This window comes from Dasypus novemcinctus, chromosome 9 (genome assembly GCF_030445035.2).
Source record: "Dasypus novemcinctus isolate mDasNov1 chromosome 9, mDasNov1.1.hap2, whole genome shotgun sequence".
Classification (NCBI taxonomy): Eukaryota; Metazoa; Chordata; class Mammalia; order Cingulata; family Dasypodidae; genus Dasypus; species Dasypus novemcinctus.
In genome coordinates, this window is record NC_080681.1 from 120,929,309 (window position 1) to 121,445,093 (window position 515,785).

Here is a 515,785-nt window from a genome sequence, read left to right on the forward strand (position 1 = left end):
CCACATGGGTCAGGAGGCCCTGGGTCTTGAACCCTGTACCCTCCATATGGTAGGTGGGTGTTCTATCAGTTGAGCCACAACTGCTTCCCTAAACTTCTTCTTAATTGCTGTACTCTCGTGATAAGTAAGTTGTAAGATGTAAACCACTTACTGCAGTGCCCAACACAGAGTAAGCACTCAATAATTGCCAACTGCTGTCTTGCCAATGTGCATACAGGGCAACACTTATTGCAGTGATGGAAGACAGAACATCAAAAACAAAGCTTTTTCATTTTTTAATTTTTTGACACCCCAATTTATTTTCACTTTAATTTTTCTAAATTAGTATGTATTCTATATCTAACCTCTAAACCCATCACTATATCCCATTGTACTATTAATGGAACCTGGCAATATATTGGGCTTCATTTTCAGGGAGGTTTTGGACCATAGAAGGGTTTGATGGTGGTGGGGGAGGAATACTGGTGGGGGGTGTTATTGGTGGGGGGGTGCATGGTTGGGAGGGAGTTCTCCAGGGCATATGTGCGGGGTGCATAAAAATGTTTGGGTATTTTCAAATTGGTTACAGTTGGGAATGATGGCTGGGGGAGTGCTGGGTTCCTGGCCGGGGGAGCTCTGTCACATTCCCCAATGGAACAGCAACAATCCTCTGAGTGCAATGGCTAAGACCAATAAGGAAGAATGGTCCAGCAGTGAGCCCTTGATGTTAATGACTGTGCTTGTGGGCCTGTGGGCCTGAAATAAGAACTAGACCTAGAGCTGCAGGGTGCCTAAGAGTTACCTCCTGAGAGCCTCCATGTTGCTCAAATGTGGCCAGTCTTGAAGCCAAACTCAGCATGTAAATTCCCCCCAGCATGGGACATGACTCCTGGGGATGAGCCTCCCTGGTACCGAGGGATTACTACCAAGTACCAGCTGATGATGTGGCTAGAGAATGACCTTGAATAAAAGGGTCAACTCAGACCAGCAGAATATCTCAGCCTACATATAATATCAGGAGTTAAAAATGCTTTTACACACTGAATAAAAGGGGGAAATGGGAAGGACAAAAGAGTTTATATGGCTATGAGTCTCCAAAAAAGAGCTCGGAGGTCATCAGAAGGGTCGCCCTTATGCACATCTCAGCAGAGTCCCAGAGATAGCTAAAGTAGATACAATCCCAGGTATTGGTTCTTCTGAGGGCTCCAGAGACCCACAGGTTCTATGGTCATGGCAGATGGACTTCAGTGCCATGTCAGTTGGCCCTACTTTGGAGTTTGTGGTCCTGAGTGTGATGGAGTTGGACTCACATGTGATCTTTGTTCACAAGCCTCTCCTGTCACTTTTACCAGACCTCTGGTTGGAGCTGGGGTTTAGTGTATACTTGGGGCACCTGAATCTCTGGACTGTCCATGTGATAACCAGGCCCTGAACCTCAACAGACTTGCAACTTTTACCCTCCTGTTTATTGGATTTACCCCACTTAGCTAACAGGGAGGTGAAGAAGGTCAACACCACAGCAGGGAGCCAAGAGTGCCTACAACTGCAAACAGGAGAATTGCATCCATCGTCCAAGTGGAGTCGAGGCACCCTCTCAATAGAGGGGTGGAGTGGACATAGCCATCCCAGGGTCCACAAAATGGAGGAATAGAGTATGGATTAGAGTGGACTTACTGATACTCTATTCTGGAACTAATGTGATTAGTAGTGGATGGAAATGTAACACTGAGATGGAGAAAGTGGACATGGTAGCTGCTGAGGGTGGGAATGGGAAGAAGAGATGTGATGTGGGGGCATTTTCAGGACTTGGAGGTGTCCTGGGTGGTACTACAGGGACAGTTCCTGGACATTGTATGTCCTCCTATGACCCACTGGGTGGACTGGGGGAGAGTGTAAACTGTAATGTGGACCATTGACCATGTGGTGCAGCAGTGCTCAGAGATGTATTCACCAAGTGCAATAAATGTCCCATGACGTTGGAGGAGGTTGTTGTTATGGGAGGAGTGGGGTGAGGGGGGTGGGGGGTACATGGGGACCTCATTTTATTTAATGTAACATTAAAAATTAATTAATTAAAAAAATAATTGCCAATAATTGCTAATTTCATCCTATGCAAATGAGCTGTTCATGTTCTTTTTTCCCATATTATTGGACTCGCAACACTTTACTTGTTTTTTTAATGAGCTCTTTATATATTTTAGCCTTTTTTCCTTGGCCTCCTATTTCCTGACATTTTACTTTGCTCACAAAATTTAGAATATTGGAAAGTTTGTGGTTTTTGTCATCTAACAAAAGCCCCAGAGTTGTCCTAGGTTGCATTAGGGTCACCTCTCCCCTGAGCCATCCAAAACCAACTTCAGAGAAATGAGAGTCAGGGGAAACGGATGTGGCTCCAGCAGTTGGGCTCCATCTATCACATGGGAGGTCCAGGGTTCGACGCCCAGGGCCCCCTGGTGAAGGCAAGCTGGCCCAAGCGGCGAACTGGCCCATGCCAAGTGCCGACCCACACAAGAGTGTCGCCCTGTGCAGGAGTGCTGGCCGATGCAGAGAGCTAGCACAGCAAGATGATGCAACAAAAGACACAGAGGAGAGATAATAAGAGAGACAGCAGACCAGGGAGCTGAGGTGGCCCAAGAGAACGATTGCTTCTCTCCCACTCTGGAAGGTCCCAGGATCCATTCCCAAAGCCGCCTAATGAGAATACAAGTGGACACAGAAGAACACACAGTGAATGGACACAGAGAGCAGACAACCGGGGAGGGGGAAGGGGGGGACAGGGAGAAATAAATAAAATCTTAAAAAAAAAAAAAAGGAGAGAGTCAGAAGATGTGCTAGTTGGAGTAATTAGCTGACTTTGTCTCAGGTTCACTCACTTTCCCTGATGTCAGGGTCCCCCAGGGACTTGGGTCCCTGGAAGCATGCAGAATAATTCTTTTGAAATGAAAGGACTCAGAATCTTCTCATTCAGAGTGGCTCTTGCCTCAAACTAGGTCAGTTTTTTGTTTGTGTTTTTAAAAATTTTGTAGTTGTACTTATGTTTTAGTTTGCTAAAGCTGTGCAAAGCAGATCCCATAAAATGGGTTGACTTTTTAATATGGGCATTTATTAGCTTACAGTGTCAAGGCTGAGGAAAATGTCCTGATTTGGCAATGCTCTCTCCCTGAAGACGAGCTGCTGGCAATCCTGGGCTCCTCTGCCACGTGGCAAGGCGCATGATGGCATCTGCTGGGTCCTCCCTTCTCTTCCAGGCTTCCTTGCTTTCTGCCTCTTGCTTCCCTGGCTCTCCCTTGGCCTGAATTTCATTCTCTTATAAAAGACCCCAGTAAGAGTGTTAAGAACACCCTGAAGGAGGTGGGCCACGTCTACACACCAAGAGATCTTACTACAATGGGTCCATGCCCACAGGTATGGATTCGCGTTAAGAACATACTTTTCATCACAGGTTATTGTTACTGTTTTTGCATTTTTTTTTCTTTTGCAGAAAATTCATTCTTTCTTAAATATCCGAGGAGAGCCTTCTACTGTATGAGAGGGTTTGGGGATTAAATGGTGAGCAGAGCGACATGCCCCTGCCCAAGGGGAGCTCACAGTGTCCCGGGGGCAGCCCACTGGCCAGCGGGCTCTCGTCAGCTGGGATTTCTTGAGCTTCTGCTTAGGCCTGGGGACACCCAGGTGAGCAGGGACGGCCCCTGCCCTCACGAGCTCACTGTCATCCATCAAATAATTACACAAATAGGCGGGACATGACGTTTAATGTTTGTGAACTAGGCCACCGCAGGGCTGACGGAGCTGCGCGAGCTTTAACAGAAAGGGATGTGACTCACTGTGACCGGGGCTCAGCGGGGAGGGCTGGCAGTCGGGGAAGGCTTCCCTGAGGAGGTGACACTGGCCACTGGCCGTGAGCAATGAAGGTTGAACTGGAGTTAGCCTGGCTAAGAAGGAAAAGACTCTCTAGGACAAAGGGAACCCCACGTGCTCGGGATGGGAAGAAACAAGCCTTCAGCCCCAGCTCAGGGCCGGCCCGGGTCGGGCTCCAGGCCCGCACCCCTCCTTCTCTGTGGGGTCGGAGTCTGGGGAATTCCTTTCCTGGCTCGGTCCACCCTCAGGCCCGCTCTGCCCCGCCCCACCCGGGCAGCTCGTCCTTTGCTGAGCGGGGTCGAAGGGGTGTCGCGGAGCTGAAGGAGCAGACGTTTCCTCTCGGTCCTCCTCGTTCCGTGGGAAACCCTGGAGAGTGAGGGACGAGGGGGGCCGAGCGGGTCCCCACCGGCCTCCTGCTCCCTCCCCTGACCTCGCCGGGCTTGGCCTCCCGCCCTCCGGAGTTCACGGGGAGGTGAAGTCTCCCGGCGGGGGCTGGTCAGAAGGCCCCTGCCTGCCCTTCCAGGGCTCTCGGGACCCTGCGGAGCCGTTTGCCAGCCCTGTCCTCGCCCCTTCCCAGCTCGGGAGGCCGAGCGGTGGCGGCTGCCCGGGACCACCCCGTCCCTGGCGTGGTGGGAGGTCCCCAGGCCTGGGGACCCCGGGGCGGAGGCCGATCCCCCCTCCCCTGGCTGGAGGGCCTGCATTTCTCCCTGCGGCCCCTGCTTCCCGGAGGTGCAGGGCCCAGCTCTGAGCTCAAGTTCACTCGGGGGCGCGAGGACAGTGAGAATGGCCGCCACGGTGAGCACCTCGCGGTGGGTCTGTGGTGGCCTCGACCCCCTCCCTGCAGGGACATTCCAGCCCGAGACGCCTCGGGAACATCTGCAGGGCTGGAGTCCCTGAGCCGTCTGTGCTCTGTGTGACACCAGCTGGCTTAACCTCTCTGAACCTCAGTTTCTTCGTGTGTAAAATGGGGTTCACCCCTACCCCGCAAGGTTGCGGTGCCAATGGCATGGTGCCTGGTGATCGGTTTGGGGGCCTTTGTCATTGTGGACTGCTCTCAGTGATGCAACAGGCCTAGGTGCTGGAGAGGTGATCAGTGCTAACTGGGTAAACTGAGGCCTCGTCCTTAGGAACCTGCATTCTAGTAGAGGTGGCTCCACCTGCAGGTCTCACTTCATCCTCACTACACCCCATGATGGAGATGAAACTGTGCTTAGCCTTGACAGACGAGGCTGTGCGGCTCAGAGAGGCTGGCAAACACACTCAAGGTTGCACAGCAGTAAGGCCTTCCTGGAGGCGCCAGACCCCTCCGTGGCACAGTCAGGCTGGGTTGCTGAGAATGGGGTCAGACCCGGACCCCCGTCCGGGGGCCGGAGGAGAGAAGGTTTTTGGCTCTGTTGTGCTGACAAGCCCAGAATTCTCCGTCCTCCCTGCACCGCAGCCCCGCGCCCCCTGGGCCGTTTCTGAGGCATCCGGAGCTCGGGTCCCCAGGCCTGACTTTGGCACTTGGCGTTGGAGTTGGGGGCGGGCCTCGGGCGCCGGGCTGCCCGCCACCCTCCCCAGCCCCGGGCGGCTCCTTTGTTGCCCGCTGACAGGACGCGGGGCCACCGCACGCTTCGGCTGCCAGCTCGCCGCGGCCACTCAATCCATCACCGAGGGCGGGGGCTCGCGGCCGCGCCGCCTGCAGTGTTGTTTTAGTCTGACGCGGGCTGTGAGATAAACGGGGCATGAACCGGGCCCCTGGCGGGGGGTCGCCCCTTCTGCCCTCATTAAAGTGCCAATCAAGAAGAGGAATGGAGCCGGCGGGCGAGGCGCGCCTGGGCCCGGGCAGCACCCGCCGGGGAGCCTGGGGAGCCGTGGCGCCCAGCAGCCAGCACGCGGGTCCCCACTGCCACCAGCAAAGCAGCCCACAGCCCAGGGGCTGAGACAATCCCCGTTTTTTCTCTCTTGAACCTGAGGGCTGACTGGGCCCGGAGACGTGAACCTCCTGCGCCGCCGATGCGGCCTGGAGCGGCCGCCGTCACGGGCACCGCTGGGGGCGAGCGGCGCGATGGCTCCTGACGCATCTGCTGCCTTGGTGGGGACACCGGGCTGGGCTCCCCTGGGTCACTGGGATGGCTCTGTCTCCTCACGGTCTTGGGGCATCTCCCTGGCCTCTCCTTGTGGTCTCTCCATGGGGTCCCTCATGTGACCTCTCCTCATGTCTCTCTGCAGGAGTCCCTCATGTGGCCTCTCCTCGTGGTCTCTCTACAGGGGTCCCTCATGTGGCCTCTCCTTGTAGGGTCTCCCCACAGGTCCTTCACGTGGCCTCTCCTCATGGTCTCTCCATGTGGTCTCTCCACAGGGTCCCTCACGTGGCCTCTCCTCGTGGTCTCTCCATGGGGTCCCTCATGTGGCTTCTCCTCGTGGTCTCTCCACAGGGTCCCTCATGTGACCTTTCCTCATGGCTCTCTGCAGGAGTCCCTCACATGGCCTCTCCTTGTGGTCTCTCTGCAGGGGTCCCTCATGCGGCCTCTCCTTGTCTCCCCACAGGTCCTCACGTGGCCTCTCCTCATGGTCTCTCACATGGCCTCTCCATGGGGTCCCTCATATGGCCTCTCCTTGTGGTGTCCCCACAGGTTCATCACGTGGTCTCTCCATGTGGTCTCTCCATGGGATCCCTCACATGGTCTCTCCATGGAGTCCCTCACGTGGCCTCTCCTTGTGGTCACTCCTCGTGGTCTCTCATGTGGCCTCTCCACCTGGTCTCTCCCACAGGGGAGCCAGGCTACTTACCTGGTGACTTAGGGCTCCCCAAAGCAAAGCAGAAGATGCTAGGCCTATCCTAAAGCAAGCAGGGCCAGCCCAGATCGGCTGTGCGCAGGCACAGCACCAGGAGGGGTGCTGGGAGGCCTGTCCCTCGGGGCCATCTTTGGGGACCGGCCACCACGGTCTGATCCCGGTGCTTCTCCCTCTGGGGCGGCTTGGCTCAGGAGAGGGGCGACATACGTCCTCTTTACTCCGGGGCTCTCTGCCTAGAGGGACAGAGCAGGGGGAGGAAGAGGAGGCAGGAATTCTTCCCACCCATACACAGACCTTCCACAGCTCCTCTATCGTCTAGAAGAATTCCCCAAAGCCTGCCGCGAGGCACCAAATGTGAGTCATAACATGATCATGTATTCATTCCAATAGTAAGTTATTATTATCATTATTACCATTTATTGAGAATGTACCATATACTAAGCATTGTCCAAAGCAATTCTGTCTTATTTAATTCTCCCAACAGTCCCATAAGGAAGACACTACTGTTACCTTTTCTACAGCTGTATTCATTAGATGAGTCCAAGTTCTGCAACAGACTCCCAAACGTTGTTTTTTTTTTTAAGATTTATTTTTATTTATTTCTCTCCCCTCCCACCCCCCAGCTGTCTGCCCTCTGTGTCCATTCACTGTGCGTTCTTCTTTGTTCACTTCTATTCTTGTCAGTGGCCCCAGGAATCTGTGTCTCTTTTTGTTGTGTCATCTTGTGTCAGCTCCCCGTATGTGCGGCGCCATTCCCGGGCAGGCTGCGCTATTCTCGCGCTGGGCGGCTCTCCTTACAGGGCACACTCTGTGCGTGGGGCTCCCCTACGTGGGGGACACCCCTGCGTGGCAGGGCACTCCTTGCGCGTATCAGCACTGCACGTGGGCCAGCTGCATACGGGTCGGGAGGCCCTGGGTTTGAACCCTGGACCTCCCATGTGGTAAGCAGATGCTCTATCTGTTGGGCCAAATCCGCTTCCCCCAAATGTTTATTGATGCAGGCACAACAGAGGTTTATTCCTCATCCACTTAACGATCCAAGATGAGAACCCCTGGTCAGCAGGTGGCCTCCTCCATCCGGGGTTTCACAGACCCAGACTCCATCCTTCCTGTGGCTCTGCTTTGCCCACGCCCCTCTGGTCCTCTACGGTGGAAAGATTACCCTGGCTGCTGTGTGGACAACGGACCACGGCCTTGGGGAGAGGATACTCCCCATTTGCCCTTCCAGATTCACACCCCCTTCTCCACTCTCTGCCCTGGGAGGCTGGTCCTTCTGGGCTGTATCAGTGGACACAGCCCTCTGGCTTCCAGCGAGACCCAGCCAATGGGAAACGTCATGAGACCACAGAGCAGAGGAGAGAGAGGTGAGGTTCCTCCGCTGCGTTGAGGTTTGGCAGGGCTGAATTTTCTACCGATGGCCACAGGTCCTCCCAGGTGTGCCTTTTCAGCAGCTAGAGCTGTGACTCTCACCGACCCTAGGGGTGGTAATGGGACGCTTCACCCTTTCTAGTTGATATCCATGACCTCACCCACAAATTGTAATCAGCACTTTTGTCAATCCTCTGCAATTGCATCCTTGGAGTGTGCCGTCGTTTCCTGCTGTGGTCCTGGCTGATACAGGGTCAGATGCAAGCAAACAATTTAGGAGACAGTGCAAAGGTCCAGGAGAGGGATGATGGTGGATAGACTTCTAAGTTTGAGCTAGCATCTAATTCTTGGTGGATTAGATGTGGGATTTGCATAAAAGAGATTTAAAGATAATGCCAACATTTCTGGCCTGAGCAACTAGAAACCTTGAATTATTTATTAAGATGAGTAAGGTTGAGGGAGTGGCAGGTTCGTAAAGGAAAAAATCAGGAGCTCAGTTTTAGGTACTCTATGTTTGGGATGCTTTGACTTCCATGTGGAGATGCCGAGAAGACAGAGCTCCAATTCTGGATTTGGGGGCAGAGATCCAGGCTGCAGATATACATTTGAAAGTTGTGAATATGGGACTTGTGAAAATCAAGGAAAGTGGGAATGGAGGAAAAAAGAGGTCGATGTGAGCTCGAGGCATTCCAGCAGTTGGAGACCATGAGGATGAGGAGGAACCAGTGATGAAGACCAAAGAGGAGCTGTAGGTGGAGTAGGAAGAAACCAAGAAACAATGGTCTCCTGGAAGTTAAGTGAAAAAAAGTGATGCAAGAAGGAGAGAGTTGTCAAATGCTGCTGGTCATTCAAGTGAGATGAGGCCTCATAATGAAGACTGGATTTGGCAAAGTAGAGGTCATTGATGACCTTGAAAAGTGTCAAGTAGTGAGGATAAAAGCTTAGTTAGAGGAAAGCGGACTTGGCCCAATGGGTAGGGCATCTGTCTACCACATGGGAGGTCCCCGGTTCAAACCCCGGGCCTCCTTGACCCGTGTGGAGCTGACCCATGCACAGTGCTGCTGCGCGCAAGGAGTGCCGTGCCACGCAGGGGTGTCTCCCGCATAGGGGAGCCCCATGCGCAAGGAGTGCGCCCGGTAAGGAGAGCCGCCCAGCGCGAAAGAAAGTGCAGCCTGCCTAAGAATGGCTCTGCACACACAGCTGACACAACAAGATGACACAACAAGAAGAAACACAGATTCCCGGTGCTGCTGATAAGGATAGAAGCGGTCACAGAAGAGCACACAGCGAATGGACACAGAGAGCATTCAAGTGGGGGGGGAGGGGAAAGGGAGAGAAATAAATAAAAAAGAAATCTTAAAATAATAATAATAATAAAAGACATGCTTAAAAAAAAAAGCTTAATTGGAAAGGACTCAGAGAAGGAGAGAAGACATTTCTGCTTCCATTCATGACAGAGTAGATGCCATCAGATTTATCTGCCTGTCATGAGTGACTATAAAATTGTACAAAATACGTGAAACCCCCATTGGCAGGCATCTGACCACAGAGTGCAACGCTAGAGTCTTTCAGAGAAGGGATGCTTATAGGTTGAGCTACACATTTACCATGGCTTTCTCATTGGGGATACTTTTCATACAGTGGCACAAAGAAGAAGATCCCAAGCTGAGAACTGATGTCTCATGGGTGGAGGAAAAGAGAGTTCAGACTTTAGGGTTGCTCAGACAGCCAGAATATTGGGGCAGGTTACCAAATAAGGATTGACAGAAAAAAAAAAGCAGTAGAAATGGAGCTCCAAAACTTGCATAGGGATTCCCATTGGATCCTTAGCTTAATTCTAAAGTGTGCCCAGGGCAAGTCTCTAGAAGACCTAGCAGAAAACCTGCCTGGGGATGGAGAGCTACACAGGGACTTCAGAGGCCCCATCATGCTGGAGAAATACTGAAGTTCTATCTCATCCAGAGAGGAGCTATCATAGTTACTACTTTGAGAATTCAGTTGAAAATGAAGAAAGGCTACCCTTTAGAAGTCAGGCAAACACCCTAGGAGAAAGGGATTAGCCCTAAGGCTGTGGGTAAAACTGAAGTAGACCAGAACTCACAGAGTCTAAAATCAATCCTCAATAAGATCAAGATGACCAATTACTTAATTTCTTTTTTTTTAAAGATTTATTTATTTATTTATTTATTTATTTATTTATTTCTCTCCCTTTCCCCCCCACCCCGGTTGTCTGTTCTCTGTGTCTATTTGCTGTGTCTTCTTTGTCCGCTTCTGTTGTTGTCAGCAGCACAGGAATCTGTATCTCTTTTTGTTGCATCATCTTGTTGTGTGTGCGGCACCATTCCTGGGCAGGCTGCACTTTCTTTCGCACTGGGCGGCTCTCCTTACGGGGCACACTCCTTGCACATGGGGCTCCCCTATGCGGGGGACACCCCTGTGTGGCACGGCACTCCTTGCACGCATCAGCACTGCGCATGGGCCGGCTCCACATAGGTCAAGGAGGCCCGGGGTTTGAACTGCGGACCTTCCATGTGGTGGACGATGCCCTAACCACTGGGCCAAGTCCACCGCCTTACTTAACTTCTTGCCAGAAAAAAAATTCAACACTATTCAGGAGATTATATCATAATCCAGAGTCTCTACTATGTACATTCAAAATATCTAGCTCTAGGAGAGCAGGCATGGCACAAGCAGTTGGGAGCCTGCCTCCCACATGGGAGGTCCTGGGTTCGGTTCCCAGTGCCTCTGAATGAAGACAAGCAGATGCCACAATGAGCTGATGCTGCAACCAACAGATCCTGCAGTGAGTACACGCTGAAATGAGCAGATGCTCTGGCCAGCAGTTCCCGCAGTCAGGTGGTTGGGCACTTGCCTCCCACATGGGAGTTCCCAGGCTTGGATCTGGTGCCTCCTAGGGAAGATGAGCAGACACAGTGAGGAGAAATGAGCAGACAGACGAGGGACCCATCCCGGGGGGGGGGGGGTAATAAATAAATAAATAAATACATCTTTTAAAAATGTCTGGCATACAATAAAAAAAGTTGCTAGACATGTAAAGAAGCAGGAGATGTGACCCATAGTCAAGAGGAAAAAACAATTCATAGTAGCAGTCAAATGTTGTAATTAGCAGACAAAGACTTTAAAATATATAAATGTATTAAAAGATTTCGTGGAAAAGGTAGACAAAAAATATTATATGGGGAAATTCTGCAAAGAAACAGAAATCAATTTTAGAACTAAAAAATATGATATCTGAAATAAAAACATTTTCAGAGATGTTTTAAGCAAACTGGGCATAGTAGAGAAAAAGGATCTGTGAAATCAAAGACAAGTGAACAGAAATTATACAAACTGAAGCACATAGAGAAAAAATATATACTGATAAAAAGAACAGAGCATTCAAGACTTGTAGAACAATATTAAATGGTTTAATATACATGTATTTAGTATTCCAGAAGAAAAGAAGAGAAAGAATGGGACAAAGAAAATGCTTGAAAACAAAGGGACCAAATATTTCCAAAATGGATGAAAAAAATATTAACTCATAGATTCAAGAATCCCAGGGAAGGGGATGTGGCTCAAGCCGTTGAGCTCCCGCCTACCATACGGGAGGTCCCTAGTTTGGTTCCCTGTGTCTTCTAAAGAAGACAGTGAGGTGGTTCAATCGGCAGACACAGCAAACTGACACAACAATAGGCACAAGAAGATAAATATAATGAGAGACACAGCAAAGCAGGGAGTGGAGGTTCCCAGTGCCTCCTAAAGAGGACAAGCAAGACAGTGAGCTGGCACAACGGGCAGGCATGGCAAGCTGACGCAACAAGAGACACAAGAAGAAAAACACGAGAGACATAACAAAGCAGGGAGCAGAAGTGACTCGAGCGATTAGGCGCCTCCCTCCCACATCAGAGGTCCCCGGTTTGGTTCCTGGTGCCTCCTAAAGAAACATCACCATCCCAGGGTCCACAGGATGGAGGAATAAAATATGGATTAGAGTGGACTTACTGGTATTCTACTATAGAACTACTGTGACTAGTAATGGAAGAAATTATGGCATTGATGTGGAGGAAGTGGCCATGGTAGTTGCTGAGGGCAGAGAGAGGGAAGAAGAGGTGTGATATGGGGGCATTTTCCGGACTTGGAGTTGTCCTAAATGATCTTGCAGGGACAGATGCTGGACATTATATATCTTGCCATAACCCACTTATTGGACTGGGGAGAGCGTAAACTGCAATGTAAACTATAATCCATGTGGTGCAGCAGTGCTCCAAAATGTGTTCACCAAATGCAATGAATGTGCCGCAATGATGAAAGAGGTTGTTCATGTGGGAGGAGTGGGGTGGGGTGGGTGTGGGGTATATGGGAACATCTTATATTTTTTAATGTAACATTTTTTGTGATCTATGTATCTTCAAAAAAATACAATTAAAATAAATAAATAAAAAGAAAAAATAGAAACAAGAAAGATGAACAGACACAGCAAGTGCAAACAACGAAAGGTTGGGGAGAAATGAATAAATAAAATAAATCTTAAAAAAAAAAAAAAAGAATCCCAGTAAACCCCAAGCAGGACAAATATGAAAATACCATATCTAGACCATCATCGTCAAGCTGCTAAAAACCAAAGAGAAAGAGAAGATACTTTAAAAATCATCCAGAAGAGAAAAAGGACACATCACGTTCAAAAGAACAACAATAAGAATTATAGCTTACTTCTCACTAGAAACACTTGATGCCAAAAATAAAAGAATGACATTTCAAGGTATTGAAAAAAAAACTTCCCACCTAGAATTCTATGTTCAGTGAAAATACCCTTTAAAATGAAGATAAAAAATGGTCCCAGATGGACTCCTAGACCTGCAGTAAGGAATAAAGAACATCAGAAATGGTAAATATGATGCTATTTACAAAAGTTTAAAAACTGTTGCCTATTTAAAGCAAAAATAATGACAATATATGGTGGCACTTATAACATATGTAGAAACAAAATATATGACGTGATGGTTAGGCTAATGTGCCGACTTGGACAGGTACTGGTGCCCAGTTTTTTGGTCAAGCAAGCACTGAGCTCATTGTAACACAAGGGTGTTTCACGGATGCTAATCATCTCATAGTATTTACAGATATCTCCTGTTAGTTCCATTTCCCTAGAGAACCCTGACTAATACATATGACAACAATAGCATGAAGAGAAGGAAAAACGTAAATGAAATTGCTTGAAATTCTTGCATAGTACATGGGGAGATATAATATCAGTGTTCAAGATAGACTGCAATAAGTTAAGGATGAATATTATGATCTCTAGAGCAACACTAAAAAAATTCATGGTGAGGAAGAAAAAGAGGGAAATGAATGTGGCTCAAGCAGTTGAGCACCTGCTTCCCATATGGGAGGTCCCAGGTTCATTTCCAAGTGCCTCCTAAAGAAACAAGCAGACAACAAGCAAAACCAAAATGAGTAGACAATGAGCAAAGCAACAAGCAAACAGACAAGGGAGCCAACAACAACAACAAACTAACAAAAAAACAAAAACAAAGAGAGGAGTTAAAATGCAATTCTAAAATGTACTCAATCCGAATAAGAAAGGGAAGGGAAAAACAAAGGAACAAAGAACAAATGGGGCAAACAGAAAACACATTAAATAGTGGTAGACTTGGGGAGCAGATGTGCCTCAAGCAGTTGGGCACCCATCTCCCACATGTGAGGTCCTGGGTTCAGTTCCCAGTGCTTCCTAAAGAAGACAAGCACATGCAATGAGCTGACACAATGAGCAGACACAACAAGCAGGGAGTGAGTGTGGCTCAGGTGGTTGGGCACCCACCTCCCACATGGGAGGTCCTGGGTTTGGTTCCTGGTACCTCCTAAAGAAGACAAGCAGGCACAGTGAGCAGATAGACAAGGGAGCCATCTCAGAGGGGAGGGCAGGAAATGGTAGACTTAATACCAATCAGATCAGTAATTACATTAAATGTAAGTAGACTAAACATTCTCAGTTAAAAACAGAGATTATCAGATTGGATAAAACAATGAGACCAACTATAAGCTATTTATAAGTGACATACTTTAAATATATAGACAGGAAAAGAAGAAAGAAAAGCGTGAGAAAAAAGGTATATAACCACTGATCAAAAGAAAACTGGTGTATTAAGATTCTCTAGGGATACAGAACTGACAGAAGATATCTGTAAATATTACGAGATTTTTAAAAATTGTCTCTTACAACTGTGGGGATGCATGAATACAAATTCCATGGGGCAGGCTGCAAACTGGGAACTCTGATGTAGTTTTTCGATGAATTCTCCAGGAGATGCTGGCTGGCTGAAGTAGAGAGGGAAATTCTCTTTTGACTGCTGAAATCATCACTTCTTGTAAGGCCCCTGACTGCTTGACTGAGACGTCTCTCAGTGCTGAAGGAAATCTCCTCAGTTGATCGTAGATGTAATTGGCCATAAATGCAATCAACTTACTCATGATTCAAGTCCATGAAATGTCCTCACAGTAACATGAGGCCAGTGCTTGCTTGCCCGAACAACCGGGCACCATTACCTGGCCAAGTTGACCCCTGAGCCTAACCATCAGACCTGGTATATTATCAGACAAAGAGGATTTCAGGATAAGGGGTATCACCAGAGATAAAGGGACATTTCCTGATTATGAAAGAGTCATTTTATCATGAAGACACTCTGATACTATATGTATAGGCACCCAATAACATAGCTTTAATACATGAGACGAAAACTAGGAGAACTAAGGGAAGAAAGTGATAAATGCACAATCATACTTGGATGTTATAATGCTCCTCTTTCAGACAATAAAAGAACAAGCAGACATAAAAAAATCAATATGGATATACAAGATTTGAAAAGCGATTGCAAGAAGAAGAGGGGGAGAGAGAAACCCAACCTAGTGAGGAGTATTACATTAAAGGGAGCAGAGAAGTAAGTAGCAGCTTGAGAGGGGTATGGGTTTAAGGGCCGGTTAGGATGGAAGAAATAACAGCACGTTTGTGTGCTGGTGGGAATAACGCAGAAGGGACGGGGATTGGAGATGCAAGGGAGTGAGAGGACAATTGCAGGTATAATGTCCTTGAGGAGGCAAGAAAGGATGGGATGTGAGGCAGAAGGAGAAAGGCTGGCCTGAGGGGACGGGGCTGGGGAAGTGGATGCCTCCCCAAGGTGGGGTTGGCCCGAGGGGCTGGGCCCTGCTCTGAGCCAGGCCTGCCGGCGGTGTAGGGTCAGGGCTGCTTGGACAGCCTCCGCCCCAGCCTCCGAGGCTTGTGCTCCTGCTTCTCCCCGCGTTTTTATCCCAGGATAACTCAAGTTATCTACTCCACAATGAGAGACTGGACAAGAGGCCTGCTTCATATATCTTTAACTTGCCTTTCTTTATTTACATGTAGATATTTGTTTCAGGTTTTTTAAAATAATAGGAAAGAATAGAAAAGTTGAAAAAAAAATCGATCTACAGAGAAGAAAATGGCTCTTAAACATAATTTCTCATAAGAGAAGTGTAAATTAAAACCACCCTGACACTGGCAAAGAATCTTCCAAAATGGGGAAGTGGATGTGGCTCAAGCGACTGGGCTCCCATCTGCCATATGGGAGGTCCAGGGTTTGATTCCCAGGGCCTCCTGGTGAAGGCGAGCTGGCCTGCACAGAGTACTGGCCCATGTAGGAGTGCCGGCCCATGCAGCAAGCTGGCCCGAGTGGAGAGCTGGCACAGCAAGATGACACAACAAAAAGAGACAAAGAGGAAAGACAATAAGAGACGCAGCAGACCAGGGAGCGGAGGTGGCACAAGAGACTGAGCGCCTCTCTTCCACTCCAGAAGGTCCCAGGATCGGTTCCCCATGCTGCCTAAAGAGAAGACAAGCAGACACAATACACAGCGAATGGACACAGAGAGCAGACAACAGTAGAGGGGATGTGGATAAATAATTACATCTTAGAAAAAAGAATATTCCAAAATGGAAATTAAAAACAAAACATAATTCCATTAACAACAACATCTAAAAGAATAAAATGACCAGAAATAAATTTAACCAAGGAGGTGAAGGACTGGTAGACTGAAAACTACAGAACACAGCTGAAAGAAATTAAAGAAGACCTAAATAAATGGAAAGATGTTCTATGTTCATGGATAAAATGACTTAATAGTGTTACACTGTCAGTACTACCCAACACAATCTACAGATTCAATGCACTAACTATCAAAATCCCAGCAGCCCTTTTTTTAAAATCAGAAATGGAAAAGCCAGTTCTCAAATACATGTGGAATCGCAAAGGACCCAGAATAGCCAACTCATGTTGAAAATGCAGAACAAAGTCAGAGGTCTCGTGTTTCCTGATTTCAAAACTTACTTCAAAGTCACAGTAATCAAACGATAGAGGGGGAAGTGGACACGGCTCAATGGATAGAGAGTCTGCCTACCACATGGAAGGTCCAGAGTTCAAGCCAGGGCCCCCTGACCCGTGTGGTGAGCTGGCCCATGCGCAGAGCTGCCGCGCGCAAGGAGTGCCGTGCCAAGCAGGGGCGCCCCCACGTGGGGATGCCCCCCTCACAAGAAGCGCGCCCCGCAAGGGAGCCACCCCAAGTGAAAAAAGCGCAGCCCACCCAGGAGTGGGGCCGCACACACGGAGAGCTGACATAGCAAGATGACACAACAAAAAAGAGACGCAGTTTCCCGGTGTCGCCAAGGGTGCAAGTGGACACACAGTGAGTGGACACAGAGAGCAGACAACAGGGGTGGGAAGGGGAGAGAAATAAATAAAAAAATAAATCTTTAGAAAAAAACAAAACCTGAAAATAATAAGTGTTGGTGAGGATGCCAGGACCAGAGAAACAGAAACTCTTCCTCAGTGCTGCTGGCACAGTAGAACGGTGCAGTCCACTGTGGAAGTCAGTCTGGTGGTTCCTAAGAAAGCTGCACATAGAATTACCTCATGAACTGGCAGTCCCGCTTTTGGTATACACTCAAAAGAATTGAAAGCAGGGATTCAAACATAGCAGCATTATTCACAATAGTCAGAAGGTGGAAGCAACTCAAGTATCCATCAACAGATGAATGGATAATCAAAATGCAGTATATGCATACAATGGAATAGTATTCAGCTGTAGAAAGAATGAAGCTGTGACACAGGCAACAACATGGATTTACCCTGAAGACGTCATGCTGAGTGAACAAAAGACACACATTGTATGAACTCACTTATAGGAAATACTTAGAATAAGCAAGTTCATAGAGATAAGGGGATTACAGGTTACCAGGGCTAGGGTGTAAGGGGAATGGGGAGTTGTTTCTCAGTGGGTGCAGAGTTTCTGTTTGGGATGATGAAAAGTTTTAGTAATGGATGGTGGTGACGGTAGCACAATATTGTGAATGTAATTAATGCCACTGAATTGTGCACTTGAAAGTGGTATAAACGTGAAATTCTGAGTTGTATATATATTACAATAAAAAGTAAAACAACAACAACACACAAACAATGCACTACATTGAGTTTCTACTTATTTCCCCCAAATTAGCAAAGCTAAGTATTTTGCTACATTATACTGGTAAGAATGAGGGGAAATACAAGCTCATTCATCTCTGGTAACTCGCGTGGCTGAGCACCTGCTTCCCACGTATGTCGTCCTGAGTTCATACCCCAGTACCTCCTAAAGAAAAAAAAAACATTTCTGGTGGAAGTATAAATTAGTGCAAACTCCAGAAAGTAATTTGGTAATATTTCTCAAAACTGCAAACGTTCATGTCCTTTGGGGGATGGGGGGAGGGAAGTACATGTACTTTGATCCAGCAGTTCCTCTTCTGACTTTACCTTACACATTGCCATAAGGTATATGCAGGTGATTTGTTACAGCTTTGTCTGGAATAACAACACGACTCGAAATAACCTAAATGACCATTAGCAGGGGACTGGCTAAATAAATTATGCCGTATCTCTAAAATGGAAATCATGCAGCTAGCCAAGAAAATGAGAAAGCTCTTTTCGTGCTGATATGGAATAATCTCCAAAACACAGGATCAAGGGAAAATGGCAAGAAGATCAGTGTGAATAGTATGCTGCAATTTTTGTAAAAAACAAAAAGACGAGGGAAATATAGAGACGTATGTAAATGCCTGTGTAAGTGTGTATGTGTGTGTGTGTGTGTGTGTGTGTGTATGTGTATCTCCCTGGAAAAATACACAATAGACCAGGAAGGGGAACTGGGTAGCTGGATGGCAGGAGGGGAGGCAGGAGAACGAGAAGGGAACCATAAATAAAAACAACCTAAGAAGGCAGGAGACAAACTATGAAAACAACACTCAATGCAGTCGACTTGGCTTTCTGCTCCCTTTCTGAACACTACATTTTTCTTCTAGATGGATGTGGCTCAGGAATTCCATCTAGAAAATCTGAAGGACATTGCAGCCCAACAATCTGACCATAAACCAGGATAGGGAGGCAAGAGGTGAGCACTGGGTAGGGCTGCCGAATGCGTTTGCTAAGGACCAGTTTGGGCCCGATAAGGAAAACGAGCACTGCACCACATTAGGGACGTGGTTCACAATCGGTGACTTCAGTTACTCTTTTCAAGCTGTTGACATTTTCTAAATATTGTGAATTATTGAATTAAAATACTAACGTAGCCACTGGCATTATCTACAGACATTTTGAGAATTCTCCTCCCATGATAACCAGGTTAATGGCACAAAGCTCAGGATCAAAATGGGAGCCGTGGCTGATGAGGCTACGTCCTTGACCTTTGGACTAGCCCATATTCACCTTCTGGGCCCACCCTCCCTAGTGGGGCCGATGCCCACATGAGGAAGTCAGGGCATTCCCCGGGCTCCGGTCCCAGCGGCTTCTCTCGGACCAGCCAGGGGCAGGTGAGGGGCTCCTCGGCCTGGGCCAATGCGGGCTCCGCCGACGGCTTCTTCAAGGTCAAGTCGCCAAGTTCCCTGAGGCCCAAGACCTGGATCTTCCCAGAGCGTTTTCTCCTCTTTGCTGGGCAGCCAGCACTGCCGATGGTTCTGTGGTCTGGTTCTGTGCTGTCCAGCAGGGCAGCCGTCAGCTGCGCGTGGCTACGGAAACGTGCCTGAGTTCCAACTTGAGACGTGCTGCCAGGGGAAATCACGCTCCAGAGTTTGAAGATTTAGTACGATATAAGAACGCAAACTGTGTCTTCAGCAATGTTTATAGTGCTCGTGCCTTATGATAATATTTGGGGGTATATTGAGTTAAATAAAATTCATTATAAAATTACTTTCCTATTTCTCTTTCCCTTCTTAAAAAATGTGTCTAGAAAAAACAATTTTTTTTGAGGTACCAGGATCAGAGATTTTTTTTTTTTAAGATTTTATTTTTTATTTCTCTCCCCTTCCCTACCCACCCCCCAGTTGTCTGTTCTCTGTGTCCATTTGCTGTGTATTCTTCTGTGTCTGCTTCTGTTGTTGTCAGTGGCATGGGAATCTGTGTTTCTTTTTGTTGCGTCATCTTGTTGTGTCAGCTCTCCATGTGCGCAGCGCCAGTCCTGGGCAGGCTGCACTTCCTTTCGCGCTGGGTGGCTCTCCTTGTGGAGCACACTCCTTGCGTGTGGGGCTCCCCTTTGTGGGGACAACCCTGCGTGGCAGGGCACTCCTTGCATGCATCAGCGCTGCACATGGGCCAGCTCCACACGGGTCAAGGAGGCCCAGGGTTTGAACCGCGGACCTCCCATGTGGTAGACGGATGCCCTAACCACTGGGCCAAGTCTGCTTCCCCTGTATCTCTTTTTGCTGCATCACTGTGCTGCATAAGCTCTCCATGTGTGTGGCACCACTCCTGAGCAGGCTGTGCTTTTCTCGCGTGGGGTGGCTCTCCTTTCGGGGTGCACTCCTTGCGCATGGGGTTCCCCTACACAGGGGACAACCCTGTGTGGCATGGCACTCCTTGCATGCATCAGCACTGCGTGTGGGCCACCTCACTACACGGGTTAGGAGGCCCTGGGTTTGAACCCTGGACCTCCCATGTGGTAGGCGGACGCTCTATCTGTTGAGCCAAATCTGCTTCCCTCTAGGACCAGAGACTGAACCCAGAACCTCTTATGTGGGAAACTGGTGCTTGACCACTGAGCCACATTGGCTCCCCTGAATTGGTTCCTTTGTTTGTTTTATTGTTTTCAGGAGGCACCAGAAACTGAACCCAGGGCCTCCCACATGGGAAGTCCACTCCCTCCTAGAAAATTTTAATTCCATATGGAATTTGCATAATAGCTCTACGGGAAGGACTGGTCTACTGGTAACATGTCTCTCAGAATCTCTTCCAGTATGGTCCTGGGTTGAATTGTCGAAAGGCGAGTTGAACGAGATTTTGGAGCCAAAAGCGAAACAGCGGCCGCTGTGTTTGCAGGATGACTGGAGATGCCGAGAGACAGGTGCAGCAGGGCTGCCAGGCTCCAGTTGGTCTTTGCTCTTTCCAGGTCTGCAGCCAGTGCTCATTGCTGGTGGTGGCCCCACTGACCAAGACGGAGCTGAAACTCACAGAGGGAGCTACAAAGAGCCAAGAACCTTCCAGAACCTTCTAAGCGCCCCTCGATCGTCCTCCTTGTCTGTCTACTCCATCCATGGCAGGAGAGGTTAGTGACTTTGCTGTCATCTCCTAACTCCCTTTTCACACCTTCACTCCCAGCTCCTCCTACAATTGCAATTCTTTATGTGGTAATGGCCCTCCGGAGGCAACAGGGGCCTCTTTGTCCAGTTCGATTGGAAGTAAACAACAACACCTGAGGACCTAAAACAAAGTGGTGACTATATCACAAGACAGCTGAGCTTTCACTTGCCCCTGATCTAAGTGTGCGGCTCTTGGGGCCCTGAATCACACTCCCGCCTGGGTCTGGGCCTCTGAGAGTCCATTTGCTCTCCTTTCACCTACCCCTTCGCCATCTCCTTTCCAATAGCTTCTTCTCTTGTGTCTACAAACACGCTCCACTCTCCGATGTTTTTAAGACATTTAAAATATCTTTAAAGAACAAACAAAAATTCTCACTCCTTTCCTCCCAGAGCCACATTTGAAAGAGACACTCCCTTTATCACTTTTGGATCTTATTTCAACAACTCCCAGACCTGCTGGGTGAAGGTCACCAATGCCAGGTTTCCAAATCCATTGGCTTCTTTTCAGTCCTTGGTCAACCTGACCTCAAAGCAGATTTGGGCACCATTGCCCAGTCCTGTTTCCTCAGCTCTTTCCCAATTCCTAGAACTCCCCTTTCTCATCCTTCCTGGCCTTCCCTGGCTCCTTATGTGGTGGTGTCCCAACGTTCTGACCCTAGCCCTCTTGTCTTTTCAATTTCCACACTCCTCTGGCTCATTTACTCCATGGTTTCTTTAAACTATTATCTCCAAGGAATGTCTCCCAAATCTCTATCTTCCCAACTGGATGTTCCACAGGGTCTCACATTCAGGGTGTCCAAAATGAAACTGTCATCTTCCTGTCCTCTCCCAGTTCTCCTTCTTATCAAGTGGAGTCATCAGGACTTTTGTTGTTGCAAGTGACCTAAATAAGTAAATGAACCTTTCAACAGGCTTAAGCAAAGTCCAGGGACTTGAATGAAGCCCCCAGGATCTGGTCTCCCTTCATCTCTCAGGTTTTCCTGTCTCTGTTTTGCTTCCCTCTGGGCCCTCCCCACACAGTGGTTCCCAGCTGCTCCAGATTCATATTTTCCAGGTTCAAGTCCAGTAGAAAGAAAGCATCTATTCCTGATAACTTCTGCTGGGATTCACTCTTATTGAACCAATGTCCATCCAGAACCAATCCATGTGGGAAGCGGACTTGGCCCAGTGGTTAGGGCATCCGTCTACCACATGGGAGGTCCGCGGTTCAAACCCCAGGCCTCCCTGACCCGTGTGGAGCTGGCCCATGCGCAGTGCTAATGCGCGCAAGGAGTGCCGTGCCACGCAGGGGTGTCCCCACATAGGGGAGCCCCACGCGCAAGGAGTGCACCAGTAAGGAGAGCTGCCCAGCATGAAAGAAAGTGCAGCCTACCCAGGAATGGCACTGCCCACATGGAGAACTGATGAAGCAAGATGACGCAACAAAAAGAAACAGATTCCTGTGCCGCTGACAACAACAGAAGTGGACAAAGAAGACGCAGCAAATAGACACAGAGAACAGACAACCGGGGCGGGGAGCAGTGGGGGGGAGAGAAATAAATAAATAAATAGATCTTTAAAAAAAAAAAAAAGAACCAATCCATGTAACCAGGGATCTGATTGCTCTGGTTAGCCACTCCTGAAACAGTCATGTGTATATAAACAGTTGCTATGGAGACTGGCTTGTTTGATTGACTGTGCCTAAGTTATGTGCTTCCCCCCAATCTTAGGCAGGAGTGGAGTCCTCTTGAACAACAAGGACAGAGAGAGGGTGAAAGATGGTCCCCCAAAGGGAATTGGGGATTTATTTTCAGAACAGAGACTTAATTCTGTCAGGCAACAATGGCAAATGCCCACCGCCCCATCTAAGAAGTCCAATTATCTTTGCTCTCTTTCCTCCCAGTGATGTACCCCCAATCATGGTACTTGGTTGATTCTTTCTATTCTCTTTCTGTGTCTTTTGTTTTCTCTCCATTTCCTTAGTTTAATCCCTCCTTCTGCCTGGATTATTTCAATAGACTTCTCCCTCCATTCACTCCCATTCAATCCATCCTCCACACCACTGCTGTGTTATCTTTTTTAAAAGAATTGTCTATCACCCTTCTTTTTTTTTTTTTTTTAAAGATTTTATTTTTATTTATTTAATTCCCCTCCCCTCCCCTGGTTGTCTGTTTTCTGTGTCTTTTTGCTGCGTCTTGTTTCTTTGTCCGCTTCTGTTGTCGTCAGCGGTACGGGAAGTGTGGGCGGCACCATTCCTCGGCAGGCTGCTCCCTCCTTCGCGCTGGGCGGCTCTCCTTACGGGGCGCACTCCTTGCGCGTGGGGCTCCCCTACGCGGGGGACACCCCTGTGTGGCACGGCACTCCTTGAGTGCATCAGCACTGCGCATGGCCAGCTCCCACGGGTCAAGGAGGCCCGGGGTTTGAACCGCGGACCTCCCATGTGGTAGACGGACGCCCTAACCACTGGGCCAAAGTCCGTTTCCCTATCACCCTTCTTTGGCTCAACATGATTTTGAAATTCATCTGTGTGGTTTTGTGTGTCCGTAGTTTGTTCATTCTTATTGCTGAATAGTATTCCAACCTTATGTCATACTACAATTCGTTTATCAGTTCATCTCTTGATGGACATTTGAGTGTCTCCAGTTTTTGGCTAATATGAATAAACTTTTGTGCATGAGTCTTTGTATGGGCATGTTTCCATTTCTTTTGAATAGATGCCTGCGAGTAGAATTGAAGGATCATATCAATTTCTCCTTGAGAAACTGCCGAGTTGTTTTCTAACGTAGTTGTATTATTTTACATTGCTCCTAACAACGTACGAGAGTTCTAGTTGCTCCACATCCTCGCCAGCATTTGCTATGGTCAGATGTTTCAACTTCAGTCATTCTGCAGATGTGCAGTGTTATTTCATTGTGGTTTTAATTTGCATTACTCAGAGAGTGGTGGTGGACATTTTTCATGAACTTTTTGGCCATTTAGGTAGTTCTTTGTGAAGTGTATTTTCAAATGTTAGGTTATTTTTAAATTGAACTGCGCGACATTATTATTGGGTTGATTTGCTAAAATTTTCTTAAGAAATTCTGCATCTATGTTCATGAAGGGTATTGGCCTTTAGTTTTCTTTTCTTGTAAAGCCTTTGTCTGGTTTTGGCATCCAAGTCATACTGACCTTATGAGTTAGAAAGTGCTTTCTCCTCTATTTTCTAAGCAAATTTACATAGGATTGATATTTGCTCCTTAAATATTTGATGGAATTTACAAGTGAAGCCATCTGGACCTGGACTCTTCTCTGTGGGAAGGTTTTAAATTACAAGTATAATTTCTTTAACAGATATAGAGTGTTTTAGTTGCCAAAACTGCCAATACGAAAATACTAGAAATAGGTTGACTTTGATAATGGGGATTTATTAGGGTAAAAGCTTACAGTTCTGAGGTTGTGAAAATATCCCAATCAAGGCATCATCAGAGATGTTTTCTCACCAAAGGTTGCTGCTGGTCGGATCCTGGACTCCTGCCATGTAGCAAAGAAAAATGGCAGCTTCTCCTCACTTTGAGCCTGCTTTGCTGATTCCAGCCTCCAGCCTCTTTCTCACCCTCTCAGGGTTTCTCTGTCTTCCTGCTGTCCTCTCTTCACACGGCAGGGTCAAAATGGCAGCTGTCTTTCTCTGTGTGTTTCTTTGTTCGTGTGTGTGTGTGTGTTCCTGCTTTTAGTTCTCAGTTTGTATAAGACCCCAGCAAGAAAGCAGAGACCCAATCTAGATCACCCCTCACTGATGCAGTGCAACCAAAGGCCCTAAAGTGATCTAATCAAGTGATCTCTCCAGAAGGCCCCTTAATGGAATCTAATGCAATCAACAGATCCTACACCCACAAGAATGAATTATTTCAAAGAACATGAAACTGTCACATAGAGCTATTCAGATTTTTTCTGTCTTCTGTCAGTTTTGGTAATTTGTGCCTTTGAAGAAATATGTCCATTTAAATCTACGTTGTCAGATTTAAAAGCAAAAAACTATTCATAATATTCCCTTGTTATCCTTTTAATGTCATAGGACCTATAATGATATTCTGCTTTAAACAATTTTTTTCTCATTCTGGGTCTTCTGGGGGCATTTTGAGAGAGTCAAATTCGAATCCTCCACAGCAGCAAATCACCTCAAATTGAAACAAAAATAAAAAAAATAGATGGTAGATGCATGATCTTTGGAAATATAGAGGTAGATACAAGAAGAAATTGCAAGATCGTAAGTAGTTGCCTCTGGGGATGGAGAAGATTAGTGTGGGGTTTGGCATGGTGGGACAAGGGATTGGAAAACAAGCTGGTACCAAATTCAAGCCCTGGGTTCTTTCATTGCAGATACTGCCTATCTCATTTGCCTTTCCCTCCCCCACTTCAGGCTGCATTGCATGTGAGAGCTGTGTTTCCATCCTTTTGTAAATTCCTCTCATCAGTTCCATTAGAGCCCTGGCTCAGTCCAATTCCCCTCGTTGTCAGACCCAACTCCTCTTCCATTTCCAGGGTTCCTCACCTTGGGACAGTGGTCCACAGTGCACTAGAAATTCAGAGAAGACCATTTTTTTAAACATCCCCTTCTCAATAGGACAAAATTATTTTCAGTAATGATTGTGAGTGAAACAATGATAGTAATAACAAGAAAAGAAGCATATAGTTAAAATTTTGTTATTGAACTTTTACAATACAAAACACGCCAGTAAAAAATAAAATTAGATAAATATTACAGTACAAAGAAACACAGCTACTTAATAGTTTTTATATTCACTTAATGGTTTTAATTTTGATTATTTGGTTATAGTTCTATATAAAAATTTTATTTAAATAATTATTCAGTAACTAATAAGTGGATTTTAATAAAATCAGTATGTCTGCAAAAGATACAATTTCAGCAACTACTAAATTGTTCTAATGAAGTAACACCTTATTTTCTTTATATTTCATGTGTGAAATAAACAAAAACAATACACTTCATGGTGTGCACCATTTAAAATTTTTAAATACTAATAAAAATTCCAAGTGGTCACGTACGATGACAGAGTTGAAGTAACTCAAAATATATTAGTTTGACTTTACCATGGTTTATCTCAAATACACTGTTTAAATACAGAAATATTTAGCACCATAGGTTTGGAGATGTGAATTGTGTTCAACATAAGCTTGAACGATTTCAAATCATTAAAGAACTTCCTTTCAAAATGAAGGAGTGTAGTTGAGCCCACACATGCTGGGCACTCACTGAATAACGGGGAGTTCTCAGAACTAATTTCCATGTAGGACACAAGGTTTATTATAGGAGAGTAAGACAAATGTGCTAATTGAAGCCTACATAGATATTATTAAAATGCAACAGAACGTAAACCCACCGATGATTTTTAAGGGGAGTAGTATTTTATCACAGAATTTGTTTAGAATTGCTAGCTCGTGGTGATAATAAAAAGCAGACGGGCTTGTCGCCAGTTTTATCATTGCTTTTTCAATCTCTGCAGAAGATTTACTCTTTTACTGCCTTCACCCATGCGGACCCCTCCCACTGCCTGCCCTTGGAATGCCACTGTCGTGGGCCAAGCATTCTACTGCCTGCTAAAGTGAAGGACAATCACTCCCTTTGCTTGACTCGCCATCCTCACCTCATCCTCCCTAACTTAGCCCTTGCTCCCAGTTCCAACAAAACTTTTCTTAGAGAAACGTCCTTCCTATTGCAGAAGTCAACACCTTACTTCAATTTTCAGCACCTTTCAACCCAGCTGATCACATCCACTTCCTTGAAACATTCTGACTTTTCCATCCACTTCTCCAGGCGCTCCTCAATCTCTTGCACTGGCTCGCACTCCTACGCACACCCGTTAAATGTTGGAGTTCACAACACTTGGTTCAGCCCTTCCTCTCTGCTCACACTATGGTCCCTCCAGCTAATCTAATCCACTCCCATGATTTCAAACACCAAACACAGGTTTTCTCTCTTGGAGTTCTAGAGGCATATTCCTAACTGCCTACTTTAACATTTCCACTTAGATAGGTCATCTCAAATCGAATTTGCCCATAACCCGAGGAGACAGTAATTTATCCACTTAACAATATTTAACCCTCAGTAAATTGGCTCCAGCCATAACCATCCAACTCCTCCTCCAGTGTTCTCCCATCTCAATAACCATGTCACCAGTCATCAGGTTACTTAAGCCAGAGACCTGGAAGCCACCTTTGATAATGTGGCCCCTCTCCTTCTACATTAGATCAATCCTTTGTCTACTCTTCCTGAAAAACACATCCCAAGTCTATATACTTTTAAAAAATATATTTATTTTTAAATTTTTATATGTATTTCTTGAGATACCAGGGTCGATACTCAGCTCCCCTGAGTTGGTTTTTTCATGTTTTGCTTCTTGTTGTTGTTGTTGTTTAGACGGCACCGGGACCCTGGGACCTTCTGTGTGGGAAGCAGGTGCTCAACCACTCGAGCCACATTCACTCCCCTATATACTTTTCTCTGTCTCCACTGCCACCATTATTTCTTGCCTGGACTACTTCAATAATCTTCCACTCTGGACTCGATTCCAATCATTTTCCATCTTGCAGCAGAGACATTTTTTAAGATGCCAATCTTACAGTAAAATCCTCTGCTTAAAATATTTCCCAACATGGCTTAAAAGCTCTACATGATCTGATTTCCAGTCACCTCTCCAGCCTCATCTCATTGCCTTCCAGCCAGTATACAGATCCTGGTCCTCAGATGTGCTGAGCAGTTTCTCATCTCCAGGACTTCCCATGTGCCTGTCCTTTCCTCTTTGCCTCCCTAAGTCGTCTCACCCCTTCTGGACTCAGGTGATGTGTCTCTTCCTCAGTGACGTCCTCCCTACCCCACCCCGACACCTACTCATTAAGCTCAATGAGGGCAGTGAGAGTGCCTGTCCTGTTCATCACAGTATCCCTGGCACCTGGCACCTAGGTAGATGCCCATGACCAATGACTCCCTGAAGTATCTCCCTGACACTTGGAGGGTCACCTGTTTCCATGGACCCTAGGAAATGACGGTATCTGTGAACTAACCCTTAAACTGAATCAAGAGATGCCTTTGTGCAAGCGTAGAAGTCTTTCTGTATCCCTCAAGTGCCATAGGAAACCATGTCCCCAGTGACAGGTATTTCTCCCCTAAAGAGGCCACGGGAGTCATCACAGCACTGCCTCTCCCCCCACCATCCCTCACACCACCTCCCTCTGCGACTCACTCATCCAGGGTTTCTAAGGGTCAAGTTGGTCTAGAGCTATCCATTTCCTCTGAGTCAAAATATACCCGTGACCTTTGTGTGCTTTTGAGTCAGACCAGAATAAGCACGAGGTGTGAAGTTTTATTATCCCCTGGGAACTATTTATATTGGGTGCATGGCTTGGGTAACGACTGTGGGAGAACATGGTTTGACTCATACTTGAGTTGCTGGGCTAAGGAAAAGCAGCTCTGTAGTGCAATCATTCCAGGATCAAATCCTTCTCAAGTGCCAACTGGTTTTGGAGGCAACTTAACTAAGGCTGCTGTGTTCTTTTATTTTTTTCCTTTCTTCTGACTTTTTGTTTACTTTCAGCACTTACTGTTGTCCCTGAGGAGCACAGCTGAAGTTAGAAACTGCTCCTTTGGCCAGCACTCCATGACACACAAAAGTAAGATCAACAGGATTTGATTAATACAGTGTGTTTTCTTCAGTATCTATGTCTACCAATCTGTCATCTCTATATTTCTATATATGTTTACATGCCTCAAAAAGAGAACATATTTTTGTTTCATATATATCCATGGAGTATTTGTAAAAATTGGTCAAATGGACAAAAATAAAATCTCTACAGATTTTTTTTTTAATGTAGAACTCTTCAGGTCACATTTACTGATTGTAGTCTGATAAAATTAGAAATAGCCAATTTAAGGAAGATCAAATATGTATTTTTTAATATCTGGAAATTAAGAAATATATTCCTAGGTAACCCTTAGGTCAAAGAAAAGTCAAAAGTAAAATTTAGGGAAGGGGATGTGGCTCAAGTGATAGAGCTTCCGCCTACCATATGGGAGGACCTGGGCTTGATCCCTGGGGCCTCCTGGTGAAAAAGAAGAGAAAGTGTGCCTGCGCGGCCAGCCAGCGCCTGCATGGTGAGCCAGTGTCCCATGCAAGTGAGTCACGCAGCAAGATGATGACACATCGAAAGAGAGACAAGGGGAGAGTGAAGGTGAAGCACAGCAGAGACCAGAAACTCAGGCGGCCCAACTGACAGGGAACATTTCTCCCCATCAGAGGTCCCCAGGATTGAATCCCAGTGAATCCTAGAGCAGACAGCAAAAACAGCAGGGCAGGAGGAGGGGAATGGGGGAAAATAAATAAATAAATTAATTAATTAATTTTTTAAAGTAAAATTTAGGGGAGCAGATGTGGCTCAAGCAGGTGAGCACTTGTTTCCCACATGGGAGATCCCAGGTGTCAGTTCCTGGTGCCTCCTAAAAACAAAAAAGTAAACAACGAGCAAACAAATGAAAAAAACAACTCAGGGGAGCTGGTGTGGCTCAGTGGTTGAGCACTGGCTTCACACATACAAGGTACAAGGGTCAATCCCCAGTCTGGGTACCTAAAAAAAAAAAAAGTGAAAACTTAAAACTACATGGAGAACAATGAAAAGGATAATGCTTGATACCAAAATCTATGGGATAAACAAAATTGTGTTCACAGGCAAATTATAAGCTTAAAAATGACATCATTATTCAAGAAGAAAGAAGGAAAAACAAAACAAAACTAAGTAATCATCTTAGAAAGCAAGCAAAGAACAGTAAAATCAATCAAAACAACCCAGGTAGAGAGGGTAAAAGATTAAAGATGCAACCAATAGAAAACAAAAACAAAAAATGTAAAGATAAATAAGACTAGAACTGGTTTTTTGATAAGAACAATAACCTCCTTAAAAACATAATTATGGGGTGGCGGACTTGGCCCAGTGGTTAGGGCATCTGTCTACCACATGGGAGGTCTGCAGTTCCAACCCCGGGCCTCCTTGACCCGTGTGGAGCTGGCCCATGCGCAGTGCTGATGCACATAAGGAATGCCGTGCCACGCAGGGGTGTCCCCTGCGTAGGGGAGTCCCACGTGCAAGAGTGCACCCTGTAAGGAGAGCCACCCAGTTCAAAAGAAAGTGCAGCCTGCCCAGGAATGGCGCCGCACACACGGAGAGCTGACACAACAAGTTGATGCAACAAAAAGAAACACAGATTCCTGTGCCGCAGACAACAACAGAAGTGGGCAAAGAAGACACAGCAAGTAGACACAGAGAACAGACAACCAGGGTGGTGGGGAAAAGGAGAGAGAAATCATTAAATAAATAAATCTTAACCAAAAAAAAACCCCCATAATTATGAAAAAAGAGTAAAAAGGTGAAAGAAGAAATGAGAAATAAACAGATACAGAAAGCATTAAAATATTTATATACTTTGGAATTTTGATTCATGTACCCAGATTATGCATTTAGTATAAAATAAGTAGTTTTACAAACAAAAAATAACCTTCCAGTGACTTCCCATTATGCTTAGAACAAAATCCAAACTGTCAGAGACATGTGCAACTGTATGGCAACAAATTAAAAAACCTAAAGTAACTAGATGAGTAAATTCAAATATAAGTTACTAAAACTGACTCATGAAGAAATGTGAGTACTCCAATTACCAGAGAACATGGGATGAAGATTTAGAGAAATCACTGAAAAATATTCTAGATCCTGATGGATTTACAAATGTTTATCTAACCTTTGAAAACCAGCAAAGGAAATTCTAATGTGATTAAACATTAAATATTGCAGGCTGTAGAAAATGGTAGAAAGCTCCCCAATTCATTTCATGAAGTTAGCATAATTTTAATTTCAAAATCTGATGAAGATACTGTGAAAAAAAAAAAAGAAAATTATGGGCCCATCTAACTTTAAAGACAAAAGACTAGAAATATTAGCAAAAAGAACCAGAAAATTGGGGAGTGGGTGTAGCTCAGTGGTTGAGCGCCTCCTTCGCAAGTATGAGATTCTGGGTTCAATTCCTGATACCGCTTAAAAAAAAAAAGTACCAGAAAATGTACCAAAGGAAAAACAAATTAACATGTTATGACTAAATAGAGTTTATTCCAGGAATGTAACAATGGTTCAATATTAGGAAATCTATCAAATAACTTATTACATTAAAAAACTAAAGAAAAAAGCAATATGATCATATTAAAAGATGCTGAAAAGGTATTAGCTGAATTCACCAGCCATTCCAAAGAGTATATTCAAATGTCAACACACAAATGAAAAGATAATTCATTACTTATAGAAATGCAAAATAAAGTAAAAATGAGGTATCACTTTGTTTACATTAGACTGGTAAACAATTCTGGCAGACAAGCAAGAAAGGGACACTGCAGCCCTCGATATTCCCACCAGCATTTTTGGAAAGTGATATTGCAAATACTCTTTGACTGCAATTGGCACTTGGGAATCTACTGTACAGAAATAAAACTAGTGTATGAGCACATAAATCAGATATTTATTGTAACATTTGTCCTTGGAGGCAGGGTAGGGGTGAACTGAAAACTGATTGTCCATCAATACAGGAATGGTTGGGTGAATTAAAGAACATTTACACCATCAATTATTATGCAACAATTTAAGGGTAACACCAAGAAGAGCAAGTTGCAAAACAGTGTATAGAGCATGATTCCAATTTTGTAAAAACAGAGAATTATATGTGAATAAACATACCTATGTATATTTGTCTGTATGTAATTATGAATATGGTGAGAATATGGGCAGTGCGTGAGGGTACTTGGGGGTTTGGGGCAGAATAAAGGTAATATGGGGGAGTAAACAAAAAGGAAAAATATAGCAGTTACTGTCTCCCATAGAACATATATGTAAAATTGTTTCTGTTTTGCATTTCTATAAAAAAATTTTTAAACTAATTTTTAGAAGTTTCAATAGGATTATTCAGCAGTAAGTTCATTTCCTCTTTCCTTGGTCTCTCTGATTGCTTTAATCATTCCCCAGCTAGAGAAAGACAGCTTTGATTAGCAATGGCTCTTCAGGAACTTTGAAGATGCAAGTGAAATCTCAAATCAAACGTCCTGAATAAGTGTTCTTTGGGGTTAATCAAAACCTCTGAGGGAGTGGATATGGTTCAAGTGGTTGAGCACCTACTTCCCATATGGGAGATCCTGGGTTTGGTTCCCCATGCTTCCTAAAAACAAAAACAAACAACAAATGAGAAAAAACAATTTACGGGAGCCCATGTAGCTCAGTGGTTGAACGCCAGCTTCCCACTTATGAAGTCCTGGGTTCAATCCCCAGGGCAGTTCCTCAACAAAACAAAACACTTCTGAAAGAGTTAGTCAAAACTTCAGGGTATACTTGGATCTCTGTTTCAGAAAGCACTCTGGGAACTTGTAAATACCTGTTCTCAGGGTCCTGAGATGCAGATCTCCTGGTAGCACACATCACGTTTACTTGTATCACCAGGAATCCCATCCTTGGTCTCAAGAGCTGGGTTGAAACCCAGTGTCTGTAGTGTAGTGGTAGCTACAAGGTGGCTCGATGGCCTTGGCAGAGGAAATGGCAGATGCCATCACCTTTCTTTGCCAATGGAATCTCCATGTCCTGGAGTACCCAGATAGTTTGTCTTCAAACACTGCCCCACTGCTTCCTGGTGCCCCTTAAATATTCTACTTGTGCTATCACTTTGGGGTGTTAACTGTGTCTGCCACGGTTTCTCCCACTTAGAATGGCATATTTTTCAGATGCCGTGGTGTGGTTTGGTTTGGCAAGTGCAGCCCTTCTCTAAGTTCTTGGATTTCTGTTTGACCTTTGGTCATGAGTGGTTCTTGCTGAATTCAAGTGGGCAGTGGGGGAGGAACTATTTGAAGAGTTGAGGGAGAACATTGCTTGATGAAATTCAGTCATCTGCCTGTTCCTCACTGGACCTACACAACTGAATGTGGCTGGAGGAAAACCACACAACCAGGCTGCTTAATCCCACTTTAAACTCATTATCACCAGCCTCCACTGGTCCTCGATGCTGTCTGGCAAACCTACTCTACTTCCCCAGACCTTTCACTTTCCCCTTGTCCTAGGTGACACTCATCACTCTTCTGTCTTCTCAAATCTCCACTACTTCTAATCTACCCCCATTTACAGCCAAATTCCTCTGAAGAGTGTCTATATTTCCTTCCATTTTTATATACTTTATGTCCTTTCTCTTGAATCTATTCTAATCTGGCTTTTGCCCCCACCACTATGCTATAACTGCTCTTAGAGAGGTTTCCAATGTCACTAAATCCAATATTAATTTTTGGTCTTCCTCCTACTTCGTTTACCAGCAGCATTTAATAGTTAATTTCCCTCCTCTTTGAAACATTTTCTTGACTTGGCTTCAAGGACCTACACCCTCCTGGTTTCACTCCCATGGCTCTGGCAGTCTCTTCTCCTTTGCTATTTCCTCTACATCTGCCTAATAGCTAAACTTGGGAAAGTCCCAGGGCTCAGGCCTGGGACCTCTTCCCTCTGCTGCTCCTCTCACTCCTTAGGGGATTTCAGTGTCAGGACTTGACATGTCATTTGTATGCTGAGAACCCCCAATCTCACACCTTGGCCTGGATTTGTCTCTTGAACTTCACACTCCACAACCCACTGTCTAGTTGACATCTCCACCTAAACGTCTAGCAGACACCATTGTCAACTTATGTCCAAAGTGAGCCCTGATCAGCTTTCCTAACCTGCTCCTCCTGAAGTCTCCCTATCTCAAGAAATGGCAAGTTAACCCTGCCAGGGCTGAGACCAGGAACCTCACAGTCATCCTTGCCCCTCCTGCTTGTGGTGGGCTGAGGGGCAGCAAGCATTAACCAGGTTCTGAAGAATGGAGAAGGCTGCTTACTCTTGGATGTATTCACACAAGGTGTGAGGTTTGCCTCAGCAATGTGCTTCCTCGGACTGAGATGAGGGGAGTGGCTGCATTTTATTGTGAACATTGTCATATGTCTGGTATTTCTTTTGGCAATGGGTCTAGAATCTATGGAAGACCAAGAAACCAGAAGAAAACAAAGAACATGTCTGGGAATTTAACAAAGCATTTTATTCCACAGGAAGAAAAATGACGACTCTGATATGAGAAATAGATTAAAGAGTCTTAACAGACTGGTGATTGTAATAGTGTTTACACAGTGGAAAACCAGATATTTCACTTTCAGAATTTTATCAAGCAGCTACTATGGTATTTTGAGGCACAGATGATACTTAAAAACAGTGGCCCTGGAGTCTTCTGAATATTGACTTGAGCCCCCAAGTGGCAAGACACTCGGGCTGGGCAAGAGGCTGCTTTTCTTTTTGTTCTTTAGTGGACAGGCCCAGGGATAGAGAAACACCGACCTCTGGCTAGTCTTTCAGTGAGCAAAGAAAAGCAGCTCTGGTTAGGCAGCGATATGGGCTGGCCAACTGTACTGGGCCAGGGAAATGGGATGGCTTTTGGTTTCTCCTTGTTCAATTTCCCCTTTTTCAATCTATCTTACTTTTCTCAGAGAGGAACTGTGGATTTGAGGCAGCATGAAAATTGGCAGAAATTATCAAAGCAAAGTTTCAGACATGACAGGCTAAATACCAATTCAAAACGAAATGGGACAATCAAGGAGCCAAGGGCAGAGCCTGTTTCCTCCAAAGTTTTGGATTATTTCCTGGTGAACCAGGAAACCGCCCAAAGTCCCTGAAATGTTACTGCCATGCCTGGCAAGAAGACTGCCAGGGCAGAGGAGAGCTTGAGAAGTTCTCAATTTGCACCCCCACCAATCACCCAGCCCCACCCCATTTGTTCTTTGGATCCCATTTTAACACCTGCCTCTTCCAAGGCACAAATATTAATGACAGTGGTTGTGCAATCAAAGACAGTCAAGTATTTAAAGAGCTGATTAAAACCAGCCGGTGTCCTGGGAGGAGGGCATCTGAACACCTCAGCAGTCCTGGGAGCACCAGTCCTCATGCCGGCTCAGCCAGCTTGCTGCAGCAAGACTGAGAACACCCTGTTGCTACTGGGGTTGGAAAGCAGACTTCTTTAGTAATACTAAGCTCCTTAATCCAATAAAGAAACTGCAAGTGACTCCATTCCAGAAAGTGATAGAAGACTCACTGACACAAGCCATCACTCCTTCTGAGAATCTCATCTTTAAGAGATCATGATCTCAGGCAGTGTGTTACTGATGACAAAAACCACAAGCCAAACTTGGGGAGGGGGTGTATGTAGGGAGGATGGCTGGCAAGCAAGGCTGGGAGGAGTTAGCACTTGGCCATCCTGCTGTGCTCTTGTGTTTGAGAGGCGATACAATCATAACTACCACCCAGCAAGAAACAAACAAACAAATAATAAAACCCACCCAACTCTTCAAAAGCCAAGTTTCAATTTTGCAATCCACTAACTTAAGAGTTCAGTGACAACTATACAAAACCCTGGAGTTCAAGAGGACTGACCCTTGAAAACACCATTTAGCCAAAGCACTTCTGCTCTAGCTCCCTTCCACCTCTTTGAACACACACACCCATACACAAGGGAGATTAGCTTCATTTGTGTCTTGGAAGGATTTGGGCCATGAATTGTAGACACCAATACCTTCTACACATCCACTGATCCACCAAGTCATCTTAGGTCTTGGCTAGGTGTGACAAGGTGGTAAAACTGATTAGCTTTATTAAAATAAAAATTAAAAAATCATAAGGTAAGTCATTCATTCTAGAGTGAGGCCTCCCCCCTGCACCCACCATTTCCTTATTCCTTATAAAAAAAGGGAAACACTTAAAAACAAGACCCAAGCTGATCCAAGGAGAGGCCACTCAAACAAGGCCTTGCTGCTGGATGGAATTTAAAACCAAGAACAAGAGATGCTTTGGTCAAAAGAATTTCAAGGGTAAAGAGTGAATCCTGGTTCCAGGCAAAGTTTTTTACTTCTTTTTCTGAGACTCTCCTGGTCCTGGTATAACATCATGTGGCCTCTAGGGCTGGCTGTAGAGTTGAGCTAGCATGTGGCTTTATTAAAACACAGAAAAGAATCCCAGAACCTCCTTTGTTTTAGTTGCCCAGAGGAAAATATTATTGTGGATTTTTAATAGGTTAAAATAAATAGTTCAATGAGTTGTTATTTTTCCTTCTAAATCAACAGAGCCTACCAATGTTTCAAACTGACCCTCCTAATCATAACCTAAGAAACACTTTAAATGCTAATACTTTGTATATGTAGCAATGGACACACAATTTTACCTCAAAGTTTGTCAAGACTAGTTAGGAGAAAGCCACATAGATAGACCAAAAAAATAATAATTTGTGATAACTGAAGAACTATCTTTAAAGTGGGGTGACAAATTAAAAGTGGGCTACCAAGCCATTGTCCCACACCTCCTTCCCCAGGGCCAGCCCCAGCCTGGCTGGAGGGAGCTTTCAAGGGGTTGCTCCTCGATGGGTTGGGTCTCACCTCCATCCACTTTCCTGTGAATACTGCAGTTTCCAAAACTAACATACAACATTCTTCAACTTTCAAGAATGCCTTTTTATCAAGAGTACCCTGAATTAGATGTGTAGAATTAGTGCAATAGAAGATTCAATATAATTTAAAATTACTTTACAGTTAACAAATCTTTTCACACATCACAGGCCCTGTTCAGAATTGTTCCTATATATTTACAGACACACACAGTTATACATATATACATGTTAACAATATACAGGGCAATCTAAAAATTAGATTCATCTCAGTACATTTTTTTTTTTTTTTTTTTACGTTATTCAACCAATACCTTTTAAAAATTACTTACCCCTACCCTGAAGGGCCCCTGCCCCAGTTAACACAATCCTATTTTCTCCATCTGTGTTTACTTTCCCTTGTTCCTTTGTATCTTTCCCCCAAACCTTAGTCTGGTTTTGCCTCTAATTTAAATCTCTTAATTAGAGAGTGTGGGCCTCTTTCCTCTTACTGGTTTGGGGTTTGTGTCTTGGAAGCATCTCTCTCCAGCAGCTGGGATATTTCAGGAGTCCAGCTCCAACAGCTCCTCATTTTCATTGAGTCTTAACATAAGTTGCTGTTCATAGTAAAGGCTCTTTGCATAGTTTATTTCTTGTGATAATTTGACAGCGAGGACCTCAGATTTCACATGGACCTGAAGAACAGAAAAGAATGAGAAATCTTCCCCGTTTGCAAAGTGGGGAAACCAAATGGAATCATAGTACAGGAGCCATTTAACTTCCCCCAGGAAGCAGCTCCCAGACTGGCAGCAATGAGAACAATTTTTAAAAATTGTGGCAAAATATATGTAAGAGAAAAATGGCTATTTTAACAATGTGAAAGTGTACAATTCCAAGGCGTTAATTAAATTCTCAATCTTGTGCAATCATCACTGCTATCCATTTCCAAAACTTTTTTTATCACCCCAAACAAAAACTGTTCCCATTAAGCAATAACTCCCATCCCTCCAGCCCCAGTCCCTAACCTACTTTGTGCTCTATGAATTTCCCTATTCTAGACATTTTATATAAGTAGAAATCATACAATATTGTTTTTTTTGTGTTTGGTTTATTTCACTCAACTTAATGTCTTCCGGGTTTATCCATGTTGTCATGTGTGTCAGAACTTCATTCCCTTTTACAGCTCAATAATATTCCATTGTATCGATATATAACATTTTGTTTATTTATCTGCTGATAATATCTGCTTATCTGCTGATAAGTATCTGCTGACACTTGGGTTGTTGCTACCTTTTGGCTATGTGAAAAATGCTTCTATGAATACTGTGTACAAGTATCTTCTTGAGTCCTTGTTTTCAGTTCTTTTGGGTATATATTATATACCTAGGAGTGGGACTGCTGGGTTCAGGTGATAGTTCCATTTGGTATGGGTATACTGTTAAGAAATAATAGACTCATAGGATCCTATTCCTAGTTAATTGTGATTCAAAATTCTGGAGTGGATGCCTGGACTCTGCACTTTTAACATATTTCCCAGGTGACTGTACAGCCAATCCATAACTACCTGACCTGTAGGAATCCCTGTAACTAGGACCCAGTTTCCATTCTGAAGGTTGAGGATCTCAGTGAGACAAGAACAAAGGACTTCAACTATGGGACTGAAATCTAGACTCTGAGAATGCTCAAAGAAGAATCGGTAAACAAATGCCTTGAGGCCTTTCTTATCAAGAATGCTTCACTATTCACTTACCTTGAGATAGGCAAAAGCATACTTGAGCTGGCTCTCTGCTATGAAAGGAACTTATAGAAATACACACAATTTTGGGTACTTACTCTCTTCATCAATCATCCCTATGTTAAAGCCCACTGGTCATGGCAATGGCCCCAGGGAAGTTTGCACAAGCCAAAATAAACCCAAGTGCACTCCTGAGCAGGGGAAAGGTCAAGGGATTGAGGAGAGAGGCCCAATAAGGTTGGTTGCTATTTCTGATCTCTAGAAAGGGCCATTTTGAATGACATATTATTCTTGAGTGCAAACCCCAGCACACCAGGTGAAAAATGAGCACGACTAACACCTGGGTTTCATGAGAAGCACCAAGTCAGACTAGGGCTAGAAACAGGATGCTTCTTCACACATGCTTCTGCTATGCCCACAGTCCCTGTGAATAAGGGAGCAGAGCAGAGTGGTCTAGACTTCTAGCTATGGAGTCAGACCACCTGGGTTTGAACCCCTGCTCCTTCCTATGTTGGCCATTTGAGCTTTAGCTCATCCTCACCAAGCCCCCTTCACAGTACAGTGGGGACAATGACAACACATCACAGAATAATCCCTAAGAAGTACTTAGTCTACAGCCTGGTACATAGTTAGTCCTTAATGAATATTAGTTATTAATAGGAATTTTATTCTTTAAGTCCTGCTATAACTATACCTCAAAGGCTTTGGAAGTAAAGAATAAGTTTTGTTTACAAATATTTATTGAGCATTAATACTGAGTAGGGGTCTGTGCTGGGTATTACTTCTATATGAAGAAAAAGTTTCCATTGTTATAGGAGAAACAATAGGGAAACCAGGGAGTACTCTAGACTGTCTCAGACTCAACACACTGAAGAGTTACAGTTTAGGAATAAAAAAACCCTATGCATCATGTTAGTCGCCCTTCACAATGAAGTATTATTACCCACACTTGATTGATGGGTAACTGAGGCCCGAAGGTAGAGGAGCTTACACCCAGGGTCTCTGGCGGTAGAAATGGAGGGCCTCACCAGCCCACAAAGCCACAGTGAGCTCCTTCCTGGTCTAAGAAGTGTCCCAGGGGATTCATAACTGCCTGGCCAGATCTTCAAAATGAATTCCTATTGAAAAGAACTGAGAGAGGCCAAGACATTCGGGTCCCCCCTCTCTTGGAACCCCTGAATACACCTGTGCAGGGTGCTGAGAAGACAGACCAGGTGTGCACTCACCATTGGTTTCTGATGAGAAGGTCCTGGGATGGACACCCCACTGCTTGTGCTCACTGCTTTCTTGGTCACCTGCACATACACTTTCCCGTGGTCTTTGGAGACAAGGCAGTGGTAGAGGTCGTCATATTTGACTTCTAAAAAGATGGCTTCACGATCTACATAGTCGCCACTTTTCAGGAAGTAAACAGCCTTAGAGGAGATGAGCACACAGTAGCTATCGATGTTCTCCACAGCGATGAAGCTGCAAAGGAGAAGAGAAAATAGAAGAATGGCACGTGGAGCTTCTCCTTGCCCTAAGGTGACCATGTTAGTTAGTACTTGTCACTGAGACATGGGGGTGGGGTGGGGGTGGGGGGCTGTGTGCAGCCCAATGGCCTTTGGAGTCCTAGTACCTGAGCTTGGCTCCAGGTCCCCTCACTTACTCCCCACTGGGGCAGGTGGCTTACTTGCTTTGAGCCTTAGTTTCCTTGTGAGGAACTCACGTAAAGTCTGAAGCACATGTCCACAAGGAGTGCTCAATAAATGTCAGCTAATAACGACATAAACATTATCAATAATCAAAGCACTAATATTTTGTTAGATTTTTTTTTTTTTTTTTTTTTTTAGTGGAGAGTCTTTTGGTAGTTTAAGCTTAGAGAAAATTGTAAACAGTGCTTTGGTGGACAAAACAGAGGAAGAAAATATGATGTATTTAAATATTAAACTGAAGTAGCAGCTGAGAAAGTTCACTACATAGTATGGGGCAGGTAAATACTCAGAAGCAAGAAGACTTGGGCAAGGCAAGTGAAGACTGGAGGCAAAAGCAAAGTAAGATAGGCTTACCAAACTGTACATCATGAAAGATGGCACAATGTTCTAGCACTTGCCTACCTATGCCTATATCTTTTCTAGCACACTCTAACAGGAGGTCACCCAGCCCATCACCTCCAGGGATGGGGAAACTTATGAACCCATTCTTGTGTTGTAGGACAACTCTAAGAGTTAGGGAAGGCCATTTTAGGGAAAGCTGTGACCTTGATTTTCCTAACTTTTAGTCATTACTTCTAAGAAGCTTTAGGGCCACTCGAAAAAACAAAGCTAATTCCTCTTCCAAGGAGCTTACAGATTTAAAGTGGAAATTTATGCGCTTCAAACCTCTCTGCTCAGCTACTGAATGAAGAATAGTGAACCTTGGAAACTGACAGCTCTCCTGAGCCTGGCTGACTCCCTTGTATCTTGTGACAGCATTAACAACAGGGTTGGAACGTCAAGGGACAGTAGAAAAGAACAGATGACAGAATACAAAAAACGGCCAATGACTGGTTGTCAGTTCCAGCCTCCTGGGACTTGCTGTCCTGAGAAGAATTTCCAAAGAAGCTGCTCAGAGCCAACGCTCCACCTGGAGCTGTTCTGGGACCTGGGTCCCAGGACAGCTTTGTGCCAGGGTCAACGGCTGCAAAGTGCTCTGATGTGATGGTAGAGGCAAGTGGGGCATGAGGACGGACTGCCTGCTAGTCCCATCTGGGCTGCGCACTCTCCCTTCAGACCCAGCACCTTGCTTTCTCCATCTACATAAGCTTCCCCTAAATACCCCGGCCCCTTCCCCCCTTTGGAATATATACTGCATTCACGTTCAAAAGCACTGCTAGGGAAGCAGCTGGGCTCCTGGGTTCGTGTCCCGGGGCCTCCTTGTGAAGGCAGGCTTGCCTGCATGCTGCGGAGCGCTGCCCGGCCTGCAAGTGCCGCGGAGAGCCGACTCAGCGGTGACGCAACAAATAAAGGGAGATAAGCAAAAAAACACAGAAGAGCACGCATGGACACAGAGAGCAGACAGTGAGCAAGCCACTGGGGGGAGAGGAAATAAAATAAATAAATACAGACACAGAAGAACGCACAGAGACTGGACACAGAGAGTACACAGCATGCAAAAAAAGCCAAAAGGTGGGGGAAGGGGGGGGGGTGGGAATAAAAAAAAAAACCACTTCTTTGTGCTTGTTCTGTTTCCTAGATGCGAAGTCCAGTCTGCTTTTCCTCCCCCGCCAGATCTCAGGGCACTTACCTCTGAGCTGGCCACACAGCCAGGGCTCAGAACCTGCCTTGTTCCAGCTGCCATTTCAATGACAGTCACCATGACAAAGTTTGGGGTTTATTGTTCTATTCTCACTGGTTGGCAATGCCAAGAATGTAGATTTGTAAAGCCTTAATGCTGAAATTAGAAAGAGCTAGCATCTCTTCATGTTCAGGCTGCTTAATACAGACTTTTTCCCATCCCAGGCTCTAACAGCGTCAAGAGGGCAGCACTACCATTTAAACCAAATGAATGGAATCTAAAATAGCTGGATCAGGGGAAGAAAAGTGGAGAAAGGGAGAGCCCAGAAGAGATGAAAAAAGCAAGAGGACACCGAGAGAAGTGTCACAGGGCCAGCCAGAACTTACACACACTGCAATCCTTTCTTCCCCAAGGAAGCTAGCTCAAACACTGGAAAATGGCCCACAGTTTCTGAGCACAGTGGGTGCCCAGGGCATGGCAGATGAGACTGCAGGGACCTTGAGGAAGTTCCCCAATGTTGGCCTCCACAGTTGGGGTGAGATCAGGGCCTGTGCATAAAAATACCTGAGATTTTCTTTTCTTTAGTCCAATTTCCATCTTGTCACCCTTGCCTACTCTTCTACCCCACCTGGCACCTGCTACAGCTGACATTTCTGCATAGACTCCAGAAAGGGCCAAGGTCTTAGCATGGGGCAGATGCATTTATATCTGGGCCAGATTTACAGACATTAGTGCACTTCCCATTCTGGAACATTTTTAGAAGATTTAAAATAGACTCCTTTCCAAGATGGCACCAGTGGCACAAGTTATCAACCAAGCCAGAACTACTTCTGAAGGAAGAGTAGCTCTAAACTGGAATGCTGATCTAACAGATCTACTGGATGGTAGAGGACAGAGGTCACAGAGAAGAAACACAACAGGTTGAGCTGCCTGTGACACTGGCAGAGTTACTTGCCCTCTCTGTGACTCTGTCTCTTCATCTATCTAGCAGAGATGATAATGCTTACCAGCTTCCTTCCCCAAGTTATGCCAAAGGTCAAAAGCAATCCCAGTCATACATAGCTGTAAGGAGAGAAGAGCAGCTTTGTACACCTGTACAGGCCTCTAGTCTGTCGGCCCAGAGGGGGGCCCATTTAGGTCCTGAAAGTACTTTTGTTACTAACATTGTTTTGGACGTTTACACGAACTGCTCTAAAATCAAAACCGGAAGTTCAGAGCCAAGGATATCACAGAGTAGAAGGGGAGTCAGTTGCCTCTGCACAGCCTTGGGAGATGTGGAGACAGTGAGGCCACAGCAAAGGGAATCTTGGGTCCCTCACTGTGGTCTGAGCCATGAACCCAGATGGGGTTAACCAACAGCTCTGTCTCCCCATTTCCTCCTGGCATTTCCCTGGTTCCCCTGGCCTGCCCATAACCAGTGACCCAAACTTTGGGGTTTTAGTTTTACAAAATCTGGAATTTATAAGAAAGAATAATTTAAACTGAGCTCCTCATAACTCCTCCTCTATTGGAGACCAGTCCCCAACTCCTCCCTGGGCAGGAGAGCACCAACACAGCTTTCAGCTCTTTTCCTTTACTAGGCTGCTCCTGCCTTTATTCCTTTTTCCCTCAACACCACTGCAGATTGTTTCACTCCCTTCTTGGCCATCCATGTGAAAAAGGCTTGTTTTCCACAGACTTCCACTTAACCTTTCCTTGAGAAGACCACAGTTATGCCAAGGGTGTAGTAGCAGTGACATCTGTACACCCTGCTTCACGACCTGTCTACATACTGGCCTTTACACTCTTCATCCCCCAAATAAGCTTCACCCAGGAACTACTTCTGGCCCACGAGTGAGCAAATTATTGGAAAACTTCATGGAATGACACAGAGGGAGAAAGCAAATGTGGTCTCAGGTCAATCCTCAGTACAACAATATATTATTAACTCAGAGGGTGGGAAAATGAAAATAAGTGGCCAGAAACACAAAGCATCTGCATATTTTTGACATACAGAGAACTAGATAAGTCAACCCTGTGGTCTGTTGGCACATTTTAGACTGCTACATATACTATAATTGATTCTATAGAAGAGGAGTATTTTTAAACAATCTTAAAACTTCAATTGTTTTTGTTTCCCCTTAAGAAGAGAAAGAGGGCCCTCTGATCTTGGGATCAAGGTCAGGAAGTTTCCAGTGAGAGCACATGCCTTCCACCACTCTTCAGGACGGTGGGTGTCAACCGTGGGTGCACCTGTTAAGATTAAATGCCACTCGTGGTCTTACCAACAACACCAGCGTCAGCACTCTTAGTCTGTGGCAGGTAATGATGTTCTCTAAGTACGTGGAACTGGCCACGGCTGCCTGCCCTTGCTGCCAAACAGCTTTGCTTCTCACTAGCCAGGTGGCTTTGCTCACAGCTTCCTACCCTTCTCTGAAGACCCAGTATCCTAACACCTGCTCTGCAGGGCCACTGGGATGATCAGAGTTAATAGAAGAGCCCAAAAGAGCAGATGCGCCGTCCATGACGACTGCTGTTATCTCCTTCTCCTGTTGAGAAAAAATGACAAGCTGTCCCGATCCTGTGGGGGAGGATCCCATTGCAAGTCTGCCAATCTGCTCATCCACAGGCCAGAGAAAGGGGTGCCCTTCCAGTATACCATGTGGAAAACAAGGTCAGGACTGATTTCTCCTTGGGGAGGGGGGATCTGCCAAACATTTGTGTCAACCACCCTCTTTTCAGTTGGTTAACTTTATTTTTCTCCTGCTTTTTTTTGTTTCTTAATGTGATGATTATATTCAAGTTCTACTCACGTTGGAGTTACTTCAAAATCAGAAAAGTTCTGAGTCATCTCGCTGTACAAGCACTCCCGGATCAGGTTCCTCCACCCCAAGTGACACCTGCACCAACTCCATACGGGACTCCCAAATCTGGGTCGGAGAATAGGTTTCACTCTGAGTGTCAGAACATTGCCACAAAAGTGTCCCACAAGTGTCTCCCACTCCATATGTGCAGAGCAGAGCTGTCCTTTTCTTCTCTAGTTCTCTCCTCCTGCAGCACTGCCCTTCTGACTCAACGGTATCTCCCTTCAACCAAGAGTCCTTCTCAACTCCTCCTTCTTACTCAGATTTAACCAGTCAGCAGAGTTTACCTATGCTGCCTCCTAAACACCTCCCAAATCTGTCCCCTTCTAGTTACCTGCATTGCCAATGTGTCCAGGCCTCATCATCTTGCACTTGGATTACTCTGAGGGCCTCCTAAGTGGTTTTTTGCCTCTAGTCTCTGCAACTCTGATCCATTTCTCTGCTGCCTACAAGGTAACTTTTTTTTTTTTAAAGATTGACTAATGGACTGATTTTTCTCCCCTTCCCCTCCTCCCACCCTGCTGTTTTTGCTGTCTATGTTATCTTCTCTTCTCATTTTCTCTCCTTTAGGATTCACCAGAATTTGATCCTGGGGACCTCTGATGTGGATAGAGGTTCCCTGTCAATTGTACCTCCTCAGTTCCTGGTTTCTGCTGTGCTTCACCTTGACTCTCCCCTTGTCTCTCTTTGGATGCGCCATCATCTTGCTGCGTGACTCACTTGCGGGGGCACTGGTTCATCCTATGGGCACTCATACAGGCACTAGCTTACTACGCGGGCACTCGTACAGACACTGGCTGGCCGCGCAGGCACGCTTTCTCTTATTCTTTTTCACCAGGAGACCCAAAGTATCGAACCTAGGTCCTCCCATGTGGTAGTCAGAAGCTCTATCATTTGAGCCACATCCGCTTCCCTACAAGGTAACAGTTTTAACACATAATTTTGAGCACACTCCCCTTCTTCAAAACCTTGCTATGCCTACAGAAGAGGTAAACTTAGCACGGCCTTTAAGGTAAGGCCTTGAGAACTGGCCTTGCAATCCACCTTACCAGCTCCACAACCTCTGCTCCTTCCCTCCCACACATATGCTGCCACCATACTTGGCTAGTCAGAATTCTCTTGGTGTGCCACTGGTTCTTCTACCGCCACACCTTTATCCAGCACTCCTCTTTGCTGATGTGCCTTTCTCCCTCTCTGCCTGACACATTCCTCTTTGACCTGCAAAATCAGGTCAAATTGTCCACAATCTCCTTTGTGAAGCATGCTCTAGCTTTCCAGGCATAAATTAGTCACTTCCCCTCTGTGGTCTCATAATACATCATTCATACTTATATTCTAACAGCAATCATATGGTACAGGTAATTGGTAGTACATAGTCTGCTTCCCCTGCCTGCTAGACTGGGAACTCATTGAGAACAAAGCAAATTTCTTATTTGTCCTGGCATATAGTAGGAGTCAATAAATTTGTTAGGAAGTTTCAGAAAATGACAGTGAAATTACATTGCATGGTCCAATGGAATTTGGCAGTACGCATGCAGCTTTGGATGTTGGAAATGTGTTACCCAGTAGAAAAGTGTAAGAATTCTCTCAGAACTCTTGGCTTAACCTATCAAAGATTTAGTAAGCCATTAACTTTTATCAGAATAGCTGGCTAATCTGCCAAATGCAACTTTAAAAAACTCAGTGACATATCAAAGAATACCTAATTTCCTAGGTATTGATGGTTAGTGAAAGATTATTTCCTGGTGTGGAAAATGGAAGGTAATGAATTCTAGCCCATTCTTCAAAAGAACCAGTTCTTTTGTTTTGAGGCTGTATATATTAATATAAGGTTTACATTTATAATTTTATGCTATTAGAATCAACACAATAGCCTGTGTTCAAAACAAACAAAAATCTGATTGTAGAAAATGGCTCATGCAGAGATAAAGCACATTGAACTAAGATTTCTTAAACTAATATTTTATATGAAAAGATCTCCAAGACTATTACAGAGTGATTAGAGTTATACACCAGTATACAATAGGTTCCCTATTGCGTAAATGATAGAAATGAGATGCTATTTTAGACCTACTGGTCTCTCTCTTTCTGTATGGGCAATTTCTCTGGAAAGATAGACAACCTATTAAAACACTTTTAACAGTATCTTTACAAAGGGGGCAAGAAGGGAGAATTTCACTCTTGATTTTATTTCTGTACTCTTTGTATTTGCTAACTATGCATGGGAATTTATTTCTTTAAAAAGAGAAAGGAGTTATCTAGCTTGGCTAGTGGACTTACAGGCTATTTTTGTTTCCCCTTTTATACTTTTCTATACATGAAAAAACCCTCATAAATGTTATTTTCTAAAACCACACTTCAAAAGTACAATTCATTTGTCAACTCAATTCCAGAGAACTACACATTAGAGCAAATTCCAAGGTCATGTGGGGTGCTCATGAGCATCTTTCTTGACAAAGTCAGACTTAAAGTCTTAGCATGTAACTTTGCCTGCAGTGAAGCATTGCAGATAAGACAGTTACACAGTTGTTGTTTTTTTAATGAAAATGAGAGTAATGGCCATAAAGACAAAATAATTTTATCATGGAGAGTACATTTTACTTTAACATCATCTTAACCCAGGATCATATTTCAAAACCAAAACTGAGAAAAATGGGAAACAACAGTAATTCTGAAACATACCAGAGTATTATTTGATAAATTTAAAACTGAAGTCTTTTCAGTTTGTCAGACCTTAAATCATATGTCAGTAACTATCTTTTTAATACTAATTAATTAAAGAAAATTTTTAAAAAATGATACGGAACTCAATCTGGGAGAACAAAGTTGAAGTAACCACAGCACTGGGGACTTTGTGGGGTTTTAACTACATCGGGAAGTAATTACACAACATTTTCCAGAAGTGAAACAGTAAGTCTAACTGGAAAAAAATGTGGAAACATTTAGTTAGAACAGTAGAGCAAGGTATTAAAGACCCTTTTAAGGGGTTAACTCTAAAGGAAAATATGCAAATAATTAGGTCTTTAAACATGTTTTTAATGACAATTCTAGGATAAAAGTCAGCGGTATAATCTGGCACCCGTGTGCTTTCCCTGAAAACCCCTTTCTCGCAAAGTGATGATTCTAATGTTCATATCGCCAGGAAGACCCAGCTGACAATGGAGGGTATGTCTGAGAAACATCTGCCAGATCCCCTAATGACTGCTTCCTCATGTCACTGAGAAAGGCCCTAGTCACGTGCTTCCTTCTACATTCACTGAAAAGATTTAACCTACAAACGGGTGGAGATACATGGTTTTCATTTTTAGAGTCAAAATTCATTCATGCCAACATCTTTTCCTAGTTCGTATGAATCTGCAGTGTTTCATGGGATCTATTTTACTGACTTCATTTTGATGCCAGTTGTCAGCTTCCCCTGGCTCTGGCTTCAATGTATACACCCCACTGGGGAGGCGATCCTGTTTTAGTGTATAACACCATTCCTCCCTTGTAGTTTTTGGCAAACATCATTCTATTGAAAATCAATTTCGCAAGGACCAGAGATGGTTCTCCTTGAGTGGGGATAGGGGAGAAAGAAAAGCACAACATACAATAATTTATAATCTTACTTAATTTTTGACCAAAAACAAAACTAGCCCAAAGGACTAAAAACTGGGCATGTATTGATTACAAATGCTAAACTAGAGTTATCCATCATTCATTCAACAAATATTTATTGAATGTCTCTCTGTGCCAGGCACATACATGCTAAGTGTTCTGCAGTGAACAGAACAGAAAACAATGCAGCCCTCATGGGGCTACCATTCTAGTAGATTCTGCACGATGCGCTGCTAGACCTAAGGAGTGACTCTCCAGTTCTCCTATCTAAAGGCCAACAGTTTCATTGACAAAGCGGTATAAAGGGAGCCATGGCACCAAATCCCCACTCCAAGAGGGCAGGGATATAAAGTCTTCCCTGGAGTGAAGCTGGATGGGTATTCTGGGTATTAGGGTGATGGCTGGAGTGAAGGCAAGATTGGAACAGTAGACTCTATTAATGCAATATACCTCTGTTATGAAGAGACCTTCCATTAACACTGAAGGGGGTTTGGATTGAACAAAACAGATCTGGGAAGATGCCATTCTATTTAGCAAGCAACAAATGAATTCCGAATTTGATTTTTGATATCTCCATTCAAATACTGCTACAAAAGTATGAGATGAGGCCAACCTCACACTGCTAATGGAGGCTAGTCTGAGGGCTAACTTCTATTCCTAACACTTGTCTACTGGCAAACACATTCACAGTCCTCAGAAACCTCCCTAGCTTGCCTTACTCTAAAGGAGATAAATAAGCATTAAAAGAAGCTAATCTAGTACTGTGTTACTCACCAAGCATACCTAATTGCTGTCTTGGGCTGGGGGTTCTAATATCTATTCAAGTGACAGAATACTCTAAGCTATACGAGATCTATATGCAGATCATCCTAAGACAGTGATATATTTAATTCTACCATATCTACTAGGAATAATTTCACTACCTGAAAATATGACTCTATCCCAGTTATATGACGCTCCACATTCACAGATCAACAAAGGAATCTTAAGAAACTCATGTTTCCAAAATTTTCAATTATTAGTTTTTTGCTATTTGTTTCTCTGTTTTGTTCTAGCATTCTGCAGCAAACAACAGAACACCAAAATTTAAGGAAACTTTACCGGGAAAATAAAAACCCTTAAAACTGACATTTTATCCATTGTCTTCCCTCTTTGAACTAACTGGACAGAGACTGCCATTTCTTAGAAACAAAATACCAAGGTCCCAATGCGGAACACAGTTTGAGAACCATTGCTTTGAGAAAAAGGTTGTTTGCAAGGAGTTATGCCTAAACCTAGAAAACATTTGGGGCAAGGACTTCTTTGACCAGTTCCAAGGTCTAAGAGTCATGATGATACCTCTTAGACTCAAAGAGAGAAGACTACTCAGCAGACCAGAAGAGCTGCTTTCTCACAGCTTCAACTTACAATTCATCTTGTATGTTGTCTGTTAGCTTGAAGAGCTGTTCCTGTCCTTCTGCCTGGCTCTCAGAATAGCGGGGAAGCAACCCCTGGGGCCCGGTGCAGCAACGTGGTTTCCGTACCCTCTGTGCCTGAGTCCTGGGAGGGGGGGGGGGACACAAATGGGAAAAAAGGCAAAGAGGTTACGTGTCAAGGCTAAAGGATTTCTCTTCTTCACCTAAGATAAAAGCACCACATATACAAGACATACTCTAAATTTAGTGATCAGTATTAAACTATAGCATCAACCGTGAGTGTACTATAAGATAGTGGTTAAAGCCTCCAAGGTGGAATTAGAATCTTGCCTCTGCTTTTCTAACTTTGTGATCATGGGCAAGTCAGTCAACCTCTTTACCCCTCACTTCCAGTCTTTTCTGTAAATGGGGATGATGATACTTATCTTCATAGGAATGATGTAAAGATCAAATATAATTATGCCTTTCAAGCCTGTGGTTAACAGAATGTGGGTGATCCACCAATGGGAACTCTTTTGCTATCATTACTAGACTTCCACTTGGTCACACCCTATTTCTCTAGGCATCTCTTCAGCAATACCATCTCTGGATTTACAAGGGGTCAGTAAAAAGAGTAAGATACCTCAGGCATTTAGTAAGAATACACCCAACTTCTAGGATACTGTGAATCAGAGCTCAGTTGCAGGAAGGGATGCAGTAACCACGTGAGGGAGAGGGAGAAGGTCTCCATGGACTGATCCCAGGCCATAGTCTGGGATCCCACAGTATCTCTAACTCATGCCACTCAGCTATTCGTTGTCAAAAGGAATCTGCTTTGCTATGGCCTTCAGAGTAGGTCGATGTTGTCTTTTTCCACAAACTATATACAGGATAATTGATAAGTACTTTTTGGTGTTTTCCTAGAAACAGGAGTCCATATTTGTCTTGGAAAGGCTGTGCATATTTCAGATGACTGATAAGAGTGTGCTGGGTCTCTCCTCGGCCTTGTACTTGCTGTACTTTTTATTATTTGTTCCTGGAACCCACTGAAGCAAAACACCCCTCTCTAGACCTATCAAGTAAGAGAGGAAGAGGCTTACCCTCTGACTCAGCACTTCAGAACCATGTACTAACAGCAGTGTAGAGACTTAGTTGCAAGGGCAAAAGGTACACTGGCAGCCAAATCAGGGTAGTAATATTGACAGTAACAGCCTGAGACTTGCTACAAGCCATGCAATAGGTTAGCTGCGATAATTGCAAAGCACTCCTGGGCCCAGGCCAATACTCTGCTCATCAGGCCATGATAATGGATCCATACTTGGGTGATGTTCGACTTATGCTGGAAAGCCAGAAATCCAGCAGTCATTTTTCCAAAAGTTCACTTACTACTAATTATGCTACTATTAACTGTGCTCTTCAATAGTGATGTAAAGAGACCATAATGAAGTTTCAATGATCTATACTATGAGAATAGGTAAAAAAATAATTTTATCTGTAACATCTACTCATTCATACCCCCTATGCCTAGTCTCAATTCCTTCTTCAAAATTTAGGTCTAATATTGACTATTTAGAGTCCAAATATTGATTGGATGTAGGGAGGGCAGTGTAGGGAGCCACTGTTAACCCATCAGTGGAGAGGCCTGACAACTGGTTTTTTAAGGTTGGACCCATTACAAGTAAGGGAAGCTAAAGGGCAAGGAGCTTGGTGTACTCGTCCAGGTAGTGGAGCCCATGTTCTTGCCTCCTTGTCTAGAGTGTGAAACATCTGTTGTCTTTCCAAAGAGTTACTAGGACAGGCTAATAAAGTGCCCTTTCTCCAAGGTTGTCCTCCTACTGTCACCCAAGAGTCCTGGAAGAGGTTCAGGTTATCATGACAAATGTGAACCAGAATCCCATCTTCCCAAAAGAAAGGTCAAGGGAATGTCTGTCTAGTCCACTGATCAAAGCAAAGGAATGGACATGAAAGCAATGTCATGAAATCAACATGTATTAGCACATGTATTTTTCCTTAGAAGAAATAAACTTTGTATTAAACCTTAAAGCTGAGGAAAGTAGGAGAAAACTTACTATGGGTCCTAAACTCCTCTGATGAGATCCAAGAAGGCCAGATGGGCCACAGAGGGACAGCTTGTTTCTGGATCTGAGCTTTTGGAAACTACATCTCATAACAACTATGGAATAAGATAGTTGCTGACTCCACTCTGAGAGTATAAGTAAACATGCCCAACATTACCACGTTATCAAATATCTTTTGTGTGCATACCACTATGTCCTGACTCAGTGGCTTTCCTGGAATTTTGGTGATCTAACCTCCCCCTTCACTCCCAAAACATTATCTTCTAACCTGCAAACCAAAAACTCACCCGAATATCAGAAAACGAGAAAGCAGAGTAACTTTTTAGGGGTATATGGTATCTATTTGTTGCTTTTTTTTCTTATCTATCTCCCCAACAGGCTGCAAACTATCTTCCCATTTCCAAGGTCCTCATTTTGTAATCAACCAAATACCAAAGTCAGTGTTCAGACACTGCTGACTAGGCACTAAGTGTGGCACTCAAGGCTCATTTCACCTATCGACACAGAAGAAAATAAAGAAAATTAAACTTCACTGTGAAAGGAAATAGTTTCCCTCATAGGTATAAATATACGCATTATGATTTAGAGTCACTCTTAGTAGAAGCAGAAGATGGATGAAAGGAATTCTTCCCACATTCCCCTATCACCTGATTATTGTTGGTACCTAGAAAACTATACTTTCTTCTCTAAAACTCAACTAAAATTTTAACTTTAGGTCCAAATTGGGAGTGATAGAGGGAGGGTTTAGAGTCATGGCATATGAACAAATTAGTTTCAAACTTTTTAGTCATCAAAGCATTATAAATGACAAATGGCAATAAGCTATTTTTTTCCCAAGTCTCCTAAGTTGGCAAAAACTTTAAAAGAGATATTGTTCAGTGCAGGCCATGGTGTTGATGAGACTGTTCTCATGACATATTGCTGATGGCACTATACATTCAAATAACCCTTTTGAAGCCAACTATGACTATATGAAACAGCAATCCTAAATTTGTTTATATTCTGTGGTTCAGTTATATAGTCTTCTAAGAGTTTTAAGTGATGTTTCTTAAGTCACTTTCATGTATGTCCCAGTGAGCCTATGAGCACGTGGAGGGAAAGGAATCTATTCCCTTTTTTTTTTTTTAAACACTTAATTTTGGAGGCCTGGAATTAGACTTGTCATAATTTTTGGTCTGGGGCATACTATCATCATTGGCTTATTATTTATTTATCTGTGAGACAACAACCCCCAGTCTGAAAACTCCATTGTTGACCATAACTTAAGTTTCTCTGTGTGGTTCTCCACCACTCCAGCCACCTATCCTTCCTCTATCTAAGACAGCCATGATTCTGAATCTTGTACTTCTCATGCCCTTGCTTTTGGTTTACACCATATTCATATACCATATTTCAAAGTATGCTGTGGTACATTCTTGTTATGTTCTTTGGCTTTACTTATTGGGGGCTTTAGAAAAAGTATTGCAGCATTTTAAAATCTTTGGTGACTTAATTTTTTCTCAAAGTCCTATTGCTAAGATTCAGCTATTCTTTAGTGTGCAGCTCTAATTAAATTTATTTTCTGCTGTTTTAATCACATTCCATTGTATGAATATACCATACGTTATCCAACTTCCTGTTGATGGCACGAAGATTATTTATGGGTTTTGTTATTACAAACAATGCTGCTGTATGAACATCCCTGTATATGCCGCTTGGCAAACATGTACAAGAGTATTTTTGGGTATGTATCTAGGAGGTATTGGCTGGCTCACAGGGTACAAATGACAACAAGACAATTCAAATGGTTTTCAAAGGGGCTATACCAATTTACACTCCCACCAACAATGCATTAAAGAGATCCCAGTAATCTATATCCTTTTTCAACACTTGTATTGTCCAATACATAGCACTGTCCAATACATAGCACAAACCATGTATTGCTATTGAGCACTTTAAATGTGGCCAGTGTGGCCAAAGAACTGAATTTTAAATTCAAATTAATTTAAATTTAAGTTGCATATTGGACAGCATTGGCTAGATATTTTAATTTTTCTTGCTCAAATGGGTATAAAATGGTATCTTCCTGTTTTCTCATTCCCATTTTCCCCTTTCAACCTAAAGGATAATGGAGTCCAGTTTAAAAAATGGAGCACGAAGATCAGTTTCCAAGCCATTCTTTTCCACCATTGTTGTATGGTCCTTGTCCCATACACTGGCAACCCCTGGTTCCTTGCTCCTTTTCTAATGATCCCTTTACCGCCATATGTCCTGCTTCATAGGCAGAGTCTTGGTACTACCACCCTTGGGGAAATGGATCATTAAACAAGAGGTGGCAAAACCCCATCCACTTTCCTCTCATTAGTCAACAGCATCTCCCACTAACACTCAACCTAAAAGATAGTTTACAATATGAGTCTGTTTAGTGCATTTGCAGCAATTCCACTTCCACAAACCTTTGCTTAGCCAAAGATCTGTGGTGTATTTAATTGCTGCCAGCTGGGGGTTTGTCAGCCATTTTAAGCCCTCAGCTGCTGTGGTTTATAAATTTCACAGTGTATAGAAAGAAGCAGGCCTTCCAGTCAACCAGCTAATCCAAAATGTCAGCACCAAACGAACTTGAGCTTTGAACTCCATGAAGTGTCAGGGACTCATCATGCAGCAGGGATGACTCTTCTCCCAGGGACACAGTGGCAGCTATCCTGCAGCTATCCACCCAGAGAGACTAAATTTGCATCTGGCCATTGCTATCTGACACATACTGGAGGCCCCCAAACCAAAGATCAGGGTCATGAACACAATCCATGTCATTTTCTTTAAGCAACAATAAATCCAAACAAGGTGACATAAGGAGAGGTAACCAATTCTGCTTGGGTGGTCCTGCTTCTCAGCCTGAGGGTCAGCAGTTGCTCAGCCATTATCTGTTCTTAGCTTATCTAAGGAGGAGCCATGTCATAGTTACCTTGGCTAAAGACAGATGTTATGAGCACACACATATAACCCTGTACAGCTCAAGTTAAGATACTAGTTAGTTGAGAAATCTGTCATGATCAATGTCTGTCAACCAAGTTGGATGTTCAAAAACAATCAGTAGGGAAACGGATTTGGCTCAACCGACAGAGTGTCTGCCTACCACATAGGAGGTTCAGGGTTCAAACCCCAGGCCTCCTGACCCGTGTGGTGAGCTGGCCCATGCGCAGTGCTGATGCGTGCAAGGAGTGCCGTGCCATGCAGGGGTGTCCCCCATGTAGGGGAGCCCCACGTGCAAGGAGTGCGTCCCTCAAGGAGAGCCGCCCTGCACAAAGAAAGCGCAGCCTGCCCAGGAGTGGCGCCACACACAGAGAACTGATGCAGCAAGATGATGCAACAAAAAGAGGCACAGATTCCCTGACAAAAATGCAAGCGGACAAAGAAGAACACACAGCAAATGGACAGGGAGAGAAGACAACAGGAGAGGGGGAAGGGGATAAAAATAAATCTTTAGACTAAACCAAACCAAAAAACAACAACAAAAACAATCATAAAATGAGTAGAAACTGTGTGTGTAAAACATGTGACTTTCTACCACAACAGAATGATTATTCAACTGATGCCTGTCATCTTCCTTTCTGAGGGGCTATGTGAATTGACCCCAACAAAGTGATGGATTATGTTTGCATTTATTTCATGTGTGTTTTATTTAAATATCTTACCAATATATCTACTGTGCTCAACTAAACACAAACAATTAAGATGAGGCCAGAAAGTCAACCGAGACCATCTCCTCAAATACTGACTGTGAATGGATAATAGCTACCACAAGATACCAGGTTCTTGATTGAATGGTTCAATCAAACATCTGTCTGTTCTCTAAAAGGAACCCAACAGTCTTTCTAAACAGTACCCTCAGCACCGGAGTGAATGAATTAGTTAAAACTTCCTTTGATTTCTACTGCAGTACAGTGCAGGGAGCTCAGGAAGCCAGCCGTGGCATCTGCTGCAACTGATCTTTGACCAGAAGCCCTCTTCCTCTCGGCTGCATGCACCTACTTCCAGAGATGTGGAAGAGCATTTCTTCTCCATGAGCAGATTTTACTCCTTTCAGTGTAAATTGTAATCTGAGAAGACAAAGTGATCTTCTCTGCTAGAGGATAAAATACTCTAAAAACTACATTGGCTAGTTCAGTTTGCATTAGAAATTCTTCTCCAAAGTTCCCTGACAAACAGAAATACACCTTCTAGAACCTAATCAAAGATAGTAGTCAACCCATAGGTTTAATAATAACTACTGAACTCTAGCCATGTTAAATCTTGAACCAAGAAAATTGTCCCAAACATCTTCTGGGACAATTTGGATTTTGAACACATTAAAGAATAGGTTGGGCAGAAAGAAACCCCGTGTCAGTAGAAGTTGGTTCCTAAATGAAATTACTAACTGAGGAGCTAAAACTAAGGTAGGTAGAAAAATGAGCCTGCAGAGCCTTGTGAATGGCCCCCACCCCACTGAGTAAACGTTTCTTGAGCTGTCATACGCACTGGCCAGAGCCAGGTCTTTAGGAACACAAGGATGACTCAAGTTTCCAGGGAGCTTACTGGAGTTTAACGGAGGAGATAAACAGAAACAGTTAATTATAACGCAGCGGGGGAACACTCTGACAGAGGTAGGGGATATAATGGCTGAGAGAATAGGCTCTGGAGCCAAGCTGCCTGGTTTTGAATCCCAGTTTCATTTACAAACTGTGACCTTTGATAAGTTAGGTAACCCTTGAGCCTGGGTTTCTTCATCTATTAAATGGGGATAATAAAGGAGCTGTTGTAAGGAAGAAATAAGTCAATACATGCAGAGTATTTAGGACAGTGCCTGGTACATAACAGGCATGCAATAAGTGCTGCCTATACTTGTGATTAGTGCACCTATGGATGGTGCCATGGGTGCATGAGAGGGCCCTTAATCTGGCCTAAGTGGCTGGAGCCCAAGATGGGCTAGAATGCAGCATCCAATCTGCTCACTTCCTTTTCCTACTGGGGAGGCTCAATGCTTCAAATGTATTTTCCCTTTCCTTTTGCTTTCTTGCTAACCTTCTACTTATCTCTCCCCAGATTACAGAAGTCATATGTGCAACCAACCCATAAAATCCCACATTGTATTGCTGCAACTGAAAATGTGGGTAAACTGTTGATTCATGAAATCATTAGAAATTATATGAATACTGTTGTTAAGCTTTTAGTAGTTTGACATCCATCAGTAGGGATGACATTTCCTGGGCTAGGCATTCTCCCGTCAGTGGGATTCACACCTCACTTGTTTATTAGGGGTCAAGGCTTTCCATAATCTAACATATGTTTTGGGGACCCCATGACATTGCAACTGTGACAGCTGGTAGGACTAATGTCATCAGATATGCCTACTGGGATTTAAACTCTAAGAACAAAAACATTTCAGAGGTTTTTTCCTAGTCAATTGCCTCAGGGGTGCGGCTACCTGCTAATTATGCTGCGGAGAGGGGCAAGAAAAGGTGGTCCATGACAAACTCATTTCATAGAGAATTCCAATCAAGTGGATAACACTATAGTGAGATGACATCCTAATGGCCTTGGATTTCCTCCAATGCCATAACTTTTGCATTCATTCTGGGGTTGCTTAGATTTTAAAATAAAGCAGGTAACTTAAAAAGTGGTTTATGACTTCCATCATCATAAGAATGAGGCATGTTACAAATGTTTAAGCTTCATTTGTGTTCTGAGCACTACATTCTGAATCAGAGAGTGGAGTAATTATAGGAATATCTAAAGCCATAGTCAAACTCCTTGCTAACTTGTCATATCTAATGCCAATCCCAAGGTATTTCACATGAGCCAAAATACACAATTAGGTAAATTTGATTTTGTGGCTATTAGGTACAAATACCTATGTTAACAAGCTGGTTAGACTAACTAAATCAGAAATTTTCAGATTTATCTCTGACAAATTAGGACAATTTCTTTAAATGTCTATATTATCTATCTCTTTCCCAAAGCTGACCTCTTTCAAGAGAAGAGGTGAAATTTAGGAATATGGTATTGTAGAGAAGAAAACAGGGCTTTGGAAAAGGACAGTCAAGCTAAAATCCCAGTCCAGATGTTTATTAGTTGAGTGACCCTGAAGATGTTACTAGATTGCCCAGAGCCTCAGTTTCCTTATCAATAAAGTGGGAACAATAATACTTACTGGGCTGACTGTTGAGGTGAAATATGAAAAATATATACCATGGTGCCTGGCACATAATAGGCACTCATAAAAGTAACATGTCTCCCTCCCAACCACCTTTATTCAGAATCACTGAGTTGTCTGGTCAGTTTAAAATACTGAAATGCAAAACTATGGGATTTAAAATTTTATCATGGCTGAGCACTAGGGGGACATAATTTGCTTAATATGTAAGAATGGTTTTTATAAAGAGCACATCAAATGTTTGGTTGCATACATGTTTTCTATATGAACTAGCACTTAAAGCGTTTAATCATCTAATCTATCCCATCCATATCTTATGTGTTTAAAAAACCTTTTTTAAGGAGTTGGAGCTAATCAACCTAGCCATTCAAAACCAATTTCTTAGACCAAATACCAAATTCTTAGAATTGAAATTAATAAAGAATACTGCCATGAATCAAATTTACTGTAGCAGGGCTTACAAAAACATTTAGTATGTGTTCACCAGTTTTAACAAATGTACCACACTAATGGAAGGATGTTGTTAATATGGGAAAATAGGGGAGGGGATGGGAGTGGGGCATATGGGAATCCCCTATATTTTTTATGTAACATTTATGTAATCTATTTATCTTTAAAAAAAAACTGTATATTTTTAAAAAGCACTTCAGTGGTAAAGATAACCTTAATACATCTATACAACTGATAAAAATGGAGCTGCCCTAACTGCAGTGGGGGAGGAGCATCAACTCCACCCCTACTTGGGAGGCCCCATGGCACCTCTCCAGCGCCCTGAAGGTCCTCCTTTGATGACCAAAGTCAAGTAAGTTGATGATGCTCCACCCATCAAGGGGCCCTCTTTATAACTTTTTGGTTTGTTCTTTCAAGACTATCCTTTTGCTCAGTCTGGATATTTTATACATTCTTTTAGAATCAAATAGCAAGAGTCTGATGGAGGGTGAGGTAGAAAAGAAGAGAACAGAAGGGGAAGTGGACTTGGCCCAATGGATAGGGTATCCGCCTACCATATGGGAGGTCTGCGGTTCAAACCCCAGGCCTCCTTGACCTGTGTGGAGCTGGCCCATGCGCAGTGCTGATGCACGCAAGGAGTGCCGTGCCACGCAGGGGTGTCCCCCGCATAGCGGAGCCCCATGAGCAAGGAGTGCGGCCTGTAGGGAGAGCCACCCGGCGCGAAAGAAGGTGCAGCCTGCCCAAGAATGGCACCGCACACACGGAGAGCTGACACAACAAGATGATGCAACAAAAAGAAACAGAGATTCCCGGTGCTGCTGATAAGCATAGAAGCGGTCACAGAAGAACACACAGCAAATATGGACACAGAGAGCAGACAACTGGGGGGGGGGGGGGAAGGGGAGAGAAATAAATAAAAATAAATCTTAAAAAAAAAAAGAGAGAACAGAAGAAGATGCTTTGAAAAGTCACAATAACACTGATGAAAAACTTTAATGGTAATGGAAGTTTATGGAACCCAGTCACGGGTTCAACAGATCTGTTTCAGGTTCTGCCGTTAGACTTTAGGTGGTGGCCGTGGTGATGATGGTTGCGGTGAAACTGAAACCCAGAAGAGTCACAGGACCAGTAAGTGATACTCCATCTTTCCCATCACCACCTTTTCCATGGGAGAGGGCTCTTGCTCTAAAACCAAGCCATGGCCTGGGAATCACAGTTAAGTATTGAGGGGAAACTACATGGAGCCTGGGAACTTTGTCTTTTCCACCCATTGCAGCCTAGCAAGCAGGACAGTGCCTGACATGTGGCGGGGCTCAAGCCTGTGTTCAAGGACAGACCAAAGGCCATAGGCAGTGAGACCTTGTAGCAGAAGAGCCAAAGCTAAGGGAGTGGGAAGGGGCAGCCTGCAGTGGAACTCCTTTCAGTCTGAGCCAAAGGAAGGTTGGGAGTTCGTAACAACCCAGGAACCCCTGGAGCACAGGAATGCTGATCATTCCATCCTGTGGGGACACTAGGAGTTACTGGCCTGGATCACAGTCTCCTAAAGGGCAACTGGATAGCTGCCTGGTGGCCTCAGGGGGATTGTACACCACCTACAATTTTCCAGGAAGGAAACGAACAGTGGGGCTTGGAAATCTGGAAACTGCTCAGGGGTCTGGCTCCCTGGCAGTTGTCAAATCCAGTCTTGCAACTCAGCACTCAGCACTTAAATGGTGCTCAGACCAAGATACTCAATTCTCAGCACTAGCTCAAATCCCAAGGAGAGCTCTCTTCAAAGGATTTTTAATTGGATGGCATTCATTATCTCCAGCTCAAAATTTAGGTTCTTTTGTCCTAGAAACTTAATTGACCAATCATTATTTGTCCACAGATTTAACCTACGGCTGTGCTTTCTCAGAGGCCAGGGTCACCTCTACCCAAAACTGCACTTTTAGAAATAAGAGATGGCTGGCTCTTGCTACAGAGCCTGGGTATAAGCTCACAGCAGGAATAAGACAAGGACAATATTCATGTTTTTGAATGGGGACTGGTTCAATAGTGTCCTTTCTTTTTAGGCAGGAAGGAAGCAGGACACAGGCTGGCACAGTTTGGGCATACCCTCTGGTGCCTCTACAAGGGACACATTTCTGCTTGGTGCCATGATGTTCAACCTGGTAACAAAAGATTATTCTTAATTTGGTGATAAGAAGGTCAAGCTGCCTTTTAATTAAGTGCCTCCAGTGTTAACTTGAATTGGACTGATTGTCATAGTCCATCAACCCTTGGCAAACTGGTTTGTTTGGTCTGGACAGCAAACAACATTCCACACTACTGGATTTTTTTTCTCTCAGATCCCCTGCGGCCCTATCACCACCTCCCACCCCACCCCCCCCAAAAAAAAAACCTTTTTAAAAATTACAATCTGTTCTGCTGTCTCAAGTTACATTCTGTAAATAATAAGCAACACTGATGAAATACAAAAAGCTGAAAATTTGTAAAGCAGAAAGATCTGCAGTATGTCCCACATCTGTGTCACATTAAACATGCACTCAATGGATTTGCTGATTCCTGTCTAATCTGCACACAGGGGGAACGTGGCCAGCAGAGCTCTTGTGCCACAGGCCACAAGCAGGCTGAGGACCATTAGATGCAGGCAAGGAGGGACAGGAATTGGCACCATGAGGTGGAGGTACCAAGCTCACTATAGAGATGACACTTGGCTGCCCAGCCTGCCTGTGTCTCAGTACACATGCAACACAAACCATTGGGTCACGCTGTGGTTAGGTCATGAGAGAAGTACTACTCAGAATCCTCCTTGCTGAAGTTGGGCCCAAGGCGGTTAAACTAAATAATATGTTTTAATGACAAAATGTCTCATTTGAAGGAGTTGGCTCCCATACATTAACATGGTTACAAAATAAAAATAGAATTGAAAGAAACTAATTAAAGTCCATTTGGTAAAATGCTCAGAGAGTACTAGAGATGACAGTTGCTAAGCCAGGCAAAATTTGATCCCATCTTTATTTCTTCCAAGCATTTTACATACACACAAACACACACACATTCACGATTCCATCTGAAAAAGAAAAAATTGGCAGCATGTAAGAGAGAAACTGGCATTTTAAAAACTTGTGGCATCACACTGAGTCCCTGACTGATTATAAGGCTCCACGTTGGAAAAAACCTGATTCAGACTCACCAGTCTTCAAGCAAAAGAGCATGTAGGCCTCAGAGGATACTCCATGGAAAAACTTAGACTTTCAACTACCTCAACCAGCTCTATTATATTTGCATTTTCTCATAGAAGAAAAGGCACTAGAACCAAGACTGCTGGGCCACTAAAGTATATGGGATGCCTCTACAGCAGCATTTATGGAGTGCTGACTACATACTGGGCAGTCTAATCCTCACTACTGTCTTATAAGGAAATGCCCTAGTATTCCATATTATGGATGAGAAAACTGTGCCTTAGAGAGATTATGAAGCTTGTCCAAGGCTATATAGCTGGTAAGTGGCAAAGCCAAACCTGATCTTGGGACTTTGTGATTCTCTTGGACTCATAAACTTACTGAACAGCACGACTTTGCTGAGGAAAAGCTCTAAAAGTACATAATCTGAATCCATCACTGTGTTAGACATTCTGGCAATCTTGGAGGGACACCAAGGAAGGCAATAATATGACCTCAAAAAGCTTACAATTAAATTGCAAAGACAAGACTTACATGCCTGATTATGGAAGGACTTAGACCATGACTCCGCAATGGAAGGTTGGGTCTGGTACCCCACACTACAGAGGGCAGGATGGACTTCCTGAGGAAGCCTGTCCTCAAGCTAGACCCTTCCTGAAGGCAGAGCATCATTTCTACTAGTATGCAAAAATATGATCTATTCTGCCAAGTTTTACAATCAGAGCTGGTAGTAAACAAATGCTAAGACATAGAAGGAAACAAATGACAAGCTGTTTAACAGGCACTCCACATAGAATCCAAAAACATCTGATTAAAGCCTCATTCTTAATGCTAAAGCGAGTGACTGAAGAACTATAGGCAGTGACAGCACTTTTAGAAAGTTACGATTCAGACTCTAACTTAGATGAATGGAACTCATCAAGAGACTAATTCAGATTTTATCAATATCTAGAAAAAAGCTATGCACTTACATGGATGAGAACCTGATTATATACCATCTTTTGGAAGGGTTGGGCCTAGACAGGATGAGAAGAAACAAAAACACACTACAAAGGAAGACTTAAACCCTGACCTCAAGGGGATTTAAGATTGGGGCAAAGAATACACAACAGAAGGGGAATTCACAGAGGAAGAAATCCAAATGGTCAACTGAAGTGTGAAAAGATGATTCAATATTCCTAATTCATAAAGAATTAGTAACACCAAGACATTTTTCCCTCTTGGGTTGATAAGAGACTTAAGAATAGCAATGCCTTGTTCTTAGTATTGTAGCTAGCACTTAGCAGCTACTTTGTAACATTTTTGACCAAATTCTGAATAAGTGAATTCCCACAGTTGGCCAGAGTTGGAGAAATGGAACTTCCCTCTCAAACACTATCAGTGGGTGCAAAAATGGTTTCAACCTCCTAGAAGGCAATCTGTAATGTGTTTCAAAATAACAAATGGATATAACCTTAAATCCAGCAATCCTATTTTTAGGAATTTACTGAGAGAATGACACAAGTATGAAAAGATATATGTAGAAACATGTTTATAATAGTAAAAAAATGGAAGCAACTTGAACTTCTATCAGTAGGGACTAACATTATGGTACATATACAGTTTAATATATAGATGTTAAAAATGATAATTAACTTTCGGAATGGAAAGATGTTCTACAGTTATTGTTGAGTGAAAAAAGGGATTAAAGACCAGTATCTGTGCTCACATTCTTGTATATCTGTGCTCACATTCTTGTAAAATAATACATATGCACATATGTGTACTTGTGTGTGCATACACATATATACAGAACTATAGACATATATACAGCGATGTCTGGTGAGTAACCATTATTAATCCTTTGGGTGATGATCAGTACTAGTGAGACTGAGTCCTTTTCATTTTCTTCTTCAAAATGGTAATAACAGTACCTATCACATTGGTTTGCCATGAGGATTAAAGAGATAATTCATGCAATCTTTAGAACAGTGTTTACACACTAAAGTGCTCAAATATTTGCATTTTCAGAGGAGTTTACATTTACATATTGTACAACAGAACTACAAAAAAAAAAAAAAAAAGATGGGCCAGCACTCAGGGATACACCAAAACATCCGAGGATCACTTAAAAAACAAGGCATGAATGGAGGCTTAGTCAAGAACAGCTTTCTTCTAGACAAGGGGAGATCCAACTGGAAAGTCCTCAAGAGGAAGGGGCCAAGAATTGATCTTTACTATCTATGTTACTTCTCACAAGATTGTCCTATCCAAGAGAGTGGTGAAGGGTGCCATGATACTGCTTTGTTAACCTGTGGGTCATCTGCAGGAGGATTCCTTCTAGGCCATGTGACTTACTTTTCAAGACAGGGGAGGGCTTCTGTTGTTTGCAGTAACTGGCAGCTCAGAGCAACATGTCCTGACTCAGGATTGAGAAGTGCTGGGCAGGGCCAAAATGGACCCTGTTACTCATATCATAGCACTCTCCCTCAAGAGCCCTGTGAGGCAAGACATAAATTGCAAATGGGATACTCTAAGAAAGGGTAAAAGCAAAAGCACTCTACCTCCCAGCTTGCCCAAAATTCCCTTCCTGCTAATACGGGGAGAGAGAACATCTGGAACTGGTTTTGAGGCTCCCCAGCTGCAGCACCACTAGAGTGACAGGCCTGTTCGTGTTTCGTTGGAAACTGCATTTCAGGGGCTTATAGACTGTCCTTTCTCATTCTCATCAGGGTGAAGTATAATCTAGAAGACAAGCTGGTTCAGAGACCAAATCAGCTTTCCTTTGAAATGTTCTCCCTTCCCCATCCCCCTGTGAAAGCAAAATTAATGGTCCAGGTGGGGGAAAGGAAAGGAAAGGAAAGAAAGGGAAGGGAAAGCAAGGGAAGGGAAGGGGGAGAAAAGAGGAAGGGAGGGAGGGAGGGAGGGAGGGAGGGAAATAAAAGGACATTGGGTCACCTCAGGTGCACCTATATGCTTTTGTAAAAATCCAATGTACCCCCCTCGGTCAGAGTTGACACTGAACCTTCAGAGCACTTGTCCCATCTATGACATAAAAAACAAGAAGAATGAATCTGTCTGTTGTTGGACTGGAAAAGATGTGTGTTCAAAATGTGCTAGAGCTTGTTGGGAGCCAAGGGGGCAGGAGGAAAGATGCAGGACCCTTCCAGACAGAGGGGTGGCCTAATTAAGCCCTCCTACCCCACTCCTCCGAAATGTTGCCAGCCACTGCTCAGGTCCCACCATGTGCTTTTTCTAACTGTCCTCCCTGGGCACTGGGCTATAGGCCTGCTGGCAGGGCAGACTGGTCAGCAGGCGGTCCCCAGCCCTATTGCCTGTGCCTCACTGCTCATCTGGAAAAAGCAGGTGCATCCAGTGCAGAGGCAACAGCTCCACTTCTTACCATGTTCAACGACGTGCATAAAACCTCTACCCTGGGCTCGCCTGACAACTGAGGGCTTGTTTCTCCTTCTGGACATAGTGACAGAAGGCAGAAAGGGAGGGCAGGCATGTGTGGCTTTCCAATTGGGGTGGAGAGAAGCAGGCAAACTTGGACGAGCTCTGATGTTCACGAGGACGTTTGAATGATGCACGAGGTAAGAGGTGACTCTTTAGCTGCTGGATGAGCATCACTTCCTTTCCAAAGAACTGTTCAGAGTCAAGAATCTGGAACCACACTTTCCCTTGCATGTTACATAAAGCATTGAGAACTTGGTAGCTTTCTCTTTTAGTTTTTGCAATAAGAATTTCTATAAAATCCCAGTTATTGGGTCATCTGGCTACCTCATGGCATCTTTAATCACCGTTAAACTTGGAAAGAGGATGTGGCTCAAGTGATAGGGCTCCCACCTACCATATGGGAGGACCTGGGTTCGATCCCTGGGGCCTCCTGGTGATAAAAAAGAAGAGAAAGCATGCCTGTGCGGCAAGCCAGTGCCCATACAGCAAGCTGAGTGCCCACGTGTTGAGCCAGTGCCCATGCGCTGAGCCAGTGCCAGCGCAAGTGAGTCATGCAGCAAGATGATGATGCAACAAAAGAGAGATGAAGAGGAGAGTCAAGGTGAAGCACAGCAGAAACCAGGAACTGAGGTGGTGCAGCTAACAGGGAACCTCTCTCCACATCAGAGATCCCCAGTATCGAATCCCGGTGAATCCAGAGGAGAAAAAATGAAAAGAGAAGACCAAAAAGAGAAACAGATACAGAAGATCACACAGCGAATGGACACAGACAGCAAAAACAGCAGGGCAGGGGGAGGGGAAGGGGGGCAGAATAAATAAATTTTTTAAATGACTGTTAAACTAACATAAAAACAATTCAAAAGAGCAGAACGTCTTCATACAATGTTAACCACTCCCTGCTCTTTTAGTATTTTTCTCTTCACATCCTAAAAGACCAGCCACAGCATAAGTCTCTGATGCCTAATGAGCTCGAATACATGATGAAGACAACCTTTAAATAGGTGTCTTATTAAAAGTCACACAGTTTGAAGGTCTGCTAAACTCTGGGCTTAGCAATCATTTAATGGAATCCAGATCAGGAGTTAACTCCATCCAGGCACTCACTATCAGAAGCCTATTTCTGGGTATGTGATAAGGCTTTAAAGCATGTTGATCAGAGAAGCATAATCAACACAGATTCCTATAATCCCCAGGCTGACTAGCCAAATATTTAGGCTCTTCTTTTACCTCTAGAACCTTTTCTTCAGGCCCCACAGTACCAAAATAAATGGAAATTATCCTTAGCCACCCAAAGGAGGTTTAAGCGGCATGGTGAGCACATACTACTTGTACAGTGCACTTCCAAGGCTTCCTAACTGTGTACGAGCTAGAGTTCCCAGAGGACCGGTTGGTGAAGACGATCTTGGCTGGATGGCTGAGATGTGATCTAGTTCAAGGTAAGCAAAGACAAGGGTGGAATTATGATGAGAGGACTAGGTAGGAAAGACTTTAAGGGAAGAGAATCCTGTTTTGTGATACTGACCAATTCCGAGAAGAAAGGAGTGAGGACAGGAGGACCAGGGGCAGCACATCTCCTGACGGCAATTCAGCAGCCTGGTTCTCTCTAGGCCCTGGCCTTGAAAGGCTAATGTCTGCCCCATGCTCAGGCCAAAGAAACCTTTGAATGTGAGCCCTTCCCGACTTTCTAGAGATGGTATTCCCCTCATCCTCCCTCTGGGTTAAACTGATGAGGAGAGAAAGAAGTGATAAGCACCCTTCAAGTGGTAGGATCCAAAATTCACAGTACCTTCTCTCCACCCTAAATGTATTAGTATCTTTTCCAAAATCTTCTTGGTTTTAGGCAGATATCCAAGTTCCACCTCTCCTTATCCAAGATTCAAAATCAGTGGGCCTGAGAACTGATAAGATTTAAATCTTGGGGTCTTCTGATAGGAGAGACCAAGAGATGGTCCAGCAGTAGCAGAGAAGTTAGAGGTGTGACTTCTGGAAATCAGATGGCCAGTGTTCAAATTCTGGTTCCCTCTTTTACTACCTTAGAGATCTTAGATAAGTTATGTAACCTCTCAGAGCCTCAACTTTCCCATCTGTAAAATAGGGACAATAACAGCACCCACCTCACTGAGTTGTTGTGAGGATTACATAGTCATGACAGCCATACATGTCTGGTACCTAAAATAGGGTCCAGGCACGTGCCAGTATTCAATGTCTGGAGCATCATCACCCAGAGTCTGAGTCTAGCTAAGCTGCCTTGTTCATTGCTGGCAACAACAGAAAAATGTGTCATACTGGAAGGCATGGACAATGCACACAAAGGCTTCCATTTGGCCTAACGATGTGACTGGCTGATGGACAAGGCTAAAGCACTCCTTACCTAATTTTTTTCCTAGGGTCCTCTGTAGACAGACTTTTCTTTTTCACTATATTTACACCACATCCTTGGTTTGTCTGCTCATTTACTCAACACAGCGTCCAGTATGAGAACAATGCACCCTTTTCTAAATGCCCTCCCTGGTGGAGGGACAGAGCCCTAAAGGGCCGCCTGCTCCTGACAGTCAAAACACCTCTGCAGGGCCCTTCTGTGGGACAGCCTTCCACCTGTCTATGTTAGTATTTAGGCTAAGCTGCGGAAAGCCAGTGCAGAAGAATAGTAACCATTTTAGAGGAGGCTGGGCAGCAGGCAAGGGAAATGAGAGTCATCCTGAGTCTTAGCAGCTTGACAAGAACATGCCACTGTCGGCATCAAACCACCTCTGCCATCACCGCAGCCTCCGAGGGGGCGGCTAGGTTTCCTGTTGTGTCAGCCCCATTTCCTTCAGCAACATTATACTGCAAACAGAGAGCTACTTTGAATAAAGCACTAGGGTGTCCCATTTCTGGCCAGGGGGGAGGCAGACTGCTCTGCTTCTCCAGAGGGAAACATTACCGTGGCTTGACCCTCTCTAGACAGTATTTCTTCCTGTTGCCAGGTCCCAAAATGCTCCGTTTGAAGAAAGAAACGTGCGGGCTTTTCTTTATGACCTTGGATGGGCAAGTTCTGAATGGCAGCTGGGTCTATTACAGGCAGTGTGAGAGGGTTAAACAGGACGGCCTCAACTCTTTATAAACTTTTGCCCTGTGGCTATGTACTCATTGGCGGCAGTACAAGACTCAAGCTGTATTACACGCCTTAACAATATGGTTCAACTGTCGGTCAGGCCTGGGCCTGGCACCAGGCCAGACCGCAATCAATGGGACACAGAACCTCCCCCTTTCAGATCATCACGAAGGCTCATATTATCTCCTTTTCGTCGTGCTGGTTAAATTTATGGAGCAGAACCCTGAAGCCGCATTCCTCTGCCTGGGCCGGCCCACGCGGCCCTCCCTCCCTTTGTTCGGTACTGTAAGAGAGCCGTGCTTCCGAGGACTGCAGGGTTGTTAGTTCAGGCACTGACTGTTTGCTCATGACTGAAATGAAAAGAGTTCAGTGGAAGGGCAAAAGGACAGCCCAAGTGTAAAACCCCATCCCAGCAGGCCCTGGGCCCCTTTATATAGGCCCCGGGCTGCTCCTGAATCTAAGTTTTCACTTTGTTCTCAACAAAGCAGAATCTTCAGTCTGATCCTGGGCATACTTTCTCTGAAACAGCAATCGAGGACTTCTGCAGTGCTTCTCCCTGTGAACCCACATTGTCCAAGGTGCCACGGAAGATAAGCTGCCCTCAATATACCTAGGTTGTTACAAGAAGCCATATTTTCTATAGCCATCTTCAAAGTCTTCCCAGGATCCACAGGAGATGGGAATGCAAGCACTCACTATTTCCATTTTTAATACAGGAAAAAATTATACTTATTTGTCAGGCCTTGGCTAAAAGGGTGGGATATGAGAGTACTGTGAGTGAATGCACATGTGTGTGTGCATGTGTGTATACATGGGAAGGGAGTGTTAATCAGGGATTCGGTTTTAGGGAATCAAACAGTTGAAAGTCTCATGCAATAGACCCACTAGAATCTACTCATCTGTTCTGGTCCTTAATCTTCAATAGCTCTGATTAATATACAAATGGTTAAATAATCAGCTTACATGAATATGATGATTTTAGTTTTCAAGTTTCAACCCAAGAGGAGAGTGCTCTGAAAAAGCTCTAGAGTTTTGCAGCTACCTTCCAGAGGAGGCCATTTAATGGCTGGGCAGGAAGCCATCCCAGAATGGGATCCAGGCTCTCTCCATGTGATGAGCTGCAATCATGTCATCTTTTGTGCCTCAGTGGATCTACCCATAAAACAAAGCTATTGGGTTGAATTTGGGAAGTCTGAAATGGCTACTAGAACTTGTCTAACCACAGCGCAAGCTTAACAGAGAAGGAAGAAGAGGAACAGCAAAGGAAAAAAAAAAAAAAGGACTGAAGACATGATGAGAGGACTAGGTAGGAAAACCTTTGAGGGAAGAGTCACTACTGACTTTATAGGTGCTTTCCAGCCAGTTTTGTCTTTTCAGTCATTTTTATAAGATACTAGAGATTAGGTCCAAGTTTGCTTAAAAACAAAATACAACAAAACAGAGGAATCCCATACCTGCAAAATATGCACAGAGGCATTTTTCAATTCTAGGCAGAGGCAGACTTTTTTGATGAAGTCTCATGAAGCCAGCGGTCTGTTTCAAATCAGGCCCTGGTTGAATCCAGAAGTAAAAAGCCCTATATCCTTATTCAAAGAAAATCCATATTATTTCTGAATGGAAACTATAAATACATTCTGGCATTTTCCTCACAAAATTCACTTGTCCACTATGCTGAAGTTTAGAGACTGGTTAATGAATGTGCCAAACCAAAGCCTAAAACTTTGTTTTTTTTAGAAAGGTGATGGGTGCCATGGAACGAATAGATCATGGAAAACTGTCTCTGGCTATTTAGAATCCCTCCTCTCCATGGTAATTATTCTTCTCTTCTTTTGTATATTATTTGTTCTGGCTTGTTAAAAATACAGATTATAGACAACCACTTAAGCCAGGAAAGAAGAGGCAAAAAAAACTTACATAGGCTAATTTAGGAAAGTTTCAAGAAAAATGTGCAATCCTTCCAACCTATTTCTAGTTATTCATATAAAAGTTCAGGGTTCAAGTATGTCTTTAGTCATAATAATACTGCGCATCGTCAGGAACAATACATAAAGCACCTGCGCACATCACCACACAGTTTACATTAATACACGTAAGAGTCCAGTCTTCACTGGGTGTTAGGTGTGTAACATGGACCCCTAAGGACCTAGTTTGGCCAATCATAGGCCCAAATGCACCAAGATTCCCTGATAAATTAAAATGTGAAAAACTGGACCCATCCCTGAGGATAAAACTCCAGTATAGGCCAAGAAAGACTGAACATTTATAAATAGTCACCTGGATGTCCCTACTGCTTATTCCCCTCTTCCGATCCCAGGATTTCTTCTCCCCCTAGCTCCCCCCCCCCCACCTTTTTTTTGGTCAGAGGTTATAATAGGTATTCACTGTAGTATTATTTATATTGTATGATAGAAAAATAGTCTTAAAAGGTGAAAGAAAAATATCTTTGCCTTCAGAGACATAAGATACATACATATGTGTATATACACTTATACAGGGTACTAATGTGTTAAAGAGAACATGAAGTAGGGATGGGGGTTGGAAAGTATACAAAGAGTTTCCTTTTTTTTTCCTCTGTGTCTTGTCATAGCCAAATGCCTTACCCTTAGAAAACATTCAACAACTCCTGAATGAATAAATGATCTCTCCTACTGCATCCTTCCATATACCGTGACCAGAAGCCATACTAGATAACAGAGCACTCTTAAAAGAACCATGGACTCCTCTTTTACCTCCATGTTGTTCCCAAACCCTGAAATATCCTTCCCCTCATTCTATGTCCATACATCAATCAGAGCTGAAATCAAATGCCATCACTTCTGAGAGTGTCTTTCTGATCTATCAAATAGAATAAACAGCTTTTTCTTTACCCTCTCCATAGGCTACTGTCAGAATCTTTATTTGCATTTTCTTTGGTCATAAAAAGATCACTTTTATGACCATATTCCAGGGAGGTATAATCATAAGTAAATAAAGAGGCTAGGCTCTGAAAATCCAGGGACACAAGTTGCTTACAAATAAGATGCAGCAAGCAGCTGAAATACATGGCAAGAGCTGCCACCAGAAGACTCACTGCTATGCACTCTTCTCTCCTGGATATTTTGTGAATTGCCTTCTCTGTGTATTTCCGGCACCATTTAGCATCGTGGGCCATGTGAAGAAGTATTAGTTTGATAATGGGAACTAAAAGGAAAAAAAGTTTTAGAATTTACTTTTTTCACATCACACACATCCATTCTTGGTGCAAAATGGTCTCTGTAGAGTTTGCTGATTTCTTAGCCAGCAGCTAACAGAAACTGTGACTATACAGGCATCTCTACATTGACTGAGCATGTGGGAAGTCGTCCATTTTATAACAGGCTCCCTGAAAGTTCTATTTTATGAAGCTGGGCCTGACACACTTTATTCATCTGCTCTATTCTAATATGTCTGGGGCCATTTTTTTTTTAAGATTTATTTTTGAAATTTATTTCTCTCCCCTTCCCCGCCCCCCCCCCACCCCCAGTTGTCTGCTCTCTGTGTCTATTTGCTGTGTGTTCTTCTGTGTCCGCTTGTATTCTTATCAGTGGCACCCGGAATCTATGTCTCATTTTGTTGTGTCATCTTGCTGCATCAGCTTTCTGTGTGTGCGGTGCCATTCCTGGGCAGGCTGCACTTTTCTCCAGTGGGGCAGCTCTCCTTATAGGACGCACTCCTTGTGCGTGGGGCTCCTCTACACAGGGGACCCCCTGTGTGGCACGGCACTCCTTGAGCGCATCAGCACTGTGCGTGGGCCAGCTCGTCACACAGCTCAGGAGGCCCTGGGTTTGAACCTTAAACCTCCCATGTGGTAGGTGGATGCCCTATCCATTGGGCCAAATCCGCTTCCCTCTGGGGCCACTTTTAGTCATCCCAGAGGTAAAATTAGAGGGATGGCTGAAGTACTGATTTGGCCCCTTAGGGGAAGTGAATGTAACCAACTTAAATGATGCTAGGCCAGCTAGGGCAAGGACCAGGATCACAGGCCACTAAGGAATATTTTAGGTACAATGCTGCTTCAGATTAACATAGTGCCTTCTTATTTTGAGAAAATATTATCACACTTTCATATGTCATGCCCCTAGGGTGCCCCTCTATGCCATTTCTCCAGTGAGTGGATTCACCTTAGCCAGGCAGACTTGACCAGACAAAGACAAGCTTTCCCCTTTGGCCACTGAAGGGACTGGCCTGAGGAGGGGATAAGAAGTGTCCATGCAAGGTGACAAAGCAGTAGTGGCATGCACAGCGCTGATGCGCGCAAGGAGTGCCGTGCCACGCAAGGGTGTCCCCCGCATGGGGGAGGCCCACGCGCAAGGAGTGCGCCCGTGAGGAGAGCCGCCCAGCGTGAAAAGAAAGAGCAGCCTGCCCAGGAATGGCGCCGCCCACACTTCCCGTGCCGCTGACAACAACAGAAGCGGACAAAGAAACAAGACGCAGCAAATAGACACCAAGAACAGACAACCAGGGGAGGGGGGGAAATTAAATAAATAAATAAATCTTTTTTTTAAAAAAAAAAAAGCAGTAGTGGCAGAGCTGGAATTGGGATTCTGGACTCACAAATTTGCAAACCTGTTCTCTTGCCAAGAGTCCATGCTGCTTCCAATTCCCAGAGGAAACATATAGACAGTTATTTTTATCACAGAGACTTGAGTCAAGAAGGCAAGGCTTTTCCTCTGTCTTACATTGGCAAATTAAAAGAGCATGAGGAGAGCTGATATGGCTTGGTGGCTGAGCACTGGCTTTCCACATACAAGGTTCTGGGTTCAATCCCTGGCACCCAGTACCTTAAAAAAAAAATAAAAAGAATATGAACAGCTGTCACTATGACACAATAGATCAGAAAGATGTTCTGCACTACTCTGTCAGCTCTACCATTTCATTTTGGGAATAAGAATAAGATCCCATGAATCCTACATCCAAACTTAAAATGTCTGTGGTATATTTGACTTCAATAGAGTTTTTAAAAAGCTGTTCCTACAGCAATTTGTACTTATCATCTGATCTATATGCATCCCAGGCCACTCATATTCACTTGTCTCAAGTTCTAAATGAGTTGCCTAGACTGAATGAAATTCCCCAAGAGCTACTCCCTTGTCTAATGATACCCAGAATTTGAGCCTTGTTGGCTCAAAAGGCAGAAGCCAATGGGGACTAAGTTTCCAGGAATGGGAAAATGGGCAGATGAGCTTTGAATGAACTATGAAACATTTATAATTTAGAGAAAGTTCATTTTCAAAAGCTCAAGGACTAACAATAATCCAAAGTTATGCAGAAACCATGAAGTAAAGGGTTCATAATGAAAGCAGTGTTTTTAAAAGTGTATCATTCTTAGCTAGAAAGAAAAGAAACAGTTTTTCTTCCAAAACTCTAGCTCTGAACCCCAGAGTACTTTTTTTTTTCCCTTTTCAAACACACAGAGGCTAGAACCACAACCTACAAGATAATACTATTGTGAGACTGTCCTGGCAGGAGTCAGAAGGTTAAGCCCTGGATATTTCCAACAGTCTCCTGAAGCAGAATCTGATTCTACCATTTAAAACCCTTAAATATTACTGAACAGTGGACTGTCATGCGTCTGGAAAATGTAACCATTTTTGAAGAATGCTTTCCAAACCACGTAATGCTTTTAAAGCTGTTTATCGAAAGAGCTGGATGAGCAACACTGGCATGAACCAGTTTGTCAGCTGTTACAGGGTCGCATGCCCCATCCTAATTTCCATCAGCATTCCATCATTCTCGGCTGTCCTACCCTTGGCGGACAACAGATGCCAATGCTTGGAGACATTTGCTACATAACTTTTACCCAAGAAACCTGGCTCCAGGACAGATTTTCATGTCATGTGGGGCTCTTGGCTGAACTCTGCTCGAACCCAGAGGCATATCGTTTACAGCAGAAACTAACAATAGTTTGGGATCACCTGCTTTTCACAAGGGGGTTCAGAGCAAGGTCGTGGCCTCTGCACCCCTTTTCTGACGGGGTCCTCATACACAAAGGAGGTAAGCTTCTCCACCCATCATTTCCAAGAATGTAACCATCACCAGGTGACCACCACAAATTTGTAGGCCTAAATTTAACAGAGAATGGGAAGGACCAAAACACAACAAAGCACATGAACTCCTAATCTCAGCACTATGTAGCAAGTAGCCTTAAGTTTTCAGAGATAGGGCATGTAAGGAATCCCATTTCATTTACACTCAACATCTCATACTCAGGGATGCCACTTCTTGAGCACTAACTACATGCCACATACCAGGGTAAGTGCTTTAGATACAGTCTATAACTTAACCCACACAACCGCACACTGAGTTAGGCATCATTATTCCTCTTCCATGAGTCAAATGATTCTTACCGCAGAGAAAGTAAACTAGGGAAACAAACTTGCTCTGGGCCAGAGTTAAGAAGTAGCAGTGGAATGACTCAAATCCAGGGCTGTCTGACTCCCCAGTAGGCCTTTTCCCCAAGTCTTTATTACAGAAGTGGGCACCAAACAGTGCTGTGGTGGTCCTCCTTGCTGCCTGCAAATGCTTGGTTTCTTTTTACGCTGACTGCCGCGTTGCTCCTTCCCAGTCCTTCTCCAGAACTGGGGAAGAACCTGTGATTTTATATTCTTTCCACATCTCTTTCTGAAACAAGCCCTTCTCTTTGAAGAAAGACCTCTTGCCCTTGGCGTGTCAAGATAAGAAAACTTTCAGCAACTTCCCTTAGAAACTACAAAACACCCATCAGCACCCAGGATCTAAGTACAGTCGTTCACCAGCTGCCGGCCCCTCTGAATAGCTTTTATGGTTCAATGAGGGGTGGTGACAGGGCCATGTCACTGCCATTGGGTGTGCTATTTCTTTCATGTTCCTAGGATCTGACAAGAGCCTTCTACAACCTGTTTCTTTACAACACACAGAACGAGAGATTAAAGACCAATACCAGCCTCAAAGCTGGGGCTGGGACTGGCAACTACTCACCAGATGCATTCTAAATCTTTGAGGGAAGAAAGGCCAATGACTGCCTAAGCAGATGTTGTTCAAAAGGCTGCTATGATGATTAAATGAGATAATACCTGAAAAGGACATAGGTCCCTGCCTGGATCACACAAGTGATTAAAAATGTTACTGACAATGTTATTCTTATTTATTAATACCACCAAACTTAAAAAAAAAAAAGTTTTAACAGAAATAAAGGATATGGATTTCAGTAAAACCACACTAATTCAGAGCTACTAGTGGGAGGTGGTGGAAGGGAAAGGACATCAAGAAAGGATGAATGAATTGATGGAAAGTCTAAATTATATAGGTTTTCTGATCATATATAACAGATATTTAGCCCAGAGACCCCATGAAACCCAAAGCAAAGAGAACTAAATAGCATGAATCCAAAAAGATTAAGAGAAGATGTCAACAATATTTTAGAAGCTGAAAAGCAGATGGACAAGTGGTACTAAATCGTAAGCCTGTGGGAGTGGAAGCCACAGAATAAGCTAAATTAATATGGGAGAATCACGTTAGATTTCAGAAAAATGGAGGCATCAAGTAGTTCTGAAGGCCTAGAGTGTACGGGAGGAAAAGGGAGGCATGTATGTGAGTTGCTGGAATAGGAAGATTGGTAAAAACTCAGGGTAAGAATCAGAACTGTCAGTCCCCTCTCTTAGCCCTACTCAGCCTACCTCTCCTCAGAAGACAAGAATCAACAGGTCCCACCTAACCATCCCAGGGAGAAGCCCACTGTTTCCATCTGCTTTCTTGTACCTCATCTTTAAGGAGGATCAGAATAGATAGTCAAGAATCACCGAATGGGGAAGCAGACTTGGCCCAGTGGTTAGGGCGTCCGTCTACGACATGGGAGGTCCGTGGTTCAAACCCTGGGCCTCCTTGACTCGTGTGCAGCTGGCCCATGCACAGCACTGATGTGTGCAAGGAGTGCCATGCCACACAGGGGTGTCCCCCGTGTAGGGGAGCCCCGCACGCAAGGAGTGCGCCCCATAAGGAGAGCTGCCCAGTACAAAAGTGCAGCCTGCCCAGGAATGGCGCAGCCCACATGGAGAGCTGATATAAAAAGATTATGCAACAAAAAGAAACACAGAGTCCCATGCCGCTGACAACAGAAGCGGACAAAGAAGACACAGCAAATAGACACAGAACAGAAAACCTGGGCGGGGCGGGGCAGGGCAGGGCGGGGTGGGGCAGGGCGGGGAAGAGAAACAAAAAATAAATAAATAAATCTTAAAAAAAAAAGAATCACCAAATGTTTGAGAACCATCTCTGTCATGAAAGGAGAAAAGACCAAAATAAACAAACAAAAGTAAGAAAATCCAAGTTTTCCTAGTATAATAGCTAAATAGTAGACCTAAGGAGCAACTAGTTTGGATTGGGGCAGAAGATACCTAGGGGAGGAATTTCCAAGAAATAAAAAGAAATTGATGTTACCTAATGCATTTAAACTTACAGAAGAGAGAGGAAGTAGATTTGGCTCAACTGATAGAGCATCTGCCTACCACATGGAAGGTCCAGGGTTCAAACCCAGGCCCTCCTGACCTGTGTGGTGAGCTGGCCCACGCCCAGTGCTGATGCACGCAAGGGGTGCTGTGCCACACAGGGGTGTCACCAGCATAGGGGAGCCCCACGTTCAAGGATTGCACCCCTGAAGGAGAGCCGCCCTGTGTGAAAAAAGCACAGCCTGCCCAGGAGTGGCGAGGTACACACAGAGAGCTGATGCAGCAAGATGATGAAACAAAAAGAGATACAGATTCCCATTGCCACTGACAAGAAGCGAATGGACACAAAGAGCAGAGCAGACAATGGGGGGGGGGGGGGGCGGAGGGGGGACAGAGAGAAAAATAAATAAGAAATAAATCTTTGGGAAAAAAAAATTACAGAGAAGAGTTTGGGAATAATTTAGTAATAGCCAAATAGGAGGGTTAAAAAAACCCAACATCACACAAGTCACTAACCCCATGGGGAAAAAAGTAGAAAGTAAATTAATGTTTGGGGATAAATTAGTAATATACATATAGAAAACTAAACAAATGGCACTAATAAAAGCAGTTACTAACTCCAAGGAGAAAAAAACAAACTAAAAAGTTGAACAAAAAAAAGTAAACAAAATCACAGTAATCTATGTGGCTTCACTGGGAATACTTTTTACATAGGCATAATATAAAAACTGAATAGTGATTTATCTAAAAGTGATGATACAATTTTGAAGTTATGGGGGAGGGAACTATGTATTGTGTATAAATAATAGGAAGTCAAAGAATGTACAAAAATAGCAGTATAAAAGTATTTTTTTAGAAATAGGGAGGTTAATGCCTGAAGAAATAGTCAAAAGTGTTCAAAGTAACAGCAGGAAAGGGAAACAAGTGGCAGGAGATTGCTGTTTTTGTTTTCAGATATGCAGAAGTCTTTGATTTTAAAAAATGTGAACATGTATTTACTTTGATAAAATTTAATTTAAAAAGATGTGCCTCAAGTGATTGAGGTCCCATACGGGGGGGTCCCGGGTTCAATTACTGGGGCCTCCAGGTGAAGGCAAGCTGGCCCACGCTGTGGAGAGTTGGCCTGTGCCACAGTGAGCTGGCCCGCATCATAAGCTGACTCCTCATTCCCCTTCCCACAGTCTTTGGCAACCTCTATCTACTTTCTTTCTCCATGAATTTGCCTTTTTCAGATACTTCATAGAAATGGAATCATACAATACGTGACCTTTTGTGTCTGACTTATTTCACTTAGCATAATATTTTCAAGGTTCATGCATGTCATGGCAAGTATCATCAGTATTTCATTCCTTTTTACTACTGAATAATATTCAACTGTATGTATATACCACAGTTTGTTTTTCCATTTATCTGTTGATGGACAACTGGATTGTTTCTACCTTTTAGCTATTTTGAATAATGCTGTGATGAATACTGGTATACAAGTATCTGAGTCCCTCTTTTTCAGTTCTTATGTGTATGAATTTAGGAGTGGGATTTTTGGGATTATGGTAATTCTGTTTAACTTTTCAAGGAACCACCAAACTGTTTTATACAGTGACTGCAGCATTTTACATTTCCACCAGCAATTTATTAGGGTTTCAATCTCTCCATATTGCCAACATGGTTACTACGCATTTGTCTTTGATAATTGCCATCCCAGTGGGTGTGAAGTGGTATCTCATCGTGGCTTTGATTTGCATTTCTCTAATGGCTAATGATGTTGAACATCTTTTCATGTGCTTATTATAGGACATCCGTCTATCTTTTTTGGAGAAATGTCTATTCATATCTTTTGAAATTTTTTTTTTTAAAGATTTATTTCTCTCCCCTTTCCCCATCCCCTGCCCCAGTTTTCTGTTCTCTGTGTCCATTTGCTGTGTGTTCTTCTTTTTGTTCACTTCTGTTGTTGTCAACAGCACGGGAATCTGTGTTTCTTTTTTATTGCATCATCTTGTTGCATCAACTCTCCATGTGTGCAGCGCCATTCCTGAACAGGTTGCACTTTCTTTTGCACTGGGCGGCTCTCTTTGCGGGGTGCACTCCTTGCATGTGGGGCTCTCCTATGTGGGGGACACTCCTGCATGGCATGGCACTCCTTGCACGCATCAGCACTGCACATGGGCCAGCTCCACACGGGTCAAGGAGGCCCGGGGTTTGAACCGTGGACCTCCCATGTGGTAGTCAGATGCCCTATCCACTAGGCCAAGTCTGCTTCCCTCTTTTGAAATTTTAATTGAGTTGTCTGTCTTTTTACTGTTGAGTTGTAGGAGTGACATTAAACCCTTATCAGAAATGGGATTTGCAAATATTTTATTCCATTTTGTGGGTCATCTTTTCACTTTCTTGATAGTGATAGTGTTCTCTGATGCACAAGAGATTTAAAATTAATGAAGTCCATTTCATCTGTAGTGGGTTTTTTTTGCCTCTGCATTTGATGTCATGTCTAAGAAGCCATTGCCAAATCCAATGTCTCCCCTATGATTTTTTCTAAGAGTTTTATAGTCTTTGCTCTTAAATTCAGGTCTTTGGATGTAGCTCAAGTGGCTGAGCACCTGCTGCTTCCCATGTACATGGTCCCAGGTTCAATCCCTGGTACTTCCTAAAAACAAACAAACAAAAAAACACCAACTCTCCAGAAATGGACATGGCTCAAGCAGTTGGGCTCGCGTTTACCATATAGGAGGTCCAGGGTCTGATGCCCAGGGCTTCCTGGTGAAGGAAAGCTGGCCCGTGCACCAAGCTGGCCCACGAGGAGTGCTGGCCCATGCGGGAGTGCCTCCCCTTGTGGGAATGCCGCTCCGTGCAGGAGTATCAGCTGACGCAGAGAGCTGGCACAGCAAGATGACATAAGAGACAGAGAGGAGAGACAATAAGAAGATGTAGCAGAACAGGGAGCTGAGGTGGCACAAGAGAATGATCACCTCTATCCCACGCCGGATTGGTTCCCAGAGCTGCCTAATGAGAATACAAGCAGACAGAGAAAGAACAGACAGCAAATGGACACAGAGAGCAGACAATGGGGGGGGGGGGGATTAATAAATAAATAAATCTTTTAAAAAAGCAAAACCCAACTCTCATTGGGGAGTGGATGTAGCTCCGTGGTTAAGTGGCTTCTTCCCGTGTACAAGGTCCTGGGTTCAATTCCTGGTACTTCTTTTTAAAAAGTTAAAAAAGCAGGCCTTTGATCCATTTTGAGTTAATTTCTTCATATAATAGAATGCAAGGTTCCAATGTCATTCTTTTACCTATGGGTATCCAGTTTTCCCAGGAGCATTTGTTGAAAAGACTGTCCTATTCCCACTGAGTGGCCTTGACATCCTTGCCAAAAATCAACTGTGGGTTTATTTTTGGGCTCTCTGTTCTAACCTACTGTTTATATATCTATCATTATGCAAGTACCACACTGTTTTGATAACCGAAGCTTTGTAATACGTTTTTTCTCTTAGATAAAATTTTACTGGAGGGAAGCGGATTTGGCTCAAAGGCTAGAGCATCCGCCTACCACACCACATGGGAGATCCAGGGTTCAAATCCAGGGCCTCCTGACCCATGTGATGAGCTGGTCCACAAGCAATGTTGATGCACCAAGGAGTGCCCTGAAACGCCGGGGTGTCCCCCACGTAGGGGAGCCCCATGCACAAGGAGTGTGACCCGTAAGGAGAGGCACCCAGCACAAAAAAAGTGCAGCCTGCCCAGGAGTGGCATAGCACACACGGAGAGCTGACGCAGCAAGATGATGCAACAAAAAGAGACACAGATTCCCGGTGCTGCTGACAAGAATACAAGCGGACACAGAGGAACACACAGCAAATGCTCACAGAAAGCAGATAACTGGGGGCGGGGGGGGGGGGGGGGCCAGGGAAGGGGAGAGAAATTTTTAAAAAAATTTTACTGGAGTATATCATTCATACATGAACACATACAAATGATAAGTGTAGAGTTAAAGTTGTGAGCTTACAAAAACAAACATGCATATCACCATACATCACCCCACCATCAATACCTTGCATTGTTGTGAAACATTTGTTACAATGAAACAACATTGTCAAAATTGTAATAAGTTTTGAAATCAGGAAGTGTGTGTCCTCCAACTTTGTTCTTTTTCAAGATTGCTTTGGCTATTTGAGGTCCCTTGAAATTGCATCTGAATACTAGGATGAATTTTTTTACTTATGCAAAAAGTGCCATTAGGGTCTTGAGGGATTGATTTAAATCTGCAGATCACCATGGGGAATATTGTCATCAACAACAGTAACTATTGCAATTCATGAACATGGGATATCTTTCCGTTTATTTAGGTTTTCTTTAATATTTCTCAGCAGTGCTATAGTTTTCCATGTACAAGTCTTTGCCTCCTTGGTTAAATTTTGTTCCTAAGTGTTTTATTCTTTTTGACACTATTGTTGTAATGTTCACGGTTAGTGTACAGAAATACTGTTGATTTTGTATTCTGCAACTTTACTGAATTCATACATTAGCTCTAACAGTTTTTTGTGAGTGTGTGGATTTGTAAGAGTTTTCTATATAATAAGAATGTGTCATCTGTGAAGAGAAATAATTTTACATCATCCTTTCCAATTGGGATACCTTTTATTTCTTTTTCTTGCCTAACTGCTTTGGCTAGAACTTTCAGCACTATATTGAAAAGAAGTAAGGAAAGTGGACATCTTTGTCTTGTTCCTCATCATACGGGAAAAGTTTTCAATCTTTCACCATTGAGTATGATGTTTGCTGTGGGTTTTCATATTTATTTTATCATATTGTATTCCTAGTTCATGGAGGGTTTGTTTTTTTTTAAATCATGAAAAGGTGTTAGATTCTGCCAATTGTTTTTTCTCCATCAACTGAGATGATCATCCTCCCCCGCTTCATTCCATTAATGTGGTGTATTACATTGATTTTCATATGTTGAACCATCCTTGCATTCCTGGGATAAATTTTATCCTGGGATAAAAGGTGTATAATCCTTTCAATATGCTGCTGAATTCAGTTTGCAAGTATTTTGTTAAGAATTTTTACATCTATATTCATAAGGGATATTAGTCTGTAGTTTTCTTTTTTTTGTAGTGTCATTGTCTAGCTTTCATATCAGGGTGATTGATGCTGGACTCACAGAATGAGTTAGGAAATATTTCCTCTTCTTCAATTTTTTGGGGAGATTTGAGAAAGACTGGTGTTAATTCTTCTTTAAGAATTAAAGAATTTGACAGAATTCACCAGTGAAATCATCTGGGCCTGGGCTTTTCTTTGTTGGGAGGTTTCTGAATACTGACTCAATTTCTTTACTTGTAAGTCTATTCAGATTTCCTATTTCTTCTTGAGTCAGTGAAGATAGATTGTGCGTGTCTAGGAATTTGTTCATTTAGGTTAATCTATTGTTCAGCATACCACTGTTCATAGTATTCTCCAATAATTTTTTTTTATCTCTGTAAAATAGATAATAATGTCTTTACTTTCATTTCTGATTTTAATAATTTCTGTCTTCTTTTTTTCTTAGTCAACTTAGCAAAAGGCTTGTCAATTTTGTTGATCTTTTCAAAGAACCAACTTTTGGTTTCATTGATTTTCTCTATTTCCCTTCTCTATTTCATTTATATCTGCTCTAATCTTTATTATTTCCTTCTTTCTGCTAGCTTGAGTTTAGTTTGCTCTTCTTTTTCTAGTTCCCTGAAGTGTACAAATAGGTGATTGATTTGAGATTTTTCTTCTTTCTTAATGTAGGCATTTAGAGCTGAAAATTTCCTTCTTAGCATTGTTTTTGCTACAGCTGTATTTTCATCTTCTTTCTTCTCGAAGTATTTTATAATTTATGTTATGGTTTTTTTCTTTGAAATGAACACATATCTGAGTATTTTCCAGTTTTCCTTTTGTTATGTTTGTTATCCCAATCGTAGGATTTTAAATATTATTTTAATAATTGTGGAGAAGTTAACTAAATAACATATATTAAATATGTATAAGGTGTAAAGAACACATTAAAAATCAAAGGATCATTGGCTAATTATAAACAATTAGTAAAAATATAACAATTTATTTTGAAAGTTATAAAGTAGAAAAAAATGCCTATAACTCACCCTCTCCTATTGCTTACACCACCATATAAAAATGCAATTTTGTTGTTTTCAAAACAAACAGTATATCAAATCACCAATACCAGGTTACATCAAGAAAGTTTTCAGAAACTTGAATTAAAAATATTAATATATTGACAACTTGGTGGGTCTCAGGAATCTGGGAGATTCTTCTAAGCAGGTTATCTTCAATTATTTAAATATTCTCAGTACATAATGCCTATTATATTCCTGGAATTTAGTAAATGCTTAACACTTAATCAGTTAATGAATCTGTACTGTAATTTTGCCTGTACTTGAACCAGCGTGCTTACTAAAGCAACCATGGATCTGAGTATCTCAAGCTCAGAATTGGCTACATTGAATTAATGGGCTCCTCAACAATTCAAACAAAATAAAAAAATTCTTTGAGGTTAGAATCTTTTAGCTAAGGGATATAAAAGTACTTTACATGTGGTAATTTGGCCTTTAATCTGTAGGAGGTGGGTAGGTGCTCGTTATTATTACCATATTTGTACCACTAAAATCAATCAATAAAGTATTGGGGACAGAAGAGCCCTGCCCTCTGTCCATCCATCCTGGCATTACTCAGAGAGTTTACACTGGATTCAACCAGTCCTAACCCACCAGTTAGCTAGTATTCCTGTGACCCATACTCCCTATAATGAGAGGTGAAATTTTGCTCTGACTCCCCTTTGAAGTTTTCTGCAGTTCCTGGGATTTTATGGTAACAGCTTTGGTTACCCTGCCATTATCTATGTTTGAAGTATGTTTGCAGAAAATTTACTAGGAGCTATGTCTGTTGTTAACACAGAACAACCACCTCATAAAAACTGTTCTCCAGAAGAAATTCAAAGGAGCTTATGAAAATACTGAGGGTTTGTCCTGCTATACCAACTGTGTTAGGTAGAAAGCTTTGGTTCTGAAGTAAACTCTGAAACAGATACACCTTCTCGATTACCTGGAAGAGCTCAGGTCAGTGCTATCATAACCAAGTGGCCTTTTAACAAGATGGACCTTGCACTTTGAAGAAATCTGTTTTGCATTTACCATGTTGTTTAACTTAAAATATACTGGGTTGATAGGTTAAGGTAAAAGACTAAAATTGTGAGAGATCTTTCTGATATGTGATAGAATCTTTCCAATTGTTACTTCAAGAAAACCAGTAAAGGGCAGAAGGAGGGTTGACAACTGCCGGCTGCAAGCCAAAGTGGAGCATCACATGACATGACAGTGGCTCCTGGAGTTAAATCCACATTAATCTACCACTGCAGATTATGTGCTATTTATCAGCAGAATGATGGATCATCAGCATATTTTCAAACAGAATGGCTTGTCAAGAAAATTGACCAGATACAGGTATTTGAAGGCTGGTAGCATGTTCATAGAGTAACAAGAGGTAAACAGAGTGGCACTATTAAATATTTTTGCAAACCTCTCTAATACTTGCTAAATAGAAAACAGCTGAATTCACATATCTGCTGCTTCTTTCAATCTGCTGCAATATCACACATTGTGTAGCTTTTGGAAAAATTCATAGAACACTCATTAGAAATGAACATGATATTAAAAATAGTTGTATGTGTGTATGTATTATACACACATATATATAAATAGTTTTGACCTTGTATACCCCCCTAAAAGGGTTTTGGGGTTCTCCAGGGACCTCCAATCCATATTTTGAGAACCTTTGCCCTAAAAGGACCCATATACACAAATTTGGTTCTAGTCAGAAATCAGTTTCCTCCATGTATTAAATATATACCCATTAAGGATATAAGTGACACTGCTAACCTGATTCAAGTCATTTAAGCCCAATGTAATAAAACTGTGTTTCTTTTAGAATATATTGTGATTAAAATGTTTTACTAACTCAATCTTATTTTCCTCCATTTGTCAAGTCAGTAAGCAACTTAGCAAGAACCTGTCTTTGAGAGGCAATCTAGTAGGAGGGTACTGGATAAAGGTATCAGAGCAAGAAAACTCAGGGAAGAAATCTATCTTTTCTTCTCCCAAGTTTATAAGCCTTTACTTATAATACAATACTGGGTCTTTATTCAATACTGAGCCATATGTCCTCTGTGGATCTCAGAATTCTCTTACAGTCTGAAGCTCTGTGGGTACAAAGGATCTGAGCCCAAACTTGAACCCTCTCTTTAAGGGAGATTCCAATTTCAGTCTAGGCAAAGATGGATGATTCTGTAAGGGAAAACCATGAAAGACATAGGATAGTCATCAAAACTTAAAAATAAGTTAATTGAATGCCTTTGCAGAGGCATTCCACATGCAGGAAATGGTTCATTTCTCTCTAACGCACAAAATACAAATTTGTCTCAGGAAGAAATACACACTGTTCTGTTTCTCTTGATGTTCAAACAAAAAAATCTCATATCTATATTTGGGCATCACCCCAGAGTTTTAATAATCAATTCACTGAGCAAGGAAGGGACTAACGGTTTACAAAAGCTAAATTAACTATTTAATTTTTAAATGCAAGAAGCCAGTATCAAAAAGCAATCCCATTTTCCCTTCTATTTTATTTAAGTAAGAACCTGCTGGTTAAGAGGCAAGAGCTGTACTTTAATGATGTACATGCCAAAATTCAGTTGATTTTTACTTTTGGAAGCAGGACTGGGTTGTTTCCATGAAGTCAGTCACATCCGCATGCCAAAAATGGCAAAGAATCAACGCTCTCCTTTCTAGAAATGATTATAATGTACCATGACCAAAAAAGTGTTTTCTTTCCTAACAGATAATCTTGCATAAAAATGAGTCATGGGATTCCAGAAATGGAAAGGCTTTTCTCAAATATGTGTGTGCATGAACACACACACTTTTTTTTCAGCAACTGATCTGAGCTTTCCATAAGTTACGTTATAATGAGAATGGCATCATCTGGAGCCTTTGAGTGAAAGGGGAGTACAGTATTTAGAGTTCAGCAGGAGGGAAGAAGTCTATCTTAGAAAAAAAAAAAGATTTCTCTGCTAGTGTTTCTATGATAGGAATTTTAACTTATAAGGCATGAAGGACTGTTAAGATTTCTTAAAAATATCCTATCCTATGATTCTGAATGCTTAATTTCAAACCTGCATGAGACATCCTATGCCTTTAACACAGCTCTTAATGTTTCTTCTTCAGGCATTGCTCAGGTAGAGGGACGAAATTATAAAATGATCCATTGACCTTTAATCATTTCTGCAAAGTCCAGGTTGGCAAGATCAGGAAATAGGAACATATGGCTCTCACCTCATACTTGACCCAAGAGTGAGGGGAAGAGAACTAAAATGGCTGCTGCTATACCCACTGTGCCACCTTCGGATGACAGAGGAGACACAGGTCAGTCCCTTCCCTTCAGTTGGACACAGCAATACCTTTTCAGTTTCATTGAAATGTAACTCCTTCTCAGGGTAAAATCAACACATTAACTACCACACCAGCTGCCCAAGCATAGCAACCAACCCAAAACACAGATATTGCTCAAAGAAACAGCCTCTGGCTCAAATGGGTACTAAGTTCCAGTTTGAAGTCCTTACCAACATACATGCCTTTATATTTATGCTACTAAGGTCTAACAGACTCAGCATGCTTGTTTTTTTTTTTTCTTCTCTCCCCTTCCCCACCCCCCAGTTGTCTGCTCTCTGTGTCCATTCACTGTGTGTTCTTCTGTGTCCGTTCATATTCTTGTCAGCGGCACTGGGAATCTCTGTCTCTTTTTGTTGCATCATCTTGTTGCGTCAGCTCTCCATGTGTGCTGTGCCACTCCTGGGCAGGCTGCACTTTTTTCACGCAGAGAGGCTCTCCTTGAGGGACGCACTCCTTGTGTGTGGGGCTCCCCTATGTGAGGGACACCCCTGCATGGCACAGCACTCCTTGTGTGCATCAGTACCGCGCTCACCGCACAGGTCAGGAGGCCATGGGTTTGAACCCTGGATCTCCCATGTGGTAGGCGGACGCTCTATCTGTTGAACCAAATCCATTTCCCAGATTATACTTCTTAGATGAGCATGAGGCAGTAGTTACAGAATAACATGGTGCTGGGAGCAGAAGGCGTAGGGCTATTTTTACTGGGAGGCAATTTTTTTTTCCTTATTAAAACATACACTTACATTTTTAAGATTAAAAAAAGGAACTGTCAAAAAATACTGGACTTGCTCAGCCCTCAGATCCATGGGCCATAAGTTCACTCTCCTCAGTATTAAAAGGAACATCAGTAGAAAAAAATTGAAAGCACTGGTATCCCAATGAAGATTTTTATTTTCATTAGATTTTTACCTTTGGAAACGTCATGTATAATTTTTGCCTCTCATTTGTCACATATAATACCAAGTATAGCAAATGGCTGCTTTACGAGCAAATTAACTAAACACCAGATTGCCAAGCTAGAACAAAAGTTAGTGAAAGTATTTCCTAAATCCCCTTTGCTGACTTTTTTCTGATCTGTCCAACCTGACTGCATCCAGGCTCTGGATACTCAAGACCATCTTAAATTAACTCTCTTATCATAGAGAGTCATGGGTAAGATGCAAACACTGTAACAGAGTGGGCTATAGAATAAGGAAGATTATTTCCTTAAGAAAATCCATTCCAATGTCCTATCTAAAAGGCCATTAATGGAAAGTGTCTTTAACAAATTTTGGGTGTTGCCCTGGGAGTGGTTTTGCTCAAAAAATCAAATATGCTCACCATAAATCTCTTTTGTGAAATCAACTAAAAGGTTACTTGAAAGCTCTCAGAGCAACTGGAATTTACTTCTATGTGCACAATACAAGGATCCTGGGATTCTAAAACATTATTATCAGAGTCCTCCTGATGGCTATATTCTTAAACACTGATCTATCATTATCCTTCAAATTCCCCCTTGCTCCTTATCTAACTTAAATAACAAGATAAGCTCCAACACTCCTGAACTTTGCTAAATGTGTTTAAATATTTCAAGTTCTGCCAACTCCCACTTCTCTCCCCTTTTTGGGTCTTGACTAAAAAGGTGAAGAAATATTTTGGAGGAAACCTTAGGGCCCAGCTTCATAAATCTTCATCTGCTACTTTACTAAAATGTCATGCAACCCAAAGCCTACAACAGATGGTATTTAGAGAAACAAACAAGTAAATAAATCCCCCGGAGTCAGACATTCCTCTTTTCAACCGTGTTTTTGTCTCCTATTGTGAAATGGCTGCTTCTGGGTTTCTGCAGCTTTCTACCAAAGCATCTTTTCAAATCCAATTCTACTGCGTTTTTGCAGAGAACCGGCCTTGTCACAGAGCTTAGTGCCCTGCTTTGGCCTGGTCTGGTTGAAGGTGGTGGGCTTTTCTACATAGCTTCAGTGGCAACAAAGTGTGACTGAATCTGTGGCATTTTCATAGACTTTATTTGGGAACAGATGAATGTGGCCCAATACACGTAGACTAGAAGATGCAACCTGAGCCAGCAGAACGTTGTTGCCTTGGAAAAGGCTTCTGATTTCAGTTCCAAACCACACATACTTGTACAGTTAACAAATGCAGCAGGGGATACTGGTCCACAACATTCAAGTTGAGGCCAAAGGCTCTGCTGTCCTCCGCCCTCTTCTCTCCCACACTCCCACCTTCCCAAGGATTATAAGAGTACATGGAAATTTCAGAGAAAAGCTAGGTGTTTGTCTTTTTGGAAAGCCTGAAAACCAAGGAGAACTTGGAAGTATTTTAATCTAAAATAACTTAAGCAGGGGGGTTCCCTATAAATAAAATCATGTTCAAATAAACACAAAGAGGGAGCCAATGTTTCCTGTAAGGCCACTTTCACATGGATTACTGGAAGGAATATTCTTTCAGTTTTATGGCTTAGTTTGCTATCATCTGCTAAAAATTTGGGTCATTTAAAACATAGATGCTAAGATCTAAGCCTTTACTTGGATGAAATATTACAAAGGAAGCAGAAGGAAGGTCTGATTCCAAGTGCAGACTCAGAGGCAGAACTCTTGGACTCCTGGGTTCCATTCCTGGCTCTGTCCCTGGGCTCAGGTCAGCCCTCGGTCAGAATCTCACTTCTAATCCCTTCAAATCATTTGTTAGTCCCTGTTGTCTAAACAGTGGGGAAAAACCCTGAGTAACACCCCTGGATCTTGTTCAATCAACTGGGATGGCTAGAGATGGTTCTAACTCATTTCCAAGAAACTAGGGTGATTTATCTGCTCCTAAGAGATCACAGTGTCATCAAAAAGAAACCCATAGAGCACAGACACATTTCTCCACCTGCAAGAATCTCTGTGTTCCTTTAATGTGGCTTTCAAAACTAGTATCACCCAGCATTTTTACAGTTCTTTATAGTTCCTACATTAAAATAACTCTGGTTGGGCTTCAATCTTCTGAGAGGTCATGTCAATATACAGGTGTAATTATCCCCCAATTTACAAATGAAAAAAACCCAGGCTTAGGCTAAGAGACTTGACCAAAGGCCCAAAGCTAATAGGTGAGGGGATTAGGACGCTGACCTATTATTTGCCAGGTCAAGTGCCCTTTTCTCTAACATACGGATCCTCATTAATAGTCCTACTTTTGGACGTGGACAAATGAACTGAGGGAAATTGGTTAAAACACTATTGCTTATCCCTTCAGAAGACTCTGTAATGCTTTTCCAGTGCAACAAAGGTTAAAGGACCAAATGTCTTCGTGGTCCCCAAAAAGCATGGGTCCCACATAAGTCTCACTCGGTCTGATACCTTCTGCCATGGCTCTCCCATTGGCTCTTCCAGGAATGGGGAGAAGATGCAGAAGATAAGTTCCTCCTCTTTTGAGGTACTTGCCTATCAGCCCATGGCTATCTGGCTGTGCCTCACTTATCACTGCAGCCTTTGTTCTGAGGAGGAGCGAATAGCCAGGCACTGGGAAAATTTGCAGTTAAATTTCAATTAGACTGCCCATTAGTCTAATTAATTGAGAAAATGTGCAGTTCAACTGTCAATTGAACTACCATTATTGTTTGCTCTGCTGCAAGCTGCACAGCTTCTCTGTCGGGTGTCTCATCTATAAGGGGATGTAGACCTTAAACGTATTGTGATGATGAATGACTAGTGCTGACTGCACATTGCTGCACAATGCCATATTAGGTGTAGCTCCAAGTGAAGCACACCCTAGAGGACATGGTCTTTGCCACTGAGATCCTGACAGTGTTGGGTGACAGGCTGAGAACCAGAGAGAGAAAAATGCAATGCTGGTCAAGACACTGAATCAAGGTCAGTTGCTGGTCATAATAAAAGGAAATCTCGAGTAAACAGGGCAGAAACTGCACAGCACTCCTTATCTTGACGGTAATCGACTATGACACATATGCAAGAGAAATCCAACAAGGACCAGCCAGGCCAGGCAGTGCCATACAAGGTGGGAGCCTGGACTCAGAGTGTTTGAGTCTGGCTCCCTCATCTCCTGCCAGCTGTGTGGGCCTGGATGAGCCAATTGTTTTTTCTGAACTTTCTTGTCCTCATTTGTACATGAAGTGTGAAGAGACTATATGAAATTGCACATGTGACTGGCACTCATTAAGTGAGAAGTTCCTTCTACCTTTCAGTGTTGCACATGCTTCTCCCTTTAGCCTTAGAAGGCAGTTCTCTCTTTCCTTTACCTGCCAAATCCTACGCAGACCTCAGGCTTCATCTCAAATATCACTTTTCTAAAAAAGCCTTTTTTGATCCCACTGACCAACAGGTTAGTCAACCTCCTTCTCCTCTTCATCCTCTCTAATTATAGTCCCACAGCACTCTGTAAATCTCCTTTGTGTCATTTATCACAATTTTAGTAGGACTATTTGTGATTATTTAATATTTGATGCCCTGCTCAATTTTAAGCCTCTACTTTCTGCTATATTCCCAACACTGAGTTCATAGGGAGTCTTCAATCCAGTTACTGACAGAAAATGAATGAATGACAGATCTATACAGGCTGATACTAAATCAAAACTTCAGGAGCAATGCTAGATGATGGGTAAAAGTGACAAGAATACTCTTCTACAGCAACCATTTCTTGTGTTCTTAAAAAGGATGCAAAACTTTAACCAAACTGACAATGTGTACGATTCAAGTGATTGTTTTCACTAGTCAATATTAAAGTTTACAGCACAGAATAATAATGATATTTTTTTAAAAATCTAACAAATACACCTCAAACCCTTTTCGAAAACAATAATCTCTTGGCCAGTCTGAGATTTTAAGAAGAAGGATTTTGGAATTCTTAGGGGTCTTCTGCCTCACAGGCTCATACTTCATTAGGTCGTCTTCCTGTTCTAACAAAATATTGGATGCAAACTCCTTGGGCCATGAGGAGGAAATGGAAAAATTAACTGGAAATGTGTTTGAAGCGTCCCTGCTACCCCTCCTCCCAGCTTCATAAATGCTTCAAAATATACTCAAGGATTGTTTTAGCTTTGTATCTGAGAATAGAATGTAGCTTAACTAAAGTAAACGCTACAGATCCTTTTTTTAAAAAAAGGCAGCTTCTACCAGATGGAAGAAGTTCTGGCAAAACATATGACAGAGCCCCAGACTATAAGAGTAAGTACTGCCCCCACTACAGTAATGTGTTATCAGTAAGGTTTCTGGTGACGGACAAACAGATTTATTTTAATTGGGGACAATTTCATTTCAGATCCTATTTGCGGGAGCGTCAGGGTATACACATTGGCCAGGCACCAGGCATTCTAAAAGGACATACTAATGCATTCAAGGAAGATCTATTACCCAGGCAGCAGCAAAATCCTTCTGAGCTTAAACTGAGTTCAGCTATGCTGGGAACATTCATTATACCCTGGGTTGATAAGACTTCCCAGCTAGTCACTCTGAAATCCATAGCCCATACATCAGTAAGGATTATGAGAGGTAGCAGACCTGAGCTGGAAACTATAAAAGCCATCCCCCCTGTGACCACTGACCTGGGGCCGCTGAGTGTGGCTGTGTCTCTCACCGCCTGGGCTGTTTCTGATGCAAAATCCAGGGCACCTGCCACCGGCTTGGTTACAGTGCCAACAAGCCCTTTCCCAAGGCCAGATATGAAACCGCTGACACCCCCTTCTGTTTTCACACCTTCCACTGTTGAGGTTATAACACTGGTCAATCCACCGATGATACCTAGCAAAAAAGACAAAGGCTACTGTAGCCTGGCCAAAGACAATAGCAAAAACATTTACAGCAAACCCCTCAACTCCACACACCTGACAAGGTAATTTCTGTGCACCAGATAGGTCACAGGCAGGCCAACCCAAGATGGGGAGGCAGCGGACTCACCCATTAAGCTCAGAGTCAAAGGATAATACATTACATAGTAGTCAGAAGAAAAGTAAGTATGTTTCAGTTAAAGAGTCAAAGAAAAGCTGAAGGTTAACATTGGCCACTTTTCAAATCCAGAGCTTTGACAGAATTATGGGCAATCTGGAGAGAACATGTGGAGTAGCATCTAAATCAGCAGGACACTAGGAAATAGCGCCCTTGGGGAAAGTTTGAAGAAGCTGGGATCCTATGGAAGACAAGACAGAGAGATGACTAAAGACAGGTTTTCAATTTTCAAAAGCCAATATGTGACTTGCTCAACTCCACCAGAAGTTTGAAATGAAGTAAAAGGTGAATATTTAGCTGAAATCAGGTATAGGCAATTACAGCAAAGCTCAATACAGGGCACCCCAAAAAACAGCCAAAGCCCGAAGGGACCCTCAATGGAGCTGGATCAGAAGACCAGCCAAGGTCAAAAAGACCTTCCACACATTTTGAAATGTGAAAGCAATGGCCTGAAAAGTCCCAAAAGTGGCCAGAACTTGGCAAAGGCTAAAGAGGACACCGGTATTGCAGGGAAGAAACAGGGCCCTATCAGAAGAGCATTTCTAGGACTTGTGCCAGGGACACTCACAGGATGTTTACCCTTTGACAGTGGGGGTGTGAGGAAGCTCTCTAGACTCTTCAGCTCTAGTGAGACAAATTGGTAAAGGAAACTCCTTGGGCGAGAATATACTAACAACTCATAACGTTTCTTTTGGATTCTAGGCCCATTTGCTTTAGTTAGGCAATGTCCCTTTCCCAGTTTTTAGAACAAAGATGATGGCAGAGCATGCACAGTACAGGAGTTCAGACTGAGACCTCAGCGAAAGACCATAGGTCAAGCTGTGCCTATGCAGAGAACTGAGCTCAACTCTTGGTTTTTAAACTAAGGAGGTTGGATAAATTCTGGTCCTTCTTAGCCGTCAAGGGTCTTTTTATCCTGAAGGATTAAGAATTTTACTCTAGTCTGCTGCTTTCTTATGATCTAGAGCTTAGTGGATCCTCCTTGGATGAGCCCCTGGTTCCTGGGCTTGGACTGGCCTACCTGGCTCCTGAAGTTGCTGTATGTTATTATCTGAATAATCCTTGGTTGGGGCAATTTCGCAATCTTGGGCAAATCACCCATATTCTCAGCAGCACACTCATGTGTCCATCCACAAGCACAGCCATGCTCTCTCTCCACACATCCCAAGGATGCTGGAGAGAGAAAGGCAATTCTACATAGCAAAGCATTCACTTTTAAAAGTGCTCTAACAGTCCAATGCTATCATTACAATTATTAGAAAGAATGACTAACTCTTTTAACTTCAAATGATTGCCCAACAATAACTTCTTAAAAGTCCATAAACAGATTAATTTCAGACAAATTTTACTTCTAGCCTGGTGTCTCCTTGGGGGCTGCCCCCTTAACAGTTGTGCAGGCTTAGGAAAAACAAAGGCACTTTGAGCCAAACCTCACTATCAGGAAAGCTGATAAACAAAAACTCTTTCCTAAACATTGTGTCCCAAGCACAGACAGAAACATGATTTTTTAAATTATCTCTATTCCTTCCTTTTCCTCCAAATGCAGATAATCAAGAGTTGATCCTTCCTGATATGACTTCTAATGGCTGCAGACTATTTCTAAGAATCTGGTACAAACAGTTCAATTTAATAACTATTACTTAGCCTAAGCTATATGTCAGATATCACCTTAGGTACTGTAAGCCTAAAGATGATTACAAAATTTCTGCTCTAATCGCATTCATGGTCTATCAAGACAACTAGCTATAAACACAAGTCAGTCTACCATGTGGGCTCTGTTAGTGGTTAATTCTAATTGGGGAGAGTGGAGCTGGGAAAACACCATTTGAGGTGGAACTTGTAGAATGAGCAGGGTTTTGACAGACAAGGAGAGGATGGCAGAAGGAATATAAGTGAGCTAGGACTTGGAGGCAAATATGGGGAACAGAACATACATAGCTCACTGTGGCTGAAGTAGAGTGGCTGGGGGACTCTATGCATGGAAAAGTTAGTTGGGTTTACACTGCTTGGGGCCTTCAATGCTGTGCTAAGAAATTGTGGACAGAAATGCAACAAATGGCAAATGAGTCAGAATCAAAAAACTTCAGAGACTGAACACATTGTTGCCATCACCTGCATCTTTTGAGCACATGGATTTATATTCCCCATTAATGTGTATTTATGCAAGACTTAAAAAACATCTGGGCTACAAACCTGGTAGCTAATTTCACATTTCAATTTCTTTGAAAGGAATGATCAGTAAGCAGAAGACAGAGTCTTGAAGCAGCAATTTCAGGTTCTAAGAAGGGGTTCAGTTTATTTTACCTTATGACACTTAAGGAATGGAAGCCAGAGAACAGGAAGAAATTGCAAGATACTCAACATTTTGGAAATAAATGAGTTTTCATGTACTGCTGCACTTCAATTACTAGGAGGATAAAATAAGAGAGCTTGGAAGGCTACCAGGTACCCTTAAGATATCAGACCAGGATCTCCAATGCCGTCAACTTTCTTTTTCCTACTTGCAATTAGATGGGTGAAATGGCTCATCCATGAAACTGTGGCAAAACGACCATTTTCTTGTAGAGTCTGGTGTCATTTGGCTTACCGTGAGCCAGGCCATGGATGCCAGCTACTAGGTGTTCACCACTTGTGGCTGCGTGGTATCTGATATACTCCCGCTCTGACTGGTGCCGGTTGTCCATCGTCTTCCCTAAGCCATCTGATAATGTCCCTGCAAACTGCAATGAATTAAAAACAGAGGGGAAAAAAATGTAAAGCCTCAGCACTGTTTTTATATCCTAATTATTTTAAACAAATACCTTCCCTTGCTCCTAGCAAGTATTCAGTAAATACCGATGGAAGGATAGATTAATTACTGAATTACATATATCCTATGCCCCAGGACAGTAGTTCTTAAGCTTTGGGACACATATAAATTGTAGGATGCTTCCACTGGTGGACACAAGGCTTGTGAAGCAACTACTAAAACTCCACAATGGCATTTAGTCTTCATAATACTATTGAAAATTTGCTGAAAAATTAAAGGTAGAACAGGATGGCCTAGGGACAGGGGATATGAGCTTTGGGATTCTTTTATGGAAGGATACAGGGTCTTTGCTCTAGGAATTAATGGGCCTCAAAATAGGAAATATGGGAAATTACTGTTAATTTAGGGTTTGACATAAAAAACAATTTTTAGAGACATCAACCTTTCAAAAGCAATGCGTTTTCTTTCATTTACTCAACAATTACGGAGTGTTTATTAGGTACCAAACCCTGTCAAAAAGAGAAAATGAAGTAAATGGAAGGATTAACAGGCTAAGTCACCTTTCATAGGAAGTGGCAAATTTGAACTCACGACTTCAAATGCAAAACCATTTACCCTCTCAACTCAGAGAGAATTTTTATTTATCCTGGCATACTTTAACCAGAGAAGCTGTCTGATCCATCAAAGCTGGATATAAAGGATATAAAACCCTGTTTTGTCACAAGACAATTTGAAAAGGTTTAAAGTGACAGTTAATAAACCACAGGGTACTTATCCTCACCACTCAGGCATAAAGAAAAGGATATCAAATATATAATTAACCTTCTCAGGAAGGATCCACCAAAACAAGCGGTTTAGTGCCAATGACCCAGGACTAACCTTTTAGAAAACTCACAGGAATGTTATTTAGATATAAAGTTCAGTGGAAAGATTCAAGGCAAACAGCCTGCCTTCAAGACCCAGTACACAGGGTAGCCATCTGGGGCCCGTTTCATTCTGGTTTGGCAAGGGAGGGTTACACAGACCTGACCTGGAAACCATCAGTCCTGAGGATTCTTGTCACTAGTGGCAGGTAAGCTCTGTGCACCAAAGAGACTAGGGGAAGAAACAATGCTTCCGTGTAAAGCGGGGGTGACTGAAGCACTATATGGGAATGCCTATTCCTCTCACTCAGTCCAAATGCTTGGGCAGTGATTGCTGACTTCTCCAGAGATGTAATTGCCAGCATTATTTGTTTCCATTTGCCTTACCTGCTCCATCACTCCCTGTCTAATTAGAGAATTAAAGTTAAGTTAATTTTAGATTTTTCTTTGGAACCATGGAGATACCATGGAATGTTCAAAACTAGCAATGTGGGCTCTCTCTGCCTAGAGAAGCCCACACCAAATCTTGGTGTTTATTTCCATCTTCCTCTCCCATTTCTCAGCAAGCTCTGTTCTTTCCCCCATTTCCCAAGTAAATTCTTTTTACTGGACTAAAAACAAAAACAAAACAAAAAAGCCAGCATTGTGAATCACTAAGTGGGGACATTTGTCAAAAAGACCCCATTTGATGGGAAGCGGATTAGGCCCAACGGATAGGGCATCCGCCTACCACATGGAAGGTCCAAGGTTCAAATGCAGGGCCTCCTGACCTGTGTGATGGGCTGGCCCACACTCAGTGCTGATGCACACAAGGAGTGCCGTGCCACGCAGGGGTGTCCCCTACGTAGGGGAAGCCCCACGCACAAGGAGTGCACCCCTTAAGGAGAGCTGCCCAGCGCAAAAAAAAAAAAAAAAGCGCAGCCTGCCCAGGAATGGTGCCACACACACAGAGAACTGACGCAGCAAGATGACATAACAAAAAGAGACACGGATTCCGGGTGCCGCTGACAAGAATATAAGCGGGCACAGAAGAACACACAGCGAATGGACACAGAGGACAGACAACTGGGGGGGGTGGGGGTGGAGAGGGGAGAGAAATAAATGTTTAAAAATTAATAAATATCTTAAAAAAAAAAAAGACACCATTTGAGAGGCACCATAGAAGGAGGACCACAAGCTTGACATCTGTGTGAACGAGATTCTAGTCATTTTTTAGCCATTCTAGAAGCTCTATGACCCTGAGTAAGCCACCCTACCTCTGTGAGCCTCCCTCTCTCAGGAGGGAGAACAGTTGAGTACCTACTTTGCCATGTGGCTAGAAGAATTGGTGGCAATGGCTTAGGGTCTGGCATCTGGTCAGCATTCTATTCATATAATTAGTCAACTACTGGACCAAGGAGGAATGTCTTAAACTATCTGAAGAGAGCCTTTGAAAGGTTTAGCATTATGGTCATTTGAATTAGGATTTAACATCAACAAACCCTCTCTTCTCAGCAGATAGAGGTTTCTGAGCTGTACTGTCTATAAAATCAGGGTGTTGCACTTGGTGATTTCCTAAATCCTTTCTAGCTCTGTCAGTGTGTGATCTACACTTCAAGTCAGAATATCTTAATTAAGTACTCACCCTGGGTCCAGATGGATTTAGGTACCACTTAGGCTATCAAGACATAATAACCTTGAACCCTATCCTCAAGGAGCTGACACTCATTGAGAAGATACTAATCATATAATACATGAAATAACCAGTGGCAAAAATCTGGGACACAGATCATAGACACTCAGGAGTCCAGAGAGGAAAGAGAAAGGTGACCCTTGCTTTGGAAAGGGATTTATGCAGGTTGCCAGTGTTCTTTGTGTCAGGGTCTGGGCAGCTGCTCACGGCATGGCCCAAGAATGGGGAGAGCTTGGCGAAGTGAAAGGCTGTCTCTGGAAGTGCTTCATGATGCTCCAGGAAGAGGTGCCCGCTGAAGAGATCCAGGAGCACCAGACCATTTTCTGAGTTATTCAGGTCTTTCCCATTTTTCTCAAACTCTTACTTTATAACTGCTATTTCTTGGAAGAGATACTAAGCTTAGTTCCCCTCTACCTATTTCTGGCAGCTGACTAGGAAGAAGTTAAAAAAATCCTATAATCCCTTTTTTCATCTAAGAGAATAATCTAGGCAAACTTTCCAATACCACCCCCTCCCCTCTCCCTCTAGCACCCTGTCGGTAAAACAGGCTTAATATCCATGGTTTATGAATGGGCCTATGCTAAAGCTTAACTGCCAATTGATTCTGCTGCAGCAACCCTGGCTGGTTCCTGGGTGTTCTTTTTACAAAGATACCCTATGGACCCCAGGAAGGTAAGATAAAATGACCTAAGAGATCAATCACCCTTCTCTCTAAATGCTAGATTCTTCTATGTGTTTCTCAGGTGCCTCACCTTTGTCGTGAAAAGGTTCCTAAGGTACATATAGTCAACTTACTCCAGGACTTCTGTTTGAATTCCTACTTCTCTGTTTAAAAAAACTACTTGTGCAAGCCAACTGGACTTATCCTTTGCCACTTTTGAGTGAAAAGTAAAGGATATAAGATAGTAACAGGAAAATATTACCTCTAGAAATGTGGCTTTGAAGACACAGAAAACTTCTGTAGATACTGAAATTTATGATCCACGCAAACCGTACTGATGAAAGGCTTGACCATATTTTATTAGGGGAGACATTTTATAGGAACTAAACCAAAGCCAGCTAAATATTGGGCTTAAGGTCAAAGGCAGGCCTTGGGCCAGGTCCACCGGGCTTTTGAGTAATGAATCCAGGGCTCTGCAAGCTCATGGCTTTCTCTCACTGGGGGAGCGCACTTTGTCATCTGTAATTCCACCTCTCATTCCCTACCTCAAAGCTAGTGTGAGAAAGCATGGGCTGGAAAAGGTGATTCCAGTGGGCACTCATTATGGGTATCCTGTGGCACTGGTCTTCTCTGAGGCTGGGAAGCACTATTTGACCCATGCCCTCAAATCTGAAGATGACCATCAAAACAGAGCAGAGATGGCCACAAGGGCTGCACTGACAAAGGGGAGTGACTGGTCCAGGACAACTTTCACCCTTTCCCCCAGCCCACCAGTTCTGTTTTTGTATCTTAAAACAGAAAAGCCAAATGCATTGAAAACCTAAATCACTTTGAAAATTTTTGAGAGCAAATGCTTTTCTAACAAGCTCAGGGATGATCAAAATAGGGAACAACGCCTGGAGGCACAGATTCACATTATTCAGACGAAGGAGAAACTAATCCCAGAGGCACTGGAGGAAAGGTTGAAAATCATCAGGATATTAGAAAGAACTCAATCAAACATTTACAGAGCCCCTCCTGGGTGCCACAAAGGACCTCAGTCAGGAGGTCAGGAGGTACTTTGGCACATTGGAAAGGCAATCACCCCTGAATTCCAATTCGGATTGTGACATTTAATAGTTATAAGATCATGGACAAGTCAGTAACTTTAGTCTCTATGCTGAGTTTCCCTATCTTCAAAATGGGGATAAGAATATTCACCTACAAGGATGCTAAAAGGATTCAATAATACATATAAGGCACTTGGTACAGAGCCTGGTACCATGACACATTCAGTAAAATAAGTATTGAGTTGTCTGAACTTCAGTTTCCTCACAAGCAAAATGGGAATGCTGGAATCCTGAAGAACTGTGTGGGGGCTACATGAGAGAGTGTGTGTAAAGCCTTCAGCACGGGATAGCCACCCATGGAAGTTATGAAAGCAGCAGAACCTACAACATGAATTGGGCTCTTACAATGGAAAAGCAACACACAGGGACAGTGCAACTGGAAGGTAATTTGTAGATAATTTGTAATTCTGCTAGTTATAAACAATAACAACACCAGAAGGAGCATTTGCAGAGACTTAAATCAATGTAGCTAATTTTGTAGCAATTTGAAGTTTGCAAAACAAAGTAGTAAGTGAATATTCTCCTAATGAAGATGAAAAACTCCAAGAAACAAACAATCTGCTCAAGGAACAATCTGCTATTGCACTTACAAAGACAACCATGGTTTTTTCCTCCTTCTTTTGCTGAAGTAAGCTTCAGTAGACTCCATACTTGTGAGTTCTGGTAACTGCCTAAAAGTCACTAATTTTTATGAAGCCATATATTTTCAGCAAGGGGGTAAAAATCTCAGAAGTACTTCAAGATGCCAGTTCTACTGTATAGCTAACCCATACTGCAGGTCAACACCACACCTACCAAAAATAACCCCATTGTCTATACAAATGGAGACACTGCAAATTAGTTTGGGTTTGAGGCGTGGCTCAAATGGTTGATTTTATAAAACAAAGTCAAGTGGAAACTGAATGGTACAAGGAAAAAAATTCACAGTGTCATTCTGTTTTGATCTATCAGTTTCCTGACCCTTTTTTGATATTCAGTGAGCACGGGATGTCAAAGGTATTTGGTCAACGAAACAGGGCTGTGGGCTTGAATTTCTCCCTCTTCTCTTGGGTTCTTTCACAGTTATTTACTTAATGGAATTTTCCTTTTTAATATCTTTATTCCATTGAATAATTGCTGGGACAGTATCTTCCTTATCACCAGGACAGATGGTGACCATGTATAACAGGAAAAAAAAAGAAGTGACAGGTCTCTATTAGGGTGAGGGAGAAGTTTTATATTCTTCCAAGTGTAAAGCTATGGAGCTGCAAATACTAGCTACCGGCACAGCTTTAATTCCAATCAGCATTGCCTGCAATAATCTATTCTTGAATATGTAAATTCAGAAAACTCAACTATACATTGTGCCTAAAAGTCAGGTTGAAGTGACCTTTGTGCGAGCAGTCACAATTAATGTAGTCAAACAGACTGGGGAGGAGGAGTCAGAAAGAACTAGATTTAAATCCTTACTGTTACTTACTAAATAGGCATTCTAGGGAAAGCTGCTTAACTTTTTTGAACCTGCATTCAGCTATCTGCAAAAATCAGATACTGTCTAATATAAAGAGTATTTGTTGCTTTGAACAGTTAAGGAGCTAATCTTAAAATGCCTGGCACAGTGCCTGGCACTCAGTAGGCCATCAATTTTCACAAGTTTCTTAGGATGAGATCAAGGTTTAAACTTCAAAGTCATTTTCAACTCTGCTGATATACTAATATAAAAACCACCCTCAAGTCATGCAGGACATAAGTCACCTCAAAACTAAGGTCTTCGCCGTTTTACTGTGATTCACACTGTTAAAAATATTCATTTACAAATTATTTCCAATGTGAGTTTTGCCTTGATGTTGTAGAAACCCCTGCATTACTTATGAACAAGGAAGAGTTTAAAAAGGAAAATGTGGTCCAAATGGCAGTGAATACCTATCATTGACCAAGCAGCAGGTCCTTACCAGACCAAATGGTAATGGGGAATGTGGTGCTGGGGAGGCGCACTAAAAAAAAATAAAATAAAAAAAGGCATGGGACAAGGTGAGGACTTGTAAGAAAGAAAAATTTTTGAATCACAGATATCTCTGCATTTGAAGTGGAGCATGTTTGTCTGTTTTGAGTTCTACTTGGTTATGGATTAAGGCAAAGGAAGAGGACCCTGAATAAGAAAAATAAAGTCATTTTAAAGCTGGGACTGACATTCTACGCCAGTATCATGCCAATGACCTTGTTATTTTTTGGTTTCTGGAGCTCTAAAAGCCATCCTACCTTAAGACATTCACTATGTTGCTATTTCACAGATAAACACTTATCTGGCAACAGACACTCTTTTTCAGTTTAGAAACAAAGTTATCCAAAGCCACCCAGAATTATCTCAGCACACAAGGTCTAAACATATGCAACCAAGTCAGCCCTAAGATTGCCCTGGTGTCTTAACTAGCTCAAGAAGCACGCCTGCTCAATTGGCAAGGCTCTTGCTATTCTGCAATGCTGACCCAGTGGTGAACTCAGATGTTGTTTCAGATTAATCTGGAAACTCGGAGTGGTTTGAAGCACTCCCATAATAGGATTTTGCTTTTTATTTTAAGAAAGGTTGGCAGAGTTTGCTATAAGGCTAAATAAAAAGCACAGACATTTGCAAAATACACATAGGTAGAATCAGACAGATTTTCAACACCAGATAGTCATTGCCTGGTCAAGCCCTATTTTCCATATATATTTTTTGCACCAAATATAAAGAATAATGTAGGCAAAATGAATCTTTAAACCCATTTGTGGATGGAATGGTCACCTACCTTTTTGCTCTTTATTAGCTAGGATTCATTGTAGGTTTTTTCCCCCAGAAGGGATCATGTTGAGGATGCCAGATTCCCTATTTGTTTCAATGGAGAAAATTCCATGAGGCATACAGAGGAAACCTGAAGATAGGCTTCTGAACAGTCAGAGCTAGCCAAGGGTATGAATAAGCATCCCAACCCCATGCAAGAGTTCCAGTTTTGCCATGATAACAAGGTTTTTCAAAATGTATAAATGGCTCATGTCTCAGTATTAGACAAGGAGACAGATTATGATGTGGGGGAAAGAAAAAAAAAAAAAAAGAAATCCCTCTGGTCACAGGAAATTACCTGACTTGGCAGATAAAAGTATTTCAGCTTCAGGAAAGCACACAGCTTTGAAAGGCAAAGAATTCTGATCCCAACTTTGTTACTAGTATCACTTTGGTTAACACCAGCAAAACGCACACTCTCTTTAGGCACCACTGTCCTTGTCTATAAAACAGGGACATCACTATCCACAACGTTGCTCAAAACCACTGGGGGAAAAAATCACAAAGCAATGTGTAAACACAAAGGGTTATTACTGTGGGTTTAACTCTTTCTTCTAATGAGTGACCATGCCCCCTCACCCCGTTTTTCCCAGTTGAATCCTTCAACCTCATTCTGAAATATAGAAATTCCCTTAAGCCCATTCTGGAGCAAAGGGAAACTAAGTGTATCAATTAAAAACAGTCTAAAATCTCAAAATACAGAAATTCAGAAATGAAAACAGAGCACTCTCCATTAGAAAAGAGAAGCTCAAGTAGTTAATCTTATTCTCAGTGACTAGGACTCCATTCTTATAAAGCATCTGTATTTCAAATACACCCCCCAATGCCAAAAACTTGGGAGAAAGGAGATGGGTAACTTTATTGAAAACAATCTTAGGGCGGTGGACTTGGCCCAGTGGTTAGGGCATCCGTCTACCACATGGGAAGTCCGCGGTTCAAACCCCGGGCCTCCTTTGACCTGTGTGGAGCTGGCCCATGTGCAGTGCTGACACGTGCAAGGAGTGCCCTGCCATGCAGGGGTGTCCCCAGCGTAGGGGAGCCCCACACGCAAGGAGTGTGCCCCGTAAGGAGAGCCGCCCAGCGCGAAAGAAAGTGCAGCCTGCCCAGGAATGGTGCCACACACACGAAGAGCTGTCACAGCAAGATGACTCAACAAAAAAAAAAGAGACACAGATTCCCGTGCCGCTGATGACAACAGAAGCAGACAAAGAAGATGCAGCAAATAGACACAGAAAACAGACAACTCGGGGGGGGGGGGGGGGGGGAGAGGAGGGGAGAGAAAGAAAGAAATAAATCTTTAAAAAAAAAAATAGAAAACAATCTTAGATGACAGGCACCAGTATAAGCTGAGCTGCTTCTTCCTATAAAAGTCATGTATGTTTCAAGAGTTTGAGGTTTCTTGATGAGATCTGTAGAAAAATTATTTTCCAATTATTTCTTCAAATAAACTAATTGAGATTTAAGTGAGTAGGTAGCAGAACAGATAGGGGAAAACTTCCAACTTTTGGAGACCATACTGCAACTTTTAGAATTATAAACATCAGCCAAAAGTGTTTACTATGAACCAGACACTGTTCTACAGGCTTGACATCTATGAAATCATTTAATTAGTTTAATCTTCACAACCATCCTATAAGATATGCTCTATTATTATTCCCATTTTACAGATGAAACTGAAAAGACCATGATTATCTCCCCAAAAAGTTTGCTAAGTATTTACGTACATTTCATACTGGGTAAACTAGAGAGGGACCCTGTAGCAGTTTGATAGAGTTACAAATTCCAAAAATAGATATTCAATTATGTTTGTAAACTGGTCTGTATCTGAGTGTGATTAAGGGCCACATCAGTAGGGTGTTGAGTCCCTACCCCTTGGTGGGTGAGGACTCACAGATAAAAGACATGACAAAGGACAGAGGTGAAGCTTTGAAGTTGGAGTCTTGAGCCAGAGCCCCAGGAAGTAAGCACACAGAGGAGCTTGATTGTGAGGAAAGAGAAACAAGCCCCAGAAAGAGAGGAACCCTAAGCCCAGAGAGAAGCAAGCCCAGGGAAGAGAGAACCTAGGAAGCCCAAATCCTGGTAAACATCAGCAGCTAACACGTGGCAAAAGACTTTGGTGAGGGAAGTAATTTATGCTTTATGGCCTGGTAGCTGTAAGCGTCTACCCCAAATAAATACCCTTTATAAAAACCAACCAAATTCTAGTGTATTTTGCATCAGCACCCTTTTGGCTTACTAATACAGAATTCAACCATGATTTTTTTCTATTGTCTTCATGGAAAAATTTCTTCCTGAATGCCAATGAAAATCTCTATATAGAGTCTCCTAAGCAGTGGAAGTGACAGAGGAAGGCAGCTGAGAAGTATATAAATGATAAAATTTCTGAAAAATTATATGTAAATCCCTGGACAAGAAAGAGAGGTCTGGCTCCAATCCCCTTCCTGATCCACATCCCTAACCCAGACATCATACCCCATTTCCACCACCCAGACCTTACACTAGGCCATGTAGCCTAGGCTTCACTTCTTCCTTTCCCCAAAGCCATTACTCTCACAGTCTATAACAGACCCTAGAGAAGGAGTAGGCTCAGCAAATGTCCATTGCACAGATCACATTACAGCACATCAGATCACATTACTAGTGTACACCACTTACAGCTAGGGGGAAAGATGGAGGCCGCAGCTGGGGTGGGGACTGGGACCAGTAATTAAGAGCTCCAGCCTGCAGAGAAGAGGTCTGCTTTCCCACCCCAGCTTCTTAAAGAAGGATTTACCGAAGAAGGTGGAGCACCAAAGTTGAAAGATTTGTTCAGTCAGAAACAGTCTGATGAAGAAAAACAAACAAAACTCCAGGATGGAGCTATAGCTCTGTCAAGGATTGTTTTAAGTAGCAGCAACTGACATATGTGTAGATACAAACATGGGGATAAGGGTGCAGTGCGGACAACAGCAAAGGGGAACTATGGGGAGATAATAAGCAAAAAACCAACTATGCTCAAAGGTTAAGAAAAAACTTTGAAAGTTCACCCAGTTCCATCTTCCTTCTTCTTCTCTCCCCATCTTTTGCCACTCTTTTGCTACTTCCAATACTTTCCACCCACCTAAAAGTAATAGACCATTCACAGTAGAAATTAAACTACTGTTTCTTAACAAAATACTATTTTAAGGGGTGGGTGGGAATAGAGCCTGCATTTTGAGAAAGCTTCAACAGAGGCCAACACTGCACTTCTGGGTAATATCCAGGGAAGTTATTCATCAGCAAGTGTGATGATGCTAGAGAGGACCACAGACTGGAAATTGGTCTTTAGTATCTGGGAGAACAAAGCAGTTCAACACATCTTTTTGGGGGAGAGGGATGTGGTGGTGGTGGTAAGACAGGAATAGGAGGTTGCTTCCAGGTACTTAAATTCTGTCTCATTTCTCCTGAGACCTGGCTTGATTCCAGATTCAAATGAAAAGCCAAGAAGATTCTTTTTTCAACTGTTCTCGAATGTTCTCAACCTTACAGATTGGCTAAAATAAAAATAAACTTGCAGTTTGGCTATTTCCCAATAGCTCCTTGGTCTTTACCTGGGATGTTCCTTGGATTTCAGTGGCCTTTCAATAGGCATTTGCACCTTGGCTATATTAAACCCCACAAAAGGTACAGCAGGACATTTAGTATTCACACCCATTTACCTCCTGCAGATCTGGTATTTTAAAGCCTGCTGAATAAGCCATGTCCAGGTTAATGGATTTCTGGCTTGAAAAACAAGTCCTGGAATGAGGAAGAGAATATAATCCATTGAACAGCTGCCCTTCCCAAAGGTGACTTAATGAGTCTATTTTGTATTTTGATATCTTGTATTGTTTTTAAGGGAAAACCTTCTATTACTGGAATTATAGGAAAATGAAGGGTTGGAAAATGAGGAGTTGGGGAAGCCTGGTTTTCATGTATTTTGTGCTTAGAAGGAAGCTAAATCCTTATTTATCAAAAAGGTTCACCCACTTTCTTGCCTAAACAGAACTGATTCTTTGGGACAAAGTTTCCATTAGAGTCTGTTATGATTTCACAAGTTGAGGATGATGGATTCTTGATCTCCCCACACACATCCCCTTCCATTGCCCTTTCCTAGTCCTCCTCCCCAGAAAAAAGAAATCTTCCTCAATCGTCTTCCCTCTAAGCATCAGGCTTTGATCCCTCCTAAAATACAAGCACCTCTAGAAAGCTCTTGCTGTAAGCTAGTTTCGGTTATTTATTCCTTACTACAAATGAACGTACAGAAAATAGATTTTCCAGTGGAAGCAGTCATGGGGGAAAATCAAGGTACTGGATACCTAGGAGAAGGGAAGAAGAAAATTGAATTCTCTCTAGAGAAAAAGCATATCAGATAGAGCCTAAACATCATATCAGCTAGAGTACTTTTCCTAAAAATGTCCAGCATTTAATTTAAAAATCTCAGGTATTGGTAGTGGACTTGGCCCAGTGGTTAGGGCGTCCGTCTACCACACGGGAGGTCTGTGGTTCAAACCCCGGGTCTCCTTGACCCGTGTGGAGCTGGCCCATGCACAGTACTGATGCGCGCAAGGAGTACCATGCCACGCAGGGGTGTCCCTGCATAGGGGAGCCCCACGCACAAGGAGTGCGCCCCATAAGGAGAGCTGCCCTGTGCCAAAGAAAAGTGCAGCCTGCCTGAGAATGGCGCCGCCCACACGGAGAAATGACACAAGATGACGCAGCAAAAGGAAACACAGATTCCAGTGCCGCTGACAACAACAGAAGTGGACAAAGAAGACGCAGCAAATAGACACACAGAACAGACAACCGGGGTGGGGGGGAGGGGAGAGAAATAAATAATAAATCTTAAAAAAAAAATCTCAGGTATTTAAGGAAACAGACAAAATGTCTGGAAACTAAGAGAAAAGGACAAGGAAAAAGACAAACTAGTGATCCAGAAATTACAGTGATTAGACATAGGCTTTAAAATAGTATGATTACTGAAGACTTCCAGGAAGATGGTGTTGTAGGTGGGTAGGGCTCAACTCTTAAAAACAAGGGAGAAAGGGAAAAAGCTATCTGAGGGAGTTCTTTGGGGATATGTAGACCAGGAGAGTGCTGCATCCAGGAGGGGGAGGGACAGAGAGGTAAAGCAGTCATAATGAAACTGAGTTACTAGGCTCTGTGCCTGGGAACAGCACCCAATCCTCACCATCAAAGCAAACAGCCTGGGTAAAACCCATGGCTTCCTGCAGCCAACTGAGAGGGAACAGACATCTTCCTCCCTGGGAAGCAGTAGGGTGCAGTAGAAGGCAGAGAGTGGTTTCTCTTCATTGAGTTTGGCGAACAGAGCCTGCTTTGAATCTCAGCTCTGGCCAGAATCACAAGCAAGTGGGCGCTGAAAGAGACATCTCCATGAATAGTTGTCTTAAATCCTACGTCTCATAAGAATTTTTGGTTTGTTTATTCCTTTGGCTGGGCCATCTCTTCTTATTTCTTAGCATGTCTTGTAATTTTTTGCTGGTGTCTAAGCATCTGATTATGCTGGTCAATTTATTCTGAGAGTCAATTTTTCTTTCCTGCCTAGAGGTTTGTTTTACGGCTCATCTTTGATTTTTGGTTCAATTAGTAAGTCTTTAAAATCGCCCAGAAGTTACCCAAATAGGGTCATTTCCACCCTCCAAGGAAGGACTCGCCAAAGATCGCCATCAGCTGGCAGGCTGTGAAGCTGCAGGAAGAAAACACTTTGGAGTTCCTCATGTCCCAAACCCCTTGGTGCTGATCTGTGCCCCATTAGTGGGCCCCGGCCACACTTTGATAACTTATGAGATGTTAATATCAGGCAAAAATACAACCAAAGCAAATTATGGACAATAGTATATAGTAATATATTAATAATCTTCCAGTAAGAGTAAAAATACATAAATAAATACCTAAATAAAGGAAATATACTAAGGGAAACTAGACACAAGGTACTACATATTGCTTGACTTCATCTAGACAAAATATAAATACAAATAAACTAGAAAGACAGAATAGTAGCTATTTAAGGCAGGGAAAGCATAGAGAGATTGAGAGGTGATGAGCTGTGTGGGTTTTTTTGGTATTTATTATTATTATTGTTATTATTATGGGAACAACGAAATTGCTGAATGCTCAACTATATGATTATATCAAATACAACTTATTATACACTTTGGATAGATTGTATGTTTTATTAATATGTATCAATAAAATTGATTTGTTTAAAAAAAAAACTAAGGGGAGAAACAGATGCCTCTACAATCATAGGGGGGGACTTTAATACACCATTATCACCATTACACAGAACCTCTTGACAAAGGGTTAATAAACAGAGACTTGAATAATACATTAGAGGTACAAGACCTAATAGACATATACAGAACATTGTATACAAATTCAGTAGGATATACATTCTTCTTGAATGCATGTGGACCATTCTCTAGGACAGATCACATGCTAGGTCACAGAATGAGTCTCAATGAATTTGGGAAGATTACAATTATACAAAGCAATTTTTCTGACCACAATGGAATGAAGCTAGAGATTAATAAGGAGCAGAGAACAGAATAGGCACAAATATATTAAGTTAAACAACATACTCAAAAAATCAGTGAGTCAAGGAGGAAATTGCAAAAAAAAATCAATAACTACCTTGGAACGAATGAAAATGAGAACACAACATATTAAAACTTATGGGATGCAGCCAAAGCAGTGCTGAGAGGGAAATTTATAGCCATAAAATGTCTATATTAAAAAAGAAGAGGGAAGCAGATGTGGCTGAACTGATACAGCATCCGCCTACCATATGGAGGGTCAAGGGTTTGCTATACAGGGTCTCCTGACCCATGTGGTAAGCTGGCCCACGTGCAGTGCTGCCACACGCAAGGAGTGCCATGCCACACAAGGGTGCCCCTGCATAGGAGTGCCCCATGTGTAAGGAGTGTGTCCCGCAAGGAGAGCCGCCATAAGTGGAAAAAGTGTAGCTTGCCCAGGAGTGGTGCTGCACACACAGAGAGCTGACACAACAAGATGATGCAACAAAAGAGATGGCAGTTTTCCGGTGCCTCCTGACAGTGCAACCTGACAGTGCAGAAGAATACACAGCGAAGGGACAGAGAGAGCAGACAATGGGAGGGAAGGAGAGAGAAATAAATAAAATAAATCTTTTTTAAAAAAAGAAGCTAAAATCAAAGACCTAACTGCACAACTGGAGGAACTAGAACAACAAACTAATCCCAAAGTAAGCAGAAGGAAGGAAATAACCAATATTAGAGCAGAACTAAATGAAATTGAGAAAAAAAAAAAAAAACACTAGAAAAAACTAACAAAACCAAAAGTTCTTTGAGAAGATGAATCTAACTGACAAACCCTAGACTAATAATGAAAAAAAAAGGGAAGATGCAAATAAATAAAATAAAAAACAAGAGAGGAGATGTCACCATTGACCCCACTGAAACTAAGAGTATCATAAGAGGATTCTTTGAAAAACTATATCCCAACAAGATGGATAACTTAAATGAAATGGACAAATTTCTAGAAACACACAAACAACATACACTGACAAATGAAGAAATAGAAGAACTCAAAAGACCAATCACAAGTGGTGAGATTGAATTAGTCATCAAAAATCTCCCAACCAAGAGAAGTGCAGGACCAGACGGCTTCAGGGGTGAATTCTACCAATAATTCCAGAAAGAACTAACACCAATCCTTCTTAAACTCTTTCAAAAAACAGAAGTGGAAGGAACATTACCTAACTCATTCTATGATGCCAATATCATCCTAATACCAAAGCCACATAAAGACACAACAAAACTACAGATCAAGCTCTCTAAAGAACTTAGATGCAAAAATCCTCAACAAAATACTTGCTAATTGTATCCAACAACACATCGAACAAATCATATACCATGATCAAGTGGGTTTTATCCCAGGTGTGCAAGGATGGTTCAACATAAGAAAATCCATCAATATAATATACCACATTAACAGATGGAAAGGGAAAAAAAAGCTCATTTCCATTGATGCAGATAAAAAAACATTTTACAAGATACAGTATGCTTTCTCAATAAAAACATTTTGAAAGACAGGAATAGAAGGACACTTCCTCAACATGATAAAAGGTATATACCAAAAGCCCACAGCTAACGTCATACACAATGGTGAAAGGCTTAAAGGTTTTCCCTCTAAGATATGGAACAAGACAAGGATGCCCACTCTCACTGCTCTTATTTCACATTGTATTAGAAGCACTTGTGCGAGCACTTAGGCAAGAAAAAGAAATAAAAGGAATCCAAATTGGAAAGAAAGAAGCAAAACTTTCACTGTTTGCCGATGGCATGACCCTATATGTAGAAAAGCCCTGAAAAATCTACAACAAAGCTTCTAGAACTGATAAATGAGTTCAGTAAAGTGGTGGAATATAATATCAACATGCAGAAATCAGTAGCATTTCTGTACAATAATTAGCAATGAGGAGGAAATCAAGAAAAAAAAATTCCATTTACAATAGCAACTAAAAGAATCAAATATCTAGGATAACTTAACTAAGGATGTAAAGGACCTGTACATAGAAAACTATACAACATTGTTAAAGGAAATCAAAGAAGACCTAAATAAATGGAAGAATAGTCCATGTTCATGGATTGGAACATCATTAAGATGTCTATTTTATCCAAATTGATTTACAGATTCAATGCAATCCCAACAAAAGTTAACAAGAGCATTTTTTTTACTGAACTGGAGAAGCCAATTATGAAATTTATTTGGAAGGGCAAGGGGTCTGAATAGTCAAAAACACACTGAAAAAGAAAAAATTGGAGGAATCATGTTACCTGACTTTAAAGCATACTACAAAATTACAGTCATCAAAACTGCATGGTTTTGGTACAAGGATAGACATACTGACCAATGGACCCAAATTAAGAGCTCTGACAGACCATGCATACATAGCCAACTGATATTTGACAAGGCTACCAAGCCCATTCAACTGGTACAGAATAGTCTCTTCAACAAACAGACCTGGGAGAACTAGAGATCCATATCTAAAAGAATGAGAGAGGATTACTATCTCATACCCTACATAAAAATTAACTCAAGATGGATCTAAGACCTAAATATAAGAGTCAAGACCATAAAGCTCCTAGAAGAAAATACAGGAAAGCATCTATGAGATCTTGTAGTAGGAAATAGTTCCATAAACTTTACACCCAAAGCATGAGCAATGAAAGAAAAAACAGATAAATGGTACCTCCTCAAAATTAGAAACTTTTGCACTTCAAAGGAGTTTGTCAAGAAAGTGAAAAGGCAGCCTACTCAATGGGAGAAAATATTTGGGAACCACTTATCTGATAAGGGCCTAATATTCAGCATATATAAAGAAATCTCAAAAATAAAAAGACAAACCATTTTAAAAATGGGCCAGAGATTGCATAAACACTTTTCTGAAGAGAAAATTCAAAAGGCTAAAATGTTCAACATCACTAGCTATTAGGGAAATGCAAACCAAAACTACAATGAGGTATCATTTTACATTCATTAGAATGGCTGCTATTAAAAAAATAGAAAACTGCAAATGTTGGAGAAGACATGGAAGAAACTGTTGGTGGAAATGTAGAATGGTGCAGTCACTGTGGAGGGTGGTTTGGTGGTTCCTCAGGAAGCTAACTACAGAATTGCCATATGAGCCAGCAATCCCTTTACTAGGGTAAGTGGGATTGGGGTGGGTAAATTGGGCTATCCATGAAAATGGGGGATGGCTGGAGGAAGGAACAGGTATACTCTGAGGAGATGGAAGCCTGTGGTTGAAACTATAATTGTGGGAATATTCATTTGTCAAACATGGCAGGGGAGGGTCACTAGTGCAGGGTGTCGGTGGTGGGGAAAAGTGCAGGGAAGCATGTACCTGGGGCATGCTTCTATGGAATATGAATGTGCTCATCTTGTCATAGGGTGTTGTCTCAGTGGGTGGAGAGCCACACAATAAACAACACAGTACTAAACTCCAATTGTGGGAAGCACACTTGGCCCAGTGGTTAGGGCGTCCATCTACCACATGGGAGGTCCATAGTACAACGGGCCTCCTTGACCCGTGTGGAGCTAGCCCATGCACAGTGCTGATGCGCGCAAGGAGTGCCATGGCACACAAGGGTGTCCCCTGTATAGGGGAGCCCCACGCGCAAGGAGCGCACCCCATAAGGAGAGCCATCCAGTGCCAAAGAAAGTGCAGCCTGCCTAAGAATGGCGTCATCCACACGGAGAGCTGACACAAGATGATGCAACAAAAAGAAACACAGATTCCCTGCCGCTGACAACAACAGAAGCAGACAAAGAAGAAGACGCAGCAAATAGAAACACAGAACAGACAACTGGGGTGGGGGCGGGAAGGAAGAGGAGAGAAATAAAGAAAGAAATCTTTAAAAAATAAAAATTAAAAAAAAAACAAAACTCCAATTGTGGGGATTTCTGCTACATTCTCAAAGAGAGGAGCAAGAATCTCTCAAGTAATAGCCAGTGCCTAATAAAAGAAAATAAACCAATATGCCAAACTCTCAATATAAATAAATGTACTTATGAACCTTATTCTTGTAAAACTGAAACTAAATATAGAACTGCCGTATGAACCAGCAATCCCTCTACTAGGAATATATCCAGAACGGAAAAAGTGTTGCAAACAGCATTTACACACTGATGTTCATAGCAGCATTATTCACAATTGCCAAAAGATGGAAACAAACTGTCTATTGACCGATGAATGTATGTAAAACAAAATGTGGTATATACATACAATGGAATACTATGCTGCTGTAAGAAGAAATGAAATTGGGACACATAAGGTAAACATGGATGAAGCTTGAAGACATTATGCTGAGTGAAATAAGCCAGGCACAAAAGGACAAATATTGTATGGTCTCACTAATATGAACTAAACAAAAAATAAATACAAGGAATTAAAACCTAGAGTGTAGGTTACTGGGAGATAAGATGATGGCTGAGAAGGACACTGATACTAACGTAAAAATTTAAATTCGCTTGACTCTAAACGTGTGGAAATGGACAGAGTTGATGGTAATGTATTATAGTGAGTATAACTAACATAGCTGGTTTATAAATGGGATTGTGGCTGAAAGGGGTAGTCTAGGGATATAAATGTCAACGGAAAGAAAGCTAGAGAATAATCTAGGAATAGAATAACAGTGAACGCAGAGGTGGATGTGAACTGTGATTAATAGTACAAATACAAGAATTTTCTTCTATGAACTACAACAAATGTATATCGTTACTATAAGGTGGTAAGAATATGGAGATGCATGGGAAAATACAATTAATGTAACTTACAGACTATAGTTAACAGCAATATTGCTTGCATCAGTGTCAAAGACGGTACTGTGTTAATAATGGAGTGGGGCGGTATGGAAAAAATATACCAAATGTAAGCTATAGACCATAGTTAGTGGTAACAGTCTGATGAATTCTCTCATAATCTGTAACAAATGTTCTGAACAATGTAAGGTGTTGGTGGAAAGGTGTATGGAAATTCTGAACGTTATGCATGATTGTTTTGTAAGTTCACAACTTCTCTGATAACACATATATATATGCAAAGGAGACCTTAGAAACAAATCTCTCAGCGAAAGGATGAGAAACTGAGTATAAAGTGGTGGATAGATATGGTAGCTTAGGTATTCAATATAAGTTAACCATAGAGACTTGAAACTCTTCTGTTCAAACATAAAACTGATATAAGTTTGTAAGGTACAACTTTTCTGTCATCTCTTACTTTGGAGCTTCACAGTCCAATGGAGGGTATTCAGCACTTAAAATGTGCTAAAATTCAGCAGTGTGCGCACGGGCCAGCTCATCACCCGGTCAGGAGGCCCTGGGTTTGAACCCTGGGCTATGGACCCGCCCTATCCATTGGGCCAAGTCCACTTCCCTCACTCACTTTATCCTTGATAAGCAATAATATCTTGAAAAGGACTGTTATTCACTTGAGCAGAAAACAACAGATGAAAGGTATTAGTTTGTATTTAAGAAGAAAAGCCTTTGTTTTTCAAGATAGATTCTGTAGGAAGATAGGTAGAAAGCTAAATACAGAGACACACCCATGGTTAGCTACTACAGACTTCTTTTGCTTTTCCATTGGATGCAAATCTATGGACTCACTACCAATCTGACCTTTTCAACTTCAGTTAGGCCCTCAAGGACATCTCTGTAGAGTTCTGCATGGCTTCTCCCAGCATCCAAACTACAGTTACCCATTCCTTCCTTCGCACTACCTTTTGCACACAGTTTTATTACTATGGGTAGCCAAAAAGTAGTATAATTATTTGCTTATATCCATTTTCCTCACAAGGCTAAAGAGTTACTGTGTGCAGTGCTGAAAAGCTTGGAGACCAGGCTCTAAGGACAGGAAGCCACTGAAGAGTTGGTTATCTTGGTACCCCTACCATCCAGCTTAGAGCATGGAACTGTCAGAACTCCACAGCTCTGCTTTTTTTTTTTATTTCAATATTTATTTTTAAAATTTATTTCTCTCCCCTTCCCCCCCCCCTCAGTTGTCTGTTCTCTTTGTCCATTTTGTTGCGTGTTCTTTTTTTTTTTGGTCCGCTTCTGTTGTTGTCAGCGGCACGGGAATCTGTGTCTCTTTTAGTTGCATCATCTTGCTGCGTCAGTTCTCTGTGTGTGTGGTGCCGTTCCTGGGCAGGCTGCACTTTCTTTTGCGCTGGGCAGCTCTCCTTATGGGGTGCACTCCTTGCGGAGGACACCCCTGCGTGGCACAGCAATCCTTGCGTGCATCAGCACTGCGTGTGGGCCAGCTCCACAGGGGTCAAGGAGACCCAGGGTTTGAACCTTGGACCTCCCATGTGATAGACCGATGCCCTAACCACTGGGCCAAGTCTGCTTCCCAATATCAGTTCTAGCTGCCTCCCTCTCCCACACCTTTTTAACTCTTTAGTGCCTAACCCCAACCCCATTTCATACAAGTGATAGATTCTACTTCACTAAGAAATAAATTTTCTTTCTTCTCCTCTACTTTGAATGGAATAAATGGCCTTTTTCCTAAATCTAGACCCTTCCTTCTCTGTGCTCCTAAATGACCCTGTCCTGGCTATTGCTTCATGAAACATTTTTTCTTTTCTCTTGTACATTCAGTCTTTCTGGCCTTTTCCTCTCATACTTAAAAATACAATTAAATTTGCCCAATCTTAAAAATATCTTCTTTTAGCTTTCCCTCCCATTCAAGTTATTGCCCCATCCATCTTCTTTTGGCTCCAGCCCTGTTATTTAAGAGAGCATTCTACATGTACTGCCACCACCCCCTCTTTTTCTAGTCACTAAAGGTACCCATAGTAAATAATACAAGACAGGGATCCAACACAGAATGGTGTCACTTAATACCCACAGTTACAAGTAACTGGAAACAAGAAACATATTTAGTGAGACTTGGTAACTGATGACTAAACACCTTTCCCAGATAAATGAGAGCCCAGGCATCACTTCTTCTGGGCTGCAGGTATAGTGCTTAAGAAAGGAAGTATCTGGGAAGCAACTATGGCTCAATCAGTTGGGCTCCCGTCTACCATATGGGAGGCCCTAGGTTCACGTCCTGGGGCCTCCTCGTGAAGGCAGGCTCACCCGCACACTGTGGAGAGCCACCCGCCCAGGCGCCGCAGAGTGCCGGCCAGTCTGCAAGAACCATGGAGAGCCAACTCAGCAAGGTGACGCAAAAAAAAAGGGAGACAAGCAAAAATGCAGAAGAGTGCGCAGCAAATGGACAGAGCGAGCAGACAAAACAAGCCACAAGGCGGGGGGGCAATAAATAAAATAAATTAAAAAATACAGATACAGAAGAACGCACAGCAAACCGACACAGAGAAAAGAGAGTATGCAAAAAAAGCCACAAGAGGGGGATAAAAAAAAAAAGGAAGTATCCAAGAGGCAGCCTCTAGGAAAGAAAATAAAAACCAGGCAGAGTCCAGGGCGAGATAAGATAGAGAGCATTTCCTCCCTGAGTGGGTCAGCAGGGCTATCGTTTCTTTTTATAGTGGCCTGTGGGTTAGCAGTTGAACAAGAAGGGCTTTTCTTAGAGGCTCTTGATCTTTAAGAAATCCTACCATAGGGTCAGAGACAATAAAACAGGAATTCATTGCCTTGGGATGTTGGTTAATCTTCAGGTAAGTGCCACAACTTTTTACCTTAGCAAAAGAAGGTACAAAATGGACTTAAAATGAATTTTAGAACATGGAAAAAAGCAGAGAAAATAAAGTTGGGAAACTGTTCCTTTATCAGGATGCTTAACCACCACCACCGCCACCAACCCTACTACAGAGATTCACTGGCAGTAGCCCTTAGAGTTCAAAGTGGGTATGAAGCTGGTTGAAAGCAGGCTTAGTGCCATGACTGTCTTCACCACGTGTCCCCAGGGCTACAGTAGGATGGCAGAGGGACTCATGGGGAGATACTCACTGAGAAAATGACATTTTTATACCAAAAATGTAGATGAAAACCACGTGGCTAAAAAACATCCCAGGAAGAAGAGAAATGCTAGTGCAAAGACCCTGTGGCAGAAGTTTTAAGGCAGACTGTTGAGACACAGTGAGGACAGTGTGACAGGAGCTGGGTGAGATGGAAAATGGCAAAAGGTAAGGTAAGAAAAGTACTGGGGGAGGCAGAACACATGATGCATTTGGCCACCATATGGACTTTATTTTTTACGTGGGGCAAGATGGGAAGTCACAGGTGGAGTTTGAGCAAGAAATGACACAATCTGAGTGCGGTTTTGACAGAATCGCTCTAGATGATGTATTGGGAATAGATGTGAGAAGCGGGGAAACAAGGGTGGAAGGTGGGAGAATAGTTAGAAGGTGAGAGATGATGACTGGCACTAGCCTGTGGCAGTGGAAGGGGGAGAAGTGTTCCAGCTGTGGATATCTTCTGATGGTACACGGACTTGTTGTTGAACTGGATTTTAGACATGAGAGAAAGGAGTCAAGGACTGGCTTCAAGGCATTTGAGCAATTGCCAGAAAGGCAAGTGGAGACAAATAGTCCCAAATATATAAAGCACTGCGCCTGGTGTGCAGGGAGTGATCAAATATTAGTTCTTCTTTGCATTTCAAAATTTCAGTTTGCTTCAGAACCTGGGCTCCCCTGATATAAAGACATACAAAAAGAATTTGATTCCTCGAGTGGAAAGAAGAAAGGAGGGATTTCGAGAGAAAAGGCTATTGGTTGGAGTGGATGGGGAAGGACAGGGCTGTAAATGGAAAGACCATGAAATGCATTTGTAAATATAATGTGCTCAATCTTCTAAACTTCATGTCATATCTAGTTTAACTTTGACTACAGAAAATGGTGAAACCATTTAATGGAGCTATCAAATAGGGTCAGATACGTTAATTTCTCAAAATGTGGTTTCAGAATCAAAGGCAAACACTCCACCTGTCAAATTCCAAATTATGCAGAAAAGCAACAGATGCAGGATGAACCTGGCTGCCTGTCTTCTTCCTGCCCTTCTTTTCCAGTTGTTTTCAGTTAGGTCTAAAGGCCTTTGCCTTAACAAGGATTTTACTTTGCTTGCACTGGGTTTAGGGAGGTGATGTTCTGCTCTATCTAAATGGAGATATTAGGTTACTGGGAAGCGCCAGAGGCAGTCCATGACTTAGTAGTAGACTGAGACTTTCCGGTTAAAAAAAGAACAGTTTAGCTGAATATGGAATCTATCTGTTGCAAGCAGGCCATGATTTAACCCTAATTATAAAAAAGCAAGTCAGATTTTTTTTTTTAATTCACAGATGGCAGGAGGAGGTTCTTGCTTTGTTTCCCCTATGAGAAATATAATGGTTCTACATACACACATAAAATACTTGTAAAAAAATATTATTTAACATTTTATATATATAGATTATGGCTGTATCATGACAATACTAGGCTTAAAAAGTGAAAAATTCAATTACCTCTCTTCCCTTTTAAATTCACCTAATTGGTAAGGGGGAGAAGAAGGAGAAACAAAGGGTTGTAAAATGGTGGCAGGCTTTTCCTGAATAGACCAGTGGTTGGGTGGCAAGGTTTTCTTGGCCCAGTGCCCCACCCCCCTATCTCTGGTACTGCTGAACCAATGCTGCCTCCTGCCTGGGCTGCTCAATGCAAGCCTCTCTCTGTTCCCACACAGCTTTTGTCCACAGGGCAAACACGTCCTTGTATTTTGTTCCCCTTTAGTGTTCCTGTCTTAGTACCTGGAATACACCTCTGTTGACATGACCTTCTCCCATGCTGGACTGTGACCTTGTTTTATACATGCTTGTTTCTCTGTGCATAACAGAGCCTGGCAGTTTTAGTTGTCCCTATACAATTGTGAACTTAATGTACAGATACAACAAATAATAGATTAATGCAAGGTTACACTTTTTTACATATAAATCTATATTAAGCCAACTCTCTGGAGCTACAGCAAAAAAGTTAAAATGCTTCCCTAAGTGTCTTGGGACAGGGTTAGAACAATTTCCTGGTTCTCAGCAACACCCTTTGGCTTGGATGGTATAGAGTCTATGAAAAACCTAACTATACAACAGAGGTACTACTTCAGGAAATGACTTTTAAACTCTGACTCAAATTCTCTGCAAGCCCTTGAGAATACAGCCTCATATGGTTAATTCCTGTAAATATGCTATTGCAGAGGGGACCAAGAAGGAAGCTTCCTCGAGAGAGTGCAACCTCTGAACCGGCCTTAAAAGTGTGGGCTCTGCACCGGCGGGTTCCTCGCCTGACTCCCTACAACCATGGGAGGGATGTAACTTCTCTGGGCCTCAATTCCCTCATTTATAAACTAAGCCTAGCACTTCACAGGGCTGTCATGAGGATTAAGAAAAACAATTCATGTAAAGACTCAGAATAGTACCTGGTGAAGCATCAATAAATATTAGCTAGTTTCATTTTTAAAGATATGCAGTTCACTACTAGTTTAAATTCAAAACTGCCTTTGACTGTGCAATCAGTATCAGCGGCTGGCTATTGCCTGTTTTCTGTACAGAAATGCTGAGGAAAAAAGATAAACATAATCAACAGTTTAAAACCTTAAAATAAAAATACACTAACATTCTAAATGGTCAAACTACTCCATTGTAATGAAATATTTCACAAATTGGATGACAATAGGCAAGCCTCCTGGCCAGCTCTAACAACAAATTATGTGAGACAAAAGCCAAGGAAATAAAAACTTAACATTGATGTTATTCCTTATCAGAACACAGACAAAGCCAGCTATGCCAATAGTCCAGAATGAAGGAAACAGGTTGTTGGCTTTTGATTGGAATTTCCTCGGATTGTTACATTTAGTGCAAAGTTAATCTAATTGTTTCTTTGCACACAGTCAAATTTATGTGAAATATATCAGAAGTGATATAATAAAAGGCTTGGGTTTGTGTGCAAACAAAACTGCTTTTTAAAAAAGTATCATTACTAGGCAGATAAAGAAAATCCCACAGATTTAAATGTACCCTAGGTCTCCATAAACAAATTAGTTTACTGCCTTGCTGGGGAGGGGAGGGGAATGAAAGGGCAAGTAAAATGGAACATTTTCAGTTGACTTTTCCTGAAGTGGGTGTTGACTATAGAATTGTACTAGTACACAGCAATATTCTCAAGATGGCATGTGCACTGACATTTCAAACCATACCATCACCACCACCACCTCAGCAACTCCCATTCAGGGAGCAGTCACTATGTGCTACTCTTTTAATCCTCCCAGCTCAACTACACTGACAAAAGGAGAGAACTGAGAACACATCTCCAGCAGGCAGCTACTGCCCAGATCTGTCAAAGTTGGGAAGAAGTGCAAGATTCAAGCAGATGATCTATAGTATTTCAAGAACTGGACGTTTCCAGGGAAAAGGTGCCAAAACATGTCTTTGATTGTACAAGCAATTTCCTAAAAATTACAGGTAAACCAATATAGTATCAAGGCGAAATGAATGACAGTTTAAGATGAGAAATAACCAAATGTTCAGGCCCTTAATTGGTTTTCTTTCATTTTGAGGGATAAAGAGAGATAAAAAAACGTGCTGGAAATTTGGGGAATGCTTTCCAAACCCATCTCCTCCTCCTCCACACACATTCTCTCTCTCTCTGCTCCTCTTTGTAAAAGGCCTTTAATTAGCTCCCATCCTATACAGACCTGGGCTCCCTAACACTGTCTGACACCAGCCTGCCGGCTGGGCAATCAGGCCTAAGTGCAGGCCTGATTGGCCTCGACCCCAGCAGATCCCCCACTGCTCAGAGCTCTGCAGAAGCCTGATGAGTTTGGTATCTTCCCTCCAAGCCCTCCTGGGAAGCTGCCCCAGCAGGTGCCCGCTGGCAATAGTTTTGTGTTACAGGCCTGAATGAATGATCCCCGCAGGAGCTGCCGACTGTTTTTACAGACACAGAAGGCAGTCAAAAGTCCACCGCGTGAACTTGGAATGACCCCAGCTGCAGAGTCACTGGCGGGTTCATCGAGAGGGCAGGCACGCTTTATTAAACAACTAATACTCTTCACAGATAACTTTCGGAAAAATCAAAAGTGTTAACTCTTTGCAATCTTCCTCTGACAGAATGCTTCAACTGTGGAGGGGCTCTGCTGTGTGATGATAGGGTTGGAACCCAAATAAGGAGTTTGAGACAGAAAGATGGTTAGGGAATAAGATTACATCTGGCCTGGAGAAGGGCCAATGCTCAGTAACCATTTGGCCCACTGTTTTGTGAAAAGGGTTCAGTTTAAAGTAATAAAGCAAAAAAGCAAAGGTTTCAAGCACCTGCTCTAGAGAAAACGATGCAGGCCCAGAACTGGCCTGCCGGTGGCATCCTCAGCCAAGCCGATTCCATGGCAGGGGCAGGAGAAGAGGGCGCCCAGACTCCACTGGCTCATTCTGTCCACACCTGTCCACCATTGCAGACACGTGTGAGCCTTCCTGAAGCTAACTCTTTACATCAAGAGAGAAAAGGGTGATGAGGCTGTGAAGAAAGCAATTGTGCAAACTCCCTCACCTACTGGGGTCTGCTTGGAAGTCGGCCTGTTTGCAACCGCCACAGGCAGCACGGTCAGTTCCTTTCTGAAGTCGGATTTAGAAATGGCACCAAGTTCAGATCAAATTGTTCTTATAATCAAGCACAAAGCCATCAAGTTCTTCCGAGTTGCTGGACAGTGAGCAATGAGCACATTCATATTCACAGTTACATGCTGCATAGAATGGTGAGCAGCCGTTTCTTTCCTGGGGTTAGAATCAGTGCTAATGATTTATTTTTCTTTATTATTTAACTCACACAGACTTTAGAAGGAACCCAGCGACAATTATAACAACGTGAAGATGAACATGAGCATTTGCAGAAATTTTTAAAATCCATTTTGAGCAACAAAGTTACATTAATTTGGCCTCATCCAAAAACTTCACGTCTAATTAAGGTTTTACCTCTATGTAGATTTGCCCGCTGAATCTAACTGTGTGTGGGGGAGGCGGGGAGGTTCCTGGTTTTTGGTGGGGTCTTGTTTTATTTTCAGAAGAGATGCAATTTTCCATGGGTTAAATGATTGGATGAGATAACCCACTGAAGGGCACGACATGAGGAGCTATACTCCCCTCGGCGTTCAGCTAAGCTGATCTTTACACAAAAGAGATTGGCTGAGCTTGGCAAACACTTGAAGGCTTTTTACATACCATGCATAGGGCTCGGGGTTAAAAATGCAATGGTAGATATGACTGAGTCACTTGTCCTTAAGAGCTCAGTCTAGTGTAGGAGAAAAGCATATAAACAGATAAAATCAACACAAAGAATGCTGGAAAAGGTATACCAAGTCAGGGCCCTGACCCCACTGCTTTTCCCTCCCTCACCTCTAAAGGGACAGGAGAGGTACCCACAAGCTACGAGTTCCATCTCAGACCATATTTTGACTGCCTAATTCAGGCAGGATTCTGGTAGCAACAATCATCTTTATACCATGTGTGGAAACTCATTTCCCACCATCTCTCCAATTCTTTAGAGAGATATGATGGAGTAAAGACTATTATATTTGTAGCTAGAAGGTCTGAGCTTTAGAGGTGGCCATGCGACTAATTTGCTGTGAGAACTTTAGTCAGTTTCTCTAACTGTAATATGAGAGAGTTAAAAGCTGATCTTAAGGGAAGCGGTTTTGGCTCAATGGACAGAGCATCCACCTACCACATGGGAGGCCCAGGGTTCAAATCCTAGGCCTCCTGACCTGTGTGGTGAGCTTGTCCACGTGCAGTGCTGATGCGCGCAAGGAGTACCATGCCACACAGGGTGTCCCCCAGGTAGGGAAGCCCCATGTGCAAGGAGTATACCCCGTAAGGAGAGCTGCTCTGCGTGAAAAAAAAGTGCAGCCTGCTCAGCAGTGGTGCTGCACATACGGAGAGCTGATGCAGCAAGAAGACACAACAAAAAGAGACATAGATTCCTGGTGCTGCTGACAAGAACACAAGCAGACACAAAAGAACACACAGCAAATGAACACAGAGAACAGACAACGGGGGGAGAAGGGGAGAGAAATAAATATTTTTTAAAAATCTTAAAAAAAAAAAAAAAGCTGATCCTAAAGTTCTTTCCCCAATCTGCTATCCTAAGAGTTTCTATTAAAGTGTCAGAGGTTGTGTGGCAGGCCCAAATTGGAAAAACGGGCTTTATCATGTTTGGTTGGAATGAGAAGAGGTTTGGGTTCAAGACAGCTCCTAAGATTACAAGATGGGAAAAAAAAAATCATGTTACAGAAGAGAAAAAAATAATTTATGGTTGAACAAAAAAATCTAAACAAAAAAGCCAAACATAAAAAGGAAAACAAAATACAAAATGGCATTGAGTGGAAAGGCAGAGGTTAGAGTTAACAATACTGTATGACTTTAGGCTTAGGCTTAGAACTAGGTTTCCCATAGAACTCAATTTCTTTTTAAAGTAAAACTGAAGCTAAATGCTGCTCACTGTTATGTTGGTTTTTTTTTTTTTTAAGATTTATTTTATTTATTTCTCTCCCCTTCCCCTACACCAGTTGTCTGTTCTCTGTGTCCATTTGCTATGTGTTCTTCTATTTGTCCACTTCTGTTGTTGTCAGCAGCACAGGAATCTGTGTTTCTTTTTGTTGCATCATCTTGCTGCGTCAACTCTCCGTGTGTGCGGCGCCATTCCTGGGCAGGCTGCACTTTCTTTCGTGCTGGGCGGCTCTCCTTACGGGGCGTACTCCTTGCGTGTGGGGCTTCCCTATGCGGGGGGCACCCCTGCGTGGCATGGCACTCCTTGTGCGCATCAGCACTGTGCGTGGGCCAGCTCCACATGGGTCAAGGAGGCCCGGGATCTGAACCGCGGACCTCCCATGTCGTAGACGGATGCCCTATCCACTGGGCCAAGTCCGCTTCCCTACTGTTAGGTTTTTAACTTACAGAGAAACAAATACTATTCTTCCTTGTGTTTGGTTCTAAGAAGGATTTTTATCTCTTCCTGTAACTAATTTATTGAGGCACTTTAATTTGTGTTGTCAATCTGTTTTTTTTTTTTTAAGATTCATTGTATTTATTTCTCTCCCCTTCCCCACCCCTCATTGTCTGCTCTCTTGTGTCCTTTTGCTGTGTGTTCTTCTGTGTCTGCTTGTATTCTTGGTGGCACTGGGAATCTGTGTCTCTTTTTTGTTGCATCATCTCATTGTGTCAGCTCTCTGTGTGTGTGGTGCCACTCCTGGGCGGGCTGTGCTTTTTTTCACATGGGGCAGCTCTCCTTGCAGGGTGCACTCCTTGAGCATGGGGTTCCCCAACGAGGGGGACACTGCTGTGTGGTATGGCACTCCTTGTGCACGGCAGCACTGCCTGTGGGCCAGCTCACCACACGGGCCAGGAGACCCTGGGTTCAAACCCTGAACCTCTGATATGGTAGGCAGATGCTCTATCAGTTAAGCCACATCTGCTTCCCTCAATCTATTTTTAAACAACTATTTGGGGAAGCAGTTGTGGCTCAACTGACAGAGCATCCACCTACCATATGGAGGGTCCAGGGTTTGATCCCCAGGGCCTCCTGACCTGTGTGGTGAGCTGGCCCACACACGTGCTGCCGTGCGCAAAGAATGCCATGCAAAGGGTGTGCCCCACAAGCACAGCCTGCCCAGGAGTGGCATTACACACATGGAGAGCTAATGCAGCAAAATGACGCAACAAAAAAGAGAAGCAGTTTCCCGGTGCCACATGACGAGAATGCAAGCAGACACAGAAGAGCACACAGCAAATGGACACAGAGAGCAGACAACAGGGAGGAAGGGGAGCCAAATAAAATAAATCTTTAAAAAATAAATAAATAAACAACTATTTGTAGCTATCTTACAAATAGTTGTACTATTGGATATAAAATCCAAACAGGTAACATTCCTGGAATACAGGCTGGTAGAGGGATATGGCTTTTCCCTTTTTGCTTTGTTTCTCAAAGCAAGTTGTGATTGTGTGAATGGAGATTTGCATGTTCAAATGAAGTTTCAGAATCAACCACTTGTACAACTTGGCACGGATGCCAGAAAAGTGAGGCCCTCTCTTGGAAGTAAGATTTTTTTCACCACTGTCTTTCCATCTCAGGATGCTCCTCAGGCCCTCACCTAAGGCTCTAAGTCTAGTGGGAAAAGGAGTAAACTTAGAGTTGTCAGGCCTGTTTGCCAAGGCTGCTTCCAACACTGAACTGCCTGTGATTTTTGTAAAAACCATTTAACCTGTGTGACTCCATTTCCCATACTAAAAAGGAAGCAATTATTGATTATCATACTTGCCCCCATGGCCTCAAGGCGATATGGCAAAGTTAAATAATCTCACAGACAGTAAAAGTGCTTTAACTCCTAAAGGAAGAAAAGGTGCTTTCTAGAGTAGCAATGTGGTCTCTGGGAAACAGCCTGTGGCTGTAAAGGAGCCCTGGGTCCTTGTCCCTTCTATAAGTTTCCAATTTGACCCTCCAGAAGTCAGTTACTTCACTAAAACTCAATTTCTTCATCTGTCAAATGGGAATAATAATAGTTACAGTCTTTAATGAATAATCTGTGAAGATCAAATGATAACAGTAGCATGTTACAAAGGTTAAAGGTTAGGCGACTTTGGCATGATCCTTGTCAATGTCCAAGTTACCAAAAAAGAGAGAAAATTCCTCTGGCCACAGTTTCCTGCTATGAAACATTACAAAAGCAATGATGCTGTTTTGGAAGCATGCTTTGCTTAATTTTCATTTCAGTGAAAACACTGTAAGTCATTGCTTCCAAACCAATGTGCTATTATATAAATTCAATAGTTTGCAGGAAATGTTTACCCAAACATTTTCCTCTAACAAATCAAACAATTATTTCCTATAAATATTATTTTAATCCATTAGATTAAAAGGGACTGGTTTTCCCCATTTCCCCAAAAATGGTTTCCTAAGGCTTCATGATACTGTTTGCCAGAGCCTAGGCCGGATCCAAAAATGCTTGCCTGGCCTCATTAGAGGTGCTAATAAGCACCCCTGTATACCAGGACTCTACTAGACAGGAGTGATGGGGGAGGGGAGGAAGAAATAGGGTGATGAAAATCTGTCCTGTGCTCATCTGAGTTGGCAGTAAGCTTCGTTATGTCTGAGGGGAAAAGTTATCAATATACCCTTTTTTTTTTTTTTTTAGTTTCTGTTTATTTCACATAAAATTATAAAAATAACTAAGACAAAAAGTCATGCAGAAGGGAGTGTGTGCAGCTCAGTGGCTGAATGCCTGCTTTGCATGTACGAGGTCCCAGGTTCAATCCCTGGTACCTCCTAGAAAAAACCAAAAAGTTAGGCAGATATTTCATTTAATAACTATATATTGAATGTATGCCATGTGAAAAATGCTATGCTATATCATCAAAAAGGCAGAGCGCACATGGATAAAACCTGGATCCCACACTTTAATTTTTCTCACGAAGAAATATTTCTGGCTAAGCAGAGAGAGGACTACCGGACTGCTAAAGAATGAAACCCCAAGAGGCTGGGCCCACGGAGCTCCTCAAGAGGAAGGGGTAAGCCAGGAGGGGAAGGCTGAAACCTGGGCAGGGATCAGCGGCCATCTTGCTGATGAACATACTAGGACCCACAGTAACTGACTTTGATGAGAAAGCATCTCTTATGGTGCCCTGAGTTGGACCTTCCGACAGTCTTGGAACTGAGAGTTTTACCCCAAATAAATACCCTTTATATATATTAAATACATATATATATTCACACACATACTTCTGGTTAGTCACAGGGGAAATTATAATAGCAAAAATTGACAAGGGTTCTGCCCTCCAAGAGCTTTAAATCTACTAGGGGTGCAACTAAGCAAACATACAATTGTTTCACACCTTAGGCTCAAGCAGATCTTGTCCCAGAGGAAGAGAATGAAGTGCTCTTACCCCTTGGTCCCACAGCAGTCATCTCATGGGACTTCAAATATTTTGCACAGATCCGTTTGCAATACATATTCCCTCTGTATTAGGATTACTTACTTCTTGTCTACCTCATCTGTTCCAGAACCCTCAAAAAACAAACAAAAAAAAGTGTTCATTTCTTAAGTATCTGCCACAGCACCTAATTGGCAATAATTGTTTGTTGCCCACGAGTGGCTACAATGGAACATAAGATGCAGCCATAGCATCTTACAAAGTTCCCAGATGATTCCAAGCAGGGAGTGATCAAGTTTCTTGCCAGCATTTTTACAAGAGAAACTGAGAAAGCTGGTCTATCTAGTCTGGGTCCAATTAGGAGAGAAAAATGAGAGAATTAAAAAATAATTATATATATAAACTGTCCAGAAATGTTCTAGAAGTCAGGGAACCTAGGAAGAAGAATTCTACCCCAAGCTCTACTATTTTCTGTTTGGCCACCTCAAGCAAGATATTTACTTCCACTGGGCCTCAGTTTCTTCATCTGTAAAATGGTTATAATAATAGTAATAATAGAAGTAGTAGTGGTAGTAGTAATAATACCTCCCTGATTTCAGGCTTATAAAAGGATCAAAGATATATAAATGCTTCATCAACACTAAGAGACAAGACAAATATAAAGTGTTATTATTAGTATTCCAATAAGGAATGATTAAACTCTAATAAATCAATCTTTTTTCCAAGAAGCAAACCATAGGACACTTCAATAGAAATTTCCATAACTCTCAGGAACAATATACACTATCCCCAATATTCTCCATCTAGCTTCTTAACTCAAGCAACAATAAGAGTAAGCATCTGAAAGCTAACCTGCTAGTAGAAAAAACATCTCCACAAAATCTGAGAAGCCATATTATGGATTAAAGGGGAGAAAGAAAAGGAAAGGAAAGGACTATTGGGGGAATGAGTATATTTTCTGACATCAATTGAAAGTGGAAAAGTGCAATTCTCCCTAATTTCATGTTAACGTTTCACATATACTTCTCCCAGCTGTACTATGTGCTAGAAACCAAATACTATAATTTTTAAATGGCATCACAATTGCTTAGAAATGCTTAAAGTAGCAAAGTTCAGGAAATGGCTTAAAGAAATTATAATATAACCAATAATTAGGGGAAGATGGCTATTGGGACAGTGTTCTGAAGATCACCATCAGCTCAGCACCCACTGAAGTGGTCCAAAGCTTGGGTCTGCTCCCCAGGCAGAGCAGGAGGGAAGACCTGAGTACTGCACACCCCACATTATTTGCATAAATCTTGTTCAGGTACATCAGGTATCTGAGAAAGTACCGTCAGTTTAGACAAATTCATGAGCCATACATTTTCCATTTAGATAAAGAAAACTTTCAGGGAGGAGTGGGGTGGGGAGTATATGGGGACCTCATATTTTTTTAATGTACTATTAAAAAAATAAAGAGAAAAAAAAAAAGAAAACTTTCATTTCTTTTCTCCCATTTTAACCCTTTTAAACTAAATAAAATAGGAACTCTCAGATAGTGAAGTTTAACTCAGAAAGTCTGAATTACAGCTCGTCAGTTTCAAAGTCCAGCACAGAGAAGTTAAAGTTGGAAACGAATGGGAAACTATTTGAAATTTACTTGTAAATAATGTCATTTCCAATGACTTGTCTTTGCCTCATATCTTAGCCTCATATCATCAGTCGGTCATATGTCTGGAGGAAAAAATACTGGCTCTTTTGAATCAGGTATACCCCAAATTTTTTTTTAGGAGGTACCAGAGATTGAATCCAGGACCTCATATATGTGAGATAGGCGCTCAGCCACTGAGCTACAACCACTCATCCCAAATTCATTTTTTCTCTAAAACTACTGATTTCTACACTCACTCATTTTGAAACTTCAGGCAGGCTAACTGAGCATTCTGAGTCTTATTTTCCTCATTTGTAAAAAGGAGATAATCCTTCCTTCCTTATAGGGTGTGCATGAAAATTAAAATGGGATGGCATATGTAAAGTTCTCAGCCTAGTACCTGACATAATGTAGATAATAAATGATGGCTATATTATCCAAATACCTTTCCGATATTTAAGGATGATATGGAATGAAGAATTCTCTCTTCCTCCTAAGAAAACACTTTGACTTGGTCAATATGGAAAGAGATTTATAAAGATAACAATTAGGGAAGTGGATGTAGCTCAAGTGGTTGAGTGCCTGCTTCCCATGTATGAGGCCCCGATTCAATCCCCAGTACCTCCTAAAAACAAACAAACAAAAAAACCAACACTCATTGGGGAGCAGATATAGCTCAATGGTTGATTGCCTGCTTCCCATGTACAAAGTCCTGGGTTCAATCCCTGGTGGCTTCTGGAAAAAAAAAAAAAAGGTAATTATAATTATAGAGGAGAAAGAATTAAAGAAAAATAAAAAAAGATCTTTGCAACAAAGTGAGGGTCTTAGCCTTCCCTTCTAAAAATTAGAATTTGATTTGTCCTTCAGATGTTAATAAAAATGAGTTACAGGGAAGCAGATGTGGCTCAAACTAATTGAGCTCCCACCTACCACATGGGAGGTCCCAGGTTCAGTTCCCAGTGCCTCCTAAAAAGAAGAGCAGCACACAGCAAATGCAAACAATGAGGGGGTTGGGAGAAAGAAATAAATAAAATAAATTAAAAAAAAAAAAAAGCATTACAGCTCATCTCAAGTTTGTCACTTTTCCAGAAAGACTAAATCTTGATATGAAGAATAATAAAATGCAGAAAAGACATATACTACCACACCCCTGGGGGTAACCAAACAATTTATGAAATTTGTACACATTTTTCTTTTACTAACCATGTTTACACTAGGGCAGAAAAACTACTACTCTTTGGGGGGCACAAATATCTTTTGTCTTAAATTTAGCAACTGATCATGCTTTCTACCATATAGTAAGGCAATTTTGGAAGATAAAAATGAATTTCTCTGAAACATGAGATGCTCAGGTCAAAGAAGATAACTTAAGGACCTGATTCTTAACTAAAATACTATTAGGAAATGAAAACAAGTTTTGAACCTTTCCAATCTTTCTGTTTCAAAAACAGGGTTTCAATGGTGATGTCCCTCCCCTGCTACTGCTATTGGATTGCTTGATGAAAGGAGAAATAGGGTGGGGTAGGGGACACAGTGGTAGGTGACCTTAACTCCCTTCACCTGGCTCCTTCAGCCAGGCTGGTAACGGGCAGGTAAGGACTGCCTATGAATCTGGGTCACTCATACAATTCACCTTCCTTCCAAGCCCCAAAGATATTTGAGACTTGCCCAAATTAAGCTGGGTCATTGGTGGGTCATTCAGCATTCAAAATTTGCCTCTAACCAAAAAAGGTTCAGACTAAGGAAATAATTTTAGTATTCAAGAAAATAAAAACTCTGAAGCCAAGAATTTGAGTCATTTCTCTATATACAACTTGAAGGTCCCTCCTCTTGGCTGGAAAAGAAATCCCTTGGGTGACTTATTTAGGATCAAAGTCTTTTTGAAAATAGAAAATCCACATTCTCCAAGGGATGGTTCACTGTCTGAAGTGAATTTTTGTTAACCTAAAGTTTGTGCCAACTTAAATACACTAAAACCCCAATGGCTTTTAAGAAGGCATCTACCTATTGCTTGCTGATAGGTACATGGAAAAGCTATTTGGGGATAATCAGCTCAACTATAAAATGAAGCAGTCAAAATGATGACAAAAACAGATACTAGTCATAAATTGCTTCCCCCTCATCCGAATCCATGCAGACACTCACTCAGTGCTTTTGTGCAAAGATAAAACTTTCACCTTGAATAAACAGTGTTTTTAGTTCTATTTAAGTCTTATAAATATGCTGCCTGTATTACGAATACAAACAAATGCTGTCTGTTAAACAAATGGCAGATGGACCTCGCTGTCCCCAACAAGGTCACAATATATGTGACAGGAGTTTGACTAATGGCAGGGGCCAGCTGAGGACCTCTGGGTGCAGGGACAGGGAAGCCAGTTTCCTCTGGATGGCTGCTATGCCCCAGATTTGGTTTCCTAAGGGGCTGGGGAAAGGTTCTCTTGGAAGAGAAGTGGCTTTTCTGCACTCTACCAACCGAAATGGAGATCAAAAAATTGGAACAAAATATTATCTAAAGTCCTAGCTAGGTTTTCCACTGAACTATCTAAACAGTCACTCTTGCACGCGCTCTCTCTGTCTCTCTGTCTCACTTTGACATTTCATGTATTTACCTTTAGATGGTTTTCCTAAAAGCTCTCAAAGTCATTTTGAGGCCAGGTGGGGCTTTTTGTTTTCCTTGTTCTTGTTTTTACCTTGTAATATAAAGAGGAATGCCTAGAATAAATTTAGCAGTTAGCAATATCTTAACAGTAGAACTGAAAATGAGAACTGAGAGCCTAGTACAGAGTCAGGCTTTGGCTCTTCAATTACCAGCAGGTTGAACTTGGGCAAGTCACCTTCCCTCTTCATTTAAATAATGGGGCTAATAATGCCTATCCTGTCTACTGATCAGGTTATTTTGATGATCAAATGGTACCACTGAATAAAATCATGTCTAAAATCACCAAGGTTATTAGTGCCTGTAAAGGAAGTGGTTAGGTCGAGACCAACTTATCATCAGAAGGACAATGACCACCACCATTTCCTAAGGGCCTACTATGTGATGCAGACGATATGACAGCAAGCACCTTACCGGCTAACAAAGTACTGTCAAATGCTAAGCTTCTGGTAGGAAGTTAGCAATAATTAATGTTTTATATTCTCTGCAGTGCCTGGAACAAAGTCTTACATACAAAAAGAAAAACATCATGTAGGGGGAAATGCATGGGCTTTGAAATTAGCTGGACTCAGTTTCAAATCCACCCCTCTCATTTCTAATTATATAACCTTGAAAAATTATTTATCTTCTCTAAGTCTTAGTTTCCTGATTTGCAAAAATAGAGATGAACATATACAAAGTAGTGCATGTGTTCCATAACAAATGATCCTGTTACTATGCCTTCGTCCTACTAATGCCATTTGAACCAAGAAATAATACAAAACCATTAGGTTTTTATCCAAATTCATAATAAATATAACTGATTTAAAACAATAAAACAGTAGCTAAAACTATACAGAAAAAAAAAAAAAAAAACTGACACAAATCTTACCTTCTTGAGAAAAACTTAGACCTGCAGAATTTGACCTGGGAAAGTTAGGCTTGAAATAAATGGAACAAAGCAAAAAGGAAAGAAATAAACTTGCCAAATACTACTACTAAAAGTTATTGGTAAAATTATCATGTAGCAAATAATAAACAGTGAAACCAAATTTCTATGAGTAACAACAGATCCTAAATAATTTCAGGTTAAAAAAAAGGGAAATTTTATCAAAATATCTGTACTCATAAACATGGAGTCAAAACATACCTAGGATCAAAGATCCACCCAGGATCAAAAGCATCCTACAATGACTCAATCAAGACACATAGGAGGGATGGAAAGTAGGCTAGAACACAGCAGAAGTTCCATTACTGAGGCTCAAAAGTGCTCCTCTCCTTTGATGGAAGAAATTATGTATATTGTTAGATTTCTTCTCTTAGGAAGACCAGATGACAGTCATGCACAGCAAACACTGAGTTTCGATAGCAGGAAGAAAGAGAATGGAATCATTTGCTCTACTAACATTTGAGGTTTTCTTAGTTTGAAAAGAACACTTATTTTCTTGAGAACAGCTATATAATTTCTCTGTAAGTATATAAAAATATTGCATAACTATCACAGATATAGGGAAATTAGAGTCTATATGAGAGGAAATCTGTTCAATAAGTCTCCTCAAGGCTCTAGCTTCAAAAGAGGTCAGAGGACTTGAAGATTTAATGAGAGACAACTAGGAGAAAGTCTACTTATGTCATTCACACTACAGAAAGAAAGTTGTTCCTCTGGCATGTTTTAGAACGCAAAATGCTGTCCCTTACTAAGAAACACATTCCTGGAAAGGATAGCAGTAATGATTGTCTTGCTGAGGCCTCCAGAAAGAGATCAGATCTTTCAGGTTCCACTTATCGGTGGAGCCGTTTTGCCAAGCTAAGGGCAGGGGAGTTGGGGGATGGTTGTTCCCAACTTTGTGGCTGATCCATGAATCCTATCACCTTAGACTGGAATCCCAAAACTGATTTTTGGGTACTAGGGAATAAGGAGGAAAGGCTAAGAGAAAAGAAAGGGGATAGGGAAAGGTTATTTCCCAATTATATTCCCCTGAGGATAATATTAAATAAAGTAAATAATAGTTAAAAATGAAAAAAGAAATTCCAGAAGAGATTATGATAATTGAACTAAGCTAAAGCTCAGTTTAATAATTCATTTTATATGAATTATTTATAAACTGTCCACAGATAACTAAGACTTTCTGGTCTATGGTCTTCATAAGTGATTCAGAATGAATCCCCAGATCACATCTCAAGGTGCTTGAGCATGCTTCACCTTGCTGGCTCCTCAAGTGAGGGAGATAGGGGGAACTACTATCACCTTTTCATAGGTTAACAAACAAACAAAAACCTCGAGATTCACAGAGGAAAACATTAATTCAAGGTCAGAATGGGATTAGAAGCCAGGTATCCTGACTACTTGCCCCAAACGCCCCTCAAAGCACAACCCTACCTCTACAATGGTGGTTTATGATCTTAGGGGAGTGTGACCATCTCAGGGAATCCAATAAAAACTACATATTATATACAACATTTTAAGAAGTTAATGGAGTCTTCCCACCCCACTCAAAGGCCATCAAACCAAGGTTAAAGCCCTCTGGTCTTTGCAGCAAAGTGTGGCTGCCTGCAGTTCAGCAAGTTGCAGTTTCACTGAATTCTTCTATGACCCCTTTCTTTAATCACAGGAATTCAGGCACTCTTTAAAGCATTACTTCCCACAAGCCAAGAGCTGATTATTGTAGTCATTTGCACTTCCTTAAACTCCTCATGTGTACACTGTAAAGCAAACAAAACATTCTCCCAAAGCAACAATAAAGTTCTGATTTCAATCTACGAGAATAAGATCTTTACTTCAATCTATAAGAAAAAGATCTTTACTTCAGCCACATACATACATAAGTATAGATGACCTGAATGGGTATATAGTTGATAGACCAGTTCTTGGCACTATCATTTCCAATGTGAAGTGGTAATTTTAAGTTTCTTTACTTTCTCCATCTTAAAAATGTATCAACTAATTTTTATAGTACATCTAGGGATCCTGGTATCAAAATAAATTTTACAGAAATTTCCTCAGCAGGCTAAGACTTCAATACTAACTTAGCTTATTCAAGTCAGGACAAATTCATTTAAAAAGACCCCAACCAGAAGGAGAGCAGGATTCCTAGAAAGAAAATCTAATGACAACATAAAGCATAACATCCTACAAAATGCATTACTGCCATCACACAGACCTTCAAATGGGTCTGGGGATGAGGGTAGGGATGGGAAATATCATGCCCTTTCTTTCAGCCTAAGTTATATTCTCATGCTGACCCTCGGTCTTCACAGACAGTTTCCCAGGGAAAAAAAGAACTGGGAAACAAATAAGACTTCATAAAAAAGGAAGACTAAGCAATGGACCAATTGTTATCACCATGATATTTCAGGAAAACTTTTGGGAATCCCACACAAGACCTCACCTGTGGAGAAGTTACGGGCAAGTGAACAATTTCTTTATTCTTATCCAAAAGGTTAACTCTAGGGATTTCATAACAGAAGAACTGGCCCACATGGGGTTTGACTCTCCCACCCTCAGTACATGGCACACTTCTCTGTCTGTAGGCTGTAATTCACTAGCTTTCAATTTAAATGTACTGGTGGCTTCCGTGGCACAAGTCTAAACATTTTACAGTGGTGTAAATATAATCATCAAAGTGAAGGCCCATTTTTCTTCTTCAGTCTTTATTTTTCAAAGTTTTCATAATGTCATATCTCATTTTATTCTCACAATAAATCCTGTAGGGTATATGCATTTCTATTCCAGGTTAAGGAAAGCCCCTCAAGAAATCATAAGCATATTCATTCTGCAAACTAAACTAAAGTTCAGGGGTGCACAAACAAAGGAAGAAATAAAAAACTGAGGAGATTTTTCTAATTGAATAGAATTTAATAAAATTAATAACATTTAATTGTATCTTTGAACGGGGCATTTAAAACTATAAACATTTAAGTGCCTCTGTTTATATCAAGTTCAGTAGCTGAAAGAACAACAATGAGGAATCTGTGCCACCAACTGATGTTTTTAACATTGCTATCAGGGGTAAAGGTCCAGGGCAGAGTAAGAAATGCATCGAAACAAAATAGTGTGCACTCAGGGAGTGGGAGTAGCTCAGTGGTTGAGTGCATGTACGAGGTCCCTGGTTCAATCCCTAGTATTTCCTTAAACAAAAAAAAATAAAAATAAAAATAAAAAAGTTAGAAATTTTAAAAAAAAGTGTGCACTCATTGAGACTCTGAACCTGCACCTGCTGCCTCTACCTTCCTCCTTTTCTCTAAAAGTGAGAGTGGTGCCTATTTTGAATCACTAACTAAACAATATGCTTTGATCTGATTCAATAAAGCTATGTTAAAGAGCAATGACCCACAGGCCACAGTACTGAAGAAAGTGACTTGACTAAAGAACTGTCTTCTCTAGAAAATAGTTTGGAAAAGAGGAATAAATTCCCAGCTTTCACACATTAGTAATAAGAAGACCATGCAATGTTATCCAAATGTCTGCTGACAGGTGGAAAAACAAAAGGTGGTCTATCCGTACAACGGCATCCCATTCAGCCATACAGAGGAATGAAGTTCTGATACATGTGACAACATGGATAAACCCTAAAAGCATAAAGCTAAGTGAAAGAAATCAGGCACAATGGACAAATATTCTAGATTATACTTCTAAGAAATACCTAGAAAAAGCAAACTCTTAGAGACAGAAAGTAGACTACAGATTAGCAGGGACTAGGAAGAAGGGGGAATGGGAGTTAATGCTTAATGGGAAGTTTCACTTCAGGATGATGAAAGAGTTTTGGTTATGAATGGTGGTGATGGTAGCATACCATTGCGAATATAATTACTACCACTAGGCGGCCGACTTGGCCCAGTGGTTAGGGCGTCCGTCTACAACATGGGAGGTCTGCGGGCCTCCCGGGACCCTGGGCCTCCTTGACCCCGTGTGGAGCTGGCCCATGCGCAGTGCTGATGCGTGCAAGGAGTGCCCTGCCACGCAGGGGAGCCCCACACGTAGGGGAGTCCCACGTGCAAGGAGTGCGCCCCGTAAGGAGAGCCGCCTAGCGCAAAAGAAAATGCATCCTGCCCAGGAATGGTGCCGCCCACATGGAGAGCTGACACAAGATGACACAACAAAAAGAAACACAGATTCCCGTGCCACAGACAACAACAGAAGTGGACAAAAAAGATGCAGCAAATAGACACAGAGAACAGACAACCAGGGTGGGGGTGAAGGGGAGAGAAATAAATAAATCTTAAAAAAAAAAAAATGAATCAGGTTGGATTTAAAAAAAAATAATTACTACCACTGAATTAACCACTTAAAGTGGCAACTTTTGTAATATATGTTACCTGTTAAATAATGCAAGGAGGCCCAAGATAGAGCCACTCATGCTAAGCCCCATATCAGCAAACCAAATTTAACTTAGTTCCTGTTTCTTGTCAGTACTTGGGCCAACCAATCATAGTCTACATTTAGCTTATGTGTCCAGGTCTCTCTGACTTGACATTAGCCAAATAAGGACAGTATCTTGAGATGGCCAATGGAGCCATTTATACTGCTAGCTCCTGGTTGGTTGTATAAGCCTGTCTAAATAAAACCTGCCCTTTCTACTACTCTTCAGAGCTCCCTTGTACTTTCTGGATGGGATGCTGCCCAATTCATGAATCACTCAACAAAGCTGTGAGATCCTAATTTTCATGTTGTTAAAAAGGTTTTATCACACCACATGGAAAAAAAAGTTATTCAATTCCACTTTCTTAAACTACTCTTCAAGATGAATTCCTATATAGTATTATGAAAGTCCTTTTATGATAAAGACACTTTCACACGCCCATGGCTCACAGTACAAGTGCACCTATGACCTCACTACAGCAAATGTTCTACAGGAAATAAGCAGAGAGCAAAGATACTTCCTCAACTGGTTCAGTCATTAAAAAAGACAACTTTTAAAGGAAAATTTGTTATGCTTAAAGATAGAGGAAGAAAGGAAGCACTCTTTAGAGGTCTTTTGCATGTTGTTAAATAGCACACCCTTCAACTAACTACCTTCTCCTTTTCTGGCTTCACACATAGAATCAGTACTTGCTGGAAAATAAACCATAAACTAACAAAATGTCCACCAAATAAAATGCAGTAAATAATAAAGTCAACTAGGCTGCAAGAGACACAGGCTGGGATCCTAGGCTGAGGATCACACCTCTGGATTTCTGCTGCTGGGTTCACATGGCTTAGCAGGGGTTCTAACCTTTTTTGTTCTACAGACCCCTTTGCTAGTCAAGTGAAAACCATGGACCCCTTAAAAAGTCCACACTATACTATGTATTATTTAATGAATACATCAAACCTGCACCAACACGTCCCCACAAGAATAATGATTTTTTGAATTTCAATTCAAGCTCATGGACCCCTTTTTCAGAACCCCTGGCTTAGAGGGTTGTTCCACTTTAGAAAACTATATCTCAGTTTGAACTTTATCTTGTAGTCTGTGGGTAGACACTGGTAGATTTTAGGTAGGAGAGTGGCATGATCAAATTTTATGTCTTAAAAACCTAGTTTCAGAAAGCGGATATGGCTCAAGCAATTGGGCTCCCATCTACCATATAGGAGGTTCAGGGTTCATTGCCCAGGGCCTCCTGGTGAAAGCAAGCTGGCCCATGTGGTGAGCTGGCCCATGTGTAGTGCTGGCCTGTGCAGAGTACTGCCCCATGCAGGAGTGCTGCCCTGTGCAGGAGTGCTGGCCCATGCAGAGAGCTGGCGCAGCAAGATGACTCAACAAAAAGAGACAAAGAGGAGAGATAGTAAGAGATGCAGCAGATCAGGGAGCTGAGGTGGCGCAAGAAAATGACCACCTCTCTCCCACACTGGAAGGTCCCAGGATCAGTTCCTGGAGCAGCCTAATGAGAATACAAGCAAACACAGAAAACAAACACAGTGAATGGACAGAGAGAGCAGACACTGGGGGAGACGGAGGGAGAAATAAATAAATCTGAAGGAAAAAAAAACAAGTTTCTTCTGGTGGCAGTGTGAAAGATACAATGAAGTTCAAGGGGTCAGAGGGCTATTGCAGTGGCCCAGGTAAACAGATAATTAGAACCTACACTAAGGCAATGGTAATGGAAAGGAAGGAAGAAGAGATGTCTCAAAGGCAGAATCCATGGACCTGGTGACAGGTTCTCAGAGGTGAGGGAAAGGTGGGGCTTGTGAGCAATGAAAGAAAGTCATTAATGTAATTTAAATTCTCACAACCTGTTAACTATAAAAGAAATTACAGTAACATAGATAAGACTCATGAGGCCAATTTTAATGGAATTTCACCCCTACCTCCTTACCTTGGCAGCAGAGTTTGATACTCCGTGTGTAACATTTCTGATAAGGCCCCCTACATTTCCATACTTTATCAGTCCAGTAACCCCTTCAGAAACATCATTCAAAAGTCCCATGGGATTGCCAAGAAAATCCACAGATCCCAGAATACGAGCTGCCTGGCTAAGGAGTTCCTGTCAAATGGAGTTGGAGAGAAAAATAAAATCAGCATCTGTTTCGATTTGCAGATACCATTTCTTAAGCAAAAAGGTTAGAAATAGAGCTTATCCTCCTTTCCCATCACTACCAACAATTACCTTTTAATCCTCACCAACTACAAAATAATATTCTCTACTTCCATGGGCCACAACTAAACTTGTCCCAATACACATATCCCAGAGACTACTTTCAATACTGTTATCATTACTCTTTAAAACTATTTAGAAGGAAAAAAATAGTATAAAACTGAGAAGATATTTTATAAATATTCACTAGTATATGCATCATACTCTCTATCATTCCTACAAAAAGAGAATGATTCAAAAGCAGGGAGAATTTTTAAAACAAAGTGAAGGGCAGGTAGATTTGTAATTCTCCTCATAAACTGTGGGGGGTGGGGTGGGTTTGGGGACCATAAAGAGGGCATGGGCAGACTTATAAAATAACCCTTCACTATTCTGTACCTCTCTTGCCTGATTCCAAGTTTCAGTGATACCTGATATATCACTCTCCTTCCAGTTAGGGGGAAATATTGCCAATTAGGAAAAGTCAAGGAAGGCTGGAACAGAGGGAGGAAAGCAGGGACAGAGGAGGGAAGGAGGGAAAGCAAGAACAAGATTTATTTTAAATTTGACAGCTAACATATAAATGTGATATAATCTTAACCTATCTGTGCATCAAAGTATGCCTTAGTTATTTATTTTGTTTTTTTGCAGTGTGGATAATAAATGGAAAATGTCCAACCTGATAAAAAAAGTTTTTTCAAATTCAGCTGAAGGACAGAATCTCATAGGTTCTAAGAACACTGATGTGGTTTTTGAAAGTAGGTCCATGCCTGGTAAATAAAGAGCTCAGTCTTTTGTGTTATCATTAAAACATCAATTAAACCATTAAGAGTTGTGAATAATCCAGTGAAAGCCCCTGAGACTAGTTCTGAGGGATAACACTAACAGCTCATACGTCAAATAGACTCTTTGGGGATTTTCATGATGTATATGGGTTTCATGGGATGTGACCTGACCCGTAACACAACAAGCACAGCTGAAATGTTTAACTGGGTTCTCCAACGTAATGTCTTAGTAACCAAAGCTCCTAAACAACTAAAACAAACACTTTCTGCCTATTTTCCAGCCACTAAGTTCTCTAAAGCTCACCTCCTGGAAATGTTTGAGGATATCATTGACGATGAACTCCTTGGTCTCATAAGGATGTACCCGAGTAAATGGATCCAGATTAATCACAGCATCTTCAAACCGAATCAATGGAAATCCCAAGGTACTTTTCAAGGCCTAGTGAGAGAAGAAAAGAAATGACACACTTTAGCCATATGAAAGCCTTCCAGGGTACTATAATTCTGGAGTTCATAAAAGATAAAAGCTACAAGTCATGTTAACTTGCTAAATCACATATATCACACAGAAATAAACACTGTTAGCTTCATAGCATAATTTCTTCTGGTCTGTTCTGCATCTGTAAGCTTGCCGTGTTTTACTTGTCGATTGAAAGACACCATGCACACAGAAAAGTCTACTAATCAAATATACAGTTCAATGATTTTTTCCCAAGTAAACACAATCATATAACCACCACCCAAATCAGAAAACAGATTATCATCCCCATCTTGGAACCCCCTTGTGATGGTTAGGCTATTGTGTCAACTCAGCTAGGTAATTGTGCTCAGTTGTTTGGTCAAGCAAGCACTGGGCTAACTGTAATACAAGGGCATTTATGGACTTTAGTCACCATTAACTTTACTGCAGTGGTAAATCATAGATACCTGATTACAATTACACTTATCAGAGAGATTGGTATCAGCAATGAGTGATGCTTTATTCAATCAGTTGAATGCCTTAACAGGGGAAGTGATTCCAGCATTGAGTGAGAATTTCCCAGCTTGTCTTTAGACAGCCAATGTCTCCCAGAACTCGTCAAGAACCTTCACTGGACTTTCATTGGAGCCCCTGGTTGCAGCCTGCCTATGGAACCTGGATTTGTGCATCCCCACAGTCAGGTGAGAGACTCATAAAATCGTACACAGATATCTCTTGTTGATTCTATTTCCCTAGAGAACTAATACACCCCTCCTCTGCGCTTCTGCCAACAACCAGTCCCTTTCTGCTCCTTCTTCCCAAGGTAACTACCATTTTAACTTCTCTTACTGCAAAATCCTTTCTCCTGCTTTGAATTATATATATATGAAATCATCAGCATAAACCCATAGTGTATAGCTTCTAATACTCAGCATTAAATTTATGAGATTCATTAGTTTGTTGTATATAGCTGCAGTGTATTAATTTTCACTGCCATATGGTATTTCATTTTAAGAATAAAACAACTTATTTAACTATTCTTCTGTAGATGAACATTTGCATTGTTTCAAATTTGGGGTTATTATAAACAATGCTACTATGAACGTAGCTTTTGGTGCACATTTGTATGCATCTTTCTTGGATTTGTACCTGGGAATGGAATTGCTGGATCATAAGAATGCACATGTTCAACCTTAAATTATACTGTCAAACAGTTCCAAAGTAGTTGAACCAGTTTATACTACCTCCAGCAGTTCATGAAATTTCCTATTTTTCCACATCCTTAACAATCAGTATAAATAGCTTTAAAAAAAAAAAAAAAAAGAGAGAGATTCTGATGGGTATATAATGGTATCTCAATGTGGTTTTAATTTCCATTTCCCTGATGACAAATGAGATTAAGCACCTTTTACTATGCATACTGGCCACCTGGATATCCTGTTTTTGTGAAGTACCTGTTCAACTCTTTTGCCAATTTTTCTAGTGGCTTGTCTGACTTTTTCTTATTGCTTTGACGGAATTATACTTACAAATCCTGGATATGAGTCCTTTGTCAAACGACATATTGGAAATATGTTCTCTCCTTCTGTGACTTATTATTTTAAATGGTGTCTTTTTGTACCAGAGGCGCTTAATTTTAATGAAATCCAGTTTATCAATTTTTTCTTTATAGTAAGAACTTTGTGTCCTGCTTTAATAAATTACCTATATCAAGATCATAAAGATATCCCTATATATTTATCTTACAGAAGTTTATTGTTTTACTCTTTACATTTAAATCTATAATCTACCTGGATTTCATTTTTACGTACAGTGTGAAGTGGAGATCAAGATTTGTTTTCTCCCAGATGGATATCTACTTTAACCATCCTTTCCTCCACTATAGTACAGTGTAAACACTTCATCATAAATCAAGTGACTGTACTTGTGTCTGTGGATTCTCTTTTCTGTTTCATTTTGTCCTTCCTTCAATACCACACTGTCTTAATTATTGTAGCTGTGTAATCGTACTTGAAGTTTAGCAGTGTAAGTCCTCCAACTTTGTTCCTTTTCTTCAAGATTACCATGCCTTCTCAGTGGACTTCCATATAAACTGCAGAACCAACCTGTCAATTTGCCACAAAACATTGCTGGGATTTTTATCAGCAGTGCACTAATTTGAGATGAAATGATAACTTTACAACATTAAATCTTCCAACCTGGTATTTCCCTTTATTTAGGTCTTCTTTGATTTCTCTCAATAAAGTTTGTTTTCTGTGTAGAGGTCTTATTTATTTATTTATTTTATTTATTTCTTTCCCCTTCCCCCTACTGTCTGCTCTCTGTGTCCATTCACTGTGTGTTCTTCTGTGTCCGCTTGCATTCTTGTCATGCGGCATCGGGAAACTGTCACTTTTTTTGTTGTTCAGTTCTGTGTGTGTGGCGCCACTCCTGGGCGGGGCTGTGCTTTTTCATGTGGGGCAGCTCTCCCTGTGTGTGGGGCACCCCTACGCAGGGAACACCCTTGCATGGCACGGCACTCCTTGAGCGTGGCAGCACTGCACGTGGGCCAGCTTACCACACAAGTCAGGAGGTCCTGGGTACTGAACCCTGGATTCTCCATATGGTAGGCAGACGCTCTATCAGTTGAGCCACAACTGTTTCCCTCTGTGTAGAAGTCTTATACATCTTTTGTTGGATTTATGTGTAGATATCTATGGTAGATTAAAAATGGCCACAAATTCTTTGCAGTTCTTCCTACCAAAAGGTGGAGTCTATTTCTCCTTACTTAAATCTGTACGAACTGTGCTTTGCTTTGACCAGGAGAATACTGAACGACTTCTGAGTATCAGTCTCAAGAGATCTTGCAGCTTCTGCTTTGCCCTTTTTGAATGCTTCCACCACGTGAAGGAGCTGGGACCAGTTTTCTTAAGGATGAAAGACCATGAGGAAAGAGAGGGTCTGTTGACAGCCAGCGCCAACTACATGACATGTTAGTAAGGTCCTCTCATACCATTTGGTCTCAACTGAGGTACCAAATGACTGGAGCCACATGAATAATAATAACCAATCACCAGTGAGTTCTGCATAAGAAGCACCAGTTAAGAGTCCAGCACAAAGTGCTGGCCCATAGAATTGTGAACAGACAAAACAGTTGTTGTTGGGAGATGTAGCTCAAGTGATTGAGTGCCTGCTTCCCATGTACGAGGTCCTGGGTTTAATCTCCAGTACCACCTAAAAACAAAAACAAATGGAAAAATCAACTCTTACTGGGAAGCAGACGTAGCTCAGTGGTTGAGCATCTGCTTCCCATGTACGAGGTCCTGGGTTTAATTTCTGGTACCTCCTAAAAACAAAACAAAACAAAAACAAAAACAACAGTTGTTTTAAACCCTACATTTTGGGGTGGTTTATTATATAGTAATAAGTAAATATACAGCATTTGATGTTTTAACTCTACTGAAAATAATTTTCCAAATTTCCTTTTCTATTAAATTGTTGCTGGCTTATAGAAATACAATTGCTTTTTCGTGCATTGTCACCAGTTACCTTGTTAAAGTTATTTATTCATTCTAAGTATTTATCTGTACACTGTTTTAAGTGTTTTTGGTACACAATCATGTTGTCCACAAATGAAGTTTTCATTTTTCCTCTCTAGTTTTAAGTCTTTTCTTTCTTTAAGAAAAAAAATGTTTCTTGTCTTATTGCACTGGTTAGGATCTACAGTATAATGGGGAATAGAAGTGGTAAGAATGGGCATCCTTGTCCCTTTCCTATCTCAAGGGAAAGCTGTCAGTATATCACCATTCAGTACAATGTTTGCTGAAGATTTTTTATAGGATAACCTTTATGAGATTATAGCAGTTCCCTTCTAAGATTGGAAAAAGTTTTTATTGTGAATGAATGTTGAATTTCATCAAATGGTTTTCTGTATCTATTGAGATGATCACGTGATTTTTTCCTCTTTTCCTTTTGTTGATGTATGAATTACACACCTGACTTGCAAATATTAAAATAGCTTTGCATTCCTGGATTAAACTCAATTTGGTTATGATCTATTTTTTTTTAATATATTGCTGGATTTGACTTGCTAGTTTTGTTTAGATTTTTTCTTCTATGTTCATGAAAATAATTGTTCTAAAATAAGCCTCCTGAACACATATTACAGTTATTTTAAATTCTGTGTCTGGTAATATCAACTAACATGTGAATTACTTGTGGGTCTGTTTCTATTGTCTGTTTTTTCTTTTGGTCCTATCTCTCAGTAGGCCTGGTAATTTGTGATGGAATGTGACATTTCATATGAAAACATGTTGAGACTGTGGAAAAGTCTTTACATGTTTAGCTGCAGCAGTCCCAAATAAAAACCAAAGCCACTCCTCTACTTTTAATCTCTCAAGTACCATAAGATTGCTACAAGTTCTATTTAGAACTAGGCAACCTCTTGGCTACTATTTTTTGTTTGGTTTCTCTCAGACTTGGTCACTTAGAAAATTGGCAAATGCCTTAAGAAAAAAAAGTGGCTCAGACTACTAAAGTCTTCTCTCCTCTCTGCATGTCCCTTCTCTGTGAGATAATGGTGCCTTAAGTTCCAGCTTTCTTAGTAGCAATGAAGTCTAACTTTTGCCTTTTCAGTAGCATGAGTCTGCCAAAAGCTTTACTCTGATTCTCTGACATTTAGCAACTGCTTTCTGCTTGGCTTCTTAAGCTTTCTCCCCACACCACTTACAAATTTCTCAAGAATAAAGCAGAGTAATGTCGGGCTCACATTACAGGATTTCCCTCTTCTCTTAAAGCTTGGACCTGCAAGTCCTGGCTAACTTAGTAGTTTTCCAATGCCTTCAAACAGACTTTTTTTTTTCTATCTGGCTTTGCTTGTAGTTCTCAGCTGGTTTTGGTCTGCTATAAGACAGTCTACAATTGCTGGATATGGTCTATTTTCCAATCACGTTTTTATTTAACATGATTGATATTTCAAGGTTCTTTGAGAACATGCTGAATACCCCCACCCTTTTCTTTTAACTGTGAAAACAATTTTCTATGCTAATAATGTTAGCAAATCTCTGATACAATTGGAATTTATCCTTATATAGGGTATGAAGAATGAATTTAATTTTACATTTTTCCATACGTCTAAAACTTATTTAAAAATACATATTCCCCACTGAATCAAAATGTCTTTATTATAATTAAAATTTCATGTGCCTTTTTCACTCAACCTACCCTATTATTTTTTTGCTCATAAATCATATAATTTATCTAAAATATACAATCAATGGCATTTCATATAATCACTGAGTTGAACAAGAATGTTTAATTAAAATGGAATCATATATTAGAAGAAAAAATTTTTCTAAAATTAAATTTTCTAAAACCAGAAAGTGGGGGGAAATTTTTCTCTAAATGAAATTCAGTTGCAAAAGGCAAAAGATGGATAAAATTTACAATATAAAAATAAAAAGACTTTTGTCATGATTTTTAAAAATTATTTTTGTACCTATGCAGTAAATTTGAAATCATTTCAAAATAAAAAGTTGAGAACAAAACAACACACTACAAGCAAAAGTTGTGAAAAGATAAATGAAAAACTGAAAAAAAAAAAAACTTGCAACTTACATCAAAGACAAACACATATAAAATACTTCTAAAATTAGAAGAGCTAAAAGACCAACAACTTGATAGAAAAATGGGAAAATGATATAATCAGACAGTTCACGGAAAAAAAAGAATCAACCCTTAAACATATGTGTTAGGAAAAGGTGTAAAGTAAAAGAAAACAGTGGAAAAGACAGAGGAGAAACAAACAGAAGAGTAAGAGGAGAACCAGAAATGACAGAAAAGTTAAGTACAGGGAGTTCGGCAATGTCAAATATGGCAGTGGACTCTGGAAAGATAAAGATTTTTTAAAAGCCCACTATGTTTTGTGTGATCCATGTATCTCTAAAAAAAAAAAAAAGCCCACTATGGACTGGATGCCTTGGGATGTGTAGCAGTTTAGATATAGTTATGAATTCCAAAAGTAAATATTGGATTATGTTTGTAAACCGGTCTGTACCTGGGCTTGATTAAATTATGATTACGGCTTTGCAATGGCAAAGAACAGAGCTGGAGGTTTATGATGCTGGAGTTTTGAGCTACAGTACAGAAAGTGAATACAAAGGAGAAGAATACATGAATAGAGACAGCTCCCTAGACACAGCAGAAGCCCCGGGGAGAGAGACAGAGCCATTTGTCTGATGTCTACAGCTGACCTTGTGGAGAAAACAGAGGCGCTGAGCCCATAGAGGAATGAGCCCTGGGAGAGAGGAACCCAGGAAGCCTGAACCCTGACAGACATTAGCAGCCATCTTGCTCCAACACATGGCAAAAGACTTTGCTCCATACACTTTATGGCCTGGTAACACAAGCTTCTACCCCAAATAAACACCCTTTATAAAAACCAACTGATTTCTGGTATTTTGCATCAGAACCCTTTTCGCTGACTAATACAGGATATCTTTGGTTATCTCCCACTAAAGAATTTCAGAATAAAATGTTTTAGAGATTTAAGAGCATTGTCAAGTCAATGCAGTCTAAAACTCTTAATTTTTTTTTTTTATAATAAAACCCAAGAAAGAGCACAGCCTAAAGCTGTAGATGTTATTAGTAGATCTAAGACTTGAACATGTTCATTTTCTCAAGACTGACTACCTACTGAAGGAAAGCAGGAAGGCCAGAAAGGAGGATATTGTTTGTCCTGAAAATTGTCCTGCTATTCATTCACAAGTGTCTAACTATTCCTCACAGTGAGTGGACAATGACATAAGTATGCATGATTTTCTTCATTCTAGTGATAGAGAAACTGAAGTAGAGTAAGCTTACAGTCATATAGTATAAGTATACTGGGAATGCTGATAATCAGTTCTTGTTTTGCCAGTACAACTCTGAAAATGACTTTCTTCTTAGAGAAGAGGAAATAAGATAAAAACAAAGGCTTGAAATAAAAAGCTTTTACCCCAATTTCCTCATTGCAGCCAAACACTGAAGAGGAGGAACAAGCCCAATACCAAAGAATCTGAAACTTCTTTGGGTTGTCAAATCCTTTTCTAGATGACTAGGGTGCTTTGTATGAACCAAGGAAATAGTCTGACTCTGAAGTAAAAATGATCTTTACCTTGTCATTTACTGCTTTTTGGCCTCCCACATTTGAAAGTGCTGCGATACAGCCTACTGGTATGAATTATTTATTATGCCACCTTCGGGTTGATTTGGTCAGTTGATGTATAAGAAATGAGAAGGAAAAGTCCAACAGGGCTTTTTTTTTTTTTTTTTTTGTAGTTAACTAAACAACTAATCAAACACTGTAGTATACAAAGCTGATGCATATTTACTCAAGTAGCAGACAGTTTCCTGTAATAAACTGAATTTTGGAGAAAGCAACCCTGCAATCATAAGTTCCTAATAAAAACAGCAAACTGATTATTCCTACCTCCCCACACAAAAACTGCTGAAGACTTCCAGAAACTTTATAGTGAAAGAAGAAATACCTGTCCATATGCCATAAGGTCTCAAATCACAAGCAAGTCCCTGGGCCGTGTCCTTTTCTTTCTTAGTTTATCCTGCACTAAACAAAACTGTCTGGAATTCATTCTTTAAAGGTTTATTTATGGTACATAGTGACTGTTTATGTGAGGCAGGGTATTTGCCCATTTCCCTCTTGGGACAGTGTTTAAAACTACAGGGATATTTCCCTCTCTTGCACTTTCTGAAATACAATTAACAATACTGGATCTTTTTTCCTTCTAACAAATCTGGTTTTTATTTAGGAAGGGAGGAAAAAAGTAAAGGGTCTGAAGTTTCCCAACAAATTATTTCAAGCCTTTGAGAAGACAGTTTTAGACTCTTTAAATAGTGTCTTTGTTTGAAATTTCTCCTTACCACCCCCCCTTCCCTTGGACCATTAAAATGTGGGTTTTCTTCCAAACTAGATTGCTCAATTAAAGCCCTTCTTTTGTAATATCCCAATGCTCTAAATGGGGAAAGAACTGCTGTAGGCCACCTTAGGAAACCTTTTAAAGGCCCCTGGCCTCTTTTCATCTTAAAAAACAAACAAACATGTAAACTACCTGTACTTTAGGTATATTCTACCACTCTCTAACACGCAGACTTGAGAGAGTAATAGAATGGGGAAGAGGGAAGAACACTGGGTTTTAGTAATCATACTACATTTGTCATTTGTGAAATGGAATTATTATCTTCCCCTTCCTCCATCACAGAATAAAGAATCCAGTTGCAATAGCTGGTGTGAAAAATGCTTTGAGTCCTTCTGAACACCTACTATATATGGCAACAATGTACCCTCAGTGTAAACCCAAATAGACTTCCCTCTGAAACTTTTGACAACCTCTGGCCAGGAGTCAGGAGAATCAAGATAAGTATTCCTTCAATAGCAAAGACATGCTTACCTTTTAGTCAGGCTCTTGTGATTCCTATTCTGGGGCAGAACTCTATTTCTTAAGCAAATACTTTTAGTTGTTACATATTCATCTAAAAGAGCATATTGCCCTTCCTAAAAGCTACTAATAAAGGGGTATTACTCTGTTAGAAAACTCTTTGAATAAATGGCATTATTTTACGAGTCTCAGGCTCCACTAGGAGAACTCAAGACACAGTAAAATGGAGACTTCCACAAGCTGAGATTTTAACTCTGAAGTCTCAATTCCCAGCATACTGCTTGAAACATCAACTTGCTGCCCTCGGTATGCCCTCCCCCACATCTCATAACAAGGCTGCCTCTTTTAATTTATTTAATGATCATTTGAAATGTGCCTTGAAAAGATTCCTTCGATATGGTGCAAGATGAAACATTCAATTAAAATGACTTCCAGTTTATTGTATGCACAGTGTAACAGGCAAGCATCAATACGATATAACTGAGGGGCTGGAGCTCCCTCAACTGTAGAAAATCATACCATATTTGTCAGTCTGGGAGAAAATGTGAAAGAAATAGTTAGGTGTCTGTGTTTCTCAGTAAGATGATTAAAAAAAAAACAAGAAGTCCTCAGCTCTCAGGAAATGCTTGCCATTGGTTTGCTGGGTGAGTGCCAACTGTTCTGGAGAAATATATACTTTATCAAACAAACCCATTCCAAAGGGTCACATAAGTCAAGTGGATACTTGTGGATATTAGCAAGATAGTGGTTTTCCCATGGTTTTCCCCCACTCCCATCCTAATTATAAGTATGCTCAGTCTCCTGGGAAACATGAAATTAAAGCAAATTAAGCAGACAGGACAGTCAGTCCAGAAGGGCATGCTGACAGTGTGCTTAGGATGGCACACTAGCAGTTACGTCCCTGGCCCTGCTGGTGCTCCTGGCTATGCACCCCCACATTACCACTTCAATGAGGCACTTACTCTTGCCCTGACTTTATTCCAGAAAGATCTGATATTGGCCAGACTACTGAATCATTAACTATATATCTATTTTTAAAAGTTCTGAGTTGGCAAACTACGAGCCACATGAGGCTTATGCATGTGTTTTGTTAGACCTACAAGGTTTAAAAAAAAACACATACACCAAAAAATCAAAATTTGAATGGGTTGCCAACATTTAAAAACCAGGAGATTCCACAAAAAAATCCAGATTTCCGGCTTCTCTTTCAGATCTGAAGATCTGGTAACACTGGGTTCACATTCTCCTGTGACACAATTGGCTGGAGCAGAGCTGCAGCCAACCTCTCAGCTGCCAGGCTCTGCACTACTTCACCTATTAGCATTACTAGCATAGCCCTGTTTGGCATCTGAATTTATGACTCTCAGTTTGTTAATTTATTTGCTTCTTTCTCTAGCTGTTACTGTTCAGAAAGAGACTCTCTTAGGAAATGGCATGGGACAAAGGGAAAAGAGTCTTAGAATGGTGGTTAGTAGGGAACCCAATGAGTGCCTTGAGAAACCACCTTCAAGGGCAAGAGAGGAAAAAACCAGAACCAATGGGTTCAAGCCGCAGGAAGGCAGATGCAGACTTGGACCTTCTAACCGATCACCTGGCTGCTCTCCACTCCTATTACTACCTAGCTAAGGAGACTTGCATAGCAACACAACACTCTTGTCTTATCAGGCAAGAGGACCAGGGAGGACTTCTATTCCTAGAGAGCAATGGGGTATAGTTAAAAAAAAAGAGAGAGAAAGAGAGAGAGAGAGAGAGAGAAAGAGCTTAAGAGACCTAGGGTCAGACAGATTTGAAACCTAGCCACATTCTTTACTTAGAATATATTTTATTGCTAAAAATGAAGATAGTGCTTAAACTGTATATTAAGGGCTTATCAAGATGATCTGTGCGAGTATGACCTCTGATGTAGTAGTACATGAGGCCCTGCCTCAGTGGGTATGTAGCTGAGTCTTCCTTAAAGATGGTAGACATTTCCACTGTCAATCACTCAAGAAAAGGTGGTATTTAGAGAGGAAGAGAGAACTGGAAGTAAAGGCAGGATTTGGCCACGTAAGGAAGATACTGCCTTGGGTTTGGTTTTTCTCCTGAGTCTGGGAGCAAGCCTAGAAGCAGGCTTTTACCTCATTGAAATAAGCCAGGAGCTAAATAGTGCATTGTTTATAATTCTCCGTGTTTATTCTCTTTTGTTAGTCCTTAATCTTTAGCAAAGTCATACGTAATCATTAAAAATGGAAAGAAATATATATGAGCCAATAAACCATCTAAAAAAGGCAGCCTGTAAAACTATCTTCTATAAAGGATGGTGCTGGGCAGAAAAACAAATAGTAAACACACTCATTATTTTCCATGTGAAAGTCATCTTTTGAAATTTATCCAGGTAGCAGCTTACCTTCAGATCCAATGGCAGCTTGTTGGAGGTGAACACACTCAGTTTGATCTGGGGAATGCTGATTTTGAGATTTTCAAAGTAGTACCGAATTGGTGTTCCGTGTTGCTTGACTGTCTTCTCATGGAGGTTTTCCTCATATTTTTCCACTTCTAGTACAAAAGAATTGAATATCCTGAAGTCTCATGATTGAAATATTTGTATTCACATTAAAAAAATATAAATTTCTATGTCTCTAAATTTAGTTTTAGAGGGTTCAGTAACAGGTTCATTATCCTGATATCATTTCTTTGTAAAAGCAAATGTTTCATGTTATCAAAAGGGTGGACTTGCTTACTCTTATATTTGTGACTCTATATCATCTGGCAAATATCAACTTTGGAACAAATAATCTAAGTGGGAAAGTCAAAGGGCATGGGTGTGTTTAGAGGGAATAGGCTTTCTAGAAACTATTATATTATTGTTGTTGTTGTTATTATTATTATTATTATCAGGAGCAGCCCAGATTTCATAGGATGATATGCAAATAAGTGGAGTACAGCTTAACTGAATTATAATAAGCAATGTCAACAATTAAGTAATGCATCTGAATGAAACATAATGCCTGACAAAGCAACAGGCTGCAGGCTAGAAAGAACTGATAGCACTACAGGATGCACCCTCTCTCTCCTATGACAGACATTCCTTAAGTATAATAATCAAGGACAATTCATTAATAATTATCCTAAAAAGTAAAAAGGATTAACATGGCTAGAATATAGCAATGTACTTTTTATACTTCATGATGTACCCACACTCATTTGGGCAATTTATTTTCACTTGGCTTCACATGCCTTAGAAATAAAACCAGAGGCAGTGCATATATCTACTTAACAAACTTCTATTGAAAACTACTATCAGTTCTACTATTGAAAACTACTATCAGTTCTACTAACAGTCAAAAAAAAAAAAAAAGATGGGGAGGCCAGGGGAAAGGGAGAAGGGATAGGTGGAAAATATTACAACAGGCCTGCCTATCTGTGCTCAGGAAACAGAAAAAAGCTTTAGGAAGGAGAAAAGATGCTCTAATGAAAGGAGGGAGATTTTACTAAAGTCTAAATCTACTACACAAAGTTTAGAGAGAAATTTATTTAGATCTACTTATAAAAAAACTTACAAGAAAAGCACATTTAATCAAACTGAAAGCAAAACTTCATAGGAAGGTACCAAAACAGATAACCTGGTAGGCAAGGTCTCAAGTGGGTTGTTTGAATACAAATAAACACTGGTGTTCCAACCCAAAGTAGAAAACACAGCAGTACACAGATGGGAAGTTTGTTATTGATTCCAATTACATTGAAAGCTTAAATTCTAAGTCTTGGATAAAAAGAGAAAAAAAAATTTTTTGCAGTGCATGTGTATGAACGTATGTACACATTCCCAGAGACTTTTTTCCTCTAGCCAATGTGGGCAGATAAACATAAAAAGTCTGTCATATTTCTTCAGGTTCAGCATTTAATTTAGCCTTCAAAAGACTAGGCATTATTAAACTCTTTCTAGACTGTATTTATAGCCTAAAAGTAGAAGATAATATAATGATGAGGAATCTAAATAAAGAAAACAACAGGTTAATTATTTCTGTAGCACTGCTGGAAATTTACATCTTTTTTCAATAGTTTATCTTACTCTCCTTCCCAAAGAAGAGTAAAGTAACTAGAATTTCCTTTGTAATTACATTAAGGCATAAGGGTATGGATGTCAAAGTGTAGAAGTTGAGGCCAGCCAATTTTTTCCCCCTAACTGAACCAAAGGAACTGCCCAAGGGGTTACTGATTCTTGGCCCTGAGTCTGTTTAATGTACAAAAGTTAGGAAACAAAGTAGATTACTAAATGACTAACATCATTTCTCTTATCCTAGAGCAGATGAATAAAAAACAGAAAGCAAAGAATAGTAGTATACTGCTTCCTACAGGCTTATCACTGGGTTCTCCAGGATCCCAGAAAACCCTCTGATTAGCTGCTTTATGACACAGGTATAACTCACACAAGAATAAAATACTTTGAAAGAGAGCAACTGAAACATAAACTTCAGGATCCTAGTTCAGGTTAAGAAGTGGAAAGGTACTGGTTTTCACAAGCAGAATAAAAAATGTCATCCTTGGGACAATTCCAGATACAAAATAGGAATACTCAATATTACCTGATTCTGCTTGATCGTAGCCAAAGAAACTTAGCAGTTTCAGGAGCAGTTTCTCTTCAATTTGCACCGTGAATCTCTGAGCTGTGATCATCAGATGCTACAGAGGAACAAATTCTGATTTACAGTGTGAGCAACAGAAAGCACTTTCATCTGTGCCATTAAGAAAACCAGGGGGGGGAGCAGATGTAGCTCAAGTGGTTGAGTGCCTGCTTCCCAGGCAGGAGGTCCTGGGTTTGATCTCTGGTACCTCCTAAAAACAAACAAATAAATGGAAAAACCAACTCTCATTGGGAGCAGATGTAGCTCAGTGGCTGAGCACCTGCTTCCACATACAAGGTCCTGGTTTCAATCCCCAGTACCTCCTTAAAAAAAAAAGAAAACCAATGTCATGACATGGTTTCTTCATTCATGTGATTTTATAATCAGAGATAAATTGCCAAATTATTTTAGACTCATCTCTCCCTACAGTGCTACACAAAACCAAAAACTCCATAAGATGTTTAGTAGACAATTCTCCATTTTATTGTTTGGGTCCAAGTGCATCTGTGTCTCATTATCAAAATTACAGCTTCAGATGCATTCTGGTGGAGGAACTTCATGGGACTGCACTCAGATGGTGACAGCTCATTTAAGAAGCAGCATGACCAAGTTTGTGAACTTCAGGGCTGCATGCAACCTTACTAGTGTTGAAGGACCAGAAATATGGGAACACCCTCTTAGGCTTGTACATGGAGACTTTGCTAAGAAGTGAATTTATCACTTTTGAATGTTCTGCTTTTAGCAATAAAGTTTACCAGCTTATATAGCAGGATGTCTGGCTCAAGGTCAGAACCCTCCTACCCCTTTTCTAACAACCTCTGGATTATTCTGTTTTCATAACGTATTTGGATCATGCCTGGTCTTGATTAATCTAGAAGATCCTCTACTTTTCTACGGCAGCTTCATTCTGATGAATACACACTCTGCTCTCCTATAAACTCGGTAACTACCATTTGCAAGGCCATTAAAAACACAATTGAGAATATAAATTGCTAAGGGAAGGAGTAGCTTTAAATTTGCCCTAAACAACTTAGCAAGTTACACGGGGATGGCTTAACCCCATGGAACTATCTCCATCTGTCCCCTGCAACCCTGCCCAGAGACTTGATCATGAGAGAACAAATCATCTTCTGGCATGGTACCAGCCCCTGGCCCACCCCACTAGCTTACCTTGTAGATGTTGGTCAGCGCACTCTTACTGGGGAACTTCACGGCATTGACTTGGATGGCAGGGCCTGTCTCAATGACCTCATTCTCATTGGTCAGGGGAGTCACATAGAGCATGAAGGGCTGAGTGGTACCAATGAGCTGATTATCCACCTAGAATGTACAAAAGCAGCAAAACCAAGTCAAAATTAAAAAGTTACTCCATTTTCTTTCTTCCTTTTTTTTTCTTTTAATGGAGAGTTCTTATGGCAGAAAGTTAGATGCTCAGCATCTAACACATTGCCATCTCAGCCTTCATTCTTACCTTTGAGTGGGACCTCATACTATGCAGGTTACTTAGAAAATACCCTTGCCATTTTACTCCATTTCAACAGCAGTTGGAAAAACACGTTCTTGTTGAAGACCGGTGTTATGACAATGGTAGTCATAATAGCAGAGGTGAAGCTTGATGATGTGAGTACTAAATGTCAAGCACCGTGCTAGTCACTTCAGATGTGCCACCTCACTGTACCACAATACCTCCAACACCAGTGTTATTAAACTAGGAGTTCTGCTATGGTCCTTAAAACAACCTCCTAAGGAAAGTACTATTACTGTCCTCATTTTACTGATGAAGAAGCTGGAAGAGAGACTTGCTTAAGGACATACAGTTACTCAATGACAGCACTAGAACTTGAACCAGGTCTGTCAGACTCCAAGGCCACAACTCACTCGTAGACCACTACGCTACCCATGCTTCTCTCTCATTCCAAATTCCTTAAAGGAAAACAGCTAAATTAGAGAACCAGTAATGCAGATGGCTACCAAATGGGAAGTCAATTTCTTTCCCAGGACTGAAATAATGAAGTCAGTGGTATTAGGGACTATTCCATTCCCCCAGACACGGTAGCACCTAACAGAGTATACCCTGTACACTTAAAGGCTTATGAATAGTGGGGGACTTCTGCAGAAAGCAGCTGTAGCAGTTTGATATCATTAATGAATTCAAAAAAGAAATATTGGATTATATTTGTAAACTGGTCTTTTCCTCTGGACATATGAGATTATTTTGGATTCTTGTGCCATTAGGGCACAAGATAAAAGGTATGGCAAAGGACAGAGTTAAAGGGCTTAAAAGTTTAGATGTTGGAGCTTGATGCTGAAGCTGGAACCCCAGGGAGAGAGACAGAGCTGTTCACCAATAGTCTACAGCTGACCTTGCAGAGAAAACAGAAGCTCTGACCCCAGAGAAACCCAGGAAGCCTGAACCCTCGCAGACATTGGCAGCCATCTTGCTCCAACACGTGAAAAACAGACTTTGGTGAGGGAAGTAATTTATGCTTTATGGCCTAGTATCTGTAAGCTCCTGCCCCAAAAAATACCCTTTATAAAAACCAACCAACTTCTGGTGGCATCAGATTTTTGCATCAGCACCCCTTTGGCTGACTAATATAGCAGCCAATTTAATTTCTGTGTTATACCAAAGGTCCACACTAGGAAGAGGAAAGAGAACACTCTTTGGGTGCCCTTAAGTGTACTTCTACAAACCACCTATCATATCCCTGAAGGGTGTTATTCTTTCCAATTTTATAAATAAGTAAACACTTAGGTTAAAATACTTGTCTATGTTCACAAAGTTAAGAAATGGTGATTCTATGTGATTCAAAAGCAGATATTTCTGGCACTGAATCCTTTGACTTTTCCATTGTATCACACAGTTTCCCACACAGAAACCATTTTGTATAGTCACTGCTGACTTTCCTTCTGTTGGCTCAAGTACAAGGATAAGGGAGAGAGACTTAGAGTCCTGTATCTTACTTCCATCCCCGCCCCTACAATGTACTCTCTATATATAGCAGCTAAAGTGATCTTTTAAAAATATCAATCATGGGAAACGGACTTTGGCCCTGTGGTTAGGGCGTCCGTCTACCATATGGGAGGTCCGCGGTTCAAACCCCGGGCCTCCTTGACCCGTGTGGAGCTGGCCATGCGCAGCGCTGATGCGCGCAAGGAGTGCCGTGCCACGCAAGGGTGTCCCCCGCGTGGGGGAGCCCCACGTGCAAGGAGTGCGCCCGTGAGGAAAGCCGCCCAGCGCGAAAAGAAAGAGCAGCCTGCCCAGGAATGGCGCCGCCCACACTTCCCGTGCCGCTGACGACAACAGAAGCGGACAAAGAAACAAGACGCAGCAAATAGACACCAAGAACAGACAACCAGGGGAGGGGGGGGAACTAACTAAATAAATAAATCTTTAAAAAATATATATATATATCAATCAAGTCATGTCCCTCCTTCCTTTATACCCTTCTGTGGCTTCCCTTTCCCTAAGGATAAAACCCAAATGCCTCACCACAGCCTCCAAGACCCTGCATGATCTGGACACAGCTGATATCTCTGACTTCATCATGTACCACTCTCCTCTAGGGTCACTACAATCCAGATACAGCAGCCTCCCTAATGTTTCTCAAAGGTAGGTAAGTTTTCCTTCCCTCAGAGTCTTTGAATTCTCCTGGAATGGTTTACCCTTAGCAGCCTTCTTTATGGTTTGTTTCTTCTCTTCCCCCAAGTTTCAACTCAGCTTTTACTTCCTTGGGAAGATCTTTCCAGGCCACCTTACCTAAAGTGGTACCATCCCTCTATTTCTTCACAGCAATTACACAGGTTGTAATTATTTATTTGCTTGCTTGCTTATTTATTGGCTGTCTTCCGCCCTAGGTTGCAAGCTCAAGGAGAGCAGAAATCTCATCTATTTTAGTCAATGCTGTATATCCAAGGGCCCAGAACAGTGCCTGCCATACAGTTAATTCTGTGAATTTATTGAGTGAATCAATCATTATCTATCATATACAATATGTGAAATGACAACATAGAGCTCACCTTATTCTGACCTCTTTCTTTTGTTCTTTCCCCAAAAGCACTAGTTACAGGATATACTAACAAAGAATTACTAATTCTAGTTTTATTCTTCCAATTAGCTGAGACATTCCCTAAGAACAGGACCTGTATTTTCCATTTTTCAAAATTTCTTTCTCACAGCACCATAATCATAGTAAATCCTCAAATCTGTTATTTGCTATGTTTTAGAGCACACATCAAATCAAGAGGTTATTCCACTCAAATTTTTTCTGTAAAGAAAAGTAAAAACATAAAGAAACTTAATAAATAGCAAATGGCTCCGTAGATCTTCTCTGTAAAGGTGAAAAACAAAGACAAAGATATTTGGGTGCAAGATATTAATTTTCTTTTAAAATAAAAAGAGATTTTATTGGGAAACGGACTTGGCCCAGTGGACAGGGCATCTGTCTACCACATGGGAGGTCTGCGGTTCAAACCCCGTGCCTCCTTGACCCGTGTGGAGCTGGCCCACACGCAGTGCTGATGCGTGCAAGGTGTGCCCTGCCACGCAGGGGTGTCCCCCGCGTAGGGGAGCCCCACGTGCAAGGAGTGCGCCCCGTGTAAGGAGAGCCGCCCAGCGCGAAAGAAAGTGCAGCCTGCTCAGGAATGGCGCCGCCCACACTTCCCCTGCCCCTGACGGCAACAGAAGCGGACAAAGAAACAAGACGCAGCAAACAGACACAGAGAACACACAACCGGGGGAGGGGGGGAATTAAATAAATAAATCTTTAAAAAAAAAAGAGATTTTATTTATCTCCCCCACCCCTCGCCCCCCGCACCATTGTCTGCTGTGTCTGTTCGCTGTGCGTTCTTCTGAGTCTGCTTGTCTTTTCTTTAGGTGGCACCAGGAACTGATCCTGGAACCTTCCAGAGTAAGAGAGAGGTGCGCAATCTCTTATGCCACCTCGGCTCCCTGGTCTGCTGCATCTCTTATTGTCTCTCCTGTGCCTTTTTTTGTTGTGTCATCTTGCTGCTCAGGACAGCTTGCCACACAGGCTCAAGCCAGCTTACCTTCACCAGGAAGCTCTGGGAATTGAACCCTGGATCTCCATATGCTAGACGGGAGCCCACTGCTTGAGCCACATCCATTTCCCAAGATTTTACCTTTCTGTCTTCAACAAATGGGATGTGATTAGCCTGATTTCTTTGCTATTTATGATATATGTATACAGGAAAAATTATTTGAAAAGGGCTTTTGGCCTTGTCAATCTGGATGGACCTGCACTGATGTGAAAGTAGTGAAGGGACCCCCAGAAGTGAGGGCACACTGCACAACCCCAGTAGAAATTCATGCTATTCAGTTTGGGAAAGAACCTCAGTCAGGATCTTTGGATCCTCTCTTTGAAATGTTCACCAGGAACTGGTTCCCAGCTCACATTTCAACCTTGCTGAAGACTGATAAAGAAGAAAATTTTCAAGAATGATGTTACAAAGAGATACAGGAGTTTTGATAGCATGATACCAGAACTCTAGCAAAAATTATGAAAATCTACTTTTTCAGAACTATGGAAGTTAATCAAAGCCTTACAACAATCAAGAAAAATGGATGAATCTGGGTAAGGAAAGAGAACTCTGTAGCATTTTAACTTGTTCTATTCCCTTTCCACTTTCCCCAGCTCCACAGTAGCCTTGAAAGCCAACAGCCCTGCAATCACAGGAATTGCAGCAATTATGGGGGTCAGGACTAGTTCGTAGCTCTCCAAAAATCCCATTCCTCGTCATTACTTGACTTGTCTAGCACCTTTCTCATTCTTGATATTGGTACTTTGTGTCTTCTCTCTTCTTTTCCCCCTGATCAGACTGACTAAAGGTCTATTAATTTTGTTGATCTCAAAAAACCAGCTTTTGGTTTTACTGATTTTCTTTACTGTTTTGCTGATTTCTATTTAACTGATTTCTACTATGGCCTTTATTGTTTCCTTTCTTCTGCTGATTTTGGGCTTAATTTGCTCTTCTTTTTCAGTTCCTTTCCCTTTTCTAAGTTAGGCATTTAGTGCTATAAATTTCCCTGTAGTACTGCTTTAGGGGCATTCCACAAATTCTGCCAGGTTGTATATTCATTTTCACTTAATTTGAAATATTTCTAATTTCTGTTTTTTAAATTTAGTTTCCAAATATTTGGGGGATTGTTCGACGATCTTTTTATTATTCATTTCTAATTTAATTGCATTGTGGTCAGAAAACATATTGTTTATGACTTCAAACGCTTTCAATGTATTTTGACTGATTGTATGGTCCAAAAGATGTTCTATCTTGGTAAATATTTCATGAGTACTTGGGAAGAATGTGTGTTCTGCTGTTGCTGGGTGGAGTGTTTTATAAATATTAGGTCTGGTTAGTAGATAGAGATTTAAATAAGAAAATAATCATATATTTACACATAGTTATCATTTCAGGTACTCTTCATTCTTTTGTGTGGATATAAATTTCTATCTGGAATCACTTTCTTTCTGCCTAAGAAATGTCCTTTAACATGTTTTATAGCATGGGTCTATTGGCAATGAATTCTTTTAGTTTTGTATGTCTGAAAACACACACCTTTGTTTTCTTGTGTTTTTTTTCCTCCCCCTCCCCTCCCCTCCCCGCCCTGCTGCTTTTGCATCTGTGTCCATTTGCTGTGTGATCTTCTGTTCCTATTTCTCTTTTTTCATCTTCTCTTCTTGTCTTTCTCCTCTAGGATTCACCGGGATTCGATCCTGCGGACCTCTGATGTGAAGAAAGTTTCCCTGCCAATTGCGCCACCTCAGTTCCTGGTCTCTGCTGCACTTCGCCTTGACTCTTCTGTTCGTCTCTCTTTTGTTGCATCATCATCTTGCTGTGTGACTCATTTGCACAGGCACTGGCTCACCATGCAGGCACTCAGCTTTGCTGCATGGGCAATCAGCTCGCCACATGGGCACTGGCTCACCGCATGGGTACTTGGCTCACCATGCAAGCACTTGAGCGGGCACTTGGCTCACGGCATAGGCACTGGCTCACCATGTGGGCACTCACATGAGCACTCAGCTCACCATGCAGGCACTCATGTGGGGACTCAGCTCACCACGCAGGCACTCAGCTCACCATGTGGGCACTCACATGGGTACTCAGCTTACCACATGGGCACTCAGCTCACTGTGTGGGCACCCAGGTGGACACTTGGCTCACTGCGTGGGCACTGGCTCACCACACAGGCACAGCTTTCTCTTCTTTTTCACCAGGAGGCCTCAGGGATCATATGGTAGGTGGAGGCCTTATCACTTGAGCCACATCCATTTCTCCACCTTTGTTTTTAAGTTATTTTTGCTGGCATAGAATTACATATTGCCAGTTTTTTTTCCTTTAGTACATTAAAGGTATTGTTTATTAACTTCACTTGTATTGCTTCCAACAAGAAATTTGTTATCCTTATTGTTCCTCTGTACTGAATATGTCTTTTATCTTTAGCAGTTTTATCCCTGGTTTTGAGTAATTTGATTATGATGTGTCTTTATGTAGTTTTCTTCATATTTTTTCTGCATTTGGGGTTAGAAGAGTTTCTTAGATCTGTGGGTTTATAATTTATAATTATAATTTATAATTTTTGGTCATAATTTCTACAAATATTTTTTCTGCTTCCTCCTTTCTTTCTTCTTCTTTGGAAACTCCAACTACCTGAGGTTGCTTTAAGTTCTCCCACAGGTCACTGAAGCTGTTTTCTTTCTTTTTTTTTTTAATTATTTTTTTCCCTATGTATGTCAGTTTGGAGAGTTTCTATTGCACGTCTTCAAGTTCGCTAATCTTTTTTTTTTAATAATATATTTTAAAAATTGTTTTAAAAAATACTTAGATTATACAAACTAATCTTTTCTTCTGCATTGTATCATCTGCTGTTAATCCTATCCAGGATATTTTTTTTCATTTTATGCACTGCAATTTTTATATCCAGAAGTTTGAGTTTTCCAAATATTATCCATATCACTACTTAACTTTTTGAAAATAGAGAATATAGTTATAGTAACAGTTTTAAAGTCCTTCTCTGAAAATTCTAACATCTATGTCAGCTCATTGATTATTCTCATCATAAATTGTGTTTTTCTGCCCCTTTGCATTTGTGATAATCTGTGGTAAGAAGGCAATGTGAATTCTCCCTGTTGGTGCTGGATTTTAATATTCCTATAAATCTTCCTGAGCTTTGTTTAGGAATATAGTTAATTGGTTTTGAAACAGAGCAGTCATTTCAGATGTTCCTTTTATGATTTGTTAAGCAGGTCCACAGCAATACTCAGTCTAGGGCTAATTATTTCTCACTACTGAGGCAAGCTTTTCCTGAGTATTCTTCCCAATGCCCCATAAAGTATGAGTTTGCCCAGTATGGCTGGTGGGAAACAGGCACCATTCTCAGCCTGGTGAGCCAAGTACTGTACCCCCTAATCTTTTTGAATGGTTAGGATGGCAGTTTCCTCAAATGCATGTTATCAGTTCTCTGATGACTATTTTAAGGGGAACCTTCTATAGATGTCAAACTGTGCAGCTCTCTCCTCCTAGGCATGCTGTCCTAAGAACACTAGTTACCTTGGTCTTCCCTGGATGTTAAGCTCTGTTTTTAAAACTCTTTCAGTCTGCTGGGCTTCATTTCAGTCTTTCCTCTCTATGCCATAGCCTGGAAATTTTCTCAAAGCTGGGCAATTGCAGGACTCATGTCTTCTGTTTCTCACCTTTCAGGGATCACTGTCCTTCACTGCTTGATGTCCAGGGTCTTAAATGTTACCTCATGTGTTTTATCTGGATTTTGGGGCTGTTTCAAGTGGGAGAGTAAACCCAGTCCCTGTTACTCCATCTTGGCCAGAAGCAAAAACACAGTTCCTTGTTTTACCCCTATACTGAACCTCAATTCCTCCAAATGATGTTTAGATGATTTCCTGAAGTTTTTTCTACTGGCAAGATGGATAACCATGGGTCACCTTCCTCCCTATCACTTTGAGTTATCTAATATAAATTATTTATGGGCTAACTGCTGTCTTCAGAATTCTGTTGTATAGAAAAATTAGTGAGACAAATCTAGGTAGAAACAACTATTTCATAGAATGATCTTTCTTTCAAAGGATTCAAGACACTTGCCCTAAAGCATCAATGTTTATAGAAAACCAAAGACTGGATCTGGTTGGGTGTTCAACAACAAAACCAAGTAGATTAACAACTTCTGAAAACTTCCCTCCTTACCTGTACATCCTGGATGCTGAGTTCAAGCATGTGACTGGTTGCCAGCTGTGTGTAGTGCACATTGATTCCTGTAAGACTTGCAAAGACCAATTCTTCCGGGACTTTATTAATTAAGGACAGCCCAATTCCACCTTCTAACTTCACAAGTACCTAAAAAGAAATCAAAATATGGCACACTGATGACTGTTTAAAACAGAGCTCAAGGTTACTTAGAGAGTACAAGGAAAGAAATGGTTATAAATCCCTCTACTCCTTACCTCTGAGCAGATGAAAACCACTTAGGAGAGTCTATGAAGCACCTCAATAGCACAAATGCCATCATCTCACTAAAAGCCTTCCCCTCTTAGGCACAATCCCCATCCCAACTCCAGAGTGACTGGATGTAATTGTTTGAGACTCTTTCTATTTGGAATGAGAGCTCTTACAGGCTCTTCGCTGAACTTCCATAACATTGACCACAGTGCTTTACACATAGGCATATGATTAAAAAAAAAAAAATCACAGAATTTAAATATTAAATAAATGTGCCTTTTTAATGTTCATCTTATTTTCCTTTTCAAACATTTCATTCTCTTTCCAAGGCTCACACAGGGATAGGGGAAGGAAGATGTCAGAGTGAACTGGAGCAAAAAAAAAAAAATCTAGTTTCCTTATTCTCTACTTTAAATTCTATCTTAAATTTTAAAAGTTTAGCTTCCTCTATTGTCATTTTATTCTAGCAACATTTGTCATATTCTTATTCCACATAAAGTTTAGCTGAAATTTATGTAACATGTTCACATATTCCTGTTGTGATAAAACTGAACATTGCCAAACAAAACCCATGATTAGAATTTAAACGAGCAGAAAGAAAAGAGTAGGTCTGAACTGAGACCACAGAGCAAAGCTGTATCTAAACAAATTGATGAGCAAAGACATAAATAATATTTTAAACTTACTTCCAATTCCTGTTCCATATCTGGATTCCTTAATTTCTGTAGTTCTTGTTCAGTAACAGGAAGTTCATCCACTTCATATGATGAACGATCACTTTTCCGTTGACAAAAATCTGTAATCTAAAGTCAGATAAGTAGGCTAAGTAGGCTCATATTTCCTTAGTAAAATGCATTCTACACCAATTGTGTAGGTCAAAAGTTGCTATATGCTCAAGAATTCTATGAAAACTAAGTGGTTTTCCAAAACACTGCTATGGTAACATTTTGCATAATAATGAAGCAAATTGGTTTCAAGTCTACATGGTAAACTCCAAGCTATAGACCCTGAGAGCCTCATACAGTGGGATGAGGCGTCTGTAGGTGATCTAGAAGTACAGCTCATGTCAAAATATGTAAACCTTAAAGACTGCTGCATTCAATTTTTGACTTAAGAGAAGACTGCTTTATAAAAAGCTATTGGGGAGAAGCTGATGTGGCTCAATCGGCTGGGCTCCTGTCCACCATATGGGAGGCCCTGGGTTCGCTTCCCAGGGCCTCCTTGTGAAGGCAAGCTGGCTGCACCCGCAGAGAGCCAACAGCCTGCGCCTGCAGAGAGCTGGCGCAGCAAGATGATGCAACAAAGGTAGACAAGCAGACACAGAAGAAAGCGCAGCAAATTGACACAGAGAGTAGACAGCAAGCAAGTGGCAAGTGGGGGGGGGATTAAAAAAAAAGCTATTGGGGTTTTTACTGTGTTATCTTTGAGAATTTACTGTCATGTACAAACATCTTTTTTTCCCCTCACTTCTCTAATAACACCATATACTGATAAATGTACATTTCCAGCCCAGATCTCTCCCCTGATCGTGGAGGCTATGCTTTTATTTTTCTAAGGCAATTTTATTGAGATATATTCACATACCACACAATCCATCTCAAGTGTATACTCGGTGGCTTTTTGTATAATCACAGAGTTGTGCATCCATTACCATAATCAATTTTAGAGCATTTTTATCACTCTAAAAATAAAAACCCCATACCCCTTAGCAGTCATCTCTCAATCCCTCTATTCTTTCCCAGCCCTACATGACAACAAATAAAATTCTGTCTCTGCAAATTTATTTATAAATACACTTACCTAGTACTTTTTGTCTGGTTTCTTTCACTTAGCACAATTTTTTTAAAATTTTATAATTAATGGAAAAATATTAATATATTACTATTCAATACAGCCCATCATTTCCTTTAGGTTGTTTTTGCCCATATATTACCCTATTGTTAACATCTTGTAATATTAACATATATTTGTTCTAATTCATGGAAGAACATTCTTATAGTTGTACTATTGACCACACTCATCCACAACAGGGCTCACTATGCGCTACAGTAACATGTTTCATCCTCTAGCTTTCCTTCTAGTGACATACATGACTCTAAACTTCCCCTTATAACCACAATCGCACCCACATATCAGTGCTGTTAGTTATACTCACTATAATGTGCTACCATCACCTCTATCCATTTCCAAACATTCACAGTCAAGCTTAATAGAAATTCTGCACAAACTAAGCATCAGCTCCCCATTCTCCACCCTCATTCTATCTTCTGGTGACTTCTAATTTAGCTATTAAAGTTAACTCCGTGAGTTTGCTCATTATATTTAGGTCATAATAGTGAAATCATAAAATAGTTGTCTTTTTGTGTCTCACTGGCTTCACTCAACATGATTTCCTCAAGGTTCATCCACAGTGTCATATGCTTCATAACTTCACTTCTTCTTACAGGTGAATAACATAAATCACACAATTTGTTTACCCATTCATTGGTTGATGTACATCTGGATTGTTTCCATCTTTTAGCAACTGTGAAAAATACCACTATGAACATCGGTGTGCAGATGTCTGTTCGTGTCCCTATTCTCAGTTCTTCTGGATATATACCTACTATTGGTATTGCCAGATCACATGGCAGATCTATATTTAACTTCCTTAAGAACAGCCAAACAAACTTCCACAGTGGTGTACCATTCTACATTCCCACCAACAATGGATAAGTATTCCTATTTCTCCACATCTTCTCCAACACTTGTAGCTTTCTGTTTTGCTTTTTTTTTTTTTTTAATATCGGCCATTCTAATAGGTGTGAAATGATATCTCATTGTAGTTTTGATTTGCATTTCTCTAAGTGCTAGTGATGCTAACTTTTTTAAAACTTTTTTGTCTTTATTTTTTTAATATTACATTCAAAAAATATGAGGTCCCCATATACCCGCCACCCCCCTCACCCCACTCCTCCCCCCATAACAACAGCCTCCTCCATCATCATGCGACATTCATTGCATTTGGTGAATACATCTCTGAGCACCGCTGTACCTCATGGTCAATGGTCCAAATCATAGCCCACACTCTCCCACAGTCCACCCAGTGGGCCGTGGGAGGACATACAATGTCCAGTAACTATCCCTGCAGCACCACCCAGGGCAACTCCAAGTCCCGAAAATGCCCCCATATCTCATCTCTTCCTCCCACTCCCCACCCCCAGCAGCCACCATGGCCACTTTCTCCACACCAATGCCACATTTTCTTTGATTACTAATCACAATAGTTCATGAATAGAATATCAGTAAGTCCACTCTAATCCATACTCTATTCCTCCATCCTGTGGACTTTGGAATGGTTGTGTCCACTCCACAGCTATATCAAGAGGGGGCTTAGATTCCACATGGATGCTGGATGCAATTCTCCTGCTTTCAGTTGTAGGCACTGAGCAACTTTTTATGTGTTTTTTTCACCATTTGCATTTCTTTTTGGGAAAATGTCTATTCAGGTTTTTTGCCCATTTTTTAATTGAGTCGTTTGTCTATCATTAAGTTTTGGTTATGGATATTCAGTTCTCCCAGCACCATTTGTTGAAAAGACTATTATGTGCCAATAAAGTGGATTAGGTAGGCTTGTCAAATATCTGTTGACCACAGACGTGAGGGTCTATTTGTGAACTTTCAATTTGGTTCCATTGATCAATGTTCCAATCTTTATACCAATACCATGCTGTTTTGACCACTGTAGCTTTGTAATAGGCTTTAAGGTCAGGAAGCATGAGTCCTCTGACTTCACTCTTCTTTTTAAGGATGGTTTTAGCTATTCAGGACCCTTTTTCCTTCCAAATAAATTTGGTAATTGATTTTTCTATTTCTGTAAAGTAAGCTGTTGAATTTTGATTATAATCATATTGACTCTGTAAATCAATGTGGGTAGAATTGACATCTTAACGATATTTAGTTTTCCACCCTATGAACACAGACTGTCTTTCCATTTGTTTTGTTTTCTTTGATTTCTTTTAGCAGTGTTTTGTAGTTTTCTGAGTATAGGTCTTTTATATTCCTGGTTAAATTAATTCCACCTCAAATTGTACATCCCTAATGTGTAAAAACAATACTGATTATTGCATGTTGATCTTGAATCCTGCCATTTTGCTGAACTTGTTTGTTAGCTCTAGTAGCCTTGTCATAGATATTTCAGTGTTTTCAAAATAGAGAATCCCCATCTATGAATAGCGAGTTTTTATTCTTTTCCAATTTGGATGACTTTCTTGCCTAACTGCTCAAGCTAGAACTTCTACAACAATGCTGAATAACAGTTGTGACAGTGGGCATCCTTGTCTTGTTCTCAAACCTTCGGGGGAAAGCTTTTAACCTTTCCCCCATTAAGTATGATGTTGGCTGTGGGTTTTTCATATATTCTCTTTATCATGTTGAGGAAGTTTCCTTCTATTCCTTTCTAAGTGTTTTTTCAAGAAAGGATGATGGATTTTCTCAAATGCCTTTTCTATGTCAATCGAGATGATCAAGTGGTTTTTTTATCCTTTGATTTGTTAACATGGTGTATTCTGTTAATTCATTTTCTTTTGTTGAATCACCCTTGCCTGCCAGGAATAAAACCCACTAGATCGTGGTATGTATGTCTTTTAATACGCTGTTGGATTTGATTTACAAATACTTTGTTGAGACCAACTTCTCAATTGGTCTTAATTTTCTATTCTTATATTATCTTTATCTGGCTTTGGTATTAGGGTGATGTTGGCTTCATAAAAAGAGGTAATTTTCCCTCCTCTTCAATTTTTTGGAAGAGTTTGAGAAGTATTCATATTAATTCTTCTTAAAATATTTGGTAGAATTCCCCTGTAAAGCCATCTGGTCCTGAGCTTTTCTTTGTTGGGAGGCTATTCTTGACTCCTTCCTTTCCCTCATTCCCGTATTTAATTAATCACTAAGTCTGATTGCTTCTGTTCCTCAACAGGCTTTCATTTCTATTCATTCCATTCTTCTCATGCTCATCCCCTGCCATTTATCCTCATTCAGGCCAGCATTGTTTCTCATCTACATTACTGCAAGAACTCCCTAACTGGTCTTTCCATATCTCTAGATTTGCCCCCTCCAATTTTCCACAATGTTGCTAGTGTGAGCTTTCTGAAATAAATTTCTGATCTGACTCTCAGTTAATTTAGGAACAACTCAAAATCTTTAGCATGTATTCTAAATTCTTCATGATCTGTCCACTGCTTATATCTCCAGCCTATTTCTTACTATATTCTATGAGCCAGTTAGGTTGAACTTCTTTTGGCTGCCAAAAAAGATTATCTCTTTTATCTCCAGAACTTCATTTCTCAATTCTCACATACCATATAATTTAGTTATTATATTTATTGATCATTGTTTTGTCTTTCCCCATCTAGAATGTAAGCACCAAGAAGGCAGGAATTTTGTCTGTTTGTTCATTGATATATGCTCAGTATCTAAAATAGTGCCTGGCTCAATAAATACTTGTTGAATGAACATTCTGATTACTGAGAATGCAATCACTCCCACTTCCTCTCTTTATTTGGCTAACTCTATTCAGTTAACCTTTTGGTCTCAGTCTAAGTATTACCTCTCTTCAGGAGACTCTCTAATCTTCCCATAGCCAAGCAAGTTCTTCCTAAATATTCTCCCATAATACCCCCCACTCTTACTCTCGTAGCACATTTTAATTGTCTGATTATGTACTTCATCTATCTTCCTGTTGTTAATGTTGCTAATATATCAATTATTTAGATTAACACGGTAATATAATTAAAAACAATTATAATAATAAGTACTGTTCTTAGCATTATCTTCTTAAATTTTTTAACAACTTTGTGGGGAAAGTCTTAAACCCCATTTTACAGATAAGGATATTTCATCTCCTCATATCCAGCATAGGATCTTCATACAGGCGTATGTATTTAATAGTCATATAAATATAGAATATTCAATAAACGTTTGTTGAATGATTAAACACTGGAGTGAAAAAAAGGACACTGAGGGAAGCGGACTTGGCCCAATGCATAGGACATCCGCCTACCACACGGGAGGTCCACAGTTCAAACCCTGGACCTCCCTGACCCGTGTGGAGCTGGCCCACGCATAGTGCTGATGCACGCAGGGAGTGTGGTGCCACGCAGTGGTGTCCCCCGTGTGGGGGAGCCACACACGCAAGGAGTGCGCCCCATAAGGAGAGCCACCCAGCGCAAAAGAGAGTCCAGCCTGTGCAGGAGTGGCGCCGCACACACAGAGAGCTGACGCAGCAAGATGACGCCACAAAAAGAAACACAGATTTCCATGCTGCTGACAAGAATGGAAGCGGACACAGAAGACTGCGCAATGAGTGGACACAGAGAACAGACAGCTGGGGCAGGGAGGGAGGGGAGATAAATAAACAAAAATAAATCTTAAAAAAAAATAAAAGGGCACTGAGTTTCATGCCATATCTTATGGTAAATTACCACCTGTAGTGCTCTAGTTGGGCCATCTGGGAGGACTCTGATGGATAGCATTCCAGAACCAGGTCTCATTTTTTGGTTAATAAATTGTTGCTCTGGTGGAACTGGCCCCAAAAGCTCCATGGAAGTGTCAGGACCAAGAACAACTTCAGCTCCATCAAACAAACTGGAAATCCCACCTTTGACCTACGAAAGATTGGAATTAAAAGGTAAGAAAAGGCAAAGGCACTGACTCTGCCAATTTCACATGCCATTTGAAATAAGTTACCAAATTTAAATTCTCTTTTGGAAGGGCATGATTAATGTATAACAAAGAATTACTATTTGTTCAGCTTTGCAGAGGATGAAAACAGTAAGATAATTTGGGTAAAACTCAAAGGTATGCAATAAGAATTAGAGTAATTATTAGTGGGAGATAATTCCATGAATAGAATATTATGGTTTACTCTACCTTGTAATAACTTCTAGCCATTAAAATAAACCTAACATATTAGCCAAAACCCTGATTCTCTGAATAATCTCATTAGGGTTTGCTTAAAGTTCTAAAAAATTCTGAAAATAAAACAATTATCATTATCACTCAGTTTTCCAAAAAAGTAAATTCTGAAGGTGTAAATCTCCCAAATAGGCCTATGGCTGAACAACTAACCCAAATATTCAAAAGATGGTGCCTCTTCTAAAATGTCTCTTCCAAAACAATATAATGAATGTCACCTGATACCCAGTTTTTCAGGCCCTTGAAGAAAAGCATCTTCTTGCTATGTGCCCCAAGAAAAATGGAAATGTACAGGATGATGCCTATGGAAGAGCAAATACAGGGCTAGACAAGACAGTAGCAAAGAATGTCTAGATCCTCTTTGTTAATTTCTAAAAACTGAATAACGAAAAAGAAAATTTGAGCTAGGTTTATAAGACAGATTTCAACACAGAGAAAGTCTTTTATGACTGTTGTAAGTTTAGAAAGAAAGTTGAAATACAGTCATATAAGGGCATTGTCAGAAAATGTTTTAATGCCTTCAATTACTTTATTTAGAATAATTAGGTCAAAACAAGCTCACTTCCCTAACTAAAACATATTCTGTTCTGAATACTATTATTATAGGGTCATTCATAGGAAAACAAACAATGAAATAGATTTGAGGAACAACAAACACCAGAAAGGGATTTATTTGGAAAGGGAAACGCTCCAAGAGAATCGTAATTACATGAGCTTTAGAAACAAATGAGAAGTAAAGTCAGAGTCAGGCACAGAATCCACCAATTATAGTAAGTCCTCTTTTGTTTCTAAAGTCTGAACTGTATTGCTAATTGAAAATCACAAATCCCTTCCAGATGTGTGCTTCTCATAGTGACCAGCATGTCTTTGATGAAAAAAGCTCAGGGCAATAGAGATAAAGAAAATAAATCTCACCACATAGTAAGTTGACAGAGTCCCCTTATAGCTTTGCTCACTGCCCTGGAAAATAATCTCCCAATATGAAAGGACAGCCTGGTCTCTATCAGGGACAAACACACTAAGAGTATCCATCAAAAGTCTGCTGCTCAAGGATTTGTCTTCCCAGGAAAGCCCCGAGCAGGGGCAGCACTGCACACATGTTCAAGCACAGGGTTCTACTATATGCTTCCACTTCCTAGTTGCCTTCCTACTACTCATCGCAGGATCCATGGTCTCATTCCTGTTCAAAGCCAGGAAAGGTAGAAAATTCAACTTCCTAGAAGTTTCCGAACTGATATTCACTTGTAAAGTACCTGGGAGTTTATCTTGGGGTAGACTGGCTGAGTAGAGAACAGAGGAAATTGCCTAGCAACCTTCATTCTGATATTTGCTATAACAATTAAATGCCTATTTGGGCATCACAGAGTATGGACAGCCCATGGTGACTGCTTACCATCTCATAAAAAATTTACAAAGCACTCTTCCTATGTCACTATTATATTGACTTCACAAGTCTGAAATTAACCCATCAAACTTAGTTTGGGGGTTTTCGTTAAAACTTTCTTTTCTTTCTTTTTAAAATTGCATAGGTAATTTATGTTCTCAAGAAAAAAATCCGGTAAGCCAAGGGAAAAAAAAAGTCTCCATTAACCAGAGGCAAGATTCTTTGCATATTTGTTGTACATCCCCTTTAAAAACATTTCCCAGGTAAATATACATAGATGCACCACAAAATGTTTTCAATTTACTTTAACTAAAATGGGATAATATTATACATATTGTTCTGTAATTTATTTTGCCCATTTATCCCATATCATGTACATCCTAGTTGAGACTATGTTTCAAAGAAGGCTCAACCATTGCTTCCTGCAATTGGGGATATCAAAACACACCGACCTGGACAACCAAGCCATGTAAGCCACAGGTCAGTTTTCCTTCTCGGAAACTCCATGTCTGAGTTGTGCTTCGTCTGCGGTCAGGCTTTCTTAACATCAGAGGTTCATATCTGAAAATGCAACAAATTCTCTGAGTCAAATATTTCAGGCCTTTAGAGAATATCAGGATCATGGTTTTGCTCTTTTTTCTTGCAACATCTGCTACCCTCCCTCAAAATCTAATGGACATTTAGCTTGACTCCTATGGCTAGAAAGATGACTAAAACAAAATGAAAAGCAAAGAAGTGTTGGGCACAAAGTGATATTAAGATTTTAAAGATTCATAATACAACACAGTAATATATGCTCTCACATTCTCACAATGGCAAGTTATTATGTGCTATGACAGGGATATCTGTTAAATATATTCAAAATCTTTTCAAATAGTTCTTTTCCCCCTGTTTTATTTCTAAATACTTTTATTTTATACTGGGTTTTAACTTTGTAAGTCATCTAAAGTCTTTGGAAGTAAAGACTGTACAAACTGAAAACAAATACACAGATTTAAGGCACAGGCAAATCAAACAACTTATTCAAAGTTAAAGAGTTAGTTTAAATAAAGGGAGTCATTCATAAAAATACATTTAATTAATTATAAATTAATTAAATTAAATACAATTAATTAATTATAACCTAATTTCTGCTTTAGAAAGATTTAACAAAATTCTTAGAAAGAAAAAAAAACTCCACCTCCAAGGAGTAAGGGTGGGCAAGTTTAGATAAAGGAGACATTCACTTTTTACAACACATCCTTTTTATTGTTTGAATTTTTTTCAACATCCAAAAGGGTATTTCCATAAGAGCTTTAAAAAATAAAATGAAAGGCCCAATACTCATATTTGGGAATGTGACAAATTTGTCACAGAAAAAAATAGAAATTTAAAAATACAAAGTTTTACTTCATTTACAGAACTCTAGTTTTACAGTATAGATTTCCTCTGAGTCTGAACTGAAGGCAATGAGCTTGACTCAAAAGGTGCCTAGAAAATTACCTGTTGTCAGTTACTGCAGCAAGACCAGCAATATCTAAGATGGCAGCCCCCTCGGTGGAGCGGGCTGCTGAGGGCTTACTGGGGTTATGAGGAACGGAAGAGCCCTCGTGGGCCAGCATGCCTGTTCCAGTCATCCTCCATAGCTGAGAACGTTTTCCTGGCTCCTGTTAAACAGATATATGCAAAGACAGAGAGAGTCATCATGTGTGGCCAGAGGTAGCTCCTCACTTCAACAGTTTCCTATAATGGCTAAAGAAGTTCTCAAGTAGGAAATGGACTTAAGACATTTTTCTACATTATATATATGCTTAATCCAAATGTCCACTGTTGTCAATCCCCAGGTGTACTTACAGTGAAATATAAAACTCAAATGTCTTGAATTAAGTAACCAAAAATTACAAATAATGTGAATTTTCCAAAAAAATATTCTTTTCATATACCTAACAATTTAATGATTTTCTAAAAAGTAGAAACAAATGCTTGGCAATAATGTAGTAAAAGAGATTCAGCTTAATCTCCTGTCCTAGCTCTACTGCCACTATCATTGCTGCTCCAAATGGGTGCCCTTAAAAATTAAGGAATGATTCTGTTACATGAGTACTAAGTATGTGATATTCTCACTATCATATCATTGGTAATCCTTGTAACTCTCAGACAACTAGAACTTACCAGTCTTTGATGATTTTCAACTTACATGTTGACTGTATTTAATGATTAGGTGGATTCTATACGAAGTTGACTACATTCAAAATTGCTGCTAATTCCAAATATATATATATATATATATATTTTTTTTTTTAAGATTTATTTCTCTCCCCTTTTTCCCCCCTCCCCCGGTTGTCTGCTCTCTGTGTCCATTTGCTGTGTGTTCTTCTGTGACCGCTTCTATCCTTATCAGTGGCACCAGGAATCTGTGTTTCTTTTTGTTGCCTCATCTTGCTGCGTCAGCACTCCGCATGTGTGGCGCCGTTCTTGGGCAGGCTGCACTTTCTTTTGCGCTGGGTGGCTCTCCTTATGGGGCGACGCCTTGCACATGGGCCTCCCCTATGCAGGGGTGTGCAGGGCACTCCTTGTGCGCATCAGCACTGCGCATGGGCCAGCTCCACAAGTTAAGAAGGCCCCAGGTTTGAAGTGCGGACCTCCCATATGGTGGCGGACACCCTATCCATTAGGCCAAGTCCGCTTCCCCCAGATATATTTTTTGTAGGAATATTTTATAAACAGTGATTGGGCTTCCAGGTTAATCCAGGAAATTATACAATATATTAGGTATTAAAAGAAATACTACTACTATTATTATTTATTCAGATTCACTATGTGCCAGGTACCACTGCACAGGATTTATATATAATAACTTATTTAATCCTCAAAACAATCCAGTGAGATTTATACTATTATCCTTATTTACAGATGAGAATATTAAAGTTCAGTGAGATGGAGTAACTTTCCTATGGCCACTTAGGTGTGGAGCCAATTGAATCCCCACGCCTAATTCTAGAGCCAAGCAGGCCTGCTTGCCAGCTCTGCATACTGCCTCTCTCAAGATAATCCATACAGTTCCATTTCAGTAGTACCTCACTGTTTAGAACACTCTTTCTATGGGAAAGAATACTCCAGCTAGACCTGTCAGGATCATATCCACTTTTACCAGGTAGGAGCTCCTCCAGAGTAAAAGGCACTTCTGGGTACTACAAACTCATTAATGTTCTACCTCTGCATTGGAAAGACAACTTTTGCATTACATTCTACAAAGTAAAAATTAATAAAGTAGTATGAATGCTGGAATGAAAAAGCTGCAATTTGAAATGCAGCTGTGCCACTTACTAGCTGAGTGATCTCAGACAAGTTATTTAATCTCTCAGAGGTTCTGTTTCCAAATGAAAGGCACTCAGATTATGCAAGGCACACAGTAAGTGCTCAATATAATGCTGCTACATTATTCTTCTTCTTACCTCTCTATATATAGCACTTCATGTACATTACCTTAGCTGAACCTTCTAATAACCTGGGAAATTAGTAGGAAAATGAGGCTTAGAGAGGAATGTGAAATACCAGATATCATATATCTGGTGGCAAAACCAGAACTCAAACCTAGAAAGACATACTGCTTTTTCTACTTTGTGCTACTGTCTCCAATATTTACCAGAAGAGATGACAATAAGTTGTACTTCTCCATCTGCAATCCCCCCAAGCTTGCTTCTCTGATCACAGTAAAAGAATACATTCAGCCACAGCTCCAAAACCACGTGGAAAAGCATCTCAATAATCCTGCCAATGATCCAGATTAGGAATCAAAGCACAGATGCCCCAGGAAAGATTAAATTTTTATACATGGATTCTTCTACTTCAAACCCAGGCTCAGTATAAGTTGAAAACTACCAAAATTTCTACTTAAAAACCTGAGACGCATCATTATTCTTTAAATTAGTTCCCTCTTCCATAACAATTTACTACCAAAACTAATAGATGGAACCAAAGAAGGGAGTTGTTCATGGGAGCTGCGTGTCTGAGGGGGAGCGGGGAGAGTGGAGAGGACAGGGAGGAGGGTTATGGTGTTCCCAAGTGAGAAATTAAGCCCAAGTGCATTGATTAGTATTTAGTACTGTACCTATATTCCTGATGAATGTAATATCTCTTCTATTCTATTAATAGATCATATGCAGAGGGATACTGAACATGCTAGAAGTCCTGAATCAAAGCTACCAGAACAAGGTATTACTCATGCAGGGATTTCATCCAGTTCCAACCAGGGTGCCAGCCCCTTCTTTCCTCAACCACAAAAGAATAGCCAGAGGGGTTTACACTGTCAGGCAGGGCCTACTCCCCCAACCAGTGGGAAGTGGCTACAGAAGAATGACCATCGCCCTTCAGTACCCTCTTAAGAATAAGGGTATAAACTCTCTGAGTGGGGAGTTGAGACAGGTTAGTACAGTGAAAGAGGAAAGGTGGCTCAGACTTGGCAGAAAACATGGCCACAGGACAGATGGCTCTGAAATCCTGCCTGGAAACCCCGAGGGAAAGGCCACTGCCAAGAATAAAGCTGGAAAGTCCCCGTGAGACCCTGGCCATAAGAACACCATTTGGAATGAGAATCCCATTTAGAACGGAAATCCCATTCATGGTCAAGGGAAAGCCCTAGTACCTTCAAAAGGCCTTACCATTGGCCCCCTGAGAACAGGTGGAGTAACCAATCAGAAGAGCAAACAGCTGGGGCCCCTCTCCAACATTATGAAGAGGGAGGAGTAAAGGTTTTAAAAGGTCTAATCTGGGGTCCCCATGCACCTGACTCACCCTGCAGCATGCCCACAATTCCTCGGACTACGTACTTTTCTTGTTTTTTGTTTCTTAATAAACTCTTTTCTACCTTGCCTACTCCCACCCCCACCCCACCCCCAAAAAAGCCCAAGTAGAACAAAGAAGGCATTCACACAGACAGGAGGAAAGCCCAGAGTGGGCTGTCAAGCCCAAGATGGCTGATAATAACATCCATGCCAAGGTGCTGGGGTAGGGAAACCAAGAGTGAGGCATCTGAGCCAAAGAGCAGTGAGGAGCATTTTTGCTGGAGGTAGAGGTTGGGGGTTGGAAGGGGGGCTACCCAGCATGCCAGAAGGTAGGAAGCAGAGCCCAAGTGAGGTAACAAGGGAGTCTACATAAGGGGTGGGGGGAAGCAGATTTGGTTCAATGGATAGAGCGTCCACCTACCACATGGGAGGTCCAAGGTTCAAACGGGCCTCCCGGCCCATGTGATGAGCTGGCCCACACACAGTGCTGATGCACTCAAGGAGCGCTGTGCCACGCAGGGGTATCCCCCGCGTAAGGGAGCCCCACACGCAAGGAGTGTGCCCCATAAGGAAAGCCGCTCCACAAAAAAAAAGTGCAGCCTGCCCAGGAGTGGCACTGCACACATGGAGAGCTCATGCAGCAAGATGATGCAACAAAAAGACACAGATTCCCGGTGCCACTGACAAGAATACATAGGGAGCAGGGCAGTGGTGGCAATGAGAGGTTGGTTACATGCAGGGGTACTGAGCAAACTGATAAACATAGTTGCAGTGTTGGACAAGGGAATTACAAATGTGGAAAGGGAGAAAACTAGAAGGAACCTTGTGATGGTGGACTGGAATTGGAAATATTAATGTGAACCCTGTTTTTTAATATACAGAGATAGATATAAAAATAAATATGTATATGTTTAATATATAAAATATATGTACATATGTATGCATATCCATACATTCATAAAATCTAGTCTGAGAACAGTGACATCACATAGCAACAAGCACACATATTGTACATATCTTGAACTTATAAATACCATTCTCTAATAAAAGTGATCAGGGCTTAATTGCAGCCTTGTGAGAACAGAAAAGAGAACTTGGCTAAGGTAGACTTGGATTCCTGAACCTTGGAAACTGTGTGATAATAAATGGGTGTTGGGTTAAAGTTAAAAAATGAAAGAAAAAAAAGAGAATGCAGTACTAATAATACATGCTACAACATGGATGGACCTCGAAAACATTACACTAAGTGAAAAAAGCCAGTCAACAAAATACCATTGTTGTATGATTCCATTTAGATGAAATATCCAGAATACGTAAATCTACAGAGACAGAAAACAGACTACTGGCTCTTCAGAGCTGGGGGGAGGGGGTGATGAGATGACAGCTAAAGGTGGTAAAAATGTTTTAAAATTGTGGTGAGGAAGTGGATGTGGCTTGAGCAGTTAGGAGTCTGCTTACCACATGGGAGGTTCCAGGTTCAGTTCCCAGAGCCTTCAAAAGAAGATGAGCAAGACAGCAAGCCAGCATGACAGGCTGGCATAGCAAGCTGATTCAATGAGATGACGCAACGAGGAGACACAACAAGGAAATGCAATGACAGACACAGAAAGCAGGGGACGGAAGTGGCTCAAGCGATTGGGTACCTCCCTTCCACATGGGAGGTCCCGGGTTTGGTTCCCGGTGGTGCCTCCTAAAAAGAAGACAAGCAGACACAGAGACCACACAACAAACAGACACAGGGAGCAGACAGTGAGTGCAAATGAGAAGTGAAGGAAGAAATAAATTAAATTAAAAAATTGACAATGGTGATGGTTGCACTTATCTGTATCTCAATTAAGCTGTTTTTAAAAAAGAGAGAAAAAAGGTAGGGAATCAGGGTTCTTTAGAGAAGTGGCGCACTCCACGAATGGGGCAGGGTAAGTATAAGAGGGGCCCGGAAATTTGTTGTGCCAGAAAATAAGGAAGTGCTCAAGGAATTATGGGTACTCGAAAAGGACACAGGTTAAAGAAGCTTCCATTGGTCAGATATGAGAAAAATTTAGCATGAAAATAAATAGTGATTGTAATGGATAACCCATTCAATAAAACAGGAAACCATACTGATATAAATACATACTTACATACATACACAGAAGTAAATTGAAAATGTGACAAGGAACAGGATATTTATTATACATAGTCCCAAAATACCTCCACAAAATATTCACTAATTACAAAGGGAAAAAGAATAACTTTACAGTACAGAAGCCTGGAAGACACACTTAATTATGTGCTCAAAGTTAATTAACATCACCAGTATTGGGACAAATAAAAGTCTCAGCCAACAATCTCTGTGAAATTGTTGCCAAAGACACATTGCCTGAATTCTAATTATAAGGAAACATTAGGTAAACTCAACTTTAGTAAGAATCTATAAAATAACTAGCCTGTCATCTTCAAAAGTGGCAAAGTCATAAAAAACAAGACTAAAGAAATGTTCCAGGACTGAAGGAGACTGAATAAAATGCAAAGCACGACTCTAGCCTGCATCCTTTTGTTAAAAAGGACATTATTGGGTCAGCTGGCAAAACCTGAATGGGTCTGAGGATTAGACGTTAGTAACATTTGAAAAGTAATCCTGATTTTGATGGTCATTATATGATTATGTAGGAGAATGTCCTTACTTGAAGAGATACACTAAAGTATTTGGAGCAGCATGCCAACAAATTAGTTTTAAATGGTACAGGAAAAACAAAACTTCTTTGTACTATTCTTACAACTTTTCTGTAAGTTTGAGATGGTTTCAAAATACAAAGTAATAAACAAAAACCTAAGATGCCAAACTTTTCACTGTTGGTTTCTAGTTAAACAGGATGGGTCCATTTCTTAATGCCAATTCATACATCTTTACCTCATTTTAGATATCAATGTGATTGACTCATTTATCATCTACCTTCCCATTTGTCAGTTTTTATCCTCATCAAGTGAAAAAATAATATGGAAATGTTCTATAAATTATAAAATATTACTATTATTGTCACTTCAATTTTTTAAAAAAATCTGTTCTCATCTGCTTAACAGTCACCTAGCCTTTGGAAATTGCACATAAATTTACTAGTAATGTTCCACTGATCATGTCTGGCGACCATATCCCACTTGCTAAATCATCTTATATAAGTTGGTTTTCTTCACCCTGACAGCCTCAGCAATTTGAACATTCTTTAAGGTTGTCTGACAACATCATTTCCAAGGGCTCCTCTATTTCTTTTTTCAATGTGCTTCTATTCTGTCAGACATGCCAATTCTTTAGATTTCAGATTACTGCCTTTCAAAATTTGTTTATAACAATTCTTAAAAAAAACCTCCAAAGTTGTTTACTTTCAATTCCTATGGCCTATGGCGTATTACCACTATTCTCAAAATCTTATTTGCAAATTGCATCTCCCACATAAACACTGCCTTATATATGAGTCTAATCACATTTAAGCACATCTGAATCATGTGTCTTTGAAATGGTATGAAAAAAGAACACATGTATTAGTTTCATTTTATGTGCACAATCTGAAATAATTTGAATTCCTCTCCCCAAAATAAAAATTTTTCAAGAATTGTATAAACTCAAAGTCAAGGGATTCACAAACATCTAAATTATTGCCATGCATGACACCATTTTAGCTGATAAAGATGCATCCTTTGTCAGCAGTAAGGTCACTTGAGTGGTAAAGAGAAACCCTCTGTCAGGGTTATTTCTTAATTATAAGATTTAAATGATATAAACCCTTCAGGAACATATCCCTTGTGTAACTGTGGCTTCTCCAAGTATCTGCACTGTTTTCAAATAACCACAACTAGTGACCTGCCTTCTCTTAAAGCCTCTTCTGCACCTCTGTTTCCAAACCTCTCATTTTTAAGTCTGACCTATTTATTACCAGTCCTTCTATCAGTTTTCATATTTCAGTCAAACTTTTTCTGTACAAAACTAGAATAAACATTTCCCTAAATTTACTTGAAAAGAATATCAAACTAACAGTTTTTTTTCTCTTTTTATGTTACTTCCAACTTTGCACTTAACAAAATGACAAACTGACAAATTTCAGAAAGCAACTGAGTAGTGCACCTGAGCAAGTCACTCTCTCTGAGTCTCCACTTCCTCATCTGTAGAAGAGTTTGTACTAAATGAACATAAGTCCCTTCAAATGCTACGATATTTTATTATAAACCTCAATTTCTAAGCCTTCTTACCTTCTTCTTTAAAATGACTCTTTGTGTCTTTGGTGAGACATCCAAGACAAGCTCTGCACAGGTAATGGGCTTATGGGAAGTCACAGGCCTTCCTGTTCCCTCCTGTAAACTGGAACAACAAGATTGATAAGTAAATAGATAGGCAGACACATACACATGTGGTTCTCTCTCTCTCAAGTACTCAGAAGCAAATGCCAGAAACCTCTTTTAAGTAAGTATAGAGGAAACAGTCTGACAGAATGTGGCATAAAGACGAGGCTTATATATATTTTTTCTAGAACTGTTCAAAAATTCATTTGTCAGAAGACATACTATGACATTTTCCCTCTCCTGATAATTTTAGTGGTTTGTAATTTAGACACAAAAAGATGACTGTATATCATTAGAGGCAAAAAAAAAAAAAAAAAAGAGAGAAAAGAAAAAAAAGAAAAAGAAAAAGAAAAAAAAAACAAGCCAGAAATTGCAAGCAGAGAAAAATTATTAGCTCTCTTCTTTGCCAGGCAGAAAACCAACATCATTACTTCTTTAAGTATTGGCAAGAAATTAGAAGTTCCTCTAGGATGAAAAGGAAACAAGGGATCATAGACACCTTCCTCCAATTCAATAATCCTGTTGTATATCCCCATGGCTTAAGAATCCTAAACTTGATGGAATGATATACCTTAGGTAGACTTTGGGGTATTTGAATGAGGTTTTATTTAGATTATTCCCTAGTTTCCATTAATTCCTATCACCAAAAAACAGACTGAAAAATTCAGAATTTAAAAAAGTCTAGTCTTCTTTCCCACCTTTAATTCCTACCAAGAATGCAAAAAAAAATAGTATCCAATATCGTCTAAAAGATGGTTCAGGGATGCGGACTTGGCTCAACGGATAGAGTATCCACCACATGGGAGGTCCACAGTTCAAACCCAGGGCCTCCTTGACCCGTGCAGGGCTGGCCCACGTGCAGTGTTGATGCGCGCAAGGAGTGCCCTGCCATGAGGGGGTGTCCCCTGCGTAGGGGAGTCCCACACGCAAGGAGTGCGCCCTGTAAGGAGAGCCGCCCAGCACAAAACAAAGTCCAGGCTGCTCAGGAGTGGCACTGCACACACAGAGAGCCGACGCAGCAAGATGACGCAATAAAAAAGAGATACAGATTCCCGGTGCCACTGACAAGAACAGAAGCAGACACAGAGGAACACAGAGAACAGACAACTGGAGTGGGGGGGGGGGGGGGTTGGGGGGTTGAGAGGAGAGAAAAATAAATTTTAAAAAATCTTTAAAAAAATAAAATAAAAGATGGTTCAATCTCTTAGCACACCGAGATTTCCAGGAGCTTCTCTTTTTATCTGCCTCATATCTGTTCTGCCCATTTCGTTTGAATTCTCTATCATACTTTTTCAACTTAAGAGCTTAGTAAATATTGGAATTTATAGAATATAAGAAGAAAAACATGACTAGCAATGAAATTATGAAATTTAGAACTGGGTTTTTAGTTACTAACAAGTTAATCATATCACACTGAATCTATAATCTTTAAAAACAAACAAAAGCATGACTAGCTCAATTTTTATAATAAAACAAAGAGTCTGGCACAATCGTTACCAAAGAAACCTGCAACAGACAAGGAAAAGGATGTTATTCTCAGCAAAGACACCAATTCAATCAATCCATTGGTAGCAAAATCTCCACTCTAGGTAGTTAACAACGCTAACCCAGGACCCTAGTGTTATTTTGTGGGGCTTGGGTATATGCAAAAATCATTCATATGCAAAATAATTCAGAACATTTTGGAAAAGAATGATTTTATACACCCAGTTCAGGTGATTTATATTTGCAACTCTGAAGACTAAATGACCTCTCAAGATAGACCATGAAACATACGATAGGTAAAGAATGAATAGATTTTTCCTTCATACTCCAGGCTCCTGAGGAACTGTTTAAAATTTAATACCAGTTAATAATTAGAACCGCCTGCTTTATAAGATCCGTAATTTAACCCAGTATTACCCAGAGAATGTATATGTAGCAGCAATGTAAATGAAATTTTCATAATAGAGCTGTCGGTTATCCTGGAAATCATTCATGTTGCAGTTAATCTCGGAGGAACCAGCCCCTTTAACAGTAAGAGTGATAAAAGGTGGCAGGGTAGGTTCATCCCACGCATAATCCAATGTAGTCATGGGTTTCACTTCAGTTCGAAGCCTGGGTTCAGCTACGCCATGCTGGGTAAAGACAACTGGGACCTAAGAGTAAAGGCAGAAGGGAAAAAGAGGACTTTCACTCAGGGTGTTAGGTGTTGGAAATGATTCAGCACTTCCTAGGTTAAATTTCAGATCCTGTCCAATGAATCCTATATAGAGAACAATCACCACAGAGATACTCAATGTCTTTCTGATCATTTTCCAAATTCCAAGAATTCTACCGATTAAAGTACAAGGGCTATAACCTATTGGATAAAGGGCTTTGGAACCTTAGCCTAGTCAAAGATATAGGGGAAGCAATTCTATCCTCCAATGACATCTATTTGGAACTGCCACCCCTGTGGCATACTTTGAACAGAGAAAGGAATAAAAATTTTGGAGCTCAGATACAGAAAGACATATATTATGAGACATATCATTATTCAAAAGCACAATTTAAAAGAGATTCTAAAGATTACCTTTTTGGCTTCACTTGGAAGACATTTAAAAATGCTCATTGCGACTAAGCAACAGAAGAACTGCCACTCTCAGTACCTAGACAATCTGACTCTGATGCTTCCCTCTGTGTAGAATGTCTACAGAGGGCATCATGTTGACCAAATGGTCAAGTCAAAAGAGGTTTGGAGGGCTTAAAATAAACTGATGCACAAAGCTGCCAGCAGTCAAAATAACCAGCAGAAACTACAACCTAACAGCAAGAACTTTTAAGGCTGTTCCACTATAAAAATCCCTGTATAGTTCTGTATTTTTTCAAACGCAAGTTTAAAATGTATTTTACCATTATCTTAAGAGCAGCACACACTCCACCCTTCCACATATGAAATAGCCAAACTGGCTCGTGACTCCACTTGATACCTTGGAAAAGTTGTCAATTCGGAAAGGAGGAGGTAACTGATCTGTGTCACTAAATGAGATCCTATAGGTAGCACCTCGGAGAGTAATTTCCACTCGTAAGAAGAAGCATTTTCCTAATGTATCTCTGCAAAATAAGAAACCAAAAGAGGCTGCATAAAATGGAGGAAGTTGCAGTTGACTTTCTTCTCACACTTTTCACAATCATAATATTGCTTCAACTTCAATCAATATCATGGCATGTACAGCCCATTGTGTGTTCTTTGACGATCCTTAAAACAGCAGAAATTGATAATATAATTTAAGAGTAAAATAGCAACTATTTGGTAGACAACAGTGTGTGCTAACTACACACTAAGACCTACAAAGACACCTTGAATTTCACTTAGGTTTGTTTTTGGTTATAGTGTCAGAGCAGCAAATGAGTAGATATTATTGGTTGAACTAATGAAATTGTTGATATTTGAACATTTTTGACATAGAAAAAGAGTAATTTCATATGGTTCAACCAAATATGTTGATGATGCTGGTAACCAGGGTTCTAACTATAGCACAGGGGAAGGTGAGGTTCCAAAGAATAACACTTAGTAAGTGTAGAAGAAAAGAGAGAATTAGAAAATTACCATTTTGCAAGCATCAACATAATGATGATTCAAGCAAAGATTATCAAACCATGGGGTTATTATCCCACAAATGGATTATTCTTATTTATAAAAAATAAAAGGTAACTTTACGATAGACTGATCTGGTGGACACCACCATAACCAAGTGGTGATCAAACTTAATACAAGTAACAGGACCAACAAACCTTACAGCCTTCCTGATGTGATTCAATGGGAAACACACAACACATAGATGGTATCCTTACTAAAAATGTTTAACTCAAATATATATACAGGAAATGAAATCTTGTGATGAACACAGTACACTAATAGATAACAGTTCTGGTCAAAATGTGGGTGAGGGCATTGTATTCCTGCTCACTTGGTTCCCCTGTCCTCTAATGTCACCTCCTTAGACCCCAACAGCTCCCACGAACACAGCTTGAAAACAACTTTATTCTAATAAGGGCTGGAATAAGGCATAATTTAAGGGGTACACTAGTAACCAAAATAAATAACTAAATAAATCAGACAATACATTTCGAAGCCAAATGTAAGTAATACTTTGAATTATCCATTGTTAATTGATCCATGTTTTTGTTCCTATACAATAATGTTCTCAATGGAGACTTGACTATAAGTATAAAGATTAAATTTTGCTTCTACAAGAATTACCCATTCACTGATTCAGATTCTACAGGTGCTGAGAGAGCACTGATTTCAGTTTCTTTGGCTTCACTATAATTTGATGAGAATAGGAAGAAAAGAAGATTAAATCATCATGGGGTGATTGAGGATAGTTCTAATTAATTTTTCTTAACTAAGGCATGAGGGTCACTGGATTGAGCAGAGGCAGACAGCTTACTTACAGCATCATTATGAGAGAAGAGATTGTACAAATGTGTAAAAATAGGCAAAAACATTAGTAATCAGTGCCACCATCCAAATTTTCAGAGCTGCAGGAAATCGTGATGTGAACTCAGTGCTACTTACTGACAGTTCAACCCCTTGGACTTGGAAACTCTGAGACCAGACCATAACAAATTCACTATGGTCAAAACTGTTGACATTCCCTTTAACTCATTCCATCAAAATGCCCACTTAAGTTCTGAGATCTTCTCTAAGCCAGAAATAAGCCTATTTTATGAAGAGGAGTATAGTTTACCATTTACATCACTGCATCTCAAACAAGGCTAATTTTAGTCTAAATATAGAGACTCTACCTTACCTCATGTTGATATGGAAAGAATTATTCTTGTTGACTTCAAAGCCTCCAGACCAAGTGCAATTGGGAACATCCATCAATCTGACACATAATAGCTGATCATAATCATTCCGAGGCCAGTGGAATACCACACTGGAACCAGGAAGGGTAGAAATGTAACCTTCAGGATTGGCTGTTCCCTAAAACATGTAGGAGCATTAGTTTTATTCAACAAGTCAAGTCAAAATAGCAACCTTAGCCCATATCAGAATCTATTTAGTTTACCAAGGGCACAAAATGGTTCCTCCTATCACAGAACTTGCAGCTTTGATGGGGCAATAAGCCACGACACTAAAACTCATGGTCCTAAGTCATTCCTCCAAAGCAAACTACTTACCTGTCCCCTGGCAAATTCCCTCTGAGCAAATGCAAGTTTGTGAGATGATTTATTATCTAACAGGTAACGGGGTGCAAAGATGACCATACAGGTGTCGATATATCGACCTCGTCCTTTCTTGACATCAATACCTATGAATAACAAGAACCACTTCTATGAATTACTCTGAAGAAAGAAAATTAGTGGTTTGACAAGAAATAAAATGCTTCACAATCACTCAGTTTCTCTGAGAGAAACAAATGTATCACCTAGAGAAGGTATCAACCTTTCAGGAATGGAACAAAAATAGCAATTCCTCTCAAAGTATTATTTCTATTCTCATTTAGGCCTTAGAAGTCTCAGTGGCAACATCAATATCCCCATAGTTCCTAATTTCTTCACAAAGTGTGTTCCACTGTAGCAGCAGCTAAAATATATAGGTGTTCGATCACAGACTGATTTCTATTTATGAAGCTGACCACTAAGACAGCTTTAGGTGATATATTTTTGCTTATGCCTGGGACACAAAATTCCCCCTAGAGATTACAGGAAACAGTGGAAATTCCAGATTACTTAATTGGACTCTACACTGAACTCAATGGACTCTTCTCTAATATTTTCTTTTAACTCACGACCCAACAATCCAGCTCAAAAGAAATGCTAAATATTCTAGAATCCTTTCACTCATAAAATAAATGTTTTCAAAACCTACTATGTATACTGGAAAAAAAATAAACACAAACCAAAGAAAAAAAGTCTTAATCAGAAGGAAATCTCAAAACACGAGGTTCCAAATATGAAAGAAAAGTAAAATAGTACTGAACTATCTTTAAAACTCTCATAAGATCTTTTTAAAAAATATGAAACTTAGTGGAATAAATTATTCATTCATTGATTCAGACAATAAGTATAGTGATTCTATTCATGGCCCTGAGCTAAGGTCTGCTTATACAATGATAAAAAATATTTATGGAAGAAATAATAAAATAATAACAATGCTAATAATATTTATTGAGCTCTTAATATATGTTAGATACTCTACCAAAGGCTTTACATTTAATTCTCATAAAAACCTAATAAATTAGGCATTGTTGTTATTTGCATTATAGAGATGAGGAAACTAAGACATGGAAAGCTAAGTGACTTGTCCTGGGTCACAAAGCTAGTAATAGGTGGCACAGCCGGGATTCCAAACCCTCATATGGCTTACTTTTATTGCGACATACACAAGGACCTGACTTGCTAGTCAGAAGTATCAAAGCAACAATAAAAATGGAAAACTCCACTTTAGGATATGATAACTATATGCTCTAGATTTCCCAACATAATCCCAATGATAAATATTCTAATCTGTTAGTGCCATAATTTACTTGTATTGGCTTGAAAATTCTAGTGGTCCTTTAACATAAGCCTTGAAAATACCTAAAAGACTGAGCAAATCATAAAAACAAAAATCCCTGAAACGCCATATCAAATAAATACCATGCAACACTGGGATAGGGAAACACACCCTATAGCTCTTCTTTCTGTGATATACAGTAAAGCATTCGTTGTCAGAAACAGGCATTATTATGATCTCAACTAATACAAAGTCTGCCGCTAAAAGATTATCTTGACAGGAACAAAAAATTTACAGTAATCTAAAATAGTAAAGACACTCAATTTTTGGAAAAAGTGATTTTTTTTTTTTTTGTTCCCCTTTTCATCTTAGATTGCCCTGGCAAATCCCAAATAGTTAAAAAGATCAAAATTTACAAATTCCTTTTTTGTGGAGAAACATGTGAGGTTAACCCATAGGGCCCTCCCTGGCTTTCCAGTTTGGGACTGCCTTTTAAACTTTCCTGATGGGGAGCTAGTTATCCACCCAGTTCTTCAAAAAACATTCAAGCAAGAGTTTCCACAAATTCCCTTGATGACACATGCCAAGACCTCACGGTCCTTAAGAATTATAACGTTCTCTCTTAGCCTACTCCCTCTATTTCTTTCCTTGGTGAAAAAAAAAATTCAAATCACAGTCTTGTCCCTAAAAACAAGTGCTGGACACTTTAATGAATGCTCCTGCCACATAAGTTTACAAGTACAATCACCATGTATTTCTGTTTGAACAGCTCAGTTTGCCTTTCTGCAAGAATTCTGTAATCTTTTAGTGCCAGCTGCTTAACAGGGATCATGCTCCAACCTAATTCTAACCAACCTATGGTCGTTTGCTTTGGAAATTGTAACAAAGGCAAGATACCAAAGCAGAGAGCCAAACAAGGGATGGGAGCAAACAAATGTGAGAAAAAGGAAAGAATGTCCTCAGCTGGAGGATCAAATAAAGTTTATTTCTTTTTTTAAAAATTTTAATGTCAACTTTAAAGAGACAGCTTGTGTGTTAAGGCAGAATGAATACAAAGCCATGTTTTTAAAAACCTGAACAGGAACCTATACTTGGAAAGAGACTCTTTTACTAATAAATCCTCAAACACGTAAATACAACCCTGACTCTACATGGGATTTCATGGTGAATTATCTAATGATATTACCTCCGTAACATGACTCTTCATACCTGTACTGTCCAATACAGTAGCAGAACTGTATATGGTTATTTAAATTTAAGTTAATTGAAATGAAATAAAATGAAAAATTCCTCTGTCGCCACATTTCAAGCGCTCGGTAGCCACATTTCAAGCGCTCGGTAGTCACATGAAGCCAGTGGCTACCATATTGGACAGTGCAAAACACAACATTCTATCTTAGCAAAACTTCTACTAGACAATGCAGCTATAGATGATCTTCCAAAGCTCAAGACTAAACAGTGCTTTGAGATCCTTAGAAATGATATACTAAAAGGAAGACACATCGCTAACATTTTAAACCTGAGGGATATTTAAATCAAATTTATCTTAATCTTTCGGAAAAGCTTTTGCATGCCCTCAGGTGGCTGTGAGTACATGGACAGAGTTTTTCCCATCCCTATCCTCCCACCCTCCCTACCTGTAAGAGTTTAGCTAGTTTGCGGGCTTCTGATTACTATAACCATCAAGTGCTTTTTATTGTATTTCCAGCCTAAAATTCATAGGCCCAAATTCTCATCCTACTTCTGACCCAGACTTCCCTTTTATAACTGGGCAAGTCAATTAACCTCTCTGCTTCAGTTTCAAGAAGAACAATGCTTCTTACCCTCTTAGGGTTTGCAACTTTTAATGAACGCATGGGAAATGCTTAGAGGATGAAAAGCATTCTAAGTGTTCCTATTATTCCCCTTGAAAAACAAGGATTCAAGCCAGACTGGTACTTTCCTGAAACAGGTGAATTTAAAATTAAACAGCCCCACATCTAAAAAGGGCAGCATTTAGGTGGCTCTTTAAACCCCCAGTAAAATGGACCTATGTTGATAGCAATCTAGCAATCAGAGAATAGATACCTGACCTAATGCCAAATGAGGAAAAAAGCACGTGGAGCTAAGCCAGAGGTTACCAGCCAATGGCTCTGAATCTCCCACTGCCCCCAAGTAAAACCCACCAATGTTATAGATAAGCCCTGGGCGGTTTCCTTGCTGGATGACTTTCAGAGCCCGGACACCACTACCACCATCCAGTGAAAAGCCCTGACACCAGCCCGGCATGCCTTCAGGATGAATCCCTCTTCCAATTCTCATCGTGCAGCTGTGGGGCAGAAAAGTAAAGATGTATATATTCATCTATCAGAAAGTCTTAACTACCTGTTCTAATCAGGAAACACTAATGTGGCTGTCGCCCAAAATTTGAGCTCAGAAACCAATGTTTTTTCTTACTCTCATGTGATTCCCAAACCAGTGAGGCAATCAGTGGCCCAAACGTGTAGCTACAGTACAAGAGTTGAAAGGTATTGACACCTACAACCGACAGTTTAGTAAGAGAAAACATGATTATAGGAGCATAAGACATAAGGAAAATGCTACAATTTCTATTGCTCCCCTGATAAACACGAACTCAAGTCAAATTGATACTTTCCTGACTCAGGAGTTTCAAGAGTTCACACACAAAAAAACAGGACAAAAAAATAAGTACAGAATATATGACTACTGGTATATTCCTTCTAAGGACTGGTATGATTAGGATGGCAAGGCATAATTAAGTCAGCCAATGTCTTGTCTCCGATCCTGGCAACATAATTCATGAATGTGTATTCCAGCTCTGCTACTAACAAGCAATGCAATCTTGGGCAGGCAACTTTCTCTCTGAGCCTCAGTTTCCTCATTTTAAAATATAACAATATTTCCTGCCCTACCTGATTCACTGGAATGGTGGGAGAATCAAATCAGACAGTAAACGTGGAAATACTTTGGATAACGTGAATTCCATTGATAAAACAAACTGCATTCCAAATATGGAATTCTGGATCTAAGATTTTCAAAATCTTTTCAGGAAAAGAGTGAGACTGGGCTTCTTGCTGAACATGTCGAACAGTTTTCTGTATCTCCTACCAGGTCCAGCAACCTAATCAAGCCTCTCTCCTTGACTTCAATACCAATCTAGAGTCCAGACCTTTCTGGCAAGCACAACTGCATGCACTAAAGTATAGTACTCCTATAAGTCTTCCTATAGCTTTTAGCATAATTCTACAGATAACTGGGTGTGGCACTTGTACAGTAGCAGATACACCCATTCGTCTTTGGATTAAGTCTATAAATTAGAAGAATACTGTTTAAAAAGCAGAATGTCAAAACCAAGGACAAAAGTGAATTAGTGGACCTGCCATATATATAAGGACATGTTATCTAGTCCTCACAATTCTCACTTTTCCAAGCCTTTAAATATGCCACAAGTGCTTTGAGAGCTTGAAATGGCATGTTTTTTTCAAGGGTAAAAGGGACAGATTTCAAAAACTTATGAGATGGCCTGAGTTGAATTAATGGAAATGAATTCTTTACCAAAGGGCCAGTCTATCTCCACTCTGATATTGGTGCTAAAGCTTTTAGTTCCTTCGCTGGTGCTAAATGCTCACAAGGGAAGATACAAACTGTGCAGAGAAAAGCAGGGGGAACATGTGGGTTTCTCTTCATTGGCAGAGTTATGAATAGGAGAACTATTTCAGTACATGTAAAATAAAACTAGCTTAGTTTGCTTTCATTATAAACCAACCAAAAGGCTTATTTTCAATATCAAATAACTCAGAAATTAGATCTGAAAAAATCCCATTAGGTCATGGTTCTATTCCCCTGCCAAGTCAGGATTGTTATCTACAGTATATTTCTACTTATGCGGATATACTATAGCCTTTGCTAATTTTTTCCCTTCCCTGGGAGCTTATTTCCCCTTCCCATAAATAACTGTACTCACAGGTTTGGCTGCTCTTTGTCAGCATAGCAGAATAAGAGAGGGCTCAGGCTCCTGGCCAGCTCATGTTCCTCAAACTGGCCTGCAGCATCTGTCTTTGCATTGTCCTGTCTGAAGATCAGTGGTAACCCTTTAAGAAGGAGGGGAAATTTTTACATCTAGCCTACCAAGGTTAACCAAGACACATGCAAATGGCAAAAGAAAAAAAAAATTGTCAAGGGGGAAAATAATGAAAAGTGAATTTATTTAGTGGGCTCAGTCCACTGTCTAAAAGGATAGCTTTAACCAAGATTAAGCACTTATAGAAGCAGGGAAGTTCCAGCAGCTTAGACTGCTGAAATAATCTATTTGCACTGGCTCCATTTAGTTAGCCAAGCAAATGAATCTGAATTCTCATGATCAATGCCAAAGGCCTACTTGATCAGCTTCTGTAATACCTGTTTTGTTAATTAGCCAATATGGAGCAGAAATGAAAATCTTCAAGGATCCTTCCGCTCTGCACACGATCCGAATGGTAAGGTTCAGCTGCCGCCGGTTAATGTCATAGAGTCGCATTCTCACCATATAGTTTTGGGTTCCAGGTGGAATGAGCAATTCTTTACAGAGTGGAAAATTCTCCAGTGATACCCCTACAGAAGATAAAAGCCATTGTATTTCTGGATCCTAACTTTAGTTTCTCAAAAGTTTAGTTTCTCATAGCCAAATTAAATTGGATTTCTTTTGGAAAACCCAGTAACTATGTATCTAACTGGTAAAAATCGCATTAGAAAGACCATTTCTTCTAGCGAGGGTGAGAACAAATAGTGAGAAAACCAAATGGTCTGGAATTCACACTAGGGAGTCTAAACTGCATAATTAAAAAAGGATCAAGATACCAAGAAAGCTATCAGTAATAGCTATGATTCTTAAGTTTGCTATACACAAGGGCCTGTGCTAACACAGTAAGAATCAAGGTTCTCCAGCCAAACTGGCTTGGCTTCAAATCCCCAGCCTGCCCTTATTGGCTGTGTGATGTGAGGCAAACTGTTTAACCTCCCTGGGTCTCATCTGCAAAATGGCGATAACAACAGTAGGTACAGCACAGGGTTATCATTGAAAGTGATAATCTATATAAAGCAAGACACCAAAAATTGGGAGTGCTGGGTGTAGGCATAATGTTGGGGGAATATTTCCATTTTATAAAGGTGCTCAATAAATATTTGTTGAGTGAATATATCAGAAATCTACTTAAATGTCAGAGTGTAGACCAGTTATCTTTAGAATGTACAATTAGCAGTGTACTATTTATGTTTTCTAGATTAAGGTCAAGGGTTTATATATTCACTGAAATGTAAGCTTGTCACCATGAGACACACTGTTTTTGCATCTAAAGTCTCAGGTTCCTCATCTGTAAAATGGGGATCATACCTGTGCTACCCTGAAATCTGGAGCTGCTGCAAAGATCAAATGAGATAATATAGTAGTAGCTCTTAGAAAACTATAAACAGAGAAATATCTAAGTTATTACTTCAACATGTGTCTGACCATATTTATGAAACATATTTCCTGCCCAAACGCCAAAAGTAACTCTTTGTTTTGAGTGCTGAAAATATGATCCTGATTCTCTACCTTGAATTTTTAAGTCTTTTCTTTGAAATATCTCAAACCTCTTCATTCATCCCTATACCTGAAAATTTCTTGGTGCATAAAAATTCCAAACCTTAGTTTCTTCATCTGTAAAATGGACCAAATAACTATTGCTATAAGGATCACATGAGATCACATATGTGAAAGTACCTGGCATACTATCTGGAGTACGGTGTGTGCTTGGTAAATTATTTTCCCTTCCCTGAGAAAAAGAAAGATGTGATTTGCTCATTTTACAGCTGGGAAAAAGCATAGTCTAAGGGGATGAAATGACTTGCCATCAAGTGAACAATATTAGAAGAAAGGTTCTGTTGAGTACTTCCTCTGTAAACATTTTGGATTTATTCAGTTTTTCTCCCTTGACAGTTTTTATCTTAGAAGTTTGGTTTTTTTCTTTTAAGCTGCATTCTTCCTTTAAAATGGTTTATTGTGATATATGTGCCATAATTGTTCAGACACAGACAAAAAAATCACAAAATACTGATCATTTCATAGAATACAAATGATCATTTGATGAAATCCTTACCCAGTTCAATATTCTGGGATGTATCAGCTGTGTGGAGAGCTGCCTCTTTGCCAGGTTTCAGTGTCCCATTAATTGGCATTCCTTTAACATAAAAATCAAGTTCACAAGGTAGCAAATTACAGATTACCACAGTTGGCAGGAGATAAATTGTATGCCCGGGCTGTCTGAAAATGTGTTTTGCACTGTCAGAAAATATGTTTGAAGGCATGTAATCTGGATAATTCTCTTTCTTGATAGCCACACAAAACCTACGAAGAAAGACAAAATTGTATGAAAACCAAAAGCCTGCACGGAAAACTTGTTTTTCTCCTCAGATGAGTAGGAGAAAGTATAGCATTAAAATGGTTCAATAATTCAATAAGGTATTTGCAATTTTCATTCCAATACATTTACTGAGGTATAATAAATATACAATAAAATACAAAGATTTTAAATGTTCAGTTTAATGAGTTTTGACATTATAGGACACATATGATACCATGGATGAACCATGAAGACATAATGGTAAATGAAATAAGCCAGACACAAAAGGACAAGTATTGTATCATCTCATTAACAAGAACTAAATAAGAAGAATAAAAGCATGGAGTTAAAATCTAGAGTATAGGGAAACGGACTTTGGCCCAGTGGTTAGGGCGTCCGTCTACCACATGGGAGGTCCGCGGTTCAAACCCCGGGCCTCCTTGACCCGTATGGAACTGGCCCATGCACAGTGCTGATGCGCGCAAGGAGTGCCGCGCCACAGCAGGGGTGTCCCCCGCGTAGGGAAGCCCCACGCGCAAGGAGTGCACCCGTAAGGAGAGCCACCCAGCGCGAAAGAAAGTGCAGCCTGCCGAGGAATGGCGCCGCCCACACTTCCTGTGCCGCTGACGACAACAGAAGCAGACAAAGAAACAAGACGCAGCAAAAAGACCCAGAAAACAGACAACCGGGGGAGGGGAGGGGAATTAAATAAATAAAAAATAAATCTTTAAAAAAAAAAAAAAATCTAGAGTATAGGTTACTAGGAGACAGGAAGAGGGCTGAGAAGGGGTACTGATACTTAATGTATATAGAAGTTTTAATTAACTTGATTGTAAAAGTATGGAAATGGATAGAGTTGATGGTAACACATTACAGCGAGTAGAACTAATACAGCTGGTTTATAAATGGGATTGTAGCTTAAAAGGGTAGTTTAGGGATGTAAATGTCAATTGAAAGAAAGCTAGAGGATAATCTAGGGACTGAATAACATAGTGAACACAGAGGTAGATGAGAAGTGTGGTTAATAATACAAAAGCAAGAATGTTCTTTTATGAACTAGAACAAATGTACATCACTATTGCAAAGTGGTTAGACTGTGGAGAAGCATGGTCAAAATACAATTAATGTAACCTATGGACTATAGTTAATAGCAATACTGTAATATTCTTGAACCAATGCCAAAGATGTATTGTGTTAATAATGGGGGGGGGTATGGAAAAAATACATAAAAAATGTACACTACAGACCATAGTTAGTGGTAAAGTCTGATGATATTACCTCATAATCTGTAACAAACGTTCCACAATAATGTAGAGTGTTGGCGTAGTGATATTGTATGGGAATTCTACACATGTACATGAATGTTTTGTAAGTTCAAACTTCTCTAATAACTTTTAAAAAGCAAGTTATACAATATTTCTCTTATCCCAGAAAGTTTCTTCATGCCCCTTTCCAATCAATACCCTCTGTCATCTTCCAAGCAACTGTTTTCTGATTTTTATCACTATAGATTAGTTTTGCCCATTCCTGAACTGCATGTAAATGGAATCACGTAGTATTGTACTACTCTTTGGGTCTGGCTTCTTTTGCTGAACGTGAAGTTTCTGACCTTCATTCACATTGTACGTTTTAGTAGTTCATTCTTTTTAATTGCCTAGCAGTGTATCACTGTATGAAAATACTGTTTTTTATTTAACCATTAGTCTATGGTAGCCATTTGGATGGTTTTCAGTTTATAGCTAGTATGAACACTCTTATACATGTATTTTTGTGGACATAGGTCTTTGTTTTAAGCGAATACCTAGGAATGAAATTGCTGGGTTATGGGTAAATATAACCTTAACTTTGTAAGAAACTGCCAAACATTTCTCCACTGTAGTTGTACAATTCTGTACTCCCACTGGCTATATATGAGTTTCAGTTGGTCTGTATCCTTGCCAATGTTTGGTGTTATTGTTCTTTTTTATCGTAGCCATTTTAGTGGAAGTAAAATGTTATTCAATGTGATTTTCATGCGCATTTCCCTGATGATTAATGATGCCGAGCATCTTTACATGTGTTTATTGGTCTTTTGTAGATTTTCTATTTAAATTGCCTGTTTTAAATTTTTTGACTATCCTTTTTTTAGGCTATTTATTTACTGTTTACTTGTAGAAGTTCTTCATATATTCTAAATAAAAATATTCTGTCAGATGTTTACTATATTGTGAATATTTTTTCAATTCTACAATTAGACATTCATTTTCTTATTAATGTCTTGTGATGAGCTGAACCAATTTTTAAAATTTTAACAAAGCCTAATTAATCAAGATTTTCTTTGATATTTAGTGCTTTTTGCAAGAAATCCTTGTCTATCTCAAAGTTGTGAAGATATTTTCCTATATTCCTTTTACACAATTTATGGTTCTGAGTTTTACACTCAGGTTTACAGCTCATATCAAATTTATTTTTGTGTTTGGAGATGGGATTTGAACTTCATTTTTTTTCATATGGATATCTAGTTTTCTCGTAATATTTGTTTAGAAGACTTTCCTTTCTCCCACTACACTGAGTTGGCACCTTGGTTGAAAAATCAAGTCACTATATATGTGTGGGTCCATTTCTTGATTGATTCTCTTTTCTGACCCACTGATATAAATGTCTGTCTTTATGCCAATAACACAGTCTTAATTACTGTGGTCTTGGAGTAAGTATTGAAACTAAATTGTGTAAGTCCTTCAACTTTCTTTTTTTTCAAGATGGTTTAATATTCTAATCCTCTGCATTTCTATATAAATTTTAGAATCAGCTTATTTGTCCAAAACAGTCTAGCAGAACTGACAAGAATTGCTTTCTATCTGCAGATCAGTTTAGTGAGAATGGAAATCTTAACAAACTGAGTCTCCCAATCCATGAACTTGGTATACCTTTGTATTTATTTAGGTCTCTAATTTCTCCTAGCAAGGTTTTGCAATTTTTTGCAGGAAAGACATGTGTATCATTCCTTAGACTGATTCCTGGGTATTTAATGTTTTGTTTTGTTTTTTATGCCATTATATATATATATTTTTTCTTTTTTAAAGATTTATTTTTTATTTATTTCTCTACCCCCCCTCCAGTTGTCTGCTCTCTGTGTCCATTCGCTGTGTGTTCTTCTGTGACCACTTCTATCATTATCAGCGGCACTGGGAATCTCTGTTTCTTTTTGTTGTGTCTTCTTGTTGTGTCAGCTCTCTGTGTGTGCGGTGTCATTCTTGGGCAGGCTGCACTTCCTTTCATGCTGGGTGGCTCTCCTTACAGGGCACACTCATGGCACGTGGGGCTTCCCTACGTGGGGGCACCCCTGTGTGGCATGGCACTCCTTGCACGCATCAGCACTGCACATGGGCCAGCTCCACACAGGTCAAGGAGGCCCAGGGTTTGAACCGCGGACCTCCCGTGTGGTAGGCAGACACCCTATCCATTGGGCCAAGTCCGCTTCCCTATGCCACTATAAATGGTATGTTTTTAAATCACATTTTCCAATTGCTCACTGGATTACATCTGAATTTTACAGATTGACCTTAAACTTAGAAATCTTGAGAAATTTATGTTAGGTCTAGTAATTTCCTTACATATTCTACAGTGTTTTGTACATAAATAATTGGGTTATTTGTAAATAACAGCAGTTTTACTTCTTCTTAATCTTTATGTGTTTAAAATTTTCCTTCCTACCTCCTTTTTTTTTTATTGAAATGGGTAGGACTACTACTCCAATGTTGAGTAAAATCTGCTTCCTGATCATAAAGGAAAAGAGTTTAATGGTTCACTATTAAATATGTGTTAGCTGTTGGTTTCTACATAGGTACCCTTTAACAGACTAAAAAGAAGTTCACTCCTATTCCTAGTTTGCGCGCATTATCATGAACAGGTGTTGAATTCTGTCAAATTCTTTTTCCACAATTACTGAGATGATCTTAGGATTTTTCTCTTATAGTTTCTTAATATGGTAAATTACATTTATTAATTTCCAAAGATTACACTAACCTTACATTCCTAGGATAAGTTTCACTCACTGATTCTACTTGATAATATTTTGCTAAGCATTTTATATCACCTCTCTTCATGGGGGAATACTGGTCTGTAGTTTTCTTTTCTTAAAACAGTACTTATATCAGGTTTTGGTATAAGGAATATGCTGGCCTCATAAAATTAGTTAGGAAGTTTACCCCCCTCTTCCATTTTCTGAAAAGTTTATATAGAACTGGTATTATTTCTTCCTTAAATGTCTGGTTGAATTCACTAGTGAAGGCAGGAGTTTTCTTTGTGGGATGGCTTTTTATTATACTAAATTTATTTAATAGATACTGGACTATTTAGACAGTTATTTCTCTTCATGTTCATTCTGATAATTTGTGTTTTTCAAGAAATGTGTCAATTTCATTTAATTGTGGAATTTAGCATTAAATTGTTCAAAATACCTCCTTTTTGTCCAGTCATGTCTGTAGGATCTGTAAAGATACATCTTTTTTCATTCCTTATATTGGTAATTTGTGTTTTCTTGGTAGAGGTTTATCAAATTTATGAATTTTTCAGAGTCAATTTTTGACATTTTTTATATCCATTATTTGATTTCTACTCATTTTTATTGTGTCCTTTTTTCTGTAAGATTTGTGTTTAATTTCTTCTTCCTTCTCTAGCTTCCAAAAGTAAAAGCTTAGATCAGTGATTTACATCTTTATTTTCTAATATAAGCATTTAAAGCTATAAATTTCCCTCTAGCAACTGCCTTTGCTGCATCTCCCTCGTTTTAATATGTTGAGTTTGTATTATTGTTCATTTCAATATATTTTCTAGCTTTGTGATTTCTTCCTTGACCCATGGGTTTTTTAGACATGTGTTGTTTAATTTCCAGATGTTTGGGGATTTTTTAGGTATCTTAGTTATTGATTCCTAATTTAATTCCATGTGATCACAAAACATATTCTGTAAGATTTCCAATCTTTTATATTAATTGGTCTTTGTTTTATAGCCCAGCAATGGTATCTCTTGAGGAATGTTCTGCATATACTTAAAAAAAAAATGCATAATCCATATTTATTGGGTGAAGCATTCCATAAATGTCAACTGGAAGAAGTTAATCAATGGTATCAGTCAACTCTTTTTTTTTTTCCTTATTTCTTTAGGAGGTACCAGGGATCAAACCCAGGACCTCATACACAAGAAGTAGATGCTCAACCACTGAGCTACATCTGCTACATCTGCTCCCCATTGGTCAACTCTTTTATACCTTTATAAAATCCTTTAAAATTATATAAATTACTGAGAAGGCCTAATTAAAATATCCAGCTACAGCTGTGTATTTATCTATTTCTCCCTTTAATCTGCTCAGAATTGGCAAATCTGGGAGAAGAGTCCACTGAAATTCTTCACACTATCCTTGCACCTCTTTTGCAAGTTTAAACTAAACGAATAAGGAATAGGACTAAATGAATCCAAAGCTAATTATCTCTGATCTAAATAAATTTCAAAGGATTAAAAGCAATCCAATATTTTTTCCAACACTGAATCTAGGAACATATTACTTAAATTCTTCAGAAGAGGAAACAGGGATTATTTTGTCAAAGTCCCCCCAAAAAAGTCAGTATTAGGTGCATGAACCTTCACCCAAATTCCTTTGAAATGTCTCATTCAAAAAACTCCCAACCCCAAGATTTTGCTTCCCAATTCAATTTGGCAATGGGAACTGGTTTTCTGTTCTGCTTTTCTTCCTTACACGTCCCTTCTCTTTACGCTTGTATGTACATAAAAGTTTGTAATATTATATGTGTGAGCAGTGTGTTTGTTGGTTGTATCTCCCATAAATATGATAAGCAACTCCTATACACCAATGAAGGATTAATTCTTGAGTTCTTATAAACTCTAACTCAAGAATTTAAAAGAATAAAAACTTTAGGATTTTGTTTTCTTTTTTTAGGAGATGCTGGGGAATGAACCCAGGACCTCACACATGGGAAGAAGGCATTCAACCACTGAGCCAAATCTACTCCCTTAGGGTTTTAAATAAGCATATATGAATCACTAAGGACCCTTAGAGAAAGAATACTAATATACTCTACCTGAAAAAAAGAACAAAATTTGCATACCACTGCAGCAGTAGGACATACCTGAAAAATCGGCTTTTTTCCGTATCCATAGAGTGGCATTCTCGTTTGCTGCTACTAACCTCTGTGGTCTTCACTACATTGGTCCAATGAATAGGAACCTTACAGAAAAATACACCCAATCCTTTGGGCCGGGCCTGTAGCCGCCAAGAAGTGAGGTGTAAAGGCACAGCAAACGAATCCCCTGGCATGATAGCTGGAAGCACCACTGGCTCTGCCACAGAAATAAGTGTTAGTACTTTGAGGCAATGGCCCTCAACCCTGAAGATATTGAGACTGTATATACTAAAAGCCTGGAAAGATACACACTGGGGGAAAAAAGGACCTGAAAACAGTGGACAAATAATATACTAAGACACTCAGAACTTACTGTCTGGAGCTGATGGGCTATCCAGTCTTAATTCCATTGGTGTCTCAAGTCGGTTCCTCACAATGAGGGCTGAACGGACAGTGATCACTTTCCGAGCACTGCCTTCCATAGTTACTGCAAAGACCACCCGGACAGGAGGGAGTGAAGAGAACTGTAAGGAAAAAAAAAAAGAAAAAGCAGAACTATACTTTTGGAAAAAACACACAAAATGCAACAATAGCATCAAGGAAGTACTTTTTGTTGTTTTTAATTACCATAGCTCTTTACTGAAATTATAGTCAAACCTTGGAATCATTCAGCTTTAAAGCAATGAACATCCTATAAATATACACTGTTAAAAGGAGCCAATTTTAAACATTTCTATAAAAATAGATAGTCTACTCAGATGTGATATCACAAATGGTATTATCACAAAGAAAAATCAGTTCTAGACCTCTAGGTGCATTATAAAAAGCTTCACCTAAGACTCTGGTAATAATCTATCAAAATTTCCAAACTTCCTACAATTTGGTAAGAAAGTGTCTGCTACAGGTTCTCCTTCATTCTTAACGCACTTGGGTTCCTTACATATCAGCACTTCTATGGATACTGTGAAATTTGTTTTCAACTCTACTAGGGGAAATATAATGAGGAATATAAAGCAATTAAAAGTTTAGAAACATTTAAGTAGTATTTTGCCAAACATAAAATTAATTACTTTCAGTGATTAATATTAATTTCAGATTAATATTAAAGCAAGAAAACGTTCCTTGAACACTAACAATGGGTTGGGTACTGCCCAAATATACACAGACAAACAGAAGAAAGTTGTTTTGAAATTAAAACTTTGTAAAATCCAGAGCATGTAATAAAAAGGTATCTGTGCTGGTGTACCTTTCACAGAACAAATATTAACTTTTTTTTCTAAACTTCACAAAATTTACTTTATAGATTCATACGCATTAGTTAACATGCTTATAGAAAAAGACCAACATTTATACATCAAAAAACTTTAAAACCAAACTTATATTTCTTCATAATGACTTTCTAAGTTCTGTGCTCAATAATTATTCTTTTATAAACAGGACACTGAGGCTCAGAAACTCAATATAATGGAGGGAAATTATTTTTAGTCTTGGGCTGCAACCACTACTTTCTTCTTTCCACATTCAACAAACATTTTGTGCTACTACAGTGTGCCAGAAAACTCAATAAAAACATAAAATCCCACATTAGGTACACCAAAAAGAAACAGTTTTTTTAAACAATTATTCTTAGAACAAATGCCCCAAACCTACTGATGATGCTTTTTAATTGAAGGGAAAAAAAGTCCCCATATCCAAGCTTTTCATATGCCAGTTTTTTAAAATTAAAACAGGATGTGAAAACCTAACTAATAAAACAAAAAAATGAAGAGTTCCGTGTTTTACACCAAGGACTTCCAAGAAGCCCAAACGTAAAGGTAAGCTATAATATTATGGAGTACTTTTACAGGGACACAATCCTGGGCCCAATTATCACCAAAGCTCAAGCTTCCACTGACCCAGTATAATGAGGACCTAATAAGGCCAAGGCCCAATAAAAGTTGTTTTTATACTTGATATTGTTACCTCTAGGATTGCCTGAAATTTCACATTTGAAAACCTTCTTTAACTGGGGAGAAGAAATTGCTAGCAAATATCTGAATAAATTTTTTCATATTTTTTTATGATGATGCTTCAGAAGCCAAACAGGAAAACAAATCTTACTATTTTTCATTCTTACACTTTCATGACCTTTGGACCCAAACCTATAGAATAGGTGGCCATGAGGCAGTTTATTAAAAAAAAAGAGATCTTGGACCACAATTGCCTTTTTTCTTCTTTCCTAATAAGAATCTCAAATAACAAGCTAGGAAAAAAAACATTTTCTTGCAAGTTCTTGTAAAAGAAAGATAATCATTAATGGAAAAGGACAAGGATGAATTCCAATCACATATATATCATAAAGTCCTTTGATAATCAAGAAATATATACTAGTGTATAGCACAGGTACAGTGTACATATTCAATAAACATAAATTTCAATAAACATAAAAGACAACAGGAAAATCATACTCACATAAACCTGGGGATGGATAATATTTGTTCTGCTGCTTGGGCTGCCAATCTAAGAAAGATTCCAAAAGCCAGAGAGTCAACACACACCTAAGATAATAGGCATCACTAAATTTAATGATAATCTAATTTGTCTGAGTAGTGTTTGTAAACATCAGCAAAGAATGGTCTGCGATTAAGATAAAACATCTTTTGAAGATATGGTAAAAATAATAATCACTTTACAACCATTCAACATATTCAAAAGTTTCTCCAGAACACATCAGTGCAATAGAATGGTATCTATGAGAAGATTTAGCCCTTTTCATTGCCCACTATGAATTTGGGGCAGAAAAGTAAGAAAGTCATTTTTTTCCCTGAGGAACTTGGGGTACCAGTGAGGAAACAGTAGAAATGAACACTTGGAGAACAGTGTCCTCCAAGAATATTTTTTATGAAGAAAGCACACCTGAAGAAAGCAAATCTGCACTTTCCTATTCACCACAGGCTACCCATAGATGAGCAAAACGATCCTCTGAAGCAGGAATGGGTAATGAGCAAAAGCACCCACCGCCACCACTCATACTTCTCAGGGATGAGACCTGCCTTCCCCCCCAGCCTGGCCCTCCAACCCCAGCTACAAGCTGGGCTAACGTCAGGATGAGGCTGCGTGTGTATGTATGACTAGAAAACACAACGCCAGGGGATATTTGCCTTTATGCCTTGGAGAAAGATTTGGAGGCAGAGAGCTAGAAGGGTCAAGGAGCAGCAATAGAAGGAACATAAAGAAGATTAAGAAGGAAATGTAATAATATCTGAAACTAAGCCAGTAAGTGCTTGGCAGCCTAGTGAATTGCCAGTCAGGCTAGCTGAGTATGGAAGGGCTCTGCATAGATGAGGTGTGTTACATGTGAATGCCAATTTGAAACCTGGTTTTTCTACTGAAATTAACCATTGCCTGGCTTGACATTTTGAATACCAACGCCTATAATGGATTGAAATAATCTGACCTCTTCTTCTCAAGCTAGGAAAGAACAAGAAAATGTCACTAGAGTAAGGCTACTATACTATAGGCTTAATTATTTGACTGCATGGCTTTGAGGGAGTGTGGCCACATACAACTGTGCCATTAAACAACCATTCTAGGGAAACGGATTTGGCTCAACTGATAGAGCAACCATCCACCACATGGGAGGTCCAGGGTTCAAACCCAGGGCCTCCTGACCCATGTGGTGAGCTGGCCCATGTGCAGTGCTGATGCATGCAAGGAGTGCCATGCCATGCAGGGTGTCCCCTGTGTGAGCCCCCTGCACAAGGAGTGCAGCCTGCCCAGGAGTGGTATCGCATACATGGAGAGCTGACACAGCAAGATGATGCAGATTCCCAGTGCCACTGACAAGAATGCAAGCAGACAAAGAAGAACACACAGCAGACAACGGGGGGGTGGGGGAGGGGGGGAAATAAATAAATAAATCTTTAAAAACAAAACAAAAGAACCATTGTACAGCCACCCACCGTAGAGGAAGATGAATTCTTATCTGGTGCTGCATATCGGAAAAAGGTCCCAACTTTGTCCACAGACACAGGGCTCACTTGTTCCCAGCCATTTACTCTTACTTGTAGTTGATGGATCCGGAGGTCATGGGTGTGTCTATCAGGTAAAACACAGAAAAAGGCAGTAAAACACAATTCCAAGAAGGAAAGAAGAGTAAAAGCAAAGACTCAAATCCAATGTACTATACCATAACATAAAAACCCAGTTGGCTAAACCTTTTGGTGAGTATATAAAGCAAGGAAATCAAGAGCTTAATTTGTCAGGGTTTTGCACTTGGAACACAAACTGCAAAACATGGAAAGCTTGAGCAAGACTCCAGTGGCATCTACCCTCCCACTGACCAAACCACACAAGCTTTGTACACTAGACCCAGCTCCCTCTCCTTCCAATCCCTACTTCAACCTTTACAAAATAATGCTGTCAGCTAAAATCATTTTAGCGGGGCACTGAAAATGTTGTTCTAGCAATTTAGTCACATAACCATACTCCTGGATATGCATAAAGCAACATTTTCTTTTTAGTTCCTTTGTTGACAATCCTACTTCTTCCCTAACCACATTCAGTCACTTGGCTTCAGCCCCAAAAGACTACAGGCAGGACTGGATATGAGAGAGGGAGCCCTGAGAGTCTTAGGGCTGATGTACTTGGCTGAAATTGGAGCAGAAGGCAGTCGGCAGCACAGGAGGGACCAGAGAAACCTGCATATTTAATTCTATTTTAGATTTTGCCTAATTCAAGCCAGAAGCCTGAAATGGGGAACTGGATTTGAAGCTGACAGGAAGAGGGGAGGGGAGGGAGGGAGTGGGGTTCAATGTGCTAAGGAGTGGAGGAGCCAGAGCAAATATTTAGTTTGATTAATTCAAGCAGAGCAGTGTAACCTGAAATGGGTTACAAAACATGAAAACTAAAATGGAAATAACAAAGAGGTCACATCCTTTCTGATAAAACAGAGATGCTGCCAAATCTACTATAGTTAGCCTCTCCAAGAATTTTGTGGAAGAACGGGAAAATACTCACTATTCATTCCTGGAAACTCTATCATGACTTCCAGGTACACGTGACCAGCATAGTGATGTTTTTCAAACTTTTTTTTTTTAAGATTTATTTATTTATTTATTTCTCCCCCCTCCCTCATCTGCTCTCTGTGTCCATTCGCTGTGTGTTCTTCTGTGTCTGCTTGTATTTTCATTAGGTGGCTCTGGGAACCGATTCTGGGACCTTCTGGAGTGGGAGAAAGGTGGTCATTCTCTTGTGCCACCTCAGTTCCCTGGTTTTGCTAAGCCTCTTATTGTCTCTCCTCTGTGTCTCTTTTTGTTGCATCATCTTGCTGCATCAGTTCTCTGTGTTGGACGGCACTCCTGCACAGGGCAGCACCCTGCGTAGGCCGACACCCTGTGTGGGCCAGCTCATCATGTGGGCCAGCTTGCCTTCACGAGGAGGCCCTGGGTATCAAAACCTGGACGTCCCATATGATAGACAGGAGCCCAATTGCTTGAGCCACATCCGCTTCCCTAAAACTTTTTTTTCTTTCCTCCCTATGAAACTCCTGGAGGGTCCATATATTTAAAACCCTTGACACTAGGGAGTAGTGTGCACTGGTACAAGGCTATACAAAAGAAAGAAGTGTTTTGACTTGGGACCAGGTTTGCACACAATGACTTAAAGCACTATGAAAAGCATATGACTACTAAAGGAGGTTGAAGCCAAGTTCTTCAATTTCAGTTGAGCTGGAGAACAAGTATAAAGCTCAAATACATTTTAAAATCTACTCAAATACTAAATCTTAACCTACTCAACTATCCACTGGATTGTCCCTCCATTTAAAAATGCTTGCATATGTTGCATAACTTTCTTCCACATGTACTCTGGTCTTTCCACTAGCTATTTCAGGAGTGATCAGCCAGCAGTGTCCCTATATGAATTATTCTCACCCTTTTTAGAATCAGAATATCTTATCATTACTGTTTTTACTTCCTGAAATTGTCTGCTTACTAAAAGTGCTATGTGGTACATATGTATCTTAAAATTACCAAACTATGTAAAATACACTGGTTATCACCTCACATGTTAAATAAAGGGAAAATTAATGGAAAGAAATGTATTTCCAAGATAGCAAGACAGTCTTTATACTTTTTAAAAGGAAACACTGATTTTCAAAATATCTTCTAAAAACAAAACATTGAAGTCATTAATAAGAAAAGTCAAAATGCAAAACACTAGGGAAGTCACTTATATTTATCTTTTTATTTTGAAGGAAAGAATAAACCATGCTTTACCTGTGTCTTAGTTTTCCTCTAGCTTCAAATTCAAAGGGAATCTCTTCACCTGTCAGCACTTCTCGCCATTCACTAACATTGTGGGCATCATCGAGGAATGTTCCATTCCCTTCCGGAACTATCCCTGGACTCCCACTGTGAGACAATGCAGCCCTAGAACCAAATCAGAGGATACCAGCTCATCCTTCTTTCTCCCCAACTCCCTCTCACATAGAGCTCTGTGCTAGAAAGGAAACCCCCTTAGAACTCAAACTCATAGACATAAAGCTGAATAATCTGGCTACAAAAGATTAGAAATGTCAGGAACTAAAGTAATCTTCATGATCACTCACACCTTATTTGGAACTTCAGAAAGAGCTGAAAGCTACCATTTCATAATCACCTACCTCCAGCAGCAGAGTCTGGTACATGGGGTCCTATGTAAACCATGGCATGATTTTTTTTTTTTCATTTTTATTATCTTTTTTTTTTTGTTGTTACAATATTTTTTTTATTGACTTTGTAATAATATTACATTAAAAATATATATATATGAGGTCCCATTGAACCCTACCACCCCCACCCCACCTCTCCCCCTCCCAGCAACACTCCTTCCCATCATCATGACACATCCATTGCATTTGGCAAGTACATCTTTGGGCACCTCTGCACCTCATGGTCAATGGTCCACATCATGGCCCATACTCTCCCCCATTCCATCCAGTGGGCCCTGTGAGGATTTACAATGTCCAGTGATTGCCCCTGAAGCACCATCCAGGGCAGCTCCATGTCCCAAAGATTGATTTTTTTAAAGTAGCATTTAAGTGGCTATCCAAAGCTTAACAGATCTAAACTAAGTGTAAAAACACAATAATGTTACCTCTAGAGCAGTATCATACTTAGTAGAGGTAAGAAAAACGTGGTTTCAAACTAGCTGATTGTATTACTCATTTCATATACTTCATTACCTAAGTTAGAAAGATGAATATGTATTTTGAAAGTTGAGCCAAGGTCTAAACAGACAGAAAATTCTTAGAGGACACTCTCACTTGGCTTAGGTAAATTCCCATTTGTTCTCCAAACTCCACTCAATTCCATCTGGGTGGAAGTTGTGTTTAAGGTTGAAAGACAGTTATTTTGAGGAAAGAATGTTTTCAAAGCAGTCTCAGACAAATAAAAAAAAATGTTTAATAACCATATATCGCTTGTTTAAAAAGGCATTACTATGAACCAAATATACTGTGTAACATTAAAAAAAAAAAAAAGGCGAAGGGATGAAGACCAAGGAAAAAGATGGAAGACCTTTCTATTCTTACTTCCTACACATGTCCATAATTTGCTTAACGTTTTCTTTAAATATAATGTATACAAGGAACAAGATCATAATTTGGATATTTCAGACTTAGAACCTATTTCTCTGACTATCGATTATATGTAGAACCAGAAGTTCCCTATAAATCTAAGCAAGACAGCAAGTTATTAATTCAAATATAATCCAAAAAGCCTCAAGAAAGGGCCGGTCCTGCTCTGCTGGGCTGGCAGTAGGAGGCTGTGGTGGCAGAAATGGCTCAGGGTGACAGTGAGTGCTCCTTACCTGGTAGGCGTGGTGGTCAGGGTAGCAAACCACAAAGTGCACCCTGTGTGATTCCTCAGAGCAAAGGGGACAAATGGCTGCCGGCGCTTGGGAGTTTTCACCTCTGCCATGAACAAATAGAAGAAGGCGATTAGTACGTGCCTATATCTGTGTGGCAAAGACCCTCCCTATACCTGGAGATAGTGCCAAAATTCTCTCCTGCACAAAGGGGCAGAGCAAAGACAGAAGACATTTCCACAGGTCTGCTGATAGCACAATGAGGCTCCACATATTTGCCACCTGCTGGGGGAAGACTTGGTCCCACCCTCATGTAACCGGTTGTGACGTGTGACTACTGCCAGCCCCCAGTTCTTACGTGCCTTATCTCTCAGAAGAAGACACCTGGATCTAAACTGACTAGAATCAAGAAAGAAACAGATAACGACGCCTCCACTACTATAATCAAAATTATAGCAAGATGACGTCACATGTACTTATTTGTTAAAAAATGACTTTACTTCAAAAAAGCTTTACTTTATATAAAAGTTCCCCTTTATGTCTGCTCAACTGAGATATGGAAAAAGAAAAACATTCTTTTCTACTCTCTATTACTAATACTTGTTTGGGTTTTATGTTTTTGTTTTTGTCTCCTGGAAAATCAGAGCTAGGCTATCCCAAAGCTCTTAAAAGAATGATGTCCTAATATTAGATGTCAACATTTTAGCTCCTTTTTTCATAGATATCACCCACTTATTACTTGATAGTAACAAGGCTAAAAAGGAACATGAAATATGGTTTCTTTTCATAAATGAGCTTTTAATAAGGGAAACTGGAAAGAAACATTGACCAATACAAGACTCTAAGTAATCAAATGCTAGAGAGTTGAGCTGACTATATAAGGCATCAGAGAAATAAAGAGGCCAGAACGGTCAGAAATAGCCAAAGAAGGAGGCTTTATGGTAACAGGGCTGCTTTGGGATCCTGCTACCAGCACCACTGCCCATGCAATGGGATCTGGCAGAAGAAAGAGAGTGATGAAAGCAAGGGGGTGTGGGCTGGTGGGGGGTAGTCACCAGCTCTTCTTGGCGAGGACATGCATCTTCTCCACTGGCCACGCAAAGAGAGGGTAGTGGCAACAAGAAACACAAAAGCTACAGCAAGCCAATACAGGAGCCTCCTGGCTAGCATGCTCACACCACGGCATACCACCAACCAAAAGGGTGCAGCTCTATCTTATTGTGTGCCCAGCTTTAAAGCTCAGAGATGTGAGCAAGACCATGGCCCAAATGGTCTGCAGCTGTGGAGAAAATGGCATCTAGAGGTACCTGCAAGCGCTGACTGAGGAGAAACCTACAGCAAAATTCAATTCATCTTATAGGGTCACATTTCCTGCCAACAAAGTCAAGAAGGAAAATTGCAACCCACACAGCTTTGTACTACCTCTTGAATACGGCAAGGGGCAGTACCATAAAAGGCAGTAATTATCATGGCCTTCTAAAGAGTAATGACTTTATTTTTATCCCTTTTTATCTTCCAAAGTTTCCAGAAGCTAGTACTATAAACATTGTAAAACCAGCAATTTCAAGTTAAGGCAAATTCTATTTTGACAACAACCACAGTTGGGGGAAAGTGAGGGGTCTGAGAACCAGAAATATGCTAAATAAATGGACAAGTCACCATTGTGTTCCAACTATTTTGTTATTAGTCATCTGGAGATACCCCAGATGTTTCCAAAAATAATCTTTATTTAGAATATGCCCATTTCTCACTGCAGTGGCCTCACTTTGCTTTCAAGGTTTGCATTAAAAAAAAAAAAAAGCATTCATCAAGTAGAAAATTAAAGAGTAGCTGTGAGGCTGCTGACAAGAGCAGTGGGGGAGTAAAAAGTTTAAGAGCTGTCTGAAAGGTAAACAGTATTTATTGTGGCACTTTGAAAGGCACCTCTCACTCCATGAGTGCGGCGAGAGCTGCTTTTATTACAGTAGATAAAGGACCCAGGAGGAAAAGAAGCCAGATGTGCTTTCATATCCCACTGTGAGCCAGACTGTAAGTTTCCATTTGTAGATTACATTAAAACAGAACAGGTGGCAAGTAGCTTTGATCACTGTGCAATACAGAATAAAGTGCTAGGAATCTGTATAAAGATATTCACAAGTACTGTTTCTTTGGAATTAAACAGCATGGGTAGGCATTAGGTCCCCAAGCTCCTTGGATTGATTAGACATACCAGTACAGACTTCAGTAACCCCACTCATTTGAGGATAAAAATACATGAATTGCACACAAATTAAAAATCCAACATCAGGAAACAAATCGGACGTCTCCTGCATTAGGGTCCAAATAAACTGTGTGCCTGCCCTTGGCATAGCTCCATTGAAAAAAATTCCCAAGTCCATCAAAGAGAACAGCATTCCCTGATGGACAACCCTAATTTCTTCATAGGCTGAGAGAACCTGAAGTCCTCACAGTCAAGTCCAAAATCATACAGCTCCAGATAAGGAAATGTCCACCCCTTTGGACTTGTTTCACAGAGTAATTCAGCCATTATGAACAGTGTAGGTTTTCATGCTATATAAACAGCTCATTCAGAAAGGACCTGTTTTATAAATCATAAGAAATAGATTAAAGTCCCAGGTTGCCATTAACTAGCTAGTCATGTGAATGAAGGCAAATTACTTAGTCTCTCTGAGCCTCTCTGTCCTCGTCAGCTAAAAAAGAACAAAGCTTTGCTTAGAATGAAAGATTTAACAACAGATATAGAAAAGCTTAAAAGTATATACCCAGAAATAACTGAAGAGTCGATCATAGGCTTTCTTTATGAGCCATCCCTCAAACATCTATCCTGATAAAACCTTCCAGAAAAAAACCCACAGCACTGTTCCCATTTAGTAATATTCCTCTTCTATACTCCAGGTAGCTGAGGCTCAGGTGGCCTTATTTTAAAAAAATGTATCATGACCCAGAATCCAGTGTTAGCTAAGAACAGATATAAATCATTCAGATTAAATGCCATTTTTTCAAAACAAATGAAGAAAAGAACATCTTGGGATTTCAATTCCTTAATGTTTATGGTATTTTCTACCATTGTCACTTACTAGTCAAATGCTCACCTTACAGGAGCAAAGACAGAATAAAAGAACATTTTTGGTTCTATCTTCTAAGCTCCTAAATTCAAATCTAAAGAAATTAAGGTTTGCATCTAAGCAATTATTTACTGGGAAACTTTTTTCTTGGTTCTATTTCTGGTCATTATATCTACTATTCCATAAAGTTCCTTGCATTCCCAAAATGTTCACTGAATATTTCCTAAACAAAGACTTGCAACACTACTGATGGAGGATATTTTTCTTCCATTTACTTGCTTTTCCACAGAGGAAAAATCACTGATATTTGATAGTTCTGCATCACACATTTATTCCATTTCCACCAAAGGCTAAGGGAGATTGAAGTGAGATACCATGAAAATTAGCACATCGCTTACTTCTGCTGTAAGGTGACACTCTGTTCATTACCCTATTACTAAAGCAAATTACTCACAACTGGGTGTATACCCATTCAATTCCCAATAACATAAAATCGATGTACAAAGCAGTTTTTAAAGCAGGAAAATAATGCAAGCCCTTGCTTGGCTATACTGTACCTCTAGCATAGATCTGGTGCTCTAGGTTAGTCAGACTGGCTGTACTCCTAGTTCTAAGGTAGACAAGGGGGAGGCCTGGGAGATAGGAAAGACAAAGTTAGAGGGTAAGAATAAACACAGTGAATAAGAAGACTCACCTCCAAAACAGAAGCACAAATAGAGAACATTACAAAAATACCAAGCATCATGCACTTAAAGAATCATTCCCGTAAATGAGCATTAAGACCTAAACTAAGAATGTACCTGACAAAATGAACAAGACTTTTTTTACAATAGCCTTTAGATGGAGACTGTGTCAAAGTAGCAAGATTCTCTTTTTTCTGAATTCAGGGAAGAAAAGGTATTCAACATTCTCTTGAAAAGAATGACATGCTTTTTGAGGGTTTTTCATTTAAAGCATGTATGTTCTTAAATGGCATAGAAAAGCTACACAAACCAATCAATATTAGTAGGGATTTTAGTGGGAATTGCTACATTCAAAATTGGAAAAGGCAGGCAGCAACAGAATGTTAACCCTACAAAGTTTCCAAATATTCAGAAGAAAGAGACAATGTGTGTTCTAAATTAAAACAATTTTTTCTAAGGAGTTATCCCATAGTATTGTTAAAATTCCAAATTAAAAATGGAAGTTTTAGAATATTTATATTTGAGATTTCATAAAAATTTCCTTGGAATCTTAAAACTAATAAATTCAATAAGGTACCATGCCATCCAGCTTTACCTGCTGAATCTCAGCCTTTATAGAACAAAGTCAACAATTACTTAAAAATGAACCAAATATTTTTCTTTCCCCTGCTAGAGAAACTGAGAAATCAGGAGCTCCCTTTGGCTCAATTTCATATTAAGAATCTCTTCCCTGAGGGCTCATATTTTAAAGTTGGCCTTATAAAGCACAACTTTTGTGGGAACATGTCTAAATATACATGAATAAGGACTTAAAAGTTTGAGATCAGTTCAACAAGGTTCAAACCTATTGACTTCCATTTTAGTAGGCCTATTTTAAAAATACAATCAATGCCATTTGTTATGCCACCACTCAGGAATTTCCAATCACAAAAGAGGTTTGGATATGTACAAATATGCAGTTATGCCTAATTAAAAAGATACATTACCATAATGTAGCTAACCATAAAAACCTCTTAGTAAATAAAAATCAAGCTTTAAGTTTTGGCATTTAACATAGATAAAGACAGCTTATGAACTACAGAGAGAGAAGAAAAAAAAGAAAAAGAAAAAGAGGGAGAGAGGGGACAAAAGAAAATCCTTGATCAGAATCCCGAAGATTAGGCCTCCAAGGTATTTACACTGACTCCAGATTTAAGACAGCCCTGTATGAACAATATTCTTTAGAAAGACTCTCTTGGATACATGACATAGTATAAAGATTATTTGGAGTCTTTTGGTAGACTATGCTATATTTTTTTGACAAGCAAATTGAGAAGCCTAAAGGAAGAGACAATTGAAGGTGATGATATCTGCAAAGTCTTGGCTCCTTAAACAATAACCTTAAGACTTAGAAGCAGCAGCCTGGGAAACCAGAGAACACGCACAGCTGACATTTCTTTGTCTCTCCTTTGAGTAGTACAAGGCAGATAGAAAAGTCTACACATACACCCTGAGGAGAGATGAACTAGTTCAAATATTTCGTACCCAAAAAAAAACGTATCTTCCCATGACACGTTTGCAGACCAGATGGAATATTTAAGTATTAATGAGCTATGTGAAGCCCAGCCAAGACTCCCAAAAGAAATCGCACTGAAAGAATCGGAACAGAGAGGAACTTGGATGACAGTGGCTTGTAGAACAACTAAGGACCATGCAGTTGTCCATCGCAATCTCCCCAGCTCTGAGGAAAGGGAGTTCAGTGGTAAAGCATTAAATAAGGAAAGAAAACATTGCTAAAAGAGAATAACCAACTCCTCTTTCTTTAAGGGGCTGGATATTCAATTCTTTTACACTTTATGAACATATAGGACCTTCTGGTTAAAAACATTTCCCTCATGGGATCATACCCTTTCCCTTTTCACAGTATACCCAAACCCTCTATCTCTAGATTTAGAAGACTTCAGAGAAGTTCTACCCAGTCAAAAACTCAATTAATTGGAAAACCAATGTTTTGCTGAGTAAAACACAAACCTACCAATGGTTTGATCCTGGTGCATTTGCACAAGTTCAAATGCAATGTTACCAGAATTTAGGAATGACGTGCTGTAGATCCTTTCTATTCCACTAAGGTGGAAATAGAGAACATATTTAAAAATTTCAGTAGCTGGTGACAGAAAACTATCTCTTGCAAAGACTAGAACAGAACTATAAAAGATAGCCAGAACTTCCTACAGGTTTTTCCATGAAGAATGATAGCTGTATTTGGATTTCTCAGTGAAACATTGTTCTATAGGTCAACAAAGACTTAGTTGGACATTTGCCAAGTAAACTCTTACTTTGTCCAAAGCATGGAGGATCCACTGAAGAGCCCATCCAGTCTTCTGATTTGGTTGAATCTATTTCTTTGTCCTGTTTACAGTAATCTGCCATCCATGATTCCTTGGTACTTTCATACTGGTCTAGAAAGAATTCCCCAAAGATATTAAGTATAGTTGTAAAAGTGCTAGACAGAGATATAAATGAAATTCTATGGATATATAGGAGAGAGGGAGATTCATTCTGCTATGGGGTATATCCAAAGTCTGGGGAAATCTGCAGAGAGATGGAGACCTTGATACAAGGCCTTAAAAAACGAGAAGAGTTTACCAAAGGATTAGATAAAGTGGCATTGCAGGCAAAGGGGACAGAATATGCCAAGATCCCAAGACATGAAAGTACGTTGCACATTTAGAGGACACTGAATACTCTGGTGTAGCTTTAGCACAGCATGTGAAGGTAGGGACATAGCTAAGAGATCTAGGAAAGCAAAGAGATTGGTTTGCTCTAAAGAGCTTGGAATGCCATGTTAAGGGAGAGGGTTTACAGGCAGAAGGACCAGGTAGGAGGCTATAAATAAAAATTACACTGAGGAGGTAGAAATCCAGCCGACAACTCTCCAGGAGTAAATAGTTTTACTCTTTTATTTGGGAGACAACAGGTTAACGAAATAATTATATTGCACCACACTTGGATGAAGAGCTTTATATTAATTAAGACATACTTTTTAGAACAAGAATCATTGGTTTCTGGTTTTCAGTCCCAAAATTCAGCTACAAAAACTAGATTTGTTTAAATGCTAACAGGACATAGCAATGTTTCTGGTTTCAGCACAATATAAGGAATGAAGAATTTTAAAAAAAGATTTAAAAAAAAGTTTCACCACTTTTTTTTTAACCAGGGATACCTTTTGGAAGATTTTTTCAAATAGACAGATGCTCATCAGAAATACCAACAAGAACCTTTTTGTTTGAGATAAGCTCTTGTTTACTGCAGGTTTTCAAAGTACTACCACAAATTTTGTATAGCCTTCCAGATTAACAGATAACATGAGGTCAGTACATAGTGATATTAATAGCCAGATAGATGAATGAATGAAATGAATGAATGAATGAATGAAATCTGATCATTTAAAGCAGGGGATTAAAATTTTTTGGATTAATAAACTATGATCTCATTTCACTATATGTTCTCTCCTTCTTACTCGACATGAGGAAAGGCAATCAATATCTGAATATTTAGCCTCAATTCAACACACACACACTGAAGAAAATTCAGATTTGCAATAGTATATATTATCACTCAGAGAAAACTACAGTATTACCAAAATTATATCTGGATAGATCAGTTGTTCACAACAGTTAAGATGAGTATTCATAGCCAAGGAAGGTACTACCTAATTGTATGATAATGTTACCCTCCTTTCAAAGGATAGGAATGCAGAGAGAGAATAGTTAGGACTCACTGCCTCTAATCCAAGAATGTACATTCTTTGTTGTCACAGAAGCTTTCAGAACATACACCAGGTTTGGCAACCCTTTTAACAAAGTCATTTTCAGAGGTTAACATATTTGATGGGAAATAGCACAGACCATTTATCCTGCTCTAAAGACAAGGTCAAAAGCCTATCTTTTTCAGAATTTTTCTCCGACCAGCCTGAGAGAAGTGACTCTAAACTCACTTCCAGGACATGTAAAAAACCCAGGGAGTAAGCATTTTGGGAAAAAAAGTTCATCATGGACACCCAAGTAATCTAAGCTCTTGATCACTGACAGAAATAATAAGGGGTGTCAACTCTAGGGCACTGGCTTGAAAAGAATCATGAGGCCATAGTAGGAAAGGAGCTACGTTGAATGAGAGATGTTTGGCATGGGCCCAAGTATTTAGTAAACCATGATTAACAGTCTTCCAGACAAGGGACTTGTTTACAGAAAGGTACTAATCTTCTAAAGACAACTTTCCACTTACCAATTAGTACAGAAGTGATATTGATATCCAAACGGGGTTTGGCTTTGGCTTCCAGCTTCAGTCGAGGAGGATGGAGACGACTAGCTGCCTGTTGTTGCCAGGATACAGAGCATGGCCATGGCTCAACAAATGGCTCCCAGCCTAAAAGAACATAGGAAATAAGACATGCGTTCAGCAGATATTAAGAGTTTAAAGGAGAACATGGTCCACAAAAGCTTAGCAAAAACAAACTATAACTTAATAGCTTTCTATTTTCAATTTAATTCTACAATGAAAGCATTATTCTTAGCTATAGGTCACCCTACAAATGGCTGGATTGTCTAGATGGTAAGAGTAGAGAATGGATGTGGTGGTTGAGTGCCTGCTTCCCACATACAAGGCCCCTGGGTTCAATCCCCAGCCTGGTACCTCAAAAAAAAAAAAAAAAGAGTGAAAGAGGATATATGTAACCCCACCATGGTCTTCCAGAAGTGGTTGGAAGGAAATCAGAAAATACCCATTCCTGACCTATTCAAGATGGAAAAAGGAGACTTAGGCTGGAAACATAATACAGTGTAGTGGATGATTGTGGGAAGATGACAAAGGAAAGAACTCCAGTACTCAGTCCTTCGACCATAACAACTATCAAACAGGCAGGAACTGTCTGAAACAACTGTTTTGAAATTCCAGAGGCCAGAAGAACATTGTACAGCAACCAGGGAAAAACAGGAGGAAAAGACTGATAAATTATGGAAAGGAACAGTAAATTGCCTTCTCTGCATAGTGGTAACCAATGCCCATCTCCCACTCTTCTGGCAGGCTACCTTGGTGTCTAGTCCCTGACCAGCTTACTGGTAAAAGAAAGGGACATAAAAATTAAAAATCCTCTTCCCCTTATCAACAAGAACATTATAATATTTTTGAAGCAATGGCAAAGAAGATATTTTATCAGTTCTAAGAGATAATTACACGGGAGTGTAAAAGATACGGGATTTTCCCTTTTGGAGTAATGAAAACGTTCTAAAATTGACTGAGGTGATGACATCACAACTCTTTGGTGAAAATGAGAGCCACTGAGTATACACTTTGAACAGACTGTATAAAATAGGGGGCTGTATAACACAAGATATCCAGTGATGGAAAATGGACTGTGGTTATCAGGATAAATATTAGAATATTCTCTCATGAACTATAACCAATGTATATAACAAGGTGTTAATAACTGGATGGGTTGGGGAAAAACATATCAAATGTAAGATAAGGCCTATAATTAGTAGTAATATTTTGATGATGCTATTTCATAGTTTATAACAAAAGTTTCACAACTTTTATAAGGTGTTGATGGTGGGGAGATACATGGGAGCCCTGTATGATGATATGCATGTTTGTGCTATAAGCTCACAACTTTTACTATGTGCTTATTGTTTATATATGTTCATGTATGAATGATTTGCTTCAATAAACTTTATTTTTTTAAAAAATCCTCTTCCTGAAGATCAGGGGTATGCATAGCTGATCACTGATCACAGCTTTTGATAAGTCAATATGGACTGCTGGGGGCCTGGCTCTGAAGGCAGCTAGTTTCAATCTACCCTGGAAAAATGCTGCAGCAGTCATTGTTTTACCCTGCCCAGACAAAGGTGGTAGCAGCCATTGTTTCAACCCACCCCAGACAAAGGCAGCAAGAGCAACTGTTCAAACCTCCTCCAACAAGGGCAGTGGCACTGGAGAATTAAAGACCCTGCACTTCCTCAGGGCTGCAAGGATAGTTAGTTGAAGAGCTGCACTGGCTGGACAGGAAGGAAAGTTCAGCTTTTGGGAGCCATTGGAGAAGCATTTGGCACCCACCCTGATTCCCTCCCCAGGGCACTTTGGAGCAGGTCTGTACCCTCTTTACGGGTCCCTGGCCCTGTTTTGGCTGGGAAAGACTAACTTGAGAAAGTCTTCTCTGGTGTGTCCTCCTACCCGAATTTGCACTCCAGATAAAAACAGCTTGAGACAACATAAGGAGTGTAAAAATCTACAGAGGCAACAGTCCAGGACAAAGTCCTGCTGGCTTCACATACCCAGTGGGGAGAGGTTTGTCTGCTGGGAAACAGAGGGGACAATCAAAATTCTGTAAACAGGGGAACTCCAAAACAACTGAAAAGTAAAAGCCCAGGACAAGACAGAAGCCCAGGAAGACAGGGAAAACCCTGCACACTACAATTGCCTTTGGCAGACCTTCTTCACAAGAGGGCTGAAGCTCAAGAAAATCTGTCTTACCAACAGCTGGTTACAAATCCAGGAAACATATATCCCAGGTAGTAAACCCCAGAGTAAGTATTTTAAAATATTAAAATGTACAGTGTAGGTGGCGGACTTGGCCCAGTGGTTAGGGCGCCGTCTACCACATGGGAGGTCCACGGTCCAAACCCTGGGCCTCCTTGACCCATGTGGAGCTGGCCCATGTGCAGTGCTGATGCACGCAAGGAGTGCCCTGCCACACAGGGGTGTCCCCAGAGTACACACAAGGAGTGCACCCCGTAAGGAGAGCCACCCAGCAAGAAAGAATGTGTAGCCTGCCCAAGAATGGCGCCACACACACAGAGAGCTGACACAACAAGATGACGCAACAAAAAGAAACACAGATTCCTGGCCACTGACAACAACAGAAGCGGACAAAGATGACGCAGCAAATAGACACAGAGAACAGACAACCGGGGTGGGGGGGGAGGGGAGAGAAATAAATAAATAAATCTTTTTTAAAAAATGTACAGTGTATAACAAAAGAGTATAAGACAAGCAAAGAAACAGAAAATGACAGCCAATCCAAATGCAGAGGACAGAGATCCACAACACACCAATGAAGAAGACAAGATTGTGGACATATTGAACAAAGCCTTAAGTAAAGTACAGAGATATCAAGAAAACAGTGAATGAATACATACTAGACTCTTAAGTAAAGAGACAGAAATTTTTAAAATGAACCATACAGAACTACCACAGCTGAAGATCATAACAACTGAAATGAAAAATGCCCAGGAGGGTTTAAGAGAAGATTGCAACTGGCAGAAGAACCAGTGAACTTAAAGACAAGACACTTGAAATGAGGTAGACTGAGGAACAGAAAGAAGAAAGAAATATTAAAAGCAAAAATAGCCTATGTCACCTCTGGGACACCATCAAACACACAAACATATGCATTCAGAGAGTCCCAGAATGAGAAGAAACAGAAAAGGGGGCAGAAGGAATAGTAAAAGAAATAATGACAGAGAACTTCCAAAACTATAGGAAAAGACATGAATATACAAATCCAAGAAAACTCAGAGAACATGACAAACACAAAGAAAAATAGGTTCCATCAAATATTGATTACATTATCGAACGCAAAGGACAAGCACAAAGGGCTGGAAGCTGCAAGAGAAAAGCCATGTGTTACATATATGGGAGTCCCATTAAGACTCTGTGCCAATTTCTCATCAGAAAAAATGAAGGCAAGCAGGCAGTGGGGTGAAATACTTAAAAGTGCTGAAAGAAAACAACTGCCAGCCAAGAATTTTATATCTGGAGAGACTCTCTTTGAAAACTGAGGGGTAGAGAGTAAGACATTCTCAGATTTTAAAAAAGCTGAGGGAGTATATCACCTTTAGACCTGTCCTACAAGCAATGCTAAAGGGTGTTTTTAAGACTGAAATGGAAGGACACTAGACAGCAGTTCAAAGCACCATAAAGAAATAAAGACCTATAGTAAAGGTAACTAATCATTTGGGTAATTATAAATGCCAGTGTTGATATACTGTTTGGTATATAACTCCACGTCTTACAGGTGTCAAAATGCAAATGCATAAAAAGTAATGATAAATCTAGGTTTTGGGACATACAATGTACAAAAATACAAGTGGTAACAAGTACAAAAATAGTGGTGAGGGGACAGGGAGGTAAAGGAAAAGAATAAGTATATGCTACTAAAATTAAGTTGGTATCAAACCAAATATGATAGTTATATATTGAGGTTGGTAAACTTAACCCCATGGTAACCACAAGGAAATAGATGAAAAATACATCCAGACAGAAATGAGAAGGCACTCAATATGGTTCAAAACAAGAAAGCAAATAAATACAAAAGTATGCTTTAATGGAAGTGAGGAACTAAAAAGATATAACTGTTAGAAAGGCTAATAGCAAAATGGTAGAAGAAAATCCTGTATTATCAGTAGTGACTTTAAATGTAAATGGATAGGGAAGCAGACTTGGCCCAATGGATAGGGCGTCCGTCTACCACATGGGAGGTCCATGGTTCAAACCCGGGCATTCTTGACCCACGTGGGGCTGGCCCATGCACAGTGCTAATGCGCACAAGGAGTGCCCTGCCACACAGGGGTGTCCCCAGCGTGGGGGAGCCCCACACACAAGGAGTGCGCCCCATAAGGAGAGCCGCCCAGCACGAAAGAAAGTGCAGCCTGCCCAAGAATGGCGCCGCACACACGGAGAGCTGACACAACAAGATGACGCAACAAAAAGAAACACAGATTCCCAGTGCCGCTGATAAGGATAGAAGCGGTCACAGAAGAACAAACAACAAATGGACACAGAGAGCAGACAACTGGGCAGGGGGAGAGAGGGGAAATAAATAAATAAATAATAAATAAAATCTTTTTTAAAAATGTAAATGGATAAACTCTCAGCTCAAAAGACAGATATTGGCAGAATGGATTAAAAAAGCATTACCCAAATATATGCTCTCTGCAAGGGACTCACCTTAAATTAAAAGAAACAAGTAGGTTCAAAATGAAAGGATGGAAAAATATATACCATGCAAATAGTAACCAAGAGAACTGAGTTGGTTATATTAATATTGGATAAAATTGACTTTAAGTCAAAAACACCATTGACAAAGATCACAATTTTATACTGATAAAGGGCATGATTCAATAGGAAGATCTAACAATTATTAATATATATGCACCTAACATCAGAGCCCCAAAATACATGACAGATTTGAAGGGAGAAATTAACAGTTCTACATTAATAGCAGGAGACTTTACTACACCATTCTCAATATTGGATAGAACCTCTAGTCAAAAGATCAATAAGGAAGTACAAAACTTGAGTGATACTTTAAACCAATTAGACCTAATAGACATATATAGAACAGTGCACCCAACAAAAAGAGAATATACATTCTTTTCCAGTGCACATGGATCATTCTCCAGTGCACATGGAGGATTCTCCAGACACCCAAATTAGAAAGAAGTAAAACTTTCCTATTTGCAAGTGATGTGATCCTATATACAGGAAAACCTGAACAATCCACAACATAGCTACTAGAGCTAATAAATGAATTCAGCCAAGAGGCAAGTTACAAATTCAATACCCAAAAATCAATAGTGCTTCTATACACAAGCAGTGAACAACAGGAAGAAGAAATGAAAAAAAGAATTCCATTCACAATAGCACCTAAAAGAATGACATATCTAGGAATAAATCTAACCAAGAATATAAACAACTTACACACAGAAAACTATAAAACTTTGCCAAAAGAAGACCTAAATAAATGGAAGGACATTCTATGTTCATGGATTGAAAGACTAAACATCGATGTCAATACTATCCAAAGCTGGGACGCGGATGTGGCTCAAGTGATAGGGCTTTCGTCTACCATATGGGAGGACCCAGGTTCAATCCCTGGGGCCTCCTTGTGAAAAAGAAGAAGAAAAAGCATGCTTGCGCTGCAAGCCAGTACCCGCACAACTGCCCACATGGTGAGCTAGTGCCCACGCAATAAGCTGAGTGCCCGCGCAAGTGAGTCACACAGCAAGTGATGACGCAACAAAAGAGAGATGAAGGGGAGAGTCAAGGTGAAGTGCAGCAGAGACCAGGAACTGAGGTGGTGCAATAGACAGGGAACGTCTCTCCACATCAGGGGTCCCCAGGATTGAATCCCGGTGAATCCTACAGGAGAAAAAAATGAGAAGAGAAGACAAAAAGAGAAATAGATACAGAAGATCACACAGCAAATGGACACAGACAGCAGGAACAGCAGGGCAGGAGGAGGGGAAGGGGGAAATAAATAAATAAATAAATCTTCACATACAAAAAAATACTACCCAAAGCAATTTATAGATTCAATGCAATCCCAATAAAAATTCTTTCTTTACAGAAATGGAAAAGCCAATCAGTAAATTTACATGGAAGGGTAAGGGGCCCCAAACAATGAAAGCCATCTTGAAAAAGAAAAACAAAGTTGAAAGACTCACACTTTCCACTCTTAAAGCTTACTACAAAGCAACAGTAATCAAAACAGCATAGAACTGGCACAACGACAGACACGTAGACCAATGGAATCAAACTGGGAGCTCAGAAATCAACCCTCATATTTATGGCCAACTGATTTTTGACAAAGTAGCAAAGACCACTCAATTGGGAAAGAATATTCTTTTCAACAAATGGTGCTGAGAAAACTGGATCTCCATTTGCAAAAAAGGGAAGGAAGATCCTTACCTAATACCATATACAAAACCAACACAAAATGCATCAAAAGCCTAAATATAAGAGCGAGAACTACCAACTCCTAGAAGAAAATGTTGGGAAGCATCTTCAGGACCTAGTGTTAGGCAATGCTTTCTGAGACTTTACACCCAAAGCACAAACAACAACAGAAAACATAGATAAATGGGACTTCATCGAAATTTAAAACTTTTGTGCTTCAAAGAACTTTATCACAAAAGTATATGAAAGAAAATATTTGGAAATCATATACCTGATAAAGGTTTAATATCCAGCATACATAAAGAAATCCTTCAACTTAACCACAAAAAGACAAACAACCTAATTTAAAAATGGACAAAAGACATGAACAGACATCTCTCCAAAGAAGATAGACAAATGGCCAGAAAGCATATTAAAAAATGCTTTACATCATTAGCCATCAAGGAAATGCAAATCAAAAGCTCAATAAGATACCAGTCACATCCATTAGAATGGCTGCTAATAAAAAATATTAAAAAATGGAAAATAATAAGTGTCACAGAGAAATAGGAACACTCAGTCATTGCTTGTTGCAATGTAAAATGGTGCAGCCACTGTTTGGTGGTTCCTCAGAAAGCTAAGTATAGCACTATTATATGACCCAGCAATCCCACTACTAGGTATACACCCGAAAGAATTGAAAGCAGGGACTCAAAACAGGTATTTGCACACTGATGTTCATCACAGTATCATTCCCAGTTACCAAAAGATGGTAACAACCCAAATGTCCACCAACTGAAAAATGGATAAATGTGGTATATACATACAAAGGAGCATTATTCAGACATAAAAAGAAACAAAGTCCTGATACATGCGACATGATTAAATCTTGAAGACATGTTGAGTGAAATAAGCCAGACACTGCAAAAGGACAAATATTGTTTACCCCTAATGATTTGAAACAATTGGAATAAGCAAACTCACAGAATCAGAATCCAGAATATAGTTTACTAGGGAAAGGGGTGGGGATAGGGAATGGGAAGTTAAGACTTAAAATGTACAGGGTTCCTCTTCGGAATGAGGGAAATGTTTTGGTGTCAGAAGGTGGCAATGGTAGCACAACATTGTGAACACAATTAACAGCACTAAAATATTTATCTGAATATGATTAAAAGAGAAAATATGTTAGCATAAAGATAAGGTTTAAATTTTTTTTAAAAATCCATTTAACTACACTACACAAACAGTGAACCCTAAGTTAAAGCATGGACTTTAATTAACAGTACAACTATAAAAATGTGCTATTATCAATTGTAACAAAAGTTCCACACTGATGCAAGGTGGTAGTGGTGGGGTGGTAAATGGAAATCCTGTATTTTATGCATGATTGTTCTGTAAATCCACATCTTAAAGTTCCTAATACAAAAAAAAAGTAATAGTGGCATAAATATTAAATTTGATATTCCTCATCACATTAATAACCCATTAGTTAATAAACTAGGTATCTTTGGAAACTCAGTAACTTGATTTTTAATTTTTCATAACTGAAACCATACCAGATGTAGAAAGTTAAATAATAAGAATGTACAGTTTAAAGAATAATAATACCAAGCATTCATGTACCCACTATTCAGCTGAAAAATAGAAAATTACTGTTTCCTATGAAGTCCAAGTGCCACTCCACTATCTCATTCTCCTTCTTCCCACTAATTCTCTCCCACCCAACTCCAGGTAAATATTAGTTTGAATTTTTAGTTAATCATTTCCTTGCTTTTCTTTAGAGATTTACCACACGTGTATGTCTTAAGGACACATTTAGAGAAGCGGACTTGGCCCAGTGATTAGGGTGTCCCTCTACCACATGGGAGGTCCGCGGTTCAAACCCTGGGTCTCCTTGACCCGTGTGGAGCTGGCCCACACACAGTGCTGATGCGCTCAAGGAGTGCCCTGCCACACAGGGGTGTCCCTGCGTACGGGAGCCCCATACGCAAGGAGTGTGCCCCGAAAGGAGAGCCGCCCAGTGTGAAAGAAAGTTCAGCCTACCCAAGAATGGCGCCGCCCACATGGAGAGCTGACACAACAAGGTGATGGAACAAAAAGAAACAGATTCCCATGCCGATGACAACAACAGAAGCGGACAAGGAAGACGCAGCAAATAGACACAGAGAACAGACAACTGGGGCCAGGGGGTGGAGGGGGGGGAAAGAAAAAAAGAAAAAAGAACACATTTACTAGTTTTTACATAAATGGAAGCCGAGTGTATGCATTCTTTTGCAACTTTCTACTTTTGCTCAACAACATCTTTGAAATTCATTCATACTGATGCAGATAGCTGTGGTACATTCATTTTCACCACGAATAGTAATCCATTAATAAACATAGCCACCATTTACTTATCCATTCTACTTCTGAGAGATAATTCAGTTGATTCTAGTTTTATTACTGTTGGGAAAAATACTACCAAAGCAGTCTTGTACACATTTCCCAGGACACATAGACAAGAGTAGTGCTAGTTTGTTGAATATTCTCATACTCAACTTTCCTAGGTTTTACCAAATTGTTTTTCAAAGTGGTTGCACCAATTTACAGTCCTAGCAGGAAATAAAAGTTCTACGTCTTGCATCCTCACCAATATAATATTGTCACACTTAATTTTTGCCAATCTTTTAGGTGTGAAATGTTATCTCATTATGATTTTAAAGACTTAACTTTTCAAGGCCAGTTCATTCTGAACAAATTTCTAAATGTACTCATTCAATAAGCCATGGCGCAGCTGATTTATCCATCCAAATCCAATCTAGCACACAGCATATAGTAAGTACATTAGTCTCCTCGCACCATTTATTATTCGGTGACCTGAATATGTTCCTACAATTTTAAAAGGAAGCAATATTTGGTAGAAGAAAATAAAAGATTCTCAGAAAAACTGCTATCATGTGCCCTGCAAAGATTTGGGCTACCATTCTAAAATTAAACATTTCAAACAATTAGGATATAAGGGTGCTATCATTAAGTGCATCCAGAACACAGAGGGAGAATGTTAACTTACATGTCAATTTTACTTATTCATTCATTCATTCATTCATTCATTCATTTTAGGAGGTACCAGGGATTGAACCCAGGACCTCGTACATGGGAAGCAGGAGCTCAACCACTTAACTACACCCACTGCCTGTCAATTTTTTTTTAAGATTTATTTATTTATTTCTCTCCCCTTCCCCACTCCACCCCCAAGTTGTTGTCTGCTCTCTGTGTCCACTCACTGCATGTTCTTCTGTGTCTACCTGTATTCTTATCAGTGGCACCCAGAATCCATGTCTCTTTTTGTTGCATCATCTTGCTACATTAGCTCTCCATGTGTACAGCACCATTCCTGGGCAGGCTGCACTTTTTTCGTGCTGGGTGGCTCTCCTTACAGAGTGCATGCCTTGCACGTGGGGCTCCCCTACACGGGGGACACCCCTGCGTGGCACAGCACTCCTTGCACTCATCACAGGGGTCAGGAGAGCCTGGGTTTGAACCTTGAACCTCCCATGTGGTAGGCAGATGCCTATCCATTGGGCCAAATCTGCTTCCCTCTGCATGTCAATTTAAATGCCAAGTAATCTCTAGATCAGCAGCAGCACAGCAAGTAGAGTTTTAATTTCTCAACAATTCAAAAGGAGCTATCGCTCTTAGGTTTAAGTCATAGATTGTGCAGCATGACACTGTTTACTCTGCCTATGCCTACTCAGAATTCTGATAAGGACTCCTCTAAAATCTCTTCAGGCAAAAAATGTCATCACTCAAACTGCTTGGCCCTGGAATAATCGTTCCTGAATGTACCCTGTATAGACCCTCTCCTTGGTCTTTCCAATAGAAGGAAAGAGGCCTGAAAAGGGCTTGCAAAATATCTGGGTTTTAAATCACCTGAAAAATAATTTGCTCTCAACAAGTATGTTCTGCTTTGGGAAGTAGTTAAGGCCAATTACATATTACCACTGACTCAATATACTTGTAATGAAGCAAGTGCAATGGGGAGTGAGGAGACTTAAGAGTTTAAAATGCTTACTGGGCATAAATCTCGCTTGAAATTTAGCTACTAATCATCAGGACCAAACAAAAGATTCTTCACTATAGAGCAAATTCACATTCTGGAATGAGCCAAACTCCAGGAACCAAAAGAATTTATAAGATGTGAATATGATCAAGCTTTTCTTTTGCTTATTTTCTTCATTAACAAGGAGAGCTTGGTCACGTCATTTAACCAATCTGTGTTCCTTTATTTGGAGAAACAACTGAATCTGTTTTTAGGATTAAATAAGATAAATGTGCCTAGACAGGATTTTTTAAAGTTATGCTACCATAATTTGTTGAGCTCCCTTTTGTCGGTTATTAAAAAATAATAATAAACTATGAAAAGTTATTTTTAAATAATTCAATTGTAACAGGTGTTCTTAGAAAAGTAAAAATATCTAACTTTTGTGCTGATGCTCATAATCCTTCTCTGCCCCATCCTTTTCCCTCACGTAAAATTTCTGTAGCAATAGGCCCAGGCAATCATTTAAATTTATTTTTTAAATCCCACAATGATGTATGCTTTATACTGACCTGACAGGGCACGGTTATAATAATCTCCAGAAAGGGTAAAGTGGGCATAGCCTTCAGGGCTAGTTCTCACATGCTGAAGAAAATTCAGACCTGCAATGAGAAGAATCTTACTGCAGCAGTGGGGTAGGAGCAACCAAAGCTGTCTTTTGCAGACAAATCACATTAATGAGATGTTAGTGATAGCTGACACTGATGGTCTCATATTAAAATACGTAATTTTCATATTTTGTTCATTATGGATTCTTTGCATTAATTTTGATTTTCAAAAAGATTGCATTGAAATATTAATAATCTTGATTATTGAGGTTTTGGGCACCCTTCTAAAAGTAGCACCAGGGACAAGTGCTTCTTTTGCCTCCTGCTAGTCCCAGACCAAGCACCCAGGTATGTCCAAACCCTGGAGGAACATAAAAAATGATTTTATCCACATTTTTACCTGACTATCGAAAAGAAGGCAACGTAAAAAGAGCATTCAAGTCCCGATGAATATTAGCTCCAAATTTTAAGATTACCTTAGAAAAATGAAAACTAACCTAATTATTCTCAGCGGGGGAAAGTCAAAACTCCAGTTGTTACTTTCAAATAAGTGCAGGCAAAAGAAGACCTCCACAATGTATCAAAGGTTGGATTAAAGCCCCTAAATCAAATTTTACTTGAAGGAAGAAGAGGCTGGCAAGACCAAAACAATGGAAAACTGAAAGTAAACACTGCAGTGAGACTTTCATTTCCTCCCCAGAATCCTCCTCTAACACTGCTTATAACAATGCATCCTGGCCCCATTCCCCTGAAGGACACTTCTATTACTGTGTTTCTTCCCCGCTTTGGCTCGATGTAAAGACTCTGAGGTGAGCTTTCTAATGAGATTGCTTATTTTTAAGAGATGAATAGGGTTGAAGCATTACTTCCTGAACTTCTCTTTTAAATGCCTTTAGTAACAGTATTCACCACAGTCTTTAAATTTATAAAAAGATAAGCAAACTGGGGAGATCAGGAATTATTTAGCTACAGTTGTTAATATAACAGAAATTTCATCAATGACAGTTTCTATTATTCCCAAGCTGTGCTGAAGGGCACATATGGCAAATAAATATAGATTTCTTTAAAATGCATCTAATAAAAAACAGATGTAAAACCATTATCTAAATTTTGCCCATACTACTAACTAGAAGAGAGTATGAATAACATAAAAGACAGGCCCTAAATTATTCAGCAATCACTGAAAATATTCAAGATGAATCTGAAAATCAGGAAAATACTCACAGGAAAAGGTGAGCTCGGCAAGAGGAACATCACAATCCATGCAATCATCAATAAAACAGATGCACACACTCTCAGCTTTAATCTCCACTCCAGAGATCAACTGTGCTGCCCAGGTCTCCTGGTTACTTCGACTTTTAGAGGCCAGGGAGAGAGACTTCAGAGGTTCAGCATTCTTAAACAACCAACTTGCTGCCTTTTTCAATTGGCCTTCAAAGAAATTGAAAGGTGATTACTTCAACTAGTTCCCACACCTGCTTCAGCAACTCAGAGGAAATAGAGAAACAAAGTTTATAGACCTACTGGAACAGCCCAAGAGAGCCTTGATTCTCAGATGTATTCCTAGACTTAAAAAAAAAAAGAGAGAGAAAACTAGCATAACAGGAATTTTCCTTTTAAGCAAATAGAACAAGACCCTCTTTGTTGTGTACCTTCCACACAAGTTCCCATACATTTTTAAATCTGGCTCAAAATGCATCCAGGAAACCCTTCTTCCTCTATTATGATATTTGTAGAAGGAGATGAGAGGAGAGCAAAGGGAAGGGGTGGGGAAGAGGAAGCAAATTCTAGGTGCCACTTGGTAGTTAAGTATTTAATCACTGTGTAGTTTTGCACATGTTGATGTGCTGCTTCGTAACTGTTCTCAAATTTCTTATTTTGTGTATCTTTTGCCTTCTCGACCAAATCACAAATTCCTTGAGAACACAAAGAAAAGTGGGAATTGCATGAGTGTAACATGCAACTATTAAATAAGAACCCTCTGAAAACAACCAGACTGCGAGAGGAGGAGGAGGAGGTGGGGGGGGGGGGTAGATAAAGGTAGAGGGGAGGGGAGGGGAGGGGAAAGGGAATGCAACTCCAGACTCATGAATTACCAGCAGTTAGTACACGGAATAGTGGTAAGTGGTTAAAGGCATGGGCTCTGGAGCAAGATGGCCTGGCTACAGATCCTGGTTCTACACTTACTACCTGATGGACCTTGGGCCACATATTTAGTGTCTCTGTGTCCTAGAGCACCCTCTCATAGGACTGAGATGAGGAGGAAACAAATGAGTATACGTCAAGTCTTCAGATCAAAACCTGGCATGCAATAAAGGTTCTCTAAACAGTAGTTGCTATTATCATCTTTATTATTGGTAGAATTAAGTCTTAGCTACTAAGGAAATAAAAACTAACAAAGAAAGCCAAAAAGGTTCTTAGGAATAAAACATGTACTAAAAATTTTAATGTAAAAATAGAGTAGAAAGAATAGGAATGTAAACATAAAGGGTTATAGAGTTAACTAGCCCAAAAAGCAAAGAGAAATAGGTAAAAAACCAATAAGAAGTATAAGATAACAAGGTCTACTTTTTTCAGAATGAAAAATATAATAGTAGTTTATGTTAACAATCGCCTGGTGAGAAAAGCATTTTCATACATAATGGTGGTAGTGTAACCTGCTACAGTCTGTTTAGAAAGACATTTGTCCATTTGAGTAAAGAGCCTTAAAAATATCCATACTTTTTTTTTTTTTTTTTTTTAAATTTCTCTCCCCTTCCCCCATTGTCTGCTCTCTGTATCCATTCACTGAGTCCGCTTGGATTCTTGTCAGCAGCACTGGGAATCTGACTCTTTTTTGTTGCATCATCTTGCTGCATCAACTCTCCGTGTGTGCAGCACCGCTCCTGGGCAGGCTGCGCTTTATTCACACAGGGCGGCTCTCCTTATGGGGCGTGCTCCTTGTACATGGGGCTCCCTTACGCAGGGGACACCCCTGCGTGGCACGGCACTCCCTTGCGTGCATCAGCACTGTGTGTGGGCCAGTTCACCACACGGATCAGGTCCTGGGTTTGAACCCTGGATCTGCCATGTGGTAGGCTTCCCAATATCTATACTCTTTGATACAGTATAAACAATGACTAGGTCTCTCTACCAAGGGGGTTCTTAAATACTATAGACAAAGCTCACACCAAAAATGTTCATTACAGGATTATGTATAAAACTGAAATAAAAATAACTGAGCCTCTGGCTCAGGCGATTGGGCTCCAATCTACCACATGGGAGGTCCAGGGTTCAATTCCCAGGGCCTCCTGTTGAAGGCAAGTTGGCCCACAAGGTGAGCTGGCCCATGGCGGACTGCTGGCCGAAGCAGCGAGCTGGCCCAAGCAGAAAGCTGGTGCAGCAAGATGATGCAACAAAAAGAGACAGAGAGGAGAGACAATAAGAGACACAGTGGACCAAGGAGATGAGGTGGCGCAAGAGACTAAGTACCTCTCTCCCACTCCTGAAGGTCCTGGGATCGGTTCCCAGTACTGCCTAAAGAGAAGACAAGCAGACACAGAAGAATGCACAGTGAATGGACACAGAGAGCAGACAATGGGGGTGGAGGTGGGAATTAAACCAACATTTACAAACAATTTTAATGACATGGGAAAATGCTGGTGATATAATAATTGTTCTACAATAAAACTGTAATTACAATCAATAAAATTTCATTTATAATACAATCTATAGATATATAAAGTATATACATACATAGTATGTATTATCATATAGAGAGAGAAATAGTGAGAGAGAGCAAAAACGCAAGTGTAAAGACAGGAAGAAAATACAGCAAAATAGAAAAACAAAAAGAAGGAACAGAGGAGGGAAGGTAGCGTGGTGATGAGTGGAAAGAACACAGGCTTTGGAGTTCAGAGAGACCTGGTTTTAAACCCAACAGAGCCCTAACAAGATAGGTGACCTTACACCAGGTTACTTACTCTGTCTGAGCCAGTATCCTCATCTGAAGGGGGGACAATTATACCTATCCCTCTGGACAATGACGAATCAACAAAAAAAACAAAGGCCTAGGCATAGAGGAGCTCAATGAATGGTCCTCATTACCAGTATCACGACCATTACCACAACCGCCAGTAATAGTGGTTTAGCTTTTATGAGCACTTCCTATGTGCCTGGGCCCTCTTAAGAACTTTACATATGGTGACTTATTTATATTAAACCTCTGAGAGAGGCCCTCTTATCCTCATTTTACAGATAAGGAAGACCTGGCTGAAACAGGCTAAGCAACTTGCCCACAGTCACTAGTAAGCTGCTAAGAAGTGGCAGAGTAAGGATGTGAACCCAGAAGTCAACTCCAGAGTGCACATTCTTATCCATTATAAAACACTGCTGCTCATCATTATCACTGGCCACAGGAGCCTTCTAAGTCCACTCCAGCAATCTAAGCCAGCTTGGGGGAGTAGGGAGGAAATGGGAAGGAAGCATATCACCAGGATAAACAATGAATAATGGAAACCCTGATTCAAATTACCTTGACACACCAAAAGAGCTTTGCGACAATCATCCATACTGAATCCCAGCTCTTGCAGTCTAGCCAGTTGTAACTCTAGAAAAAAAAAGTATCGAATTTTTATAAATAATTTTAGGTAAATTAATCTGTAGACTAATTTGAAAGAAGAAATTCAGAAACTGGTAACTAAAACCCTTTTTTCTTAAGTGATGAAAGCACATTTTTATAATTGTACTATTAACCATAGTCCAGGGTTTGACTCAGGGATCACTGTTTGCATGGTATAGTTCCATAATTGTTAAAATTTTTATTGTCACCATATATACAATCTAAATTTCCCCCTTTTAAGTACATTCTGATATATATATTTCAGTGCTGTTAATTGCATTCACAAGGTTGTGCTACCATCACCTCCATACATTACTAAAATACTTCCATCATTACAAAGAGGAACCCTGTACATTTTAAGCCTTATTTTCCCATTCCCTATCCCCACCCCATCCCCTGGTAAACTATATTTTGGATTCTGACTGAGTTTGCTTATTCTAATTGTTTCAAATCAGTGAAATCATACAATATTTGTCCTTTTGTAGTATCTGGCTTATTTTTCTCAACATGTCTTCCAGGTTTAATCATGTTGTCACATGCATCAGGACTTCATTCTTTTTAATGGCTGAATAATATTCCACTGTATGTATATATCACATTTTATGTATTCATTCAATGATTGATGGACACTTGGGTTGCTTCCATCTTTTGGCAGTTGTGAGTAATGCCACTATGAACATTGATGTGCAAATATCTGTTCAAGTCTCTGCTTTCAATTCTTTTGGGTATATACCAAGTTAAAACACTTCTTTTCTCTAGGCAAAATGGGTTCCTAATTAGAGACTCCTATTAAGGGTACCCTGATTTTAAGCCTTTTCTCTATATTGACTGTATTTTTAAAAGCTTAAAACTAAAACTGTTCCACATAACTTTGGAAGAAAATTCTCAAAGTTGAAAATTACACCTTAGCATTACCTTTGGATAATGCTCTGGAAGAAATTGTATACGAGGAAAAGTAGTGTAGGCTAAAGCAGTTGATTTAGGGTGTTTTTTGTTTTTAAATTTTTTAAAAAATTAGTCACATTCATGACTTACAATTATATGTAATGATACATAATTATACTCTGAACAATTGCACAAAAGAAATCTAAAAGTTAAAAAGAAGGAGGGTTATTAGGAAAATTGAGTGGGCCTTGTAGTTAAATATTTACCCAAGACAGGATCCAGGGTATGTCTTGTCCCTTCTCTGATTTCCTCACTTATACAAGATGAACCAGGAAGGTAACTGCTAATGGAGTCCTTCTCCAAGGCCGCTGAGTCTGGCACAGCAGCATTAGCTTGCTCTGGGATGGACTTTGCAATGGCAAGAAACAGCTGAACATCATTATAGGAGAGTCTGATATCCAGGGCTTGCAAATGAATCTAACAAAATAGAAAAGGTGGTAATTTTTTAAAGTTGCATTTGCTTTTTCTTCCATACCTCTTAAAAACACGGTTCCTATTTCACATTCTAATGCTCTAAGTCCAACAGACACTATACCAAATTTCTCATTTAGAAAACTGCAAAGATCTTGAAACTAAGCACTAATAACCACAAGGTAATATGCCTTAGCTATGAGGTCACAAGACTGCTCCAAGTAAAAAATTATAAGCTAGGAAAATTAGTAGAACAATTAATACTTCAGTAGGATGATTTTCATACAAATATATTAATCATTAAAGCAGAGGATCCTGGGGTAGGCAGGACTACCTATTAGCAATATTTTGTTAATTCATTTTGCTTTGATCTATTAGATTTTTTAATCTATGAAGCAATCGCTCCAACAAATTTATGTTTTTTTATTCAAATATATCCTTAAGTGAATCAAATTTCACACTAATAATCCCTGAAATCCAGTCTTTCTCAGAGATTAGCAATATAGCTACTACTGGTAAGGGCAGAATAGACACCAACATGAGGTCACTTTAAAAATGGTAATTCTGTGATGACTGAATGTCTGCCTTATTTATATACTTTTTTCTTCCTGTGAGGTACTCCTAAAATAAGAAACCAGAATAGCTTTTCTCTCTTTTTGTTTTAAACAAATCAATTTTATTGGTATATACTAATAAAGCACACCATTCATCCAAAGTACACAATCACTGGCATTTGGTATAATCACATAGTTGTGCATTCATTACTTCAATCACTATTAGAGCATTTTCATTGTTCCAATAATATTAATAATAATAATTTTTAAAAATACCAAAAAAACTCATCTCTCTTTCAATAGTTTATGGTGGATTAATTATTCCACCTCTACCAAAGAAAGAAAACACTAAATTCTTAAAGCCTTCTGTGGCTGGCTTCAGCTTCTCTCACCTCACCTTTATGTTCTCCTTACTTCCCTACATGCTCCCTGGCTTTAGTCAGACCTTACGGTTTGTAGAAATGTTAGGCCATTTCTACCCCCTAACTTTGCTTCTTCCCAGGTTTTTTACCCTCCACAAGAATGTGAGATCCACTAGGGCAGAGACAATGTCATTATTTCTTTTCAATCTGAGGAAGTAATGATAATGCTGACAGATTCAGCATAAATAAGTAATACCTACAAAGGAAAGTATATGAGGGTACATCAGTGTGTTACATAGTTTTTCCATCATTACCTCCAAGATAGGTGGAAAATCTTCACTATTAAATGCATCCATCAATCCTGAACTGTTCTGATACGATGAATTTCCCACCAGCTCCACCTGAATTTGTACTGGATCAACAATTGAAAGAGCTGTATCATGCTCATTCCCTAGTCGACATGAAAACACCTACAGAACGAAATAAAACATGGGAAGAGTTAATGTATAGGGAAGCGGATGTGGCTCAAGTGATAGAGCTTCTGCCTACCATATGGGAGGACCCGGGTTCGATCCCTGGGGCCTCCTGGTAAAAAAAGAAGAGAAAGCATGCCCACGTGGCAAGCCAGTGCCCACATGAGTGCCTACAGGGTAAGCACAAGTGTCCACGAGTGCCCGCTGGGCGAGCCAGTGCCCGTGCGAGTGCCCACATGGTAAACCAGTGCCTGCGCAAGTGAGTCACACGGCAAGATGACGATGCATCAAGAGAGAGACAAGGGGAGAGTCAGGGTGAAGCACAGCAGAAACCAGGAACTGAGGTGGCGCAATTGACAGGGAAACTTTCTCCACATCGGAGGTCCCCAGGATCAAATCCTGGTGAATCCTAGAGGAGAGAAAAGAAGAAGACAACACAGACAGCAAAAACAACAGGGCAGGAGCAGGGGAAGGGGGAAAATAAATAAATAAATATTTTTTAAAAATAAAGAGTTAATGTATCATTTAGGAAGAGTCAGTGGAAAAAAGACTGTCTCATGTTATCAAAAGACCTGTAACATCTGCTGAAATAAATACTGCGAAGAGAAGGATGGTATTCTCAGTTGATGCCAAGGGCATGAACAGTGGCTCACCAGAGTGAAAAGGTAGTTTAACAACAGGTATCAAAAGTCTAAAACCTTATACTCTTTGATTCAACAAACTAACTTCTACGAGGTAGCCTGTGGAAAGACTACAAAGCATAAATTCACTCAACCATTATTTAATAGTAAAAATATTTTAAAACTAAAAAATATATAGGAAGAACAATGAAGTTTATTTATCTACTCAATGGACTATTTTCCAGCCATTTAAAATGACAGTTAAAAAGATCATTTGGAATGTAGGAAGATAGTTATTAATAAAAAGAGATTATGCAAAAATGCATTGTGAATAAAATAATATTATGCCATGACTTTCTTTTTAGGAAAGAAATGTCTATATAGATTACATATGGTAGGATAGGTGATTTTCCCCCTCCCCTTTACCAATTTTATGTAACATATTGTTACTTTCATAATTAAAAAGTAAATACATTAATTGTTGAATCTGGGTGGTGGGTACATAGGGCTTTATTATACTATTCTGTTTACTTTGTATATGTTTGAAATTTTCTACAATAAAAAGTTTAAAATAAATAAATTTAGTTATGGAGAGAGGGAAGAGAGGGCAGGAGGGAGAAAGGAAGGACTCTTATTCTAGGATCAAATTTTGTGCACTCAAGAAGAGCACAAAGGAAAGAAGAGACAGCATTCATAATTCATCACAGTCCCCCTTTGCCCTTTTTTGGCATGTTTTAGCACTGTTGGAAAACATGTGACACCAAGGGCCTTTGTTTTATTCAAAATTAGCTCTTTCTGTTCTCCTTATAAATTCTCCTCCAATGATGTATTGAAGAGGTCTTAAAATGCAGATCCAGTTGTGCTGCCTAAAGAACAAGATTGAAAGGAGTTTCTAGGAATCTCAAATATTTTGCCATGCAGTTTTTCTAAGGCTTTAGAGCAGAAAAGTTTCATTTTCCTTTTTCCTTCAGGGGCTTCTACTACACAAAACCCAATTGTACCTGACAGTTCATTAATCAATCACCAAGATTTTCCATTCAAAGCTAGCATTGTGGTGATTTGGAAAGCAAATGAATTACAATTTTATGATCAACATGCACCATATCAGTATGCAAATCATTCCTCTCTAACTCGGTTTCTTTACATGAGGGAAACAAGTGGTCAAGAAGTGAAGTCTCTGCATGTTTTATTCATCTATAGCTGATTCCCCCCTCCCCCCAACAAAAAAAGTACCATATGCTGCTGACAGTGAAAATAAGTTTTATTCAACCTCTGAGCAACACCACTGGGAAGAACAGGGTATGAGAAGTTCAGTCATAAAGGAAAAGGGTGAGTAGCCCCTCACTAGCCCTGCCCAAACACTCTATCACTATTTAACAAGAGGAACAGTCGCTGAGATCAGTAATTCAAGAACATTTGATAGAGACAACAATCTGCCTCATTTCCTCTTCTCTCTCTACAAGCCATGCCTTAAAAGAAGGCAGAGTAGATTTTTGCTCAATATTGTGTAATGTATTTTACAGGCTACTCCAGTGCAAATGCTCTCCTGCATGAGATTTTATCAGAGCCTTATGCAGCACTATGAAGAGTCACTCCTTTAGGTTATGCGTTGCTCTGTAAAGCTCCCTTATTATAGATGACATATTCCTGAAAAGATAATAAACAAACTACTTAGCACCTTTTATAAACAAGTTTCCCTTACCACAGAGTTCTAGCTCTTCATAGAGATAAGTGCTCAACGAGGGGCAAGGGAAGCAGGGGGCAAAGAAGACAACGTCCTCACCATCACCAACTTGCCAAAGACCAGCCCTGCAGAGCAGTCTCCCTAAACTTCCTGAGGAAGAGAAGATGTAAGAAAAATAGTAGAGACCTTCTGCCTAGTCTTAGGTTAATATTAGAGGATGGAACAGAACTCATATGTTAGAATAGCCTGGTAGAGCTGAGGAGAAAATGAAGAAGGAAAGAGAACAAGGGGTCTTCCAATTCCATGAATTATTTTCCTTAATGAACATTAAGGAGGCAAAATTCTCTCTCAGGTGTTTTTCTCTTGAGCCAAACAGGGAGTGCTCTCACCAACACAGAGATTCTTACCTCAATGCCAAACAAACTTCCTGAAAAGGGGCGATCAACAAACCGGGGCTTATAGGTGAGCACTGTGGTGCCTTTCAGAATAATGGCACTGGTATCAAAGCAGGACACATCTTCAACCGCCACAAACTCCGTGCCTGGAGAGGACAGCAGTATCAGTCAATCCAAAGTGGGAAGCTGGAAAACACCAGGCAGTGGCAAACTACATGGCACATGTCCACCGGGGGAGAACATTTGCCAGGAAGATTTGTTCTCCAGGATGCCTGTCAGCATTTTGCTGTACTGTTGGTTCCCAACAAATTCTGGGTCTCTTGCCAGGTAGAGCTGAGCTATCCGAGCACCACCAAGGCAGAAATGGATTTGAATCCAGTTTCTCTCTCCAGAACATATTTTTAGGCTAGGTCCCCTGAAAGGTCTACCAGATACTGAGAAACAGAGAAAAGCATGCCTTTTCCAGAGACGACCTGCTTTAAAACCACAGGCAGCAGACTGAGCTATTAAAGTGGGTCAGCAGTACGAGACACTACATCACCTAGGTGGCTGGTCAAGGTGTTTAAAAAGGATGTAGATAAATTTAATGTAGGCATTTTTAAAATAGTGGTTGCAGATGCTTTCCTTCTCATTGGTATATGGCAATTGTACTCTGCTTTACACTATGTTTTTATCAAAATTTGTGAATAGATTCAATTTCTGAAACTGAATCCATTTAAAATGCATTGTGTTAACCAGCTTCTTCCCAACCATTGAGAAGTAGGTAGGGGATAAAACAAAAATAAATACATAAATATATACAGATGCACTAGAAGAGTTCATTATTTAACCAAAACCATAGTAAATCTATTTATAATGGAAAATATACTTTTGTAAAGAAAATAGCAATCCCCTCACTTACTTACCTTCTTAACTCAGATTTTCACATACCACATTTGCCTAAACTCAGTAAGGCACATCTGCTGGAGCTCTAAAGATCAAACAGAAAATTGAAGCCAGATTTCACATTGGGAAAAAAGACCACTGCCCAGGCGGTGCCCAGGCGGGTACTTGGGGCTGCACACATGTACGGGAACAGCAAAGGAGGTCAAGAGCTCCCTGGAGCCTTCACTGTGGATCAGGTGTCCCCAACTGGAGACAGGTCAAGAACCTCAATGCCTATTAGTCCTTGAAAGATGCAAATATCTAAGTGCTTGAGTTAAAAATGAGAAGCGACAAACACGTCATTCTATCAAGTACACACTGAGCTTAACATCCAAATTGGAGTCAGTAGGTTTCCCCTACATATAATCACCTGTTACATTGATCTTGACCTCCAGGTGCCTCTCAGTGGACATAGGAAGGGAAGACCGCTTGGTAACTACCCCACTTTTCACAGTTTTGGGAACTGCAGCAGATTCACTACTAGAGTTACGGTGGCGAGAACGAGTAACATGATCTTGTTTCTTAATATCACTGGGAGTGTGGAGAAAATCGTGGACTAACAGTAGCCAGTCAAATATGAGAAACACACGGAGATTGTTGAGAACTATTGTAAAACAAGAAGAATCCTTGGTAGATCTACAAAAAGACAGAAAAAAAGAAGAGGAATGAAGAAGCATAATATTTCAATAATCTATAAATTTATTACTCAGTTTTGGCAGCTTATATTCCAGTATTTTCTAACCTGACAACTTTGAGAATCAACAAACTCCAAATACTGGTTTAATAGCACATTCAATTGTATCTTTTTCAAAGCTAATCATATTTTTAAAGAGGAAGGTATATAGAAGCAGCATAATATAGTTCAGTGGATCTCAACTGGGGGTGATTTTGCTCCCCTGGAGATTATGTGGCAATGCCTGGAGACATTTTTCACTGTCACACATGTGGAGGTTGCTATCAGCATCTGGTGGGAAGATGCCACAGAGGCTGATAAACATCCTACAGTGCAAAGGACAGCCCCCACCACAAAGAATCATCCTGCCCCAAATGCCAATAGTGCCAAGATTGAGAAAATGTGGTAAAGCAGAAAGAGCACAGGCTTTGATGTCAGAGATGCATCTTAAATCTAACTATCAGAAGTTGTATTAGCTTGGGTGAGTCACCTACCTTCTCTGAACCGGTTTCCTCACTTAGAAGAGCTAAAACACCTGGCACATAGCAGTTTCGATAACCATCAGTTTGCTTTCTAACAAACTATTTCAAAAAGATCAATGAGGAACTCCTTCTTCAATGTTAAGAATCACTTCTCTATACTCCAAGTTTATATATTGATGGTTTCTCTAAGCTGAAACCAAACTGATCATCCAGATCTTTTGGTCTGAGGAGGAGGGCAAATCATGACAGTCACCAAAGCATATCCCTAAGTACTGTACAGGTAAAATCGGAGGTGGAGGAGAATACTAGTTTTGGGGTCCTCATTACCCCAAATGCTATATTACATGTGAAAGTTCAAGGAGGCCTCTTTCAGACCCTGCCTCAAACCATGGTGTGGTAAAGGGCTTATCTGAGCCCTACTGGTAGGCACAGCCAAGTAAGACAGAAGAAAAATGGGCTAGGGACAGGTCCACAGGGTTTTCTGAGCTGAATCTGGTCCTATAAGCTCACATGAGGGACTCCAGGGCTCCAGCTACTACATGTACCTGGTTTCCTCTCTAAGGTGCTCCTCTTCAGGATAAACTAGTGTGGGGGAAATTTCTAAGGCTGATTTCTCTAGTCTCTCATTTCTCCAAAACAGGCTCACTGCCTCCCCAAAGAGGACACAATGATGCATGTCTCCCTTCTACGCATTTTACCCTTTTGTGATAGAGAAAAAATGCTGCCCTCAGTAAAATCTTTCTACCCCATTTTGAACACAGATTATCAGAGTTAGACACTCACTGGAAAGTCAAAGTGTGTCTGAACCCTTTTCTGGAAAATATTTCAAGCCTTTAAACACTGTGAAGTGATTTATATTTGACATACAAAATCCCAACAGAAGAGTAATTCTTCTTGAGACACAGAAGGCATTCAAAAGCCCCAATCAAGAGAACATTTTAACCCTCTCACCAACAATGATATTTCTGTTACCAAGAAGGAAGTTAACACTTCATCTTTTGCTCTAAGAAATTATAGACCAAAGGGAGAGATTGAACCCAGAATAATATTTCAAGACTCCATATCCTCCTATATATTAAAAATATGATAGGTCAGACAACGAGCTGATAGTTTAGGAAGCTAGATCAATACAAAGAAAGCAAACTCAAAAAGGAATTGTTTCAGCAGATGGATCAAACATGTGCAAGCCTCCTGCTCCTTCAAATAAAGGAAATGCAAATCACGACCATTTCATCTGACTACAATCAGCCCTACAACTAGAGAGCTGGTAGGCCTGAAGGCCATGAAAAAGAACAGGGGCTCTGAAGTTAAGGATCTAAGTTTGAGTTTTGACCATTTCACTTACTAGCTGTGTGACCCTGCAAGGGTTGTTTAAGCTCTACAATCTTCTATTTCTGCATCTGTAAAGTGGGGAAGAAGTCGCCACTTGGCAGACTTGTTATAAGGATTAAATTAACAGTAAGCAAAATGCCTGGCTCTTCATTTTGACCTATTCCTATTATTGACCTTTTAAAAAACTCATGCAAAATGACTACTTTGGTAGATTTCCGAAAAGTACATGGAGAGACCATGACCTCTTCAGAAAAAAAAAAAAAATCTGAACTCTGGAGAATTCACTGAACAGTTCATTGAAATGTCACGCATACATAAGCATATAAATACAAGAATAGTCCTGATGACTTTTGTTTTCTTTTCTGCCTAACCCCCTAGTTTTTCTCAGCCCTTTTTTTACTTACTGTCTCATAGTTACAACATACCGACAACAATAAGCATTAATCTGATAAAACTGACATCATTTCCAAAGATCTCCTTTTGGCTTTTCATTGAAGGATTTCTTTAGATCAGACCTAATTTTCCATTTTCCAGGCTTCAGGTCTGTGCTCACTTAGCCGTTAAATCTCACAGTTATATATCATTAAATAAAATAAACTACATCAGGAATAGTAACAGCTACCATCTGTGCCAAGCAGTATGCCAGAATTATCTCGTTTAATTATTTTCATCAATCCTATGAGATGGTTACAGTTATTTTTCTCAGTTTTATAGAAGAGCTAATTTCAGCTCAAAGAGGTTAAACAACTTGTCCTAGGACAGAGAACTAGAAAGTTAAATAGGTTAAGGTTCTGAGCTGAGATCTGTCCAATTCCAAAACATGTGCCCTCTCCACACACAACACTGCCTCTCATAATACCAGAAAGAAAAACATAATCTAGTTCAAAGAGTCTAAAGCCCTTAACACATGGAGAACTGAGCCAACAAGGCTTAAATGGGTAAATAGGTCATTTAAGTCAGAACCATCTAACTTCCTTTATTTGTAGAGACCAAAAGTCCTTTTTTCCCCTTAAACCAGCATAATTTTTTCCTTCCCTAAGTTATTTTATACATTAAAATAATCTACAGCTTCCAAGGAGGTTTATTTTAAGGACCTGGTTCAGTTTTGAACTACTTTATTTGTTTAAAGCAACAGGGACACCTTTTGGCCAATAAATGAAACTGCAAGGTTACGGGAATAATATGGTAACATAGAGTACATTGCATTGATTAAGCATTATCCATTTAGGTTTTTCATGATGCTGCAATCCCTTGGTGTCCCAGAGTCAACATGAACTTGGCCAAGTGGCTACCAAAGGAAATGTCTCGATAAAGAAAGGAAGGCAGTCTCAGGGTCTCAGATCCTACTACCTGAAATGCAGTTCAATCTGAATAGATCCATGGGGAGTGTTGCTGTTCTTGGAAGGCTGAAAGATACAGCTGAACACATTTGTCACACCAGGATTTGTCTTCTGCCCAGCAAAGCGGGTATCAAAAGCCATCATGGAATGGGAAACCAAGTTAATGGACTTGGTTTGGTTGGAAAAACTCTCATAAAGTAGTTTGCATTTCTTAAAGTCAAACCTAAAAGGGAGAAAACAGACCAGATACTAAATATAACTCTGCCATTTTATAAAACTAAGAAAATTCAAGATGATAACACAAAATTATAAATATATCTAAGTTCTATGAAGGAGAAGACTTTCATTTGGAGATCTTTCATTGATTTTGTTAAAAGAGCCCTCAAAATGAATTTAGTGTCATGTGCACTACTTCGTGAGGAATATACCATGTTTATTATATTCTTGGTTCATTTGCATTCCCATTTCTACCATAAGTCTAAGGAGGCAATATATCTGTAGTAATCCAAAATTCTTTCTAGTTCCTCTGGAATCCGAAGTAGGATTGCAGGTTTAGCATGTCAAATGTCCCTTTAGACCAAAAAAAATTAATTTCCTTTCTTATTACATCTTCATAGTCTTGTCCTCCATTTACCAACTCCTAGGCTGCACAGAAAATTCTATCTCCAGAATTTTAAGATCATTAAAGCTTAAAGGGAATAACCAGAATAATGCTCTCCATATAGAAAAATAATATAACTGAGTCACCAAGAGGAAATGCATTTGGAAGTGCCCCTCCTTTTTTTAAGTACAAGAGAAAGCTGCAGTGAGCATTGTAAAATTACTGCGTACCATAATAAAGAATATTTACAGAATCATGAACTTTTCTCTATGCGGACAAAAACTAATGATACAGCTAGTCATTTAAAAATATTGCTTGGTCACAAGATAATCAATCTCGGTCTCCAGCTTTACTGTACCAAGCTCTCATTAGCTGAGTTAGATACAGAATTTGACAGTTTCCAGGAAAAGACAAAAATAGAAGGTAGAGTGGTTCAGTAGGGAAAACACAAGCCTTGAAGTCCTGTTTTCAAATATGACTTGCAGGCATATGACCTTAGTAGTCAAAAACTCTATTTGGAAAATAGAGGTAATATCTGCCCAGCTACCTTACAGGGTTTTTAAGAGAACAAATAGAAAGGTAAGCCTATTAAGTATGAAAATATACTGCATTCTTTAAAGTTCTATATCATTAATCAAATTCAAATTGACCATGCAAGTGATATAAATAAGTGAACTGCTCGGTAAGCATACGCACCACCTACAGGGAGCAGTTGCTACTCAGCTTCTATATGTTTCCAAGTGAGACTGTGGGCCCAGTATTGCAAAAGATTCCAATTTTTCAAAAAAGGCTGAATTCCAGTCTTTTGGGATGAAATCCCCAAATTTTTAAATGTCAGACATATAGGTGGCAATTAGTGCTTCTCGCCAAATAATTTTGGCTCCCCCCTTCCCAGGTATAAAGTAAGATTTATTTCTTGACTAATCTGTTGTTGTGTGGAACCCATATGACTAGTTCTGGCCAAGGAGATTTTCCAAAGCATTTAATTGCCATTCAAGTCCCCAAGCTATAGTTTTTTTCTCTCTGGCACATCACACACAGGTTTCCTTGTCAGCTTGAGTGGCTACAATGAGCAGAACACCTCCTAAAACCTAGAATGGACATGTACATAGTATGAGAGAGAAAGACACCTTCATTGTTTTAAGCCACTGTTTGAGGACTGTTTGTTACTACAGCATAATCTAACCTATCTTGACTGATATAGGAACAAATTTAAACTTTTAAAAAATACTCTGCAGACCACATTCAGCCAGTGGGCCACCATTCTGCAACCTCTGATTTATGCTAAAACAAAACACTTACATTATTTTTATTACTATTACTAATAGTAAAATACTATAATTAAAGTCATACCTGGCTAGGGACCCAGTACCTTCTTTTCCTTTTGGATCTTTAAGCTCCAGACTTACATTTACCATATCAATGAGGAAACACATGCAAGTGTACACTTCTCCACTCAGAACAGTCTGCAAAAGAAAGTGCTGATCAATCTATAGTTGATAATGTCAACTAAAAATTTGGTTACTATTTCAAGAAATCTAATTTGCTTGTTCCACCTTCTTTCCCCAGGCGAATGAGAAATATGTAGCTAGGGTGACCATCAGCTGAGAATATGAGAGTTAGAGAACAACATAAGGTCTCACTTACGTGAATTCTTGGATCTTGTAAATCATAAGGCCGCATAAATTCCTCTATGGGTTCTCCTAGGTTGTTCTCCAATAAGCCACGGATCAGCTTGTATTTACACAAATCCAGGGAGCAGTGGACTGAAGATAGATTGCCATGGATAGCTATGTCTGGCACAGTATGACTTATTTCTCTATGGAAAAAAAAAAAAGGTCACTTTCCAAACAAATCACTAAGTTAACATTGCCATAGCTTACATCTGATAATGCACCAACCAGTTAATTTTTCATTTCTTTCTTTTTTTTGGGGGGGGGGGTCTTTTTGGTTGGCTTTTTGTTTGTTTACTTGTTAATTTTCCATTTCTAATGACAAAAATTTAGACATGGCTCTTAATCAAGCAAGTTAGTTGGGTTGAGTGTCATGGTTCAGCTACAAAAAGAAGTTTTTTTTCCCTTACAAAATTTACATTTAGAAAATCCTTTAATCTACATATGATGATCTAACTAATCTGTTAATAGGAAAAACCTTATGCTACTCAGAAATAGCTTCAATATTATAGTTGGGAAAGCAATAAAAAAAAAGCTCTTTAGATTGAGTAGTAACTAAAGAAAAGAAAGCAGTATTTCATACTGAATCCAGGCTAGATATAAGGAAAGACCTCAAAGAGGTCACTTGTATTGACTGAGCTAGGCAGAAGTGAAGGTGAAAATGAGCAGTACCCTGAGGGAAAGGAAATCTCTGACCCAGCACTGAAGAGCTTTCTCTACCTTCGAATGGATTACGTGGACCCCACTGATCCTGCAGATATTATGCTCTGAGTATATAAAGTGGAGGGTTAGAACTGAAGTGGAAGAGGAATATAAAACTCTACTTTGTAAAGAAAAGCCTACATACATTAAAGTTAAAGAACACTAACAACACAATCAAGAAAGAGAAACTGGAAAGGATTCCCAAGTACCATCCCAGGTTTCTGTTTCTGAGGTGGGAGAAACTGAGAGAACACCTTGTGTTTAATATGACCTCTATCTGGGCTAATGGAGTATAATTATCTGATGTAAACACTGATGGAAGTGGGTAAAGTTTAGACAAGCAGATAGCAAAGCACATTATTAAAAAAAGCATTGCTTGAAAAGATAAAAGTGTTTGATTTCTAAATAATAAGTCTTGAGACTCCTAAGCCAGTAAAACCAAACACAGCCCATGCCAACCACCACGAATGCCAACGTGAATAACAAGAACAACTATCACATTCTGGCCAGGTTGTTCTGTGTTTCACTCTGTGCTTCTCTTTGAGCCTGAGAAGATGGCAGAACAGGTGTCCAAGTCGGTGCTGTTTGTGTGTCTGGGTAACAATTGTTGAAGCAGTGTTCAGAAAATTTGTAACTGATCAAAATATTTCAGATAACCGGCAGATAGACAGTGCTGCCATACCCATATACAACAATTTGAGACAAGAAACCCTCCTGATTATCAAGGGCAAAGCTGCATGAAGAAGCAGATATTCCTATGAATCATATTGCCCAGCAGGTTACCACAGAAGATTTTGCCACATGTAATTATATACTATGTATGGATGAAAACAATCTGAGAAAGTTGAATTAAAAAAAGTAATCAAGTTAAAAACTGTAAAGCTAAAATCAAACTACTTAGAAGCTATGATCCACAAAAATAACTTATTATTGAAGATCCCTATTATGGAAATGACTCTGGCTTTGAGAATGTGTACCAGCAGTGTGTGTGAGGTGCTACAGAACATTTTTGGAGAAGTCACAGTAAAGCTGCATCCATTCATTGTTAAAGGCCAACAACGATTAACATCTTTACAGTAATTGTCTATATTTTTCAATCAGTGTGTTAAAGTAATATTTCACAGCTCAAGGCCATGACTGCTTTTACAACTATTTCTCATGTTAAAAAATAATTGTGGGGAAGTGGATGTGGCTCAAGTGATTGAGCTCCCACCTACCACATGGGAGGTTCTAGGTTCGGTTCCTGGTGCCTCCTAAAGAAGACGAGCAAGACAGTGAGCTGATATGATGGGCAGGCACAGCAAGCAGTCGCAACAAGATGACACAAGAGACACGAGGAAAACATAATGAGATACAACAAAGCAGGGAGTGGAGATGGCTCAAGCAATTAGGTGCCTCCCTCCCCCATCAAAGGTCCCAGATTCAGTTCCCAGTGCTTACTAAAAAGAAGACTAGCAAACAACAAACAGACACAGCAAATGCAAACAATGAGGGGGTAGGGAGAAATAAAATTTTTAAAAAATAATAATTGTGGGGAGCAGATGTGGCTCAAGCAACTGAGCTCCTGCCTCTCAAATGAGAGGTCTCAAGTTTGGCTCCTGGTGCCTCCTGAAAAAACAAACAAACAAATAAAACTAACCCAGGGAAGTCTCTGTGGCTCAGTGGTTAAGCATCAGCTTTCCACATATGAGGTCCTGTGTTCAATCTCTGGCCCCAAGTACCTGCTCCCCACATACAAAGGCCCAGGTTTGATCCCCTGTACCTCCTAAAAATAAAACAAAATTAAAAAAAACAACTTAGCAATCTGATGTAGCTCAGTGATTGAGTGTCAGCTTCTCAAACACAAGGTCCTAGGTTCAATCCCCAGTTCCAATACCACAAAAAAGAAAAAGAAAAAGAAAAAATTATTGGGGAACAGATATAACTCAAATAGTGGAGCACCTGCTTCCTATGTACAAGGTCCCAGGTTCAATTACCGGTACTGCCTAAAAACAAAACAAAACAAATGAAAAACCAATGGGGAGCAGATGTAGCTCAGTGGATGAGTGCCTGCTACCCATGTACGAGGTTCTGGGTTCAATCCCTGGTACCTCCCAAAAAAAAAAAAAACAATAATTGTGATGGAAATTAGTGTTGTGTTTGGCAAAAGAATAAAAATCTTTGATTCAGACAGTTTGGGGTTCATTAAATGTTCTTATACAAATTGTACCTCTTATCTTGCCCCAATTACAGAAACAGTGGAACAAACAGAACCACAAAATGTTTTGCATATGTTTTGTAACACAGTAATTTCTTTCCAGTGTTTAATCTTTTTTTTTTTAAAGATTTATTTTTTATTTCTCTCCCCCCTCCCGCCCCCCTACCAGTTGTCTGCTCTCTGTGTCCATTCGCTGTGTGTTCTTCTGTGACCGCTTCTATCCTTATCAGCGGCACCAGGAATCTGTGTCTCTTTTTGTTGTGTCATCTTGTTGTGTCAGCTCTCCGTGTGTGCGGCACCATTCTTGGGCAGGCTGCACTTTCTTTCGCGCTGGGCGGCTCTCCTTATGGGGCATACTCCTTGTGCGTGGGGCTCCCCTACATGGGGGACACCCTGTGTGGCACGGCACTCCTGGCGCATATCAGCACTGAGCATGGGTCAGCTCTACATAGGTCAAGGAGGCCTGGGGTTTGAACCATGGACCTCCCATGTGGTAGGTGGACACCCTATCCATTGGGTCAAGTCTGTTTCCCCAGTGTTTAACCTTAAGGTACTAATCCAGTGACAGCTAGCATTCAAATATGCTTAATTATGATCTTAATAAATAATGAACTAAAACATCACTTTAAGACCCAAGTCAATATCTGAGCCTATGGAAACTTTTAAATCTACCTCTTCAGTAAATTGATATGGATAACTTGATGGACAAATGTCTTCTGTTCACCTATACCACCTCTCTTCACCCCAGGGTATTTTATTGAATTACATATCCCTAGTCATAGGCATTCACAATCTTGATTGGAAGTATTCTAATTCACACCCACCTATAGTGCACATTTGTATGTTAAAAGGATAGGAAGGAGAATGATTTATGGAGTTAATTTTTAGCAACCTGATTATTAATTTTTGTATTTATCTAGTCTATTTCATAAGGAAGTTGGCTTTTTTACTCCCATTCGGACTACTTTGACTCAGAAAATTTAATTAGATCCAAAAAGGACAAGGAATGCTGTTTTATCTTATGCTCATTTTGACAAACAGATTTGGGGTTTTTGGTTTTTTAAATAAATACACACACACACACACACACACACACATATTATTCTCTCCCTTGTGGCTTTTTGCATTCTGTCTGTTCTCTGTGTCCATTCACTATGCATTCTTCTGTGTCTGTATTTTATTTCCCTTCCCCCCTTGCGGCTTGCTTGCTGTCTGCTCTGTGTCCATTCCCTGTGCGCTCTTCTGTGTTTTTGCTTGTCTCCCCCTTTTTTCTGTTGTTGCATCATCTTGCTGAGTCAGCTCTCTGTGGCATCTGCGGGCCAGGCGGCACTCCGCAGTGGGTGGGCAAGACTGCCTTCACAAGGAGGCCCCAGGATGCGAACGCAGGGCCTCCCATATGGTAGATGGGCGCCCAACTGACTGAGCCACAGCCACTTCCCTAAATAGATTTTTTTGTTTGTTTTTAAACAGATTTGTGGGGTTTGTTTGTTTTTTTAAAGATTTATTTTTTGTTTATTTCTCTCCCCTTCCCCACCCTCCACCCTCCACTCTCCACCCTCCCCCAGTTGTCTGCTCTCTGCGTCCATTCTCTGTGTGCTCTTCTGTGTCCACTTATATTCTTATCAGCAGCTCCGGGAATCTGTGTCTTTTTTTGTTGCATCATCTTGCTACGTCACCTCTCCGTGTGTGCAGAACCATTCCTGGGCAGGCTGCACTTCTTTCATGCTGGACAGTTCTCCTTATGAGGAGCACTCCTTGCACATGGGGCTCCCCTACACAGAGGACACCCCTGTGTGGCACGGCACTCCTTGCATGCATCAGCACTGCGCATGGGCCAGCTCATCACATGGATCTGGAGGCCCTGGATTTGAATCCTGGACCTCCCATGTGGTAGGTGGACACTATCTGTTGAGCCAAATCTGCTTCCCAAACAGATTTGTTTTTATATGCACATATAACCCAAATGTCAAATATATATTGGCTTAGATGAGAAAAAATAGCTTTAAAAGTTGGAGAAGAGAATTCTATTGTGTTGAAGTCCTTAAATAATGTTAGATGTTCTTTTAGCAACATTTCATTTATAGGATAATCTAATTTCTGTGTACCTTGAGATAACTGTAATCTTAAATTTATTTGGATATATATCAGAAAAAATCATTTTCAAAAGAAACTGGGGTGTATAAAAATACAACTAAAAAAAAAAAAAGAATGAAACACATACATCCCAGTGAGAAGGGCTAAACTGGATCATTAATCCAGAGAGAAACTAAAAATGTGACATTAAATGACTTGCCCAAACCCAAGCCCTACCAAGTGGCCAAAGAGGGATTAAAATCATCCTACCACTAACGAGACTGCTTTCAAAATGATTACTTTACAATCATACCTCATCTTTCCCTGGAGTTGAGATGGAATGTCACCTTTTCTCCAAAATTAAGGCCCCAAACTGAATGATAACCCTAGAACCAGCAGTTCCCAAACCATGTGCCTGGGCCAGGCTAATACAAGCACCACCAGAGAATCTTGTTAAATACAATTTGAGCATCACCTTGAGAGTCAAATTTTGTTGGCTTCAATTGGGTTAGGGAATGTGTATTTTCAAAAGTTCTCCATCCCAACAGAACTAATGACAACTGAAGAGATGCTCTCAACTACAGAAATATGAATTCTGTGTTTTGAAGCCAATTAAAAGGTAAATTAGGGTCAGTTCATTAGACTTTACATACATTCAGATTACTTAATGGAATGAAATGGGCAAAACTGCATCTCAGCAATTATAGTAATTAAATGAAGTTCCAGGCTAAATAGTAGTAGCAGATCCAGAATTTAATGTATTTGGAACACATAATCCAAATGCCACCTCTTCTGGAATACTTTCCTGCCGTCACCACGCCCCCCACCCACAGACTCAAATGCATGATGAATTCCAGTCCCTTCCTCTTTGTTTCCAAGGCACCTGATAAGATCCTACAAGATCATTTATAACACTGAATCATACATATTATTAGAATTATCTACTTACCTTGCTATAATCCTCAACAAAATATAAATTCCTTGAGGGCAGAAGTTTTTGCCTTCATCAGAGAAGCCCTCATGCCTAGAACATAGTAGGCACTCAATAAACACTTGCTAAATATATGAACATATAGGTGATCACTTGTGGTCTTCCGATCTTCTTTTTTTTTAACGATTTATTTATTTATCCCCCCCACCTCTCTGTTGCTTGTGCTCGCCGTCTGCTCTCTGTGTCCATTTGCTGCACGTTCTTCTGTATCTTGTCTTCTCTTCTAGTCTTCTCTTTAGGAGGCACCAGGAGTTAATCCCAGGATCTTCAGACATGGGAGAGAGACACTCAATCGCTTGAGCCACCTTGCTCACTGGTTTGTTGTGTCTCGCACTGTCTCTCCTTTGTGTCTCTTTTTTGTTGCACCATCTTGCTGTGCCTTCTCTCTGCGAGGGCAAGGTTGCTTTCACCAGGGGTCCCTGAGAACCAAACCTGGGACCCTCCATATAGTAGATGGGAGCCCAATCACTTAAGCCACATCTGCTTCCCCAAAACTTACCTTAATAGCACTGATTTCAATGTGACTAGGATTTTACTTCTATTCAGATGTAAAACACTCACTTGTCCAAATTCCTTTCCACCTGCAATTTCAGCCTACAAGGCTCAGTTAAGAGGCTTCCTCCAGTCTGCCGCACAAAATAGGAGGGGAAGATCAGATCTCCGCTGTTGTCCTCTGAGGCCTTGGAGTACTCTCGTGGGCGTCTCTCTGCAGCAAAGATGTCCATGTCCTGTAGGTCCACAATAATGCAATCCAGCAGGCAGATATGGTCTTCTGTAAGGGCCCAAGGAGAGAGAGATGATTTAAAACTGGGATCCAGAAAAGGCTGGCCCTAACAAATGCAAAAAGTCAAAGAAAGCTCTTTAGAAAGTGTTTCGAATTGCCAACTTCCCCACTGCACTACCCAGCACCGTCTTGAAAAGTGATGTCCAGAAGTCTCCACAATGGCACCAAGACCTCCCTACCTATGCAATATGCTCATGCTAGACACTTCCTGTCTGCATCCCCTCCACACCCAGCACATACTGTGTCACATTCCCTCAGTGTCTCGTTACCATCCTGAAACACTAACTGAGGCTAAATTTTTTATAACTCGAAATGACATCTCATGCAATCTCTCCCAACAATATTCTCATGTAAAGACAATGTTACCCAAAGGATTACAAGCTTTTTTCCGGCAGCAACATTCTTTTGTCAAACAAATACTAGTGTGAACACTTCCTCTGCCACCTCATTCTAATCCGGACCACCTCATTCTTGCCTAGGCCACCATGACTCTCCTGCAACATACCTACTTAATTCTGTTCTGGCCTTCACAAATCCATTCCTCCCACACACACAAAAACAAACAAACAAAAAAACCTGAGTAATCCTTAGAAAAATAAATCAGACCATAATGTTCCTTTTCTCTTTATACACCTTAATGGCTATTTTTAATGCAAATTGTTTTCTGTAAATCTTCTCCAAATCCCTACAAGACCCTGCAAAAGGCCCCTGCCTACCATTCCAATCCCTTCTCAAGCGATTCTCCCTTTTGCTCATTAAGCCTCAGACTCATTGGCCTTTCATTCTCCAAAAATGGAAAGGTCTTTACTGCCTGGCCAGTTTTACCTGTGGCATGACTCTCTCATTTCAATCTGAATTGAATCCTTCCTGTTCTTTTCTCTTACTCCATTCCAGCTTTTCCTTCACAACATTTATCATAATCTAGGATTCAATTGATACATGCTTATGTAATATCTTTTCTAATAGTCTATAAGTTCATGGTAGCAGGAACCATGTTCAATATTGCATGTTACTATACTAGGGAAAATGTATTACAACAACTACAGAAACTGGCATTAAGCAGGTATTGAATAAATAGTTCTTGTCTGGCTGTTTATATTGATAAATATGTAAAACAGATCAAAATGGAGCTAATCTGGTAGAAGGATTTAGAGAATTGGAATAAAGGATAAGAAACTCCTCTGGGTAATATCATGGAATCCTAGGGATATATAGAAGTAATCTGAAAACTGCTGCCTTAATCCAAGGCAAAGTAGTGCTAATTGGCAGAATCCTAGATACAAATAACAAATCACTAGGAGAAATATTGTTAGGAGAGAGATCGTTCTATAAAATATCCTAAATCACTTCTTACAGGCATCCACCTATACGCAAGGCTGACCTTATTCCTAATCCTCACTGCCATCATAACAATAACATCAAGTAACATTTACCAAGTGGCACTATGTGTGTGGCCCCTTCCATGCATTAAATGCTTCATGTATATAGATTAGTAGGCAATTATCAGGCAGTTAAGAATTCAGGTTTTGGGATCAGACTGCCTAAATTTATAATCTAAGTCCACCATTTACTATCTGCATGACCCTAAGCAAGTTAAATTACTTAATTTCTCTAAGCCCCCATCCCCTCATCTGTAAAGTGGGGATAAAATGCCTGCTTCCCAGGTACACGGTCCCCAGTTCAATCCCTGGTACCTCCTAAAAAAAAATAAAAAATAAAAAATAAATAAAATCCCTGTAGGGGTGTTATGAGGATAAAGCAATTTATGTAACGAGCTTACCACAATGTCTCACACAAATACAATGATGAGGATGATGAAGATGATGATCTTATTTAAGCCTCAACATAACCACAAGCCTATCACCTCTGGTACCTCAGCACCCCCTCAGTGTGGTGACCAACAGCCCTCCAAGCCCAACCTCAATGGACCGATTCTCTTGCCCTCTCTAGCTCCTTAAGAGCCTCACTTACCCAATACATGAGCCATCCAATACATGAAACACCAAAATCAGACGTGCATTTGGAATGACTAATTCTTAAATGCTGGAGAAGAGTACCAAGGAGGCTTCATGTCTTTTAAAAGCTGTTACTTAAGTATTTCTATTGTTACTAAATTTACATTAATATTTTTAAGAAGGGTTTTTTTTTTATTTTGTACAATTATTGTCTGGATTATGACTTGAAAGGATGTACCTAAGGATTCAGGAATTGCTCTAGTTATACTACCACATCTGGTGGTAACTATCTTGAATTATAAGAAAAAAGTTCAAACAGACAATCTAAAATCTCTTTTATTTATGCTGTCTTTCTAACTTAGCTCTACTTTAGTAGTCGACCAATGTTAGCTCTACATCCTAAGACTGATACACCTTCTAAAGCAATATCAATATCAGATTATCACTAAAGAAATGCTGTCTCTTTATTAGCACCTAGTTGTACATATGCTTTCACCCTTAAGTTCTAGGAGCAGTCTCATGAATTTCCTCAGCCTTATTATGCAGCTCTTTTCTCCACTGTTACCTGGACTGCAGGAAACTTGGCCAACAGATGGTATGGCCTGTTGCCCTTGCTGCTTGATTGAGATACTCGGCCCAGACTCATTCTTCAGGCTGCTCAGACTCACTCCAGCAGCAGACATCATGAATAGGCCCTCAGAATGGGTCTCCTTGGGGTCCTCAGTGCTCGTCATTTTCCTCATACTGTGTTTGGGAGTACCCATTGGAGAAGCTGGAGGAACAGATTCCTGGGAAGAAACAAGTAACACTAGAATGTAGGATGGTGGGGAAGGGTAACTACGTCTTTAATATCCGAGAAGTCCCAGTCCTAGAACTTTGTAATATCTGGCACTTCCATCAGCCTCCCCGATCTCATAAACAAAAGGGTAGCTCGGTCTGACATTTATTGCTGCATGAAATTATTTGCAGAGATATTACATATAACTCACCACCTGCTGAAAACTAAAAATTTTTCAGAAAAGTATCACTTTTTTATTTAAGAGCAAATGTCCAGCTCCTAATTGCTTTAGGTGATTTAATCTATGTCAAATACAAAAAAAAGTAAATCTCTCAGCCACATGATATATTGTTGCTTTGTGGGGGAATAGGGATGATGATTATTTTTCTAAGAAAATGCACTGAATGGCAATATGGTTCCAAAGGAATCAGGCCATGGAAATACGCTTATACTTTACAGAAGTCTTCTCTCATTTCTCATCTCTCTGAGTATGGAAATGAAAACAAAATGAAAAACAAATGCAAATTAGCCACTTCTATTATGTTTCTGCTCAAAAGCATAAAAAATTAAGAAAGGCTAATACAGAGCAAAATAGATATTGTAACTCTACTGAAAATATTGCACACTTTGCCTTTTTTACATACTCAGTACCTATCTTTACTTAATTGCTAACAGGGGTAAATCTATTTCACCAGAATGATTCAATAATTGACTTTTTAAACTTCCCATGGTCTCTTCACCCATCTGTACACACATCTGTATGGCTTCTGCATCATCAATTTGTTCTCATCTATCCACCCTCATGTGCAAGGTGGGAGGAGGGGAAGAGCGGTCTGCCCTCTAGTGCTGCCTTGGATGTTGCTCTCTGCTCTTGAAAAGGAGAGGATACCACTCTCCTTCACAGATATCTTCAGTGGTAATAATAAGTAACAGTAAAAGAAACTAGTTTTTACTTTCTGCAAAGCTTTTTTTTTTTCAAGGCAAATTAGTAGGCAAAGGCTATTATTTAACTATGTCAAAATAAAAACCTTCCCTCTTGCTTAGTTTATTTAAACTCTGGGGAGTATTTGTTGCTCTTTCTTTTGATTCACCTCTACATCCCCCTCTGCAGTTAGTTTAAATAAATCAATGTCTTATGTGATAGCCAGGTCCTGAGCCTCAACAGACTCCAGCACCTACAATCTGATTTATTGGACTTACCACACTCAGCTAAGATGGAGTTGAAGAAGGATAACCACCACACCATGGAGCCTAGAGTGATTACAACTGAAAGTGGGAGGATTGCATCCAGCATCCATGTGGAATCTGAGCCTCCTCTTGACATAGAGGTGCAATGGACACAACCAATCCAATGTCCACATAGAAGAGGTGGCATTGGATTGGGAAAAGTGGACATGGTGGCTGATGGGTATGGGGAAAGGCAGGAAGAGATGAGAGGTGGAGGCGTCTTTGGGACATGGAGCTGCCCTGGATGGTGCTTCAGAGGCAATCACCGGACATTGTAAATCCTCACAGGGCCCACTGGATGGAATGGAGGAGAGTATGGGCCATGATGTGGACCATTGACTATGAGGTGCAGAGGTGCCCAAAGATGTACTTACCAAATCCAATGGATGTGTCATGATGATGGGAATGAGTGTTGCTGGGGGGGGGAGAGGTGGGGTGGGGGGGTGGAGTTGAATGGGACCACACATATATATTTTTAATGTAATATTATTACAAAGTCAATAAAAATAAAATAAAATAAAAAATAAATAAATAAATCAATGTCTTGAGGAGATTAACCCAAAATTTTCAAAAGAATCTGACTCAGAGATTATGGTTTAAGTACAAGACATGGTTGTGAAAATTGAAAGGGAAGCATACATAAAAAATTCAAAACTGCACCCATTAAGACATAGATTTATGTAAAACAATTCCAAACACATAGGAGTCATAGAACTCAAGGACAAATAACCCTTCTGCAAGCTTTGATTTCAGGATTATTTCCGTTTCTTTAACCACTGGAATGCATATTAAACAGACCTCACACGTGCAAATGAGCAAAAGTAAATGCAAAGTGATCTTTGATGAAGAAGGAAATTTATTGTTCACTTCCAATAGGCCTAGATAATTAGGTTTGACTGTATATGTGGAGAGAGAAATTTCAGATAAGTTTATCTGAGTTATAAATACTTTAACAAGCAATACACTCCAAGCAGCCCTTATGGAATTCTACAGGTCAACCAACTCAAATGAAGCAAGATAAAGTTTTTTGAGGATTTAAGGAAATAAAATAAAATGGCCAAGAAAGTACCACCTAAGGCTCAAAAAAAAAAAAAAAAAAAGGAATTGTTTTTAATGGTCCTTACAATGGACTGCTCTACAGGAAAGGGAAATAATTCACAAAACACTGTGATAAGTAGGCTTCCCCAAGTAATGACATATTTTAAAGTTAGCTTCTGTATTTTCTTTTCTAAGTATATTAATGTGTTGACTGCTGAATCCCATAAGGTTTTTCAGAATAACTAGGAGACAAAGAAGCATATTATACCTTGAAGAAAAAGCGATCCTTGTACGTACTGCTACTTAAAATCAAATCCTCAAAAACAAATACAGGAAAACTATATCATTAAAATGCTACAAACTACATGCTGTTCTTTTATTTACTTAACCAAACAGAAACTCTTTTGCAAAAATGTCTTGAAATAGTTTGGCAATTCTTCATTAGAAGCTAACCTTAGTGTCAGTTCAGGAGCAGACTATAGACACATCTGAAATAGAAAGCTAGTCCTTCACCTTTATAGGAAGGGCAGAGAAACAATATTATCCAAACTGATCACCCAGACCTGCCTCTAAGTGACCTATTCCTAAAAAAAAGTAGTCTGATCTCACAACAAAAATTTATCACAAACAAATACTGTCCAAAGAACTTAGTCTAGGCTCAAACAGTTCTTAAGGAAGAATTCAACTTCCCTCTGGGCAGTAATGGCTGCAGGGTTGGAAAATGATGAGGTGGAATATTGTCCTGAGGTGACAATAGGGACAGCATTCATGTGCAAGCATGAGTTCAGATATATTTGTTTAATATCTAGTCATGTTTAGTATCTAGTCTAGCTACTCGTACTAGAAGAATCTAGTCTAGCTACTCGTACTAGAAGAAACTGAGGGAAGCAGACTTGGCCCAATGGATAGGGCATCCGCCTACCACATGGGAGGTCCACGGTTCAAACCCGGGGACTCCTTGACCCATGTGGAGCTGGCCCACGCGCAGTGCTGATGCACGCAAGGAGTGCCGTGCCACACAGGGCTGTCCCCCCGTGTAGGGGAGCCCCACGTGCAAGGAGTGCATCCCATAAGGAGAGCCACCCAGCGCAGAAGAAAGTGCAGCCTGCCTAAGAATGGTGCCGCACACATGGACAGCTGACACAGCAAGATGACACAACAAAAAGAAACACAGATTCCCGGTGCCGCTGATAAGGACAGAAGCGGTCACAGAAGAACACGCAGCTGGTGGACAGAGAAAGCAGACAACTGAGGGGGGAGGGGAGAGAAATAACAAATAAATCTAAAAAAAAAAAAGAAACTGAATGAGAAAATAAGAAAATTTAAAAACAGTTACCAAACTTTACTTTTCATAAACATCTTTTATGTTAAAATTCTAGTTAGTAAACAGCAAAAATACTTCTCTCTCAACTATGAAAACAGAAATTTTTTTCACTAAGACCAAAGTGACTTCTTTATTAAACCTACCAGAAAAAACCAAGGTGGTTGATTTTACCTTTACTGTCTTATAAAATATACCTAAGGGGAAGCCTGTTTCTCCTTACCAGAGCATCCTCTGGTAGTAAGGCCTATCACTCCAACAGGAAGGGAAATAAACCCATTGTGAAGGCTTCCCACAGAATAAACCACAAGGCAAATGACCAAGTTCTCAATCATCAACTTTCTGACTGAAGGTATATTAATGAGGTATACATAAGCTTTCTGCCTTGTGAACCAATGCTTTTTTGGTTTCACCCTGGCAATTGATCCCTAAATCTACTTAATCTGAATAGCTGTAAGTGAAGTGTTATATGGACATCTCGCCCTCTAACGCTTCATCCAAACACCCCATTCTGGGGCCTGAGCCAAAGGTTATAATACATAGGTGTGGTAATATGGTTCTCACATTTGTCTTTACTCTTCTCCTTACTCTATCCACTTTTATTCACTTAATCAAACATTATTGGTTCAGGAAATTTATATTAATAATAGCAAGTAAATGGATGAGTAACAAATTAAGCAAAAGAAGAAAAATATGAAGAGTACATTTGAAAACAATAATAGTTTGAGTTTGGGAATTGCCAATAAATGTAATGTCTTTCCTATTACTCTCCAAACCCAGTTGAGGTCCTTGGCAAAGCCCTAGCGAGGACCATCACACTAAATCTCTATCGTTCATTTTCTTCTTGTTTGACTCCTAGAGAGTTAAACAATAACTGCTCAATTTTTTTTTCCATAACGATCCTTGGAGTTCTTCCATCTAGCTACTTTAATGAACTCACTGCCAGAACTTTCAGAAACTGCAAGAGTGACCGCTATTCAGCACAGGCAAATAAGACTAATGCTAGGACTGGCCTTTGCCAGTTTACTTCCTTCCCATAAACTTAATCCTAATACCGAGGGTAGACTCAGATCATGATTAGAAGGTACAGGGCTCCTGAAGTCAGAGACACCAAAGTCTGAGGGCCACACTCTACACCTTACTAGCTGTATAATCCAAAAGAAGTTACTTTCTTTTTTTCTTAAACAGCACTTCTTTATTTAGAACCTTGCTGGCTTTTTTAAGATTTATTTTATTTATTTATTTCTCACACACACACACCCTATTTGCACTTGCTGTCTGCTCTCTGTATTTGTACATTGTGTGCTCGTCTTCTTTTTAGGAGGCACTAAAAACCAAACCCAGGAATTCCCATGTGGGAGGGAGGTACCCAATCAATCACTTAGCCACCTCTGCTCCCTGCCTGTTGTGTTTCTCATTGTGTTTCCTCATTCTGTCTCTTCACTGAGTCAGCTTGTTGCATCAGCTCGCTGTGCCAGCTCATTGAGTCAGCTCGCTGTCTAGCTTGTCTTCTTTAGGAGGCACTGGGAACCAATCCCAGGACCTCCCACATGACAGGTGGGCACCAAACTGCTTGAGCCACATCCACTTCCCATTACTTTATCTTTCTAACACTTCATTTCCCTATCTAGAAACTCTGTGTTAAAAACACTAGATACTGCTTAGGTTGCTAATGAGAAAAAATTGAACTGATTTGTAAAGGGTTTCGCAGTCTGATGTGTAAAAATCACTCCACAAATACTGGCTATTTATTATTGTTCTTGTTTGTCTTAAGATCTTACAATTAAACCTTACACGTATTCTCTTTGCAAAGGCTATAGATTTCCCTATGTTATTAGCTGTTAGACTAGAAATGACGACCACTAGCCGGGAACCTGAGTAAACGCTGTTCTGATACGCCAAAATGCTTTCGTAAACCATCAAGGGAAACCATGAAGACTGACAGGACCTCGTCTCCAGTTCCACCGATGTCACTAGTCTTCTAAACTTCAAAAATGGGTTGAAGGGGGTTAGTTAGACCATCTTCAAGGTCCTCTCAACTCTAGGAGTCTGAGATTTACAGTTCAATTTTTATTGTTTATTGCCAACTACTCCAAGATTTCCTAAATAGAAAATGAAAATAACAACAATCCTGATTACTGGTGAACATTGTTATATCATAAGGTCAGCCTGTGAGGAAAATATTATAAACAATGGAAGGATTTGTTTCCATTGGCTTGTTTGCTAAAACGAGGTTACTACATACCTTTAGAAAGGGTTATAATTTACACTACCTCTAATAAAAGGTTAATTGAAATATCAATAAAATATCAATAAGAAATTGCTCAAGTCATATATACTGTAAAAGTTACAGCAGTTAGGAATAATTTTATGGCAGTATAAGAATTTTCAGTCAATGTTCAAGTACTTGTTGATACTGACTGCTGATTGCTCACCTTATCTTTTAAGGAAAACGTCCCAGGAAAACCAGCAAAGAGAAACTTGTTTTTGACTTTCAATTTTCCCAAATTTGCTACAATCAAATTATCTGATCTAGAACTTTCTGGGATAAGGAGAACAGGAGCACCAGCCTCAATATCCAGGAGAACCCGAGAACAGCGCTGAGCTTGATCTCTCACCTGAAAGAAGAAGGAAAATAATTCAGAGCCTCAACTAATACCCTAATTTTACAATCAAAATGCTCAGGTTCCCAAAAGTTTCATGAACTTATAAAATTATGTGTTCTTAGAAATTATCATTCCCTTCTATTATTTACATGATTATGCAATATGCGTATAATCCAAGGCCAAAAGATCTTTATATTCATCTTTTTATACTTCCACTGTCTACCAAGTAGGATTTTATTGCTCATTAGCATTTAATGGTAAAAATCAACAGAAACAGAGTCAAGAAACCAACAATCCAATTAATTATGATCAAGATGATCCTTGTAGCAGATTAAGTTAAAAAAAACAAAGCTTAATACTTTAAAATGGCACAGAGAAGCAAAAAGGAAACAGAGATCAGACAAATTGAAAACAAATAACAGTAAGACAGGCTTACACCCAACCATATCAATCATTACATTAAATGTAAATGGCATAAACACCAAGTAAAAGGCAGAGATTGCTAGACTGTACAAAAAAATAAGAGTCAACTATATCTTGTCTGTAAGAATAAAAAGCCATGTGTAGGTTAAAAGTAAAATGAACAAAAGTATATCAATGTGAAAACACCAATTATAGGAAAGCAGGAGATATTATGAAGGAAGTAAACTTCAGGAAAAGGAATATTATCAAAGTTAAAGAGTGACACTTCTTAATGATAAAAGAGTCAATTAATTAAGAATGTATCACAACACATCAACATGAATGCCTCTCATAACGGAGCTTCAAAATACATTGATTCAATTGGTCTATATATCTATCCTTGTGCCAGTACTATGCTGTTTTGATTACTGTGGTTTTGTAATAAGTTTTAAGACTCTTCAAACTTCATTCTTCTCTTTCAAGATGGTTTTGGCTATTCAGGGCCCCTTCCCCTTCTATATAAATTTGATGACTGGCTTTTCCATTTATGCAATGGTAGTAGTTGGAATTTTGAAAGAGACTGCATTGAATCTATAAATTCCTTTCGGTAGGATTGACATCTTCACCACCACCACCCCCAAATGGCTCCCTTGTCTGTCTGCTTGTTGCTTCTGCTGTTTGTGCTCATTGTCTGCTTGCTGTGTCTACTCACTGTGTCTGTTCATCTTCTTCAGGAGAAACCAGGAATCAAACCCAGGACCTCCCATGTGGGAAGGGGGTGCCCAATTGCTTGAGCCACATCTGTTCCAGGTCTGACATCTTAATGATTTTAGTCTTTCAATCCATGGACATAGAATGTCCTTCCATTTATTTTGGTCTTCCCTAATTTCTTTTACCAATGTTTTGCAATTTTCTGGGTATAAGTCCTTTACATCCTTGATTAGATTTATTCCTAGATATCTGATTCTTTTATTTGCTATTGTGAGTGGATTTTGGATTTTTTTTCTTGATTTCTTTTTCTGATTGTTCATTGCTTATGTACAGAAACACTTGATTTTGGGGTACTGAACATATACTCCACCACTTCACTGAATTCATTTATTAACTCTTGGAGCTGTGTGGTGGGCTGTCAGGATTTTCTGTTTATAGGATCATATCATCTACAATTAGAGAAAGTTTTACCTCTTTCTTTCCAATTTGGATGTCTTTCATTTCTTTTTCTTGCCCAATTGCTTGGCAAGACCTTCTAGTACAATGTTGAATAACAGTGGTGACAGTGGCATCATTGCCTTGTTCCTAAGAGGAAAAGTTTTTAGTCTTTCACAATCAAGCAGGATGCTACCTGTGAGCTTTTTATATTATATTTTGTCAAATACCTTTTCTGCATCAATTGAAATGATATGTGTTTTTTGTTTTTCCTTCATTCTGTTAATGTGGTATATTACATTAATTGATTTTCTTATGTTGAACCAACCTTACATATCAGGGATAAATTCCACTTGATCATGGTGTGTAATTCTTTTAATATGCTGATAGATTCAGTTTGCTAGTATTCTGTTGAGGATTTCTGCTTCTATATTTGTGAGCAACATTGGTTCATAGTTTTCATTACTTGTAGTACCTTAAATCATCCAGCTTTCATATGAGAGTGATGTTGGCCTCACAGAATGAGCTCCAATTTTTTGGAAGAGCTTAAATTAAGTCTTCTTGGAATGTATGGTAGAATTCTGCTGTGAAGCCATCTAGTCCTGGGCTTTTATTTGTTGGAAGGTTTTTGTTTATTAACTCAATCATTTTACTAGCAATTGGCTTGCAAAAACAAGGAGGATCTATAACTGCAAGCAAAACAATTCCTTCCATCTGTCTCATAATATTTAAGTCCCCTCTCATTCTGAAGCAGTCAGAGTAGACATTTCTTCCTAATCCCTCAAGATTGAAGAATGAATAAACATAAGGGCAGAGTGTAACCACAGACCAAAGTAGATTTATTGTTATTGCAGTTATTATCTTATATTAAAACTTGTAATATTGATATAAAAATAGTGTCTGCCAGGGATTAAGAAAAGAGGAGGAGGATGAATAGGTGGAACTTGGGGTATTATTAGGGCAGGGAAATTGTTCTCTACGATAGTGCAATGATGGACATATGATACTGTACATTTGTCAAAGTCCATGGATCTTTGTGGAACTTTACAAAAGTGTAAACCATAATGTAAATATAGTCTTTGGTTAGTAGCAATGCTTCAATATTGGTACATCAATTGTGGCAAATGTACCACACTGATGTAGGATGTTGATAATAGGGGAAACTATGTGTGTGGGTATGCATGGGGGGGCAGGTATTAAAAGGGAATTCCCTATACTTTCAGTGTAATTTTTCTGTACATCTAAAACTTCTCTAAAAATAAAGTTTATTATTACAAAAAACACAACTGTATGCCAATAAATTAGATAACCTAGACAAATTGGACGAATTCTAAAAACACATAAACATTGGCTCAGGAAGAAATAGGAGAATTGTAATTTAATTTTGTGTGGGTGGACAACGTACTTTGTATGATTTTAGTACTTTTTAAATTCATTGAGACTTATCTGAGTCCAGAATACAGTCTATCTTGGTAAATGTTTTGTGTGCACTTAAAAGCACGTGTATTATTCTGTTTTTGCATGGCGTGCTCTATAAATGTCCAAATAGGCTATTTAGTTGTTCACATCTTCTGTATCCTCTCTGATTTTCTATCCACTTGTTCTATCAATTATTGAAAGTGGGGTGTTGAAATCTCTAACTATAATTGTAGGTTTATCTATTTCTCTTTTTAGTATGGTGTATTTGCTACATAAATCTGAAGCTTTGTTATTAGGGGTATAAATGTTTAGGACTGTTATATCCTCTTCATTAACTGAATGCTTTATCATTATTAAAGATGCTATATATTTCTGTTGACAGTCTTTTGAATCCTATTTTTTTCTGGTATTAATATAGCCACTCCAGTTTAATTTTGATTATCCTTAGCACAGTTATGTCTTTGTGACAGGCTCTCATTTTCACCTGTTGGTGTCTTTATAAAGTGGAATTCTTATATACTGTATATAGTTGGTTCTTGCTTTTATATTCATTCTGACATTCTTTACCTTTTAATTGGAGTTTTTAGGTTATTTACATTTGATATGTTGATATGGTTGATTTAAACCTATTTTCTTACTATGTCTGTTTTCTCCTAATCTGTTTTTTGTTCCTTTTTTCTCTTTTCCTTCCTTCTTTTGGATTTAGTATTTTTTATGACTTCATTTTTCTATCTTTCATTAGTTTACCCATAACTTTGTTGTAATTTTACTGGTTGAGCTAGGATTTACAGTTTATATATTTAACTTTTCACAGTCTACCTTCAATAATATCATTCCATCTCATATATAGTATATGACCCTTACAACAATACTCCTCCATCTCCCTTCTCTGACCCTTTGTGCTATAACTGTCATAAAATTTATTTCCACTATTATTATAAAACCTAAAATATATTGGGTTTTTATTTTTGCTTTAAAGAATAATTATCCTTTAAAGAGATTTTTAAAAATTAAAAGTCTCTTACATTTACCCATGTATTTACAATATCTAGTGTAAATTCTCTTGTGTAGATCCAGATTTCCATCCAGTATCATTTCCTTCTAAAGACTTCCTTTAACATTTCTTTCAGTGCTAGTCTGCTGGCAATTAATTTTCTCAGCTTTTGTATTTCTGGAAAAAAATTTTTTTTTGCTAATTCACCATTCTTTTTGAAAGATATTTGTTGGCTGGAAAAAGAATTCTAAGTTGGCAGGTTGTTTTTGTTTTGTTTCAATACTTTAGCCATGTCGTTCCACTCCACTGCTTCTAATTTGCTCTACTTCTGATGAGATGTCTGCTGTCCTTCTTCTCTTCACTCCTCCATACAAAATATGTCTTTTTTTTTCCTGGTTACTTCCTGTGAGTTTAAACTTTTCACCATATTTGGGGGAAAAAATCAGCCATTATTTCTTTTTCTTTTTTAAGATTTATTTTATTTATTTACCCCCCTCTCCCACCTTCCCCCCATTGTCTGCTCTCTGTGTCCATTCACTGTGTGTTCTTCTGTGTCTGCTTATATTCTCATTAGGTGGCTCCAGGAACCAATCCTGGGAACTTCCAGAGTGGGAGAGAGGCAATTACTCTCTTGTGTTACATAGCGCCACCTCAGCTCCCTTGTTCTGCTACGTCTTATTATCTCTCCTCTGTGTCTCTTGTTGCATCTTCTTGCTAAGCCAGCTCTCCCGAGTCAGCCAGCACTCCTGCACGGGGCGGCTTTACCCACACGAGCAGCATTTCCATGCGGAACAGCTCTCTTGCGCAGGGCCACATTCCTGCATGGGCCAGCACTCTGTGTGGACCAGCTTGCCACATGGGCCAGCTTGCTCTCACTAGGAGGCCCTGGGTATCAAACCCTGGACCTCCTATATGGTAGAAGGGAGCCCAATTGGCTGAGCCACATCCATTTCCCTAGCTATTATTTCTTAAAATAATTTTTTTCTCCTCCCTTTTTTCCTGGAACTCTACAACAAATAAAATGTTAGGTGATGAGAAGAAAAAAACAAAAAAACAAAAAAGAAAAAAAATACTTTTGTTTTTTTAAAGTGTTAGGTCCCTTGATATTTTCCCACAGTTCAATGATGCTCTGTTCATTTTTTTTTTTCACTTTTTTCTACTGTGTTTTGTCATAGTTTCTATTATTATGTTTTCAAGTTTACTAATCCTTCCTTCTGTGGCATCTAATCTGCTATTAATCCTAGCCAATATATTTTTTCATTTAAGATATTTAATCTTTCATATCCACAAGTTTGATCTGAATATTTTTTATTACACTCGTGCTTTCCCTTATCTTCTTGAACATATGGAATACATTTATAATAGCTCTTTTAAAGTCTTTAATTATTAATTCTAATATCTGTGTCATTTCCGGGTCTGTTGATATTGGCTGCTTTTCCTTGTCATGGGTCACATTTTCCAGATTATTTGCATGCTTGGTAATTTTTTCTTTTTTAAATCAGATGTGAAACTGGATTTTATGTTATTGGATGTTGAATTTTGGGGACTGTTCTCAGATGCAGTTAGGGTGGAGCCAGTTTAATCCTTCTGAATTTTGCTTTTAATCTGTGTTAGGGCAAATCTAGAACATCTTTCAGCCTAGAACTAATTTGTCTGAAACAAATTTCTAAGGACCCTACTCTTTAACACCATGTATATTAGGAGATCTATTCACTCTGACCGGTTGGAACACGAACTACTACTGGTCTTGTGCAAGTTATGAGATTTGTTCTGCCCATTCCTCTCTGGTGTTTGTTTCTGTGGCAAAGGTAGTTTCTTCACATGCACATGCAGATCAGTTATCAGCTAAAGAACCAATGAGTTCCCTCTGCAGATCTCTGAAGATCTCTCTGTATATGCAGGCTTTCTCTTCTCCAGTATTCTTCCCCTCAAATTCTAGACACCTTGGACCTCCTCAACAAAATAAAATCACTGTGCTCTATTTGGCTCCCTCCTCCCTGTGCTATCCCTCTGGAAACCCTTTCCAGGCATGAGGTGGAGAGCTTTGTTTATCTTCCTAATATCAGGGATTACTACTCTACATTGCCAGTTGTTCAGTGTCTGAAAACCAATATTGGATTTATTTTGTCTGGTTTTCCACTTGTTCGAGTTGGGATGGTAAATCCAGATTCTGTTATTATATTTCATCATGACTGGCAGTGGAAGGGTATTATAATTCTTAAAAAACAGTTCTCTATTCTTTAAATTTTAACAGTTTATAATTTTTGTCATTCTAAATTTAACACTGTAAAGAAACCATTGAATTGCAGTCTTCGTGCAGGTCTATGAGATTTTTTATCTATTTAATATATTTCTGCAGAATAGATAGAAAAGGGGCAAAGACAATTCCAAGGCTTATGGCTCTTAATAATACATGGTGCTGGGAAACAGGTGAATGAATATGTGATGTCCACGTCCACTTTTTAAAAACTAACATTACTTAAGTATAATTTGTATACAATAAAATGTACCCATTTTGGGAAGCGGATGTGGCTCAAGCAATTGGATTCCCGTCTACCATACAGGAGGTACAGGATTCGATACCCAGGGCCTCCTAGTGAAGGCAATGTGGCCTATGTGGGGAGCTGGCCTGCACAGAGTGCTGGCCTGCACAGAGTACTGCCCCACACAGGAGTGCTGCCCCACTCAGGAGTGCCGGCCAATGCGGAGAGCAGGCACAACAAGATGATGCAACAAAAACGGACACAGAGGAAAGATAATAAGAGACGCAACAGACCAGGAAACTGAGGTGGCACGAGAGAATGATCACCTCTCTCCCACTCCAGAAGGTCCCAGGATCAGTTCTCGGAGCCGCCTAATGAGAATACAAGCAAGCACAGAAGAAAACATAGCAAATGGACAGAGAGAGCAGACAATGGAAGGAGAGGGACGAAATAAATAAATCTTTAAAAAAAAAAAAGTACCCATTTTAGTCATACGGTTACATGAATTTTGACAAATGCATATACCAACCCATATCGGATATACCAAATAACCACTACAAATACAGAATGGAAAGGAAAAAGTGAAACTGTTCACAGACATGTAAAAAATCTTTAAAAACCCACAGAAAAAAACTAGAACTATAAATGTGTCCAATGACATTGCAGAATTCAAGATCAGCATACAAAAAATTTCTATGTCAAAAAACAATTGGAAATGGAAATTTTAAAAATTAATATCTGGGAAGTGGATGTGGCTCAAGTGGTAGAGCTTCCGCCTACCATATGGGAGGACCTGGGTACAATCCTTGGGGCGCCCTGGTGAAAAAGAAGAGAAAGCATGCCCACTCGAGTGCCCACGTGGTGAGCCAGTGCCCACACAAGTGAGTCATGCAGCAAGATGATGATGCATCAAAAGAGAGACACAAGGAGAGTCAGGATGAAGCGCAGCAGAAACCAGGAAGTGAAGGTGGCGCAACTGACAGATCAGAGATCTCCAGGATTGAATCCCAGTGAATCCTAGAGGGGAGAAAATAAGAAGACAGCAAAAACAGCAGGGTGGGAGGAGGGGAAGGGAGGAAAATAAATCTTTTTTTAAAAATTAATATCACTTATAATAGCATCAAAAATATTAAATACTTATGTATAAATTAAAGACATAATACCACTACACTCAAAACTACAAAACACTGCTGAAAGAAATTAAAGAAGACCTAAACAGAGAGATTATATCATAGTCAAGAATCCTGAGACTCAATACTAAGATATCAACTCTCCAAAGATTGATTTACAGAATCGACACAATTCCAACCAAAATTTCAGGAGGCCTATAAGGAAAATGGTGGAGCAGGGAGTTTCAGGACTCAGTCCAACCACCAAAACAACTATTAAACAGGCAGGAACTGTCTGAAACACATATTTTGAAACTGCTGGAGCCAGAAGAACACAGTACTACATCCAGGCAAGAGTGGGGGAAGAGGCTGATTAATCACAGTAAACAACTATAAATTGCTCTCTCCACACTGTGGCTATCGATGCTATTCCCTACACTTACTGTAGGCTGCTGAGGGGTCCAGTCCCTCACTAGCTCCTGCTGACAAATAGGGAAATAAAAATCCTCTTCCCCAAGAAGAGGACTGTGCACAGCCAGTCACTGATCATGGCTTTTGTTTTGTTTTGTTTTTCATTTTTATTTATTTTTCTTTGTTTCTTTCTTTTTTTCCTTTTGTTTTTGATCATGGCTTTTGGTTAGCAAATTCTGATCGCTGGGTCCTGGCTATGAGGATGGCCATTCTTTTAACCCTGCCTGGACAAAGGCCCAACAGGGGGTAGGCAGTATGGATTTAAAGATGCAGGGCTTTCTCAGGGCTGTTGGTAAAAGTCACCTGCCTTTGCTGGGCAGGCCGGGAAAGCTTAGCCTTGGGAAGCTGTTGAAAAACTTTGGGGCACCCACCCCAATTTCCCCCTACCCCACCCAGGGCACTTTAGAACCACTCTTGACCCCCTTCTTGGATCCCTGACCCTTTTTGGTTAGGAAAGACAGAATTGGGAAAGTCCTCCCAGGGTGGCCCTCATCCCAGTTTTGTCCTCCAGGCAAAGACAGATTGAGACAGCAAAGTAAGTATAAAAAATTATAGAGGCAACCGTCTAGGACAAAGACCTGGCAGCTTCAGATACACAGAAGAGGGAGGTTTGTATGCTGAGAAAAAGATGGGGCAACCAAACTCTTGTAAACAGGGGAACTCCAAAACAACTAACAAACAAAACCCCAGGACAAGAGAGAGGCCCGTAAGACAGGGAAAACCCTGCACATTGCATTTGCCTTGGCCAGACTTTCCTGATAGGAGAATTGAAGCTCAAGAACATCTCTTATCAACAGCTAGTTACAAATCCAGGAAACATACTTCCCAGGGAGTAAAATCCAGAGTTACCATTTTAAATATTAACATGTACAGTGTACAACAAAAGAGTACAAGACAGAGAAACAGAAAATGATGGCCCTCTAAAGAAACTGTATTTGGGGATAGCGGATTTGGTACAACTGATAGAGTGTCAGTCTACCACATGGAAGGTCCAGAGTTCAAACACAGGGCCTCCTGACCCAGGTGATGAGCTGGCCCACGCACAGTGCTAATGCACACAAGAGTGCCATGCCACGCAGGGGTGTCCGCCGCGTAGGGGAGCCCCACGCGCAAGGAGTGTGCCCTGTAAGGAGAGCCGCCCAGCACGAAAAAAGTGCAGCCTGCCCAGGAGTGGCGCCTCACACACGGAGAGCTGATGCAGCAAGATGACACAACAAAAAGAAACACAGATTCCCGGTGCCACTGACAAGAATACAAGCAGACATAGAAGAACGCACAGGGAATGGGCACAGAGAGCAGACAACTGGGGGTGGGGGGCGGGGAAGGGAAGCAAAATAAATAAAAAATAAATCTAAAAAAAAAGGCAAATGGTATCAACTGTCATCAGTCCACTATTATGAGTAAGGAATTTTTAAATTTAAAACAAAATATCCTCTTAATCTTATCAGAGGAAAATAAAAGAGATTTTTAGCTTTCCATAAATCTAAGTAATTCAAACAGCTGGGATTACAAGCTTTTGAGATCAGCTTTTCTTCAAAGCCTACATACTTTGCAGTGTTCAAAACAAAAAGACATTCCTTTAACCTTCTACTTTGTCTTATATAATTTCATAGAGTAAAACATAAAAGACTTATCTGTTTAATCTCTGCTTACCCCCAGGAAATTAAACCCAATTACTCAGTAGCACACAAGTATCTCATGTCTTAACATAAATGATTCATCACAAAAAGACTTAATACTGTTTAAATCACACACATAAAAATAATTGTTTTAAATATACATAACAATTCTAAATGACATTTGGTAAAGTTTTATTTAGTCACAAAAAATGTCCAAAGCTTTGATCAGACAATACCATTTATAAGAATCAATCCTATAAAAATAATTCAAAAATTTAAAAAACTATGTACACAAAGATGTTCATGGAAGCATTACTCATAGTTGTGAAAAACTAAGCAACTTAAATGTTAAAAATAAGGAAATGGTTAAAAAACTAACTTGATGGAATATTGTATAGTAATTAAATAGTACAGCTATGAAAAACACAGATAGAAAAAGCACATGAAAAAAGGTTAAGAATAAAGTCAGATTCTAAAAGTGAATGCATGGGAAGCAGACTTGGCTCAATGGATAGAGCAACTGCCTACCACATGGGAGGTCCATGGTTCAAACCCAGGGTCTCCTTGACCCGTGTGGAGCTGGTCCACGTGCAGTGCTGATGGGAGCAAGAAGTGCCGCACACACAGAGAGCTGACACAGCAAGATGACGCAACAAAAAGAGACGCACATTCTCAGTGCTGCTGACAAGAATAGGAGCAGACACAGAAGAACACACAGCAAAGGGACACAAAAGAACAGACAACTGGGGGAGGGAGGATAAGAGGAGAGAAATAAATAAATCTTTAAAAATAAATAAATAAATTAACACACTTTACTACAAGTATACTCTTCCTCAATTTAAACATTTTTTAAAGTGTATATAGACTATAAATGTAACACATTTTTCACCCAGTAATTGGCCAAAAATAAACAGTTAGACAATACATGTGTTGGCAAGGATAAAAAAAAAGAATTCTTATGCATTACTGATGGGAGAATATATTTGAGACTGCCATTTTGGAAAACAACCTTGCATTATCTTGTAAAGATTTCTGCGTAGCTTATGACCCAATAATTCTAATCCTAGGTTTGTTACAGAAATGTACATGTGTGCCTCAGGATATATGTAGAAGAATGTTCACAGCAGTACTGTTCACAAGAGCAAAAGACTCCAAACAACCCAAATGTTCAACAGGAAAATACAAAAATCTTATTCACACAGTGACATACAACAGTAAAAGCAAATGAAATATAACAATATATAACAGCTTGAGTGTTGTTCACTTACTAAAACACTAAGTAGAAAAAATAAGTCACAGAACATTAAAAGCAATTTAACACCATTTCTATAAAATTCAAATAAGCAAAACAAAAGATATACTTCTTCATAGGAACTATTTTTTTAGTGGAATAATACACCCAAAAATCAAAAGAGTGGTTACCTGAGGAGTAATAAGATAGAGTAGGAACGCGCAGATACAAGCAGCAGTCTGAACAATGTTTTAAGTCAGGTTTGGTGGTGGGTTTATGGATGTTCACTTCACTATTATACTTTGTAACTTACATACATGTTACAGATATTCTTTTATGTGTGTAAAATACTATATCACAAAACAAGTTTTCAAAGAGAGTAAAAAAGGTTATGTACTCCATTACTATAATGAAAATGTAGAAGGAACAAAAAACAATGGAAATAAATTAAAAGATAGCTGTGAAGATAGGAGATTGGTAAGAATGTACAGTGCTTTTTTTCCACATTTTCTATAATTTGATTATGTTACTTTTATATATTTTTTTAATTCTCTAAAATATATACAGAAAACTGGTAACACTGGTTAGTTGAGGAAAAGTAACTGACAAGATTTTTCTCCAAATACCCTTTTTCACTTTGATTCTGTACCAAGTCAATATAAAACATATTTTAAAAACTAAGAAATTTCAAACCATGTAGTTTTTAAAAGTTGCCACTATAAAGACATTATTTAATTTATACATAATCTTTTATTTTATAAAGTTAAAAAAAAAGGAAGAAAAAAATAAGTATTTATTAAGAACTATATTTTAACCTCTTGGTTCACAAACTATGCTGAGACATAGCGAACACTACAGGACTCAGGTGCTACCTGGCCATTTTAAAGTTTTGAGGAAAACAACATCTATCAGATACTGCACAAACAACTAGCTGGAAGTAGTTCATATTCAATATTAGATCATGCTATATTCCTTTCAATTATACCATAAATTTGTGAAGCTGGGTTTTTAGCAATTGCTATGATACAAAGCAAGCAGCCTGGAAAATGAATGTGGAACAGGAAATAAGGGCTGTGGTACTCAACCCGCTTCCAAGTTTGAGAAGTTGTACAGTGCCCAAGAGGAACATATGTAAGTAATGTGGTTAAGAATAAAATCAAAATATTTTTTTCTTTTGATTTTTGTGTTATTCTTTCAAACAGCTACTAAGTTGTTAGGATTTAGGTATTTATTAAATTGTTTAGATTATATTACTTCATAAATGCAAACATTAGGTATTTCTTTTGGTCTAGGGTATGCCATGAAAAAAATGAACAAGACACTAAGGGCTCTATGAAGTAAAAAAGTTTGAGAACTTGAATCTACTGGGAAAAAACCCTCTTAAATAACAGATATGTTTTCTGGGACCAAGTTTGAAGAGAAGTATTTGTATTAATGGCTTAAAAGGGAATATAAGACTTGAATGTTATTCCTAAATTTGCTTTTTCTTTTTTAGAAAAAGCTTAAGCTAAACTTCAAAGGTAATTAAGATGCTATATAATAAACAAGGAATATAAGCTTTCTAATTACAGATAAGATTTCTGCCAACTGCTTAGATAATCTGCTACATGGGGGATAAATTAGTAAGTATAAAATTATCTTTACTACCAAACTCATGGGATACAGCGAAAGATGTGCTCAGAAGGAAAGTTATAACTGTAAACACTTAAATTAAAAAAGAAATCTCAAATTGACAACCTAAATGTACACCTTAAGGAACTAGAAAAAGAAAAGCAAACTAAACAAATGAAAATAAACATACTAAACATGCAAAAATCAGTTGTATTTCTATTCACTAGCAATTCAACAATTCAAAGAGGAAATTAAGAAAATTCCATTTACAATAACATCAAAAAGAGGGCAGCGGACTTGGCCCAGTGGTTAGGGCGTCTGTCTACCACATGGGAGGTCCGCGGTTCAAACGCCGGGCCTCCATGACCAGTGTGGAGCTGGCCCATGTACAATGCTGATGCACACAAGGAGTGCCCTGCCATGCAGGGGTGTCCCCCGCGTAGGGCAGCCCCACGCACAAGGAGTGCGCCCCGTAAGGAGAGCTGCCCAGTGCAAAAGAAAGTGCAGCCTGCCCAGGAATGGCACCGCATGCATGGAGAGCTGACACAAGATGACCCACCAAAAAGAAACACAGATTCCCATGCCGCTGACAACAACAGAAGCAGACAAAGAAGATGCAGCAAATAGACGCAGAGAACAGACAATCAGGGTGGGGTGGGGTGGGGTGGGAAGGGGAGAGAAATAAATAAATCTTTTAAAATAAATAAATAAATAACATCAAAAAGAAAAAAAATAGGAATAAATTTCACCAAGGAAGTAGAGAATTTGTTCACTGAAAATACAAAATATTGCTGAAAGAAACAGAAGGCCTAAATAAAAGGAAAGACATCCTGTATTCATGGACTAGAAAACTTAATATCATTCACATGACACTACTACCAAAACTGATATACATATTCAATGCAATCCCTCATAATCCCATAGGAGCAAATCTTCATGACATTAGGTTTGGCAATAATTCTTAAAAATAACACCAAAAGCAGAGCCAACAAAAGAAAAAACATAAAATAGACTTCCTTAAAATTAAGCCTCTTGTGCAATGGACACAACCAATCCAATGTCCACATAGAAGAGGTGGCATTGGATTGGGAAAAGTGGACATGGTGGCTGATGGGTATGGGGAAAGGCAGGAAGAGATGAGAGGTGGAGGCGTCTTTGGGACATGGAGCTGCCCTGGATGGTGCTTCAGAGGCCATCACCAGACATTGTAAATCCTCACAGGGCCCACTGGATGGAATGGAGGAGAGTATGGGCCATGATGTGGACCATTGACTATGAGGTGCAGAGGGGCCCAAAGATGTACTTACCAAATCCAATGAATGTGTCATGATGATGGGAATGAGTGTTGCTGGGGGGGGGGGGGGGGAGAGGTGGAGTGGGGGGGTGGGGTTGAATGAGACCTCACATATATATTTTTAATGTAATATTATTACAAAGTCAATTAAAAAAAAAAAGAAAAAAAAATCAAAAAAAAAAAAAATTAAGCCTCTTGTGCATCAAAGACCACTAACACTATCAAGAGAGTAAAAAGACAACCCACAGTATGGGAGAAAATATTTGCAAATCACATTTCTGATAAGGGCTTAATATTCAGAATGTACAAAGAACTCCTAAAACTTGACAACAAAAAGACAAACAACCCAATTTAAAAAATGGCCAAAGGACTTAAATATTTCTCCAAAGAAGATATACTACTGGCCAACAAGCACGTGAAAAGATGCTAATATCATTAATCACCAGAAATGCAAATCAAAACCATAAGATATCATTTCACATCTAACATGACAATAATTTTTTTTAATGTTTTTAAACAGAAAATAAATATTGGCAAAGATGTAGAGAAATTGGACCTTTGTGCATTGCTGGTGGGAATGTAAAATGACACAGCCATTGTAAAAAACTGTTTGGCAGTTCCTCAAAAACTTAAAAATAGAACTACCATATGATCCAGCCATTTTACTCCTAGTAGAATATGCCCAAAAAAATTGAAATCCAGGATTCAAACAGATACTTGTACACCAATATTCATAGCAGCATTATTCAAAATAGCCAAAAGATGTAACAACAGAAGTGTCCATCAACAGAGGAATGAATGAACAAAATGTGTATATAAAAACAATGCAATACTATTCAACCACAAAAAGGAATGTACTTACGAAACAAGCTATGGTATGGATGAACCTTGAAAGCAATATGCTAAGTGAAAATAGCTAGACACAAAAGAAAAAATATTATATGATTCCACATATAGATATGAAACAGCTAGAAATAGGCAAATTCATAAAGACAGAAAGTAGGATTAGAGATTCCCAGAAGCTGGAGGAAAGAGGGAAAATGGGAGTTATTGCTTAATGGTTTAGAGTTTCTGTTTGGGTGATGAAAATTTTTGGAAATAGATAGTGGTGATGGTTGTACAACATTGTGACTGTCATTGATGCCACCATACCATATACTTAAAGACAGTTAAAATGGCAAATTTTATGTTGTATTTATTTTACAGCAATTTTTTTAATCACCTTTATTTGTTTTGGTGAAATTTTCCAGATTTATCTCTAGAAGCTTAAATGTTCTATTGATAGTCAAACTAGAAAAGCAACTTGAAGAAATCAGACTACCTACCGTCTGCCCCTCAATAGCAGCTCGCTGGCGCCCTAAGACATCTTGCAGCTGAGTGAAATGCTGAATGAAGGACACCACCTCTGCCTGAAAGCGCTGGGTATGCACATACTGCACAGAGGCCATCTGGAGGCTCACTCGAACATCATGTTCTCTCCGGAGCAGAGGGTCAGGCCGTCCATATCTAGGAATAAGGGTAAAAATGTGACTCAGACTGCAGCAAGATACAAGTTAGTATTTGAAGAAAACTTGGGTTGATTTAAGGGTTTCCCTAGAAAACAGTTTTTTAAATCCACAATAATCAGGTTCTACAAAGCATACTCCATTTCTAAGCACCTGTAATACATTATTATTCTATAATATGACATTAAATAAAAGACTGGTATGATAGCCAGGGTTATAAAAAGGAAAATTCCAGGCTCTGAACTCACTCTTGATTCCAGAACTCCCTCAGAGGCTACCTGTGGTTCTGCCCTTCACCTAAGCCTCTTTTTCCCTGCCTTTAAAGAAAAGACATATTCCTGGTCATTGTTCTTGGCAGGGATTATAACAATATGGCCTTGAAAGATAATAAAAAATAAGGTCAAGAAATAATGGGTAGAGAAAATTAAACATCGGGGGAGCAGATATGGCTCAGGCAGTTGAGTGCCCACCTCCCACATGGGAGGTCCTGGGTTCAGTTCCCAGTGCCTCCTGAAGAAGACAGACAAACAATGAGTGGACAATGGGCAAAAAGAAGCAGACAATGAACAAAAAAAACAAGCAAGACAACAAGCAAAAAAACAAACGAGCAGGGAGTGGTTGTGGCTCAAGCAGTTGAGCACCCATCTCCCACATGGGAGGTCCCAGGTTTGGTTCCCAGGGCCTCCCAAAGGGAAAACAAACAAAAAGCAGACAATGAGCAAAAATAATAAGCAGAACAATGAGCAAAAACAACAAGCCAAACAGACAAGGACCCATGGAGAAGGGAGAGAATAAAGCTAAAATGTTAAAAAAAAAAAAAAAAATTTAAACATCAAACCAATGTTTCTGGGGAAAATTGTCTTCTAGAGGCAGAAAGATGTCCTCTTTTTACTTGAATGAAAAGAAGGCCAAAGAATTTTGAAATCTACATTCAAAGAAAAATTAGAAAATGTTTACAAATGGTTTTGAATTTAATGGAGCACGGTACCATAGAAATAAGTGATTATATAGGAATAGTTACTAAGGAAAGGAACTCCCATTTGCTGAGTACCTCCTGTGCCAGCCAGAGAATTAAAATTACCTCACTTACTAAACAACTATGCCTCACAAGGTATTTAATAATGTAAACAAATCAACCTAAATTCTCAGTATAGTAAGATGCACTTCCCCTGAAAAAGTCCTCAGGTATCTTTTAGACCAGTTTTTCTTACTCTTGGATGAACACTAGAATCAGCTTTGGGGTCAGAGACTGGACAAATATAATATTTTTTATTTGTTTTATTCTAGTAACATATATACAACCTAAAATTTCCCCTTTTAGCCACATTCAAATATATAATTCAGGGCTGTTAATTACTTCACAATGTTATGCTACCATTACCACCATCCATTACCAAAATTATTCCATCACCCCAAACAGAAACTCTGCACAATTTAAGCATTAGTATCTACAGTTTTTAACAGCTCCACAAGAAGGAGCTTTAAACTTTCTGCCTTCTGTGAAGACAATTCATTCTTTAATAACCAGATAGGCCTCAGATGCCTTCTAAATCTAAAACTGATTCACATAGATCACATGTTTGCACAGAAAAAATATATACATAATGCAATTTAACACCACATCAATAACTTCTCAGACTGAAATTATAGAACTTTTAGAGCTGTAAAGCTTAGAAATGATCGAACCAATCCTTTCAATATTCAGATAGAAAAACTGATGCATGAAGATTAAGTGACTTGCCTAAGGTCACACGGCAAGCTAGTGCAAAACCTGCCATGAGAGTTGTGACAGTTTGAATTTGGTGAATCCCAAAAAGAGATTATGTTCTTGAATTAATCCATCCCTGTGGGTGTGGGGCCCTTTTGATTGAACTTTGGTGAGGTGTGACTCAGGTTAGGTTCCCGCCCTCTTTGGAGCTTTATATAAAGGAGACAGACATACACACAGAGAAAGGAAGTCACCATTTTGACCCTGCCATGTGAGAGGACTCGAAGATGGCTAGCAGCCAAAGCTCAAGCACAAAGCCCCTAAAAGGCAGACCCCATGGAGTATCTCAAGACTGAAGAGATAAGCCATATGCCTGATCACCCAAAGCTGAACTCAGGAAGAAAGAGGAGCAGCCAAGATTGAGAGAAGAGACCTGGAAAGGGACAAGCCTTATTCCTTGTGGCCCACAGCTGTGCTCCTGGAGAAAGACTAGCCATCATCTTTACCACATGGCAGGACACCAGGATTACCAGTAGCTGACTTTGGTGAGAAAGTATCTCTGATGGTGCTGTGATTTGGACATTTCATGACCTCAGAACTATAAAATTTTACCCTTAACAAAATCCCCATTATAAAAGCCAACCCATTTCTGGTACTCTGAATCAGCAGCCTTGTGGCAAACTAAGACAAGAGTCCAGGTCTTTTAATAATCAGAATTATTTCAATCATATCTCATCTGTTTATAAAGCTTGAGTTGCCCACTTCAACAAAGATCCACTCTCGTGAAATTTAACCTAAAACAGGACTCCTCACAAGCAGATTTTATCACTTTTATCTAAGAAGGTAAAATTTTTCAAAAATTTTTTCACTGTTTAGCCAACAAGAACTTGAAACAGCATATGATTATGACAAAATATCAAGTCAGAAAATATTGATATTTTTACTTAAAAGTCTGGAAAATGAGTGCTTCATCTCCACTTGTAGTGAATCGTTCTCTGTAGAACTCTCCATGAGATGTAAGGTCACTTAGAGACAGGCTCCCGATGCTGCCCTGTAAGGCCAGGTCTCCTTCTAGGGATGTTAAAATAAGAGCATATTATATCTTTCTTTTTTGTCATATTATATCTTTCTTTTTTGTCATATTATATCTTTCTTTTTTGTCATATACCTTAAACATACCTGGAACAAAAAGTCAGATACACATGCCTCAGACTTTTCACTATTTAATTGAACTACATGTCAAAAGCAAATTTTTATATTCCAAAACACCCACCAGGAAATATTTTAGGTAACACTTCAAATATTCTCAAAAGTCCAAAAGGGATTATTCTCAGAAGTTCAAAAGGGATTGACTAAAACAGCAACGTCACATGTTAATGTTTATAAGCAGGAAAAGATTAAATGTACATAAAATTTAAGGGAGAAAACATTTACAAATATAGATAGAAAAGTGATCCTTTCTGAGATTAGACCATTAATAAGAATTAGTAAAATAGCATTAAGTCTATTAATTGTACAATGCATAAAAGAAAAAAAGGAGAAGAATGCCAGAAATATGTCAGGTATTCAAGCAACATCAAGTGGATTTTAGCATGGTTAATAAAAAGTTAAAAAAAAAAAGACTAATGAGGCAGAGACCCTGAGACATGCATGCGAACTGCCAAGCCATGTAGCTACTGATATACAAGGGAGTTCCCTGAAAGTGGGTTGGACAAAGATAAAAGGTTGAAACATGTATACCTAGGGTGCAAACCTATAACAAATCATTCTTAACATTGTGTGGATATAAAGAAGGAATATTCTGTATACTTCCTCAAAACAAGTTTTATCCTAATTATCATTACAAATCAATTACTAAAGTGTACACATTTGGCATGCTAGTTCAGCTCCCAACAAACTGATATGTACTCCTCTGTGACACTTAATGTCCTCTCAAAAGTACCCAATCTTGAGGAGAAGATGTAGCTCACTGATTGAGCACCTGCTTCCCATGTATGAGGTCCTGGGTTCAATCCCCCATACCTCCTAAAAAAAAATAACAACAATCTTAAGAAACTTTTACAAATTAATTTACAACAGCCATAAGATCTTATTTTTACTATACAGTCAACATTTGACCTTTGAAATCATCCCTATTTAATTACATATTCCTTAAAGAAAGAAGTATTCAATAAACACTATAAATCTCTTATATTTAGAACTTGATGTGTTCTATTAAGAATCTCAACCTATAAAATCCCATTAAAAATAATGCCAGCTTTATTACAATATTCTCCTGCCTTAAAAACCATGCTATAGACAGTGAATCTATGCCCTGGTTTCCTAGAGATAGCCCAGTTATATGCCTGTTTCCCAGGCATAATTATTAATATTGTCTCCTTTCATTCTCAAAAATATTCCAAATTGGACAAAAAAATTATATGATCACCCTAGAATAGAATTGGGTAAAAACACAGATAGATGCCAGGGATGCAGGGGTCGAGAGGAGGCAGCAAAGGTGGGCATCTGTATTTCTAACAAACTATCCACATGATTCTGATCAATAAACCTAGGTTTGGAAACCACTACTACAAATTATGGCCAGACCAAAAACCACAATCAAGCCACTGATCCACACTTTACTTAAAACATGAGGACAATTAGCTTTGTGATCAGAAAGTTCAAATTCTTACCAGATTTTACAAGTTTGATTTTCCCCACTTACCAATCATTTCCAGATGTGCCACTAATTTGGACACATTTGCTTTAGCAAGCTCACTGGTGGTCTTATTCAGCACAAGAGAGAGTGAATGAACCTGGGGAATGCAGAAGATAAAGCAAGGAAAACATTACTGGGGGTGGGGGACGCTATCAATCAAGGAAACGGCAGAACAAAATTGAGATGCAGAAAGGCTCAGGAAATTGGAAGATAAACCTTTTAATAATACCAATTTTACTTCAGCTTTCTTAGGCCAGCCAAACCATAATTTGAGGATAGAGCTGATTAAAAAAGGAATTCCACTGGGTAATTAAAATCCAGATTCTGTGGTGTCCTTTCTATGGTTGTCTTATCCTGTTAGTGAAATTTTTTACATTATAAAACAATTTTTATCTTTTTTGTGTTTGTATTTAATAATGTATATCCTGTAATAATGCATATAGATTCATTAAGAAATTTGCCAAAGCAAAATAATGGATATGATTTAGAATCTTATTTGTGTCTTTGGATAAATATTTAATAGGAGACCCTGTTGATCAATTGGGACTTTACCTAGAAATCACAATCAAAGATTTTCCTTACCAGGGACAACTATAAATAGAAGAAAAACAAAACAATTGTCTGTCTTGGGAACAGCATCCTTAGCAACAAATTCTATATTATGGTATTGTAATTATAATGACTAAAAAGGCATATGTCTGGGATTTGTTGAGATGGGTCTCAACAATATTTTTTGCTCCGAGTACCCTCACTGGATAAGGCATGGGGTGAAGTGAGGAAGGTGATGGGAGAAGATGGAGAGTAGATGCAAACTTCATTTACCATTCATGCTTCCAAATGGCAGAAGCTATGCCTTACCCCTTTAACTTAAGTGCCCACCACAAAGAGTTGTTTGATGAATGAATGACTAGGAGAAAAAAAGATGGGAAAAGAAGGAAAGAAAAATGTTTGCAGATGAAGGTAGAGAAAAGAAGGGGATTACAGTTAGAGCAATGACCTTGGCAGCCTCTGCAGTGCTGCAGAGATTCCCTTACAGAAAGCGTTTTGACATAGACGATGGAACGATCTTGTCAAGGCAAGATCACCATCAGGGAATAGGGAAAGAAAAGACATTAAGTTTCTTAAACCACTCATTCCTCTAAAATTCAAGAATAAAAGGGCATTGTTGAGATAATCAGGGACACATTATGGACTGGAAGGTTTCACATAATACCCAGGAGTTCTTGTTAATTTAGTTAGATGTGACAGTGTACTATGGTAATGTAAGAAAATGTCCATTTTTTTTTTTTCTGCTTACTGAAGTATATAGAGGTGAAATGTTATCTGGAATTTAATTTTTAAATACTTTAGCAAATGAAAAAAGGGAATAGATAAAGTAAATGTGACAAACCTCAATAAATAATGAAATAAGAGTTGGATGTATAAGGGTCCATTATACTATTCTTTCTTTGTGGTATGTTCGAACCTTTTCACAATAAAAATTTGTTTCTCAAAAATGAATGTTTCTTAAAAAGCTACACTGATGAGGGGCACTTATCTAGTCCTGTTCTCCTGTGGAACCAGCCACACCACCCTATGCAAATCCCCCTAGGGGCACTCCACACTCAACACCTACCGGGTGCATGAAGCAGGTCATTGGAAGGACACGAGAACAAAGTTAAAACTACTAAAATATTAAGTCAGGGGCTCTTAACCTTTTTTTGTTCCATGGACCCCTTTGCCAATCAGGTGAAAATCACAAACCCCTTCTCAGAATGTAGCAGTAGATACTTTTATGACATTCAACATCGGAGGTCAGAGAAAATAAAGATAATAAGTTGATTTTTTTTTTTTTCAATTCAAGCTCATGGACCCCCTGAAATCTTTCCACAGACCCCTTGGGGATCTGTGGGCCCCTGGTTAAGAACGCCTGTATTAAGTCCAAAAGAACAACTGAAACTTCTCCATTCATTTGCTAACCCCAAGGTACCAGACGCCTACGAGTCCTACAGGTCATTCACAACCAAACACTGAGCAAGAGAGATAAATCTGGTTCTGGGCCATTTCTCCTCTGAGGGCTTCTCCATTTCTAGAAGAATGAAATCCATGGGCAGTTAGGGAAATAAGAAATAACTGGATAAAACATGACTCTCCTCCCTGACTTTTCCCCAGAAGTAAGTGCATGCCCATACATGCTAAAACATACAGGTGAGAACTTTATCCTCAAGGCACACTAATGTAATCAGCCACTGCAGGGGGATCCACAGTCTGAGCTGGTGCCAATTGCAATAGCCCTATGTGCTTCCAAATGGTCAGTTAAATTTAACTGCTTACACATTTTACTGTTCCATCAGAGAGCAAAACAGCCTTCAATTCAAACACCTTTGTGTTTTTTGATAAATATTTATAAAAATAAGTACTGAGAACAAGCTACAAGCATTGAAATCAATGGAATGCTAAAAACAATTATGAGCAACCATTCATAAGTGCTCACTACATGCCATCCACTGTGTGACGACATAAGTTTTACCTATGTTACTTCGTTGAATCCTCAAACAGTCCAATGACATAAGTACCATATATCACTCTCACTTGACTAATGAAAAATTTGAGGGAGAAAGGTTAAATAATTTTCCCAAGGTTAGAGCAAAAGTGCCAGGATTCAAAACTAAACAGTCTGACTTCTGAGACTTCATTCTTAACAGCTATACTGTTGCCCTCAATGAAAGCCAATAATGTTTTGAAATAGTAGAGAAATAATAAAAGCCACACTTTAAAGTAGCTACTATGTACTAGGAGCTTTGCTGGGTGCTTTACAAAAATGAATTCATTTAATTATCTTAATTTCATAGATGAGAAAACCGAGGTTCAGAGAAACTAAGTAACTCCACGGAATTATATAGTCCAGAGGAAGGACAAAAAGTTAGTGAAATCATTGGTTTTCTCTGCCTCTAGATGGGATTTACACTAAAGTCTTATCTCAAATATTAATATTATAATTATAATTAATATAATATTAATATTATAACAGACACCCAGACAACTAGATAGCTCCCCTGACAATAGGAGCTATTTTTCCAGAGTTAAGGTAAAATGCTGGCATTTAAATAAGCAGCCCCAAACTTATTTTTAGAATTTACAGGAGCCAAAGGGAATTGATACCTTGAGATCCAGCTTGGTGTTAACTGGATCCTGAAGTTCAGACTCTCTTAAAGCATTTGACTCTAACTTCACATTTTGTACAATGTCCTCAGATGATACCTTCATTGCATGGTTATCTGCAGTGGAGCCAATTCCAAAAAAATCTAATATCACAACCCAGGTTTGCAGCGTGATCAGCACATCCAAGCAGTTAAAATCAACATCAATGCACCGGTTGACTCGATCATAGCTGGACAAGAATTCTGGATGTTTCTTATCCACCAAGAATATATTGATGTGGACCAAGGAATCATCAAATTTACTCTTCCCAGCAAATAACTTGGGGTCATCTACTGTTGGAGATGGAGGTGGAGTCAAGGGATAGTCCTTATCTTGGACTTCCTTTTGCTTTTTCCGGGATGCAGAGGTGGGTCTCTGATATAACTGAAAGACATTAGGAGCTTCTTCCATGTGGGAAGGGAGAGACCGAGGCATATCAGGATATTCCACATTAGACACTGAAGGACAAGACTGAGAAAGATATTCTTTTTGTGCTAAACTAGATGGCTTAGGAGCTCCCCGAGATACCATCAGGTTCTTGTATTTGGAATCTGGATTTTTCTCCAGTAAGTCTTCCATCAGCAGAGAGCGCAGGGCAATCTGAATAGATAAGGTCTGAGGATGGTCCTTACTGAATTCCACCTCAAAATCCTGAAACTTTAAGCTCACAAGACCCTGGGCCCCCAAAGTCAGATCTCCACTTAACTGGACTTGAAGTTCAGCTATACAAAAGTTGGCTTGAATCTGGGTGAAGGATTTGACTTCCCTCACAGATGAGGACTTTTGAGAAGTGTTAGAGAGGCTAGAGTGGCTGAATAATCCATTCTCCTTCCTTTCAACAGAAGGTTCCCCACAGGTACTGAGGGAAGGTAGAGGAGAATTAGGGCAAGGTGAGGAGGTGGCACTGACTGGAAACTTGTTGAGATCTTCACTATACGCAAGATTGTCCAGCGTTTGTAAAACCTGCTCATATACATGCTTGGCTAACACCACCTGTATTCAAAGAGAAAAATTCAGTTACTCCACTACTGTAGTTAATTGCACTCAGATACACTGCCCATACATTTCCAAAGCTGTTTTTATGGGTTTCCCCACCAGATTTTAAGTTAGTAGGTAACAAGAACTACTTCTTTTGGTTCATTTCTGTTCTTACCTCTCTCTGTTTCTGTTCTATTCACAAGACCTTCACCTAGTACCTCATAAAATAATACACACACACAATAAATGATGTTAATTGCATGACTGAGTCAGTAAAGTCACTCTAACCTCAAAAGAACAAATGCAAAAAATGAAGGGCATGCTGCTACAAGTCTAATGTGGATATACCATAAGCCTGGGAAAAATTGACTACTACTCAACAAACTATTTTTTAACGATGATAATGATGATTCATGATTACTAATTTTCCTTTCTCTCTGTCTTTGCCCTTAATTACAATTTATTAAAAATATTTTTAGAAAAGCTTTTTTTTTTACTTAAGGGTAATTTTTAGCAAAAGAATTCTAATCAATAAATACAAAAATGACAAAATTCATCACCATTTTGTAACTCCTGATTAAATAATTATTTCATTAAAGTCTATCAGTGGAAAAACCATTAGCGAATGATTAACAAGGAATTACAATCATGGGATCAAGTACTTGCCACCTGAACACAATAACTAATGTCAGCATCACTACGAGATAAACAACCAGATATTTCATGCCTTCTGATCGGGAGACCAGATTTATAGAGACCTAAAAGATATATCATCCAAATGCAATAGGTGGATCCTGATTCAAACAAGTCAAAAGAAAAAGACATTTTTGGTGGTTCTTCAGAAAGTTAAACATAGAATTATCATTTGACCAGAAATTCCACTCCTAGGTATATATACTCCAAAGAACTGAAAGTAGGAACTCAGACAAATATTTAAACACTGGTGTTCATCATAGCATTATTCACAATAGCCAAAAGGCAGAAGCAACCCAAGCGTCCATCAACAGATGAATGGATAATCAAAACGTGGTATTTCTTTTCAGTCATAAAAAGAAATGAAGCTGGAATATTTTACAACATGGATGAACCTTGAAGACATCATGTTGAGTGAACTAAGCCAGACACAAAGGGACAAATATTGTGTGATTCCACTTATATGAAAGACTGAGAATAAACAAACCTATAGAGACAGAAAGCAAAATAGTGGTTACAAGGGGTAAGAAGAAGGAGTAACAGGGAGCATATTCATTGCTAAAAGAGTAAGAGTTTTGGCTTGGAATGATGAAAATAGTCTGGAAATAGTGAATAGTCTGGAAATAGTGAAAGATACACACTTTTCATGTACTTAATGTCAAAGAACTGCCTACTTAAAATGGTTAAAATGATTTTTGCTATGTGCATTTTGCCACAATTAACATACGTCAATAAATTTTTTAAATGTCACTGAAATCTGAAAACATTAAAATTTTGATAATTTTAAGGAATTTTCATTGTGTACGGCATAATAATCGCACTATGGTCATGTAAGATAATGCACATCATTTTAGAGATACAGTCCAAATATATAGGAGTAAAAATGGCATAAGTCCTGGAATTTTCCTTAAATATTTCACCAAAAAAATAAAATAGGTAAAACATATGAGACAAAATATTGATTAATGAATCTGAGAGATAAGTACATAAGGTTCATTAGACTATTTTTTGTGTATTCAAAAGTTTTTATAAGAAAAAGTTTTCAGATATAGTTTCATTGAAAATAACAGTAACCCAATAGTAACCAAAAGAATAATGCAATATAAAGCAATAAAATTCACATTATATGCTAGATTTAAGGTAAAAAAAAAAATCTATCCTAGTAGTCACTGTTGATAAGACAAAAGCTTAGTCTTCAGAGGAAAAGCTGTGGGGAAAGCTCCATCCCCCAGGAACCCATCACCAAGAACTACTGATGTCACATGATGCACACATGTCCATAAGCAGCTCTCCCAAATAGCTGTTAGCTATTACTGTCCACCGCTAGGGTCCAGTGTCCAAGATCCTGCCTGTTCTCATTTATCATTTAATGCTCTTTTCTAAACTGCTTGTGAAATTAGGAAGAATTACACTTTTGATGAAAAAAGGACAGCAGATGTATGCACACACAAACATATATGTGCACACACACACACACATTACAGACATTTATACATAAAAGAAATTCCGATCCGGGCCCATTTCATTTCCAAGAGGGCATAACTAATTCTCCCTTAAAAGGATCTGTTAACAGCTCAGATAATCAGATTGTTTTATAGTCCATGCCAAGTATGTCAAAAGTGTGAACTACAGAGTAAACTATTATCCACGTAGTGCAGCAGTGCTCCAAAATGTGTTCACTGAGTGCGATAAGTGTGTCACAATGATGCGGGAGGTTGTTAGTGTGGGAGGAGTGGTGTGGCGGGATGGAGGTATAGGGGAACCTCGTGTTTTTTTATAATGTAACCTTTTTTGTCATGTACGTATCTTCAAAAAAAAATACAATTTACAAAAATGATGGGGGTGGGGGGTTGGGGTGTGGGTTATATGGGAACCTCTTATGTTTCTTTAATGTAACATTCTATGCGATCTATTAACTTTAATTTAAAAAAATTTTTTAAGTAAAAAAAATTATAATCTCCTGGAAAAGAGTAACTCTGACTTTTGAAGCAATAGTTTCCCATTTCCGAACGGCATTGGAATTAACAATCTGTCTTCTTCCTCTATAAAATTCAATCCTCCTTAAAAACATGAAGGAGGCTAACAAAAAAGATTCCCCAGTGATAAAATGACATAATAAAAGAACTCCATGTTTACCGGAACAAGCTATACGCAGCAGTAATATATATTAATTATCTCTCTTTGAATTTATATAGTTTCCTTCCAACATAACAATATATAAACAATCTTATATTTCCTCATAATTTCTCTTAGTGTTGAGAAGAGGTTAGTAACTCTAAATGTAGACTAGGAATAAGAGGAACAGAAATGAAATGACTCACCCAAGGTCACAATCATCACTGAACAAACTTCTATTCTAGTGCCCTCTATGTTAGAAAACATCTTTGACATGTAATATACATACAACAGGTGGGATGAGTAAAGACTGAGTTAAACAAATACCACAGCTGGTATATAAACATACTCTAGAAAGCAGAGAGTGGGAAGTCCAAAGAGAGGAAATGGTGCTTCCACAAACAGCATCCAAACTGTATTAGTGCAACTGGTATTTTAATAGCCTACCCTTTTCACCACTGTGTCAATGAATGAAGCCATGTGTCATGTGCAAAGCTAGCATGCATGCTAGCTTTTTAAAAAGTCAACTTCAAACCTTGCCAGAGCCATGTACCTATTCACTGTTCATCAGCAAGGTTCAAAATCCTTACGTGATACAGAAACTTCTGACCCAATAGAATGAACCATAATGAAGCTAGGTTCTAATATAATCATTTAAAAAAAAGGATTTCAACTACCCCAAAATGAAAATCAACAAGGTTTTTACCTGAACTGGATTAACAAATTTTCCTTCAATCTTCATGATGCTAGAAGTTTCCAGGTCATCTGGACTAAGAGAGAAAGTCAATTCAGATTCTCTCTCTATAGGGATTTTCTCCAGTTTAAACTGAATAGTGGTATTGTTCAGGATGTGAAAAGCTGGCATAAGAGAGAGGAAATGAGAAACTGTAAACATTAGCATTTACTTAGTCATTGCTGATGAAGTGTAAGATATAGAAAGTAGAGGCCATGGATTACTCTTCAACTGGGATAGCAATTGGCCTAGCACCTGGGTCTGTGACTGAGTACAAACTCTGACGGCTATCTCAAGATCAAAACACACAGCAAGCAAACATACAAGATAAATTTACACACAAAAAAAAGAAACAGTATTTTCAAGACACACTCCATCTGTTGGCTTCAAAGTGTGCTCTGTGAACATTAATCCAGTCCTTGTTGTACCTTAAGCTTCTCTTATCCTCCCAAGCTGGTACCTTCTGTGTGTAAGGGTGTTTATTGCATATTATTTATTGTAGTACAAAACTTGAAATAACTTATATATGTAACAATAGGGAAATGACTAAATAAGTTGTGGTACAATTCATGTTTTTTAAGATTATTTAATAACATGGGAAATTATAATACAATGGGGTGAGTAAAAAAATGCAAATGTGTGCTTTATTTATGATTCTGATTTTGTTTTAAAATACACAGAGAAAAAAAAGACTGGAAGGAAAAATAGGCCTGTGGCTTTGTGAACAATTTTGAAAGTCTACAGTATCTGGCAATTGGTAGGTAACTTTGCTAATATACAAATCTGAGTCACATGGATACTTAAAGTTGACCTGCGGCAGAGTCAGTAAGTTGCTGGGCATCCTTATCTCATTAGGCTTCTCTATGCTTCACTCATCATCTTGGATGCAGCAATTTGTATTAAGGATTAAGAGTCAATTGTTTTTTGGTGAAATGATACTATATTTTAAAGGGAAAATACACTACAAAAGTATTTGCAAAAGGAATGCTGTAATTTGATAAATGTTATACATCAAATGTCAAGAGGTTACTTGAGGGGTGTAAAAAGTATTGTTTATTTATGGCCTTTGCTATAATGAGCATGTATTTTACAACTGGAAAACAAAAACATATTGTTTAAAAAATACTGAAAATTTTCCATCTGAAAATATGGTATCAAACTTGTCCTCAAGTTAACGCTCTATGGCTCTTTATATTTTTTAATTCCTTTCAATTTAATTCAATGAATATTTGTTGTGTACCTACACTGTGCCTTGTGCTGTAGTTTAAAGTTTCATGAGACAACATCTGACCTGTACGAAAATCCCTACTCTAGATAAGATGACTGAAAAGTACTCCACTGACTGTGAAAAAATGCTATGAATAAAATATGGGAGCCTAGAAGGATCAGAAGGATCAGTGAAGACTTTCCAGAGATGACTTCCATTTTAAAGTTGATTCCAAGCTCGGACCTTCTAAATCAAATGGCTCCTCCTTCTTCAAGTTACCAGGGGTAAGATTTTAGGCCCTTTTATTGGGCCTAAATCGGAATCAAAAACAATTCAAGGGTATAACTGAACAACTTTTCTCCCAAGCAGGGAAAGCAATCCTCTGTAAAGTATGTAAATGAATCAGAGTGAATTAACATCTAGAACCAGAGGAGAAGCCCCCAAAAGCCATTCATTTCTTCAGTAAACAAAGAAAGCCATGCTCTAGGGTTTACCTGGTTTCTGTGGATGCTGAGGCAAATAGAACTATTTGGTTTTGGCTAATTAGATCAAGAATACAATAAATACAAACATTCTTTTCCTAGAACTTTTAACTAAACCATTATAAAACAAGATGACAGAATATTAACAGAGAGCACAGCATCCACAGGCTAAATTTCACACTATATTTATGTCAACCCTTCCAGCTGCCTTGGGCTACAATATTTAACTACAACTTAGGAACAAAACGCAATCATATATGTTTGACCAAATTAAACAGTATTCTAACAGAATAAACACATCCACTGAAGCATCTCATAGATCAGCACTCACCAGATTTCAGAGGGGGCTACTGTTTTGTTTTGTTTTTTAAAAAGTCTTATTTTGCCAACTATGGCATTAAATGGAACAAATTGAAAACATACTAACCTATTCTATATGAAGCATTCTACTAAATTCTATTTTGATTTCTAAATATTAACTAGAGATAATTCTGAATGAAAAGTGTTATTTAAATGAAACAAAAGATTTAGGCGTCTCACCTTGACCTCTATGCAAAGATTCAAAGAAATCATGACGGGTGAAAGGAGTTTCCTCCTGACTACTGACACTGGCAGACCCAGAAGGAGGGCAAAAAGCCCGGCTTACTTCAGACCCAGGACCCTCTCTGGCTGCCAACTGAGTGCAGTTCAAAGAATATAATTTAATGTCCTTGATTTCCACCTGTAGTCGGTCACTTCTGGATTCATCATCTCCTGCCACAAAATTCTGGATGAATATCTGTCCCAAGTGCCCTACTAACAACTCAGGACTCCCAGGCTTCCGAGGGATAGAAACAACTGGCGATTCAATGTTTATGTTCAAAATTAGCTTTACGGTGTCAGAATGAGATGCACCTAGGCCAAACCCATACAATTCATTATCATCAAAGATAAACGGTTCCCGAGTCTTCCTTGGAGTTTCAAACAGCGATACCATCTCACTGTATTCAGCAGTCTTGGTAGCAAGTACTGTGGTGACTTTAGTGGCTGCACTTTTCAGCATACTTTGAAAATTTTCTTCCAGTTCATCCATCGATAATGTTAACTCCTTCAAAAACTTAGCAGAGTGGTTATAATGCAAAGAAGCCATCTTGAGGCTGAGAAAACACTCCTGTTTAGATTTCTCAACAAACGTGAAACTCAAAGCTTCAGTGAGGGCTGCGTCTTCCATTCTGACAAATACAGATTCAAAGTAGCCAATATCACTGATGATATTTTCATAGCCTTGGGAATTCCCAATGCTGACAACATACTGATTCTTAACATTATCTTGTGTCAAATCCATAAGCTGCAAACAGCCAAGAGAACCATTCACATCAAATGTGCTTCCCATTGAGACATTAACTTTGGTGCCACCTATACTTGCAGTTGCAATTTTTCTGCCATATTTCTCTCCATTTGCCATTCCCACTGTCCGGAGGAGAAGTAAGTTAAGTCTATGGATTTCCACTGCAACTTCTATGTTTTGTTCATATGTAGATTGATAAATTCCTTGTTCCCTGAAGCTTCTTTCAAAATCAGTCATTAAAGGTTGAGGACTCAAATCATCTTTTTCCTTGGGGAAGGATTTTTGAAGAAAACCAATCAGTTCCACAATTGTCTCTGGATTTAGGATAATATCCAAATTATTCACCTGCAATGATATCACCTGAAGAGTGCTGTCTAAATTCATTGATGGACACTCTGAACTCACAAACTGATATTCCAATTTAATGAGGGACTCTTGTTCTTTGGTGAGAATTTTTTCAGGTGAAACACTAGCAGCTGATTGTTCATTCAGGGTAGCTGCATCAGTTAAATGGGTCACACTGGGTCCAGAGACAGGAGATTGAGCCCTGCTATCCCGGAGGCTTCCTGTTGGAACATCAAAGCTCAAGTTCTTGTGTGAAGCCATCAAAAGGTCAAAATCAGCACCATATGTCTGCATGGTGTCTACCAAGAGTAAACCATGAACAGTGAGAGAGACTTCAGCATCATAAGGCCTCTTCACAAAATGAGCATTGGTTCCAAATACCTTGAGCACAGAAATGTACCGGCCATTGCTCTCAACACCAAGCTGCATACAGTTAACCTTAAATTCAGCAAGAAGGAGCTGCGACTCCACCAGAACCTCCCGGGTATGCTGCTCCAACATCACAAAGCTCTGGGTTAAATTCATTACTGAGTCTTGCAAACTTCCCCGCTGTCCCCCTTGGGGAAAAATCTTCTCTTTAATTTGAGTGTCAGAAGTCTTCATTTCTGAGGTGGTCAAGAGAGCAAAGCAATTCTTTAGAGCAGATATTTTATCCTCATTGATGTGGATTTTTAAGTCCGGAAGATTGCCTGACAGCACAGCTCCTGGGTATTTGGGATCTGAAGTATAAATCAATCGACGTTCTAACTGTAAATGAACATTGAATTTCTCTACAACATGGGTTGGCCCCACATCAATATCCTGCACATGCTTCCAATTGTCTTTCACTCTTCCAACCATGATCTGGAGGTCCATAAATGACAGGGAGTACCTCTCATACATCTTTGTACTCATTAAATGTGCTTGAAGCTGTTCCTCACTGAATTCAACTCCAGAAAATGGAGGTGTTTTCTCTCCATTACTGCTGCTTGTCTCAGGAGGTGGGGTATTAGGAGGTGTGGCAAGAGGGGTCTTGTATTCATCATCACTAAATTGATTCTCTTCAGATGTTGACCCATCCCCATTTTTTCTCTTAGAATCATCTGCGGATAAAAGAAGAGAAGATTCAAAGTACAGACCTGTTCTTTCCTTCCTTTTTCCTTTAATGTAATAATTAAGAAAAGTAGAGTATCGACTGGCCCCAATTTTTTAAATGGCTGAAAACTCTAATCATAATATTCTGAATCTACCATTTACTATACAGTGTTAATTTATTAATTTGGAAATCAAAACACAAAGAGCAAAAATATACGAACATGAAGGGAGCTGATGTGGCTCAGTGGTTGAGCGCCAGCTTCCCACATAGGCGGTCCCAGGTTCAATCCCCAGCCCTGGTACCTCAAAAAAACAAACCAAAAAAAAAAATTTTATATATATATATATGAAAAAAGTTGGAGATCTTTTGACAGAGCACATCCAAGTGCAGAAAGCACCAATGCTGCCCAAAGCTTCCTATCATCAGAAGATGCACTGCCATAGCTGCTAGCACAAACCCTCCTTACAGCCCTTTCTATACTTACCTTGTTTTTTAACGTTCTCTTTATTTGTCTAATGTGTTAATTTTGTTTCCCTCACTAGCTGGTTCCAAGAAAACAGAGGTCTCATCTGTTTTACGCAGTACAATATCCCTAGTGCTGAGGTCAGTGTTTGCCAAGCAGTAACAGGTCAATGTGTCATTTTCTAGCTCCAGAGTTCACATTCCTAACCCTTCTTTTCCAGTTTTGTACTTGTGCTGAGACAACTACAAAAACATACCTCTGAGGGAAGTGGCTCCCGTCTACCATATGGGAGGCCCTGGGTTCACATCCCAGGGCCTCCTTGTGAAGGCAGGCTCGCCCGCACGCCACAGAGAGCAGACGGCCCGCAAGTTCCGCGGAGTGCTGCCGGGCCCGTAAGCGCCGCAAAGAGCCAATTCAGCAAGGTAACACAACAGAAAAAGAGAGACAAATAAAAACACAGAAGAGCACGCAGCAAATGGACACAGAGAGCAGACTACAAGCAAGCCGCAAAGGCAGGGAATAAATAAAAATAAATACAGACACACAGAAGAACACACAGCAAATGTACACAGAAAGCAGACAGCAAGCAAGCCACAAAGGGGGAGGGGGGGATAAAAAAACAATAAATAAATAATAAAAAATTTAAAAAAAACATTCTTCTGGGTTCTGTCACCTATGCCTCTAGCACGTTTATGTTTCATAAATTCAAGTAGGTGCTCTCTGTGGTTGTGTGAACAATTTACGCAGATCTAATTCCTTTTTAGCATTCCCCTTGGCACCACATTTTTCCATTTCTACTAAAGTCCTCTGCCCTCTTCTTCCCTTTTGGGTCTTTTCAGAGAAGTTAAGATTATTTGATAAACTTCCTCAATTTCTTTTATCTCATGAATCTACTCTTTCTTCCCTCCCATCTCAAGGTATTCAATGAATATTTCCTGGATCTTACGACAGTTAGGAAATTTTATCATCCAGGAGTCTCTTTTTATATATGCCCCTAGTAACAAAGAGATTAAATCTCTATCCATTAAATTAAGTGCTGGGAAATTATATTAAAATACAAAATGTTACATAAGAAATACAAATTAGGGAAACGGACTTGGCCCAGTGGTTAGGGCATCCGTCTACCACATGGGAGGTCCACGGTTCAAACCCCGGGCCTCCTTGACCCGTGTGGAGCTGGCCCATGCGCAGTGCTGATGCACGCAAGGAGTGCCGCCCCACGCAGGGGTGTCCCCCGCGTAGGGGAGCCCCACGTGCAAGGAGTGCGCCCCATAAGGAGAGCCACCCAGAGCGAAAGAAAGTGCAGCCTGCCCAGGAGTGGGCCGCCCACACTTCCCATGCCACTGACGACAAAAGAAGCGGACAAAGAAACAAGACGCAGCAAACAGACACAGAGAACAGACAACCAGAGCGTGGGGGGGAATTAAATAAATAAATAAATCTTTAAAAAAAAAAAAAGAAATACAAATTAAAAGCCACAATGACATACCACTTTACACTCATTAAGGTGGCTATAATAAAAAACATAAACAATAACAAGTGTTGGAGGAGAAATTATAATACTGTTAGTGGGATTATTAGAAAAATAGTTGGCAGTTCCTCAAAAATGTTAAACATAAAGTTACCATATCCACCAATTTCATTCCTAGTTACATACTCAAGAGAAATAAAAATACATCCACACAAAATCCTTTACACAAATGTACATAGCGCATTATTCATAATAGCCAAAAAGTGGAAACCCAAAAGTCCATCAACTGATGAATCAATAAACAAAATATATCTATGTAGTAAAAGATTATTCAGCCCTAAAAAGGAATGAAGTTCTGATACTTGATAAAACATGGATAAGTCTTGAAACGTTATGCTAAGTGAAAGAAGCCAAGAAGAAAAGGCCACATGATTCCATTTATAGGAAATGTCCAGATTAGATTAATCCTTAGAGACAAAAAATAGATTAGTGGTGGCCAAGAGCTGGGAGAGGGAGAGTAACTGCTAATGGGTATGGGGTTCTTTGTGGGTGATGAAAATGCCTGAACTTAGTGGTGAAAGTTGCCCAACTCATTCAGTATACCAAAAACAACTGAATTGTACACTACAAAAGAGCAAAGATCATGAAATATTTATTAAAAAATAATACATGAACTTTGGAGGTTAAAAAATGTTATATAAGCTTTTAAGCTCTATTCATTCATACAGAAATCTACTAACAGAGGTTTTCATTACTTCATGTTCACACTATACCTTGGGTATTTGTCAATAACATTCTTCCTAGATCCACAACAACTAACACGGGATTCTTGAATTTGAAATCGTCGGGAAATATGACCTGAGGGGCAGAAATATCTAGTCGCATAGTCCACCGTTTACTCTCCTCCTGTAAAAATAAGATAACGTAAATTTTTAACTGCAACTGGTGAAACAGAAAGCTTTATCAGTGGAGCCTTTTTGAAAGCCATGGCTAGGGTTATGTAAATGATTTAACAGTTTATGGTATCAGAGCAAGAAGTGGGGAAAAAAAAGCCTTTTCAAACGCTTGAAGAAGCATTACCCCAAGTAAATGGCTGAAGTAGGAAAAAATGAGCAAATTAATGATTTGACTATAATGAGCCACAGTTTAAGAAACAGCTTGTTTCTAATTTACTCAGTTTAATACTTTACACTATTGTAGAAATTATGGAATCTAAATAAACTAGTAGAAATCCTAATATTTTTATTTATTCGTGGATATTAGTAACTTTAAATTTTCATGCCAAAATATCTTAGTGAAAAACATAAGCTTTGACTGAAATATAAATAAGAGGCTAATTCATGGATTTGTTGTTTTCCTTGCAACTAAAATTTTAAGCCTAAATTGTACACATATAGTGAATGCTGATTTATCTAACATGATATCAAAAAGAAGCCCTGTTTTTTTTTTTTTGCTAAGATAACAAAAGAATACTATTAATTATTGTAATTTGAGTTGGAACACCCACCCAGACAAAAAAAAAAAACCCACCGACGACTAATTTTCCATTCCATACTACATACTTCTAAACATTTTACTTGGAAAATGTCTGTCATCCCTTACACTTACAACTGGTTTGAGTACTGCCCAAAGAACATCACCCTATTTCTAAGTCTTAGAAGTGCACCTTCAGGCCATGCTATTGGAAACAGTGTCTTTGCAGACTGTTAAGATGTTTCTTGGCTCTCACTGTCTATAGCATCCTCACATCAGTTGTTACTTAGCATCACAAAATGACCATCATACCCTGAAAGAGAAACTGAGGCATCATTCCACTTGTTTCTCTTATAATAAGTGGAAAGGGAAAGTTCACAAGTTAAAAAATCAAATCTGAAAAATGGAACAAAGACAAGTCTTTTCATTTTTATTAATTAAACCCTGATTGTAAAAGACATGAGATTTTACTTTTTGTTCACTTAATAAAGCTTTTATTTTCAGTTTACTAAAGCAGTATAACTGATCCAAGCATGACTTTCAGCAGCAGGTAAAGCACCTCTCAGAAAGGATGCCTGCCCCTTCACTTGCACCCCAAAAGGAGTGATTATGTATGCCCACTTACAATAAAATCACCCACTAGCAAACGATCAAGAGTTTGTCGGATTTCTGCCTTGGTCTGCATCTTCAGTTTATTGTACTGTCTTCGGGCAGCTTCTGCCACTCTCAACTCAAGTTCAGACTGATAACCAAAACCTGCAATGTTGGAAATATATAGAAGAGTCAGAATTTTCAGATGGCTGGGTGGAAAAAAACATTGCAAACATCTATTCTCACCAAGAATTTCCACCAAAGCTAAAAAAAAAAAAAGTCCATTAACAATTCCTTCCTACAACATGATCTGGCATTACATAGGGTAATAGGAATGAGTCAAAAGGGGATGGAAGATAGCCATGGGGGAAAGGAGGTATGGGGGAAGTAACTTACTAATTACTAAGTTACTAGAATTTCCTGAACCATTTTCTGAAAGATTACAAACTATTATATTTCAAATTTCTCAAAAAGTAGGACATTACATTGAAAAACATGAAAACAGAATTTAGAAGGAAATGGTTTCTATCATCTATCAGTGGCAGAACAAGGAAGCCAAGACATTTATAGCTAATGTTTACATGAAAAGATTCAAAAGCTGGATCAAGAACTAAAATGGTTTCATTATTATAAAGAGGAAAAAGGGAAGTACATTTAGGAAAATGCTATTGTTCTATCACTTTCCTTGTCAATATAAGAGCTTTTTCTGTACCACTGTCTCAAGTTTTTGGGGGGAAGTAAAGGGAAACATAAGTAAATAAATGAAGATATTCAAAGCCTTGTAGTATTTAATATTGAACCGAGCAAGTAAAACAGATCACAGATTCTGCATTCTGGAATGAAACTCTACTGATGTGAAATACCCTGGGTAGCCAAGGAAACCACCATCCTAATGGAACGAGAAGTATTTAAAAATGTATGCTAAAGGAAGGCAAAGAGAAAATATTTAGGGACATTGATATCCCTTGGTAAATGTCTGTAAGCAGACATATTCATTGGTTTACTGACTGAGGACACCCCCTTCACTCCCTCCACAAGCCTTTCCTACCACTACCAAATGACTCTTGTATCCTGACCCTTGTCCAGAATACAAGAAATGACAAGAAAGATTAAAAATAAAAAGTAATATAAGATTGAAAAAAAAAAGTTAACCTGAGGTATGAACCCTTCCCTTGTAGAAAAAGTCTGCTACTTTTTTAATAGCCTGGGGATTATATATGATGTTCAAGGGCCTCGTGCTGACGTTCAGCCGTCTCTCAAAATGGCTGTGCACTGGATTTCTCTCATACAGCATCTCAAAAACAGGGTCATCTGGATCAGTAGCTAAAGGAAAGAACAGGAAAAAGAATATGGAACAGAGCAAAAATAACCATTTCTTCTTAAATCTTTAAAAGATTCTGGACAAAAGGCCTTTACTATTTTCTAATTTGTTCACATTTATGCACATCTAATACAATAGAGAGCCTAATACAGATGGATTATTTTATTTTCAACAGAAATTCTGAAAACTGGGCTGGTGTAATTGTTCGCATTATAGAAACCAAGGACAAGAGGCCCTGCAAGGTTAAGCACTTTCCCCAGTCACATTCAGGCTAAGGTTAAAAAGAGAGCAGCAGGGGAAGCAGCTGTGGCTCAACTGATAGAGTGTCCACCTACCATATAGGAGGTCCAGGGTTCAAACCCAGGGCCTCCTGGCCCGTGTGGTGAGCTGGCCCACGTGCCGTGCTGCTGCGCGCAAGAAGTACCATGCCAGGCAGGGGTGTTCCCCGTGTAGGGGAGACCATGCGCAAGGAGTGCGCCCCGCAAGGAGAGCCGCCCTATGCGAAAACAGTGCAGCCCGCCCAGGAGTGGCACCACACACACGGAGAACTGATGCAGCAAGATGACCCAACAAAAAATAGACACAGATTCTCGTGCCGCTGATCAAGCGGACACAGAAGAACACACAGCAAATGGAAACAGGAGAGCAGACAACGGGGGGGTGGGGCAGGGAAAGGGAGAGAAATAAAAATAAATCTTAAAAAAAAAGAGAGCAGGCTGTCCATACAAAATGAACTTTTGAGTGTTCAAAAAGGGAAACACTCTTTCTTTTACTACTGATCAAAGACTATTGCTCTGTAATAATAATATTTTTAAGGATTATTTTTAAGAACATAGGTAAAATTACCAGGGTCAAGATCACTTCCATCTGAAGATGTTGTTTGGAGACCAAAAGCCTGAGAGACTCTGCCAACTTCTTTATGCTATTAAATACACACAAAATGCATACATGTCAAAGGGAGGGAGAAGCATTTACTATAATAAACACATTTTACCCGTTTACCATCACTCTCACTTAGCACCATCAAATAAAACACACTTCACATAATGTCAAAGAAGGTACTATATCAACACTAAGGGTCAACAGTAGCAGGGTATGGGATTTTTTCTTTTGGACTAAGAAAAACATTCAAAGGTTTACTGGGACACAACTCTGTGACGAAAGTGAGAGCCAATGAGTATATATTTTGGCTAGACTATACAAGGCATGGACCTATATAAAACAGTGAACCATGTGGTAGAAGAGGGACTGTGTTCTCTCTCAAACTATAATAAATGTACAATACTAATACAGAGTATTAATAATAGGGAGTGTATGGGAAAAATATACCAAGTGTACGCTATGGACCATAGTTAGTGGCAATAATCTGATGGTGTTTTCATTATCGTAACAAATGTTCCACAACAATGTAAAGTGTTGGTAGCGGGGTGATGTACGGGAATTCTCCACACTAGGCATGACTGTTTTGTAAGCTCACTTCTCTGATTAAAATAATAATAATATATATATCCATACTTCACATCTGACACCTATTTGCAGGCTGATGGCTCGAGTTTTGCTCTTTTATCCCAATCTAGTGAAAACCACATCTTTCCCTTTGTATTGATAGTATGCTACTTTGCAGCACTTTAAATGAATGATTACTGAATGAATATTAACCATGTACAGTTTTTCAAATTTTAACTGTGTTCTCCCACCCTCCCCATAATCTTTCCCCTGCAAAAATTGGACCAAGTACTTGGCTAAATATTCAACTAATATGACCTAGTTTTGCCAATTTTTTAAGATCAAAAATCTAATAATTACTAAATCATTATAAATTTAAAATTACATGTATACACACACACACACAAGATAGTTCTCATGAAACTCTGGAAAGAAAGGACTTCCCATAAGGGGCTAAAGGTCAGAATGCATGAAAATGACTGTCAAATACAGAGGAAATTCAAAAAAATGACCTTGAAAGCACAAAACAATGGCACTTATGACATTTTCTTCAAAACTGACGTAAGCAATGAAATCAGAACAAAATACTCCATGTTGGATACAACACAGAAGACAAAGAAGGTACAGACACAAATCTTGCCAACATTTGCTTTCTAATAAATTTTAAAAATTTATCTAACCTCAATTTTTTGTTTTAAATTAGCCTGTCTCAAGAAGATCAGTTGTCAGAATCATTCAAGTCAATAGTATTTATTGTTTGCCTGAAACAGGCCACAATTCACCTGGATGTGTTAACCCTCCCACTGATGTACATACTGGATTAGGGAAGACCAGAAGAGGAAACATAGTTCCTTCTGTAGCCAGGTCTCGAAGAAAGAGTCCACCCAACCGGACTAAAAGCAAGGAGGAATTTCTTCGAGGAAGAGATTCTGCTAAGAGTTTTACATCTAAAAAATAATAATAACAATATGAGTTGGTACTATGCCATGATAGCCTGAAGTGTTTAATTTAAAAGTATTAGATATAATGTTTTATAGAGGACTACCAGATATCATGAATACTTTTTCCTTGAAATTAGAACCATTAAGCTTTCTATCTATATAAATATACAAGTAATTTACAAGTTTCCCTAGTAGAACAAATTTTAAACTTTAAACAATACATTAAAATTAAATCCAAGCAATCTGGTAGTTCACACTAAGTTTATAATAGCTCAGTCCTGAAAGATTATAACATAAAACAAACTAGTTTTGTTGTTGTTGTCGTCATTTGCCTTCTTAAAACTGCTGATGAACCTCAGATAAGTGGCTAATTTATGAGCTGAAATAAAAATGTCAGTGATACCTCAAAACAACATCTGGATATTTATTTATACACCTTTAATTCAAAGCCACAAAAAGAGTCAAATAAAGTGGCACATAGAGAGATGAGTAGTAGCAGGTAGCTCTTTTGGGGTAGTACCAGAAAACTCGAGCTGCATGAAAGCACTTTCTTTCACTTGAGGAGTTCCTTGATCCTTGTGTAACAGAGTGACTGTACCACGCTGCAACTGCAAATTCAGTTTGGCAAAGACATGGTCTCGTTTTGTGTATGTGTTCACACAAGAGGCATCTGCAGTGGGATCAAAAAACTCATCGGTGCCTAAATGGTGAGGGAGAAAAGACTTTAAGAAAAAATGTACAAGAAAAGCACAAGCAAACACATTGATTACAGTTATGATATTATTTGCTCTCCCCTACTTTAGAGAAGAACTCTAAAGTCCTGGAGGACAGTTTCATTCACTAATGTAAAAGGCCCAACTGTTTTGTGGGCTCTTATCAACTGTTACCAAACCAGGGAAGAAGTTAGGTTTCATGATAAGTGCAGTATAAACCAGCCTGGCCAATATATCAAATGCTCGATATCTGCACTGTCCAGTACAGTGGCCACTAACCACATGTGGCTGTTGAGCACCTGAAATGTGGTTAATGTGGTTAGGGCAACTGAGGAACAGAATTTTAAATTTTACCAACCTTTAATTTAAATTTAAAATAGCCACTTGTGGCTCTGGCTGCCACACTGGGCATTGCAAGTCTGGTATTGAAGCTTCAGAGTTCAAAAGTTTTGAACTTGCTCAAATTTAGTTCCCTTACAACAGCTGCCTCCCAAATCTATCTAAAATTGTACTAATATTCATATTTAGTATGGCGCTGCAATAGAATATCTCTCAAAATATTTCCTCTGCCTCTCACTCCCTATGAAAATGAGGCAAGCTGTTTTCCAAATGGCTATTTTTTTATTTGAAAAATACACAAATAACAGACCAATTTTTATTTGCCAAGTGTCCCTCTTTAGTACAGCCAAGGGGAGGGAAGTGAAAACCAGCCCTCATCTTACCCAGAATCTCTTCTGGAATCCACTGTTCATGCTGCTCTGCTGACAGCCCCTCAACTGGTTTCCCCTCAGGAGTTTGCTGCCCAGACCAGCCACCCCACCCAGGAAACCAAGACTGAAGATACTGCAGCATCCCACTGCCTCCACTGCTTTCTGGGTGTCCAGGAAAGTCTCCTGGAGAATCAAATTGAGGTTCTCGTAGATTCTGTGTTAACCAAAAAAATGAACAAATATGAGATTCAAAGAAAGAAAGAAGCTGTAATATACCACTCATTGTTTGATCCATACAGAAGCACAAGTACATCAACAAAAGAAAAGCACTCAGTGTGCTGAGGTTTAAACAAATCTTCCCAGAAGATTCCTTACCTCTGCCAGTTCTTCTTGTTTATGAAACCGTTCATGAACCAGTTCACGCAAAATCTTCAATTCCTCAAAGCTCTGTTCCTCTTCAATCCGACACATTTCCTCCTGTTTGGGTAAAAATAAAAACAAAGGAAAAAATATTATCACTCAGAAAACCGGACCCCCTCACAACCCACCACAAGTACAGTAAAGGAATCTAACTAAGCCACCCCAATATTTCCACTGAAAACAAGAAACAATTAAGATTAATGTTAATTCTGTACCTGATTCCTATGTTTCTGGTTTAAACAGCTTTTCATACAACCCAGACTTCACTTGGTCTAAAAAAGCATCACTAGCAAGTTTTATGGTATCCATAAGTACAGACAGAGGAAAGACCAGCAGTTAATTTTAAATGAATAACTAATGTGTATGCACCACTATAATAGACAAAATTTGTCCAGCACTGACAGTTTACAGAGCACTTTGCATTACATTACCTCAACTGATCAAAGTAGGGAGACTAAATTTTATTCTACCTACCTCCAGATGGCTCAAGTTTATAAAATAAGGGTGTAGGTGGAAGTAAAGTCTAGACTATAGGTTACTAGGAGATAGAGAATGGATTGAAAATGGGAGCTGATGCCAAATATACGTAGAACTTTTAATAAGGTTTGTTGTAAAAGTGTGGAAACGAATAAAGTTGATGGTAACATATTATAGTGAGTATATTAACACTGCTAATTTACAAATGTGATTGTGGCTGAAAGGGGTAGTCTGTGGACATAAATGTCAATTGAAAGGAAAGAAGAAAAATAATCTGTATAATATGGTGATTTCAGTGACGGATAAAGATTGTGGTTAAGAGTATAAATATAAGAATGTTCTCCTTTAACAAAATGTTAAGAATATGGTGATACACGAGAAAATTATAACTAATGTAACTTATGGACGATAGGACAATATTTTTGTAGCAATGGCAAAGAAGATAGTATACCAATTTTGAGGGACAACATTACCTGGTATTAAGAGGGTGTGGGAAATTTCCTTCTGGAGTAATGAAAATGTTCTAAAATTGACTGAGGTGATGACAGCACAACTCTTTGATGAAAATGAGAACCACTGACTGTATACTTTGAATGGATTGTACAAAGCATGGCTCTGCATAACACAGAGAATCCTGAGGTGGAAGGTGGAATGTGGTTAACAGAATATGAGAACATTCTCTCATGAACTATAACAAATATATAATACTAATACAGGGTGTTAGTAATTGGGTGGGTTGAGGGGGAAATACACAAATGCAAGATATGGCCTATAGGAGTACTATTTTGACAATGCTCTTTCATAAGTTGTAATAAATGCTTCACAATAATGCAAGGGATTGGTGGTGAGGTAATGTATGGGAGCCCCATATGATGATATGCTTGTTTGTTTTGTAAATTCACAACTTTCAGTATATACTTATTGTTTATGTATGAATGATATATTTCAGTTTAAAAATGTTTTTAATGATAAAAAAAAAAGTATAGGCCTCCAGCCCCTTTATGTTTCACATAGGCATAGGACATTACCAAGGACATGGTCATTTTAATTTGCTTCACGCTAGCAAATGAACAATGCTAGCCAGAACCATGGTAGGAAAGAACAATGTTAGCCAGCTGCATGCAAAAAAAAAAAAAAAAGTAGGCATTAGCTATCCAAGAGTTCTTTATTCCTAACGTTAAGGAAAAGGAGATTATGTGTGTTTACTTGCTCACCTCAGTTATAAGGTAGGGTTTTTTCCTCTCTCCATATCTTTGCCTGTGCCTTTAAGGAAATCAGCCAAAGCAAAATATCTGACTTATTCCATTATTTTAATAAGGCTCCTATTTCAGAGATTATGCCTGACACTGATGATGAGAGCATTAACAAAGGGAATGGGCCAGGCCTCAGGGTATTAGCAGGAGAGGCGGAATGCCTAGAAACTCAGCATTGCCACTGATCACCACACAGTGGGGTGCTTAAGAGAAAGTAACTTTTACTTGGAAAGGTTTGTTTTTATTTTCCTAGAGTCCTAACACTAATGAAATCATTATTTCAGAGACAGTTAATTAAAAGACCTGAGCCAAAAGAGTGAAGGCAGCCTAAACTGCCTTTGCAAAAATTGATGCTCATAAAACCAAAACAAATCAAGGAGCAAAGCAATCTCTTCTACCTTCCCTGGGAGGGAAAGGACAGCAGACTAGAGCAGGGTAGAGTCTCATGCCAGGCCCCCAAGACCGGTGGTCTAAGAGTCTCCTTCTAAAATAATCCAAGGTCAATCAAGTCAACTGGGATTAGGGAAAACATAGGCCAAAGTCTATAGAGATTAGTTACAGACTCTGGAGGAAGAGTATTATGACTAGGACCAGGCTTTGAAGAGACATAGGTAACGACAAAAAAGTCTCTTTGGGAGGCATGGAGGACCATCTTTTCCTCCTCCTGCTCATGGCCATGCTCTCCTCAGGCAGCAGAGTGTGGAGGACACTTCTGGCCAAGACAAGGTTCAGGACCTTCCAAGAAGCTCAGACCCTGGTGAGACCAGCTCTGTTTAATAAAATGATGATCCTTAGCAAAGGACTTCATCTTTCACAGCTATAGTTTCCTTCAGCCTCTGAGAGAATAGTCTTATCTTTGGAATAAGATTTGAAGATTAGAAAGTCCCCATCACCAACAGGAAGCCATTCCCACGCTGAAGCCGCTGGGCAGGCCCAGCCCACTCACCTTGTCATCTGCGGACAGCAAGCCTCCTTTCAACTTGTGGAAATATTTGTCAGTGTAAGACACAGCATCACGGGCACGGTGCAATAAAAAGTCCCAGGTACAACATTTCCTCTGCTCTCTGATTGCATACAAGTTAGCATTCAAAGCAAAATACCACCATTCTCGGCAGCTGAAATATTGCATAATGTAATTACTTCTTATAATAAAAACAAGTAAAAGGGTATCAATCCAAAACAATCCATAAAACACCCACTTCTCTTCTGAGACATCTTTTCTCTTATTAGTCATCCATTTGTGCCTCAAGGATAAAAGCTCATTTTAATATAAGGTTAAACTCAATATATGAGGAAAGTCAATCTGCTGTCAAAGAACATCAAACAATAGATCCTCAATTTATATATCAATGATAATACACCATTCAGTAGATTTGAATTATCCACTCTATTGGTTCCCTCCATGGACACAGAAAATCAAGTGGTGATTATTAAGGTGAATATTGTCTTAAAATAGTTACCAAGGATTTGACCACTAAAGATTTTAAATGGAATATTTCTAAGAAAGGATATGGAAATAAACAGGATCTAAAAAGATTTTAATATATTGGCCTGGTCAAGTTTATTGATGCAATGTGAAAAGAGGATTTATTTTGCTACGGAAGTTAGAAAACTTACTATATAAATAGTTGACCAAAATAATCTGGGAAAAAAGACACAGAGAAGTAGGTTCAAAGAATACAGCAAAGTATTTACTACCAAAGCCAAATCCCACCAGGGGAATACCATCTATTTGCTAAATGAGGCAGAGAGGGTATTCTTAATTCCACTACACCAATCTAAGAATAAACCTGCAACACCAAATAAAGTACAACAAAAACAACACCCGAGACGGACAACAGGAATGACATCTTAAGGGCCAGAAAAATCAAATGTACTTGTATCTCCAACCACGTCAAAGATCAGTGCAGCATATTTCTGATTTTTATACAAAAAAAAGACCACATTCTAAACTGTATTTCACAGACAATATTAATCTAAAAGCCCTTACTTCTCAGATACTGCTACTTTTGGTTTCCATTTTCGGAACTTCACCTGCCTCTCCTTTCGTTCCAGCTCCTTGAGAAATTCCATGATTTGTCGGTACTGCAGCTTTTTATTAGAGATTAAGAGATACTGGGTTAGAACTAATTTGTTTCTTTTACTCAGCTAAGGTATATATCTAATAAGAACAAGTCATACTAGTCAATCCACTGACCTGAAATCCAGTGCACATTGCAAAGATCTATCAGCACAAAATGGCTTTTTTTTCTGACAATTAAAAGTATTTATATTTACTGTATCTCTTCTGTCCTTTGTTCAGCACTTAAAAACAGCAAACTGAAACTAACCTAAAATCAACCCAATTTAACTACGTAACAGTGGTTTTTGTACCTAACACAACTTGAGTATAAAGGGAACTGGTCTCACACATCCTTTCTTTCCTACTAAACATACCATTACATATCAATATCTCCTATCACCATTTTTCCTGTGCCCCACCCCCAGTTCCAAGACTGACAAGAGTATAAGCCCCTGCGAGGAAACGGTGTACCTGCGAAAGTTTCAAGGGAATGGTCTCCAGCTGAATGTCACATTCAATACGGGGCGTATGTCGAGACCTAAGAGGCTCTTTGGAACAGTTTCTCTTCAAAAGAGCAGATGCACACACTGGCTCCAAGGTGTAGTGATGGTTGCGGCTCTCCATGCTCTTGCCCATCGCCTCCTGAGTGCCACAAGAAAAGCTCTTCACACTTTTTTCCTTTTCAGTAATCACTCTTTTTTAATGGTGGGATTTTATGACATAAACAGTCAAGCTAAGCTATGTATATGGAGTCAAATTGTATGCTGGTATATTATCTAATCTACGGTATATTATATCACAATCAAAAACAGCATAAAACAGTATAAAACTGTGGAATCTAAAGCTCTCTTGTAAGTTTTTAATTAGTATTTCTTAATAGGTAGCATATTCACATGGTTTAAAATTCAAAAGGCAAAAAAAAGGTTAAATACCTCCTTCCTATTTCATCCCCCAGCTACAGCCAGCCTCCATGAATCCCTCTGGAGGTCTTTTGGGCATATTCAGGAAAATGCATAATCATCTGGCGTTTTATCCACCATTCTTACACAAACAGTATCTATGGTATTTTGTTTTTGTTTTTTAAACTTAATAACATATCTTAGAGACTACTACATATTCATAAGTAAAGATCTTTGTCCTTATTTTTTTATGGAGCTGCATACTATTCTATTGTATGCACACAGTATTTATGGAAACAAGAGGGGGGAAAACATGCCAAAGCATGCCAAAGTAAACACTTCATAAAAAGATGACTTTGCAATTATTTCTTATCCTTCACAAATAGTAATACCTTGTATCTCATGCCTCATAATGACTTTCTAAACTTTTCTTAAAGGAATGCCACAGCCTAATTAAGATCAATGGAGGTGAAGTTTTAAAATAAACATAATATGCAAGCTCTGGGTTAAGAACCCAGATCTGGTTCTTTACTCATTTAGACCCTGGATGCTTAATGCATGGTGGTTAAAAGAATGGATAGCTATAATACATGAGATGCATGAAAAGGGACAGTACGTAGTCGCCTGAGGCAATGAATAAGAAGTACAAACAACATGATCCATCTTAAAATTACAGGCTTAAGTGAAAAAAAAGTAAGAAACCCACCAAGGAAATCTGTAACACATTATAAATTTAAAACATACATAAATCAAAACACTGTAGATTGCTCAAAGCTATACACATGTCAAGTACCTCAAACATGCATACTAGGCTAGTGGATGCCTGTGGAGAAAGAGGGGAAGAGGTGGAGAATGGGAATCAGAGATGCAGAAAACGAAAGCCTACATAGCAGGGATGCTACACCATCTTTTCAATGTCGTGTTGCAATAAACCTCTCTGCCAGAATCATACCTGTAACTCCATCTGAGGCAAATCTCCCAATAAAGTGCAATCTACATCCCAATAGATGCTAAACTCGGCCACATCTAATTGCTTTTTCCGCATTAGTTTCTGTACCTGAGGTAAGAAAGACAGGGAAGAAAATAGGATGACTCTCTATTCACTAATTTATTCATTCAGTCAACAATCATTTGTGAAGAATCATGTATCAGGCAGCTTGCATTGCTGAATTGAAACATGGTTTTTCTCTTACAGAATTCAAAATCTAGCTAGCAGGGGATACAAACATGTAAACAAATAATTTTAATTAAGCAAAGGGAAGCAGCAGAAGAATATATAAGACGTTGTAAGCAAACATAGCAGACACCATGTAAAAGGAGGTAAAGGTTGCAGTGGCAAGAAAGGATGGGGACACATTGCAAAGATTAGTAGATTTGACAATAAAAAAGGCCTGGCTGTTTCAGGGGAAGTGAGTACATCTGTGCAATTGGAACGCTGTGCGTGTGGCGTAGGAGGAGTATTGGTAAATGCGACGCAAATAGATTTGGAATGGGGAGGTAGTTAAGCGTTAAGAAAAACAGCTTGTAATGTTCACTAGGAAAGGAAGTGTATGCCATACCAAGGAGGTTAGGCGTCATACTCTAAGGAACATGGAGCCACTGAAGGTTGCGATTTAGGCTTCTCCCCAAGTGTGCCAGAGAAAATGAGTTATGAGTGTGTCAAGCTAACGATCAAGTTTATAGTATCAAATTACTTTTTGGATATATTTGGTACTCTCAGCTGGTCACTTCCAGCCTCAAGCAGCCACATCCATTTGCCCCAGTGTACTATACAGATACTACCTTTTTTCTGAGTGTGTCATGATGTGGAACAGACTGGGAGGAACTGGTAAAGAATGAATGAAAAGAGCTGGGGATGGGAGAAAGGAGAGTCACAGAAAATGATATCGCATCAGCCCAGACAAAGCTGACAGGATCTTGAGGTAATGTAGTTGCAGTGAGGATGGATCCCTATTTGAGACATTTTGCAGGAAAAACTGGCAGGACATTGTAACCAAATGGTTGAGAAGAAGTGGAACAATATGCACAAGGTTTATAGAGATGAGTGTAGTGGGTAAGAATACATGCTCTGCATTACTTAATGGGTACAGAGTTTCTGTTTGGGGTGACAGAATGTTTTGGTAATGGATGGTGGTGATGGTAGCATAACACTATGAATGTAATTCATACCACAGAAATGTCTATTTGAAAGTGGTTAAATGGGAAATTTTATGTTGTATACATGTTACCAAAGTAAAAGTTTAAAAAAAAGGCACAGAACTGTACAACATAGTGAATGCTAATATAAACTAAAAGCTTTATTTAATATAATTCTAAAAATACTCATTCATCATTTGTAACAAATGTACCACTCTAATGCAAAATGTTAATAGGGAGAACTGTATGGTAGGGAATGATCTTTGGGAATCCTATACTTGCTATGTAATTTTTCTATAAACTTACAACTGCTCTAAAAAAATAGTCTATTAAGAATTTTTTTAAAAATGCTCTGATGTAGAGGTGGCAAAATTTTTCTATAAAGGGCCAAAAAATAGCTTAGGCTTTGCAGGCCAGGCAGCCTGGCTTACCTCTACTGCTGTAGCACAATACATAAACAAATAAGCACTGTTGTGATCCAATAAATCTTTATTTACAGAAACAGGTGGTGGCAGATTTGGTCTGCAAGTCAGAGTCTACCAACGCTTACTCTAGAGCCAGCCCACTTGGGTTCAAGACCTGCCTCTACCCTCACTTCATCTCTATGGATTCTCATTTGCAAAATAAGGATAACAATGGTGGTAAAAATTAATTGAGAATAAATGACTTAAATCATGTAAAGCACCAAGAATAGTGTCTGACACATAGAGGCACTCAAGGATGTTAGCTTTTGTTTAAGTGCTTTCTATTCAGGAATGTTTAGGGAAGAACAGAAAAGAGTTGGTTTCAGAGGGACAAAAGGAAAGATGGGACTATAATGAGATCATTTTGGTAATGAAAATCCTGATGTATCATAGAGGTATCCCATAGACAGTTTAAAAACCATAATTATGAAGGTTAGAAGACAGATGGAGAGTGGAACTCAAGATCTGGCAGTCAAGAGCAAACATTCCCAGGTGGTAGCTGAAGCTATAAAACAGAAAGAGTTTACCCAGGGAGTGCACATAGTATGAGAAGAAAGTCAAGGATGAAACCCTCGCTGCACCTCAGTTTCTCTGTGTATAAATGAAAGGACTGGGCCAACATTTAAAGGATGAATGAACTAATCAGAGGTCAGAGAAAATTAACTGTTGCCCCATTACAATAAATTGGACTTGTAGCATACAGACCAGAGACATACACACCTACCACAGAAGGTGGTGAGAAAGAAGGCATCTCATACATAACATGACAAAAGGCAGAGTCCCAAATTCCTCAGACCCACTGCTTTCCTACTGGCTGGCAGTCATAGTTCATACTCACAGGCTCATTCACAGCATTTTGCATGGACACATTCTTAATGCAGATGCCAAATGCAAAAGGATGGGAAGGATTGGTAACACCATCTTCGAAGCGCAAATGGACATCTTGAATTTTTAACTGCAAAGGGGAAAAAAAAGAAAAACCTATTTAGATGACTACTGCAGGCTGAATACTATGGAAAGGGGTCAAACTGCCCCTTAACCACTAAAGTAACTGCTGCATGCATTTCATACAAACACATCACACATATATGCAACACTCTTATGAGTTCCTAAAAGAGTTATAATCACAAATTAGACATGGAGGATGTTTCTTTGTGATTAGTACTATCTCAAGAAGAGAGCTACAAATTAAATCTTTCAAAAGACATCTTAAAGAAATACTTAAAAGATTTCTTTAAGTAACTGTCTCCCTTCCCTGTTCTTGCAATACACTAACCTTACCTCTATGTCCCAGGACCAGGACCCAGGAATACCAACAGAGCATATAAATTTTGCATTTATTTATTTTCCCTTGACATAGAAAAAGTATGACATAGAAAAGGTGCTGCAAATAATTAAGAATTAATAACTGAAATGAAATGACAACGAAATAGAGGAAAGTATTTGTAAATCATATATTTGATAAGGGTCTAGTATCCAGAATATATTTTAAAAAAAAAAATCTTTACAACTCAACAATAAAAAGACAACCCAATTTTAAAATTGGCACAGAATTTGAAAACACATTTCTCCAAAGAAGATATGCAAATGTCCAATAAGTACATGAAATGATGTTCAACATCATTAGCCATTAGGGAAATGCAAATCAAAACTACAATGAGGGAAGCGGACTTTGCCCAGTGGTTAGGGCATCCGTCTACCACATGGGAGGTCCACAGTTCAAACCCCGGGTCTCCTTGACCAATGTGCAGCTGGCCGACGTGCTGTGCTGATGCGCGCAAGGAGTACCGTGCCACACAGGGGTGTCCCCGCGTAGAGGAGCCCCACGTGCAAGGAGTGCGCCCCGTAAGGAGAGTCACCCAGCGTGAAAGAAAGTTCAGACTGCCCAGGAATGGCACCGCACACACGGAGAGCTGACACAACAAGATGACACAACAAAAAAAAAAACACAGATTCCCATGCCACTGACAACAACAGAAGCGGACAAAGAAGAACACGCAGCAAAATAGACACAGAGAACAGACAACTGGAGGGGGGGGGGAGGGAGAGAAAAAAAAAAACTACAATGAGTTACTTCATACCCAGTAGGATGGCTAGAATAAAAAAGACAGACAATAACAAGTGTTGGTGAGAAATTGGAACCTTCATGTGTAAAATGGTACAGCCACTTTGGAAAATAGTTCAGCAGTTCCTCAAAAATATAAACAGAGTTACCATATGGCCTAGCAATTCTACTCCAAGAGAACTGAAAACATGTGTCCACGCAAAAACCTATACACAAATGTTCATAGCAGCGTTATTCATAATCCAAAAGGTAGAAACAACCCAAATGTCCATTGACAGATGAATGGATAAATAAAAGATAGGCTATCCATACAATAAAATATTATTCAGAAATAAAAATTTCGAATGAAGTACTGACATATGCTACAACATGGATAAACCTTGAAAACATTTTGCTAAGTGAAAGAAGCCAGACACTTAAGGCCACATATTGTATGATTCCTTTTGTATGAAATGACCAGAATAGGCAAATCTATAGAGACAAAAAGTATATTAGCCAGCACCCCACCCCGCCGGCCCCCTACTCCAATAAAAAATAAAAAAATAAAAAAGTAAATTAGTAGTTGCCAAGGGCTAAGAGGAGAAGGGAATGGAAAATGACTACTAATTGGGTATAAGGTTTCTTTAAGGAATAATGAAAATGTTCTGGAATTAAATTGTGGTGATCAATGCACAATTGTGTGAAATACTAAATTGTACACTTTTTTAAAAGGGTGAACTTCATTGTATGTGAATGATATCTCAATAAAGCTGATATTAAAAATTAAAATTAATGACAAAAAATTCAAAGGCAGCTAAAAGAAAAACCTGCCAAATAGAATTCAAAGCAGTCACCTCAAATTTACCAATCTTTTTGTCAAAGTTATGAAATCAAGTTTCTTTTTTTTTTAATTATTTATTTTTAAAAATTACATTCAAAAAATATGAGGTCCCATTCAACCCCACCGCCCCCACCCCCCAACAGTTTCTAATTACTGTCTTTTTTGGGAAGTGGTATGCCTTGATCAATCACATTTGGCCTGTGCCATCTTGGCTTCAGAAGAAAACCCTGGTAACAAATACAGGCTGTTAGGACAGTCGTGAAAACTAGCATGGATCCTTTTAGTGTGTATTGAGTTTCTGAGGACAAAATAAAATTGCAATTCAAGTGGAAAATGTGGCCAACAGCCCTCACCCTGTAACTCATCAAACTGCCACTGAATATAAGTGATTTGCCTTGGCACATGTCAGTAAGGTATAGGTAGCCTGGATTCAAGGAGGTACATTCTTCAGCAAGTGGACTCCAACATTCAAAAACAAAGTGCAGTAAGTGAAAGGTAAGTGAAATGAAAACTCCCACTCACATGAAGCTAAAGGAAGAAGAACCTGTCTACCACAGAGCTCAGGACTTGCTTTTCAGGTTTTCCCTGTGGTACAGCCATAAAAGGGGACACCCTGAGCAGCCAGCCTTCTCTACACCCTCTACCCGTTAAACCCACAAGAAATAGGCAAGTAAGAAGTGAAACCAATTTAAGCCTGAGAAATCCCTTTCATGTTTATGTCAACAGAACTTACTTCAATATTCTCCACAATTCTTGTAACTACTGAGGCAGTGACTGAATACCAGTAGGATTCCCCTTTCTGCTGGCGTTCGTTCTAAAAGGGAAAGAGTCAGTGTTAGCAGAATTGAATGCCTGTGCTCCTTTACTGAGCATCAGCATGACCACTCTCACGGCCAGAAGGATTTCTGCCTTGCCTTCCATTTTTCCTCCAGGGCTTCAAGTAGTGCTTTCTTGCGTTCTTTTTCCAACAGCTTCTCCTTTTCATCATTGAAATCCTGTATTTTTTCAGGGGCTCCAATTAAGTGAAGGCTGGAGATGGAGATCACCCAAGGGTCCACATGGGGGCGATAAAAGGGAATCTGAAGGGTGACTTTGCCAATTAAGCCTAAAAGAAGGAGAACATTGTTAAATGCTTGTACACATTTTCTTCTTCTTTCCATTTTTCAGTATTTTTCTAGTTTTAAGAAGCATGTATTAATTTTTTTTTTTTAAGAAAACGGGCCACAGGCTCTTGCTATGTGAAACAAGGATAAGTAGGTTGAGATCCATAAAAAGGGAGGCATAATGAATTAGAAGTTGAAAAAAACATTCAGAGAGATTTCAACACATCAAACGTAACATCTTCCCTTCCCCAACTGAACTACATCTTAAACTTCTTTGGTGTTCCTTTCCCCGCACAGAACCGATACAAGCCCATAGGCACAAAACTCATTTTCAGTTAATTATTAATTGGCTGTTTGAAAAGTACTCACTGGAAGTTATCAGACTTATATCCAATCTCTAACACAGCCATCACAAACTGAAACATACTTAACACTGAAGTGGCACCCTATCAATAAAGAATTCTGATTCTTTAAGGGAAACCTGAGCTGAAGAGAAAGTGAAAGGACCTGATAGAATTGTGAAACCTATTTCCCATGTTCTACCATTTCTAGCTAAGAACACAAGACTTCTTTAAATTTAATTAGTAAGAGAGAAGTCACCACCACTCCAGGAACTTTGCATCATGGCCTAATGGGTCTCCATCTTGCCCAACTAATTCTACCTCAGGAAGCAGGATATGTTATCAGAATGTGATCATTACCCTCTAAAATCTAAAATTCAAGTGGGATTGACCTGTTATGTTTAAGATAACAGAATATCATCAATAATGGTATTTTTAATGCCAGCACCAAGTGATGAACTAAAATTTTTACAACAAACAAAAATATGATTTGGATTTTATGTAAAAAAATGAAACTAAAATATATGTGCAATAGTTAATTTTATATGTCAACTTGGCTAGGTTATAGTGTCCCATTGTTTAATCAAACAATGGCCTATTATCACTGTGGAGGTATCTTATAGATGAGATTAGCATCTACAATCAATTGATACTGCTAAAGCAAAGGTGGGTGGGCCTCAGCCAATCAGTTGAAGGTCTAAAAACACAAGAACTGAGGATTTCAAGAATCAGCAGGAACTGTACCTCAGAATTCTACCCTCCATTCCTCCTTGACTTGCCCCACAGACTCAACATCACTCATCCCAGAACTTTCAGCCTCCAACCTGACAGGAAATTCAGACTTGCCAGTCCCCAAACTGTGTGAGCCAATTCCTTATAACATAAACACACACACACACACACACACACACAGAGGGATCTGTTTCTCTGGAGAACCCTAAAACGGTATGAAAATAAGTTTTTTATATATATTTAATAAAATTTATATTATAATTGAAACCACATACCAATTTTCGCCTAATTAATGCAGTTGCAATTCTAACCTAAATTAATTAGGGGGGGATACATAATATACTGATAGCTTTATGACAACATAATATAACTTCTACTATTTTTCACTTAATTTTTGCAGAGGAAGCATAAAAATGGATGCAAAAATATTAGAAAACTTCATCGTTTCCTCAAGAGCCTCTCTTAATCCTTTGATAGTCAAATAATTCTCTTTCTGAAGTACCCATAATGCCATTTTTTTCCAAAAATTAAAAGACTTTTAGTGTTTAAAATCACATTTACACGGAAGCAGCACTTAAATTAACTATCCAGATGCTGGGATTGATAGGATATCCACAGCACAGAATCCTGGTGGCCAGAGCAGAGGGAGCAGCATTAGCAGTGGGGACAGCAAGGAAGGAACCAGTCTGCTCTCACCCATCCAGCCCCTCTTGTCACCACACCGGACATGTGCATAGGAGCCCCCTGGCTGAATCCAGGAGGCATGGCCCCCTCCCCCAAACAATCTGAATTGATTTATTTTTACTTTGCTCTACAAACTTTCAGACAATACCTGTGTACCGGGAGAGGAAGGGTGGGCGTCTGCTCTGACCTCTGCTCTGGCCAGAGGCAGGGTTTGGGGGGCTAACTCGGCCCCACCTCCTCCAGAGCACATAGGCCGAGCAATAGATAAATTAGATTCTTCCCTATGCAGCCATGGAGGGACCTGGGGGCCCCCAGACGGTGGGGTCTGGGAACTGCACAGGGAGGGGTCCCAGACTCTCTCGGTTCAGTCTGAGGTCCTGTGCACAGGCAGCTCTGTGAGTGCATGGGGGGTGCTACCTCCAGGCACAAGAGGGGTCAGCGGAGGGCTCTGAGACTCCTGCCAAGGGTGGGCAGATCAGGCCTTCCCAGGGATGGAGAGGTAGACAATTCCCCCAAAGGCTTGCGTGGACATAGGCCACTGCCATACACCCCCACCCATAGGTGGGGGGAGAAGAGATCTGGGAGCAGAGAGGGAGGCTAGGTGCAGCTCCTGGTCTGGGTTGTCCAGGGCCCTCAGCCACCCACCAGGCCAGACCCTAACTGGCATGCATGGAAGCATAGGCTGGCCTGTCTGGAGCCAGAGTATCACCGCTCTTGAGGGCTGCTTTCAGCTTCTAATTGGTCAGTGTCTTTGCTTATGACTCTATCACTTGGGCTGACTTCAAGAAAGCCTAAATCCTTTACAAGATTTCTATTCCATTTCACCTAGCAATTGGTTTGCATTGTACTTGCATTTTACTGTAATATAAGTACTCCCAAAATAAGAGAAAGACTGGCTGACATGACAGGTTAGTGTTGAATGATGAGGGGTATCTGAGTAGGAACTCATTTTAATATAAATGGTCAGCTCATAAATGACTATTTTTGTTATGACAATTCTTGTTTCCTCAGCCAACCTAATAACTGCAAAATTCCTAGAACATAACTGATCACATCTCCTGAGTGTGCCAGGCAGTGGTATGAATAATTTTAATGCATTAACTCATGTATTCAACAACTCTATGATGTAGGTAATATCATTATCCCCATTTTAAAAATGAGAGAATTGAAAGAGTAGTGCGGTAACCTGCCCAAGGTCACACGCTCAAAAAACAGCAGAGTTAGAAAATAAACCCAAGCAGAGCCCATCTTGTACAATATAATAATTTATTTATAAATATTACTGAAAACTTATCTAAGAAAAAGAACCCCCTGTTATCTAGAACAGAAATTCTTACACTTGGATAAACCTAACAATCACCCGAGGTACTTACCAAAAATGCAGGTTCAATGTCTACCTCCACCCCCCTCAGAGACTGATTCAGTAGATATTGGGGTCACCTAGCCTTCCACCACCACCCCACGGCCATCCTGATAGAAGTGACCTAGAGACCACACTTTAAGAGAGATCTAAATTTGAATACTTTCTATCCTCTGTCTTCCTGTTAGTCAAACTCAAGGGCTTTCAGTTCTTAGGTCCCAAACAACTTAACATTCAAAACTGCCTCCCTCTCCTTTAGCTCTACATACCAGCTTTGACTTCAAATGGTAATTCCAGTTCTTTCAAGGCATCTTTCTTTAAGGGCAAGTTTTCTAATTCGACAGCACCTAAAAAAGAAAAATATCATGAAATGTCAATCCAACAAATGCATTAGGTGCTTACTATGTGCAAAGCACTGACCACTAAAAGTTTTACCTCTAGCACAGGTAGCTCTGCATTATGTGCCACATATTAATTTCCTGACCACCCCACTCATAATGACAACTAAAGCTTCCTAGAGAGCAAGGATTTTAGGCAGGGGTTTAACTTTTTCTGTAAGGGGCCAGATATTTTAGGCTTTATGATCTGTTGCACATTCCTTTTCTTCCCGCCACCTTTTAAACATGTAAAAAACATTCTTAGCTTGTAGGCCAGTTTTGGCCTGCTGGCCAGTTTTGCAGACCCCAGGTTTAGGTTAGTATTTACCAGAAGACCATTAACATCTGATGACAAACAGGCTTTTTAGCTCCACTCGCAGACCTATAAATCAGACTCTCTGGGCTTGAAACACAGGAATCTGCATTTCTTAACAAGCTCCTTCCCACCTTTCCAAGTGAATAATTACATATTATTCCACTATGGTGGTGGAGTGGAATAATAATAATAATAGCTATCATTTAGTGAGCTCTTACTATGTGCCAAGCACATCACATGCATTATCCCCTTGAATCCTCACAGCAATCAGAGAAAACACTATTATTTTTTCCTTTTAGGGGATGGAAATAATGAGGCTTGGAGGACAAGCAATTTACTTGCAAATCCTAGTGCTCTAGCACTAAAGTTCTTATCAGACCTGCTGACCTCAGGCATCAAGAATGGATGAGCAGGCAGCTTAAGTAGTTTGCCCACAGTCAACTTGTAAGTGATGAAACAATCTTGGGGGGTGGGATGGGGAGGGTTAGATCCTAAGCCTGAGCTTTCTAAGTTCGACTGCTTCCCCTTTATGTATCATCCCATAACACAACAGGTGCTCAGTGTTTGCTGAATGACTGAAAAAAATGAGTGAAGTCTTTCAGCAAGTGCTATCTCTAGCCTTTACTCATGTTACTTTGCATTTTCATTACCTTATTCAGATTCTTTATTACCTTTAGCATGTGCACACAATTTGTATGTGCATATGTGAAGTCCAACCCACCAGCCAACCATATGTTGATGATCATGATGATGGATAACAAGAAGAACTAACACTGAATGAGGTCCCACTACACACTAAGAGCAGTTCTAGGCTCTGCCTCACAATATGTGATAGTTAAGATTATCTCCACTTTACAAAGCAGGGCACTGACACAGAGAGGTTAAGTAATTTGCCCAAGTTATTGGTAAATGGAGGAACTAGGATTCAAACCCGCAGTCTGATTACAAATTCCATACTCTTGACCACTTCTTCAATCTCCTTTATATCTCCCTACGTATCTAGAATGGTGAATATCTGCAAATTGACTGAAATTACATTCTTATTCCCAACTCCAACCCTCCACCTCCAAACACTGCTGAACTATGTCATCAAGATCAACAAGCAGGGAAGTGGACTTGGCCCAGTGGTTAGGGCGTCTGTCTACCACATGGGAGGTCCGCGGTTCAAACCCCGGGCCTCCTTGACCCGTGTGGAGCTGGCCCATGTGCAGTGCTGATGCGCGCAAGGAGCGCCCTGCCACACAGGGGTGTCCCCCGCGTAGGGGAGCCCCACGCGCAAGGAGTGCGCCCCGTAAGGAGAGCCACCCAGCACGAAAGAAAGTGCAGCCTGCCCAGGAATGGCGCTGCACACACGGAGAACTGACACAACAAGATGACGCAACAAAAAGAAACACAGATTCCCATGCCGCTGACAACAACAGAAGCAGACAAAGAAGAACACGAAGCAAATAGACACACAGAACAGACAACTGGGTGGGGTGGCAGGGAGGGGAGAGAAATAAAAATAAATAAATAAATCTTAAAAAAAAAAGATCAACAAGCAGCATCAACTTCCTCACAAAGCCATCTCTCCACTCTGTGATGCTGTACAGGATTTGGCTGGACAAACACTGAGGTTTCTTTGGATCTATAAGCATGGGACGCTGTATTAGCTCTGATTAGGAAGGAAAAAGCATTTTTCCATTCTGTATAGAAACATTCCACAGGTTCATAAAAAGCCATAGAGAATAGTAAAAAAGAAAAAAGAAAAAAAAAAAAGGAAATAATCATAGAAAAACAGTTTAAAGCACCGGATAATTGGCATGGTTGTCACTACAATAAATATTCTGTCTAAAATTGCAGAGTTCAGAAATTTATTATAAGTATAGACTCTGTGATGCATCAGATGCCACAAATTTCTATTTATATATTCATTTCTTCAGTTTATATTCTCTTACCATACTACTCTTGAAAGACAGCCCCCTCTTTTAATAGCAAGGTTTGCAATTCTCTTCCCAACCTGTCACCTGCCCTATATACTTAGATACATATTTAGTGACAAAGTCCAATGCACCAGCCACTTTCTCAGTGTGTCTGGGAAATTCAATAGAGATGAACTTGACACTACTATTGCACTTAGAACAAGTCCTCTTCCTTGACAAACTGATCACTTTCACTTTCTACTTGGCAGCTCCCTTTTAAGGACAAGAGGAAGAGGAGGAGGAAGAGAAGAAGGAATCTACCACAATTTCTGTAGCACAATAAAACTTGTCTGGTCTTTGTCCACAGTTCCTGGGAGGTAACCTCTACATCCTTGTAATTTCCTACGATGGGAATGTTTTCTGTTATTGATGGTGGGCCAGGGACTACACTGTTAGTTTATATGCTAGGAGAGGACAAGACAATAGCAACTAAGAAATCAAATACCTAGGAATAAATTTAACCAAGGACATAAAAGACTTGTAGGGAAAACTACAAAACATTGCTAAAAGACCTAAGTAAATGGAATGCATTCCCTGTTTATGAATTAGAAGACCAATTATCATTAAGATGTCAATTTTACCCAAAGCAATTTACAGATTTTATGCAATCTCGATCAAAATTCCAAAAGTCCTCTTTGCAGAGATGGAAAAACCAATTATCAAATTCATATGGCAGGGTAAGGGACCCCAAATAGCCAAAAACATCTTAAAAGAGAAGGAAGTTGGAGGACTCACACTTACCAATTTTAAAACATATTACAGGGAAGTGGATTTGGCTCAACTGATAGAGCTTCTGCCTACCGTATAGGAGGCCCGGGTTCAAACCCAGGGTCTCCTGACCAGTGTGGTGAGCTGGCCCACGCACAGTGCTAATGCACGCAAGGAGTGCCATGCTATGTGGGGGTGTTCCCCACGTAGGAGAGCCCCACATGCAAGGAGTGAGCCCCGCAAGGAGAGCTGCCCCATACGAAAAAAGCACAGCCTGCCCAGGAGTGGCGCCGCACACACAGAGAACTGACAGAGCAAGATGACACAACAAAAAAAGACACAGATTCCTGGTGCCACTGACAAGAATGCACACAGACACAGAAGAACACACAGGGAATAGACACAGAGAGCAAAACAATAGGAAGTGGTAGAAGGGAAGAGAAATAAAAAATAAATCTTTCAAAAAATAAAGTGTATTACAAAGCTACAGTAATCAAAACAGTATGGTACTGGCACAAGGACAGATATATAACGTGAGTCCAGAAATAAACCTTCACATCTATAGCCAAATGATTTTTGGCAAAGGCATCAAGTTCACTCAATGGAGAAAGAATAGTCTTCAACAAATAGTGCTGGGAGAAGTGAATATATATATGCAGAAGAATGAAGGTGGACCCCTACTTCACACCACATACAAAAATTAACTCAAAATAGATCGAAGACCTACGTAAAAGAACCAAAACCATAAAACTCCTAGATGAAACCACTGGGAAACATCTTGTACTAGGCGCCTTGTGTTAGTCAATGGTTTCTCAGACTTTACACCAAAAGCACAAGAAACAAAATGAAAAAACAGGTAAATGCACTTAGTCAAAATTTAAAACTTTTGTGCATCAAAGGGCTTTATCATGAAAGTAAAAAGACAACCAACAGAATGGGAGAAAATATTTGGAAACCACATATCTGATAAGAGTTTTAATACCCAGGGAAGCAGACTTGGACCAGTGGAAAGGGCACCCGTCTACCACATGGGAGGCCCGCGGTTCAAACCCCAGGCCTCCTTGACCCGTATGCAGCTGGCCCATGCGCAGTGCTGATGTGCACAAGGAGTGCCACGCAGGGGTGTCCCCTGCGTAGGGGAGCCCCACGCGCAAAGAGTGCGCCCCGTAAGGAGAGCCGCCCAGCGCGAAAGAAAGTGCAGCCTGCCCAGGAATGGTGCCTCCCACACGGAAAGCTGACACAGCAAGATGACACAACAACAAGACACACAGATTCCCGTGCTGCTGACAACAGAAGCAGACAAAAACAAGAACACGCAGCAAATGGACACAGAGAACAGACAACTGGGGGGAGGGGGGGAGAGAAATAAATAAAATAAATCTTAAAAAAAAAAAAAGTTTTTAATACCCAGAATATACAAGTAGGACAGGGTGGGGCCAGCCACTCCTATATTCTTGGGGTGGGGCAGGTCACACCCAGAAGGCCAACCCATGTGATTAGGGGGTTGGGCTTTGAGCCATGTCACACCAGCCCAGCATCTCCCACCTCTGGGAAGGAGAAGGGGCCTGGAGGTTGAGTTCAACCACATAGGCACTGACCCTACCAATCATGCCTGTATAAGATATTCCATTTAAACTCCAGACTCTTGAAGAGTTGGTGAGCTTCCATGATTGGCAATGCTGCTGCTGTGCTGGGAAGGTGATCTGTTCTGTCTCCAGGGGGAGAGATCAGAAACTTGCATTTGAGACCCTCCCAGACTTCCCCCTGTCTCTTCTTGTTTGTATCCTTTTACTATAAAAAAGCTATAATCCTAAGTAAAGCTCATTTAGCAAGTTCTGTGAGTCACTCTAGCAAACTGCTGAACCCAAGGGGTAGTGGGAACCCCTGAATTTATAGCCAATTGGTCAGAAAAGCAGGGGATCCCCAAACTTGTGACTAGTGTCTGAAGGGCAGTCTTGGAGAGGATCACCCTTAACCTGTGGAGTCTGGCTTAACTCTCAGTAGTAAAGCCAGAACTGAATTGAGTTACTGCAGTATTTGCAGTTGATGTCAGCAGTTGCAGAAGTTTTTGCAACCTTTAGTTTCCAATGAAAGGGAGTGAGGAGGCACAACCATGAAACCTCCTATGGCCTATCACTGCCATAATTGCTTTGTTGGTTTAGATCAGTCAGGAGAACTCAGAAAGCAACAATTTTAGGGCCAGGTAAACACCCTATCCTCAGTCTCTACAAACATTTGTGTCACTGCTATCTCTACAAACCTGTCCTGGTTCACTTGCCAAAACTCATGCTCCAGGAAGCTGAGGCTTTCACTGTATATGAGGTCTCCTTTCCACTTTCTATGATCTTACATGCTTGCAAACTGACTTTATCTTCTTTCTCAATACGTGTTAAAGGGTTCCATTTTGAGTTGTGCTAAACAAGCAACTAAAACAAGCAAATGCCCCTTTCCAGTTCCAGCCACTGGACCTCATTTCCCAAGAACGGACCTGTAAAGGCTAACATGTCAAGCGTTAGGTCATTTCCTACTATGCATGACAAGACCTCAGAAATTCTGAAGATATCACTACCATATTTTAGAACTTCTTTTGGGTGTCTTTTATATACCAGCAGGCTGAGCGCTTTAGAGGTTACTACATTTGATCCTCAGAGCAACCTCTTTACATTACATTCTTTTCCCAAGGAAACTGAAGCTAACCGTTTTAATGACCTATCTACATAGCTAAAAAGTGATGCAGAATTTGAAGCCAAAGTAAATGCCACTGTCACTACAATAACAACTACTGCCATAAAACTTCAGAGAGCTCAAAAACTAACTGTATTAAAGTACCATTGGTACAATCTTTTTTTTCCCTTTTTTTAATATTTAATGGTTACCTAAAATCCACAGCAATACATCTATATACTTACGTTACCCTGTAATGTTACTCAGTATCATAGGGAAAAACATATTGCCTTTTACGCATATTTAGTATAACACCATCTTGGCAATGGGTTTCATTATTCTCAGTACAACAAAAGAATATAGAAAATGGAAATGCCATCTGCAAAGTTTCACACTTTGCTCAAGATAAATACAAGTACTCACCTTTCAGAAGTGCAACCGAGAGCTGGTCAGTGTTCAGGTTGTTGACATATTTCCCCAGATAGGTGTTAAGAACCCAGGCTACAAGACCTTCCAACATGACTATTTCCTCAGGATAAGGTGTTTAAAAAGCATGGGTCATTCTTTATTTCTCTGTCTCTCATGGTCACAGAAGAACCTACGAAGGAAAAAGAAAACAGAAATCAACAGATAAACTGGATGATTTCCTAGGTTGATTTCTACTCTACTTGCTCTGAAGGTGGAAGAACACAAAGCACAGATTTTTTATAAAAGATGGGATGCAGTGTAAGGAGCCTCAGTCAGTAGTAAGTGGAAGTAAGACCTACATCCTGGTGCATCTTTGCAATATAATTGCTCGGTGAGAGGCAATGCCTTACTTTCAGTGATTTTCCTTAAGATTGGATTATCCTGATCAATGGTTCTCATCTGGATGCAATTTGGCTATGTCTAGAGACATTTCTGGTTGTCATGACTGGGGGGAGCTGCTACTGGCATCTTGTGGATAGAACTAGGGATGCTGTTAAATATCCTACAGGGTACAAAACAGCCTCCACCACAAAGAATTATCCAGCCTTAAATGTCAATAGTTGAGAAAATTTGCCCTAGATTAAAGCAAAAATGCCCTGGAGATTGCAGGAATGAACCTGACATTCTGCAATGATCCTCATTAAGACTGCCCTAATTCAATTTTGCAAATTAATTCATTAAGATCATTCATAAAATAATATGAATGAGAGGGAGAAGGCAGCACTCTACCACTATTCTTAAATGTCCTGAAACTGCATCACTACTATCTGGACACCATGTAATACTGACACAATGAACGATTTTAGTCAATAATTACAAACACAGAAATCCTCTATAGTTCCAACTATGTTCAGATTCAGTACAGAATTACTAATAGCCTGTAATAAGAGCTAGCATTTATGCAAATTATTATTACAATCAGTTACCATGAGAAAAACAGACACAAAAGTTTAAATGGGTTCTTAGATTACTCAACTAGTAAATCCCAATTGAAACTGTGGGCTCTAAGTCTTCCTTTGAACCACCTATGTCAGTCATCAGCCACCGTGCTGTCCACTCCAGATTTTCTGTGGCATGGATCCCACTTGGAACCAGCCGTTCTCAGGATCTTTTCCAAGCACTTTGCTCCACCTTCCACGATCCATCTTAGTGCCACAAGATACACTTATCTCCCAAGTGAAAGGATGCCACTGAACAAAGACCCATCATACAAGGCCCTGTAAGAATTAACTCAATCTCCAGGAAATATTGGCTTCTTTTTGTCAACCTTGTCTTGAACTTCCAGATAAGATTAACTTTTATTTCTCAACAACAGTAAAATAATAATAATAATTTCTTTCCAATGATTTTTTTCAAAGCTACATATTTTGTGTAAAACTAGGAATCTTCTAGGGATTATCGAGTATACCGATTTAAAGAAGAGATCACAAAAACAACTTTTTAAAAAGTAAGGAATGTTTAACAGTCTGAGTAAAAGAAACATTTTACATCTTTTAACTTAAAGAAGCAAATCTGTGAAAACAAAATGAGAACCTAACTAGTCTAACCTTACTATGTGGACTTCAAATACTTGGAGTATACTTTATTTTTGGAGTTATTGCAGTTGGATTTGGCCCTAAACTCCAACTTCTCTTAAGTGCCAACTACAACTGCTCTCCCAAGTGAAGGGAAACAACTGTTAGATTGTACACAAGATTGGGCCCCTACTTTACTTCCCTGAAAGATGGAAGAATAAAAAGCACAGATTAAAAATAAAGGGGGGGGGGGGGGAAGCGGTGAGAAGCAAAGTAAGATGCCCTAGTCAGTAAACTGAGGGCCAAACCAGAAAGCATGCATTAGCTCTGCTAAGCTTCTAGATTGGCTTGAGGCCACTTCAAAGATTCCCTTAAGGAATCCGGTGTCCGGAAGGGATGCCTGACTGGCCTGAATCTTGAAGTGTTTGTACTCTGGTCCATCACGGTTTCTAGGCAGCTGCCTGGCACTAACCCCCACCTGGCCTACCCTATCCGGTGGGGCAGGTGACACTGAGGACGACCTTGGGCCAGGCCCCTCCCCCAAGCCCCGGCCAGAGCAGGGAGTAGGAAGCACTGGCAACTGGAGCCCCTCGAAGAGACAGCCGGCGCTTTAGACACTGCCGACGCCGGGGAGTACAAAGATTTGGGGGGGGGGGGGGGAGGATCAGGCCGGTGGCCCCAGTCAGGGAACTTGGGACATCGCAGAAGGCGAGGCTCCCACAACCCTCCCGCCGCCCGCTCTGGTCTCAGAACCTTAACCTTCGCCCGAGGCGACGACGGAGACACCCCAGCTCACCCCCCACGTAAGACCTGGAGTGAACTGCGCCGGGGGTCCCAGGCCTGGGAGAGGCTCAGTCAGGGCTCAACCCGGGGAGCGAGGGTTTAAAATATATTTAAGGCCTGAAGTCCCCATCCCAGGTGTGACGCCAGACGGCTGGCTCCGGGAGTGGTTGAGACAGTCTTGGAGAAACGACTGACTCCCCATTCTTGGTCGTAAGCAGGGGGGCTCGCACACCCGGATCCCTCCCTGAGGCCGAGACTCCGGCTGAGACGCGGGCTGACACCCCCAACCTCGGGGCGCTAAGGTTGCCGGGATCCTGGAAAAGGTGCTGGGGTCTGCCGGAGTCTCGGACTCCCCAGGACGCGGACGCAGGGGTCCCGGGGGCCTCAGACTGTCCCAAACCTGTGCCTGGGGTGCCCGCGGGGACTCGGGCTCTGGAGTCGCCGTGAGGGCGGCGGGCCCAGGACCATGGGAGATTCGGACCCCCAAAACCGCCCAGGGGGGATGTGACAGCCGGAGGGCCGGACGCCGGGGTCGCCCGGGCTCCCAGCGCCGTGCCCCCTTCGGGCGGGCGCGGGCCCCCAGGGCAGAGCAGAAGTGAGAGCGGCCGTCTGAGGGTGCGCGCCGGCCCTGTGGCCCCCAGCACTGCCCGCTGCCCGAAGCGGCCGCGCCTCGGACCCTACCTGTCGGTGTCCCGGGCCGCCCGCCCCAGCCCCGCGCTGCGCAGCGCGGCGTTCCCTCTCAGCCGCTCCCCAATGGCGCTGCCTGGGCGCTCGGGCCCGCCCAGACCCGACCAATCGAGCGCGCGACCCGCCGGGGCCCGGCCAGCCGAGCGCCGAGTCGTCGAGGCGGCCGCTCCCGAGCTCCGGGATGCTGGGGCTGAAGCTGAGTCCCAGGGAAGAGCAGGGCCACAAGTGAGTCCGACTCAGACAGGATTAGAACCAGGATTCTTCCCCGGACGACACCCTGCCTTCCACTCACGGGAAAGGTTCTAATGACCTTCCTTCTGGCCCACCCACAGTCCGTTCTCTTCAAGGGCCTGTTAAAAAGCAATTCAGGGGAGTGGGTGTAGCTTATTGGTCGAGCACCTGCTTCCCATGTACGAGGTCCCGGGTTCAATTTCTGGTACCTTCTGAAAAAAAACACAATTCATGCCACTTCCCTGCTAAACGGTTTACCTGCTATACTTAGATTAAAACCCGCTCCTTTAAGAGCCAACCCATGGCCCTGTTGGATATAGTCCTTCTCTATCTCTTCCATCCTTTCCCTGTCCTGCTCTGCCCCAGCACCTTCCATTCTGCCTCAGGACCTTTGTGTTGGTTATTCCCTCTACCTAGGATGCTTTCCTATGTAAGCCACACAAGTGAGCCACTTTGGTAATTTTAAGTTATTAAAATTTCTAGCTAAATCCATAACAAAAAGGAAAAAAGAAAAAGGTGAAATGAATTGGTATAATGTATTTTATTTAATCCAATATATCCAAAATATATCATCTCAACATGTAATCGTTATAAAAAATTATTAATGAGATATTTTGGGCTTTTTTTATACTAAGTTTTTGAAATCCACTGTATATTTTACGTTTGCAGCACATCTCAAAACAAACTCTTTCAGGGAAGCGGGCTTGGCCCAATGGATAGGACCACATGGGAGGTCCAGGGTTCATACCAGGGCCTCCTTGACCCACGTGGAGCTGGCCCATGCTCAGTGCTGATGCGCGCAAGGAGTGCTGAGCCATGCAGGGGTGTCCCCCGCATAGGGGAGCCCCACACGCAAGGAGTGCGCCCTTAAGGAGAGCCGCCCAGCGCGAAAGAAAGTGCAGCCTGCCCTGGAATGGCGCTGCACACATGGAGAGCTGACACAAGATGACACAACGAAAAGAAACAGATTCCCAGTGCCACTGATAAGGATAGAAGTGGTCATAGAAGAACACACAGCGAATGGACACAGAGAGCAGACAAGGGGGGGAAGGGGAGAGAAATAAATAAAAAATAAATCTCTAAAAAAAAAACCTCTTTCAAGTGCTCAATAGCCACGTGGCTAATGGCTGCAGAGCAGCCCTGGATGGTCAGATAGCTGGCTGTTTCTGCTTCAAAAACAGGCCTCAGTGAGGCCTTCCCTGCTCCCTTCTCTGCTATTTTCTCCAAAGAGCTCAATGCTCCCCAAGAAATCTTATTTGTTTATACATATATTGTCTTCCCAATTCTGAAAGTTCCCCAAGAGCAGGAATTTTATGTTTTTCACAGAGGTATCTTCAGCACGTAGACGATGCCTAGCACAGAAGAGACTCAGTAAGGATTATGTGTGAGTGAGTGTGTGAATGAATGAAGGAATGCCCGCTTCATTCCTGCATCTTACAGGAAGGGCAGGAGGGACACCTCAGGCTCATGAAGTCAGGAGATGGAGGCAGGAACAGGATGGCAAGGTTGCACTAGTGAGTTTACCATCGTAATTACAAGCACCCATAATGCTAAACTAATGAGGATGACAGTGGGCTTTTAAACGATTGTGACAGAACCATACAGTGGGGATATTGTACCCAGTCACAAAAAGGGACAGACTGATATACATTTAGTGTCCCAGCTGCTAAAACAAATACCATGCAATGGGTTGGCTTAAACAACAGGAATTTATGGGCTCACTGTTTTGAGGCCAGGAGAATTCCAAAATCGAGGTGTCAGCAAGGCGAGGCTTTCTCCCCTAGACGGTGGCGTTCTGGGACTGCCCGCCAGCGATCCTTGGTGCTTGGCTCTCGCCACACAGCAATGCACATGGTCACACCTTTTCCTTACTCTTCCAGATTTGGTTGGCTCCCAGCTTCTGTCTGCTCCCCGTGGCTTCTCTCTGTGGCCTTCTCTAGAAGCCCTCCAGTAAGAGGATTCAGACCCATCCTGATTCAGCGGGCGACACGTTAGCTAAAAATAACCTCATCAAAATGTCCTGTCTACAATGGGTTCACACCCACAGGCACGGATTAAAGAACACGTCTCTCTGGACAAGCCACCACAGGCACCACCCTGGAGGAACCTCAGAAGTATTATGCTTTGTGAAAGCTGCCACACAACAAAAAAACACATCACAATAATCATCATCATGTAATGGTTCTGCTGATATGAAACTCCAGAGAAGATAAACTATCATTGCCGAAGGCAGGTCAGTGACTGCCAGGGTTGGGGGTGGAAGGGGAGATTGACTGGGAAGGGGCACGAGGGAGCTTTAGGGGCTGATGGAACCGTTCTAGACTTTAACTGTGGTAAAGGCTACAAAATGGAATATATTTGTCAAAAGGCAAAGTGCGCACTTAAAATTGGAAATTGTATTTTATGTAAATTATTTCCCAATAAAGCTGATAAAAAAAAAAACAAAAAACCCTGCCCTCGTGGAGCTTACTTACCGACATAGGGAAGAGAAACGGACAATAAGCAAAATCAAAGTAAAATACAGAGACAACGAGACGGTGATAGGTTGAAGAGAAAAATAATGCAGGGACGCAAGATAGGAAGGAGACAGATTTTAGATGTGTGGCCAGGGAAGGTTATCTTAGTTTCCTAGGGCTACTGTAACGAAGTACTACAACCTGGGGGACTTAACACAACAGGAATTTATTGTCCCACAGTACCGAAGACCAAAATCAAGGTGTCAGAGGGCCAAGCTGCCTCCAACACCTGCAGGGCTGCAGCAGTGGCTCGCCAGCAGTCCATAGTCGTCTTTGCCTTGGGGCAGAGCTTGAGCCCTGCTTCTGTCCCATGGCTCTTCTCTCTCTCTTCTGTGTTCTTAGAAGGCAGGGGTTCTCGACCTTTTTTGTTCCACGGACCCCTTTGCCGGTCAGGTGAAAACCATGGACCCCTTACTAAGTCTGCGCGCCACTGTGCATTATTTAATAAATATATCACGCCTGCACCAACACGTCCCCACAAGAATCATGTTTCGGGTTTTTTAATTTCAATTCAAGCTCACAGACCCCTTGTTAAGAACCCCTCTGTCAGGACACAAGGCATCTTGAATTAGAGCCCGGCTTGTCTTCCTCTTAACTAATAACATATTCCAACATCCTTTTTCCTCCTAGGGTCACGGTCATGAGACTGGGGGTTAGGAGTTGAACGTACCTGCTGGGTGGACTCAGTTCAATCCACAAGAGAAGGTCTCCGGGACAGTGAGACGACCAGGCCCCCAAGAGGTTCTAAATCAGTTGTGCAGGAGGACACAGCAACCCAAGGTGTCGGGTTTGGAAATGCAGAGCTAATCCAAAGTTCTCGTACAAAAGGGGAAAGTGAGTTCCAGAAAGGGGAAGGGTCTTGCTCAAGGTGGCCTGGAAAGGTGGTGGGATCACCCAGGGCTGCTGAGAGTCGGGAGCCCTGTCCAAGACAGCTTCGGGCCTTCCTGCTCCAGCCCACTGCCTCGAGCTGTCAACTTTTAGTGTGCACCTGCCATGGGAGAACCAGGTCCTTTTTATAGCTATGGGCCAGACAGGGCAAACGCTGGCCTGGCCAAGGGCAAGGGGTGGTCCTAACTAGGTCCCTGCCCATGCCGAGGCCCCCCGAAGCTGCAGGCTCCAGACACAGACCAGGTAAGCAGGCTGCGGGAGATGGAGGCAGGCCCGTAATTACCACCCACTCCAGACCCCTGGAGGCACATCAGCCTGGAGCAACCAGCAGATGGCAGGAGCCCCTGCGCAGCGCTCCGCCCATCGACCCTCTCTCCACCTGGCATAGTCTGTCAGCATCCAGAATCATCTACACCAGAGGCGGTGCCCACGGAAGCCCAGGACAAGCAGCCTGAGCACCCAAAGCACCGCAGACATGTTTCCTTTGGCCCATGTTACAACGTTTAAAATGCCAGCGGTTACCCATGAAAATGTGTGTTTGGAGCTTTTCCAGAAAAATTGGAAGATGGGACAACCATGGGACCCACATGCATCCCAGAACTACATTCATTCTTTCAACAGTAATTGAGCACCTCCGGTGTCTGGCACTGTTCTAAGCACTTGGGGGCAACATCACTGAGGAAAATGGAAAAAACTCTGCCCTAGAGGAGCTTATGTTCTAGCAGAGGAAACAGAAAATAAGCAATAAGCGTAACAAAATAAGAACCTCATATGAGGGGCTTAAGAATTCTGGGGTGATTTGGAGTTGCCAAAAAAATGTTTTTTCCTCAAGTATACGCTCCCCTTCTCACTCCATCATGGGGTTGCAATTTTAATATGGATTACTGTAATTGGATCTGGAAGGCTTTCACCCTTCCAGAAGTAGATAGAAATATCATACGAGCCACAAAAGTAATTTTAAATTTCCTAGTAGCCACATTTTTAAAAATAAAAAGAATCAGGTGAAATTCTTAGTAATATTTTCACTTAACCTAATATCTCCAAAATGGTATCATTTCAACACGTAATTGATATTTTAAAAATTATCAATGATTAGAGTGGACTTACTGGTATTCTACTATGGAACTATTGTGACTAGTAATGGAAGAAATTATAGCACTGACGTGGAGAAAGTGGCCACAGTAGTTGCTGAGGGCAGAGAGAGGGAAGAAGAGATGTGATGGGGGGGGGCATTTTCAGGACTCGGGGTTGTCCTAAATGATATTGCAGGGACAGATGCAGGACATTATATATCCTGCCATAACCTACTGAAAGGACTGGGGGAGAGTATAATCTACCATGTAAACTATTATTCATGAGGTGCAGCAGTGCTCGAAAATGTATTCACCAAATGCAATGAATGTGCCATAATGATGAAAGAGGTTGTTGATGTGGGGGGGGGTGGGGAAGGTGAGAGGTATATGGGAACCTCTTATATTTTTTAATGTAACATTTTTTGCAATCTATATATCTTGGAAAAAAATACAGTTAAAAAAAAAAAGAAACCAAAAGAAAAAATATCAGTGAGCTATTTTGTATTTCTTTTACACATCAGTATAGACAGGCCGCATTTCAGGTCTCAGTAGCCCCTGGGGCTAGCGGCTGCCAGACTAGGCAGCACAGTTCCAGAGACTCAAGTGAAAATGCAGCCAGCCCGGGGAGAGGCGGTGCTGTCACCCTGTGGGAAAAAGAAGACGGACAAAGGACAGACCACAGGTCATGGGCCAGTCTCCTCGTGTTACAGACGGAGATTCTGTGCTCCAGAGAGGTACACCTGCTGCGCCAAGCTCACACAGCAGTTAGCGTGCAGCTAGGGCGCAGTCCCAGCTTCCTAGCAGCCACTCAGCCCATCCTCCCAGCTCTCCGGATGCTGGGGGTCAAGGCGGAACAGAGAAGTCCACGGAGGGGACACTGGTACTTTAAATCCAGACGTCGGGCACTTCCTTGTGAAATTCAAGGGGGCTGGTTATCAGGGGCCTCCGAGGTAAACACCCGCCTCCTTAGATAGTATCAAACCCAGACAGCCTTGCGCCTGGGTGGCCCCCGCTGCCGAGCAGGGGTAATGGGTAGCTTGCCTGGCTCATCGGGCATCGCAGAGATGAAGTTATGCAAGCTCCTTTCACGACTCTTAGACCAGGCAACATCCCACACTCCCTTGCTCAGACCCCACCATCATATGAAAAATAAAACCCAACATCCTTTCCACGGCTTCTGAGCCCGTAAGTGCTCTAGCTGTGCGCTCTCCCTCCCCACCCCCACCTGCCCCCACCCAAAACAGCTCCAGCAGCCCTGGCCTTCTTTCTATGGGGCAGTCTGGCCATGGGCCTGTGCTGCTCCCCAGGTGACTGGCTTCTTCACTTTCTTCTCGCCGCTGGTTGAAGGATGCCTCCTCCAGGAAGCCCTCCCTGACTGCCCTCCATTTAAACTGCCGCCCGCAGTCACTTCCTCTCCCCTTACCTGGTGTCACTTTTCTTCCTCCTATTTATCACAGCCCGGCATTACATTAGAGCTTTATTTGTGTATTAGCCATCTCCGGCTCCTGAATGTAAGCATCAGGAGGGCAAGCACACCGCCCAGCTCACCACTGTAACCCCAGCACCTGGCACTGGTGGGTGCTCAATAGCTACTTCCTTACATGAATTGCGGCGCTCATTACGTAAGTGTCTGCGGGTGGCAACGGCAGGTCTTTTTCCACATCAGGCTCACAGAGATCCCGGGACCGACTCGGAGAGGGGCCGGGACTGCCCCAATGCCCCAGCTCGACCCCAAGTGCTCTCTCCCTGCCCGGCCTCCTTCTCTGACCCTCCTGCCAGCCTTCCTGGGAAGACTGACAGCCGCTCACCCTGTCTGCCAGCGTTTACCTGCTCAGGCTGCTCTGGCTACGGAGGAGGGGGCAGGGCAGAGGAGGGCGGCGGGGCGCACGCCACGCCCAGCCACGCCCCTGCTTCCCTTCTTGGGGCTCTCTCCCCAGAGGACCCCCTCGGCCTCTCCTGCCGGCCCCCACCGTTCAGCAGGTATAGTTTTTCTACCCAATGTTTCTGAGGTCGGCTGGGGGGGAGGGCAAGCCCTTGGAGAGCTGTACTTTTATGGGTCTGCAGAAGTAGAAATGGGCACCCCGTTATTTTGCAGGTGAGGAATCCAAAGCACAGCAGGGCTGGTGGCTTTCTCAGGGTCACATAGCAAGTTGGCACTGCGGGTGCAGCAGAAGCAATGCTGAAGGTGAGGAGATCCTTTGGGCTGTACCTGGAGGAATGGGTTTCCCTGGGGAAGGGGAGACTTGTGCACTTGGAGAAAAAGCCTGAATGGAGATCAGGAAGTGCTGAGAATCCCGTGCAGCGGGCACCTACCGTGTATTTACACATACACACGTACATACCACCTACGCGCACAGTAACGCCACAGGGCTGCGGCGAGAACTCAGAGGGGCGATGGGCGCGAGGGCCTTGCTCTGGTGCCCAGGGTTATGGGTTGAATTGTGTCCCCCAAAAAGAAAGATGTAAAGTCCGAATCTCCACGTCCTTGGACTGTGGCCCTGTTTGGAGATAGAGTGTTTGCAGATGGAATTAAGCAGGTTCCAGTGAGTCCTGGAGTAGGGCGGGCCCTTCACCCACATGAGCAGTGGGAGGGGGCGGCGGCCCAGGAGGCAATGCAGCCGCAAGCCTCTGAATGCCAAGGACAGCCGCTGACCCCCGAGCTGGCAGAGGCCAGGAAGGGGCCTCCCCTGCAGAGCCAGAGGGAGCACGGCACGGCTTCCACCTTGATTTCGGACTTCCAGCCTCCACAAGTGGGAGACAAGCTGCTGCTGTTTGAAGCCACCCAGGTACTTTGTCACAGCAGCCCTGGGAAACGAAGACCCTGGCATAGGATTCGCGTCCTTCGTAGCAGCTGCCACGTGGGTGCTACAAATGGTGTCAACTCTGAGCAGAGCCCACGTGGGCCACGCTGGCCTCCTTGCTGCTCCCCAAACGCACCCCAGCACCCATCCCACCAAGGCCTCTGCCCGGAAAGCTCTCAGCACTCTCCACCCCCAGCACATTACACACGCCCCTCCTGGCATATCACCTCCACACAGACACTTTGTCAGTCCCGTTCTTGGTTGCATCTCCAGCACCTACACATAACAAAATTGCAAGCAGTGTTTATGGAGCACTTAGCATGGCCCAGGCACAGTTCTAAGCATTTTACATATAGAAACTCCTGTAATCCTCAAAGCAATCCTTCGAGGAAGGCACAGAAAGGTTCTATAACTTGCCAGAGGTCACATAGCCAGGAAGTGGGAGGGCCAGGATTCAAAACTGGACAGGTCGGCCCACAACTCTTGTTTGTTTTAATATTTTTCAGAGCAGTTGTAGGTTTACATGCAAAAGCATCCCAAACCAAAACTCATACTCATTTAGCCATAACCCCCCATTCCCTGGTAACCATTATTGGAAGCTCACAGTTTTGAGGCCAGGAAACGTCCAGATCAAGGTGTCATCTAGGCGATGCTTTCTTTCCCAAAACTGGCATTCCAGGGCTGGCTGCTGGTGATCCTTGGTCCTGGGCTCCTCTGTCACATGGACATGCACATGGACACCCACCCCAGGCTCAGCACTTTTCCTAGGTTAACAAACTCACCCCTTGCAACATGCCAAGGTGGGGGGTACTGTGCTTATCCCCATTGTTTAAAAGGGGGAATGGACTGCAGATTCCAACTTTTTTTTTTACACTTTTTTTAATTAAAGTTAATAGATCACAAAGAACATTACATTAAAAAACATTAAAAAACCCATAAAAAACGAGGTTCCCGTATAACCCCCCTCCCCATCATTTCTGTAAATTGTATATACATCACACAAAAGTGTTACACTAAAAAATATAAGAGGTTCCTGTACATCCCCCCACCCCCCCAGCCCACTCCTCCCACACCAACAACCTCCTCCATCAGTGTGGCACACTCATTTGCACTCGGTGAACACATTCTGGAGCACTGCTGCACCACATAGATAATAGTTTGCCCTGTAGTTCACTCTCTCCCCCAGTCCATTCAGTGGGTTATGACAGGATATATAACATCCAGCATCTGCAGATTCCAGTTTAGCACAGCCCATTGCCTACAGATGCTCGTTCAAGGTGCAGTGAGGGGCTGAGCTGTCCGGGCTGCAAGGGTCTTGCAGGAAAGGACTCTCTACAAAGAGTTAGGAGAGCCCTGCAAGGAAGGGAGCGGCCGGGCTACAGGCAAGACCGCCGGGAAGGGGCGTGGGGAGGAGGGAATAGCGCCAGGCCTCCCCTCTCCCTGCTCTGGCTAGTACCTCCTCACCAGCCCAGGAGCCCAGAGCCGGAGGGCAGGGGGCAGGGTAGAGAGGAGACCTGGAGGGGCAGAACAGCCAGCCCCTCGCCATTCTGCTCCGTCCACCCCAGCCATCTTCCCATAGGCCAGAAACAAGGGGACTTCAGGAAGGGCCAAGCCCATCTCCTGGGAATGAGACCGTAAGAGAGCCAAGTTCTCGATCAGCATCCCTGTGTCCCCAGCCCACTCCCAAGCCACTCCTCCTCTAGCAGCCAGTGGCATCTTTCTGAAAGGCAAAGCCAGTCCTGCCTCTCCACTGGTTAAAACCCTCCTCAGGGAGCCCATGTAGGTCAACTGGTTGAGCACCTGCTTCCCAGGTACGAGGTCCTAGGTTCAATCCCCGGTACCTCTTAAAAAAAAATAAAAAATAAAAATTCAAGGGGCTTCCCTTTGCCTCACCGTAGCAAGGCAGTCGAAGCCCTCATTCCCCCTCCCTGAGCCCCACCCAGCCTGCCCTTGTCCCCAGTGCTTGGTTCCTCCCTCACTTCCTTCTGGCCTTGGCTCCCAAATCACCTCTCCAGTTCAGGAGGCTTCTCTGACCTTCTGATCTAAATGAGCACCTCGTCCCACTGTCCTCCAGATTCTATCCAGCTTCATTTTCTTCCTCATCACTGATATGATTCATTTATTGGCTTCCTGGCTGTCTTCCCACCGTTAGTTTTGTTTTGGTAACCACTGTATCTCCAGCACCTAGAGCTGCGCCTGACATGAAGAGCGCAATAAATACTTATTGGTACAAACTTTGGGAGTTGTCAGGAAACAGTATGGCATTTGAAACCCTGAGGCTAGATGAGATCAGCAGGGGAGATGGTGAACTGAGCCTGGGCCACCAATCCAGTCACCCCGAGATGAGGAGGAGCCAGCGGAGGAGGCAGAAGGAACCTTTGAGATGGCAGGAGAGGGCAGGCTCCAGGTGACGGCACCGTGCCACGGGGGCGGGACTGGTCACTCAGGTCAGATGCCGCCCATAGGTGAAGCGAGAAAAGGACTGAGAGTGGCCATTGAATTTAGTGACCCAGAGGCCAACGGGGACCTGGACAAGAGGTTTAGAGGGGTGGTGGGGCGTAGCCTTGGTAGACTGAGCACAACAGAAGGCAGGAGACTACTGGGAAACCGTGAAGACTTTTCCCAGGTGTCTTTGCTGGAAGGAGTAGCGGAGAAATCTGACAGGTCCTGGACGGAGAACTGTGTTCAAGAGGGATTTGATTTTTTGTTATTTTTTTTGAGGTACTGGCCCCCGGGGATTGAACTTAGGACCACATATGTGGAAAGCCAGTGCTCAACCATACCAGCTTCCCTGTATTGTTTTTTTTTAAAGATACTTATTTATCCCCACACACACATTGTTTGCAGTTACTGCCTTGCTCTCGGTGTCCATTTGCTATGTGCTCTCTGTCTGCTTGTCTCTCTTTAGGAGGCACCAGGAACCAAACCTGGGACCTGTGGGAGAGAGGAGCTCAATCACCCAAGCCACCTCAGCTCCCTGTTTGCTGTGTCTCTCATTGTCTTTCCTCTGTGTCTCTCTTTGTTGCATCACCCTGTCACATCAGTTTACCACGCCAGCCCGTTTGTATGCAGATAGGAAAGATGGGGTGAGGGAGGCTGGATTTGATGTTAAGGGGAGAGAGGGGAGACAAGAGGAGGGAGAGAGGCTAAGGTGCAGGAGGGAGCCTGGAAAAGATGGGGACTGGGCAGAGATGCCACCAGGGTGCAGATGTGGGGATGGGGGCCTGAGGAAGTTCTCTTGTTTTCAATTTTCTCAGTGAAATAGAAAGCCAGGTAACCAGCTATAGGTAAAAGTGGGGAGAGGCCAGAGGTTTGAAGAGAGGGTACAAAATAAGTCTAGCCAGGGAGGTGGGAGAGGGAGTGGGTGGGGGAGGGGGTGAATACTGCAAACCGCCCCCCCCCCCCCGACAAGACGCTGGCACCCAAACCCTGGAACCTGTGAGAGTGACCTTCCCTGGCAGAAGAGCCTTCGCAGTTGCCGTGAAGTTAAGAATGTGGAGATGGGGAGACATCCCAGGTTACGTCTGTGGGCCCCGGGTCAGCACAGAGGTAAGAGGGAGGCAGAGAGGACACTGCGGGCTCGAGGGAGGAGGAAGGGGCCCCAAGCCAAGGAACGCAGCAGCCTCTAAAGCTGAGGAAGGCGAGAAAATGGATTCTCCCCCGAAGTGTCCAGACCGAGCCGTCCCTGCCCTGAGGGGAGTCTGGTCAAGAGGTCAGCTCCGGGACCTGGCCCTGGCTCTCCAGGCTGGGCTTGGGAGCCCTGCCCTGTGCTCCCCGAGCCCCCCGTGCTGGCCCCAGCCCCCATCAAGAACCTCAGGGGTCCTTCCCCACATCTCCCGGCACCCCCTCCAAGGCCGGGGCCTCCCGGGGGGCAGAGCTTTGCGCCCGCCCGAGGACAGAGGCGAGCTGCACGTGCACAGCAGATCCGCAGAGCCAGCGGGGCGGGAGGCTGGCGTCTGGCCGGCTGTGCTGGGGGTGCCTCCCGTGGTCCCGCTACAGCATCCATCCGCCAGAGGCAAAGCCCCCAGCCGGCCGGCCGACGTGTATTTACAAGCAGGAACGCTGTCCAGCGTGCAGTGCAAACTCTCAGTCTTGGGATCAACACCAGCTGGGAAGCGAGGTCACACCCAAAGTCTCCTTCCGATTCCAGGCCCCCGGCTCCGCCAGGAGCGAGGCGATGAGGCCCGAGGCCCTCTCAGGACTGCCACCAGGGGGCAGTGGCGCCACGCCGCCCTGCGGCATCTGGCTGGGCTGGAGGGAAGGCCTTCTTGTCTCCATGGCAACAGCTGGCTCTCCTACCCCCAAAGAGTTCAGCTGCCACGTTCAAGTCCAGTGGAATTTATCAACAAGGGAGTCAAGTACCTGGGACTGAACTGGCCTCCCAAGGAGTCCCTCCTTCCCCTTCTTTCCAGAATCTGGTCAAGGCCACACTTATCCACCCTCTGCAGGGTCCTGGGCGTGTGTTTGGGAGGACGGGCTGACTCTCGAACGCGGAAAAAGAACTTGGGAGAATTGCTGGCTTCCGCTGCTTCCAGACGGGCCGTCCAGTCAGACGTCACTGCGCAGACCCACGACACACACTGTTGTCGGTGTCTCACACCCACTCGGGACCAGTGGGCACAGTACAAAGGGACTGTGCCCCCACCCCGGGGCACTCTGGGAGCCGGGGGAGGGTCTTGGGGTAAGAGGAGCACAGCCCTCAGGAGGGGAGGGAGGGCCAGGCTGAGGTAGGAGGAGAGAGGAGGCTGCGGGGCTCCGGCTTCGCCAGTTCCTGAAACGCCTTGGCAGGAGAAGGCCCAGCCTTGGAAGGCTGCACCGGACAGCAGGGGGGGCAGAGCGGGCTGGTGCTGTGGGTACACTGGAGTGAAGGTCGAAGGCAGAGGGTGCAAACGATGGGTGGGGGTTAGGAGCCCTGAGTTTTGCTTTGTGGAGCTGTCTGGTTTGCTTGCACGGTTAATTTTTCCTTCAACTGCCACGTTAAAGCGGGAAGAATTCGGTGAGAAGCTGCCACTCCGCGGCACTCCTTCAGGTTGCCCGACATTCACGCTGCGGTACCAGGGGCAGAGTCAGCAGAAGGGGCTTTAGGGAAGGTGCTCTCTGGCCCTGTGCGCTGGTGGCACTGGCCTGCAGTCTCAACGTCCAGGCCGAAGCTCGGCCGTTTCTCCGTGGGTGACTTGTCCAGAGTCCCTCCATCCCAGCAGGCTCCTCTGGAAGGCGGATGCTGGGGTTCCTGGGAAGCCAGAGCTGGTCAGAGCCCAGAAGAAAGACTCCAAGAGCTCCAGAAGTCAGGCTGGCGGGTCCAGCCGGAGGCAGCGGAGAGAGGCAGGGAGGGACGCGCCCCGGCCGGCCTCTGCCCCCAGTCCTGCTGGCTTCCCACGGTTTCCACCACTCTCCCAGCCTCATCCCTCTGTCTGTGGGCAAGAGGGGGTCTGAGCTTGCAGAGGCCACTAAAGGAAGGTGGCCCAGAAAGAGGCAGAGCGTCCTGGGAACGGGGGGTGGGAGGCCACGGGCCATGCCAGCCTGGCTAACTGGGCCTCATGCCGGCATCAGGCACGCCCAGGGGCAGTGGCTTTTCCACGAAGCTCTGCGGCAGGGTCTCCGGGGTGCCCAGCGGGGACTGAAAGGGGCGCTCCTCCTTGGAGAAGGGGACCTGCTCGTTCTTCGGGGAGCCCGAGGGGCTGGCATCCGTGTCCCCCGCTGTGGAGCTGGCCTGGGAGGGGCACTGAGAGCCGTGGTCGGAGCTGCTGCAGACGTTCACGATGCAGGTGACGTTGACCTGAGTCCCGTGGCCGCCGGGGGAGGGCTCTGCTAATCACAAGGCGGGGAGGGCGGTCAGTAAGGAGTGTCAGAAGGGGGGTGACTTCACAGCCTGCCTCCCGCGCAAGAGGCAGTTCAAGACGTGTGGGGAAAGAGCACTGAACCAGGAGCCAAAAGGTCAAGGTTCCATCTCATTCCTCCAAGAAGCCTGCCCTGACCTTCCTCACTAAAGAGGCTTACCTCCCAAGCAGCCATCACTCCCACCTTCCCCTTCTGTTCCACATTCTCCAGGGCAGCCCCTCACACAGTACAGAGTGTGTGTGCATTCTGGGCAGTGACTTGTTTGCATTCAGCCCTCCCCACCGGACCCCAAGTCCCAGGGGGGTGGGGCCTTGCTGACCTTTTCTTGACACCCCCCAGGGCCACATGTTGGATGAATGAAATCCAGTCCTCAGGCATCTTTTGCTCTAGTTGGGGGTAATGTTTGTAAGTGAACTGGCTGCCAACTTAAAAAAACCCACAGTCTGCATTTCACAGCCTGGGTTTCCCGCTTCCATGTGTGGAAGGTCCGGCCTTGCAGGACCCACAGTCTCGAGTGTTGTCAGGAAGGACTCCAGGGCGCAGGTGCACCCCCACCTTCCCACTCGGCCCCTGCAGGCCTGAGTGTCCTAACTCGGTGGCAAGGGACCAAACAGAGGCATGAACGCAAGGGCTGGACACACGGCAGACCCTCAGAAAGTTATCACCGCTGCTGCTACGGGGGCCTGCTGGGCACCTAAAAGAACACGGTGCCCAGGTTACGTGGGGGGGGGTGCTGCAATGTCCAGGTGCATGGGGGGCACGTGGTGTCCAGGTGTGTGGGGGCACACGGAGGTGCACGGTGTCCAGGTGCTTGGGGAGGGGGGGCAAGGTGTCAAGTGCATGGGGGGTCATGGTATTAGGGGGTACCTAGTGTCTAGGTGCATCGGGGGGGCACGAAGTGTCTAGGTGTGTGGGGGGTCATGGTGTTGGGGTGCATAGTGTCCAGGTGCGTGGGGGGGGCACGTGGTGTCCAGGTGCATGGGGGAAGGCATGCAGGGTCCGAGTGCGTGGGGGTGTGTGCAGGGTCCAGGTGCATGGGGGGGGCACACGGTGTCCAGGTGCGTGGGGGCACATGGTGTCCGGGTGCGTGGGGAGGGGGGGTGCATGGTGTCCGGGTGCATGGGGGGTCATGGTATTAGGGGGTACCTAGTGTTCAGGTGCATGGGAGGGGGGCACACGGTGTCTGGGTACGTGGGGGGTCATGGTGTCAGGGTGCATAGTGTCCAGGTGTGCGTGGGGGCACGTGGTGCCCAGGTGCATGGGGGGAGGCGTGCAGGGTCCAAGCGCGTTGGGGGGGCGTGCAGGGTCCGGGTGCATGGGGGCACTGACCATTAGGACCCCAACTCCAGGAGCAGGGGGAGCCTGGGAGGAGGCTGGGGGTGGCGAGCTGCTCGGCTCAGAGCAGCCCCACACAGGCCGGGGAGGAGGGGAGAGCAGAAATCAGGGCGGGGAGGAAATTTCCATCCTGAGCCTCCACAGCACCCAAATGCCACACACAGTCACCGTGGCCTTTGCACATCATGTATGAGACAGTGTGGGGGCGGGTTGGGGGCCACAAGGGGGCCCAACCTTGGGGTTTGCAGCTTTCCACAATGGGGGCGGGGCAATGCAGAAACAGGTAGGGGAACTCCTGGGAGAAGGAACACAGAGTGGCAGGGGCGGAGGGTAGAGAGGGCCCGCAGACCTGGTCAGGGGGCCTTTCGGGGGCCAAGGAGCCACACGCAGCCACAGGACAGGTGTAGCTAAGAAATCAGAAAGGTGAATCCAAGAGCCAGACAAAGGCTCAGCATATTCTATTTGCAGCTCATTCATTCAACAAACGTTCAGGGCCATCTGCTCCTTCTCAGGTTGGGGCAGGGGACCCTGACAAGACATCAGAGTGATGAGTGGGGGCTATAATGGGACAAAGAGAAGTGGGACACATAAGCCCAAATGGGCAGTCGGGAGGAAGTGACCCCTGAGTCAGGCGGCCGGTAGGAAAGGATGTTCCCAGCAGCGTTCGGAGGCAAGGGGCACAGCAAGAGCAGAGCAGCAGAGTGTGGCTGTGCCAGAGCCGGGGCTGCAGGGTGGGGAGTGGCTGGAGCAGAGGCAGGAGAAGGCAAAGCGAGGTCTGGGGGACTGTCAGCCCCCACCTGGAGGTGGCCCAGTCTGCGTCTGGCTCCTGGGCCAGGCACCAAGCTGGTCACTCTGCCACTCATCTCTCATCAACCCTGCCAAGGAGGTGCCATGGCTGCGCCCTCTGGATAGGGAAACTGAGGCTCAGTGGGGCTAAGGAGCCCGCTCTGATTCCTGTGGCACCCAAGTGCACGGTCATTCCTTGACTTCCCACTAGCCAGTGCCACCAGGTGAGAGGGAGAGATCCAGGCCAGCAGGGTGGTCCCTCAAAAGATGTGACTCTCCACCCAGGGAACCCCTGCATGGGCACTGAAATGCCAACGGGGGGGGGGGGGTGACACCTGTCACAGAGCACGTGCATCCAGGTCACAAATGCAGGCTGTGTACACAGAACACAGGCCCCACGCCTTTCCACCCAGGTCCACAACCCTGGTTCCTTGGATCCAAAGGGGGCAGGCCACATCCCTGGAGCAGTGCGCAGAACCCTAGAGGCATCATTTATTCCCTCATCTTCTGGCCCCAAGGCTCTAGAGCCTGACAGCCCAAGGTTAACTCTGGCTCTTCTATTTACTGGCTGTGTGCCCTTGAATAAGCTGCTTAACCTCTCTGGGCCTCAGTTTCCTCATCTGTAAATGAGGATAACAGTAAATACCTCTTAGCATTGGTGTGTGGATTATTCTTATGCATGTAAAGTGCCCAGAATTGTGCCTTTTACACCATAAACCCTCAATAAGTATAAACTGCTAATATGGTTATCATCATCATCATCGTTTGTCAGCCAGGTGCGGTGCTGAGCTTGAAATAGAGAGGTGAATGAGATGGTCCAGCTTACCAAGACCCAACAGCCACACACTGCGATAACCTTGCAAAACAGCAGCAAGCCACTGGGGAGCCTAGGGGAGCAGCCAGTCCAGCCCAGAGTGTGGTGGGGAGGGGGTTTCCGGAAAATTCCCCTACTTGATATCAGGGACTAGAAGGGCAAGTTGGGATTGTCCAGGTGAAGGGAGATGGAGAGAAGAGGCAGAAGAAGGGTGTCCAAGTAGAAGGAGCAGGAAGGGCAAGGGATGGAGCTCGGTCAGTTCAGAGAATGGAAGGGCGCTCAGTGTGGACCTGAGTGGGCAGGTGGGAGTCGGGCTTGGAGAGCAAGTCAAGGTCAAGGCAGGCAGGGTCTCAGATGCCAGCCCCCCCCCCCAGAGTTCAGGCTTGCCTCGGAGGGGAGGCCCAGGAAGAGATGGCCAAGATGGAACCCAGGTGAGCAGCACGGGATGGAGCTGAAGCCAGGTGCGCCCTGCTTCTTACCTGAGCTCGCGGAGCTGGCTCGGGCCTCCCCGGACCCCTTGGCCTTCTCCGGGCCCGGGGTCTGCTGGCTCCTGGGGGCCGCCCTCCTGTCCGTGGCGCTGGCTGAGCTTTCCAGGGAGCTGCTGCTGGAGCTCGGGGCCGTGGTGAGCAGGTGCTGCTGCTCGGGGCCTGGCCGGGCCTTATCTGCGGGCAGGTGGGGCTGGACGGGGAGAAGAGGGAGGGCGGTCAGCCCGTCAGCCAGCTCCCCCTCCTCACCATCACCTGCCAGCACTTCCCAGTTGGCATGGCGCTTCTGCCCACACCTGCACGTTCATTTCACATCCAGGGCTTTTAGCGAGGTGTCACTCTCCACGGTTTATGTGTTTCCGTGATCAGCCTCTGGCTACCCCAATGGAGGGTGAGCCCCATGAGGGCAGGGGCCAGGTGGGCCCTCTCACCAAACAGCCTGGGGGGTGGGCAGGGTTTCCATCCTCATTTTGTATGAGGACAGAGACTTTCTTCAGATCACCCCATCAGCACCAGGAGATGTGGTCCAGTCTGGCAGCCAAAAGCTTGGACTCTGGAACTGACTGCACCACTCACAAGCTGTATGACTTTGCATGAGTTGCTCAGCCTCTCTGCGCCTCCGTTTTATTTTTTCCATCTAAAAAGAGAGCCTAACAACCTACCTCCTAGGGTTGTTATGAGGGCTGAATGGCCAAATATTTGTAAAGTGTTTACAATAATGCCTGGTGCACAGTAAGCTCCATACGAGGGTTTGTTAAATCAGAGGTCAGCAACTCCAGCCAGGGGTCAAGTCTAGCCTGCCACCTGCTTTGTATAGCCTGCGAGCCAAGAATGGTTTTTATAGTTTAGTGGCTGAAAAAAAGATGAAAAGAGGAACATCTTTCATGATGTGAAAATTACATGAAAAACAGGTTACAGAGGCCCCAGACGAGGTTTTACTGGAACACAGCCATTCTCACTTGCTTACGTATCGTCTATGGCAGCTTTTGTGCACCAACAGCAGGGCTGAGTAGTGCGACAGAACTGTGTGGCCGCAAAGCCCAGAATATACACCATCTGGGCCTTTACAGAAAAGTTTGCCGACCCTTGTGCTCAATCCGTCACCCCTTGCAGGGAGGACTTTCGTTTAGGAGCCGCAGGAGCCGACTTAGTGACCCTTTGCAAATTCTACTCTCCAGGCTGCTTTGTGACTCTTCCTAATGTTTTTCTCGTAGGAGAAAAATAAGTAATAACAACAACAGCAACACCCGCTGACATCTGCGTGACATCTGACGCCAAGCACTGGGCCAAGGTCCTTCCCAGACACTGTCTCCTATCAATCTTTCCAACAGCCCGTGGGCCTTGTTTTACAGATGTGGAAACCAAGGCACAAAGGGGACGAGCTACTTGCCCAAGGACACCCAGTCAGGAAGTGGAAAACTGGGCTAAAACCCACGACACCTTTCTTGCCGGGGGTTTCAGCTCTGGAGATTCAAGACAAGGTCCCTCTTTCCAGACACGGGTGCCAGGGAGCGCCGGGCACTTCTACTCTGCATTGCTGTCAGCCCACATTGACGGAACAGGAGCGCAAGGCCTTCCCTCGGCGTTCTGGGTGATCACTGGATCCCAGAACGAAAGCCCACGGCAAGGACCACTTCTCACCCGCTGCCCTGGCCTCTGGCCTGCCCAAGATGGGAGGGTCCAAGGGTGGACTGGGAACTGAGGCCAGTGAAGGGCTGGTGGGATATAGTGCTGCAGGGGGAGGTAAGAGGGTCACACACACACGCCCACTCCCTCCAAAGGGGCTACCATAGCAGCTGCCTGCATTGCCAGTATCCCACCCTGGACCACCCGCTCCTCTCTAGTCAATCTATAGCCCTAGGGCCCCACCCCACCTATCAAGGCTGGGACCACTCATGTGTCCCAGCCCGCCCCGGGCCCTTCACTCCCCGTGGCCAGCCCACAGCCTCAGACTCCCAGGGAGAAGGATCCTTTGCAAGCCGTCCCCTTGAGGCCACCCAGGAGGGTGCACAGTATCACCTGAGCCCAGCTCGTGCACCTGAGACACATACTTCCCTTGGGCTTGTGGAGGTAGAGATTTGCGGCCTCCTGCTTCAGGGGGATGGAGGGCTTTTCAAGTTCATGTCAGACCCCTTGTCCAGAGGGTCTGGCCCTGGTTGCTGGACCCCTCCCCAAGCCCTGCCCCAAGCAGGGATGGTGGAGGGAGGTAGTGGCCAAATGTCACTCCTGATAACCTTTGGAGAAGGGGCTTTTCCAACCCGTGTCCCACCCCCCTCTGCTGGCGGCTAGAGCTGGGCAGAAGAGAAACCCCCAAAGGTCACAGCCCGCCTCCTTCCCCCAAAACCACAAACTGAAAAGTGCAGGCAGGCTCTGAATGGCGCAGACACATCCTGCGGCCTGTCCTTGGGCCAGGGCCCCAGATGGGGGGGTGCCAAGAGGGCTCACTGGACCAAAAGGACCCAGGCAGCCAGGCACCCTCACGGCCCAGCCTGGCCTTGGGAGAGCAGCAGAGACCCCTGGCAGGGTGGGGGCCTGGGTCTTCCAGGCTCCCACCAGGTCTGCATCTGTCTGTGTGAACCAGTGTGTCCGTGAGGCTCACACCTGCATGTACAGGTGTGAGTGTGTCAGGACCACTCACACGCGCCTACGTGCTTGGGGGCATGTGTACACATCTGAGTGACTGTGTGCGTGCTGGAGCTGATGAAGAGAGGCACTCCTAGGCATGGGCCCTGGGCCGCTCTCTCTAGCTGTGTGACTTGGGAAAGTTACTTAACTTCTCTGAGCCCAAGTTTCCTGGAAGAGTAAAACTGGGGCAACGATCATCCTGCCTGTGGCATAGCCGGCTGTGAGGATAAAGGCCGCTCAGCGCAGAGCCTGGCCCACAGTCAATGCCTCGTAAGCATTTGCTCTTGCTGTTAAATGGGAGCCCGTGCAGGCCTGCGTGTGTGGGGTGACTGTGGCTGTCATTTCCACACATGGAAATGACCCGGGCTTTTTCACACAAGGGGAAAGTCACGGCCCCACCATGTCCTGGAGGTTAGTTCTGCAGCAGGAGGGACAAGTTGGCGCCGAGTCACCCCTACTCTCAACCCCAGGGGCCTAGTCCTGGGGTGTTACTAGCCAGCATCTTAGCAGGGACTAGCTGCCAGCCAGCAGAGTGGGGCGTGGGCTAAGCGAGGGGCCGGGGACCGGGAAGGAGGGCTGGGGACAGAGGAGCACCTGGGAGGGGGACCTGAGCGGACACCCCGCCGGCGGGGGGGGGGGTGGTGCTCAGTACAGCTCCGACTGCCTCCCCTGGCAGAACAGGAAGGCGGGCCGGGCAAGGCCTGCAGATTCAGGCTGCCCGTGACCGGGGCCCCTCACCTAGAGCTCTGGGTGTCAACACCAGCCCCCTGTGCCTCAGCTTCCTCGTCTGTAAAATGGGGATGACCATACTATCCGTCTCTCAGGGGTGTGTCAGGGTTCAGTGGCAGCCCAAACTCAGTGTCTGGCATGGGGCTCAGGCAGTGGTGTGCTGCAGCCAGCTCAGACCGGCTCAGACGGGTCTCTGAGAGTTGTGCACATCTCTTCTCCATGCCACTTTCCAGGGAGTCTTCTTGGTAGTTTGAAATTGGCCAGGGTGGGAGTATTTACAGCAGAGAAATGAGCAAAGGCCACCTATTAGGTTTGATCCCCCGAGAGCCAGCCACCAGCACACCTCTGCGCTGTCCACATGGTAGGCCCCCGATAAATAGCGTTTGAGCTGCTCACACTCAGGGAGGGGAAAGAGGAAGCAGAGGCTGCCCGGCCACGCCCGGGACATCTTCGCACCCCTGTGTTGGGAAATGCTTGGCTGAGGAAGGGAGCGCAGCAGCTGTGGAGCCAGGAAAGGCAGAGCTTGGCAGGGGCAGTGTTCTACCCAGAAGGAGGCCTCGGCTGCCAGCATCGCCGAACCAAGACTAGAAAAAAGGAGGGGTGGAATCTCCGCCTGGAGTGTGAGAAACTATTTGTTTGCCACTGAAGCAGGGCAGGGCACCGAGCTGGGAGTCCAGAGACAAAGTGCTGTGTGCCCTGGGGTAAGCCACTTTCCCTCTCTGTACCTCCTTTCTGCAAAAGCAGGAGATCAGATCAGTCTATGGCCCTCCCAGACCCAAAGCCCTGTGTAGATCTCAGGCACTGGGCCACCCAGGGCTAAGCTTCTTCCTAGCACAGGGGCTCTCAACCAGGGACAACTGGGCCCAACCCCTCCTTGGGGGCATCTGGCAATGCCTGGAGATGTTTTGGTTACCTCTAGGGGGGTGGTGCTACCAACATCTAGTAGGTAGAGGCCAGGGGTGCTGCTAGGCACCCTCCAGCACACAGAACTGCCCCACCACAAAGGATCATAGGGCCCCAAACATGAGCAGGGCCGAGGTTGTGAAATCCTGTCTTAGCAGAAAGGAGCATGGAGGAAGCAACTTGGAGCCTGTTTCCGGAACTTTAAAATGGGGTAAAATAAATCCAGCCCTGCCTCCCAGGCTCGGGGTTGCAACAGCACTGTGTACTCGCTGACCCCACACCCAGTCTCAGCCCCCTCTCCCTCGTCCTCCTCCACCACAGAGGCTGGGAAAGCAAAGCATTCCTTTTCCCAGCCTCCTCTGCAGCCTGGAGTGATCACATGACTCGGTTCTGGCCAACGGGACGAAAGGGGAAGTCCACCCGGGGCCTCTGATGAAAGACCCCATGGCCGGGCTGGCCATTTGTCCCTCTCCTTTCCACTTGGGCCTGGAGGTCCTGTAGGAAGCAGGGGTGACTATCTTACAAGAGACCACAAGCCAGAGGACAAAAGCCACCACGTGTGAGACAGGAGAGCCTGGGACCCTGGGAAGGTGGTGCTGAGTCCGTGCCAGCAGCCGTCAACCCCTCAACTCACTGCCTTGCAAGGACAAGAAAGCCTTTTCGTTTTATGTCACCCTTAGGCTTTCCTTTACTTGCAGCCAGATGCCTTCCTGACAGAGAAATCATGAAATGCTAGGTCAGTGTTGTTTCTAATAAAAACCCTGCACAGACCTTAATATATAAAACAGACCAAAGGTGAGTGGGGCGAGTCTCGGGCCCCAGCCCCGGAACCTCAGGGCTCTCTGCAGAACACCAGGGTGCCCTGGAACTCAGTTTGAAAACCACTGCTCCATGAGCCGGACTTGGTAAACTCAAATAGGAGGGTGATTATTGTTACCGGCTGAGTGCACAGCATAGAACTGCCAGCTAGGCCGAGCAGACGCTTCCCCTTCCTAACGAAGAAACAGCCTCAGAGCAACTTTGCGTCTGCCCACAGTTCCGTCGCAGGGTTACGGCCACATGCTTACCATGGATCCTGCTAACTCCCTGTTCCCTGACGTGGACTTTCCACACCCACGGTCTCCATCGCCCCATGGAGGGCTACAGCCCATCAGGCTGTAACCCCCAAGGGCAGAGCCCGGCTGGCCCGCCCTCCGCCTCCCCAGGGCTCTGCACATTGCCCGACACTGGACGGACCAACGGAATTTGCTGCTTCCCGTGGAACAAGGAGACCAGAGGAGCGGGGAGAAGGCAGAGGGTCACTCACCACCTTGGCTTCTCCCTGCAGGCAGATCAAGGGCTTCTCTGCAAGGAGAGAGAGAACGAGTCAGGCAGCGTGACTTCCTCTGCTGATCTGCTCTAACCAGGAGGGCAGCTCGGAAGCAGAACCAGGCCCAGCCCTGGGGGAGCAATCTCCTACCCGACAAGCTGCACAGAAGCCCCCACCCAGCTCTCCCGCCCCCCTCCACCACCCCTGCCTGTCTCCAGCCTCTCCGCCTTTGCTTGTACCAAGCCCTCTGCTTTACATGTTCTTTCTTCCCAGCACGCACAACCCCCGGCTTGGGTGCCACCTGCTCCCGGAGGCCTGAGTCCCCCAGGCTTCCTGGACTAGAACCGGAACTCCTAACCCCTTGGACGGCCTAGGAAAGTTCAGGGACGCCCCCAACCCATCTCCCCCTCCCTCCACACCCCCAGGCTCTAAGCTCCTCCCGAGCAGGGACCATGGTTCCCGGATACACAGGAGGGCCCCAGAAAAGCTTTTTGAATAAATGGAGGAGCGAGTCCGCCGGGAGGGAAGCAAGGAACAGCAACTTACTTTTCTTCTGGGTCACGATGACACAGTTCACCAGTCCTATGACTAACAGACCCAAGGCAGTCATGGCCGCAATCAGCCCTAGAAAGAAAAAGAGAAGCTCGAAATGGCTGCAAGGAGCAAATCCAAACGTACCCCAGGGCCAGGCGGGCCAGTCAATGCGCAAAGACCGGAGCTGTTGGGGGTGGGGAGCGGGCGGGAAGCAAGCCCAGTCCAGAGGCTCTCAAATTCCGTCACGAAATAAAAATCTGTGCACCAGACAAAATATACCACGGGCCAGATAGGGTCGCAAGGGCCTGATGGAGTCCTAGCCCTAGGAGGCTGGCCCACAAGGTGCCCTGACCCAGCCCTGCCTTGGCACAATCTGATGGGGGTATCAGAATTGGCAACCCACGGCCCAGAGGCAGGGGACAGCTGCGCCTTCCTGAAACACCGGTCCCCACCTCTCCCCACCCTCTTAGGGACAGCACCAGGTCTTGGAGGGGACCAGCCTAGCACTCCGCCCACATGTCCCAGGTCAGGGTACAGGGCCCAGCCCACAGCGGGCTCTCGGCGACACTCCGTGGATGAAAGAATGAATGAAGGCACCCTCCTGTGACATACCGATTGGAAGAGAGATGCCGCCTGTGCTGACCCCTTCCACCGGCGGGCTTGGGCCCATGGGGAGCAGGGGGCTGCTGTTTGGAGCTGTGCTGAGCCCTGGAGAAGGCTCCACATGTTGGGATCTCGAGGACCCCGGTCGGGGTGTGAGAGCCAGTTCCTGAACCGTCGTCAGGTTGGGGGCCACAGACTTGCAGATCGTGTTCGTGCTTGCAGTGCCAGGGGTGGCCACCAAGCTGCAGCTGGGGGTGGAGGAGGCTCGGTCAGGGGGCAAAAGAGGACAGAGCTCATGTGCTCTCCTGGGTGAGCGGGCCAGGGTCCCGTGGGCAGGGTGGGGAGTGAGCGGATGCCATATCCTCTCTCAGGGCAGCCCCCACCTCTCCCTGTGCACCCCACCCAGGCTTAACTACCAGGGCCGAGTCCCTGATCCCTGGGCTGCCCGTCCTGGGACCCACCCTCAGACGCCCCCAGCCCACCACTGGCAGTGCTGTAGCCCAAGGGGGTGGGGGGGATTTCAGGCACCGTGACATGGCTGCTCAGGCCTGGACCCCACTGCCACCTGGGATGGCCCCCCCTCCACTCCTCCAGAGCCCGAGCACCCAGCAACTCACGTCCGGTGGGGCCTGCAAGTGTCCGTGGACGAGGTCGTGTCGGAGAATGTCCCTGGGGCGCAGGCGGCGCATACCACGTTGGATGTTGCCGTTCCTTCAAGGAAACAACTGGGACTGGTCACCCACTCCGATACTCTGTGGGGCAGGGGGGCTTTTCCCCAGGGAAGGTCCAAGGGGCCCGAGGAACCTCTGGATTCCCTCCCTGCCACACCACGTGCGCGCAGGCACAGCTGGGGGGAGTTAGTCCTTTAATTCTGGTGATTTCCTGGTCCCTGAGCCATATCTGGATCCCCAGGGCCTTAGCTCACAGGAGGTGCCTAATCAGGAGCGCTGGGGGCAGAGGGAATGGCTGACAACGGACAACAGATGGACAGGTACTGAGCATCTGATGATGCTCCCGGGCATGAAGCAGGGATGTCTGGGAAGGAGAGGCCCGCAGGAGTCCCCGAGAACCGCCGGCCCCAGCCCATACCTGGTTTGGTCACGCCGAAGCCTGGGGGGCAGCTGCGCAGTGGCATGCACAGCCGGCATCCCTCCCGCCTCCCCAGCGTGCAGTACGAGCCTGCCTTGCAGGTGCAGATGCGGTTCTGTTCCCGAGTGCAGGCTTGAGCTTCCACCTGGTCTGGAGAGCGAGAAGGCAGCCCAGCGTCATCCAGGTTCCCACCCGCCTGCCCACCGCAATGCCCGCTCTGTGCCCCCGGCCAGCCCTGCACCCACGAAAGCCCTGGTGGGCTGCCCTCGGCATGCTGCCAGACAGAATCCTGGCCACCGAGTCCCAAGGCCCGCCGCCTTGTCCGGCTCTGCCCCGGGCTGAGCTCTAACGTGGGCGCAGTTCCCCACCCCAGGCCCGAGGCTTGGAAGAGGACCAGGTGCGTCAGAGGATGGAAATGCCATTTACTGATGACCTGCCCCTGGCCTGGAACTGCCCGGGCCAGCTTTTGGCCCCAGGGCAGGGTGCTGGGGACCGTCCCCCTGGCTCCGGGGCTCACTCACCGGCCCTGCAGCGGGCGCCACAGCTCAAACACTCGGAGACCCAGTTCCAGAGCTGCGTGTAGGTGCTGATCTCACAGGGGACACAGACGGTATCCGAGGTCCTGGTGCACAACCTCTGCACGTGCTGGCCTGAGAGTGAAGGCCAGGAGGCTCAGCGGGCCGGCGCCCTGGGCTCAGCCCCGCGTCCCGGGGTCCCGGAGTCAGCCGCCCCGCCGGGAGGGCTCAGTGCAGGGAGTTCCCTGGCGCCTCAGGCAAGTCCCGCAATCTCTCTGGATGCCCCCTGCCCCTCCACTTTGCTCATAGGAAGTGCTTGGCTTTCCACGCCCCCAGGGCCCCGCCGCTGCTCTCTCACCAGGCGGACACTGCCTGCAGCACCTCTGGGTCCTCTCGTCGTAGTACTCTCTCTGCTGGCATCGGCTCCCAGGCTCTGGGGTGTGGTGGGAAATTGCTCCCTGGAAGGGGGGAGGGAAGGTCAGTCGTCAGCACAGCCACCCCTGGATCCTGCCACACCTGATGTCCAGATTCCCATCCTGAAACGTTTGGCCGTCTCCCTGCAGGGGGCTGGACGAAGGGGAGGGGGGAGTCCCAGCCTCCTTCCACGTCCTCCCCCTCGGTGTCGCATGTGCGTGCCTGCAGATGGAGGCACTGAGCCAGCTGGCCAGAGGATGGGGCTGGCCTGGGCTGGGTGGCTCCTTGCCTGCGGGGGGCAGGTGTGGGGCCCTGCGGTTGCCCATCCAGCAGTGGTCGCAGGCACAGAGAACCAAGGGCCCCAGCACAGACCTCTGCCCAGGAAGCTCCCCTCCCTCCTTCAAGCTGAGCCCCATCTCCTCTAGGAAGCTCTCCGGTCTCGCCCAGCCTGAATTAGGCTCCTCCTCTGTGCTCCCTCCTCTGTGCTCCCTCTGAACACCGGAATAATCACTCGTTGTTCTGAAACGGTTTACTCGTTTGTCCGCCTCCCCGCCCCCCCAGGTCGCATGGGTAAACACACATGCATATGCATGCACACACGCCTGAGATGTGACAAGGGCAGAGACGGTGGCCTCGTGACCGGTGGATCCTTACCCAAGTCGTGGCAGACACGGTACTTGGTGACTGTGTATTTGCTTCTAAGGATGATGACAAGAGTTAGCCGTATGGAGCACTTAGTGGGTGCCAGGCACTGTCCACTGTCCTGAGTGCTCCAGCCAGTGGGTGCTGCAGGTGCCCCACCCAGACACAGACACCCTGTACGTAGGTGCAGCTGCCCCTCCCCCAGTTCCCTCTACCTCCTGCCCCGGGTGCTGTGAGTATTGGCTGATAACAGGTCCACCCCTAAAAGGCAGTGCCCTGGCCTCCCGGAGGGGCCACCCCTGCGATGCAGTGCACACTCCATCAGGCCAAGGTTGTCGCCAGCTGCAGCCACGCCCTTGCCTGGCGCCTTCCCTGCACCTGTCCTGCTGCCCTCTCTCAATCCATCACTTTCACAAGAATCCCTGCCTCGGGCTCTGCTTCTAGAAGACCTGAACTAAGACAGGCGTGTCACCTCCAAAAAACTCCACCTCTTTACTCTTTACTACAGCCACTTTGTGGAACAGGAGACTGAGGTGCCAAGAGGTCGGGTCACGTGCCTGAAGAATTTGAACTTGGGTCCTGTCTTGACTTCACAGCTCAGGAGCTCAGCCACTGAGCTGTAATGCCTCAACGAAGAGATGAACAAGGCAATGAAGAGAAAGGAAGAGGGTAAGGGAGGGGAGGGGAAGCATAAAGGAGGAGCAAAACAGAACAGAGGGACAAACAGATCCCCCTGTTCAGGACAGAAGGGCCCCCGGCGAGCCCAGATCAGTAGCTGACCTTCCCCATGACCTCGAACCTCATGCCCCTGGGACCCGCCCTTCCTCCTCGGGCCTTCCAGGACAGGCACAAGCCACCTCCCCCAGGCTGGGGGTAGTCGGAGCTGGTATGTTCACATCTGGGCACGCATGGGCACGCACACGGCTGTACACGAGGGGGTGTACACGCACACTGGAAGGCCGGCGGGTGGCCCCTGCGGCCACGTGACCTCACAACAGCCAGAGGGGCAACTCCAGGGGGGCAGAGTGGAGGGCTGTCTGGGCGCCACTGTAACCCCAGCTGCAATCACAGTTCCAGGCCCAGTCGGTGTAAGCACAATAAACCCTGATACGAGTGATGAGGCCTCTCCACAGATGACAGCAGAGGGAGCACAGCCTGTGGAGTCACATCCTCAACCTAACATTTGCCAGCTGTGTGACCCTGGGTGAATGTGACAACCTCCCTGGAGCAGGCAAGAGAATGGTCAAAGTGCTTAACATCCAGCACAACGTGGGCACCAGTCATCCTGGACATCAAACCAATCAGGACAGAAACTATAAGGTGGGGTAGCGCTGGCAGTGCAGAGAGGGCCAGGTTTTGGCCCTGCAGAGTTGGCCATTGTCCAAGGTGGGCTGGCTTGGCCTCAGGGCACAGCCTGGGAGTCGTGACCGCCTGGAGGCCGGGGCAGGCTGGGCCCTGCAGCGGGTGACAAGTGGCCTGGAAATGCAGCTGTCTGCCCCGCTGGCCTGGCAGGCAGCACCCACCTCGGCACTCGGGGCCAGCAACTGAGAGCCATCTGGGAGATGATCCAACAGCGCCAGGTCTTCGCCTGTGAGCACCTCAGGAGACCCAGCTGCTTCCTGCCCCGAGCCATGCCCCAGCTTCTCCCCTGCCTGGCAGGGCCTCTCGCTCCTCTGAAGAAATTCCGTATCTCGCTGAAGAGCCCCTGGCAAACAGCAGCCTCCCCTCAGAAGGCTGCCCTGCCTGCGCCCCCTTGGAGCCCCGACCTCAGATGTCCCTCCATGGGGGCTCCCAGCAGACCGGGCTCCACGGCTCCACTCCCCCTGGGCTACTCTTTGCTACGGCCCCAGAGCCTGCACCAGTGTTTGGGCTCCACAGCCTGGCCCTGGGGTCAAAGCCCTCCAGGAAACGTCAGTTTTGTCAAGAAGCCCGCGGCTTAGGGGGGCGAAGCCTGAGCACACATCACTCAGCGGACTATCAACTGCAGCAGTCGCCTGTTGGCCTGAGCGTCCCCCCATAAGCCCCTCTCCCCACAAAGGGGCATTCCCAAAGAGGACCCCGAGGGCAGGGACGGGCTGAGCCTCCACCCCTTGCAGCCGCCTGCCGAGTACAGGTCTCCTGCCCTGTACAGGTCTCGTGGGAACCTGAGGCTGCAGGGAGCCCCCTCCCTCATCCAGGGGTGGGAGTCTCGCAGGAGAACGGGCTTCAGGCGGGGAGGGAAGCCCTCGCCTTCCCGGGCAGCCCCAGCTGGAGCGCCAGGGCCTGCCTGGCTGGGGCAAGGACTTCCTGTCAGGGTTCAGAGAGCCTGATGGGAAAGGGCCCGGCTCGGGCCAAGTCTGGGCTCTCGCACGGCCCACGGTCAGAGGGTCCTGGCGGCCCGAGGCGGCGGTCCCCTCGCCGGCTCACCAGCAGCCTCCCGCCTCCCTCCTGCCAGCTCCTGCAGCCTTCCCCACACAGCCTCCAGCCGGGCGGCGAGCGGAGGGGTCAGCAATCCGGAGGCCTGTTTATGGTCTTGGACGGGAAATAAGAAACTCGCAGCCCTGTCATGGCACAACAATGAGGAACAGAAAGCCCCTCGCAGGCTGCGCGGGACAAAAGGTCACTCCCTTCGCTGTGGAGCTCCCCAGAGCAGGGCTGGGCTCAAACCACAGCCCGGGAGCCGCCGCAGGCCGCGCTGTGGGTTGTGCGGCCGGGTCGGTGCGGCAGGGCCCCTGCAGGTTGGGCGGGGCCTCCTGCAGAGGACCCAGGAGGCTCGAGGTCCTCAGATTCACGCCCTCGTCCCACTGCCTAGGGGATCTCTGGTTGACTTTTAAAAAAAACTCCCCCTACCCCCAGATGGCCCCCTCATCTGTCTGCTGGTCCTCTACTGTCTTCCTTTAAGAGGCACTGGGTTGACATTTTAAAAGGAGGAAACGGGATAGTACTTGATGTACCCTGCGCTTAGCACACCCAGTCTTTCAAACTGTGGGTCCCGGGTGAAAATTCAGAAATCGCTGATGAGTTAGCCCATTTCCAGATGGGGAATCTATGAAAAAAGGGGACAGAATCTGGAAAGATGATGGATTAGATGTAGATACTAGATTAGACGGAGATTTAGAGATGATGGGTGGATTGATAGAAGGATAGAGGTAAGACAGATAACTAGATAAGCTAGAGAGACAGATGAGAGACACAACAGGCAGAGAGATGACAGATATAGATGGACGAGGGATGGCTAGATAGAGAGACAGGCATGACAGACAGGAATCTGCACTTGGGCCAACCAATTTGTGTGGCAGGTCTGTACCCATTTTACAGATGAGGAAGTGGAGACAGGAAGAGGTGAAGCTGCCTCCCTGGGTCTCCCCAAGACTCGGGGCCACTCCAGGGCCTTGCCGGGGGCAGGCTGCTGGGGGACTGTGGCCAGGAGGCCATCAGGGCCCAGTTCACACCCCACCACAGGGCTCGGAGCTGCCTGAGATCAGGCTCACTCTGCCTAAGACAGGAGGTGCCACGGGTAGGAGAGGCTCCCAGGCGGCCGGCTCCGTCCATGCTCTAGGAGCGACTCTGCATCAGACCCGCCGCCTGAGTGCCCGCCAGGCTCACCGAAATTTCCTGGAGGGTGAAGTCACCTGCCCCACGCCACATCCAAGGCACTCGCACTCCCGGTTGCCCTCTCTCGGGACCCCAAGCTTTCCATCCCCCTTGACGCAGACCCAGGACCCCAAGGGCCACAGCGCTGAGCAGCCGCCGCTCGGCAGCCCCTGCCCACCAGGCAGCCCCGCCCCGCCAGCGCCAGGCTTTGGGCCCCGCGCCACCCGCGTCACTGCTCCGTGTTCTCGACTCCGGCTTTCTGGGGAGGAAGGCAGGCAACGGAAGTGAGTTAAGCACCTACTTATGCCAGGCCCAACAGCAGGCACAACAGGTTCCACCTCCACCCCAACAGCGGGTGTGCGTGTGCCCATTTCACAGCGTCACTCGCCCAAGGACGGCCAGGACAGGGGGGTGGAGCGAGGGTGTGACCCAGGCCTGATGCTCCAGCGGAGACATCCCAGGTCTCCTCTCCCAGCTCCTCGGCGCGGCCTCTCGCCTTCAGGCCCGAGTCCCCGCCCGGACACCAGCCCCTACTCACCCACCTCCAGTTGGGAGCCGGGGCCAGGGCACTCTGTCTCTTCCCTACACACCCCTCCAAGGTGAGGACCCCTGTTGGCTCCAGGCCGTGTCCAGTGCCCTCAGCCCCCACATAAGACCTCAGGAGCCCCCCCACATGAGAGGTGGGCAGACTGAAGGAGCTGGGAGGGGGGCGCTGGGGAGTGAGGCAGAGCGGGGTACTGGGGTGAGGCGAGTAGGGGCGGGTAGGGCTGGGGATCCCAGAAAGGAGACGGAGGTGTCACCCTCCCAGGTACCCTGACAGCGGGAGGAGCACTAGGCTTGGCTTAGAGGGTCTGGGCGCGCGTGGAGGGGGGTGGGGGTGGGGGTAGCCTTGCTGGGCCTCTCCCAGGGCTGTTGTTGCAAAGTCAGGGCATCTAAACTTGGGTCTATCATCTTCTCACACACCGACTCCTGGGGACCCCTGGGGGAGCACGAAGGGGTCTGCAAAGCCCCCGGGTTGTACATATGTGTGACGGAATCATCAAGGCAGGCTCTTTCTGCCTTGGGTTCAGCTGAGAGCCGGAAAAGCCAAGAACAGAGCGCTGGGCAGCAAGCTGCACGGTTCCAACAAGGGGCCAGCCTGCCCGCGTGGGCCTTGTGGAGGAGGGGGCTTCCCTCCCACCTCCAGGGCAAGTGTGGAGAAGCTGACCTGTGACCCCCGACTCGTAGGGTCACCCACGGGCAGGCATCAGGCGGCGGGGGTGGGAGTGGGGCAAGGGGAGCAGGGGTTGCCTGCAGGCCAGAGGTGGGCCTCGTGGGAGCAGGGCCTGGGCCGACTCAGGAGGAACACCTGGAGGGGTGACGGGACCCCAAAATAGAGTGGGTGGCCAAAACCCAGGGACCAGAGGACACAGTGTTGAGGTCAAGGGGCATTCGGTGACATGGTGGTGAGTCCCTGAAAGGAAGTCAGCCTCAGAGGCTGGCCAAGGACAAAGGCATAGCAAGACAAGGCTGCCCCCACAGAGGAAGCCTTACCTGGTAAGTCAGGTGCTGCGTCCCCTGGCAAGTCAGGCACAGCGTCCCCGCCCTGGCAAGTCAGGTGCCGCGTCCCTGCCCTTGCTCCCTCTCCTTCCCGTCCCCCTCCCTGCGCCCACTCTGGAGAGCTCAGAAACCACACCTAGCAACTGCAGTGGGGGGCTGTAGAGACCAACCACCCCTCAGCCCGTCCCCCTCCTCCCCCGGCCGAGGCCCCCAGCCCGGAGCAGCCTGAGCTGAGCGAGCCCAGGATTCAGACCCTGAGAGAGGCTGCCAGGGCACCTGTGCTACGGCCAGCGCTGCTCCGAGGGCTTTTAATGCTCCTAGGGGAGCCCCAGAGGCACTGCCCCCCTCCACCCCCAGCATTTCTCCCAAAGGGGCAGGCAGATCCGGCCCAGAGAGGTCTGACGCGGGCAGTGAGGCAAAGAGAAGCGTGCTGTTGACAGCCCTCCTGTGGAGTCCGACGCCGCTCACTAAAGCAACATACAGGTCTGGGCCTGTGGGCCTTTCCAGAAAAGGCCCATGGTTTTCTTCAGTCAGAGGTTTGTGAACCCCGAAAGGTGAAGAGCCCGAGATGAGGAGTGTGAAAGTGTTCAGCAAGTGCTCCCGAGAGGAATTAGGGGGGCCACCAGTTGAAAACTCAGGGTTGGGGCCTCTCTTCTCTCCACAAAGACTCCTTGAGCCGAAACCCCCCAAACACTAGGATTCCCGGCCTCGGACTCCCTCATCGCTGTCACCGGGCCACGAAACATCCGGGGTCCTCAAACTGCCGTCCCAAGCCCCAGAGAAAGGAAGGTCACGCTCATGGAGCACCCGGCAGCGACTCCACTTATAGATGCAGAAACTGAGGCTGAGGGAGGCGGGGGCCGTCGTCGGGGCCCCAGAGTCCCGGAGCTGGGGTGCAGCAGGCCCAGGGCAGTCCCACAAGCTCATTTGATTAGGTCTGTGGAAGCGCTCAGGAAATTGGGCAACTCAGGAGCAGCTGGTTTCCTGCTCTTCATGTTCCCACACTAAGACCCCGTGAGAAGCCCAAGTGGGTGGCCTCAGGCCCTTCTCCTATCTATAAATAGACAGGGAGGGAGAGGAAGGCAAAGAAGGGCAGGCCCGGGCAAGGAGGAAGCGGTGGCCGCTACCCAGGCAGTGCCACTTGGAAAGGGCCAGGCTGCAGAGCCCTCTGCTATTCCTCCCACCTCCAGCACGTTCTTCAGGGTCTCCAAGCTTTCTAATTTTCTGGAGACCTCACCTAGATGCCAGAATCTTTGGGAAGGGGGGGTCACACTCTCCGTCTTCTCTGGGAGCACCCGGAGGCAGGGACAGGCTACTGCCAGCTGAGAGCAGGAAGGACATGGTGGGAAAGAGGTCACGGGGGAAATCTCAGGCTTCAGGGCACAGACTCCCCTCAACGGAGGTCGACAGACTGCTCAGACCAGGAGGAGCCCCTACTGCGCGCCAGTGATGGACGCTGTGGTCACCAAGGAGCTTTTGTTTTGTCCTTGCACCCATGCAACAAAGTGCTATCACCCCGTTTTTATCATCCTTTTTTATTTTTTAATTTTTTCTCTCATTTCTCCGGCCCCCCTCCCCCCCCCCCCCAGTTGTCTGCTCTCTGCGTCCATTCACTGTGCGTTCTTCTGTGTCTGTTGTATTCTTATTAGGCGGCTCTGGGAACCCATCCTGGGACCTTCTGGAGTGGAAGAGAGGTAATCATTCTTTTGTTCCACCTCATCTCCCCTGCTCGCTGCGTCTCATATTGTCTCTTCTCTGTCTCTTTTTTGTTGCGTCATCTTGCAGCTTCAGCTCTCTGCATGGGCAGCTCCACTCCTGCGCAGGCTGCTCTCCTGCGTGGGGGCTGCACTCCTTGCATGGGGGCCACTCCTCACACTGGGGGCACCCTTAAGCGGGGTGACACTCCTTGAGCGCGGCAGTGCTTCACATGGGCCAGCTCGCCACACAGGCCAAGAGGCCCTGGGTATCGAACCCTGGACCTCCTATATGGTAGGTGGAAGCTCTATCCATTGAGCTATATCCGCTTCCCTACTGTCCTTTTTTAAAAGCGGTTCTATTGAGATACATTCACACACCATACAATTATCACCCCACGTTCAAGATGCAGCAATGCAGGCTCTGGGAGTGTCAAAGCCAAGTCCAAGACTGTGCAGCCAGCGAGTGGCAGAACCAGGAGACAGATGCTCCTACACCTGTCTCTGTGCCCAAAACCTTGACAACATGTCCTGCTCCCTCATTTTACAGGCGAGAGGTCGGGGTGGGGGGCCTCTCCTGAGGACACAGTGAGCAAGGTGCCACAAGTTTAGCGAGTCTCCCAGGCCAAAGGCTCCCCAGGGCCCTAGGGCAGACGCGGCAGCGGAGGGAAGGGGACCGGAGGGAAGGGGCCCGATGCGGCCCTTTAAGGACCCAAGGACGTCTTCCAGCAATACAGAAAGCACATCATTTGCATGGCAGGTCCCCCGGCCCCTGGGGTGTGGTGGGAGGCGCGGCCTGGGTCTTGGGTGGAGAGAAGTGATGGGGGGCAGGCCGTCGGCAGGACACGGGAGCCCAGCGGCTCTGCCATCAGCAGGACCCGGGAGCCCAGCAGCTCTGCCGTCAGCAGGACCCAGGAGCCCGGTGGCTCTGCCATCAGCAGGACCCGGGAGCCGGCAGCTCTGCCTGTCAGCAGGACCCGGGAGCCCGGCGGCTCCGCCGTCACGGAGAGGAGCGGCGCCTGCGTCAGGAAGGACCGGCCACATCACAGGCAGGCGGCCCGGGGATGACACATCCCACGCCCGCCTGCTGCCTGTGATGTTGCTTTAGAAGTGAGCGGGGTGCAGACAGGAAGCCCGGGCTGGTATCCGGTTCTCCAGGCCAGGCTGTGTGCTAAGTGTCAAGGTTCAAAGATGCCCAGGCGGGGTCCCTGCCCCTGAGGGACTCCCAGTCCCGTTACAGAGAGCACCCCCTCCCCTCCCCGCTCTCCCCCTCCCCCCGGGCCTGTCACTACGGCCTCTCCTCCATCTCCCCGGGCCCCTCCTCTTGCCCTCCTCACTTAGCGTCCTGACATCCCCCCCCTCCAGAGCCGGAACCACCTGCCTCCCTCGAAGCCTGCCCTGCTCAGGAGCTTTCGCTGGCTCCCACCGCCCTCCGGGGGCTTCACCTCATCTTCTCCGCCCCCCTCATGGTCAGCCCTCATTGCCTAAGACCCTGCACAGCACCTGGCCCCCTGCCACCCTGTCCCCCAGGCCTTTATTCCTGCCGGGCCCCCTGCCCCGCGCCCTGGCCCCCCTCTCCTCCCCCGCTTTGCAGGGCCCAGTCTCGGCTTCTTTTAAGAGCTCCTCCTGCCATCACCTCCAGGAATCCTTCAGTGAACCCCCCGATGAGTTCGGGGGTCCTTCCTGGGAAGCCCAGAGCAGATTTCCAACTGCCCAGACCACTTTTTTTCCATCGAGGTGAAACATAACACAAAATTAACCCTTTTAAAGTGGCATTTAGTCTACTCAGGACGCTGCGCAACCACCACGTCTACCTCGTTCCAAAACATTTCCATCAGGCGAAAAGGACGCTCCATGCCCATGGGGCAGTTGCTCCCCTTTCCCACCGCACCCCCAGCCCTTGGCACCTCCTGATCTGTGTTCTGTCCCTGTGGATTTACCTACCCTGGATATTTCATAGAAGTGCAATCAGAAAAGTTATGACCTTTTGTGTCTGCCTTTTTTCACTTAGCCAGGCCATGTTAGGGTTTAAGTCCACTTTCCCCTGTGCCTTCCCCTCTAGATCAAGCCCTTCCAGGGCAGGGAACACCCCTTCTTCTGCACACCCCAAGCGTGAGCCCAGAGCCAGGTGCCTGGGTCTTAATTTCAGCTCTGCCACTCACCAGCCTCAGTTTTGTCATCTATAAAATGGGGACAAAGCCAGAGCCCACATCACGGGCTGTTCTGATTCATTGAGACCCTGTGCATAACCGCTCAGCTCACCCTGGCATCAATCGTTGGGCTTTTATTACTCATCTCTTTTTGCCTAGCCCACAGCAGGTGCCTAATAGACACGGAATTGTTCAACGAAGCAAAACCGTCTTCATTTCCAATTCACTGAAATGAGTTGGGGCTAGCACGAGAACGGGCAGGAAATGGGCTTCGAAAGGGAGCAGAGGCTGAGCCCATTACCTCTGGGGAGTGGTGTAAGAACAGAGCTCTGCAGCCACCTGGGGCTGACTTGGCTCTTTCCCTCGAGACCCTGAGCAGGCGGCTTACCTTCTGTGCCTCAACTTCCCCTTCTCTAAAATGGGGGCAAGGAAGGTGCCTTTAAACTTCAGTCTTTCCATCTGTCAAGTGGGACTCAGAACAGACCTCACGGGGCTGATGTGAGAATTAAATGAGATAGCACACGTTTGGTAAATGCCCCCGAAATTACAGTTGTCATCTCTGTCAAAGATGATTGTGATACTGCTTCCATAAACTAGCCCCAAACCAGCTTACAGCCTCATCTGTCACCACTGCCCTAACAAACCTTTGCTCCAGCCAGGAAGGTCTAGCCACTGTCCCCTACTACCCCTGCCTCCATCCCTCTCCCCACAACCTCCCCTCCCCACCTGGAATCTGCTTGTCTCAGGGCTCAGAGGTCTAGAAAGATCCCTGTGAGGGTTGCCAAAGGAGGGCCTGGAGGAGGGCAGGATGGGGTTGGGGTGTCATTCGGGAGGGTAGCAATAAAAGGTGGTGGCAGTGGCCCAGAGGCCAGACCAGGGAGAAAGAGAAGCCATGGTGGGGGGGGGGGGCTGGGGAGAGTGGGGGGATCAAACCACAAGGTTGGGAGGCTGGAGGACAGAACAGGGAGGAGTAGGATTTGGGGCTGTGATTCTAAAGCAGCAGCTGAGGACGGGATCACCAGGGCCAAGGCGTACCCAGAGCCACCGTGAGTTGCAGACAGAAGCCTGGGCTGCAGGTGGGCAAAAGGTAGGACAGGTTGGGGCGTCTGGAATGCCAGCAGAAGTCCTGCCAAGGCAAGGTCCTGGGAGCCCTTCCCCAGAGACTCACTGTCCAGTCCAGAGCTGAACCAGACCTGGCCCTCTGAGCTCTGTACCCCACCCCCTGTGCAAGGCCACCCAATCTCCCAACCCCCTGTCAGAGACTTGGGCCAAGGGATGGGGCAGCTGAGGTTCAGAGAGAAGGAACTGCCCACGTTCCCTGAGGTGGAGGCCGAGACAGGACCCCGGGCTCCGAGCCCCGAGCTCAGGGCCTCTTTCCGGAAAGGCCTTTGCAGAGGCCTCCCACGGACAGGGCAGCCTGCGAGATGCCCGCGGCCACTGCCTGCTGCCCCCAAGCCCCTTCCCGTGCGCCTCGTACCTCAAGCCCACTCAATTCCCTGAACCTGTGGCCACATCAGCCATACCCTCTGCAGGGCCCGGTTCAGACGGAAAGCCACGGGTGGACGGAGGGCAAAGGAAAGCAAACAAAAGCCCCAGGGGATTTCTGCCCAGCTCCTGTGAGGGTGGCTGCGCCAGCCCAGGGCCGAGCTCCAAAAGGGGCCAAGGCGGGGGTCTGCCGTTAAGGACAGCCGGCGCTCCTGAAAGGGGTTCGCCCTGGGGCCCCCGAGCCGCCCGCACTGGCAGCTGTCCCCAGCGGGACAAGCTCACTAGTCCCCAGTGGCAGCAGTGGGGGGGCAGCTGACCCACGTGGGCCCAGGCTCTGCAGACGCCCAGTGACATGTGCTGCCACCCAGCTGGCTAATGGGTCTTCTGACTCTAGATGGAATAGTCTTAGTCACCATACACCACCACCACCGACAACTAAATTTAGTCTGTCCCAACCTCGCCTCTGCAAATGGAGACACGTAGAGCCGATCGCCTCCACCCAACGGAAAAGCAGGGCCAGAGACTAGACAAGAGCAGGGCCCGGAGCGGCCACCTGCCCTGCAGCTCCTGTCCCCACTGCACCCCCAACTCTGCACTCATACTTGGGGGCAGAAGGAAATTAACTCGTGCAAACCCCAGTCGGTAAACAGGCACTTCCTCCTCCAGGCTCACAGCCCGAGTGCCCCAAACCACAGTGATGTCACCGCCTTCTGTGACATCACAACGCACCGGTGGTGGAAAAAGACTGTGGGCCACAGAGGGGTGGGACCCGGACTTCGGTGCCCCAGCCCGCAGTCAGCAGCTCGGCAGAGGGGGGACAAGCACCCCAAGCTCTGGGCTGGAAAGGAGGCAGGACTCGGAATCTGGGCCATGCACCCACTGACGGCAGGCTTCTTCGAGGAAAACGCCCTCTCCGCCCCTCGCGGCTTCCTTGAACCTGTGGGTGCCCAGACAGCGGGCCCTGCAGTAGCTGCCGAAGCGTGGGCTTTCCCACAGGCTGGGGCCCCACAGGTCTGAGTGCTAAGCTTTAAAAGGTGCTCACGAGGCACTACGGAGCAGGGAGGCAGGGAACCCACGAATCCTGTTCTTCCCAAGGGCCGGGCAGCTGGTCTGAGATCCCTGGGTGGGCAGAGAGGGATTCTTAACTGCCCCGGGGCCTGAACTGAAGGAAGAATTCCAACCAGAGCCAGTGGCATGTGGGGCAGCAAGAAGAGAGGCGGGAAGCAACGATGAGAACAGGGGGCCGTCTGGGCTCTCCTCCTGGGAAGACGTGTAGAATCCTGACCCCCACCCACCCTCGATGTGCGGCCTTTGTCAAGAAAGCTCAAAGATGACACTTCCCCAGCATTCCAGGGAGAGCAGTGGGACCAGAACTGTTAGGCTTTATAGATAGGGCCACTTTGGCCCAGAGAGGTTAAGGAACCCGAGCAAGGTCACATAGCAAACGGGTGGCAGCACCCAGGTGCTCTGGCCTTCCCTCAGAGCTCGCTGTCCTGGAAGAAGCTGGGGAACATGACATGCCCTCAGAAGAGCCCCCACAGGGCTTCCCCTCCTTGGGGACAGAAGAAAACAGAACCTTCAGTATCTCAGAGATTAGAGAAGGAAGAGGTATTAGAGACCACCTGGAGGCCAGCTGTGTCCATCTCGCAGATGGGAAAGCTGAGGCCTTCTGCAGCCTCCATACTAGACCCAATGCACCCCTCACTCACCTCCAAATGACACAGGGCTCCTGTCACTGACTGAAAGGGGTGGGTGGGGGTGGTGGGCGAGTCCTGACCCTGCCTCCTTAGCCACAGGCCCGCACCCTAAGGCCAGGCAGCCGGGCACAGGGTGTGAGAGGCCCAGCAAGGGGCGCCGGGGCAGGAAGCATGGCCCAGGAAAGCGGGCAGAGAGGATGCTGCTCTCAGGGACAGTGGACAGTGAGGCCACTGGGGCAAGAGGCCCTGGCAGGGGCAGCTGGCGGTCCACCATGCAGGCCACCCGCCCCTGTGGCTCCTGACTCCCTGGAGCACCCGCCTGAGCACCCGCCATGACCAGAATCAGCTCAGACCCTGCAAAGCCACAAACAGCTCCAACAGCAGCCGGCGGCCTCAAGCCTATAGAGCACTTTTTTTTTAGGAGGTACTGAGGCTCGAACCCTGGACCTCGTACATGCGCAGCAGGCACTCAGCCACTGCACTCTACCCACTCCACTACAAAGCACTTTTAACCATGACAGCCAGCCCAGGAGGTGAGGGTTAGTCCCATTTTACAGATGAGGAAACACAGGCCCCCTGGGATAAAAGGATTTACCAGGGTCGCACGGCCAGCAGGCAGAGTACGGGCTGAGCTGACTGTGTCTGATGCTAAGGCCTGGGCCCTTCCCCTAAATCATCTAAATCAACTAAACCACAATCCCCTGTGCCCTGGCAGAGGGCTCCAGAACGGGAAGCCACAGATCTCCACTGTGGTCATGTCCACCTGCTGGCATCCTTATCCCCACCAATCCCCAACTCCCTCTGCCCCCACCTGCTTCCACAGACAAGTCACACGCCCGCTGGAACCCTGAGTCACTGCCATTGGGGTGCCCCATCATGAGCAAGTGGTGGTATGGGGTATGTGGGTACTTTGGTGAGAGCACCCTGGCCCAGAGAACTATCCCAGAGGGAAAGGGGGACCAACTGGGGCCCAGCTCTGCTACCACTGGCTGTGCCAACTCTTCTGGCTCCTCATTGGTGAGTAGGATCATTGTAAAGGTCAGATGAATATCTTCTGACATCCATTCAGTATTTATTGAGCATCTACTACATGCCAGGCATTGTCCTACACTAGTGGTTCTCAACTGGGGCGATTTTGCCCCAGGGGACATTTGGTCACGTCTGGAGACATTTTTGATTGTCACAACTGGAGGGTTCTCATGTCATCTCGTGGGGAGAGTCAGGGACACTGCTAGGCATCCTCCAGTGCACATGACAGCTCCCATGACAAAGGCGCATCCAGCCCCAAATGTTAATGGTGCCGAGATTGAAAAACCCTACTACAGGTTACGAATCCAGAGCAGTGACCACGTCTCAGTTCTCAAGGCACTTCCATTCCAGTAGGAGGACACAATAAAAAGTAAAGAACTGTAACAGTCACAAGTGTTGTACAAGAAAACAAAGCAGGCCAGGGGGTGAGAGGACCAGGCAGGAAGCTTTAATAGGCAGAGTGGTGAGAGAGAAGGATACACTTGAACAATGCCCCGAAGAAAACGAGAAAATGAGGTTTAAGGCTATCAGAAGAGCATTCAAGGCAAAGGGAAACACAAGTGCAAAGGCCCTGAGGCAGGCACATGTGTGGCATGTTTGAGAAACAGAAAAGCAGCCATCGTGACATAAAACGGCGAACTAAGTCCATGTGCAGAGTCCAGATGACTACAACACACACACACACGCACACCACAGCTGGCATCAAAACTCTTCTCCATCCCCCCATGTATAACCTGCCTGGCCCGCCACCAGGAAGCACCAGAAAGTGACCCTGGGGAGGGACAGTGTCCCAGGGAGCCACTGGGCCAGGCCCCAGGACAACAGTGACGGCCACCCCCCGAATCCCAGGTGGGTTCCCAGCTTTATCTGTCCCAACACCTTTCACACCCCCTCAGCCCTAGAACAAGACAAGCACTCACTACAACAGATGAGAAGACGGAGGCTCCTGAGTTTGGTCCCGGCCACAAAGGCAGGTGAGGGCAGAGTGTGACCTGCTGGCAGTGTGGCTCCCGAGAGGCTGGGGCAGGGCCGTGGTCATCCCGGGTCCCCAGAGCCAGGTTTAGGACTGGGCCTAGGTCCGAGGATGGTGGAGGACCACAGAGACAGATGAACGGCCAGCACTGCAGCAGGGCACCCGGCCATCTGCCCAGTGGGCAGCCAGCAAAGGGGCAGAATGTGGAGGATGGCGGGAGGAGCCTCCAGGCCAGCAGGGACCCTGGATCTCCCAACTCCACTCCGACGGCGGGAGTCCCCATCGATCGTCGACCCCAACCCCAGCTGGCCCCGGGCCTCCTTAAGATGGCCCCTCAGCCTTCAGGTCTCCAGAAGTGGGCAGACCAGACCCTGTAGCGAGAGGCACCTCACCCTCCACCCCAGCAACAAGGGGCCAGCCAGGTGGCATGCCCCGGGCAGAAGACATTACACGCTCACCCATCCTGCCAGCTTTCCAGATATTTGTTGAATGAATGGATGACTATTCGAATGAATGAGGCATTCCAGACAAGCTGGCAAACATGGCTTTTAAAGGGTGCAAAAGCCTTGATGGCAAGGAGTTTGCCACACCTGCAGCCAGCTCGTGTCTCCCTGGGGCTCCTTCTGCAACTCAAGTTAGCTGAACGTGTACATTCCTGACTATCTACTACGTGTAAGGAGCCAGGCTGGGGGCAGGAGTGGGGACATGGGCACCGGGAGGGGAGAGTGAAAGGAGCTTTGGAGCCAGGTAGACCTGCACCCAAACCCCACCACCCCTGCCACCCAACCCTGTGATCCTGGGAAATTTCATACCCTCTTTGGACCTCAGTTGGCACATCTCTAAAGGGGGACAGCATCAGCGACCTCTTCAAGGTTGCTGGAAGGGAGGTTTCCATGAGCTCCTCTTGTCAAGCACCTAGCACAGTGCCTGCACATAGTAGGTGTTCGAGCTACTGTGCTGATAAGGAGGAGGAACCCGGGGCTCCCGCCCTCAAGGAACTTTCCACCTGTGGCAGGATAAAGACAGATGCAACTAGATTACAAAGCAGAATGCCGTCTGCCCTAGAGCGGAAGGGCCCTGCGAGTGGGGTCAGATCCAGGCTGGAGAATGGGGAAAGGCTCGCCTGGCACTGGCGAAAGGCAAAAGGATGAGGATTCCTAACAAGGAGATGGGCATGCGGGGTGCTCCGTGGAGGGGGCTCGGCATGGGCAACGGCTGCACAGACACAGGACGGCCCGGGGGGCATCAGGTTCTCGGGGTGAGGGAGGCGGGGTGGGGGGAGGTGGGAGGAAGGCCCCCGACACCCCACTGTGCAAGAGGAAGGGAGGTACTGGACCTCAGACATGTGCCCTGGGGCACCCAGGGCGCTTCTGCCTTGGCCATGAGGAGCCACGGGGGCTTCCTGGGCACGAAGAGAGGTGCTCCCAACTCAAGGAGGGTCTCTCCAATGCGGCTGCCCAGGAGGGAGCAGCAGGAGGGGGCTGTGGAAGTTTTGGGGGTGGGAGTCTGACCTGCCAAGGGGGCTGGTCAGGAGGGGAGACGGGATGCAGATGCCCCTCAAACGACTCCAGGACGCAGCCCAGAAGCCCCCACGGTGCCTCCATCCCCCGAGGGGCCCACAGGGCCCTGGGTTGGCCCAGGCAGCCCCAGCTCAGCGGCAGGAAGTCCCGCCTCCGTGGCAAGACCCTGCCACCAGGCTGGACCGCGGCCCCACAGCATTCACACACTGCCCTCAAGCCGGGTCTCCCTTGACGCAAAGGCCACCCAGGACCTCAGGACAACCTCCTCCATTTTCAGGACCAGTGCTGGGGCAGCGCCTCAAAAGCCAGGCCGAGCACCCACTGTGGCTGAGTCAATTCCTGGTCCGACGTCCCCATCCTCCACCCTCCAGCACTGGTCTCTGTAGACGTGTCTGGCCTTGGCAAGTCACTTCTCACGCCCACAGGAGTCAACGCCACCTCCCACCGTCCTCCCTGGTCAAGGGGCCCAGATGGGTCAGCAGACCACAGGTGGGTCCGGGCAGGACTGCGAGGGAGGGGCTGAAGGCACACCTCCTCCCCAGGGCAGGAGGGGGCAGGAAGGAGATGCCCCCTTGGGAGGAAATGGGCCCCAAGGTCTTCCACCCAGGAAATATGAGTTCTCTGAGCCTCAGTTTTCCTCCTCTGTAAAATGGGCTTGCTGTTGACAGCAGAACCAGGCGAAGGACACAGAGTCCCTCTGCAGACTCCACTTTGCCACAGGGAGAGGGGAGCTACTGTGGTGGGTGCCTTAGTGTTGAAGGGCAGCTCTGAGGTCCCCGGAGGGCAGGTGGACCCTGCTGACCAGTCCAGAAGGCCTTGCTCACTCCCTGTTCCCAGAGCTCAGACACAGGCCCTCGCGGAAGGCCCCACTCTCCCAGAGCCGCGGACGGCAGGCGCCCAGCTCGCCCCGAGCTCGCAGGCAGGAGCCTCGGATTTCCAAGCGCAGCCCCGGCCCAGGGGAGGAAGTCTTCGGGGGAGGGTGCCGGCGCGGGCCCGGGTCGCAGGAGGGAGGAAGGGGGTCCGGGGTGCAGTTAGGAGCCGACCAGAGCCCCGAGGGGCCGGCTGCGCCCCTGCGCCGCGGGGCCGGCCAGAGTTCGCCCCGGGCGCACGTGTGCCCGGCGCGGGGCTCGGGGGGCGCCGGCAGCACGCGGCGCCTCGGTCTCCCGGCCCCCCAGGAGCGCGCGGCGGGGCACCCTGGGGCTGCGCTGCAGCCGGGATGCACGACAGGGGCGCGCCACGCGAGTCACCCACCTCGGGGGGCAGCGCGTGCCCCGCGGCGCACAGCTGCAGTCCGACGGCCAGCGCGGCCCAGAGGGCGGCGGGCGCCACCATGGCGCGGCGCGGCGCGGCGCGGGCGCGGGCGCGGGGGAGGGCGCGGGTCGGGCCGGGCAGGGGCGGTCGCGCCCTCGCGCCTCCTCGGTCCGCGGATCTCTACTCGCGCCGGCGCCTCCGACTGAAAGCGAAAGAGGCCAGGGAGGCCGGCGACCTCCCCGAGGGGGCGGGCGGCGGGGCGGGCCCGGGGCGGGGCAGCACCCGCAGCCTCTCAGACGCGTCGCTGTCGCCTCTCCCCCCCAGGACCTGGAGGGCGGCTGCGCCCACCCGACCTTCACCCGGTCAGCGCGGAACGTGGCGCCAGGCCCGCCCATCCAGCCCTGGGGGGATACTTCTGGCCCCACTCCCGGCCTCCTGCGATCACCCCCTCCTCTTGTAGTCACCCTTCCCATGGTGGGGACCTACTTTGGTCGGGCTTATGGGTTCCCTGACGCTGTGCAACCACAAGCCTGACCAAAGGTTGCCCTTTCCCTGCCTCCACCTACCCTTTCCAGAGGCCACCCACTTCCCTGGGGGCGGAGCACATGCTCTGCTCCTTGGATTGTTTCGCTATTTTTTTCGCTCTTTGCCTGCTTGTTGTCTGCTCGTTGTTTTGTTTTTTGTTTATTTTTTATTGAAGTATATCATTTATACATGAACACGCATAAACAGTAAGTGAATAGTAAAGATTGTGCACTTGCAAAATAAACATACTTAACATCACACAGGGGTCTCATACCTCACCCCTCCACCAACTCTTTGCATTGTTGTGAAACGTTTGTTAACAAAATACAAGAGCTTTGTCAAAATATTAGTACCAACTATAGCCCTTATCTTACATTTGGTGTATTTTCCCCCCAACCCATGCTAATTTTTTAAAATATATTTTTGTTGCAGATATTGTGAACTTGCAAAACAATCATACAGATGTGTAGATTTCCCATACAACTCCACACCCTGGTGGGACACTTGTTACAGATAAGACAATATCATCAGGCTATTACCACCAATCATGGTCCATAGCATACATTTGGCACACTTTTTCCATACAAGTCCATTATCAACACAGTACAGCTTTGGCATTGATGCAAGAATACTATAGTATTGCTGTTAACCACAGTCTATAAGTCACATCAATTGTAGTTTTCCCATCACCCTGCAATAGTGATGTACATCTGCTCTAGCTCACAGAAGGACTCTCTTGCATTTGTACCTTAACCACAATTCTTAATTGCCTCTGGATTCACTGTGTTATTCAGTCCCTAGATTATTCTTTAGCTTTCTTTCTATTGACATTTACTTCCCAGACTATCTTTTTCAGCCACAATCCCATTTATAAACCAGTTGCTACTCACTATGTGTTACTGTCAACTCTATCCATCGCCACACTTTTACAGTCAAGTTAATTAAAACTTCTACATACATTAAGCATCCATAGTTTTTCTCAACCCTCCTCTTATTTCCTAATAACCTATACTCTAGGTTTTAATTCCATGTGTTTATTATTTGTATTTAGTTCATATTAATGAGACCATGCAATATTTGTCCTTTTGTGTCTGGCTTTTCACTTAGTACAAGGTCTTCAGGTCTCATCCATGTTATCACATATGTCCCAATTTTATTTCTTCTTACTGCAGCATAGTATTCCATCATATGTATATACCATGTTTTGTTTACCCATTCATTGGTGAAAGGACACTTGGGTTGTTTTCATCTTTTGGCAATTGAGAACAACACTGCTATGAACATTGGTGTGCAGATGTCTGTTTGTGTCATCGTTTTTAGTTCTTCTGGATACATTCCCAGGAGAGGAATTGCTGGATCATATGGCAGTTCTGTATTTAGCTTCCTGAGGAACCACCAAACTGTCTTCCACAGAGGCTGCACCATTTTACACTCCCACCAACAGTGAAGGAGTGTTCCTATCTCTCCACATCCTCTCCAGCACGTACTGTTGTCTTTTTTTAAAATAACGGCCGTTCTATGTGGTGTTAGATGATATCTCATTGTTGTTTTAATTTGCATTTCCCTAATAGCTAGTGATATGGAACATTTTTCGTGTGCTTTTTGGCTCTCGTTGTTTTTCGCTCATTGTCTGTTTTTTCTTTAGGAGGCACCTGGAACAGGACCTGGTACCTCCTGTGTGGGAGGTTGGTGCTCAACTGCTTGAGCCACATCCTCTCCCCCCGCCCCCATTCACTTCTTCACTCTTTTATTGCCTCCCTCATACATTTGGTCTGTATTCGGTCCTCCATTCATTCAAACTTTACTGAGACCCTCTGTGTAGCCCCTGGTCACCAGGGAAATGGAGGGGAGTATGACTGACTGAGTCCCCCTGCCCTGGGAGACCACACAGTCCAGCAATGTGAGCAGAAGCTTCTTGGCTAGGGAGGCAGCCATACTGGGTTGGAATCCGCTGTCCCCCTTCTAGCCGCATAAGCTCATAGGGCTTGAGCCCTCTGTTGTAAGACAGTGTGTGTAAGCTACCTGGCCCAGAGTAGACTTTTTTCTCTTTTTTTCTTTTGCTATGTTAAGCAAAAGTTTATTTGTAAAATATTACCCTAGAAATTATAGTAAGATCAGAGTTCAATAAGAACATCTATTAAATGACAACAATTAATTGAAATGGGCTCAGTCAAAACCACTTTTAGAGAATGCAAACCCTGGCAGATGCCTTGCTGTAGTTGAGGATGGGCGGCAGCCAGCCGCCGTGCAAAGTGAACCAAACTCTTAGGCTCCCGAAGGTTGCACGCAGGTGACTTCTCATCACAGTCTCACAGCGACTAAGAGAGGAGAGGGCCGCGTGGTTGACAAACAATGACGAGGTGTGCTCTGCTCAAGGCCCGTGGAACCGTCTGTGGCTGTTATTCGGCCTGGAGTGGTGGGGTATGGTCAAGGGAGCGTCACAGAGGAGAATTGGGCTGCAGCTTGAAGCACAAATAGGTGCTCACCAAGCCAACGGGTAGGTGTGCACCAAGCCAACGAGGAAGGCGGCCATCCCGGGCAGAGGACCCAGCATGGGTGAAGGCATGGAGGTGGGAATTGGGGGTTACTCTGGGTGGTGGGGGTACGGAGCTGGGGATCTGCCTGGGACGGCGGCTGGGCCAGGTCATGAAGGCCTCCAGGGTCTGGCCCAGGAGACTGAACACAAACAGGCTGCCAGCAGAGAGAGGACCACGGCCCCTGGTCCCCACCTTGGGGGCTGCATGCCCAGGACCTGCCCCCTTGGCCTGGGCCTCCCTGGAGCCTATCCCAGTGCAGCCCAAAGCCCTGAGAGTGCCCCCCAGCCTCTCACTTCTGTAAGCGAGGTTAGAGGAGGGCTTGGCTGCAGCCATTCCAGCCACTGCTATTTGTTGAACACCTGCTGTGTGCCAGGCATTCTAGTGGAGGCGTGTCTCTCCAGCTTCAGCCAGCATCAGGATCATCCGGAAGGCTTGTTACTCAGTGGATTTCGGGCCCCACTCTCATCTCTTTGGGGTCTGATAAGCTGGCTTTTTAATGGGCTCCAGGGAATTCTGATGGCTGAGGTTGGAGAAGCTCTACCCAGAAGGTTTAACTGCAGCAGGTGCTGTGGCTGAGGGCGGCTTGGAAGGCTGAGCTGTGGTCATGCCGGGGGCACAGTTTATATCATAGGGGGGCAGGGGGAGGCCTGCAAAATTCTTGTCTGGGTAACTGGCCACAGAGCCAGCTCCTTCTGACCTCAGGGGGGGGGGGGGGCGGGGGCGCGGGGTGGGGAGGCAGGCCCTACTGCCTGGCAGGGGCCTGCTTGGGCCCTTCCCTCCCCACCCAGCCCCGCCCACAGCTGGACAAACAACCGGCTTAACGCCGGCTGTCCTGCTTAGCTCAGCCCCTTGATGACTCACATTGTAAAAGCAAGAAAGGAAGTAACACTTTGCTGCAGACTCGTCCCGCCTGCCCATCCTCCTTCCCCAAGGGCTACATCTTAGGCAGAGCCGGCCAGGCAAGCCCGGACCTAGAAACAGCTCCTGTCCCCAACTCCTTCCAAGGATAAGGAGAGCTTGGAAGGTTGGTGGGCGGTGGAGGTGGGGGGCTGACCTCCCCCCCCCAACCCTCAAAGAGGACCCCAGGCAGTTTGGGAAAGGGAGTCAAGAGAGCTCCAGCCTCATCCCCCAACTCTGCCAGAATTTCCCTATTCTGGATTGCCTCTTCCCAGGACCCAGTCTCAAAACCAGTCCTAAACCTTCCAGAGAGGCCGTCAGAACCTAAACCCAGCAAATGGGGCCAACTGAAACTCCAGGCACTCTCTGACTGAGTCCCCTCACCGTGGGACCTTGGGTCAGTGTCTACACCTGTCTGAGTTTCAGCATCTTCCTCCGTATCACCAGGGGGCTGACTTAGTTGGGGGGGCAGGCTGGCTTCATCCTAAACGCCACCTCTGCTCAGTGGTGGTGCTGAGAATTCTGAGCCTGCACTTGGGCTCCCCACAGAAAGATACTAGATCAAGCAGCCAAGTGAGCCTTGGGCAGGGAACCGGACAGCTCCCGCACACTCCCCTGACGTCTGCCATCTCTGGGCTAGGATCCAGTCTCATGCCTTAGGCTCAGGAACTCTCTGACTTTCACGACATGGGGGAGATTGGGGTGAAGCAGGGCTGGACTTGATTCCAAGCCCCTGCCTTTAACAGTACAAAGGGGCAGTGCCTGTCCTTCAGTAATGACTGCCCAGATGCGGGGGCTTACAGTTGTCCCTTGACCCCAGGTAGGGCCTTTACCTGATGGGAAGTTCTCCCTTTTATCTTATTACAAACCAGGCTGTTCTATTTTTTACCCATCTGTCGTTCAACCTTATATTATCTGTGTTTGGATTTTTTTTTTTCAGAAGTTAAAAAAAAAGAAAGCAAAGTGTAATATAAGAAATGCCCGTATTAGATTCCCAGAATTGACCAGTATTAATAACCAGGGCTGCGCTGGTTCCTCCCTGACCTCATCGCACAGCCCTTGCCCTCTCAGGTCTGCCTCAGGGCCTTTGCTCTTAGGTTCCCTTGGCCTGGTTCACCCTTCCACCAGATACCTGCATGACTCACTTTCTCACTTCAGTCTAGTCTCTGCTCAAATGTCACTTCCTCAGAAAGGCTCCCCTGATACCCCCCAACTAAAATAGCTGCTTTACTTTTCTTCATGGCAGTTAGTGCTATTTCTGTTTATTTCCTGGCTCCCCCATAATGGCAGGGATCTGGTCTGTTTTGCCATTTACTGGATTCCCAGCCCCTGGAGATCAGGGCAAATACTGACAGATGTTGTAAAAAGATAATAGATACTCAGTAAACATTTGTTAAATTTTCTTTTTGGCTTCAAATCTTTTTATTTTGGAATTAAAGTTCTCTTTGAGCCCCAGCCCCAGTCCTGGTCCCCTCTCTCCCCAAAGGCAAGTTTGCTGCATTTCTCTCCAGCCCATTTTCTGCCTTCGTGTATAAGCGCCCCAACAACGTCGAGTGCTGGTTCAGGTACGAACCCCAGGCACGTCGTTCTGCCCCTCGGCACTGTTTCTGAGAACTTGTCATGCTCGCATCGGGGTGATTCTCTCTCCCCTCGTGCGCGAGGCATGGCCGTGGCCCCCCTGGGGCGGGCGCGAGGGCTTAGCACCTGTCCCCTGAGAGTTCCTCTGGGCTGCAAACCTAGAAAGCCGGCCGCGGGTGGGGCTGGCACGTTGTCATTTTCACTAGGGCCTGCCAAAAGCCTCGCAGAAGGGGCTGCACCCGCTTCGCCCCCTCCAGCAGCACGGGCCACTCCCCGTGCCCGCACCACGATGGCATTTGGTTTTGTCAGTGCGCTTCCTCTTAAGGTCCTTTTTATTTTCAAAGTGCTTTCGATTCTCCTACCTGCTTTCGCCCTCACCACAGCCCTGCCAGGGTCTTCGTTTCTGCAAGGAAAGCCCTTTCCCTGCCCCATCCGCCCGCCCAGTGCTCCCCCCCAAGCCCACCTCCTGTCTATCCTTCGGGCCCTGGAGGAGCCCAGGAGCAGCTGGTCCCCGCCTCCCCACCACGATTCTTGACAAAGCCTCAAGGACCAGCGATGGCTGCCTTCCGGCCAGGCTCTTTGCTGACCTGCTAAACTCTGGCCTCAGTTTCCCTACTCGCTGGGCCCCTTCTGACTTCTCCATCACCTCGAAGGGGAACACAACTCCCCTTAACCGACTCCTCCTCCAGCTCCCCCACCCCCCAATGTTTTGTAAGTCATCCCTGGGTGTTTTATAATGTTATGGCTGGTGTGAATGGAATCTTTTTTGCATACCTTCGACCTCTCACGTGCCTCGTTTTGGACCCAGCACGCAAAGGTTGAGTGACTCACACTCCTCAGATCCGCCCGTGCAAGGCTCCTCTCTTACTTTACTGTTTGTTCAACTGCATTTTTAACTTTTTATTTTAAATAATTTCAGACTTACCGGACAGTTGCCAAAATAATACAAACCCCATACAGAGAACTCCAGCACAGCCCTGCTCAGATCCGCCAATTTTCACGTTTTGCCACCTTTGCTATGTCATTCCAGCAGTGTCTCTACCTATCGTGTGTGTGTGTGTGTCTTCTAAACTTTTGAGAGCAGGCTACACACATCATACTCCTTGAACACATACTTCGTCCATGTACATTTCCCAGAAACAAGGATATTCACTTATGTAATCCCTTTAAGTGCAGTTACCAAGTTCAAAAGACTTAACGTCGATATAAAGCTCGCAGTCGATATTCCGATTTTTTCTTATGTCCAATAGGGTCTTTCTGTGCCTTTCCTCCTTCATTCTTAGATCCCAGCCAGCACCGTCTATTACATTTCACGGTCATTATCGGTTTAGTTTCTTTTCTTTCTGAATTGTGGAAACATAGATAACATAAATCTTCCCATCTTGCTTTATTTTTTCCCCAATCTCTGCTCCCATCCCGTTCCCCTCCCACCACATGCACCAGCCCCTCCCTCAGTGTGTCCTTGTACAACTTGTGCAGGTGTTTGTGGACGTTTGAATTCCTGTTGAATGGGATTGCTGCATCACGGTGTTCTTGTGCACCTCTGTCACCAGTGCTGCCAGAATCTTCTCCACGGCTCCCACCAGCAGGGCCAGAGGGTTCCCATTTCTGCATAATCTCCCCCAAAACTCACCAGTAGCTAGTGCTCTGATTTTGGCCATTGTGGAGGTGGGAAGCGGAACTCACTGTCGTTTCATTTGCATTTCTCTGAATATTCGTGGGTCTGAGCACCTCTTCATTACTTGTTAGTCATTTGGGTTTCCCCTTTTGTTAATGCCTGTTCACATCCTTTGACCATATTTCTGTCGCGTTTCCTGTCTTTTTCTTGTAGCTTTGCAATAATTCCTTGTATAGTCCAGATATTAATCCCTTGCAATTTTAGATACTGTAAATACCTCCCCCCAGTCTATCATCTGCTTGGTATTCTTTCGTTGGAAAAAAATTCTCAACTTTAATAAAGTTCATCAACTTTTTGTCCTTTGGATCACAGTTAAAAGCTCATTCCCTAGTTGTAGGTCATAAATACACTTTCCTGTATTTCCTTTAGCTTTATAATTTTACATTGCACATCTAGGTCTTTAATCCATCCGGATTGTATATGGTGCTTAAAGTGTAAGATAGAGACTCAACTTCTTTTTTCTTCATAGAGTAAGCTAGTCTTCCTTTTAACAGCAGCAAACAGTCCATTCTTGCATCAGTTATCATAATCTTATGGGTCTATCACTGAACAATCTATTGTTTCACTGGACTTTTTGTTCCTGAGCTGGTTCTTTTTTATTTTATTTTTTTTTGAGTTACCAGGGCCAGGAATTGAACTTGGAACCTCATATATGTGGGAAGCCAGTGCTCAACCACTGAGCCACATTGGCTCCCCTCATATGGTTTTAATTATTTGAACTTTGTAGAACGTTTAATACCTGGTAGAGTGAATTCCCCTTGTTTGCTCTTCTTTTTCAACATTGATTTAATTATATATAGCTCCTCATTCTTCCATACTCATTTTATTTTGTCATATTCCATATTCATTCATTAAGTTCCTCAAATCCTGGCTGTGATTTTAATTGAGATTGTGCTGAACTGATAGGTGAATTTGAGGAAGAATTGACATCGTCGCTACATTAACTCCTCTCATCCCTGCACCTGGTACACCCTTCACTTGTCCAGAGCTGCTTCTATGTCTTTTAATCGTTTTAGATTTTCTCTGGCATCCGGGTTGGGACGGGGGACAGTTGTCAGAGCGCCTCTCTAATCCACCCCCTCTGCACCTGGGCTCCCATTTAATCTCTGCAACAACTCCAGGCTGACGGGCACGGCCTGGTAGTCCCATTTGACAGATGATTTTAAGCAATTTACCCAAGTCTGCACAGCCAGTGGGGTAGTAAACAGATGATACAGGGCAAATCTCTCTACGGCAAATGCCAGTATAATGTAAAAAGTCTGTGTTGTGCAGGTCTTGCCAGACTGCAGGGCAGCGGCTGCCTGTGTTGAGTTGTGCTGCTGCTCACCATCACTGCCCGACAGCACAGGTGGAGAACTGGCTTTCTCCAGGACTGGCGCCTAGACAGAGGCTGAGTCAGCAGGCCCCTCTTACCTCCAGTGCCAGCTGCCCAGGGCCGCTCTGAGCCAGCGGCCCCAGGTCTTTAGACAGGCCTAGCCAGGAGGCCAAAGCCACACTGGCCACCCATTCCCTGGGGCCTCTCCTAAGGCAAGCAGCTTTCCTGAACTTGTCCTCACCTTTTCCAAAGGCCTCTTCTGAGTTACCTGTCTGGAGGGCCAACCCCCAGGCAGTTCAGGTACAAACAATCTCATACACTGAAATATGATGCCTTCCCGCTCCTAATGCTGAGGCCAACTCCACCTCCACCTGGAAGCCCTCCAGGGTCTCTCTAACCCGCAGGGGTCTCTCACTCTCTCCGCAGGCATTCTGGCACCAGAGAAAAGCACTGGAATGAGCTAAAACAGAGATTCTCCAGGACTATTTTGGGCATGAACTTTGTTGACGTGAAATCTCAGGTGGGGAGGTAGCTTTTTCAGATAATCTGGGTCTGGATCCCAACTCTGCCACTCATTGGCTGTGTGACTTTGGGCAAGTTGTTCCCCCTCTCTGAGCCTCAGTTCCCTGATGCATAAAAGACGATAATAACAGTGTCTTCCTCCCAGGGTCGTTATGAGGATTACATGAGATGAGGCATGAAAAGCACCTGGCCTGCAGCAAACCTCAATACATGATGCTATCGCGATGGAAACCCAGTTTATAAAACCTATCCAAGGGGGAGCCGCTCCAGGTGAAGGGGGAGAGGGGAAGGCCTGCACTCACTGGCATGGCCTCGTGAGGTGGGTCCCCAGAACCCTAAAACCCTGGGGTCCAGGTCAGTGATCCAGACGCTGTAGAACAATGTGCATAATTTGAAATCGGAACTCGGCCAAGGTGACTCCCTAATAGAACACACATGTCGAAAGAGCGTGTCCTGGAGGAAACGGTATCCCCCCCAAAATGCCTGTCCACCCAAGAACTCAGAGTGTGACCTCATTTAGAAACAGGGACCTGCGGAGGTAACTAGCAGAGGCCATCGTGGACTCGAGCGGGCCCTGATCCAGAGGCCGGTGGCCGGATGAAGAGAGAAAGCAGAGCCGCTGAAGGGAGGCCCCGCGACAGCCAGGCGGGCCAAAGCCGTGCGAGGTCGGGAGCCGAGGCAGCTCGGCCCTGCCCACCCCTGGGTTTCTGACCTCTGGCCTCCAGAACTGTGGGGCAATAAGTTTCGGGGGTGTAAACCCCCCAGTTTGTGCTCATTTGTTATGGCAGCCCCAGAGAACTAAGACAGAGCAGGGCTTGGGGCTAAGCTGAAAGGAGAACGAAAGGCGAGAGTCATCTAGAAGTTCAGAATCAGTGGAAGCAAATCCCCTCTGTGGGAGGCGCGAGTGAGTCGCACTCGGGGTCCGTTATGGATTTCTGACAGCATTTGTAATGGTAAGCTGAAAATGATTTTAACAGTGTGAAGAGGGCTATGAGCAGACAGCCATGTCAACCATCACCCTAAGTTGGAAAATTATTTCGGTAGTAAATCATAGAGGATAACTTAAAAAACAAAAACCCGTTTAGAAGGAAGGAAAGAAACCAAAAGGTATAAAGTGGCTATAATGGGTGATGAGACTGTGGGTACTTTTTATGACTGTCCCTATACTTTTCTGTTTGTCTTAATTGTCCACTCCCATCACAACCACACTTACCTCTTTATTTATGTCTTTTTTTATTTAAAAAATTTTTTTAAGCGCCTGTAAGCTGGGTTCTAGAACTGATGGCCACCAGGTCTCTGTAGGACCTTGAGCTCGTCTGTCTCCTCCTCCACAGGCCTCAGTTTCCCGATCTGCACTGGGGGAGAGGGGCAGGGGCTGCGTTGGACATGAGGTCTGGGAGTCGCACATCCCTCTGCACAGCTGCCCCTGCACCTGTTTCCACGGGGCCTTGTCAGCCCGTGCCTCACCCCTGGGGCCCACCAGCCCGCGAGGACACCAACAAACACATTTTTTTTTTCCTTATTAGCAAAACCTCGGTTCAGAGAGGGAGCCAGGAAGTCAGGGGGGAGTGGGAGTGGCGGGGTCAGGGGTCAGTTCCCCTCTGAGGGTGCAGTACGTGAGACTGGGCTCCCTGCTCATGAGCGGTCACCGAGCTCACGTCCCCAATTGAAGCAGAGAGGGAAATCAGGCCATCCCCCTGCTACAATTCCACGCCTTCGGGTGTTTACCAGTGCGTGTCTGCTGCAGCCCCGGCAGGAGCTGGGCAGGGCTGGACAGGGATGACTCAGCCTGGGTGCACCCCGCAGGACACTCAGAGGTGCCGCGGGGGCGTCCTGGATTAAGGGCAGTGACATGCCACCTCCAGTTGGTCCACAGGTGAAATTTGGCGCGAGGACCTCGTTCACGCAGATCTCAAGCGCACACCTCCCCTCCCCACCCCCAGGGGTGTCCCACCTGCCCGGCAGAGTCAGCACATACCGAGCACCTACCGGGTCCATCAAGACCCGGCTCCAGCCAGGAGGGCCCCAGGAACTTTTAACCCCGCGGAATGAGCGGCATTGAGGCATTCCAGGCACGAAGATGGCCGGCAAAAGAGGTGTTGGAGGCAGCTGGACTATCTCAAGAGAGAAAAAAACAACCTCAACTTCGCCATCTTCAAAACCTGGGTTCAAGTCCTAGGTTGGGACACTTACCCAAGTGTGCCCTTGACTCTGTAGAGTGGGGATAAATAACTCCCCCTCTGCAGGGCTGTTGGAAGAATCCGAGCTGGGGAGTCCCCAGCACCCAGTGCGTAATGGGTGCTCAATAAATGCAGACTCATAGCTCCAGGGGGCCGGGTACTGGAACGGGGCTCTGGGTGGCACAGGGTGCTCGGCGGGTTTCCCTGTGAAGTTCCTGGAGTGCTCCGCCCAGCTCTTCCTCTTAGCACTGCAAGGAAAACCCCCTCAGGCCCCAATTCCCCTGCAGCTCCCGGCCCCCCTGAGGCTGCTGCAACTTCCTGCCAAGGCCGGGAGGCCCTTGCAGCCCGCCTGCCCGCTCCGGGAACAGTCTCCTCTACCCGACGCTGCCCGCATCATCTCCCGCCTTTGCTTCTGCACAGACCCAGAGATGCAAAGTGTAGCGGGAGGGCGACGCCCTCCCAGACTCACGCACACTCTCCCTTTGCACCCAGAGCATGGCCGCCCGCATCCTCCACGTGCCCCCGACCGTCCGCCCAGGCCCTCGTCCAGCCTGCGCCACGTCCCCGGGCCCTCGCCGCACACCTGTCCCACACGCCTTTTTCATTCGTCTTCGCAGCCCCTGTCACCGGCGAAGGCTTTCCCCCGTGTTCTGTTTTCCTCCTCGAGGCGGGGCTCTGTCAGCTGGTCAGGCTGTGCCCCCAGCACCCAGCCAGGTACGAGGCTTGAGCTGAGGCATACTTGCTGGACAAATGGGTGGAGAGCCTACCTCTTTGGGGTAAGCGCTCTTGTTAAATGCACTTTACAGAGGAGGAAGTGGAGGCTCAGAATCTGGGCTAGTGCCACCTCGGTCACTCTCTCTCTGGGCCTGGCCTTGGGGCTACCTTCCCTGAGGCTGGCACGGGATATGCCGTCGCCTCCCAGCCTCACCGTGTTTCCCCGGAGCCCAGCGCAGGGCCTGGCACGTATACACTGCACGCGGCTTTGGTGCTTGGCAAGAGGCTGAATGAATGAATGAATCTCTTCAGACAGATATTTTTTTGTGAGGCTTCTGGAACTCAGCCCCCGGGGCCCCGGGTGGTGCTGCAGGAGCCCAGAGGGCACAGAGTTGCAGGGCCTGGATGCACCTGGAAGGTTTTCTGGAGGAGGAAGAGAAAGGTGAGGCTGGAAGTTGGGGGGCTGATCGGAGATTTTGTGGGGGAGATGTGCCCTCCGTGTTTGGTGACTGACTGAGGGTCACAAGTGGGACTCAGAGGGTGTTTGGATACAGAAGCTGCGGGAGGCAGCAGGGCCCCAAGAGGGTCCAGGTTGGCACGGGGGAGCCACGGCAGGTTCTGTGAAGGTTGGGTAGAAGCCAGCAGGCATCTTCCATTCCCTGTACATTTGCGGAGCCCCGGGTGTACCCGCAGGGCCTGGGACTGAGGGTTGAGGCCCCCAGGATAGTGGGGACCCTGGCGGAGCCGCTCTCAGACAGGAAAGTCAAGTGGTGGGGAGCTGGATTCGAGCCAGGGAAGCTGGTTGTGAATCCTGGCTGCACCTCTTAGCAGCTGGAGACCGCTAAGTGCTCTGTGACTTAAGTGCTCTGTGCCTCAGTCTCCCCTCCTGTAACATGGGGATAATGATAGCAACCACCTCCTCAGGCTGCTGGGAGGTTCCAGTGCCCTAGTGGCCCTGGTATGTAAAAACCTCCATAATTAATAGCTCTTAATCGTCTTTCTAACTGAAGTGTGAGTTCCTGGGTGGCAGGGTGTGCGCCCTCATCATCTTTTCTGTCAGAGCCCAGCCCAGGACCGGCACAGAGCGGCTCTCAGGGAACTTTGGGTGAGTGAACGTGGCCCACCTCACGAGTGAACGTGGCCCCCCTCACGAGGGAACGTGGCCCACCTCACGAGGGAACGTGGCCCCCCTCACGAGGGAACGTGGCCCCCCACACGAGTGAACGTGGCCCCCCTCATGAGGGAACGTGGCCCCCCACACGAGTGAACGTGGCCCACCTCACGAGGGAACGTGGCCCCCCTCACGAGTGAACGTGGCCCCCCTCACGAGGGAACGTGGCCCCCCTCACGAGTGAACATGGCCCCCCTCACGAGGGAACGTGGCCCCCCACACGAGGGAACGTGGCCCCCCACACGAGGGAACGTGGCCCATCTCATGAGTGAACGTGGCCCCCCTCACGAGGGAACGTGGCCCCCCTCACGAGTGTCCCAGGGTCGGCAGGGGGTCCTCCTCCTGTGGTGAGAAGCCCTCAACACTTCACGAAACTGTGGGTATTTCCTGAATGAAGTGTCATCACAGTGAAAAACAAGGGCCTCTGACAGCCTGTTCTTGCATAATCTGCCCACAGCCCTGTGCGACTTCCTGACCAGGCTCTGTCAGCCCCAGAGGATTGGGGGGTGGGAACCATCCTGCCCAGGAAAGTGCCAGACCCTGCCCCCCTCTTCAGGGACTGCCAGGCAAGACCTCTTGGAGACTCAGTTTCCCTCTCTGAGAAAACTAGGGGAGTTGATGAGGTTCAAAGCTTCGGTGTTCTCGAATCGAACAGATGCGGGCTTGAATTCTGGCCGTGCCACGTCCTGGAGTCATGAGTCCCTGAATGCCCAGGTTCAGGGCTCACATCCTGGAGACAGACATCCTTGGATCCAAACACCAGCCGGGGGACCCTGGACGGGTTATTGGGTCTCCATGAGCCTGCTCCCGTGAGCCAACTCTGGTGCATTAATGGCAGACTTCCTGGGATGATAAAATGAGACAACATACCTGAAGTTTTAAGTATGGAGCCTGGGGAAGTCGATGTGGCTCAAGTGATAAGGCCTCTGCCTACCATATGGGAGGACCCAGGTTCAATCCCTGGGGCCTCCTGGTGAAAAAGAAGAAGAGAAAGCGTGCCTGTGCGGCAAGCCAGTGCTCATGTGGCGAGCCAAGTGCCCACGTGGTGAGCCGAGTACCCATGTGGGTGCCCACGTGACAAATCAATTGCCCGCGTGGTAAGTCAATTTCCAGCATGGTGAGCCGAGTGCCTGCGTGAATGCCCCTGTGGCGAGCCCATATGGCAAACCCATGTGGCGAGCCAAGTGCCCGTGCAGGGAGGCAGTGCTCGTGCAGTGAGTCACGCAGCAAGATGATGACACAACAAAAGACAAAGGGGAGAGTCAAGGTGAAGCGCAGCAGAGACCAGTAACTGATGTGGTACAATTGACAGAGAACCTCTCTCCACATCAGAGGACCCCAGGATCGAATCCCACTGAATCCTAGAGGAGAAAGACGAGAAAAGAAGACAAAAAGAGAGATACAGAAGATCACGCAGGGAATGGACACAGACAGCAAAAACAGCAGGGAGGAGGAAGGGGAGGGGGAAGGGGAGGGGGAAGGGGAGGGGGGAAGAAAAGGTATGGAGCCTGGCACTTAGTAACACTGCAACATCCTTTGACTCTCCTGCCCTGGACAGGTGGGGCCGCTATCCCCTGGACTCTGTGACTGCTTGGCCAATAGAATGTGGTGAAAGTGATGCTGTGCCAGTTTCCGGGCCCAGGCCTGAAGAGCCTGGCAGCTGCCACGCCCTCCCTCTGGGGCTGTCTGCGTTCGGAACCCAGCTGCCATGCTGTGAGGAGGCCCAAGCTGCTCCACCGAGAGAAACCCACAGCCAGCGCCAACTTGCCAGCCTTCGAGTGAGCCGCCTTAGAGCGGATTTTCCAGCTCCGGTCAAGCCGCCCCGGCTGGAGCTGCTTGGAGTAGAAAGGAGCCCTCCCCGCCAAGCCCAAGCCAAACCACGGAATTCTGAAGTCACCGAGCTTTGAGATTTATTATCCAGTAAGAGACAACCAGAAGAGTTAGGGTCAGTTATTAGTCATTTAATGCTTTTGAAAAGCAGGAAAAAGGTCATGGTGAGGTTAAATGACAATATTTATTAGGTGCTTTGGTGTTGAGTAAGTTCTCCTGTCCCCTAGGCAGGAATTGTTACGGGACCCAGGGCAAAATAAAAATGCAGGTCCTTGTTAAAAAATATTAATAATTTTCCAGACGGAGACTGTAGAGGCTTAAACCAAGCAGAGCCCCCTTGTGAGCGCGGGGCCCCAGGTGGCTGTCGGTCACATGCTGGCGACGCCCGTACGAGAGGTCACGTGCCCGCAAAGCCAGCCCTGCCCTTACGATAGTCTCGTCTACTCTGATTCATAAGGGCTCAACTCTTATCGCTCTGACTTTTATTTTAATACCACATTAAAAAAAAAAAAAAGGCAGGTGGGGAGAGTGAAAATCAGCACATAATCTTTACGGCTCACCTGGGTTGGAGAATGACTCACCCCCACCCCAGCCCCAACATCCAGCCACCCACAGCTGGAAGGGTGGCTGCCGGCAGAAACGCCCGCTGGAGCGGCCTCCTCCACCGCACGGTGCCAAGCTGGGCACTTGGGCAAACCGCTTTACCTCCATCTACTGGGCTAAGTTTTGCCATTTGTAAAATGCCCCGTCTTCCTTCCAAGGACACTGGGATGGGACGGACAGTGGGACGCAAGGTGGCCTTGAGAACGTCAAAGGGGGTTTGACTGGCAGGCTCTACTGCAGCAAAGGGTCTCTGTGCTGCTGTCCCCCCGGGTCCCCAAGGCTCCCCTGACCTCAGAATCAGATGCGCCTTCCAGGAGAGCCCCTTGGGGGGTCATGCTCTGCCCGGTCAGAGGAATCAGGGCCACACCAGGCCAGGTGCTCAGTCCTGGGCAGATTACCCAGCCTTGTGACTGTCGCGGCCTCGCCCGGAGGAGAGGGTTAAACTCGAGCTCCTTCCTACCTCTAGTCCAGGAGGCACAGCGCCTGGTGGTGACCGCGAGGAACGCGGAGCCGGGGTGGGGGATGTGGAGGGGGGGGGTTGAGCCCCAACTCTGACCCTTCCTCCCTGTGTGACTGTGGGCCTGAGACTTCCCCTCTGAGACTCGGTTTGTAAAAGAGAGTGCTGATACTCATCCTATCTACTTTTCGGGGTGATGATCATGAAGCTCAAATGCGTAAAGGCTGGCTAAGGCTTGGGCAAACTCTCTCTTAAAATGCCACGTGCGACCCCAGAACTAAACGCGGCTACCGGGCTAAGCTATTTACCTCCGTCACCCCTAAGCCTCGCAGCCGCCTCCCAAGGTAGATGTGACATCCGGCTTGCAGATCAGGGGCTCCCATTCCTTGACCTCCTGGTACGGAAATGGTTAAATGTCCCTGGATGGCAGGGACAGAGGAGGCAGCATGGAGGAGGAAAACACAGGCCACCAGGCCACCGCTGCTCAAGGTGACCTGGGCCTCGGAAAACCAAACCCCCCAAACACAAGCAGAGGCCCCCGGTCTCCCTGGGAATTTTTAGTTTGGTTTTTACTCCCCTGGAAGACCCCCAAAGAAAGGGGAACTAGAGAGCCGGGCTCCTGGACTCGGCGGAGTGACATCACCGGCGATTAACCCGGAGGGCTGCCTTAGTGTTGTCTTAGTTTCCCTTTCTGAGAAAACACCCAGCCGCGTCCTGGCTACCGGCAGCAGTCGCTGCCTTTTTCCCTGATTTTTCTCAGAAACAGGTCAAAACAATCTTTGCCAGCCCTTGTTTGGCCTTTTTTGCCCACTGCTAAAATAACACCAGGATGTTTATTATTCTAATAGGAGGAAAAACAAAGAAACACAGACTGCTGTTCTCACGATAAAATCTCAGCACCTCACAATGGCCCACCAGGCCCCAGGCGGACCAGCCCGGCTGGCCTCGCCCCCCAATCCCTGCTTGCTGGTCACCTTCTCAGGGAAGCCTGCCCTGACCAGCTGGCCAAAGGTGACCGTCTCTGCCACCATCCCAGATGGGGGCCTCCTGCAGCCCTTGGCATAAGCTGACTCTGAAGCGACAGTGATCGCGGATTCGATGACTTGCTTACCGTCCGCCTCATGCCCTGGAACATGAAATTCCTGAGAGCCAGCATGCTTGTTCACCACCCTGTCCACTGTGCCTCGCCCCAGGTGGGACTGGACGGGCAGGGAGTGGACACCCTTTGAGGAAAGCTCTTGAGTAACAGTGTGGCGAATGCCCTGGAGCCCGGAGTGGGCCGTGCCTGCAGGGGACCTGCTGCCCTTCACTGTCACGCCCAGTCACGAGCAGCTGACCAGCAAACAGCCGGCCTGTGGCAGCAACTTGAGGGGCCACCCAGGCCCCCCCTACGGAGAGGGAGGGGGGCTCTGTGAGGCACAAGTGCCTGCTCGCTGTGGGTGTTCCCACAGCAACAGGGAGTGGGTGGGGCCAGGTCCCCAGGCTAGCCCAAAAGCCAGTGGTTAACTTGAGGCAGCAAAAGTAGCCTTCCGTGGGGCAGCCTCAGCCAACCACTCACTGTAACATTGTTTTCTGGGAGAAAGGTCTTCCAGGCCCAGTGCCCTTTTGAAGGCAGCGTGCCCTGACACTTTTTTTTTCAAAGATTTATTTGTTTTCCCTCTTCCCCTCCTCCCGCCCTGCTGTTTTTGCTGTCTGTGTTGTCTTCTCGTTTTCTCTCCTCTAGGATTCACCGGGATTCGATCCCGGAGAACTCTCTGATGGGAGAGAGGTTCCCTGTCAATTGTGCCTCCTCAGTTCCTCGTTTCTGCTGTGCTTCACCTTGACTCTCCCCTTGTCTCCCTTTTGATGTGTCATCATCTTGCTGCATGACTCACTTGCGCGGGCACTGGCTCACCATGCGGGCGCTCAGGCACTCATGCAGGCTCTCGCGAGGGCACTGGCTCACCACGCGGGCACTCGCTTGGGCACTGGCTCGCTACGTGGGCCCGCTTTCTCTTCTTTTTCACCAGGAGGCCGCAAGGATCAAACCTAGGTCGTCCCATATGGTAGGCAGAAGCTCTATCACTTGAGCCGCTCCCCACACCCCCCCCAAAGCTTTTAACATTCTCGCCTTGGCTTCCAGCCACATTCACACAATTTAGCCTTTGTCTTAGGCTCTCCCATTTGGCCCCAGCCCCTTCCACCTCTGCCCTGTTGCTGTATCCTAGAGGTCAAGGAGGATGGAGAAGCCGGGTGTGCAGGGGAGGAGGCACCTAGGAACAGCAGCCATGGGCTGCCCCTGCCCTGCACAAGGCCCATTTCTATTCAGATCAACAAGTCAGCTCCTGGTGGCTGCAGGATAGAGAAGACGATGGAGAGCCCAAGACCCTGTGCTGGGCCTGCAGGACCTCACTGTTGGGGGTCAGAGAAGATGAGGGGCGCTGGGAATTGCATTCCCTTATAGTTGCAGGCTCAGGGCCTTGGAGAGTCTAAGGCTGTTGAGATGTTTGCAGCCCACAAAACTAAAGCCCATCACTTGCTGTCACCCCCCCAATCACAAGGGTTCAGGAAGAGGGCTGGGTGGGAGAGTCTTTACAGCTTGGGAATTGCCACCTGAATTGTCACCCTTGTCACTATGCCCACCTGGACATCAAAAGAGCCAGAGGTCCGGAAGGGCCCAGGCACCAGTCCAAGCAACGAAACTCCCCCCGGCTCTTGAGGCCTGACCACGGAGCAGGTGGTGGCTGGTTCAGTGGCAGGTGGGTAGGGGTGTCTAGGTATGGCTGGAGTCCTGGAGATGGGGGATGGCCCTCAGTCTCCTCTACCCCACGGTCAGAGGGGTGGGGGGTCTCCAGGCTGGCTGCTGGTACAGGGGAGCAGGTGCCAAACTGGCCCTGAGCTGTGCCCAGGGAGGCAGGCTAGGCCCTCCCTGCTCAGGTACAGAAGCCCCCAGGCTCACACGGGCCTTTGGTCCCCTGCTGGCCCTCCAAGGCTGGGACATCCACGCTGCTATTTTGTGACTCCCCTTTTCCAAGTTGGGGGGCCCGTGATCCCTTCCTGCAAATACCCGACGGGTGCCTTTGATAAGAACAGCTTTGTTCTCAGCCTCCTCAGTGGGCCTCGGACCAGGGAGTGGGCGTGACATGCTCCGTAAGGAAGAGCTGCCAGCACTGGGAGCAGGTAGAAGGCTCCTTGTCCCCAGAGGGGTTCAATCAGAGACTGGGGCTGGCAGGGGCTGCAGAGGGAGCACTGCCCTGGGGACAGAGACTCCCCAGACCCCTTTCTGCTCAGAAAGTCTAAAACTCTCACCATTTCAATGAGAGTTTCCTTAGCCTTATAGTTTTTTATTTTTTTAACAGATTTTTTAAAAATTTCTTTTTTAAGATTTATTTATTTCTCTCCCCTTCCCCCCCACCCCTTGTCTGCTCTCTGTGTCAACTTGCTGTGTGTTCTTCTGTGCCCACTTGCACCCTTGGTGGTACCGGGATACTGCGTCTCTTTTTTGTGGCGTCATCTTGGTGCGTCAGCTCTCCCGTATGCAGCGCCACTCCTGGGCGGGCTGCGCTTTCTTCACGCGGGGAGGCTCTTCTTGCAGGGCGCACTCCTTACGCCTGGGGCGCGGCACTTCTTGCAAGCGGCAGCACTGCGCGTGGGCCAGCTCACCACACAGGTCAGGAGGGCCTGGGGATTGAACCCTGGACCCTCCCATACGGTAGGTGGATGCTCTATCAGCTGAGCCACGTCCATTTCCCTAAATTTATTTTTTAAAGATACATAGATCATAAAAAATGTTACATTAGAAAATATGAGGATACCCCCATTCCCCCCACCCCCCACATTCCTCCCACATGACCAAACTCTTTGATCAGTGTGGCACATTCATTGCTTTTGATGGATACATCTTGGAGCACTGCTTCACTGCATGGATTATAGTTTACGTTGTAGTTTACACTCTCCTAGTCCATTCAGTGCAGGATATATAATGTCCTGCATCTGTCCCTGCAGTATCATTCAGGACAACTCCAAGTCCTGAAAATGCCCCCATATCACACCTCTTCTTCCCTCTCCCTGCCCTTGGCAATTCACATGATGGACCCTTGATACCGATGAGCCTTGTAGTTTTTAAGGAACTAATGAATTTTTGGAGGACCGGAAAGTTTGGGGAAAAGCCAGTAGGTGAGGAGGTGCATTATTTCATTAAGACATGTGTCACTCTTCCCAAGCTGGTTGCCAGGCTGGCCCTGCTGAGCGGGTGTGTGGCATCCAAGGGCAGTTCACTGGCTGACACTCTGGAGAGAGCAAGACACACCCATGCTGCCCCAGCACGGAGGCGTTTGGGCAAATACTGTCCACCCCACTTTAACTTCTTCCAATCAGAGTCCAGGGTTCCCACGTGACCCCTCGCAGTGCTCCAGCCTCTCCAACTTTCCTGCTTCGAAGGGGAAAACATCTGAGTGGTTTCAGAAATGACCCTCGTGATGATTGACTCAGCCTCAACTTCCTCCAGGGAGCGAGCAGGCCGCGCGTCAACAGTGGCTCGCCAGGGCCAGCTTCCCGCGGGTAAGTCCAGGAGTCACCACGCTGCCCGCAGCCCCGGGCCCCTGCGGGGTACCTGCCCACCAGCCCACAGGCTCCTCTGCAGGCCCCTCACTGCTGGCATACGTCAGAAGACCCCGGGGCCAGCAGACGGCAGGGGTGGCGCTGGCCCTCAGTGCGAAATGCAAATCTCCTGGAATTCACACTGAACCGACCACTCTTCCCCACAGTCCAGAATGAGGCAGAATGTCTAGGCGAAACCACACTGCTCGGTGTCCCTTGCCATCTGTACCCCACGTGGTGTCAGCAGCCAGTCGGCCAGCCCGAAGCCAGCATGATTTGCAAGTGTGGCAGATGCTAGAGGGCCACTTCTTCATTTCCTGGACACTGACAGGGGTGCAGAGGGCAGCCTGTGGTTCCTCATCTCTGAGTTCAGGGAAGGAGGTCACTGCGCAGAGCAAATCAGCTGGGTGGGTGGGATCTCCAACTGGGGTGGGGGAACTATGCCTGCCGAGGGTCTGCAGGGGTCCCAAGAGGCCTCTGCTGCAGGACGGAGGTGGGCGGCACCCTTGAGATGGGTGACCTGGCTCTAGGCCCTGGGCCCGCAGCGGGGGCGGTGGAACCAGGAAGGTCCGACAGGAGTCCCACTCTGCATGACCGGGGCTGGGGCAGGTGGGGCACCCACCCCACGGCGAGCGCAGGCCGTGGAGGCGGCTGCGGCAGCTGTCATGGGTACCAGCTGTCGACGCCCCATCCCTCGACTTCCGCTTTGACTCAGGAGAAAGCACCACAGGCTGGTGCAGTGCCCACGGGGGGCATGTTGACAGTAACGGGGGGGGCTGGTTGCATGCCAGCCAAGAAGAGGGTATCACCTCTGAGGCCCGTGGGGGAGGGGAGAGGGTGCGAGGGTACGGGTGGGGACTTGGAGGCAGGCTCAAGGCCCGCACCTGGGGGAGTCCGGGCCTGGTTCCAGGGACTCCACAACGGAAGGCCAGCTGCCCAGTGCCTGCCCTTCTGCTACCCCCACAAACATCGCCATTTGCATCCACCACCCTGAGAGTCTCTCGGGCATAAGCCCAGGTTCCCCTCAGGTCTGGATTGGGGGGCAGCCGGGCAGGGGGTGCAAGCCCTGGTCCCCCAGGGCTCCCAGCTGCCCTCCTGGCCCCAGCCCAGGCCAGGCCTCACTTCTCAGAGGCAGTCGTGGGCCAGTGATCCTCCTTCCCCTCCTCCTCCACCGAGAACATGACGTCCCCGCTGCTGCCCAGGGGCGGCTCTGTCTCCTGCTCCGGGTAGCGGGGGGCACGGTCCACCTCCAGGTCCTCCTCGAACTCAGGCCCCGCCGGCACCGCCAGGCCCCGGTCCTCGGGCACCTCGGTCCTCACGGTGCCCACAATCACCGTGTCAGCCTTCATGATGTAGATTTTCTCTGCCAGGCAAAGGGGGGGGGCAGGGGTGAGGACCAGAGCCCTGGCTGGGAGGGCGGGAAGCAGGCAGAAGAGGGTCCCAGGCCCCGCCCTGCCACGCCTGGCCCACGCGACCTTGCGCACAGCCTCTCTGGGTGCAGTAACCCCCGCCAGCCTTCCAGGGGCCTGCGCTAACAGACATACAACAACGAGGACAGGCGCTCCGCGCGGAGAAGAACAGGCCCGCTGGGGGCCGGGGGCAGGCCCTAGACTTCCCCGGCCCTTCTTCAGGGAGGGGTAAAAAATGAGGATACAGTCAGGAGAGAAACTGAGCCGTGGGGAGGAAGCAGGTGCAGCACCCATCCCTGACAGGCCACGTGATGGACCCAGCGAGGTAGGCAGCCTGCTGTCCCTGTTTTACGGGTAAGGAATGCGGAGCCCGGAAAGATTAAAGGACCTGCCCAAGGTCACCAGGCACTGCCCACCTCCCTACTGCCCTTTCTGCTCCCTTGGGGCCAGGTAACGGGCAGAGCACGGCAGGTGGGCGGGGCGGGGGGCAGTGTAGGTCCACGGGGCAGGGCCTGGCCCCGCGCCTAAAGCCAGAACCTAGGCTGACCAGCTGAGCCCAGCCTGCCCGGGACCTGCCAATTTTCGCCCTGAAGGGGTCACATGCCAGGAGCCTCCTTAGCCCAGGCCAGCCAGGCCAGTTGGCCCCACACAGAAGCCTCAGCCCTGTTGAAAACCAACAGCGGCCAGTGCTCCCGGCAGCCCTGCTAGCCCTGGGCCTGCACGTCTTACTGGTCTCCCAGCTGTCTCCTCCGCGGTTGTGCCCACCTGGCACATGGTGGGTCCTGCGTGAGCATCATGGGGGAGTGACAAGCCCAGCCCACAGAGGGCCGCAGCCCCAATCTGAGGTGGACCCTTCAGCGTCGCCGTTTCAGCAAGGGGGGCTCCTGAGGTCAGACGAGCTGAGCCGCCCAAGCAGCTGGGACGTGGGGACACCTGGAACCTGCCCAGGTCCCCTGGCTTGTGACAGCCCCACTTCTGGGGCCCTGGGTTCCAGGGAGGGTCCAAGCTCCCAGCAGCCCTGCCCAGGACTCTGAGGAGAATGGAGAACTCAAGGAGGACCTTTAGAGCTGGGGTGGAGCAGAGAGCTCAGATACCCCTGCCTCTGTCCCGGCTACACCCCTCAGATTCAGGGACCCCATTGTCAAAGGCCCCTGCACCCTCAGCCCCATTGCTCAATGCTGGTCCTTGTTTTTGTGTCTAACAGGGAAGTGTCCAAAATAGCAGTGGGAACCAGAGGCGGGGGAGAGCAGCACAAGCCCCCCAAACCCCGAGAGCGAGTCCTCCATCACGCCCAGTGGGCCTCAGCCTGGGAGCCCTGACCAGAGGGGCTGGGCAAATGACGGGGTCAGAGGTAGTGCAAGAGGAGCCCCCGGAGGTGAGGGGGGCAGAGGAGGACAATGGGGTAGAGGAGGTGAGGGGGCGCAGAGGGAGAGACGCGGGGCATGGCAGGGGTGCTAAGGTGGAAGGAGCCTGAGCTGGGGGGGGCCCTCAACCCCTCCCACTCAAAGGTCCCGATCCCTCCGGCTCTGCCTCCCTCACAGGGCTGCCCATCCCCCGGGCAAGTGTGTGTTTTGGGGCAGAAGGGTCTTGTCCCACTCAGAGGTCCAGAACCCCAGGAAGTCACTTTGGTGGTGGTGGGGGGAGCACTTCAGCTCTTCCTCAGGCCCTAAGGCCGCCACCTTGGAAGCAGGGCCTGGAGCTCAGGGCTGAGGCCGGGAACTGGAGAGAGAGTGGGCGGGCAGTCCTCTGGGGGGACGTGGGGGCCACGAGAGAGCCGCCCATCTCCTGGGTATCCAAGGACCCCCCAGGCCTCCATGCCCACCATGGTGGAGGGTGTGCCACCCCTGCCCCCAGAAGGCTGTCGAGCCAGGCGTCCTGGGAGCCGTGCGGCCTCCACCTCCCCGTGAACACCCGTGGGCCCTGCCCGCCTTCCAGGCGCTGCGCTCAGCTCCGGCCCTGGCGGCACAGCAGGACCTCTTAGGAAGCCCAAAGGAAGAGCTCCTGTCGTATTTCCCAAAATGTAATACTTCCAAATAAAACTTGCTGAAAGGTACAGTTCTAAAAATTTCAGCTTGGTAAAAGGCTCCAAACTGAAGAGTTCTGTCCACCAGTGTCTGTCATAGAAATGTGCAGAACCAATTACAAGTGCCTCTTAGTGTTATCCGAGTGCCAGCTGCCCCTTCAGAGAAGACAGAGTCCAGGGCGGCTGAGGCCCTGCCCCCAGGGAGCTCATGCCAGGTGTGGGGGACAGTCCTACAAACACCCAGTCACACGGCTGGGTACTGAGGATGTTGGGTAGGGGGAACCCAGGGCCGGGGAAGCACAGCAGAAGGGCACCTGGCCAAGACAAGAAAATGGAGGGAGCAGGGAAGCCTTCCTGGAGGAGGAGGCAACTAAAGAGTGCCACAAAGCATCAGGAATTAACTAGATTCAAAAATGGGGGAAGTTGGCTGTTCCAGGTGAGAACATAGCTCCCACGAGGGCCTGGAAGCAAGTGAGGGCTCTAAGTTCCTGGACCTGCTGGGGGCCAGCAACGGGGAGTCAGGAGGCAAGGGGGACCTGACCTTGAAGGCTGGATTTAGGATCCTGGGGTTCCCGCTGAAGGGACCTGCTGGGGCCTTGTAAGCCTGGGGGGGGGTGGGGGGTGGTGGGACAGGCATATATTTTGGGGAAAGCACTCTGATTGCACCAAGGTGGAGGGAAGCGGCATGGCTGAGCTGGAGGGCCCCTGCAGTGTGGCGCACGCTGGGCGCCTGGGCCCCATCTGGCCTCAGTGCCTCCGCGGAGTCTTCTGGGTCATGGGGACAAATCACGGGCATCGGAACCTGGGAGACATGGGCCGAGTCCCAGCTCTGCCACTTAGCAACTGTGTCTCAGGGAAAACCACCTCAGTCCCGGAGCCGCGGCTCCCCCAGTCGTAAAACAGGGCGAAGACACCACCCTCAGAAGGTCAGGGGCCAATCTGAGGTGACGTGTGCAAAGTGGCAGGTCTTGTCACTTGCGTGTTTTCCTCCTGTCCCCTCAGGGACTCTGAGTGTGTAGGGGTGAGGGTTCACGTTTTACTCTGAGAACCACGAGCACTGCGCTCCTCACCTCACACTTGACAGAGTCTTCACACTTTAGGCTATTTCACTGAATCCTCACAACAGCCCCGTGGAGTAAGTGCTGCTACAATTTCTATTTTACAGAAATGGAAAGTGGGGTAAGGAGGGGGAGCAAGCTGTGACATATGCCTGTGTTTAACTCTTTAACTCTTTGCCAAAAAGCACTTCCCACTTGCGAGAGCTGGTGAAGAATCCATACCTCTTCCATGCTGGGCCTCCCAGCCCTGTGCCCGCTGCTTCCTGACCCGAGGCCCGGGGCCCAGCCCCTACCTCCCCTACCCCTGGCCGTGGCCACACCAGGACCCTGCACAGGTGACTCACCGATCTTGTTATTAGTGTGCTCTGCAGTCACTCGGGGCTCGGGAAGGTCCCTGGAGGGCTCAGGGCCCCCACCTGGGCTGGCATTCAGCAGACTCAAGCTCTCCAGGCAGGCTGCCCCTGTGTTGGCACAGGTCTCCATCGCCGGGGGGTTCAGCAGTGCCAACTCTTCTGTGTTCTGCGCTGCCACCAACACACTCCTCCTGGCCGGCTGTGGGCACAGAGGAAGTAGGTGCTGGCACGAGGCACCCCCAAGCTCCCCTTGGCCTCTGAACTGGGCAGGCCCCTTTCCTTCGTTTCTGCAGACCCTGGTGAGGTCTCCCCCTCTCAGCTTTGAAGCTGCCATGAGCCACCCCTGGGCTTCTCGGGTCCAGCAGGACATACCCGTGTGGGGTGAAGTGGTGCTGCTGCTTTTAACTTGTGTGAATTATAGGAGTAACACCAGCATCCACAGGGCGCCGGCTATGGCCCTGCTCTAGTCCTGGCCATCTAGGTAGTCTCACTACCCCCCTAGCAAGAGGGTAAGATTAGCCCCTTCAAAATTCAGGAACCTGGGGCACAGTGCAGTCAAGTAACTTGCTCAGAATTTTGCAGATAGGAAGCACCTGGGTCAGGATTTGGACCCTGGCCGTCTTGTTCCAGAACCCACACCCGTAAGCACCCAAGTCTGTAAGAGTCAGCCCCAGGCCCACGGGGAAGCCCTCCCTGACCTCCATGGACCGTGCACATGGAGACCCCGCCCTGCGGGAGAGCCTTGCCTGCGCCACGCCAAGCTGTGGGCCTTGGCTTCCTCTTCTGTAAAATGGGACAACAGTACCCAACTCTGAGGTCACAAGGACTACCCGACGTAACTTCTATTCTATAAAGCACCAAGTGAGGTGTCCAGTGCAGAGTAAGAGCTCAATTCGTGGTAGCCAATTTTTTAAAAAATTTGTCATCTCAGCTGTGAGGACGCCACTCATGGAGGAATGAAGGAGAAAAGGGTATGTAAACACAGGCTTCCTGCTGACCAGACCTGGCCCCCGAAGCGGCCAGAGCCAACTCCACCGTCTGACAGGCCTGCCTGGAAGTCCCCGGCAGGTCGAGCCAGGCGCTGGCGGCCCTGTGGGGGCAGGGCTCCCATCCTCGGCCGAGGCCTGGCTGGGGCCCCAGGCGAGGTCGGCTGGACTCGGGGCTCCCTGCAGGGTAATCTGGAAGGCACACGGCCTGCCCCACAGCTCTCAGAACCAGGTCTGTTAGGGAAGGGCCCGATTTAGGGGCACAGAGCTGGGGCGGGGGCAGGGGAGGGACTACTCACGGTCGGGCTTCTCCTGGGTCTGGAATCTGCAAAAGAAAAAGAGCAGCCACTTCAGCCAAGCGGACTGGCAGCCACCTGTCCCTTCTTGTGCCACCTGTTGGCAAATGGCATGCCCAGATTACAGCGGGTGCTGAGGCCTGGCCCAGGGGCCAGGCCCTCGGTCTGGAGAACGGTCAGGGCTTCAGGGCCAGTGCCCATGGCCAGGCCCGGGGGCTCGCTTCCTGGTGCAGCCTCTCGCACAGTGGTTGTTGGGGTTGGTACTTCTGGGGAACCACCACCCCCTCAGCCATTCAGCAAGCGGGCTGAGCCTGTCAGCACCCTGGCTCCCACCCATCCCCCACAAAGCGATTGCTTCGGGAAACACACGCCACCCAAATGGAGCCGAGGAGGCCAGGCTGGGTCAGAAAGTGGGGTGCGGCAGCCCAGACCCCCAGGCAGGGCGGAGGAGGGGGGATGGCTCCTGAGGACGTTGTCTGGACTCTGAAGCCGCCTACCCCAGAGACTTTGGGGCTCAGGCCAGCGTGAGTTCGGTTTTTGGTTACATGGGCCCTAAGGAACCCATGCGACAGCCTCCAGGCACTGCCCTCGATCCTACCGTTTCGTGGGCTTAGGCATTTTACTATGACACAGTGATCCCTAGGGCACAGACTTTACCTTCTCATTCCAACCCCCTACCCTCCACTCCACGTTTTCTTTCATATTAAATACAGTTCCTGATTATGGTCAAGTGTATGCTGCTGGCATTTAACCACGGCCCAGAGGCCATCAGGGAAAGCCGGAGACGGTGCCCAGGCATCTGGTCTGTCCCGGGCAAGCCAACTCCCGGCCACAGCCAACCTTCTAGGGACACACAGCCCCTAACGATGCCCAAGCAGGCCATCTGCACACAGACACTTGGGGGGGGGAGTTGTCAGGTGTGCATACCTGAGTAAGAACCCTGCGACCAAGAGGCCCGCAGGCCAGCTCGGTGCCTTGGGAATGTCCAGGTTTCCTCAGCGTGGGGAGCCTTCAGCCCACATTCCGAGCCGACACGCTCACAGAAGGCCTGTGGTCTTAGATAACACAGCTTGGCTGTGCGGCCTGGGCGCTGGGGAGCCTGAGGAGCACTCCTCCGTGCACCTTTAAGTGGAAGTGACCCTTGCAGGCAGAACGCAGCTAAGGGGGCAACGGCCCCGACTGTGGTCAAAGAAGCCTGGGTGTAAAATAACACGACCGATTTGTGACTTGGCAAACACACGGAACAGACTGGTCTTAACAACTACCGTTCCCGCAGAGCAGGCGCCCGCAAGGCGGCCATTGCTCAAGTCACTTGGGAAATGCCCTCTGACCTGAGGCACATTCTTTTAAATGACGTCAGCAAAGCCAAATGAGTTTTGAAAGCAGCCAACAGTTTTTTGGTGCCAAGTCACTGGAATGGCCAGAAAAAAAAAAAAGAAAAGTGGGTGACAAAGTCACAAGACAAAATAAAAGAAGATAAAACTCAGCCTTGGACTGGAAGTTGGTAAACAGGAACGCTGAGCAGCTCGTGTCCTCTCAACGGTTCCATCTTTCTAAAGAGGCATGTGGCAATGGAAACCTCACACCCTGCGACCCAGTAATTCCTCTTCAGGGAACACGCCCTCAGGAAGTAACCCGAAAGAAAACAAAAGGCTGTGCACAGCAGCAGTATTTATAATAACCGAAAAACTGAAAACAAGCCAAATGCCAAACAATGCGGCAGCCTGGCAGCCCTGGAGCGGGGGACTTACTGGTCGTGAAGCCCCGCACAGAGCAACCTCGTCTCTCCAAACCTCAGTCCTCCATGCTGGGAAATGGGACCGAGCACACCAGCTTCAGAGGGCTTTTGAGGAGATGAACCGAGATATTACAAGAGAAGGCACCCAGTGATGTCAGGTTGTGCCCCGGTGCCGAGATGACGTGATAAAAATGGCACTCTGCTCCACCCCCTGCGCTCATCTCCCCCAAAACCGTCACCCTAGCTGAAAAATGAGAAGATCATCACAGAGACCCCAATAGATGGCATCCTACAAAATGCCAACTGGTCCTCCTCAAAACTGTCACCGTCACCAGGAAAAGTCTGAGAAGCTGTCACAGCCCTGGGGAGCCCAAGGAGACATGACAACTAAATGCAATGTGGGTCAGATAAAGGGCATTAGGGGGAAACAAAGGGGATCGAAATAACCTATGGACTTTAATCCCAAGGCATCATGTTGGTTCGCTGATGGGGTCGAATGCACCATGCTAGGGCAGATGCTAACAACAGAGGTGGCTGGGGTGGGGGGTACAAGGGAAACCACTGCACTATCTTCTCAAATTCTCTGGAAATCCAAAACTGTTCTAAAAATAAAGTTAATTTACATTTCTTTAATTAACCAAATAAAAAGGGAAGGTGCCAAGATGCTATCCAGCACCAAGTGGGCCCTCCAAAGTCCAGGATGTTAACATAGCTTGGCACTCAGTCACACCAAAAAGAAAATCAGCCTTCCCTAGTGACCCTCAGGAACAAATGCAAAATAACATAAAGGAGGAAAAGGCAGACTCCAAAGGGGTGCTGGCCCGTGCCTACAGCCATGGTCCAGCCTGCCTGTGCCCTCTGATGGCGACCCAAGCAAACACTGCCAAGTCCAGAGGTCAGATTTCGTGAATGCGCTTCCCCTAAAATCATCACCTCAGTCCACCGTCTTCACGTAGTGGTTTGTTTGTTTTTTTGGAAAAACAATGATCTTCTCGTAAACCCGTCCAGCCCCCCAGGACATAAGTCCAGGAACAAGATGGGCAGGGGTGGGCCCCCGGGACAAGTGCACAGCCCCCTGGCTGGCTCTGAAGGCTACTCTCATCACACATAAATTCACGAGTTCCATACGGGATTGATTAAAAGTTCTCGTCCTTTTGTCCCCATGTTCTCAGCTTTTCAGGGCCATCTCTCTCTGACCTGTCATTTCCAGGTGCTGTGGGAAGCAGAACAAGCCCAAAGAAGGAGCTGGGCACAGAGGTTCGGCCAGGCTGTGGCAACAGGCACCCCTCAATTCAAATCCTGCTTCTACCGGGGCTGATTCCAGGGCTAGTACAGGGAAAATACAAGAGAATTCTGAAAACCCTTAAAGCAAAGAAAGCTCAAAAATACATTAGGATGGGGGCACATCAGACAGATGCAGAAGCCAGTCAGAGGGGCTTCCGCTGGCCTAGTCCAGGACAATTTGAGCATCAAAATGAATAATGCCTGTAACAGACTGTAACCCATTGAATAAAATGGGACCAGGAGTCCATACACATATAAGTATGAATGAAATGAAAGCTGGATAAGGAACGGGGTATTTGCAAAGTCTCAAAGTACCTCCCCACAAAATGCTTACTAGTTACCAAGGAGAGAAGAGTAATTGCACAGCAGAGAAGCCTGGCAGACATTGCCCTAATCAAGTGCTCAAAGTAAACATCACCAGAAAAGGGACCACTGAAGCCTGGCAGGATGCAGACAACCCAAGGCGAGGGACAACCACAAGATCGCCTGGACTCTTTGAAAGTATCCAGGTCACAAAAGTCAAGGAAAAGACTGAGGAGCTGCTTTAGATTGAAGGAGACTGAAGAGACCTGACAATTAAAAGCAACACATGATTCTGAACTGGATTCTTTTGCTATAAAGGACATTACTAGGATAAATGAAGAAACTTGAATGGAGTCTGAGCATTAGGTAGAGGCAATGAAACAATATCAATTCCCTGATTTTCATGGTTTTATTACTGTCATGTAAAAATCTGCCACAGTTTGTATGAAACACACGCTAAAACATTTGGGGCAATAAGGTATTAAGTCAGCAACTTACTCTCCTATGGTTCAGGAAAAACAGGTTCTTTGTACTACACTTTCTGTTTTTAAGTCTGAAATTGTTTCAATGTACGAAAAATTGCTTTTCAGCATACACCTGCCTGCAATAAAAGACAAAATAATGACTCTAATGCCCACTAAAATGAGAATTCAAAGAATTTAAGCCAGAGGTTCTTAATCAGGGGTAATTTTCCTTCCAGGCAACATTGGGGAATGTTTGGGGACATTTTTGCTGTCACAGCTGGAGGATGTTACTGGTACCTGGTAGGTAGAGGCCAGGGATGCTGCTAATATCCCACCATGCACAGGACAGCCCCCCAACAGAGAACACCCGTTCCAAATGTCAGTAGCGCCAAAGCTGAGAAATCTTTGGCAACCACGATCCCAACAACAAGAGCCAACGAAATCCTCGTCCTACTGCTTACTAACCAAGTGGCCTGAGACAAATTACTTCCTCTTCCTGCACCTCAGTCTCCTCATCTGTAAAATGGGGATAACTGTCTCATAAGGCAGGCAAGAGGAATAAAATGACAAAGTATGAGCTTTACAAAGGACACCTGCAGTGAAGTCAAAGCAGCTCAAGAGACGGCTGGTGAACTTACAAGTGTCTGCATTTCTCCTGACACAGCAGTTAAGCACTGAGGGACCTTCCAGCTCGAGAGTTTTGGGGTGTGGAGAAGAGGAAGCGCGTTCCCAACCTGCTTCTCTCTAGGCCCTTAGGGATGTGATGGCAATTGGCACTGGGCTGAAAGCTTGCGAGGGCAAGGAGAGCTCCTGAACCTAGCACAGCGCCTGCATCTAGGGAATGCTCGGTGAAGACACCGTGAATGGATGCATGAGCTACGAAACGAGTGTGTGCTGCTCTTCGCCCTTCAGCATCCACCACTCCAGGGGAACAGGGACTCCACCAGTCCACTCGCACCCTGCGTGCTTATCCTGGCTTCACCTTCATTCCATCTTGGGCCTGGGAGCCCCGAGCTCGGGGGCCCACAGGAAGCTGGCGGGCCAGAATCGGCCCGAGAGAGGACGCCCATCAGCGAGGCGCGGCGCGGCGTGGGTCTGCTTCTGAAGGGAAGGTACCTCTTTTATTTTTTTAAAAGACAAACTGCTACCACGAAGGTTTGAAGACAAAAATAAACTGACGGCAATGGAAATTCTAATACTAGAAAAATGTTAAGAAAGCAAACACTAGTTTCAAAAGACGCTGAGCCTGACAGCTCATGGAAAAAGGCTTGAAACTGTCAAAATGCAAAAAAAAAAAAAAACCCCTTGCGAAGGGAAACTCATCAAGTTCAAAACATGTCTTGGTGGAACTGTGTTTTTATGCCCAAGTCAAAAGTTGGACTTCTGCCAGGCTCTCCAAGGCTCTGGGGGACAGAGAGAGACAGCAAGTCAATGACCCAGCCTGAAGCTGACACTGGGCTCTTGGGTGGGGCTTAGGGTGCAGGACAAAGCTGAGGGGAAAGGAGGAAGATGGGGCAGATGTGAGGCCTCTCCAAACAGAACCCCTAGTTGGGCAGGTCTCCTCCAGAACCAGAGTCTGAGCCGGGCTGGGCCTCGTGCAGGCCCTGTGGCCCGAGGCCAGTCATCCCTCTTTCTGAGCTTCACCTCCTCCCCGTGGAATGGAGATCCTGGGAGCCCAGAGGGCCACCTAGGGAAGCTCACACAATCTATGCTCATTTTTTTGCCTGTGCTTGGGGCCCTGCACCCAGGAGGTGCTCAATCAATGCTTGTGGCATGTTGAGAAAGACCTTGCCCTGCCTTGAAGAGCCACCAAGGGCTTGTGTAGGGAAGAGAAGACACTGTGCACAAGCTGGCTGGGGCCCACTCCCACCCGAGGGGAGAGCTAGAGGACACTCCCAGACTGGACTAGTGGTGAGGGACAGGGGTTCCAGAAGGCTGGCTGGCAAGTCAGTGGAAGGGAGGGAAGGAGGGAGGGAGGGAGAAGGGAAGGAGAGGAGGGAGCAGAGGGCAGGGGAGGGAGGGAAGGGAAAAGGGGAGGCATCTAGGAATGCTTCTCTGGGGGCTACTGAGGCAGGCTAGTTTAGGGAACAAGAAGATGAATCTAAAACCTAGCAACACAGCCATGAAGCACGTAGCCATGGAACCCCATCAGGAAAGACCCCACCAGAAGGCTGCTGGAAGGACCCCATGAGAATCCCCCATTAGGAACAAGATTTCATCCAGGATCAAGGAAAAACCCCGCGTCTTCTCAGGGGGTCTTATCATTACCCCAACCCCAGCGGAACTGACAGAGTAATAAAGCAAATCAGCAAACAGCTGGGACAACTCCCCCAAACATTAACAAGGGGAGGAATAATTAATGGTTTAAAAAGCAAGCACAAGAAAGCAGATGTGGCTCAAGTGATAGGGCTTTCACCTACCATATGGGAGGACCCAGGTTCAATCCCTGGGACCTCCTGGTGAAAAAGAAGAAGAGAAAGCGTGCCCGCACGGTGAGCCAGTGCCCACATGGTGAGCCAGTGCCTGCAGGAGTGTCTGTGTGGTGATCTAAATGCCCACTTGAGTGCCGACTTGGTGAGCCAGTGCCCACACAGTGAGCTGAGTGCCTGCGCAAGTGAGTCGTACAGCAAGATGATGATGCAACAAAAAGAGAGACGAAGGGGAGAGTCAAAGTGAAGGGCAGCAGAGACCAAGAACTGAGGTGGCACAATTGAAAGGAAACGTCTCTCCACATCAAAGGTTCCCAGGATCGAATCCCTCTGAATCCTAGAGGAGAAAGATGAGAAGAGAAGACAAAAAGAGAAATAGATGCAGAAGATCACACAGTGAATGGACACAGATAGCAAAACAAACAGCAGGGTGGGGGCAGGGGAGGGGAAAAAGAAATAAATATTTTTTTAAAATAACAAGCAAGCACAGCGGGTAAATCGCCCTTCTCTGCCTGGACCAGCCTGCAAGTACACCTGGGAATCCATAAACTATTTTTTTCTCCCATTTCTAGCCTCTTCTCTCATTTTTCATTATTAAAACTACTGGCCTAACTAACTGGCATGTTCTTAAATTCTTTTAGGTAACGTAACCAAGTACCTAGAGGAAATCCAGCAACACTACCATGGAAGAAGAGTGAGAGACAAGAAGGATTTGTAAACCTTCCTGCGGGCATTCCATCCAAACACACTGTCCAGAGCAGGTCGCGAAGCCTCCACCCCCCTGTGTTCCCACTGCAGATGAGGTCATGGAGAGAGGAGCAGCACCTCCAGGGAGGCTGTCCAGGGGGACACTGCAAGGCTGGGCTGGGTGGAGTGAAATCTCCTGAGCCCAAGCCCGGGGCCCAGAGCTGCTGTGTGTCCATCACTTACCTGCAGGCACCAGCGCTGGCCGCAAGGTCTGGGCTGGGTAGCACAGGTGGAGCTCTGGAAGGACACCAGAAGGAGGGCTGGAGGGGCTGGGCTTGGAGGGCAGGGGAGGGGCTGGGCCAGGCAAGCTCAGAGCACCCCCTCCCAGACCCCCCAGGTCCCCGGGCCACATCCACTCACTCTGGCGAATCCCCTTCCTGCAGGCCCTCCAGGGGCTCAGGAAGAAGGCGACAGAGGCGCCGGCCAGCAGCAGCACCAGCAGCACCCAGAGCAGCACAGGCCCTGAAACACACAGGCGGCCCTGTGTGCTCTGCCCCACGGCACTGAGCCCACGGCCCTGGGGACGACTACCCAGGACGGCCCAGCTGCAGGCCACTCTCTCCTTCCCCAGGGACACAGAGTCCAACAAGGCCGACAGAACCCGAGCCCTTCCCAAACCCGGCTGGACACCAGCCCCTGGTCTGGCCCAGCTCTTACCCACCTGCCGCCCTCCCTGGCTCCAGGAAGCCCACCAGGGGTGGTTAATCATTTAGAGAAGACACCCTATGCCCAAGGCACCATTACTATCTCCATTCTACAAACGAGGGAAACTGAGGCTCACAAAGGTTAAGAAACCGGCCCAAGGTCACCTTGAGGATACATGGCAGAGTCACAGCTCAAGCCAGGCCACGCAAACGCCACAGCCCAAGGTCTTTGCCCTTTCTGGCTGTGTTTACGTCTTAATATTGTCCTTAATGAGCTTCCATTTTTCTTTTGTTGCTTATAAAGCTCATATATCTAGTCCATATTTTATTCCTCCATTCTGTGGACCCTGGGATGGTGATGGCCTCTCCACCTCTAGATCAAGAGGGGGCATAGATTCCACATGGATGATGGATGCAATTCCTCTGCTTACCATTGTAGGCACTCTTAATTCTGGTGTGGTGGTTGACTGATATTCTACTATAAAACTATTGTGATTAGTAATAGAAGAAATTTTAGCATCGAGGTGGAGAAAGTGGCCATAATAATTGCTGATGGCAGGGAGAGGGTAGAAGAGATGTGATGTAGGGACATTTTTGGGATTTTGAGTTGTCCGTAATGATATTGCAGGGTCAGATGCTGGACTTTATATATCCTGCCATAACCCACTGAATGTACTGGGGGAGAGTGTGAACTACAGGGTAAACTATTATCCATGTGGTGCAGCAGTGCCCCAAAATGTAGTCACCGAGTGTGATGAGTGTGCCGCAGTGATGAGAGAGGTTGTTGGTGTGGGAGGAGTGGGGTGGAGGGTGGGGGGTATACAGGAACCTCACATTTTTTAGTGTAACATTTTTTGAGATGTATATATCTTCTTAAGAATACAATTTACAAAAATGATGTGGTGGGGGGTGGGGAGTGGGTTACATGGGAACCGCTTATGTATCTTGTTTTTTTTATGTTTTTTAATGTAACATTCCCTGAGATCTATTAACTTTAATTTTTTAAAAAATTAAAAAAACAAAAGATCATATATCTAGCTATCGTTTTTTTAAGCCCATTTTTAAACATTAAAAAGTAATAAATGCCAGAAATGAATGTGCATATGAAGCCCCAGAAGATCTTGTTAAAAGGCAGATTCTGATTCAGTAGGTCTGAGGTGGTTCCCAAGTGGTGCTGATGCTGCAAGTCCAAGCCCGCCCTTAGAGAAGCCAGCCTGAGGCATTACCACCCCCTAGTGCCAGCCACTAGAACTGCAAGTCCTAAAATGCGGTGCCGGGTATTTAATTAGGGCTATTTAGAGTGGCTGCCTGCAACTGGGTGCAACGTGCTAGGTACAAACTACACTGCCTAAAGCCCTGCTGACAGTCCATACACGGTGATAGCATCCCTGCTGGTATGTTAGTACACGAGGAGAAACCTGAAACTCAGAGGAGTTAAGCAACTAACTAGCCCAAGGTCAGGCAATTATTCAACATTTTCTGAATAACAATTATGGACCAGGGCACAAAGCTGTGAACAAAATTCCTACTCACAAGAATTAAAGACCAGTCACGAACAAGTAGCAGAGGCATGGTACCAACTCAAAAAGCTGGACACGGGCGGCTCAGCCTGGAGTCCCCCCACCCGCAACCTGGAGAAGGCCTGCCCTCCTCCAGACCTCCCGGAGGAGGCCTCTGCTACACCAGAGCCTTCATTACCTGGATCCAGGAGGGGCTTGCCCGTGGAGGAGAGAGAGATGGGCGCGCTCGTCGGGATGGGGGCGTCCCCCTGGGCCGGGCTGGTGCTCCCAATAATCCTGCTGGTCTGGGAGTCCCGTATGCTGATGGAGGTGGGGGTAGAGCTGCGGGGAGAGAAGCCAGTGGTACGCTGACAGTCAGCTGGCAACGAGGCACAGAACAGGAAGTGCATGCTCGTGAAAAATTCCCTTTCTGGGGAGCAGATGTAGCTCAAGCAGTTGAGTGCCTGCCTCCCACAGGCACTCAATAATAAATAAATAAATAAATAATTCCCTTCCTGTAGTGGTGGTGTCCCGAGTCCCCAGACCCTCTACTCACAGTCTCTACCAGGCACTTTGGGGGCACACGGTCTCAAAAAGGACCTGCAGGTTGGCATAGAGGACCCAGCCCCAGGCCCTGCCCCCATCCCAGCCCATCTGCACCTGAGGCAACCCCTGGGCACAGCAGGGACAGCCCCGCCTACAGCAGCCTGATGGAAAGAAGGGCCTGGGAGTCACCTGGCAGGTGCCCTGCTGTTCTCTGGGCTGGTGCTGCAGTCGGGTGTGGTCTCCCCGGGCTCCTGGGTGGTGTCCCTCTCCGCTGAACCTGTGGGGGTGGCAGTGTCTTGGAACTGGTGCCAAGGAGCCTCGCATCTCCCAGAAAGACTTGCACAGCTGGGCCTGGGGCTTTGGGGGGCATCGCGTGGGTTCATTAGGATGCAGGCCCTGGGGTCCAGCCAGCCTGGGGCTGGCCCCTGACGGCCTCCTCTCCCCCTTCTTCCTTCCCTCCATGCCACCATTCTTTACTAAGCACCTACTAGGTGTCAGGGACTGCGCTAGGTGCTGGGATACAGCAGTGAGCAAAAGGGATAAGGCCCCCACCCTCAGGGGGATCACAGAGCTGACTCGGGTGCACATGCCAAGGCATGCAGCGCTGAGGGGCCCTCGGCCTCATCTGACCAAGAAGACTTCCCTGATGAGGGGGTGACTAGGATGTGGGGGGGTATTCCAAGCAGAGGAGAGAGGTGGCACCCAGGGCCATGCCCACCATGTTAGAACTTCTGGATCCTAGCAGCAGTGTTCGTAATCATCAAAGAAGTGGAAACAACCCAAATGCCATCAGCTGGTCAACAGGTACAATCTAGTCTATCCATACAGTAGGTTATTATCAGGCAAGGCAAGGAATGGGGTCCTGATATGTGCTACAGCACGGAGAACACAGAACGTCACATACTGATGGTTCACAAAACCACGGACACCAGAGGATTGGCAGGTGCCCAGGGCTGGGGCAGGGGTGGGAATGAGCATGAGGTTTCTGAGGCTGTGGTGATAGCCATGCAACTCTGTACGTTTACTAAAAATCATTGAATTGTACACTTCAAACAACTGAATTTAAGGTATGTCATTTCCACCTCAGCAAAGATGTCCTAAAATTTGGGACTTTATTCCCAAAGTGATGTTTTTAATCAGGAAAGGGATGGGGCCAGCGTGGCGGAAGTCCTGCCCCGTGTTCTCCCCTCGGCCAGGTGGCTCTGCAGCTCTTCCCGTCAGAGGCAGGTATGTGTGCTCCTGTCCCCAATGTTGGAATGTGACTTGTGACTTGCCGGGGTCAGTGGAAGGCAGGCTGAGCTTGTTGGGTGCGGCCTGGGCTGTGGAGGCATTCGTGCTTCCGCTATTGCCATGAAGAGGCTGTCCCCAGGTGGGCGGCCCACTGCTCCCACGATGATGAGAAACGCGGGGCAGATCCGAACCCCACTGGCGAGCCAGGAGAGATCAGCAGAGCCGCCCAGCTGACCCACAGGTGAGCAAGCGAGAAAGAGAGGCTGGGATTTTGAAGTTGTTGGCGAGGCATTTTTCCTGCTACTCTAGTTGAGAGAGAGAGTTAGATACATGCCTCAAAAGGTTGCAGCAGAGATGGGCTGCTCACCCCCTGCCAATGTGCGGTCACACAACCTGAAATATCTGGATGCTTAAGCATGGCCTCAGTTGTTAAAGGCTTTTCTTTTTAAAATCAACTTTATTGAGTCATAATTTATATATAAGAAAATATCCCCCCAAATTTGATGAGTTTTGACAAGTGTATACTTTTGTGTAATTACAACTTCAATCAAGATCTGGAACACTGGGGGCAGGTAGGAAATGGGAAGCAAGAGTTTCTGTTTGGGGTGATGGAGAAGTTTTGGTTGTGGACGGTGGCAATGGTGGCACAACACTGCGAGTGTAAGTAACACCACTGAACTGTATAACTGAAAGTGGCTAAAGTGGGAACTGTTATGGTGTATGTACATGACAATAAAATAAATGAAAAACAAAAAAGATACAGAACATTGCCCTCACCCCAGAAAGTTCCCTAGTGCCCCTCTGCAGTGGATCCTTCCCCCAGGTCCAGACCCAGCCAACCACTTTTCTGTCACTCCAGGTTAGTTCTGCCCGTTCTGGAATTTCACATAAATGGAATCTTCGGGAACGTGGTAGTGTACTCTTTGGTGGCTGGCTTCTTCCACTCGGCATAATATTTTTGAGACTCATTCATGTCACATGTATCAGTATATCATTTCTTTTTATTGTCAAATAGAGTTCCATTGTACAGATGTAGCACCAGCTATCCTTCACCAGGTGATGGACATTTGGGTGGTTTCTACTTTGGGGCCATGATGAACAACAGTTGCGAACATTCTTGGATAAGTCTTTGAGTGTGGACGTGTATGTTCATTTCTCCTCAGTAGATACCTAGGAGGGGGATGGGCGGGTCACTGCACTGACCAGACAAAATGTCTTTCCTGGCCAGATCAAAGCTGGCCACCTAAGCTCTGAAGCAGCAGGGCCAGAGCTAGAACCAGAACCCAGTCCCAGTCCAGTGCACTCTCCACTTAACCACACTGCCCTCTGCCTGGGGCCTGGGCACTTTCCTAAATGCAGGATCACCTGCTTTTCTGGGGCAGAACAATTTGGCCCACATCCGAAGTAGGTCATGCCCAGTCATTCACCTCTTCACCCCACTCCCCTGGCTGGAGGCAACCTTTCCTTGATGTGTTACAAAGCAAATATATAGACACACACTGCACACACATCTCCTTTCTAAAAACCTTTCAGTGTCTCTTGGATTCTTCCTGAAACACTCAGAAAAGAAAGTCGGGGCTAGGATTAATTTCCTTCTTAGATTGGTAGGGTCCTGAGACCTTCTGAGGGCCTGCAAACAAATGCTTTATCTTCCCATTATGGTTACCAGACTGTTACCGGGATTATTAATAGTTGAAACCTGTAGGCCTTAAGTGATGAAGAAGATGATGCAATTTCTTACAGTAGTTTCTATTGCATGCAAACAAGTATCTGAATTAGAGTTTGAAATGTCTTTGGTTTTAGTGAGAGGGGATCTCTAGTGTTCAAATGTACTAACCAATGAATGCCTGACTGCCCTTCCTAAGAGCCCTGGCTACTCCCACTGGCACCATGAGGAAGTGGAGGTACCACTGAGGTATGAGTACACAGTGTCTGTGTCAGGGCAGCCATAAGAAACAGCCCTCTGGAGTGCAGGAGAGCCAAGGCTGGCTGGGGCTGCACAGAGGGAGTCAGGGCGCTCCTGCTGATGTGAGCCTGGAGTGCGCCAGTGTCCGCACTGGGAGGGCCATGCCAAGGTGGTCACCAGGCCTAGGGTGGGGCTGTGAGGTTGCCAAGAGACTGCCTGTTCTGGAGCGGGACTAGGGCAGGGGAATGCAGCAGGAGCAAGGAAAAACAAAACGCAACAGACCAGAATCAGGAAGAGAAGCCCCCATCTCCCTGCAGTGGCCCTCCAGGACCCTCTACTAGCAAAGCTTAACATCATGCTCACTATAAAGGAGAAAAGCTTAGAGTCCAGTCCATTATCTGTTATCATAGAGCAGGTATTAAAAAGTAAATTTGGAGCTGAGAACAAACACACTTTCTAAAAGCAATTCCTTATTCTCTAGTCTCTTACTATTATTCCTTTTTCATAGTATCCTTCTCTTCCTTTTTTCAGAGCATCCTGTAAAAACTTCTTGAATTTTTCCATGGACACTAATTTGATTTTTTTCAAGTTTTCTTCTACTCCTGGATTTATCATTGCTTCACCTGCAGTAAGTTTTTTGTTTGTGTATCTTGTTATTCTCTTTCATACTGCTGGCTTTCCATATATGTCTGAAGATCTTTACTATTCATTCATATTTATTTTTTAAAAGGACTATGCTGAATACACCAATAGCTGATGAGGTTTCTTCTGCAGGTGCGTTAGGATTTCATTTTCACAATAGTATCTTCCCTGAGTAGGAAGTCTACCTGGGAAATCTCGGCCCATGGGTGAGGAGCATGAACTGATAGTTTTCATTTAAGGTTAATTGCGCGAGGCTTGCAGGTTAACAAGGTGTACCCCAAATACACAAATAAAGAAGTCTTTACATCAGAGTGGCAGAACCACACTGGAAACTCTAGCTTTCCTAGATATTCCTTCAGAGTCTTTTGTCAAAATGTCTATTATTTTTACCAAAGGATAAAAACTCAGGCACCATCTGTTCAGATTGGTCAGTGCCTATGCCACCCCACTGTTACAAATTTTTAATATCACCTCTGGGTTTTTTTCCTTTTCTCCTTAATAGATCTCTATTTTCAGTCCCTTCCTTCATTATACCTGCCTGATCTGAGTCCAAAGCCCCTCTGGGGGTCTTAAAGTAAGTTAGCTCTCACTTCCTCTGCAGCCCTGACATAGAACATTTTAGGGTTTCCTCCTCTTAGTTTCCTTTGTCACTACCCTTCCATCTGTTTTCTACCTTGTAGAAATTTGTTGAAATCTCTCATCTGCTAATGAGCCCATTTTTGTTTCATTGTCAAAGGTTTCTACTTTGTGTTCACTGGCAAATATCCAGCTTCTTGAGCTGAAAGCCTATATTCATCTATATTGTCAATAAAACAGACAAGCAAGTAAAATTTTTACCAGCCCAAAAATCTCAGGAAGAAAAAGTTAAAAAAAAAAAAAATATATATATATATATATATATCATTAGAGCTTCTTAATGAAATGCTGAATCTGGATTTTATTCTACTTACTAGGTCTCACTATTCAAACAATAACCAAAGCCCAAACTTGACCTAGTTAACAACCAGATTGAAGGTCATTTGCCTGGTGGGAGTGGAGGGAGGTACAGCAGTAGGGACACAGACCTATGCCCTTTGTTTGGAGGTGAGGTCAGCTTACCCGGAGGTTTGATGGTCACCCCTGGTGGACAGATGGAGCGGGTGATGCAGCGGGCGCAGGAGTTGGTCGCTGATGTGGCACAGAACATTCCAGGTCGACATTCGCAGACGCGGGAGGAGTTCCACGTGCAGGGCATCTTCTCCACCAGGTCATCTAAGAGACACAACAAAAGGTCATAGAAAGGATCAAGAAAGTGCAAGGGGAGGGGGTCCAGAGAAGCACTTGCTCGGGGCCATACTACAAGAAAATAAATGTTCATTTGACTATGCCACTGGGCAGGTCTTTTGGCATGCTCAAAACAATTACGTAAGTGAACATAGCCAGTCAAAAGAGAAGTGCCATGTGTTTCCACTTATATAAATTTCTAGAAAATGTAAACCATTCTATAGTAACAGAAGCAGATCAGTGGTTGCCTGGGAATGGGGATGGGGTTGAGGAATGGTGGCAGGGATTACAAAGGAGAAGAGGAAACATTTGGGGGAGATGGCTAAGTCCATTATCTTGATCATGGTGATGGTTGAACAGTTGCATACATATGTCAAAACTTATCAGATAGTATGTTTTGAATATGTGCAGTTTATTGCATGTCAAACTACATATCAATAAAGCTGTTAAAAGAAAATAATTGAGGAGGTAAATCTGAGGGGTCATGGTGTAGAATATGAAATGAGATTGGTGGTGACTTGATAACCATTTAAAGCTGGGTGACAGTCCTTAGCAGTATTCTTTAATTCTCCCTACTTCTGAATATGCTTGAAATTTTCAATGATAAAAAGGTTTTATTCTTCAAAAGCAAAAAATAAAACAAAAGGCTACAGTTTTCATAAAAGAAAGTGTATAATAATGCATTTATATATGTTGGGGAATGTTTTGCATTCTCTGTTTTCTGCAGGAAAATAGGATTATTGCATCAGGAGATTAGACAAATGTGGCTTGAGATACTCAAAGGCCCAGAGTCATAAAACAAGGGACCATACAACTTCCATGGAGAAGAGAACTGGGGAGGATTTGGGGAACTTATGCAGAAAGCATGAGTGAGATGATCTGGGGCAATGAAACTAATTATCACTACTCTAGCTATTAGAATAATTGAGCATGCAAGGTGGTATTCTCAGCACTCAATGAACCCAGAGTAACCTATTCAATTCCCTCAACAACTCTCGGAGATAGAAACTATCATGATGCCATTTTAAAGGCAACCAAGCTATGGAGAGGTTAAGAAACAAGTTACCAAGAGTGGTATGGCCAAGATGTAAACTCAGGCCCTTGGGCTCCAGGGTGCATGGTCTCAGCCACTCCATCCCACTGCCTCTGGGGGCTTGAATTATGAGAGTTGAATGAATGCTTGGGCCCAGCACTCATCTCTTGTTTCTCCATCTGACATGGTGGCTGTGGTGGATTGTATTTTTCCAAAAATGGTCACAGAAATATTTCTGGTCCCATCTGACCTTCCAGAGCCTGGCCACTACCCATCAGGAAGTATGTTCTATTTTCCTTCCTTTGAACATGAGTGGGATTTGTGACTGCCTTGACAGATAGAAGACGGCAGAAGTGAAGCTTGGCCATAAACTTCTGCCTCTCTCTCAATCTCTCTCTCATGACACTTGCCCTTAGAACCGAGCCACAGGCTGTGAGGGTGCTCAAAGCAGGCCATATGGAATGACCACACAGAGAGGCCCTGGAAAGCCCCCCAGCCACGGCACCAGCCCTGTGAGCGAACAAGCATCAGACGATTCTTGCCTCTAACCTTCACATTTTCCAGCTGAGGCCCCAGAAATTGTGGTGCAGAGACAAGCCATTCCCGCTGTGCCCTTTCTGAATGCTGACCCATAGAATCCATGACTACGCGAATGGTTTGTTTCTCTTCCTAAGTTTTGGGCTAGGACGAGGGCCTCTGGTGACAACAAATGGAGTGTTCATTACTCTAGTTGGCCTCCCCGGGCCCTCTGGTCCATGTCTCAGTGTGAAAGAAACCCTGGGCAAGGAGATGGACTCACCCACTCCCCCGGGTGGCCTCTGTGGGTGCCGGGGCCTCCAAGAGCCACAACGGCCACGGCCTTGGCGGCATCCCCTGTGCTGCATGGCCCTCAGGTACACACGCAGTCACCAGTGGTGCTTGTGGGAAGTGCCCTTTAGAGGCAGGAACCAGGACCCGGGGCCTGGTGGCAGAAGGGCCTTGGTTTAGACTCTGACCCGGCCCTTCAACAGGGCTTGTGAACTTTGGGAAGTTCCTTGACCTCTCCAAGCTTCGGTTGCCTCTTCTGTAAAATGGGGACAACCATAATCCCTGAATGGGATAAATGTGGAACAGGTTTGGAACGGGTAGGAGCTTGATAGCTGTTTCCTTGAAGGAAAGAGTGAACAAATGGAGGCATTCTGAAATGGGTTCGCTGAGAGGAGCCCCTGGAAGGGGCAGTTCGGGAACACTGGGATGGTGACCCGAGGCTTCAGAGGGCAGAGCGGCCCAAGACCAAACCCAGGCCCCACCCCAGGTTCTCCGCCTGTCCTCCCAGGCCCCCTTGCTCCCTGGAAGGAGCCCCTGGAGGAGGACAAGGCCCTTACCTCGGGAACAGCTCACACAGGCAATGCAGCGGCCAGTCATGTCCAGGTAGTAGTCCTGCGGGCACTGCTTCCTGCAGGCGGCAGAGCCCTGCGGACACAGCTGCGGGGACAGCCCTGGCAAAGGAGGCAGAGAGGCTCCAGACCAGGCCCGCCTCGGCAAAGGCCTCATGCACACCTCCTCCATCTCTGAAGCCCTCCACTCCCAGCCAGCTCCCAACTCCACGGACTTGGGATCCCCGCTCCTTTCAGAGGGAGTCCTGAGGCTCAGAGAGGAGAAGAGCCTGTCTAAGATCCCCCCACGCCCTCCAGAGAAAGGCACCAAGTGCCTCCTAACTTACCCCGCTTCCTGCTCTCCCCTCTCTGACCCACCGTGTCCACGACTGCTGCCCCCTCCCCAATCTCTACTATGTCACTTCCTGGCTCAAAACTTTAGTAGCATTGTTCCCTTTGAGATCAGCAAAACGGCAAGAATTAAACTGACCCAGAGAGAGGTCTGGCCTCTGCCCTTGGCTACAGGGAGGTGATGTTTGGGTCTCTGGAATGTCCTGCTGGTTAATAGTATCTTTGTTTGCTAGGGGTTTTGGCCACTGGACAATCTAACAATGTGATGTATGATGGGGACTTTGGGCCACAGGATATCAATTCTGAACTCTGGAAGAATCAGAGACTCTAGGAGTGGTTGAAGTCTGAAGGTCAGCCACGCAGGCAACATGTGATCACACCCCAAGAAAACTCGGGACACCACAGCCTGGGAGGGCTTTCGTGGCTGGCAATGCCCCATGTACATTGTCACACATGTGTCTAGGAAGAGTAAATGCCATTCATGCCTTTCTGGGAAGAGGATGATCAGAAGCTCCATTTCAGGACCCCCCGAACTCTGCCTGATGCATCTCTTCCCTGGGCTGATTTGAATAGTATAACCGCTTCAGCGAGTTCTGTGAATCCTTCTAGTGAATTAGCAACTCCAAGGGTGGTTTGAGGAAACCCCTGAGCTAGCAGTTGGTATCAGAAGTGAGGGCAATCTTGTGTGGACACTGTGCTCCCTCTAAACTGTATACCTGCCAGACTCCCAGTCGACCTAAAATCTTATTACCCACTATAATAACTTCTGTTTTTGTCTGGAGATCCTAGACAATGCAGTAAGACAAGGGAAAAAGAGCTACAAGATTTGGAAAGAAAGATGTCAGGCTGTTTCTATTTGCAAATTGTGTAACTGAGTGCACAGACAACCCTAAAAGAATCTGCAAATACATTATTAGAATTAGCAAGTGAGTTTATCAAGGTAGTTTGATATAATGCCACAAATCAAAACCCATTGAATTTCTATAGACTAGGCTGAACATTATAAAATTGCTGTTTTTTTTTAAGTCAAAAATGACCAAATTGAGAGAATTTAAAGACATGTTATAGATCTAAACATGAAAGGCAAGACAGGAATGTTCCTAGAAAATAAGTGGAGAATATCTTTGCATCTTCAGTGAAGGGAAAGACTTCCAAAATAGAACACAGAAAAAACTGTTCATAAAGGAAAAGGAAAAGTCAAATAATTTTGACTATATTAAAATTAAGAATGTCTCCTATCAAATATTCCATAAAGAGAATGGAAGGCAAGTCATGGGGCAGAGGGTAGAGGAGAAGATATTTTCAACACATCTACAAAGTATTATAATCCAGAACTTTTTTAATACTACAAATGTTTTTTTTTTACGTCTAAGAGAGAGAGTCTTTTTTTTTTTTTTTTTTTGAGGTCCTGAGGCCAGGCATTAAACCCAGGGCCTCATACGTGAGAAGCTGCTGCTCAGCCACTGAGCCACACCAGCTCCAAAAGTCTAAGGGAAATGAAAATATACATCCACACAAGGACTTGTATGGAATTACTCATAACAGCCAATAGGCTGAAGCAACCCAAATGCTCATTAACTGGTGAGTGGATAAACAAAACACAGTCTCTCTGTACCAGAGAGCACTGGTCAGTAATATAGAAGCAACGAAAGGAGGACCCCAATCCTTTGCCATGGGAACCAGGAGAGCATCGAGTCAACATCAGCAGGGTCCAGACATGCTCAGACCAACTAAATCCCACCCCATCCCCTCACCCAGATGCTTCCTTTCTTTCGCTTAAGTTTGCAGCAGGCTCGGGGTGGAAGGCAGATGACAAAGCTGAAAAGCTGGACACCAAGGAGAAGAAACCTGGAGTCAAGAAAGCTGATGCCAGCAGCAAGGTTCAGAAGGGTTACCTCAGGGAAAGCTCCTAAGCAGGGGACACTCCTGTTGCAGCTGCAACCCCATCCTGGTTAGAGGAACTGGCACATAGTCTTGTTCCAAAAGTATTCCAGAAAGCTGACAGACAAGGAGTGTCCAGCAGCAAAATCCAAGATGGAAAAGAAAAAGAAAGAGCAGATGTCCCTGTTTCTGCCAAAAAGCCAGTTAGTGGTGACGAGACCGGAAGTACCCAAGTGTTCAGACTCTGCAAGGTGCCTGGATAGGATCCTGCCCAAGATATGCCTCCACAGAAAGCCCTCAGGGGGCATGGAAACCATACGCAGCCCTCCAGGGACCACCTGCTCATCCTCACTGGTGCTGCAGAGGCCAGCGGGGGCCCTCCTGGGACGGCTGAGCAGTGTTCCTCTACCGAGCTCTGCACAGACACCAGAAGTGACACCAGAGTGGCTGCTGCCACCACCACCAAAATGATCGGGGGTACGAAGATCCGAGAGCATCTCACTGATTCTTACTCCAAAAAGATTCTGCGTAAGCCCAGACAGCAAGAAGGTGGGATCTTCACAGAAAGAAACATCAGCTGCCAGAGCAACGGGAGGCTCATCAGAACACTGTGGGCCATGCCTGAGGCCAAAAGCCAAAGCTGTTCCTCAGCTCCAAGGCCACCTGCCTTCTGGAGCTTTATCCTCACCAACTGGGGCTCTGAAATGCTTGCAAAGAACTCTAAGGAGGGTAACTGAGACACTGAAAAAAAAAAAGGGAATGAATCACTGATACGTGTTGCAACACGGATGGACCTTTAAAACATTATACTGAGTGAAAGTCTCCATGTTATATGATACTGTTTCTATGAAACGCCCAGAAGAGGCAAGTCTATAGGGAGACAGCACGTTAGCAGTTACCTGCATCTTTTGGGGGTGAGAGAAGTATTCTAAAACTGGATTGTGGTGATGGCTGCACAGCCCTGGAAATTCATTTCAAAATCATTGAATTATGTACTAAAATGGGCGGACATGATGGTATGTAAATTATATCTCAATAAAGATTTAGAAAGAAACAGCCCAATAGAAAAATGGACGACCCTTGAACAGATGCTTCACAAAAATTCAAATGGCCAATAAATATATGAAAATGTGCCCAGGTAAAGCACAGGAAAACTGAGGAGACCTTGAACAAGAAAGCTCATAACAGCCTTATTTGTAATAACTAAAACCCAGAAATAACCCAAATGCCCAAAAGTAGTAGAGTAGATCAATACAACAGACTTCTAAACAGCACTGAAAATGAATGAACTCCAAATACACACAGCATAAATCGATTTTACAAACATAACACAGAGCACAAGAATCTAGACCCAAAATAGCACATATTAAATGATTCTGTTCATATAAAACTTAAAAGCAGGCAGAGGGGAGTGGATGTGGCTCAAGTGGTTGAGCACCTGCTTCCCACATGAGAGGTCCCAGGTTCAGTTCCCAGTGCCTCCTAAAAAAATACAAACAAACAACAAGCAAAACAAATGAAAAAAAAAAAAAAAAACAACCGCAAAACAAAGAGCCAATGGTGGCTCAGTGGGTAAGTGCTGGCTTCCCACATATGAGGTCCCAGGTTCCCAAGTTTAAACCCTGGCTCCCAGTACCTTAAAAAAAAAAAAAAAAAGCAGGCTGAACTAAACTAGAGACAGATGTCTGCTTAGGTGGTAAGTATGAAAAGAAGACAGGGAATTGCTTACCCGAAGTCTTGATAACAGTTACTTGGGGTGGGGGTGGGAGGTCTAGTGGGTGGGAAAGGGCACAGGGGGTCACTGGGGGGTCTGGGTGGCAGTTACACATGTGTTCATTTTGTGATAATGTGTTGACCTCTTTCTTTTCTGTGTAGTCACCAGTTTTCCATATCATCTTTGTTGTAAGTCAAGGGTTCAATATGGGAGGGTACAATCCTGGACTCTGTATTTCACTATTCTCACGTTAAAAAAAGAAAAGAACAATTGTTTTCACAATGCCACTGACCCTCCCACCATAGCTCAACTAACAGCCATCTTTCCACCTTAGGGCGAAGGTGGAACTCTTGGCAATGAACTCCCAGCCCCAGCCAGCCTCCCAGAGGGGACCCTGAGTTCCTCCCACCACCGAAGTCACTCCTGCTCCTCCCCTCCCCACCCCACCCCCCAACGCTGCCCTCACCTCTGCCTAGTTAACTCCCACCCTTTCTTACAGTTGGGCTCAAACACCTCCCTGACCCCATCGGGGGCTCGGTCACACCCTCTCCTGGAATCCTGCCCCCTCCTTCTGCTCCTTACTGCAGTTACCACTCTATACTACTGTGAAGTGGGTCTCTCCTGCTCTGTAAACCCGAGTCCTGCCACTGGCACCTCTGGCCCTCATTGCGTTCAGCTGCAGGACATCAGCTCTCGAGGCCCTCTTTCCTCCCCGCTGGGGAAAGACCACAGCTCCTGCTACCTGCCCTGACCAGCACACACACAGGTCACCCACCCACCAGGAGCCGCTGCCCTGGGACACAACTCACAGTAGACATTACCTGGACCTGGACTGGGCTTCTCCATGGAGGAGGGAGGGCCAGGGGCGCCCATGGATTCAGAGGCATCTTTTGGGGAAAGGGCGGCGCCCTCTCCTGGAAGCATGGTCCTGGCACCAGAAGTTGCTGGGGAGGTCAGGGTGGACACGACCTGGGGGGTGGAGGTGCTGGGGGAGAAGCCAGAGGTGAGGCTGGCCATTCTCCCGATGGGGCAAGCAGACCTGTCCCTGGAGGACTACAGTTTCTGTACAGAAGAGGCCTGTGGACCCCCTGCCCGGAGCCTATGGCTGGCCTGCCGTAAGCCCCCAGGGAGCGAGGCTGTGTTTTCTAGGTGCTCAGGGTCTCCCATGATGCTTGGAGCCGAGGTGGACCCACAGTGGGGCCTACTCATTCCCCCAGCCCAGCTGCACCCTGCGCATCCTCTGGGGCAGGGACAGCCCCACCTAAGGCCAGTGGCAGAGGAAGGGAGGAGAGAGGGCCTGGGAATCACCTGGCAGGTGCCTCGCAGTCTTCCCGGCTGGTGCTGCAGTCGGGGCTCTTCGGGGGTGGCTGCTCACAGATCGTGTCCCTCTCCGCTGTGCCTGCAGGAGAGCAGCAAAGTCTCAGAGGTAGCCTGAGGTCTCTAGGAATAGACACTTGGCCACCACTCACCAGAGTCATGGATAGGATGCTTGGAAAAGCCCAGTGCCCTTCTGGAGTTTGTGCCTGCCCAGCATCCGCTCCCCCTTTGGTGTAAGGCAGCCCGAGTGTTGCTGAGGAATTACTGTCCCCAATCCTGATGTCTATGGTTAGGGGCCAGAACTGTCTGTCTCCCAGGGGTAGTCATGTGACCAGGCTAGACCAATCAATCTTTCTGTTTCTCTGGCCATGACAGATGGGTTCAGGGATGGGCACATGAGCAAAGTCACATCTATCAGGTGCAATGTCAAGGTCATGTTTTTGGTTGTTGAAAATGTAGGAAGAAGCAGCTGTCTTTCCACTGGGGTTGATAGGACACAAGCCTGGAGCTGCTGGTAGGTATCTTACAGATAATCCAGCAAAAAGGGAAGGAGAGACAAAAAATGGGAAAGGACAGAGCTCCTGGATCCAGCCATGCTTGAAGCTGCTGGAGGTGTCTCCAGATATTTCAGTTACATGTGCCAAAATATTTGGGATTTTGTTACTTGAAACCAAAAGAGCCCCGAAGAACACCAGTGAAAACAATGCAGAGAGGAAAACGTGCCGGCTTTCATCACGCAGACCTGAGCCTGCATGCCACCTCCACCACTTTCCAGCTGTGCCAGGCCATTCCACCTCTCTAAGCCTCCATTTTCTCCTTTGTAAATGTTTTTCATAATGCACCTGCCACAAAATAGTATAAGTGCCCCTGGCCCTCCCTCCTCCGTGGAGAAGCCCAGTCCAGGTCCAGGTAACGTCTGCACGGTACATCATAAATACCATGTCCGTCTCTCCATCTGGACACATGCCCCATCATTTAAAAAAGTGACTCTCTTGGGAAGCGGATGTGGCTTAGGCACCTGCCCACCACATGGAAGGTCCTGGGTTCAGGTCCCAGTGCCTCCTAAAAGAAGATGAGCAGACACCACACCTGCCACAACAAGCTAGATGCCACACCCACCACAACGAGCAGGAGCCTAAACAAGCAGATGCCACAAGCCAGCAGACACCACAGCCCACAGGAAGCTGATGTAGCTCAGGCTGTTGGGCCCTTGCCTCCCATGTAGGAGGTCCCAGGTTCAGTTCCCAGTACCTCCTGGAGAAGGTGAGCAAACAATGAGCAGACAGATGAGAGAGCCATCTGGAAGGGAGGGGAGATAAAAAATAAATAAAAACAAAATAAAAATAAGTGATGCTCTTGTGCTAGATTATGACCTGAAGATCTAATGGAGAAGGACGTGAGCAACCCTGACTTCTCTTAGGATCTGCAGCGGTGGAGTGAAAAGAACTGGGCTTGTCATTCAAATCCTGGCTCTACCATTCTTGGACAATTTACCTCTTTCTCTGGCCCTTGTAAAAAGGGACTAATCTGGCTTGCCCTAGCGGGTTTTGAGAACTTCAGGAGAAAGCCTGTGAAAGCTCTTGGTTTGGGGCTTAGCTGCAAGCTGAAACTGAAGCAGAAACTACCTTTTGTTTTAGATTTTTTTTCTCTCCCCATCCCCTCCCCCCGGCCCCGTTGTCTGCTCTCTGTATCTATTCACTGTGTGTACTTTCTGTGTCCACTTGCATTCTTGTCAGCGGCACCAGGAATCTGTGTCTCTTTTTGTTGCCTCATCTTTCTGCATTAGCTCTCTGTGTGTGCGGTGCCACTACTGGGCAGGTTGCATTTTTTTCATTCGAGACAACTCTCCTTACAGGGTGTATTCCTTGCGTGTGGCGCTCCCCTACACGGGGGACACCCCTGCATGGCACGGCACTCCGTACGTGCATCAGCACTGCGCATGGGCCAGCTCACCACACAGGTCAGGAGGACCTGGGTTTGAACTCTGGACCTCCCATATGGTAGGCAGACGCTCAGTTGAGCCAAATCCGCTTCCCTACTTTCCATCTTACAGTTGGGGAAACTGAGGCCCTGAGAGCTGCCCTCTGGGAGATTCTACAAGGGAATCCTGAAATTAAGCAGCATTTGGCAGCCAAAGGGAGAGTGCTTCTTTCAGATCAGCACTGCCCAACAGAAGTATGATGTGAATCATATATAATTTTAAATTTTAAATTTTTTTTATTTAAATTTTTAGTAGTCATAGGCAAAATTAATTTTAGTAATATATTTGTCTAACCCAATGCACCCAAAATAGTATCATGTCAACGTGTAATCAATATTAAAAAGTATTAATGAGATGTTTGACACTCTTTTTTTCATAGTCTTTGAAACCCAGGGCATATGTGGCACTCACGGCACATCTCAATGGCTTAGCCACATTTTAAGTGCTCAGTAGCCACAGGGGAGGAGTGGTACCCGCATTGGAGACCACAGGTCTAAGGGCGCGGAAGAGAGGACTCTGGCGCCACCAAGTGGCAGTCACAGGAACACTGTCTGGAGGGCCCCGCCAGGTGAAAAGCTGGGCCACACTCTCCGGGTGGAAGCGCTAAACTCAAAGTTATTTTTTAGAGTTGCAAGAGCTTTTAGCTACCAAGGCCTTCTAGCTATGCCCCTTCATTTCACAGAAGAAGATACTGAGGTTCAGAGAAGGGTGGGGACATGCTCCACAGAAGCAAAGGTGAACAAAACCCCAGGTATCTGATGCCTAGTCCAGAGCACTTTCCACGCGCCCAGTCCACCCTGCCCTGCTATTGGGGTGGAGGGCTTCTGTGTGTCCCTTAGCAAAGTCCCGAGGGGAATTTGGCCAGCTGTGAAAGGGACCCCAGCCCTCCCCGACCCTGACCCCATGTCAGGTGCCCCGTGTAGGTGCCAGCACTTGCTAGGAAGGTCAGGACAAGCGCGGTGAGCAGGGGCGGGGGCAAGAATTGACCCACAGGGACGGAGAGGAACGGAAGCTACGCCAAACGACTCTGTGAAGGTCAAGTGCGGAGATGCCTGACCGCCAGGAGAGGGAGGGAGGCCCCTGGAGGAAGGGACATTGTAGGAGTGAACTGAGCGGAGCATGGAGGAAGGGTGTCCCAGAAAGAGGGAACAGCACGTGCAGGAAGGCCTGGTGGGAGGGAGGCGCGCAGCGTGCCCGGAGCAGGAAGGTCAGGGGACGGCGCTGAAGGTGGAGCCTGGAGGACCGAGGGACCAGTCCTTGAGAGGCCCACCTCTGGGAAGATGGAGTTGATGTGCTTTTCCCTATTCCTCCCACTGAGTGCAACCAAACATCGGGGACATTCTGTACAAAACAGACAGAAGACTGTGAAATGCAGAGAGGAGGAGACGACCTGCGCGGGACCTCGGCCCTGAGGAGCGGCGCGGCGTGCCCGGGCTTTCTCTTTGCTTCGCGTACCCCAGGCTTGAAGCGGAAGCCAGTACCCAGAAATGCCAATGGGCGCGGACAAAACATATCCCACAGAAGCCTGTTCTCTCCAGCCAAGGACGGCGATCTTAACGTGAGAGAAACGGGAAGACGGAAGTGCTTTAGGCAGGCGTGCGGGTGTGTCCGCGCGTGCGTGCCAGTGAGACGGGATCAGACTGGGTTCTGCAAGGGTCCCTCTGGCTGCCTGCTGGGGGGACAGGAGGACTGGGCAGGGTGGTGGGGGGCGAGGGAGAGATCACTTCCTTCCAGTGATCTCGAAGGAAGAGGGGTTGGTGAGGGAGAGGGCCCTCTCCCGGAATGGGGGAACCACTCTCCTCAGGTTTGCGTGGCAGGAGGGAGGCTTCGGAAGGACACGCTGATGGGAGCGGCGCCATGGGCTGGGATGAGGCGCTTTCCTCCTGTGGGAAAGGGTCAAGTTTAATTTTCAAAAGGGAAGCCGGGGCGGGCTCTGCTGTTGGAGGAGGGTAGGGGTTCCAACGGCTTTGGCAGGCCAAGAATTTGAAAAGTGGCGCCGAAATGAGGGGAGCCAATGGTGAGTGTGGGGGGTGGGGCTAGAGCAGGGAAAGCCAATGGTGAGTGCTGAGGGTGGGGTCAGAGCAGGGAGAGCCAATGGTGAGTGCTGGGGGCGGGGCCAGGAGTGAAAGTGGCGCCAAATTTGAAAACCACGGGTGGGTAAAAGCAAAGCTGAGCCGCCCAGCCAGCGGGAGTGTAGGGAGCCAGAGAGCGGGGAATCTGAGCGGATGCGGGAAAGTTAGTTAGATCTCTGTGATAGTCTGTAACCCCTGAAGTACCCAATCAATGGGGAGCAGGGGAGGGACCCACGTGTTAGGTTTAGGTTATAAATATCACTGTTTCTTCTTGTTTGGTACACTGGCCATTTTGTCCAGGTTCAGTGCCCGTTCTTGCAGGATCGTTAATAAAATTCTTTTCTCCTCCACAATCAGGTGAGCTTTTATTTTCTTATAGATGCAGCGTTCTTTCTAACTCCCCAGTGGACGTGTGGCTCCCTCTGATTTCCCCTGGCTCGCTCCCTCTCCATGCACCCTCTGTGGCCATGGGTGCCTCTTCTGGGCTGTGGTCCAAAGCCCACCCATCCCCTTCTCCCCCTTCCGGCTCACTGTGAGCCAGGCCTGGAGGGAAGGTGGGGCCCTGCTGCTGGCTGCTGCCTCCTTACCCCTTCCCTCTCTGGCCACGCACTCCGTTTGCACTGTCAGAAAACCAGAAGCCCAGGGAGGGACAGACACTGGCCCGCAGCCCCACAGCAAGCTAGGAAGAAACTGCTTTTTCAGCCCAATCTCTTGGCACCTCTAACTCCCACTGCCCTGATTCTGAAATGGGGGGACCAGTCCCAGTGCTGCTGGAAACTCCCAGGACAGAGACTCGAGGTTTCCTTCTTATTAATCGGGCATCAGAGAACTTCTGCTCTGAACCTCCGACCCATCCAAGACCTCCTCCAGCCAGGCCTGTGCCATGGGCCACTAGGGTCTATCTGAGCCAGGAACCCGAGGTGTGGGGAAGGGAAGTAGAGGGCTCTGGGGCCTGGTGTATCCATGGCTTTGTGAACGGAGACGTGACCTGCCCAACAGGAAGGAGGAAGTGAGCGGTCAGAAGTCATTTGCAGGGTTGGGACTGGGAAGTAGTGGAGCAGCGCTGGCACAGACCTTGGTTCCGGGCTGTGGGTGCGGACTACTTACCCTGGAGTTTGACAATCATCCCTTTCAGGCAGGTGGAGTGTTTGGAGCAGCGGGCACAGGAGTTGGTGGCTGATGTGGAACAGAACATGCCAGGTCGGCATTCGCAGACACGGGAGGAGTTCCAGGAGCAGGGCCGCTTTTCCACCAGGTCATCTAAGAGACAAGGAGACGGCTCACAGAGGGTCAAGGGCGGGGAGGACATCGGAGGAACCCTCCAGGGAGTTCGGCACGTGAGAGAAGAGGCTGCTGTGGTCTGTTGGCGGGGCAGCGGTGTGCTCAGCATTCCCTGCAGAGTGGTCCTCGGATGAGGGCAAGATGGCAGGCTGGGCCCCCGATGTAAGTTCCACCTTCCACCCCACAAAATCCCTGGTGAGCACACAAATGATATTACAAATAGATGCCCCAATTTTTAAAATGGGCAAAATATCTGAATATATATTTCTCCAAAGATGACACAGAAATGGTCAATAGGCCCATGAAAATACATTCAGCATCATTAATCATTAGGGAAAATCAAATTAAAACTAATATGAGATGCCACTTTCTATACCTGAGGATGGTTATAATAAAAAAGAAAAGAAAATTGCAGCCCAATGGTTCAAAAAGTTAAACAGAGTTACTACATGACCGGGCAATTTTGGCCCTAGGTATATACTCAAGAGAACTGAAAATTGAAATGTGTTCACACAAAAATTTTTAAACAAAGGATCATACCAGCATTATTCACAATAGCTAAAAAGTAAAACAACCCAAATGTTCATCAGCTGATGAATGGAGAAACAAAATGTGGCCTACCCATACGTTGGAACACTATTTGGCAATGTGCAGGAATGAAGTCCTGCTACCTGCTTCAACACAGATGTTGTAGGGCTCCATTTATATAAAATTTCCAGAATAGGCAAGTCCATAGAGACAAAATGTAGGTTAGTGGTTGCCAGGGGATGGGGGAGGAGAGAATTAGGAAGTATGGGGTTTTATTTTGGGGAAATGGAAATGGGAATAAACTGAAAACCACTGAATTACACACTTTAAAATGGTTTAAATGACAATTTTATGTAATATGAATTTTATCTTAAGAAAACACTACTTTAAAAATTGTTCATTCATTCATTCATAAAATTCCTGGAAAACACAAAGGGGGATCCTCAGACCAGAAATGATGAAGACTCCCTAAAATATAGAAGGCAGATGGGATCAGCTTGAAGAAGGAAACCACAGCCCAAAAAATACACGAGCGGGTCATGCTGGAGAACATGGGAGAGTCCCTGGCCACTCCAGTCTCCAGGTGGCAGGGGCAGGACAGGGGCCCAGGGGACTAACTCTAGGAGCAGCTGGTTGCCCACACTCCTCATCTGAGCTGGCAGGGCCTGGGGCCAGGCACACCTGGGAGGAAGAGGAGCCACAGACACAGAAGAGCAGCCCCTGGCAGACTCTGCCCACACCATGCCCCAAACTTCCCAAGTGGGTGTCAGAAGCCTCGTTCGCAGGTGCAGAGGATTCACACAGAACTAGACATCTGATCAAGCATCAGAGGAAACATCAGAGGGACCCTAAACTCAAAACAAACTAATGCTCTTGGAAGCTGATAAAAGAGAAAACAGAGCAAGCCTTTAGAATCAGTAAAATGAACATCCTCAGAGACGCAAAAGGAAATTGCAGCCATAAAAAGCATAAGGCTCTGCGTGGAGCAATCCTATGGCACATGGCCTCAGAGAAAGACTACATTTCCCAGCATCCCTTGTAGTGGGTTTGGTTCATATGACCAAGTTCTGGCCAATGGGATGTGAACAGTAGTGATAAAAGCCTCTCCCAGGCCTGGCCCTTAAAAGCATCTCGGGAGACTGTCCTACCTCACTCTTCCTTGCGGTGGTGACCCTGCTATACCCCCCTAACATTCCTCTGTACCCCAGAAGATGTACTGAGGAGAAAATAAAATGCAAAGAATTCTTAAAAATCTGGAGAGACTGAAGTCATCTCATTGAGGATAGTGAGGAGACATCTCTGGAAAATTCCAAGAAAAAGCTCTCTGCATATCAGTCCCTACAGAATCACAGGCTGTGCCAGGTGCAGGAAAGATTGCCTGGACTTGTTAGCTTCTGGGGAGCTGTGCCAAGTCATAGAAAAGATCAGAAATCAGAGGAGCAAGGGACACCCCTTTCTCGGTGGCATAAGTTCTAATATGGATCACCTGCCAGCATTTCAGAGGTGAAAACAGATCCCTGTCCTCGAGTGAGAACTATGCCCATCTCTGACTTAACTCTACCTCCCTACCCAGGCCCTCGGGCTCCTAAAATGAGGTTCAAAAATCACAGTCCGTCCCCAACTAAAGCTCTGAGCTGTGAAGACAAACTAGAGCTCAATGAGTTGGGACACGTGTCAAGAAGTCACCCACATTGTATCAAGACAAAAAGAAGGCAGGGGAAGTGGACTTGGCCCAGTGGTTAGGGCTTCCACCTACCACATGGGAGGTCCGCAGTTCAAACCCCGGGCCTCCTTGACCTGTGTGGAGCTGACCCATGCACAGTGCTGATGCGCGCAAGGAGTACTGTGCCACGCAGCATTGTCCCCCGCGTAGGGGAGCCCCAAGCACAAGGAGTACGCCCCGTAAGGAGAGCGGCCCAGTGCAAAAGAAAGTGCAGCGCAAAAGAAAGTGCAGGAATGGCACCGCACACACGGAGAGCTGACACAACAAGATGATGCAAGAAAAAGAAACACAGATTCCTGTGCTGCTGACAACAACAGAAGCGGACAAAGAAGAACATGTAGCAAATAGACACAGAGAACAGACAACTGGGGCGGGGGGTGGGAAGGGGAGAGAAATAAGGAAAAGAAATCTTTAAAAAAAAAAAAGAAGGCAGGGAAAGAGCTGCTGCTCCTGCTAAGCTTGAGCAAAAAGAAAAGAAATAGCAAGGCAATGCTGCACATGTACTCTGGCAGGAAAGAAGGATGGGAGGAAAGAGAGAAGACATGAGAATTAGAAAAAGAAAAAAAAGGAACATAGTTTTTAAAATTTAGATTGAACTAAATTTAAAATTGATTTTCTTCACCAAAAATAACAGCAATATTTTTGTATTATTCTTAGGTAAACCACAAAGCATTTATTTTTTGTAGGCTTTCCAGGTTTTGTTTATAAATCAAAATGAGGCAGCAGATATAGTCATGGAAATAAGCAAAAGAAAACGGACAAATCAGTTGTCAGTATCCATGGTTTCTTGATTCTGTCTTGACCATGAAAAAGAAGTTGTTCAGCATGTACTGGCTAAAAAACTTATGAAGGTGTAAGCTTAACAAACGAATGTAAACAACAACAACCAGATGTGGAAAAAGGCATTTGAACTTTAAATGTAACTTGTTCTTTTAGTTCATTTGATAAAGACAAAATCTACACTGAAATCCTTGGTTAGAACATAGTTTTTGTTTGTTTGTTTGTTTTTTAAAGATTTATTTTTATTTTATTTAATTCCCCTCCCCTGGTTGTCTGTTTTCTGTGTCTTTTTGCTGTGTCTTGTTTCTTTGTCCGCTTCTGTTGTCGTCAGTGGCATGGGAAGTGTGGGCGGCGCCATTCCTCGGCAGGCTGCACCTTCTTTCGCGCTGGGCGGCTCTCCTTACGGGGTGCACTCCTTGCGTGCGCGTGGGGCTCCCCTACGCGGGGGACACCCGTGGGTGGCGCGGCACTCCTTGCGCGCATCAGCACTGCGCATGGGCCAGCTCCACACGGGTCAAGGAGGCCCAGGGCATGACCCGCGGACCTCCCATATGGTAGACGGACGCCCTAACCACTGGGCCAAAGTCCGTTTCCCTAGAACATAGTTTTTAAAAGACAAGGAACCCCCTCTAAAGAAACTGAACTGATCCCAAGAATACTTTACACTTAAGGGACTTAAGAATGTACATTCAATAAAAGAAGATCTCAAGGAAAAGATGATCAAATAAAAGGATGATATAAAAGGGAAGATTGCAGAGCTAAAGGAAACAAACTGAGAAGCACAACGCCATTATTAAAAATCTATTAAATAAATTCCCAGTGCCCTGGGGCCTGGTGATGCCTGAGAGATAAGAAAGAGACTTGGCAGTGAATTGAATTAGTATCATGAAGAAAAGCTTAAGAAAACACCAGTGAGTGCAAAGTAAAGACACAAAGATTTTAATGAAATTAAAGAAGATGGTAGATAATAAGAACAAGCCAATCCAGCATAAGGATAACTAGGGTCCAAGAAGTGAGACTGCAACAAATAGTATCTATATTGAGCAAAAATCAAAGCCATAGCAACTTTCTTGAAGTGAAGGAAGAACTAAATCTGTCCATAGAAAAGACATACCAGACATCATGAGACACTGTTTCCAAATAACTAATATCAAACCATATTTGTGTGAAGTGATTGAACCTCAAAGATAAAGAAATATTCTAGCAATCACCTAAAAAGGAGAAAAAAAGAAGGCTGATCACACACCCCTCTACAGCAACATTCAACACAAAACTACAAGAACCAATGCCTACATAGTTCAAGAGGAAATCTGTTTCTGGAATATTATAACTGCCCAAATTGTATTTCAAGTATAAAGGCAATATTCTCAACCATGAAAGAACTCTGAGAATAGACAAAGATGAGCCCTTCTTGAAAAATCCATATGATGGAGAAATCTAGCCAATCAAGTGACAAATCAAAATCAAAAATTCAGAATTGGAGAAGCTATGGAAAATATACTGTCCTGATTTGAGTCTTTTGTGGAACCCATCCCTGTGCCTTTACCTATTATATGTGATGAGACATTTGGTTAGATTCAGTTAAGGGACTTTTGATTAGCTCTCTTTTTCTTTTTTGTTTTTCAATGCAGCAACCAAACGTTTATTTAATTACAGCTCAGTGTTACAGCTTGAATGTTAGCCTGGCTGGGAAGAGGATAGAATCACAACCCACTGCTCAGTGTTACAGCTCGAGTGGCCAGGGCACAGATGGAAGTGCAGATGGAAGCGCTTAGATCCCCCCTTTTTTTTTTCTTTTTTTTTTTAGTTAGGTCAGTAAAAAGAATTTATTGGGAAATGGAGGAAAGAACAGAACTTGCTGAGAAATGGGAAAGAAAGATGGAAATACACACCAAGATCTGGTGCAGGCTCCTCTAGGCAAAGAGAGCCCCTAGATCACTTTTGATTAGAACATTTGGTTAGATTTCAGCTAAGGAAGTCTTTGATTAGATTGGGGACCCTTTCACATAGTTCAGTTGGGGGCCTTTGACTGGAGTACCTCAGGGAAGCATGACCCTCTTGCTGGAGCCCTGTAAAAATGGCAGAAACATGCAGGGACACATAGAGCAAGTGAGACAGGACTCCAGGATCACCTACAGGCACAGAAAGACAGAGAAACCCAGATAGACCATGAGAGAGGCTGGAGGCTAGAATCAGCGGAGCAGCTGGACACTGACAAGACAAGGCCTGGGGAGAGATGAGTCATGTGCTTGACCTTCTACAGCTGAGCTAAGGGAAGAAAGCCTCTTTAGATGATATGGCCATGTGCCTGATGGCCCACAGCTGCAACCTGGTGAGACAAAGTCTCTGATGATGCCTTAATTTGGACATTTTCATAGCTTCAGAGTATTAAGATTTTACCCTAATTTATTGCCATTGTAAAAGATGACTCATTTCTGGTATTTGCGTTGTCAGTCTTTAGCAAAGTAAAACATATATTCAGCATATGCAATGAATAAATTTAAATATCAAAGTAAGCCAATATGCCAAGGAAATTATGATCGCAGAAGAGAATATAAACATCACGGATTATGACAAAATAAAAATGATGTAAGCAATGAAAGTCAGAAAGAAAATGGGGGAGGTGGGCAAGTTAATCACTTCATTTTTCATTACAGGGAGTCAATCTATTCTATTTGATCAAATATTGAAACAAGTAGACTAGGACTTTACCACAAGAGGTAATAGCTCCTTAAAGGAGTCCTAACTGCTTATTGATCTCATAATCTCTTAATCTTAGAGGAATTTTTTTATGGAACTATTATCTCTTCTGATAAAAATACATTAATCTGCTTGAAATTTGGCATTCTTTTGATTTCACTTCAGTTTCTTCTTCCTCTGATACATTTGAATAAAACAAATGTAATTATTTTAAGACAATAAATAGTATGAGCCCATTCTTTCAAAATTCCTTCTTATGTATGTACAGTCTGTCTGGCTACTACCCTACCTCTCCTCCTTTAGAGAGGTACAGACACGTGTGGGTCATCCAACGACAATACAAGTTTTTTGTGGGTGGAGGGGTGTGGGGGACAGGGTTTGGCTTTCTTTTTGCACTCTCCTATATTCCTTGAAGTTTTAAAATACTGAACATATATAATTTAACAAAATTTACTCATTACTTTAACAAATAAAGGTATACCAGAGGAATGCTCACATAAAGGAACGAAGGAATACCAATATTAATATGAAGCAAAAACGGAATCAAGGCAAAAAGCATTATAAGGAACAAAGAAGTATATTATTGTAAGTTCAAAAAAGGTCCACCCCCCCCAAGAAAACATAATATCCACGAATATTCATGGGCCTAAAAACATAGCTTTGAAATATATAAAGCAAAAATAGACGACATAAAAATGTAATGAATGAACAACTAACCTGAGAGATGGATTTTAATACATCTCTCAGAAATCAACAAGTGGGGGTGAAAAAAATTAAATAAGGATCTAAATTATTTAGGGAAGCAGATTTGGCTTAACTGATAGAGCATCTGCCTACCACATGGGAGGTCCAGGGTTCAAACCCAGGGCCCCCTGACCCATGTGGTGAGCTGGCCCAAGAACAGTGCTGATGCGCACAAGGAGTGCCGTGCCACACAGGGGTGTCCCCCGCATAGGGGAGCCCCACACACAAGGAGTGTGCCCCATAAGGAGAGTTGCCCTGCACGAAAAAAGCGCAGCCTGACCAGGAGTGGCACCACACACATGGAGAGCTGATGCAGCAAGATGACGCAACAATAAAGAAACACAGATTCCCAGTGCCGCCAACAAGAATACAAGTGGACACAGAAGAACACACAGCGAATGGACACAGAGAACAGACAACTGGGGGCGGGGGCAGGGGGGAGGAGAGAAATAAATAAAAAATAAATCTTTAAAAAGATTTTTTAAAAACATAAATAAATAATTTAAATAACATAGTTAACAAGCTTGCTTTAACATGTATACAGAGCTATGTATGCAACAAACAATAAACATTTTTTTTCAAACACATTGAACAGTCTTTGAAAATATGATAATTTATTAGGCTACAAGAGATTTCAACAAATTTCCCCACCCACCCTCCAAAAATCCCATATAAAACAAAATAAAACACCAGGTAGCACCCTGACCATACTCACTAACCATAATAAGAAATTAAGAGTGAGAGTACTTATTGTATGAGTTCTCCTGAAACAGAGATTAGCAGCTCAAATTCCAATATCGCCACTTACTAAAGCATTGCGGCCTTTGGAAAGGCCCTTGACCTCACTAAGCCTCAGTTTCTAATGGTAAAGCAGGAATGAGAAAATAATCCTTTCACAGGGACATTACAAAGATTAAACTCAATAAATCTGAGGCCCCCTCTTGAGAAAACAAGTTAACTAAGTGTCTCAGAAAAAGTTGAGTGAAGCAAGTCAGGCACTGAAGGACAAATATTACATGACCTCTCTGATATGAAACAAGTACACAGAGCTGTCTCAGGGAGCTAAAGTCTGGAATTTAGGCTTAAAGGAATCTGGAGCGATGAGGAGGGTTGTGAGCTGACGCCTACATGGGTGATGTCTATGATAAGCAGGAGGTAAGTATTTGTACAGGGAAGGAATATGATGGGGGCATAGGGATACCTTTGGGTGGGGCTTTGTGGGCTTGAGGGGGATGGGGTTGGGAGGATGGGTCGGCTGACCCAAGGATTTGGGGGGAGGACTGGGGGGAATGGTTGAATATGGGAGAATGTCAGGTATACGTTTGAAACTATACTGTTGAGAAAACTCTTCAGAAAATATAATAAGGAAGGATCACATGTTTAAGGTGCTTAACGGAGGGGGGCATCTGGTACAGGGACAAGCTTCTAGGGAGTATGAGAGTGATCATTTTGTCACAGTGTGTTATGTCATTGGGTGGAGACCCATACAATGAGTGTGAAGCTGTACCCACATCCTGGGGAGACCAGATGTTCCCAAAGAGAGGGAATTGTGTCTCTCCAGAGGACTGCTGGCTCCCAATTAGTTAGGGCAGGCTAGTATGTCAAGCCCTCAGCATTGTTGCATTATCTGTAAATCTGGTTCCTCCAGGTAGTGAAGATTGGGTGTCATGGTGTGCCCTGAGGGGAGGGGGGAGAGAGGTATAGCAGGAATGGAAGCAGGGAACTGGGGGGCAATGGAAGTGCTCCACAAGATCATGCAATGATGGACATGTCAACTTACATCTGAAGTGTATAGAAGTCTATAAACTAAAATGTAAACTATAATGTAAAACATGAGGAAACTAAAAATTTAGAAATTTGTACAGTCTAAAATATAAACAATAATGTAAACCAAAATGGAACCATGTTTGATAGCTATGTTTCAAAATTTGTACATCACCTGCAGCAAATATAACATGAACATGTAAAGAGATCATTGCTGGGGAAAGGGGGAAGGGTTTGATGTTGGATATCTGGGAGTCCCCTCTACTGTGTATGTGAATTACTGTGATCTAAAACTTTTTTGAAGACAAAATTAAAAATTAGAAAAGAAAAAAAGAAAGGTTGTAGACACTGAGGAAGAAATGAAAATGTCTTGCCACTGTACATACAGGGCAACACCTATTATAGTGATAAAAGGCAAAACGTTAGAAACAAAGATTTATAATATTTATCATTTTATTAATACACCGATTTATTTTTACTTTATTTTAGTATTTCTAAATTACTATGTATTCTATTTCTAAACTTTAAACCTATTACTGTATTTCAATTTCCTATTAATTGAATTCGGCCATATATTAGGATTCATTGTTGAAGAAGTTTTGGATCACAGAGAGGTTCAACTATGGCAGGGGAGGAACTCTGGTATGGGGTGTCATTGATGGGGGGCACATGGGTGCGGGGTGGGGGGAGTTCTCCAGGGCAAGTATATAGGGAACATAAATATGTTAGGATGTATGTTGGGTATTTTTATAGTAGTTACGGTTACAAACGTCAACTGAGAGAGTGCTGAGTTCCCACCCAGGGGAGCTCTGTCACATTCCCCAATGGAACAGCAACAATCCCCCAAGTACAACGGCAAAGATCAACAAGGAAGGATGGTCCAATAATGAGCCCTTGATACTGATGACTATGCTTAGGAGCCTGTGTACCTGAAATAAGAACTAGGCCTAGAGCTGCGGGGTGCCTAAGAGTTACCTCCTGAGAGCCTCCATGTTGCTCAAATGTGGCCACTCTCTAAGCCAAACTCAGCATGTAAATGCATTATCTTCCCCCTAGCGTGGGAGAGGACTCCTGCGGATGAGCCTCCCTAGTGCCGAGGGATTACTACCAATCACTAACTGCAGAAGCAACTAGAAAGAGACCTCGAATAAAAGGGTCAACTCAGACCAGCAGAATATCTCAGCCTACATGTTGGATCAAGTGTTAAAAACTGCTCTTTGCCCTCGAATAAAAGGGGAAATGGCAAAGACAAATCAATTGAGATGGCTAAGAGTCTTCCAAAAAGAGTCGGGAGGTCATCAGAGGGGTCGTGCTTACACACACCTCAGCACGACCCCAGATAAAGTCAAAATAGATACAACCCTAGGTGCTGGTTCTCCAGAAGGCTATGGAGATCCACAGGGTATATGGTCATGGCAGATGGATTTGGAGCTCTGTGCCATGTTGGAGGGCCCTACTTTGGAATTTGTGCTCCTGAGTGTGACAGAGCTGGACTCAGATGTGACTTTTCTACATATGCCTCTTCTGTCACTTTTGCTGAACCCGTGGTTGTCGCTAGGGATGGTCTATACTCAGGAGACTTGAATCTCTGGACTTCCCATGTGCCAGCTGGGTCCAGAGCCTCAGCAGAGTGGCGACTCCTACTCTCTGGTTCATTGGTGTTACCCAGGCCAGTTAACAGGGAGGTGAAGATGGTCAACCACCACACCAGGGAATCAAGACTGCCTACAACGGTAAGCAAAGGAATTGCATCCATCATCCATGTGGAATCTAAGCCCCCTCTTGATCTAGAGGTGGAGGGGACATCGCCATCCCAATGTCCACAGAATGGAGGAATAAAATATGGACTAGAGTGGACTGACTGACATTCTACTGTAAAACTATTGTGATGAGTAATAGAAGAAATTTTAGCATTGAGGTGGAGAAAGTGGCCACAGTAGTTGCTGAGGGCAGGGAGGGGGTAGAAGAGATGTGATGTGGGGGAATTTTTGGGATTTTGAGTTGCCTTAATTATATTGCAGGGTCAGATGCTGGACTTTATATATCCTGCCATAACCCACTGAATGTACTGGGGGAGAGTGTGAACCACAGGGTAAACTATTATCTGTGTAGTGCAGCAGTGCCCCAAAATGTGTTCACTGAGTGCGATGAGGGTGCTGCAATGATGAGGGAGGTGTTGGCGTGGGAGGATGGGGTGCAGGGGTGGGGGTTATACAGGAACCTCTTATATTTTTTAGTGTAACAGTTTTTTTGTGATGTATATATCTTCAAAAAAATACAATTTACAAAAACAATAGTTGGGAATGGGTTATATGTGAACCTCATGTTTTTTGGGGTTTTTAAAATGTTTTTTAATGTAACATTCCTTGTGTTCTAATAATTTAAAAAATTAAGAAAAAAGATAAAGAAAAAGTACAGAAGCAAAAGATCACCGCTAGTATCAATTCACAAGCCCATAGAGGTAAACTGAGGCTCTGGGGGCCAATGCAGAATAGAGGAGCCAAATCCTGAAGCTCTCCCCACCTTTCAGAGTCTCTGCCTCTCCTCCCAGCTCCCTCTCCCCACCCCCCTCCCCGCCATGATCCCTTAAAGAAGCTTCCAGAGAGAAGACATTTCCTTACCTCGGGAACAGCTCACACAGGCAGTGCAGCGTCCAGTCGTGTCCAGGTAGTAGTCCTGTGCGCACTGCTTCCTGCAGGCGGCAGAGTCCTGTGGACACAGCTGCTGCGGGGACAGCCCTGGCAAAGGAGGCAGAGAGGGTCCAGGCTCGGCAGGGGCACCCACAAACCCCCAAATATGTCAGTCCAACTCTTAGGTGTAAATGGAGGCAAGGATGCCCAGAGAGGCGTCTTGCCTGGAATCACCTGGCAGGCAAGAGAAGAAGCACAGGTGGGGTGACGAGGTGAGCTTGGGACTCCAGGGCTGCCAGTTGCCAGCTGCGTGGCTTTGGGCAAGTTACAATGTCCTCAGATGGGCTAAAGTAACAGCACGACCCAACTCTCAGGGTTGTTTCAGGATTAAAGTGTTTACACACAGCCCCTCCAGCAGTCCCTGTAATCACTGCATCCTATAAGCACTGGTTATTATTATTCGTGGCAGGAATCATTTTTCACCACAGGAACCGGGGGAGTCATAAACCCCGAGACCACGGGGAGCCAAACCCAGCCAGACTGAGAGGCACATGAACCAGCCACCATCTCCAACTTGCAGCTGACTAAGGAATGGAGGAGATTTTGAGTTAGGGGTTGAGTCTCCCATGGTACAGGGTACGAAGTTGACACTAACTGCCTGGGGCAAAGGAATCAGGGGCACCAGAGATTCAGGTAAGGCCCATGCCAGTCCCTTGCTCACACAATGAGCATGTGACCCAAACAGGCCAATAGAATACTTCATTTTTCTGGCCAATATAATTGGTTCAGGATGGGCACATGGTCCAAGCAGACCAATCAGAATAATCCATCTTCACCACTGTGATAGGTTCAGCCTGGGCACATGACCCATGCCAGCCAATGGATATCATTCCTGGGAGTTTCACAAGCGCTATCTGGAAAAAGGCCCTCTCTTTCCTGGAGGGTTTCTGGTTGAAAGGGAAATTCAATCTGGGGCTGCCTGAGTCACCAGTGCTGTAGTGTGGGCTTGGACAGGACCTTCCTGAGTTGAAGCCAACTCAGACATCTGCAGTCCAAAGATGAAGAGGAATGGATTCCTGAGGACTTCACCCCCACCCTGAATTTAGGGTGCTCCATGGACTCCTCTGTTATCGAGCCAATTATTTCTCTTTTGTCTTGTGTGGGTCTAGGTGAGCTAAGTTTCTGTTAGTTATCACCAAAAGAATCTAGACCAGGGATTCTTAACATTTCTTGTGCCATTTGGTCAGTCATCTTGGGAATCCATGGCCATGCCTCAGAATCATGTTTTTAAACACATAAAATAAAATACATAGAATTACAGAGGAACCCATCTTGAAATATGGTTATCAAAACATTAAGTGACAGCATATATTCATGATCCTTTGTAAACTCATCAAATAACCAGAGATAGTAACTACCATAGCTTCAAAGCAGTGATGAGCATAAATAATATGGCATGATATTTGCAGCAACCCTAATATAATCTGAGGATATCTGATGGGTGGCAGTCACCGTCCTTCTACCACTACTGTGGTTTGTTGATGGCTGTCACTCTAGCCCGGAAGATTTCAGTAGTTTCCTACTGGTCTGCCCAAGAGGTAAATCTGAGCCTCAAACATGGTGTAATATCTGTCTCCTAGAGACTGAACTTGTCTCAACCTGCCCTCTCATGGGTGAATCCCTCATGCCTGGTACAGAGCAAATGCTCAGAACATGGTAGGTGGGGGGCTGGATGGGTGCAGACCAGCCCATAATACCTCCCCACCTCTGAACCCCCATCCCCTCTCTGAGTCCTTAGCACTGCTCCCTCTGCAGTGTCAGAGCCATTTGTGGAAGTATGCCATCTCCCCTACTAGTCAGTGAGCCTCCAGGAGTCAGGACTGTGTCCTCCTCACTCCCGTGGAACCCTGTATACAGCAGGGGATTAATACAGGCATGCTGCATTGGTTTGGTCCTAATTCCGGAATCTGTTCCCATCCCCCCTCCAATTCTCTGCCTCCCCCCACATACACATTTCTCCCTGCACAGAAAACCCTGGTGGATTTTTTGTCTAAAATAAAGACAGGACAGGAATGAACCAGGGTGGGAGTGGGCAGGAAAGAGTGACTGGTTTGACCCCAGCACAGGAAGGTACTGGGGGGACAACGAGTGAAACTCGGACCCCTGAGATGGGGCCTGGGATGTCTCAGAGAAGAGAATGCTGGGGCAACTCAACCATATTCACTCATTCATTCACTCATCCCATCCATCCATTCACTCACTCACCCATTCAAAGTGTAATGAGAACCACTCTGTGCCCAGCCCTGTCCTCGGGACTGAGAATCCTGCAGGAAGAAGAACACGGACACGTTGTGACAAGTGAAACGAGAGTCAGGAAAGAGGAACCATGGGAGGTGCCAAGAACCCAGAGCAGAGACATTCGGCCTGGCTTAGGGGTCAGGGTGGGCCTAAAATCAAGTCAAGGCCTAAGGGGTGAAGAGGAGTTGGTCAAGAAAAGAGGGAGGGAAGAGGGCGAGGAGACTCTGGAAGAAGGGGCTCTGCCTAGACAAGGCCTCAGCGGGCAAAAAGCAACCCCTGGCGGTGGAGGACCAGGAGCTTGGCCAGGTAGGCCCATGGGAGGAGCTGGGCTGGCCAAGGGCAGTGAGGGTGGGGCCCCATGAGGTCCTCCCCTCCTTCCCGCCTGCAGCAGTGGGAAAAGTCCTCGGCTCCTCGGAGGAGGTGAGTACACCCGCCCGGCCCCAGGTGTGCCCTCTACCTAACACCGTGCCTGGCTTCCGCCCATCTTGCACCCCACACCTGCACGGGCCTTCCTATAGGAAGTGAGACCCTTTCCTACAGGAAGTGAGTCTGGACACCAAGGAGAAGGGTGATCCAGGAGGCGTGATGTAGAATAGGAAGTGGATTATTGAGAGCCCCAACACCAGCTCTTAATTGGCATGCTCTGCTGTCTCCCAAAACAACGCCTTCGGGGGCTGCATCAAGTAAGTCAGGATTCAGAATTTGACGGCTCAGGTTCAAATCTCAACTCAGCCACTTACTAGCTTATGACCTTGGGCAAATCCCTGAACCTCTCCATTTCCAAGTTCATTCACTTGCTCATGGGGTTCCTGTCAGGGTTGGCTAAGTGTTGAATTGTACCGCCCAAAAAGAGACATTGATGTCCTGCTCCCTGGTCCCTGGGAATGTGATCTTACTTGGAAATAGGGTAATTGCAGATGGAATGAGTTAAATTAAGATGAGGTTATGGGAAGCAGACTTGGCCCAATGGATAGGGCGTCTGCCTACCACATGGGAGATCCACGGTTCAAGCCCCGGGCCTCCTTGACCCGTGTGGAGCTGGCCCTTGCGCAGTGCTGATGCGCGCAAGGAGTGCCGTGCCACACAGGGGTGTCCCCCGCATAGGGGAGCCCCACATGCAAGGAGTGCGCCCCGTAAGGAGAGCCACCCAGCATGAAAGAAAGTACAGCCTGCCTAGGAATGGTGCCGCACACACAGAGAGCTGACACAACAAGATGACGCACCAAAAAGAAACACAGATTCCCGGTGCCGCTGATAAGGATAGAAGTGGTCACAGCGAATAGACACAGAGAGCAGACAACTGGGGCAGGGGGAGAGAAATAAATAAAGAAAGAAATCTTAAAAAAAAGAGATGAGGTTATATGGTGTGGAGTGGGCCTCGAATCCAATTTGACGGGTCCTTATAAGAAGAGACAGGGAAACGGACTTTGGCCCGGTGGTTGGGGCGTCCGTCTACCACATGGGAGGTCCGCGGTTCAAACCCCGGGCCTCCTTGACCCGTGTGGAGCTGGCCATGCGCAGCGCTGATGCGCGCAAGGAGTGCCGTGCCACGCAAGGGTGTCCCCCGTGTGGGGGAGCCCCACGCGCAAGGAGTGCGCCCGTGAGGAAAGCCGCCCAGCGTGAAAAGAAAAGTGCAGCCTGCCCAGGAATGGCGCCGCCCACACTTCCCGTGCCGCTGACGACAACAGAAGCGGACAAAGAAACAAGACGCACCAAATCCAATGGATGTGTCATGATGATGGGAACGAGTGTTGTTGGGGGGGGGAGAGGGGGGGTGGGGGGTGGGGTTGAATGGGACCTCACATATATATTTTTAATGTAATATTATTACAAAGTCAATAAAAAAAAAAAAAAAAAAAAAAAAAGAAACAAGACGCAGCAAATAGACACCAAGAACAGACAACCAGGGGAGGGGGGGAAATTAAATAAATAAATCAATCTTTAAAAAAAAAAAAAAAGAAGAGACAGACTGGAGAGAAGATGGCCACGTGGCGACACAGGCAGGGACTGAAGCACTGCAGCTGTCAGCAAAGGCTGGCCAAGGACGGCGGCAGACCACTGGAAGCTGACAGAGGCAAGGAAGGAGTCTCCCAGGGAGCCTGGCCCCACCAACGCCGGGATTCTGGGCTTCTGGCCTCCAGAACTGTGAGAGAAGGAGTTTCTATTGTTTTAAGTCATCCAGTTTGTGAAACTTGGTTGGAGCAGCTCCAGGAAACTAAGACAGGGTTCCGCGAGGTAGAGCACATAAAGGACGCAGTGTGGCCAGCACACACGGCAGCCTCAATGTTAGTCACTGTAGTGGTTAGGAGGCAGTGAGCTCCCCGTCACTGACGGCATGTAAGCAGAGGGCTGGGACTCTGTCAGGGCCACTAGGAAGGGGATTACAGGGCAGAGTGAGAGGAGGGATCCGTCGACCTCTAGACCTCTTGGGCTCAAAGGTCTCCCAGCTTCCTCCTCCCCCCCCACCCCCCGCCCCCGGGCAAGCCCTGCCACACAGCTGGGCGCTGATGCAGACCACGGACAAAATGTCAGAAATTTCCCCGAGAGACCAAGGGAGGGGTTTTTGTGGGTTTTTCGGCTTTCCTCTCTCACTTGCCCGGAAGCCCAGGTCAATAAAACTCCAGCAAAATGCCCTGCCTGCCGCACCAGCGTGGGGTGGCTCCCCCGGCCACTGGAGTCTTGGAGAGGGGGAGTGGGGGGAGGGATCCCCCTCTCCCTGGGTCACAGCTGCTAAGGCAGGGGTCCGTGGAAAGATTTCAGGGAGTCCATGAGCTTGAAGTGGAAATTTTTTAAAAAAGCAACATTATTCTTGTGGGGACGTGCTGGTGCGGTGTGATGTATTTATTGAATAAGGCACAGTCTAGTGTGGACTTAGGCAGGGGTCTGTGATTTTCACCTGACTGGCAAAGGGGTCCATGGACAAAAAAGGTTAAGAGCCCTGCTCTAAGGGGAGGGACCAGGACTGTCTCTCTCTCTCTCCCCCCACTCTTCCACCCCAGCCCACCACTCCCCCACCCCCTCAAGGCCCTGCCAGGCTGGGATCAAAGGGGCCAGAGAAGAGGAGGAAGGAAGTGCTTTGCTTTCTCCCTGTGGCTGGGACTGTGGGCCCCAGGGAAAGCCACAGAACACACTGGGGGCCACACCGCCCCCAAGGGGGGAGAGCGAAAGCCCTGGCTGAGGTTAGCCCAGGGAGAAGCACGTGGGAGCCCGGCACAGCACGGGCAAGTGGGGCCTTCTGGAAGAAGGCGGCCAGGCTTCAGCAGGTAGAGATGGTGGGCGAGGGCACCCCAGGTGGAGGGTCAGGTCTGGACAAAGGCCCAGGGACTTGAAAGCCCCCACTATGTCCAGAGGACACTGAGCACAGCAGTTCCCACAGAGGGGCTGAGGGAGAAAACGCTGGAAAGGTCAAGGGTGGCTGGCCTCACTATAAGAAGTAGCAATAATTATTTGTCGGCTGGTGGATGGAGCCGGGGTGGAAGAGGGGTGAGTCGATGGATGGGGGATGTCCTCAGTGACCTGCCCTCCTCAAAGCCCGGCAGCAGTGACGGTGACCCAGTCACGTACAGCAATTTCCTTGCGTCCTCCCCTGGCATAACTGCTATCTTCCTTCCGCTGGGACTTTCTCTGTTTCTGGAGGTGGGAGACCACAGCTCGTGTTTATCTTGTGTCCCACACAGCTGAGGCCCCTGCCATACCCTGGGACTCTCCAGAATAACCTCATAGGATGGAAATGCCGCCTGATCCTGTTCTAGTTGTTCACCTCCTCAGGCCTGAGCATCATCTGCAGAATGTTCCAGAAGCATCTCCTGATAGTCCACTAGGAGCCAATCGCTGTGCTGGAGGTGGGCAAGCACTCCAGGAAATGAGCTCAGGGACGGGAGATGGAGCCCTTGAAAGATCAGTGGTCCAGGCCACCCAGGGACAAACGCATGTTCTGGGCTGGAGCAGATGAGGACGGCAAGAGGCTTCCAGGCACCCGAAAGGGGGGCCGCTGGCCAGTGTCGGTGGCCCAGGCACTGGGGTCACGGAGCTCTGGGCACCAGCCAGCCCTGCCAGTTCTCAGCTCTGTGACTTGGGGCAAGTTGCTTAACCTTGCTGAGGCCCTAGTGTCCTCATCTGCAAAATGGGAATAAGAAAGGCTGGTTGTGAGGACTTAATGAGAGGTTGCAATGCGTGGGAATAGCGGCAGCTGGAAATTGAAAACAAAACTCAATGAAAATGCTCTAATGATGATTAAAGTGATGAATGCACAACTATGTGATTATACCAAATCCCACTTTGGATGAATTGTATGTTTTATTAATATGTACCAATAAAATTGATTTGTTTAGTTAAAAAAAGGAAAAGAAAAGGGAGTGGGGAGCCCAGGCTAGGTTCAAAGTACAGCATAAGAAGGGCTAGAACATGTGTCCATGCATGACAATGAGCAATTTGAGTGCAAAGAGCAGCAAAGAGCAGCTTGACTTTTGCTGGCAGATATATATATGGAAGAAAGAAATGTCTCAACACCATCCCTTGGGGCTTGCTGTGGACAGACTGAGAATATAGATATATGTAATCATATATATATATACAGATAACATATATATGAAATAATGCAATGTATGTGTGTATATGTTATAGATATACATTGCATATTGTATATGTGTATATCGATTTTGATTAGGATATGTCAAAGAAAAAACTAAATTCAAGTTTTCTCCCTGTTTTGGTATCATTAAAGGTCCAGAATAAATAAATAAATAAAAAGGTTTACATCAAATGTTAATACTGAATGCTAGGAATTAAGGTTCAGGGAATATACTGACAAGTTTAAAAGGATGTTCTCTGGAGCACTGCTTATATAAGGGAAAACTGGAAGTGACCTAAGTGTTCGTCAGAAGGAAACAAGTTCAAATGATATGATACATTCATACAATGGGTAATTTTGTAGCCAGTAAAAAGAATGAGGTCACTCTTGATTTGTGTATGTTTGTGTTTTTACTAAGGCTATGTAAGAAATTCAAAAAGCAAGCTTTACGGTATGCACTACCCTGTGGGGAGGAGCGGGGGGAAGGAGCTGTATATTATAGATGTGTCTGTGTATATAAAATTTAAAAATTAATTGTGGATATCTAAGTGAAGGAATTACGGGCTTATTTTGTAATGTTTGAATTAATTTCTATATTTCTATACTCTGAATTTTCGAGACACTGAGAAAATGTAAGAAAAATTTTACTCGATGGAAAGAAATGCTAGTTGAGTAAGAATAATAAATATTATTTTAAGGCAAAACAAAAACAAACAAAAAATCTCCCAGAGATGGGTGCCCTCCCTTGTGGCAGCAACAAACCTATCCTCCCGATTTCCCTACTCTTCCAAGAGAGAGTTTCTGGATCCTCGATTCTTTAAGGAAGTCCATCATGATGATGATGAGATGTTGGCGCGCATCTTCCCAGCTCACCAGTTCTTCCAGGATTGTGGCTTTGGACCCCCGTGTCTCCACACACCACCCCCACCCCGCACCGCACTCACCTGCAGGGCAGCGGTAACAGCACCGCCCGGCGGCCTCGTCGTAGTAGCGCCTGGGGTCTCCCGCACAGGTGTTCCTGGGGGCGCGATCCTGGAGGGAGAGACAAGCATAGAGCTGGTGAGCTGGGGACCCGCCCTCCTGCTGGCCCCCAGTCCCAGGCAGCCAGGTGTCCCTCCCCTTGAGTCAGGGCCAGTCCTGAGACTGAGCCTCCCATTACAGAAGGGCAGCTGGGGCTGGAAGGCCGGATCCCACACCTCCTCCAACCCACTCCACCTTCAGGCTTCCCCGACGTGGTGGGTGACAGCTCCAGCCATCAGTAGCTCAAACCAAAACCCTCAGAGTCTTCCCGAGGCTCTCCTTCTCTCCTCCCCACATCCAACCCATTGGCAAATCCCCTTGGCCCTCTTGGGACCACTCTCCCCCTCTCCTCCACCCCCTGGTCCCAGCCACCATCACCTGCAGTGGCCCAGCAGAATGAATCTTCAGTAAATTTGTTTGTTGCAGTCTAACACCCAAGCCAAAAGCACACAGAACTCAAGCCTACAGCCCGCTGACTTTTTGGTGTGAACACACCTTGCAACCAGCACCCAGACCAGAGACAGAAGGTTGCCAGCACCCCAGCAGGCTCGCTAGCTCCCCTGCCTGCCCACTACGCTCAAAAGGTACCTGCCAACCTGACTTCTACACCTGAGATGAGTTTTGTCTCATATTGAACTTCACATAGGTAGCATCATACACTCTTCTCTTGTAACTGACCTCTTTAATTCAACATCGTATTGTGAGAATCATCTGCATCATTGCAAATAGCACAAGTTCATTCATGTTCTTTGCTTTGCACTATTTATTTAACTAGTTTACTCTTGATGAACATTTGGGTTGTTTCCAGTTTTTTATTGTTATGAATAACGCTGCTAAGAACAATCCTATACATACATTTTGGTGCACAATTGTACACATTTCTGCTGCATATATACTTAGGAGTGGAACTGCTGGGTCATAAAGTGTGTGTATGCTCAGCTTTGATAGCTTCTCTGGTTTTCCAAAGTGGTTGTACCAATTGATCCCTCACTGCAGCACATGAGCACTCCCATGCCTTCACATCCCCAGCAACACTTGATATTGTCAGTTTTCTTAATGTTAGCCATTTTGGTGGATGTGTGGTGCTACCTCATTGTGTGTGTGGTTTTTTTTTAAAGATTTATTTTATTTATTTCTCTCCCCTTCCCCCCCATTGTCTGCTCTCTGTGTCCATTCACTGTGTGTTCTTCTGCGTCCCCTTGCATTCTTGTCATGCAGCACTGGGAAACTGTGTCGCTTTTTTGTTTGTTGTTGCATCATTTTGCGGCATCAGCTCTGTGTGTGTGTGGAGCCACTCCTGGGGGGGCTGCACTTTTTTTGCATGGGGTGGCCCTCCTTGTGGGGCACACTCCTTGCACGTGGGGCACCCCTACATGGGGGACACCCCTGCGTGGCACGGTACTCCTTGTGTGCGACAGCACTGCACGTGGGCCAGCTCACCACATGGATCAGGAGACCCTGGGTATCAACCCTGGGCCCTCCGTATGGTAGGCAGACATTCTATCAGTTGAACCACAACTACTTCCCTCATTGTGTTTTTTATTTGCATTTCTCTCATGAGAAATGAGGTTGGCACTATTACACATGTTTATTAGCCATTTGGATAGTCTGTCTTGTAAGATGCCTGTTTGAGTCTTTTGCTCATTTTTAAAAATTAGGTTGTCTGACTTTTCTTATTTGTCCATAAAGTTTCTTTATATATTTTGGATACAAGCCCTTTGTTCAATATACATATTGCAAATATCTTCTCCCATTCTATAGCTTCCCTTTTCTCTTTCTTAATGGAGTCTTTTCATGAACACAGATTCTTTTTTTTTTCAAAGATTTATTTATTTATTTATTTAATTCCCACCCTCCTCGGTTGTCTGTTTTCTGTGTCCATTTGCTGCGTCTTGTTTCTTTGTCCGCTTCTGTTGTCGTCAGCGGCACAGAAAGTGTGGGCGGCGCCATTCTTGGGCAGGCTGCACTTTCTTTCGCGCTGGGTGGCTCTCCTTATGGGGAGCACTCCTTGCGCGTGGGGCTCCCCTACGCGGGGGACACCCCTGCGTGGCTCGGTACTCCTTGCACGCATCAGCACTGCACATGGGCCAGCTCCACACGGGTCAAGGAGGCCTGGGGTTTGAACTGCGGACCTCCCATGTGGTAGACGGACGCCCTAACCACTGGGCCAAGTCCGTTTCCCTGAACACAGATTCTTAATTCTAATGAAGCACAGTTTACCAATCTTCCTTTTACGGTTAATGCCTTTTTATTTAAGAAATATCTGCCCACCTAATATTATTTAAAAATTCTCTTCTAGAAAATATTGTTTAACCTTTTACAGTTTGGTTAGCAATCCATCTGGAATTCATTTTGGTGTGTGGTGTGAGATGGGGTCAAGGCTTACTTTTTTCAGGAATATGCTTTTTTTTTTCCATTTTTTTTGTTAGAGAAGTTTTGAACTTACAAAATAATCATGCGTAATGTGCAGAATTCCCATACATCACCCCATCCACCAACATCTTCGTTGCTGTGAAACATTTGTTACAGATTACGAAAGAGGAATATGAATTTTTAACAAGACTTCCCCCCATGTGTTTCTGGTCCTCTTTAAAAATTAAGCCCCACTGGGATTTAAGAGAAAAAAAGGTTCTGCTGAAACCCTGGGGAAGGAATTCTGTCCATCCTGGTGGAATGGCAGGAGAGCACTAAAGCAAGTTTCTGGAGGAACCTATGACCGTGAGCTCCTGGGAGGGAGGGCAAGAGCCCATCTCAGTGTGTCCACAATGGTGCCTGGCCCCTTGTGGGATGAACGAGGCTCATCCTGGGGGGCAGAGGGGGAGAAGATGAAAAGCTGGCGCCCTGAAGACATCTTCTCTCAGGAGGGAGGACTGGCTGGCCCACAGGGCCATTCCCCTCTTCTCTCCCCTCACGGCAACAGTGACAACTAATAAACCAATATTTCTGGTGTGTTCAGAGAGCAGAAAGGAGGCCAGTGTGGCTAGGTGGACAAGCGCAGTGTTGATGCCCTTCATTTTTGCACATCTGAAACATCATGTCACCTTATTCACTTGAAATAATAAATATAACCTGACATTTGCATGACGCCAGTTGCATGGAACTTGGGTGTCTCCCCTCTCCTCTAATCCAGAGTCCAGGATCTCAAGGCCACCCCAGCCCATGTCCAGCTCCTCCTTCCAGCAGGATCTCATTCCTCAGGTAAATCAGGGAACCTTGAGAGCCCCACGAGGGGGCAGGGACCTGCCAGGACACCTGGAGGCCCCCAGCATCTCACTGAGGGAGTCTCAGAAGCCTGCAGGCGGGATGGAGCAGGGCACAAGGGTGGGGGAAATTCTGGGTCCTTGGCCTGGGATTCCCCGCCTGGCCTGCCTCAGGCCTCTGCTCACTCTGCCAGGGAGTGGGGAGGTAGCTGGGGTGGGGGGAGCTTGGCTGCTCTACCTTCACCTCCTGCTGTGAACACCCCCAGTTAGTGGGGTGTAGGGGATGGGTTGCAGGAAATAGGGAGCCCACTGTCTCCTCTTGGTGCTTTCACATGTCTTCTTACTCCTTCCCCCACCCCAGCCCTGGGGGCTGATCACCCCACACTACAGATAAGGAAACTGCAGGACTGCACCCCAGAGAGGTGCAGTCACTGGCCCAAGGTCACACAAGCAACTAAGTGAAGAGATTTCAGCCCACTGTGTCCCCAGGTTTCTCCCCACCTCTGAGCCTGTGGCTGGGCAGAACATGGCATCCCTTCTGCAGTCTTCTAACCAGAAATCCATAATCTGAATCTAATCATGGCACACATCAGGCAAAACCAAACCAAGGTACTTTCTACAACAAATGACCTGGACTCTTTAAAAACGTCAATGCACAAAAGGCAAAGATAAGATGAAGAATGCTCCAGATTAAAGAGACATAACAACTGACTACAATGTCTGGATTGACTCTTAAGCGGGGAGAGGGAAGGTGCTATAAAAGACAATATTGGGATGGCTGGTGAAATTTGATTATGAAATTGATGTTTGATAATTTTTTTTTTTTAAGATTTATTTATTTATTTAATTTCCCCCCCTCCCCTGGTTGTCTGTTCTTGGTGTCTATTTGCTGCGTCTTGTTTCTTTGTCCGCTTCTGTTGTCGTCAGCGGCACGGGAAGTGTGGGCGGCGCCATTCCTGGGCAGGCTGCTCTTTCTTTTCACGCTGAGCGACTTTCCTCACGGGTGCACTCCTTGCGCGTGGGGCTCCCCCATGCGGGGGACACCCCTGCGTGGCACGGCACTCCTTGCGCGCATCAGCACTGCACGTGGGCCAGCTCCACACGGGTCAAGGAAGCCTGGGGTTTGAACCGCGGACCTCCCATGTGGTAGACGGACGCCCTAACCACTGGGCCAAAGTCCGTTTCCCGATGTTTGATAATATTATCAGTGTTTTTAAACTCCCTGAATGTGATCATTTGTTTATTAAGAGATGTCTCTTATAAAAGAAACAGGCTGAAGTATTTAGGGATGAAGCATCACAATCAGCAACTAACCCAAAAATGGTTCCGCCAAAGAAAAGAGTAACAACAATATTATGTGGGAACACAAAGAGAAAGAGAAATAAAGCAAATGTGTAAATGCACATATGTAAGCAACGCTAAGTGCTTGGAGACTTGGCTTTTTACAATAGTAATTCTGGGTACTGGAGGGAGTCCGGGCACAGGGTCTGCCACCAGGGGGCACTGTCTTCTTGTGGCCAGCAGGGACCTAGGGTCTCAGCTGGGCCACCCAGGACCTGTCCATCTGGGCTCCAGGAAGGAAGAAGGAGAGGGTTTCCATGTGGGGCATATGGGGAGGGGAGGCAGCCCCCCACCCCCATGGAGGGGCTGGGCCTCAGGTCCCAGGCCCAGCTCAGCTGTCACCCAACGTCCACCCCAGAAGCCCCCAGGCCCCTGGCTGATCTCAAGGGGGCAGGCAGGGGAAGAGCAGGGACATTTTTCCTATGATGTCATCACCTTACGAGCATCTAGAAAATGAGGCCAACCCTGCCCTCGCGGTGTTGTGGCAGTAACGACCCAGCAACCCAGTGACCCGCCATTACCATGGACACTGGGCTCGGGGAGGGGACGCCTGCCCAGGGCCACACTGGGTGGCAGGGCCAGGAGATGGGCCCTGGTCAGCTGACTCTTGCCTCCTGATACATGTGATGCTCTGGGCGCTGGGGAGCTGAACAGGACCGGGGCGGGGGGTGCCCAGACACAGGGAGACAGCCCCTGGGCCCTGAACCTTGCCCCTGACCCGAGGCTGGCCAGGCACAGCCCTCCCCTGCCCCACTCATTGCTCTGCCTCTGCCTTCTCCCCCCTCTGCCCACCGTCCCCGTTACCCCTCACCTCCCACTCGCAGACACTTCACCCACCCCAGTTCCCCGCAGAGAAGGCGGCGGTAGCCCCGGCGCCCACGGCACCCCCACGACGTCCAGCACCCTGAGTTGCCACAGCCTAGTCAGTTCCCACTGGCCCTGGGTCCACACCCCCGATGGCCGGTGACCGCTGCCATCAGGCAAGGGGCAGAGTGGGCCAGGACTGTTCTCTGGCCCATGTATGGGAGGGCAGGGGGTCAGAAAGCAGAGAATGGGCAGGGGAAGCCCGGAGGACGGGAAGGGGGGCTTTTGGGTGGGATTCCCCAGCAGGCTATGGGAGGCGTCGGCAGGGTCCCGAGCCGAGCAACCCAGAGGCCGTGGCCCAGCTTTAGGGGCTCCAGATGAAGAGACGGGGGCCCGAAACCCTATTTCTAAACCTGTCTATTTTCAGGTCAGTTCGTTTTTCCCTGTAAAACCTGGTGCATTTTACTCTCAAAAAGCCCCACCTGGTCTCCGCCGGAGGAAAAGGCGCTGGGGCACACCTGGGACGCCTCGTCCAGGGGTGGGAGTGGGGGGGAGGGGTCAGACCAAATGCAAAATCCCCAGAGGGGCAGAGTTGGGCAGAGCTGGGGAGGGGAACCCCGTCCCCGCCCGGGGGCAGTGCCATCGAGGCCTCCTGCTTCTGTCTCACCTTAGATTCAACCCTGGCCTAACCTTAGTCTAACCTTAAACTCAGGCTGAGGCGCCTGCCCAGCAACAGCTTGTTTGAAATGCACTCTCAGGGCCCCCCCAAACCTACCGAATCAGAATCTGCATTTTAACAAGACCCCCAGGGCAGGTCACGTGCACGAGAGAGTTTGAGAAGTGCTGGTATAAAAAAGCTGGACCCCCAAGAAAGCGGCTGTGGGTGCACCATCGCTTCCATTCTGGTAGGAAAAACAATTCTAATAACCAGCAACTATCGGTCCTGTTATCATCCCATTTTACAGATGGGGAAACTGAGCACGGGGAAGTTAAGAAACTTGCCTCATGTCACACAGCCAGGAGGTGTTAGAGCAGGACTGGGACCCCCGCGTGTGGCGTTAGAGTCCTGTTGTCCACCAGGCTCTGCGGCCTTCCCTTCTGCCTGTTTTGAAACACTTCCGCCTCGCAGCCCAGCACCAGTTCCGCCTGTTGATGCCCCAGTTTTACTCTCACACCCACCGGCTCTTCTTCACCTCCCCAGCACCCCTTCACTCCCAGCTGTCCTGACTTCATCCGAGGGTCTCCCCACATCCACCCCCGCCCCCCATATCCCACTCACAGGGCAGAGGCCAGGGGGGTCTTTTCCAAAGCACAGGTCGCCCCCCCCTCGCTCCCCCATGGAGGACCCCCGCGGCCTCCCCTGCTGGCCCTGCCCTCCTGGGCCTCCGTGCGGCCTTCCCACACCCCCCTCGCACCCCTGCTCCCTCCTGCTGGCAGCTTTCCCCTGACCACCCGAGGTCCCTCCAGGGCATCCTGGGCTCTCCTTGAGCCGCGCCCTCAGGGAAGCCCCCCTGGAGCAGGTCGGGTCTGGCCGGGCAGAAGCGAGGGTGCTGGCGAGGCCCTGTCCTCAGGGAGGCTTGAGGGCGAGCAGGGAAGCAGGCTCCCAGGACCGCCGCCCCCGAGTCACAAGCCTCGGACTTGTCCTGGTTCTGAGACCGGAAGCCTGGCTCCAGGTGTGGCAGGGCGGGCTCCCTCGGAAGCCCGAGGGGACGTGGCTCAGGCGTCCCGCTGGGCTGCTGCCAGCGACCTCGGCGGTCCTGGGGTTGTGGCACTGCTCCAGCGCTGCCGCCATCACCACACGGCCATCTTCTTTGTCCCCTGTGTCTCTTCTGCCCCTTAGAAGACACTGGCCATGTTGAACGAAGGACCCACCTGGCTCCGCTGTGACCTAATTCCATCTGCAAGGACCCTACTTGCCAACAGGGTTCCGTTCTCGGGTCCTGGGATTTGGGGCTCCAGCACATCTTTTAGGGGCACACAATCCAACCGCACACCTCATGTTGGCAGGATTCAGTTCCTTGTGGTGTAGGATCAGGGTCCCCATTTCCTCACCGGCTGTCAGCTGTCAAAACTTCAAAAGGCCGCTCGTTCCTGGGCTCAAGGCCCCTGTCCTCCATCTTCCCAGCCAGCCACGATGGCTCAAGTCCACTTATCGCCTCTCTCTCTTCTGTCCTCTCTTAGTTAAACCCAGCCAGGAAGGCTCTGCTATGTGATGACACTGGCCCACCTGGGGCATCTCCCATCTCAGGGTCTTTAACCTCCATCACATCTGCAAAGTCCCTTTTTCTTGCAAGGGAACACATTCACAGGCTCTGGGGTTTCTACTGTGTGCATTTGGGGTGGGGGGGGGGTGTGCTCTTTATTCTGCCTGCCACATGCCTGCCCATAAGTACCCAACAGACTAGTTTGGCCACCATCATCCCCTAGTCCTGGGGGACTCTGAAGCTCCCTCTCTACCCTGAGGGCTCACCTGCGCTCTCAACCAACAGCGCGTCTGCCCAAACTCACCAGGTCTGGAGCTGAACTCACCTTCAGCGCACCCGCAGGCACACACAGTCTGCCGGGACACAGCCTGCAGTCCACACAGCTGCCACGGCCCCCGTGCAGGAGCCCAGCCAAGTTCGCCCCGGTGCCCACGTCTGGTCCCCAGGGATTGTGGGCCTCCATGCAGCCCTGCCCCAGGGCTGGAGAGAAAACCCACAGAGCATGGACCCTGGAGCCCTCGGTTAGAGGGAAGCTCAGGAGCATGTGAGCACCTCCTGTGAGATGGAGTTGACAAGAGCAGCAGCCATGCCCACCGGGCGCCCACCATGTGGGCTGGAAGAAGGAGCTGAGAAGACACCTGTGGTCGACAGAATACCAGTCTCCGGAGACATACAGTCCTAATGCCCGGGATCTGGGGCTGCGTTTCCCACACCTGGCAATGGGGAAGTAAGGCTGCAGATGGAATTCACATGGCTCACCAGCCGACCTCAAAATGGGGCGATGATCCTGGCTCACCTGGGTGGGCCCCTGTCATCAGAAGGGTCCTTAAATGAGGAAGAGGGAGCAGAAGAGGAGAGGGAGAGATGTGGGTCCAGAAGGGTGGCCAGAGAACTGCAACAAGGCCCACTGGGAAGAGCCAAAGAGAGGCAAGGAAACAGATTCGCCCTTAGAGCCTCCGGGAGGAACATCGCCCTGAGACACCTCGATCTGAGCCCATTGAGCCCAGGTTGGACTTCCAATCTCCAGAACTGTCAGATAACACACGTATACTGTTTTAAGCCTCTGAGCCTGTGGGATTCCAGCCACAATAGGAAGCGAGGACAAAGAACAGGCCCAAGAATCCTTCCAGCAAGCGTCGACTGGAGGCCCAGCATAGCCGGGCAACACCGGGACCAACTCTAGACAGCAGATTAAGGTCGCGAGGGCAGCTCCCAGAGCAGACACCTGGAGGACGCTAAGGAAAATTCCAGATTGAATGAATGAATGAATAAGAGTCTTGTAGATGTGATCCAACAAGCACACCAATCACTAACTCAGAGGAGGAGCATTTCCGTGTATTCTTTCCTTTTTTCATTTTCTTAGGAGGTCCCCGGCATTGAACCCGGTACCTTGTACCTGGGCAGCAGGTGCTCAACCACTGAGCTACATCTGCTCCCCTCCATTTATTCTTGCAGGACAGTAAGACTTTGGCAGGAGGACACGAGGGAAGGGCATTCCAGGCAGCAGGCTCAGCAGCAGTGAAGGTGCAGAGGCAGGAAAGAGCAGCGCTGTCTGGGGTCTGGCGGCTTGATGGACCAGACAGTGGGAGCAGGAGGGGATGAGGCCCCAAGTCTGCACTTAAAAGCATTTCCCAAATAGCATTGCATCAAATGCCAGTTCTATAGGATGTCAACAGACGACAGGCAACACAAAAAAATCAAAAAGAATCACTGGATCCCATTTAAGGAGTTGCCATTTTAAATCTCAGGGTCTCTCAGAGCCTTTTATACCCTGACTTGCTGTCTGATCCTCCAAGGGGAAGGTGGGGAGTAGAGAGACAAAATGTACATCGTTTCCCAAACTTAGTTGGTCATAGAACCCTTTCCTCATGGAACTGCTATTCCTGGAAACAACTTTGGGAAACAAGGCCTTTGGCAATAGGGAGCCACTCAAGGTTTCAGAGCTGTTTCTAATATGGTAGGGGATGGGCGGCATGGAGGACAGGAAGTCAACCTCACCCACATCTGGCCTCAAGTTCAAGTCTAGCAACTGCGTCCTCCTCCCTTGCCATTGGCGCCACTCCTGCTCCATGAGCCACAGGCTTCCTGAAAGTTCTGTGTTGCACCAACAGTGTCCGAGCCACCCACTCGGCTATACCCAGACATGGTAAAACCACCCCAGCTCTGGACTAACATTCCCCGGCAACAGCCACCACGGGACAATGACAGCTGCAAAGGAACATTTGATGGAGTTAAAGAAAAAGGAGAGGTGGGGAGCCGAGCTCCTGATGGTATCTCGGCTTGTATCCCCTCTCAAAGGTGCCCAGACTCCTCTGCCAGCATCAGCCACTTGCCAGAAGGGGCTGGAGTGTTCTCTCCACACTCCCTCCCCAGCCTCACGTAGGGCCCAGTAAGGACCCCAGGACTGTTCGGAGAGAGAACTCCTGGCATTGCCGCTGCAGCCCTGGTCCCCTTGCTTGGCCCGGGGGACAGTCTCCATCCCCAGCAGCAGAGAGTGTGGCTGTCCTAGGCAGGACTTTCACAGTCCTGGAGAACTGGAACCATTTCGGGAGACAGTGGCAAAGGCCGTGATTTCCTGCGCACTCCCTGAGCGTGGCAACCGTGTGGCCCGCAGGTGGCTGGTGATCTAGAAGTGCTGACAGAGTGAAGCCTCCAGGAGTCTCAGTCCCCTAGAAGGACCCAGAAAGCCCGAGTGAAACCTGCTGGACGGAGTTCCAAGAGCACACCCTCGCCCCCGTGCCATCTGGCCTGGAGGCGGCCTCTGGGCCCTGCTGCTCCTGCTCCTCGTTCCAGAGCCCTTGGCAGGGCTGGTGAGGACGTGGGACCATCCGTGGCTCTGGACCTCTTCGTCACAAATGCTGGGGCCTTTTCCACTGACCCAGGTGGAGGTGAGGGCAGGCCCCTCAGGGCACCTATGGGCCAGGGAAGGTCCTCCACGTGGTTCTACTCACACTCTCCTCCACGTCCCTCTCCCCAGACCGCTGCCTCTCAAGAACTGGTCCATTGAGGCATCTGCAATGCTTGATATACAACAGGCACTTCATAATGGCTCACCTTGACGCAGCACTCACCATGTGCCAGGAGCGCTTTACACATCTCATCCTCACCACAGCCCTGCGAGGTGCTACTCTGTGGCTGCCGTTTTATGAATGGGGAAACCGAGGCACAAGGCGACTTCGCTTGCTCAAGATCACCACACAGTAAGTGTCAGAAGCAGAATACAGCCTTGGCTGGGCAAGTCCACAGTCTTAACTGTGATGCTCTTCCGCCTCCAAGAAAAGACGTGACTAAGGCACTCGGGTAAGGGGCCAGATCGAACAGGAGAAACACGTGGGAGGCTGAGTAAGGATATGTCCACCTCCTTGCGTCTAGGACCCGAGACTGTGGGACCTTACGCGGGGGATGGGATTAAGCTGAGGCTCTTGAGATGGTGGCGGGCTGGGTGTCATCACAGGTCCTTAGAAGAGGGAAGGAGCAGGTGAGAGTCAGACAAGGCCACGTGCCGAGTGATGTGACCGCAGGAAGGCGACCATGGGACAAGGCATGCGGGCGGCCTCTAGGAGCTGGAAAAGGCCAGCAACGGATTTCCCCCCAGAACCCCAGAAGGAATCGAGCCCTACAGACCCATTTTAGATTTCTGGCCTCCAAGCTCCCAAATTCAAGTTGATTTAAGTCACCACGTTTATAGTCATTTGTTACAGCAGTCATAGGAAATGAATACTAAACATAACCAGGATGAATGGTTTGGAATGAACCAAGGAAGTAAAATGGTGGCAAAACAAACAAACAAAAAAATGGGCTCCATCCACAGAAGCAAGGTGGCTACCGAGCAGGAGGGCCCGAGGCTCCCCTGCCCGGCCCAGGCTGCACGAGGGATTCCAGGGGCGCCTCTGGTCCCAGAGACCTGCATCAGGGGTCCACACCCTCCTGCGAGCTCCAGGTGCCAACATCCTGACGGGTAGCTTACACTTTTTCTCAGAACACCTGTTGTGTTCCTTGCCCAGTCTTCCCACCAGTGTAGACAAGGCCACCATTCAGCCCAGCGCTGAGCCCGCAAGTAGGTCCCCATCTCCGCCTGCCACCGCCCTGGTCCAGGCTCCCTCTCTTCTCCCCTGGACGCGGCAGAAGCCTGCCCCCCACACACTGTCCCCCATCCACACAGCAGCCAGAGGGAACTTTTCAAATGTAGCATGTGATGCCGCTCCCTGGTAAAAACCTCGCCACAGCCCACACAGCACCATCCACCTACTTCCTTGCCACCTTCCTGGACAGCCACTCTCCTTTTAACTCCCTGGTCCTCCAGCTCCTTGGGCCTCTGCTCCCGCCTCCTGCACCTCAGCTAACCTCCCTCTCTCTTTGAGCATTTCCCAGCTCAAAGGCAGCCTCTCCCCTGAGAACGGTGATGTTTAATGACTCCACCCCAGGCAAATGTCAGTTCCAAGAGGCAGAGACTTGCTCAGCGGTATATCTGCAGCTGCCAGGACAGTCTCTGGTATCCAGTAGAAGCTCAGTAAATGCTTGTAGGATGAGCAGATGAATTTTAGGATCAGATTGCCCAGGAGCTTCGAACCCCTCCCACGTGAGGAATAAACACTGAGTACCCAGGTGTGATCAGCCGGGAGCCCCCGGGGAGCCCGAGCCTCCGTCCCACATCGCTGAGAGGGCTTTCTGAGAAAGAGGGCGGCCACGTGCTTTGCGTGCATTACGCAGCGGCTGGAAATGGGGTCAAAGAGTAAAAGCAGTGGGGAGATAGATTTCAGGGCATCATAAAGACCTTTTAAGTGTCAGCACTAGCCCAGGACAGCCTGTGCTGCCTCACGAGGGAGGGAGTGCCCCGTCACTGCAAGCAGAGGCTGGGTGACGGCCTGGGACAACCTGGAAAGACTTTAGGTGGGCCAGATGAATGTCCCCAAAGGACTGAGGCACGCGATGAGTCACTGGACCGAGCGGCATGTGGGGCATTCTCCACACCAGCGAGGCCCCCGAGCATGGCCAGTGGTTTCACCAGAGGCGGCAAAGATTCCAGCAGTCCCTCACCCCTGCCACCCCCCGTGGGAGAAGGAGGGGGACTGGAGAACAAGCTGGCACTGCCCACAGGGCCCTTCTGGACATTCTGCTCCTGGGGTCTGGGCTCAGAGGTCCTGTCCCACCCCTGGCCAGCCCCAAGGTCTGTAGGCAAGACCTCTCCCCCACTCTGGACTTTGGCTTTCACAACTGGGAAGCGGGAACTGTGATCCCACGTGGCCATGCAGGCCACGCCATCTGCACCAAGGACCCTGGAGCCTCTCGGGGGTTCCCAGGCCAGATGCTCCATTTTCCCTCTGATGAGGGGAAGGGAAGATGGCAAGGGTATGTGTGAGCCTAAGGATGAATCAAAAGCGACTCAAGAAACGAGTCTAGGTCAAATAACACGTGGGAGCGCTCTGAACAGAAGCAGAAACTTGCAGTAAATGCTCTGGCTGTTCTCAAACTGAGTAATGCGGGCCCCCCCACCCCAGCGGCGTCCTCCTGCCGCCCCAGCCTCTCGTGCAGGAAGGGGAGGCCTTCCACCCTCCATAGAGCCCCTTTCCTCTCCAGATCCCCTCAACCTGGTGCCTTGGGCAGAACTTTGCCTGCCTGAAGGGATCTGAGCAGCTCTGACCAAGCCCCTTCTTCCCAGACTCAAACCCCAAACCTCCTGCCAGGACCGGAAACCCCACCTTCCACGTTCAACTCTTTGGGGTGGAGGTGATCCCAAAGGGAGGACCTTATTTTCCCCCAAAGTTTCACTCATGGGACCCTTTCCCCAGCAGTGATGAGAACTCAGAGCAGGGCCTACTCAGTGTTCATCCAGCTGGAACCAGGGGGGCTGGATGTGGGAAGAGGCGTGTGACTTGGAAGATGGTGGAGGAATTCTACCTCCTGAGTGTGGCCTTGGAAGGCCCTGGACCTCCTCTACTGCCCCCACACTGTGCCCGGATGAAAAGGATGGAGGCCTAAGGGAAGTGTGGGGCAAGCAGTTCCCTTGGGACCTGCAACAGCGTCATCCTGAGTCTCACGACAAAAGTCACCCTGGGTGAGACTTTGGGATGAGACACCAAAGACTCAAAGCTCTTCCAGAAGGTTCTGCTAGCAAAGAGGCATTCTTGCCCTTGGGATCCCAGCCTGAAAATGATGGAGTCTGATAAAATCAGACAGAAATGAAGAATTTAAATGCAAACCCCGACTTGGGATTTATTTATTTATTTTTTATAATGAGCTTCCCAAACCTTTACTGGGAAAACAAGATGGAAGAAGGCTTAAAGGGTGAGAAGAAGTACTCGGCTGGATAGGCAGCCCCTCCCCCACAGGCACCCTGATTCCTGCCCAGATATGACCCAGTGATGGAGCCCACAAGAGATGCTAACCTCTCTAGTAGGCGGGAAATGCAAATTAAAACAACAAGGATATAGCCCTTTTCACTGGTCACATTGACAAAAATAAAAACTCCGATAAGATCAAATGTCGGTTAGGATGTGGGGAAGTTGCTACTCTCAAGCACTGCTCGTGGGAGGGGAAATTGTCCAGCTACCCTGGAAGGCAATTTGGCAAGAGCTATTCATTTTGGTGCACTTTTACCCTGCAACCTCTATTCCACTTCTCAGCTTCTTCTCTGGGAAGAAATCACACATTCCCCAAAGCTTCCCTATTGGGCTGTACATTGCAATAGACAAAAAGAGAAGGAAAGAGAGTAGAAACTTTATCACCATTCATAAAAGAGACATAAATAAACTTTGGAGCAGTACCTACTTGGTGGGATACTGCATGATGTTTTGAAAAAGGAGAGGAGGATCTCTATGTATCAGCACAAAAAGTTCTCAGGGACCTTATAGACCTCGTAAAAGTCAGATGAAGAAGCATGTGTATCATTTAGTACAGTATATGGAAAACCCTATGTAGCTCTCTAAAAACTATGCAAATATGCACATGCACTTATAAAGGAAATGCACCAAACCAACCATGGCCGCTACCTCTACAAAGGATTCCGGATGAGGAGGTGTCAGGAGAACTTAGCTTTATCTGCAGTGTTTATGTATTTTTTTTTTTTTTGGCATTGAAAATATATTCATGTAGTCTCTGTGTAATTAAATATACAGATGCATATTTTAAATTTAAAACAGGGTTTCACTCTATAGAAAGGAAGCACACCAACTTCAGCCGTCAAGTCATAGCAAAGCCCACCCAGCCCTGTCCCGTTCTTTCCTTCTCCCATCCCTCGCCTTCCCCCAGGTAATGAGCAGAGGGCCTCTGTCCCCCAAGGCCGTCAGCTGGGGGGTGCATCATGCCGCCCATTGAGGATGGACAGGTGTGTGTGTGTGTGTGTTCTGTTTGGCCCTTTTCCCACCTACATTCTTCCTCTCTTTACCTGAAGCCCACTCTGTCCCTCCCTCAGCCCTAAGATTTAGATGCATAGGACAGAACTGCAGAGGTGGGACCCCTCTTCCTACAAGGATTAAAAGGGGGACTGGGCTGCCGCCAACCCCAGCTGACAGCTGGTGCTCTCTTCTCTGCCTGGTAGCTGATTTCAGCCTCCACTCCTCCTCTGTGCTACCCTCGGGACCACCGGGCGTTCCGGTGGCCTGTGAGCCCCTCGCTCGCCTTCAGACCCTGTGCTGGGTGGTGCCACGGTAAACCACATCTGCTTCAAGTGAATTCTCCTCCGAGGGCCTCACTCGGTGCTAGACACCGGGAAGTGCCCAGCTTTCCTAAAGCAGGCCCCAAACTCGGTCACAGGGCCTCCCCACAAACCCTGTCTGCTCCCCTGCTGACCTTTTGCTAGGGACTGACACGCACCACGTGAGCTCAAGGTTGCGCACTGGCGGAATGGGGTAGGGGACGCTGATCTGGCTGGCCCAGCACACCCTCACCCCTGCTTTTCACCCTCACCCCTGCTTTTCAACCTCACCCCTGCTTTTCGCCCACACCCAGCTCTCCCTCCCTGGACCCTCCTGCCAGGTGGTGACCAGGGGCAAGGAGGACACACACTGCAGCAAAGAGCCAAGACACCTACCTGTGGCCAAGGAAGGCTCCCCCTGGCCTGTCTACGGCTGGCACGGCTTCCCCCGATCTGCCCTAGACCCTAGGGCGTTCGCACCCCCCGGGATAAACAGCACCTAGCTTGGGAACTGCCGGCTCCCCCTCCGCTGAGGAGGAATCGATGGATCCCAGCCCTTGGTGAGGGCGGGGAAAGACGCTGGGAGAGCCCTTCAGCCAATCTCCCACCTGCGAAAACTTGCAGATTCCGCCCCCTGATTGTCACCTGTGCCCCCCACCCCGCCGGCGGGGAGGTCCCTGCTCTCCCCCCAGCGCCCCCACACGCCCACGCTGGCTGGGACTCAGGGCCGAGCGTGGGAGGAGGCTCGGGCCCAGCAGCACTTCCCCAGGCTCCTGTCACCCCCTTACCTGCGGGAAGGCTCGAAGTGCGCCGAGGAGCAGCAGTCCCAGCGCGACGCAGAGGGCGCGCATCCCGAGACCGGGCGGGAGGCTGGGCGCGCAGCCCGCGCCTAGCCGGGGACACTGGGAAGGGGGCTGCGCCGACGTGCGGTCCCCGCGGCTCGGGGCCCGGCGCTCAGGGCTTGCGCGGGGACCCCCCCCCCCCCCGGGCGCCGCACACCTCGGCGCCACCGCCCGCACGCTGCGAAGTCACTTGAAAAGTGGCTGCTCCTTCCCAGAGGGTTTGGCCTCACCTCTCCCCCCGCCCCCCGCCCGGAGGCGCACAGGGTACCCAGAGGATTCCAGGAACGCGGCTAAGAATGAAGAAGAAGAAGAAAAAAAAGAGGGGGGCTGGCAAACACGTGCGGAGATGACTCAGGACTGCGCGCGGGAGACACTCCCCGTTTGCGATTTGAATAGCGCGCCCGGATTTGAGGAAACGGGTGGTCCCCGGCCGGAGGGGGCAGGCCCGAGTGCGAAGGCAGCTCTCACGCCGAGGTGGGGGGGGGGGGGGGGCGCACAGAAGACTGGGAGACCCCGAGCAGGAACCATCACTGCCTCCGGAACCCCAAGAAAGGCGAGGCCTGAGCAGGTTCCCACTCCTGACGCTAATCAGGCGCGACTTTCTCCCACGCCCTGGTTAATTCTTTGGAAGGAATAGGTGGAGTCAGGAGGTTAGCAGAAAAAGCCACCACAACCAGCCCAGCCCCGCTCGTAAATATGTTCGTAAAATGATGAATGGATGGTGGGTGGGTGGATGGATGGATGCGTGGATGGGTGGATGGATGGGTGGCTGGGTGAATGGTTGGGGGGTGGATGGATGAGTGGTTTGGTGGGTGGCTGGGGTGGGGGGTGGACTGCTTTGGAGGGACAGATGAACAGAAGATGGAAAAATATAAAGCATTTGGTTATCAACCTGCACAGGTTTCCCTGCCCCCTGAAAGTTTTCAGGCTGAAGAAGGGGGCTGCCACTCTGACCTAAAAGAAAGAAACCCAACATGCCTCATTCTCTTAGGTTCTTCTTTGCAGGGGGGTGGTTCTCCACCCCCACCCCCGCCCCCGCCGGGCTTGCCCATCTCAGAGGTTCCTTCTTGGCTCCTCTCATTCCTTCCATATATATTCATAGAGCATCCACAGGGCAAGCCCCAGGGCAGGGGTTCTTTTGCCTGTTGTTGTTTTGTTTGTTTCAGATGAAAAAACCAAGGCTCAGAACAGGCAGGCAATTCCTAGGTGCTCTAATGAAAGATGGGCCGGCCTTTTTCCCGGATTCTGGAACGGCTCAAGGATGCTCTGGCTTCCACATCTCGATCCAGCCTGCTGGGTGTCCGGTCCCCCATCTTGGAAATCACTCTGTCCCCTGGACCCACCAGCAGTAACCTCCCACCAGGATGGGTCCAGGCACAGTGTCAATAGACCCTCCTTGAGCTCCTAGATTCCACTTTGAAACACCTTCTCCTGTTATGCTCCCTCTTAGAGACCCACTTCTGGGACTTTGTAAAATAATTAAGTGGTTATGGATGCGACCTGTCCATGATGTTTCCAGAACCAGGCAGGGCCAAGAGGCACCCAGGACACCTGGCACCCCAGTCCAGAGCTTTCTCCTCTGGAGCAGCTGGTGTTTTTGAGTAAATAAGTGCTTGCTAAACACAGGCATACAACAAAACACTCATTCACAATAAAACAACATCAAAGCAGTTTACACAAGGGAAAATATCAATAAAAATCAATTGCAAAAGTTAAAAGTTCAACCTTTTCAGTTATTGAAGAGATGCAAATTAGAGCAAACTTCAGATACCTTTTAGACCTATTAAATCATCAGATCTTTTTTTTTTTTCTTTATAAAAGAGGTTTTGGTAAAATCCAACCCCAAAGTTGTGGTAAAACTGGGATACTCATTCACACTCTGCTGGTAAATGCTACCATTCTTTTGAGAAAGCAATCGGGCAATTCTTAGCACAAGTCAAAACAGAAAAAAAAGTCTGACTTGTGACTCAGTAAATTACCCCAGTGAAGAAAGACTAAAGAAATAGATGAAGCAGAAAAATTTAAAAAAAGAAACTATAAACACAGTAATGTTTCATAAAACATTATTTGTAAGAACAAAATTTAGAAATACCCTAAGTGTCGCAGCTACAGGAAACAGTTAAGAAAACTGTGGTACATCCATTTCATGGAATAGTATGTATCCATTAAAAAGAGTAACCACAGAGATGCTACGGAAATTCATTTCTCCTTTCCAAACTCCCCTCCACGGGTTTCCAGAGACACCCTCCAACATACACATCTAACAAAGCCCTCTGCAGAAAACCCTTGTAGGATGGGGCAGGGGAGGGTCCTCATTGCTTAGAAAATTATATTATTTAAGTAAATAATAAATAGTAATAATGGCTACTTTGAGTGCTCGTTTTAGGCTAAGAGTTTTCAGGCACTGGTTCTTTGAATCCTCATGGAAACCCATGAAGTAGATTCTATTTTTGTGCCCATTCTGCAGGGGAGAAACTGAGAAGAGAAGCCGGGAAGCCACATGGCCAAGGTCCCACAAACCCAACGGCCGTCAAGGCAGTCCCCAGCCCGGCTCAGACCTCCTTCTCCAGCTTCCCTCTGCCAGCCCTCCTCCACCACATCCCACTTTCTCAGCCCTCTGTGACTCTGCCCATGCCGGGCCCTCCACTTGGAGCCCAGGTCCGGTCCTGTTTATCTGCAGAAAAACAGCCGCCTCCCCCTGGCTTCTTTCCTGGCACCAGCCTCCCTGCCCCCAGCCATCTTCCCAGTAAGAAAGGCGGTTTCTGTCATCCTCTGCATCTCAATTCTAGAACTGATCTGTGTCATAACTGTAATGCCTGGTTCATGCATCCCTCTGCTCCAGGAAACCGAGGGCTCCTGGAGAGCCAGGTCCGTGCTTGTCCCGAGTGCCTTGGACAGTCTGGCCCATGGACCCAGCCGGCTGGAGAGCAGGGCACGTGCAAGGGCAGGGACCTGGCTGGGTCCATGGGGGGCAGAGGGGGCTCTGCTGTAGAAACTGCAGTCCCCTAGGAGAACAGCAGCACGGCGCAGGCCTGGCCAGAGAGGGGCCGGTGCTTTACAAACGCTTGTACAGAGCGGGATGGAATCGCCACAGGCTCTGCACCTTTTGCAGGTTTCGGGCGGTTCATGAACCCCCTGATGCATGTGAAAGCACTTTGAAGAGTGAGAGGGGAAGTCCCTGGGCCGAGGCGAGGTAGGGTAGCAGTCCTGGCTGTAGGATCCCAAGGGCCCAGGGCCCCCTCCCGGCCCCTGAGAGCAAGCTGCGGGAGCCCCGGCCACAGGCTCGAGCTGGCGAGCTGGCCGGCACGAGCTCGTTGAGGCTGCTTCCTGGACCGAGGCGAGAGCCAAGTGGGCTCGGCAGGAAGTTCCTGGGGGCACACAGGAGCCCACGAAGCCAAAGGGATGCTGAGCGAGACTCAAGGTCCCAACTTGGTTCAGGAAATTCAGGGACTTCCCCAGCAGCGGGAACCCCAGCCCCAAATGGCCCCAAAATACCCTCAGCAGATAGAGAAGTTCTTTCTGCTGTAGACAGCAGGTAGGAGGCTGAACACAAAGGGAAAGCCTGCTCCTCTCTTCTTTGTCGGCCCGGATGCCTTTCTGGGTCCCTTCCTTGGGGGTCTTGATGGAGGTAGGACGGTCTATCAGTGGGCTTCCCTGGCCCCCCCTTGGCTACAGACATTCTCCAGACCAGGGGGGTCCCAGTCAATGGGGCCTCGGCGTCAGGCTGCCTCCGACATAGCCGCACAGCCACCTGCCCTCTCTGGGCCCCGGATGCCACCTGCATCTCGGTGACGCAGCTGCCGCCCTCGGAAGGTGGCGAGGAGATGTGAACAGGGCTTGCCTCCTGTTTACTGGCCCGGAGGGCCAGGGGCAGGGAGTTTGTTGAGGACACACATTCCTGCAAGTTGGGAGCATCTGTTAGGGGTCCCCGAGTGCCTGGGTGAACCCCAGCAGTGCACACCCACAGGCCGGCAACCCACAGAGACCGAGCAGACAGCACCCACAGCCCAGCCCTGGTTGGAAGCGCAATCTGTCTCTCCAGAAGTGGGCTTGTGCCCTTCCCACAGGCGGGAGAGAAGGCTGAGAGGTCCCCAGGCTTGCCCTTGGTGACCCTCCACCGTCACGGTATCAGTGTCATTCACTGAGCACCAGCTGTGTTACCAGGGCCTGGATGAGGCGTTTTATCCTGGCAACAAAACTTCAAGTCAGTTTTTCCATCCGCACTTTATAGATGAGCAAACTGAGACTAGGAGTGGTTAAGTAATGTGCCTGAAGTCAAACAACCTGAGAGTGGCAGGGCTGGGATTTGTTTCCAATCCTGTCTGATTTCAAGCCTCCTAGGCCCTTCTTCCCTTCCTAGGCCCTTCTTGTCCTTGCTTTCACCAGTTGAAAGAGCACTGGTTTAAGAGCCCTGGCCTGTCCAAGTGACTACCAGCAAGCCATTTCTCTCTTCTGAATGTATCAGTTATCTATTGCTGGGTAACAAAGTACCTCAATACTCAGATCTTAAAACAATAAACATTGTATCACATTGTTTCTGTCAGGAATTAGGGAGAGACTTGACAGGGTATTTCATGCTCATGAGGGTTTTTCATGAGGCCTGCAGCGGCTTCTCCCAAGATGGTGCAGTCACAGGGACCCCAGCCTGATGTCTGGCTTCCTCCCTGAGCAAGCGAGCCAAGAGAGCAAGTGAGAAGGCACAGTATCTTTTAGGATCTCACCTTAGAAATCACACTTTAGTATTTCCAGAATATTCTGTTGGTTACACAGGCCAACCCTGTCCAATGAGGTAAGGGGGGTGGGGGGACAAAGGCATAAATACCAGGAGACGGGATCATGGGGGGGGGGGCAGGGATCGGTTTCCTCCTTGGCCACACGGGAATTTTAACCCTATCAAGAGCCCTCTGAGGGTTGCAATGAGCCCTGAATAAAGCAGCAGGCAAGCAGAGCTCTCCGAAACACAGGGGAGGAAATGGAAAGCACTTTGCCCCCCCAACCCCATTCCCACTGGGGGGTACCCAGACTTCCCCACTCAGGACCTGCTCTCTGCCAGGGCCAAAACTGACCACAGCTAAAATGCCCGTGGCCCGATGTTCTGCTTTCCTGGTGATGCCGTTACCAGGGCATTCGCTGCTTCACCTGAGGCGTGACTGACACAGGGGTTTCAGGCCGGTAGTAGACCCCAGGAGAGGTCCATGGGGGGTCTGAGGCCTTTCCAGGCCCCTCAGGTGCTGCCAGGTGGGCGACAACCCCCTGCATCTCAGCACAGGCTGCTGGTCACGCAGTAGCCGTGGGGACCCTGCTCCCAGCCTCCGGCCCCCAGGGGGTTGGCCTTGGCCTCAGGTTGGCGGCTCCAGGGCTGTGAGAACCGGCCCGAGGGGCAGGGCAGCCCCGGCTCCAGCCCACATTCTGCTTGAGCTGCATGACTTCTCTCGGGGCCTCAGGGCTCAGATTCGATGATCTGCCAAAATCCCCCTTATTTTGAGGCTCCAGGGAGAAGCCAAGGAAGCCAGGGGGCCTGGATGCCCCCCCAGCCAGGGGCTCCCACAATCCTCCTCCAGCTCAGTTCTTCTGGGCTGGCCCAGACCCTATGGCCAGACAGCCGGGACCAAATCCTGTCTCTGCCACCTACTAGCTGTGTGGATATGGAAACGTTACTCACCGTCTCTGGGCCTCAGTTTCCTCATCCATTATATAGGAAGGCTGATGGCAACCACAAAGGATAGGAGTGAGGATTCAACAAGGCATGGCAAATAGCACCGTGGCAAGCTCCGGCTCCTTGGTCTGAGCCCCGGGAGGGGGCTTGCACCACCCCAGGTCCCTGCCTCCGTGACCCCAGTCTCAGCCCCCTCTTGCCTGACCAGCGGCTGTTAACCCTCCTGAGCTCCAAGGACTAGTGGCTAGAGGGGCTTAGGGAGAGCCCTGCTTTCCAGAATTTCCAGAGACCAGAGAGGGAAAGGGGCTGGCCGGGGCCCACCCCTCCACCCAGAGTCCTTGAAGGAGTCCCCGGCTCTCCAAACCGTTGTGAATGGAGATGAGTCATCTAGCCTCGCAGGAAACCAAGCCTGGTCCAGTATTAATCACGGAATCGATCAAGGCCCTGGATGTGAGCAGAAAGCAGAAGCGAGCGATGGTCAAGGCAGCTCAGAGGAGGCGAAGGCGGGGAGAGGGGTGCCCCCAGGTCCGAGGGGCCCGGGGCGGGTGTGTCTGTGCAGGGAGGCGCGGGGTCCGGAAGGGCACGGAGGACCACAGCACCCTTCCCCATGAGTCACGCCCCCTCCTGGGGGGCACTGCACCCTCCACAGGTGGACAAACAGAGGGTGGGCCCTGCTGGCTTCTCGGGAGGAAGAGAATCCACCCGGGCATGAATTCTTGTCACTGCCTGGCACAGGGTGGGCATCCAGTTAAACATTGCAGAATGAAGGCCTAAGAGGCTCTTACAAGGTGTTTGGCCCTCGGCGGGGCCCTTTTCCTTGCTTGAGTTCGTTTGAGCCTCGCAACGGGGCAATACCTTTTCTTTAAAGCCAGGGCAAAATGGATGCTCAGAGAAAGAACCCACCCAAGTCACCCACTTAGTAAGTTCCAGAGTCAGGATTCAAACCCGGGCCCAGGACTCCAGAGTGAGCATCATCCCTCCCTGGGGTGGGGGCTGCCCTTGCCCTCGCTGGTGCCCCCCCCCGTCCTGTTGTCCCCAAGGTCAAGGAGCTGCCCACACTCTTGGCCACAGTCTTGGTCGCCCAGGACCCTGCTCTCGGCTCCCTGAGCTGCCCCAGTGTTGCCCATTGTCGACCCCCTTCCCCCATGCAGACCCAGGCCTCTGGCAATCAGGAAGCAGGGCTAGGTGAAGGGGTGGGGGGGAGGGCAGGGGGTCCCAAGGACCAGCCCTACCCAGGGTCAGAGCCCTAGAGGATTGGAGGAGCCAAAGGCACCCCAGTCCTCACATCGTAACTTAGAATTTTCAAGAAACTAGCACACCCACCTTCAGGAAGGCTGAGAACTCAGAGACCCAAAGAAGGATTGCTCAAGCCTCCACCTGCCAGCCAGCATTTCAGCCCCAAATCCCATCAATTAATCACACCTTTGGTCAAGGTAGGAAAGGCCCCAGTAAAAACATAAATTATTTCTGGGGGAATTCACTCCCTATGTCACGGGCAAGCATCACCGCCCCATGTAGGCTGATTTCTCAGAACAGCCTCCGTGGAGAGCAGGACCCTCTGGCTATAAGGACCAGGTGGGCAGATGCTCAGTCATCCATTGGTGACAATGTCAAGGGAACTCTTCGATTCAGACCTGAGTCCCTCACTTCATCGGACAAGGCCCCAGGTCAGGCTCCTCCTCCTCCATCACATCCCCACCAGCCTCCTCTCTGCTCCTGGGACCTCTGTGCTTGTCCCTGCCCCAGGACCTTGGCACTTGCCAGTCCCTCTGCCTAAACCCTGGTCTCCTAGCTCTTCAAAATGCTGCTCCTTCGAGGAAACTTCTGAAGGCGATGCATAGGTTCACGATCTTGGTAGGGGTAATGGATATATGCATAGGCCAAAACTTATCAAATTGGACACTTAAAATATGTAACATTTGCTGTGTCAATTATACCTCGATAAGACTGTAAAAAAAATTTAATTAAAAAAAATACTGTTCTTCTCATTCTTCGCGTCTTAGCTCAGAGAAGCCTTCCCAGACCACTGAAGGTCATGTTGTCACTCTGTCACCTTACTACCTTCGAGGGACATGCCACATCTGAAATTATCTTCTTTATTTGCCTAGAGCCTGTCTCTCGCCACCAGGGCAGGGGTGTCATGGGAGCAGGGACCGTGTCGGGGTCGTCCACCGAGGTGAGCAGGGCTTGGTCAATGACTAGATGTGGGGTGATCAAGGACCCCAGGTTTCCGGCTTGCCTCCCGGGGCTCCCGCCAGGGACCAGGAACTGAGGCCGGAAGTGCGGATGCTGCTCCGAAAGCAAAACCCGGAACAGCCCCCGGCACCAACGCTGCCCCCACCCCCCACCGCCACCCACGCTGCCACCCTGGGCAGGGGTGGGCCACACTGCCACAGCGAGGGACCCTGTTCCCGGCAGGAGCTGCCCCACTGGTGTGTGGCGTGCGTGCAAAGAAGCCCTCTGGAGTTTCCCCGCGCAGTCCCTCTGCTCCACTGGGGCGGCCAAGCCCCCACCCTGCCCCCCGCCTCCTCCAAAGAGGAGCAGAAGGCCGGACGGCTGTTCCGGTCAGGGACTTGCCTGGCCTGGAAATCCTGGACACCTGGGGAAACTGAGGCGTGGCCCCCACTCAGGCCTCAGCCAGGTCTGGAGATGATGTGTGGGGTCCCCGCTAGAGACCGGGACTGACCCCACAGCTATCATCCCTGACCCCGTAAGGGTTACGTGACAATGACTCAGCGCCAGCTCTGGGCCTGCCCCAAGCACATGCCGTCCTGGGAGGGGGCGTTACAAACCCCATCTTGTAGGGGAGGAGACCGGGGCTCAGAGAAGTCAAACGATGGGGCCCAGGCTGCGAGGGCTTGAAGCTGGAAGGAGCGCAGAAAAGGCTGTCCTGACAGTTAACCCGTTCCTGTGGGTGTGCGCCCATCGTGGGTGAGACCTTTCGGCGAGTAGGATCTTAAGTAAAGATGTGGCCCACCTCATTCGGGGGTCTTCATCCTCTAACTCGCGTCCTTTATAAGAGAACGAAATTCAGACAGGGAGAAAGCCCCAGAAGCAAGAAGCTGGAAGCAGCGCGGATGGGAAGAGAAGGGAGAGCCCGGCGGGCGCTGCCACGTGCTTGTCGTGGGACCCAGGCGTCCAGGAGCGCCAGCAGCCGGGCGGGGGTAAGAAAGCATCATCTCGATGATGTCCCGATTTGGACTTCCTCACGGCCTCAGAGCTGTCAGCTTGCAAGCGAATGCTCTCCCACCATTATGGGCCAGCCCATTTCTGGCGTGTGGCTTCCGGCGGCCTCGCAGCCCAGCTCCCGGGCAGGCCTGGCCGTCCACGCGCTCTGCTCCTTCCCCTACCACGGTCTGGCGGCCACGCACCGTGGAGCGCTTCCCGCGCCTGCCCTAGCTTGTGGTTTGCATCAGAAAGGGGCCCAGAGTGTGGGAGCCAAGAGGTGAGGCCCCTCCCCTGCCGGTTTTACACCGACCCTGACCCCCAGGTCCTTCAGTGAGTCGGGACAACACCCCAACCGCTCCCCCTGGCCCCCCTGCCTCCAGCTGCTTGCTCGGGCTTATTTACTGCTGTGCATCACTTGCCTCCCCCGGGCCTGTCATCAGAGAAACAAAGCCCTGACCCCAGACTTGAAGGGAGGCGAGGGCGGGGGGCCAGAGACCCTGCTCGGCTGGGCCTGCAGAGGTTGGTGGGGTGCCAGGGGCCAGGGAGCAGTGGCCAGCCTGTCCAAACACTGCCCACATGCACACACACGTGTACGCACACCTGGGCGAGCACACACACACCTCTCAGACTCAGCGCCCGCCACCCCAAATGCCCACACTGCTTATCACCCGCTACCTGGGAAATGGTCCTGGCTGGTCCTGGGGAAATGAATACCTTAGCAGGACACGCCGGGCGTGTCGTCTGCCCCGGGGCCCACCTCCCGGGCGCCTGTGTGCTGGTGGGCTGGTGCCTGCCTTTCAAAAGCCCACAGGGTGACTCGAGCCGTCACAAAGGAAGCAGCGTCCCTTCGCTGGGTGTCCCCACCCCTCATGTTTTATAGCAATTACAGCAGCCACTGCCCTGGAGTGCACAGACCCTGGGCAGGTGGCTGAGGGTCTCTCTGAGTCACGGCCTTCCAGCCTGCAAACGGAGCCACGGTAAAAAACTGCTGGCAGCACTGACAGGTACAGGTGACTGCCATTGGGTCCCCAGGCCCTGAGCCCCCTCCCCTGCTGTGCTCCAGGGGCCAGAGGGCCACCACCCAGGCCTATGCGGCCATGTCAAGGAGAGCTGGGTGCCTGGCAAAACCTGGAACTCTTCCAGGCCCACCCCCCATGGGACCTGCCCCTGCCGCAGTGTCCAATGTGCCTGCAGAAACAAGGTGACGCCGATAAAAGGAACACAGCTCCGTTCCTTTAAAGGGTGAACGGCAGGGACTGTCATTCATTCACTCGACAAACGTTTTCGACAGGCCTATGGAAGCCAGGCCCTGGCTAGGTGCTGGGGCTGCGTTGGTGAGCAAAACGGTCAAAAATGGTGAAGTTTTCATTCAGGGAGGGAGAGGACAGGCAATAAATAAAAATAAATGAGTGCCTCCTACGGTCTATTAGAAGAGAATAAGTGCTAGAGAGAAAACCAAGGGCAAGAGAGGAAAAGGGGGTGTGCTGCAGGGGAGGGGTGCCCTTGTAAATAACGGGGCCAGGAAAGACCTCACCGAGAAAGCAACTTTTGAACAAAGATACAAAGAAAGAGAGGGAGGCAGCCAGACAGACACAGGGAGGAAGCATTCCGGACCCGGGAGCAGCCAGTGCAAAGGCCCTGAGGTGGCACACGCATGGGAGTGTGACGGGGAGGAAGGGGAGAGCAGGGGGAGAGGCGGCCGGAGCGGGGGTGGAGGGCCATGCCAGACCTCGGGGCCTTGGCTTCTCTGAGTGAGATGGAGGCTCTAGGGAGCTGGGTTTTTGTTTTATTTTAGTAAATCTGTTTTTGCTTAATTGTGGTAAGATACATAGAACACCACATTTCCCATTTTAACCACTTTCAAGTATATAATTCAGGAGCGTGAATTACATTTACGACGATGTGCCACCATCAGCATCACCCATGACCAAAACTTTTTCCATCACCCCAAACAGAAACGTGGAACCCATGAAGCAAGTTTCCTCTGCTCCCCTCCCCCACCCTGACCCTGGTGACCTCTGATCTACTTTCTGCCCCTGTGGATTCCCTGGTTCTAGATCATTTCAGATAAGTGGCATTTGTCCTGCCTCTGGCTTACTTCGCGCAGCCCTTTTTCAAGGCTCATCCTCGCCGTCGCAGGTCTCACGGCTTCCCTCCTTTTTCGTGATTGAACAGGACTCCACTGCACGTCCACGCCACACTGTGTCTGTCCATTCTTCTGTTGGACAAACGCCGGGGAGTTGTGAGCAGAGCAGGAAGGTGACCTGACAGGTTTTGACGGGATCACTCTGGCTGCTGTGCTGAAAGCAGATGATGGGGGCACGGAGCCGGGAGGCCAGGTGGGAAGACACTGCAGCCCCCGGGAGGGAGCAGTGCAGGGCACGAGGAGGGCCAGCCTCTGGGTGAGTTTTGAAGGCAGAGCTGAGAGGAGTTGCTGGCAGGTCAGATGTGGCATGAGAGTGAGGCATGGAGGAGGCCTTGGGGAGGATGCCTGGGAACTGGAGGGACAGAGCTGCCATCAGCCAGGAAGCCGAGGACCAGGGAGCAGGTTACCTACCTCTCTTTTGACTGTTAGGTGGGAAGCAGGTGCACAAGATGGGGGGATGCCTAACCAGGTTGCAGCAGGGTGGGTGGAGTGGTCAGGGAGGGCTTCCCTGGGGAGGTGACCTTTATGCTGATGTGAGGGAAGAGCAGACTGGGGAGAGTGGGGCTGCTGGGAAGACCTCGTGGATGGCAGTTGCAGGGAACTTCCAGCAGCCTCTGGGGACCTCAGCGGACCTGAGTGCTTGCTGAGGGCGAGGGGAGAAGGCTCCAGATGAGGCCAGAGGTGGGCCAGGCTGGCCCTGGGTGCTTACTCAGCACCGAGAAGGAAGGAGGTATGGCCGCGAGCAGCCCAATCAGACCGAGAAATGGAGACGGGCAATAAATAGCCGCAGATGAGTCATCTCAAGCCCTGAGCCTGCCTGGTAACTCTCCCCAGCCCGCACCCTTCCCGGGGGGCCCTGATTTCAGAATGACCAGGTCAGGCCGCACTCAGTCCCCGGGGCCCCTCTGCTGAGAGCTCACCCCCTGCACAGCCCCAGGTCGCAAGGCAGCCTCTCCTCCCAGCAGCTGGCCCCCACCCCCTGCCGCAGGGCTCAGTTTAACAGACACAGCACCCAGAAACCCTTTTTCATGCGAGCCATGCCTCGAATTTAGAAATGAATCAATAAAAATGTAATGGGGGGAGTAGGTGTAGCTCAAGTGGTTGAGTGCCTGCGTCTCATGCGCAAGGTCCTGGGTTTGAGCCCTGATACCTCCCCAAAAAAAAGAAACAAATGAAAAAACCAGCTCTCATTGGGGAGTGGATGTAGCTCAGTGGTTGAGTGCCTGCTTCCCATGTATGAGGTCCCGGGTTCAATCCCTGGTACCTACTTGAAAAAAAAAAAATATGCAGTGGGAAGTTCCAGGTGTTACACACAAAAAATCAGAAAAGTCAGACCAACCTGGGTTCAAATCCCGCCTCTGCCACTTCCTAGCAGAGGGACTTGGAGCAGGCTGCTTAGCCTTTCTGGGTCTTGGGTTTCGTCAAATGGAGATAACAATGGCCCCACTTCACAGAGTTGTGCAAAGATTAAACATGGCCAAGCACAGATGGACCCAGGGGCCCCAGGGGCCAGCAGGGGCACCACTGACTCGTCATTTCAGGTCACTGGGTCCATCTGCACTCGGCCCTGGCTCCCTCAGTCTCCAGAGTCTCCCTCCCCAAGGCCTCTGGCTAGAATGCAGGCTCCTTGAGGACAGGGAATTCCGTCTAGCTTACTCAGCGCTTTACTCACCAGGGCTGGACACAATAAACACTTATTGAATGACTCCAATAGCCATCCCAAGTTACAACTACTATTAATGATAATGCCAATCATTGTTTAGCAGTTACTTTGGTTTGCCCCACTTCCAAAGATTCAGCGTGTAAGGAGACAATGAGCCCAGATGGAGTTCAATAGCTTGCTGCTCCTGGCAGAGTAGGCAGCATGGCTGTGAGGGTCTCTTTGGACCCCTTTGCCCTCCAAGTCCCCTGGGGTGAAGCGGAGTGAGCTCAAGGGAATGCTGATGGGTCATGGCGTCGGAAACCCCGCTCTCACAAGGGGCTGCTGGCAAATCTGCCCAGGGTTTGCCCCTGAGCAGATGTTACCTTTATGACCCCTGGATGGAAGCAAATCTCCTCAGGGCAGGGGAGGGAGATTTTATCATCCTGGAATGGGAATGGAAATAAATGTCTTCTCTGACCCTGAGGGAGAGACCCTGTCTCTAGCTTCCAAGGCTGTCGGCTTTGCAAGCATCGTTGAAAATACTGTCCAGGACAAAGGCTGACCTAGGACATGTAGGAATACCAGGGAGAATCATCCCCCTATGATAATATTGTCTACCTTTTAGTGAGCACTTACTGCATGCATACCAGTGATTGCACGAGAAGTCCTTATCACATGAGCCCGTTGATGCTCCCTGTGTCCTATGAGATGGGCAGAGAAAAGCCACTTTACAGCTATGGAAACTGAGCCCAGAGAGGTGAATTGACTTGTCCAAAGTCACAGCAAAAAAAATACCACACTTCTCCTTGGGCATCCTCCCACGTCAAATAATCTGGGAAGGAAGAGGGTGTCATGGGACCTGGGATGTGAAAAAGCCTCTGAGCAGGAAGCCCCTGTTTTGTCCCAGGGGTCACTCTACAATGTGACCTACCTGCTGTAACAAAGTCCCACGGCCCAGTTAGCTTCACCAACAGGAACTGATTGCATCCCAGCCTGGGAAGCAGGGAGTCCCGAATCAAGGTGAGGGCAGGGCCACGCTTTCTCCCAGGCCTGCAGGGTTCTGGAGGTGGCTGGAGGGAACCCATAACTCGGGGTCCACCAGGTCAGAAGGCCATCTGTGCGCTCTCTCCTGCGGACTGTGTCCCGTCAGCTTAGATTAAGAGCCCCCCTGACTCCCTGCGGCTTCACCCTAACTAATACCACCTTCGAGGTCCTCTTTAGAAACGGGTTCCCACCCCCAGGGCTGGGGGCTGGGACCTGGCAGTGTCTTCACGGGGGACGGGGTTCAATCTCCGACACTCCTCTCACAGATGAAGGGATCGAGTCACCGCTAGCAACAGCAAAGCTAGACTTGAGCTCAGGCCGAAGGACTTCACACAGCTGCAGGGAGTGGGGGTGAGTGCCAGTCCGGAGACCTCCAAACCGGGTGGCTGGAAGAGGGGCGGTAAGGGGCATCTGGGGTAAGCAGGTGTCAGAATCCCCGGGAAAGCTCTGTGATGACCTGGTGACCCCAGGTCTGCGAAGGGGCCCCCCAGCTGTAACGTCAGAATTCTTTGCCCAAACACTTCTTGAATGGCTCACAGAAACCCCCGGAGTAGGACGCCTGCCCTTGGGGTCTGTCCCCAGGCCCCAGCCCCCGTGCTGACATCACTTCTCGCCCTCACACCCTTCCCCTCACACCTTCCGGTTCCCCAGCTGCTGGGCAGTGGCTTGCTGACAGGCAGGGAAGTCCTGGGCGCCCCCCGCCAGTGTGGACACATCAGAGGGGCCGGTGGTGAGCCAGGAGGTCTGGAGTTTGAGCTACAGTGGCAGGCGCTATCGAAACCACAAAAGAAGAGCGATAGAAAGAAAAAAAATCCTTCCCAGTCAGAATGAAAAGTGAGACCGAGAGAAACTGAGTGAGAAGGTAGCAGCAAAAGAAGAGCCAAATGCCGGCTTCCATGAAAGGAGCCCGGCCCAGCGGGTTGTTAAATGACTAAGTTCTTTACACCATGACCCGGCTTCCTGCAGCACACCGGCGTGTGTGAGTGTGTGTGCACGTGGACCTGTGAGGATGCGTGAGTCTGAAGGTGTGCGAGGGGATGTGTGAAGACGTGAATGGGAAGGAGGGTTGTGCAAGGGTGTGGGAGGGAGGGTTGTGAGAAGGCGTGCGAGGGCTGGTGTCTTTGAGAAAAATAGGTGCCCATGAGCGTGTGAGAGGCTGTGCGTGCACAAGGGTGCGTGTGAGGTTGTGTGTGTGCGATGCGTGAGGGTGTACGCATGCAAAGGGGTATGTGTGGGTGTGCGCGAGGGCTTGTATGGGTGAGAATGTGTGAGCGAAGGTGTGTGTGTGTGTGCAAGCATACGAGGGGGTGTGGCCGGCAAAGCACCGTGGAGCCCCCCCATCCCCGTACCCAGAGATGCCGCCATCGGCCAGGGGAGAAAAGTCAGGCTCAGAGTGGGGCCATGGCTTGCCAGCATCACCTGACTGGTAGGCGGGGAGCCTCACGTGGGTGCTCGCTTATTGGGAGCCAAGGCTTTGCCACTGCTCCCCCCCCGAGCTGCCTCCCAAGGAAATCAGGAGCCCAAGGTCAAGCCAGGGCCAGGAGGACAGACAGACCAGGAGAGAGTAGCGGGGGTGGGGAGTGGTGAAAAGCAAGGACCTTTGGGTTCCTGGGTTTGAGTCTGACTCATGACTTGGTCACTGGCTAGCCGTGTGGCCTTAGACAAATCATGTAATGGTTTTGTGCCTCAGTTTCCCCATCTGTAAAATGGGAGTGATAACCTTATCTCATGGGGCAGAGGGGCAGAGCTGCTGGGCTAGTGCTGGGCCCACAGGAAGTGCCATCTGCATCCTCGTTGTCGTCATGAAAACTGATATTCGGCAGCCACGAGTTCCTGGGACAGATTATAAAAACCCTAAGATACATCAGAGGCACGAGTGAGCAGATACCCAGCACGGCCAGCTGCTTGGTGACAGGGGCAGAGCCAGGTGCAGGTGGGGCCCTCTCTTGCTGCCCAGCTCAGCCCGTCTCCCTAGGACCTCACCTCCCCACGTCACCCCAGAGGCTGGTGTGCCTGGGAAGACAACTCCCGTTTGCAGATGGAAAAGACAAGGGCCAGGCCAGGGCAGCTCTGGGGCTCCAGGATCACAGGGTAGGGGGTCTGGGTCCCTGCCCAAACCTCCCTTCCACCTCTTCAAACCCCAAACTGGCCAAGAAAGCTCTGGTGCGATGAGGCTTCTGCTTTTCCACAAAAGTAAATTCCTGGGAAGTGGATTTGGCTCAACAGATAGAGCATCTGCCTATCATATAGGAGGTCCAGGGTTCAAACCCAGGGCCTCCTGGCCTGTGTGGTGAGCTGGCCCACGTGCAGTGCTGATGAGTGCAAGGAGTAACATGCCATGCAGGGGTGTTCTGCGTAGAGGAGCCCCACGTGCAAGGAATGCATTCTGCAAGAAGAGCCACCCCATGCAGAAAAAGTGCAGGCTGCCCAGGAGTGGGGCCGCACACAAAGAGAGCTGACGCAGCAAGATGACGCAACAAAAAAAGACACAGATTCCCAGTGCCGCTGACAAGAATAGAAGCGGACACAGAAGAACACACAGCGGATGGACATAGTTAATTAAAATTTTTTTTTAAAACTTAAAAAAAAAAGGTAAATGCCCGCTCAACCAAGAACTAGGCCATGGACTTCAGCATCCCCTGTACCTCCTCCCCCTAGGACCGGCCTCTGCGCAGGCAGCACACGGGGCAGTGCCGGGGGCCCAGGCCTGCTCATCAACAAGCCGCCGGGGGACACTGAGAAGACACCGGCACTCCCCGATGCCTGCAGCCCCTGGGTCCTTTGCTGAGCTCGACGGGCAGGGGCCTGCGAGGCGAGCGGCACAGGGAAGCCCCCTGCCCTTCAGGAGGGCCAGCCCAGCAGGGCGAGCAGATCCAAAGGGCACCCGCCACCACCACCCGCCCCTGGCCCGGTCAAGAGGTCTGCGGAGACAAGGGCTGACAGGCAACGTGTGGCCATCACGGCTGGCGGCGGGGGGGGGGGGAGGCCCCAGCAAGTGGCGAGGGGGTGCGCGGCCAGGCCGCGGGAAGGCAGGCCGGGAGCAGGCCTCACCCCGGGGGCTCGGGCAACCCACGCACCCTGCCCTCCCGGAGCGTTCAGAAGGGCAGAGCGGTTCCCAGGGCCCCTGACTCTCTGCCCCCGGCCCTGCGGGCTCGTCGTCCCGCCGGCGGCCCTGCCCCCGCCCCCATCTGGCCAGCCTGTCCAGACCCGCTGGGACCCGCTCCAGCCAGGACGCGGGGGCCGAGCCCGGGGTCAGGCTCTCAGTGGGGACGCTGCCTGGAAATGTCCCCTCCGCCCTCGCCCCCTCCTTCCCGCATTCCAGGCCGAGGCAGTGCTCCCTGGCAAGGCTGGCTTTCCAGCGACGCTGTCTCTCATAAACACTTATGAGACGTCGGGGTGGCCCTAAGCGCCTCGGTAACCGTCTCAGTTAAGCCTCAAACACTCCCCGGGTGGGTCGCACTATAACCTGTTGTGCAGGTGAGGGAGCGGGGCCCCAGGGAGCCGGGCTGACCTGCCTGGTCCGCGCAGCTGACCCCAGCACAAAGCCACACTGCCCGCCCAGACCCCATGTGGCCCCGGGGACGCTCCCGCCCATGGCTCCCTCTCCTGGCGGAGACTCTGGCAGGAGGAGCCGGGGTGGGTGGGGGTGGGGGTGGGAGGAGCCTTTCAGGATTTACTGGGAAGGAGGCACAGCTGGGTCTCTCTCTGGGCTGGGGATCTCCTGGGGGCAGGGGGACCCCCCCACACCAGATTTAAAATCTGGAAACTTCTCCAAGCCCTTCCCGTCTCCTTCTTCACCCCGAGATCTCACAGGTCCCCAGGCCTGGCCGGCAGAGAGCGGTCCCCTGGCCCCGGAGCTGGGGGTGCAGTGCAGCTGGGCCCCCGGGGTGTCCTGCCACAGCAGTGGGCACCGGGGGAGATTCTAGGGGTGTCTGTTACATTTCAGAGACTGTGCTGGGGGCCTTCTGAGGGAGAGAAAAGTCCTGCCACCTCAGCATAGACACAGAGGTCCGAGAGGCCCCAGCTTGGTGCCACACCAAGGAGTCTTCTCAGGGCCCCCTGAGCCAGTCTCTCAGGACCCCAACCCCATGCCACCCCCACTGGCCACAGGCCCGTGGAGCCCGGGGTTCCTCCCCTGACTCCCTGCAGGGCCCAGCGCCTCCCCTCCCTCAGCCCCCGGCGCTGGCCAGGGGAGGCCCTGGTCACCCGCAGCCCCGGCCCCGGCCCCCGCCCTCAGTGCCCTGGGTGCAGTACAGTTCTCACGTAATGCATTTGCTCTTATCAACAGTCCCCCAGAGGAAATAGGAGAGATCTTTACATCAAGTGATTTAATATGCTGCTTCCGATTCCCCGTTATCCGCTGAAGATGGCAAGGGCGAGGAGGAGTGAATTCAGAGAGGGCCACCACCCGCCTAGGGCATCGCTCCATCCTGGCTGGTCTTGTGACACGGGGACCGGAAGAGCAGATGACCATCATGCAGCCTGCACGTCAGCTCATTAGCCCTCATTAGCGCTGTCACCACCGTGCAGAGGAAAGCGAGCTATGGAAAGGTTAAAAGACGTGCCCAGGCGGGTGTTGGTGGAGGGGTGTGTGGGGATTCTCACGCTGTGCACGACAGATAAAGACATGCTGACGGTCACCCAGCCAGGAAGCACAAGCTGGGGGGTCTGAGCCCCCGGCTCGCTGAATGCACACCTTGGACCCTGCTCTGAGATGAGGCTCCCCATATGTTCCAATTTGGGCTGAAAAGGTCAGAGCAAGCCTAGTGCCAAGGCCGGTGCAGGGTAAGAACAGGTGGTGCCTCAAAATGCCATTAATTCCCAGAACGTCCGAAAAGACACGTTGAAGAGACACATGGGAAATCATTCTCTAGGGTTTTCTGGTCCATGCACAGTAGACCTCCTTGAGGTGGGAGAAGGAGAAACCAGTCGAGTGACCACTTAACCCCCCTTCAGGGAGAACCAACCCTCCGTGCCTCGGAGAACGGCCATCGGGAGCCAACTGATGCTTTAGTTCTTTGGGAAACTGGGAAGGTCCCATGGAAGGCAAGGGGGTGATGCTGCCACACGCTCCCCCTCTGCAGGGCCAAGGGGCAGATGTGCTTAGTTTCCAGGATGGAGATTTCACAGCTAGCTGTCCCCAGTCACCCTCCAGGAGCGACACGGCCCTGGGGGACTGGACTGTGCAGCGCAGGGTGCTGAGGTGCTCAGGACGCAACAGCTCGCTCGCCAGGGCCACACTCCCGAGACACCCTTACTTCAGCTCCCAGGGCCTACGGCTCCTTCATCACCCGCTCTAGTCACGGAACATCTTGCATTTTGGCATGCTGGGCACAGAGCCGAGAATGCTTGGTCCCTGCTTCAGGGGCCTTACAGGTGAGGGTGATGAAGGCTGCGATGGGCAGAGGGGGCTGCAGGACCCCAGGCTCAGGGGGCCTTAGCCAGCTTGGTGGGAGCAGGGAAGGCCCCTTGGGGCGCGGACATGTGAGCTGAGGCCCGAGCAGGAGTTTGGTAGAAGAGAGCTTTGGGCAGAGGGAACGGCGGGGATAAAGACAGAGGCCCGCAAGAGCCTGGCACGTTTAAGAACTAGGGAGAAAACACGAGCAGGGCTGGAGCCTGGCCGAGGGCTCTGCTCCGGTTTCCTTCCGGCACCCATCACCGCCAGACACGTGCGGTGTTGACTGGCTTGGCTTTCTCCTACCACAAGCACAGAAGCTCCATGGAGGCAGGTGTCTGTTTCACCCTGTATCTGCAAAGCCTAGTACAGGGCCTGGCAAACAATAGGAGCTCCATGTATGTGTGCCGAACAAACAAACAAATGAATGAATGAATGAATGAATGGTGGAGGTGGTACAAGCCACGCCAAGGAGCTGGCGCTATCTGGAGCATCCACAGCACACACATCCCTGCTGAGGCATCAGCGAGGCACGGGATCCGCTCTCGGGCAAGTGGAACTGCTAGTGAAGGACAAGGTGTGGCATCCCTGGACCCACCAGCGGGCTGGGGTCTCTCCTGAAAAACGCTCAGTCGGAGCCCGCTAGCATTCCCAAATGACTAACACGAGACAGCGACTTCGGAAGGAGTGATCCTGCTTTTTACCTTGGGCATTTATGCCATAAACTTGGGGGGAAGGGCCCCAAAAAAGGACAGTTTTATTTTGCAAGATGGGGAGGAGGCATGTGAGGGGTGCAGAGGTCGAGGGCCACCCACCAGGCTCCTGAGGTTTCGAGAAATCCGTGGCTGCCCAGCAAGAAACCAGGTGAGAGGAAACAAGCCAAGTCCTGAAATACAACCATTGTGAGAAAACAGACGATGCTACATTCTAGCAATAAAACCATCTTGTGGAGTTTAATTTCTAGTGGGCGAGAGGCATGAAGCAATTAACTTCACAACTAGTGATTTACTCTGTAAGGGCTGGGAAGAAGGGCAGGGAGGTAAAGCAGGTCATAGGAGAGGGGGAGTGTTGGAGGGGTCTGGGGGTGGTCAGGGAAGGCTTCCTGGAAGGAGAGACAAGCCCAGACATGGAAGGTGCATGGGAGATGGATGGGGAGGAAGGAGTGGGGCAAGAGGGACTTCCCAGGCCACCCTGGGTTACAGGGAGTGAAGGACCAGGCAGACTAGGACCCACCAGGGGACAGTGGAGACAGAGTCGGGGACAGGCTGGGCAGGTGGAAACGGGAGACGTGGAGCTCTGCTGGGGCTTCTGGGCCTGGACCTGCACTCACTCTGAAGAACCCGAGTCTCATCACCTGGGGGCTCCTAGGCTCGAAGCAGTCAGGCCAGCAGCAGAGAGGAGGTCGGGGCAGTCTTCGCCCCACCCCCGCCGATGGTTCCAGATGGCCCCAGGGAGGCCACCATGAAGTGCAAGGGCAGGGGCGGCAGGGCACAGAGGTCAGTAAACAGACCACGACGTCTTACACCAAGGCCCTTACTCTTTCACCCATCCCACGACACAAACGATGGCGCATTTCAACATCTCTGAAATCAGGATTATCTTACAGTCAGCAGAGTGTCTGCTTTACCAGCAGCAATTCTGTGCACATAAAACAATGGTGAGTCTTTCGATGGTGTCATAGGTTTGATGAAACACAGTGTTCAGAAACGTTTTGCTGTGGTTTATTGCACATGGAACTGACTGGAAGCTAACAGGCTGGAAGCCTTCTTTCAAAACAATGGTTTTTCCAGAGAAACCTCTGGCTCCAACCACCAAATGGTGCCAGCATGTCAGCCTAGATTTCTATGGGGGAGAGAAAAATATTTCTATCTTGTTTGAGCTGTTGTAATTTGGGTCTCTGTTACACACAACTGAAACCTATAGACCTCAGCTCTGCAAATTCTGCAATATTTGTCTGACTGAACAATTTCCAGATCCTCTCCCCAAATAATTTTTTTAAAGGCTTATTTTTATTTATCCTCTCGCCTCATTGTTTGTGCTGACTGCTCTCTGTGTCCACTCACTGTGGCTCTCTATGTCTGCCTATCTTCTCTTTAGGAGGCACCAGGAACCGAACCTCAGATATCCCATGTGGGAGAGAGGTGCTCAATCACTTGAGCCACCTCTGCTACCTGCTTTGTTGCATCTCTCATTGTGTTTCCTCTGTGACTCCTTGTTGCATCAGCTCATTGCGCCAGCACATCACTTTGTCTGTCTTCTCCAGGAGGCACCAGAACCGATCCCGGGACCTCCCATCTTGTAGGCTGGAGCTCAATCACTTGAGCCACATCTGCTTCCCCCAAATAATTTCAAATAAAACCACTGACTCCCACAGGCTGTCCGACTTAAAATTACCCGTGGAAGAGTCTGCTACCCAAGGTTCTAGAATCATGGGTTTGAAAAGCCCTGACCTGCTCCCAGGTTGCCCCCCACCTTCACACGCACAGTTTGGATCACACAAACATTTTGAACATGAAACCCGTGAAAGCCAGGTGGACCCAGGCCCCCACCCTCACCGCCACCGCACCTGCCAGGCCAGCGAGGCGTGTGAAGTTGGAACTCCAGGTAAAGAGAGGGGTGGTTTCAGCCAAGGAGCTGCACCACTCATTGTGTTATTAAAGGCCTCTCCTGGCCCAGGGCCTGGGCGCTTCGTGTCTCAGCCCTTCACGGATCAAGCTGGTGAGGCCCAACTTGCAAGTCAGGCCTGGGGTCAGCAGCGCTCACCCAACATTCCACACGCACCCCCATGTCGCGAGCCCCGTCTGTTGGGGCGGGGGGGTGTCTGTTTGGCAGTTCTAGCCAACGAACTCTGAGCACAAGTGACCCATGTGCCACTCCCCGGCTGACGCAACCAGAAGGGCTCCACGCGGTGGGGCATCGTGGGCCTGGCTCCCTGAGGGACCATGTCAAGCAGAGGTTCCCCGAGGCCCGACAGACACGCGTGCACAAACCAGCAAGAAATAAGCCTTGACGGGAACCCACTGAGCTGGGGGGGTTAATTTGTTACTGCAGCCTAACCCAGCTGATCCTGTCTAATATACGTGGAACGGCCCACGGGAAGAGAAAGGCTTCCATAACCCTCACTGGCTCTGGGCTCAGGAGACCGCAGCCCCAGTGCCACCCCTCTAAGCTGGCAACCCTCGAGGAGGCACGTGCCCCTGCTGGGCTCCAGCTTCCCCTTGATTCCACGTCTGTCCTACAAAAACAGCAGTTTCTTATTGTGCAACCTAATACAGTCAAGGGAGGGGAGGCGGCCAGGGTGCTGCTTGCTAACCCAGGAGGAGGTCTGGGCTCTCCCACCCTTGCCCCCAACTCACTGACCGGTCCTGTTTCCCCATCTGTTCCTACAGAGGCTCGGGGTCACCCATGGCTTCTAGGGCCAGGCCGGAGAGGGGTGTGGAGGCCAGGGACTTGAGAGGCCCTCGATCACTGGGCCCAGTTCTGGGGACCAAGAAGGAAAGGGCTCATTCGGCCCCTTGCGCCCAGAGCCTCAGCTTCATCCCCAGGGTCAGCCCCAGGTCCCTGAGCCCCTCCCCAGAATGGCACGGCTTTTTAACCCCGACCTTGACCCGGGCCTGTCTCAAGGACCCCCAGAGGTGGGGAGCTCTTCAAAGAGTCTGGCCCAGGGGGCTGGAGCCACAAGCCCAGCGCAGGTGAGAAGTGTCCTTCCCCAGGTGAGGGGAGGGTGGCTTCCCGAGAGGGCAGGTGCACTCACAGGCCAGGCCAGCACTCCCGGGAGTCAGAGCCACCACGAGCACCGAGCTTTATTCACAAACATGCCCCAGAACCTCCCCGCACACATGCCTCCTCCCCGGAGCCCCCTTTCCAGGAGCGGGGGGCCTAAGTCTACCTCCAGCTGCGACTGGGCAGGGCCTTTCCCCTCTGCGCTCCCCCTGCCCGGACAGGAGGGTCCGAGAGGCTCAGGGACACTGTCCTCCTCCCAGGGGCTGCTCCTCAGGGCTTCGCTGCAGCGGGGCCCAGGGCCAGGGAACCTGGGACTTTGACCACGTGGCGCTGGGGCGCGGGGCCCGTGGTGGCAGGGCCTGGATGGTGAATGGGGGGCGGGTGATTGTCAGAACCCCAGTCCCAGCCCCTCGTCCCTCCTGAACCTCAGAACCAGGGGGACCCTCCTGGAGGGGTGGCTCATGTAAGACAGGCCCAGCACAGGGAAGACGCCTGGGCCTGGACCCCCACCCCGACCCCACCTCCGAGGGGACCCTGCGGGCCCCAGGCCTGCTCCCAGGGGCCTGTCCCTCCCCAGCACCCGGGCTGCGACACGGCCTGCATCCTACCAGGCGGGAAGGGCTGGTGGCTGACAGCTTCTGGTACTGAGCCTCGGAGGTGACGGAGGACCAGAGGTCCAGGCTCCTGGGGGCCGTGCACTTCTCCGGCTTTGGCGGGATGATGTCCCAGCCCAGCAGGCAGTGCTGTGGAGAGCGAGGGGTTAACCAGGCCCGGGGCAGAGGCTGTCTCCACCCCCCAGAGGGGGCTGCCAGGGAGGGGCCGAGCCTCTCCCCCTGCCGGGTGGGGGGAACCCCCCCGGGCAGCCCTGTCTCCCACAAGCTCCCCCAGGCCTCCCCTATCCTGACCCTGCTGGCCCACGTATCTGGGGACCCCAAGGCCCGAGATGGGAGGGGAAGAGGCTAACTGAGCGGGATCCCCTTCAGCTGGGCCCGGCCCAAGCCCCTGACCTGCATTGAGCCCTCAGGGCCAGCCACCTACAGACGGGCAAACTGCCCCTCCTCTGCACCCCTTCCCCTGCCCTGGGCCCCACCCTCCTCAGGACCCACAGGTAAGGAAGTGCCCTGGGCTCTCCCACCCACCACCGGGCTGACCCTGGACAAGGTCTTCCCACCTCTGCCTCCCGCACAGCTGGGCCAGGGAGCCAGGGAGCCGAGGGGCTCAGGAGAGGCGTCCCGCGGCCTGTGCTGTGCAGAAGGGATCCACAAACCTCCGGTGCTACGACGGCGTGCAGGCACCCACTAACCTGCAGGCGCCCCACCTGCCCGGGGAACAAGCAGAGCCTGGAGCTCCTGACACCTGCTGCCCACCCTCCCCGAGCCCAGGCCCGCTGTGCGGCCTTGGGACAGCCCTTGGCCCTTTCTGGGCCTTGGAGTCCAGCTGGGGACCCGGGTCACCCCCAGGCGCTGGCTCACCCGGGGCAAGGCCAGCGTGTCCGAGGCGTCGAAGCTCTTCCGCCGGTGGATGCGGTGGCGGTGCGGGGGCTCCAGGACTGACAGGGGCATGGTCACCCTGGGCAGGGGGTGCAGCGGGGGCCAATGCAGGCGTCTCAGATGGGCAGGGGCCACTAGCGCTCCCCCAGCTCGGGTTCTGCCCTACCTGTGGCTGCCCTCCCACCCCGTCCAGCGCCCCACCTGCTCTGGCCGCTCACCTGACCTGGGCTGGCCCTGCCAGGGCCTTGGGGCCCCGCTGGTCCCGCAGGGTCCCGCAGAGGCGGCAGGGGGTGCCGGGATCCGCAGGCACCAGAAACAGGCGCCGGCTGACGCGGTAGCAGTACACACCTGTGAGGCCCATGAGACGTGGAGCCCTGACCCGGGGCCCAGGTCCCCGGGACCCTGAGGCCACGCCCCACTGCCAGGCCCACAGCAGCACACCCCAAGAGCTGCCCTCACAGGCATGTACACATGTGCACACGCAGGGCACACACGGAGTCACACACGAAGGCATGCACACACGTTTGCCCACACAAACCCCAGGCACATGGGCATCTTCACGTGAATGAGTGTCACACGCACAACCACAAAGCGCATTCTTACACAGTCACACGTGCACACACATTTGTCACAAGCACACATGTGCATTCGCGTAAGAGCACAGCCTTCCCCACACACATATGCACACAGGCCCACAATCAGCACTGCACACCCAAGCCCAGAGCATAGACTCGGGTGCTCCTGTGACTGAGCTGACACCCACCTGCACAGGTGAGGTGCAGAGGGAAGGAGGGGAAGGAGTTGGAGGAAGGAGTGGCAGAGAAAACAAGGGGGGCACACAGGTGACAGTCAGCTGGGGAAGTTAAGCCCCGGCCCCTTTCACGCACCCCCTTCCCTCACGGGACTCAGGGCCCCAGCCAGCACTGAGGGTTCCTGGGAAGGGGCTGGAGTAGGTCCCACAGGCCGGGCCTCAGCTGCTCCCCACCCTGTCCAGACTCCAGGCCGCCCTCCTCGAGCACCCAGCACTCCAGCAGCGCCCCAGGTCCCCAGGCCCTCGGCTGGGGCTACTCTGGAGAAGAGGGGCCGTGGGGCTCAGGGCCGGGTACTCACATTCGTGGTCGCCCTCCACGTCGCTGCTCTCCTGCTGGTCAGTGAGCTGCCATCTGGGAAGGCGACAGGGGTGAGCAGGCCGGGGCGGGGGAGGCCCAGCTGCCCTCGCCATCCCCGCCCGTGCCTGCTCACTCGGGGCCGCTGGAAACACATTCCTCCTTGTTGGCTTCCCGAAACCTCTGCAGCTTCGAGAAGAAGGCCTCGGGCTTGCTGGCGAGGCGAGAGCTGCTGTCCAGAGACCCTGAAGGGGGCAGAGCACCAGGGAGCTGATGGGCGGGGTGGGGGCTGCTCTGTGGCCTCTGGTCAAGGCTCGGGGCTCCCTCCATGCCTCGTAGTGGCCTGGAGAGGACCCTCCACTCATTGACAGCTGGTGGTGTTTCCAATCCCTCTATCCCAACTCACAGTTGATGGTCCATTCAAAAAAATAATTACAGAGCCCCTTCTACATGCCAGGCACGGTCTTACATGCTGGGGAAGCAGCAGCGAGCTAGAAAGACCAAAGCCCTGCCCTCATGAGGCCTACATTCCAACACGGTGGAGACAGAAGAACTAGTCAGCAAAGAAACCCAGGGCAGGGTGAGGGAGTGGAGAAAGGTGGGGAAGGGGTGCTGTTTTATACACGGTGGTCAGGTTCGGGTTGAGGAGGTGACACCCGAGCAGAGACCCAGTGGAGGGACCCCATGGCAGGAAGGACAATGCAGCGAGCAGAGAACGTGCAAAGGCCCCGGGGCAGGCACGTGCTTGGTATTCTTGAAGAAAAGCAAGGAGAGGAGAGTGGCTTAAGGAGAGGGCGGGTGATGGTGATGAGGCTGGGGTGGCCGTCCAGGGTTCTGGGCTGAGTTGTCGCAGTCAGGTGAGCATCTGTCTCGCAGGCTTCCTCCTCTACCGGCTGGTTGGCGAGGGGAAACAGGGGCACCCTTAGGGGTCACTGCAGGCATCTAGGGGAGAACTAGTTGGATTCTAGAAATATTCTAAAAGTAGGACTGAGAGGATTTGCTAATGGACTAGATGAGGAATATATGAAAAGGAGATGAACCAAGGTCAATCTCAAGGTTATGCTGGTCCCATCTGGTACCTGGAGATGCCATTTACTGAGGTAGGAGACACTGTGGGAGGAGCAAGAGCCTGGAAATGAGGACCGTGATTCTGGACGTGAGAGGGTATGAGACACCTAACGGCTGAGGAGGTCCCACAGGCCGGGCCTCAGCTGCTCCCCACCCACACACACAAGCCTGGAATTCAGAGGGGAGGCGTGAGCCAGGGAAAGTACGGGGCCATGCAGGGTGCAGTCAGCAGCCACAGCATGGGTGGGAAAATGGAGGGAGGGCAGCAGAGGACAGTGAGCGGCTGATCTGGGGGCTTCCAGTGGGGGGGGCAGGTAAGGGAGGGGATCAAGCAGAGGAGCCTGGAGGGAGCATCCAGCGAGATGGAGGAGAACCAGGAAATGTCCAGCCCTGCAAGTCAAGGCAAGAGTTTCCAGGAGGGAGTGGCCCCCGTGCCCCACGCAGCTCACGGGCCAAGTGAGAGGCAGCCTGAGAACTGAGCCTGGGAATTAGCAAGGTGAAGGCCAGGGTTGGGGCTACGGCTGCTTTACTAAGAAAACGGGAAAGGGATGGGTGGCAGTGGGTGCAGGCAGCCCTTCTGAGGGGTTCTGTTCTGAAGAAATGCAGAGGAAATGGGCAGTAACTAGAAGCAAACATCGAGCACAGAGGAATTTCCCACGAGCTTCACCCCTTACTAGCTGAGGCTTTGGTGAAGTTTTGCAGCCTCAGCCTCAGGCTTCCCATCTGTGAATGGGGAGGACAGTGCCTCCCAGTTAGGCTTACTGGGAAGAGCAAACGAGGAAACAGGAGTGAAGGAGAGGAGACATCTAGAACAGTGCCCAGCACACACTAAGCCCTGGATAAAATCAGTTCCTACTAATATTCTAGCACATTCCATGCTGATGCAGTGTCCCAGGGGCAAGGGGCAGATGCAGGAAAGGGAGAGAATTACAGAAAGAAACCCGCCAGGGCCCAGGCGGGATGGGGCTGGAGCACAAGTGCAGGACCAGGCCTCAAAGGAGAGCCTGGACAGTTCCCCTTGGGAAGGAGAGAGGGCAAAAGCGGGGACACGGGGCAGGCAGGGGGTGGCTGCCTCCATTTCCCAGAAATAGGAAGCAGGGCTATGAGGAGGTCCTCAGGGGCAGGCCTGTCACCACCACCACAGGGTTCCAGGAACCCCGCAGAGCACCTGGCTCACCTCCTTTTGGCCAATGACTCAACCGCTCTGTGCCCCAGTTTCCCCCTTTGTAGAATGAAGATCCAAATGGCACCAACCCCTCAAGGCTGTTGGTGTTTATCAAGGACCTACTACGTGTCAGATACTGTCCTAGACTCAGGCTCGGGGAACATGGCAACAAAAACACCACCAGGTTCCTACCCTTAAGAAGTTTATATTCCACTGAAGGAGTCGGGCAAGAAGCAAGCAAATTCCCAAGGGCGGTAAGAACAATCTAACTAGACGATAGACGCAGGGCGCAGCAGCCTGGGTATCCAGTACACGGAGGGCCCGTCATCTGAGCTAGCTCTCAGTGACCAGGGGGAATTGTGCGGCCCTGGGGGAGCACATCCGAGGCGAGGGGAACAGCCAGTGTGGAGTCCCTGAGGTGGCCACGAGCTCGGCAGGTTCAAGGACCAGGCAGGAGCCCTCACGAGGTGGCGTCACCGGGCAGGCCGGGGCCAGGTCACACTCCCAAGCCCAGGTGAGGATTTTGGACTTGAGGCTAAGTGTGGGAGTGGCAGGATCTGCTGCACAGGTGTAAGGCTGCTGTGGCTGCTGTGTTCAACCTGGGCAGCGATGGGGCAAGAGGGGCCCCAGGGAGAGGAGTCAGGGAGAACTCTGGGGCTTCTCAGTGGGGAGCAAGATGTAAAGAAGTGATACGTGTACAGGGCTGTGCATGGGCTGACCCGTAACAAGTGCTCAAAAATGTGGTGGCTCCGACTCCATTCATTCATTCATTCATTCATTCCCTAGTCACTCAACAAATGTTCAGTAACACCACCTCCATGTCTGCCACTGTGGCAGGGTCTAGGAGAACAGGTCTGATTCTGAATGGCCCACAGAGAGAAACAGCCGCAGCCTGGGGGGGCTCAGGCAGGTCCACAGGCCGGCCCAGGCCCCTCCCCCCACCCTCGGGAGTACCAGGGGGCTGCCCATACCTGCAGTCCAGTCGTAGTCCAGGTACCAGCTGTTCTTGGCCTCTGCAGACTCCTTGCTGAACATCGATTCAGGCTGAGGAGGGCAGCAAAGAGGGGCAAGGGCTAGGACAGCAGGTCCAGCCCGAAGGAGGCCCCACCTTGGGGGAAGGAAAGGGGCTACGTCTCCACTTATACTCTGACATGCGCCCCGGGGTACAGGGGCTGGAGCACAGAGTTTCGCTCCCCTCTATATGTGACGTGGAACAAATCTGGGCTCTGAACCTCAGTCTTTCCATCTGTAAAAACAGGCTTGTCACCTTCTTCCCAAAGTGCTGTCAGAGAAACTAAGAGCTACACTTATTAAGCACCTAAGCTGGGCGGCATGGCTCATGGAATCTCCTGGAAGCCTCTCACTCTGCAAGGAAGGCTGCCCATGAGCTTATTTGTCAGATGAAGACACTGAGGTTCGAGGAAGCTCCCATCAATGGATGCCCTGTTCCCCCAGTTACCTTGCACATCTTGCTTTCTCGAGGTGCCAAGATGGACCCCTGGGCCTGTGCTTCCCGGGGCCTCAGGCTGTCGGGACCTGCTGAAAGCTCTGGGTCATTCAAGCTCGAGGTGACGGGAGCCGAGTGGGGCCTTAGTCGATGCAGGGACTCCCAGGGGTGGCACTTGGGAAGTGGGAGCGAAACCACCCCGGAGCTGGCCCTCCCGGGCCAGGCCACATCACAGGAATCCTCTCGGTGGGCAACCAGTGGGGCCGGCACGTGGCACTCGCGCTGTGGGCAGGAGGCTCTTGGGGCCGTAGAGGCGGTCTCTTGGGATGCCGGGGTTGCTGTGCTGGGGCTGCTGCTGGAGTCCAGGCTGGACTGGAGGACAGGGGCGGAGTCACCTACCCAGGTGGCCTCGCCAGGCGCCAAGGCCAGGTCGTCCTGCCCACCTCTGCCTCCACGGTGTCTGGGCCAGCCCCTCCCCTCGCTGAACCAGATGGCCTGGTGGCCTAGATCTGGTCTGCAGGTTAGGCAGCCCCTTCCCCGCGCCCGGGGGCGCCCCCAGCGGCTCCCACCTCCAAGGATGCCTCTGTCACAGAGCGCCGCACGGCGTCCTGCCCAACCCACAGCCGCCTCAGGAGCTCCAGGTTGAGCTGCCGCAGCTGCTCCAGGTCCTCGGCCTCCACCATCTCGGGCGTGTCGTCTGGCTTCCCACGGGGGCTGTCGCCTGGCCCTTGGGCCCAGGAATGGTTTCCCCACCCAGCTCGTCCACCTGAAGTCAAGACAGCAGGGCACAGGGGTGAGGAGGGGCCCTCTGGCTACTCCCTAACTGTGAAGTCGCAGGCAAGTGAGCCAGCCTCCATGGGCCTCCATCTGCTCATCTGCCAAACAGAAATGAGGGGTCTACCTCGGAAGGTCGTGGAAGGACTAAACACCATCGTACGCGTTAAACTGCCAGCGTGCAGTCAATAAATGTCTAAATCACGAGAGAAAACTGGTCAGGAGTTTCCTTTCCTGCCAAAAGAGAGTATGCTCCGCTAACAATCTTAACCCTGGAAATACAGCAGCTTAACTTAGAGATTGCAATTAGTACCAGCCTGCAAATATAAAGCATTATAATTTTTGAATCCAGCACAGATAAGGCTTTGAGGGAACTCTTCCCTCCTTCCTGCCTGCCTTTCCTTCTTTCATTACTTTTTACAGAAGTCACATAGCTAGTAAGTGGCAAAGCCAGCATTTGAATCCAAATCTGGCTCCAGGGTCCAGGAGCACACCAGCCTTCTCCTGGCAGTGGGGGGAGGGACCAGGGACGCCTCTTCCTTCTTCTACTAGTCCTTGGCCGCCCAGGGATCCAGGCTCAGAGACACACCGCTCTGGGAAAGGGATTTCTGCAGGCTGGGGAAAGGGTTTCCCACTTCTCTCAGAACCCCAGGCCCAAAACGCACCTCAGAAGCCCTGCCCTGTTCCCAGCCCTCCAGCCCACACTCAGGGCCCAGAGCAGAGGCGTCGGGCTACACTGGAGCCCCCCTACACGTGCCCCCGCAGGGAGGGGGAGGGCGGTGGAGGTGCGAACACGGGGACAGCCACCCGACCCGCAGACGGCGAGCGCAGGCCTCTACCCTTGACGCCCGAGCGACTCTAGGCCATGCCCGGATAGACCGAGGGTCTCCGTTTCGCCCGGCGTGGGAAGGACCCGCACTGCCCTCCTCCCGGCTCCACCGCGCTCAGGACAACCAAATGCCGCTCACACGCCCCGCAAGGGGAGGGAGGGAGAATAAGAGGCAGGCCCGGGAGAGACCTCCCCTCCCCAGTGCGCCCGACTCCTCCGCGGGGCGTGGGGCGCAGGGCCGGGGCCGAGGCGAGGGCCCCTCCCCAGCCCGCAGCCCCGCCGCTCCCGCACTCACCGCCCGCAGCCCCCGCCCCGCGCCGCGCGCCTCCGCTGCTTCGCCCCGCCCCCGTGCGGGCCGGTGGGGGCGGGGCCTCGCGCCGCGGTCCTGATTGGCCAGATACGGGGCGGGGCCGGTCGCTCCGGGAAGCGTTACTCCAGGTTGCGAAGCGGCGGTTTAAGCCTCGGGGCGGGGCTAACAGCGGGGCTTAACAGCCGATTGGTCAGCTTCCGAGGTCGGGAACGGACGGTTGAGTTTCCGGAATGGGGCGGGACCCCAGAGGGCGGGCTCCGATTGGTCAGGCGCGGGCCGACGGCTACGCCGCGTTCCACGGCGCGTGTTTTGGAAGCTGGCGCGGCGCTGCGGGGCGGGCTCGGTCGGTTATGGCTGGCGACTCGTCCTTTCATTCGTCCTTGCAAGTATTTATCGAGTGCCTGCTGTGGCCGCCCGTGCGTTTACTCTAAGCAGATACCGTTTGGGCGACTTTGTCAGGAGGCGCTGGGAGGCCGAGAAGAATCTAGAAGGGTCCCTACTTAGGGCGGGACAAGAACATGAATAGCTGTAATCCCGGCTGGAAAACACCAACAGAATTGCAGAACCTGCCTAATATACAATATAAAGGAAAAAACAACATAGGGAAATAGATGTGAGAATCTACTGGAGAATGTTGGTGTGTGTGTGGGGGGCCTGTTAATTTAAGTCTGAATAGGGGAGAATCATTGCCACAGGCAACACCTGTGACTTGGGACTCCATGTTCTGGCAAGAACAGTGTTGAGATGGCCCCCTGCAACTTGGACCTGATGATGGCCGGGTGTAGGTGCCAGCGTTTTCTTGGCATAGGACTGTGGGAAGGAGTCAGAAGGTGCAGGGTGGTAGTGTTGCCAGATTTTCTCTAGGTTCTTGGCTAAGCTACAAGAAATGAATTTCAAGAGCAAGCTGGGTTAGTTAGGCCAGTAATTTATTAGGAAATAGTGAGAAGAGAAATGGAAGAATGTACCAGATCATGGGTCCCAGGTAGAGAGGAAGGAGCTGAAGAGTGATGGTGAAGGCTGATTTACAGACTACAATTCGCCATTATAGATTATAAATCCCCAGGTTTACTTGTGTATTGATCCAGGTTGGGGGAGGGGCGCAAACAAGGCAAGAATAGGGGGCAGAAGGCAAAAACAGGTCAAAAGGCAAGAGAAGGGCCAGTTCAGCCTTTGCACTTGCTTTTGTACCATTAATTATCCCGACCCTTTGATAATGACAGGGGAGGAGTCCCAGCTGTTTGCTGTTTTGATTGATAACCCCACCCCTCAATCCTCTCGGAGGGCCCAATGATAAGGCCCCTAGAGAATATCTGGGGCTTCTCCTGGCTTCTGGAGGAAATCTTGTTCTGAATGGGATTCTTGGAAGTTCTTCCAGCAGTTGTCTTGGGGGTACTGGTGTCCACGTGTTTGATGCTGGTAGTTTTTCTGCCAGGTTCCAGATCCGTCTATTGATTCCCTCACTAGCCTGCTTCAGTAGGAATGTAAGAAGAGTTTTGCAGGTACAATGTGAGAACCCATCAGTTGACTGTGTTTCCAAAAAGGTCCAAAGAACATTCCCTTCACTAAGGCAATAAGAAATGTATTGGGAAGGGGGCACTGGCTCGATTGAGAAACCCAGTGGTGGCTGCTCTGTAGGTTAGCATCTGAGGAAAGATGCTGTCATGAAACCGGCCTCCCTATGATGAGTGGAGATGGTGGGATTTGGGAATGGAAGAGGCCAAGAGGCACCATGAGGCAAGATAGACAGTGAGAGTGGCAGCAAGAGTCCCTGAACCTGGAGAAATCTGTGACAGTAGCTATTAGATCATAGTTCTAGGAGACAGATAGATGGACAGTCAAGCAGGATATTGCTCAACTTGAGAAATTTAAAAATTGGGAGCTGGCTAACAGAAGTGGAAAACCAGGGTCCCTCATCCAGTTTCCAAAGACAAGTCAGTTCTCAGACTCTGAGCTCACTGATGGAAGGGAAGGCTGGTTTCCTTGAGGAAGGACCTTGCAGTGCCACCACAAAAGTATACAGAAAAAATTGCCTCAATCCTTTCCCAGGGGAACAGTGGCCATTTGCCAGAGTAATTATACAATGGGGAAACTACCCAGACATTTCAAAGGCTGTAAAGCATGGGGGGCACCTGGAACACCACTGAGGCCACCCAGGTGGAGTGGAGTTTTATGGAGACCAGGCAATAATGGAGTTTGGGTCCAAATCACAGTGGGTCCAGCAAGTTTGAGGACTCACCCTGTGATTCTATCCCAATTCCTGTATGCATGTCTTGGGTGACTCTACTTAGTAGCTGCCAGAACCTTCCTACTAGTTCCCTGACTATTGACAAAGAGCCATTATAAGGCAAAAGGCATTTCAGTTATTTGTTACTTAATTGCCTCAAACAACACAAGTTTACTATTTTACATGTGGGCTGACTGGAACTCAGATGAACTGTTTTTCTGGTCCTGCCTGAGCTCAGTCATCTCCATTCAGCTGGGAACTTGGCTGCGGCTGGACTAGCCAAGTTGTCCTCTCCTCCTCCAGGGCCTCTCTCCACCTGGCTTCCCATCATTTGTAGTTAGCCCATGCTTCTTCTTACATGGTGGCTGGATCCCAAGGGCACGGATGCAATGCTTCCAGGCCTTCTTAAGCCTTAGACTCAAAATGGAAACAGAGTCACTTCCATCCCTTTCTGTTCATCAGAGCAAGTTGCTAGGCCAGCTTAGGTTCAAGGATAGAGGAAATAGAGTCCACCTCTTTTTGGGAGCAGCAACAAAGAAAGGGAGGCCATCTTTCATCTATTACAAGTAAATAGGGCAAAGTAGAACCCCCTGAAGCTTTTTCCCTCTTCCCAGATGTGAAGGACACAAGGGTACTGGCCTGTATCATGTCCTTCATTTCACCTGTTTGGCCCCTGCAAAAACGACTATATGGCACAGAGGCAATGACTGCTGACAACCATACGCTTAACAGGTGGTGGCCCCAGGGTGGTGGCAGAACAACATTTGCTCTAGCTCTAACTGGAGCAGAACAACAGATCCTTGGCACTTCATTTGTAACTACTGGTCTGAGCAATGGGCTCTTTTTGATGTCCCTCAGTGGGGAGGAGCAAAATCAATTTCCATTCACATGGCAGTGACAGTGGTATGCATTCATGGTCCTGCCCCAAAGCTATGTAACCCCTCCTACTTTCTTTCATAATATATTCCATTTGGGACCTTGACAGTGATGACATTAAGCTAATTGGACTTAGTGAGAAGGATGTAGCAAGTATCCTAGGTGTTCCTAGTAGAACATATGGACCAGATGGTAGTGAATATATCCCATGATTTTTTTTTTTTTTTTAATCTAGTGTCCAGAACTTGTGGGAACAGCCCTATAAGGTGAAAGATTGTGGCACCTCCTCTCTCCAACTAGTAAGAAAAAAAGACAGTGCTTTGTGGGTCTCTTTGGTTTTGAAGGTGTATTAGTCATCCAAAGGGGTGCTGATGCAAAATACCAGAAATTGGTCGGTTTTTATAAAGGGTATTTATTTGGGGTAGAAATTTACAGATACCAGACCATAAAGTATAGGTTACTTCCCTCACCAAAGTCTATTTCCATATGTTGGAGCAAGATGGTTGCTGACGTCTGCCAGGGCTCAAGGCTTCCTGGGTTCCTCTGGGCTCAGCTCCTCTGTTTTCTCCACAAGGTCAGCTATAGATTATCAGTTGAATGGCTCTATCTCTCTCCCCAGGGCTTGCTTCTCTTTCCTCTGTGAGCTTACTTCCTGGGGCTCCAGTTTAAGGTTTCAGCATCAAACTCCAACATCAAAACTCCAACATCAAAAACCCCCAACTCTGTCTTTTGCCATGCCTTTTATCTGTGAGTCCCTAATGGGTGGGAACTCCACGCCCTAATGACATGGCCCAGTCAAAGTCCTAATCATAACTTAATCACACCCAGGTACAGACCAGATTACAAACATAATCCAATATCTAGTTTTTGGAATTCATAACCATATCAAACTGCTACAGAGGGTAACATCTGTTTCTCTTGGGAATAATCTTATGACCCTTTCTAGAGTGACATAGATAGCTGCCAGTTTTGAATGGAGTCCAGAGCAAGAGAGATGAAAGCTAGTGCTAGAGACTCATGAAAGCTAGTATTCATGGTGGATAAGGATGCAGTGTGGAGTCTTTGGCAAGCCTCAGTAAGAAAGTTCCAACACCAACCCCTAGGATTCTGGATAAAGACAAGATATTCTGTTGCATAGAACTAATCTCTGTTTGAAAAACAACTCCTGGCATGCTTCTGAGCCCTTGAGTAGCCTGAGCACCTGCATATAGAATGCCAAATGACTACAGCACTGGAATCACCCATCATGAGCTGGTATTGTCACATCTACCAAAATATAAGGTGAGGCTAGGCACCAAAGCCCATTGGATGATGGAAATGGCATTACTCAGGATGGGTCTGAGCAGGACCAAAAGGCATAAGTAAATTACATGAACAGGTAGCCCAGAATCTATGTCATCTGCCACCATTGGGTGAGTCCTTCAAGTCACACCTGTCACCTTGTGAGGGATTCCCTTACTACCACCTAATGGAAGAGAAAATAGCTCAGGCATAGAATGTCTTTATGGTGAATTGTAGCAAACATTTAAAGGAGAAATAATACCAATTTTACACAAACTCTGCCATACAACTGAAGAGGAAGGAATACTTCCCAACTCATTTTTTGATAACAGCATTACTCTGATACCAAAAATACTCTGATAATCAAATACTTAACAAGAAGAGAAAATTACAGACCAATACATGTCATGAAATAGATGTAAATTTCTTGACATTTTAGCAAATCAAATACAACAATATATAAAAAGGGTAATGCATCACAATCACGTGGGCTTATCCCAGGGATGTAAGATCGATTTAACATTTAAAAATAAATCAATGGATGACATCATCATGTGGTGACCTAAAACATCCCCTGAAAAACAAAAACAACAACAACAACAGAGATTCAGTGAATAAAAGGATAAATCCCACTTACTTAGAACTCTGGATGATGGCAGAAACTGGAGATGGACTCGACAAATGCTGAATCGATATTAGCTACACTAATATCAGAAAACATCGACTTTAAGTCAAAAGCTGCTAGACAAAGAAGGACACTATATATTAGTAAAAGGGGCAATCCACCAAGAAGAAAAAACAATCAAATATTTATGCACCTAACCACTTCCCTCAAAACACAAGAGGCAAACACTGGCAAAAAGGAAAGGGAGAAATAGACACCTCTACAATAATAGTTGGAGATCTCAGTGTACCACTCTCATCAATAGATAGAACATCTAGACAGAAGATCAAAAAGGAAACAGAGAACTTGAATAATATGAAAAATGAACTAGACCTAACAACATATATAGACAAAACAGCACAATATACCATCTTCTCAAGTGCACTTGGAGCATTCTCCAAGATAGATCATATGTTGGGTCAATTTTAAAAATTGAAATTATACAAAGTGTCTTCTCTAACCATAATGGAATGAAGCTGGAAATCAAGAACAGGCAGTGAATTGGACAATCTACACATATATGGAAATATAACTAACACAGTTCTAAACAATTAGTGAGTCAGACTTGAGATGAATGAAAACAAGAACACAACACATCAAAACTTCTGGGATGCAGGAACCAGCAAGATGATGGCAGAGTAAGGAGCTCCTAGAGTCAGCTCCAGTTACAGGGCAGTTAGTAATCACCCAAAGCTATCTGGAGCTAGCTGAAACATCTATTTAGGGGAGACCAGAAGAGCATCCTGCAACTTCCTTGAAGGAATGGAAGGAGGAGATTGCCCATCTGCAGAGAAGACTTGTAAGTAGAGTGCTCCATACCACGGAGGCCTGTGCCCATCCTCCACTGAAGGCACAAGCCACCTTAGGAGCTGTTCTGCGACTAGAACTGAAAGCTCCACTTGCCAAAAATGGGGATGGAAGAGACAGTTGGGCACCAGCTTCAGCTACTGATGAGTAAATTTGATGGGCTAAAGTGTACTCCTGAGAACAGCTAAAATTTGAGTCTGTCCAAGTCAGAAGGAGGCTGGGAGCCACCATCTTAACTCCACCCCTGGCATGAGGGGAAGCTGAGCAGAATGAAAATCACAGTGCTGGTGGGGACTGGCTTCTTTCCATCCAGGTCAGATTGCAGGTCTAGCCCAGGCCCCGGGCCCACCTCTGGCAGAAAGGAAGCTGTGGGGACCAGCATTAGCCTCCAGGAAATTACCGGCCAAGCCGTGGAGGCCAGTGATCATCCTATTCTAACAGCACAAGCCTCCTCAGGAGCTATTCTGTGGCTGGAATTGGAAGCTCCACTTCCCAAAAAAGGGAGAAGACGGTTGGCCACCAATTCGGCTACTGATTAGTAGACTCTGCTGACTAAGGTATAATCCTAGGAACAGCTGGGGTGTGAGTCTGCCCAAGTTGGAAAGTGGCTGAGGGCCGCCATTTTTACTCTACCCCCAGCCTGAGGGGAAGCCAGGACTGAAAAATCACAGTGATGGTAGGAATCCATTTCTTAAACCCAGATCGGCCTGCAGCCCTAGCCTAGGGCAGGGAGTAGGCTGGCGGGCCCTGCACCAGCCTCTCCAGGTAACTGCAGGTACCTTTGGCTGGCACAGACTGAATAATTGGAAGTCTACTGGGGCAACTGCGGTCATCTTGGACTCTCATTGCATAGATTGCTACCCACACCTGCAGCTCCATTCCCACCCCAGGCAGGGAAAAAAGGGGTATGAAGCTTTATCAGTCCCTGCAGGCAACTACAGTCTAGGCCTGCACGACTTGAATTATTCCACATAACTGTGACTCTGTCCCTACCCCTGGCAAATGAGAAGATTGGGAGAAGCTTCATCAGTCCCTGGGGCAATGAGGGCAGCTTGAACATTCACAGCTTATAGGACCAACTCCATCCTTGGGTCCCACTGTACAACTAGCAAGAAAGAAAGGGTAGGAAGCCCTAAACTGAAGAAAAAAACTGCACCCAAAATAAATACTCTAGTAAGCCAGATGCCAAGACACCAACAAAAAATTACAATCCACACCAAGAAACAGGAAGATATAGCCCACTTAAAGGAACAAGATAAGCCTCCAGATGACATAAAGGAGTTGAGACAACTAATCATAGATATTCAAACAAATATCCTTAATAAATTCAATGAGATGGCTAAGGAGATTAAGGATGTTCAAACACTGGATGAGCACAAAGAAGAATTTGAAAGCATACATAGAAAAATAGCAGAACTTATGGGAATGAAAGGTGCAATAAATGAAATTTAAAAAACATTGGATGGAAGCAGATGTGGCTCAACTGATTGGGCTCCTGTCTACCATATGGGAGGTCCTGGGTTTGCTTCCCAGGGCTTCCTTGTGAAGTCAAGCTGGCCCATGCCCATGGAAAGCTGATGACCTGTGCCTGCAGAGAGCTGCTGCAGCAAGATGATGCAACAAAGGGAGACACGCAGACACAAAGAAACGCACAGCAAATGGACACAGAGAGCAGACATCAAGCAAGCGGCAAGGGGGGGGGATAAAAATGAAATAAATCTTTTAAAAAACCACACTGGAATCGTATACTAGCAGATTTGAGGAGGCAGAAGAAAGGATTGGTGAGCTTGAAGAAGTGGCCTCTGAAAGTGAACATACAAAAGAACAGATGAAGAAAAGAATGGAAAAAATTGAACAAGATCTCAAGGAAGTAAATGACAGCAAAAGATGTGCAAACATATGTGTCATGGGTGGCCCAGAAGAAGAGAAGGGAAAAGGAGCAGAAGGAATATTTGAAGAAATAATGGTAGAAAATTTCCCAACCCTATTGAAGGACATAGACATCCATGTCTAAGAAGTACAACCTATTCCCAACTGAAAAAAAATCTGAATATACCAACTCCTAGACAAAAACTCATCAGAATGCCAAATGCCAAAGACAGAGAAAGAATTCTGAGAAAAGCAAGAGAAAAGCAATGTATAACATAGAAGGGACACCCAATGAGATTAAGTGCTGATTTCTCACCAGAAACCATGGAGGCAAGAGGACAGTGGTATGATATATTTAAGATACTACAAGAGAAAAACTCCCAGCCAAGAATCTTATAACCGGCAAGATCGTCTTTCAAAAATGAGGGTGAGTTTAGAATATTCACAGATAAACAGAAACTGAGAGAATTGTAACCAAGAGACCAGATTTTCAGGAAATACTAAAAGGTATGAAAAGATCAATAAAATTGGCAAACCCTTAGCTAGACTAACAAAAAAAGAAGACACAAAATCAGAAGTGAGAAGGGGGGACATGACTACTGACCCCATGGAAATAAAAGGATCAAAAAAGAATACTATGAGCAACTGTATGCCAACAAATTAGACAACCTAGATGAAATAGACACAATCCTAGAAACACACGAACACCACACACTGACTCTAGAAGAAATAGAAGACTGCAACAGACCAATTACAAGTAAAGAAATTGAATTAGTCATCAAAAACCTCCCTACAAAGAAAAACTCATGACCAGATGACCTCACAGATGAATTCTAGAAATTATTACAAGAAGAATTAATACCAATCCTGCTCAAACTCTTCTAAAAAAATTGAAGAGGATGGAACACTACCTAACTCATTCTATGGGGCCAACATTACCTTAATACCAAAGCCAGAAGAAGATACTACAAGAAAAGAAATTTACACACCAATTTCTCTTATGAATATAGATGCAAAAATCCTCAACAAATGCTTGCAAATCAAATCCAACAGCACATTGAAAGAATTATACACCATAATCAAGTGAGTTTTATCCCAGGTATGCAAGGGTGGTTCAAAATAAGAAAATCAATTTATGTAATACACCACCATATTAACAAAACAAAGGGGGAAAAAACACATGATCATCTCAATTGATGCCAGAAGGGTCTTTGACTTAATTCAGAATTCTTTCTTCATAAAAACACTTAGAAAAATAGGATTAGAGGAAGCTTACGCAACATGATAAAGGGAATATATGGAAACTTCACAACTAACATCATACTCAATGGCGAAATCTTTCCAAGATCTGGAGCGAGACAAGGATCCCCACTGTCACCACTGGTATTTAACATCGTACTAGAAGTTCTAGCTGAACAATTAGGCAAAAATATAACTAAAAGTCATCCAAATTGGAAAGGAAGAAGTAAAACTTTTCCTATTTACAGAGAAGTGGCTGTGGCTCAATCGACTGGGCTCCTTTCTACCATATGGGAGGCCCTGGGTTTGCGTCCCAGGACCTCCTTGTGAGGGCAAGCTGGCCCACACCTGCAGAGAGCTGATGGCCCATGCCCATGGAGAGCTGGCACAGCAAGATGATGCAACAAAGGGAGACAAGCAGACACAGAAGAACACACAGTGAATAGACACAGAGAGCAGACAGTAAGCATGCCACAAGGTAGGGAGGGAATAAATAAATTAAAAATTGAAAAAAAAACACAAAACTTTTCTTATTTACAGATGACATAATCCTTTATATATAGAAAGTCCCAAAAAATCTACCACAAAAGCATTAATGAACAAATTCAGCAAAGTAGCAGGGGACAAGATTGCAGCAGTTTGGGATTGTTTATGAATTCCAAGAATAGATTTTGGATTGTGTTTGTAAACTGGTCTGTTCCTCTGGGCATATTAGATTGTATTAGACTCAAAGGTTTCAATTTTATTTTATTAAATCAAGATTAGGGCTTTTATTTGACCATGTCATTAGAGTGACTCAGTTTGAGTCCCCGCCTACAGGTAGCCTCAGCTGTGGGCTGTATAAATGGATGCTCAGCCAAAGACAGGAAAGTAAACACACATATAAGGAAAATACAGAAAATTGTTTTGATGCTGGAGCCCTAGGAAGAGGGCCAAACTGTTTGCTTGATAGTTTACAACTGACCTTGTGGAGAAAGCAGAGGTGCTGAGCCCAGAAAGAAACAAGCCCTGGGAGGAGAGATGAGATGGGAAGAAGCTGGACTCATGGAGCCTTAACAGGGAAGAAGACTGAACCTTCACAGACATCGCCCACCATCTTGTTTCAACATGTGGCAACAGACTTTGGATGAGGAAGTAACTTTGAGTTGGACTTATTAGGGCCTTGTGACTGTAAACTTCTACCCCAAATAAATACCCTTTATAAAAGCCAATAGATTTCTGTATTTTGCATCAACACCCCTTTGGCTGACTAATACAAAGATGAACACGTAAAAAATCAGTAGTGTTTCTATACACTAGTAACGAGCAATATGAGGAGGAAATTTTTTGAATTCCATATTTACAATAGCAACTAAGAATAAAACATTTAGGAATAAATCTAACCAAGATGTAAAGAACTTATACACAGAAAACTACTAAACATTGCTAAGAAGACCTAAATAAATGGAAGGACATTCTATGTTCATGGTGTGGAAGACTAAATATTCTCAAGATGTCAATTCTAACCAAAATGATTTACAGATTCAATGCCATCCCAATCAAAATTTCAACAGCCTAGTTTGCAGAAATGGGAAAACCAATTATCAAATTTATTTTAAAGGCAAGGGGCCCCAAATAGCCAAAAAACATCTTGAAAAAGAACGAAGTTGGAGGACTCACACTTCCTCACTTTGAAGTATATTACAAAGCTACAGTGATCAAAACAGCATAGTACTGGCACAAGGATAAATATATTGACCAATGGACTCAAAATGAGAGTTCAGAAATAGATCCTCACATCTTTGGCTAATTGATTTTTTGACAAGGCTGCCACGTCCACTCAATTGGAAAGAATAGCCTCTTGAACAAATGGTGCTGGAAGAATTGGACATCCATATGAAAAGAATGAAAGAGGACCCCATCTCACACCACCTACAAAACTTAACTCAAAATGGATCAAAGACCTAAACATAAGTACCAGGACCTCAAAACTCTTAGAAGAAAATGTAGAAAAGCATCTTCAGGATCTTACATTTCTTAGACTTTACATCCAAAGCCCAAGCAAAGAAAGGAAATATAGATAAATGTGACCTCCTCAAAATTAAAAGTTTTTATTAGTCAAAAGAGTTTGTCACTGGGAAGCAGATGTGGCTCCAGTATTTGGGCTCCTGCCTATCACATGGGAGGTCCCAGATTTGGTTCCCAGTGTCTCCTAAAGAAAACAAACAAGACAGCAAGCTGACATGACAGGCAGGCATGGCGATCTGACTCAATAAAATGAGACAGTGAGGAGACAACACTGAGGAAACACAATGAGAGACACAACAAGCAGGGAGCAGATGTGGCTCAATTAATTGAGTACCTCCTTCCCACATGGGAGGTCCTAGGTTTGGCCCCCAGTGCCTCCTAAACAGAAGATGAGCAGACACAGAGAGCAGACAGCGAACACAAACAATGAGGGGGTGGGGGAAATATACATCTTTTAAAAAAAAAGACTTTGTCACTAAAATAAAAAGCAGCCTACTCAGTGGGAGAAAATATCTGGAAAGCACATATCCAATAAGGGTTTCATTTCCAGAATATATAAAGAAATCCTACAACTCAACAATAAAAAGACAAGTGGCCCAATTAAAAAATGGGCAAAGGACTTGACATTTCTCCACAGAGGATATACAAGTGGCTAAAAAGCACATGAAAAGATGCTCAACATCACTAGCTATTAGGGAAATGAAAATCAAAACCACAACTAGTGGGGAAGCAGATGTGGCTCAAGTGGCTGGGCTTCTGTCTACCATATGGGAGGACCTGGGTTCAATCCCCAGGACCTCCTGGTAAAGATGTGCCAGGCCCCATGCACAGAGAGCCAGGATCTGCATACAGTGAGAGACACAGCAAGATGATGCAACAAAAGAGAGACGCAGGGAAGAGTAAGGGTGACACGTGACAGAAGTTCCCTAGGATCGAATCCTGGCAAAGCCTGGAGGGGAAAACGAGAAGGGAAGACAAAAAAAAAGAAACAGACACAGAAAATCACACAGCAGATGGACATATACAGCAAACAGTGCGGGGACGGGGGGATAATTAAAAAAAATAATAACACATTCCTTTAAAAACAACAACAACAATGAGATATCATTTCGCACCCACTAGAAAGGCTTCTATTAGAAAAGAAGGGAATGGATGTGGTTCAAGCAGTTGAGTGTCCGCCTCCCACAGGGGAGGTCCCAGGTTCAGTTCTCAGTTTCTCCTAAAGAAGACAACAACAAGCAGACATCGCGCAAAACCAATGAGTAGAAAATGAGAAAAAACGATGAGCAAGACAAGGAGCAAACAGCAAACAAAAACAATGAGCAGGGAAGCAGATGTGGCTCAAGTAGTTGGGCACCCACTTACCACATGGGAGGTTCTGGGTTCGGTTCCCCGTGCTTCCTAAAGAAGATGAGCAAGGTAGCGAGCTGATGTAATGGGCTGGTGTGGCAAGCTGACACAACAAGAAGAGACACAAGGAAACACAATAAGAGACACAACAAGCAGAGTGGAGGTGGCTCAAGTCATTGGGCACCTCCCTCCACATGGGAGGTCCTGGGTTCAGTTTCTGCTGCTTCCAAAAAAGAAGACAAGCACACAATGAACAGACACAGAGAACACACAGTGAGTGCAAACCATGAGGGGGGTGGAGAAATAAGTAAAATAAATCTTAAACAACAACAACAACAATGAGCAGACAAAAACAATGAGCAGACAATGAGCAAAAACAATGAGCAAACAGATGAGGGAGCCATCGGAGGGGAAGGGAGAAAAGAAAACTACAAGTGTTGGAGAAGATGTGGAGAAATAGGAACACTCATTCATTGCTGGTGGGAATGTAAAATGCCACAGTCATTGTGGAAGATAGTTTGACAGTTTCTCAGGAAGCTAAGTATAGAACTACCATATGACCCAGCAATCCCATACTAGGTGTACACCTAGAAGTATTGAAAGCAGGGACTCAAACAGATACTTGGCATATGAAACTGTGTTCAGAGCGGCAATACTCACAATTGCCAAAAGACAGAAGCAACCTAAGTGTCCATCAGCCAATGAATGGGTAATCAAAATGTGGTATACACAGGGAGCAGATGTGGCTCAAGCAGTTAAGCACCTGCTTCCCACATGGGAGATCCCAGGTTTAGTTCCTGGTGCCTCCTAAAAACAAACAAACACCCCACAAGCAAACGAAAAAACCAATTCAGGGGAGCCAATGTGGCTTGGTGGTGAGTGCCAGCTTCCCATATATGAGGTCCTGGGTTCAATCCCCAGCCCCAGTACCACACACAGGAAAAAATGTGTGTGTGGGGGATCTACATACAATGGAATGTTATTCAGCTGATACATGCAACAATGTGGATGAGTCTTGAGGACATTTATGTGGAGTGATAAAAGCCAGACACAAAAGACAGATATTGTATGATCTCACTGATATGAACTAATTACAATAAACTCATAGAGTTTGAGTATATTTAATAGAATATAGGTTACCAGGGAATAGATTGGGGTTAGAGAATGGGGATTTGATGCTTAATTTGTACAGTATTTCTATGTAGGTTGGTTGTGAAGATGGTGATGGTAGCACATTATTTTGAGTATAATTAACAGCATTAGATTATATTTGCCAGCATGGTTAAAAGGAGAAACTTTAGGTTGTATATGTTACTAGAATAAAAATGGAAAGATAAAACATAGGACTGTATAACACAGTGAACCTTGTTTTAGACAATGGACTATGTTAATAGTACATGTATTAGTCAGCCAAAGGGGTGCTGATGCAAAATACCAAAATTGGTTTGTTTTTATAAAGGGTATTTATTTGGGGTAGAAGTTTACAGTCACAAGGCCCGAAGAAGTCCAACTCAAGGTACCATAAGAGGTACTTTCTCACCCAGACTCTGTTGCCATGTGTTGATGCAAGATGGCAGGCAATGTCTGCAAAGGTTCAGGCTTCCTCTTCCTCTTAAGGGTCCATGGTTCCAGCTTCTTCCAGTATCAGCTGTAAGCTGGGAAAAGTCTTGTCTCTCTCCCAGGGCTCATTTCTCTCTGGGCTCAGCTGCTCTGCTCTCTCCACAAGACTGGCTGTAAACTGTCAGGTGAACAGCTCATCTCTCTTCCCTGGGCCTCTGCCATGTCTAATGGAGCCTTCTCTCCTTCCTGACCTATCTACTTCTCTGTGTGCTTACTTCCCAGGCTCCAGGATCAAAACTCTAACTTGCTCCTCTGCCACGTCATTTTCTCTGTCCTACTGATGTGGCCTAATCAAAGCCTTAATCATTATTTAATCAAGTAAAAGTGAAACCTCTGAAATAAATCCAATCTAATATGCCCAGAGAAACAGACCAGTTTACAAACATAATTCAATACCTATTTTTAGAATTCATAAACAATATCAACCTGCTACAGTACAGGCATAAGAATGTTCTTTCATGAGTTATAACAAATGTACAATACTAATGCAAGGTGTTAATAATAGAGGGTACACAGGGAAAATACACCTAAAGTAAACTATGGATGATAGTTAATATAATTTTAATAATCTTTCATCAATTTTAACAAAGGTAGTTATTGTTAAAAAAATTGTACAATTACAAAAAACTGCTATCAATTGTTATAAATATTCTACACAATGCAAGGTGTTGGTGGTAAGATGGTGTATTGGAATCTTGTATTTTATGCATAATTATACTGTAAACCCACAACTTCTCTAATAATATATATGTATGTGTATATATATATATATATATATCAGTGTAACTCACCATATTAACATAATGTATCCAACAAATAGTAGGGGCTGGTTACCAGAGTCTAGCTGCAGTGTTTGCAGTAGTGAAAGCTTACCTTGCCCATTCTGAGAGCAGGAGGGGACTGATGTATAGTCCTCAGAGTGAGTATGATGAATACTCATGGGTGATGTTCATGAGCTGTTGGCAGCAGCCAGCTGGAAGTGCTGCTAAAGGTTCAGTAGCCACAATGTTCGTTTTTCTTGCAGAGACACTCTGCTGCTTTTCAAGTTTCAGTGGTGTGGCTCTGGATCTTCGTGAGGGTATCTGCTTTAACAGTCTTGAGAAGGGTGTTAGAGGGTGGTTTACAACAGTTCGTTGTTTCTGTCTTGTTTCTAGCATCTGCGGTCCACCCCTGGATAGGGATGGCGGTTTTCAGACTGACCAGACACTAATAGGTTAAGCCTTTTATTTGCAACAGGGCATGGTATGCTGCACACAGTTGCTTTTTAAAGGAGCTTTATTATAATTTGTCCCCTTTCTACAACTGTGATTAAAACCCAAGAGTCACTCGTTTTGAATGTTGCCTTTGCCACAAGCTATACTCAAAGCTAATATCAGTACTGGCTACAGTATGGTGTGGGAAAACATCATACTTTAACAACACTTAAGAGTTTGACAGAGCAGCAAGGACTTTGCAGTTTAAGTGCTTGCCTATTTTAGGCTTTTAAGATAAGATACCATTGTGTCTGGTGTATCTTTTAATTCTGTAAAGAGAATTATTGGTTAACATAATATTATTAATATAACAAAATAGGGTTATAGCTACAGGTTTTTCATGGAACCATACTTTTTTTGGTCACCAGGCCAGGATAGATGATTGGGTTATGCACACAGCCTTGGGAAAGCACTGCAAAATCCACCATTGGCTTTTTAAAAAAAATTTATTGAAGTATATCACTCATACATAAGCATACATAAACAATAAGTGCATAGTAATAGATGTGAACCCACAAAACAAACATATATAACGTCATACAAGACTCTTGTATCCCACCCCACCAACAACAGCTTGCATTGTTGTTAAACATTGTTAAGTAATGATTAAAGAGCATTGTCAAAATATTACTACTAACCAAAGTATTTTCCCCCCAACCCACCCTATTATTATCTTTATATCATTTATATATGAACACACATAAACAATAAGTGTATAGTAAAAATTGTAAACTTACAAAGGAAACGTGCATAACATCATACAGGGGCTCCGTACATCAACCCTCCACCAACACCTTGCATTGTCGCAAGATGTTTGTTACAAATTATGAAAGAATGTTGTAAAAATCTTACTACTAATTATACTTCTTATCTTACATTTGATGTGTTTTCCCCCCAATCTACCCTATTATTATTTTTAAATATATTTTTTTATGGCAGAAGTTGTAAACTTACAAAACAATCATGCATATGTGCAGAATTCCCAAACAACACCCCTCTATCAACATACCACACTGTGGTGAAACATTTGTTACAGATAAGATAATATCATCTGATTGTTAACACATCTATAGAGTAAATTTGGCACACATTTTCCTTACTGCCCCATTATCAACACAGTACATCTTTGGCATAGATGCAAGAATATTATATTATTACTGCTAATCACAGTCCATAGGTCCCACCAGTTGTATTTTTCCCGTGCTTCTCCACAATCCCACTACCCAGCAGTAGTGATGTAAATTTGCTCTAGCTAACAATGCACACTCTTGCATCTGTACCATCAACCACAATTCTTATCCACCTCTTGGTTTACTGTGCTATTCAGTTTCTAGATAATTCTCCAGTACTCTGTCAACCTGCATTTCCATACCTAGACCACTGTTTTCAGCCACATCCCCATTTATAAACTTAACAGTTACTCACTATATGTTACGATCCACTCTTTACATTTTCACACTTTTACAGTAAAGCTAATTAAAACCTCTACATATATTACATATCAGTAGTCCATCTTAGTCCTCTTACCTCCTTTAAGAATCCACCACCTACCACCAGGTCTTGAATATATTTTCCTACAATTTCTTCTAGAAGATTTATGGGTCTTGCTTTTATTTTTAGGTTTTTGATCCATTTTGAGTTAATTTTTGGATAAGGTGTGAGATAGGGGTCCTCTTTTCGTCTTTTGGCTATGGAGATCCGTTTCTTTTAGCACCATTTTTTTAATGGACTCTTCTGCCTGAGCTGTGCGGGTTTGACAGGCTAGTCAAAAATCCTTTGGCTGTACATGTGAGGGTCTGTTTCTGAACCATCAGTTTGGTTCCATTGGTCGATGTGTCTGTCTTTAAGTCAGCACCATGCTGTTTTTAACACTATAGCTAGATAATATGATTTTAAGTCTGGAGATGAGAGTTTGCTTTTCCTTTTTAAGATGTTTCTGGTTATTCAGGATGCCTTACCCTTCCAAATAAATTTGATAATCATATTTTCAATATTTAAAAAACAATGCTGGTAGACTTTTTATTGGGATTACATTGAATCTGTATATCAATTTGAGTAGAATTGATATCTTAATGTTATTTAGTCTTCTAATTCATGAGCATGGAATGTTCTTCCAGTTATTTAGGCCTTTTTTTTATTTCTTTAAACACTGAGTTGCAGTTTTCTGAATACAAGTGCTTTACATCATTGGTTAAGTTTATTCCTGAGTACTTGAGTTTTATCTGTCATAATTTATTTTCACCACTCTTTTGACACTTTTGGTCACTTTTATTGATATAATTTTCTTTTCTAGACTCTCTTCCAGACCTCTCTCTCCTGTCTTTTATTTTCAGGCTCTAGCACACCCTTTAGTATTTCCTGAAAATCTGGTCTCTTGGTTAGAAATTCTCTCAGTTTCAGTTTATCTGTGAATATTCTAAACTTGCCCTCATTTTTGAAAGACAATCTTGCCTGTTATAAGATTCTTGGCTGGAAGTTTTTCTCTTTTAGTATCTTAAATATATCATACCACTGTCTTCTCACCTCCATGGTTTCTGGTGAGAAATCAGCACTCAATCTTATGGGTATCCCTTATATGTTATGCATTGCTTTTCTCTTGCTGTTCTCAGAATTCTCTCTTTGTCTTTGGCATTGACATTCTGATTAGTATGTTCTTGGAGTTGGTCTATTCAGATTTTTTCAGATGGGAGCACGTTGTGCTTCCTGGACATGGATGTCTATGTCCTTCAATAGGGTTGGGAAATTTTCTACCATTATTTCTTCAAATATTCCTTCTGCCCCTTTTCCCTTCTCTTCTCCTTCTGGGACACCATGGCATGTATGTTAGTGCATCTTTTGCTGTCATTTAGTTCTCCAAGACCTTGTTCAATTTTTTCTATTTTTTTCTTCATCTGTTCTTTTGTATGTTCACTTTCAGAGGCCATTTCTTCAAGCTCACTAATCCTTTCTTCTGCCTCCTCAAATCTACTAGTATATGATTCCAATGTTGTTTTTTTAAAAATTTCATTTATTGTGCCTTTCATTCCCATAAGATCTGCTATTTTTCTATGTATGCTTTCAAATTCTTCTTTGCGCTCATCCAATGTCTTTTTAATATCCTTAATCTCTTTAGCCATCTCATTGAATTTATTAAGGAGATTTATTGATGGCACAGGCGCCCCCAGCTTCCTCCCTGTTAGAGGCAGGGCTGGGGCCTAGGCTAGAGCTGCAATCTGATCTGAATGGGAAGAAACTGGTCCCACCAACACTGTGATTTTCAGTCCTCCCCGCTTTCCCATGTGCCAGGCACAGTGTTAAGATGGCAGCCACCAGCCTCTTTCTGACTTGGACAGGCTCAAACTTTAGCTGTTCTTAGGATTACTCTTTAGCCTGCTGAATTTAATCTTCAGTAGCTGAAGTTAGTGCCCAACCGTCCACTTTTTAGGAAGTGGAGCTTTCAATTCCAGCCACGGAACAGCTCCCAAGGTGGCTTGTGCCTCCAGTGGAGGATGGGCACTGGCCTCTGTGGCGTGGAGCACTCTACTTACAAGTCTTCTCTGCAGATGGGCAGTCTCCTCCTTCCATTCCTTCAAGGATGTTGCAGGATGTGCTTCTGATCCCCTGGAGCCCCCAAAACAGGTGCTTCAGTTAGGTCCACATAGCTCTGGGTGTTTACTAACTGCCCTGAAGCAGGAGCTGACTCCAGGAGCTCCTTACTCTGCCACCATCTTGCTGGTTGACTCTCTCCGCTGTTGGCTTTTTCACATGAAGGTGAATACAGGTTGGCTTGATTTGCCTAAGGGGATACTTAGAGAAAGCATTAGCAAGTTTTAAAACATAGTGATAGTGACATAACTGAATATTAAATTTTTGCAACAAACTAGCAATATTTGGGTCTGCTGCATATAGCAATGATGTTACTTTAATTTACAATGATTTACTGTTATGTGCCACCCTTGTCAGTCCCCCAATAGCCATTCTCTTTTGCAGCCATAGAGCTGCTTTTGTTTTAGCGGAGGTGGGGCAAATCAGATGAATACAAGCCAAAGTATCTGCCTCTTGATTTCCAGGCACAGAGGTTGTTTCTGTGGCATATACCATTTTTTAAAAATTATCAAAAATGATTAACAACATTATACTTTTATCTAATATTATGCTGAAACATTGTTAAATTTTTAGGAATTTTATATACTTTTTAAGTATTCATAAGAATATTTTACTTATATAACTTTCATTAGCAGAGCATTAAAGAATTCCTTTTAATTTTATAACATTTTCTAAACACTTTTCATTCAAATTATAACACATTAAATGAAAATTATTACTTTTTTCAAGGTGAAAGAATAATTTTTTTTGCAATAATTTGAAATAAAAAGATACTTTTTAGGGTTTGACTTTGAGAAAGAAAAATGTTAAGAGTTGTCAGGTTTGAACATTAGGGTTTTTTTAAGTGATAAGACTAATTTTTCTTAAATAACCAAGGAAATGATAAGGTTAAAGTACAAGAAGTTATTTTGATAAAATAGATTTTTTTTCTTTTTTTTTTGCTGTATTCTTATTATTCAGGAGAAAAATTCTTCATAAACTTTTACTAAAACAGAGAAACTTTGTTACATTAACAAAAAAGAACAAAATTTTAGTTTTACATTATTATAATTATTATACTATTTGTTACTAAAGCTTTTAAATCTTTATAGATAGACCCATCAAATCTTATTCAACTTTAACTATAAAAATTCCTTTTCCACAAACCTTCTGCACTTTCTGTATTCATTTTGTCCCACATTTTACTCTTTCTTAATAACGAGTCATTTTATCTTAGGACAAAATTACTGTCTTTTTCCTTAATAATAAAAACACATTTTATATACCCTACATACGTAAGTTACCAAAATAATTTTACAAACTGTTTTTCAAAGCAAACATCTTACAACATACAATTACCATAATTACGTTAATTAATAGGTATTTTATTTTAACAGTACAGGAAAATCTACTTTTTCCTTTATTTTCTGAAAACCTAACATTCCCAATGGAATCAAGATTATCTTCTCTAATATTAAAAAAATAAGACAAAAAATTAAAAATTAAAAAAAAAATATCTTCTCCCTACCACCACTTTAATATGCAGATTGAAGTGGTTTGACAGGTTTTTCTGTTATGAAATTACTTTTTTGTTGTTATCATTAATTCAGTTTCTGCTTAATAATGACTTCTTGGAATTAGCCATTTAAATATTTCCATTTAAACAATGCTTTTTACAAACTCCTTATAACTATTTATAACTACTAGAGTATAGTTACTTTATTTTAAGACAGTTTTCACCATCACAGAACACATTCGCTTACTTAATGCTACCTTCTATAATACTTTCTGGAAGTTTTATCTTATATAGCATTTCCACAAACTTTTTACTTGTTTTTATATCCATTTAAGTTTCACATTTTTCATCCCGTATTGTGAAGAAAAATAAGCTATTCATTTCAATTTTGGAGCAAACAGACTAGCACAAAAAGAATTGAGAGACTATCAGAAACATAAAGCTTATTAATTTGATTTATAATTCTTACTCCTTTGGTATGGCTGTTTCTAAGCTTTTCATTATTTTACATATCTGATTTTATTGCTTCTAAGATTTGTTCTGGAATTTACATTACTTGTAATGTGTAAGTTTGTTCTTGGAAACACTTTCATTAGTAATCAGCAACCAGTTAGGAACACTCGAGCAGTATAAATGCACTAATTCGGCAGGTTAGATAGACAGATATTTAATACTTGTATTTTGGATTATTACTCTTTAGGAATACACTTAGACAGACTTAAAGTTCAGGAGTAAGCTAAAGGCTTACTTGTAAGAGGTGAGTACTTGTAGGTTTGATACTTTGCAGGACATCAAGAGGGACAGGATATTGGGTTTTGTTTGGGATGTGGGTAGGATTTTTTAGTTGAACCATGGCAGTTTGTGATGGGCAGTGTATTAGTCAGCCAAAGGGGTGCTGATGCAAAATACCAGAAATCTGTTGGCTTTTTGAAGGGTATTTATTTGGGGTAGGAACTTACAGATACCAGGCCATAAAAGCATAATTTACTTCCTTCACCAAAGTCTATTTCCATGTGTTGGAGCAAGATGGCTGCCGGTGTCTGCCAGGGTTCAGGCTTCCTGGATTCCTCTCTTCCCAGGTCTTGCTTCTCTCCAGGCTCAGGTTTTCTGTTTTCTCCACAAGGTCAGTGGCAGACTATGAGGCTCTCTAGGCTTTGCCTCTCTGCAGGGTCAGCTATAGACTGTCAGGTAAACAGCTCTGTCTCTTTCCCTGGGGTTTCTGCCGTGTCTAAGGAGCCATCTCCATTCCTCTGTGTTCTTCTCCTGGTTCAGGTCCTCTCTTCCCAGGACTTATTTCTCCTTCCATGTGTGCCTACTTCTCAGGGCTCCAACTCAAGACTCCAGCATCACACTCCAAATCAAAACTCCAACGTCAAAATCTTCAACTCTCTTTTTTTGCCATGCTTTTTACCTGTGAATTCCCACACACCCGGTGGTGGGAACTCAACACCCTACTGATGTGGCCCAATCAAAGCCCTAATCATAATTTAATCACCCCCAGGTACAGACCAGTTTACAAACATAATTCAATATCTATTTTTGGAATTCATGACTATACCCAACTGCTGCAGGCAGTAATGGTAGGAACTTCATTGTCCCAGATTTCCAGATTGACAGAACTTGACGGAAAAAGGGAGAGCAGAGGAGGGGGTTGGGGAATAGGTCTGTTAGAGAGAGAAGGAAGTTGCCATGTGGGTTTTGAGGAGAAGGAGCAAGTATTTGTGCTCTGAGCTTGGTTAAAATGTTTCTTTTAAGGATTGGAGTCAGACAATAGGGGAGCATTTAAATGAGGGGATGAACAGGTAGCTTTCTGGTGAATATGGCAAAAGAAGGGTTGGGAGGGGTTGGGAAACTATTTCATTTACCACCACTGTTGACACCGAGGAGTGAGTTAAGGGTTTAGGGACTTGGGAAGGGCAGAGTAAGTGGTTTTCATATTAATAAGAAATGGAATTGTCTTACCTGCCACCATCAGAGTTACCTGAGGTTCTCCTCTGGAGATGCGCATGGGGCCTGCAAAGTTCCTGGGCACCTTCAGTCATCCATTGCCAGTCCCAGAAGGTCTGGGTGGTAGAAGCTGGGGGTTGGGTCCGACAGGGTAACTGATACCCTTTTGCCTTGAGAGGCCTGGGGACAATCGGACCCGTGGATTCCCTGCTTGCACAGCAGGCACAGCCCTGGAGGGGGTTGTGGGCTTGGGCACTGCAGGGGCCAGGCTTTTTACATTTGAAACATGGTCCCGGTGGTTTTTCCCCACCTGCCTGAACTGGGGAGGCTGCTGGGAATTTTGGAGGGCAGAGGATTTCAGCTAGATTTTTTTTTTTCAGGGGCACTGCTGTGGCTCTGACAGGACTGTTGGCAGCATTTTGTTGGTTTAAGGTATTTGCATGGATCTGGACTGCGAAAATTTGAATGGTGTCTTCTGGGGATAGACAGGTGGAAAGAATGATATAGAGGTTTTGCTAAGTAAGGTTATAAGAAACAATTAGGATATTGAAATTCTTTGATAAAATGAGAAGGATCAGAGGAATAGGATGCAAGACAGTGTTTAATCTGGGAGATCAGAGAGGCAGAAGGGAGCGTGGACACTTGTAGGGTTTGGTGAATCTGACCTGGAAATGGAGTTGGGGGCCAGGAGAGTTTCTGGACAAGGGAGAAAAGCAGGAGTGACAGAAGGGCCTGGAGCAGTAGGTGGAGGGGCATATAGGGAGGGGAAATAGAGTTGTCTACCAGATTGAATGATGTTCTGATGAGGCATCAGGGGGAGAGTGAGAATTTTTTATTTTGGGAGAGGGGAGTGAAGAAGGAGAATTTGACAAGTGGGATAGAACTGACAGAAGGAGGGGCACTTGCACAGCTCAAAAAATTCTTGGACAGTTGGGGTTTTGCACCACTTGTTTAGGTGTTGACAGTAATTGTTGAGGTATGTAAGGATTTGGGGTCTAAGGTCCCATTTTTTGGCTAGCTGGACTTATTGTCGAGTTGGTAATGAGGCCAGGCAGTGTTGTAAGAGAGAGGGTTAAGTTTAGCTTTCACGTGAAGGTGAAGCTAAAACCCATTCTGCAGTTAAAATAAGGAGGAAAAGGGCTCTTACGACTCTGGCACCAAATTTGAAAGTGGCACCAAATTCAAAGGCAGAGCCAAGTTCAAAGGCAGTGTAAGGAAAGGGTGAAGTTTAGTTTTCACATAAAGGTGAAGCCAAAGCTGGCTCTGCAGTTGGAGGAGGGAGGGAAAGCGGCTTTGGTGCCAAACATTTGAAAAGTGGCTCCAAAGCAGGGCAGGAGGGCCAAAGCGAAGATGGGGCCAGTGGTGAAAAGAGGCACCAATTTTGAAAAGTGACACCAGGAGTGAAAGCAGTGCCAAGCCACCAGAATGTAGGGAATGGGAGCAGCGACTCAGAGCGGGAACCACATAAATTAATTAGACCTCGTGGATAGGCTGTAACCCCTGAAGTACCCAACCAATGGGGAACACGGGAGGGACCTGCATGTTAGGTTTAGGGTATAAATGTGAGTGTTTCTTGTTGTTTGGCATGCCAGTCATTTTGTCCAGGTCACTTGCCCGCTCTTGCAAGATCTTTAATAAAATTCTTTTCTCTTCCACTTGGGTGAGCTTTTGTTGTCTTACAGGTGCAGTTTTCTTTCTAACAACTTTGGGGGCTCTGGGATCTGAAGCTTTGGAGGGGGACCCCTGGGGTGAGCAAGGGGAAGGCACGCCCCGCTGATTGAGTGGTCTTGGACTCCGCCATTGGGGGCCCGCCTTTGACAGCTGGAAGGACCTGAGATCAGGTGTTTAGATCTGCCGACTGTGGACGAGAAAAGGGGAAGGGAAAGCCTGACTCTCAGTGACCAGACAACTCTGTGGATGGACCAAGGTAGAAAAGGGGCTATTAAGTACTACCTTGGTGGTGGGGAAATTCCGATGAGTCTGGGGTTGATTGTGTGTACATGAGATGTGCAGCATACTGTGCGACGCGAGTGCAGAGTCCTAGTTCACATTTCCCGTCTCCCACGAAGGAAAGGGCCAGAGACAGATGAAGCAAAAAGATTTGAGAGAAAGAAACCCAGACAAGACTCAGAATGGGGAATAGGGACAGCCAGCCAGCCAGGAAAAGAGGAACGGGGGTATCTGTAGGGTCCCCGGGTTCTTTCCTCCAGTTAGCCCTTTAGGGAGGATGTTGAAACATTGGATTGATTTTTTCCTAAAAGATTTATTTATTTATTTATTTCTCTCCCTCCCCACCCCCAACCCCGGTTGTCTGTTCTGTGTGTCTGTGTGCTGCGTCTTGTTTCTTTGTCCGCTTCTGTTGTTGTCAGCAGCACGGGAATCTGTGTCTCTTTTTGTTGTGTCATCTTGTTGTGTCAGCTCTCCATGTGGGTGGCGCCATTCTTAAGCAGGCTGTACTTTCTTTCGCACTGGGCAACTCTCCTTATGGGGTGCACTCCTTGCACGTGGGGCTCCCCTATGCGGGGGACACCCCTGCGTGGCATGGCACTCCTTGCGTGCATCAGCACTGCGCATGGGCCAGCTCCACACAGGTCAAGGAGGTCCGGGGTTTGAACCGCGGACCTCCCATGTGGTAGACGGACGCCCTAACCACTGGGCCAAGTCCGTTTCCCTGGATTGATTATGACCGGACCAAGGGAAAGGATAAAAAGAAAGTGGTTAAATATTGCTGTTACATTTGGGCCAAAGAAAACATTTTACCGCCCAATGTGTTTTGGCCAAAATATGGGGCAGATGAGGATTGGCTGTGTGCCAACCTTGTACTTTATGTTAATGAAAAGAAACACTTTTCCAAGGAGTCTCACTCTGCTGTGTGCTGGTCGAAGGAGAGAGAAATCATTCTCTATCCTTTGAAAGCTATGACTCCATACCCAAAAACTAAGTCTGAAAGCTAAACCTGGGGCCCTCTATTGAGCTTTCCTCTTCCCTATGTTTCCCCTCCCCTCCCGGGGCAGGAACTGGTGATTTGGAAGATCCAACAGAACCACCCAAGCCCCTGGAGAGCCAGAGGGCCAATCGGTGCCGCCACCCCACCGGTTACGACCCCCTAGCAGTTAAGGAAGGAACTGAAACAATGCAGGAAGGATGTGCAGAACCTTCCCTTCTCCAAGGCCCCCCAAAAAAGAGGGTGAGGAAACATACCCCACTGAGCCTCTTTAGTCCTTGAGAGAAGTATCAGTTGGCCCAGGAGAGGAGGTTTACATAAATGTCCCATTGACAAGTACCGAAGTCAGAAACTTTAAACAGGAGATGAAGTTATTAATTCTAGATCCAGCAGGGCTAGCTGAGCAAGTGGATCAATTCCTAGGCCCAAGTCTGTATACATGGTCTGAGTTTATGTCTATAATGGGTATCCTCTTTACGGGAGAAGAAAGGGGAATGGTGAGAAGGGTGGCTATGAAGGAGTGGGAAAGGCAGCACCCACCTGGACCAGGGGTAATGGCAGCAGAGCAAAAATTCCCCGGAGTAGACCCCAACTGGGACAATAATGATCAGGGGAGTAGAGCACAAATGAAGGCTGTTAGAGACCTCATTATACAGAAGTAAAATTGTCTGTGCCTAAATCTCAAAATTTAAATAAGGCCTTTGAGGTGATTCAAGAAAAAGACAAGACTCCCTCTGCTTACCTGCAAAGGTTGAGGGACCAGGTGAGGAAATATTCAGGAATGGACCTTGATGACCCTGTGACCCAGGGAATGCTACAGGTCAGTTATGTAAAGGGGTCTTGGCTTGACATTCAGAAAAAGATCCAGATGGATGGATGGATAAACCACTGGAAGAGTTATTGAGAGTTTCAGAAAGTGTTTGTGAGAAGGGAGAGGGAAAAGCAGAAAAAGAAAGCCAAAGTCATGATGAGCACGGTTGACCACGTGGTCCAGAAAAGATTAGAAGTGAGGAAGGGAGGGGGCAGGCAGAGACAAGGAAAGGGAGCAGGCTGGGCTAGCTTGGATAAAGGGGCTAAGAGAGTGCAGGACTCCACAGGGTGTTATCACTGTGGGAAACCTGGTCATTTCAAGAGGGAGTGCCCAAGTTTAAAAAAAGAAGGTTGAGTCATACCCCTGATGAATTTTGAGGACTAGGGGGGTCAGAGGCTCCTAATATTAAGAGCCCACCGGGAGCCTCTAGTAAATCTAAAGGTGGGCCCATATCAAGGGGAAATTACATTTTTGGTGGACACTAGAGCAGCTTGATTTGGGAATCACCTCCTGATGGGGACCAAACTCTCTGGTAGTTCCCTCACAGTCTTGGGGGTAAGTGTGGAGGGGTTTAAAGTTCCCATTCTTGAGCCTACTGATATTTGTTGGGAGGACAAACAAATTATGAGCCCTCTGTTGTACATCCCAGAAGCTGGGAATAATTTATTGGGAAAGGACCTGATAATACCCTTGCAGCTAGATTTGGAAGGGATGGACAGAAGTTGTTTTAGCCCTACTCACTGAAGAAGATGAAAAGGACATCAAGGAGGAAGTATGGGTGAAGGGAGGAAGGAGGTGGGGGGGGGGGGGGGTTGCAGGTTCCCCCTACTAAAATCAAATTAAAGAAGGAAGGGGAAGTTGTTAGTCATAAACAATATTCCATTCCCCTAAAAGGGAGACAGGGACTTCAACCCATCCCTGAGGGTCTTCTTTGAAATGGACTCTTAGAAACCTTTATGTCCCCCTTCAGTTCTCCTTTAACTGTCCAAAAATAGACAGTAGTTGGAGGATGGTGCAAGACCTAAGGGCCATCAACCAAATTGTCCAGGTTTGGCATTCTGTAGTCCCTAACCCTTACACCCTCCTCAGTAAGATCCCCTATCATCATAAATGGTTCAGTGTAGTAGATCCAAAGGATGCCTTTTGGGCCTGTCCCCTTGACCCAGAGAGTAGAAAATTGTCCACATTTGAATGGGAGCCTCCCTTCACTGGAAGGAGGCAGCAGTGCAGATGGACAGTCCTACTCCAGGGCTTCACAGAATCTCCCAACCTCTTTGGGCAAGAACTAGAGAAAGTATTGTAGAAATTTTCAATTTCATCCAAATCACCCTTTTACAATATGTAGATGATCTGCTAGTATCTGGTGAAGAAAGGCAGGCAGTGGCCCAAACTACAAAGAACCTATTGAAGTTCCTGGGAGATCAAGGGTTAAGTGTTTTCAAAAGTAAACTATGATTCATAGAAATGGAATTCAAGTACCTGGGCCATCTCATCAGTGAGAGAAGGAGGAAGATAAATCCAGAGAGAATTCAGCCCATAACTGAATTACTTCTTCCCTGGACAAAAAAAGAACTAAGGAAATTCTTGAGATTGGTGGGATATTGTAGATTAAGGATAGACTCTTATTCATCCCAAACTACTTGGTTATATCAAAAGCTGTTGAGGCAGACACAGCCAATCCAAGGTCCACAGAGAAAAGGTGGCTTTGGAGTGGGAAAAGTGGACATGGTGGCTGAGGGGTGTGGGGAGTGGCAGGAGGAGATGAGATGTGGGGGCGCCTTTGGGACTTGGGGTTGCCCTGGATGGTGCTTCAGGGGCAATCACCGGACGTGGTGAGTCCTCCCAGGGCCCACTGGATGGAGTGGGGGAGAGTGTGGGACTTGATGTGGACCGTTGACCATGGGGTGCAGAGATGCCCAGAGATGTACTTGCCAGGTGCAATGGATGTGTCATGATGATGGGAGTGAGTGTTGCTCGGGGGGGGGGAGTGGTGGGGTGGGGGTGGTGGGGTTGAATGGGACCTCATATTTTTTTTTAATGTAATATTTTTACAAAATCAAAAAAAAAAAAAGGCTCAAGACAAAAAGAACTGTGTATATACACTGTGCTCTGCTTAGGGTATGTGTTAGCAATTCTAAAATTACTTTGTATGCTAGAGTTAAATAAATAGCTAAATAAATTATAGATATGGACAAAAAAAAAAAAAAAAAGCTGTTGAGGAAGAGCCTGACAAATTAGAAAGGAAGGAGGGGGAAATAGAGGCCTCAGAGGGGCTCAAATGGGCACTGGTGCAGGCCCCTGTTCCAGCCCTCCCTTCCTTCGAGAAACATTTCCACCTGTTTGTTACAGTAGGTAAAGGGGTAGCCTTGGGCATTCTGACCCAAATCTGGGGAGGTCAAAGGAGACCTGTAGCCTTCCTTTCCAAAATTTTGGATCCTGTCTCCAGGGAATGGCTGGGATGCATTCAGGCTGTGATGGCAACTGCTCTCCTGGTAGAAGAGAGCAGGAAGCTGACTTTCGGAGGAGCTTTAGTCATTAGCTATTAGACTATTTTGTCTCAGAAAGCAGGAAGGTGGCTGGTTCTGAAGTATGAGACTATCCTAATGGAAAAAAGATTACTTGGTATCGATAACAGACCAAGTCTAAACCCGGCCTCCTTCTTTTGGAAGGGATCTGACCAAATGGAGTCTTCTGAGCATGATAGTTTAGGCCTGGTTGAGTATCAGACCCAAGTCCTGTCAGACCTGGGGATCTTCCCCTGCCCTTGGGGGAAAAATTATTCATAGATGGATCCTCCAGGGTCCTAGAAGAAAGGAGGCCCTATGGCTATGCAATTGTAGATGGACTAACTTGAGAGGTGAAAGAAGCTGGCCGATTGCCCAATGACTGATCAGCTCAAACTTGTGAATTGTATGCATTAAATCAAGCACTCAAATTATTAGAGGAAAAGAATGGTACAGTTTATATTGAATCTAAATATGCCTTTGGAGTAGTCTACACCTTTGGAAAAATTTGGGAAGAGAGGGGATTGATTAACAACAAAGGAAAAGGGCTATTCCACAGGGAATTAATAAAACAAGTATTGGCCAATCTTCTCTTACCCAGAGAAATATCAGTGGTGCATGTAAATGGACACCAGAAAGGTCATACATTTGAGGCAAAGGGCAAAAGGTTAGCAGATGAAGAGGCTAGGAAGCCTCCCTTAGTCCCCCTATGAAGTTGATGGTCCTGATACCCTCCATTCCCCAAGAGTTTGGGGTCCTACATTCTCTGAAAAAGAGGTGAAAAAGCTGGAGCAATTAGGGGCGAACCTGGAGGGTCAAGGGAGGTGGCTCCTCCTGGGTGGCAGGCAAATGTTGAATAAACAAGTGATGAGAGAGGTACCAGCAGTCTTACACCAAGGGAGTCATTGGGCAGTACAGGCCTGTATGATCTGGTTCTTAAGTATTTTGGATGCATGGGCCTTTATATTGTAGCTAAACAAATAAGTGAATGATGTACAATTTGCCAAAAGGTCAATAAGAGAGTTTTAAGGAGGCAAGAACAAGGGGAATGAGAGCCAGGCCTCAGGCCAGTCCAGAGTATTCAGGTTGATTACACTGAAATGCCCTCAGTGGGTCGGCTACAGTATGTTCTGGTTATTACAGCTCATCTGACAGGATGGGTAGAGGCATATCCTCTGGCCTCAGCTACAGCATCAGGAACTTCTAAATTAATCCTTGAACAAATCATTCCTTGTTATGGGTTAATGGAAAATATAGACTCAGACAATGGTAGCCCCTTTACCTCCCGTGTGCTGCAGAATGTTATGCAGAGCCTGGGTGTCACATGGAGCTTCCATACACCTTGGTACCTGCCGTCCTCAGGGAGAGTGAAGAGAATGAATCAAACTTTTAATGAGCATCTTTCTAAATTAGTCTTAGAAAAAAAATTTATGCTGCATTAAGTGCTTACCCATAACCCTACTCAGCATTAGACTGCCGCTAGGAAAGAACTGGGAATCTCCCCTTAACGAAGTGCTCTTTGGCTTGCCTTTTCCTAGGAGGATTGGAGAACTCTCTTCCTTAGAGTTGAAGGAGCTCTTCCTTAAGAATTAAATACTGGCTTTGTCCTTACTTTGTCATCCCTCAGGCATCTTAGTTTGCTGGCCCAGACTCTCCTCTTGAATTCTCTGTCCATCCACACCAACCCAGCAGTTGGGTCCTAATCAAGACGTGGAAGGAGTCCAAACTTCAGCCAACCTGGGAAAGACCCTATCAAGTTTTGTTGACAACTGAAACTGCAGTCCGGACAGCAGAAAGAGGCTGGACCCAATACACACGAATAAAAGGACCAGTGCCCAAACTGGACAATAAGTACCTAATAGCACTATCCAAGTCTTGGGAAATAACTCCAATCTCAGATCCCTTAAGAATCATTCTGAGAAGGTAATAGTTGGGAGGGTATATCAGAAAAGGG

At 44.9% G+C, this 515,785-nt stretch overlaps 4 protein-coding genes and 1 long non-coding RNA gene across 24 annotated transcripts; all 5 read right to left on the bottom strand.

The window, feature by feature from the left end:
* Positions 1-10,807: 10,807 nt before the first annotated feature.
* VPS13D (vacuolar protein sorting 13 homolog D) lies at positions 10,808-322,287 on the bottom strand. 8 transcript variants are annotated; one of them, XR_009187313.2, is made up of 71 exons: positions 322,175-322,287; positions 319,152-319,326; positions 312,972-313,049; positions 309,397-309,587; positions 309,216-309,296; positions 306,436-306,552; positions 303,950-304,054; positions 302,570-302,740; positions 302,027-302,127; positions 300,983-301,151; positions 298,262-298,363; positions 297,899-298,100; positions 296,984-297,163; positions 296,339-296,469; positions 294,923-294,998; positions 293,908-294,078; positions 292,790-292,920; positions 291,465-291,597; positions 286,551-288,764; positions 284,295-284,446; positions 279,764-280,795; positions 276,629-276,719; positions 274,869-274,995; positions 272,037-272,217; positions 256,762-256,944; positions 250,528-250,750; positions 247,785-247,995; positions 241,235-241,406; positions 240,941-241,053; positions 238,997-239,209; positions 235,530-235,795; positions 234,248-234,381; positions 231,378-231,533; positions 229,943-230,153; positions 228,705-228,779; positions 225,416-225,622; positions 224,156-224,245; positions 213,137-213,277; positions 211,189-211,311; positions 208,748-208,822; positions 205,129-205,231; positions 203,556-203,708; positions 201,240-201,375; positions 199,750-199,797; positions 197,672-197,822; positions 197,305-197,515; positions 190,937-191,184; positions 189,222-189,413; positions 188,788-188,914; positions 186,989-187,131; positions 183,506-183,636; positions 183,133-183,308; positions 181,306-181,429; positions 180,257-180,492; positions 178,265-178,373; positions 170,763-170,926; positions 169,733-169,841; positions 167,407-167,586; positions 161,629-161,745; positions 160,691-160,840; positions 152,642-152,791; positions 151,433-151,529; positions 149,257-149,405; positions 138,304-138,438; positions 136,957-137,124; positions 93,741-93,873; positions 90,754-90,949; positions 48,921-49,052; positions 39,045-39,285; positions 36,596-36,778; positions 10,808-10,894 (listed from the first exon to the last, which is right to left on the bottom strand). XR_009187313.2 is itself a non-coding variant. In XM_058304368.2 (70 exons), exons 2-70 carry the CDS (start codon positions 319,246-319,248, stop codon positions 36,647-36,649), a joined length of 13,167 nt encoding a protein of 4,388 aa, XP_058160351.1. In that variant the 5' UTR covers positions 319,249-319,326; positions 322,175-322,287; the 3' UTR covers positions 33,699-36,646. The 8 variants fall into 8 exon arrangements, 3 of the variants coding, with proteins under 3 accessions (XP_058160351.1, XP_058160352.1, XP_058160353.1); XR_009187312.2 differs by lacking the exon at positions 10,808-10,894 and adding an exon at positions 30,720-31,832; XR_009187314.2 differs by lacking the exons at positions 10,808-10,894; positions 208,748-208,822 and adding an exon at positions 30,720-31,832.
* Positions 322,288-332,351: 10,064 nt separating this feature from the next.
* Positions 332,352-365,425, bottom strand: TNFRSF1B (TNF receptor superfamily member 1B). Of its 2 annotated transcripts, none has more exons than XM_023585776.3 (10): positions 365,222-365,425; positions 347,613-347,712; positions 347,261-347,389; positions 346,740-346,889; positions 346,268-346,361; positions 345,660-345,898; positions 345,060-345,137; positions 344,511-344,548; positions 338,942-339,140; positions 332,352-335,494 (listed from the first exon to the last, which is right to left on the bottom strand). In XM_023585776.3, the coding sequence occupies exons 1-10, from the start codon at positions 365,300-365,302 to the stop codon at positions 335,214-335,216; spliced, it is 1,389 nt and encodes a 462-aa protein (XP_023441544.1). In that variant the 5' UTR covers positions 365,303-365,425; the 3' UTR covers positions 332,352-335,213. The 2 variants fall into 2 exon arrangements, with proteins under 2 accessions (XP_023441544.1, XP_012376651.1); XM_012521197.4 differs by having other exon boundaries at positions 332,352-335,497.
* Positions 365,426-375,495: 10,070 nt separating this feature from the next.
* Positions 375,496-376,691, bottom strand: LOC131279922 (uncharacterized). The gene is made up of 3 exons (XR_009187423.2): positions 376,467-376,691; positions 376,252-376,387; positions 375,496-375,628 (listed from the first exon to the last, which is right to left on the bottom strand). It is a non-coding gene; the product is annotated as an uncharacterized lncRNA (long non-coding RNA).
* An 8,258-nt stretch (positions 376,692-384,949) lies between these two features.
* Positions 384,950-438,374, bottom strand: TNFRSF8 (TNF receptor superfamily member 8). Its single transcript, XM_012521201.3, has 14 exons — positions 438,293-438,374; positions 430,472-430,588; positions 419,438-419,590; positions 414,269-414,359; positions 413,782-413,945; positions 409,024-409,137; positions 406,462-406,614; positions 401,775-401,862; positions 401,239-401,381; positions 399,257-399,358; positions 399,080-399,133; positions 391,935-391,960; positions 390,641-390,848; positions 384,950-387,169 (listed from the first exon to the last, which is right to left on the bottom strand). The coding sequence occupies exons 3-14, from the start codon at positions 419,523-419,525 to the stop codon at positions 386,925-386,927; spliced, it is 1,476 nt and encodes a 491-aa protein (XP_012376655.2). The 5' UTR covers positions 419,526-419,590; positions 430,472-430,588; positions 438,293-438,374; the 3' UTR covers positions 384,950-386,924.
* A 33,987-nt stretch (positions 438,375-472,361) lies between these two features.
* Positions 472,362-485,411, bottom strand: MIIP (migration and invasion inhibitory protein). Of its 12 annotated transcripts, XM_058304380.2 has the most exons (11): positions 484,344-484,495; positions 484,012-484,208; positions 483,455-483,814; positions 482,967-483,039; positions 479,899-480,007; positions 479,767-479,819; positions 478,875-479,004; positions 478,639-478,735; positions 477,775-477,909; positions 474,259-474,329; positions 472,362-472,589 (listed from the first exon to the last, which is right to left on the bottom strand). In XM_058304380.2, exons 1-11 carry the CDS (start codon positions 484,372-484,374, stop codon positions 472,565-472,567), a joined length of 1,281 nt encoding a protein of 426 aa, XP_058160363.1. In that variant the 5' UTR covers positions 484,375-484,495; the 3' UTR covers positions 472,362-472,564. The 12 variants fall into 12 exon arrangements, with proteins under 12 accessions (XP_058160363.1, XP_058160366.1, XP_058160360.1 ...); XM_058304383.2 differs by lacking the exon at positions 478,639-478,735 and having other exon boundaries at positions 484,344-484,496; XM_058304373.2 differs by lacking the exons at positions 472,362-472,589; positions 484,344-484,495 and adding an exon at positions 485,341-485,411 and having other exon boundaries at positions 474,121-474,329.
* Between the last annotated feature and the right edge of the window lie 30,374 nt (positions 485,412-515,785).

Coding starts and splice junctions, on each gene's coding strand:
- VPS13D (XM_058304368.2), bottom strand. CDS start 319,248: ATGTTGGAAGGTCTTGTAGCCTGGGTTCTTAACACCTATCTGGGGAAA. Junction 301,152..302,026: donor AAAGTAGCAGTATCTGAGAA/GTAAGGGCTTTT, acceptor GCAATATTTCAG/CTGCCGAGAATGGTGGTATT. Junction 294,079..294,922: donor TGGAAGTGATCTTGACCCTG/GTAATTTTACCT, acceptor TCTTTCCTTTAG/CTACTGATCCAGATGACCCT.
- TNFRSF1B (XM_012521197.4), bottom strand. CDS start 365,302: ATGGTGGCGCCCGCCGCCCTCTGGGCCGCGCTGGCCGTCGGACTGCAG. Junction 347,713..365,221: donor GGCACGCGCTGCCCCCCGAG/GTGGGTGACTCG, acceptor CCCCCCTTCCAG/GGAGCAATTTCCCACCACAC. Junction 345,899..346,267: donor ACTTGCAGGCCCCACCGGAC/GTGAGTTGCTGG, acceptor CTCCACCCCCAG/CTGCAGCTTGGTGGCCACCC.
- TNFRSF8 (XM_012521201.3), bottom strand. CDS start 419,525: ATGTTCTGTTCCACATCAGCCACCAACTCCTGTGCCCGCTGCTCCAAA. Junction 413,946..414,268: donor GACTGCGAGGCACCTGCCAG/GTGATTCCCAGG, acceptor CTTCTCCCCCAG/CACCTCCACCCCCCAGGTCG. Junction 399,359..401,238: donor CAAGCCCCTCCTGGATCCAG/GTAATGAAGGCT, acceptor TGTGTGTTTCAG/GGCCTGTGCTGCTCTGGGTG.
- MIIP (XM_058304375.2), bottom strand. CDS start 484,374: ATGGTGTTTAGTCCTTCCACGACCTTCCGAG. Junction 483,040..483,454: donor GAGAAAGCAAGATGTGCAAG/GTAACTGGGGGA, acceptor TGCCCTCCTCAG/CCTGAATCGATGTTCAGCAA. Junction 477,910..478,874: donor GCAGGGCCAGCCCAGGTCAG/GTGAGCGGCCAG, acceptor CGCTCTCCACAG/CACTGCCTGCTGGGCTGGGA.